At 44.0% G+C, this 487,587-nt stretch overlaps 1 protein-coding gene across 1 annotated transcript; it reads left to right on the top strand.

Annotated features, from left to right (window-relative positions):
* The first annotated feature begins 244,424 nt into the window (after positions 1 to 244,424).
* Positions 244,425 to 466,776, top strand: PDGFD (platelet derived growth factor D). Its single transcript, XM_060234882.1, has 7 exons — positions 244,425 to 244,586; positions 388,686 to 388,890; positions 398,163 to 398,343; positions 438,628 to 438,687; positions 444,308 to 444,506; positions 453,660 to 453,874; positions 466,536 to 466,776. Exons 1-7 carry the CDS (start codon positions 244,463 to 244,465, stop codon positions 466,668 to 466,670), a joined length of 1,119 nt encoding a protein of 372 aa, XP_060090865.1. The 5' UTR covers positions 244,425 to 244,462; the 3' UTR covers positions 466,671 to 466,776.
* The last annotated feature ends 20,811 nt before the right edge of the window (positions 466,777 to 487,587 follow it).

A 487,587-nucleotide genomic window follows, 5' to 3' on the forward strand; every position in this document is an offset into this window, starting at 1 on the left:
CTACATGAAAACGTTGTGGAAGCAACGTCACCCCAGAGTCAGAAACAACTGGTGCTTGCACAGGGGACTTTTCCTTTCCTTTTCCTTTCATGCACCAAACTCAAAGGGTTGCTGCTGGAGATCAGCTCTCTTCAGTTTGGGAGTTATCTTGTGGAGTTTCTCAGGGTACAATCTTATCCTCCACGTTATTCAACCTTTTAAATTGATTACTTTTTTAAAAAAATTATAATTATTTATGGATGTTTTATAAATATGTTCTTACTCGCCCTGGGTCCTGCAATAGTAAGGGAGTGTGAGTTATAAATAAGGAAGAAGATGGTATTGGATTTTTACCCCACCCTATACTCTGAATCTCAGAGTTTCAGAGCAGTTCACAATCTCCTTTATCTTCCTCCCCCACAACAGACACCCTGTGAGGTGGGTGGGGCTGAGAGGACTGTCACAGCAGCTGCCCTTTCAAGGACAACTTTGTGAGAGCTATGGCTGACCCAAGGCCATTCCAGCAGCTACAAGTGGAGGAGTGGGGAATCAAACCCTGTTCTCCCAGATAAGAGTCTGTGCACTTAACCACCACACCAAACTGGCTGGTGTAGTGAAGCTGTGGGGCCCACAAGGCATCCAGGGCCCTGCTTTCCATTAAAACAAGTGAGTCTTGTAGTGCAATCCCAAGCAGAGCTGAACCTTTCAAATTCCATTAAAGTCAATGATACAATTTCTAAAGTTAAAGTGCTTGGCTTTGGTTGTATCAGGTCCAAGATCCTTTTTCCTTCCTCTTGGCTTATCTTCCTTTTCATAAAACAGCATATTAAAAGGAAACCAAGGAGCTATCCACGTGTTTTATCATCTTGGGGTGGACATAAGAAAAACAAACTTGGTCTCACTCACCAGTGCTTTAATGGGCAAAATGTAACACACCAAAAAAATTGAGGCTGACCTATCAATTTCAAAATGTTGTTGGCTATTATGTCCAGCTAAACTAACCCATTCTCACCCGCCACCCCACAAAAAAACCCATCACTTTTTTTAAAAGTCTTGTAACAATTTCATAGCTTGGGAAAGTCTTTTTAGGCCCCTCTTACTTTCTTCACTATTGAAGTGCTAAATCCCTGGAGTACTTGGAAAGATCAATGTGAACAAGAGTAGTTAATGGATATAAACACAGAGACAGATCTATCATAACAAGCGATGACAGTCTGAGTTTATTCTACCCACTCTTATGTACACAGGTACAAGGAGAGTGGTTGACCTCCTGTCAACATCTCATCTAAGAAGTCATGCTTTTAAAGGCAGAACTCAGCACAGCATTGCTGAGATGGTAGCATTTATCTGACATTCTCCCTTCTTGCCTCCAACACCCCCTGTCAACAGTGCGGGGTGTGGGGGGGGGGGGACCCAAACAAATTAAAGCTAAAAAAGAGATGATTGAATGTGCTACTTGAGCAGAATGGGCACAACCTAGGGTACTGTTCCAGTAGCCAACCTTCATAAATGGTGGTAGTGGCTCCTTAAGCACAACCTGTATGGTGGCCTACCGTAATAAATTTCCTGGGTTTTGATCATCATCATCATCACCAAACACCAACATCGCTGCCTGACCAGTGATGCAAAGCAGGTGTGGTTTGCATGTACCACAATTTGATCAGTACACATGGGCTGTTGACTGAAATCAGTTTAGTCACACTGGTCTGAATTTGTTTCTCTATTTGAAATAATTATGGATTAAACTACTTTCAGATGGTAGCAGCATCAAGAAAGCCCTTTTATGGATGCCAAGGAAAACCCAAGGGTCATGCAGCAGCAGGTTGTCTTTTATTTCCTGGCTGAAATAACAATAAATCAGAATTATGTTAAGTGATGAAAAAGCAAAACTGTGCCACAGCCAGTGGCTTTATGAATGAAATGCAAAAAGGATGCTTTGCTTCATGTCTACAGAATATAGTAAGCTTCTATGCCAGCCTGAATTTTGGGACCTTTCCCTAAGGGATGCACAAACCTGTAACTGTTTGGGAATTCCCAAACCCCCCCCCCCCCCATTAATTACATGGAACAATTCATTTTAGATAGCTTGAAATAATATCCACCAGCACATCGGGCACTGATTAAAACAAAGTCAATCATTGTGAACTCCATCTATCCCTTTTTCTCCTCACAAAGCCAAATCTGGGCGATTCTTCTACCTTAGAATGTATGATGTTTGTGTTACAATTGTATGGCTACAGTCATCTTTTTAAATCGATTAAAAGAGTTTCAGTACATGAAGTGTTAAAAAAGAGTCCCTTCTGCTTCCCAGAGTTGAGATGATATTAACCTGTATTGTTTTAGTGATAAGTTACAGTATTGCAGTCCAAGCTCTGCTCATGACCTGAGTTCGACTCCAGCGGAAGCTGGGTTCAGGTAGCTGGCTCAAGGTTGACTCAGTCTTCCATCCTTCTGAGGTTGGTAAAATGAGTACCCAGCTTGGTGGGGGAATGTGCAGATGACTGGGGAAGGCAATGGCCAACCACCTCGTAAAAGGTCTGCCATGAAAACTTTGTGATGTGATGTCACCCCATGTAATTAATTTGTTGTTTGAAATTTTAACTGGATCAGGGTTTGCAATGATTGAATTTGTTTTAATCAGCAATTAAAGACATTGCTTTTTCTCCACACACAAGGCTTTCACTGTCTCTCACCCAAGTTCCCGTGAACAGTTAATAGAATGATGAGGGGCAATTTCTGCCACAATTTAGTGCCCACTGAGAAAATATCAGCCAGCTATTCAGGGCAGTTAAGCAAACAAAGCATAGCCAGCTAACAGTCATAGCTGTGCTATTCCAGATCATCATGGGACATTCGGTATGAATCCCTGAGGGAAACCGCACCACAGGGGATGCTATTGACATCCTGCATCACAAAAGAAAGCAAGACAGTGAAGGTGTGTTAAAAAAAGAAAACAGACAAGAGGACACAGAAGAGAGAGGAAACAGGTAGAACAGAATTACAGTTGAAATATGCTTGCATTCAGACTTCAACAAACAGACAAGTGTGGCTCCGGTTTCTCTGTAATGTGACAGAAAAGAGACCATTTGAAACATGGTTATTCAATCTGAGTAAATGAAGTCTGAATTCTTTTTGCATACCTAGTTCTCATGTAGGTTTTAAAACTGAATCCCATTGACAGAACTGCAATGGTTAGCTGCTTTGCAATATAGTATCCTTCAGGAAATGCTTACAAACACAGTACTGAAGTTCCCCTACTTTCTAAGACCATTTACGCTCAATGCAGTCATTGCATTAGACACAGATATGCTCATGCTTCACCATTCTGATTTTTTTTTCCTGTAAGAAATGCTCTCAGGAAATGACATAAAAAAATCTGAATTTAAACCCATCTGCTGCTTTATCATACTTAATATTCTTATTGCTAAATATTCAAATAATCAACAGTCCCCCATAACTTTACAAAATAGCCAGCGCAGACCTGAGAGGGGAAGTATAGGGAAATAGCTCCCTCCCAATGAAAGGCAGGGTCAAACCAGATGAGGTGGCATGGATCAGATTGCTGAGATTTTCTGATGCCACTTTTCATGTAAATACACCTATGGACTAGCATTCACACTCCAGCTGTCGTTAGCCCTGTTAGGGTGAAGACATGAGCCAACCACATGTTTAAAAAGGGGTGCATCTGTCTCCTTTTAGACAAAACCAGTGTATGTGCGATGAGATCTTTCCCCATAGCATATAACACACACACTAGGTTGCTCTTCTTCATTGTGTCTGGCCACAAGTGGAAGGAAAGGTTTCAAGGTACCTTTCCAGAAAGAGACAAGTGAGTGTTAATTTTTCCTCTTGGAGGGGCCATTTTCTCAAGCTGATTGTTCAAAGAGGGGGGAGGAAATGCACACCCTCAGCTACAGTACGCTAGTTCATCCCCCATCTCGCGTGCCTATCCGTAGGGAGACAGCAACGCATACAAACTGTAGAAAGGCATTATAAAAGGAGGTAACTAGCACCCATGTACAGCTCCTTACATTTTGAACTTTCTAATATAAGAATGACTTACTTGTTTCCAACAATACTCTGTACCTTCTTCAGACATAGTTTGAATCCCATGTCAAATACAGTTGTCAAAAACACAGTTCTGATATTTCCAAAGGTCCTTAGACAGCTCTTTCCCACCCATTTTCTGTTTATCATGACAGCTGTGTCACTTTGCAAATATTTATTCATTATCATCAAGAATAGGTGCTTCTCAACTGTTAGATGATATTATTACAGTTTATTAACTATCTCCTGCCCTAGCCTGTCTGGCCCAGGCTAGTCCAATCTTGTCAAATCTCAGAAGCTAAGAAGGATCAGCCCTAGTTAGCACTGGGATGGGAGACCACCATGGAAGTCTACGGTTGCTACACAGAGGCAGACAATGGCAAGCTACTTCTGCTGCAACTTGATGGCACTTTCCATCCACAACCATCTCCTACAAAGCCCTTCATGAGCAAGGACCCCTATTCATAAAGGACTGCCTCTCCTGATAGGCCTCACTGTGACAACTCTGCTCATCTGAGCAAAGTCTGCTGAAGGTAACACCCTATAAACAGGTAAGATCAGCAGCCGGCCATACTTGAGCATTCTTTATTGTGGCTCCTTTTCAGTGGAATGATCCAACTGAGCAGGTCAGGAAGTTTCCCACTGTTTGACCTTTCCACAGAATGCAGAAGATGGACTGCAGAATGTGAAAGACTCTGGCAAAGTTGTCTGTACTGAACCAGGATTAAACACCAAAGAAGATCTCTCAGCATCTAAACGGATGCAGGCAAATATATAAAGTTTCCATGCCAGTGTTGCTTAATTAGACAACTGGTGTCATTGCCTCTCAGCCTCCTCAAATGAATTGCTCTACAGCTAATTACCTCTTGGTGGAACCGTGTTTCTTTTTTACTGCATCTTCTTAAATGACTATCCAAGGGAACTGATCAGGATTGTGTTCTGTGGTACAGCTTTGACAAGGAACATTAAGTTAGCTCTTAATATTTCAGACTCTGCACTTATTTTTAGTCTGGCTTCCTGAAGGGAGGCAAAGTATGTGTCAGGGGGTATCTTCCAAGTGAAAGCGCTCCGTTGCTGTTTTCATTATACTCCCTAATATGCTGAGGGAAAACACTAATGAGAAGTAGACTGTACTGCACAGTTCTCAAGGTCAGCTTAGGGCACACCAAACTTAAAAGGTGCTGGATCAGTAGGCAGCAAAATGAATTAGCTTGGTGGCATCTTCAGACTTAACAAGCTGGAGACCACTTTGTTGAATACATAGTGATTTACTACATGGAGAATAGAATGTAATGCCAAAGCAGAGCCCATGTTTTTGCATGCAGAAGATCCCACGTTTGGTTTCTGAGACCTTTAGTCAAAGAACCTCAAGTAACAAGTGATGAGGAGACCTTCATCTGCTTCAGACCCTGGAGTGCCACTGCTGGTCAGAATACTATAAGTGGCATGGACCCAATGGCCTGATCTACTCTGTAGCATGTTCATGGTGCCCAGGGGTGGAATTCTAGCAGGAAATCCTTTGCATATTAGGCCACACACCCCTGATGTAGCCAATCCTCCAAGAGCTTACAAGGCCCTTTTTTGTAAGCTCTTGGAGGATTGGCTACATCAGGGGTGTGTGGCCTAATATGCAAAGGAGCTCCTGCTAGAATTCCACCCCTGATGGTGCCAAAACTAGGTTCTGGTTGACTGGATTGTTATCAGGGAGGGTTCTTCTTGTGGAGCCTTGAGTGTTAGTTGGAACTCACAAGAGCGCATGCCAGATGCTGCCCTGGCCTTTGGAGACACTTGACAACAACGAAAACTTTGCTACTTCTCAACCCTCTCACAACACCTATCACAATGCAACTAGTAAGCTCCATTTGATGATAGGTTTGGGGAGCTTAGTATACACCCAGCGACAACAATGGTTGACTCTGGCCTAACCTAAACCTAGCCTCTGAGGGTGTGTTCTTCAAACTCAGGATCCCTGAAATCAGTGGCTAGAGGTGGAGTATAAAGTTATATGGATCAGCCTAAAAGCCAGAAGCTGCTAGTAGGCTTTATGCTAAATTTAGCTAATTTGCCAATCACAGGAGATGATGTTGTATGCTCTTGGTCCCCTGATGCACCTGACAGAGGATCTCTGGATCCTGAGCATTCCCTTTCCATGGGAGTTTTCTATCACATTTTATCTTGCCCTCCTTCCACCAAGTGCTGGGCAGCATATAAAGTTCTGCTATCTATTGTTTTCTCCTCATGACAACCTTGTGAGGTAAGTGAGGCTGAGAGGGAGTGACTGGCCCAAGGCTACCCAGTGAGCATGCACTCTGATGCCTAGCCTGTAAATCTTTTCTGAGCTTTGTCCTGCTGAGCCAGGAGGTGTGCGCTCTGATGCCTAGTCTGTACTTTTTTTCTGAGCCTTTTCCTGCATTATTCCAAGGATGCTAGTGACGCTGGGGAAACGGGGCCAGGTAGGGAATTGAACCTGGGGCTTCCCAATCTGACTGCTCTGAGTCAGGTGCTGGTGGAACACAGCTTCCAGTGCCAGGTAACAACAAAGTGCCAATAGAAACAAGGCCAGAGGGAGTTTCAGAAGCTCAGTGGTGCAAACAGTTCAGGAATCGGGTTTCAGTCAAGTTCAGGAGCCAAGATCAGTCAAGTCAGTGCTGGCAAATTCAGCATCTAATGAAGATGCTGCGTCTACTCCCACAATGCTTCTCTTGTGTGTCTTTATAGCCACTGGCCAAAACAGCATGCATGCAACCAGCTTTGAAGCTGCTGTGATGACTCATCCCCACTGTCAGCAGGCAACTGGTGAGGAGCCAAGAGGTGTGCACTCTGACGCCTAGCCTGTAAATCTTTTCTGAGCCTTCTCCCTGTTGAGCCAAGAGGCATGCACTCTGATGCCTAGCATGTACATTTTTTCCCCTCAGCCTTCTCCTGCATTGTTCCAAGGGTGCTTGTGATCCTGGGGGAATGGGGGCAGGTTGCTGGCCTTTGACTCTGAGTCAGAGGTGACTCTACACCAACTCTCAGCTGTAGGTCAGGGAATGCCTGAACTTCATTCCCCTGCTGTTCGACTGTTGTTGGCTGTGGGCTGGCTACACCGGGCCACTTCTCTGAAAAGCCCTTACTGTTGCCATGGTTGGTCCATGATGCTGATCCTTTTTCCATTACATCACACTGGCATTAATCAACCTCGTTAGGTTAGGTCTGTCCTTCACTGAGCCTGCTTTGGCGGGGAGGGCGGGATATAAATCAAATCAACTAAATAAAATAAGTATGAGTTTAGTGTTCAAGAGTCTGAGTTCCTGACACCTGGGTACAAAAGGGAGAAGGCACAGTTGTATTTATACAATTCGGCCAAAATGTCAAGAATACCCCAAATACAATTTATGGTCCCAACTGAGGGAAAGGCATGGTTTAAGCCCTCTGCCAAATAGGTCTCCTACCTCCAATTCTTGTTACCTGCCATTACTTGAAGCAGTAGGATATCTAAAAAAAAAAAATTGGCACTGTACTATGTAGATTCAGGAAAAACCCAGAAGTTTGAGTTTCTAGCAATTCCTAGAGCTATTCTATGTCACTTCTGGGTTATTATGGAAGTGCCAGTGTAGCAGTCCCCTTGCCATGTCCCCATTCATACTCTTTTAGTTTAATGGTTACCCTGGTTTAATTAGTAAAAAAAAAAAAAAGACACTAGAGTATGTTAACATGGGCAGTGTTATGCAGAGATTAACCTGTCAGTCTGAGAAGTCCTTAGTTCAATTTCTCAAATTCTCACCTTGGGCCAGCCACCAGATTTCTGTTTAACCTATATCAAAGGTTGGTGGTGTAAACAGACTAGAGGAGATGAGAACCATGTAGGGTAAACCTGTGATAGAATCCTCCTTGTCTCTATTCGAATCCTGAGGAAATCAAACAGTCCAGTGGCAATGTCAAGCTTTCACTCTCTCTCTCTCTCTCGGCTTGACTTCGCGAACGAAGATTTAAGAAAGGTGCAGTAGTCCACGTCTGCTGCAGGCTCGCTGGTGGCTGACAAGACCAATGTGGGACAGGCAGGTCCGGCCACAGTGGCTGCAGGGAAAAGTCTGATTTGGGGTTGGTGCTGTAGCAGTACGATTCTTCCTTGATCTCCTTTTGTTGGATACCCTTCAGGCCTGCGCAGAGGAATTTTTAGGTGGTTCCACCCTTTCACAATGGGGTCATCTGCCATGGCCCAGTAAGCCGGGACGCCGGCAGCGAGTCCTCCAGGTGGTAGATGTTACATTAACGAGCTCTGTCTGCCCAGGCTTGATGTTAGAGTTTTCCTTCTCTTGGCTGGCGAGGTTGGTGAGCCCAGCCTGCCCATCCGGTTATACCGCCGGACATTCGGTCGCACCATAACGTGGCAAACTCTGTGAAAATGGGGGGGGGGGTACCAGCGAGAAGGTGTTGCCATGGATGCAGTAATGTAGGAGAGGCCATTGCAATGACCATCTGCCAGGCATAGCCAGACAGTGACCACGCAGCGTTCACTACACCGGGAAAGGAGAGGCGATGTATTGCGCATGCACTTTCCCTGGGGGGGGCAGGACACCCAGAGGGAGCCCACCCCCCACTTTCACTCATAGTTGTGGTAAAAGCCTCTCTGGACTAGAGCCTGCTTAGCTAAATGATTAACAAATAAATGACCCAGTGCTAATGGCCATTGTGCTAAAAACTTGTTTGATCTATACATTATTATCCTTACTCATCTGCATGCAGTCTGGAGCAGCATATTTGGATCTTCCCTCCCCAATTTGTATCTTCTCAACACCTCTCTGAGGAATGTTAGGGTGAGGTAAATTAGATTTAGAGGGGATGGCTGGCAAGATTCCTCAGAGAGCGTCAGGGCAATGTGAACCCAGTTATTCATTCAGAAATTGTTGGGATATTTGTGAATAGAATGTATTTAAATCTTCAAATATATCAATCAATCAATATCTGTGCAGTCCATGAGCAGCTAATGTTATTGGAGGTACACCCACAATGTTAAGTGACCCTTCTTGGTCTACCCACAATAACCTCTGGTAAATGACCCTTCTCAGTACACTCACAATAACTTATGGTAATTTATTCTCAGTGCACCCACAATATTTAACCTAAGTCCCTTCTCAGTGCATCTACAATATTTAACCTATGGTAAGTGTTCAGAACAGAGAAGGCCTTCTCTGTGGCTGCAACACATCACTGGAAGTGTAGGTGTTTTACTCTGCTTTTCTCTACCCTAAAGTGTCTCAAAAAGGCTTACAATTTCTTTCCCTTCCTCTCCCCACAACAGGGACTTTGTGAGGAAAATGAGACCGAGTGTTCAGAGATTACTGTGAATGGCCCAAGGTCACCCAACAGGCTGCATATGGAGGAGTGGAGAATCAAACCCGGTTCTCCAGATTAGAGTCTACTGCTCTTAACCATTACACCATACTGGGGCTTCCCCCATCCCAAGAGAGCTTCTCTTGTCCAGTTGTTTTTAGTGTTCCATAAAATGCTCAAGATAGAATTCAAAAGCAACAACAGGGATTTTGTACATTATACTGCTTTGTTGGGGTTGGTATCATGTTTGCTTTTGATTAATAGTTGGCTATTGCCTAAATGTGCTGGTGAACTGATTATATCTTGTACTTTTTGTTATGCTTCTTAACTGGATCCTTTTTAATGCTGTTATTTTTATGAAGTATGGTTGTTGTGTTGCTGTGTTTTGAGCGTCCTGTTTTTACTGTACTTTTTGTGACTCAGATTCTATATGAACCTCATTGATGGACCTCCTGATGGCACCTGTTTTTTTTGGCCACTGTGTGACACAGAGCATTGGACTGGATGGGCCACTGGCTGGATCCAACATGGCTTCTCTTATGTTCCTACGATCCATTCAGCTAATGATGGACCTTTTCACAAGAATCCTTTCTTTGGTGGAGGGAGTTTTGACTCTTGAAAGCTTATACTCTGGAAATCTTGTTGTTCTTTAGGGTGCTGCTGGACTTGAATCTTGATTTACTTTGATTCAGAATGGCAGTATAAACAAATCCCACTTGGTTCTGGAAGTTGAGACAGTGGGCATCATTTAAGATTTAAAAATTCTTCAGGTCTTCTAGAAACATGTCACATCAGACCAGTCTCAGACTTCCTGAGAATGGAAGCAATCACCATCCTTGAAGTTCTTAATCTTATTGCTCAGTTACAGTCTTACACTAGCATTTCACAAAATATATTAAAGGCATTTATTTGAAAAAATGCTATTTAAAGCAAACTATAAAAATTAATCTAATTCCCTGCCAACTTTCAGCTTTCTAAATTAATAGATATTTTGTTAGGACCACTTCTTATTTCTAAAGAGCCCCTCCCCCCTTGTGACAAATTATAGCAAAAATGATGGGCGTTTAGATAGCATACCTTTTAAAAAATCTTTTAATGTTGCTTTAACATTTGCAAAAGGAACCTTATGGAATAGTAATAATGTTGCTCTTTTGATTGTATTATGGAAATTATAGACACTACTACATAAAGTGGCATCAGGAATGTGGAGGAGAGCTATGAAATAAATATAGCTGGGCACATTTTGAAATATTTTCCCAGCGATGTGTAAACAGGAGATTTGTAAAACGGGATGCTAAAATGTTAATAGCACTGAGCAATAAAATGAAAACTACCCGCACTGATCATATTATAATATAGATTCATATACTCTGTGAAAAACAGTGAAAATTGGAAAATATCACTACATACACAAAGTGATAAAAAATTAAACTTTAATACAGTCGACAAAGCCAGATAGTTTATTTCTTGGCATAAGTCTTTCATCTTATGGTCTCTTTGGATTGCTTTTTGTCCGCTGAAGAATGCATGAGGGGAGAGCTTTCTTCTTTCCGCTTCTTCGTCTTTTTTATTACTCAAAATATTTTGTATGTCGGGCAGCGGTGATGACATGAACTCTGCTCCCAGGATTATAATGGAGAGGAGACATATCAGAGGAAGAGAATGGTAGAAAATGGGGAATTCCATAAACAAAATCACATTTTATGGTACAGTGGCTAGATCTGAGAGGGCTGGATTTGAATCCCGACACTATCACAGAAGCTTGCTAAGTAGCCTTGGGCCAGTCAGTCTTTTCCCAGTCAATGTACCTTACAGGGTTATTGTGAAGATAAAATGGAGGAAAGGAGAATGATCCTGTAAGCCAGTTTAAGTCCGCATCCTCCTAAACAGCCCAGTTCAGCCCGAGCTTGTCAGAGCTTGGAAGCTAAACAGAGCCTGTGATGGTTAGTATGTGGATGGGAGACCACCAAGGAGGATCAGGGTTGCTATGCAGAAAAAGGCAATGGCAAAGCACCTCTGCTTGCCTCTTGCCTGGAACACCATTTGGATGAGGTTGCCATGAATTGGTTGTGACTCAGCTGCTGCTGCTCCTCCTCCTTCAGTGTGGTGTAGTAGTTAATAGAGGCAGGATCTAATCTGGTGAACAGGATTCCCCGCTCCTCCACATGAAGCCCAATGGGTGATTCTGGGTCAGTCACAGTTCTCTTGAGCTCTCTCAGCCCCACCTACCTCACAGGGTACCTGTTGTGAGGAGAGGAAGGGAAGGTGATTGTAAGCTGCCCTGAGTCCCTTTGGAATGGGCAGGATATAAATGGAAAGTAAACAAAATAAAATAAAAAAATAAGCTGCTCAGAGACTCTTTTGGGTAGTGAAAAAGCAGGGTATAAAAACCAACTCTTCTTCTTCTTCAAAATAGGCTGCTCTATATGTCTAAACTGTTCAATATATAAATCAATCAAATCAATATATCCCACCTCAGCCCTGACTTGGATAGCCCTGGTAAGCCCAGTCTTGGAAGTTAAACGTTCTAACTTGAGGCCTGGGCACTCCATTCTTTGATAATTTTTTTCTCCTTTATGTTTAAAGTGATGCATTAAGAGGATATTGCTCTGTGAGAGAAGCTCAGCTGTGGATCAAGATTCCAAAACCAGACCTTTTGCATCGATTACTGGTCAGCTGAATGGATATTTTTATCTCCATGAGTAGCACCATCAGAAACTTTTCCATGTAGCTACTTGGAGAATTTGTAACAGAATTTTGGAGAGCAGTTTTGATTTATGGAAGTTGGACTTTGGAGTATGTTTGTATATTTTTGTTGTGTATAATTTCTAATTGTACTACTGAAAGTTCATTGCTTACTGTTTTGATATTTTGATATTGTATGAGAGGTGTCTGATATTATTATATACTATTACATGGTAAAATATTAGTGAAGATTGTAATATGCTATTTACTGGGGTTTTCCTTTTGCTTGAGCATTCGGAATGGAACTCAGAAGCATACCAGCAGCCCATGAAGCTGTTTTAAAATCGGCATCACATGCTCACATACATGTCCTACAGAGAAGTTAAAAATGAACAAGTGAAAACCAGTGGGATGAGGATTACAATGCTATTGCGAATATGCCAGCCACAGTGGTATTTCTTTCTGAATTTTTGAAGAAAATCACATGCTTGAAGTACTATATATATTGCCATGGAAACCTTGCTGGCCTGTCAGCTGGTATATGTTACAACAAAAAAGCTGGGGGGTAGAAGTCATGAGGCAGATGCAAATATCCGTGAATGATGACACCTTTTCTAGATTTGTTGAGAAGCTATGTCCTCTCTGTCCAAAGATACATTTAGCAAACATTGGCTTTGATTCAAGAACCTTAGTTCAGTGGCAGAGCTCTGGTCTAGCAGCTGATAGGTCCTCTATTCAGTTTCAGTTTTAAAGGACAAAAGGGTGAGGAAAACCCAGCTCTGAGGATCTTGGAGGTCTGACCTCTGTTTATTTATTTAGCAAATATCTATGCCACTTCTCCAGAGAAACTTCTATCATCAGCTTACAAAATAAAATATAATAAAACCATACAAGTTAACAAATAAGAGCATTAAAACAGCATGAAGCACTGATCAGCTTAAAAGAAGTTGTATAATTCATTCAGACTAGAAGCAGACTCTAAGAGCAAGGTTGAAAGTCAACCCTGTATTAAAAGCCTGACTTAAATGGAAGCAGGCACCAGGCCACCTTCAAGGGGAAAGACAGTCCATAAATAAGGTGCCAAAACCAAAAAGGCCATCTTTGTTTGTCACTCACCTCTAAAAGAGGGGGCAGGAAGGGCTGAGGATGTGCAGAAAATGTTGATTTTTTAAAATTTCTTAACAACACACCAAACACAAACTAACACTTTCAGAAGCAAAAGCATTCCAGCACTGAAGTTTGCTGCCATCTCCACTTACCCAGAATGCCACATGGTTAAGGAGCAGTGCCATATAAACAATCAAGCATAAAACTTACATCAACTATTACTGCCTGACACATCATAGCACCAGAGTGACACTCTAGCAATCACCCAAAACTCTATGGAAGAGCAATGACATCAATTCCAGATTGCACCAGGAGCTGTGTCATTGCATGGGGATGGCTGGCCAGTTTCCTCCCGCTGCCCAGCTGAGCATCAATGAGCAGCAGAGGTGGGCAGCAGGAGATCTTCCACCATATTAGCTGGACAGTATGGGAGGAGGTAGTATTATTAGCAAGAATTCAGAAGCATGTGTGGTATAATGGCTAAGAGCAGTGAAGAACCTGGAGAACAGGGCTTGATTCTGCACTCTTCCGCATGAAGTCTGTTGGGTGACCTTGGGCCAGTCACAGTTCTCTCAGAGCTCCCTCAGCCCCACCTACTTCACAAAGTGTCTGTTGTGGAGATAGGAAGGGAAGGAGATTATACACCACTTTGAGTAGAGAAAAGTGGAGTATAAAACACCAACTCTTCTTTTTCATGACAGATTCCAACAATTACAATCCCTAGGAAACTCTAACTGCATCTATCCTTATATATCTGACATACTGCTGTGGAGGAGCTCTCTTCAATTCTGGTTCAGTATTGTGCGAGCCGTTTAGACTAGAGGTAATTGTAATTTTCAGTAGTTATTTATGAGATGTAGATTGTCTTGGTTTAGTGGAATGTACACAGAAGTAAACAGAAAGAGGGTGACATTATGGAGAGGGTATAACAAGATTAATTAAAATGTTAATTAACAAAATTCACCTGTGGCCAGATAGCTGCAAATTCAAGGTTATGTTGTTCCTCTCTTCAGTAAGTAATTCTCTCTCATGCACCTTTCTTAAAGAGACGTCACCAGAGACTAATGGAGCATCAGAGGCTGGACCCTGCTGAACAGGCTCAGTTTGGTGCAGTGGTTATCTGAGAGAACTAGGTTTGATTCCCCACTCCTCCACTTGCACCTCCTGGAAAGCCATAGCTTTGGTAAGAGTTGTCCTCGAAAGGGCAGCTGCTGTAAAAGCTCTCTCAGCCCCACCAACCTCACAGGGTGTCTGTTGTGGGATGGGGGGAGGTAAAGGAGATTGTGATTGCTCTGAGATTCAAAGTATAGGGCAGGATATAAATCCAATATCTTCTTCCTCCGCATGTACACACCATACAGATGACAAGGCAACTGTGTGGAGATGGGGGTGGAAGGACAGTGGACACATGCTCTCTCTCCCTGCACAGTGAGTCAACATATGGACAGGTCATCTGCCCACAGCTGCCCATTGATCCAGGTCAGTCAATGTTGACTAGCATTGGCTCTCAGGTAGAGGTCTCTCACATTATCTACTACCTGATTCTTTTAACCAGAGATGCCAGCGGTCGAACATGAGACCTTCTGCATGCAAGGCAGATGCTATGCCTCTGAGCCATTGTGTAGTGCTTAAGAGTGGTGAACGCTGATTTGGAGAACTGAAATCAGATTATATGAAGTCTGCTGGGTGACCTTAGGTTTCCTCAGAACTCTCTCAGCTGCACCTGCCTCACAAGATGCTTGTTGCAGGGAGAGGATGGGAATGAGATTGTAAGCCACTCATTAAGGTAGAGGAAAGTGGAGTATAAAAAACCCCCTTCTCTACAGCTTTTTTACTGGCCAGGGTAAATGCATTTCCTTTAAAGATGCTTTATGGCAGATATCACCAGATCCCGAGGCAAAAACTTCTGTGCCCCTGTGGCCTTAACAATTGATCATATAATCATAGACTGCACTCTGTGTGAGTCCCCTTGGGAAAGATTGCTTTCAAATTTATCAAATTCTAAAAGATATCTGAGTAACAATCTCAAATGTCAGTTTCTTCTGAATGACGTGACTCCTAAAATTACCAAGGTTGTTGCAATTTTTCTAGTTGAAGTTCTCAAAATTCAGGGAAATTTTAAATAGCACTGTCTTATTCTTTGTATGGAATTTTACACCTGACTGATTTTATATATTATGGGCTGGGCATTTTACGTATTCTGTGTTTGTTGATATGTCAATAAAGGTCTATGACGATGATTTTAAAAAGCCTATTCTTCTCACCTCAGTGTGTGAAAGGGTTATTATTTCTAATCCGAAAGAACCCCTGAATTCCATATGAACATCTGCCAGGGTCTAATTTCTGTCTTGTATTCCAACAACGCTTGTGGCAATGTATTTTCCTTCCTCAATGAAATGTCTGTGTTATGTTTCCACTGAATCATATCAATTTCTTTAATTAGCAATAATATTGCAAAGGCACCAGCAATATGAGTGCGATTAAACTGCGTAATGCCCCAAACAAATTTGTCTTTTAGAAATATTGGGGTGGAGTTAATTATGAAATGCAAAGTTCTTTTTTATTCAAGCCATTTTGTTATGAAATAATAGCAACAACTATAATAAATGGGTCATTTGTTAAATTTAGTTTTCAATTACTGTCAGGACCTCTTACTAAACGGCTAAGGGATCCTATAGGAATTTAATAATGGATGTAAGCTGGCAAGAACAGCTCCGTCAAAATACAGCGTTTGGATTTAGGATTGATTATAATAGTAATGCCTTTTTTAAAAAAAATGTAACTGAGAATCTGTAGCTGCAGGTGTTACAGAGCAAACCTGTGCAGAGTTATATCCTTTCTAGAAACGAACACATTTAGAAAGGTACTGTAATTCTACTTTGGATTGAAGAAGGAGCTTTGGTTTTTATATCCTGCTTTTCTCTACCTTCAGGAGTAAAACCACCTTCCTTTCTTCTCCCCACAACAGTGAGGGAGGTTGGGCTGAGAGAGTTCTGAGAGAACAATGATTGGCCCAAGGTCACCCAGAATAGAGGGGTCTGCAAGCAGTCACTCACTTCAATATTGGTGAGATGATTGCTGTGGATGGCCAACCCTTCTCCCTCATGGAGGACGTAGTCTTTCACTGGCTACAGTGGTGATGGTCAAAGCTCAGGTCTCCAGAGTGCAAGGCAGAACTTTGCACTTCATGGCAGACCTCTGGAACAGCCAGCAGGACTGTGGGAGCCCAGGCCCCAGGAGGAAACAGTCCTGCCATTGGGTACAAACGGGTTCTGCTCCATGTGCAGGGGTTGGACATAGACCACATGGCACAAAACATTGCTGCTATGTGATACAGAGTAGCCTGAGGGAGCAGGTGGGCAGTGGCAACATTGTCCATGGCTACTTGTTCCTGGACTATGGCGTCAACTTGCTGGCAGAGGTGAAATGTGTGTGCTCCAATGGCATTGTCTGCCTGGTGCACCTACTTTAGCTGGTGGTGATGGATGCTCTGTGGCTGGGGAGCACAAGAAGTAGCTGCCCACTTCTTGTGCAGAATCAAGTCTACCCATTGGCTGAGCAAGAGGCAGGGGGAGGGAGGGGGATGAGGAACTCCATGTATGTCATGAATGCCCATTTGGTGGAGCAGAAGAGGGCCATGTAAGACATCTTATCCTCCATGACCATCCTGCATCACCTGCAACAACCGGCTAACACTCTCCCAAATGCTGCATATCCTCAAGCCCTTCCAGGACACCACCAACATGATGTGCCCCCATATGGCCAGCCTGGGGCAAGTCATGCCCCTGATTATTGAAGGAGTATAGCATTTGGCTTCATTCCACAAGGAAGGGAAATTCAGGAAGTAAACTCTAGGCTGCTGATATTCATGGCAGGTGCATGAGACTAGGACAATAACAATGAGTGTGAGGATAATGTAAGTGAGCATATGGAAGCACAGAAGGCCAGGAGAACCAATATCTGAGGCTAGAACAGCTAGATTCTAGTTGAGTAGCACCAGAGAGACCAACAAGGTTTTCAAGGTATGAGTTCTTGAGAGTGAAAGCTCTTTTCTTTAGATGCTGAAGATACCATATCTGATGAAGGGAGCTTTGATTCCTGAGGGATCATACTCCAAATATCTTGCTACTTGACTAGAATCTAGCTATTGCCCCCCCAGGCGGAATGACGAGACATACACAAAATTGGATTGAAGGGCCACTTTATTAAACACAACGGCAAGGGCAAACATGGGGAACAGGTAAAGCCAGGGGTCACCGCGACCACCTCCTAGACCTGAAACTGGGCGAGCCCCCTGAGCCCCGGGTATGAGCCAACTAAACGGCTCAGACCCGGCCAGCCCGGCAACATGATCCCGCACCTGAGCACCGCCACTCCCACAGCCTAGCAGCCTAGGATGCGGACACTCACAGCGTGCCGGGATCCCAAGACTTCCTGGAGCAACCTTGGGCCGTACAGCTTGCAGTTCCCCAGGGAAGCCGTGCGCCCAAACGGCGCGATGCAACGGGAGCTCACCAATCCCCAAAACATAATCCCAACACAAACTGCCAGTGACCGACCTATAACGGCTCCGCCATTCCAATTGCCAGCACCAAACATTAGCAGTGCAAGGTAGGCAAAAACACCCCCAGACAAAGCCAATACGCCTGAGGGCGAAAAATTCCTACCCGGCCCCCTGAAACGGGCGACCAGCCTGTGCCTGCACTGCTTGACGGGTGGGCGGGCGGGCCGACAACGAAAAGGAACTGCGTGTTTGGGGGCGGGAGCAGCCTTATAAGGCCGCTCCTCGCCCCCACCTTCGGAAAAAAACCATTGTCTCTCCTCCGCACGGGGAGGCAATGGACGGCCCCCAGCCACAGCGGTCCGTGGACCACCAGGCTGGGAAGGGGCCGAATTGCCCCCCCAGGCGGAATGACGAGACATACACAAAATTGGATTGAAGGGCCACTTTATTAAACACAACAGCAAGGGCAAACATGGGGAACAGGTAAAGCCAGGGGTCACCGCGACCACCTCCTAGACCTGAAACTGGGTGAGCCCCCTGAGCCCCGGGTATGAGCCAACTAAACGGCTCAGACCCGGCCAGCCCGGCAACATGATCCCGCACCTGAGCACCGCCACCCCCACAGCCTAGCAGCCTAGGATGCGGACACTCACAGCGTGCCGGGATCCCAAGACTTCCTGGAGCAACCTTGGGCCGTACAGCTTGCAGTTCCCCAGGGAAGCCGTGCGCCCAAACGGCGCGATGCAACGGGAGCTCACCAATCCCCAAAACATAATCCCAACACAAACTGCCATGGACAGCGCCAAGCCTCAGCTTAGGCCGCTGTACCCCAACTACAAAACACTAAGAAGCCCTTGCCGCAAATCAGCTAAAAATAGCTCATTGCCCTTCGAAGACAGATGAACACCGTCATCCCTATATAACTCAGGCATGTCGGATAAAATTGAAGGGTGAGGAACGTAACCCCCAAGACCCGCACAGAGGGCTTTGCGCAGGGCCCTGTTGGCCTTAATCCGGGCACGTTCCAATCCCGTAGGATCCCAAGCCGTCCGCCAAATGCGGCGCGGCAGCATGGCCGACCACAAAATGAGGACCCCCGGCCACCTTCTACATATTAAGGCCAGGTCCTCCTGAGCCTGGAGTGAAAGGGCCCTGCCCTTAGTCAGCCCAAATCGTTCTCCCCCAAATGAATTACCAGAATCTGTGGAGGAGGGCCACTTAGGTCCCTAAACAAAAGGGGGAGAAGACCAGGCCATCTCATACCACGACGGCCCTGCCAAGTGATGACAGCTCTGTCACTCAGGCCCAGCTGCGAACCGATCGGAGTCCTCCGGGCCTGATGCGCTGCCCAAAAAACAATGCTGTGGCCGCATACAAGGATCCTTTTTCTCTGGTCACCAGCCACAGCACCTAGAAGAAAAAACTATTAGACTGCAGGAAAGGGGAGGTAGGGGTGAGAAACCAACTTGGCAAAACATTCTAAGACCGCAAAGGCCGGATGTAGGAACGGTATGCCCCAGACTTCCAACGCCCAACTCGCCGGATGTCTTCACCCCCATAGCCTAGTGCTGCAGCAGTGGAGGCTGCCCCAATTCGAAATGAATGAGTACCAAATTTGCGCCCCCCAAGGCCCAAGCCCTGCAGAGCCCTGCTTGTGATGGCCCAAAACTGGTACTTCGTCAGGGGCGTCTCGTCGGCGTGGCGGAAGAGGGGGCCATCAGATGACCCCCGCAATTCAATATAATGCCTAATAGCGGCAACAGGGCATAACTCGCGTTCGTCACACGATCCCACCGTCACAGTGCAGCCATGCTGCTTCTGATGTGTCTTCGAACGGCGTACCCGGAACGACACGCGGTCGCTAAATAAACAAACGTCCCCAAACTGCAGGGCCCTGGCCGAAACATCGTTTCGGGAAAGTGTTACGAGCTCCGATACCCTGAACGCCCCAAAGAAGGCAGTCAAGGCGGCACTATGAAAAAGAGCCTCCTCGTAGGGGGAACCACAAACCCGGGCCCAGGAGGCATGAAGCCCCTTAAGGATGGAAGGTGAAATAGGTTGCCGGCAATCCACGCGGGGTCCGGACTCACGGGACCAACCCTCCAACACCTTCTGTATACGGAAATCCTTGGTATTATCTCGGAACCCCTTGGCCTTACTCATGAACGCAAGTCCCGCAAGCTGGCCACGGATAGATTTCACCGATAGGCCCCTATGCCTCTGATACACGCAGAACTGTAAAAAATGGTCCACCGGGATAGGCCAAATATCAGGTAAACCAGCCCCTTCTCTAAAAACCACAAATTGGCTAGCAGCCCGGTCATACGACCTGTTAGTGCTGGGCGCAATTGCCAGATGGATTGCCCGGCTTACTTCTTCCTTCCAAGCAGCCATAGTTCCGCCGGGATGCGCTCTGGGAACAGGTCGGCCTCCGGGGCTAATTGGCGGAAACGGTCCATCTGTTGGCGAGACAGAGCGTCCGCCACCCCATTACAGATGCCGGGAACATGCTTAGCCAAAAACAAGATGTTCAGTTGTAAACAACGTAACGTGAACGCCCTAACAAGCCGCATAACGGCAGGGGACTTGGAGGTCAAACTGTTAACAACATGTACAACCGCCATGTTGTCGCACCAGAAGTGGACTGAACAATTGGCCAAAGTCTCTCCCCACAGAAAAACAGCAACAACGATGGGAAAGAATTCAAGGAAAGTCAAATTCCGGCACAACTCGGAACCTAACCACTCCTGCGGCCATGGCTCAGCACACCAGTGCCCCCGGAAATAGACCCCAAAACCGGTGGAGCCGGCGGCATCAGAGACTATCTGTAACTCAGCCTCAAGCAGCATATCGGCCCGCCAAAAAGAAATGCCATTAAAGTCCCTCAAGAACGTTTCCCAAACCACAAGGTCCTCCTGCATCTCCCTCGTCACTCGGGTGAAATGGTGCGGTAAACGCAAGTTGGCCATACCGTCGCAGAATTGCCTCAAAAAGGCTCTGCCCGGGGCCACCACCTTACAAGCAAAGTTCAAATGGCCGACCAACTGCTGTAACTCCAGCAAGGTGACTTTGCGCTTACTTGACACCGCTCGCACCCGGGCCAGCAAACTAACTCGCTTGTCCTCGGGCAGTCTAGAAAATTGGCGCACCGTGTCCAACTCGATGCCCAAAAAGGTGAGCGCCGTCGTAGGACCCTCGGTTTTTTCTGAAGCCAATGGAACTCCCAACTCCTCGGCTAGCTCTACAAAGGCGGTCAACAACGAAAGGCACTGCCCAGAACCCACGGGGCCCACGAAAAGAAAATCATCTAAGTAATGAGCCGTGTCGCGTAAACCCGTTCTGAAACGCAACGCCCATTCTAAAAAAGTACTAAAGCGCTCGAACGCAGCGCAAGAAACCGAACAACCGATAGGCAGGGCCCTATCTACGTAATAAGCACCTTCGAAAGCGAAGCCCAGAAGATCAAAATCTTTGGGGTGAACCGGGAGGAGGCGGAAAGCTGATTTTATATCGCACTTCGCCAACTCCGCGCCCCTGCCACACCGCCGAACAATTAGCACTGCCCGGTCGAAGGAAGTATACTTCACCGAACAAAGCTCCGGGGGAATTGCATCGTTTACCGAACTACCCCTAGGGTAAGAAAGGTGGTGGATTAACCTAAATTCACCTACAGCCTTCTTGGGAACAACACCCAGGGGGGAAACCCTAAGATTAGGCAGGGGGGGGGATTTGAACGGGCCTAACACCCGACCCTCAGAACACTCTTTCTTGATCTTCTCCCTCACAATACACTCAAAACCCTTAACCGAACGCAAATTGGGCGCAAAAAACGGCGACCGGAGGCCCTGAAACGGAATTCTAAAGCCAAAAGAGAACCCCTCGAACAGATAACGAGCGTCGCAAGAAAGGGGATACGAGCTCAACAGCTGCCTAAGAACCGTCAGCCGAATGGGGCTGGGGCCCTTTTCCAGAGGGCTGCCCGGGCCCGCCGCCAGTCCGCTTGCCGGGCCACCGCTGCTTGGACCTGGTGCAGGCAGTGAAAGCGTGGGGGCCTCCGCAGATAGGACACTCGTGTTTATACTTACAACCCTTCCTGGAGCACGAGCCTTGGGAGGTAAACTCCCAGCAAAGCAGCCGTGGCTGAACCGACTGCCCCGCGACGGCGCGGGCACCAGCGAAGGATGTAGCCGAGGTCTTCTGGACTAAATGGCCACTATCAGATCGTTCACCAGCGTTTGGCTTCGCAGGGGCCATAAGCTGCAGCCAAAGCTGCTGGTTAATCTGATTCCATTGGAGACAGGGATTAACCGCTGCCCGCATACGAAACTGTTCATCATACTGGAGCCAAGCGCCCCCAGCGAAATCATTATATGCCCTGTATATAATGTCGCAATATTGGAACAGTGGCGCGGCTCTCCACGGTTGGGCCCTGGCAATAACTCCCGCATAAATGAGGAAACTGGGCAACCAATTAGCCCAGGTTCTATCTACCTTGCGGCACTTGAGCTTCTCTTTGTCCTTTTCGTCAAGCTCATCCTTGGATTTTTTCTCTAATTCCCTGTACAGAAGGCTAAACACGTCTACGTATTCGCCTTTGAGGATTTTTTCCCGGGTGGCAGCGGTAAGGTGATCGCCCAAGGGCATGGCAGGGTCCCCGAATGGAACAGCGTGGAAATCCAATGCGCTGTAGGGAACTGGTGGATGAGGTGGGAACCCCCAAAAACCAGCTTGCTGCCCAGTCCACGGAGCAGGCGTGGAAGAGGACCGCTGCCATCCCCACGGCCAGACCTCTCCCGCCGGCCCCTGGCCAACCACCCCAATACCGGATCCAAAACCACTGGTACCGGGGGGTAAACCCCAAGTTGGCCACGAACCTCCAGCAACCGATGTCGCTGGAGGAGTGCCGGCCTGAGCAAGGGAACTTTGTGTTGCCTGCAGACCCCAGGAAGGCGATGAACATGCATAATTATGACCAAACGCTTGAGGAGCTGCACCTGGTTGCGAACCCAAAACTGAACTGGGCCCCCACGGGCCCCATGGCCAAGCCACGCCTTGTTGTGCAGCAGGTAGCTTACCTTCAGTAACCGGCGGCACCACCACGACAGCCTCCGGTTCCTCTCGCGGCTCGTCCTCAGGAGGGAGTCCCGGGTTCACAGCAGCACTGCCTCCATCCGCACCCTGCAATACAGACAGTCTGGCCAGTACCTCCTTTTGAAAAGAAATGGTTGCAGCCCTGCCAGGGCCCAACAAACCAGTAACCCTACGCGAAGGGCCCGGCAAGCCCATGGCTTCTTCCAGGGAAGCTAGCTGATCAATAATGGCCTGCCTGGTATGGGCCTCCTCCGTCTCTTCGGGCGGGGGCGGCTCAGGGTGAGGTCGCTTTACAGGGCGCTTAGCGGGCTGCTTGCCCTTTTTATTCCCCTGGCCCTTCTTAGGCCCCATTGCTGCTTCTCTTTTTTTTTTTTTTTTTTAATATGCACCCACCCTGAGTAATCAATTAGGTGGCAGCTAAGTGGCTCACTTGTTCCCTTCTCCTCTCCCCTTTCACCAAGGAGAGTGAGGTGGGGTGCCCAAAAAATTCACCCTAACCAGTAAAGTAGAAAGAAGGGGCTTGCCCACCCAAATCAAGCCAGACCCTGGCACCCACTAGGCAGCCCAAGAAAAGAGGGCCTGCCCGCCAGCTAATGGCAGGCCAGACCCCAAACTCGTGAAGGAGGGAGGGGGGGGGTAGGAATGGCTAAATCACTCCAGGCAAGCTGGCAAACGCCAAGCAGCCCCTGCGGCCTAACCAGGCCCCCTGGGGAGCCTCCCAGCCAAACGCCGCCCCAAACACGACCAGCCCACAATAAAAACCAAAATGAGGGGGGGGCGCCGCGAAGCCTCGCGGCCACCCAAACGCCTCACTCAACGCTGTTCACCCACCAGACAGGCCGCTGAGCGCCCGAACGCCTCAGCAACGCGCTCCCGGACGTCGCCCGACAGGCCGCTGTGCACACGGCCGCTGCCCCGACAAGCCTGCGGAGCCTAGGGCGAAACGCGGCACAGCAACGCTGCGAAGAACACCCGCGCACACAGGAGCCTCGTGGGCTTAAAATAGCCGCACGCCTCGCTCCTTTCGGCCGACAGCGCAACGCAGCTGCACCCGGCCGACAACGAAAAGGAACTGCGTGTTTGGGGGCGGGAGCAGCCTTATAAGGCCGCTCCTCGCCCCCACCTTCGGAAAAAACCATTGTCTCTCCTCCGCACGGGGAGGCAATGGACGGCCCCCAGCCACAGCGGTCCGTGGACCACCAGGCTGGGAAGGGGCCGAATTGTGAAAAGTAACTAGCTTGGTTCTCAGAACTCTGACCTAAATGCTGTTACTTATTGATAGAACATGTTCTATGATCGGTTTCCAAAAATAGACTTTTAATGAGCCATCATGTGGACACAAGTTGCCATCCACTTCAGGTACTGGTTAAAGCAAACCCTACAGGAAAAAAGACAATGCTGCCTGAGCTAATGAGGAAGGCAAATGAGCAGGAAGTCACTTAATTCCTGAATCTGGTGAGAAGAAGACTAAAAGCTGAAACAGGAAAGTGGGTGAGGACTAGTGGCATTAATAATACTCTCTTTGACAGCTGAAGCAGTGAGGGACAATTGGAAGGGGATCTACCAGAGCCAGTTTGGTGTAGTGGTTAAGAGCGAAGGACTTTAATCTGGAGAACCAGGTTTGATTCCCCACTCTTCCACATGCAGTTGCTGGGTGACCTTGGGTTCTCTCATAGCTGTTCTCTCTAGAGCACTTCTTTCAGAGCTCTCTCAGCTCCACCTACCTCACAGGGAAGAGGAAGGGAAGGAAATTGTAAGCTGCTCTGAGACTCCAAGTGAAGGGTAGGGGATAAATCCAATTGCTTCTCTTCTTCTTCTACTAGCTCCATCTATAGCAGGGGTGTCATACTCATTTTTATGAGGGCCAGATCTGATGTAAATGAAACCTTGTCAGGACGGCCATTTTGGTCTGAGCCATGTGTGTACCTATTTAAGATTAGGTAGCAGAGATATAAACTTTATAAGTAGGCATGTCCAACTTCGAACAGGTTGTGATCTTTTTTTTCCAGACAAAAGTGCTGGTGATCTACCACCATGAAAATTAAGTTTCAAATGTGTTTCAAATTAGATTTTAACTCACCAAAGTTGGGTTCCACTGCCCCCTCTCCCCCATTTACAATGCACCTTCTGTCATTTACTGGTAAGCAAAAAACAAAACAGAGAGACGAAGATCCAGAATGAACTGCGAACAGTTTTTCTTAAATTTTTATTGTTATAACTTTCTTTAACTGTCTTAATAACTTTCTTTAACTTTTATAGAGTAATTTGTGTTAAATGTAGGTCAAGTATTGATCCAGGCTGATCTTGCACAATCTTTAAAACTTCGCTATTGCTAATTAGTGAGACATCTGAGCCTGCATTTCATCCACCAGCTTTTTGAAGTTGGGTGAATATTGCGTGAGGACCAGTCTCAGGGAATCTGTCATGTTGGAACGCTGTGTACTCTTTGTCATTTTCAGATGGGTAAACACAGATTCACACAAATAAGTTGAACTGAAACAGGAGTGTACAGCTTCACTGCATCTTCCCAAGTTGGGAGATTTGTCTCTAGGCACTAGCTTCCAAAACGATTCTTGTTCAGCACATGTCTTGAGAAAAATGTCATTTTTAAGGGCTACTATTTCATTTTCAAGAGATGCCTTGTTCAATGAGTAATTTTTATTGATAGCAGCTGCAGTTTCCCTAGTGTCCATATCTGCTTTGAATGGGTATGACAGGCACTCCACAACTTTTTCAATTTTTTGGAAGTCACAGAATCTTTTTTCCAATTCCTGGATAACAGAGCAGATTTCTGTCACATACTTCTCGTTCTGAAAAAAAAAAATTGGATATTGTCCCAGATAGTCCTGCGTATTAGGAAAATGATCAAAAGTGTTGTTTGCAAGGACATCATTAGCTCAACTTTGCTCTTGTAGGATGAAACTGTACTCATCATCTCGCCAATGCATTTACTTTTACCTTGTAGTTCAATGTTCATGTCACATAGTTTGTCTGTAAAGTCATCGAGAAATGCCAGATCACATAACCACTCCTCATCTTCCAACTCCACTTTGTCATCTCCCCTCTCCTTCAAAAACCTTCTTATTTCATTCAGCAAATCACAAAATCTTTGCAGAAATTTGTGCCTACTTAGCCACCTTACATCTATGTGCAAAATGATTTCTGCTGCCCCTTCATCAAGAGTAAGATTGAAAAGGCGTCTTTGAAGTGATCTTCCATGAACTGAATTTACAGTTTTGAAAGTGATGTCCATGACAGTCTTTGTATTGAGTCTCTTGCTTGCCAAAACTTGCTGGTGAATGATGCAGTGATAAGAAAGGAAATTTGGAAAGTCGTCATGATGTCTACAGAGGCCTATGAAACCATTAACCTCACCTGTCATTGCTCTTGCTCCATCAGAGTGATGAAAACAAGTTTATGCAATGGAAGATTACACTTTGTCACAAAAGAATGGAAAGAGCTCAATATTTCCTGACCGGTAGTTCTCCCTTTTAAAGAAATCATTCCAAGTAGTTCTTCTTTAACACTGAAGTCTTCAAAAACCATCCGAATAAAGACTAGTAACTGGGCTATGTCTCTTATATCTGTAGATTCATCCAGTTGGAGTGAGAAAGCAACACAAATTGAAACATCCTCCAACAATTGTTCAGTTGTGTCTCCACACATCTTTTCTATTCACTGCACGACGGTGTTTCTTAACAATTGTACATCTTGAACAGCAGCTATGATCTCTTTCTTATTCTTAAATCCTTCAAAAAGATTGTCCGCTGCTTCAAGAAAACAATCTCTTACAAATTCTCATTCATTGAAAGGTTTGCATTTCTTTGCGATCAGGTTGCTGACCTTGAAAGATGCCATGGTTGCATTGACCGAATGTAACCTTGGCTTTGCCATCAACTGCTGCTGTGCAGCCAATTTAGATTTAAGTTTTCTGAGCTTCAGTTTACGAATTTCACTTTGGGGTGGAAAATCAGCATCAAACTTATTGCTATGCAGAGCCTTATAATGACGCTCCAGATTACCCTTTTTGGGCAAGGATACAGCGGCATTACAAAGTAGACAACAACACTTGTCTTTCACCATGATGAAGAAGTAGTCCATTTCCCATTCATCATGAAAGTGGTAGGTTTTGCTCTTCTTTGGAATATTCATCTTCGTTATACTGGGGTGGCTGGGGTGCTAAGTTAACACTGGCTGAATCTGGTCCAAAACTGTCACTGTCCCAAAGTATTAAAGATTAACAGGAACTGAAGACCTCTGGATGATACCAAAACCACACTTGCAGTTCTAAAAGTAAAAATAAGAATTCATCATGCTGGCATCAATAATCAAATACCACCACACCAAACAATCATCAAAAAAAACCCAAACACCTGTCCAGCAAATCATGAGACCAAGTGGGGCTGGTGATCTACCTCTGACCCCTCCGTGATCTACTGGTAGATCGCGATCTACCTGTTGGACATACCTATAGGGTTTTTTTCTTTAAAAAAACAAACAAACTTAGAACATACTTAAACATTAGCACTCGTTGATCTTAGTTTACAGGTGTTTTCTTTGTATTTTTCTGATGGGATTCAGGGAACTGGGCGAAGGAAGCTCTGGCTCTTTCCTTCCTTCCCCAGGGGACCAGGAGGGGGAGGAGTCTCAGCAAATAGAAGGAAGAGAAGCTTGACACAGTAACTCTGCTGTGTGATTGAGAGAGTCTGGCAAAGCAAGCTGTGCCTCCCCCCCTTCCTCCCCAAGAAAGGAGTCTCAGACAATGGAGAAAATAGAGGCTTTGCTCTGTAGTTCCTGTGCGACTGAGCAAGCCTAGCAAAGCAAGCTGTGATTCAGAAGGAAGCAAGAGAGAGAGAGAGAAAGAAGCAGATGACAGCCAGTTGCTCGGGGGATAGGAGCCCTCGGGGGGGGGGGGCCTGATTCAGCCCCCAGACTGCACATTCGACACCCCTGTGTCGATGCGCTTAGAGACCAAGAGGGTGATTCTTAGCGACGCAAGAATGAAGGCTGTACACAGTAGCTGTAAAACCTCTATATACATTTATTTACAATACCACTCACTCTCCTGACTGACAATATGCTCCGCTGCACTCCAACTCCCTTAACCCACAATCACCACAGTTGCTCTGTACATTTATACATTGGACAGCCAATCAGCAACTTGCTGTGTCATGCTGACTCTGCTGGCTGATGCAATCCTTCTGGCAGCCAGCCACCTGCTGTCATGTAGATCATCTAAGCCTCTAGATCTACTTTCAGTTCTGCAGCACGTGCTATAAGCTGTCTCTTTTCATATAATAGTGACACCCCTCCTCAGGTTATAGCTAGTGCTGTCACCCATACATTACAACATGGCTTATACATATTGATCATTTCTCCATCAATACATTTGGTACATTTCTTTTTATATATACATTCGTTACAGTTCAGTATTTTGTTCTCCTGAACTCACACACATTTTTCTCTGCTTGCCAATTAACTTGCAAGCATACCCTTATCAGTTGGCACTCTGCCCAGACTGACCATATCTCCTCAGTTGGCTCTCTGCCCAGACTGAGCACTTGCCTTATCTTTTTGCTGGCTTGTTTCCCAGACTTGTTGAAAACAACTTTACCATGTAGTTTCGTGTACTGGTGCACATACTTTTCCAAAGCACATTTGCTTACACATTCAGCTTTTCTTACACATATCTTAACATTTGCAGTTTTTTAGACATTGTTACAGAATTCAGTTCAGTTTTACAATAGTTTAGTTACAGCTTAACATACATTTTCAAACAGTAAGTTTGTTTTATTTTACAGCATTGTCTTTACATTCCAGCACTTTATTCATTTGTACCTTGCACCCTCTTTAATTCAGTTATTGCTTACAGCCTCTCCTTCCAGGCTTTGCTCATGTGTCTCCTTCTTCTCCAAGAGACATCTCATTCAACAGCTCCAGCACACTGGGATATGTTTTAGGATGGTCATCATATACATAGGTATAACCTCCTTCTTCCCTTGTGAAAGAAGTATCCTCCTTTACATCTGGTGCACTTACACAGCCTCTTGGCTGTTCATTAGGCAAACTATCTCCATTGCCCAGATAATTTATATCAGCCTCAAAACCATATCTTTTGGGCGGTACACCCTTATTTTCTCTTGCAGAGACTCTGACCGGCTCCCTTTTTACAGCCTCAGAAGTCTCCTGCTGTTTACTGCTGCCTGCTGAACTGCTCACACTGTCCTCCTCCTGCTTCAGTGAGCTTTCTGGCTTTTGCCCCTCCTCACTTTCTAGAGACAGTTGCAGCTGAGTTTCCCTAGGCATTTCATTAGCATGAATCTTGGACCAATTCTCATCCTCGCAAAACGAGGCAGACCTACTCAGCTTAATCAAGTCATTACTGTCCACAAACCTCCAGGACTTCATGCCATTTTGGTACACTACAAACACAAGCTTTCTGCTTTTGGGACCTTCCTTTCTCCTCTTATCAAGAGGGATGTTCACCCAAGCCTTTGAACCAAATATTCTTAGGTGATCCAGGGATGGCTTTCTCCCATACAGAACCCTGTAGGGTATGTCATTTATAGCCTCCGTCCACAAACTATTGGAAATATAACAGGATGCTTTCAAGGCTTCACCCCAGTATGCCTGCTTCAAACCACTATCTTCTAACAAAGCATGGCAGATACCCTGGAGTACCACCCCGTTCTCCCACGGGGAGGAAACATTGGCAACTCTATGCTCTATGCCCTCCTGCCTCAAATAGTTTGCAAACTCTTTGTTTAAGAATTCACCTCCCTGGTCAGTTTGAACTGAGACGATTTTGGCATTTAACTGTTTTTGCACTCTCCTAGCCCAGTACTTGAAGGTGGCACAGACATCACTTTTGTGCTTAATAGCATACACCCACGCAAATCTGCTGTGGTCATCGACCAGAATCAACCCAAACCTATTTTTAGAAACACTGGGTGCATACGGCCCCACCAGGTCGGCATGTATTAATTGGAGCGGTCTCTCCGACACACGTTCACTTCATCTGGTCGATGGAACTGCCCTTGATTTGGCTTCTTTACAAACATTGCAATCTAGGAAGGCATTGCACTTATCAACCTTCACTCCCTCTAATATCTCCAGAGTTTTATTTATTGTGTTGTAGCTGGCGTGGCCCAGCCTTCTATGCAGCCTATGAATGCACCTGCTGTGTGGCTGTCTATTCCACACAGTCTGTGCCTTCCCCACATTTTACATAAGCTCATACACATTGGCTCTCAGAGTGCCTTTAGCCAGCTGTTTACCCTGCTTCAAAATTTCACAGCCCTGCTTATGAAATATTATGGTAAACCCAGCTCTTGCCAGGATGGAGACACTTAACAAGTTAGTTTCTAACTCTGGCACACATAGCACATTATCAAACCTGTGATTAAGTCCAGGAAAATAGACCGTGCCTTGGCAAAGCACGCTTGCTTGTCTCCCATCGGCTAAGCTCACAGTTTTCTGCTCAGGTGGCCTGCAGTCTTCTAGCTGTTCTTTCTGGCAGCAGAATATCTGGGTAGCCCCAGAATCTACAACCCAGGGCAGACTCTGCAGTCCCGGACCAGTTCTTACCAGAGTCACCTGGGGTGTCCTTGAAGACTGCTGCCGGCTCTTTCTCTGCTGCTGCTGTGGACAAAATCTTTGCAAATGTCCAAGTTGATTACACAGATAGCAGCGTCTCCTCCGCACCTGCAAGGCCTTTTCCTCCTCTTTAGCTTGCCAGCTGGAACCAGCCCCAACAGACCTCGGCTTATCTTCTCCTTTGGGTCGAGTCTGCTCTCTCTTGCTCTCCAGCTGCCTCTGCGCTTCTGCTAGGAGTTTGCCGGTCACATAAAGCAAAGTTAGCTTGTCGGCATCCTGCCCTTCAAATGCTATCACCAGCATGTCATATCTCTCGTCCAGAGAGCTTAATATTATGTACACCTTATCTTCGTCAGCCACCGCTTTCCCTCTTGCTTCTAGGTCTTGGAAACAATTAGACATACCATCGAGGTGGTCCCTCATCGACTCCCCGGCCAGCATACGTTTCCTGTAGAGCCTCCTACACAGGGATATCAGCGAACCTGCTGACTTCTGTACATACACAGCCTTGAGAGCTTCCCAAGCCTCCTTTGCTGTCTGGTGCTCACGGACATGCACCAGCTGGTCATCTGAAACACTTAGAATGATTGTGGCTAGAGCTTTTTTATCCTGAACGGCCTCTGCCGGTGTGGGATTAGCTGGAGGAGCTGACACACAGCCCCAAAGCCCCTCTTTCTTCAGGAAATGCTCTAACCTCAGTGACCAGGTGTTGTAGTTGGTAGTGGTGAGCTTCTCCACCAGCATAGTAGCTGCTGCTGTAGCCATCCTGCTCAGACTCCTTTCAGCCACTGCTGGTCTCACCTCCTAGGCAGTCTCTGGAGCAACTCAGCGTCCTTTCTTTACCACCTCTCTCAGGTCTTCTAGGCACAGCGGAAGCGTGCTGGGCCCATAACCCTGTCGATGCGCTTAGTGACCAAGAGGGTGATTCTTAGCGATGCAAGAATGAAGGCTGTACACAGTAGCTGTAAAACCACTATATACATTTATTTACAATACCACTCACTCTCCTGACTGACAATATGCTCCGCTGCACTCCAACTCCCTTAACCCACAATCACCACAGTTGCTCTGTACATTTATACATTGGACAGCCAATCAGCAACTTGCTGTGTCATGCTGACTCTGCTGGCTGATGCAATCCTTCGGGCAGCCAGCCACCTGCTGTCATGTAGATCATCTAAGCCTCTAGATCTATTTTCAGTTCTGCAGCACGTGCTATAAGCTGTCTCTTTTCATATAATAGTGACACCCTGATCTATAGAGTCTTTCTTATGGCCATATAAGATGGAGTGAGGGTCATTAGACTGCCATGATGATCAGCACCAGGGGTGGAATTCTAGCAGGAGCTCCTTTGCATATTAGGCCACACACCCCTGATGTAGCCAATCCTTCAAGAGCTTACAAAAAAGAGCCTTGTAAGCTCTTGAAGGATTGGCTACATCAGGGGTGTGTGGCCTAATATGCAAAGGAGCTCCTGCTAGAATTCCACCCCTGATCAGCACCCTGATATCTGTTCATAGTGTCACCCAATAGTATCTTGCAAAAGATACTACCTCTGAAAATGTGAGTCCAAAACAGGCTTCTGTTAGACACTAATATTAAAAAATACAGCCAATTACAAAATGTTCTGTAATTGTTTCTTCAGTCAAATTATATATGAGGGAATGCATTATGCTTTAATTCCACAGCAACTGGGTTTCTGTTTTGAACAATCTTACATTCTGTAGCCTGCTGATATAGTTTCTTATGAAAATCAAGCTTGAAAATCTGCTGCTCTTCAGACCCAGCATAAAACCCAGGTGCAAAAATACATATAAAAATGTATACAACCACAATCCTAAAAAAATCATTTTAATTAATTGAAATTTTAATTTTATTAAAATCTCTCTGCTCCATCCTGACATCATTGCCACACAGCTATTGGGAATGGTGATCTCTAGACCTCCATCAGAATCCATTTCCTCTTGCTGTGTTGGGTACAGGGATGCTCAATCTTGGATCAAACCAAAGTATCATGTGTTTAAATGCAGTTTGATTCCCATGGATAATTTGTCACCTACCTAATTAAAAGAGCATCTAATGACTCTCTGGGGCCCCACACATCCAGGCCATGATAAATGATTGTGTCATCCCTCCCATTTTACTAGATGTTCCTGAGAGGGTATAGAAAGAAATTTGTCTTTGCTGTACCCATAGTCACATCTTCCTTGTAACATCTACTTTTTAATCTCTACCCAGCAAAATCTAGAAATAGTTAAGACTTCTTAAAAGGCTATAATCTAAAACCAACCTAAATGCAGTTGCATGGCTGAAGCATTAAGATCATGGTGAAATCTATCAGCCTCTAAGAATCCAGAACATAATGTAGATTTTAGGGTCATCTGTTTCTAAAGGGATGTACTATTCTTCTCTATTCTCTAAGGGCCAAACTGCATGTTACACCCTGTAGACCCATGACAAGAGCCCCCAACATTGTTTTTACCCTAATAAACAGCCTTTGTGGGAAGAAAATATTCAAATTACAGCTGTACACTGAGTATGGGGCAGTTTCCTTTCCTTTCACACATTTATTCTACCCTCTTTGCAACTGGTCTTTGTAGATCAAGAAGATAAGTAAATGTCTTTATGTTTTTTTAACCCAATAGAATTAGGTCATGCCCCTGTTCCTAATCAGAGAGAAGAGAAGAAAAATCAGATCTATATCCCACCCTTCACTCAGAGTGGCTTACAATCTCCTTCCCTTCCTCTCCCCACAACAGACACACTGTGAGGTAAGTGGGGCTGTGAGAGCTCTGGGAGAACTGTGATTCACCCAAGGTAAACCAGCAGGCTTCATGTGGAGGAGTGGGAAATCAAACCTGCTTCTCCCAGATTAGAGTCCATGCTCTTAACCACTGCACCAAACTGGCTCATTAGCAGTGGCTAGAGAAACTAGGATTTGGAAGATTCAGGTCCAAATTCCCGCTCTGCCATGGAAGTTCACTGGGTGATCTTGGGCCAGTCACTTTTTCTCAGCCTAACCTACCTTGCAGGATTGTTGTTGTGAAGATAAAATGGAGGAGGAGAGAAGAATGTTGTAAGTTGGTTTGGGTCCTCATTGGGAGGAACAGTGCGGTAAGAATATCTAAATAAATAATTGCTCCCAAATATGCAGAGGCAAACCACCTCTGGATGTCTCTTGCCTTCAATCACCATAAGTCCACTGCAATGGCACTACCTCTGCACACATATCAGGAGATCAGACTTTGGATTTCCAGATAATATTTGGATCCTAACCTGAAGGCTCACCACATAGCAGGACCTGATATGGAGCTGAAATACCTGCACTTCAGCAGTTGCATTTAAAGGTCGAAGGCCTATTTCCTTGGTTTCTTTCCAGCGACTAATCAAAATAGCTTTGCCCCTCAGCTGCCATCACTGGTGGAAAATGTTTTCCTATTTTGGACAGCAGCCTTATAATGCCTTCAGCTTCCTCAAAGACCTATGTGACAATGTCGTTCTTTGTAATGCAGTCACAGCAGGAGCATTCATACTTAATAAAGGAAGAAATGTCAGCACCATGTTCTCCAGGATAGCGGACTCCTCCAAGTGACTTGATGTGAAATAGTCTTTCATCTGCAGAATGCTACAAGGCCCTTATGTTTAACTAGAATGTGAGGAAGCAGAAGAGGCAGAGAAAAAGTCCATTTGAGCAGAGGAGTCGATTTCCAACTTGTGTTGTTGTTACTGATTTTGTGTTTAAGGTAGATGTATTTCTTATTTCCATCTGTTTTCCATCCTCCCTTGCCTGTCATGATGCTATATTATTTTATCTTAATCTATTATTCCATCTCTGGGCCCACTGCTGTATTGATATATAGAATGCACCTGATGGAAACCAACACCTGTGACAAATATGCTATTTGTTTTATTCTATTTTATGGTTTTGGCTTGTAGTTTTTAACTGTTTTAACTTTTGTTGTTATCCGCCCTGAGCCTGCTCACGCGAAACGGTGGAATACAAATTAACAAAAATAAATACAAGTAAATAAATAAAATGTAGGTGCAGAGTGGTAAGCAGTACTGCAATCCAAGCTCTGCTCATGACCTGAGTTCAATCCCGGTGGAAGCTTGGTTCCGGTAGCTGGCTCAAGGTTAAGAACATAAGAGAAGCCATGTTGGATCAGGCCAATGGCCCATCCAGTCCAACACTCTGTGTCACACAGTGGCCAAAAAATTTATATATATATTTATATATTATATAAATATAATTTTTTTTATACACACACACACACTGTGGCTAATAGCCACTGATGGACCTCTGCTCCATATTTTTATCTAACCCCCTCTTGAAGCTGGCTATGCTTGTAGCTGCTACCACCTCCTGTGGCAGTGAATTCCACATTCCACATTCCCTTTGGGTGAAGAAGTACCTTTTTTTATCCATTCTAACCCGACTGCTCAGCAATTTCATCGAATGCCCACAAGTTCTTGTATTGTGAGAAAGGGAGAAAAGGACTTCTTTCTCTACCTTCTCCATCCCATGCATAATCTTGTAAACCTCTATCATGTCACCCCGCAGTCGACGTTTCTTCAAGCTAAAGAGCCCCAAGCGTTTTAACCTTTCTTCATAGGGAAAGTGTTCCAAACCTTTAATCATTCTAGTTGCCCTTTTCTGCACTTTTTCCAATGCTATAATATCCTTTTTGAGGTGCAGCGACCAGAATTGCACACAGTATTCCAAATGAGACCGCACCATCGATTTATACAGGGGCATTATGATACTGGCTGATTTGTTTTCAGTTCCCTTCCTAATAATTCCCAGCATGGCGTTGGCCTTTTTTATTATAATCGCACACTGTCTTGACATTTTCAGTGAGTTATCTACCACGACCCCAAGATCTTTCTCTCGGTCAGTCTCTGCCGGTTCACACCCCATCAACTTTGTAGCTGGGATTCTTGGCCCCAATGTGCATTACTTTGCACTTGGCCATATTGACGCCCGCTCACCCAACCTCAACAGATCCCTTTGGAGTTCCTCACAATCCTCTCTGGTTCTCACCACCCTGAACAATTTAGTGTCATCTGCAAACTTGGCCACTTCACTGCTTACTCTCAACTCCAAATCATTTATGAACAAGTTAAAGAGCATGGGACCCAGTACTGAGCCCTGCGGCACTCCACTGCTTACCGTCCTCCACTGCGAAGACTGCCCATTTATACTCACTCTCTGCTTCCTATTAATTAGCCAGTTTTTGATCCACAAGAGGACCTGTCCTTTTACTCCATGACTCTCGAGCTTACTAAGGAGCCTTTGATGAGGAACTTTATCAAAAGCTTTCTGGAAGTCAAGGTAAACAATATCTATCGGGTCTCCTTTGTCCACATGTTTGTTCACTCCCTCAAAGAAATGAAACAGGTTAGTGAGGCAAGATCTTCCCTTACAGAACCCATGCTGAGTCTTCCTCAATAACTCGTGTTCATCAATGTGCCTACTGATTCTGTCCTTGATAATGGTTTCTACCAACTTTCCCGGTATTGAAGTCAGACTGACTGGCCTGTAGTTTCCCGGATCTCCTCTGGAACCCTTTTTAAAGATGGGGGTGACATTTGCTACCTTCCAGTCCTCAGGAACAGAGGCAAATTTCAATGAAAGATTACATATTTTTGTCAGAAGATCCACAAGTTCAACTTTGAGTTCTTTCAGAACTCTTGGATGTACGCCATCCAGACCTGGTGACTCAGTTTTTAATTCGTCTGTCAGTTGTAGGACCTCCTCTCTTGTCACCTCAATCTGACTCAGGTCTTTCAACACCCCTTCCAATATATGTGGTTCTGGAGCAGGCAAACACTTCTCATCTTCTACAGTGAAGACGGAGGCAAAAAATGCATTCAGTTTATCAGCCATTTCCCTATCCTCCTTCAGTTATCCTTTTACCCCTTGGTCATCCAAGGGCCCCACTGCCTCCCTGGCTGGTTTCCTGCTTCTAATATATTTGAAGAATTTTTTATTGTTGGTCTTTATGTTTTTTGCAATATGCTCCTCATAGTCCCTTTTTGCCTGCCTGATCACAGTCTTGCATTTGATTTGCCACAGTCTGTGTTCCCTTTTATTAATCTCATTTGGACTAGCTTTCCACTGCTTAAAGGAGTCCTTCTTTCCTTTTACAGCTTCCATTACTTTGTTTGTTAACCATGCAGGCCTTTTCTTATACCTGTTTGTGCCTTGTGGTATATATTTTATCTGAGCTTCTAGGATTATAGTTTTAAATAGTCTCCAAGCTTCCCCAAGGGTTTGGACTGTATTTACCTTTCCTTTCAGTTTCCTCTTCACATGCCTCCTCATCTCAGAGAATTTACCCCTTTTAAAGTAAAACATGGTTGTGCTGGTCTTTTGGGGCAACTCTCTATTTATACAAACAGTGAAATCAATAACGTTATGGTCACTTCTCCCAAGCGGTGTGATCACTTTTACATCTCTCACCAAGTCTTGGGCATTACTTAGGACCAAATTCAGGATCGCCCCACCCCTGGTAGGTTCAGAGACCATCTGCTCCATAGCACTGTCATTGAGAGCATCTAGAAACTCAATCTCTTTCTCTCGACCAGAACACATATTGACCTAATCAATCTGCAGGCAGTTAAAATCACTTATGATGACACAGTTTTTACGTCTAGCCCCTATCTTTAAGCCTTCCATCATATTATAATCATCCTCTATCTTTTGATTTGGTGGGTGATAACAAACTCCCATAGTTAAATTTCCTTTGGGGCCCTCTATTTCAACCCAAAGCATTTCTAGAAGGGAATCTAATTCTCTGACCTCAGTCTTACTGGACCATATGCCCTCTCTGACATACAGAGCCACCCCACATCCAACCCTTTCCTCCCTATCCTTCTGATATAACTTATATCCAGGAATCACCGTGTCCCACTGATTCTCCTCATTCCACCAAGTTTCTGAAATTCCCACAATGTCTATGTTTTCTCCCAACACTAAACATTCCAACTCACCAATTTTACTTTGAACACTTCTAGCATTTGCGTACAAATTGACTCAGGATGCGTACAGGTTGACTCAGTCTCCATCCTTCTGAGGTTGGTAAAATGAGTACCCAGCTTGCTGGGGGTAAAGGTTAGATGACTGGGGAAGGCAATGGCAAACTACCTCATAAAAAGTCTGCCAAGAAAACATCCTGATGTGACATTACCCCATGGGTTGGTAACAACTCAGTGCTTGCACAGGGGACCACCTCTACCTTTAGGGGACCATTGTCCTGCCTTTTGAGGCTATACTTTAGGTGGGATTTGAAAATTCACAAAAATCTACTACTTTGTGAAAACAACATTTCGTACTTTTTTATCATAGAATTTTGGAGGGAATCCTAGAGTGTCACTCCACAGTGATGACATCACACTATGCATGGAACTTCACAGATAAGTTCTCCTCCACTATAAAGTGTAACTCAGGGGCAAGTTTTTCAAGGTCACCAAAGCTGGCATTTACCTGGCACACTCTGCAAATTTCTAGTTTCTAATGCTCAGCTGTGTTGCAAAATCAGGCACCATTTCCCTGGGGATGTTCTTCCCCTGCTTTGAATGATGATTTAATATTATATAATTTTAAACATCTGTGTTTTGGACTGAGAATACATCATACAAATGGTTCAAACAAGCCACTTAATTCATACACCAATTTCCTGAGCAAGAGCAGGTTTGCAGAGGGCCTTTTGACATGCAGCCATTCAGGGTGTTACAGGGCAAGGCTCAACCCAGTTATATCTTCCAAGTCAGGCTTTTTTTGTAGCAGGAACTCCTTTGCATATTAGGCCACACACACCCTGATGTAGCCAATCCACCAAGAGCTTACAGGGCTCTTGGTACAGGGTCTACTGTAAGCTCCAGGAGGATTGGCTACATCAGGGGGCGTGGCCTAATATGCAAAGGAGTTCCTGCTGCAAAAAAGTCCTGTTCCTAATGCTATTCAAATCAATGGGCTTAAAATGGCATAACTCTGCTTGGGATTGCACTGTCAGTTTTTAGCATGTCACTGCCCCTGAAAGCTATGTGTTTTATTTCTATTTTATATGTGATTTTAAATTTGTTGTTAGCAGCACCCAGAGCCTTATGACTGAAGGGTGGGTTGCCCATAAATTCCTTAAACTAACAAATGTGTCCCAAGTCATTTTAGACGATAGAACAGAAGTGCTGAACTCAGTGCTGGATCTGACATAAATGTCACTTTGTCAGGCTGGGCCTTGTGTACCATAAAAAGTAATGCTAGGTAATGAAGATATTTATTTTATATAAATGTTATAAAGGACACAGGCAAACACAACTGGCGGTATAATTTTTTACTCAAAATATGCTTAAAACATTAACATATTTGTACATTGAATAAGCAGTATCTTCAGTATTCATATTAGTAAAACTGCCCATATATTGTGTAAAAAAAAATTAACACTCTTACAGTATTTCCTTAAAAATTTTTCTTGATACCCAACCTCCCATTTCTACAACCTGTTACTCATTAGCACTTTGACAGTGTACAGGGACATAATGCACAGTCTCAGCCGCCCTGAGCCTGCTTCGGCGGGGAGGGCGGGATATAAATAAAAATTGTTGTTGTTGTTGTCTGGTAATAAAGGTGCTTGCAGATCAAATAAGAGCCTTAGATGCTATCCTAGGTATGTTTAGTCACATCCCAGGTGAAAGGAGTCCTAAGCAATGCCATTTCTGTGTTGCCAGGCATTCCTACTGGGTCTTCCAGTGCCTTAGAAAACTACATGGTTCAGTATTCCTGACTCTTAGAGCAGGGGTGTCAAACTCATTTGTTATGAGGGCAGAATGTGACATAAATGAGACCTCGTCGGGCTGAGCCATATTGGGCCCATATGTGTATACCTATTTAAGATTAGGTAGCAGAGAAATAAATTTTATAAAGGACACAGACACAATTTTTTTAAAAAAAAAATCTTAAAACATTAGCACTCATTGATCTTAAAAGTGCTTTCTTTGTATCTCTCATGGGATCCAGGAAACTGGGCAAAGGAAGCTCTGGCTCTTTCCTTTCTTCCCCAGGGGATGAGAAGGGGCAGGAGCCTCAGACATTAGAAGGAAGAGAAGCTTGATTCAAGAGCTCTGCTGCGTGATTGAGAGAGCCTGGCAAAGCAAGCTATCCCTCCTCCCTTTCCTTCCCAAGAGAGGGGCCTCAGCCAATGGAGAAAATAGAGATTTTGCTCTGTAGTTCCTGTGTGATCGAGCAAGTCTTGCAAAACAAGCTGTTATGCAGAAGGAAGCAAGAGAGAGGGAGAAGGAAGCAGATGACAGCCAGTTGCTGGGGGGTGGGGCTGATAGGAGCCCTCCAGGGGCCTGATTTGGCCCCCGGGCCACATATTTGACACCCCTGTCTTAGAGTGTTGCTTTTTCAGCATTTCAAGCACCTCAGTGGAATGGTGGTCTTGCAGAAGGGCCTCTGCTGGATACCAGTGCCAAGTAAGATTTTGGTGAATGGAAGAGTATGGCAGAGTTTGTGGGTGGTCACTTCAGAAACTTGTAGGAATTGATTCAGGCTCCATTGTATTTCCAATATTGCCATCAAAAGAATGATAGGGCTTTTACATTTCATTTTGGGTGTTTTCAAAGGGACCATTGCTTATATTGGCCAAGAGCTCAGTTCTGAATGAAACAGAGGGGGATTCAGTCATATTTATCCTGCTCTGCTTCTGCTTGCAGAGGGACACGAAACATTAAGAATTGAAATATTGATGCAACCAGCTGTTTTCATTTCAAGAAATATATGATGGAACGAAGACACCCATGCATGAAAACATGGAAGAGAGACCACTTTTGTGCTTAATGTGCCAGAAAATTTCAACTACGGTCATGCATATAAATAAGTATGCAAATGTGACCCCAGTTATGCTGCCAAGGTCAGCGAGACCTAAGGCAATTTCTGCTGAGTAAGAGGCTAATCACTCAACATGAAATGTGGCTCCACTTAGATAAGTCAACTCTGGGAAAAAAAATGCCATTTTGCTTTTTGATTTATATCCTGGATCATCCTATTCTCTGCTCCTGTGACTTCTAGTTCAAGTTTACTAATTTGGCATGAGTTTCTTCAGGTCCCTCACCGATGAATTCTCTGTGTCCCTCTCTATTTCTTAAAAGCAGCGTGGATTCTTTCTGAAATCTTATGGTAAAAGTCCATTAGGGAGGCTCTTGTACTCTGATTCGGAATGTGCTGGGGATAGAAATTATGCTAATGGTCTATTGAGGTCCTGGCCATGCATATTGGAGCTAGCAGTCTGCCTCACAGGTACAAGTTCTCATCCTGGAATGTGTCCTAAACTGATAATATAAATGAATTTCAGGAAGAGATTTATAATTATAAACAAGCTGTGAAAGACCTCTCCCCTTTGAGATTTGAGCAGCAACACATTAAACTTCCTTAGTGAATTTACTCATAATGGTATCCAAATCAGAGTTATACCCTTCTAAATCTATTGAAGCCAGTGGGCTTCATGTACCTCCACTTAGGGTGGCACCGGGACAGTTCAATAAGTAGGGTTGCCAGCCTCCAGGTGGTGGTTGGAAATCTCTTAGGATTAAGGAGCCAATTTGGTGTAGTGGTTAAGTGTGCAGACTCTAATCTAGCAGAACTGGGTTTGATTCCCCACTCCCCCACATGCAGCTGCTGGTACAACCTTGGGTCAGTTATAACTCTCTCAGAGCTATTCTTCTCAACAACAGTTCTCTCTGAGCTCTCTCAGCCCCACCTACCTCATAAGGTGTCTGTTGTGGGGAGGGGAAGGAGATTGTAAGATGCTTTAAGATTCCAAGTGAAAGGTGGAGTATAAATCCAATCTCCTCCTCTTCTTCTCCGACCCTTAGCTCTTCTTCTTCTTCTTCTTCTTCTTCTTCTTCCAACTGATCTCCATTTTCTCCAGGAGAATTTTGAGAAGTTGGACTCTATGGCATTATACTCCATTGAAGCCTCTCCCTTCCTCAAAACCCATCCTCCTCAGGCACCAAACCCCAAAATCTCTTGCCAGCCTCCTCCTCTGACCTATTCCCAGGTGTAGCCTGCTGCCAAGGCCCTGCTTCCCTTCTGAGGAAAACACAAGGCCTTCTGGGCTCTGAGGCAGCTGGCCCTGGTCAGGCTGTTCCTGGGCAAGGCTATCCCCTACCAGCATCTCCTCTGGAGCAGGTGAGCGAAAGGGTGGGGCTGCTAGCCCCTGACACATAAGGCCTCCAGAGAGGCAGTATAAAAACCAACTAAATAAATAGATATGTGCAAAAAAAATGCAAATAAAATTGTTCTTGAAAGGAAGGGGACCTGCTATCTTCATCTTGTGCTCTTTGAAATAATCCTAAAGCTGATTAAACCACTATTCTGGCTAACTAACTTCCATTTTAAGTAAGTTCTAGGGTTGCCAGCCTCATTGTGGTGACTGGAGATCTCCCAGAGTTACAACGGATCTCTAGGCTACAGAGATTAGTTCCCTTGGAGAAAATGGCAGTTTTGGAGGGTGGGTGTTATGTAATTGTACCTGATGAGGTCCCTCCGCTCATGAACCCTGCCCTCTCCTGGCTCTACTCTGTGGATTCATTGTGTGTGTCTTATAAGAGAGGCAGAGAAATTGGGTTGCCAAGTCCTCTTTGTCCCAGAGCAGAGGATCTATGGTACCATAGAGTTTTCCCTCCCAAATGGCTAAAGCATCTGGGAAAACAATAGAGTTGTCCTGGAAACACCTAGAGCGGCTGCTGAGCACTGTCACGATGACATCACTTCTGGGTGATATCATCACACCAGCAATGTGGGGGGAGGTTCCCCCCCCGCTGGCCCAATGTGGGCCGGCAGGCTGGGAACCTCCCGGGTGGGGGAACCCCCGCCTGGACTGGAGGCTTGGCAGCCCTACAGAGAAATGTTTATATCTTCCAAAACTTCCATTTATTCAGTGAGCACATAATTGATTATCTTCCTTAATGTGTAACTTGTTATGCACTGACTCACAATGGGGCACAGGGAATGCCCAACACCTGCTTCTGAGTGCTGCTAAGAACAAAGGGGAAGGTGCACCAAGTCTGGGAGGAACTGCATCCTCCTGACCCCAACTGATAAAGGTGCTGCTTTCCAGGGCTTTTTTTGTAGCAGGAACGTCTTTGCATATTAGGCCACACACCTCGATATAGCCAATCCTCCAAGAGTTGACAGTAGGCTCTGTACAAAGAGCCCTGTAAGCTCTTGGCTGCATCAGGGGTGTGTGGCCTAATATGCAAAGGAGTTCCTGCTACAAAAAAAATCCTGCTGCTTTCTCTCAGTGGTGAGAGGTTGGGATATTCTCCAGCCCTTTCCCAATGAGCTGCCACTGGTCCAGAGAGACATAGAGTAGCACAGTACTCAGGAGACTCCTGTGTGAACCAGAGAAGTTCCCATTTCATGTCTTACGCTTGAGTGCTAAGCAATATATTTAGCCTTCGTCTCCGATCTGCAATAAACGGTCAATAATTCTGATCAGCTTTACAGGAGATGTTCCAGCTATCCCTATTTGCCAGGGGCAATCTCTAAATTCTGGTGGGGCTCATAATGTGTGCTGCAATGTGCTTCCCATAATATTTATAACTTGCAGGCAGTATATTCAGGACAAGCACAAAAAAGCACTTTTTTTCCCTCAGTGAGTACCTAAACTGTGAAATACACCACAATAGGATGTAGTAATGATCACAAGCATCGATGGATTTAAAAGGCAATTAGACAGGTTCACAGAGAAGAGGCCCATCAAGGGCTGCTAGCCATAAAACTAAAAGGACTTCCACATCCAGAGGCAATAAGCCTCTGAAGATTAGTGCTAGGAAACTTTGGGAAGGCCTTGACCTTTATGACATGCTGACCCTCCAGGGCAACCAGATAGCTGCTATAAGAAACAGGATGCTGAACTGGATGGATCACTGGACTAATCCAGCAAGAAAGTTCTTGAGAGCCAGTTTGGTATAGTGTTTATGAGTGGCAGACTCTAATCTGGAGAACCGGGTTTGTTTCGCCACTTCTTTATATGCAGCTGCTTGGGTGACCTTGGGTCAGTCATGATTCTATCAGAGCAGTTCTCTCAAGAGCAGTTCTCTCTGAGCTTTCTCAGCCCCATCTTCTTCACAGGGTGTCTGTTGTGGGGAGAGAAAAGGAAGGAGATTGTAAGCAGCTCTGAGACTCTGAATGTAGGGCCCAACTCCTCCTCCTCCTCCTTCTGGCTTTATTTAATTTGTGTGTATTGGGGTTGCCAACCTCCAGGGGGGGAATGCAGATCTTCTGAAATTGTGGCATCCAATGCTGGCAGAGTTGATTCTTTTTATAAGGCAGCTCAGGCTACCTTTTTGGCCCGAAACCCATGTCATATTCACAAAATAATATGCACTTCTCTGCCTTTGAGAGCTCAACAGCAGCAATTTACATATAATTCCCAAAAGGAACTTTAAAGTGACATAACAAATGAAAGGAGCTCCTGAAATGATGAAACATGCATACTTTGCATTATGGTTCATTTTTGCAGGGAGGGAGGATAGTGAACTCCAGAGGGGATAGTTTATAATCCATCTAGAAAGGGAAATATGACATTTCATATCTTTTTTAAAAAAAAAATTGTGAATTATGCTGTTTATTTTTTTGTAAAAGCAGTTTTGGCATTTTTAAAAATTTGAATATGGAAAGCAGGGTGTGAATGTCACTGCATAGAGGTATGCTGCAAGGCTAATTAATCTCTTAAATAATGAGATACTGCTCGAGCTAGAGAAACAATTATTCATCAAGCCCATAATTCAAGCTTAATTCCTTTCCCTTCACTAACAGTTGCAGTTCTTCCTTTCTGAATTGAGAATAGTAACATAAGAATGTCAGACTCCTGCTGGATCAGACCAATCATCACTGAACATCCAACAGCCCAGTTTCCCCATCTTGGCTCACAGTCTTCTAGCGTTGGCACACAGACGCCCATTTCCCTCTTCGATACCCCTCAGCTCCCTCAGCCCTTTAGTTGCCGCACACAGCCCTCAGGCACCATCATGCCCTCACTCCTAAGTCCCATTTCATTCCTATCAATATTACCTAAAGTGTTTACATCATTATCTCTTTGGACTGACTTGTCCCAAACCAGTTTCCTCAGTTCATGTCAGTTTTTCCTCGGGGATTAATTTAAAAGCTTCTCTGCCAACTTTTTGATATTAATCACCAGCAGCCTGGTTCCATTTTGGTTCAAGTGAAGTCTGTCTCCTTTGTACAGGTTCAGCTTGCCCAAGAAAGTTCCCCAATCTATCTAACCCCTTCCTCCCTAGACCACTTCCTCATCCATGCATTGAGCCCCCTGATCTGTGTGTGTCTAGCTGGCACTGCATTTGGAACTGGCAGCACTTCTGAGAATGCTACCTTCGAGGTTCTGGCCTTTAATTTTCTGCCTAGTGATCTATTTTTCCTCCTCCAGGACCACACATTTCCCAATATCATTGATGCCAACATGCACCAGAACTGCTAACTCCTCTTCAGCACTATCCATCAACCTATCTGGACCATGGGTGTGAAACATGTGGTCCGTGGGTTGAATCAGCTTCTGGAGGGCTCCTATCAGATCTTCAAGCAAGTCTGCTTCCTTCTCCCTCTCACTTGCTTCCTTCTGCATCACAGCTTGCTTTGCCAGGCTTGCTCAATTGCACAGGAGCTATAGAGCAAAGCCTCTATTTTCTCCATTTGCTGAGGATCCTCCCTTGGGAAAGAAGGTGGGAGGGAGAACTTGCTTTACTAGGCTCTCTCAATCACACAGCAGAGCTAGTGAACCAAGCCTCTCTTCCTTCTATTGGATGAAGCTCCCTCCCCTCTTCATCCCCTGGAGAAAGAAGGAAAGAATCAGACCTTCCTTTACCCTGATACAAAGAAAGTACCTCTATGTCCTCTGTAAAGTTTGTATCTCTACTTCCTGGCATTATGTTTTATGACACTCAGACTCATGGCCCAGCCCAACAAGATCTCATTTATGTCAGATCCCACCCTCATAACTAATGCATTCAACACTCCTGATCTAGACAGTGCATGATATCCACAACCTTCACACCAGGCAGACAAGTCAGCATGCAGACTCCATTCTCAATATTCCTAATGATCAAATCAGCCACTACCAGAGGTCCACCTTCCCCCAGCCCCCCTGGGTTATCCTTGGTACAAAAAGATATTGGTCCATCACCCAAGGAATCTGTCCATTCTAAAGGATCATACTGCTCCTCAGACTGACGCCCTCCAGCCTTGAGACTCTCAACCTCTAAAACAGCAGAACAGAAGTGGGACTGTTCTGGTATGTCCCTGGTCCTTTCCCAAAAATCTCTCTTTCTGCCTCAGCTTTTCTAGGTCAGCACCTGTGGCCTCAAGGGAACAACCTGCTCCCTGAGAGCTTCATGAAGTGGACACACACCCATGATTTTCACACAGTGGGTAGATAATTGTACATGTGGCATGCTCTACAAAGCACTGGATAGTCCGCACTCCTCTGCTGTCTTTCTACTTTCATAACTGGTTAGTGGTTTAAAGTTATCTGGAATGACACAGGGTCCTCAGGCTTGATCCTCAGGCTGAGAGCCACAGGTCAAGAGCCCTTCAGCTCTCACCTTTCAGCTCATGTCTCTGCCTAGGAGGAGCCTTAGAGTTTAGAGGCCCTGCCTCCCAGGAGTAACAGCAGATGATGGGGCCTGCAATCATCCCCAGACAAGCAGATCTTGCTCAATGAGCAACAGAGCAGATAAAAGACCCCAACAGACCTAGACAAAAATATCACTCTCCTTCAGGCTACAAGCACCCATTCACCCTCAAACTGCCGCTCACAAAGCAACCTCAGCCAATGCTTCCCAGTAGTTTAGCTGTTTAGAGAAGGCAAAAGAAAACCCCACTCACATTGTATCCTGCCAACCCTGCTTTGGCGGGGAGGGCGGGATACAAATAAAAAATGTGACTGATTCCCAGCTGGCTCAGTTCTGCCCCTGCCTTGGTAGAACCTTACAATACAATGCAACACCACCACCAATAACAATAGTTTATTTGATAAGTCAATTGTCTATCTTTTCTCCTGTCTATGATTACAAACATTCTGCAGTCTAGTCACAGTGGCTCCCAATGTGGTGCCCATAGATGCCATGGAACACGTCAATGTGCTTCCTGCTGCTGATATCCTTCTTCCCATAGGTTTCCTCAAAGCAAAGAGCCAGTCCTGGCTTTCTTCCACTTCATTATAACATGAGTTGCTTCAAAAGAACTCAAGAGGCATCACTTTGTGTCAGCATGGAACATTCATTCAGAAATAGCCACCACCTCCACAATTAGGGCTGCCAATTGCCATCATATGGTAAGTATGCCCTCATCTTCTGTCAGAAAACTGAATGGTGGGAGAAACAGGTGGTGGATGACATTGTGGATGTAGCAATGTCACTTCTGGGTACTGAATCTGTGGCATTCAAGGAATTTCCTCAATATCTATGGTCTTTATCATAGAGACAGGAGAAATTCCTACAGTGTTTCTCAAGCAGTGATGTAATTTCTGGGTGATAAAACATCTCCATCCATCAAAAGCACCTGGATGATGCTGGCACACACCTGGCAATCCTATCCATAACATGCTGGTGCTTAGGTTGAAAATAGCCAACATTTTAGGACTTGGCCCTGCTTCCATGGCAGCCATTTTGTGGTAGCAATTATAAAAGTCCAAGAGGCTCAGCAAGGCTGTGGGCTTGTGCAAGGCTGGGGCTTGTGCTCTAATGTGATCAAGAAACTGAAAGGATTAATTCTCAATGGATAGAAAGGTGCCATATATACATGGGGGTGCCAGCATGACTAATGGACAAAGTCAAGGAATACATAAAAGTGAAGGAGGATTCCTTCTGAAAAGTAGTAGTCCTACCCAATTGAAGGGGAAGAGAAGGATTTTTTGCTCACAAAATGATGCTTTTCTTTCATTGCTGTGACCCATCCACTTCAGGCTTTGGCAAAACAGAAAGATATTTTAATTTATCCAATCAGTTAATCAATTAAAGTTTGTTAACATATCTCTAACTCTTTTTTGTCTTCCTGGGATGAAAGGAAGAGAGAAAAACAAATACAAACTAAAATCTCTCAAGGGTCTGCAGGCATGGAACAAATGAACACTATGTCACTGCCACTTGGAGATAACATGGCTGTTTCACTGATGCAGCTCAGATTTAAATAAGGTGATCCATCCCGAGCATCATCTAGGAAATGCAAGCTGTTTGTTTTTGTTTTGTGTTTGTTTTTTCCTGTTGACTTTGCAAAGCTCCAAGATGGGTGACATTTGTTCCCCAGAGTTACCTCAACTGAATATTGTGGCAGCCTCATTGATAAAATGTTATCAGGAAGTAAGATTGAATGGGCTGCTGGTTTACTGCAATTCTCTGAGGGAAATAATTTCGAGAAAATGTTCATAAACTGGAGTCCATCCTTCTTCCTTTCCAGAACGCTGCCATTTATCACATTAAAAGTAAGCAGAAGCCCTGCCAATGTGTCACAAAACCACTGAGTTGTTCCTTTTAAGATCAAAAGGAAACATCTAGATTTCATAGTGCAAGGGAAGATTTACCTCAGGGGGAGTCCCTCAGATATTTTTGACAAAATAAATCACTTCAGGTTAATTAATATTCACTTTGAGCGCAAAGATCCATTTTTTAAAAGAAGGGTGAAATTTCATAGTTTGTTCTGAAGACAAGCCTCTTGAAGAAAGGGGAGAAAGATATAAAAGACAGAGGATCACTGCTTTTCCACCATACCACTATCCCAAAGAAGTCAGGAGGCCTTATTTTGGGCAGGAGCTCACTGGAGTGGAATCCCAGAACCTCTAAATTTTATTGTGCTCTTTCTTCCTTACCCCACTCTCCATACCTGCTTCTGGGCTCCGTTGTTCAAACCCCCTGTGAGAATTTTGCTGAACTCTAAGATTCGACAAACTTTCTAATATTTTCCCTTCACAAAAAAATGGGAAAATAACCAAAACATAAAGCAGACAGATGGAAATCTTAATCATGCCACTGTGGCCACATAGGAAAAAGAAATGTAAAAAGTATGATGGGATTAAGGTATTATTATGACAATTATAATTCAAGAAGCATGTTAAAGTAACTGCTGAGCTGATATAATTTAGCACACCTTCCGGTGATGTCAGGGTGTGTGTGGCATATGCAAACGAGTTATGCAAATGAGTTGTGCTAATGAGCTCTGGCATCTCTTTTTCTATGAAATGACCCGTGGTCAAGAATGAATAAAAGCTGGAAGTGAACCCTTAGAGGTGCCAACAAGGCTGGAGAAAAATGTCCTGTCCTTTTCAACATCTCATCAATGCTCTGTTAAAGGGACAGGACATTTCATACTCCAGCCCTGCTGGCAACTCTGTGCATAGATAAAGAACTCAAAGGCTGTAAAGAGAAAAATCTGGACCCTATCCCTGCACTTATACAGAGGGTTGGTTTCCCCCCTTCGAGCACTACTACAAATGGCTTTATGTACACAAATGCCATCAAGTCACAGCTGACTTATAGTAACCCCAGCAAGGGGCTTTCAAGGCAAATGAGAAGCAGAGCTTGGCTTGCATTGCCTTCCTCTGCAGAGGCTTTCTTTGTGGTCTCCCTTCCAGGTATTGACCATGCTTAGCTTCCAAGTTCTGGTGAGACTGAGCTATACAATGCTGCCTTCAGTCCAAAATGGCCTTATGCTAGGTGTAATATACTGAGTTCGATGCATTTGAGTTCGCACAGAACTTGCTTTATTAACAACTACATACTAAGACAACATGGCGGGGTTGAGACCCCACTTATATATGCATGCAATCCAATGCCTCCCCCCGAGTCCCATACCAAATCACGGTGGTCAAGCTTCATGCCACGATCACTCATTGGTTGCTGTTCAGAGTTCAATCAACCCAAGTCATAGGCAATCCTGCGATTTCCCGGATGCCTGCGAAAGCTACTGCAAAGCAGTAAATTCAGTGCAGTCACTTCAGGGTAGCCGCTTCGATACATAACACCAGGGAAATAAGAAACACACGGAAGACATCTATTTATTTATTCAAGATATTTTGACCCTGATCTAGAAAATCAAGAAGTGGTTTTCAGCAATAAGCAAAAAAAAAAAAAAAATGCAGCACAAAGCTAAAGCCACAATAGGAACACAACAATTTTGCCCCCCCCCCCAAGGTTGGAATAAAGAGTCGGACACAATACATTGGAATAAAATTGGGCCACTTTATTAACTTAACAGAATAAACAGCAAGGGCACCCCACCAGCGGCCTGGCCAGGGCTAGGGGTCACCGCGACCTCTCCCCTGCCTTTAACGGGCGAGAGACCCAGCCCCACAGCCAGAGCTGAGCAACTCAGCTCCCTCCAGGCAGGCCCAGCAGGGAGACCCGCACCAGAGGGCCCAAACCCAGACGCACGTCTCGCCGGAAAGGCACCCTCCAGCCAAGCCTCCTGGACAGTCTGCATTCTCCAAACCCGGGTCTCCAAACCCAAGGTTGATCATGCCAGACCCCAAATTCCCCAAAAGGGGGATGCTTTGCAGTCCTCCCCTAGCTGCATAGTGTCCTAAACCCCCCAAAACCTGCCACTACTAAGGCCAAGTCTCTACTTAGGGTTTAGCGCCCACTGGGAGGCCCAAAGCCACCCACAACCCTTGCTGCAAATTTCTCAGGAAAAGCATATTACCCTTTTCCAAGAGATGGACCCCATCCCCTCTGTAGAGGCCAGGACATTTTACCAAAATATCCGGATGGGGCAAATAGTGGCCCAACCGCCTTTCAAGCAGCTTTTTAAGTTCCTTGTTGGCCTTATATCTATCCCTTTCTATAGCTGCAGGGTCCAAAGCACAATGCCACACCAGGCGGGGCAGCATGGCTGACCACACTATGATGGTCCCAGGCCATCGCTCCCGAATGCGCTGGAAATCATCACGGGCTTGCCACACTAAGGCTTTGCCCTTCAACAGCCCCAGATCATTACCTCCCAGGTGAACAATTAAGATCTGAGGAGGGGGACCCGCTCTATTCTCAAACAATAATGGCAACAAGCTCGGCCACTGAAGGCCCCAGCGCCCCTGCCATTCGATGACGGCATGCTGGCTGAGTCCCAGCTGAGAGCCGACCGCAGTTCTCCGTGCCTGAAGAGCAGCCCAAAACACGTGATTATGGCCGCAGATGAGAATTCGGCTCCGGCTCCTCTGGCCAGGAACAGCAGCATCTAAAGAGAAAAAACAGTTAAACACAAACAGAACCAAAAACATTCCAATCAACAAAGTCACTCATGGCCCAATAAAAGGTCGCACCTAGGCCTTGTAGGCCGATGAACGCCACCGACCCAGCCTCTGAATAGAAGTAGCAGTATACCCCATGGCTGCTGCTGTAGAGGCCGCCCCAATCCTAAAGGAGTGGGTCCCAAACCGTACCCCTGTCAACCCCAGCTCACCCAAAGCCCGGGCCGTCACCGCCCCAAACTGGTGTCTCATCAACGGGTTACCATTCAGGTGCATAAATAGAAATCCATCCCTGGGCCCCCTGACAGCCATATAAGCAGCCAGTGCAGCAACTGGACACAGCTCAAGCTCAGAACAACTACCGAGCTCGAGCACAGTACCCCGCTGCAACTGATCCGTCTTAGAACGACGGACAGTAATGACTGCCTTACCCCCAAACAGCTGCAAATCCCCAACACGCAGTGCCCTGCCAGAAATGTTGTTTCTAGACTGAGCCACCAGCTCGCTCACCCTAAGAGCCCCCAAAAAGGCTTACAAGGACGCAGCGTGGAACAAACATGCTTCAAAAGGTGAAGCACACACCACATCCCAAACCCTCTTCAAACCACGCAGAATCGAAGGAGACACAGGATTCCGCGTATCAACCCTGGGACCGGTCTCTCTAGACCACTCCTCCAACATCTTTCGCAGACAAAAGTCTGCCGTGTCTTCCCTATAACCCAGTGCCTTGCTGGCAAAAGCCAATTCTGACAGGCGCCCCCTAATGGATCACACTGCCAACCCCTTACCTCTCAGCGAAACACAGTAATGGAGCAATTCCTCCACCGGAAGTGGCCACACTCTGCGGTACCCTACCTCAGCCCTAAAGTCTTCAAACTGCCGCACAGCCTGTTCATAAGACCTCCGCGTGCTAGGTGCAATGGCTAGACCTATCGCTCTGCAGGTCTCAGCTCTCCAATCAGCCATAGCTCCTGGGGCATTGGCACTGGCTCTCCGTCTGCTTACGAGATAGAGCGTCAGCCACCCCATTACTTACCCCAGGAACATGTTTGGCTAAAAACAGAATATTAAGCCGCAAACAACGCAGAGTGAAGGCCCTCACCAATCTCATAACCCGCCCAGATTTGGATGAGAGGGAATTAATGACGTGGACCACCACCATATTATCACACCAAAAATGAACGGTGTGATTGGCCATATCCTTCCCCCACAGCCAAACCACAACTAAGATGGGAAAGAACTCGAGAAACGTGAGATCCCGGTTCACCCCTACCCTTGCCCAGGAATCGGGCCAGCTATCCGCGAACCAATGTCCACAGAAATAAACACCAAAACCCAAGGAACCAGCAGCATCAGACATGACTTGGAGCTCAGCCTCGAGCCCCAAGTCCTCCCTCCAAAAGAAGACTCCATTAAAAGACTCCAAAAATTCCTGCCAAACCCTCAAATCATCCCTCATGCTGCAAGTAACTCTAGTTCTATGCTGAGGCAGGTGCAGCCCTGCCATAGCATCACACAATCTTCTAAGAAAAGCCCTTCCAGGAGCGACAACTTTGCAGGCAAAGTTGAGGTGGCCTACTAACTGCTGCAATTCCAGCAGAGTAACCTTCTTCTTAAGAAGGAAGGTACAAATCCTAGCCCTCAACTCCTCTATCTTCTGAGGCGGCACCCTAGACAACTGTGTTAAAGTATCTATCTCTATCCCCAAAAAGGTCAACCTCTGGGTCGGACCTTCCATCTTCTCAGGAGCTAAGGGAACCCCAAGCTCAGCTGCCAGCTCGGCGAAACCAGCCAGCAGCTGCCCACGATGCCCCGTCCCCCGGGGACCCACAAACAGGTAGTCATTCAAATAATGAACGACCTCCTGCAAACCCACTTTCTCCCGCACAGCCCATTCCAAAAATGTGCTGAAATGTTCGAAAGCGGAACATGACACAGAGCAGCCCATTGGCAATGCTCTATCCATGTAAAATTGGCCCTCAAAAGAAAAGTCTAAGAGCTCAAAATCATCGGGGTGAACAGGCAAAAGAAACGCAGACTTAATATCTCATTTTGCCAATTCTGCCCCCACCCCACAACGCCTAACCATGGCAATAGCCTGGTCGAAACTGGTGTACCTGACAGAGCATAAGTGCTCTGGAATTCCGTCATTCACAGACCCGCCCCTAGAAAAAGACAAATGGTGAATCAAACAAAATTCACCAGGCGTCTTTTTAGGCACCACACCCAAAGGAGATACTCTAAGAGTACTCACTGGAGAGCGTAAAAAGGGGCCCAAAATCTTTCCCTCAGCTAACTCCTTAGCAATTTTGTCCCTAACGACCTGATCCAAACCTTGAACTGACTTTAGGTTTCCAGACATAAACTGAACTCGAGACCCCTGAAAAGGGATCCTAAAACCAAACTTAAAACCCTCTAACAAATACAAACTGTCAGCCCTCCAAGGATACCTTGCAAGCCACTGCTCAAGAGGTCCCACCTTTATTGGGCTGGGCCCCTTTCTTGGCCGGAAAGCTACCTCCACTCCCTCCAGGCTTCTTAGCATTCCTATGCCCCCGGGCTTTAGGGCAGTCATCGAAAGAGTGGGCTCCCCTACACATGGGGCACTCATGCCTAAACTGGCACGCTTTCCTATTACATACCATAAGGGCTCAGAATTCCCAACAGAGCAAGCGGGGTTGAACCGCCTGCCCCGCTGTACCGCAGGGAGAGTTTGATGAAGCAGAAGCAGAGGTGGACGACCTATTTACTAAGTGACCGCTATCTGAGCGATCCCCCAGATTAGGCCTAGCCGGGGACATCATGTGCAGCCAAAGCTGCTGATGTATCCGATCCCATTGAAGAGATGGATACAGGGCAGCCCTCATCCGAAATTCCTGGTCATATTGTAACCAGGCCATTCCACTAAAGGCTGTATAGCCTTTATAGATAATATCCAGGTACTGGAACAAGGATGCAGCCTGCCACGGCTACGCCCTGGCAATCACCCCAGCATAAATACAGAACCCAGGAAGCCAATTTGCCCAGGTCCTGTCCACCTTTCTCTTCTTCAACTTCTCCTTCTCTTTCTCGTCTAACTCTTCCTTATCCTTTTTCTCCAACTCACGAAAGAGAAGAGAAAAAATATCTACGTATTCCCCTTTTAAAAATTTTTCCCTGGTGGCAGGGAGCAGATGATCCCCAAGCGGTAAGGCAACCTCCCCAAAGGGCAAGGCTGCAAAAGGCACCATCCCATAAGGAGAAGGTGCCCCCATAACAGGCCCTGCTAAGCTCATCTGCCCCGCACCTGAACCTAGCCACGGCATGCACTGCATACCTGCCCAAGCCCAATTTTGTGGTACTCCCGCCCCGGAAGAAGCCAGCACCCCTGCATTCACTCCTGAAGTACCCTGCCCAGCCACTGCGGCAGGCCCCCATACACCCCATGGCCAAACCTGCCCGGGCCCCACCTGTAAGCCATCACACCTACCTCCAAAGCCAGCAGGCGCCACTGGCAAACCAACACCGGACGACCCAGCCGTATCCAAAGCACCAGCATCAGAACTACTGGGACTGACATCCATGCCCAGCACGGCTCCACCAGACCTGCCCTCAAGGATAGACAACCTGGTGAGAATATTAGCCTGCCTTACCTTTTTGGATTGCCATATCCCTCCCCCACCACTCAGAGAAGGGACACCCGACGCCTGCTCAAGCGCCCTCAGCCTATTCAGTATACTAGATTCCACTGCTGCCCCACCCTCATCCTCTGAAGAAGATGACGAGGGTAGAGGCCTCCTAACAGGCACTCTAGCCGGCCTGGGCGCAGGCTTCTTGCCTTTAGATTTGCCCAAGCCCTTCCCCCCAGCCATATTGCCACAGGATTATGTGAGCAACAATTACCACAGCAATCCTAAAATGGCCGCCGCACCCCCACAAGAAAGGGGACCTAAAATGGCCACTCAAGTGTCTCCCTAAGGAAGCAAAATGGCTGCTTTCCCTTTCCCCAGGGAACTGACTCAAAATGGCTGCCACTAACTTGGAATGCCCTACCTCGCTCTGTTGTGTCCTAGGCTCAAATGGGAGAACTGTTACTTTTTGAGGGAACTGTTACTTTTGGAGGGAAGCCGAACAAGCCAGAGCTTGAACTCCACACCAGGGTTCCAGAGAAGGCCTGAGCGTGCCCAATCAGGGGAAGGATTGAAACATAAGTAGCCAATCAACATCCAGGTTCATACTGTACCCTGATAGGCCCTTAGGGCCCTGTAAATAGCCAATCCATGTAGATAGTTAAGGACCAATCAGAAGGGGGGAAGAATTGTATAAAGGAGCGGGAAGTTTGAACAGAGCTCAGTCTGTGTGTGTGTGTTCCTGAAGTAAAGCTTGCTGAAATCACTCTCCGACTCTGGTCTCTTACTGCGCCGATCTCAGTACATTACACGCTCCAAGAAAGGGGAGCAGAAAATGGCCACCCAATCTTCTCCCCAGCAACAGGCAAGCAGATGTCCTCAATGGCTCTTTGCCTCCAAGCAGGGTATTAAAGTGGCAACCCACTTTCTGCCCAGAGACACAATTAAAAGAAACAGCAGTGGCCCCCTATCAGCCCCAAATACTTACAGTAGCTCTCCCGAGGCTCAGGCTGATGCCTTTTACACAACCTGCCCAAACCCCTTTCTAGTTGGAGATACCAGGCACTGAGCCAGTGACAATCTGCCTACCCAGCAGATGCTCTACCACTGAGCCTCCATCACTCTCAGGCCATCTATCTCCCGTGGGGGGGAGGGGAGAAACCGCAACCCCCACTCCCAATTAAAGTCCCCCCAGTCCAAAGCCCACCATACACACCAAACACCAATGTAAGGAAGGCAGCACAGGCAAGAGCCTCAATAAAAAAGGCAGGGGGGGGGGGACCCAATGGACCTAGCGCACACTCAACTAAGCACCCACAGCCTGGCCATGACTCAGACTCCAAACTCCCTGTCATTCTGCCGTCGCCGTCACTGCCACCAAAAGTGCCATCTGAACGCTCCTCAACCCGACCACTAAGCCTCCACTGCCGCTCAAAGCTCCCGCCGCCGCTGCAGCCATAAACAACGCTCCTCAGCCCGATCACTGATGAAGTGTCAAAAGGGAAGCATAGAGCTAGCCATTAACACGGCTATGCTCCACCCCTCAATTGCGCACCCAAACGGGTGAACTCCTCCTCCTCCTCCCGGGGAGGCAAATGGAGCGAAAGCAGCCTAGCAGCTACGCTGCAGGCTGCACGCTCTAGAATGCTGCAAAAGCAGCAATGAAACTCTAATAGCAAAAGAATAAGAATAAGTATCAAAGCAGCAGATGACAAACAAAGTAAAATTTCCAGCAGAGTAAAAGCAGAAGCAAGAAAAATGGTAGCCAGGTTGCAGAGCTAACCACCAGCAAATCTCAAGGGAAAATCAAAGCTTCTCCTCCACCTGGCACTTCCTATGCCACAAGTTAGTCAGTGGGCTAGAGAGCCAGCAGGATGTAGGGGTTAGAGTTTCAGAACAGCTTGCTGGGTGGCCTCGGACTAGTCGCTCTCAGTGTAACCCACCTCACAGAATTATTTTGTGATGACAAAATGGTGGAGAGGGGAATTGATAATCTTTGGGCCCCCCATTGAGGAGAAATATGGAGAATAAATTTTAAAAATGAAAAGATTCTGGGCAGGAAATTCCAAATATAAGGTTCCACAAAGGGAAATGCCGGGAAGTGAGTGCACAGTGGGCCTGCCAAGCAACCGTTCTCTGCCACCACTCTCATGATGCAGTAAAAAAGGAAGTAACATAGGGTAGCTCTAGGAATCACCAGATACCCACAAATTTTTAAAGCATACCTGCAGGACCGTCTCTTCCCATATATGCTTTGGAGGTCACTTTGTTCGGCCTCCCAAGATAAGCTGACTGTCCCCAGCCCAAGAGATGCCTGTCTTGCCTCTTCCAGGACCAGGTCTTTCTCGGTCCTGGCCTCAACCTGGTGGAATCACCTTCCTATAGAGATCTGGGCCCTACCTGGCTTGTTAGCCTTTTGTAGGGCCTGTAAAATGGAGCTGTTCCGCCAGGTCTTCAGGTGAGGCGGGGGGGGGGGGCATCTACCCATTAGATTGGTTGGCCTCCCCTACTGTACTATCTTGCTGTGCTGATTTGCTGCACTGTCCTGCTGCACCATCTCATCGTATTGTTCTGCCGGGCTATTTTGTTTTGTTGAATACTGAAATTGACTTTTATTATTATATGATTTTATTGTGATTTTATTATTACGCTGTGCTCTGCCCTGAGCCCCTAGGAAGATCCCCAGTGCTCCAATCTATTGGGCAGGCTCATGTATCAGCAGGAAGTCTTCCAGACCTTTCAAGGTATGAATCCAGACTTGGAATTGTGTTTGGAAATGAAACTGCATGCAAATGTCACTCTTTCTACTCAGAGGCCTGTTGTCTCTATCATCGCTTGTTGCTCAGTGTCAAGCCCGCTGAAGTTAGTGAACAAAGCCTCCCGCAGGGCACATTGTTGCAATTAGCTTCTGTGCAATCAGCATGCTAAGCTCAGCCTTACTTTTCAGGGAAGAGTTATCAGCAGCACACTCACTGAAGCTGCTTCAAAGTGCTACATGCCACAGATAAGACCTGAGTCTCCACTGAAAGACCCAGATTTACTAGCAACCTTCAAGTGTACAAACCTGGTAGCTGAAGGGAGAAGCAGCCCCATTCAGAACAAGCTGATTCCTAACTTCCTGACTGGCTAAATTATCAATCATCAGCATGGCAGGTCTTGTCTAGACTGAGCCTTGCTTTATTGGCTCTCATTCAGACCATTACTGGCTCCAGACTCCCGATCAGAATGTTTACCATCTCACCCAATTCTGCAGAAGAAAGACAAGCAGAGCAACCTCTGGCATTTCCAGCTAAAAGGAGCTGAGGGAGAAGGCGAAGGGAAAGATTTTTCTTTACCTCAGACTATGGGGAGCTGTTGCCCTTCAGAAGTGACAATATCAGGGCTTTTTTGTATAAGGAACTCCTTTTTATGTTAGGCCACACACCCCTGATGTAGCCAATCCTCCAAGAGCTTACAGGACTCTTAGTACAGGGCCTACGGTAGGTTCCAGGAGGACTGGCTACATCAGGGGTGTGTGGCCTAATATGCAAGGGAGTTCCTGCTACAAAAAATGCCCTGGACAATATTGAAGTAGAATCCAGCCACCTTTTCAGTCCAAATGCTGGAAAGAAAGTACCATTTACCTGTGAAGATGTTGGTGTGTCTGCACACAAAATAGTGTGTTTGTGGGGGGAGAAGGGCTGTACCTGGAAACACTCTTGGAGCCAGCCAAGCTTCTGTTGCACAGTCGGCAGCTCAGAGATTGTCTTGGAGTTGGCTGGTTGCTCTGCAGGTCTTGGAGATGATGGCAGGCACAAGTCATGCCTGCAGACTTCTTCTCCACCATTGGCCCCAGCAGTGTTGCCAGCATCCCATTGCTTGGATGGAGATCTGGTCCTTGGCACCAAGCAAAATTGTTTGGTTTGCCACTGACAACATGTGCCCCTGAACTAGATGGACCAATGGTTCAGCTGTTTACAAGACAGTTTCAAGGGTTTGATGGTTTATTGAGGAATTAAATTCCCCTCTCTCTTTTTTTACTATAAGCTTTTGGAAGTCAAAGCTCCAGTCATCCCTTTTGCATCTGATAAATGGAGTTTTGACTCTCGAAAGCATATAGGCTGGGAATCTATTTGACAAAGGGAATTTTGACTCTTGAAAGCTTATACCGCAAAACCTTGGGACTACTAGACTCTACCTGGAAATCTTGTTGGTCTTTAAGGTGCTACTAGACTGTACTCTTCTACTGGAGACCACCACAGCTGCCCACCTGAAACTTTCTGTTTTGACTTACTGATGCTCTTTGCCAGTTCTGTACAGAACATGGAAAGAGCATTCCTCCCCAGATCTATATGGTCTTCCTCATTTCAGCAAAAAAGACATCTTACAAGGCCATCCTTAGCAGAGTTACATCCTTCTAAACCCATTGCGTATTATTATCCTCCAGGAGTTTTCATTAAATCGTTTGAAGGCTTTGTTCCCTATTTAGCTCAGTTTGCCACTTCTTTCCTCTACAGAGCAATCCTGGACTTCCTTGTTGTCTCCCAGCCAAGTACCAACCATGGCCGACACTGTTTAGCTTCTAAACTCTGATAAACTTCAGTTAATCTGGCCTTTGTGAGTGAATCTAAGAAAGGGTTGAAATCTAAGAGGACTACCAACAAGCCTATATATATTTAAGGGGAAAAAAATCAAATCATGAATGTACATATTGCATTCATTGTTCTCTATTTCTATGCTGAGTGAAAGACGTTATATCAAATGCTCTGCATTTGTCAAGCATCTTGAGATCTCACTATATCTCTGTTAATCAACATGGTCTCATATCAAAACTATGTTCAAAATAACATTTTGGCTTTTCGAAAAACCCTATCAAATGCCCTCATTCCAAACTTTCCAGCCATTCATTTATTTGAGAGATGTGAAGATTGTCAAAAGTACTATTAAACACATCTTCAATCCTTTTAGCACTCATTTGGCACTATGGGGAATGCTGCTTCAATAAAATCTAAGCTTTTAATTTCAGCTTGCCGAATGCCCTGTGCTGATTTGTGTGCAATGCCAGAAAAAAACTTCTAGTAATAGCCAACCTGAGTCTTATGGGACAGTTTTGCAGGGTATAAATTTAATAATTAAATGAAAAGTGGGAGAGAGGCCTTAAAAACAAGACACAGAATAGTTTCTCAGGCAATAGGACAGTTTATATTGAGACTTTAAATGTGCAGTGATGCCTCTCAATGGTTCAGAAAATAACTATGCTAATTTACTCTTTGTATTATGAGGTTGTGTGTGCCAGCATAATTTCAAGGAATTAATTCTGTCTTCCAGCTGAACTCTGTGGTATCACAGACTCTTGGCTGAGTCCAATCAAGAGGTTCAGAGCAGGCTTGAGCTGATATGGCTGCTTGCATTTCTTAATGAAACTCTATCCTTGGTTTATCACAACTTTTGTTGCTTTTGCTGATTATTTTTAGCAGTATTTTTACGCTGTTTTGTGTCATGTTTATGTCTTATGCTAGATATAATTTAAGACCATAAGGCCATCTATGGCACATGCATGCATGTAGTCAGAGCTTTTTTTGTAGCAGACACTCATTTGCATATTAGGCCACACCCCCATGATGTAGCCAATCCTCCAAGAGCTCACAGGGCTTTTAGTACAGGGCCTACTGTAAACTCCAGGAGGATTGACTACATTGGGAGTGTGGCCTAATATGCAAAGGAGTTCCTGCTACAAAAAAAAGGCCTACATGTAGTTGCATTGGTATCTCAAGATCAGTATGGTCTGTTCTGACCAGCAGCAACTCCCCAGTGTCTCATGGAGAGGTCTTTTGTATCTTCTGCCGCCTGTTGCTAGTGACTGAAACTAGGATCTTTTTCATCAAAAGAAGATGTTCTATCACTGAGCCATGGTCCCATTGCTGTTCTACTATGTACTGACACTGGGCTCCTCACTCTCAACTTAACCTAACCTTACAGGTTGTTAAGAGGATAAGATGTGAAAAAGAACCATGCATGATGCCCTGAAAGTCTTGAAATGAGAGTGGGATAAAACTGAAATTATGGATGAACTGAATACTGAGCAAAATTCTGAGCTGATGAAGGAATGGGATTGCAGAAATCTGGTCCCCTCCCTTATCTTTTCATATAATAATGAGTTTTTTCAGGTGTGTGTGTATGTTTTCTCTCTTTCCATTGAATTGTCCCAAAGCTGAATACAAAGGGTGTGTTCGCACTACACTAAATAATGTGTCTTGAAATCGGATTTCTGCTATTTTTACACAGTAAAAATCCAGTTGCAAAACCCATTATTTAGTGTAGTGTTAACGCATCCAAAGTGAAATCCATTAGGATACCACTGGCTTTTAATATCTAATCAGGAGGTGGCCACTATTCCACCATCCCACAGCATTAATACCTGAACTCATCCCAGCATAAATGTAGAGCCCCAAACAATATCTAACAACATCATTATATAAAGCATTAAATTGGAACTAAAAAATGACGCCATCTTGGATCTTAGGGACTGTAACTGAAATTGTAATTGTATTAAATGATTTTAATGTTTTAATGGCTGTTAGCCACCCTGAGCCCAGGGTGAGATATAAATATAATTAAATAAATAAATAAATTCAGATATTCCCAGTCCAAAAATATATCCAAAAACCCCTGATTGATATTTTTTTGATATAGTCAGATCTTGGTTTTGGTATTTGGATATTTGTATTTTTTGAATATAGTCAGATCTTTCAAATATATCCAGGATTTTTTTTTTGAACACTGAAACATAGGTCCCAAAAATCCTGGAAATATTTGGGATTAACTGGTGATATTGGAAACCAGCATTAGCAGGCTTTTAGGACTTCATCCCGTTTTCCTCTGCGTTCCTTTGTTTCCTGGAAATTGATATTGGCTTGCCAGGCTGCTTTAGGTAAGATTATGTCGGTTTCAAATGTTATTGTTGTTTTTAAACTTCTTTCTTGGCTAGAATTGGTTTGTGTCAAGTTTGTGGGGGTTCTGGATTTTTGCATATTACATTGAGATCCTTATATCTTACATGGGTAAAGATTCTTGCATCTTACATGGGTAAGATTCTTGGGTTTTTCATTGGTTGGGTTTATCAATAGGTTAAAATTCTTGGGTCTTTTATAGGTTGAGATTCTTGGGTTTTACATTGATTGAACTAAGCAATAGCTCACAATAGCCTTCTTATTGGGAGATGCTTGGGTTTTACATTTTTCTCATGTTTTTAAATTCCTCTATAAGAAACACTGGAGGAAGACTGAAAGAGCCTTGTTCAGGGGCCCATAGAATTGTCCAACTGACTTCAAATTTGGGGGTTATTTAAAAGACAGCTACTGGCAACTCCCCTACAATTTTGATAACAGTACTTTAAGACACACACACACACACACACACATCCAAAGATTCCCTATACAGAATAATGGAGCTGAAAAATATAGGAAACCTGTGGGGGGGGGGGTGGAGGGGCAGATATGAATCCCATACCAGTATTTGGAAACCGGAAAACTGGGAACACTGATTTTTTTTTTTTTTTGCTCTAATAGATCCAGATCTGGAAAAAAAGGCTTCTTTTTTGCTGCACACCCTATCACTGAAACCACAAAAGGGCTTTGTCTTTCATCATTTGCCAAAAGCAAGCTAGCAACATGAAAAAGTGGTCTTTCTTGAATCAAAACTATGAACAATACCTTTGTAGCTTAAGAAAACACACTGATAAAATTGCTAGGCAAATTTTAATTGAAACCTGAAAGTGCCATGTAAAGAATTTGAAATATGGACAAAAATAATATATTGTGCTTATAAAATATGGCAGACAGGTCCAGAAATCACAGCTGGAACTCTTTCTTCCATAAAAGATTTTTTTGTCCACAATTACAAATAAAGAATCTGAATAAGAATAATGACTACTATAACACTCCAGTATGACATTTCAAATGCAAAATGTTTGATCTGAACTTGCCCCTCTCCTCCCAAGAAACTTCTCTATGGGGTATATTGTAATGGTCTTATTAGTCATTCTTTGAGACCAGGAACTGTAATGGCATTGAATAAACCCTGAGCTGTCAGCAAGCCAGACAATATAATCCAGCAGACAGCATCCAGAGAGACAGTGAGGTGCAGTGGTTAGCACTCTGGTAGGACTGGGGAGTGGTTAGCACTCTGCTAGGACTGCAGTTAAATCCCCACTCTGCCACAAAGCTGTCTGGGTCACTTGAAGCTCATCATCCTTCCTCAGCCTAACCTACCTCACAAGGTTGATGTGTGAACAAAATGGAGGGAAGATGATACGTCCTGGCCTGAGCGCCTTAACAGCGGAAGAAGTTGTACAGAAGACAAGCAGCAATAGTTGTACATACCTGATTGGCATCTTATTTAACAGCGGCTATATTTTGAATTCTGCGAGGACTGGGGGAGTTGGCAATGATATTTTTGACTCATTTACTCTCATGAAGCTCACACTTGAGCCCTGTAAACACAATGCCCCTCTCTCGGCTTGGCTTTGCGAACGAAGATTTAAGAAGGGTGCAATAGTCCATGTCTGCTGCAGGCTCGCTGGTGGCTGACAAGACCAATGCGGGACAGGCAGGTCCGGCCACAGTGGCTGCAGGGAAAAGTCTGATTTAGGGTTGGTGCTGTAGCAGTGCGATTCTTCCTCAATCTCCTTTTGTCCTCAAGACCAGCTATGCGTGCGTTCTCAAAGGAAGAGACAGCCTGGTGGATGGTGTGCCTCCATGCTTTGCGATCTGAGGCTAGGTCAGACCACTGGTGATGGTTGATGCGACAGGTGCCAAGGGATTTCTTCAAGGAGTCCTTGTACCTCTTCTTTGGTGCCCCTCTATTTCGATGGCCGGTGGAGAGTTCGCCATACAGGGCAATCTTGGGAAGGCGGTGGTTTTCCATCCTAGAAATATGCCCTGCCCAGCGCAGCTCTGTCTTCAACAGCAGTGCCTCGATGCTGGTAACCTCCGCCCGCTTGAGAACTTCAGTGTTGGTCACAAAGTCACTCCAGTGGATGTTGAGGATGGTGCGAAGGCAGCGCTGATGAAAGCGCTCGAGGAGTCGCAGGTGATGACGGTATAAAACCATGATTCGGAGCCATAGATGAGGGTTGTCATCACAACCGCTTTGTAAACATTGATCTTTGTGCCTTTTTTCAGATACTTGTTGCTCCACACTCTTTTGTGCAGTCGGCCAAATGCACGGTTTGCCTTTGCCAGCCTGTTGTCAATCTCCTTGTCGATCTTGGCATCTGAGGAGATGATGCACCCCAGGTAGCTGAACTGCTGGACTGTCTTCAGAACTGATTCACCCACAGTGATGCAGGGAGGGTGATAATCTTCCTGGGGTGCAGGCTGGTGGAGAACTTCTGTCTTCTTCAGACTAACTTCTAGGCCAAATAGCTTGGCAGCCTCTGCAAAGCAGGACATCATATGCTGCAGAGCTGATACCGAGTGGAAGACGAGTGCAGCATCATCAGCAAACAGTAGCTCTCGGATGAGTTTTTCCATTGTCTTGGAGTGGGCCTTTAGTTGCCTCAGGTTGAACAGGCTGCCATCGGTGCGATAGCGGATGTAGACACCATCATCATCATCTAGATCTACTGCGGCTCTTTGAAGCATCATGCTAAAGAAGATCGTAAAGAGAGTTGGCGCGAGAACGCAGCCTTGCTTTACACCTGTGCCTATTGGGAAGGGCTCCGAGAGGTCGTTGCAGTGTCTGACTTGGCCTCGCTGGTCTTCGTGTAGCTGGATGATCATGCTGAGGAACCTTGGGGGACATCCTAAACGTTCCAAGATTTGCCACAGGCCCTTCCTGCTAACGGTATCGAAAGCTTTGGTAAGGTCGACAAAAGTCACATACAGAGCCTTGTTCTGTTCCCTGAATTTCTCTTGGAGCTGCCTGAGAACAAATACCATGTCGGTGGTGCTCCTGTTAGCTCTGAAGCCGCACTGGCTCTCTGGGAGGAATTCTTCTGCAATGGTGGGCACCAGTCTGTTCAGGAGTATTCTGGCAAGGATTTTGCCTGCGATGGAGAGCAGGGTTATCCCCCGGTAGTTGGAGCAGTCTGACTTTTCCCCTTTGTTCTTGTATAGGGTGGTGATGATTGCATCGCCCTTGAGCCCTGTAAACACAATGCCCCTAGGCATTATCAGAATATGTGGGGGTGGAGAATGGGCATGAAAGCACTGGCCCTACTAGGTTTGCCAGCTCTGGGTTGGAAACTTCCTAGAGATTTGAAGCTGGAGCTGGGGAGGGTGGGATTTGGGGAGGAAAGGGACCTCAGCAGTGTGTAATACCACCTTCTAAAGCAGATGTTTTCAACCAGGAAATAAATCTCTGTCATCTGTAGATAACTTCTGGGAGAGAGCTCCAGGTCCCACTTGGAATTTGGTAACATTAGGCCTTACCTTTATGTGGTCACCAGCTCATGAACACCTATATGAGGAGGAAGTGTCTGCGCACACATACTTTCTACCAGTGACTGGCAGATTTTACAATACAGTGTCCCTGATCATGGGGAAGAAGCGTAAAGATGAACACTTCCTCTATACATTTACACTGTGCATGTGACCTGGGGGTCATATGTCGGCAGAGGGTGGTGCCAGCATGATCATGCCCAGTGTGTTCAGCCACGAGACAGAGGGGATTGCATGTTGAAGACTATGGGTATCCTGTCTCTAGTTCACACTACCATTTGGCACTCATATGATTGAATGCTTTACCACACCAAAAAAATAAAAATGGAAAGCTGGTTTATCAAGGTGAAGACAAGTCTAGGACTCTTCTTTTTGACATCCAGCTTCTACAGGGGGGAAATTGCTTTAAAGAAGGATGCACAAAACATAGTCCATAAATGAACATTTGTTATGACTTGTCTGAACCACCCCAGGCAAGTCATAGGGATGGTCCAGGCTAGCCCAGTCTCATCAGATCTCAGAAGTTAAGCATGGTCAGTCCTGGATGGGGGACCACCAAGGAATTGCAGGGTCACTGTGTAGAGGAGGGAAATGGCAAAACCATCTCTGTTCATCTCTTACCTTGAAAATCCTATGTGGTTGCCATAAGTTGTCTACAGCTTGACAACCCTTCACAGAGGACTTCAGGTAGTGTTGAACTAGAGCTTGAAGACCTTGCCAAAAAGCTCACTGTGTGACCTCAGAGAGTGACCATCTCTCAGACTAACAGAGCCATAGTGACATTAAAGGAGGGGCAGTGGGACTTTGTGTGCCACTCTGAGATCATGAAAAGAAGAGGAGAATGAAAATTATTGAGAATGAAACTGGGAAAGAGAGATCTTAGAAGGCCCCCCTTCCACACCCAGGGAGTAGGCAGGAGCTGAAGAGTTAAAAACACCACATGAAGAGGGCAGACACAACATATTGTTTTCCTTTCATGAGCAGATGGGTTACTTTCCTCACAAATATTCCTGATATTTGTTGTAACAGCCTTTGAAGGGCAAAGAATAAACCAGTCCTGCCTGTCAAAACTGGTTGTTTTCTTTTAGTACGGCTACCAAATTAGTGGGAAGGAAGTTGGTAAATATAATTTACTGGGCTATTATTTGTACATTACTTAAAGTGTCTCCTGAAGTGCCGCTTGCAACATTAATTCAAATTGCCATCAATGGGGAGTGTGCCATAGATCCTGAAAATTGACTGAAGGAAGTAAACAAACATTAATGAATATTGATGAACCTCAAGTGCATTGCTCAAACTGCTCAAACTGTGAGGGTCACTCTGGCGTCCAGCCTTTTTGGAACATCTCTATTAGAGTCCTCAAAGACAGAATGTGCAGCTCACCAGGGAATGAAGAAAACGAAAACGGGGAGGGGATATGCCTCAACGGTAGGGCACTCTGTGCATGGGGAGGTTCACTCCATGGCATCTCCAATCAAATTATCTTAGGTGATGAAAAAGGTCTTTCTTTGCCTGAAATCCTGAAAGTTAGCACAGATGATATCTAAGGGCCAATTTATATGTTACAAAGTCCTCCTGTCTCCCAGGTGGCTGTTCTGACTCCATCACAACTGTGGGAGGAGTTTCATGCTAGAAACTGAATTTCAAAGCATACACAGGCCAAATTCAGATCAGAACCACTGCTGAATGGTGGCTTAACCTTTCCCCCTACTCATTTTTCCTGATCTAATATTGTCCCTATTTGCCCGCAGATCAGCAAGATTTCCCAAAGGGTCAGGGATTCTACATGTCCCTCTAGAAGAAGGAGGAGGAGGAGAAGAGAAGAGGAGGAGGAGATTGGATTTCTACCACACCCTTCACTACCAAAGGAGTCTCAGAGTGATTTACAATCTGTTTTCTCTTCCCCTCCCCACAACAGACACCCTGTGAGGTAGGAGGAGCTGAGAGAGTTCTGATAGAAACTGCTCGTGAGAGGAACAGCTCTGTGAGAACTTGTGACTGACTCAGGGTTACATCAATAGGTACATGCAGAGGAGTGAGGAATCAAACCCAGTTCTCCCAGATAAAAGTCTGTGCACTTAACCATTACACCAAGCTGGCTCACAAAAACTTAGGTTGTAATATGAACCAAAAACATAGGTTATAGTATGATATGGTGAGTATGTGGCAGGATTTAGGGATTCCCATTTTTTCCCATTTATGAAGCACTATAAAGCCGCCCTGAGCCACTTGTGGGAAGGGCGGGATATAAATCCTAAATAAATAAATAAACTAAATATTTTTACCTTCATGACACACACTGCTTTGTAGAAGAAAGCCATGAGCTGGCCCAAGAGACTTCCTTCCTCTAAGCTAGATGGAATTACTCTCTTCCGCTAAGTTGTTTTCTGAGAGAGAAAGATTGCCTCCATCAGAGGAGGTCTTTCTCTACTGGGGGGAAAAAAGTCATTGGCTGAGTGGATTGTTGGTTCAGTGGGTCATTAGCTGAAACTTAGTGGGAGGGTTAAACCCAACCCAGTCAATTGGATCCTGCCAGGTTTTCCACAGGTGCAAAAAGGAGAGAATTCCATTCAGTCACCCAAAAGTCTGTAGCGTGGATCAGCACTGGTTCTAAGGGGACAGCTCCTGGCCCTTCTGCCCACCAACAGGCACTCATGCCTGCCTTCCTTCCCACCCACTTGCAGGCCTCCAGCCTGCTTGTGTTGTGTATCCTTCATCTCAGGCTTTTTTAATAGCAAGAACTCCTTTGCATATTAGGTCACACCCCCTAATGTAGCCAATCCTCCAAGAGCTTACAGGGCTCTTGGTACAGGGCCTACAGTAAGCTCTTGGAGGATTGGCTACATCAGGGGGTGTGTGGCCTAATAGGCAAAGGAGCTCCTGCTACAAATAAAGCCCTGCTTCATCTGCTCATACCCACTTGCATTGCCCATGCTCACAGCTGCCTATAGCCCTTTCCTCAGTGATGCCTGGCAGTGCATGCAGCACGGAGTATGGGTGGTAGAACAGCAGTAAGTCAATGGGCAGGAGGTGCTGGTTGCGACGGGTCCTGCCAGAGACCATGGGCCTTGGAATCTTCCCACCCCAGGCTATGTTGACGCCAGCCCTGGTGTGGATCATGGGATTTTCTTTTCTTTTTCTTTCTTTTTTTTTTTTTTTGAATTTGAATAATTTTATTTCACATATATAGTCAAAAATAATCATACATATATTCACACATATTCACACATACAATACCAACATAAATCATGGGATTTTCAATGGGATCATGGGATTTTCAATGCAATAGGGATCATGGGAACAAACACAATACAATAGGGCTGGGAATAAAGTGGGGAAATGGGCCAGATTTAGCAAGAAAGCTCACTGGGTCCAACCCAGTGTCCTTTAGGCAAGGTATGTCTGCAATTGAGGAAACTTGCTGCGCCTAAAGAGCTGCCAAAAAAAGACCCCCTCTGAAGCTGTTTGGCACCGTTGAGTTTCAGAGCTTTGAAAGTGCAAATGCTGTCACAAGAGTGTGAACATGTTAATTTTGAAAGTTGAGATATTTCAACTTCAGAGTCGCCTTTGTAAAAGCTAAAGCTTGCCGTCATCCTTTGCTCTACACTAAAAGCAATGGGTTTTGATTCAGTGAGAATTAATTTTAAATCAATGCATTCTGCCAAAGGAGGTGAGCTGCTTCAGCAATGCAATGATTTTCAGATCCGTAGCGCAATCTAGCTTTCAGCGAGTTGCTTAATCACAGGAGAGAGCTTTGCTGAAATATACCAGCCCAGTTTGGAAGATGTCACAAGCATAGTCCAACTGACTCAAAATGAATAATTCTGAATTTTTCTTTATACATGGAAGTTTTAATGCAGTACTCATCGTGTAATCCTCTAGTAGATGCTCATCAATTAGATTATGGAGTTAGGATTCTAAATAAAGCTGCATTGTGCAGGGGAAGAAGTATTATTGCTGTTATCTGAAAGAGCTGTGAGCAATGATGTGTGATAATTTTTTTTGGGGGGGGGGGAGAAGCCAATTGTATCTTCTGCTCCCCTCCATGATAAAAGACACAGTCTTCCCTCACACACACTTTCACTAGAGTTCACACTAGGGTTTTTTTTGTTATAGCAGGAATACACAGGACCACAGTTCCTGCTAGCTTGGCACCAGGGGTGTGGCTTAATAAGCACATAAGTTCATGCGGAGCTTTTTCTACAAAAAAGCCCTGTGTGAAACAATGGTGATGTCAGTGGGTGTGGTCTAATATGTAAATGAGTTCCTGCTGGACTTTTTCTACAAAAAATCCCTAGTTCACACAGATTACATCCAAGAGCCAGTTGGGTGTAGTGGTTAAGAGCAGCAGACTGTAATATGGGAGAACCAAGTTTGATTCCCCACTCCTCCACCCAGCCAGCTGGGTGACCTTGGGTCAGTCACAGTTCTTTCAAGAGCTATTCTCTCAAGAGCAGTTCTCAAAGAGTTCTCTCAGCCCCATCTACCTCACAGGGTATTTGTTATGGGGAGGGGAGGGAGATTGTAAGTCACTCTGAGATGCCAAGTGAAGGGTGAGGTATAAATCCAATCTCTTTTTCTTCTTCAGCTCAGAAGGGGAAATTGTGGGAAGCTGGCTGCCAGTTTGTGACATCCTTGGTGAGTGTTTCTCTTTGTCCTGCTGCAGTCATTTAAAGCTTGGGCATGGTCAAGGGAACAAATACTTGATCATGAGCTGTTGGCCACTAACTCAGCCTGTGGCTCACACTGAAGCTAATATAGCCAGCTCTGGCCTTGGAAATTCCTAGGTATGGAAGGAAACCTAGGGTAGGAAGAACTTGGGGAGGGCAGAGAACTCCTTGGGAATGTGTTTCCATAGACTTTACCCTCCAAATCTGATGTTTCCTCAAGGGGAACTGATCTCTGTTGCCTGCAGACAGGTTGTAATTCCAGGAGATTCTGATTAAAGATAATAACTTTTGACTGAAGACAAGATAGGGAAGAATAGTGACATGAGGTTTGTTGGAGAGAAAGTAGCTATAAGAGAGGGTGTGGAGACAGGAAAAAAACTGGTAAGGGGGAGACTGGTGGAGAAAGCAATGATGGAGAAATTGGCTACAGGAGAGGTTGAGAAAGTGGTGATGGGGAGAGAGTGCAGAAGGCAACAGCTGGGGAGAGAAGGGATAACTCCCTTGTCTTGAAGAAAGAAGGAAAATGTAATGTATGTGTGTGCACATGCAAGATATAAATAAATATGGTGTCTTACTGTTATATATATGTCTTACTGTGAGACATGGAATCTGGATTCCGTGACCAAGACTGGTTGTTAACAGATTGTTCTTCATTAAATGCTTATATGTCTACTAAGTCTGCAGGGTGAAGAAAAACAGCTAGCTTGCAATAGCAGCTTCTCTGATCTATTTCAGAGCTAGTGCCATTTTAGCATTATTATTTTAAAAGCCTGTTTAGTAAGGTTGTCAGCCCAGACTGGCAACCAGTAGTAGACCAGGGAGTCAGGGACATGGAGGTTGACCATCAATGTGATGTCACTTCCAGGAAAACCCAGAAGTGATGTTATACCTCTCTAGAATGGTAAAACCACAGAATTTTCAGTGATTCCTCAAGAGGGCTGTCACTTTTGGGAAAAATTGGTTTTGCTAATTCCTAGAGAGGCATGATATCACTTCTGGAAAAGCTATCACTCCATCAGCTGACAGGCATGTTATTTTATTTTTTTCTCCTGGCATCATTCAGAGTGGTGGCAGGAAATGCAAAATGGGAGATTGGCAACCCTACTGTTTAGAGATGGAGAATGCTTGTTAGCTCATATATACCTGGTGTTACCACTTGGCATTTGTTTGAGTATGTCAGACATCCAGCCATGAATGTATGAAGCTGCCTTATGCTGAACCAAACCATAGATCCATCAAGGTCAGTATTGTCAATTCAGACTGGTAGCAGCTCTTCAAGATCTCAGGTTGATGTCTTTCCCATCATGGGGAGGGGTCATGGATCAATGGAAGAGCCTCTGTTTTGCATAAAGAAGGTCCCAGGTTCAGTCCTCAGCATCTCCAGTTAAAGGATCTGGCAGTAGATGATTGGAAAGACTTATGCCTGAAATCCTGGAGACCTGTTGCTTGTCAGAGTAGACAATACTGACTTTGATAGACTGATAGTCTGATTCAGTATAAGGCAGCTTCTTGTGCTCAAATGTGTTCACCTACTGCTTGGTTCTTTTCAAAACTGGAGATGCCAGGACTGAGACTGGGACCTTCTGCATGCCAAGCAGGTGTTCCACTATTAAGCTAGAACCCCTTCCCAATCAATATTAATGACTGCTGATTTGTCTGGATTTGCAGCAGTCTGATCTTCCCACTGTAACACACAACCCAATGAAAGTCATTGTTTTTCATCCCCCTAGTCTCATTAGTTGGCCCAACCATGACTCTAGAGGAAATTCAATTTCATCTTAGGGAAGTAGTCATGGCTAAGTGCTTTGCATAAAGAAGGTTCCAGGTTCAATGTCAGTCTTAAAAGATCAGGTAGAAAGTGATGAGAAAGAATACAGTGCCACTCCCAATGAGGGTTAGAAAAATAATGATCAAAAAATAGAATTCTGAGTCTACATTCAACCCCCCCCCCCACTCCCTTTTGCAAGGAATCAAGATATCCATTTAGCTCTTGAAATTACTTACAATTTAATTTAAAAAAAAACTGGCATTCATTGTTGTAAGAAGCCAGTCATTAACATATATTTTTGATTTCTACTGCACTAACATGCCAGATGCAAAACACACTTAAAAATAAGCAAGGATGCCCTTGAATCTCAGGTCTGCTTACCTTTCTCTCTTCCTGTGGAAAATTTACATGAGTATAGCAGGCATATAGCTATGGACAGCTTTACATAGTTAGACCATTTCTTGGGCTGTCCTTAATGGGAAGAAGACCAAATTTCAATAGATCTGGCTTAATCCTCAGTCTGAACATCTCCATTTTATCTTGTTCATCCTTAGGGAGAAATGTAAGCCTTTGATTTTTTGCACATATTTTTCTTTCCTCATGCTGATTTTGTGCTCTTAAAATTAATGCATTTTTAACAGTTTTGGGTCAAAGCTATAAGGTAACTATTACATATAGATGGATAAAAGAATGAAAATAGCAATGATAAATATCAATACTTGTTAAAAGTAATAGCGAGTACGTGGAAGTGGCAAAAATATGTAATACTGAGTATGTAGTAACGCTGAATAATAATTTGGCTGCAAAATGGATTAGTTATGAAATTTGGAATGTAAAATGTTGGCTACAACAGAAGTATCATTTTATTTTATAGACAATGTCCCCAAAACTTTTCAGTATAATGAAGGGGGCACTGAGGAGAAATATTATCTGTATCTTACATTCAGTTATATATAATCATCTTTGATATATGAACTTATGTAATTCTTTTTTGTTTCCTTTCTGTATTTCCTTTATATTATTTCTTTGTTTTCATATATATTGATGAGCATTAGTTAACAGTAATAACATAAGAAATCAAAAAGTAACTAAAATGGTCATCAGATTGACTTATTCCAAATTTACCTGCACTGTTTAATTATGACAACTACAGTTTAATCAATGAAAGCCTTTGTTGATTAATGCAGGATAAACCAATTCAAGCTTGTAACTCTGTAACATTTGCCTTACACTACTTGTGTGTAAAGTGCAGTCAAGTTGCAGCCTGGTGACCCCCATAAGGTTTTCAAGGCATGTGATTAAACAGACATAGTTTGCCATTGCCTTTGTCAGTGAAGTCTTCTTTGGTGGTCTCCCATCCAAATATGAACCCAGGTTAGCTTCCCAGATCTGGTGAGATTGAGCCATTCCACGTCCCCAACTAAAACTTACTAACCAATTTAAAAAACTCTCTTCGGCCTTAAAATAAATGTTTCCAATTCATTTAATTTTATTTTTAAATCAGCATGTGGGAATACAGCATAATCAGAACTCAGAGAGCAACCAACAGTCAACATATTTTCCAGCACAGTTCTTTTCCCTATCATTATATCCCAAGCATTGTCCAAACTTGAATCCATTTGCAGATGTTACAGTCATGTGTATGGGAAGATGATGATGATGATATTGGATTTATACCCCGCCCTCCACTCCGAATCTCAGTCTCAGAGTGGCTCATAATCTCCTTTCCCTTCCTCACCCACAACAGACACCCTGTGAGGTAGGTGGGGCTGAGAGGGCTCTCACAGCAGCTGCCCTTTCAAGGACAATCTCTGCCAGAGCTATGGCTGACCCAAGGCCATTCCAGCAGGTGCAAGTGGAGGAGTGGGGAATCAAACCCGGTTCTCCCAAATAAAAGTCCGCACACTTAACCACTACACCACACTGGCTCTAGATGATAGAAGCCTATCATCTATGCTTAATGAGAACACATTGCAGCTGTGATCCTCCTGACATGGTTGGTCATCACCGTGTTGTCTGAAGAGGGGCACTGTGTGTATTTACCATATGTGTACAGTCTTGGTACATGTGAGCATGAACCCTGAAAATCTGTAAATCAAGTTTGTGTGTACTAATCCTGCATGAACACAGTAAATACACACAGGCTGCTAACAGACTGGCACTTTGGGCCAACTCAGAGACGCCTCTGAAATCAACCCAAAAAATCCCTCCAGACATCTGCCACCCACCCCCGTTCTGTACTCACCCCATCCTCCAGGCTCCCCAGAGTGGCTCAAAAAGCTACCACTTTCAAAGTGGTAGCAAATCTTTGAGCTGACCACCAGTCACCTCCTTGCCATCTGGAAGCGGAAGGGTGGAAGCGAATAACTCAGCAGTGTGAAAGCACCAAGCCACCCCAAGCTGCTTCCACCTCCCCCCCCCCACTTAAAAACTGCCCAGAGCACTTGAGTACATGAGTGCTTGAGTGCTTAACTTGTTGAGGGGGGGGAGTGGTCTGGCTTCTGAGGTGCCCTGTCATCTGATCACACCAAGCCACCTCACAGACGGGATAGGGCCACCTCGTTGGGGAGCATGTGGAGGCTTCGGGATGGCTCTTTTTGAGCCGGCCCAATTTGGGACACCTTCCAACCACCCCAAAATGCCCGTCTGTTAGCAGTCACATTGTCCATATTCACACCATTTGGTGACCACTGGGAGAATCATCTTTAGCGTGCATTCTTACATTCTGTTATGTCTGACAGTAATGTTTGGAAAGGTCTTTTGTCATACTGTTTTCCCCATCTTCCCATTCTATTCTAGTAAAGTGACATTGTTAGTAGGTCATGGACTTTGACCACAGAACTCTCTCCTGCCTAAAATACTTTGCTTCTTTCCACTTCCTATAGCCCCATCCTCCTCTGAACAGATGATTGATGTTTTCTTTCAGAAGTATTCTGAGTTATCTTCCAGAGTAATTTATTTTCTTAATAAAAGTTAAGCGTTAATGTTTTTCCCACACTGCTTTATAGGTGAAACTAATCGTCTTGACAAATAGTCTGTCAAAAACTGTATCAGGCAATGAAAAAATAAAAATTGTGTATATCTCCCCCACACACACATACACACACGCACACACTGCTACCATCAAGAGAAAGGAGAGCTTTTGTAAAACAAAGAATACCTTTTGTATTGATTGTGCATACATCGCTTAAGGCAGCGGTACCAAATCAAGGAAGATGCTACAGTTACAAAGCAGTCTCTTGTCTATATATCACAGGCGCCTGAAGTGATCTTTGAAATCGCATTGTGCAGCTCAATATGACCTCTATCTTGGGCTCCAAACAACCAGAAAGTTATAGACTAGCTGAAGGGAACTTAGGCAAAGGTGACAGAAATGATCAAGGGGAAGGGAAGTGGGATTTGAAGTACAAAACCAAAGTTGAAGCACTTTTTTAAAAGCTTATCCATTGCAGATTGAATCCAGGAGACACTCCGTTAGAAAACCTTGAATTAAACTTCCATTTTTGCTCAGACAGCATTTTTCTGGTTGTGCAGCTGAAAAATGAACCTTATATTAGAGATCAACAGCTTGAAGCTCAAATGGCCAAAGGAGCCCCCTCCCCAATATCAGCTAATTTCCAGGGGACCAAATCACACACATACATACCTGATCAGCAACAGCTATTTTCCAGTTGTCATCCCTGTAGTGAGAAGGATGTGGCATCAGGGTGATGCCATTATACTTGCTGGCCATCCATTGGAGAACTGAGGGAATTCTAGGTTGCTACAGAGGAAGAAGTTAACTGCACCCACCATTTATTCTTCTTCCTTGGTCTAACTCACTGTTGCTCGGCCAGTTAGGGTTGCCAACCTTCAGGTAGGATCTGGAGACCTCCCAGAATTACAACTAATATCTGGACAACAGAGATCGGTTCTCTTGGAGAAAATGGCTGGTTTGGAGTATGGATTCTGTGGCATTATATCTAAGACCTCTTCAAACCCTGCCCTCCTCAGCCTTCATCACATCATCTCCGAGAATGTCTCAGCTTGGAGTTGGCAGGTTTGGCCCCAAGATTCCAGGCCAAAATAGGTCTGGAAGCAGCCCTGCCACCTCACCTTACCTTATACCATGCTTGAGCTCCCTCCCCCTCTAAAGCCCCACCCTTTCTATGGTTCCACCCCCAAACATGCAGGAATTTCCCAACCCAAAACTGGTAACTCTAAATTGATAGCCTCCTATCTGGCTTGTCCCATGCCAATATCACATCTAACTAAGGTTGTCAACTCCAAAGCACAGAAGGGAGGGTCTCTTTTTGACTGATTCCATCTAGGAGCTCTTACACTTGGTCTCATGGCTGAAGGAGGCCATTGCCATGTGGAGGGCTGCAATTCTGAATAAAGACACCAAGGTAATGGCAGCTTATAAAACACTGTAACTTCTAAGTTAAAGAGCTAGCATTAGAATAAGATCAGTTAGAGCATGTACATAGTGAGAGACAGAGGAACTGCATGTTTATATCTTTCCTTTGAGATCTCTTGCTCAATCTATTTCTTTGCTGAGACAATGCAAGTGGGCAGTTCCTTTTTAATAAATGCTTTATAACTTTTTAATGCTGGTAGCTGTTCGCTAAACCACCTAGACCTCCTCTATTTGAACACATGATTTAAAACAAGCACCAGGAGAGGGGGAACATTCAACTGGCAAGTTGCAAATGTCCCAGTGGTCTGCAAGTGCCCATGGCAACCAGGTCCTGTCCTTGCAGTAACCAGAAACAGGGATGTTGTAGATTCAGATGTGAGGTGAGACCTTAGAACAGCAAAGTTAAGAACAGGGACAAGGAAGCTGGGAGCTCTAGTCCTATTAGTGGGTAATTCCTACAAAGGCTGGGTGGTGGCAGTGGATGAACTGAATGAGGGAGAAAAAAACCCCTCCAAGGGTCAAGAAAGCCAAGAAGGTGGCATATTGCCAGGAAGAGATGTGGACAGCCACTGGTGCCCAAATTTCTTGGAAGGTAAGATGAAACAGTACATGTGGGTCAGTGTTCACCACAGTGTCTATAACACCTCCATCACTAAATTACAATTTTAGTTCAGGGCCTTAGCATGTCTTAATCTGACCCTGCCTTCCCCCCATGAGCATTTTGGGCTGTAATGAGAGAGGAAAGACAAGGAAGCTCCACTCTAGAGTCCTAAATGCTTTCCATCTGCAGAAATCACTTGTGCATCCTACACATAGTTGATCAACCTTAATCCCCCAAAGATGATATCAGACTGTTAATAAAATGGATTCCAAATCTGTGGGGCATACACAACAAACCATATCAGATAATTAAGGAGGTGGACGGCAAATCCTCTTCTGGCATTCCATATTTCTGCTAGGCTGTTTCAGCATATATCTGCATCATGAAGTCAAAGTAATGTGGGGTTTAATACACTGTGGGAAAGGACATACTTTGGATATCTTTAGACTCTGGCTATTTGTTCACAAGGGACACATTTTCATATAATTATACAATATTTGTATAGTTTTGCTGTTACAGCTGCTGAGTGACCATGTTTTGTTGAGCAGATTTGCTTGTTAATATGAGTGATTGGCTTGTGGTCTTTGAGCTTGAATGCGAGCTAATGGCTGAGAATTCCCCCATCCCTTAATGGCTAATTTACATGCAGGGTGGAGTCTGTGGAAGGATGGTGGGGGACAGTGAGGCTATTAAAACTCTGAGTTCGAAGTTTCTGTGCGGACAGTGGTTGAGGCAGAGAGCAGAGGCCTTAAACAGTGATGGCTGAATTGTCGGATGCAAGATTAATAACTGTGGTTGCTGTTGAGACACTGTTTGCTTCCACTATGCACAGCATGTTTCTTTGTAAAGAAATCACTTGCAAAGACACTGTGGATTTCCAGCACAATCCAAAGAGAAATTAAACCTTAAACCACTGATCCTAGATTCTTGGCTGTTTAGGGAAGTGGAAAAGGTGCAGCAATATGCACCACAGATTTGGAATCCTGTTTAGGGAAGTGGAAAAGATGCAGCAATATCAAATGGCCCGTATTTAATAAAGCACAAACTGGGACTGTAGGTGTGTAGCCATTTAAATTAAGCCAGAATCATTCCAATCTGGAGTAGTGGGAATTTTAACTCCATCTGCCACTCCCCCACCAGAATAGATGATCAGGGGGCTTCCAGCTGTCTCTAAAGGACTGTGCTGTTTCACTGGGCCAGAGAATGGCCTCTAGAGCACCTATTTGCACATGTGGTTCCTCTGATTCAGTGTAGTATAGTAGGCAGAATATGAGACAAGTCTCAGGGAGAGCTGAGTTAATATCTGTGGCCACTGTTAACCACAGCTCAGTCACCATTGCTGTGACCATCTCAGTGGCTCAGTGGTAGAGCATCTGCTTGGCAAGCAGAAGGTCACAGGTTCAATCCCTGGCATCTCCAGCTATGAAGATCAAATAACAGGTGATGTGAAAGATCTCTGTCTGGCACCCTGCATAGTGACTGTCAGTCTGAGTAGACGATACTGAATGTTAATGGACCAAGGGTCTGATTCAGTTTCGGACAGCTTCATGGTTTCATGTGTTCAAATATGAAGTGCTTCAAATAGCTTATAGACAGGGGTAAATGGAGAGAGGACTGTGTACAGGTTAAAATGTGGTGAGGGCAAAACCCTGAAACCTTGGACAAAGGATAAAAGTGTAATAGATGACATGCAGTGTACTAGAGACCACTAATCTAAGGTTATAGATGGTACTTTCCTATAATAACTGATACATATTTCAAGGAATCGTGATAATGAGGGACTTTTTCAGCTACCCTGGGATCTGTTGAGAGACAAACCTCGCTAGGCATAGAACACCTGCTATATTCTTACCACACCTTGTTTACAACTTCTTCTTTTAGAAGGTGGAGAGATGAACAAGAGAATCTTTGACTTGATCTTAACCAATAGGATCTTAACCAACATCTTGGTTGATGCGGCAAAAATAGTAGGAATTATTTAGGCAAGAAAACCAAATATGGGGTACATGAGGCTTGACAGTAGAACAAGTTGGAAGATCTTGAGCTGCATTTGATCACTAGATGAACTGAGTTAACAGTGTGCTACAACTATTTAAAATAAATTAAATTATAAAGCAAATGCAATTCGAGGCTACTTTGATAGAAATACAGTATCTGTGTTTCTATTCTGTGCTTGTCAGACCTTATTTTTCTTTTCTTCTCCCTCTCCCCAACCATGTTCTCTGGATTTGTTAATAAACTGCATGAAACCCAGCGTGGTGCAGTAGACAGAGTGGCAGACTAGGACTATAGGCGACCTGGGTTTGAATCTTTGGTTTTGTCATGGAAGCTCACTAAGTGACCTTGAGCCCATCACAGACTCTCAGCTTGGCCTACATCACAGGGCTCTTGTGGAAAAATGGAGTCAAGTAGGATGATGTGCTATAAGCTGCTTTGAGTCCAAAATGGGGAGAAAAGCTGGATATAAATGAATCAATGCAATAAATGCAAATACATGTATTTCTTTGTTTTTCAACAAGCCCCTGAGGCATTAAAAAAAAGTAACAACTGAATTTAGGAACCATTTAATAGAAATTTAAAAATGGATTGTTTTATCTCCAGTCATCTTTCTGACTTACAAAGGCAAGTGAGATGTATTGTTGTAAAACACAACATCATCATTTATGAATGAAACTGGATGAAGCATAATCATTATTCCCAGAGTGTGTGTCATGAATGCTAGCAAATTTTCAAACTGTACCTAAGGAGGTACCACTCCTTATCAAACACATGTCCCTGCTGTGAGGTGAGGGGGTTAAGAAATGAACCGCAACTTAGGCTTCAGTGAAGGTACCGTAACTCTTTTCCTTTGGGGGTTCTGTAAAAGAGGTCTGTGTAACAGAATACTTTGTATGCTAGGAGTCAGGAAAGAATAGCACAGGCATAATGAAGCTCTCCAGACAGCTGGGCCCTCTTCGGCTTGCATCAAAGAAGATGGAAAGGAGGTCATGATAGCAGATTATAAAATCATACATGATGTTGGGAGCATGAATAGGAAGATGCTATTCATCCTCTCGCCATACAATAAGTTAGGGTCAAATACTGACATTACAAATTCAAATGGCTGAAGACACAAAATTAAGTACCTCTCAACAGGCACAATCTCACTGTACCAGGTTGTTGCCATGGCCACGGGAATAAATTTTTTTCTTTAAAAAATTACATGGCTATGTAGAGAGTGCATCTATCTTTGGTCATAACAGGGAAAAGTGTAACCTGTATAAACTATGATGTGCAAAATCTACTCATCTCCTCCGAGAATGGGCTCGCCTACCCATAGGGTTGTCCACTTCAGGTTGGAAAACTTCTGGAAATTTGGCAGAAGGAGCCCAAGAAGGGTGGAGTTTGGAGAGGGGAGGGTCCTCAGCAGGGCATAATACCACTGCATGCTCACCCTCCAAAGCAGCCTCTATAGTCTGGAGATCAGTTGAAATTACAGGAGATCTCCAGGCCCCAAATGGAGGTTGTGCAACCACCAAAACTTTGGGCAGGAAACCAAACTGCTAAATCTGAATATCCACAGCAAAGTACAGATTTGAACAGGGGTGATTCTGAAAACATATACATTCTCAGGGCTTTTTTTTGTAGCAGGAGAAAAGCTGCCCAGAAGGGCCTCCAGCAGCTGCTACCACCTGTCTTGACTGCCATCCTGAGCATTGAGGGAGACAAGGAATGGGCTTGAATGCAGTAAGGCTGAACTTGGTATCTTGGTAGGTTGGATTTTGGATTTTTTTTTTCACATAGTACTGAAAAGTCCTGACACCCATCAATCCAGACAGCTCACAACCTCAAGAGATGTTCTGCTGGGCCTGGCATGAAGGCAATGCCAATGGAGCTGCTTTACAGACTTCTTCACAGCCCTGATCATCTGCAGCTTTAGCACCATTTTCCCCCTTTAAAAAAACCCCATCCCTCCAACCAGGGGTGGAATTCTGATAGGAGCTCCTTTGCATATTAGGCCACATACCCCTAATGTAGCCAAGGCTCTTTTTTGTAAGCTCTTTTTTGATACAAGGCTCTTTTTTGTAAGCTCTTGGAGAACTGGCTACATCAGGAGGGTGTGGCCTAATATACAAAGGAGCTCCTGCTAGAATTCCACCCCTGCCTCCAACAATGCTGACTGGAAGCCCCCGTGGTGAAGCTAAGCAGGTTAGAGTTTGGTTAGAGTCTGGATGGAGAAATTCTGGGACTGCTATAATATCTTGAGTTCCTCATTGGACAAAGGGGGTGGGGGTAAAAAAAAAGCCAATCTGTTTTGGCTTTGTTGTGGTCTCACGGGATAAACAAAGATAATTCAGAGGAAGGGCAGCACTTCCTGAATAAGCATTGCCATCATTTTGAATTATCCTCATTTTTCCTTGATACTCTCAAGAAATATCCTAATATGATGGGCTTTAGGAACCATTTAATAGAAATTTTAAAATGGATTGTTTTATCTCCAGCCATCTTTCTGACTTACAAAGGCAAGTGAGATGTATTGTTTACTGGCTACGGAGCCAGTAAAAGGAGGGCTAAATTCTATTTTAAAAATAGTCCAAATCTAAATCTCAAAATGATATCCAGGATATCCAGGTGATTCCTGGATATAAGTTATATCAGAAGGTAGGGAGAGAAGGGTTGGAGGTGGGGTGGCTCTGTATGTCAGAGAGGATATAAGGTCCAGTAAGACTGAGGTCAGAGAATTAGATTCCCTTTTAGAAATGCTTTGGGTTGAAATAGAGGGCCCAAAAGGAAATTTAACTATGGGAGTTTGTTATCGCCCACCAAATCAAAAGAGAGAGGATGATTATAATATGATGGAAGGCTTAAAGATAGCGGCTAAACATAAAAACTGTGTCGTAATAGATGATTTTAACTACCCGCAGATTGATTGGGTCAATATGTGTTCTGGTCGAGAGAAAGAGATTGAGTTTCTTGATGCTCTCAATGACTGTGCTATGGAGCAGATGGTCTCAGAACCTACCAGGGTTGGGGCGATCCTGGATTTGGTCCTAAGTAATGCCCAAGACTTGGTGATGACCATCGGGTAAAAGGATTACTGAAGGAGGATAGGGAAATGGCTGAGAAACTGAATGCATTTTTTGCCTCCGTCTTCACTGTGGAAGATGAGAACTTTTTGCCTGCCCCAGAACCACTAATTTTGGAAGGGGTGTTGAAAGACCTGAGTCAGATTGAGGTGACAAAAGAGGAGGTCCTACAACTGATAGACAAATTAAAAACTAATAAGTCACCGGGTCCGGATGGCATACATCCGAGAGTTCTGAAAGAAAAAGTTGAATTTGTGGATCTTCTAACAAAAATCTGTAATCTTTCATTGAAATCTGCCTCCGTTCCTGAGGACTAGAAGGTAGCAAATGTCACCCCATCTTTTAAAAGGGTTCCAGAGGAGATCCAGGAAACTACAGGCCAGTCAGTTTGACTTCAATACCGGGAAAGTTGGTAGAAACCATTATCAAGGACAGAATGAGTAGGCACGTTGATGAACACAGGTTATTGAGGAAGACTCAGCATGGGTTCTGTAAGGAAAGATCTTGCCTCACTAACCTGTTACATTTCTTTGAGGGGGTGAACAAACATGTGGACAAAGGAGACCCGATAGATGTTGTTTACCTTGACTTCCAGAAAGCTTTTGATAAAGTTCCTCATCAAAGGTTCCTTAGAAAGCTTGAGAGTCATGGAGTAAAAAGGCCAACGCCATGCTGGGAATTATTAGGAAGGGAATTGAAAACAAATCAGCCAGTATCGTAATGCCCTTGTATAAATCGATGGTGCGGTCTCATTTGGAGTACTGTGTGCAGTTCTGGTCGCCGCACCTCAAAAAGGATATTATAGCATTGGAGAAAGTCCAGAAAAGGGCAACTAGAATGATTAAAGGGCTGGAACACTTTCCCTATGAAGAAAGGTTGAAACGCTTGGGGCTCTTTAGCTTGGAGAAACGTCGACTGTGGGGTGACATGATAGAGGTTTACAAGATAATGCATGGGATGGAGAAAGTAGAGAAAGAAGTACTTTTCTCCCTTTCTCACAATACAAGAACTCGTGGGCATTCGATGAAATTGCTGAGCAGACAGGTTAAAACGGATAAAAGGAAGTACTTCTTCACCCAAAGGGTGATTAACATGTGGAATTCACTGCCACAGGAGGTGGTGGCGACCACAAGCATAGCCACCTTCAGGAGGGGGTTAGATAAAAATATGGAGCAGAGGTTCATCAGTGGCTATTAGCCACAGTGTGTACATGTGTGTATATGTAATTTTTATTTTGACCACTGTGTGACACAGAGTGTTGGACTGGATGGGCCATTGGAATGATCTAACATGGCTTCTCTTATGTTATGTGCTTATATTGCAGAGCAGAAAAAAGTACAGAATAAGGCAGCAAATGTAATCAAGCGCCATTCCTATGAGGAAAGGCTGCAGAGTCTGGGGATTTTACTTTAGAAGAAAGAAGGCTAAGGGGTCATGCTAGAGGTTCTGCATGGGGCACAGAAAGTGGATAGATATTAGATACCATAATACTACCCAGGGCTTTTTTTTTGTAGCAGAAACTCCTTTGCATATTAGGCCACACACCCCTGATGTAGACAATCCTCCTGGAGCTTACAGTAAGCCCTGTTCTAAGAGCCCTCTAAGCTCTTGGAGGATTGGCTACATAATGGGGTGTGGCCTAATGCAAAGGAGCTCCTGCTACAAAAAAAGCTCTTATACTACCATACTACCATAATACTTGAACTAAAGAACACCTGGTGGACAGGATAAGAAATATAGGTCTAGGACAGACAAAAGGAAATACTTAATTTCGCAGCAAATAATTAAATTGGGGAATTCACTGCCAGTGAAGCAGTGAATCCTTTAAAAGAGTATTAGACAAATTCATGGAGGATAGATTCATGAACATCAGGGGAAGGTCTTGGCCTCTCTGCCCTGTTAGTTGATTCTCCAGACAACTGACTGAGCATTGTGTGAAATATGATGCTGGACTAGATGGACCACTGGTCTGATCCAGCTGGGCTATTCTTACATTCTTAAGTTCTTCTTCTTCTTCTTCTTTTAGAAAGTTGGTGAATATTTTGTGTATGTATGTGCACATGCCTGGAAGTCATGGTTGACTTCTGATGATCCCTAGTGGAGCTTGGACATTTCAGAGAGGTGCAAACCTATAGAGTTAGTCCTGTCAAGGAGTTTATAAAATTGTCCCAGCCCTGGTATTCCTACCTCTATTGCCTACCTCTGTGTCCCAGCCCTGGTATTCCTTGGAGGTCTCCCATCCAAGTACTTGCCAAGGTTGGCCCTTCTTAGTTTCCAAGATCTGATGAGATCAGGCTTGGCTGGGCTATCCAGCTCAGGGCACATTCTTAGGCTCTTAAACTGCAGTTGATTAGGTTTATGAATATCAGTGACCTACTATAAGAAGGTACAATTTGAATGGGACATTCTGAGTCCTTTTTGTTGAAAATGTTTCCTGAAGAAAGTCCAGTTTAGTCCTGGATTAATGCCAAGGGGGATTTAATCACATAATTCATCCAGAAGGCAATATGAGACAGCAGTAAGAGCATCTGGGAATTGCCCTCTGAGGTTTCACCATTTGTACACCAAGTTACAATCAAGCCAGGAAGTGAAGTATAGCAGAAGCAAGATGCAGTTGTGAATCTCTTTCCCCAGAGATTTGCTGAAGCAACTTCTGGAAGGATTATGAGATTTAAAAAAAAAAATTGAACAGCCCATTGGGGTTCACGGCTAAGCTTAAAAAAGGACTTTCAAACATGTTTGCTGGTTTTGTGACATTTCTTGCTTGCTATTGCATCCTCTCCATTTTATCAAGTTGAGCCTATGAAGCTGCCTTATACTGAGTCAGAGCCTTGGTTCTATCAAGGTCAGTATAATCTACACTGATTGGTCCAAAGTCTCAGGCAGAAGTCTTTCACATCAACTACTATCAGATACATGCATGAACATAAGAATCCGCTTTATAACAAATCAGAACAGTGGTCTATCTTGCTCAGTACTCTGACTGGCAGCAGCTCTTCCTGATAGGCAAAAAAAGGGTGGGGGGATAAAAATGTTTTCCAATGTTAGCATCTTTTGACTGGAGATGCCAAGGATTAAACTGGTGACATTCTGCATGCAAAACAAACGTTTTACCATTGAGTCATAGGCCCATTCCTAATATCTAGGACATAGTGCAAACCTATAGAGTTAGTCCTGTCAAGGAGTTTAGAAAATTTAGAGGAATGAAAATAACCCCACCCAACATCAATGCATGGGGTGGGGGGAAGTATTGGTTCATTCTCTCCAAGAGAGGTAGAAAGTTATTATTGGGGGCTCGTTAGGATAAAGAGGTGAAAATCTAATTTTTGGTGTTAAAATGCTCAAGCAAGACTAGTGTAGCCTGAACTGAGAGTTCAGATGTCTTTTTAAGATTTAGATTGGCTCTAGCCTAAGGGCTAAACTGCAGAACTACTAAGCCATGCACCAACAAAAGATTTGAGGATCCAGCTGCCAAAATGTAGATGATTAATAGATTCTGGCGAGCTCAGCAAGCTCGTACAACTGGGGGTTTGGGTGCTGCACGACCCTGAGAATATTTTGAAATTTGACCAATTACAGGGACATTTTGAGACCATATGAAATGGGTATTACAGCATATTTTAAGGTCAATATTTCAACCCATTGGCTTATGATTCTGTCACTAAAATGGCCTTTATTCTAATAACAAACACTTTAAAAACTCCATCGATTTTGTTGAAAAATTCACTCAAAACAAATTGCTTCAGAGCCCCTTCAGGTTTAGGGGCCCTGAAACTTAAGCTTCGTTAGTTTCATAGTAGATCTGCCCCTGTTGTTCTAAGAATAAAGGGGAGGAAACCTTGTTGTAAGAGACTTTGAGTCCCCATTGGAGACAACATTTGGGTAGGAATGTCTATAGAAAGAGAAAATCAAACCTTCTTTGGCCAAATACAACCCTACTTTTTTTCCCTACTAAGAAAGGAAGGGGAATTCTGCACTTACAGGACAAAAATCAGTGCTGCATATATCCTTGCATTACAGCGGTTTCCCAGCCAACACATACATACTGTTTCTCTTTTAGTTTCCATAAATACAAGTCTGGAAACCTGACTGAACAGGATGTGTATACATTTGTTTAAAGATGCATAGGTGTCATACAACTTTGTATGTTAGCATTACCTGTTTACAATCCACAGTCATGTTTGTTTCATAGAACCATCGAATCACAGAGCTAAAAGAAACCTCCAGGGTCATCTAGTCCAACCTCCATAGTAGTATGGAGATGTCTTTGGTCTAACATAGACAGAGGAGTGTGACTCAGTGACATGCAGAAAGCCCTTGGCTCCTGTCCTAGATCTCTAATTAAAGGTTCTCAGCAAGTAATGGGAAAGGTCTTTGTTGGCCTGAGATCGTAGAGACATACTGCCAATTAGAGCCGAGAATACTGAGACGGATGAACCAAATGTTGTGACTCAACAGAAGGACATTTTCATGTGCTCATCTAAGACATTCATAGCTGGACTACTGATACAATAAGCAAATTGGCAGCTTGTCCCAGATTAGGCTGCAATAAATCATAGCGCCTTGTATAATTAAAGATTAGGTTTGCAGTGCTGGTTTATACATCGAGAACATATGGGTGGGAGGTGGGCTAGAAGTTTTATTTAAGGAAACCTCAACCATTTTCTCAGCTTTGTCTATGGCAGATGCGACAAAGTTGAAGTCGTCTTTTGACAATAAAGCCGCATGCCCAACTATAGCAGTCCTACCCATCCAATGAAAAATATAGCAGGCAACGGGTTTTTTAAAAATAAAAGAAATCCCCTCCCCCACCACATGCTGTGTTTTGAGCCCGTATTTCACGGTTTGCAAATGCCTCCTCATAAAAGACTGGTAAATAATTAATCCAGAAATCTGTTCTGCTCTACAAGCACACCAGAATGAAATGCACCTTGTTTTTGAAGGCAAAACATTTCTTTGCTTTCTCTAAAAGGCTGGACGTGGAAATGGTGTAACTATAAAAACTATTAGTCAAAGATGCAAAAAGAGAGAGAGAGAAATTAAAAACATTGCACGAAAAGGAGTGGATTATTACATTGTAGCCTCCCTCACCACAAATGTGAAAACATTAAATGGTCAAATGCACAAGCAGCACTTAGCTAAAAAAATAAAAATAAAGCCCAGTCAGCAGTTTTTGTTTTGTGGTCTGCCAACGAGGCATTCCTTGGTTACCATCCACTTAGCATTTACTTAGCTGTCTCAAAGTGACTGAAGTGATGAAAAGATTCATGCTAAGCATCCATATTTTCGGTTAGGGCATTTTCACACTAAGGCACTGTCCCATTTTGAACCAGGTTTAATCCCAAATGTTGTAAACACAAGGCAGGGTAATTTCAAAGGAGGCACTTTTGGATTGTCACTTTAAACTGCATGAATTTCGATCAGATTTTGAATTTCTGATAAGTGTCACATCTTCCTGCTGTGTCTACTTCTTTTTTTGTTCCTCTCGCTAAGCTTTGTGCTATATTGTTAAATTGCTATACTGAAAAACTGCTGCAGTTTTTTTAAAGCATAGAAATGGATGAAGAAAATAAAAAGACTCACTATGAAGCACAGCGAACACTTCAGAAAACATCTCCCACAACCCAGAGACACAACCACACAACAAAATCTGAAGACAAGTGGTTTCATAAAAAAGATAGTTCAGATCATCCTAAAAACTAGAAAACAATGCTTGCCCTTGAAGATGTCCAAATGGAAAAAATAAACCATTGGTCATCAAAGTTGGCAATGATTTTTGAAACTTTCACGTCTGAAATGCAACCCCCCCCCCAAAAAAAAAACCATTCTCCACCAAATACCACAAAGGGTTAAAGAGTCCATCCGAAAATAATGTCAGACAGTAATACTACAAATGCCCCACTTCATATCACAAATTCATAAATATTGACAATATTGTTGCAGATGCCAAGTGATTACATAAGGCAAGCAGGGCTTTATTAGTATAAAAAGCCCAGCAGGAACTCATTTGCATACAAGACCACACCCCTGATGTCCCCATTGTTTCACACAGGAACTCTTCTACATTTTGGGCCACACCCCCTGGCACCAAGCCAGCCTGAACAGTTTTTCCTGTGCATTCTTGCTCAAAAAAAGCCCTGAAGGTAAGAAAGGTGGCATACAAATATCTTAATAAATACATAGATGAGTGTTACAAACCAGCACCAGGTTTAAGACTGCAGATGGCTCCAAAAGCAATAGGTAAATGGATGAAAATGGATTAGGCCAGTTTTTGACAAAAAATAAACATGCAGAGAAGAACAAGATTCAGATTGATGTTTAGATTCATATAGTTTAGAGAGATCTCTTTTGGAAAGATACGCACTTCAGCTTGAGTTTGGCAATAATGCAAAGTTCAACAGTGAGTCTGAACCACATGATACTGCTCACTGCACAGTTGAATGGTGGGCACAATAAGCAAGCTAAGGTAATCTGGATAATTGTATTTATTTTATTTATATACTTTATTTATATCCCACCTTTCTCTCCCAATGGGGACCCATAGTAACCTACATGGTTATCCTCTCTCTCCTCCAAGGACACCCAGCAAGCTTCCATGGCAGAGTGGGGATTTGAAACTGGGGAGGATGGGAGTTGTGGAGTTGAGAGACCTCAGCAGGTTATAATGCCAGAGTTTACCCTCCAAAGCTGCCATTTTCTCCATGGGAAAATTTCTATGTAATCTGTAGATAAGCTGTAACTCCAGGAGTTCTCCAGGAGCCACTTGGAAGTTGGTAAGTGTGGTAAGACACAGGAAAAGGAAAGGTCCCCTGTGCAAGCACCAGTCGTTTCCGACTCTGAGGTGACGTTGCTTTCACAACGTTTTCAAGGCAGACTTTTTACAGGGTGGTTTGCCATTGTCTTCCCCAGTCATCTACACTCCCCCCACACCCAGCAAGCTGGGTACTCATTTTACTGACCTCGGAAGGATGGAAGGCTGAGTCAACCTGAGCCGGCTACCTGAAAACCCAGCTACTGCTGGGGATTGAACTCAGGTTGTGAGCAGAGTTTAGGACTGCAGTACTTCCATCTACACTTGTTTTAGTAAATTCCTAGGTTTTATTTTTTTGGGGGGTGGGGGCATACTTTAGTTTTAGCTATGTCTTTACTTTCAGTTTAAAAAGCCCCTCATATCTCTCACACTCTGGCATCCAACAAAGCTCAGCAGTCTGGGGAGGGGGGAATGAATTCTTTCAGCCCACAACTATGTTATCACACAATTTACTAGGAGGAGAAAGAAAAGCAAGAGATTCCTTGTAAAACCAGCATTGCAGAGTCTTCGTCAAGAATGTGCTTGTTGTGCGTAGGATCAAATGCTTGCCAGTCGCTATCATTGTTCTGAGGTTTGTTGCAAACTGTGTTAATCTCCTTGTAATTCTGAAAGATATAATGGAATGATGGGCTAATCAGGCCTTCACAGCAGCTGATGTTGCAAAACAGGACTTCAAGATTTTAAAAGAGAAGAGGAGCAGTTTCGAATCAAGAGGGGTGAAGGAAAGTTCATGGGAGAATAAAAGCACTGTTGTCCTTGCAAAAGAAATCGTATGGAACAGGGTAATGATACAGTTGCCAGCCAGGAGTATTTGGGGGGCAGAATGGGGGAAATGAAGCTATATGACATCACACACAAACTTTGTTCGGCTCCCTCTGCTATACTGAGTGAGGGTGAGGGATGGAGCAGTGAAGGCAGGAGACTGCCCACCAGGGCACACAACTCAGGCAGGAAGATGAAAATATGTTAGCCCTTGGCTCAAATCAGCTTGAGGTTCAAAAGCTTTTGCATCACTTGGGTCTAATGAATCCTCAGTGGATTCATTAGACCAAGGAACTCTCGTCAATATCTGGAGAGCCAGTTGGGTGTAGTGGTTAGGAGTGTAGACTCTAATCTGGGAGAACCAGGTTTGATTCCCCACTCCTCCATTTGCACCTGCTGAGTGACCTTGGGTCAGTCATAACTCAAAAGCAGTTCTTGGTGAGATCTGCCAGCCGCACCTACCTCACAATGTATCCGTTGTAGGGAGGAGAAAGGAAAGGAGATTGTAAGGCATTCTGAGACCCCAAGTGAAAGGTAGGGTATAAATTCAATCTCCTCTTCCTCCACCTCCTCCTCTTCCACCTCTACTACCTCCTCCTCCTCCTGAGAGAAACCAGCTCAGATAGTCCTTCCTCTGCCTGCCTTCACCTGTATTGCTTCAAGACCTGTGATTACGGTTCCAACACTGCCTAGGCACAAGCCAGGAGATTTTGGGGGTGAAGCCTGGGGAGATTGGAGTTGGGTATGATATGTGGTCACTTTCAGGTAATGCTCCAGGAATTGTCCCTAATCTCTACCATAGAGACTAGGGGAAATTCCTAGTGTCACTATGAAGATCTCCCCCCTCCCCTTGCTCCTTAGTTTCTCAAGGGTGGGAGATTGGGCCTGGGAATTCCTCGTATGGGTCTGGGCAATGGTGAAGCATGAAGAGATGGAAGCACAGACACTAAAGGGAGTAGGAGGGCCATGTGGCCTGGGCCCCAAGCTCAAGGGAATCTTCTATTTAGACACTTGTTGATATTGTGGCCTTTGATATGTTTCACAATACATCATGTACATCATTTAAAAAAAAATATGACTTGCGCCCTCAAAAGCTGGAAGGTCCCCTGAACGGGCCTGATGCCAGAAGAGGAGAAACCTGTGCCAGGGAACTAATGCCATCAACTCCTGAGGCCACAAGCAATTTCTACAGTTAATTATGTTGTGTTTTCAAAGTTTACAATTTCAGGAGTGTCAAACTTGTTAGTTATATGGGCCAGATCTTACATAAATGGGGCTTTGTCAGGCTGGAACATGTGTGTCATAAAATGTAATGCCAAGTAGTGGAGATAAAAGGACACAGATAAACACAACAGAAGATGCAGTGCAGCACTGGGCTGATGTCCCTGTACTGCCTGGAGTCAGGAACAAACCCTCCAGCCTGCTCTCATGGTCAATGCTCTGAGCTAGGACCTAGGCGGAAATATGAAATGGCTGGGCATTGCAATCTACCTCCCACCCAGGTCTACTCATCGGCTCTCCAGTGTCTCGGGTTGAGTCTTTCTCATAATAAGCCACAGCCTTGTCCTTTTAACTAGAAGTCCAGTTCATAGGATCTATTTTGTGTGTGTATATTCTAGGTTGTTAACAGACTCCTGTCTGCATATAAGCAAACACATAGTAACAGATGGTCTGTAGTGAGCTAAATCTGAAAGCATGCTCTCCCCTAATCACAATCTGACCGAAGACCTAGGTGTGTAGCAAAGTGGAGGGAGGGAGGGGGGGGGAGAGCACTATTTGATTACACACTCTGCCTTCTGACTCATGCAAATGCCTCTTCTTTCTGACTCACAGTTGTGTGAATTTTTCTCTCGTTCTCAGGCAGATCCCACCTGCACATCAAATGCCATGGAACTGAAGAGGTGGTAGGTGGAAGCAATGTTTTAGAAATGTGTGTGTGTGGGGGGGGAGATTCTCTGTAAGGCTTAAAGCTCATTTCAAAGTGTTCAAGGTGAAGCTATTAACAAGTGGAGTGTTTGAAGAGAATCTGTTGTTACTTTTTGTACTTCTTTACTAACAACACTACTGCAATATTGCCAAGAAAAGTCACTGAGGGGATGGCACTGCTAGTTTGTTAGAGTGAAACCAAGAAGGAGTACTGTGCTGGTAGCAGGTGAAAGACCCGCCCAATGAAGTGACGGAACAGATTAACAAGATCAGATCCAGGAGAGTATCCAGGAGAGATGCAGAAACCTGTCAGTTTTCAGTACTTTCAGGCTTTGCTTATGTCTGAAGATTGCAAATTCTCTTTGCCTGTTAAATCCAAGTTTGGATTACGATTTTGGTCAGCTTCTTCCAGTTTTCAAATGTCTTTTATGCCCTGTTCCACTTTTTAATGCTTTTTTGTATTCCTGAAATTTGTAGTGTTTGCCACTTTTCCAATGGACGGCAGGGAATTGTATCCAGCCCAAGGTTGACGGAACTTTCTGCAGCTTAAGGATGCTTCCTCTAACTGAGAAGGGTCTTCCATTGGTGGAAGAGCTGCTTAAACTGGATGAAGGCAACCAAGCATTGCTTAGTGGAGCAGTAGGAGAAAGGCCAATCTCTCATTGTTTATAAACCACATTGACTGTGCAATTAATAATTAAACCTGTAAAAGTATTCCTATTGAATTGTACATTAAATTGCCATACCCAGTACTTCTTAAACTTCATGGTTGTTTGATCCTGCTGTTTATATGTTCCCCTCTATTAACCATGACTTGGATAGTCCAGGCTAGCCCAGTCTTGCCAGATCTTGAAATCTAAGCGGGGTCATCCTTGATGAGTATTTGGATGGGGAACCTCCAAGGAATATCAGGGGCATGATGCAGATACAAGCAATGGCAAACCACCTCTGAAATGGTGCATAATGCTAAAAGAGCTAGAACAACTGGCTGCTAGACAATCTTAGGGTCGCCTGGATATACTACACACACTGCCATATGATAATAATTATTAATTATCATTATGTGTATGTGTTAGGATTGCCAACTGCAAGGAAATGCCTCTAATTTCCAGAACATCGTAGTCATCTGTCTGGTTGCCAGAGTGCCTGGAGACAGAGCTCTCACACATCTGCCAGAAGGACTTGGGTTTGTCTACCAGACTGGAAAGGACTTATGAGTACTAACAGCCACAACTCTAAAGCAGCGCTCCAGGTCTCTGGAGGAGCACTAGCAAGGAGAACGAATGGTTTCCAGTCGCTTCGGGGGAACGCCATCTCTATCTTGGAGCGGAAGAAAGTGCGCCGCTAGGAGCTATCCAGGCCATGCGGTTTTCAGCCTTGACCATAGAATCCACTTTGGGAGGCTAACACCAGCTGTCTTCCAGCAATACCAAGACTCCATTTAAGTGAAGCAAAAGGCACACGTATGCAACAGATGTCACCCATCCATGAGCCAATCAGTCTTATCCAGGCGTGGACCCTGCCGGACCACTCAAGCCTTTGTCCAACGGACCCCAGGACAAAGACTGGTGGCAAGAAGAACACCAAAGAAGAGGAAGACAATCTTCAGAGAGCCAAGTTCCTTTGTCTAGACCGGGTGTAACCTTAGGTAGCAATTTGGCCATCTATTGTCACCTTTTTAGATAAGTTTAATAGTTTTAAGCACACCTCCACCCAGTAGTTTCCCCCATTCTTTTCCCCAACTGTTATCCTGGAGCCTCCCCATTGGCCCATTGTTACCTGTACAGCCAACCAGGTAACCCAGGTCAAGCCTGCTCATTGGCTAGCTATGAGCATCCAATCAGGGGTTGGCAATTAACTGGCTTTTGGCTACCGCAAAGTCCAGCCTTATGGTCACTGCAGAGCCTCCCTTTTTTTTCCTGAGGTCACAGACCAGCTGACCACTTTTCTCCTCCCTCGTACCTCCCATCCCCTGAAGGTCCAAGGTAGTCCTTATAACCTCTGACCCAGCTCCACTCATGTGTGCATCTAGCAGTACCCCAGTTCCACTGTCTAGATCCATCCCCGATTCTTGGCCAGTTTTGGGTCCATTTCCCCCATCCTCCTTCGTCGCCATTGGAGCCTTCCTTGAAGACTACGATCGGTAATTATCACCCTGTTTGTCTACCTATGTGTTGTCTCTATCTCTCTCTATTTTTCTTAGGACTGTATGTGTGTTTTGTGAATTACTTGTATGTAAGCCTATATTTTTCTGGAATAAATTTTAATTGTTTTTACTTAATTAGAGTCCCTAATATTTTTAAGCATTAATTTCTGGACGTGGAATCCTGTATACATAGATTAAAGGATCCTGATTAAGCCAGGTGCCCACCTGACAATTCCCCAACCTCAGTTTTGAGGGCATTTTGGCTTACACAACTTCTGATTGGGAAGCATACTATTAGGGTTGCCAATCCCCAGATGGGGCAGGGGATCCCCCAGGTTGAAGGCCCTCCCCCCCACTTCATGGTCATCAGAAAGCAAGGGGGGGAATGTCTGCTGGGCATTCCATTATTCCCTATGGAGACCAATTCCCATAGGGTATAAGGGGAAATTGATCTGCAGGTATCTAGGGCTCTGGCAGTGCTGGATTAAACCCTGTGGAGGCCCCTAGGCAGTCAAAATCTCAGGGACCCCCTCACATATTATCTCTGAGCTGGAGCACCAACCACACCACCCATGGCCCCTGCTGCAGCCTGCAGGCACCATCTCAAAAGCCCCTTTGACAAAGCTGCAGGGGGGAAGCAGAGAGAGGCAAACTTGGTGGTGACGCCAGTAGCAGCCACACCAGGCAAGTTGGGCAAAGAGCGGCTCAGTTGCTGACTGGGAGGGCTGCAAGAAGAGGAGGAAACCAGGGGGGAAAGGTGGCCCATGGCCCCTAAAGACATGGGGAGCCATAGGCCAGTGCCTACTTTGCCTAATTGTTAAACCAGCCCTGGGCTCTGGGAAGCTGTTTTTTGAGTGGATGCACCAAATTTGCAGCATAGCAAATTTCTCCATGCCTCTCCCCAAAATACCCCCCCAAGTTTAAAAAAGATTGGACTTGTGGGTCCAATTCTATGAATCCCAAAATAAGATTCTCCTATCCTTCATTATTTCCAGTGAAGGGAAGGCATTTAAAAGATGTGCTGTCCCTTTAAATGTGATGGCCAGAACTCTCTTTGGAGTTCAATTATGCTTGTCACAACCTGGCTCCTGGCTCCACCCCCAAAGTCCCTGGGTGGATCTGGCAACCCTACATACCATCCACCTTCCAAAGCTGCCATTTTCTCCATGGCAGTCTGTAGATGAACTGCAATTCTGAGAGATCCCCAGGCCCCATCTGGAGGTTGGCATCCCTAGCATTCTCATTGTAAATTTGTGTTTTTCTTAGGGAAATGTAGAAACAACTCCTAGGAACAGGGCAAGATAGACAAAGAGAGGAAATCCTTACTTCACCGCACCCATTGAATGGCCCTGTTGCTCAAGCTGCTGCTTCTCTTCTCCTTAGTTCCCTGTTTGCAGTGATGGTTATTTTAAGCCTCTGCAGAAAAGGGCTGACTGGGGCTTCCATCACAATATCTGTAGCCTGAGGGAATACTTATTGCCCCATCGGGTGCTCTGAAAGCAATGTCCCTAACTTGTATTGGTAGCAAGAGCACATGTGCACAAAGTATGCCAGTCATTTTTCAGAACCAGGATTCCTAGAGAGCCACTAATCGAAGTGGAGACTATTTTTTCTTCTCAGAGAAAGAAGCATATGACACTCCTGGGACCAACTCAGCCTGCCTCTCTCCTACAAATGAATGCCTCAGAAGGTTTTATTCTGTAAACATTGTACAGAAATCACCATGTATCATACACAATTCTTCTTTCTCTTCGGTGTAAGTGAAAGAGGTATTTTGAAGTCTTCTTTTTAGTGCCTCTGTTTCCCTGAAACTGTGGCTACTGGCACAACAGCCTTATAGCTGCACAGTCAACATGAACTGGTTTTCAGCTCATTTACCTTTTCCCACAGACATCCTTTTGTAAAGACCACTTTTCAGCAGATTTGTTGTTTGGTGTATTTATCGAACCATTTGCAACAGCCATTGGAATAAAATAAGAGATATCTAGGATAAATAAATTCATACAGTTTTAAGATATGCAGATATTGCCAGAGTTGCAGTAATTTAGGAGGGGGGGACTATTGTGCCAGTGTCATGCCAGCATGCTACTGTCCCTTCTGGTTTTCACTAGAAGTGATGTCCCAGGATGCTCTAGGATGATGGTAAAGCCATAGAGGTTTTATTTATTTATTTGCAAATCATGGAGTGGCCTGTGATGGCACTTCTGGATGTCAGTGTATCAGTGCACTCCAGTTTCTCCCCCATTTTCTCCTTCCGGCACTATCAAGCGAGTTATCAGGTTGCCAAGAGAACTCCTTCTATAGCAAGAGATCTAGGAACCCTATCTCTGTCACTCCACTATTTAAAAAAAAATTACAGGCATGATTAAAGAAAGGAACAGAAAGAAGCAAATGGTGCACCAGTCTTGCACATTTAGATTTTATTATTTGATTGAATTTTGGCATGGAAGCCATTGTGAAGAGATGGTGCAGTGTAGCAGTTAGAGCATTATGCTAGGATCTGGGATGATTGCGTTTGAATCCTTCACTCAGTACTGGAAGTCTGCCTTGAGTCCATCACAATCTCACAGCCTAATCTACCCTCACAAGGTTGTTGTTATGAAGATTAAGTGGAGGAGAGGGGAATGATACAAAAAGCTAATTTAGGTCCCCAGTGAGGGGGAATAACAGGATATAAATAACAATGAGCAAACAAGAGAGAGAAGGAACACATTTATAAGGCAATAGTCCTCATATATCCCTGCTACCTTCATATAATTTGTCTTTCCATGTGAGTGGAAAGGTCTCAGTGTAATATTCTAGCTCTGAAAGACTCTAAAAAATAAAGGTCTTTAGAGTAGAAGTGAAATAAGTTCCTTGTTAAGTAATATCCCTCCATTTTGGTATTTTCAGTTACAAAACTATATAACAAAAGTGCTTGAGGTCTGGCAGCATGAGAGCTGTTTTAATGCTTTTAATACATTGACACGTGGTGTTAAAAATGGGAAAGGTTTTTATCCAAATCATTTCAGCTATTATGTTAAAACTCTTGCAAATGATATTGCAAGGGAAAAGAATGCCAAATCATGGAGTCTATGATAAAGAACTGTGCTCTAATACGGCAATTTATTTTTACTAGGGGACCAGCACGATCACATTGCATGACTATAAAAGGGAAAACCCCAGTTTTTTATCATTGACTTCATGATAATTGAATGGAATTTATTGAAACTAAATAGGCAATTGCTGCTTAAGGCTAGTTTGTACATATTTGGTAGCATTAGCTTCAGGTTATGGTAATTCGGGGGGGGGGGGATTTTTTATATAGAGCTGCCAAGATGCTAAAGGCATCTAAATAGGGAGAGCAGAATGCCCCACCCCTTCAAGAATAGCTTACTTGAACTTAAAATAGAACAATTTGAAAATTCAGTATATTCCTCAGAGAAATGGAAGAGGGAATGTACTGATTGTTTAAAGTGGGGACCTGCAAGGGCTTCCTCTTTCCCCTCCCTGAATGTCCCCATAGCCTCTTCCTCTCCAAGGGAATAAACGTTTGTTGGTCTTAATGTGATACTTGACTCCTGCTTTGTTCTAGTTCTTCAGACCAACACGGCTGCCCACCTGGATCTATCAAGCAGGGAATCTACCTCTTATCACCCCCACCCCATCAGTCTTCAGTTTTCCCTCCTTCTCTACCCCTGGCATGCTACTCCAGCAGGGGTAGGAGGGAACCATTCTACCCAAGGAAACTATCAGGGCTAGGAGGGAACTTTCAGGGAGTAGGGCAGAGTGCCACAACATTCTGACATCATGCTGAAGTGATGTCAGCATTTTGGGAACATTGTGTAGTGATGCTCTGGGTTTTGGACAAAATGCTCTGGTAAAATCAGCCTCAAACCATAGAGTTATGCTCAAAAACCAGAGCATCACTGCACAATGTCCTCATCATGCTGACATCACTTCCACATGACATCAGTGCATCACATTTATTTCCGGCGATGTCACTGTTTGAGGGTGGAATTTCCTCCCACAGGCCATCTGGCTGGCAGTGGGCAGAGGCCCCCCAAAAACTGGGGGATCCCCCACTCCCAATTGGGGAATGGTGCATGGTATTGGGAAAGTACATGTACAACCAGAATAAATGTTGTTTAAACTTCTGCCCGGTGTCAGTGGCTTGCAGAAGGGACCGGTGCCTTTCACTAAGTAGAGTGTGTGAATGCTATAAGTATCTCTTTGATCATTTGGAGATTATTGACCCTTTAGGGGGAACAGAGTGGATTGTGCCCTAGAAGAATACCCAGTCTGGTGACAGCAACCTTGGGGGAAGATAGAAGAGCTTTGCCTCCCTCTTGGAATAAGTCTTAAAGGGACTGGACAGTAGGTTCCCAAAACTGGCCTCCTCACAGGGAGCTGGAGGTAGGCTAGAGGGACTACTGGGCACCACAATCCATAATAATTGTCACGATGACTTTTGTTTTAAATTGATTCCAAGTTGTTGTTGTTTGTTTGTTTTTTAAAGAATTCTGAGATGCTTTACAAAGCTACAATACCCAGGGCTGCTTGAGACCAGTGACAGCCAGTAGATTTAGTATAAGTAAACACTGATGGGGAGAAGTTTTATTGCTCTGTTTTCTACTCATTTCCCAAAAGCCTGCAAGAAGGATGGTTCCTTTGAAAGGAAGGAGAGTGGAGCTTCTGTTGCTTTTGAGGCCATATTTAAGCCCAACTACAAAGACAAATGATGATAACTTAACCTTGAACTGCAGCTTTAGAGCACTATCTTATGCAATGCAGTCCCAGGCCGTGATCAGAAGGCATATAACCCAGCAACCTTGCTGAAGCTAGGCAGGTCTGAACCTAGCCATTTCGTCATCAAAAGACTGCATGGGAGACCCATATATGTCGCCATGGCTACCATCGAATATAGAGAAAATGTAGAGAAAATAGATAAATATAAAGAATCCATTCATATTCAGTCCTGAGAAAGTGTGTTCTCCAAGTCTATTCCTCCTAATCATAGCCAATGATAATCCCCTCACTGTTTAATCTGAGATGTTCAGGGAATCAAGTACAGAGGAAAAGGTCCTTTCAAACCCAGTCCCCTTTTACACATGGGTGGCAATGATTAGCAGGATTATCCATCACAGCCAAAAAAAACTGTTGCTCCAGCGATGCTTTATAGGAATTTTTTTTTTTGTTACTAGGGATATTCCATGGCAGCATGTATGAGCAGCTCTCATTGTCTGACAATGTGTTTGGGGAGTCAGATAGAAAGTTACTCTGACCCAGTGTCCCCTCTAAACTGAGTTAGTGTGAGCTAGCTCACAGTTTTTTTAGCTTTTGGCTCACACATTTTTGTCTTAAGGAAGGTTGGCCCCAGAACAAACTGATTTATGCAGTAGCAAAATCATCCGATCTCAGCTTTAATGCCAGGAGCTCACAAAGTAAATTTTTTGTTCATAAGACTTCACAGTTTAGAAGTACACTGCATGACCTCCAGTTATTTTTCTGCAATGACAGGGAAACTTTATTATCATTATAGACAGGGTTGCCAGTTCTAGGTTGGGGAATACCTGGAGATTTGGAGGGTGGAACCTAAGGATGCAAGGTTTGGGGAGGGGAGGATCTTTAATGGGGTATAATACCATAGAGTCCACCCTCCAACGCAGCCATTTTCTCCAGGAGAATTTAGCTCTGTCACCAGGAGATTAGTTGTAATAGCAGAAGATCTCCATCCACCACCTGGAGGTGAATAAATGCTGCGAGGGAAGACGAAAATCCTCCCACATTTTTCCTTCTAGAGCTAGCAGACCTCATTGGGGGAGGGGCATATTTTAGGTTTGGGGAATAATTTTTCCAACAGGTGAAAATAGTATCTATGGGCAGTACTTTTGCCCTGAGTGTGGCATGTCTTTTTATGTCAGCTTTAGAAAGGGAGTATTTCTGTAATCCAGCGGTGAATCCCTTATTAAGGTGTTATGGTATAAACATGTTATAGATGATGTTATGGCTATATATGGAGATGAGGACACAATGGAAGAGTGGGGTATGTTGGCTTAATGAGGTTCACCACTCTATAAAGTTTTCATATAAGTATGATAAAAATTCTATTACCTTTTCCGGATACAATTGTTTTCAGAACTCAGGAGAACACAAAAACGGTAAGGAATTATAAAAAGTCCACAGACAAAAATATGTTTCTCCATTTTCTATCATGCCATCCAACACTCCTTAGAAATAACTTACCTCATGGTCAATTCCTTCAAATTAAACATAATTCAACCAGTGAGAAGGACCATGAGAGGGAAAGTAGAAGCCTGTGCCACCAATTTAAACAGAGGGGCTACCCTGATAGCGTATAGCATCTTCAGTGAGGAAAAGGATAGAGAAAATTAAAAGGGAAGATCTATTGAAATATAAGGAGGAAGGAGCAAGAAAAACAGGGATTACTTGGGTTTTACATTTCCTCCCAGCAGCACAGGAAACTTGCAGAATTATTAACAGACATTGGCATCCAGTAAGTGACATTGCAGGTTACCAGAGACCACCCACAATTGTCTTTAAACACACAAAAATCTAAAGGCCATGCTGGTACACTCAGACCTTAAAAGAAAACAGAAAGACATTGAAGCTTTGCCAGCAAATTTTCTGTGTGCGTACTGTTTGCCATGTCAATTCTGTTTACAGATTAGAGAATATATTCATCCCCAGACTGGAACTAAAGTAATCCTGAGAAGTCATACCATCTGTTCAACAAGAAGGGCAATTTATGCAATCATCTGCGTGTGTACACGCCTACATAGAAAGCACCATGAGAATGGTGAAGACACGTGTCACAGAATGCAGATCGAGACAAAGGCACAAAGTGATTGACATTCCTTTAGTGGATCATTTTATTAAATATAATCATGAGCCTGATTCATTGAAATTTTTTGTTCTTGAGAAATTTAAGCCTTGGAAATATAATCTGGTGAATGTTGGTAAGTATTTAATACAACAAGATATGGGATGGATTTTCCGTCTCAAAACTTTGGAACCAAATGGTTTAAACAGTGAGTGGGATTTATCCTGTTCTCTGTAAAAATAATCCAATATGATGGAAAATTTAGTTTAGAATGAACAAGTATGTCCCTTTCTCAGGTATGGGTTTGGAGTAATTAAACACACCTCGAGGATCATACTTGAGTTGTCACTTCCCTTTGGAAATGATATGATGCATGGGAACTCTTGAGAAAGCATGGTTTAAGAATTGAAGAGTATATTGTATCTAGTTGAGGTAAGAGATGTATATGTGAGGGATGTGTTTGTAGTTGCCATTGTCGAGATGTGGTGATATAATTTTTGATGTTCTGTGTTCTGAAATTGTTTTAAACAGAGCTTGGAAAAAGGCAGCCAGTGAAACAGAACCTTAGACTGGTTTGCCTGTTTTTGCATTATTCTGTCAAAAGAATTTGGAATTGTTTGGCTGAGAAACTTTGGATTATACTTTGAAGCCATGACTTTTTGATGGAGAGTAGAGTCTTCTAATAGAAAAACTGTTATTGGGGCTTGGACTCTCTATCATTGTTGTACCCATGTAGATGGATATGTGAAAAGAAGTTCTACAGTCTATAGAAGATTGTTTGGAATTTTATTAAAAGGAATTTTCATTCTGGTATAAAATATGATCAAGAGGGGGTTTTCTTTGCACATGGAGCCTTACGGCTTGATCTCTACCACCTGGAGGTTGGTAATTCTATTTATAGACCTGCTTTTATCCTGCACTTCATCCATTTAGGTTTCTAGGACATCCATTTGGAAACACTCTGTCAAATTAGGGAATCATTACATAATGCTTACTGGCAGGATAATTCTGCCATACAGAGCAATGGAGTTCCACCTTAAATTCTGGAGTCAGAAAATGGTCATAGAAGGCCCCTTGATTATAAAAAAGAATGGTTCAAGGTGATTATCTGGAAATTAGGCATCCTTGAAACTGGGATGTGATTGCCCAAGATGTACATATCAACAGGGCTTTTTTTGTAGCAGGAACTCCTTTGCATATTAGGCCACACATCCCTGATGTAGCCAATCCTCCAAGAGCTTACAGGGCTCTTAGTACAGGGCCTACTGTAAGCTCTGGGAGGATTGGCTACATCAGGGGTGTGTGGCCTAATGTGCAAAGCAGTTCCTGCTACTAAAAAAAGCCCTGCGAAAGGCATTCCACAGGTGGAAAAACCATGTTCCTAGTCTCCATCTGCCTCTCCTCTGCAGGTGGAAGTGCAGAGAGCACAGACTGTGAGAAACATATTAAATGGCATGCTGAATGGAATGGGAGGCAATGGTCTTCCGAGCGCACTGTCCTGATCTCTTTTGGACTTTAAGGGAACAAACAAAAACCAAACAGAACTTTGAATTGTGCCAGAAACTGATTGGAAGCCAATGCTAAGCTTTCAGCAACCCATGGTATTTGTTTGTTTGTTTGTTTTGCTATATTTATATCCCGCCCATTCTGCAAAGACTCAAGGCAGCTAATAACATAGGATAAACAAAGGTAACATTAGTAACCAATATTAAAACAATAAAACAGTTGAGTAAAATCACAGTGGTGCAACTACATCTATTATAGGCAGTATCTTCCTCTCTCCAAAGCCGTCAAATCATAGGCAGTTGGTACTAATACAAGACAAGTCCAGGTGAGATGGCAGCCTCCCTCATTTAGATGTCATATGCCATCTAGAACAATTCAGTCTTGCAGGCCCTGCAGAACTGTGATAGGTCCCACAGGGCCCTGATGGCTTCTGGGAGGGTGTTCCAGATTATTGGGGCTGCCACCAAGAAGGCTCTGGCTCTGGTGGAATTTAGCCTAGCCTCTTTTAGTCAGAAACAACCAAAAGATTTTGGGAACTTGATCGAAGTGCTCTGTGAGGAACATGTGGGGCAAGGCAGTCCCACAGATAGATAGGTCCTAGGCCATATAGGGCTTTGAAGGTTAATACCAGCACCTTGAAACGGATTTGGTACGCAACAGGCATCCAATGCAGTTCCCGCAACACAGGCTGAATGTGCTCCTGCTGAGGGAGCCCCATTAGTAGCCTGGCTGCAGCATTCAGCTTCTGAATCGGAGTCAAGGGCAGTCTCATGTAGAGGGCATTACAGTAATCTATTCTTGAGGTGACCAAGGTGTGGATCACCATTGCTAAGTCACCGTGCTCAAGGTAGGGAACCAACTGCAGTATTCGCCGGAGATAGTAAAAGGCGGATCTGGCAGTGGCTGCTACCTGGGCCTAGTTAAGCAGGACTCCAGGAGCACTCCCAAACTCTTAACCCTAGATGGTGCATCAACGGTGCCCCCATTGAAGGCTGGTAAAGAGATCACCCTTCCCAGGCCACTGCGACTTAGAGAACCTCTATCTTCATTGGATTCAGCTTTAGTCGACTCAACCTGAGCCAAGATACCGTGGCTTGCAGCGCCAGATCCAAGTTCTCTGGTGCAGTTGGACCAGCCACCCATCAATAGATAGAGTTGGGTGTCATCATCGTACTGATGACAACCCAGCCCATACCTCCTGTCCCTCTGGGCAAGGGGGTGCATGCAAATGCTGAATAGCATTGGGGAGAGAATCACCCTCTGGGGCACCCTGCAGATAAGTAGTCCCCAATCACCACCCGACCTTGGAGAAAAGAGGAAAGCCACTGTAAGGCAGACCCCTGTATCCCCATGTCAGTTTCTGTATCCAGTCCCTACAGGGGGTTGGCCACCTGCTGACATTTCCAGGCAGTTTTTTCAAATGAAGCCTCAAAAGGAGCACATTGCAGTAGTCTAACCTGCATGTGATTGGAGCATGAATCACTGTGGGAGATAGCTTTATGTATAATGCCATGAGCTTTTAGGAGAAGTGGAATAAAAATTAGATTGATAGATCAATACTTTGTTTCCTTCAAGGTTCCACAATCACATATGCCAGAGAAACTGAATGCAGTCAGATCCTTGCTTCACAAGGAGCTTGGTTTCCAAGTTGGCTATCCCAGTCAAAGAGCTGGAGCTGATGGACAAGGGGAGAACTCTTGTATATCAAGAAAGAAATTCTATTCAGACTGCAGATAAATGGGAAACCAGTGAAATGAGCAGAAGGAAAGAATGAGACCATTCAGCTTGTCAATGAAAAATGGTCTTGGCACATCAGGTATTCACTAATAAATTCTAATTATTTCAAGGTGACAGTGCTTTAATTTATAAGTTCTACATCCTGCATTAATAACATGAACACACAAAGGTCTATTGCTACAAATGAGCACATCTGACAGCTAAAATATAGCTTTCAGTACTCATTGAGCCATCTCATCCTGGACAGCAGTGTGATATGACAAGGTGACATAGTCTCCATCAACTCCTCCAGAAGTCCCTGGGGGTACTTTTTTCAGAAAGCTACCCCAATCAACTGCACATCATATTAGATCACTGCCATTTGGGACAATCAATATAGTTGCCCAGAATATTGTTCAGCTACAAAGTAATAAACACAGGTCCAGGGAAGCCTAAGCCAAAAATAATTAAAAGCACTGAAGTATATGTGCAGGATTATTCAGAGAAGATTGTTCCTCCCACATCTGTCACCAAGCAACAAAACTCTCCATAAATAGAATGCAGATTTGTAACTGGAAGCAGGGAGGGAATACACCCATAAATCACAGTTATGAAAAAGCAAAAATATATATATATTTTCTAATTGTTAATATTTAGTAATACCTGAGAACCTAGAGAGCTACTGCCAGTCACATTAACAATACTGAGCTTGGTAGATCAAGGATGTGACTTATTTAATGTGTGCACATGTTCAGCTTCCATGTTCAGAGCTGATGATGGCTGCTGTTTTCATATCCTATTTATAAGCTTATAGGAATTATCTGGTTGGCCTGCTCTAGAGAACTAGGATACTGGACTGTTAGGTAGATATTGGACTGCTCCACCAGGACTCTTCTTGTGTTCTTTTGGTATGTATGTGTGTGTGCCATCAGTTGTAGCCAACTTATGATGACTACAGCAAGGGGCTTTCATGGAAAGTGAAGAACAGAGGTGGTTGCCATTGCCTTCCTCAGCAGAGGCTTCTTTGGTGGTCTCCCATCCAAGTAAGAACCCAGATTAGTTTCTGATATTCAACGAGATCAGGATATATCATGCTGCGTTCCCTCCCATACTTTCGGTGTGTTTGTGTAAAGTGTCATCAAGTCACAACTGATTTATGGTGACCCCATAGGGTTTGCAAGACAAGAGATGTTCAGAGGTGGTTTGCCATTGCCTGTCTCTGCATAGCAACACTGGGCTTCCTTGATACTTCCTTCCAAGTACTGACCTGGGATGACCCTGCTTAGCTTCTGGGATCAGACAAGATCAGGCTAGCCTGGGCCATCTAGTTCAGGGCATTCTTTGAGTGCCTAAATTTAAAAAAAAAAAAAACCCAAACAAACTACTTTCACTACAATCCCCAGTAAATGTCTGCTGACTTCAGTTGGGCTAAGATTTCATTTTATTTGTTCCAGTTGAATCCTTTGTTTAGAAGACATATACCCTGTCACCTTCACACGATGTTCTCTGGACATAGCCCCAGTCAACATCAAATGGAAAGCGAGAGAAACAAATTAATACACACTTCAGCATCCATGGCTCGAGAAACCAGTTTTATTAGAATCTTTAATCTTCATGGATGGAAAAGGCTGTTATTTAATCACATGGCTTATCTGTCCTTGCAAGAAGAGAGCTGCCTGTTTGACAGCAGAACCTTCAAAGAAGTTCATCGAGCAAATGAACAACACACAATGGGTGTTTACTCAAGAAGGTACCTACACAACACTGCAGTAAATTGCTTTCTTGTCTGGCAAATATTGACTACAAACTGAAATCTAGCATGTTAAAACTTCATCATTTTATTCAGGAGCAAAAACTCCCAGGTTGTTATCCTGCTTTCCTTGCATGTACAAGGGCTTCTGAGAGGAGTGGACTCCATGGTGGAAAGTGCAATCAAGTTGCAGCCAACCTACAGCAACCATGTAGGGCTTTCAAAGCAAGAGATAACAGAGGTGGTTTGTCCTTGCCTAACTCTGAGGACTTCTTTGGCGATCTCTCATCCAAGTTCTAGCCGTGGCTGGCCCTCCTTAGTTTCTGAGATCTGATGAGATCAGGCAAGCCTGCACCATCCAGTCAGAGTGGGGTGGACTTGGAGGTACAGAATTCCAGGGGCCTGGGTTGCTCTTGGATCTGAAAAGACAGGCAGAGTGGAGGAGAGGAACAGGATACTTGTAAGAATCAAGAGTCATATGTGTTTTTTTCTGAATGTAAAAGGAACCAAAGGTGGTGTGAGGGGGGGGGGGGTCAGAGGCAATATTTACCTGGGGCCTCTAATGGTTCATGGTAGCCCTATAGATGTTGAGAATCTAAAGCAGCTTCAGATAGGAGCCAAGCAGAACACCTTCTCCACTTGCTCCTGCTTCCATGAGTAAGAAGCTGTTGTGCTTCCAAGCCCACACAGGTACACAAAACAGGGTCTTTTCAGTGGCAGCCTCACAGTTACAAACCAAGCTCCCCAGGGAGCTGCACCTGTCAGTCTTCAGGAGGCAGTTGAAGAATTTTATTTAGTACTGCATTTGACTCATTTCATTTTTACTTATTTGCAATCCCAACTGGAGTTTTTAAACGTGTGATTTTTTTTAGCTGTTTATTTGTTGTTCTATTCATATTGTTTTTATAGTGTTTTTTATAACTCTTTTATTTATATTGTAAACCACCTTGAGTTCCACAAAGGAGAAAGGCAGCTAATAAATGTCAGGAGGCCTGTTGGTAGGCCTCATGATGGTTCCTGAGTTTTAGCCACTGTATGGCACAAAGTGTTGGACTGGATGGGCCATCGGCCTGATCCAACATGGCTTCTCTTATGTTCTTAAATACTGGAGGTTCACTGCTGCAGTAACTGTGTACACAGGCATGGAAATGATTTACTGCTGTAGTTGTAAGGGAAAGGGCTGTGGTTAGCAGGACTCCCAACTCAGATTTGGGAAATTCCTGGAAATTTGGGGGGTGGAGCCTGAGGAGGTAGGGTTTGGGGAGGGGAGGAACCTCAGCAGGATATAATGCCGTAGACACCAACTTCCAAAGCAGCCATTTTCTCCAGAAGAACTGATCTCTGTCATCTGGAGACCAGTTCTGGGAGATCTCCAGCCACCTGGAGATTGGCAACCTTAGTGGTTATGGAAGCTTGAAAGCCTTCAAAGAGAGCTCATCTACTCAGAGGTGGAGTGATCTAAGGACAGCTCTCTAGCTGAACCAGAGGTGAGGCACCACCAGGCTCCTTGACTCACAGCTGCAGGCTCAGTGGCATAGCATTGGCTATTAATCTGTGTTATTATAGAGACAGACATTTCTCCATCTGGGACCATGATATGGAAAAAGGCACCGTAGATAGTTTCCATGTTAGACTCTTGAGTTATTGCGGGGAAAGATGAATCAGTCTAGAAGAAAACGCAGATTGATCTCTTAGGAGTACATCACATCTGGAAAGTGATGGATGAGATTAATGCTGGGAAACTCAATTATTGTAACAAATTCAAAAGCGTGATGTTCTGGGACCAAATTGCGGTTGATTTTGGCTTGCTCGACATGGTTGTAATTTGCAAGCACTGCAGTTCTTCCTGTCTGAAATGGCCTTGTGGTTTGGAGACAGAACGATCACAAGACGGACCAACTCTAAGAAACATTTGAGTTTCCCACATTTCTTATCAGCATTCCATGATTTCAGACCATAAATTGAAACCTTAATGAATGGGTGAGATAGAATGGGCAGGATAGAATCAACAGCTGCTTCTCTCTTTTTTTGCCAGTCAGGGTTTTTTCCTCTTGACAAGACAAAAATGTGATACAAAGTCCTGACTCTGGCTTTTCTCTATTTCCTCCCCTTCTTAGAGCCATGCCAACATGGTAGGAGAGACTGGATATTCCAATAAATTGTTGTCATGATATGGCTACTGTGATAAGACTTTCCCTTGCCATTTCTATATGGTGAACTTTATTTGTAAACACATGCCTGTTGGAAATCGGTCAACTCCAGTCCACTGCAAGCAAAACTCCTTTGAAATACACTTAACTTCTGATCACACCAGAAGGGAGTACATTTTTAAAAAAAACGTCTGGGTGGAAATGATGTGTAGAACTTCCATTGTGTTGACTTCACTATCTCAGAAAAGAGCATAAAAGCTTTGCTTCTGGAGATGTACTCATGTTTCAGAGCAGCCACATTTGCAGAAACGAGTCACAGTTTACAGCAAGACAAGCAGAGTCAAAATGTCTCAATAAATAAATAAAAATAGCATTGCATTAGGCTCTGCACAGCATATAGTCATACTGCCATAATTGTCTCCTAGAAGCCATTGGGTGATAACTCCATGCTAATGCCTATACAGCTCTGTTTCAAATTTTTATCATTCCTAGTTCTGTTGCACTTATTATTAAATGTATCATCCTATTGATTGCAGTAATTTACACTGTGCAATCCACTTTGCGTTTCAGTGAGAAAGGTGAAGTGTAAATAAACGTAAATCAAATTTTTTTAAAAAAATATTGCTATATAAGTCTGTCGGATCTATTTTAAACCTAATAAAATGAGATCAGGAAGGGGAGGGAGGATTTAAACCTTGAAGCCCTGTTCAGTTTCACTAATCAAAACTGGGCTGCTCACCTTAGTGTTTTAAGGAACAAAAGAAGGGTGGTTTAAAGGACACATTTCGCCCCCCCTGCCCCCCAAAATGTGAACAACAGGAAGAGAAGCCAAGTTTTGATTAGAGAAACTAGTAGGAGTGTTGAAGAGATAAACCCTCTCCATTCATGGTCCTCACCTGGGCTGAAACTGCAGGTGCACACCATTTATTTTTAATAGACATCTATAATCTTTATTAGGTCTGTTTCACCCTTCATTGAGCACTAGGATATTGAGGCAGGAATGACTGTTGGTTTTCTTGGCCTGGATGAAAAAGGGGGCAGCTGGTGGTGGAAACCATGATCAAGTGATACAATTTCAGCTTTATGCATCACATCAGAAATCCTAGAAGAAGGTTTATGACATTTCTGGGCAACATCTAGATGGACTGCAGCTTCCTATTTCAAGACTGCATTCATGTGTTCTTCAGTCCTCTTTTGTTTCTCTGACCAAATGGAGCAGAGCCACATTCTTTATGTGTGTGTGCATGTGCAAGCATTCTTCCCTCTCCACAGAATTCTGACTTCTGAAATAAGTTGCATGGCTTCAACCCATGTAAATAATTTTATCAAAAGGGGTTTTTTTACTGCTTTGTGAACAGGCATGGTATAATTCAAAGAACCTTCTACTGACTCCATCAATGGAAACATCTCTTGCTTTGAGCAGAAGGGTCTTTAATTCAATAGCGAAGAACCACTAATAGGAGAATGGATCTACAGGATCCAACCCTAAGTAAATATACTGGAAAGGAGAATATTTTCCTCTCAAAACACAGGCTTCAAAATATACCCTCAAATAATTAAATAACTCCTATACTAACTAGAAGACTGAAATCTGATAGGCTCATGGACCAAAACACAATGGACCCTAGAAAAATCTGAACAGGGGACATATTAACATCTAGCAGTCAAAATCCAGGCTGTAACCTTTTGTTCCATAATGAAAGTCAGGACAGCACACAAGATAAAAAGATGGCCAAAGGGGATTTCTGTTGTGTCTTTACATGCTTGAATAATCCTTGAGGGGATTTCCAGTAGCCACTATGAACTGGGGAGGCCAGCTGGCTGATTTTCAACTGACACGATTGCTTTCCCCCTCTCCTGGGCCTGCACCTTAGAGCTTTTAAATGAAATCAGATTTGTTACTGATTTCCATTTTTAAAATGCATTCTCAAACTTAATGGCCAGGGAAGTTCAGTGATGATCTGCTTGATCACATGCCTCTGAACCCAGAAGTAAATCCAGCAAAGTTTAATGGCACTTACTGACATATAACTGTGCTAAGAAGGCTGGATCAGAACGAGGGTCAGCAGAACTACCTTGGCCAGTGTTGGGAGACTGTTGGGAGGGCATGGTGTCACTTTCAGGTGATGTCCTAGGAATTTCCTCTAATCTCTATGGTCTATAGATACATTAGAACGGGGTGGCCAAGGGTAGCTCTCCAGATGTTTTTGCCTACAACTCCCATCAGCCCCAGCCGTTGGCCATGCTGGCTGGGGCTTAAGGGAGTTGTAGGCAACAAACATCTGGAGAGCTACCCTTGGCTACCTTTGCATTAGAACATTACTTACCAGCCATTTTATCTCCTAATCCTCAATTTATCAAGGGTGGGAGAAGGTGGCCAAGGGCAAGAGTTTGTTCACAGCAAGCAGACAAATGACAAGCCTACCCTGAACATGTGAATCAAATCACTGGTTCCTCTTGTCCTGCACCGTCTACTTTAACTGGCAGTCAATGTCAATGTCTCAATTACAGATTGTTCCCAGCCCCCAGTGATACCTTTACTTGATGATGTCAACATTTGAACTTCAAACCTTCTATATGCAAAGCATGCTCTGTCACTAACAGTGCTGCCTAAGAACACTTTCCTGGGAGCGAGCCCTTGTTTCAAGGCAGTTTTTGGTAAGACTAGTGAAATGTCTCTAGATGGTATCTTCCACGTTCCTGCTTACTTGTAATGGTTCACAGAGCTCCATACACGCCACTGGGAATGATTCACAATTGCCTATTCATCTAAAGTACACAGCTGTTCCATGCATTTACTAGTCCCACTAAATGATATAGTTGAATTGATTTCTAGAATATATTCTGAATGCTAAACTCCTTATAATCTCTAGAAGAAGAAGAAGAAGAAGAAGAAGAAGAAGAAGAAGAAGAAGAAGAAGAAGAAGAAGAAGAAGATGATATTGGATTTATATCCCGCCCTCCACTCCAAAGAGTCTCAGAGCGGCTCACAATCTCCTTTACCTTCCTCCCCCACAACAGTCACCCTGTGAGGTGGGTGGGGCTGGAGAGGGCTCTCACAGCAGCTGCCCTTTCAAGGACAACCTCTGCCAGAGCGACGCTCCACACGCCTGTGAGTAAATGTGTACACTATAGTTTGATTGCCTACTTAAGTTCTCGCTCAGAATTCCTGCCCCAAAGAATTTATTACAAAGTGAGAAGGACTGACTAGTTTCCCAAGGAATAGGTGTTCTGTTGCACCTTGCAGACTAACAAATGTTGGATGGCAAGGGTTCATATAGTAGGTGATGTGATTAGGATTCTGAACAGACCTCTCTAATCTATTTCCTGTACCTTAATCTGAAAAAACAGAACCTACTATATGGATAATTTGAAAAAATGGGATAAAACATAATTATATTACAGCACTTTATTCATTAATTAAAATTACTCAAACACTTTTGTATCTGGACAAGTCCAGTCAATTTGCACACAACGTTTTTTGTATTATTTTACATTATGGTCTGCCATGATCCCAATTTATTTATTGTCTTGAAACAAGGGGCAGGTGAAGTGTAAATATTTTAATAAAATAAACGTGTTTGGGTTGCATCAAAATTTCACACACTTTTTGCTGAAGAAAAGACAAGTCCATTTAAAGTTCTGAGGCAATTCTGCTATTTAAGCAGTTGTTGGTATTGATTCTCCCATCACAATGGTGATGGAAAGGGTTGTCAAGTCACAGCCGACTTAATGGTGACCCATAGAATTTTCAAGGCAAAAGACAATCAGAGGTGGCTTGCTGTAGCCTGCCTATATGCAACAATACTGGACTTCCTTGGAGGTCTCCCATCCAACCACTAACCAGAACTGACTCTATTTAGTTTCCAAGATATGATGAGATCAGGTGAGCCTGGGCCATCCAGGTCTGGTCCCCAACCCAGTAGTATAAGACTTTAGTCTAATAAAGTTAAGATTATTAAATAACACAAAAAATAATTATATTGGCCTTGAAATCATAGGGGGCAAAAATAAACCAGTATTTAGAAACTGGAAAAAAGCAAAGGGGGGGGGGGGAGGTGGAGAGAGACTAGGCAATTATTCCACTATGACAACCTGACAGTATGACAACTATGACAGTAATTTTGAAAAAGTAAAATGAGAGCAGAAATAAAAGCATACTTGAAACAAAGTTCCTCGAGAGCATTTGTTCAGATGATTTAGATTCCTTTTGAGGAGAAAATCATACAAAATTTAAATGCTTTTATCTTTTGGAGGGGTAATTCTATCACCGTTTTCATCTTGACTGATGAAACTCACTTTCTCACTCGGCACGTTAACAATCTTGTATCTTTCTTTTCTGGGAATACACTGCTGAGTTCAGTTAGACAGAATGGAAGCTGCTTCTCTGTCTCCAAGGATTTGGCTGAAATACACAAGGATTTAATAAGACCTAGCTGACAGTGTAAGTCACTACCAGAATAAATCAATTTACAAAAAGAAATAATAATTTGGGAACATGGAAATCTATGACAATTCAGTTAGTTGCCGTGTGTTTGCCTTGAAACCCTGGGTATAACCTTCCATTTTGTTGTAAATAATCTCACACAGTATCCATCCAGCACGCTAGTAAAATTCAGTATGCTTCTACCCCCTCCACAAGCATTTATTTGTCTATAGTCTTTCTGCAGCTCTCTTAAAAGGTGCTAAAAGTACTTCCATAAATATTCCATTAAAAGAGAATACATTTTCAGAATCAAGATGGGATTGGATTTATCTTTTTAGGACCAACCTGGTTCTGGCCTCTCTCTTAACAATCTTTTTGCCAAAGGCCTATTGGGATATTTGATCAATATAGCAGCGTCATAGAAGTGTGATACTGAGTGTGGAAAATAAATCTCCCAAGAAGTACATTGCAAAAAAGGTAAACTTACATTTATTCAAGAAGATTCAGTTCACATTCAGGATGCAGTCAAAAGAAGAGAAGGAGAAGCCTACATTAAAGAGGACTTTCACTATCAAAAATGGCCAACTTGTGCAACATCATGTGTGTGGAAGTATGAGGATACTGTATCTATAGGAGAGTCCTCCAGAGACCTGCGTCTCCATGGGAGGCCACGTAAAAAAGTGCGATGAGGGAGAGGGGTGGGTGGTTGGGGAGGCAGAGGGCAGTTCCCAGGTTAAGACAAAGTGAGGCATCCAATTAAAGGAGATAACATCTACACACACTTAGGGATGTAACATCACCCAAGATACAGGCAAGCTGAGTCACTCACTCCATCAAGACCCCCGAGAACCAGTGTGTTAGTTGTCAGAGGATCTGTGAGACCTTGGGTTGAGTCTCCACTCTCCCATGCTGAGTGATCTTGGGAAAGACTCATGTCAGTATATAAATAAGGCATATACATACATAAATATGAGTCTTGGCAAACCTATGACATACATAGGGTTGCCAGTCGGCAAATTTTGGGAGATTGGGGGAGATCTCCCATGGAGAACAGAGAGTGGAGTTTCTGGGGAAGTCATCATGACCCTGTAACACTCTAGAAATTTTCCCAGCTTCTATGGTAAAGACCATAGAGACAGGAAATTCCTGGAGGATGTAACATCACTTTCAAGTAGAAGGTTAAAGAACATGATGTCACTTCCAGGGAATGGAACCCAAAGCAGCATACATCACTCTCCTCTCCTCCATTATATCTTCACAACAAACTGTGAGATAGGTTAGACTGAGTGTGTGACTGACCCAGTGTCACCCAGCAAGCATCCATTGCGTCAGCACTGGTGGTCCTTTAAAAAAAAATGTCCAGGGAAATGCTGATTGACACTTTGGAGTCAATCAGCAATTTTTCTCTGGGACAGTTTGGAAAGGGATCCTGGAGGTTTTTGCCATCTTCTGGGCATGGAGCAGAGATCACTGGGGATGTATGTGTGCGAATGGGAGGGAGGCATTTGTGGAGTTCCTGCACTGTGCAGGGGGTTGGACTTGATGACCTTGGAGGTCCCTTCCAACTCTATAACTCTATGAAAGAGGGGATTCAGACCTGGATTTACCCAGATCTTTGTCTGACACTTTAACCACTACACTATGCTGGCTTTCTAGCCACTGTTCTCCATATAATTGTAGCAGACAGAAGTAGATGCACTAGACCAGGCAAAGGTGATTGTGCACATAAAGCCTCATGAGCTGATGGCCTTGGACTAACTTTTACCTTAAATATGTTCAGGACGGTGAGGTTATAGCACCCAGTGGGGAAAAATTAAGCAGATTTAATTCAAATGGATTGAGGTTATCAGCAACATGAATCTCGCTGCTTTATAGTCCAGCCCATGCAAACTTGATACATCCTTCCTGTGAAGTATTAAAGAAGGAACTAATTGAGAAACATTATCTTGTTTTAGTATTCATATTGTGCTGAATAAGAAAGCCTGTCTATTAAAAGATCAAAGTGAAATGTTTCTCTGCATTTTTTTACTTCTACTGTCTATATTTTTCCTGACACGTCCCTCACCTACCATCTTCTGCAGCTAACATTTGTGATAGTTGTTCTCCCTACATCTTAATGACAATTCCTCTTTGTTTTACTCTCCAACATACATTTGGAAAACAGGAATCATACCACTGACTTATCTAGTTTCAAAAATGAGAAAGGCTTACTGAAATAATGTATATTAAATGCCATTATTATGGAGAACCTGAAACGTTTGGTCTGTAACCTGAGAAAACCTCAGGAGAATGTAGAATATGTCATGAACATGTTCTAGGAGAAATAAATCTTCAGCCTCTCCTTCTATTGCAGTCTGTGAAAGAGCAAATATGTCCCTGCATGCCTTCCAGCTGAAGTAAAAGTAGATTGCAGGGTACCAATTTTTAGAAGGAAAATTATGTGATGAGGGACAAGAAGTCTCTCCAACACATACTGAGTTTTGGAGTGACTCAGCTTGTTTGGACATTGGGAAGGCGCTACATCACTCTAAAGCTGTGATCACACTTTCAATCCACTTTCAATAAATAATGCACTTTCAACCACTTTCAATGGACTTTCCAGCTGGATGTTGCCAGTTCACACAGTAAAGTCCAGTTGGAAAGAGCATTGGAAGTGGATTGAAAGTGCATTATTTAGTGTGTGTGATCTCAACCTTAGTGTGTATAAGGGCTATCTCCTAGAGCAGTGTCTCTTTGTTTAAGCCTGGGAGCTGCCCTTTGACATCTCCTTTCTCTCTGTGACTTTGTTCTCCCTCATTCTGCACATGGCTCTTTATGGAATCACACATCTCTACAGGTCTCTCCTGTACAAACAATGCCCTCCTGCTTCCAAATACATTATGCCAGATTTAGTTGGCCACTTGTGATAGGGAAAGCAGGGCTTTTTTTGTAGCAAGAACTCCTTTGCATATTAGGCCACACCGCCTGATGTATCCAATCCTCCAAGAGCTTACAAGGCTCTTAGTACAGGGTCTACTGTAAGCTCCAGGAGACTGGCTAGATCAGGGGTGTGTGGCGTAATATGCAAAGGAGGTCCTGCTACAAAAAAAGCCCTGAGGAGAAGTACTCTTAAGATTAGGCTTCCCTCTCTTCTTTCAACTACAACCTGAACATGAACTGAATTGAATCAAATAAATGCTTTACTTTTGCAATGTACTTCTTGAGAGATGTACTTACCGCACGCAATATGACTGGGCAAGCTCTGCTATAGTAACCAGATATCTGCCAAACTAGACGATGTGAGTGACAGGTATTGTCAAGTTTGGCCTTGACCTTCCTTTTAAATTACAGCCTTGCCAACTGCATTTTATTAAATCAAAAGAGCTGTAAGAAAGAATCTCACAAATGCCCGTGACATGGACATTTTGTCTATTTGTGTCACATTGCTGGAAATTTAAATTCTGGACTCCAAAGAGAGTGACACATTAGCACATATGTGGCTGGTATATCCAGTGATAATTTTTTAAATGATGCACACTTAAAACTATGTTACTAGGTAGTGATTCTAAGCAGGTCTACTCAGAATCCTGCTCAGTGAGCTTCATGGACCAAAGTGCCATCAAGTCACACCACGTCATGACTCTGGACTTCCTTGGTGGTCTCGCATCCAAATCCTAGTCAGGGCTGACTCTGCTTAGCTTCCAAAATCTAATGAGATCAGGCTAGCTTTGGCTATTATGGCTGCCAAACCCCCGGTCAGCAGGGGGAACGTCCCCCTACATTGCCAATGTGATGACATTACCTGGAAGTGACATCATCGCATTGGCAACATCACAGAGCGACCACTCTAGGCTTTTCTAGGAAAACTCTATGGTTTTCCTGGATGTTCTAGCCATTTGGTAGGGAAAACTCTATGGTACAACAGGGGAGAACACAGAGGACTTGGCAACACTATTGGCTATTTAGAAAAAAACGTTCTTAAGATTACATCTGTAAATACCGAGAATTCTTCAATAGTGTATCTAAACCATTTATCGATATAATTGAAAATGCCACTGTGGGAGAAAGTCAGCACTTTCAATGATTCTTTGGAAAAGAAGCGAATGAATAAAATTGGACAGGGAGGTCTTCTCAAACCTCAGCCTATGACAGGTGCCTTACAAATTTAGGATATGCCTGAAAAGCATACAGTGGAGCGAATTAGGAAAACATTCATTTCTGCTTTGGTCCTTGAGATTTGTTCTTGGCATGACAGAGTTTTTTTTCTTAAAGCCTTGAAGTTTAATTAGAAGAGCTGTATACTGCCAGTGAGCTACCACTAAGCGAATAAAGTGAACACAAATAACAGCAATAAAAATCAGACTATATGTGTTTCCTGACTAAGAAGCCAATTAGTTTGTTCTGTATCAAAACTTTGTGCCATTAAATTTCCTTTGAAATTAAAACACTTAATGAAGAGGTATTGTGCTGACAGTGTCACACAGACACACTCTTTTAGAGTTTCTAGACTCCAACAGGTCATATACATTGCACTTCTTTGAAACCCAAAGAATAAGATGAAAATTCAGAAAATTCACCCTGAGAGATATTGTTCAGCTTCCGGAACCATCAAGAATGAGGCTTGGGTGGTGGGAAGAATCCCAGCTGTAACCAGTTTGAGTGTACTGCGATCTACTTTGAGAGCCAGTTTGGCATATTGGTTCAGAGTGGTGGACTCTAATTTGGAGAACCAAGTTTGATTCCCCACTCCTCTACATACAGCTCCTTGGGTGACCTTGGGCAAGCCACTGTTCTCTCAAGTGAAAGAAAAGTCCCAGGGTAACAAAAGACTTGAATACTTAACAACACTCTAAAGCAGGGGTCCCTAACCCTCCGGGCCATGGACCAGTACTGGTCCGTGGCATGTTAGCAACTGGACCATGAGGTGTATAATTATTTCATTATATATATTTCAGTATTCTCTCTAAGCTGATTAGTGTGAGCTAGCTCACAGTTTTTTGTCTTAGCTCAGGAAAAAATGCCCCCAGAGCGCATTAATTTATGCAGAAGCTCACAACTTTAATGCCAGCAGCTCATGAAGTAGAATTTTTTGCTCACCAAACTCCACAGCCTACAGGGAGCATTGATTACAATGTAATTACAATGGCACCTGTCGCATCAACCATCACCAGTGGTCTGACCTAGCCTCAGATCGCAAAGCATGGAGGCACACCATCCACCAGGCTGTCTCTTCCTTTGAGAACGCACGCATAGCTGGTCTTGAGGACAAAAGGAGATTGAGGAAGAATCGCACTGCTACAGCACCAACCCCAAATCAGGCTTTTCCCTGCAGCCACTGTGGCCGGATCTGCCTGTCCCGCATTGGTCTTGTCAGCCACCAGCGAGCCTGCAGCAGACGTGGACTACTGCACCCTTCTTAAATCTTCGTTCGCAAAGTCAAGCCGAGAGAGAATAGAAATGAAGTGCACAGTTGTATTATCCTGAAACCACTGCCTTCCCCCCCTCCCAGTCTGTGAAAGCATGGTTTTCCACAAAACCAGTCCCTGGTGCCAAAAAAGGTTGGGGACCACTGCTCTAAAGTATTTGACATCTGTAATTAAGAACGATATGTAAAGTAATGAAGCCCACTATAACAAGGAAAATTCTACAAACAACAAGCAGTGTTAGACAGTGCAGTAACTCAGTACAAATGGAGGTTGCTCTTAACAAATAGATATCAAGCCAGTCCAACAGTGTGGCTCAGCCAACAGTATTCTTCTCTGGCCACTTCAGACTTGACCACCTTAAGGAAATAGAGCTGTACCGGTGATTGATAATATCCGGTTTTGGGTTCTCTCAATAACAGTTCTCTCAGAGCTCTTTCAGCCTCACCTCTTTCACAAGATGTGTGTTGTGGAAAGAGGAACAAAGTAGGAGTCCAGTAGCACCTTTAAAACCAACAAAGTTTTATTCAGAATATAAGCTTTCGTATACATGCATGATTCATCAGACGAAGGAATGGGGTTCAGTGAGCAGAAATACATATAGCTGGTGGGTTAAGAATGTAAACTGATACAAAGTTGTATCAAAGTAAACTGATACAAATAATGTAATAAATTGGAAGACCATTTGGTCTGGATAGCATTTGCGTGGGAAACCAATACAAGGTAATAAAAGGAGATTGTAAACCGCTCTGAGACTCCAAGAGAAGGGCAGGATATAAATTCAATTTCTTCCTCTAACTATTTCCATTGTGCAATCCTCAACAGAGTTACACCCTTCCGAGTCCATGGATTTCAACGGACTTAGAAAGGTGTAACTCTGGTGACTATTGTGCTGTTAGTCTGCAAGCAGCTTTCCAAAAAGGCATATTTTAATAAGCACGTCAGTAAGTCACTCTTAGAACCCAACTACATGTTATGTTAATTTGACAAACTGGGTCTGGGGTATTTCTTAGGTCTGATGAAGGAGGAGACATAATACTGCACAGTCACCCCACCTCAAAGAAAGGGATGCTGTTAGTTACCTTCCTCCTTGAGAGGAGACGGATGGAGCATAACAACAGGGTCTCCGTTAATTACTCCCAGCTTCCCACAATTATAAAGGATACATTCACACATCAATCACCAGTTCTGATAGATTTATTTGCTTTACCGTGCCCCCCCCCCCAAAAAAAAATTAAATCCAGACAAATGGTGACCATATAAATTTAGCCTGTTATTTCTGATTAGACCTTGCATCTGTTAAAACATCTTCATTCTGTTGTATGCAGGGCTTTTTTTTTTTTTTAACAGGAATGTACAGTTTCAGCTGGTTTGGTGTCAGGAGGTGTAGCCTCATAGTTCCTGCTGGGCTTTTCCAACAAAAAAGTCCTGTGCAGAACAATGGTGACATCAGGAGGTGTGGCCTAATATGCAAATGAGTTCCTGCTGAGCTTTTTTATACAAAAAAGTCCTGGTTGTATGCTAATTTCCTGCTCACCCTCTAGCTATATGTATGGTCACTTCCATTTCAATGTACCCGAAGAAGTGTGCATGCACACAAAAGCTCGCACCTTGAATAAAACTTAGTTGGTCTTAAAAGTGCCACAGGACTCAAACTTTGTTCTACTGCTTGAGACCAACACGGCTGCCCACCTGAACCTATGAGGTACCACTGGTCGCTTTGCAAGAGACAGTGGCCCCCACCATTGCTGTCAGTCAATGTCAGTCCCATTCCATACAAGGCATGTGGGTGCAAGTCATACAGAAGTCACAGTGAGCTTGCACCTTCCCTCCCTCTCTTCCATAGGGGGACAAGAGCCGCAGCAAGCCTAATCCTTCCCTTCCCCTGCTGGGATCAGCATCTTTATCTAGGGCTGTTTTTGCTTCCCAATCCATCCCTGCCCACAGCATTCACTGTCTGATGATGCCCTAAAGCTAGATAAGCATCATCTACCAGGGGTGTCAAACATGTGGCCCGGGGGCCGAATCAGGCCCCCGGAGGGCTCCTATCAGGCCCCTGAGCAACTGGCTGTCATCTGCTTCCTTCTCCCTCTCTTTTGCTTCCTTCTGCATCACAGCTTGCTTTGCTAGAACTACAGAGCAAAATCTCTGTTTTCTCCATTGGCTGAGGCTCCTCCCTTGGGGAGGAAGGGGAGGAGGGATAGCTTGCTTTGCCAGGCTCTCTGAATCGCACAGCACAGCTACTGAGCCAAGCCTGTCTTCCTTCTATTGGCTGAGGTCCCTCCCTCTCCTCATCTCCTGGGGAAGGCAGGAAAGAGCCAGAGCTTCCTTTGCCCAGTTCCCCGCTATCCCATGGGAGAAATACAAAGAAAGCACCTTTAAGATCAATGAGTGCTAATGTTTTAAGCATGTTTTAAGATTTAAAAAAAACAAAAAACAAAACTTCAGTTGTGTTTGTCTGTGTCCTTCATAAAGTTTATGTCTCTGCTACCTAATCTTAAATAGGTACACACACGGCATGGTCCAACATGTCCCGGCCTGGCCCAATATGGCTTGGCCCAACAAGGTCTCATTTATGTTAGATTTGGCCCTCATAACAAATGAGTTTGATACCCCTGCTCTATACTATTCTTTGCAGAGAAGATCAGCAGCATTGCCAGCTTCCAGGTACAGCCCAAAGATCTCTTGGAATCACAGCTGATCTCCAGACTATAGACATCAGCTCCCTTGGAAGAAATGGCTACTTTGGAGTGTGGCATTATACCCTGCTGAAGTCCCTCCCTTCCCCAAATGCAGGTTCTGTCTCCAAAACTTCAGGAATTTTCCAACCCAAAGTTGGCAATCATAGTGTGGAAACAGACCAGTTCATGAACAGGGGTGTTGCTAATTGGATGGGCTATTCCTATCAGCTTCAACTCAAATGCACTGTCTTAAAAAAAACAGCTCACACACTTGGCAGGTTTGAGTAATCACTTTATTAGTAATCGAGGGATGTGCTGGAAGGTGCAAACTGGCTCACCGTGAATGCCCTCCATGTGCCCCTCTGCAAAAAGCCATGTAGATGTCCTTCAAGATCTTTGCAAAGAAAAAGAAGAAGGGAGAAAGAGGCAGAATCAGGTCTGCAAGAGCTGTACACTGCAGACTGCAGTGGTATCGAATGCCTGCAGCAGCGCGCACACACACTGTTTAATTGTGAACCAAATAAAAACACATGATTTGTGAAGCAGTAAAACATATCATTGTCAGGCCATGGACCATATTTCTTCTCAGGAAGCAAAAGCAAATTGACTTTCTCATCACAGGTCCTGGATCTCTTGGGCACTGGGAGGAAGGAAGTCCTGATCTGAGTGCTGATGCGCTGCCAGCAGCAGAATGCCTGGCCCTGCATTCCCAAAGGCATTGCTAGAAGGAAAAGCTGTGAGAGGTTTCTGCTGGGCCTGAGGGAAAATGCAGGGCTCCCGTTACATCTACATATACTTGCCTAAGCCTGGGTTGGGAAATACCTGGAGATGCTGGAGGTGGAGTTTGAGGAGGGCAGGGTTGGGGGGACTTCAATGGGGCATCATGCCATAGAGTCCAAGTGGTCATTTTCTCCAGGGGAACTGATGTCTGTCGCCTGGAGATGAGTTGTGATAGCTGGAGGTCTCTAGCCACCACCTGGAGATTGGCAACTCACTATATGAGATCCACTATAGTGAATAGCCTAGTGTTGAACTAGGATCTGGGAGTCCTGTGTTCAAATCTCTAGCTTGTCATATGGTTTGAAGAGAAGGTAGAAGTTTTTACATCTTGCTTTTCTGTACCCTAAGGAGTCTCAAAGCAGCTTACAATCTCCTTCCCTTCCTCTTCTCACAACAGGCACCTTGTGAGGTAGGTGGGCCTGAGAGACTTCTGAGAGTACTGTAACTGGCCCAAGGTCATCCAGCTGGTTTCACATGAAGGAGTGGGGAATCAGACCTGGTTGTCCAGATTAAAGTCCGCTGCTCTTAACCATTATATCATTCTGGGTTTCTGAGCAGCAAGACCTTCAGCCAGTCACACAGTCTCAACCCGACATACCACATAGGATTGTTGTGGGAGGATGGGAGATTTATTTGCACTGCTCTGAGCTCCTTTGAGGAAGGGTAGGATCAACAAACAGAGAAGAGAGAAAGAAAGAATAAGCCATTACATGAACAGAAGTCTTTATTTGTTTGTAGTGGTTACCAGCTCAGGCAAGCTATAAAGGCACACAAGGTAGAAAGCCTCCTTCCATTCACCTTGTCTGGGAGTGCCATATTCTTGGCACCCAACCACCCGCAGCTCCAAGCAAAGGCCTACAGCCCTGGTAGGTGCCACAGTGCCTGGCAAACATGCGTCAGTAGGGCAACAGTGACTGACAGGGCACCCATAGTTGTCTGTGCCGTATTTAAGAAAGGCTGGATGGTGGCTCCAGAGCAGAGTGAAGAAGAAAGGGGCCATGGAAGGTTTTCATGGCATGGAGGTAAAGAACATCACCTGGTAAAGAACATCCCACTTAATCTTTATTAAAAGGACAGGATCTTTTTTTTCTATGGCAGGGGTGGCCAAGAGTAGCTCTCCAGATGTTTTTTGCCTACAACTCCCATCAGCCCCAGCCATTGGCCATGCTGGCTGGGCCTGATGGGAGTTGTAGGCAAAAAAAACATCTGGAGAGCTACCCTTGGCCACCCCTGTTCTATGGCATTCACCAACAGAGGGCCATGGATGGAGATAGGTATGGGCATGAACCTGTGGTTCAGAAACCATGAACTGGCAATGTTCATCATGAAATTGGGTTTGTGATGAGGCTCATGCCTATCCCCAGGGCTTTTTTTGTAGCAAGAACTCCTTTGCATATTAGGCTACATACCCCTGATGCAGCCAAGCCTCCTGAAGCTTACAGTAAACCCTGTACTAAGAGCCCTGTAAACTCTTGGACAATTGGTTACCTCAGGGGTGTGTGGCCTAATATGCAAAGGAGTTCCTGCTGCAAAAAAAAGGCCCTGCCTATGCCTAATTTAGAATGCCCTCCAAGCTTGGGAGAACTGGGAACATAACTGTTAACAAGGCGGAAGCTTCTTATTTTGACACAATAAATAGAGATTGCCCTGACCTGGATAGGTAAAGCTAACCTAATCTCATCCGATCTCAGAAGCTAAATCAGGGTCAGTCCTGGTTAGTATGGGAGATCACCAAAAAAGTCCGGTTACTATGCAGAGGCAGGCAATGGCAAACCACCTCTGAACATCTCTTGCCTTGATAACTCTACAGGGTCACTATTCATTAGTTGCGACTTGGCAGCAAAAAAAAAAAAAAAGTAGGGATGCAACTGACCACTTTTTCGCAGGTCCCCTGGCCCACTTCTTTCATGTTATAATACCTTGTGTTGACGTTCCCCCCTTGTGCAAATGAAGCCCACCTTTTTCTTGTGCCCCATGTTGAATTGTCTTGCCACTTTTATGCATTTTTAGTGTTATTATTGAGAAAGTGGCGCTTGAATGCGTAATAAAACAGTGGTGCAAAAAACTGTGCACGGCTGGTGTAAAATGGCACACAAAAATAAATCTGGTGCATCAGCAAAGAAATGAAAAACAAACGGAGATGGGCATATTTGGATAAACCTCTAATATGCATCCTTTTAATACGAAACCATTTGCTTTGCTCATCTTCCCCACCCAGTTTCAGTGAAAACCTCCCCAATGTGGTTTTGCAGCATCTCTAGCTTACATTCCTGAAGCCACAAGTATCCCCTTGAACATTTGCCCTCAGTCTGTCCTCCCTTTCATGCTACAAGCTTCCTCTGTCTATCCACAAAGATCCACATGGATTTTCTCTCTTCAGCATTCTCCAGCCATGGTAGGTAAGATTGCAGAATGAGGCTCAATAGCCAGGTTTTTCCTACGGCACCACAGTTATAAAGAGATTTGTCTCTGTGTGGTCCGGTAGCCTAAAAATATATTGTGACAACTGTTGTCAGGCCAGAAGCAGACTATTTAAAAAGAAGAAGAGAAGAGATTGGATTTATACCCCACACTTCACTCGGTGCCTCAGAGCAGCTCACAATCTCCTTCCCTTCCTCTCCCCACAACAGACACCCTGTGAGGTAGGTGGGATTGAGAGAGCTCTGAGAGAACTGTGACTGACCTGCTCTTAACCATTATACCAGAGATGGCCAAACTGTGGCCCAGGAGCCACATGTGGCTCTTTCACACATATTGTGTGGCTCTTGAAGCCCCACATTGTGTCATCAACTGGCTTGGAGAAGGCATTCATCTCTTTAAGTCACTTCTCCAACCCAAGCCAGCTGATGGCTTGGAGAATGCATTTAAAATTGTTTTCTTTCCACCTATCCCACTTTCCTCATCTATTTTCCTCCCTCCCACAGCTGATATTCATGTCTTGTGGCTCTCAGACATCTGATGTTTATTCTATGTGGCTCTTATGTTAAGCAAGTTTAGCCACCCCTGCATTACACCAAAACACAGAGTAAAAACACCTTCATTAAAAGCCTGGGTGAAAAGCCTGAAGAAAATTAAGGTGAGTGCCAGGCAAGCATCAAGAGGAACAGAATTCCAAAAGGTATCATGGCCTCAAACCCTTTCAGACTTTAAGTTCATAGCCAGCACTTTGAATTGGCTCATAAAGAAGGTGGGAACCACTGAAGTAAAGATGATAAAATACTAGGAGTTAAACTGGTATAAACCCAATGCACTTTCAAGTTCTAACTAAAACTCCTTTCCTTGTAGCTACCAACGCCCATCAGCAAAGCAATGGAAAGACGAAGCCACAGTGGTGTTTCTCTCTAGCATCTGTGAATCATCTGCGGTTGAAAGTTCCTCTCTTCCAAGAAACAATCTATGTGGTAAACAGGAAGAGATAAGCCAGGCAGGTATAATTCATCCCTTGGACTAGGTCTTCACTCAAACTGTACTTTTTAAAATTGATACTTGTGTTAGTTTCTAATTGCTGTGTTCCCCTTTGGAATCCAACATCTTTTAGCTGGAATGAAGAGTAAAAATACAAGAAATGCACAATATAACTTTCAATATGTTAAGAGTTCATTATAAGGAGACCTTGATAGGATTGCCAGCTCTGGGTTGAGAAATACCTTGAGATTTGGATAGGTGGGTAGAGTCTGGGGAGAGCAGGGCCTGAGAAGGAGAGGTACCTCAGAGAGCCAGCATGGTAAGGTATAGTGGTTAAGAGCAGGACTTTTTTTGAGCAGGAGTGCCCAGGAACGCTGTTGTGGCTGGCTTGGTGTCAGGGGTGTGTGGCTTAATATGCAAATGAGTCCCTGCTGAACTTTTTCTACAAAAAAGCCCTGTATGAAACAATGGTGACATCAAGGGGTGTGACCTACTATGCAAATGAGTTCCTGCTGGGCTTTTTCTACAAAAAAAGCTCTGGTTAAGAGCAACGGACTCTGATTTGGAGAACTAGGTTTGATTCCGCACTCCTCCACATGAAGCCAGCCAGGTGACTTGGGTCAGTCACAGTTCTCTGAGCTCTCTCAGCCCCACTTACTTCACAGGGTGTCTGTTGTGGGGACAGGAAGGGAAGGTGATTGTAAGCCACTCTGAGACTCCTTCAAGTAGTGAAGGGTGGGGTATAAAGACCAACTCTTTTGCAATGGGGTATAATGCCATAGAGCCCAACTTCCAAAGCAGCCATTTTCTTCAGGAGAACTGATCTTGGTTGTCTGGATATCAATTGTAATAGTGGGAGATCACCAGCCACAACCCTGAGAATGGCCCTTTACCTTGAAAACTATACAGTATCCTAAACGTAAGCCCTTTTTAAGGTTTTTTTTTTGACAAATTCCATTTAACTTTCCCGTTTAGGGAAGCTCATCATGTGACACCCCTGCACACATTATATTCATTTGATAAATAGGGATGGTTCTAAATACATTAGCATGGAGGGCATGAATGAAACTTTCTCCACCCATTTAATCTCTTTGTTTTTCCATTAGTGGAGCCACAGTGAGCCTCCTGATTAGTTCTGGATCATTTCCTGCCCATGTTACCTGCTTCATCTCGATTCACAAAAATGTAGCTTTCTTAATGCTTTGTAAAATTCTGAGTGGACAGAAAACCAGCGTACGGCTAATTTATTTAGGGCACATTCTGTTCCACCTCATGCTCCAGTGATGAAGATACTGACATGCACATTAGAGGTTGCAGAATGAGGCCCATTAGTCAGGTTTTCCCTACAGCACCACAGGTATAAGGAGATGCTTAGCTATGATTGATGTGGGGATTTTTGTTTTTTTGGCCCAGTAAGTGCTCTTGGGAGTGAATGAACATGGTAGTCAGGTAGGAAGGTATTGATCAAGCAGAATGAATAAACAGCACTGCTAATCCCCGGGACGGCCATGTCAGATATTTGACTTACACCAAGTGCCAATCAGACATCCTTATTGGAGCTTACAGTAAATGTTATATTAATGGCCCCCTCTTCAGATGTGGACAAGCCTTCTGAATGGGATCGAGATGAGAGCCATCACGGCACGCCAAGCACACTTGAACGGCGCTCCACTCTCTGATGGAAGCGCGTGGCAGGAATGCCAATGCCCAGCAAAGGAGGCACTGCCATCTGCAGTGTTCATTTCAGCAGACTTCAAAGGCAATTGCCATGCCAAGCATCACGCATGCCTCCAGTGACTACGAACAATCCCAGCAATGTTTCTTTGACTTGATCCACTGACTTATGCAGCTGGGGTGGGGGGAAGAGGTTAAAGGATTCATTCCTCTGTGGGGACCCCTCCAAAAAAAAATGAAGAATTGCTGTGGAGGAAGGAACAGCTGCTTGCACAGACTTGCATCGCCCCAATTGCAAACTTATTTGTTCTGTATTCAGAAGAAGAACGGGAGGGAATTGTCAGACGCTAAGCCCCTCTTCTTGTAAAGTGTATACAACGTATTCAGATTGTTAACCAGCGGATGCTGCAGCAGAGGGATGTGCTGTCAGGGAATGAAAGGGGTGTAATAGGCCCACAAAGAGGGAAGCAATGAATTCCTGGCATTCTAATGGGGTGAGCTTCATTTAGCAGGCAAAGACAGGGGAGGGATTTTCTTTCCTTTCACCAGTTTGACACGTCTGTATTTGTGCATCTCTTCAATAACAGGCGGAAAGCACAACTGAGCTCAGTGTGAGACTCGGTGCCCATAAAATGATTATTGGAAAAGTATAGTAATTGATAAAAGATGTTCAGAAGCATATTTTAAATGGATGCCTTTTTATAATGGGTTTAATGCCAACATAGCTGCCTTTTGTTTTTTCTCTTGGAATATGTTTCTCAGAGGGTTTTGCTTACAGGAGAGAAAACTGCTCAAATGGTCCCAAGATTCATAGTATGTTACAAGGGTGTTGTACTGCTATAATCATATTTGGGAGGGAATGATTAAAATAACACAATGATATGTGGACCCCCTCCCCCCCTTAAAAAGGGATTGGATTTGTGGTGAATAGATCTACGGTCAATGCCAGATTAAGCCCTGTGGAGGCCCCTAGGCAGTCGAAATCTTTCGGGCCCCTTCACAAATCATCTCAGAGTCTGAGCGCCTGCCCCACCACCCACGGCCCCTGCTGCAGACTGCAGGCACCTTCTTAAAAGCCCTTTTTACTAAACTGCCAGGAAGAGAGAGGCAAACTTGCTGACAACGCCAAGAGCAGCAAGTCAGGCAAAGAGTGGCTCGGTTGCTGGCTGTGCGTGCAGGCTGAGAGGGGTACAAGCAGGGGGAAAATGGGGCCCCTGGGGCCCATAGGCCGGTGTCTACTTGGCCTAATTGTTAAGCCAGCCCTGTCTAGGGTTGCCAATCCCCAGGTGGGGGCAGGGGATCCCCTGGTTTGGAGACCCTCCTCCCGTTTCAGGGTCTTCAAAAGTGGAGGTGGAGGGAAAGGTCTGCTGGGCACTCCATTGTTCCCTATAGAGACCGATTCCCATATGGTATAATGGAAAATTGATCCGTAGGTATCTGGGGCTCTGGGGAGGGCTGTTTTTTTAAGTAGAGGTGCCAAATTTTCAGCATAGCATCCAGTGCCTCTCCTCAAAATGCCCTCCAAATTTCAAAAGTATTGAACTAGGGGTCTGATTCTATGTGCCCCAAAAGAAGATGCCCCTAAGCTTCATTATTTTCAATGAAGGGAAGGCATTTAAAAGGTGTGTGGTCATTTTAAATGTCATGGCCAGAACTCCCTAATCATCTTTGTTGCCCTCTGTACTTTTTCCAGCTCTGCCATGTCATTTTTTTAGATTCCGAATGAGGCCACACCATATATCTATATGGAGACATTATAATATCAGTCATTTTATGTTCAATCCCTTACCGAACAATATCTAACATAGATTTTGCCTTTTTCACTGCTGTAGCACACTGGGTTGATGCTTTCATTGACATTATGACCCCATGATCTTTTTCTTTCTCAGCCTCAGCAAGTTCAGACTTCATTAGCCTATACTTGAAGCTGGGATTTTTTTTTTGTCTTTCGTAAAAATGTCATTCCCTCCCACAGCCCAACTTTCCTGAGCTATTGTGTTCTTTCTGAAACACACAAAACAACAATTTAATGTTGTGTGGCCTGCCACCCCCAATGGAGATACCCAAAGATCATCTTCTTATTCCAGGTGTGTAGGAAAAAAATGCACCACAAGATCTTTAAGCCTTTGTATCTTTAGGATGCAAGCATAAATCCAGAAAGGACCATTTGCCATTAGGGTAGGGGCTGTGGCTCAGTGGTAGAACATCTACTGGACACTCAGAACGTCTTAGGTTCAATCCCTGGTATCTCCAGCTAAAAGGATAAGGTGGCAGGTGAGACCTTGGAGAGTCACAGCCAATCAGAATAGACAGTACTGACCCTAATGGACCAGTGGTCAGATTCTGTATATGGTAGTTTCATGTACCATTTTTGGCTGTTTTCAGTAATGCCACTTTGCATAAATCAGTCACTCACCATTAAAGCCATCTTAGGTATGCTCATTTAGGTGCCACCTTGAACCATGGGAGGGCTGTACCATCTTATTACAGCCCAGACCCTGAACTTGCATTCATGGGACAACTGATCCTAAAAAGACAGCAATTAGAAAACCAAAGGTACACAAATTGGCAGCCAAGGTTCAAGGTTTTGTCCAAATGCCAGCATGAGAGATGCTTTAACAGTTATGGTGATGCAAAATGGTTCAAGTGTCTCTGTGACTAGGAAGAAGGGGAGAAGGCACTCCCTCCCAGATACAGAGCATCCCTTTCCAAATGGAAGGGATAAGAAGATTTTTGATTTATACCCCACCCTATACTCTGAATCTCAGAGCGGTCACAATCTCCTCTACCTTCCCCCCCCCCCCCGCCCACACACAACAAACACCCTGTGAGGTAGGTGGGGCTGAGAGTGCTTTTACAGCAGCTGCCCTTTCAAGGACAACTTTTGCGATAGCTATGGCTGACCCAAGGTGCAAGGTGCAAGTGGAGGTGGGTGCAAGTGAAGGAGTGGGGAATCAAACCCGATTCTCCCAGATAAGAGTCCACACACTTAACCACTACACCAAACTGGATAACACACTAGTACTTTGATTTGTTAACGCCTCTTGATTGGAGGGTCCAGGTTTGATGGACTCAAGCCCCAAGGCTCACATCCAGATTGACCATGGGGGTGATGTCTGAACAAAAGTCTGTTCCTTTGTTTTGAGATTCTTTGTTTGGAAACTTGTGGAGCATGCATTGTACCATGAAGGATGACAGAGGAGAATGATGCTAAAGAGACTGCAAATGCTCCAGGCAGAGGGGGCATCTTGCAACAAAAAAAGCTCAGTAACATGGACTCTAAGTACCTCAGTTAGAAACTGTCTTTTTGTTGCACAAAAATCCAGAGATGATCCACATGAAGAAGAAGAAGAAGAAGATATTGGATTTATATCCCGCCCTCCACTCCGAAGAGTCTCAGAGCGGCTCACAATCTCCTTTACCTTCCTCCCCCACAACAGACACCCTGTGAGGTGGGTGGGGCTGGAGAGGGCTCTCACAGCAGCTGCCCTTTCAAGGACAACCTCTGCCAGAGCTATGGCTGACCCAAGGCCATGCTAGCAGGTGCAAGTGGAGGAGTGGGGAATCAAACCCGGTTCTCCCAGATAAGAGTCCGCACACTTAACCACTACACCAAACTAGCTCTCATGAACACATGAGCTGCCTTTTACTGAGTCAGACCACTGGTCTGTTAGGGCCAGTACTGTTTATTCTGCCTGGTAGTCACTCTCCCCCAGATTCTGGGGTTTTCACATCACCTACTATCTCATCCTTATCAAGGAGAGATGCCAGAGGTTGAACCTGGGACCTTCCACATTTTGGAACAGAGGCTCTACCACTAAGCCACAGTCCCTCTCTTCCTCTTCCAGGGTACTTGTTACAGGCAGGGCTTTTTTCATAGCAGGAACGCCTTTGCATATTAGGCCACACATCCCTGATGTAGCCAATCCTCCAAGAGCTTACAGAGCTCTTAATACAGGGCCTACTGTAAGCTCCAGGAGCATTGGCTACATCAGGGGGTGGGGCCTAATATGCAAAGGAGATCCTGCTACAAAAAAAGCCCTGGTTACAGGCCATCCTGGACCATGGGCTTTGTTAGGTGCCTCCCAAGCACTGATTTCAAAGCAGTGTGTGTGCGAGATAATTTCCACAGTACCTCTATGCTGGAGCGACTATCAGCCTGGGTGAAAGCAGGCACTGTGCACCTCCCCACCCCCTCCTTACCTCAGAACTCTGGCAGTCCCAAGCCAAGCAAACGCCATCAGGCTCTATTCATTCCCTCTATGCATGCTAATGCTAATTGCAGCTTCCCAAAGCATTTTTTTTTTACATTGTTTGCACAAAATAGCAGTTCTCTGCCTTCAAATGGGGAGTTCGATGACAGCTGGGAAGAGTTTATCTTGCCCTGCTTAGTGTCAGGTGTGTTCTCAGAGCTTCCCTGTCTCTTTTTTGGAAAGCTAATTAAAGAACTCTTCTTCCTGGTTTAATATTTACATTGAAACAGCTGCATCTCATTTGGGCAGCATGCAAAGAAAGCACCTGGTGCTCTTTCCCCGGGGAGTTAATTTGGTTCTCAGCCCCTCTCTCCCGCCCACCCATCCACTCCTGCCATCCAGAGATATTTTTGTCACTGTGGTGGGGACCAGGGTAAATAGAGAGGAGGGCTAAAATGCCAGGGACCTTGCCCAGAGTTCTTAACGCACAGCCGAATGTAGCTAATACAGAGCAGGTAGCCGAATTAGTTTGTTGCAGCAAAATTGAACAGGCACCAGGTGGCACATTAAAGACTAACAAAATGTATTCCAGAATAAGCTTTCCTGAGTGAGAGCTCACTTTATCAGGCAAATTAAATGTGCATCCACAGTAGATAGATTCAGGGCTCTTTTTGTAACAGAAACTCTTTTGTGTATTAAGCCACACCCCCTGATGTAGCCAATCCTCCTGGAGCTTGCAGTAGAAATTGCAGCTGGGGAAGCCAAAAAAGTCTTAGAAAATCTTAGAAAAAATAAGGACTAAATTTTATTTGTTTATTAGATTTTTTTTAGTTGCCACCAACCAATGTTTGCCTTCAAGAAGTCATGATGATGAACCATGAAAGATTTGGTGCTTCAGCCATGACTCTGATTATCTGCTCTGACCCTCTGGGGTCTGTATCATGTTCAGCACTCAACAACAGAAGGCATAGTATCCTCATAGGGTCTTGCCACTTCCTTTCTCTCCTCAATAGGAGGAATCCCAATGGTGCTGCACTGTCAAGGAGCCAGTCTCCTCTGCACTCTTCAAGGCCCAAAGGACTCTGTTGCCTCAACTAAGGCCTCAACTCTGTTGCCTTAGTAAATAAATTATTTCTAGTTCTTTGAAGCTGATATTCAAAGGGATTTTCAGATGGATGGATGGATGGATGGATGGATGGATGGATGGATGGATGGATAGATGATAGATAGATAGATAGATAGATAGATAGATAGATAGATAGATAGATAGATAGATAGACAGACAGACAGACAGACAGACAGGCAGGCAGGCAGGCAGGCAGGCAGGCAGGCAGGCAGGCAGGCATACTCGGGACGAAGCGACGAGAACATCCTATAGAACGTTTATGAAGTCTTATGAGATGGCAGTCAAGGCTGCAAAGAAAGATTACTTTGCAACCAAGATTGCATCTGCAAATTCACGCCCAGCACAATTATTTAGAATAATTGGGGATCTTATAACATTGCCACAAGGCAAACCAAACGTTAGAAAATTAGAAATTGGCTGTGAGGCATTTGCGAAATACTTTGCAGATAAAATCTCGTTACTCCGCCAAGACCTGCCTACCACATTGGATACAGTGAGTGAAATTGAGGCTCCGTGCCTGTCTTCGGGTTCAGTGCTGGATCACTTCGACCCACTCAGCCTGGAGGAAGTCGACAGAATTCTCTCCGCTGCTCGCCCGACAACATGTGATCTGGACCCTTGCCCCTCTTGGCTGATTAAATCTTGCCAGAGGGAGCTTAGATGTCCTTTACGGGACATCATAAATAGATCCCTCTTAGAGGGGCATTTTCCAACACCTCTGAAAGAGGCCTTGGCCCGCCCTCTCTTGAAAAAAGCTACAGCAGACCCGGCCGAATTGGCGAACTATCGTCCGGTGTCTAATTTACAGTTTTTAGGTAAAATTATTGAGAGGGCAGTGGCGTTGCAGCTACAGAGATTTCTGGATGACGCTTCCGTCCTAGACCCTTGCCAGTCTGGCTTCCGGCCGGGCCATGGGACGGAGACGGTGTTGGTCGCCTTGATGGATGACCTCCAGCGGCAACTGGATCGAGGCGGCATTGCGGTGCTGATGCTGTTAGACCTGTCGGCGGCATTTGACACAGTCGACCATCAGCTACTGACGCGCCGCCTCGCCGACATTGGGGTTGGGGGGTCGGCTTTACAATGGCTTTTCTCCTTTCTCCTGGGTCGGGGACAGAGGGTGGCCATCGGGGGTGAACGGTCCCGGAGACGCACACTGGACTGTGGGGTGCCTCAGGGAGCAATTCTCTCCCCGATGTTGTTCAACATCTATATGCGCCCCCTTGCCCAGATTGCCCGGCGGTTTGGGCTGGGTTGCCATCAATATGCAGATGACACCCAGCTCTATCTGTTAATGGACGGCCGTCCCGACTCCGCCCCAGGGAACCTCGACCGGGCTTTACAGGCTGTTGCAACGTGGCTTAGACTGAGTGGGCTGAAGTTGAACCCAGTGAAGACAGAGGTCCTTTGTGTGGGTCGCGGCGCACTGGGAGGGGGAATAGCTCTCCCGGCCTTCGACGGTGCGCCATTGAAAGCAGCGCACCAGGTAAAGAGCCTGGGTGTTCTACTGGAGCCTTCATTATCCATGGAGGCCCAGATAGCAGCCACTGCCAAGTCAGCATTCTTCCACCTGAAGTGGGCAAGGCAGTTGGCCCCTTTCCTTGAGCGCCGGGACCTCGCAACAGTGATCCATGCAACAGTCACCTCAAGATTGGACTACTGTAATGCCCTCTACTTGGGGCTACCTTTGTGCCAGACCCGGAAGCTGCAGCTAGTGCAGAATGCGGTGGCCAGGCTGTTATTGGGACTCCCGAAAGGGGAACATATACGGCCGGGGCTACGTGGACTGCACTGGCTGCCGATTATATACCGGGTCCAGTACAAAGTGTTGGTCATTACCTTTAAAGCCTTATATGGCCGAGGACCCGCCTACCTGAGGGACTGTCTTTCCCCATACGAACCCCAGAGAGCACTGAGGTCAGCCGGGAAAAATCTAATGGCTATCCCCAGGCCGAAAGAGATTAAACATCAAAATATCAGAGCATGGGCCTTTTCAACCGCAGCCCCTGCCCTATGGAACCAACTCCCTGAGGAGGTGCGGGCCCTGCGGAACCTTGACCAGTTCCGCAGGGCCTGCAAGACCACCCTTTTTAAACTTGCTTACCCAGACTGCTGAAGAAGGCTGTTAATAAGGATCCGCCAATGCGGCTTAAAGACCTAGACCACTGTATATAAACTGGCAGAACTAGCGTCAAACATCATCAGCACTGTCAGATTAAACTATTTAATTGTATAGACTGGTTTTTAATGTTGTTAAATAATGTTTTATATTGTTAAATTTAAAGGTTTTATTATACTGTATGTTATTGAGAAATGTTGTTAGCCGCCCTGAGCCTGCCGAGGCGGGGAGGGCGGGATACAAATAAAATTTATTATTATTATTATTATTACAGACAGATAGATTTACAGTAGGCCCTGTAAAAAGAGCCCTGTAAGCTCTTGGAGGATTGGCTACATCAGGGGGGGTGTAGCCTAATGTGCAAAAGAGTTCCTGCTACAAAAAAAAGCCCTGATGAGAACCTGCATCTCAGCCAATCAGCTATGATTCACCTTCTGACCAATTAGCAGCTGCCAACTTGTTCACCCACTATTTGAGTGGTTCAATGCAATCCAGTCCTGATCAGCTCACCGTGTCAAACCAGGTAAATCCATCTGCTGAACAGCCTCACTGAGAAATTTGCCATATTCCTAGCATGGCTTTCTACAAATAATATATAGTGCTGTTGTATTGAACAGGCTCAGTGTTTTTAATTTTATTTCCCAGAGATAAAATATGCTTTTTCTACTGTACGCACTGTAGTCTGCTGATGAAATTTTGAATGTAGAGGTGTTTTGAGTGCTGTGCTAAGACTCCATCTAAAGAGAATCTTTCTTGGAATATAATTCCAGCCTTCATTATTTATAATAGCTTAATTCCTTTTCTTTCCATTTAAAAACATTCTCATTATCTTAGAGCTTGAGCGTGTGAACAAATGTGCATGTTATCGAAGGACAGATGCTGCTTGATGTATGTTTACATTCTCCCAGCTCCCTTACAATAATCACATTTGCATTTTCATCTACACGTATTAGTGCTGTAATCAAACACAAGCAATAGCCCTTGCAGTGGTTAATATTCAGACGTATCTCATTAAAATAATGCACATAATGGAAAGTTCTTAGAGGTAGCACATCCATTCGCCAGAAGCAATTCTGTTTTAACTTGAGCTAGAAACACAACAAATGAGATTTCCATCCAAAAGACAGCACTCCGCAGGTAGAATTATTTGGTCACATTGTAGAGAAGAACACGTCCACCATGGTGCAATCCTAACAATACTTTCCTGGGAGAAAGCCCCATTGAACAGAATTGCAAGAAGGCACTATAAATGATTTTCTTAAAAATAATGAGCAATATTCCAGATTAAAGGTGAGCCTAGGGGGAGTTTTTCCCCATTTCATTTCCATATCTGATATTAAGAAGCAGCAACACCAAATGGGTTGTTTTCCTACCTTTCCTGAAATTATGTCTATTTTTCATCCACCTCATAGAACAAAACATACAAAGAACTTCAGGGAACCGGTTTTTAAGTTTTCAAGGGTGTACTCCCTGAACTAAGTCACAGTGCCCAGTTTAGAAAAGCTCCCAGCTAGTGTGTTACGGTATTTGGAGTGTTTGATTAGGATCTGGGAGGCAAGGCTTGAATCCCTTCTCTGCTGTGGAAACTCATTGGATGACTTTGGGTCCATCATTCTCTCTCTCTCTCTCTCTCTCTCTCTCAGCCTAATCTTCCTCAAAGGATTGTTGTTGGGAAGATAAACAGATCTTTTAAGTTTCTTTAGGTCCCCATGTTGTAAGAAGTTGTATGTTTCTTTAGGGGAGAAAAGTGTGATATAAACAAACAGCCTAGAAGAAAGGAAGCCGGGCAGTTAATGACTTTTCTCTTCCCCACACACTTAGGGATAGCACAAATGTAGGCACAAAACTTAAGGAAGGAAAAAAAGGAAAGGTCTCCTGTGCAAGCACCAGTTGTTTCTGACTCTGGGGTGACGTTGCTTTCACGTTTTCATGGCAGACTTTTTTTTACAGGGTGGTTTGCCATTGCCTTCCGCAGTCATCTACACTTTCCCCCCAGCAAGCTGAGTACTCATTTTACCAACCTCAGAAGGATGGAAGGCTGAGTCAACCTCGAGCCGGCTACCTGAAAACCTAGCTTCCACCGGGGATCAAACTCAGGTCATGAGCAGAGCTTAGAACTGCAGTACTGCAGCTTTAACACTCTGCACTATGGGGCTCTTAAACTTAAACAAAGAGTCTAATTAGGGATACTCAAACATCTGCCAGTTTGGCTCTTATCGTGTTTACCAGTTGAGATCAGGGATCAGGGATAGATTTTTCAGTAGATGGGTTCAACCGTTCAGCAAACAAGGGCCATAGGGAGAGGCCATGGCTCAGTAATAGAACATCTGCTTGGCTTGCAGAAAGTCCCAGGTTCAAAACTCCCACGGTCCTGGGGCCACCAGAAATATGTTGAGACTTGACAGCACACACTTGTTATTATTACTGTTGCTAATGGCTGCTGATTGGCTTGAATCAATCCTCAGTTCCCCTCCCCCCACAAAAAAAATAGAAACCCATTTAGCAGGTATTCACATCTGTTTGGGCATGAACCCAAATGTTGTGCTCATGTCTGATCAGCACCTTTGAACACTGCATTCAACCTTCAGAACATGTTCATGGTGAAATGTTCACCATCCTTAGACCTAATTCAATTTATCATGTTCAGAAGTATCCAGCAGGCCCTTCAACACCACAGCTATAGTTCCATTTTTCAGGAAAACAGATTTTGTTGCCAGAGAACTCTACCTGAAGCAAGGAATTAATTATTCTGTTTGTTAATCATCCAGCTCTGACCTTAACAGGTTAATCTCACATTGGTTGTGTTGCATTTGAGAGTCTTTTTACTATTAAGCTAATGATACAAATATCCCTTTCTTTGTGTTTGTTAATTAACATATTCATTGATCTCAAATTGCTCAGCAATTTGTCTCTCTGTGTCGTTAATTCATTGGGAATTAATATTCATTTTTTTTCCTGCCTGGAGACATTCTTTTAGCCACTAACTCAGTGAGATTATTCTCCAAAGAAATGGCCTGAAGTCAGTGTGGAGGGTATGTTATTTATAAGGAATAGAAGTTCTGCAGGGCTGATAGGGGATCATGCTGGCTAGGTCACAGACATTTAAATTTGCTTCACAATATAGCTGCAGTATTTAGTTGATTCATCACTTCTATTAATTTACTAAATACCTTCAGAGCGACTGAAGAAGGTGCTGACATTCAATTAGGCAACATCGTTTTTTAAATGGTCCCTCCTCGGAGTTTGCCATACACCAATTACAATCTCCTGGTTGTCACTTTCTAGTTGTTTCCCCCACTTAAGGTGGCCTGCTTGGCATCTGCTGGCTTCCATTCCTTCTCTGTAGTGTCTCCTACCTTCTGGAACAAGATCCCTGTGCAGACGAGAACATAAGAGAAGCCACGTTGGATCAGGCCAGTGGCTCATCTGTTTCCAACGCACTGTGTCACACAGTGGCCAAAACTCAGGTGCCATCAGGAGGTCCACCAGGGGAACCAGAACTCAAGAAGCCCTCCTACTGTTGCCCCCCAAACACCAAGACCATCACTGACCCAGACATAATGTTCCATCTGTACCTTGTGACCAGGAATGGAATTCTAGCAGGAGCTTCTTTGCATATTAGGCCACACACCCCTGATGTGGCCAATCCTCCAAGAGCTTACAAAAAAGAGCCTTGTAAACTCTTGGAGGATTCACTACATCAGGAGTGTGTGGCCTAATATGCAAAGGAGCTCCTGCTAGAATTCCACCCCTGCTTGTGTACTGACATGGGGGCACTTGTTTCCATTACAAAATGTTCCAGAGAAAGAATACATAACTGGATCTCGGTTTTCCATTGTCAGTGGCAACCCCACAATCCATGTGATGTTTAGTTCCACTCTTAAACAAGGAAATGATACTCTCCGAAAAATGGGAAAGGTTGCTTATGCAGCATGATAACTTCTTTATGCTTTCACTAGTGGACTACTTTGAAGCTGTCAGGCTTGCATCTCACTTCCAGCTGAGTTAAATGAGGACATTTGACAATGTCCCTGCTGTTTTGTGACTTGATAAAGTTGAAATGTAGCTAGTGGCAACTCCTTGGAAGAGTTTGCTCCTAGCTATAATTCTTTACAGCTTGTGCTCTCTCCTGCTCCTGAAATAGCAACCAGACATTAGCATTTGCTCAAAAGCAATCTTAACAATCAGCTTAGAAAGGAACTCACTGGAGAGAAGTGTGGGGTGGTGGATCTTGATAAAATTAACATAATCAGGTTGCAAAAAATAACAAAAGTGAGACATTGATAAAATTACCTCTCAATCCCTTTTGGGTTAGGATAGCATGCCTGGACAAAGAATCTGAAGGCACTTTAATCTGACATGGTGTGGCATAGTGGTTAGTGTTGGATTCCAATCTGTGAGACCCAGGTTGAACCCTCCCCCCCACCCCCAACATCAAAGCTCACCAGGTGAACTTGGGAGGATAAAATGGAAGAGGAGAGAATGTCATAAGTTGCTAGGAAAGACATGTTTATTTTGGCTTCTTGTCTATTTGGAAGGTAATTGGGAGAGGCAGACAGGATCACCTAAAACTGGAGAACCCCTGTCTACACTGGGGGGGGTGGTGGTCTGGCATCCCTAATTCTTTCAGACAATTGCTATCCAGAAATCATGTCTGAAGATTTGAAGAAACAAACAAATCTCTTGAGACGGCTCAGAAATCCTTTCCAAACAAAGTTTTTTGTTGTTTGTTGTTCAGTCGCACAGTCGAGTCCAACTTTTTGTGACCCCATGGACCAAGTCACGCCAGGCCCTCCTGTCTTCCACCATCCTCCAAAGTCCGCTCAAATCCATGTTTGTTACATCAGTAATGCTGTCCAGCCATCTCATCTTTTGCCATCACCTTCTTCTTTTGCCTTCTGTCTTTCCCAGCATCAGGATCTTCTCCAGTGAGCGCTCCCTTCTCATTTGGTGGCCAAAGTATTTGAGCTTCAGATTCAGCATTTGACTTTCCAGACTTTTAAAATCACAGTCCAGAATAACCAGGGGTGGAACAGCATTTAATGAGAAACAGTGGGTTGCTGCAAGGGAGAATTGAACAATATGGCCACTGGGAAAGGTCCCAGTGGGTCAGTGTTCTAGATGGTCCACATCTCCTGAGCTTCTCCTCTGCCAGGTCTGGCCATCATGGGATCTGGGGGTAAGGAGGTCAGTGTGTCAGCATAAACTGGAGGCCAGAATGCCCTAGGTGACCATTGCATTGATGCTGTGTTTCATTAGAAAGTGAGTGGTCCCTGGGCAGAATTGAGTCTGGGCTTCTCTCTGCTAACCCAGACTGACTGAGGCCTACAAAGAGGGGTGCAACACACAGGTCTGTTGGCAAAGAGCCACAGCAGCACCTCTTTTCTTCCAGAGAGCTCTTTCCAGGGGCCAGCCTGGCTTCCCACTGCATTACAGGCTGCTGCCAAAAATGGCAGTGCTGAACTAACTTCCTTTCTGGTCGATGTGCCGGCGTAGGATCTGGCCCCCCTCGACGGATACCTCGTAGTGGCGGGACCCCACGACCCGTAGTACCCGCCCGGCTACCCACTCTGGTCCCGAAGCGTAGTTGCGGGCGAACACTGGGTCCCCCGCGAAGAACCCCCTAGCCGCGTCTCTGACCTCCAGGGATCCTCGCACGTCGGAGGCTCGGTCGGGGTGCAGTCGGTCCAGCCTTGTGGTGAGCTTGCGTCCCATGAGGAGCTCGGCTGGGCTGACCCCCGTGCTGGGTTGCCATGGCGGCGGCGGCCCTAGATCTCCATAGTAGCCGATGAGGCTAGGATCCCATCCTCGTCGCCACTGTAATGTACCAGTCGCAGAGACGAGCGTAGGGCAACGTAGTTTATTACATGGTACAAAACAAGATGGAAGAGAGCGAACACGCGGGCCGGGCCCCACATATATACAGCACCGGAACTATTCTTCCTGCTGGCCAGTCCAATGTAGGCCAGCCATATTTCCCGCCACTAGCTGTGATTGGCGGGTGGCAGCGCCCCGCGCGGAGGCACCTGGATGTTCTCAGTTGCCTCCGCTGCTTGGCGGACTAACGCTATTTTGCTGTTGCGTTATTATGAAATGGTTGCGTTCTGCGAACGCCATACATTACACTATATACACGCAAGGTTCCCACGCTTGAATGTCATCGGATCATTTGGACCAGCAGGGGCTAGCAACTGGTCCAGGGAAGCAGAGATTTGGATCCAGCCTCCTACTGTTCCAGAGTTCCCAAGCTCAGTCCTAAAAGGCTCCAATGAGCCAGGCAGTTACTAGCAACCTACATTAAACACAGAATCACATACACAACAGTCCTAGTTTAACTTATACCAGGGCCTGATGGTTTGATGTCTATTTCCCCATATCCTTTGGAAGAGGCACCTGGAAAACCAACATTACAATGATTCCAGGCACAGAAGAAAGCTGAGCCAGGAGTTAAGGGTGAGAAGGAAAGGATGCAACTCAAGGTTTATTTATTTATTTATTCATTTATTCTGTAATTTATATCCCGCCCTTCCCACAGAGTGGCTCAGGGCGGCTCACAACAAACGATAAAACAATAAAACAGAAGCAAAGTTATTACATTTAAAAGTTAAGCATTTAGGGTTGATTTTTCTACTGCAGGTTGATTTTTCTACTGCAGCTGCACATTCGTTGTAGGGATTAGGCTCACTCCTTGTCCTTGGATCTCTCTCTACCCTTCTTTTATCCACTGCCTGGGAACTCAAGGTTTTGCCTTCAGAGATTTTCCCCAATGGCAGGGGAATATATTATCATTAAATGCTTTACATCCTGTTACACTAGAAAGATCTCAGGGGATGTTCTTTACTTACACGGGGATCAGCCGCTTGAGTTCTCCAATCCTCTCTCTCTTTAATCCAAAAGAGCACAAAACTTGTATCATCTCTTTTCTATTTTGACCAAGGGACTGAAGGCATTCCAGGTTTACATGTTATCTGTTACTTCAAGAGCTTTTCTCTTGTTGATATTGTTTTTCAGTATCTCTCTCCCTCCAAAAACAAAAAAAAAGTGACTCAGCCAGAGGAGCATATTTGAATGCCTTAAAGGATGTGTATTTTTCTGGGTACACGAATGATAGATAAGTATACTTTTACAATAGCAAAGTATCTAAATCATATGTTTCTAAGGGAGAAGAGTAACAGCTGCCTTATTTTTAAGAAACAGCCATTTGTCTCCAAGCTGTTTCTTATCCTGCAAAGCCAACATGTAGTAATTTCTTTGAATATGAACCAAGCCTGGAGGGCTGGTGGTTGTTCTTCCTAGTATTTTACTGTTCAAAATTGTCCAATGAATCGTGTTGAGGGGATTTTGTGAGTTTGTTTCTTTTTACAGGCAAGGCAACAAGGTCAACTCACATTTCTCTCTGCTGATTTCCCACGATGAGCAAAGTTGCATTCTGGGCAATGGCGTATATGGCGAAACAGTCATGTGACCACTTCAGCATGTGCCAGACTCAGTCCAGATTCACCTCATTTTACCAGTGTGAACACATGATATTTTTCCTCTATGAAAATACAGGGACTAGAAGACATTTGATCTTCATGTCCTAAAATCACTTTCAGGAGCGCAGTGAGAATTGCTTTCAAAGGTTGTTTTATACCTTTAGCCAGCTGTTCATTCTACCATACACATAAAGTTAACATGTGAGACATTATCCCAAGTCTCTCTTCTGATGCTCTTCAAATCTTAGGGCTCCATATTTGATGTTAAACAAGATCATGATAATCTTATGTGCAATAAAATGCAGTGGCAAAGAGACATAAAAACATAAGTGAAGCCATGTTGGATCAGGCCAATGGCCCAACCAGTCCAACACTCTGTGTCACACAGTAGCCCCCCCCAAAAAAAAACAACAACAACAGGTGCCATCAGGAGGTCCATCAGTGGGGCCAGGACACTAGAAGCTCTCCCACTGTTGACCCCCAAGCACCAAGAATACCCCAAGCAAGGCTCTTTCTATGACTGTCTGAGGCCCTTCATACCCAGTCCATAACAAATAACAGAGGTTTGCAGTACAACAACTCAACATTCCACTACACTTATCAATATCCTTCACATGTAAGACCTAGCTAGGAACCTAGTCATTTAAGGACATGAGGTGGAGTGTAATATAATTAAGTAAATGATAGAAAACCCATGATGGACTTTAGTCAGTGACATTAGGCATCTAGTATACCCCACAAAAGGTTATTTTTTTTTATTACAATCACTTGTCAATAAGCAAATAGAAAGGTATGAAACATTCCTTTTTTTGGAATTAGTTATTCTACGCAGACTTTCTTCCATACACTGTTCTATCTCTTTCCAGAGGATCCCTGTGCTGATGATCTCAGGCTTTGAATGTGTGGGCCTTGTGTGGGTAGGCAAGGAGAGGATGGGTGTTCTACTGGTAGACCATCTGCCTAGCACCCCAGCAGACACCCTGCTGAAATTGGCTGTGTGGGTCTTGCATTTCCCCAAGGTACTAGTTTTGAGAGTCTTAACATCCACATGCAGACCATCTTGTCAGAAGCTGCCTCGTACTTTATGGCTGTCATTGCAACACTGGGATTATCCCAGGTTGTACTGGCTCCCATGTATGAAGCAGATCACAGGGGTTGATCTGAATTCCTTAGTTCTATGTAACCAGTACCCTGATTGGATCATTTCCTCTTGAAAGTTGATTTGAGATTAGTGTTTCCCCCCTGCAAGGGTGGCAAGCTTATTTATGCTTGCTCACAGAGACTTATAGTTTCCAGAATCCTCTGTGGGATTTGTTTGATCCTTCCAGAAGTTTCCTTGATTAGCTAACTGAAACCTGAAATAAGGGTCTTCAGAAGGCTATCTATCAATTGTTCCCTAATGCCCTCTGTGCCTTCAGACTTCCTTGTCCCCATAGTTTACCAATGAGCTGAAATGAGGAGGGTGTGCAGATGGCTAGAGTGTCATTTTTGGCGAACTAGTGACAAGGCAACAAGAATAATTTATAGAGTCCAGTTGTGATGGCAATGGGGGCAGCCAAGCAATTATACTTCTCTACCTCCATTGCATCTGCTAGATCACATCCAGCTCAATTATTTAGAATAATTATTCAATTAACTGGTATCCCAGTGACTTCTAAAGATGACTGAGATTCAGTATTTAGCCGTGATTCACTCGCAACTCTCTTTGCTGATTACGTCTCTTCACTTCGTTAAGGGTTAGTGGCCAGTTTGGGTGTCAGAATAGAGGCTCCTTATTCCATATCAGGTCCTTTTTTGGACTCCTTCAGCCCACTCTCATTACCTGATGTTGATAGGGTCCTGGCAGCTGTCAGGCCTACCACCAGCTCCTTAGATCCCTGCCCCTCCTGGTTGGTAATATACTCCAGGGTGGTGGTGGGAGGAGTCCTGAGAGATATCATCTTGTCATTCTCTCAGGGATCTTTCCTTAGCTCCCTCAAGGAAGTGGTGGTGATACCTCTCCTGAAGAAATCTTCTTTAGATAAGAGGGACCTAGCCAATTACCACCCAGTCTCTAGCCTTTCATTTCTAGGGAAGGTAAGTGACCATTCAGCTCCAAGCTTCCCTGGATGAAATACTAGTGCTTGATCCCTTCCAGTTCGGCTTCAGGCTGGGTTTTGGAACTGAGACTGCATTGGTTATTCTGGTGGACAATCTCCAGCTCTATCATAACAAGGATGGTTCAGCACTGCTGATCCTTTTGGGTTTTTGAGCTGCTTTCAACACAGTTGGCCATTAGGTTCTGGTCAACTGCCTTGCTTCCCTGGGGATAAGGGGCAATGCCTTATAAGGGTTCTCCTCTTTCCTCCAGGGATGTTCACAGTGGTGCCACCAGTATGCTGATGACATCCTGCTGGAGAAGCAGCCAGTGCCTGAGAACTTGGCCTTAGCATCATGCCTGGATGCCATGGTGGAATAGTTGGGAAAGAGTTGTATGAAGTTAAATCCATCAAAAATGAAGGTCACATGGCAGGGGAAGGCCAGGACACAAGGATGAGCTTCGCCATCAATGCTTGATGGGGTCCAACTGGCTGCAGTGGATGCTGTAAAGAGCTTGGGGTTGTAGCTTGACTCTTCCCTTGCTCTGGACAAGCATGTGTCCATGGTGGCAAAGATTGTATTCTGCCATCAGTGCCATCAATTGGCCCCCATTTGTCCCAGTCAGACCTTGCCTCAGTGATCCATGCGACGGTCACCTCCAGATTGGATTACTGTAATGCATCCTGTATAGGGCTACCTGTGAAAATGCTTCAGAAACTGCTGGTAATCCAAAATGCAGCTGCCAGGTTGTTGAGTGGGTCTCTATGGTCAGCTCATATCTTCTTTATTTTGCAGTTGCTGCGCTAGCTTCCAATTAGTTCCAATTCAATTAGTGCCAATTCAAGATATTGGTTTAAATCTTTAAAGCCCTTAACAGTCCAGGGCCTTCATACCTCTGGGACTGCCTCTCCCGGTTAACCTCTCCACACCCCCTCCAGTCAGTGTCTCGGGGCTTCTGACCTTTGGAACCAGATCCCCAATGAGACCCACACTCTATGGGATCTTCTTGCATTCCTCAGGGCATAGAAGGCTGCTCTGTTTCATCAGGTCTTTGGCTAAATTGTGTGGAATTGTCTATTGCCCGTATCTGTTAATCATGGACTGGATTATTTCTTAGGAATTTGTTCTTATATTACTGATCTCTTATTAATTTTCATTGTAATTGTATTTTTAGCCAGTGCTTTTTAACATTTGGCTGTTGAGACCTCTAGGAGGGACTCTGGAGGGTGTCTTGGCCATGCCCAACTCAGATAGTCCTTTGAAGCACCCATTCTGCCTTCCTATTAATTCTTTGAAGTCCATATAACACTGCTTAGATTTATGGAAAGTGTTTAAAATGTGCTTGTGCATTACTAATATGACACATTTTCAAAAGTCCTTTTCTGCAAGATGTATAACATACGCCGAATAAATGACAGTGAGAAATAGTGTGAAATTTCCTGGCATATAACATTCTATCACGCCACGCTGCCATGAATTCCCTGTGCAGCCATAATGGGAAAGTGTGCAATAGGAATGCGATTTTTATTTTATCGTTCCACTTTTCAAAATAGGTCTGTGCATCATTTTGATCACTTTTATATTTAAGGGAAAATGTTAACTTTCAACCTTCTCTCCGATTCCCTTTATAACATCATTAAAAGACTCAGGGATAGTGTAGAATACAAGAGATTTTTTAAAAAAAGAAACGAAACGAAACGGGGATTTAAATCTTCATATAACTCAAACAGTTAAACCATTATAATGTTGTTCTAGCACAGGGCAAATCACACCATGAAATGTAGCAGGAAAACTTCATATGGTAAGTTGCTTCCATTATCAGTATCTATCAGGGCTTTTTTTGTAGCAGGAACTCCTTTGCATATTAGGCCACACCCCTCTTATGTAGCCAATCCTCCAAGAGCTTACAAAGTGATGCCACAGGAGGTGGTGGCGGCTACAAGCATAGCCAGCTTCAAGAGGGGGTTATATAAAAATTTGGAGCAGAGGTCTATCAGTGGCTATTAGCCACAGCGTGTGTGTGTGTGTGTGTATATAATTTTTTTGGCCACTGTGTGACACAGAGTGTTGGACTGGAAGGGCCATTGGCCTGACCCAACATGGCTTCTCTTATGTTCTTATGTGTATGTGTATATATATATTATATACACACACACATATATTGGCCACTGTGTGACACAGAGTGTTGGACTGGATGGGCCATTGGCCTGATCCAACATGGCTTCTCTTATGTTCTTAAAGCTCTTATTACAGGGCCTGCTGTAAGCTCTTAGAGGATTGGCTACATCAGGGTGTGTGGCCTAATATGCAAAGGAGTTCCTGCTACAAAAAAAAGCCCTGCATCTACTACATTTACAGGGTATCACAGACTCATTCTATCTGCTTTCCTTTAGCACATACATGCAAATAGTGTTTCATTCAGATTGTGGAAGCCTGATTATTGTTGGGGGTTAGCCAATGAGGATATACATTGCCTAAAATCAGCCACTGGCTTCACAGTGATGATCACAGAATCATAGAGTTGGAAGGTAAGGGCTGAGCTTCGTGAACCTGTATGTCACATGCATCTGTAGTTGTTTTTAAGTTGGGATTTGTTCATCATGCTTTGTGCAAGAAGGGAGAGGGTAAGAAAAAGGGATCCAGGAATGCATGAGTCCCTCAAAAAGCTGGGTTCATGTTCATTTTAGCTTGACTTTAGATGACCTTAGGGTCATCTAGTCCAGCCCCTTGCACTATGCAGGAAATTCACAAATACCTCCCTCTAAGTTCACAGGATCAGCATTGCTGTCAGATGGCCATGTAGCCTTTGTCTAAAAATCTCCAAGGAAGGAGAGTCCACCGCCTCCTGAGGAAGCCTGTTCCACTGAGGAACTTCCGCTCTGTCAGGAAGTTCCTCCTAATGTTGAGCTGGAAACTATTCTGATTTAATTCCAACCTGTTGGTTCTGGTTCTACCTTCTGAGGCAACATAAAATAATTCTGCACAATCCTTTATATGATAGCCCTTCAAGTACTAGAATATGGTGATTGTTTGCATAGAAATTGTTTGCATAGTAAAATAGTAAAGAATAAACCAGAACCTTTCATTTTCCTGCATTAGTCTGAAGAAGTTGGTTGAAATAAAGCAGATGGTTACATTCAACAGCTCCCATGAGTAAATTGCCCCAGTGAGACCACAAACATGTGGGCTTGCATGCTGTTTATTTCGGCTGCTTTGCGTGTGTGTATGTGTGTGCGTGTTTTTATTTTCATTTAGTGGAAGTGCAGCTGCTGGGGAATGAGGAAATGAAGATTGCATTCAGGGGAACTGCACTGCTGTATTTTATTTATTTATTTTAGGGAATGGGAAAGTCTCCTGGTTCCACCTCCAAAGTCCCCAGGTATTTTCTGAGTTGGACCTGGCAACCCTACAGCCAGACCTACCTCACAGGGTTGCTGTGAGGATAAAATGGGCGAGAGGAGAACCACGTAAGCCACTTGGGGTCCCTTTTGGGTGAATGGTGGGGTATGACATTATAAATTTAATTTTGGCTACAGGTCACAGGAGCAGATAATCTCTTTTGATGTTGCTGCAGCTCTCAGACAGGAGGCAGAACTGCTCATCTAGTGTTCAAACTACCAGTAAATATTGCAAGGGCAGTAAGCTACGAAGTGGCAACTTGTGAGTAGAGCTAGCAGGCTTAATACGGGTACACCTCTTGTATTTAAGTAGTGTATAATAATAATCCAGCTGGGGAGGGAAGACAGCATGGTATATACCCTGATCTCATCAGATCTTGGAGGTTAACCAGAGTCAGTACTTTGAAGGGAGATCACCAACGAAGTCTCTGCAGAACAGGAAGAAGAAGACTGTAGATTTATACCCCGCCCCTCTCTCTGAATCAGGGTCTCAGAGCGGCTTACAATCTCCTTTATCTTCTTCCTCCACAACAGACACCTTGTGAGGTGGGTGGGGCTGAGAGAATTCTCCCAGAAGCTGCCCTTTCAAGGGCAACTCTTGCAAGAGCTATGGCTAACCCAAGGCCATCCCAGCAGGTGCAATTGGAGAATCAAACCTGGTTCTCCCAGATAAGAGTCCACACACTTAACCACTACACCAAACTGCCTCTGGCAAACTGCCCCTGCTTCTCACTTGTCTAGAAAGCCACTTGCTGGGGTCACTGTAAGTCAGCTGTGATGTGATGGAACTTTACACACAAAATAATGCAACCAAATGAAAACAGTCCACTAGCCACATAGGCTACCAGTGGCTTGATTTTTTGCCCATCCATGGCAAAGAGCTTCCCTGAAGAGATACCAGTCTTGAAAAACTAATGTAACTAATGCGAAGACCAGCAGAGCTGACTCTAGGTTTGCAAGGCTCTGATTAAAATAACTCCCTGTGGGTCTGTTGGACCCTCATATTAACAGAAAGGGCAGTGATACATCACATATTTGAAACTATCTAAAGAGGAGGATATTTCATCTGTGCAGAGATTGTGAATCAGAGTCCATTGCATCAAAAGCATTCCCGGATCTTTTTGAAATCAAGCCTTTCTTGTTTTTATCAGATGCATACATACGGAGCCGAGCAGCGAATCAGCTGCATCCTTTAATCAAGAGATGACTCAGGAATTAAAGATCTCAGGCGGTTTCTGCCAGGCTGCAAAGAGTAGGACTCTGGCTCAGGCCGGCACCTGCTGTTGGCTCTCTGCTCTCGTTTTTTGAGAACAGTGACTGCCTGAAGTGTGGATGTACCTCTGCACCCTGCATGTTGCCCCTTTAGAATGTGTCTCATCAAGGTTGTACTAGAAAGGTATGCAGCTGGAAAGAAAGGGAGGGGAAATCTCTTGAATAAGTAGAAACAAAACAAAGCTCTGGGTTCTTACAGGGCTGGATTAATAAATAGGCACTGGCCTATGGGCCCCTACACCTTTAGGGGCCTCGGGCCAATTTGTCTCTCTCTGCCTCTCCCCTGCAGCTTTGTCAAAGGGGCTTTTGAGAAAGTGCCTGCAGGAGATATTAGGAAATAATTGTGAGGGCCCCCCTGAGATTTTGACTGCCTAGGGGCCTCCACAGGGTTTAATCCAGCACTGGGATCTTAAAGCTAGCTATTCGCACAGAGCAAAAAATAGCATTGTGGCTTTAGTTGGCAAAATATGCACATATTCTTACAAGTTAAAAAATATCAGTATTACATTTGAGACAGCTCAGTCACAGCAGCAGCAGCACCATCAGAACTCAGAGCACTTCAGATATATTATAACTAGCCCTGCTGAGTCATTCTAAGTGAGTGGAGGGGACCAGGATCACCACTCTTCCTATCCCAGGAAGATGAAGTAGTGAAATCTCAAATAATTAAGTGGGCAATTAATGTAAATACAGAAATACAGATGGAAACTTGGGAATATTTGTGGAAGAACTCTATGAAGCTTTCGACGTGTCATAGTATTAAAGAGAACTGTTTTAAAATGATGTATAGATGGTATATGACTCCTAAGAAATTGGCAAAGATGACTAATAAGATGCCAGACAGATGTTGAAAATGTAAAAAACATGAAGGTTCTTTCTACCATATGTGGTGGACTTGTGAAAGAGCAAAAAAGTATTGGCAGATGATTCAGCAAGAAATTTCTAGGATCTTGGGATATGAATTTAAGAAAGTTGCAGAGACTTTTCTGTTGGGATTACAAATGGAAAAATTTCCAAAAGAAGATAGAACTATAATTTGGTACTTGCTTTCAGCTGCTAGGACATTATATGCGCAGTTGTGGAAGCAAGAAAAAATACCAGAGAAATGGCATTGGATTGTAAAAGTTATGACATGGAGTGAAATGGACAAATTAAAAAGAATTTTAAGAGACTATGATTTAGAAGTTTTTAAGATGGAGTGGGAAAAGTTCAGAAGATATGTAGAAAAAGAGTGGAAAATAAAAGGACATTGGACAATTTTTGATAATGATTAAGTCTTAGAAAAAAGAAGAATATTAATTTTTGTTTTTATTAGTTAAGGGTACCTTTAAACATTAGTACTTTAAGTAAAAAACACCGGCGGGGGTTAAGTAACGGGGGGAGGGGTGGGTAGAAAGTAATATATGGGATAGATAAAAGAAATTATTAATGATGCAAGAAATATAATTTGTTACCATATGTTACCAAATAAAATTGTTTTAATGCCACTGTTCCTATCCCACACATCCATGCTTGGCAATGAAAATCTGTATTTTCACTGTACAAGTGTATGATGTAATAGTGCAAGTGTAGACTTTGCACACGATTGGGACCAGTGTTCCCTCTAAGCTGAGTTTGTGTGAGCTAGCTCACAATTTTTTAGCCTCCAACTCACACATTTTTGTCTTTACTCAGGAAGGATGGCCCCAGAGCAAACTAATTTATGCAGGAGCTCACAGCTGCAGCATTTTTGCTAACAAGCCTCCACAGCACAGAGGGAGCATTGATTGGGACTGTGATTTTTGCAGCATTCTGTCTGGCAATGAAGACACAGTGGGGGCGGGGGCACGGTGGGGGGGGCAGCAGGCAGCAAGGCTGTCTGGGGTGCCATGCACCCTTGGGACAGGCCTGCATCCTTCTCTCCTTGGTTTTAAAAACATACTCCATGAGATGTTGAAGTAGAGCAGGCAATTCTAAGCTTAGTAAGTTACCAAAATGTTCTAAGAATGTCTCATTACCTCAGTCTTCCTGCATCCATCCAGACAGCTAGGCCTAGCCACATGTTCAGGATGGCCACTGCCTGCTGACCAGAGCTCAGCAGTCTGTTCTCCTCCAAGGCCCAACACCAAGAGGGCTTCCCCCCACCCCCAGAACAAGCACTTTTATTGAACCTCTGACTCTACCCACTTTACATCACTCTCCACCACTTTTTACCTGATCTGCCCAGGTCCAGGCTTCTTTTCCTGTTGTCTCCAGAATGCCTCATATTGGGGAGGCATCCTGGGAAACCCCCATGCATTCTGGGAAATCTCCAGCTCATTCCTGGAAGTAGTCTCTGGGGCTGGTCTAGCCCAATGCCCTCCCCACTGTTTCCTGCCTAGAGGAGGGGGATGAGCTGGCTCATCCTATTGTCTCTTCAGTCAGATCTATTAGCATCTCTTAAGAGGTAGCCCAGGTGTTTCTGAAATGCCATGGGCTAATTTCCTCCCCCCTCCTGCTTGTCTCTGAGCTCAGAGTCAGAAATTTTAAAAAGCTCCTTGCTGCCTTTCCAGGAGGCAAGGCTGTTCTTCAGAGAGAGCATTGGGGAACTCCCAAGCAGAAGAGAGGGACTTGGATGTCTGCCAACCCCTCTCCTCCTCCTGCATCATTTGAGGCCACTACCGAGCTTGCTAGCCCAAAAGACGCCCCCTGGAGGACTCTGCTGCAGTGAGCCTGCACCCTGTGGACCCAGGACTCAACACATTCTTACTGTGGAATCCTACACAGAGTTACTCCACTCTACGCCCCTTGATTCCAATGGCCTTTGACTGCAATACCTCTTCATAGGATTTCAAAGTTTATCATGCAAACACATGCACGTGTAGTGTGCCTGGAAGACTTTTGTCTGGATGTTGTGAGGAGGGCTCCTTTATACCTGGTTGAAATGGATACACTTTCAATGATTAAATAGGGCTAATGTAATCTTTACAACCATCTCTGATAGGTAAACCAGTATTATCCCTTCCCCCCCAGTTACAAATAGGATGAGACTGAGAGACTGATACATGCCCAAGGACACCCACTGAATTGTCGCTGCAATGGAATTTGAATTGGTGACTTCTCCAATCACAGCTCATTTGTTTATTTAAACATTTTAGGCTGCATTTCTCCCAGATGTGCTCAAAGCAGCTTAAGCATTTGCAACTAATATTTCCACTAATAAAATCAAATAAGACAACATCCAAAAATATCCAGAATATTGCATCGATGGTTGATAGATAATTATGCTAGATAAATGACAAGGTGATAGACTCTGCACAGATAGATAGATGATTGATAGATAATCTCTGCGGACAGACAGACAGACTGACTGATAGACTCTGCACAGAAGGTTGTTGGCTACTTTGGGCTGGTTGCACCATTTCAGTTAGACCTACCTTACATGGTTCTTTGTGAAAAGATATGGAGGACCAAAGAACAATATAAGCCACTGTGGATGCCTACTGGGGAGAAAGGAAGAATACGACATTTGTTATAAATCTATTTTTGCCAAGAGCTCACCAACAAAAGATGATCACTCTTGCTGCTGCTTCATTTAGTATTGCTCCAGCTCTTCAGGCAGGAGGTAAAACTGCCAATTCAGAATACTGGGATATAGTCCAACTGCAGTGACCTACAGGGCTGGTGAGTGGAGTGAGCAGGGGTGGAACTGGGGTTGCCTAGAAATCAGTTGTAATCCCAGATCTGGGGTTTGAGATCTGGGGTTACAATTGATTTCTAGGTGATAGAGAGATCAGTTCACCTGGAGAAAATGGCCATTGTGGAAGATGGATTCTAGGGCATTATACCCTGCTGAGGTCCCAGATATTTCCCAACCCAGAGATGGTGGAGCCCCAGGTGAACTAAATAAACTAATGGTTTACCTAATGGATAGGGTTTTACATTTTATACTCTTTCTGCTTTGCCATGTCTACCAAGGCACCTGTACTCATCTGTACTAAAACTCCTCTGCATCACAGAGGACTTTGGAACTTGTTTTAAAGTTCAGACCCAGGTACAACGGGGCCCATGCCAGGCCACTTGGATCCCTGTTGTGACTTTGCATACATTCCATGTGTGCCCTAGAACATTCCACAGGAAATTGTGCAATTCATAATTCATTGTCTGCCATGACTGGGTAGTTATATAAATTCCATCCAAAAGGAGGCAACACCTCAAGCTGGGGTGGCCAAACTGCGGCCTGGGAGCCACATGTGGCTCTTTCACGCATATCATGTGGCTCTCAAAGCCCCCACTGCCCCATCATCCATCTTGGAAAAGGCATTTCTCTCTTTAAATCACTTCTCCAAGCCAAGAATGCATTTAAAGTTGCTTTTTTTAACCTCTCTCACTCCTCCCTCCCCCATCTATTTTCCTTCCTTCCTTACTGTCTTGTGGCTCCAAACATATGACATTTGTTGTGTATGTGAACTGGAATGTGTATATTTAATGGTGTTCCTGCCTGGCTCATTGGAGCCTGTAGGACTGAGCTTGGGGACTTGGGAACAATGGACAGTAGGAACCAAATCCCTGCTGCCCATGCTCCAATCACGGGCGCCCTTGCTGGTTTGAATGGTCCAATAGCATGCTTGTGTGGGAGCCCTGAGTGTATATAAGTTGCCCCCCTTGGCCCAGTTCTCCAGTCTTAGAGTGCAGCCCTATTCTATGCTGTACTGCAATAAAGAGTTATGATCACTACCACCTCGCCTCTTCCTTGCGTTGAACCCACTATATTATAACATTCATTTCTTGTGGCTCTCAAACAACTGATGTTTATTCTTTTGGTTCTTATATTAAGCAAGTTTGGCCACCCCTGGCCTAGATAGGCTTCCCAACCCTCCCTCCCTGGCGGGGGACCCCAGGATTTCCACCCTCTTCCCCCGCTCCCCCCAAAAAATGGAAGCGGGGGGAGAGGGGGGAAACGGCACCGGGGAGCATGGCGAGTCGCCCGGAGGCCGCCGCACCGCTGCCGCCCCCTCCCCGCCCACCGCAGTTCTTCCTCCAAGATGGGCCCAGGCTGAGCCCATCTCGGAGGAGCAGCCAAGAGACGGCAGCAGCGAAGGGGAGGGCGAGGCAGGCCAGGAGCATGGCGAGCCGCGAATCCGGGCCCTTCTAGGACCCGGACTTGCGGCTCGCTACGCCCCCAGCCCACCTCCACCCCCCCCCTCCGCTTTCACCCCAGAGGCGGAGCGGGCAAGGCCGCCGCGCCGCTGCCGCCTCTTCTCTGCTCGCCGTGGCTGCTCCTTCGCGATGGGCTCAGGCTGAGCCCATCTCGGAGGAGCAGCACGGCGAGCGGAGAAGAGGCGGCAGCTGCGGGGCGGCTCGCCACACTCCCCGGCGCCATTTCCCCCCTCCCCCTAGCTCCACCCCAGTGTATCCTGGCTCCACCCCCAAAGTCTCCTGGCTCCACCCCCAAAGTCCCCAGATATTTTTGTGGTTCGACTTGGCAAACCTAGGCCTAGAGCAATAGGGAACTAGATGTGCAATGCTAGGTCATAGGTCAGTGGAAAGAGTCTGAGCAGCAACCCAAACAGAGACAGCAGCATACTCACTATTAGAAACCTGGATTGTTCAAGCCAAGCCTTTGCATTGTCCTGAACAATCAGGAGGGTTCCCATTTGCCCCACCTATGGCAGGAGATCTTCAGGCAATTGCAGCCCTTGCCTGCTGGTGCTCAGCTGATCAGCAAGTGGAATCTGGAACCAAGGAGGGGGGTACAGCAGAGTTTCTTTCTGACAATTGCTAGAGCTACCCTTGTCTCTTCCAGGTAGCTCTAGAAGTCACCAGGAACTCTGCTTCTGGTAAGTAACTGAGAACTTATTTTTCTCTTTAATTTTTTCTTCTGGAAAGCTGTCCCACCCCACCATGACCCTCCTCTAACCTTAACAACCATTATTAAAGCACATCTTCTCACTGATGAACCCCTCACAGGATTGCAAGGAATTTCAAGGTTTTCCCAGAACATTTCTGGACTAGGGCACTGTTCATGAAAGAAGAGGACAGATAGACAGTCTAACCTATATATCCAGCTCCCCAGGAGATTGTCCCTGAGTGGATGCTTCTTGCTTTATTGGATTCCCTGATTTGAAGTGCAGAGGCTATCCTTCCTTCAAAGTACATTGGCCTAACATTTTACATCCTTTTCTTTTTCACTGTAATGCACTCCAATTTTACTCAGCACGGGGTAAAATTGAATTATACAGAAAACACTGGCTTGCAAAACGTGGCACTCAGCAGTCAATGTGCGAACCATGTAACTGGTTTCAGCACACTGGGATAAAAAAATGAGAAAAAGGTCATTCGGCCTTTGTGATTCAAAAGATCAGGGGTGGTCAAACTTGCTTAACATAAGAGCCACAATAAACATCAGATGTTTGAGAGCTGAAAGACATGAATGTCAGGTGTTTGAGGAAGGAAGGAAGGAAACTTTAAATGCATTCTCCAAGCTGCTAGCTGGCTTGGTTTAGCAAAGTGATTTAAAGAGATAAATGCCTTCTCCAAACTGGTCAAAAGGGCTGTGGGGGCTTTGAGAGTCACACAATATGTGTGAAAGAGCCGCATGTGGCTCCCGAACCACCATTCGGCCACCCCTGCAAAAGATAATGCCATTGCCTGGAGCACCATCTTTCTATCCTCACCAGTAGTAAACCTTGTCATTGCCCAATGGAAGTTGAAAATATATCGATTCTTCTTTTAAAAATGGAGGGTCTACAGGTTCATTCTGCAAATGTTTAGTTGGAAATTCCATTAACCTCTTTGAATTACAACCCTGCACATTGAGTCACTGTTTTGTTTTTCTTAATATGTATAGAATTGATCCATCCAGCATTATACAAGTGGTTGTCTGCAGGTGTGTTAGAAGAATATATGAAGCTGTCTTAGACTGAGCTCTTCTAGTATTGTCTACTAGACTGGGAAGAGATCTCCTAACTCTCTGACCAATTTCTCACTAGTGTCACCCCACCCCCAGGCTTCTGTTTTCCCCAGCGCAATCAATCAATTTCCCACCAGTTGCTCTGTGAGTGCATTTTGATGCATGGCTCCCTCCAGTTCCCCTCAAAGCGTTGTGATGCTGTCTTTTAAGGATTAAGAAACAGTGAGGAGAACTGGAGGGAGCTGCTCATCAAAATGCACCCATGGAGCAACTGGTGGAAAATTAATTGCTTGCGCTGGGGGGAAACGGAAGCCTAGGGGTGGAGCAGTGCTAGTTAGAAATTGGTATTTCTCTCCATATTAGCTACTTGACATGTATTAACCTTGGGGAACAAGCTTGAGATTTTAGGCATACAAAATATGTACTCCATTGCTGAGTCACAGCTGTACACAGTGCATAATTATGCAGACAGCCACGATAATCTGGCACCATCAAGGTCACCCTCAACCATGGTTTCCTGAAGGTTTTCTCTTTCCAGTGACTTTCAGCTCCTTGTAGAAGTGGACAGACTAGTCTCCTTCCTCCCCTTTGCAATGTGGTCTAGAAAAAAATCATGGTAAACTGATTGGCAGTACAATCCTAAACTGAGTGATAGCCTTTGAAGTCAATGGGTTAAGAAAGCATAATTCTGCTTAGGGCTGTACTGCTGATTCTTCATTCTCTTGACAAGGCACATGAGGATAAATGCAACAGAAAGAAATGGTGGTAGTATTTGAAGCTGGGAAGAAATCAGAATCAAGTCCTTTACCATAGTTTCAGGTATCCGATGAAGGGAGCTTTGATTATTGAAAATTTGTACCCCAAAAATTTTGTTGGTCTCTAAGGTGCTACTGAAATTGAATCTAGCTACTCCATTACCAGTAGGAAAAAGAAAGGAAAGGTCCCCTGTGCAAGCACCAGTCGTTTCCGACTCTGGGGTGACGCTGCTTTCACAACGTTTTCATGGCAGACCTTTTTATGGGGTGGTTTGCAAGCTGGGCACTCATTTTACCGACCTCAGAAAGATGGAAGGCTGACTCAACCTCGAGCCAGCTACCTGAACCAGCTTCCACTGGAATCGAACTCAAGTCATGAGCAGAGGGCTCCAACTGCAGTACTGCAGCTTTACCACTCTGCACCCTAGGGCAGTAGACCTCATGATAAAAAGACAGGCATTTTTAACAAGGATCACATCAACGTTGCTTGCAAAATTTTTGCAATTGTCTCGTGATAGCTTCCCTTCATGAAAGAACTATAATAGATCAGACATAACAGGAAGAACTTATCACAAGAACCTTCAAGATGCACTATAGTGTACATGAATACCCTTCAATATGAGCTAAGCTGAGATAATAAACCGATGACAAACAAATTGTAATAGTCTTCATCTAAGCCAGTGGTTGTCAGTCTATGTGCTCTTGGACATTATTGTGCATGACTTACTTTCAAAACCCAACTAAATGCAGCAAGCAGACTGAGGTGGTAATGCTTATACTCGGATGCAACTAATGTGATGAAAGCATGACTTGGCTGACCACCACTGAATGGCAGTAAAGCAGCAGAAAGGAAGCCTTGCTGTTTGTGGAGAACATCACCCGATGGCAGCAGAGACACTGCTTGGTACAGGCCTACAGTGCAGCTACAACCAAGTGAAACCCGCCCTGCTCCTTGCCAACTCTTTTCCCAAGCAATGCGCACCAAAAACTGCAGAATTCCTTTTCCTAATGACTACTCACTGAATAGTAGCAGTTTAATAGTGCTAGTAAGGATGCTTCCAAAATGCTCCTCACAATTTCTGGTTAGAGTTGGAGGAATAATGTCTCAGTAGAGGCACCTCCCACTACCCATTTTTTGTTGCACACCTCAGTGGACTGGTGGGAGGAATTTTTTTTTAAAAAAAAATGCCATCCCAACAGCATTTTGTCATGTTTGCTGAATAGCTGGATGTGACATGATGTCACCAATATGACAAAGAGGTGATGGTCCAGACAGGGGTATCAAATGTGTGGCCCTTGAGCAGGAGGGCTTCTATCAGGCCTGCGAGCAAGTTTGAGAGCGTCTATCAGGCCCGTGAACAAGTCTGCTTCCTTCTCCCTCTCTCTTGCTTCTTTCTGTGTCACAGTCTGCAATCACACAGGAGCTACAGAGCAAAGTTTCTATGTTCTCCAGGGGCTGAGGCTCTTCTCTTGGGGAGGAAGGGGAAGGGAGGGAGAGCTTGCTTTGATATTGACCACAATATTGCGAGAGTGCTAATGCTTTAAGCATGTTTTATTTTAGTTTTTTTTTAAAAGAAAGAAAAAAGAAAATCTTTAATTGTGTTTGGTTTGGTTTTTTATAAAGCTTATATCTCTACCACTTGCCATTACATTTTATGACGGATATGGCCCGGCCCAACACGGTCAGATCCAGCCCTCAAAACAAAACAGTTTGACACCCCTGGTCTAGGATTTGGGCAAAACCACGGCAGAGTTTTGCCCAGATCCTACAGTGTTGCCTCAGCACCACACCTGGGGACAGATGGGAGCAACTGGAGACAGCAATGCAATGGTACCTGACCGTTATTGCGGGTTATCAGTGGATTTTATTTAAATTGGGTTTTAATAACTGTGATTTTGTTTGTTGTAACCCACCCTGAGTTTGCTGAGCAGACAGGTTAAAACGGATAAAAGGAAGTACTTCTTCACCCAAAGGGTGATTAACATGTGGAATTCACTGCCACACGAGGTGGCGGCGGCCACAAGTATAGCCACCTTCAAGAGGGGTTTAGATAAAAATATGGAGCACAGGTCCATCAGTGGCTATTAGCCACAATGTGTGTGTATATATAAAATTTTTTGCCACTGTGTGACACAGAGTGTTGGATGGATGGGCCGCTGGCCTGATCCAACATGGCTTCTCTTATGTTCTTATGCTTGAGGGGAGGTCAGGCTAAACGTTGGAAATTAAATAAATTATTAATTAACTTAAAATGAAATGAAATTACTTCTGGTATTTTCTGGAAGTGATGTGGCACTGTCAGTGTACTGCCGCTTACTTCTGTTCCCGCCGCCCTGCCTCGCTGTGACTCAGCCTTGTTCCAAGCTACAGCTGCTGCATACACTCTCAACTCTCCATTGTTTTCTTCTATATTTCCAAACTTCTACATATAGAGTGCTGTGCATCTGCAGTTTATTAACGCTTTCTAGTTCACTCACACTGCAGCTCTGTGCATTTTGATGTTTGAAATCACAGAGATAAAACACAGCAAAAAAGACTAAATAATCCTTGATGTCATTGACTCACATGACTGCATCAAGACTCTTTCTGTGTCATTTTCTCCCAATTTGTAGGAAGATATGCGCACAGCAGTAAAATATTGCACATTTTCACACTAACACACACGCACAAAGAATCTCAATGAAAAATGGGATTAATCAATATCACACACTCCAAAAACATTGTGGGGGGGATATAAAAATTATTGGAAACTTGTGGTAAACTGTGCATGGTCCCTGGACTCATTTTGTAGCTGGAGCTCCTTTGCATATTAGGCCACACAACCCTGAAGTAGCCAATCCTCTAAGAGCTTACAGTCAGCCCTGTAATAAGAGTCCTGTAAACTCTTGGAGGATTGGCTACATCAGAGGTGTGTAGCCTAATATGCAAAAGAGTTCCTGCTGCAAAATGAGCCCTGCATGGTCCAGTTCTGGAATTAACTTTAGACATTCTCCTAGTTAAACCAGGAAAAAAGACAGGCACAGCTGAGTGAACCCATCAAATGTTAAAAGGATAGAATGGGACAAAATCTGGTCATTCCTAGGTTTGACCTCCTCTCTGGATGGACTACCACCAATCTGAGAGTTTGTTGGGGGTAACAACTACTGCACATCAGTGTGGCCTAGTGATCAGAGGATTTGACTAGGTTCTGGGAGATCCAGGTTCAAACCCCAGTCAGCCATGGAAGCTCACTAGGTGGCCTCGGGTCAGTCACTTTTTCTCAGGGGTTTTGTGGGGGAGTACTATGGCCGTTTTTTCAAAATCTTCTTTTGATCCACGGCCTTAAGGAGGCCAGGCTAACTACAGCTAGGGCTAGGACCTTTTCTGTTGCAGCTCCATGCTGGGGGGATGAGCTCCCTGAAGATGTTAGGGCCCTGCAGGATCTTCTTCAGTTCCACAGGGCCTGTAAGACCGTGCTCTTCCTCCAAGCTTTTGATAGCTGAGATCGGTGACTGCTGCATTGAATAAATTGTTCTGGCCACCTTGAAGCATGGACCTGGATCCTATGTCCATTTGGAATATCTGGATGTAAGAGTTGTGCAGATATGAAGATAGGGTTGCCAAGTCCAATTCAAGAAATATCTGGGGACTTTGGGGGTGGGGCCAGGAGACATTGGGAGTGGAGCCAGGAACAAGGGTGTGACAAGCATAATTGAACTCCAAGGGAGTTCTGGCCATCACATTTAAAGGGACAGCACACCTTTTTGAATGCCTTTCTTCCATAGGAAATAATGAAGGATGGGGGCACCATCTTTTGGGGCTCATAGAATTGGACCCCCTGCTCCAATCGTTTTGAAACTTGGGGGGTATTTTGGGGAGAGGCACTAGATGCTATACTAAAAATTTGGTGCCTCTACCTCAAAACATAGCCCCCCCAGAGCCCCCAAAATCTGCGGATCAATTCCCCATTATTCCCTATGGGAATCATTCTCCATAGGGAATAACAGAGTGCCCAATAGACATTTCCCTCCCCCCCCACACACTTTCTAAAGCAGGGGAAGGGTCTCCAAACCAGGGAATCCCCTGCCCCCGCCCTCACACACACAAATACTTACTGGGTCTTGTTCCTGCAGAACTTTACTTGATCTGAAAACCAAAGCAAAACAAAGGGAGGGGCCGTTCTCCGAAGCCCTTCCTGTTTCCTGCTTCTTGCTCAGCCTTAAAGGCACATATTTTAAAAACAGACCTGCAGGAGCTCTAAAACTACATGGTGATTGTGGAGGGTGGGGCTTCCCCCACCAGCCAGCTGGCTGGGGGCGGGGAGAAGCCTATGAAAACGGGGGATCCCCCGCTGGGACCTGGGGATTGGGAAGCCTATATGAAGAAGATCTGCTATATGCCACCATTAATACATTAATATAGTATCAACATAGCATCAGTATAATTTTATGCTATAGTTGTTTTAATGGTTTTATGTTGTTGTTCTACCTATTAGCCTTGTAAGTTGCTCTGAGCCTGCTTCGGGGAGGAGAGTGAGATAGAAATCTAACAAGTAAACAAAAAAACACAGTGGAGGAAAGAGGAATGTTGTAAGTCACTTTGGGACCCCACTGGGGAGAAAAGTGGGGTGTAAATATCTTAACAAATAAATGGTCCAATACATTGCAATGTTTGCATGCAGTCTGCTGCGTATAAATCTTTCTGTTGTATGCACTTGGCTGAAACCGTTGGAGATGCAGCGTGCTTCTGAGATTTCTTTGTACTTCTGCCTTAGAAGTCTGATCTTTTCAAAGCAGCCCGGCTTAACCTGTCAGACTCAGGCAAATCCATCATCTCCAGCGAAAACGTGCATGTTCAAGAAGCAGGACCCAGCAGAGACCAAATTATGCTCTAAGCTTGGGAACGAGAAATCAAGTGCAGCTGATGCCTCTGGACATGCTACGTCATGAAATGCAGCACGACAGCGGAGAAACTTGAAAAGAAACATAAATAATCAAGAGGCCCTAGGGTTTAGAGGCAGTCCTTAAATAACCCCTTAGGTAGTGCTTTTCTCTGGCTGGTTTTGTTGCTGTTCCGAGCTGACAAATGGAAGAAAACGCCTCTCATACGCACTTGATTCCAATTCCCTTTTCACACATGCAATGTTCAGTGACCCCGAACAGCAGGGTTAGGAATAATAATACCTGAATAATTTATTCATCCAATTGCACGATTATTTACCATATAAATAATGTAATCATTTTCTCCCCCATTATTTGTTTTGCCCACTTTATAGAGCGTGAAGAAGGGGGAGAGAGCCCAAATGAATTAGCCGAGTAATTTGCTCAACAGATTCTGTGAGCATCTTTAATAATCCTAAAGAGTACGCAATCATATAAGGTTCTCTGAGCAGAGAGAAGCTAATTACCTTGAAAACGATTTTCTCCACCTCTTCCTTCAGTTGTCGTTGGGTGGATTCAAAGGATGGTGTGGCTGAGATGCTAAAGCCATCAAGTAAACAGTGGAAGACACTCTGACATGACACAGACAGAGGATAACATCATGGACCAGAAGAGATTATTTATTTACTCGGTGGTGGAAAGTGCCATCAAATCACAGCCCACTCATAGCAACCTCATAAGTTTTACAAAAGTAAAACACAGAGGTGGTTTGCTATTGCCTTTCTCTGCATAGCAGCTTTATATTTCCTTGGTGGTCTCTCATTCCAGTACTAACCATGACTGACTCCGCTTAGCTTCCAAGCCCCGTTATCCAAGTCGGGGCATTTATTTACATAATGTGATTTTTTTTTAATTACCTCACCCTTCCTCCAAGAAACACACTGCAGGTTGCATGGGGAAGCACCCAGCACAACTGTGAGGACTTCCTCTCTCCAGCTGAGATCCTCTTGGTTAGTAGGGCCCCCCCTCTTATTTTGGATTTAGGCTGCAAAAGGGAGTACTTATTAAAACAACTAAGTGCCAATGTTCCCTCTAAGCTGCAGAATCTTGTGAGCAAAAATTCTACTTTGTGCGCTACTGGCATTAAAGTTGTGAGCTACTGCATAAATTAGTGTGCTCTGGGGTCATCCTTCCTGAGCTAAGAAAAAAATGTGTGAGCTGGAGGCTAAAAATCTGTGAGCTAGCTCACGCTAACTCAGCTTAGAGGGAACACTGGTGCCAAGGGGATCTGAAACATGGGGAGTCTCATAAAGGCACCTGGGTACAGTCATGGCATTGGAAAATCCCAGGAAAGAAAAGGAAGGGTGTGCTGGCATTACAAACAGATTAAGTGCAACCCTAACTCTGAGGTGGGTTAGGCTGAGAGTGTGCCTGGTCTAGGATTGCCAGGCAGTGGTGGGCACCTAGTGGGACTCTAGGGGCAGGGACATGAGCAGCTGCCAACCCTAGAACTGTGGCCCTGGACTTCCACCCCCATGCTCTATCCTAGCAATTGCACTGTTGCTGACCTCCAAGATGTATTTATGTATTCATTTCATTTTGACCCCACTTTTCTTCCCAGTGGGAACTCAGTGGCTTACAACATTCTCCATTTTATCCTGGCAACAATCCTGTGAGGTAAGTCAGGAGGACAGTATGTGACTGCCCGAAGTCACCCAGAAAGCTGCCATGGCAAAGCAGAGATCTGGACATGGGCCTCCCCAGGGCTTTTTTTGTAGCAGGAACTCCTTTGAATATTAGGCTACAGTGCCCTGATGTAACCAATCCTCCAAGAGCTTAGAGGGCTCTTAGTACAGGGCCTGCTGTAAGCTCCAGGAGGATTGGCTACATCTGTTTGGCTTAATATGCAAAGGAGTTCCTGCTACAAAAAAAGTCCAGGGCCTCCCAGATCTTTGCCCAACACTCTAATCATTATACCATTCTGCATCACATAAAGGTAGCTAACTAAAGTATGTGCGTATGTGTGTGTTTATATAACCCTAATCTGCCCAATCATCCATCTACATATATATATAAAACCTGTGGGTAGACAACTGGGAAGATTAGGATTGTCAAATCCAACTCAAGAAATATCTGGAGACTTTGGGGGTGGAGCCAGGAGCAAGGTTGTGACAAGCACAATTGAACTCTGAAGAGAATTCGGGCCATCACATTTAAAGGGACCACACTCCTTTTACACGCCTCCCCTCCATTTGGAATAATGAAGGATAGGAGTACTTTCTTTGGTGTCATAGAATTGGACCCTCTCTTTTTGAAACTTTAGGAGAGGCACCAGATGCTATACCGAAAATTTGGTGTCTCTGCCTCACAAAACAGCCCCCCAGAGCTCCAGATATCCACAGATCAATTCTCCATTATACCTTGGGAATCCTTCTCCATAGGGAATAATGGAGTGCCCAGACATTTCCCTCTGTCCCCCCAACTTTCTGATGACCCTGAAGTGGGGGGAGGGCCTCCAAACTGGGGGAATCTCCTGCCCCCACCTGGGAATTGGCAGCCCTAGGGCAGATGGCAAGAGGGAAAAAAGAAGCGCCAAGGGAAGGCATCATGCTGAACACACCCACTCACCCAAGTTGGCCCTGATGAAAGCCAATGAGCATGTTGTTGGTATGCTAACATAAAGGAGGGGAATGGCATTCCAGTAAATAATGACTACACTGCATGTAAACAGCAGTTAAGGCTTGAAGTTACAATACAGAGCATGAAGCCTAACAGCATATGAGCTTCCGATTGTGTTCCGTGTGTAATATAATTAGGTAAAGCAAGTGTGGAGAAGAGGGATAGAACAGCAACCTCACTGCAGATGCCAAATTCATTGAATCTTATTTGTGCAAATCTGCCCTCCCAAGCAATTGGCTGAGCTATGGGAAAGCCTTGCAGAGCGTCCTGATAAACGCGCTCCAAAATGTGTCATTTGGTCCCTCAGCTAGCAGATGTGCAATAGGAAAATTTCACAGTTGGGGTTATAAATATTGGATAGGGAAAGTGCCCCAATTCATACAAAGAAGTCCTATGCATCATTCATGGGAGAACATCTACAAGAGAATGAAAAAAGTGCTTATCTCAATAGTATACACGCTCTTCAGTTTGTCAGCCTGCCCCTAGCCCCAGTTTTGTAAAAAAGTCTGCTTGCCATTGTGTACCTAGAAGCTGAGAGTATTACAGAAAAAGAATGCAAAGTCAGCTTAAAAGCATTATCAGGTCAAACAGACTAAATTTACTCATTCATAAATGCAAGTGCTTTCTAAAGAAGCTTATGCGCATCTATTGACAAAAGCCAAGGCTTTCCACCTCATTTCCTTGTGCTGTTGCTTTGCAGAGAAAATGCAGCAGAGTTAGAAAGTTGCCATAACATCCTGAAATCAATGGGACAACCGCATCATGACTAACATACCCCAGTGGATTACAGTGAGACTCCTTTTCTCATGATCTGGTCCTTGTTTCTGGTAACTGGAACAAGATCAACTTCTGATGAAACATGATAAAAGTCAGAATTCTTCACCTGATGCTTTGATGTTGCTAAGGTTGAGCTTCCTTCCCCCCTTCTTAAAAATATAATTCTCCAATGATCCTTTACTTAGACTGAGAGACAGGAAGGGAGGTGGGATAATACCAAAAGACACTCTGGCCATGCTATACTCGCATAGAGTGAGAAGAGATAGTTGTCCACCTGCTTTATTATAAAAAACTACATTGCAAGAAAAATCAAAAGAAGAAATCACCAATGTTTTGATGTTTTGTGTGTTTTTTAAGAAGTACATTTATTTTTAATTATTTTATTTATTTCCCGCCCACCGCACCAAAAGCAGGCTTAGGGTGGCTCACAGGTTGGGTTGTCTTTCTGTCACACTTGCATACTTGAAGGCAAATTGTCACATATTGAGATATCTAGCGATAAAACATTATGCAACTATCTTAGGGATAACTATAAGTGAGCTATAGATAAACAACCTAAGTCAGTGGAAGGGTCAGTGTAGTATATTGGCAAAATTTGTTCATCAGAAACACTCATAAATTCCTATGGCTTAGAGATGTAGGTAATAAAATTTCATACAGGAACGGGGGGGGGGGTATTTATAGGTATATACAAGAATTTACTCCTCATAGTCCCCAGATGTTTCTTGAATTCAACTTTGAAACTACAAATTGGATTCTTTTGTTAGGAAATATAACTATGGGCTGTTATTCCAGGCCCAGGGCAGGTTTCTTGTAATCTATTCCATATTTTCATTACAACTTCCGTGTGCTGTAAAGTATTTCAATGCAGCCCATGCCAGTCAATTGGCATTCCTGATTCCCAGTATATCCAGTGGACCTTCTGGCCTCTTCCATTGTTCCCTGTGGGCCTTCCCGTAATTCTTTTTAGTACATCTCCATAATGGCAGACCAACAGAAAGGGATAGGGTATAGCAAAGGAAGCCACATTTACGTACTTTGTGAAAAGAAACACAATGAGGCCACAACAAGGACGGATAGCAATGCAGAATTTTCAGTGTAAAGGTAAGAGCCCTTATTGCCAGTCAGTCACTGTGAGAGTAGGAACAGATACAGGGTTTTTCTTTTTAAGCCATGGTTATCTGGAGCTCCCTGATAGGTCACTGCTTGATTGCCATTTTAGGAATCAGTAGAAAGAAGTGCAGCTTTGCAGAATGTCACCTACAAAACTGAACTGCTTTCTTCAATCAGCTTGGAAATTAGGGGCTTTTTAGACTACTGGAAGGATTGTGCTCTGTACAAATTTGGTAACGTTTCCTATACAAACAGCTGCCCTGATATAAATTCCCCATTGAAAATAATTCTCCCAAACTACTGAACCACAGCTAGGGTTGCTAGGCCTGTATTGGAAAATACCTGAAGACTTTGGGGGTGGATCTGGAAGAGGGTGGGGTGCAGGGAGGGGAGGGGCAACCCTAGAACACACCCTTAATTTCAACACATGGATTTTCTGCACACAAACGTATTTGCTGCATGTTACCCTGGGTTCATTGCAATATGGAGTGGTGCTGTACATGCATAGAAAATAAGCATTTATTTACATTTTTATATGCCCACCTTTCTCCCAAGCTAAGCACAGGTGACAATATTCTGGTAACAGGTAACAATAATTTTTATATATATATATATATATATATATATATATATATATATATATATATATATATATATATATATAATTGTTTTAGTAATTGCTTAATGTTTTATACTAATATTGTTTTATAACGGATTTTTTATTTTATGACATTAATATGCTGTTAGTCGCCCTGAGCCTGTTCGCAGGGAGGGCGGACTACAAATAGAAATAAACAAATTAATAAACAAATAAATATGAAACTAATTTAACTTAATTTTCAAGCCCATTTAAACGACAGACAGACAGACAGACAGACATTAAAAACCAATCTACAGACAACTTATACACTCACCAGCATTTCTCATTTGCCAACAGAATGCTGTTCCCATTACGGCAGCTGTGTGTATTGGGAACATTATGGGCTCCTGTTGGTGGGCTCCTGGTATATGCAGTTGTAACATCCAAAAAGATCTTCTAGGTTTCCACAGAGCCTATACATATGCATATTGTCTTTGCGTAGGTCTCTCTGAACATTTGGGGACCTTAAAAGCAGCAGAATTATGTGCCTGTAGTATGCCTAATAAGTACAGAAGAGCAGAGCCCAGGGTCACAGTCCCACCCCTCTTATACATATGCTAACTATACCCAAATTTAACATATGCTGTCCTCATGGGAAAGTGTAAAGGAACAAAGGACCTGTCATGAAAATAATTGCTTCATTTTCAACGACAAGCTGTTTTCTATGCGCTTGATTTACTATAAGCAGATAATGCAGCGATTTAAATATGGAATGATAGGAGCGTATTGCACCCCATTGTTCATTTCTCATCAGGTGTTTAGTGCACTCCTTGCTTTCACATTAAAAGGTCAGCGGTGAAATTCTGCGTTAACCACATGAATAATTTCCCCTACCATTGAAGGCTCTGGCCTCTCCAAAAGTTATTTTCTTATAGTATACTGGGGCTATTCAATGTGGCCAGTGGAAAGTTTTATGCATTCATCTGCAAAATGCCTGAAATTGATTTTCTACTTGAATTCCCAAGGTTGCTTAGTGGTCATAAACGACTGCAGAAATATAATTTCCAGTAGGCTTCCAAGCATCTTAGCAAAGGGGAGGGATGGTCCTTCAATTTTCCCTATATTCTTTGCCTCATTTTCCTCATAGAGGTTACAGGCAGGCGCCATTAACTGACTTTCCTAGGATTGCAAGCCCCTGATGGGGTAATGTAAGCAGAAAAGACATCTCACTGGGAACAAAATAGGTAATGACATGTAGTATACTTAAAGTGATACATGATAATCAGTCACAATAGTATTGAAACCATAGAAAACATATATAATGTATCTCTAACAGAGTACTCTTTCTAAAGGCAATAAAGTCTTCCAAAAGAGGTACACAGGCGTACAAAAATATGTAAAAGTCCATCAATTTCATCAGAATGCAGCAGGAGAAAAATAAAAATAAAAAACCAAAGAGTTTTTTGCAATTCCTAGAGAGATGTGGTGTCATTCCTGAGTTTTCCTGGAAGTGACATCACACCATTAGCCAATAGCCACCTCCCCATATCCTTTCTCCCAGTTGTTCACTGGTTTCCAGTCCTACTTGCGGTCATCTGATTTGTTTTGTGAACCTGTGGTACATCTTGTTGACATGGTACATTCAGCATTGTTGGTGTTGCTGCTTTCTAGTTCCATGCTGCACTGGATAATGTAGCAGGACAAGGTTGATCACAATGAAGCAGAGCCAGATGAAAGTATTTTGCCTTCCTAAGCAAGGTGACCCCATGCCACTGCTGACACTATCACCTCATGTGGTGCTGAAGGCCAAGAGTGAGGTGAGACCCTGTGCTGTATTGGACCCCCTCTTCATTTTAATACCCCAGCCCATGAACACATAAAACAGCCCCAGGGTGCTTTTTTTTTGAGCAGGAATGCACAGGAACGCAGTTCCGGCTGGCCTGGCATCAGGGGGTGTGCCCTCATATGCAAATGAGTTCCTGCTGGGCTTTTTCTACAGAGAAGCCCTATGTGAAACAATGTCAGGGGGCATGGCCTAATATGCAAATGAGTTCCTGCTGGACTTTTTCTACAAAAAAGGCCCTAGTTAGCCCATAGGTCTGTCAAGGTCAGTATTGTCTCCTCTAAGTAAAAGGGGCTCTCTGGGGCTTCAGGCAGACATCTTTCATATCTCCTATAATGATCTTTATGACTAAAGCAGGAGTCAAGTAGCACCTTTAAGATCAACAAAGTTTTATTCGGAATGTAAGCTTTCGTGTGCTAGAAGCACACCATCAGACTATAGGATAGAATGGCAAGCAGTCCTAAATATAGAAAAAGTGGGCAGGGAATTAGTATGCAAAATCATGGAAACGTTTTTTAGCTTTTAATCTGCTAAAAAAATATTTCCATGATTTTGCACGCTGATTCACTGCCCACTTTCTCTATATTAAGGACTGCTTGCCATTCCAACCTATTGCCTGATGAAGTGTGCTTCTAGCACACGAAAGCTTACATTCTGACTAAAACTTTGTTGGTCTTAAAGGTGAACTTGACTCCTGCTTTGTTCTACTGCTTCAGACCAACACGGCTGCCCACCTGGATCCTTATGACTGGAGATGCTGGGGACTGAGCCCAAGATGTCCTGCATGAAAGCAGATACTCTGTCACTGAGCTGCTAGATACAAGTCCAGTTTTACATTGCCAAATTGTATCATACTGTTATCCTTGCTATGCCCTTAAAGGTTCCTTGAACTGGTCCAGTAGCATCTGAGAGGCCAAAAAGGGTATAAAATTTTGAGAGTCAAAGTTCCCTTCATTAGAAGGTACCTGGCAAAGGGAGACATGAGTCTTGAAAGGCTACATCCCCCAAATTCTGTTGATTTCTAAGGTGCTAGTGGACTCGAATCTAGCTGTACTACTACAGTCCAACATGGCTACCCTCTGGAACCACCACTGAGCTGTGGTCTCTTTTGAGTGGCTTGACTGAAGAATAAGCCCTGTCGGACTAGCAATGCCCACCTTGGCCTTTTCCACAAGGTAACGTTTCTCTATATCCAGGTGTTGCTGCAGTTGCCATTGCAGTGCAGTGGCAATGGGGCTTCCAGAGCTTTCCCTGTATTTTCCCTGTCCCAGCCCCCTCGGTGGCTACTCCCCCATCTGTGCTCTGGGAAGCCTTTAAAAAAGAATTAACTGGTCATACTTATACAGATATACCATTACAATTTGTATGTCATTATACCATTACAATCTATATTTTCTTTTTTAAAAACACACACACCCAAAGTCCCCTGGTGGCATGCAGTGTGTGTTGGGGGGGGGGGGAATGGTTACCATGAAATGGGGCAGTTAAAATGGCTGTTGTGTAGGTAAGACTGGGAAAATCCAGACCTTCCTACTCATACAGCAACCAGCCCGGATTTGATCTTTCCCCAAACAGTGAAGCAAAGCAGGCTTGGGAAAGACCACAGAAAAGTCAAGGAAGAGGAGGGTGGTACACAGAAGCCCCACAATACGAGGGGGAGGCAGAAAAGTGACCTATTTCAGGACTGAACCTGGACCAAATCACCTGGGTGAAAACAGCCCTTGCTGAAGGGCGTATGGCCAGTATAATGCATATCTATAAAATTCACTCATAACCTTCTGAATACCAAACTACAACAGTGCAGGGTCATAGGGTGCAGTGAGAACCACAAGACTAAAGATAATGCCTTACTAGGATAGATTGTTTTAAATAATGAAGTCCAACGCAAAACATTTAGCTGAGGGGTTGATGAGGATGATCTAAGGCGAGGATGTGTTGAGTTTTGTTTTATTTATTTAAGCGTGTGGTAGAATATAATGAAATGAATTGAAACCAAAGAAATAAATCAATGGGAGATCTGTTTTCTTAATTGAAGCAGTTGTTGCCTAGTTGTGACTCAAATTTTAAACATTGTTTCCAGGGGCCAGATGGATTTTCAACACATAAATCTTCTTATGACAAGTGAAGTTGGCTGCCTTGATTAATTGCCAGTTGTCATAGAAATGATGTCTTTGACTTTCTCTTTAGACCAAGGAGAGTTAGGTTCAGTTCTGAGGGTAGCAGAGTGGAGGTATGAGAGCTGCTTTCATGTGGTTGGGCACCATGCTGCCTTGTGTTTTTACTTACTGCCCACATCATCTTGAAAACACAATGTATGCCTTTCTGGCCCATTCATACATTACCTTCCCTAACCTGAATAACCCACAGAGATCAAGTCTTGTCACTAAATTTGGAACAGGTGAATACCAGTATGAACATAAGAGCATAAGGGAAGCCATGTTGGATCAGGCCAATGGCCCATCCAGTCCAACACTCTGTGTCACATAGTGGCCAAAAAAAAACAAGTGCCATCAGGAAGTCCACCAGTGGGCAGTGTTCCCTCTAAGCTGAGTTAGCATGAGCTAGCTGACAGATTTTTAGCCTCCAGCTCATACATTTTTGTCTTAGCTCAGGAAGGACCCCAGAGCATAATAATTTATTCAGCAGCTCACAACTTTAATGCCAGTAGTTCACAAAGTAGAATTTTTGCTCACAAGATTCTGCAGCTTAGAGGGAACATTGTCGGGGGGGGGGGGGGCAGGACACTAGAAGCCCTTCCACTGTGCCCCCCCCCCCAAGCACCAAGAATGGTTTGAGTGCTACCTTTCAACAGTCACCTGCAGGGCTTCTGGCAACAAATCATGTCAAAGAGGGCTGGAAATAAGCATTTAGAGCCAGGCTTGTCTTTAGAAGCAATAGATGGTTTGGTGTAGTGGTTAGAATATTGGTCTCTGGGATTGAAAAGACTCCACTCAAATTCTCTCTCAGCCATGATGAAGTTCACTGGGGGAAGAAGAGCTGGTTTTTATACCCTGCTTTTCTCTACTTTAAGGGAAATGCTGATTGCCACTTTGGGGTCAGTCAGCAATTTTTCTCGAGGCCAGTTTGGCAAGAGATCCTGGAGGTTTTTGCCATCTTCTGGGCATGGAGCAAGGGTTACTGGATGTGGTTACTGGCTGCTGCATGTGGAGGAGGTATTTGTGAATTTCCTGCATTGTGCAGGGGGTTGGACTAGATGACTCTGGAGGTCCCGTCCAACTCTATGATTCTATGCAGCAGATGTTGCATAAGTAATGGCCTAGTATAAGTTTTCAGTCTAAAAGATACAGCATCAAACCTTACAGTGAGTACTTGCCATTTTTGTTAATAGCTGCAAATGTCAATCAGCATTGTGCTGTGTCAACTTTAAAAAATATCCAACCTCTCTCCTTTCTCCGAAAACTTCAACAGCTTTTTATTTCACAAGTCACTGCTAGATTTTTTTTAAAGGAAGTTTTAGAAGGCAGAATTTTAGAAAGAGAACCATATTAGTAACAGATGGCTAAACAGTTGCATTTTCTTGAATAATTTGGAGCCAGAACTCTGGGGTGAAAGAAGCCTCATCCCTGGAAGGATAATTTTAATGTTCAGAATACAAAAGGACAAAAATAACATGTAAAAATCATCACACCATTTTGGGGGAGCAAACTGCATGTGGTTATGGTTCCCATGGTCACATAAAGATGGAAGCCTCCCAATGATCAGTGTATCATAACTTTGTATGAGACATTGAACATGAGCAAAATATACTGGCTATATTCTTGCCTGCCAGCATCACATTTAAATCAGGCCTAAGCTGATTTAAAGCAGGCCTAAGAGAGCCAGCTTGGTGTAGTGCTTAATGTGTGGACTCTGGGAGAACCGGGTTTGATTCCCCACTCCTTCACTTGCAGCTGCTCGAATTGTCTTGGGTCAGTCATAGCACAGAGCTGTCCTTGAAAAGGCAGCTTCTGGGAGACCTCTCACAGCCTCACCTGCCTCACAGGATGTCTGTTGTGGGGGAAGAAGATAAAGGATACTTTCCCTATGAAGAAAGGTTAAAATGCTTGGGACTCTTTAGCTTGGAGAAACACCGACTGCGGGTTGACAAGATAGAGATTATGCATGGGATGGAGAAAGTAGAGAAAGAAGTACTTTTCTCCCTTTCTCACTACAAGAACTCATGGGCATTCAATGAAATTGCTGAGCAGTCAGGTTAAAACGGATAAAAGGAAGTACTTCTTCACCCAAAGGGTGATTAACATGTGGAATTCACTGCCACAGGAGGTGGTGGCGGCCACAAGCATAGCCAGCTTCAAGAGGGGATTAGATAAAAATATGGAGCACAGGTCCAGCAGCAGCTATTAGCCACAGCATTTTATCAGAACTGTCTGGGGCAGTGATGCTCTGTATTCTTGGCGCTTGTGGGGAGAGGGGGGCAAAGTGTAACGGCTTCTAGCCCCACTTGTGAGCCTCCTGATGGCACTTGGGGGGGGGGGGGGTTGGCCATCGTGTGACACAGAGTGTTGGACTGGATGGGCCATTGGCCTGATCCAACATGGCTTCTTTTATGTTCTTAAGGAGATTGTAAACCACTCTGAGACTCTGATTTAGAGAGAAGGGCAGGATATAAATCTACTTTCTTCTTCTTCTTCTTCTTCTTCTCAACAGGGTAATTGGGCAGAAGAACTAAAGCTGGATCCAGGCACAAGGAAGGGGTGAATCTTCTGACTTGATACCTAATGCTGCTTTTTCTACCCATTAAATACAAAAAGAAATGTGCATTAGGTGTAGAAACACAATGACAGTGAAAGGAATATGGAAGTTAAATAAAAATTGCTTTCCAAGGGGTTAGGATCAATGTGAAATTGTTATAATATCACATACTTTTCTCCGAATACTTCAACCACCACTGATAGGCAATTTAGAAAATGCCAGGAGTAACTCTAAAAGTGGTTTTAAGAGTCAGTATTGTGTTTTTAAAAAGCTTGAGAACAGATGTACTGCTGGACTCCAAGTGTCAAAGCAAAGGGGCAGGACTCGTCAGTGCCCCCCTTCCCAGCTTGGTTAACATTCAGGAAAAGTCCCTGGACAGCAGAACTACCCTTTGCAGTATAAGGGATTCAGGAAGACAGTCAGAATGTGGATTGAAAAGGAGGGCCCAGTTAGGCCTAAGGACAGTTTAAAGCAGGGGTGTCAAACATGCATTCCAGGGACTGAATCAGGCCGTTGGAGGGATCCTATCAGTCCCCCGAGCAACTGGCTGTCATCTGCTTCTCTCGTGTTTCCTTCTGTATCACAGCTTGCTCAATTGCACAGGAGCTACAAAGCAAAGCCTCTATTTTCTCCATTGGCTGAGGCTCCTCCCTTGGGAAGGAAGGGGGGAAGGAAAACCTTGCTTTTCCAGGATTTCTCAATCACACAGCAGAGCTACTGAGCCAGTCCTCTCTTCCTTCTATTGGCTGAGGCCACTCCACCTCCTGGCCCTCTGGAGAAGGAAGGAAAGAGCCAGAGCTTCCTTTGCCCAGTTCCCTGGATCCCATGGGAGAGCTACAAAGAAAGCACCTTTAAGACCAATGCGTGCTAATCTTTTAAGCAAAATGTCTTGATCCGTGTTAAGTCCCCTTGAGAAAGACAGAAAATAAATGACATAAATAAAAATAAGATAAAATTATGTATAGTCCTGTTCAGATATATCCTACATGTACATGCATATATCTGTTTCGAAGAAAGAGCAGGCCTCAGATTCAGCAGGAGCTCAGAGGAGTGCAGCTCCTGAACCTTTCTGATGCCCCCTCCTCCTCCCCACCTACTTATCTTGTCCATTGAATAGTAGGTGCAGCTGCATAACAATCTCTGGATTAGGAGAGCAGCCAGCCAGTCAGCCACCAGCGGCTTTGCCACGCCCCCAGCAGCCCTCTTAACCCCTGCAGAAGCCCACACCACCCTTTCTGCACTTCTTAGGTGATTTTGGGCAGCAGGTGGCTTGCTGGCCTTTTGACCCACACAGGGACCTCTAGCCAGTCAAAGCAGGCCTTGCTCGCCTGGGGCTCTCCTTCCTTGCACTGGGTTACTTTTGGCTGGGGGAGCATATGCTAATGAGTTATGCTAATGAGCTCTGCCTCCTATTTTTCTACAAAATGACCCCTGAGAAAGAGCCAACGTGTGTTCTCTTTGCAGTCAAATCAGGGACCAGTACCTGAATAAATGTGGGATTTGTGCATTGCTCATGCATGAAATGTAACATGAGAATTGCTCAGTGTACATATTTTTAAAATATCAAATGTACACTGTACATGTGTCCACTACAACTTATGAAAAGGGCTAATTGAATCAGACTGTTGGCCTGTAAAGATAAATATTATGTACTCAGACTGGCAACCGCTCTGCAGGAACTAGAGATGCCAGGCATTGAACCCAGGGCCTTCTGCATGCCAAGGGGATGCTCTACCACTGACCCACAACCCATCCCTAGGGATTTTCAAAGGAAGTGTTGATGTGATGTCAACATTTATTTATTTAATAAAAAAAAAATTCTGGACAGCAGACCGCTTGTCGACTCTCCAAGGGCAAAATTCTTCCAAGTTATCACATTGATTAAATTTGCCTTCCGATGGCTCAGGATTTTGGCAAACTATCCTCAGCTGAATGAATTGCTATCAAGAGAAGAATGAATGACTGACGTATTCAAGTCCCGCTGCAAAATGGAATTTTTAAAGCCTTTAGTAACAGAAGAGAATCAAACTCATATTCCATTTTAAAGCATGGCAAGCGAAGAAGAAAGCAAAAAAAAAAGTGGTCAATCTGAAAATGGAATAGAAACAGATTAAATAAAAATTAATATCATATGGAAGTGTTATCCTTGCAACCTCGTGCCATATGACTAATTGTGCTTTGCATGCAAATTGCTATTATCCTCTTTGTGAGCATAAATTAAAAGGAATTTCATTTCTTGATAAATGAAATGTAACCTTGAAAGATTTATCACTTACACAATGCAAAAAACAAGTCTGGAAATTAGGCATGTCTAAATGATGTAATGATTATTTAAACAGATCATTAGAAGGAATAGTTAATGTATTATTAGGGGAATTTCCCCATTTTCTAAATCACTTAATTTTCTCAATAGAAAAAAAAAATAAAACCATCATTTTAAATTCTGAAAAGCCTCTATGAGGACGCTCCAGATGAAGAGAAGGTTTATTATACACAATCCTACATTACAAAAGAAGTCCCTGTCAGGTAATTTAAGGCTATAGGCGGCCGCACCTGAACCCATATCTGAAGTGAGTTCCTTGCCTCAAAGCATTGTGGGGTGAAGGCCCTGAACTTTAGCAAGACAGGCAAGTGAAAGAAGGAGTCAGCTAATTCTGGAGGATCTTCATTTCTCCCTCTTCCAGCTCATAGCTGCTCACTTCCCACACTGTTAAAGTCTTGAACACATGTCTAGAGGTAAACTCATCTAGAGGGAAATATATACATTTGCCCTGTCCCCTGCAACTAGGTCCTTTCACATGTTTCTTCCTTCATTTAAAACATTTATATGCTGCCTCTTCAGAGTTCTGCTTGAAGGGGCTTACAAAAAAGAAGATGATGATGATATTGGATTTATACCCTGCCCTTCGCTCTGAATCTCAGAGCGGCTTACAATCTCCTTTACCTTCTTGCTCCACAACAGACACCCTGTGAGGTGGGTGGAGCTGAGGGAGCTCTCGCAGAAGCTGCCCTTTCAAGGACAGCTCTGCAATAACTGTGGCTGATCCAAGTCTATTCCAGCAGCTGCAAGTGAAAGAGTGGGGAAACCCGGCTCTCTCAGATAAGAGGCCATGCACTTAACCACTACACCAAAACAAGATAAAATCATAAAACATAAACCATTAACATCCGCATCCATTAAAGACACCCTACACAGGATAAAATACAATAATGTTTATACCATCGACACCTCCTTATTTCATTTTTATTTAATGGTTTTAACCGTTTAATTTTTAACTGCTTTATAATTGCTCAATTTTAACTGTTTTATTGTGTTGTAATCCGCCCTGAGTCCATCCTGGGAAAGGGTGGACTATAGATTCACAAAAATAAAATAAAATAAGCATGAAACAGTACAACAAACCAAAAGCATTAAAAAGTAGCACAAAAATTTAAAGCATCATGTGGATATGGTACCAATATGCAGAAACTGTACATCTATGTGATTTGTCCCTATGAACACAGAGACACTCAGGGGGTAAAACAGCATTCTCCTCTCCCTCAATATGCACTGGCCATTGGCACATGTATATCATGTGGAAAGGATTAAAATTATGTATTTTAGGTATTTCACAGGCATTCATATAGATTTTTTTGTTATTGTGTTCCCATTTGAAGAAACTGGGAGAGAGAGAATCCTGGAGAACCTTTTTCCCACTAGGAATAGAAGATATGAGCTAGAATGGAACAAAGATGGTAAAAGGGGTGGCCACTAAGATTTGCTGGATAGGTAGAAGCATCCAGTGGAGGAATGAGTGGGGGAGTAATGAAAGGAACTAAAACCTGGCCAGGCTATGTGGAACATACTTTTTTTTTAAAAAAAAAATAATTATTTAATTAAGTCAGTGTAGTGTAGAGGTTAAAAGCAGTGGACTATAGTCTGGAGAACTGGGGTTTGATTCCCCATTCCTCCATATGAATCCAGCTGGATGACCTTGGGTCAGTCCCAGTTCTCTCAAAACTCTCTCAGTGCCACCTACCTCACAGGGTAGAGGAAGGGAAGGCAATTGCCCCCCAAGTCAGAATAAAGAGGCAGACACAATGAGTTGGTAAGACTATGGGCCACTTTATCAAACGAAACAGAAACAGCAAGGGCAACCAGAACTGCGGCCAGGTCAGGGCCAGGGGTCTCACAGACCGCTCCCCTGCCTTTAGCGGGCGAGAGACCCGGTCTCCCAGCCGGAGCTGTGTGTCACAGCTCCTGTCAGGCAGGCCCAGCAGGGAGGCACACACCGGAGGGCCCAGCCACCAGACGCACGTCTCAGTGAAAGGCACCCTCCAATCGAGTCTCCAGGACAGTCTGCATTCTCCCACCTCAGGTCACAACTACCCAAAGGTTGATCCTGCAAGACCCCTAAGTCCCCAAAAGGGGGAGGCTTACTGGTCCTCCCCTGGCCGCATATAACCATAAACCCAGTAAAACCTGCCACAACTAAGGCCAAGTCTCTACTTAGGGCTTAGCACCCACTGGAAGGCCCAGAGCCAACCCTAGCCCTTGCCTAATATCCCTCAAGAAAAGCATATTACCCTTTTCAGAGAGACACACCCCATCCCCTCTGTAGAGGTCAGGATATTTTGTAGAAATATTCGGATGGGGCAAATAGTGGCCCAAACTACCCTCCAATGCCTTACAAATCTCCTTATTTGCTCAATAATGAGCCCTCTCTATCCCTGCTGGATTCCAAGCACTGCACCACACCAAGTGTGGAATCATGGCCGACCAAACTGTAATGGTACTGGGCCATCTCTTCCTGATGTACTTAAAATCATCTCGAGCCTGCAAGATCAAAGCCTTGCCCTTAATCAGCCCGAGATCATTTCCCCCCAGGTGAATGATTAAAACCTGAGGAGGAGGGACAACATTCCCATGAAATAACAGCGGAAGCAAACTAGGCCACTGAAGACCTCGGCGCCCCCGCCATTCAACAATAACAAATTGGCTGAGCCCCAGCTGAGAGCCAACAGAAGTTCTCCGAGCCTGATGTGCCGCCCAAAACACATAACTGTTCCTGTAGATGAGAACTTGGCTCCTTTGGCCAGGAACAACAGCATCTAAAAAGAGAAACAGACAAGTTATAAAACCAAACCATAACTACCCCAGTTCTAGAAAACAAAGCTAAGAGTGGAGCAAAGGGCGAATATAACATTTATAAGCCAGAAGAAGGGCCCGATCCGGCATCCAGAGCACCAAAACCCACGGCTCCTCCAGTAGCAGCAGCAGACCTGCCCTCAAGAATAGATAATCTTGATAATATGTCGGCCTGAAAAGCCATTCTGGAAACCTGTCCCTTTTGAGAAACCAACAAAGGTGGCAACCCAGACGCCTGCTCAAGGGCCTGCAGCCTTAAAAGAATAGCTGCATTCACCTCATCCTCCCCCTCCTCATCAAACGATGAAGGTGGTGGAGGACGCTTCTGTGGGGTTTTGGGAGCCTTACATGCCGGCTGTGTGCCCTTTGACTTCCCTGTACCTTTCCGCCCCGACATTCTCCAAAACCAAAAGGGGGTACCCAAAGCCCAAACAACCTAAAACTCTTATAGGGCCAATGAATTAGACACCCGCACCCTCAACCACAAAATGGCTGCCAAATATACACACTCCTAAAATGGCCTCCCAACCACCTAAAATGGTAACCTAGGAAAATTAATTAAAATGGCCGCCAAGCCATGAGGCAAAGAAGAAAAAGGGGGGGAGTGAACGGTGAAGGCCTCCAATGCAGGAGAGCATTGCTGACCAAAACACCCCACAAATATCCACCCGACCAAGCGGGGCAAACAGCCCTGGGCAAATTGCAGAGGGAGGAAGCAGTAGAACACAGCCACACTGAAAAAAAAACCCCGTGTTTTTTTTTTTTAATATCAAACTGTTAATCCCATGCCGCGATCTCCTCATGCCGACGCTCCCGTACACTGGGCAGCCTGGGTCACTGGCAAGACATACAGACCCGATGCAATCGCCCCCAAGGGCCTCACCAGGCCTGATCCTTCAATGCCGGCGCAGAGTGTCAGAATAATGATCCTTTTCCGCCGAGCATCGCCGAGGGACTGAAGAGAGGGGGCGGAGGCTTGGCTGTTAGCATGCTCAAGCCCCGCCTTCACAAAAGCCCGTGCGAGCAGGCATACAACATCCACTCTTCACCTCCAGGGCGGCAAAAGTTCCCTGACAGCCGAGCCGCAATGCAGCCGGCTGCCAGAGATTCCATTGGTATCCGCCCTGAGCCTGTTCTTGGGAAAGGGCGGAATACAAATTTCCTAAATAAAGAAAGAAAATAACTAACATAAATAAAGCTGCTCTGAGACAGATAGTGAAGAATTAAATATAAACACCAACTCTTCCTTGTCATCCTCTTTGCCCATCTTCACTTTTCAGAATTTTAGGCCATCTTTAGTCACAGAACTTACATTTATAGGATGTGACAGATCTAGTCATGGTGATTCAAATTAGTGAGTTGGAAAGGCATCGTGAGCATTAGGAAAGCAAAGGAGGTAAACCTTTCACCCTACGCAGGATAAAATACAATATGTATTAGTCCCCTATTCAGGGGTCTTTTTTGTAGCAAAAGCCCAACAGGAACTCATTTGCATATTAAGCCACACACCCTGCTGCCAAGCCATCCAGAACTGCATTCCTGTGCTTTCTTGCTCAAAAAAAGCTCTGCCCCTATTACTCAAAATATAAACAGGGACTCTTTCTGTCTTTGCTTATGAAGGAGGAATCAGATTCTCCCTCAGCTTGATTTTTGCATATGTCATTGCTAGACGAAGAGGAAAACACTAAAAGAGCCTCATATTCACTTTTGACCTACTTGATGCTAGAGTTTGATTTTTGTTGTTGTTATAATTTTCGCATGATTTTTGTTGTTGTTATAATTTTCGCATGTGGACACTGCTTCAGAAGGGGCCTCAGCTGCTGAAAACTGAAACCTGCCACATTCTGCCAGACCTTCGCATAATAACTTCCAGAATGATACATTCTCCAACATTCTATTAAAAATAAGGATGTGAGTAAATATCAAGGGATTTGCAAAATGCATATCTTTGCACTGGTATGATTACTTCTTCCATTACCCAAGAATTGGATGGTGTGGAGGGAGATGGCGTGTATTGATTTGTGGTGTTGCTAAGCTTAAGACAAGCTGACAGACAACCGTTCATAGAATATGCGGTGGCAGTGCAAATGTAACACAGTATAGGGTTGCCAGCCTCCAGGTTGTGGCTGGAGACCTCCCGCTTTTACAATTGATCTCCAGGCTACAGAGATCAGCGGTTTGGCAGCTGCGCAGTAGCAATGGTGGTGCATATGTCAGTGCTTGCAGTCAGTTCCTTGCAGTGCTGGGGAAACGTCATTTCCTTGCCTTGTGGAATTTTTTGCACCTGTGCAGTGAGTGAGAGGATTCCACCCAGGATCACGGATGAGATGAGCATGCAACTGGACCTGCTTTGAAGTTGTGTGAAAATGCACACGCACAAAATAACATCAACCATCACTATCTGCCTGATTCATCTGCTCTCTGCTTCCATGATTGTTGGGCATACAGTGTGTAGTAACAGTGTGGTCTCTGAGGGAGAGGGAAAGGAGGAACTCCCATTTTGCTATGTAAGAGTGTACATATGAACATATGAAGCTGCCTTATATTGAATCAGACCTTTGGTCCATCAAAGTCAGTATTATCTACTCAGACTGGCAGCGGCTCTCCAGGGTCTCAAGCTGAGGTTTTTCACACCTATTTGCCTGGACCCTTTTTAATTGGAGATGCCAGGGATTGAACTTGGGACCATCTGCTTACCAAGCAGATGCTCTACCCACTGAGCCACCGTCCCTCCCCATGCATGAAGCGCTGCCGACTGCACTGTGCCGTAATGTTTGAGTTTGTGAAACATAACCCAAGAAACGGGATCAAACTGTCTGCGAGCAGCTGAATTGATAAATGAAAAGCAGTGCCCTGTCTGTGACTGGCAAACCGACCGTGAGCTGAGCCAGCAGGCGTTCAGTCATCCAAAGCTCAAGCCCAATACGAGTGCACGTGAACTTATCAAGCTGTTTTATAGAAAGTCATTTGTTAGGGTAACTGCTCTCAAAACGAGGTTGGGGAATTAGATTGAGAGACAGCTGGCCCAATAGGAATCTTTTTTATCTATGTATACCAGGCTCAACCATTCAGAGAGTGATGCTCAATAAAATGGACTCTAATTTAATAAAATCAATTGTAATTTATTTGAAATAATAGTTCTTTCACACAAGGTACAAAAACAATCACACATTCACACAGGTCTAAAGAAATATAGAGAGATCGATAGGGGGTACATATAAGGATAAACATAAAGGGTGATACTACCTCTCGCAGACTCCAAGGAAGACTCCGATGGCGACGAATGAGGGAATGGGGAATGGACCCGAAACTGATCAGGAATCGGGGATGGATCTATACAGCGGGATATGGGGGTTGCTGAATAGAGAACACACCTGTGGGTAGCTAGTCCACAGGTTATATAGAGTCACCTCAGTCCTGAGGGGATGGGAGGTAACTGGGAGTGGTAATGGGAGGTTCCGCTGATGACCAGGAAGGCTGGACATCGGCTGGACCAATGGTGAGTCCATGGCAACACCTGATTGGGTGTATGCTTTGACCAATGGGCTTCACCTTTATCCTGGGCATCCTGGAAACTTCCAAGTTGCGACAGGGCCTGGGGCGGCTCCAGTGATATCAGTATGGAAATGGTTGGGTGATTGGGATGAGATGGGATTATCTGGGAAGGTGACAATAGGGAATCAGATATGGACCTAGGTATCCCGGTGTAGACAAAAGGGCTTGGATGTGGCAGGAGAGATCCTTCCTCTTTCTCACCATCTCCTGGGTGAGGACTGTTGCTCAGGGTATTACTGAGTAATTAGGATCAACAGTTGAACCATAAATCCATTCATAAAACAGATAGGTTGCTTGCGGGCTAGGAATGACTCAAGGTGTGTACGTGAGGTTTCCACTATGAAGGAATGAAGCCCAACCGGGCAGGAAGATGGCTACATGTGGTGTTAGCGAGATACAGTGGCTTCCATGCTTAGCGCTTCAACACCGTTCGCCTGGACAGCTCCTTGGCGGCGTAGCCTCCTCCTCGCCATGGCGGACTCCACGCGGTAGCGGGGAAACGTCCGTGTGCGTCTGCAGACACTCTGTGCCTGTCTCAAGCACTTGTATACTTGGTAGTTGGTACACATGAGTCCTACATAGTTCCTGGATAGCTTTGCTTTGCACTCACTGGCCAGGCGGGTGCAAGCTCACTTTTCCAGGCGCCCTGGCAACCACGTTTGTGACAGAGGGGTCATTTTCTCACAATCCCATAAAAAGTCTGCCGTGAAAACGTTGTGAAAGCAACGTCACCCCAGAGTCAGAAACGACTGGTACTTGCACAGGGGACCTTTAGTTTCCTTTCCTCTTCTTTTACCTTCAATCTTTCCCAGCATCAGGGTCTTCTCCAGTAAGTGCTCCCTTCTCATTTGGTGGCCAAAGTATTTCAGCTTAAGCTTCAGCATCTGACCTTCCAGGGAACAGTCAGGGTTGATTTCCTTTAGGACTGACTGATTTGATCTCCTTGCCATCCAAGGGACTCTCAAGAGTCCTCTCCAGCACTGCTGTTCAAAAGCATCTATTCTTCTGCGCTCAGCCTTCCTTATGGTCCAACTCTCACAGCCATACATTACTACTGGGAATACCGTTGCTTTGACTATACAGACTGCAGATGCTGGCATTAAACTCAGAACCTTCTGTATGCAAAGCAAATGCTCTACCCCTGAGTCACAGCCCTTCTCTGGCTTTTTTTGCATGGAAATTTATTTTTAAAATACAGTCTTTTCTCATGCCCATGGCTTCCAGGCATATTTCATATGCTGGCATTATTAAATTTAACCATGTTATCTTTTTATATTTAGTAATGTAGCAGCAGCCAGAATAAAACAATTACTAGAATATGACAAATGGTTTTAATATACCCTGTATAAGCATTTTGGCTAACTTGGGTCTTGAGGCTTCCCTTTACCCCCACTGTAATATACATATTATCTCTGCGTCTGCCTCTTTCCCCCTCCCCGAGGTGCATTTATATCTGCCAGTGGATTAACAGCAACAACACAGAACTGATTTTTTCGGTTAATGTTCAGAATAATCTGCTTCATCAGTAGTTGTACAAAAACAAAATGCATGTTCTACTTTATACTTGCATGACTGAAGCAGATTGCGACCTTCCTGAATTTTTATTGTCAGCCTTTTCCCCACAGGTAGAGACAGAAGGTTAATGGAGGTATAGGGTTGCCAACTCTAGGGGATGAGCCTGGGGAGTGTGAAGTTTGGGGAGGGGAGAAAGAAGGGTTGTTAGGGCACCATCCAAAGCTGCCATTTTGTTTGTTTGTTTTGATGGGAAATGCATCTTTAGGGCCTGGCAATCAGTCTTAATTTCAAGAGGACACCAGGCTCCACCTGGAGGCTGTCTTACAAAGTTACACCAAAAAGGCAATGTGTTCATAAGCCCATAAGTCTCTATATCAATATAAACACGAATGCCACCGAAATGCGGAAAAAATCCCAATGTCCAGTAAAATTCAGTCTTGACTTCTTAGGGTACCAAAGATTGGTTAGAATTGGTGAATGCCAATTAATGAGTGGAAAATTGGAATTTATATATTGATTTACAAATTCTTGCAGAGTTATGAATATAGCTACATGAAATGGGAACTGTAGATTGATATCAAATCTTTGCAGAGGTCCCGCTGGGAAGAAGTGTAATACAAAACAAGTTCTAAGTCGACTTCTTGTTTGGAATACTCTTTGGAGGGGGTCTTGATACCCTAAGAAGTAAAGACTGAACTTTACGGGACGTTGGGATTTCCCCCCCTTTTGGTGGCATTCGTGTTTATGTTGATATAGAGACTTTTGGGTTTAAGAACATACTGCCTTTTTGGTATAACTTTGTAAGATATACTACTCACATATATAGAAAGTTTGGATAAATGGTACATTGAGATCAATATCAATTATAGCTTTTGCATTTTGTTATTTGGGGTTATGATACTAGTTGTATTGCTCTTGTGCTCTCTTGCACAACCCTCTCTCTCGTGCTTGTACCTCCACCTGGAGGCTGGCAACCCCATGACAGGGACATCATTTATTCAGTTCATTCAGTTACACAGAAGAATAAATCAGCTGTAGATTTTTTTTAACCATCCCCTCCAAATCAAAATGCGCACTAGGCAATAAATGACAGCAGACAGCACTGGAAATCAGTTTACGTGGGACATCAGTTTGATAAAGCATGAAATGACACTTACAAAAATCTGATTCACAACTGATATAGTTCAGACATAGAATCATAGAGTTGGAAGGGACCTTTAGGGCCATCTAGTCCAACCCCCTGCACAATGCAGGAAACTCACACATACTTCCTTCTACTTCGCCTTCTATGAGCACGTTCACTGGTGATGCTGAACACAGCTTTGAAGTGTCCTTGTAGCACTTTGTTTCTGTTGCTTGTGTGTGTGAGCACTTAAAATGAAAAAAAAAAGACCTTGTTACTCCTTTATGCACTGAAGATTGTGGTGGAGGATGTGTTCAAACTCTGCTCTTGTGGCATTGCTCACTGGATGGCTATCATGCCCCCCTTGACTCTTCCAAGTGATGCCCATGAAAATGGTTACAGGAGCCATTTTGAATCAGTCACAAGAGCAAACTTTTGGAAAGAAAAAAGAGAATGGTGAGGAGCACAGTGATGTTATGTTCTCACAAAAAGAATTGTGGTTTTTAAGATTATTGCAATCCATGCCGATTATTTAAAAAAAAACAGAAATAAAGTTCTGAATTCTGATCAGAAATTTATGCTAAAGGAGTATTAATCAGGAGAAAAGAGATGGATTTTTGTTGGCTTGGTTTTCTGGAATTTGGAAGATTATATTGTCTTCAGGATGTTCAGATCATGATGCAGTTTGCTTAGTATGGATAAAAGACTGGATGATGCTGTTGAATAAAAAACTTTTAATGTTGGAAGCTCATGGAAATAAATTCGGCTGGCATGCTTATATGTACTATGGGAAGAAAAAGATGGATGGTTTTTTTCTCACCATTATATCAGAAATAATTTGTTAAATACATGGATGAAGTACAAGAAATGTGGTGATGAGAGAAAGCCATTATGGATAGTGCCAGCAGAAGTAATAAAAATAACAGCTGAAACCAGTGTAGAGAAAGGGTTGTCATACAATCAATTACTAAAAATACAAAGTGGCAAAATAGAATTGAAAACTGCTGAGGAGTTGAATAAAAAATATGATTGGTTTCAAATGCAACAAATAAAAAGCCTGGTGGAGAATGATATCAAAACTGAAGGAATAAGACGTGAGCTAACAGAAATGGAAAAAAAGTTCTGCTTGGAGATAATGAAAAATTAATTTCAAAAATATATAAATTACTGTTAAAATGGTCTACAGAAGATGAAGTAGTAAAATCTCAAATGATTAAGTGGGCAATCAATGTAAATAAAGAAATACAGATGGGTACAAGGGAGTATCTTTGGAAGAACTCTATGAAATTATCAACATGTCAGAGTATAAAAGAAAATTGTTTTAAGATGATGTATAGGTGGTATATGACTCCTAAAAAATTGGCAAAGATGAATAAAAAGATGCCAGACAGATGTTGGAAATGTATAAGACATGAAGGTTCTTTTTACCATATGTGGTGGACTTGTGAAAGAGCGAAAAAGTATTGGCAGATGATTCAACAAGAAATTTCAAAGATCTTGGGATATGAATTCAAGAAAGTAGCAGAGACTTTTTTATTGGGATTACAAATGGAAAAATTTCCAAAAGAAGATAGAACTTTGATCTGGTACTTGCTTTCAGCGGCTAGGACATTGTATGCGCAGTTATGGAAGCAAGAAAAAATACAGAAAAATGGGATTGGATTGTAAAAGTTATAACATGGAGTGAGATGGACAAACTAACAAGAATCTTAAGAAACTATGATTTGGAAGTGTATGAAAAGGAGTGGAAAAAGTTTAGATGTTATGTAGAAGAAGAATGGAATTTAAAAGGATATTGGACAATTTTTTAATAATGATCAAGTACTAGAAAAAAGTAGAATATGAATATAGGTTCTTATGGTTTAAGGGTACCTTTAAATGTTAGTATTTTAGGTATATAACTTCGGCGGGAGTCAAGAAATGGGGGGAGAGGGGACTAGAAAATAGCATATGGGATAGATAAAAAGAAGGTATTAATGGATATGGTTACCATATGTTATCAATAAAATTGTGTTTAAATCGAGGATGTTCAGATCCAACTTTAACCCCAATATGCAATGTAGGCTTTACTTTTAATTGACCGCTGTCTGTCTTTCTCCTCTGTCTCTATCTTCCTCCCTCCCACTAAGCTGACAGTTCCTATACCCTTAATTATATATAAGAAGATGAAGAAGAAGAAGATATAGGATTTATATCCCGCCCTCCACTCCGAAGAGTCTCAGAGCTGCTCACAATCTCCTTTATCTTCCTCCCCCACAACAGACACCCTGTGAGGTGGGTGGGGCTGGAGAGGGCTCTCACAGCAGCTGCCCTTTCAAGGACAACCTCTGCCAGGGCTATGGCTGACCCAAGGCCATGCTAGCAGGAGCAAGTAGAGGAGTGGGGAATCAAACCCGTTCTCCCAGATAAGAGTCCGCACACTTAACCACTACACCAAACTGGCTCTCCTTTATAGACAAAGGAACTCAAATAAGTTGTCCTTTAGATGTAAAAAAAACCCCTGGCATTTAACTCAAAGGTATAGAAGCTCAGTCCTCTCTTGGATCTGACTCTATATTCTCATTTTTTCTTCATTAAAAATACCTAAGTAAAAATGATAATCAGGACAAATTCCACAACAGGGCTCCCCTCTCCCCTTAACTTGCAGGTCTGCTGCCTGTCCATTCCTTCGTTGTGTTGATAGCTCAGAATGGTCTGCTAATGTTTCTCAAAGAATAGAAAAGATTACCCCTTATCACTGGGGTAAGGTTTTACAGTCATTTTAGAAAATGCACAGGGATTCAGGAATGGGAGAAATTTGACAGGATTTAAAATAAAGCATTTTGCAGTCAGTTTGGGATTTTCTATCCTCCTAAATAATTTGGTGCAAACTTTGCTGTGCCACACTGTTTTAACTTCACTCCAGGTGATTTATGAAACAAAACTAGCACTGCACTGTTGGGTTTTTTTTTGGGGGGGGGGGATTCCCGTGGTGCAGAGTGGTAAAGCAGCAGTACTGCAGTACTGAGGTCTGAACTCTCTGCTCACGATCTGAGTTCGATTCCGGTGGAAGCTGGATTCAGGTAGCCGGCCCAAGGTTGACTCAGCCTTCCATCCTTCCGAGGTCGGTAAAATAGTACCCAGCTTGCTGGGGGGGAAAGTGTAAAAGACTGGGGAAGGCAATGGCAAACCACCTCATAAAAAGTTGCCGTGAAAACGTTGTGAAAGCAACGTCACCCCAGAGTCGAAAACGACTGGTGTTTGCACAGGGGACCTTTCCTTTTTCTTTTCCTCTTCTGTTTACTTCCCTTCACTATGAAAACTACTAATTTATTTCTACCCACAGCATCCTAATTTTTAACCAGCTTCCATTGTTTATCCTCTTATCTCACAATTATTAAGTTTTCCTATTTCTTTTTGAATTTTCTTCTCTTTGATAATGCAATTTTTGGCTTCACTAGCCATTTAAAAGTTTTTGAGCAGTCAGCAACCATGTAGCACTGCGGTTCAGGATTTGGGGAATTCAAAAAACTTTCTAAACTGCAACTCTCCTGGCTTCTTACTCCTTTGTTACACTGATTGACTCAGAATGTCAGCTGAAATTTCCTCAGTAAGTTTTACTTCTTAGGAGATAGCCTCCCAGTAATACATCCTTCCTCCTAAGAACATAGGGAGGGAACATGGTTTACATATCAAGATGAAGATGAAGATATTGGATTTATATCCCGCCCTCCACTCCGAAGAGTCTCAGAGCGGCTCACAATCTCCTGTGAGGTGGGTGGGGCTGGAGAGGGCTCTCACAGCAGCTGCCCTTTCAAGGACAACCTCTGCCAGAGCTATGGCTGACCCAAGGCCATGCTAGCAGGTGCAAGTGGAGGAGTGGGGAATCAAACCCGTTTCTCCCAGATAAGAGTCCACACACTTAACCACTACACCAAACTGGCTCTCCAAGAAATATTAGTCAGTTGGAAAAGTGCTAAACACTAAAAATGGCAGATTTATAGTGCAATCTTAAACAGAGCTTTATCCTTCTAGTCCCGTTGACTTCAGAGAATTTAGAAAAGTATAACTCTTAGGATGGCACTGTTGTTATAATTCAGGGAAACTTCTAAATTTGGATTTTAAAAAATCATTTTGGAAGAATGTAGACTTTATGAAGATAGGGATTGAGATCTGGGTTCAAATCCCCACTCAGTACTGAGTGTACATTGGAAGACTTTGAGCTGGCCAGCCTGTAAATCCTAACTCTTACCATCTCTAAAAAATATCACTTCTAGAGCTATTTGAAGAAAGGGCAAATGCACATCTTTGCTGACAGCCAAATCTACGGATTAATTTTTGAATACATATCATGCGTTTTTTCAACAAATCCCTCAGATAAATACAGTCTTGCTCAGAGTGATCATTTGAAAACTGGCCAATATCTGGCCAGAGTGATCATTTGAAAACTGGTGCAGAATTTACAGCTGATGAATCCACAACAGTTGTGGTAGTTATCTTTCAATTATCTCTTCATCTATTTGAAATGCCATTTTAAATAGCTTTATATATATATATAAGTCTAGCTTAGACAACAAACTTTTAATCTTTGGAACTTCATTCCCTCTCCCCCCCCCCCCCCGCCTTCTTTCCACAGCTTTAAGAACTTGCATCAGATGGGCTTGTGTTTGAAGACAGCAATAAGCGAAAAGAGCTGAGGCTTTGCAGGCAATTATTTTCAGACATCAATGAGCATCCCAGTAAAATATAGCAAGATGTACCTACTAGATTGTACTAAAAAAGAATTGTTAGCAGATGCTTTATTCCAAGCAGCTAGTTAGAGATATTTTTTTTAATGTGTTCTGTTGCTATTGAATATTTTTGAACATTAAGCTAAGGCAGAGGCTTGCTGGAAAGTGGCTATGTTATTCAAAACAAAGTTCTCAAGTAAACGTCTCATACAAAGCTGAGTGAGCCTGTTTGGGGCCCAGAGGTTGACCCCAGAAACTTCTCATGGCTCAGCCTCGGCACCAACAAGACAAGAAGTCCTTCAGTCTTACACAATGCCTGGGCACCCGTTCCTACCTGGTTAGGGTCTAGGAGGTGGTTGGGGTCAATGGAGGCCATCACAAGGGCTGAGGAAAGGAGGAGGAGGAGGACTCCAGAGCCCCAGGCAGAGCCAGTGCCAGCACCGCAGCAGGCCTCCAGGCATCAGATAGATCCGTTTTTGTCCCCTGCAGCTGTGAGAGGATCTGGGGTAGCTGGTTCAAGTCTGCTAGGCTGGGAGGCCCTGGGCCAGGAAAGCAACCTGGTCTGAGGCATTCCCTGCCTTGGGTTCACCCAGCTGGTTTCCTCAGGAAGGATAAGGATCAAGAACACAGGTGGTAGGTCTCACCTCTCAAAGGATCTTGTCTATGGGTTCCACAAGCTCAAAAGTACCATATAAATTGGACAAGCAGGTGACAAAGGTACATCATCTGAACATGCATCCAGGCCAGTATTTAATCCAGAGGAGATCTGGGTAATCTTGTCCGCAAAGTAAATAGTGAATTGATCACAGTGAGCTCTCATGAAGTCAGAATCCAGTTCCCTGCAGCTATCATGTAAAAGCTCCTGGGCCCAGGGCTGGGTCTGGGATGGGGGGCGGCAGAGGGGGTGCTTGTCCCGGGCATCGATGGAGGGGGGCGACAAATTGGGTATGGAGTCCATTGTATTCTATGGGGTCATAAGATAGAGTGGCCCATAAGGGGGCATCATTTTTTAATTTTGCCCCCCCCAAAAAATATATATATATGTATCCGGTCCTGCCTGGACCACATGCAATAGTTCAGCTGGATGATTTTGTCTGGGTGCAATGGCGGCAGAGAGATATTGTCCTTTTGCTGCCAGCACTGCTATGGAATAGGCTCTAATATGAGCTCAGTGTTGCTTTGACTTTTCTGCCGTCAGTTCTCAAGCCATTGTCCCTTTCATTTCATCGCTATTAGCTCCTCAGTAAACTAGGAAGATGGCTTGGCCCTATCTGGGGGGAGAATGTGCTTAAAAACGTCTGTTTCAACAACATAGACTATCTCTCTATTCTAGAGAGTGGTCAGAGTTTTGACAGAATGGACAGAAATCAATGTGGGAAAGTCCCCAAGCACTGATAGGAACCCTTGGACAAACCATCCTAGCAGTTCCACCACCCCTGCAGAGGAAGGAGGCAGCAGTAAATGTAAAGTTGATTGTAACTTCATACTCATTCTTCCCCTGGAGAACTAGGGTGGCCAAAGATTTATTCCTTTTTAATCCTCACCATAACCCTGTGAAGTAGAGTTGCCAACTTTGGGTTGTGGAATATATGGAGATTTGGGAGTGGGGTCTATGAAGGATGGAGTTGGGGGCAGAAGCTCAGCAGCCTGCGTCCCATCCCGATGGTGACAGGTAAGGGGGCAAGGCGAGATTACTCGCCTCCGTCACTGGTGTTATGTAATGCCAGGTCCATTAATAATAAGACCTCTATCCTTCGGGAATTCCTGCTCGAACAGGACACGGACCTGGCATGCGTGACCGAGACCTGGGTCCGCGATGGGGAGACCGTAGCTCTCTCCCAGATCGCGCCCCCGGGATACTCGGTCTTTCACCAGTCGCGGACTAGCGGGCGGGGGGGAGGGGTGGCCCTGTTCATTCGAGAGGTTTACTCCTTCCGGGCCCTCCCGGCTCCGGAGATCAAGGGCATTGAATGTGCCGGCCTGGCGTGGGATGTTGGGGAGGGGTTGGCGATCTGGCTGGTGTACCGACCGCCTAACGCACCGGCCAGCGCCTTACTATCACTGATGGAGGCTGCAACAGGGTGGGCATTGAGGCACCCGAGACTTTTGATTCTGGGTGACTTCAATGTCCATGCCGATGACGTGACCTCCAATCAGGCGATGGACCTAGTGTCTTCCATGGCGACACTAGGACTCTCCCAAGTAGTTACGACACCCACTCACCAGGCCGGTCACATGTTAGACTTGATCTTCGCGTCGGGAGTTTTAGTGGACGATCTTGCTTCTATAGCGGTGCCATGGTCGGATCACTATGCCCTCAAGGCTCGTGTGGACGTCCCACCCCAACCCCGTTTGGGCGGCGAGCTTATTTTAGCTCGCCCGCGGAGCCTGATGGACCCGGAACGGTTCCTGACGGCTCTGCGGGATCCCTGCCCCCCTGGCGATTCCCTCGATGACCTGGTGGAGTCCTGGAATAATAGGCTCACCGGAGCCATCGACGAGATCGCGCCTAGGCGTCCTCTGCGCCCTCGCGCAAGGCCGACACCCTGGTATAACCAGGGGCTGCGTCGGCTGAAACGGGGACTCAGACGACTAGAGAGGCAATGGCGGCGTACTCGAGACGAAGCGACTCGAACATCTTATAGAGAGGTTATGAAGTCCTATGAGATGGCAGTCAAGGCCGCAAAGAAAACTTACTTTGCGGCGGAGATTGCGTCCGCAATTTCGCGCCCGGCACAACTGTTCAATACAATCCGGACCCTTACAACGCTGCCACAGGGCAGACCAAATTTTAATGAATTGGAAATTGGCTGTGAGGCTTTTGCGGATTTTTTTGCGGATAAAATCGCATCGCTCCGTTCCGACTTTCCTGCCATATTAGATACAGTTAGCGAACCTGAGGCTCCGTGCCTGTCTTCGGATCGCGTCCTGGACGGCTTCGGCGCGCTCAGCCTGGAAGAAGTTGACAGGATCCTCCTATCTGCACGCCCAACAACTTGTAAATTGGATCCATGCCCCTCCTGGCTTATTAAGACCTGCCGGAGGGAGCTAAGATATCCTATACGGGATATCATAAATAGATCCCTACTGGAGGGGCATTTTCCATCAGCGCTCAGAGAGGCGGTGGTCCGTCCCCTCTTGAAGAAAACATCGTTAGATCCGACCGAATTGGCACACTATCGGCCGGTATCGAATTTGCCCTTTTTGGGCAAACTTATCGAGAGGGCAGTGGCGTTGCAGCTACAGAGCTTCCTGGAGGACGCTTCTATCCTTGACCCCTACCAGTCTGGTTTTCGCCCGGGCCACGGGACGGAGACGGTGCTGGTCGCCCTGGTGGATGACCTTCAGCGGCATCTGGATCAAGGCGGCTCGGCAGTGCTGATGTTGTTGGACCTATCGGCAGCGTTCGATATGGTCGACCATCGGCTTCTGGCGCGCCGCCTTGCCGACGCAGGGATTCAGGGGTTGGCCTTGCAATGGTTTTCCTCTTTCCTTGACGGTCGGGGACAAAGGGTGGCGATTGGGGAGGAACTGTCCCGGAGACACACGCTTGATTGCGGGGTGCCTCAAGGGGCGGTGCTCTCCCCGATGTTATTTAACATCTACATGTGCCCCCTTGCCCAGATTGCCCGAAGGTACGGGCTCGGGTGTCACCAATATGCTGATGACACCCAGCTCTATCTGCTTATGGATGGCCGGCCCGCCTGCGCCCCAGAAAATTTGGACCGAGCGTTACAGGCAGTGGCTAGGTGGTTTAGGCTGAGCGGGCTGAAGCTGAATCCGGCGAAGACAGAGGTCCTGTGCCTTGGTCGCTGCGGCCCGGGAAGGGAAATCCCCCTGCCAGTTTTTGACGGCGCGCCACTAACAGCGTCGGGCAGGGTTAAGAGCCTGGGGGTGCTGTTGGAGCCTTCACTGACAATGGAGGCCCAGATAGCAGCCACTGCCAAGTCCGCGTTTTTTCACCTTCGGCGGGCGAAGCAGTTGGCCCCCTTCCTGGAACGTGACGACCTGGCAACAGTGATTCATGCTACGGTCACCTCGAGGTTAGACTACTGTAATGCCCTCTACATGGGGCTACCCTTGTGCCGGACCCGGAAACTGCAGTTGGTGCAGAACGCTGCTGCCCGGCTGTTATTAGGGCTCCCAAGACGGGAGCACATTCGGCCGGGGCTCCGGGATCTGCACTGGCTGCCAGTAATATTCCGAGTCCGGTACAAGGTGTTGGTTATTACCTTTAAAGCCCTATATGGCCTAGGACCTGTCTACCTTAGGGACCGTCTTTCCCCACACGTTCCCCAGAGAGTACTACGCTCGGGTTCACAAAACCTGCTGATAGTCCCCGGGCCAAAGGAGGCCCGTCTAAAATCCACCAGGGATCGGGCCTTCTCAGTAACGGCACCTTATTGGTGGAACCAGCTGCCGGAGGAGGTGCGGGCCCTGCGGGACCTAGGGCAGTTCCGCAGGGCCTGTAAGACAGCCCTCTTCCGGCAGGCCTATAATACTGACTGACAAGGAAATCTTTTGGATGGAACAAAATGCATCTGTAGACCGCCGGTTTTTATCTATCTTGCTTTTATTAATTTATGGTTTTAATTTTACTTGTAAGTGTTTTAAATTGTAGTATTTGTATTATCATGTTGTAAGCCGCCCTGAGACACTTCGGTGCGAAGGGCGGGGTATAAATCCCAATATAAATAATAAATAAATAAATAAATAAGTGAGGCCAAAGAGTCCACCTTCCAAAGAGTCATTTTCTCTATGGAAATTGATCCTTGTGGTGTGGAGATCAATTGTTAATCCAGGAGAACTCCAGGCCCCATCTGGAGGTCAGCATGCAACCAGTCTGTCTAGACTGGGTTGAGTCTGATTTCAGCCTAAGCTGAAAGCAGTTTTACACAGATGGTGAACTTGGGGAAAGTAGGCAAGAAAATTTGGGAAGTTAAGGGAAGATTCCCATTCTAGTGAGAGTTAGCTCTGTGGTTAGAAACTGCCTGGAGAAACCTTAAGAGTCAGTTTAAAAACTCAAGATGAGTTCTGGTGTTTCCCAAGAAGGGGTTTGGGAACTGAAAAGAGTGCACCAGCCTTCTGGAAATTAAAAAAGTCAGTGAATACTCAAAGAAAGTATACTGAACTGCTTGGAAAACACTGGAACAAAAGCCTCTCAGCATAAAGTTTTTAATTAATCATTATTAGCTTAAGAAACTCTCATTAGCCTGAAATATAAGAAACCAACATCTGTGCATGTATTGGTTTTACCTCAGAGTTATCTACATTGAGTTACCTCAGAACTTTCAGCTCCTGATTTCACCTGACCTTTCCCCTCTATGTTGAATAAAACATTTTGTTAAGTTTGAATTTCAAAATGTCTCAAATGCCATTTTCAGTGGTGAAAGTTAAAGGGGGTTCTCGATCCTTCCCTCAGGTTCCTGAGCTAAGCCAGCAGTAAAATATCATACTGTGGCAGGGTGGGACAGTCAGAGTACTTCAGGTAAGAAGTACAGACCACTAGGGCTGCTCAGTCAGAAAGGGAAAGAAAAATGGAGGGAAAATCTTGCCTCTGGGGGAAGGAAGCAGATGGGGACATCACCGTGTCATGTTGGGGAACCCTCCTGTAGGGCATAATAATCTCAGGATAGGACTCTCTGGCTCCTTTTAGTCTTAATGGTACTGGCTGTATGTGTAGAAGATGGAATGGTGCTGGTGGAAGTGTTGGTGGCAAGTGATGGGGTGGACAGAATCTTTGTCCCACTTCCCACAAAACCTGGATCTGGCCCTGCAGTCTTCTGTATGTTGGATGTTACTGATCCTCCTACAACGGCAAGCTAGTGATGTGTTTATTATGAAGACTTTCATATCTGCTGAAATATTTCGGAACCCACTGCAGACAGATATTATCTAGCATGAAAGATCTTTGTGCCAGTGAGTTTGGACAGGTAGGACTAACTGGATGAGTCAAATCTGTTGTTAAAACAGGGCTTATGATAAAAGGGGGCAATTTATACCGAAATGGAAGCTTACAGGAGGAGAGCTGTTTAATTTACTTGGCAGAGTGATAAGCAATATATATATATATATATATATATATATATATATATATATATATATATATATATATATATATATATATTTGCAAAGAGCAGGGCAATAGATTTGACTTACTGCTTAATATCTTGCTGATCTTTTTCAGGCACAAGATAATCAATCTCCATGCTGCTGAGCTGAAGGAAAGGCAAATCAGAGACAGCGGACCACCTAACCACAAATACATAAGTGATGCTGTAATAGATGTGATTAACTGTAGCTGAAAGAGTCGATTCCGCCCACCCCCACCAATGAAATCCTAGGTGTTTGTCATAAAACATTAATTAAACAATGCAGTCAATGCTGCTTTCCAGTCCAAGCGCATTACGATCAGGTGTCATTGTGTCTCCATCAGTTCCATACAGAAATCATATTTCTTCAGCTCCATCTGCTCTTTTCTTTTCAGAGAGACATTCCATCACCAACATCAAAAGGTAGCATCCATTTATCAACACCAGCTTACTTTATTCTCAGTGTCATGGAAAACAGATCCATAATTTTAAAAAATCATCAGGACCCAAACATCCCCTGGCAGAAAGAATAACTGGAAATAAATTTAACAAACTCACAAGATCAAAGTTAAAAGAAAGCAACTTTTCAAGGGCTTGTCAAAGAAGAACTTGGTGTTCATTGCATAAAAACTGCCCCTATTATAACCATTGTTTATATTTGTGTGTGTGTGTGTGTGTGTGTGTGTGTGTGTATATATATATATACATACACACACACATACCATACAGGGGTCATTTTGTGGCAGGAGCTCCTTTACCTATGAGGCCACACACACCCTGATGTAGCCAATCCTTCAAGAGCTTACAAAAAAGAGCCCTATATAAATATACATTATAAAACATAGTAATTTAGTTTCAAGCATAATGAAGGGGTGCAAAGAAACTCAATGTGTTTGAGGAGGGTGAAAGTATAAATGGGACTATTTCCCCATTCCAATCTGAACTTCCTAACGCCAGGAAGGGAAGGATCTTTCTAATCTCCTGTAGTTTTCATATGACAGAAGCATCACAGAAAATCAGCCACTCATTGCTAGTAATCACTTACACCTTATTAACTATGAACATGCTAATTCTTTTAAATAATTGTTATATCAAGCAGTTCAGAGTTGTCTACAGCCCACCCCACAAATAGGTTCATTCACAAGGGTACTAACAAGTCAGCAACACATATCAGAGCATTTATTTTCTAATTGGATTCCAGAGAACCCTGGGGTCCCTTGGAATTATATTAAGGATCCCTCAATAAGAGCATTAGCAATGGAGGAGAAATTTCCTCACCAGGAGACATCTCAGTCCCACAGATACTAGTCTTCTCATCATGGGCCATGGTTGCTAAGTGACAAAAAACAGCAAATGTATTTGCAGGTTGCTAAATATTTGATACTGGTGATAGAGCATTGGACCTCCAAACCCCTTAAATGGAGGTTATGTAAAAAAGGCAAATGCAATTTTGGGCTGTATCAACAGAAGTATAGTGTCCAGATCACTTGATGTGATAGTATTGCTTTACTCTGCTCTGGTAAGACCTCACCTGGAGTATTGTGTTCAGTTTTGGGCACCACATTTTAAGAAGGATATAGACAAGCTGGAACAGATCCAGAGGAGAGCAACAAAGATGGTGAGGGGTCTATGAGGGAAGGTTGAAGGAGCTGGGGATGTTTAGCCTGGTGAGGAGGCATACCAGCTGAGAGGTGATATGATCACCATCTTCAAGTACGTGAAGGGCTGTCATCTAGAGGATGGTGTGGAATTGTTTTCTGTGGCCCCAGAAGGCAGGACCAGAACCAATGGGTTGATATTAAATCAAAAGAATTTCCAGCTCAACATTAGGAAGAACTTCCTGACCGTTAGAGTGATTCCTCAGTGGAACAGGCTTCCTCGGGAGGTGGTGGGCGCTCCTTCCTTGGAGGTTTTTAAACAGAGGCTAGATGGCCATCTGACAGCAATGAAAATCCTGTGAATTTGGGGTAGGTATTTGTGGGTTTCCTGCACTGCGCAGGGGGTTGGACTAGATGACCCTGAAGGTCCCTTCCAACTCTATGATTCTATGAAATATTTCAGTTGTGTTTCCTGTTGGTCAAATGAACAGTAATGCAAGCATGTAAGTAATCTTCCCCTCAAATGTATAGCCAAGATGGATCTGCTCTAGGATGCTCTTTTTGTCCGTACCAAATGACCATGATGCCTAGGAGGCTGGTCAACATCCTCCATTTTGTTTATTTCTGTAAAAACTTAGGACATTTGTATCTGGCCCACTCTTCAGAGGACTCAGAGCAGCATACATTTCTTCATTTTATCCTCACTACAACTCTGTGAGGTAGGTTAAACTGAGAGAGCAACTGGCCCAAGGTCACTAAGTGAATTCATTCATTCATTTATAGTTAAGTAAGGGATCCCTTAGGTCCTAGTTCAACATTTCAAATGCATACCATGCTAGCTAATAGTCTCCTTTCCCCCAAAAAAGTGAATGGTTTTCGGCTTACGACCAAATTTCAAAAACTGATTTCCTGAGAATTAGTTCCTGAGAATTTTTAGGGACCCGAGAATCTTCATTTTCAGACCAGTTTCTATTTCTTTCTTCTGGATGTTTCAGTTGAAATAAATGCATGTTTCATTGTTATTTTTCTATCCACAGAGTATAAATTACATAAAAATGAATGATGTAAAAGAGATAAAAAAATGGATGATGTAAAATTACATAAAAATGAATGATGTAAAAGAGATAAAAGAATGGATGATGTAAAAGAGACAAAAAAAAATTACAGTCACAAAAATAAGGCATGGATGACATTTCCCAGAATCCTCTGCAACACATGGAGAGGCTTTTGCAGATGTGCAGAGCTTCCTAGGCAGACAGGTTGATGTGGAAACAGCTTCCTGAAAGTGAAAAGTCTGAAAAAACACTGTTATCAGAGCAATCTGGAAATCAAATCAACCCTGTGGTTGCCAGAGTTAAGTTTCCCTTGTCTGGTTAAGACATCTGTCAGTGACATCACTATGCCCTCAGCAATGATGACATTGGAAAGCTTCCGGAGCCAAATCAAACTGCACTTTTCTCTTGGAACTCACAAAAACTATGTAAAGGGTGGGGTGATTTCTCACAGGAACAGAGAAACATGAGCTGTCTCTTCAAGTGACATTTGACAAATGAGGTAATGATTTCCAACTATATTAGCTGAGACACAACAATATTAAGTTATCCTGTAACTAAAAAAAATGTGGACAGTTCAGGCAATAACAAATAATCACAATTCTACAGATATTTTCATTGTATCCTAAATATCTGATAGTTCTTTAAATTCTTTTCCCTGGGGAGGATTGTAGACTGATGATGTTAGCAGTCAGACCCCTTCTTCTTTCTGAAGGGCAGTTTATAAACAGAAAACCCATAAACACCCTTCCTAATATATATCAATATCAGCTCAAATATCCTGGGCTGCAATGCACTGCCTGGCCTAAAACTTCAGAAAATAGGTGCCAGCAGGCTGGACCATAAAATACAATGTGAAAGGACACAAAAGGGACATCAACCAGCACAAGTCTGGACACAGAGATTTCAAGTGTGTAGGAAAGAGCAGCTGACCCATTAATGACCCCTCCATCTAAAGAGATGCTTAGTTCAGGACAATGAGTCTCTCCAAATAGGTCACCTCACCATGGATTTATTTATTTATTTATTTATTACTTTACATTTATATCCCGCCCTCTCCGCAAGCGGACTCAGGGCGGCTTAATGGAACATCTCCAGCCTCGCCTCCCCTTACCCATTTACCCTAATTTAGCAACATTTAACACTACCCATAAAATCTTGTAGCTTCCTTCATCTGGTACTTAGTGGGCCATCAAGAAACATTAACACCTATACTCTACCTCAGGTAAACTCATCAAGTTTTCATCCAAATAATTGCTCACCTCAGAAAAAGTCATCAAGTCATTGTTTTGGGGGTAAACGTGTCAGACTGCCCAAGGGAGCATTTTGCCCTACAATTGCAAGCACACTGCTCAATAGTGGTGTGTGTGTTCTAGGTGCCATACCTCACAACCCCACTTGTGTGAGGGCTTCCTCTTCACTGCAAAATGCTGTTTGTTTCACTGCTGCTTCCATGGACCTTATTCTTTAAAACTGGTAACTGTCACCTTCCTGAAACTAATGCCTCCCCATTCATCCATGTTTAATGCCAGTTTGGTGTAGTGGTTAGAGTGTGGACTCTAACCTGGGAGAACTAGAACCCAGTTCTCCCAGATAAGAGTTCACACACTTAACCACTACACCAAACTGGCTCTTCTAGTCAGTGTAGTAGACAATACTGCCCATAGAAGTCCAATGATGTGACTTCATTCAGGGCAGTTTTGTGTGTTGATGTCTTCATGTGTGTGTCTCCACGTAGGATTGTTTTGCAAGATCTAGAAATTATTCCTAACAGTTTTTGTTAGCCACTATTAATTTCTTTCTTCCTATTTATTTAAAAGCTGTAATGTCATTCATTAGCATTAGACACCAAACTTTCTTCATCCATTCCTTCTTTGAAGGTTTTTCTTTACTCCTCCAGTTCTTTGCCACAGTCTTTCTTGCTGCATTTAATGAAAAGATTGGAGAATTCATTAGTAACTGCACTGCTACAAACACTTTAATGAGAGACACAATTTCTTTCTTCAGTGTTTTTCATACTTGGTGTTTCCATCAAATATGAATCAAACTGTGTTTATAAACAGTATCTTGTTTGATTACATAAGTATAAGTTATTGTGTTTAAAACAAGTCAAGATGATTAGAAAATAGATACCTTTAGGCCACTGTAATTCCAAAATAACAGAGAGACAGAGGAAAACTTGGACCCTTTCAAATTCTCTTCCTGCTGCATGGGAGCCATTTTTTGAACCTATATTTTGTAAATTTATGTGGTGGGAAACACAGGTGAATACCACCACCTCAAGGGCTGAGATGAACACATGGGGCTTTTCTCTCTCCTAAATAACACATTCCCTGTGACAGGGAGCTGAATTTGGAGGAAAGAGCCATGCAATTGACCCACCCATGTGGTCACATTAGTATGAGCCATCCACACAGTTCTTACAGTCAAATGGCATTTTCATTTGTGCTGTTCCTGAGCATCCACTGACCTCATGGGGAAAAAACAATCAGGAAGCTCACTGGGTTGGAACATGAAGGGGACGTTGGAAAGTCCCGGTCCAAAAAGACCATAAGGGGTTGAATCCAAGCCAGGATCCACATCTATGCAGCAGAAATGTTGGATCATCTAGAAGTAGTTCCCACCCTGCTGGGAGCACATACGAAAGTGTCCTCAAAGAGAAAAAATAGCAAGGGTTTTTTAAATGTTATTTGTTAAAAGATTTATACCTCAAGGCCACTTAGTTGAAAGGGCAGAACTGTGCATTCAGTAGCCCACAGGCTCTGCTTGCCAACAGCATGGAAGGTGGTGGTGGAGTGTTAGAATTTGTGGAAGAGAAATGAAGGGCAGGAGGGAAGGCAATTTAATCTCTGCAGTTCCTCCCAACAGCTGCTTTTCTCCACTTGAGCAGCAAATGAATCATAGAACCCATGTTGCCTTGAGAGTGGGGCTAACTATAGAGAATGGCAGAAGAAGAAAATGGAAGAGTGATTTTTCAGCTAAAGATCACAAGCATTGGCTGGCGGAACCAGTTACCGGAGGAGGTTAGGGCCCTGCGGGATATTGGACAATTCCGCATGGCCTGTAAGACAGTCCTCTTCCAGTCGGCCTATAACTGACCGGCACCCAAACCACCAAAACTACCAAAATACTGAAGGAAGTTAATAGATAGCATAGTGCTGGATTGATGTGCTGATTTTTAATGTATTTTAATGTTTTAATCTCTTAATTATATACATTGTTATTGTATTTAAAATTTGAATTTTATTGTTAGAATCCGCTCTGAGCCCGCTCTGAGCCCGCTTCGGTGGGGTAGGGCGGGATATAAATCAAATGAAATGAAAAATGAAGTGAAAAAATGAATTTTCCACCCTTCCTACAAAGAGCTCGGAGGGTACATGGTCCCCTGTTTTATCATCACAATTACTCCGTGAGTAGGTTAGAGGGTGACTAGCCAAAGTTCATCCAGTTAGCTGTGTGGCTGGGTCTGGATCTGAACCCGGGGCCTACCTGACGGACTGATAACTCACAACTGAATGCACGATGGGTGCAGCTTGAGAGGGAGACTACATTTAAGCTACAATTAAATGTTAAAAGATTTTTCAGCGTGGCTGTATTTTGTGAAAGTTCACTCATATATAAGAGCACAATAAGAATTCTCCTGGATCAGATTGACAGTCCACATATTCTAGATCTTGTATTCCATAGTGGCCAACCAACTGTCTCAGATCCTCAAGAAAAACAGGGGTACAGATGCCAAAGTCTCCCCCTTCCATTTCTACCCAGCAACTGATATTCAGAGGCAAACTACCTATGGATACAGGTCAATTTAGCCATTGTGTTAAACAAACATTTATGGATCTGTCTTCCTTGTATTTCTGTTATCAGGAGATGAATGATTGTATGTGAACCAGCCCCAATATCTTGTAATTGAAACAAACTGGGAGAATGTTCCTTCTTCTTTGAAGAACTTCTTTTGACTCCTGTCATTACAGAGATTTTTGAAGATGCTCAAAATGGCATTTATGAGGCTTGGCTGAATCATCTGCCAAGATTCAGGCAGATGGCCCAGGTATTCTCTTGAGGACCATTTCTATCCAGATGATCAGGTGTTGTTTATATTTGCAGCAGAATTCTGAAGATAAAAACCGCTCAGGCTATCAATTATCAGCCTGTTCAGTTGTGCTGTTGTTGTGCAGGTGGCAGCTATGAAATAAGTGAACACTAATGTGGGGTGATGTACAAACTATTAAATGCCAGTATGCTCAAGATGTGAGGTGATCATAATGCACTCCTAAGCAGAGTTACACCTTTCTAACTCCATTGAAGTCAATTGATTTAGAAGGGTGACATTATTAACCTACTAATGGAGACACTGGTTGATCAAAGGATTCTGGTAGGAAGTTATGCACCCAAAAGTACAATTTTGTATGACATGTTGCTACAAAAGGAGAGAAATTGTCACAAATCTATTGACGTTTTTATCCTGTCAAAATAAATCTCATACTAATTTTGGCACTTACAAGAGCAAAAGTATGAGGAGTGACCACAGAAATGCTTTCGCAATTGGTCAGCGGAGATGAATCATATCATTCCCATGGGTTCGATCCATTCTGAGTTCACGCTTCTAATGTGCTGGATGCAGGAGGTTCTCTATTTGCCAAGTTCAGAATATGAGCATGCTATCAGAGCCCAAAGTAACTGTAGTGGTCATGGTCACCTTTTCTTGCAAGACAAAGCAGTTGTGAATTGTTTTCCTGCCGTTCCTCATGGCTCAAAGCAGCTGGGTGGAAGCTGCTTTCTGTGGATTCACACCATTGGCCCATCTAGCTCAATAGTCTGCTCTGATTGGCAGGCATTCTCTTGAGTATTTTTTGGAGATTTTTCTCCAGCAGCTGCTTGAGATCCTTCTTATGGCAGGGATCAAACTGGGGCAACTTTGCATGCAAAGCAGTTACTGTATCACTGAGCCATGGCATCTCCACTGGCATTTTCTTTCTAATTGTTCATTTAAGCAGGACTTTTTTGTAGCAGGAACTCATTTGCATATTAGGCCACACACCCTTGATGTAGCCAATCCTCCTGGAGCTTGCAGGGCTCTTAATACAGAGTCCAGGAGGATTGGCTACATCAAGGGTGTGTAGCCTAATATGTAAAGGAGTTCCAGCTACAAAAAAAGGAGCCCTGAATTCAAGGAACCCCTGAAGATGTCACTACCTGAACATTGTGAATATAACAAAAGACAATTTTTTAGACATATTTTTAATGGGAAGTTGCAAGACAACGATTAAATTTCCATGTTGAACTTGAATATTTCATGCAATCTGAAGAGAAAGCAGGGCTCACAAAGTGTGGCATGTTGTGTTGACATTAAGATCTGTTAGATACTGGGTTCGATGCATGAGGAAGCTCTTGCGTAGTGATTAAAGCTCTTTATTAGTGATTCAGCATGTCTACTAAGTGACTACAAACTATTCCTAAGCACCAGAACATGTGGGGCAGGGGAAACACATATACAGTTGGGGCAGGAGAAACCCAGCCCCCAAGAAGCAGAAACTCATGTGATTGTGCCCTTTTTGGATCCTTCATTAGAATATGCATCCTCATTGGCAGATCCTAGAATCCTCTCCTCTCAGCCTATTGTGATGCACCTCAAGCTCAGTCCTACAGCTTCAGTGAGCCAGGCAGGAGCTTACACCCAACATGTCCAGGCATGCCTTCACATACCTAACAAGATCACAGTTTATAAGATCTGCAGAAGGGAAAGAAAAGTCCATGAGATGTTTTTGGAACCATGATTCTTGTTTATTGCATATTGGAATAGAAATAAACCAACAGACTGGGTGGAGGAAAAAAAAATTAAGATATATCTGAGCAAAAGACTATTAGGAAAGTAAATTGGACAGCAACAGGTGCAAATTTATGAGTGTATTATTAGAAGCAGTAAATGTAGGAGTATGAGTCCTTTTCCTCTACCCTATCATTTTAAAAAATTGAATTGGATGTATGATAATTGATGTATGAAATATTCTGCCTATATTTTGTTCATTGGTGTATGGAAAATAGATATAATATAATAACTTTTTTTTAAAAAATGTGAATGTTTTAGATTGACTTCAAACCTCCCTGCAAATGAAACAAAAATTAACATGTCAGAGAGATGAGTTCTGGTCTAGCCCTTCACATGCCTGCTGTACTCATTTTCTATTAATAATTATTAATGTACAGGAGTTTTGGAAAAGACATAATAATCCACTGTACCTTCTCAACTCTCCGTCATCTGCATGTGCAGACCAGGCTCTGCCATATGTTCCTCAGTGAAGAAATTTCAAAGACTTGCTTGTCTCTTTTTAGGTACTGATTTTCATCTGTGAAGATCAACCACAGGGGAATTTATTAGAGTTACCAACCTCAGGTGGGCCCTGGAGATCTCCCAGAAAGACAACTGATCTCCAGACTGCAGCAATGAGTTCCTTGGAGAAAATGGCTGCTTTGGAGGCTCCACCCCCAAATCTCCAGAAATTTCCCAATCCAGAGCAGATATTCTAGAATATACAACTCATGGAGAATATTTACTTGATAATATTTGACATTCAAAGCCACAAAGGAGAATTTTTATCAAAAATATTCAGGAGCTCAGTGGTTTCACCTCAGCTTCTGCACCATCATCAAGGGATACTTTACACAAAACACAATACATTGGGTTGGATCCAGACAACTTTTTGGCTAAATCTTGCCCAATTCCCTTCTTTATTACAGTACCCTTCACACATGACCGTTGTACACTGAGATCTCCCAATCCCTGAAATAGGATGGGGTTTGTTTTGGTTTTGTGGCCAAAAAGTAATTCTTCCTTTTTCCACAAGTGGGAAAGCTGACTGAATCCAATCTATTATTTGCCTTCTAGCATATGCATTCATATGCATATGATTTTTATGCAGCCCACACACCGCTTTTAGATTAACACTTCTGCCCATGGATTCAGAAAGGAATGTTGAGATCTGAGGCAAAGACTCAAACAGGTGGTTTTAATGCATCATAACCATGTGGGTCACAGCTTCCACAAATGGATTTCAATCAGAGGTCAACTCAACCATCTCCAGATACTACTATCTGCCTATCTCCCTCATTGTTTTCATTCTTCTTTACAATTTGTTCTTGGATTAAGCTGGTGTTATGTCTGGATTCTGGCACTCCAAGCTTCAGTTATTTTTATACTTTCCCATTACTTTTGTATTTGAGATATCGCAGATGTTCTCTTTTTTTTATATCCTAAAATGGAATGGGGATTTGGCAAACTGTAGCCAAAAGAAATAGAAAGTATTCAGAAACAGATGCAGGATAGACCATGTGCAACGGGGGTGAAGAACACTTCTTCCAATCATACCAATTTCAAGGTGTTCAGCTGCTATGTTCTTACATTCCAAGACATCTGAGGTGTACTGAATTTCTACACTAAAGACTAAAGGGACTATGAGGAGCATATTGCAAAAAACATAAAGACCAACAATAAAAATTTCTTCAAATATATCAGAAGCAGGAAACCAGCCAGGGAGGCAGTGAGGCCCTTGGATGACCATGGGTAAAAGGATTACTGAAGGAGGAAAGGGAAATGGCTGAGAAGCTGAATGAATTTTTTGCCTCCGTCTTCACTGTGGAAGATGAGAACTTTTTGCCCGCCCCAGAACCACTAATTTTGGAAGGGGTGTTGAAAGACCTGAGTCAGATTGAGGTGACAAAAGAGGAGGTCCTACAACTGTTAGACGAATTAAAAACTAATAAGTCACCGGGTCCGGATGACATACATCCAAGAGTTCTGAAAGAACTCAAACTTGTGGATCTTCTGACAAAAATCTGTAATCTTTCATTGAAATCTGCCTCCGTTCCTAAAGACTGGAAGGTAGCAAATGTCACCCCCATCTTTAAAAAGGGTTTCAGAGGAGATCCGGGAAATTACAGGCCAGTCAGTCTGACTTCAATATCAGGAAAGTTGGTAGAAACCATTATCAAGGACAGAATGAGTAGGCACATTGATAAACATGGGTTATTGAGGAAGACTCAGCATGGGTTCTGTAAGGAAAGATCTTGCCTCACTAACCTTTTACATTTCTTTGAGGGGGTGAACAAACATGTGGACAAAGGAGACCCGATAGATGTTGTTTACCTTGACATCCAGAAAGCTTTTGATAAAGTTCCTCATCAAAGGCTCCTTAGAAAGCTTGAGAGTCATGGAGTAAAAGGACAGGTCCTCTTGTGGATCTGGCTGAGTAACAGGAAGCAGAGAGTGAGTATAAATGGGCAGTCTTCCAGTGGAGGACGGTAAGCAGTGGAGTGCCGCAGGGCTCGGTACTGGGTCCCATGCTCTTTAACTTGTTCATAAATGATTTAGAGTTGGGAGTGAGCAGTGAAGTGGCCAAGTTTGCAGATGACACTAAATTGTTCAGGGTGGTGAGAACCAGAGAGGATTGTGAGGCACTCCAAAGGGATCTGTTGAGGCTGGGTGAGTGGGCGTCAACGTGGCAGATGCGGTTCAATGTGACCAAGCGCAAAATAATGCACATTGGGGCCAAGAATCCCAGCTACAAATACAAGTTGATGGAATGTGAACTGGCAGAGATTGACCAAGAGAGAGATCTTGGGGTCGTGGTAGATAACTCACTGAAAATGTCAAGACAGTGTGCGTTTGCAATAAAAAAGGACAACGCCATGCTGGGAATTATTAGGAAGGGAATTGAAAACAAATCAGCCAGTATCATAATGCCCCTGTATAAATCAATGGTGTGGTCTCATTTGGAGTACTGATTAAAGGGCTGGAACACTTTCCCTATGAAGAAAGGTTGAAACGCTTGGGACTCTTTAGCTTGGAGAAACGTCGCCTGTGGGGTGACATGATAGAGGTTTACAAAATAATGCATGGGATGGAGAAAGTAGAGAAAGAAGTACTTTTCTCCCTTTCTCACAATACAAGTACTTTTCTCCCTTTCTCCCTTTCTCTCGTGGGCATTCGATGAAATTGCTGAGCAGACAGGTTAAAACAGATAAAAGGAAGTACTTCTTCACCCAAATATATATATATATATATATATATATATATATATATATATATATATATATATATATATATATATATATATATATATATATATATATATATATATTGGCCACTGTGTGACACAGAGTGTTGGACTGGATGGGCCATTGGCCTGATCTAACATGGCTTCTCTTATGTTCTTATGTTCTAAAGCATTCTCAATGATCGCTGCTAGCTCCAAGATTTGGTTTTGAGGTGCCTCAGGAGAGTCAGCTGTCTGAAATTTCAGAAAAGTAAGGAGGTGTAAAGCTTGGACATGGGGAGGGTCCATAGCTAAGTAGTACAGCATCTGTTTGGAATCCAGAAGGTCACAGTTTCGGTCCTCAGTACCTCCAGTAAAAGGGAGCTGGTAACAGGCGATGTGAAAGGCCTCTGCCTGAGACCATGGAGAGCTGCTGACAGTCTGAGTAGGTAATACTGACCTTGATGGACCAGTGAACTGTTTCAGAAGAGAGCAGCTTCATGTGTTCTGGGTGCCCCACTTAATGTACAACGTTATCGAAGCAAAAGAACTTTTGCTAGGCTTGTGACTGGCTCTGGCAAATGGGTAACATCACCACTGTTTGGAGCCATATCTGTTGCCTACTTTGACTATTCTTGGTGTCTTACTAACACACTAAAGAACATATGAACATGAACATATGAAGCTGCCTTAAACTGAATCAGACCCTTGGTCCATCAAAGTCAGTATTGTCTTCTCAGACTGGCAGCAGCTCTCCAGGGTCTCAAGCTGAGGTTTTTCACACCTATTTGCCTGGACCCTTTTTTTGGAGATGCCGGGGATTGAACCTGGGACCTTCTGCTTCCCAAGCAGATGCTCTACCACTGAGCCACCATCCCTCCCCTTGAACAATGTCTGGGGAATTAGAGTTACCTACATTTAAAACAAATGATAGGTTTACATCTTATTCTTAAGATCTTCACTTTTGTGGGTATCACTGGGCTATAGGAAAATAAAAACATATGATGGTTAGAGCATTTATCTAGGACTGGGGAGATTGAGACTCAGTTCTGCACTCTGCCATGAACCTCACTGGATGACCTCAAGCCAGCAACACCCATGACAAGCCTATTTCGCCTCACTGGGATTCTGTGATTCTGTCATACTTACACTTTAAAAGATAAAATAATATGAGAGTTTTCATCAAGAGTTAAATGCAAGATCGGTTGCCAGGATATTGCAAGCTACTAATGACTCGAAATTTAATTGCCTTTGCAGTTTAGAAGAAGAAGAGATTGGATTTATACTCTGCCCTTCGCTATGAAAAGAGTGGCTTACAATCTCCTTTCCCTTCCCCTCCCCACAACAGACACCCTGTGAGGTAGGTGGGGATGAGAAAGCTCTGACAGAAACTGCTCTTGAGAGGAACAGCTCTGCGAGAACTGACTCAAGGTCACATCAGCAGGTGCATGTGAGGAGTGGAGAATCCAACCCAGTTCTCCCAGATAAGAGTCTGCACACATAACCACTACACCAAAATGGCTCTCTGTTTGGTGTAAAGAAATAGCTAAGTGGCTTTGCATTGTGGTCTTTTCCTCAAGTCCACTTGTTACATTTAATGCATACCCTTCATTGATTTATCTAAGGGTAAATGCTTAGGGATGCCAAGTATGCATTGGGAAATTCCTGGAGATTTGGGGGTAGAGCTTGGAGACAGTAGAGTATTTGAGGGGGGGGGCACAAGCTCAGCAGGGAAGTGGTGCTGTAGAACCCACTTTTGGAAACTGCCATTTTCTCCAGAGGAACTAATCTCTGTATTTTGGAGATCAGTTGGAATTCAGGAGAATTCCAAGCCCCACCTGAAGGTGGCTATCACTACATATAGGGCACTTACACACACAAACAGAATCACTTTCAGTGCACTTTGTAACTAGATTTTACTGTGTAAATGACAAAACCCACTTGCAAATGGTCACTAAGTGTATTGAAACTGCATTATTTAGCATGTGTGACAGTGCTCTGTCATATCTAACAATGCAACTTGTGAAAACAGTTGTACACTATAGGTAAGATGTATGAGCAAGCTGTATCCCATAGGTAACATTTATGAGTCACTTTCACGGAAAGCAAGTTTGAAATCAGAATGGATGGATGGATGAGTGAATGAATGAATGAATTGGTTGCATCTGCTCATGGCATGTACACTTAGTGGCACCCAGGTTTACTGCTGAGTAATATGGGAAACAACCTGGGGAACTGACAACAAGAAGCTACATGTATTAATTCTGAATGCAGACAGAAAAAGATTAATGCATCTATGGCAGCTTCTATATTAAACCAACAATGAAGCAAAATTTAAAAAGAAAGGCAGTGCTTCCAAGGATGTTAAAAGATGTTTAAAAATGACATGTTTGCTAGTATTGAAATCAAAGCCAGGGTGGTTTGGTAGAACGATGTTGCCTCTCTTGATGACTGTTGCAAGCCGCTGTCTGTCATCCCTGACCCTGCCTCCATGGCATGGAAACAAGTTGTCACCCACCTCCGAGAATTGTTGGAAAGAACTCCCCAAAAATTGGCTTTGATGAGCAACCAGCACGTCAGTTCTGCAGATAACTGCAGTCTACGTATGTGAGCTGTGCACTATCACAGCATCAGACTTAGAATAATAGAATCATAGAATCGGAAGGGATCTCCAGGGTCATCTAGTCCAACAAATACCTTCCCCAACAGGGGACATCAGCATCTCTTCTGTGAGTTTCAGGAATAACCACTCATGAGTTTCCAGCTCATATATATATATATATATATATATATATATATATATATATATATATATATATATATATATATATATATATCATGTGAATAGGGCTACGAAATCAGATTGTTGGTTCATCAAGGTCAATATTTTCTACTCTGACTGGCAATAACTCTTCAGGGTCTCAGGGTCTTTCACTTCACCTCCTACACAATCCTTTTAACTAGAAGAAGAGGAAGAAGACTGCAGATTTATACCCTGCCCTTCTCTCTAAATCAGAGACTCAGAGCAGCTTACAATCTCTTATATCTTCTCCCCCCACAACAGACACCCTGTGAGGTGGGTGGGACTGAGAGGGCTCTCACAGCAGCTGCCCTTTCAAGGACAACCTCTGCCAGAGCTATGACTAACCCAGGCCATTCTGGCAGCTGTAAGCGGAGGAGTGGAAATCAAACCTGGTTCTCCCTGATAAGAGCCTGAGCACTTAACCACTACACCAAACTGGCTCTCCTAGAGAGGCCAAAAACTAAATCTGAAACCTTCTGCATGCAAAGCAAATGCTCAACCACTGAGCCACAGCCTCACCCCCAAACCCTGTCTCATAAAATTTTGTAGCTCTTATGTTCTACTGCAGATGTTGCTGCCTTTGTCACCAGAATCCATTCCTCAAATATCCTTGAATTTTTAAAAGCCATTTTGCTTTCTCCGGTGGCTAAGGCTATATAAATAATATTGTTACCTAATTCTGATTAGCAATCTTCCATAGGCAAAAGAAGTATTTGATACGCAGCAAAGAAATTTGCACCGTTTGTTGATGCTAATCATATTGAGCACACATTTCTAATTCCATTACAGGTGTCTCGCTGACAGAGAAAGATGACTCATAGTTTTCCAGACAGGAGAGAAACAGTCAGGTCATCTCATTCAAGGCAATAATCAATTTACCACCAAACCGGTTCTGGGTTGAAGGATGCCACAATAAATGATGGGGAACAAACCAAGCCAATGAGGGGCTTGACAAATAAAATATGTCACATGGACAAGGAAAGCGTATAAATCAATTCAATTGTGGCACAAAGGTCAGGCATCCAGGCACTAATAACACGTGCCTGATGGCTAGTGGGCAAATGAGTTTGATATTCTGGGATGGCGTTTTCATTACATTGAATCAGAGCATCACATTTCTGGCTAATAATAATGCTTCCCATTTATATAGCATATTTAGAATGTTCAGAGTGCTTCAGAAATACCACACTGCTTATAAACTTTATAGCAAGCCAATAAGGTAGATCAATCTTATTTCTCATATTGTAGATGATAGTCTCAGGCTAGAACTTCTGGTTAGAAAGATTCAGATTGGGAATTTCATTGTAGCCTCACTTCTGATTTGCAGAAGAAAACTTAAAAGCAAGGAAATACCAAGTAACTAGTTAAATAGTCATAGAAAATCAGTACATTGTTCATGTGAGACAATGCACTCCAAATGTCCGACATTGTGTGGAATTTTCAGATTCTTTGTTTACAATACTCTACGTGATGGTACATCAGTTTGATTGGCAGAATTGAAGTTTCTTATGTGACAGTATGAAGTCCCCTCCCATGCACATCCACAGATTTTGTAGTTTGAATTTATTTATTTATTTATTTCATTTTATTTATATCCCGCCCTACCCCACCGAAGCGGGCTCAGGGCGGCTTGAAAACAGTGCACCAGAACTGGGGGTGTGCATTTGAGTCTACCCAAACTGAAAATATACATAAAAATGCCTTGTTGGTAATTTGGGGTATATTTTAGCATCCCAAATGTACCCAGGATTTTTCAGGCAAATTGGAAAAAAAAAATCCCCTCAAAAATGCTGGATATATTCAGGAATTACCAGCAATCACAGAACAACAGCTGAGGGGCTGGAACAGATTTCTTCTGCTGCTCAGCTGTTTTGGGGTTTTCTTCTGCAGTCCCTTTAAACAGGAGGTGTTTGACCAAACTACCAAAGAGAGCTCCAGATGAGCATGTGAGGAGAATTCTCCCCATAGGATCAGCTGCTTTGCAGGCTCTGTTGGGCAGTCTAGTTTAAAGGAACCATCCAAAAGAGCCTCAGCTGAGCCACCCCCATACGAACCCCAGAGAGCACTGAGGTCAGCAGGGAAGAACCAGCTGACTATCCCTGGACCAAAGGAGGCCAAACTTCAAAACACCCGTACACGGGCCTTCTCCATCACAGCTCTACACCTATGGAACCAGCTCCCGGAAGAAGTGCGAGCCCTGCGGTGCCTTGACCAGTTCCGCAGGGCCTGCAAGACCACTCTTTTCAGGATGGCCTTTGCTGGCTGAGAGATTGCTGTGGGTGACTTTGCTATTATCATTTATAAATGGAATTAGCACCTGGAAATCTGTTAATTGGAAATTTTTAAAGTTAATGTGATTTTAAACCCTGTATAATTTTATGAAATGTTGTTAGCCGCCCTGAGCCCGCCTCGGTGGGGAGGGCGGGATATAAATAAAATTTTATTATTATTATTATTACCTCTTAGCTGCTTTTTTTTTTTTTTGGCTTTGCCTCTGCTTTTTTTCTTGGTTTTTTTGTTATCAACATGATCATAACTGAGCTACTTCTGGGTAGTGTTTTATCAATGCACATGTGAACAGCACAAAATGTAATTAATGCAGTCATACACACAATCACGTTTTCTTTTTTGCAGTGTTTTATCAGTCCACCCCTGAGCATCAGTAATGTCAATGCAGAAAAATTAGGCCAGTCATCTGAAAGTCCTATACAAACATATGCACTATTCCCCTATTTCAGTGGCTCCCAACCTTTCTGGCACCAGGGACTGGTTTCGTGGAAGACCATTTTTCCATGGACCGGTGGGGGGAGTGCTGTGGTTTTTACCACCCCCAGCTGCCCCCCTGCCCACACCCCATCCCTGCCCCCCGTGGGGATCTTTAAATGAGGGGTAGGTGAAGGCTGCTACACAGGTGAATGAAAGAGGCAGTGCTCTGAGCAAGGCCATGCTGCCTCTTTTGTCCACTCGGGTCCCAAAAGGGGTGGTGCAGCACCTCTGCCTCACTCTGTGGCCCGGTTGCTAACAGGCCACAGCCTGATACTGGACCACGGCCTGGGGGTTGGGGACCTCTGCCCCAGTTAACTCAGAAGTGCAGCAAGATCATACAGAATAACAAGAAACAGACTTGTGGAAACCCCGTCACTTCTAACCTATATCACTTTCAGAGCTTTCAGAAGCCAGCATAGATAGAGGCAGGGCTTTTTTTGAGCCAGAGTGCACAGGAACACAGTTCCAGCTGGCTTGGCATCAGGGGGTGTGGCCTAATATGCAAACAGGTTCCTGCTGGGCTTTTCCTACCAAAAAAGCCCTGTGGAAAACAATGGCACTATCAGGGGGTATGACCTAATATGCAAATGAATTCCTGCTGGGCTTTTTTTTAATAAACAAACAAACAAAAAAGCCCTGGATAGAGGAAAGGGAAGAGTCAGCTAATTTCCACAGTTCTCACATCTGCAGGCTAGGAATGCCAACCTCACGTGGGGCTTGGAATTCTCCTGGAATTATAGCTGATCTCTAGATGATAACATCAATTTTCCTGGAACTTCAGAAAGTGAATTTTATAGCATCATACCCCCAACTAAGCTCCCCCCGCCACTCCACCTTCCACAGGCACAATCCTTAAATCTCCAGGAACTTCCCAAGCAGGAGCTGGCAACCCTAATTGCAGCCAGACACTTCCTAAAGCAATTTTATTCTTAGAGCAAATCACACACATGTTGTGCAGGCTGGTTTTGGACGCCGGAATGATACCTTGTTAGTGCAAATCAGCCAAGCAGTTTCAGAGACTTGAACAATATTTGGCCCAAAGCTGATACTTGCTGCTTATGCAGAGGATACCATTTAATGCAGGAAAATACCTGAATAATTGCAGTTGTTTAGCACTGCCTGGGAAGAAAAGCTGAATGCTAAAACTGGCCACCTTTGAAAGTGCCGCTGTTATGCAGGAAATGTCTCCAGAGTTACCAGCATGTTTGGAGAGGTCAGCAGAGAAAAGGTATCCCAGCAAGTAAGCAGGACATCTTGTATGGCACATACACAGAGACTTCTCTTACAGTAATTTCTTTTCCTGGTCAGTATAAGCAAAGGACAGCAGCCATCGTAGCTAGGTAGCCTCAGATGCTCTCTAAGCTCTGGAAGAGAAAGACATTAAACAGAAGCATTACTCAGATTTCAGTGAATGAAAACGCCCTCAGTAATGCCAATTGGAAAAAGTGATTTGCTAAGGACTGCCATCCAAATAGCTACATTTATTTGCTGTCACAACACATCCCAGATTGGGCCGTTAACCATTCCAGCATTGACATTTTTATGTCCCCAAGCCTGAGATGTTTCCATCAAATGTCTTTATTAAATGAGATTAATCTCCTGGTGAAATTTGTTTTTAAGATATGAGCAACACAAATGGGTAAATAATTTTTGATCATGTGATACCTCTGTTGTAGAACTATGAGTTGTAAGGTAACACTACACCTGCCCTAACAGATCTACTAAGAACCAGTTTGGTGTAAGTGTGCTGACTCTAACCTGGGAGAACCAGGTTTGATTCCCCACTCCTCCACATGCACCTGATGGAATGATCTTGGGTCAGTCATAATTCTGTCAGAAGCTGTTCTGCTCAAGAGCAGTGTCTGTCAGAGTTCTGTCAGCCCCACCTACCTCACAGGGTGTTTGTTGTGGGGAGGGGAATGGAAAGGAGATTGTGAGCTGCTCTGAGATTCCAAGTGAAGGGCAGGATATAAATCCAATCTCCCCCTCCTCCTTCTTCCCACCGCTTTGTGAGGTAAGTAGGATGGTTCACACATGCATATTATTTAAAGCAAAGCAAAGCAAAGCAAAGCAAATTTTATTCTTATATCCCGCCCTCCCCCGCCGAAGGCGGGCTCAGGGCGGCTCACAGACATGGCAAGCATGATTTGGTTAAAATAGATAAACAATAATTTAAATAGTACAATTACATAAGTTAATTAAAGTTTAAAAATATAAAAATAGAAGAATAGAAGATTTTAAAATATAAAGTATAAAAATAGATAGAAATAGGTGCTATACTTCTATCGGTCACAGTTTACACATTTATTTATTTTAGTTGGCTTGTATTCTACCCTTTCCTGCAAACAGGCTCAGGGCAGATAACAACATATATTAGGCCACAGTTAAAACTTCAAATTAAACCCATATAACAATACAATAAAACCATAAAACAATAATATGCACCATATGCTGCAATTTCATTTGGGCACATTCTTCAGATCAGCTATGGCCCCAAAAATACAATAGTAGGATGGTGATACTGGGATAGCATCACAGCAAAGGAGGCCAAAACAGATGGAATAGGACACCTGCTGCCCCAACCAAAGGCCCAGCGGAATAGCTCCATCTTACAGGTCCTACAAAATGGTAGTAGATCAGAGAGGGCCCAGAACTCTATGGGGAGCTGATTCCACCAGGCTGGGGTCAAGGCCAATAAGGTCCTGGCCTTGTTGAGGCAAGTCAGATGTCCTTAGGGCTGCCAAGCCCCTGGTCCACACATTCCCAAGTCCTATATTGGGCCGGTGGGGGGAACCTCCCCTGACATTGTCAGCATGATGATACCACTTCCGGGGTTGTGTGGTGGCCACTCTAGGCATTTTTTGGAAAACTCTATGGTTTTCTCAGATGCTGTAGTCATTTGGGAGGGAAAACTCTATGGTACAATAGGTACCATAGAATTTTTCCTTCCCAAATGGCTAAAGTGTCCTGGAAAACCATAGAGTTTTTCCAGAAATGCCTAGAGTGGCCATGAGCAACATCACCGGCACGATGATGTCACTTCCAGGTGACATCATTGCATCATGCGCGCACTCTGTCCCCTGCCAGGCAATGCTGGGGACTTGGCAACCCTAGATGTCCTTCGGGCCAGGGACGGTCAGCAGGTGTTGCAAAGCAGATCGTAACGATCTCTGGGACGCATATGGGGAGAGTCTGAATGGATATACAAAAGATCAAGAGCAATGCTTTCTCAGCCCCACCCACCTCACAGGTTGTCTGTTGTGGGGGAGGAAGGTAAAGGAGATTGTGAGCCGCTCTGAGACTCTGAGATTCGGAGTGGAGGGCGGCATATAAATCCAATATCTTCTTCTTCTTTCTGGTGGAGATAGTTTGTGCATTTAGCAACCTCTTCACCGAGTGTTATCAAATGTGAAGAGGTTAACAATAGCATCCTCCTAGACAAAGTTACACTTTTCTAAGAGTTAGGATGGTATTATAAGTGATCTGTGTGCATCACTTAGAGCACCTATAAGTCACTGTTCTGAGAGGGAGAGACCTAGCAAGAGGACTGTCCAAGAATCACATCTGACCATTAAGGATTTCAACAATTGCTATGGAACAGTGTAGCCATAGTTTCTCTCTCTAGAAGCTTATACCAAAGGAAACTGTGGTGGTGCAAAGTGCCATCAAGTTGCAGCCGATTTATGGCAATCCTGTAAGGTTTTCAAAGCAAGAGCAGAGATGTGGATTTGATTTACTCATTAAAAAAAAAAAAACCAAACCAAACACTTTACTGGTATTGGGGTGGGTGGGTGTTTCAGCTGAAAAGTATTTTCAATTACTGATAGAGCTGAGTCCAAATAAAACCTGATGTTATTCAGCTTTTATTTGGCATGGCTTGGAGAAGACATTTAAAGAGACCATGGTCTCTTTAAATGCTTTCTCAGGTCGCTCACTGAGTTACAGTGGTAGCGGCATGGCTTGGAGAAGGAATTTAAAGAGGGTCTGTTTAAATGCCTTCTCCAAGCTGTACTGTGGCCATGGTGCAACTTGGTGAATGAACTCAGAAAGCCTTTAAAGAAACTGCATTCTCTTTAAAGGCTTCCCGCCCTCCACTGAAAGCAATGGGGCACCTCCTTCTGGGGCCCATAGAATTGGACCCCCTGGTCCAATCTTTTTAAAACTTGGGGAGGGGGTGAAGAGTGGTACCAGCAGCTATGCTGCAAATTTGGTCTCTATATCTCAAAAAATGGCTTTCCAGATCCCTGCCCCCAGCTGCCAATCAGGAAAAAAGAAGGCCTAGGCCTCATTTCTGGCATTGCACAGGAAGTGCCATCATTATGTCAGCAATTTCTGGGTGATGCTCTGGTTTTGGGGCAAAAACGCTTATCGTAGAAGCCAGCTTTACCATACAGTTTTTGCCCAAATGTCAGAGCATCACCCAGATGTTGCTGGTGTGATGATGTCACTCCCTGTACAACACTGGCAACAAGGCCTGGGCCTTCTCCTTTCTCCTCATAAGTTCACCCTCATCCCTCAGTGGCTGCCTGGCTTGGTAGCCCTATCAGGTCACACCTAATTCTTTACCTTGTCCACAGGCAGACTCAGGCCATTCCCAAACCGTGTTGATAGCCTTGGCCTACATACTCATCCCTTCTTTTCCTGCCTGTTCCGTATCTTTCAACTGGGCCTGTTTTCTGAGTTCTATCCCAGGAATGCCATATCCTCAAAACATTCTGACTCTAAAACAACAGTCCTGCTGCTTTGTTTTTGCGTTGTATGTTCCTAGGGCAGCCAAATTTGAAGTTCAGAGGATGGGGCACATGGCAGCTAGTCCTCCGGAGTCTGATGCCCTAGAACTTATGAGAGCTGTCAAAACACTATCATTATTGATTGCGTAACTATATGGAGTTCTTACTGAGGCATGCAAAGAAACTGGCACAAAATCCATTCTTTTAAATGAATTTGCTGAATTGCTCCCCTTCAATTTTTCCCCTCTCTCCAAAGCCTTAGTGTTAAATACAAATTAGATGGTTTTACTAGCGGCTGGTTCCAGCCCACTCAGACTGCAAAAGGCAGTCCAGATGTGGGGGGGGGGGATGGAGGAAAGGAAATTTTTCAGTCACACACACTCACAAATGCCTTAATTTATTGATAAAGCATCAAAATGAACATTAAGATGACAAGTGCCTTCTACCAGCCTGCTGTAAGCCACTGTATAAAAAGAAAAGCTATCTTTGGTACTGGAATGAGGAAGAAGGAAGGAGAAAACCAGAAGGGGGTATTTCCCCCCCCCTTTTTTTGTGGAGACTCATCCCTTACACCTGCATATCTTACCTATGCCTGGGTTTAGAGGCAACCTGCTCCTGAATTCTAAGTGTGTGGAGAAGCAGGTAAATCCAGTTATTCTGAGGTGAGGAAAAGGCACCTCTGCACATGTTCTGATGTCTCTTTCTGCCCATATTCCTGAACTCAGCCCTAATATCAAAAGCAGATTTATGGGCTCAGCTAGGGTTGCCAACCCCCAGGTGGGGGCAGGGGATTCCCCAGTTTGGAGGCCCTCCCCCCACTTCAGGGTCGTCAGAAAACGGGGAGAGGGGAGGGAAATGTCTGCTGGGAACTCTGTTATTCCCTATGGAGATTTATTCCCATAGAAAATCATGGAGAATTGATTCGCGGGTATCTGGGGCTCTGGGGGGCTGTTTTTTGTGGTAGAGGCACCAAATTTTCAGTACAGCATCTTGTGCCTCTCCCCAAAATATCCCCCAAGTTTCAAAACGATTGGACCAGGGGGTCCAATTCTATGAGCCCCAAAAGAAGGTGCCCCTATCCTTCATTATTTCCTATGGAAGGAAGGCATTGAAAAGGTGTGCCGTCCCTTTAAATGTGATGGCCAGAACTCCCTTTGGAGTTCAATTATGCTTGTCACAGCCTTGATCTTGGCTCCACCCCTAATGTCTCCTGGCTCCACCCCCAAAGTCTCCTGGCTCCACCCCTAAAGTCCCCAGATATTTCTTAAATTTGACTTGGCAACCTTAGGCTCAGCTTTGGCATGGATCTTTCCGCAGGAGGAAAAGAAAATAGCCAAAGAGAACATGCCTGTTAGCTAGAAGTGGGAGGAGAAAATTATGGAGGGTGGAACTGTGTTGCCAAGAGATGGAGGAAAAGAAGATTGGATTGGATAGTGATATGGAAGAGAAGTGATTCTACATATCTTTTTCACGCATTCTGTGCCATACCCCTCCCACCTTCTGACTAGGATGGAAGAAGGAGGAGAAGGAGGGGTTGGGTTTACACCCCACCCTTCACTTGAAGCCTCAGAATGGCTTGTAATCTCCTTCCCTTCCTTTCCCCACAACAGACACCCTGTGAAGTAGGTGGGGCCAAAAGACTTCTGAGAGAACTGTAACTGACCCAAGGTTGGCTACATGTGGTGGATTGGGGAATCAAATCCAGTTCTCCAGATTAGAGGGTGCCTGCTCTTATCCACTACACCAAAATGGCTCAGGACTCAGATCTACATTTCTATTCTACTATGGCTGACAAAGGGAGCTTTGACTCTCAAAAGATTACATACTAAAGCTCTTGTTTGTTGCAAAGGTGCTACTGGACTCAACTCTGTTCGGTTGCAGACCAACATGGCTACTCTCTGAAACCATGTGTCCTCTGTGTGGCTTGACAGCCATGGCTGCTTGAACACCCACCACTTCAGCTCTTGGTCTGTTCACTGGTCACAAACAGGGAGCCTGTTCTTCATCAATCTGTACAGCTGTTTGTGAACAGTTGGAGCCTGTTTGTTGGATGACAGTAAAGGACAGAACAACCAGCAGTAGTTCAAGCAAACTCAGTTCTCACACAACCTGATGGAATTTTTACTTTTAACCTTCCCCTACATACCTGCTGTTGCCTCATGCTGTTTGGCAGCCCATCACAGTGAACCAGCCAATTGTTCAGCCAGCAATGATAAACAGTGCATTTAAAACAACAACAAACTTCTTACCATTTGGTTTTGCTGAAGTAGTACCTATGTTATTTTGCATATGCATATTTTGGCACAATCTTATGGGAGGTGTAGTTCTCTCCTCCCACCCCCCTCGGTAGAATTATCTCACCTACAATCATGCAAAAGTGCCTGCAAGGCAAGAAGAAGAAGAATCTCCACCACCACAAGGAAATGAAGCTCTGCCACCATAGCTACTGAGCAGCTGTAAGCCTACTTGATCACCAGTCAAGGAGGATAGCAAACTGATGGCCATATCAGAGATTCCATTCAAGGGTGATCATGGCTATTGAAATTGGCATGTTTGCCTACCAAACAGGCTTGCTGTGAAGTTTGTGATATCCTTTGGGGATAAAGAGGACTATGGGTTTCAATCTGTTCAGGACACATGACAATATGCCATAACTGCTGCTTCTTAATCTTAACTGTGTATGTGTGGGAGTGATAACTGTATATTGCCCCCCCCCCCAGTCAGAATGATGAGGCAGAGACAGATTGGAATTAAGGGCCACTTTATTTAATCCACACAACAGCAAGGGCTAACTAATGGGTCAGGTCAAGCCAGGGGACAACCCTTTGTCTATCCCCTTGACCCGGTTATGGGCAAGCACCCAGTCCCAGAAATGAGCCAATCTGACAACTCATCCCTGGCTGGCAGGGCCCAACTGATCCCCCCTTAACGGAGCACCCACCCTCCCAAACCGTACAGTCTGGTATGTTGATTACTCCCATTGCGAGGGGATCCCCAGTCAGCCTGGATTCAGGCCCCAAGCCGTGAACCTTCATGGCCGCCCCAGACAGCTCGTTACCACAAGGTACGGTGCCCCAGGTGCTCACCAACACACATGCTAACAGAGCCCAGCTATCAAACTGGTGACCAATCTATTTAACAGCACCACTGTAACCTCTGCCAGCGCCCAGCAAAAAAAGTGTAGGGTAGGCAAAAACACACCCAAATTGGTTGGGAGTGAAAAATTCCTACCTGGCCCCTTTAACTAGACGACCAGCCTGTGCTTACACTGATAAGAGGGTGGGTCGGTAGGCTGAAAGTGGCTAGAAACTCTACCACAGGGGGCGGGGCTGGCTAATTAAGCCTGTGCCCGCCCCCTGCAACCCGGATGGCTGGGTAATGATGCCTGCCTCTCCTCCATCTGGGGAAGCAAAGGACGGCCCCCAGACTCATCGGCCGATCGGCTGGGGAGGAGCCGGATTCTCACTTGTTTTGTCATTTGGATCCCTGCAGTTTTAGTTCCAGCTTGCTGCTTATGGAAGATTTGAATCTGATTGGCTTTTGTTGGTCCCACCATTGGCCACCAGACCATGCTGAACCTGAATTGAGCATACACAGGAACATTTCCAGTTTTCATCTGTGAAACAATGAGGGATGTTCTACTCCTCTCCTGGACTTCTTGTCCTCTTATTTTCCTGTTGACTGCCAGCATCAACCTCCACCTCATATGAATGTCTTGAAGCAGAGGAACCTACAACTAATCGTGCCATTAGATTGACTTTCATGTAGATCTGCCCCAATGCTCATTCTGACTTGGCCCCAATCTTGACACGGGAGCCCACCCACCACTATATTATGACCGGGGTGGAATTCTAGCAGGACCTCCTGTTAGAATTCCACCCCTGATTATGACTCAGTACTAACAGCATCACCTTGACCTGGCCGGAATGAACATCCATCTCAGTGACCAAATTGATCTTCCCTATAGAATACTGGTACCTTCTGAAATATTCCTCAGCTTTACAAGCATCCACATTGTCCTGTACATCATACACAGCACGGCACCATTTTGAAGAGCCCAAACTAGCCATAACATAGACCTTTGTTGATGGTCACCAACTACTACTGCTTGTTCACAGCAGACGGGCTACAGCAGTTAGGAGGGCATTTCATCAATCAATCAATTGCTTTTAATTCCCAACATATATCTTTTCATACTGACTGGTCTAATCTTCTCTACTGTACCTTTTTTCTCCAGCTAAAACCAGTGGACAAATTTCCTATTAGCTCATTAGGGGAATATATATGCACTTGGGGTGGAGGCAAGATTGGGAGAAACAAGTGTGGATGAACTAAGAATATATATATACAAAATTACTCTGCAGGAAATTCTGGTGACAGATTTCCTGCATCAAGTCTAGTCGGCCTTTAAGTACTGGCAAGCTGACCAAGAATCTTCCAATTTCTGCATGTTTATGGGGATGAAGGATGCGTCACAGCTTCACATTATGATGCTGTTGTCATTAATTGCAGGAGAAACTGCCCAGCCAGCCTATTTAATACTTGGACAGTCTCATCCATTCAGTTGCCCAGTTCCCTGATTACCTTATTTGGATGGCTGAATATGATCTTGTCCTATTTAACTCGCCAAGCTTCTTATGTCACTTTCTGTACACAGCCTTTTAATGGTATGGAAATGGCTTTAACACCCTGCATCCTGGACAGCAAAAATCAACAAATTGCTGCTTGGATATTACAATTATTGGCTCCTTTCAAAATGCAGGGAAATTGAGCACTATGTGACATCCTTTGCTTGATTGCCTGTACTTGGTGGAACAGTGAAATGGCTATACAATCTTTCCCATTACTTTTCTCAGCATAATAATGAACGTCTAATTTTGACTTTGTGTGACAGCCTTTTCCTACCTACTGTGGGGACTCACACAGCACCCTATGATTTTGGGGAACCAGGTTTGTCTTAAGGTATCAAGTGTATAGGAATGGGATCACTGTCATGAGGCAAGTTTTGTGGTTTGCAAGCAGAATACAGTGATAACAGAAGCAGGAATTTTATACAAACAACACACAGAAGATTTATTTATTTATAGGCTGATTTCAAAGAACAGATCAGCAGCACAGGTCTCCAGATAGTCTGAGGCATGGAAGTTTCAGCTAGTTATGGTTTCAGCGAGTTGTTCGAATTTTCTTTAATGCTTTCAGGGACAAACAGGCTTTTACTGACTAGCCACAAGGTTGCATCCTCTCACATGAACACAGGATTCCACCCACACCAGCCTGCCCTTTCTCAAGGGTCATACTAAATGGTACAAGGTCTGTTCATTACCAGAGACAAGTCTTATAATTGGGTACTCTATTCTTCCCCAGAGGTAGAGCTAAACCACTCTGCCGTGCTACCAGGAAGAACTTCCCTTCACTTGGTCTGCTCATTTTCTCAGCCAGACCTGAGCTATCTCTGCTCTTTCCCCTGAAGCAGTTCCGAACTGAATACATTCCTCCTGTTCTCCTCTCCACCAACGAATCCTGCTTCTGAAAAGTGATTGGATAGTGACTGAGAAGTGATTCCATGAACTCAGCTGAGTAGTTGTTTTCCTCTTTGAGGGCAGGATGGCCTCTTGTCCATCACATTCTCCCTTTACCAGGATGGCCCAGGAGAGCCAGTTTGGTGTAGTGGTTAAGTGTGCAGACTCTTATCTGGGAGAACCGGGTTTGATTCCCCACTCCTCCACTTGCACCTGCTGGAATGGCCTTGAGTCAGCCATAGCTCTGGCAGAGGTTGTCCTTGAAAGGGCAGCTGCTGTGAGAGCCCTCTCCAGCCCCACCCACCTCACAGGGTGTCTGTTGTGGGGGAGGAAGGTAAAGGAGATTGTGAGCCGCTCTGAGACTCTTTGGAGTGGAGGGCAGGATATAAATCCAATATCTTCTTCTTCTAGCCTGATCTTGTCACATCTCAGAAGTTAAGCAGGCCCTCATTAGTATATGGCCTTTGTTAGTACTTGGATGGGAGACCACCAAGGAAGTCCAGAGTTGCTACACAGAGGCAGGCAATGGCAATCCACCTCTGTTTATCTCTTGACTTGAAAACCCTGCAGGGTCACCATAAACCAGCTTCATCTTGAAGGCCCTTTCCATCACCAAGTTTGACTTCCACATTGGTTTCCACAGCTTGCTATATTCTTGAGTCTGCTTTCTACCTTCAGGTCTCTCAGTATTATTATTGTGCTGCTTAAGAGAATGGACAGTTCTGAGAACTCTTTAGCAGACCTCTTCTGAACACAGGTTCACCAGTTTCTCCTGCCTCTTGGGGAATGAACGAATGTCTCGTCTCCCACATGACAAGCCCTAGAAATCCTGCAGCTAGGCTGCCAGCATTCCTTGCTCTGCTCCATTCGTCTCCCACTTTGGGTAAGAAGGCAGAGGGAAAGTCCAATGGAGCAAGTGAAGTTGCCATTCATCACAACCAGGGAGATGTGACTAATGCAAGCATGTTCTAGAACAGAGGGAGTGTCACACGCCAGAGACTTGCTCTGGTTGAGTCACCCGCATCTCTCTCTCTTAGAAGCATTCCAAGCCTTTAATGCTGCATTCCCAGTGAAATTCAATATATATATTCAACCTTTCTCACACATTTCCCTGTGTTTTTTAATGTTGGAGAAAATGAGGGGCAGACTGGTGCAGTGGTTACAGAGAAGAAGAAGAAGAAGAAGATATTGGATTTATATCCCACCCTCCACTCCAAAGAGTCTCAGAGCGGCTCACAATCTCCTTTACCTTCCTCCCCCACAACAGACACCCTGTAAGGTGGGTGGGGCTGGAGAGGGCTCTCACAGCAGCTGCCCTTTCAAGGACAACCTCTGCCAGAGCTATGGCTGACTCAAGGCCATTCCAGCAGGTGCAAGTGGAGGAGTGGGGAATCAAACAGCACTCCCAGATAAGAGTCCGCACACTTTACCACTACACCAAACTGGCTCTCCGCAACAGAGCCGCAACTGGGTCTCCCAGGTGCAAGTCCAGATCTCTACTTGCCATAAAACCTACTGGGTGACTTTGGGCCAGACTAGACTCTCTCAGGACCAAAACAGATACGCTTTTTAAAAGCTGCTGTGAAGAACATCCAGGGCTTTTTTTGTAGCAGGAACTCCTTTGCATATTAGGTCATGCACCCCTGATGTAGCCAATCCTCCAAGAGCTTACAGGGTTCTTAGTACAGGGACAGTAAGCTCCAGGAAGATTGGCTACATCTAGGGTTTGCCAGATCCAACTCAAGAAATATCTGGGGACTCTGGGAGTGGAGCCAGGAAACTTTGGGGGTGCAGCCAGGAGACTTTGGGGTGGAGCCAGGAGCAGGCGTATGATAAGCATGACTGAACTCCAAAAGGAGCTGTGGCAATCACATTTAAAACGACCACACTCCTTTTAAATGCCTTCCCTCCATTTGGAAATAATGGATAGGGGCACCTTCTTCTGGGGTTCATAGGGTTGGACTCCCTAGTCCAATCTTTTTGAAACTTGGGGGTTGCTTTGAGGAGAGGTGCCGGATGCTATGCTGACATCTTGGCACCTCTACCTCAAAAAACATCCCCCCAGAGCCCCAGATACCCACAGATCAATTTTCCATTATACTCTATGGGAATCAATTTCCAACAGTGCCCAACAGACATTTCCTCCCCCCCCCCCCACTTTCTGATAACCCTAAAGCAGGGGGAGGGCCTCCAAACCAGAGGATCCCCTGCCCCCACCTGGGGATTGTGCAACCAAAACAGAGAATCACAGCAAAAAAGGGCAGGGGAATCAAAAGCAGGAAGTTTTTGTGAAAACCAGCCTCCAAACAAAAACAAAAATACAAATTGTCTAAGCAATGAATACAGTATATTCTCAAATAGACAACTCCATCAGTCCTTAATACAAAGCAAGAAACGTATTCACCGGAAACCAGTCCTATTTTCTTTCAGCAAATCACATCAAGAAAATCCAGGTGAAGTAAAAGATGATGTCAAACTGTCCAATATTTCTTGATATGTGCAGCCAGCAGTCCATATAGCAACAAGGTTGTACTGGTGCCCTTGTTTCACATTAGCTTTCACAAGCTTTTCACAAATAATTCCTTCTACTGGGTAAGAATACCCACAACTTTCAACAATGAATAACATGATTGAAGTGGAGGCAGGAAGGAATGGCTCCTCCCCCATACCATTACAATACTATTTAAAGTGTGAGTTGTCACAAGCAGGGATGGAATTCTAGCAGGAGCTCCTTTGCATATTAGGTCACACACCCCTGATGTAGCCAATCCTCCAAGAGCTTACAAAAAGAGTCTTGTAAGCTCTTGGAGGATTGGCTACATCAGGGGTGTGTGGCCTAATATGCAAAGGAGATCCTGCTAGAATTCCACCCCTGGTCACAAGACCCCTTGGATGAGTGGTGAGAGAGAAAAAAAATCTAATAAATTAATTCTATTTAATTCCCTTGCTTTGCATAATGGATCTGTGAACGCTCCTTACCACTGTTTTCAGTGCACATGCATGTCTCTCCTTCCATCACAAATCTGTGTGGCAGATGAATAAAACACTGCAAAAAAAAGGTCATCTTGATGTGATTAGATGCACACCGGCTGGTGCAATGTTTCAGCAATAAGCAGGACTGCAGTATGTGCCTCGGCACATCCTCATACAAAACAAGTCTCACAGCAACTCTATGCAAAGCGCAATTAAATTGTTCAGGGGGTTTTGCAGTGTCCCCCCCCCCACTGCAACGTGTGCATCAGAAATGTACAAGGGAGCAGAAGATGCAAATAAACTGAAGCAGCAGCTAATTGCAGATTATTCAATGCTGGAATTAATTTTAGACATTCTCCTAATTAAATGGGAACTGACAAGGGATGGAGAGCAGCACAGAGAGAAAATCCACGGCTGTAAAGGAAAGGAAGAGGGGAAAGCTGCTCAGCACTCTTCAGAACGCAGCTGGTTTGTTGTGCGGTGCTTGCAAATAGGATGAGCAGTTTATTTTGCTGCAGCAGCCTTGTTCAGGCATTCGCTTGGGCACAAATTGAGGCATGAAACAGGCGGATTGAGGACATGCCTGCTGGCACCATCCCCAGCCTTCCTGCATTTAAGAGCCAAAAATGGACGCTACTTCTTTTAGGAGTTTGCTCCCATTGAATGCTTGAACTTTGCAGCCTCCCAGCAGGGCAAACAATACAGTTCCTGAGTCATTTTGGTTACCAAAAACACCGCAGGAGAAAGGCAAGAGTCCTTCTTCCCCTCTTGCTGCTGTCCTAATCAGAATCCAGCCTGCTTGCGAGCTGCCTCTGGGACTTGCAGTTGCTGCATGTCTGCGAGTCCCTACAGCAAACTCAGGCAAGGAATAATCTCTCTTTTGGCGCTAAGCATCTGCTTTGCACAGATGCAGCAGCCAGGCATCAACTCCGTTCAAAATGCATCCGCTCCATTTCACGCATGGGAAGGGGAGGCCAACAGATGTAGCCCCTTTCGGCTCCCTCTGCCACCTAAATTGGGCTTGATCGGCATGAAAGCTCCTTCAAGGGCTGATTTGCACAGGATGGGAAAGGTAACCAGCAGCGTCTTGTCTTGAGCCAAGAGGAAAAGAGAGGTATCACTAGTTTAATACGTAAATAAAAACAAATACACTGCAAGTTGCCAGGGAGGTCAGACCAGTTCCTATGCTGCTGAGGCTCAAGAGCCTCCCTCTTTCTTTCTTTTTTACTGCCAAGTCTTAACTGGTTAGTGGTGACCCTGTAGGGTTTTCAAGGCAAGAGACGTTCAGAGGAGGTTTGCTATTGTTTGCATCTGTGTAGCAACCCTGGTATTCCTGGGAGGTTTCCCGTCCCAATATTAGCCAGGGTGTTGACCCAGCTTAGCTTCTGAGATCTGGTGATATCAGGCTAACATGGGTTATCCAGGTCAGGGCTCTACTTCTACTGCTGGCAAACAGAAAGAATTGCTAGTTTGACCTCTAGGGCACTGAAGAGTCATTGCTGCCAATGGCCAGAGGGTGGCACTGCAGCAATTCTGTCACTTAGATCCACACCCATCTATTCAGAGACTTTCCTTCTGTCTCCTCAGCTACCTGTCGCAACTATCATAGTTTTTGAGATGCCAGGAGAGGCAGTAAGATCCAAGTATACTGAGGAATCTGCTCCCATTTTTGCCAACAAGGAATTCATTAGCGGCTTAGTCAGTCCACATTTTGGGCAGCAGCTCACAGGAGCCGAGCTCCAGAACCTCTAAATTTTATTGTGCTCTTTCTTTTTTATCCTCCCCCTCCCCCAAAAAAACTCCTTGCTTCTGGGCTCCATTGTTCAAAACCTCCGTGAGAATTTTGCTGAATTCTAAGATTTGCCAAACTTTCTAATATTTCTCCCCACAAAAAATGGGAAAATAACCAAAACATATCAAGCAGACAGATGGAAATCTTCATCATGCCACTGTGGTCACAGAGGAGAAAATAATTTTAAAAGTTATGATGGGAGTCAGGTTTTATTATGACAATGATAATTCAAGGAACATTTTAAGGTAGAAGCTGAGCTGATATAATTCAGTATACCTTCCGGTGATGTCAGGGGGTGTGGCATATGCAAATGAGTTGTGCTAATGAGCTCCAGGTTTTATTATGACAATGATAATTCAAGGAACATTTTAAGGTAGAAGCTGAGCTGATATAATTCAGTATACCTTCCGGTGATGTCAGGGGGTGTGGCATATGCAAATGAGTTGTGCTAATGAGCTCCAGCACCTCTTTTTCTACTAAAGGAACCCTGGGCTTAGTACTCCATGTAGTAAAATAGGGAAACACAATTGTAGGTTAACGAAATAGCATTTGGGGGTCACAATAGATTATTTTCCCCAAGGGATGAGTGCTAAAGGGTCAGAGACAGTGGTGCCAATCCCACACCTGTCTTATGGAAACAACAGGGATGCTCAATAGATGCAAATCCTGCAAAGAATCCCATAAAGCTGATCTACCATCTATGACGGTCTGACTTGAAAGACATGTTAGCAACGGCTGGTTATATTTTTAAACCGAGCAGCAGAGTTTCATTTCCCCACCCCACCCCCACTCTCCTGTTAATTTGTTCATAAACTGTGTCCCTGCCTGGCATGTCTGTCCCAAGAATGCTTTCATCTTCAGGGATTTGGGCAAGCGTAGTAGTATGACAGATGCATTGTGCATAAATACTGCTTTGATCTAGTAAATGCCTTTGGAAAATGTGTCGTTCAGTGAGTGGATTCGTCTTATGGAGGGGATATCTAGACATCCAAGCGGTAAGAAAACATTCACACCGCACTGGAGCATTTTGCTCAGTTTTCAGCTAACAGGAAACAGGAGTCCAATCATCTGATCAGCATCTGAGTGGATGGAGCAGCTTTCTGAATGATTTCATTCTGGTTTTCATTGATAAAATTGTTGTTGTTGTTATTATTATTATTATCAGAGCTCTTTTTTTAGCAGGAATGAACAGGAATGCAGTTTTGGCTGACTTGGTGTCAGGGGTGTGGCCTAATATGCAAATTAGTTCCTGCTTGGCTTTTTCTGCAAAAAGCCATTCTTCTTCTTCTTGATTTATCACCCACTCCAGCTTGCACTGGGCTTTGGGTGATATACCACATTAAAATAGAATGCAATAATAATGAAAAGGCAGAGAAGTGTACACTTAAGTTTAGCTGATATTAAGGAGTCTTGCATCGCAATTCTAAACAGAGATACACCTTTCTAAGTCAATTGGACCCTGCCCTAGATGGCCAAGGCTAGACTGATCTCATTCCATCTGGGAAGCCAAGCAGGGTCAGTCTGGCTAGTACCTGAATGGGAAACCACTCAGAAAGTCCAGAATTGCTACATGGAAGCAGGTGATGGCAAACCACTTCTGAACTCCTCTTCCCTTGAAAACCCTATGGGGTCACCATAAATCAGCTATGACTTGACAGCACTTTCCGCCACCACTGAGCTAATTGGACTTGGAAGTAAATGGACTTAACAACTGTAACCTCTCTGTATTTAATGAAGAGTCAGCTACAATCAGTTTGACACTAATATTTCCCCCTTCTATTGCACTACAAACAATTTTGTCATTGCTAACAAACTGAAAATAAATGCACAGTGCCACCCTATGCAGAATTGCACTCCTCTAAGGCTGATGGCTTCAATGGACTTTAAAAAAATGTATATATCTGCTTAGGATGGCTCTTGAAGATTTTCCCTCTTGTGATCTTTCAGAAGCCCTAACTACCATACTGCAGGATCCAATGGGCTTATTTAAAATATATGCATTACATTCCTTTTTAATCTCACCCTTCCTCCCAGGAAATTAAGGCAGCATGTGAGGTCACCCCTTGCCTTTTATTCTGACAACAACTCTTTGAGGTGAGCTAGGCAGAAAGTTAATAATTACTCCCAGTAACAATCAGTAAAGAGTTGTGGGTGAGCAGTAAAACCCGCCCTCCCCCGGCATCTGTAGCTTTAAAGATATTGCTCATTCATCTTCAGACAATGTGACAGCGTATGTACAAAAATGACCGATTGTAGGCTGTGTACTGACTTACAATTAAACATTCACAGACTGAATGCAGAATCAGTGGCGGGGGGGATCTCAAACAATACACACCAGTGTGAGGTCACTATGCATGCCTTGTGGCCTCAAAATGGTTGGCATCAGGGTAGAATTCTAGCAGGAGCTCCTTTGCATAATAGGCCACACACCCCTGATGTAGCCAGTCCTCCAAGAGCTTACAAGGCTCTGTTTTGTAAACTCTTGGAGGATTGGCTACATCAGGGGTATGTGGCCTAATATGCAAAGGAGCTCCTGCTAGAATTCCACCCCTGGCTGGCATCATTGGACATCTTAGGTAATTCTGAATGCCTGACAGTGTGGAGTAATTCTAAACAGTAGGGTTGTCAGCTCTGGGTTGAGAAATACCTGGAGATGTTCAGGGAGAAGCCTGGGAAAGGGAGGACTTGGAGAGCAGGGTATAATTCCATAGAATCCACCCTCCAAAGAAAATCCCATTTTCTTCAGGGGATCTGATCCTGGTCATTTGGAGATCAATTGTAACTGCAAGAGATCCCCAGGTGTCACCTGGCTGCTGGCAACCCTACTAAGCAGGTCTGCTCAGAATGCTACTCAAGTGTATTCTGCGGGCTTACTTGTCACAAGTCAGTCTGTGCTCAGTGACAGCATGGATTCATCAGATGAAGAGCTGCCTGCAGCCAGCTCTCAGCCATTAATTGAATATCCAGCTGCAGCTCATTCTGAATGAGAAGAACCACAAGAGATCAGGTTACCAGTTGATCAGGAGTCACAGCCAACAGCTGAAACTGAGCCAACACCTTGTAGCTCTGAAGCGGTAAGCAAGTCTTCAAAAGCCACTCCCTGCCCACCTAAATTTACCAACACCCTTGCAGCACCAATGCTATCAGAGATGTTTCGAGTTGCAAGGGACTCATGGCCTATTGTCAGCTGTCAGTTGAAGAGATGAGTGAGTAGTTTCAGGATAACTGTCAAGGAGCTGGCTGGGAGTTTAGCTCATTAAGTCTTGGCTATAAATTCAGTCAAGAGAAGCAACAGTTTGTGGATGCAGCAAGTACATGTTGCTACTGAGTCACTAACTTTGCTGCCACTAGAGCTCTACAGCCTTGAACTGGGCCTGAAAATGGGTTTTTCTAGAGTCCCTGGCCTGGACTTGCTGCCTGGAATTCCTTGCTCCTAGACAGGACTTTGGTAGGCCTGCTCTCTGGAATCCCTGACTTTTAGACTGGGCTTTGGTTATTCTCTGCACTAGTTCATGGTGGCGTTGGCAAGCGGATGTCTATACTGGAAATTGTTTTCTGCCTTGCAGGCATTTATTTCTCCATTAATTCTCACAGTCTCCTTTAAAAAAAAATAGTAATAATAGAATGCTGTGAAGCTGCAAGCAACCTTGTGACCTCTCATGAGATTTTTAAGACTAGAGATGGTTTGCCATTGCTAGCCTCTACATAGCAACTCTGGGCTTCCTGTATGGTCTCTCATCCAAATACTAACCATGGCTTACCCTGCATAGCTTCCAAGTTCTGATGAGCTCTGCCTAGTCTGAGCTATTCATTCCCAGACCTTTAAAAGATGACACACTTAATGTATTCAAAGCCTTTGCTGAGTCACCGTGTCAAACACTTTTTGGAAGTCTGCACAGAGTCCACAGAGCCACCAGCTTCTACATTAGGGTTGCCAGGTCCCCCCTGGCCGTTGGCGAGGGATGGGGTGTAGGTTTGTTAGATCCAGGTTGGTAAATCCCTGGAGATTTGGGGATGGAGCCTGGGGAGGACATGGACCTCAGTGAGGTACAGTGCTATAGTGCCCACCCCCCAAAGCATCCATTTTCCCAGGGGAACTGATCTCTGTAGTATAGAGATGAGCTGTAATTCCAGGAGATCCCCAGATCTCATTTGGCTTCCGGCATGCCTGCCATTGGCCACACACCCCTGACATTACTGGGAGGTGTATTCAATTATATCAGCTCAGCATGTACCTTTAAATGCTTCTTGAATTATAATGGTCATAACAAAATGTTACTCCCAGCATACTTTTTAAATTATTTTCTCCTATATAGCCACAGTGGCATGATGAAGATTTCCATTTGTCTGCTTTCTATGTTTTTGGTTATTTTCCCATTTGTGTGTGTGTGGGGGGGGGGGGGGAATTACAGAGTTTATCAAATCTTAGAGTTTAGCAAAATTCACATGGGGGGTTTGAACAATGGAGCCCAAAAGCAAGGGTTTTTTTTTGAGGGGGCAGTAAAAAAGAAAGAGCACAATAAAATTTAGAGGTTCCAGAGCTCCACTCCTGTGAGCTCCTACCCAAAATGAGGCTATTGTTCAGAGTTCCACCACAAAGACTGTTATTAATTAATTACAAATTTGTGAGAAGATCAACAACTTATTTTCAAAATTCTTTAAGAACTATTTGGACCTGGTAGTTTGATGACTTTCCATTTAAACAAGGTTATTTTCATACCCAACTACTAAGGCTGTTTCCTGACATGTATTTACATATGTAGCTCTGGGCCTGGTGCTCACATTGATGAAAAAATGGACATAAGAACAACACCATTTCTGATGTGGTAAATGCACAGTCAAAACTAGGAATGAATGAGAATCCCTAAATCTTGTTGTTCATTGTTCTGAAAATGTACTGATTTTGACTCCCTCATAATTTCAGTTTAAACTGGAGGATTTCTAAAATTAATTTGAGTATTGGACTATGGATAATTTCCGTTCCTTCCATTCATTTCCCTTCCCTGATGCACAAATAGGCTTGATTCAGGCATACCAGGAAACCATGGCTTATATTAACTGTGGTTAGTTTGTGAAACCAGAACGCAGCTTACAAAACAGAGAATAATTCAAATCGGCAGTGCCTCCTCTATGGTTATCCAAGATTTGTTGAATATGAGCCCAAAATCCAGTCCTTCAGGTATGAATGAATTTCTATTAAATCTCTCCTTTCTGCCACTTTTTCACAAGCTTGTTTTAATCTATTGATCCTGTCTCTGTTTTCATCTTTTTTTATTGCTCTTCTGTTGACATTGTGATGTAATGTTAAGTTTGGCTCTATGATAATCATGCATCCATAGGTCTCCAAAACACAGGTGGGATTTGTCAAGGGATGGATTCAATCATGTTTAACCTCACCCTGCTTCCCTCCACCTCTCTGTTTTTGTCTCTGAACGGCAGAGTTCTACTGAGTAATTGTAATGCTTTGGAGGTACTGCTTGTCACAGAGTCTATGCGAAATAAAATGAGATTGATGCTTCTTGGTTTTCCTTTTGGATTTAAATTAAGATTAATGGTGCGGGAGGAAGAATACAGTAGAATTCTTTTTTCCAGATTTGTTTTCTTGGTCGGATCTAGGGGGAGGGGACTTACTGGGGAAGGTTTTTGCATTCAAATTGTGTGTGTGTATCCACAAGCATACAAACACACAGCGGACCCACAGAGGCATATCATTGACTCTCTCCCACTAATTCATTTCCCCTTCCCTAAAACCCCCCAATAACCTCTTCCTCTTACCTGACTCTTCCTCTCCTTCCCACCTATCAACCTACCTTTCCCCTTCCCTAAAACCCCCAATAACTTCTTCCTCTTACCTGACTCTTCCTCTCCTTCCCACCCAACTATCAACCTACCTTTACCTCCCCCACCTTGGTTTTCAGTTTGCCCTCCTCCCCAATCCCTGGCAGCCTCTCCCTGGGACAAATCTAGGCACACTGCACCATGCTGGTTGTTGGGCCAGGCCCAGATGCACAGTGGAAACCCCACAATGCCTTGCAAAGGACACTTCAGTTTCCCCTGTATACCCTTCCCCACATTATTTCCTGCTTGCCTTCCTCAGCAGCTCTGATATCCTCACCTTTCATTATTTTCTTCTCTCCTTCTGACCCACCAACTAACTTACATTTTATTTGCACCCCCATCTCCAGTTGTATTATTTTCACTACACTTATACCCCACCTTTCTCCATAACGTGAACTTAAAACAGCTTATATCGCTCTTCTTTCCTTGGTTTTATCTTCACAGCAGCCCTGTGAGGTGGGTTACGCTGAGAGTAACAGCAAAATTCCATGGGCAGAATGTGGATTTGAACCGGGGTCTCCCAGAGCCTAGTCAGAAACTCTAATTATCATATCACAATGGCTTTTATGTAGTAGTTGCTGTTGACATATTAGTGTGCTGCTGGCCTGGGTGTGTTACACAAGTCACATGAGTGGGCTGGTGGTTGCTGCTGTCCTTGGTCTTGAGGAGTCCAATCTCAAGGGCTAAAGAAGCCCTGGAAAGGGCCCTGCACCCACCCTCTACTTTTACTGACAGAAACCAAAGCTTCAACTGGCAATGCTATTGTGGTTTCCTAGCAACAGGGAAGCATTTGTTTCTTAAAGCTACAGATATTGCTATTATTTGGGGAGGGAAGTTAATCCCCAGTTAATCCCAGTTTTTTTGTTTTTACATGTTAAGACTTTTTTTCTGCAAACCTGGGACTTTTCTCAGGTGTAAGTATCCACAGATGGGGATATGTTGAGAACTGGCTAGCTTGACATTTGTTGTCTTTAGAGTTAGTAAAGATTTTTCACTGACTGAGATTTGTCGTCAGTGTGATCCAGTTAATTTCTTCACTATAATGGTATCATCCAAAGAAATCTGGGGGGAAATACATCCTTTTTAAGCAGCTCACACACACACATATACACATGTGAATCTGTCATTTACTGAGGCAGTCAACCAAGGACAGCACTATCTATTCAGGCTGGAAGGAGCTCTCCAGTGTCACAGGTCAAGGTCATTCATATGACCTACTACCTGATCCTTCTGACTGGAGATGCTAGGGAATTACACCCTGGGCCTTCTGCCTTAGGGTTGCCAGACCTGGAGATTTCCCACTTTTACAACTGAGCTCCAGTGGGCAGAGATCAGCTCCCCCACAGAAAATAGCTGATTTGCAGGGTGGGCTCTATGGCATTGTACCGTGCTGAGGCCCCTCTCCTGGATCCACTCCCAAAGTCTCCAGGTATTTTCCAACACAGACCAGGCAACCCTATCTGCCTGCAGAACATCTGCTCTACCACTGAGCCACAGATGTTCCCCAGCCAGCTTTGATGGGAATTTATTAAGCACCATTCCCCATCAGCATGTTTATTACTCATTGAAGTTCTGCACTTGAAGATCTTCAGTAGTGATTACAGATATATCGATTTGGTTCATAGACAATTTGTCTCTGTTCGGGAATAATTACAGCCCTGCCGCTGTGGCAACCAAAGGCCAGCTTCCTCTGAACAGATTTGGGATGTGAAATGGCAAAACACAAATCTTTTTTTGGGAGGGAAAGAAGTCTCCCTAGGGTGTTGACATTATGTCTTTTCTGTTTAAGGGAAGAAGCGGGGGGGGGGGGGAGAACCAGTGGTAAGAAATGCCCCTGACTGAAATGAAGAAGGATACGAGGAACAGTCTGTGACTTAACTGCAGTCCCTCAAGAGCAGTAATCCAGGTGCTGCGTTTATGAAAAGTGATCTGATAGTAAAGGGACGATGGCAAATCATTCCATTTTTCAAATCCTGCAGCACGGCTAGTCTATTTTTTATTACATTACGCTCTTATCTCGTCTTACTTCCACCATGAGACTCAGCACAGCTTAGAATCATAGAGCTGGAAGGGACCTCCAGGGTCATCTAGTCCAACCCCCTACACAATGCAGGAAACTCACAAATACTTCCCTCCTAAATTCACAGGATCTGCATTGCTGTCAGATGGTCATCTAACCTCTGTTTAAAAACCTCCAAAGGAAAGTTCCTCATTGGAACAGCTCCCAAGGAAATCTGTTCCAATGAGGAACTACTCTAGCTGTCAAGAAGTTCTTCCTAATGTTGAGCTGGAAACTCTTCTGATTTAATTTCAACCTGTTGGTTCTGGTCCTTCCTTCTGTGGCCACAGAAAACAATTCTGCACCATCCTCTATATGACAGCCCTTCTCAGCCACCTCCTCTCCAGGCTAAACATGCCCAGCTCCTTCAACCTTTCCTCACAGGACTTGGTCTCTAGACCCCTCACGATCTTTGTTGCTCTTCTCTGGACCCGTTCCAGCTTGTCTATATCCTTCTTAAAATGTGGTGCCCAAAACTGAACACAATACTCCAGGTGAGGGCTTACCAGTGCAGAATAAAGTGATACCATCACTTCACACAGGGCTATTTTTGTAGGAAAAGCCTAGCAGGAACTCATTTGCATATTAGGCCACACCCCCTGATGTCACCATTGTTTCACATTGGGGGTTTTGTAGAAAAAGCCCAGCAGGAATTCATTTGCATAGCAGGCCACACCCCCTGATGCCAAGCCAGCCGGAACTGCATTCCTGTGCGTTCCTGCTCAAAAAAAGCCCTGACTTCACATGATCTGGACAGTATACTTCTGTTAACACAGGCCAATATTGCTTATGTAGGACATCTCCCAACCAGGTCCTGAGCAGATCCAGTCCTACCTTAGATTCATCAGGGTCACTGATGAATCTAATGTGCCCCGAATCATACCCTGGGGTGGAATATACAGGATTCACAGTAAGACAGGAAATGGGCTTACCGATAGGGCAATGCACAGTGAATGCATTTGTATCCAGACTTCTTAATGGAGGGTGATAAGTATGCATAATCCAGAGGTCAGTTTCCATTTGATCCAGAAGATGGCTTCCATGCTCTGTCCCAGGTAGGTTGTTATAAAGGACGATGTAAGAAAAGGTACAGAAAATGTTCTGGTTATTTCAAAGACAGTCTATTGAAAAAACAACCAGAACTTTTCTGTACCTTTCCTTGACAATCCCAAATTTCATAGCAGAAACATCTGTCTCCAGGCTGGCAGGAGAAACAGTGGAAGGCGAAAATGCCACTGCATGTTCCATCAGTGCCACATCTAAGTGAAAACCCTCATGTGACATCAGTGCATGATGCTCTGGGGCCTCTATTGTAATACCATAGTTTCCAGCTGATGCCTTTGTTTGGTAAAGTGCTTAAGTGCAGTGGCGTAGTGATGTGTGGACTCTCATCTGGGAGAACCAGGTTCAATTCCTCATTCCTCCACATGCAGCTGCTGGGGTGACCTTGGGTCAGTCATAACTCTGAGTTGTTCTGCTCAAGAGCAGTTCTTGGAGAGAGCTCTCAGCTCCACCTACCTCACAGGGTATCTTTTGTGGGGAGGGGAAGGGGAAGGAGATTGTAAGCTGCTCTGAGTGAAGGGTGGGGTATAAATCCAATCTCTTCTTCTGATGCCTCCTCTGGGTTTTTGCTCATAGGTGATGTGCACAATATCATGCCCACCCATTATATGTCTCACTCCCAACAGTCCATGAGGTGCCTGGCTGGTTTGGAGAGCCGGTTTGGAGTAGTGGTTAAGTGCGTGGACTCTTATCTGGGAGAACCGGGTTTGATTCCCCACTCCTCCACTTGCACCTGCTGGAATGGCCTTGGGTCAGCCATAGCTCTGGCAGAGGTTGTCCTTGAAAGGGCAGCTGCTGTGAGAGCCCTCTCCAGCCCCACCCACCTCACAGGGTGACTGTTGTGGGGGAGGAAGGTAAAGGAAATTGTGAGCCGCTCTGAGACTCTTCGGAGTGGAGGGCAGGATATAAATCCAATATCTTCTTCTTGTTCTTCAGGCAGTGGCCTGGCATCCCTACCATGACCCCCTTTCTCTGTAGGCATTACAGCCATTGCAGCATGGCTTCTTCCCTAGCCCCTGGGAAAATGTAAGAAGCCCTGATGTACTGCAGGGATCCCCAATGTACTTCCCATGGACACTGTGACACTATCAGTGTGTTTCCTGATGCCCAGCTCCTCCTCCTCAAAACACTTCTTCTCCAAAACAGAGAGACACTCTCTTCCACCTCACTGGAGCAGGAGATGCTTCAGAAAACTCCAGAAACTATTTGGAAATACTTGTATCCACATTAAGAGGGTGTTTGGTTTGGGACCTCCCACTGATTATAACAGCACCCATTTTGTGCCACCAGTTTCCCACTTTATAGTGGCATCCACTAAACATTCCCAGTATTGTTGAAATGCCTGTAGGCTAGGGTTGCCAGCCTCCAGGTGGCAGCAGGAGATCTCCTAGCATTACAACTGATCTCAAGAGAGATTTGTTCCTCTGAAGGAAATGGCTGCTTTGGGAGGTGGACTCTATAGCATTGTACCCCACTAATGTCCCTCCCTTCTCCAAACTCCACCCTCCATTGACTCCACCCCCCCCCCCCCCAATTTCCAGGCATTTCACAACCCAGAGCTGGCAACCCTACCGCAGGCCCAACAAGATGGGGACTCCTGTTCTAATGTCTCTTGGCCATTTTCTCCCATGAATCTCTGAGCTTTGCCCTCCCCCTCGCACTTGAGCTAATGTTTTAAAAGTGACTTGCTTTCTGGAAGAAGTATATTCCAGAAATCTTCTGTGCTTACATAAAACAATTTCTAAGTCATGTACACTGGCAGGGCAACTATTTTTGAGAAGAGAACTCATCAAACAGACTGGTGCTGGCATAATATAAAATTCTTCCCTTCCCCGCCCCCAGTTAATTAAGGCACAAGCATAAGGAATTAAAGAGCAGGATGCAAAGAATCCAAGTGCCAAATATCCTAGCACCAGAAGAGCAAAGGGATAAAGTGAACTCGGAGGATGACAGCCGTTGGATGAAAGCCAGTCATATAAAGATACCGGCCCCCAAATACCAGAAGCGACTGGCATACATCCCAAATCAATTAAGGAAGATTACTGCAGCAAAGGCAATAGGCTTGTCTCCCACGGCAGCCGACAAATGTAGATAGCAAACATAAAAAAGGAAAATGTTAACTAATGAAATCAAGAATAGAAAAGGATGGACACTGGAATTGTAAAATGAGGTATTTTTTTAAAATTTAAATTACTCAGGTCCATGCGATTTTGCAAAATTATATGTGACAGTATACGAAAAGGATCACAGTCTCAAGAAATACAAATGACCAAGAGATGGGCCACAGTTGCAACCGTTTGAATGTCTCACTCCAATAAGACAGTCAGATCCCTTGCTCTGTTGCAAACTAACAGGATAACCTAATCTCTCAAGAGAGACTCCCCCCCGCCCTCCAAAAAAAAGCTTATTTAAGCAGTGAAGACTTCTTCACCATTCTGTGCATCTGAAGGCATATATTTCTAAAAAGGAATAAGGAAGAGGAGCTTTTTATTTTTAAAAAGAGATTAGCCTTGTTGCAAACAATAGATGGCGTTGGTTCTTTTATATGCCTCACCTCCTTCTGTATACTGTTACTCTCAGAACTGGTCTACCCTCCAAAATAAGGCTGGCCAGTCAGATTTTTCAGTAGCTCTTGTAGGAACTCTTTGCACTTTGGGTGTATCCACTTACTGTTGGGTACTGTGTCATCACTGTGCTAGAATAATCATTCATTTCCTGGACTGCCTTATCCCAGGGGATAATTCAATGGGGAATAATTGCTGTGGTGTAACAATAGCATCCATCGGTGGGAGGATGTAGCACAAGATGGGCGGAGAGGTTCATTGGCGGACATAGTTGCTGCGAGACTGTATCTCACCAAATGAAGTTGATTTTCCATCCAACCACCTGTACCCTCAATGTCATATGCCTGCTAATGTCTTTCCAGCTTTTAAATATGGCTTTGTGGGTGGCACGAACGTGGCTCAACAAAGAATCCATGCTAAAAATACAAAAGTGTATTTGAGAAAACAGTCTCAGGAGGATAAAAAGAGCACTGTAACAACCCACTCTGCTGCCCTAAGAACTTTTAGACTGTAAACATAACAGAGTCTCCTATTTCAGTTTCTTGCTCTCCACAGCTGTTTTTGACACTTTTTTTTTTTTTTTTAAATGTAGATTATACATTACCAGTTCAAACAGATGCCATCTGAGGTAACTTCACACTCATCTTACGCAAGCCTAGGGATCATTTTTGCAATCATATTTTGCATTTATGCATAACTTTTTTAGGGCATTTAAAGTGATGCACATACTGTAGATTAAAGGTAAGAGGTAAAGGTAGCCCCCTGTGCAAGCACCAGTCATTTCCTACTCTGGGGTGACATCGCATCACAACATTTTCACGGCAGACTTTTTATGAGGTGGTTTGCTATTGCCTTTCCCAGTCATCTACACTTTCCCCCCAGCAAGCTGGCTTCTCATGTTACCAACCTCGGAAGGATGGAAGGCTGAGTCAACCTTGAGCCAGCTACCTGAACCCAGCTTCCACCAAGATCGAACTCAGGTCGTGAGCACAGCTTGGACTGCAGTACTGCAGCTCACCACTCTGCGCCACGGGGCTTTAGCATACTTTAAATTATCTTGTAGCAATTTCCAGGACGACTTAGATCTTCTTTGGAGGCTCTTCCTGGGTTCTCCCCACCTGCTAAGGTAAGGGCACTTCTGACAAGTTGTAAGGTATTTTTGATCTTCCTTGAAGCTCTTCCTGCTCTCTCCCCACCTATTAACATAAGGGGGCTTGTGATCAGTTGCAGGATCTTGGTGGTGGCATCATATCTTTGAACTGTCCTCAGTGAAATACCATTGCTGGTATTTCAGATCTCAGCAAAACCCTCACTAGTCCCACATGGTTTGAGTAGACTCTTCCTTGGCTTCTGCAGTGCCCTCATAAAACGAGTTTAGTGCTGTTAAACCTTCTTATATTCACTTGTTTATCTTCATGTATTTTCCTTCTATTCATTCAGCTAACAATTTTCATGTCTGTGTATTTTCATATGGCTATCTTATATCCAGTTGTTTAATTTTCCTGCATCAATTTTATTCTTCCCCCAGGAGCTGCGTCAAAAGTTCTTAGTCGGGAAAAGCAAGATACGGTTTTCATTTGAATAACATGCTGAACGATCAAACCTCTCACATTTGTGTCCAACTGACCCTGAAAGGAGGGAGAGGGATTCCCTGCTTGTCAACTGACACTTTTAGCCACTGTCCAACCTTTCTGAGAGACATTTGTCAGACTTAAATCACAAATGGATCCTTTTATAAATGAAATTAAAGTTGTCTAGGATTTGTCAGTTTAAAAAAAAAAAAAAGCTTGAGCAAACAAGCTAGGGAAGGGCAACCCTCCCATGACTGCTATGCAAAAAAATATTTCCCCTTAGATGGTTTAGGACCAAACTGCAAGTGATGGCAGCCCCAGCTCCATCTGGTGCCCCCCAACATTATTCTAGAAACATATTTCTTCAAAAATTGCTTCCAGGCCCTGGTCTGGATTGGGGGCACAGTGCTGCCGCCCCAGGAGCTCCTGTCCTCCCCTGGTGCCTTTTCATGTGCAGAAACAGCCATGGGAGACTTGTTTATCTACATGAAATGGCATAGGAGTGAAGAAAAGCACCTGGGGGTCACCATGCCACACACCAGATCTGGATCGAGGCCTCAAGGTAATTTTTAGAGAATGACAAATGCTTCCAAAATGACATCAGCAGCCAAGGGGGTAGACCCATGACTGCTGTTATGTGTTGTGGCCTTCGGCATTTTAGCCCCTCCCTCTTCCTCATTATGTAGAATTTAGGAGTGGAGTCAATGAAGGAATTTCTGAGTACTGTTTTATTATGATGCCAGGACCATAAAGTCTAGAACCCCTCTGTTCAGGCTAGAACAGGGGAGTAGAACACATTTGTTATGAGGGCCAGATCTGACATGAGGCCTTGCTGTTCCAGACTATGGGTGTCATAAAATGTAATGTCAGGTAGTGGTGATATAAACTTTATGAAGGACACAGACAAACACAATAAAAATACTTTTAAAAAAACCTTAAAAGATGCTTAAAAGATTAGCACTCTTGTAATTCCAAGAGATCTCCAGTCAGCACCTGGGGACTGGCAATTCTACTGTTGTCACTATGCAACACTCAGTCTCTTATATATTTGTGCTAATAAATATGCCCGAGTGGGAATTCTAGAAGGAAGTTGTGTTGTTTAACAGTTTCTGATAACTGAATTATTGCCTCAAAATCTGGAGACAATGTCTGTGCTGTAGCAATCTGGGTAGATTCTTGGAAGATAGGTCTACTAGTGACTGCTAGACATGGTGACTAAACCTCTAAACTAAACCAGTAAACCTCTGGATCACAATGTCAGGAGGCAAGACGGGGAGAAGGCCTTGGCCTTCACGCCATCTTTAGCACAACTGAGATAGTAGCGCCTCTAAAATATATTGTTTTAGACTGTTTTTAGATTATTTAATGTTAATTGTGAATTGTATGTAACTGCATTATCCTGTTTTATTGTTACATCATGGCTTATGCTGTGTCCTGTAAGCTGCCCTGAGCCTGCCTTGGCGGGGAGGGCGGGGTATAAATAAAAAATTATTATTATTATTCCATGCCTTGTTGATGGACCTACAGGTTAACTAGTTGGCCACTGTGCGAGACAGGATGCTGGACTAGATGGACCACTGGTCTGATCCAATAAGACTCTTCTTATGTTCTTACTACTACTAACAATAATAACAGGGTGAAATCAGGCCTCTGCCAGAAAACTACATTGGGGAAAAAGAGGTCCTTCCGCCAAACCTCCTCATTTCTATGCCTATTCCAGCTACTTTGTTTGAAATATAGTTTAGTAGGGCTTACTCACTTTGGGTAATCTTGTTATTTTGGCTTGCGTTTTGTGATTACTCTCTGCTTTCATCCTGGTGTCCTTTATACCCTCCAAGTCTCCCTTTCTTCCTATGTGCCCCTTCCAAATGGATATTTTGGCATACTGTATTGGATAGTTTTATGACAGTGGTTGATTTTAATATTGGTTGGCGGTTTGTAGAAGCTGCAGGGTATAAATCAATAAATAAGCAGGGTGACTTGTGCCAGTCATAGAACAGCAAAGCTGGCCACCAACAGACAAGGTAAGGGGGTTTCTATGTCCTTTGGGAATATCCCAGCCAAACACCCCCCCCCCCCCTCAAACTGCTTCATGAGAACTGAGCTTTCTCTAGTTGGTATTAGGCAGGTGGGGGATGAGGGAGAATTTCCTAATCATTTCCCCAGTTTGCTGTCATCAGATGGTAGATGCGGGGGTGGCGGGGGGAGCTCCATGCAAAAACCATGAGTCACTTCAGGAGTCCTACAGCATGCTGGTACCATCAATATATCTAATTCTCAATATAATCCTATCTGTGATTACTTAAATCTAAAGTCTGAGGCTAGCTCTTTCTACAAATGTGCCAAAAGTTCTAGGTTTGCTGAAAAATCCAAAAAAGGGGGCTAACCCCCCCCCCTCAAAGATAAAAGGAATGCCCATAGCTTTAGGAAATGGAAGCCATCAATGGCCATTGCTAGGCAACCACAACAGTACTGCCAGCCTTCAAGCCTTGGTTTCTGTCAGGCAGGGCTCTTTCCAGGTCTCTTGACCTTCAAAGGACTTAGGTCAGGCCTACCAGCAATCACTGGCAGGCCCAACTGCTCACTATTCTTCAACAGTAACCACCGCATGAAAGCCGGTGGTGGAATTGTTAGAGTTCCTTACTAGGATCTTGGAGACCCAGTTCAAATCTCCACTCTGCCATGATGTGCTCACTGGGTGAACCTGAGCCATTCATACCCTCTCAGAATAGTCTAGTTCATAGGTTTATTGTGAGGATAAAGTGGAAGACAGGAGAATGATGTAAGCTGCTTTGGGTCCCCATTATGGAGAAAGGTGGGATATAAATGAAGCAAATAAATAATATAGCTGAAGGGGGGGAGGTATGTTGATCAGTGGGTGAAGGAATCAAGGGGCTGCCAGGAGTAGGGAAAGAGGAAATAGTGTGGGAAGGGGATAAAGAGAGAAAGCGAGGGCTTTGCAGGTCTCCCACTGTGCAACTCAGCCCAGCTCAACTAGCACCGGGGGGGGGGGGTAGAAAAAGCCCAGCATGAACTCATTTGCATATTAGGCCACACCCCCTGACATCACCATTGTTTCACACAGGGCTTTTTTGTATAAAAGGCCCAGCAGGAACTCATTTGTATATTAGGCCACATCCACTGATGCCAAGGCAGCTGGAACTGCGTTCCTGTATGTTCCTGCTCAAAAAAAGCCCTGACTAGCACCATGCAATTTGGCCAGAGTTTTCCCAGGGAGAGGCTGCCAAGAGAAGGGAAAACTGAAGAGGGGGCAGATAAGGGCAGGCTGGCTGGTGCATGAGGAGAAGATGAAGCATGAAAAGCAAAAGGGCAATGTGGGCTGCCAAAGATGGGAAAGAAGAAAGGGGGGGGGCAGGGAGGAGAGAAATGAGATGCCCCTTGCAAGTCCTTGCAACCCCTTGCTACTTTTTATATTGGAGGCCCTGGAGTCAGGGGTATGCTGCAATGCAATGGAGGTATCTAGAGATGGGCCCTGTAAAACTCATAATGATCCATTCCATCAAAGTCATGATTTCACCCCAGCATGTTTGTTCTACCCTTCCTTCAAGGACCTCAAAGCAGCATCCATGGCTTATCTTGGGTTGCCAATTTCAGGAACATCCTGAGGGTTTTTTTCCCCCTTTGCAATACCCCTCCCACCTTTCTAACTGGGATATATGGCCTTAAGAGATTTCCATTCCAACTCAAATCTGACAGGAACATAAGAGAAGCCACGTTGGATCAGGCCAATGGCCCATCCAGTCCAACACTCTGTCACAGAGTGGCCAATATATGTGTTCATGTGTGTATATATATATACACACACACATATACATACATACAAACATATATATATACTCTGGCTAATAGCCACTGATGGACCTCTGCTCCATATTTTTATCCAACCCCCTCTTAAAGCTGGCTATGCTTTGAGTCTCCACAACTCATAGTACTAAAATCTTGTTGGCATCTAAGGTGTGACTGGACTCGAATCCAGCTGATCTACTGTAGACCAAAACAGCTACCCCCTGAAACTGTTTTCTCCTGGGGGAACCAATCTCTGCGATCCGGAGATCTGTTGTAACTTTGGGAGATCTCCAGGCTCCGCCTGAATGTGGGCCACCCCAGCCTCATCCTTCTGCCATCCTCCCAACAATCCTGTTAGGTAGATTTGGCTGAAAGCACCTGCCTGGCTCAAAGTCCTCCTGGGGAGTACAAATGTGAGCCTCTGTAGATAAATGGCAGTCCTCTAATCACTATACCATACTGACCATGAGACAGAGGACATGGGTGGGCCTTGATTTGAAGAGTGGGGAGGTGGCAGCATAAAAAAAGGGGGGGGGGGCTCTGCAGAACTGACTCTCACTTATGAAGATGTGTGTGGAAGGAAAAAGTGCAAAAGTCACTTCTCTGGGGATCCTTCCTCATTTTGGGTGGGAGCTCACAAGAGCAGAGCTCCAGAACTTCTAATTTTTTTTGTGCTCTTTTTTACTCCTCCCCCCATATTTATATATATATATATATATATATATGCACTTCTGGGCTCCATTGTTCAACCCCCCTGTGAGAATTCTGCTGAACTCTTAAGATTTGACAAACTTTCTAATAAATTCCCCCACTAAAAAAAAAATGGAGAAATACCCAAACATATAAAGCAGACAGATGGAAATCTTCATCATGCCACTGTGAGCCACAAAGGAGAAAGTACTTTTAAAAAGTATGATTCTAATTCAATATGCATGCTAAGGAAGATGCTGAGCGGATATAATTTAGTACACCTTCCAGAGATGTCAGGGTGTGTGTGGCATATGCAAATGAGTTGTGCTAATGAGCTCTGGCTCCTCTTTTGCTACGAAAGGATCCCTGGCTGTCCCTTCAACGAACACGTGTTTCCAACTGGGGGAGCGCCATTCCAACCCTACCCCTCCCAATTTCCTACCTTGAGTCCAGGGTTCCCTCTAAGCTGAGTTAGTGTGAGCTAGCTCACGGATTTTTAGCCTCCAGCTCACGCATTTTTGTCTTAGCTCAGGAAGCATGACCCCAGAGCTCACAACTTTAATGCCAGCAGCTTACAAAGTAGAATTTTTGCTCACAAGATTCTGCAGCTCAGAGGGAACATCCCTTGGGCCCAGGGTTCCTGCTAAGCTGAGTCAGCGTGAGCTAGCTCACAGATTTTTAGCCTCCAGCTCACACATTTTTGTCTTAGCTCAGGGAAAATGACCCCAGAGCACGCTCACTTGTGCAGTAGCTTACAATTTTAATGCCAGTGGGTAGCTCACAAAGTAGACTTTTTGCTCCCAAGACTCTGCAGCTTCGAGGGTACCTATTTTGCCCCGCAGCCGGGCTGCCCCCTTTCCTCCCCCCGCCTCCTCCCTTGCCCCCCGTGGCCAGAGGCGCCTTTGTCGCCGCCGCCGCCGCCTTTCCTCCGCGCGGAGCCGTCGCCGGTTTGTTTTCCTGCCCGACGACATCGAGCGGCTCTCTGCAGCTCTCCGCGCCGCCTGGCCTTCGCGGCCGCCGCGCACGGGCGGAGGGAGGAGATTCCCTTGCCTCCGCTCTCCCCGGCCAAAGCAGGCAGGCAGGCAGGCAGGCGCCTTCCCAAAGGCTTGGGGAAAGTCTGCGCGCCACTGCAGCCCGGAGAGGGGCGTCGGGAACTGCGCAGCTCGCCAAGAGAGTCGAGCCAAGCCAAGCCCACCGCAAGAGGTTGGGACCTGGCTCCCCCTGGGGGAGAAACACGTTCCTCTCTGGACTCGGAGCTGCCGGTCGAAAAAGAGAGCGAGCGAGGAGGCACGTGGGCTGTGGGGGGTGCAACCTGTCTTCAGTTCTTCTTACAACTTGGCAAAGAGCACTTCCCCCTCCCTCCCTGCATCCCTGCAGCCAGCCAATAAAAAAAGTTATTGGGGATTCGCTTGGAGAGGAGCGCGCAAAGGGGAAACTATCGGCTAGCTTTCGCAAAAGTGTACCGAGAAAGGAGATCTCTCCTTTGGAAGAGGGAAGTCGCGTTTCTGATTTGTATTCTTTGAGACGCTGCTGTGCCAAGCGCGCGCCAAAGGGGTCCCGATGCAGCTGCCGGCGTCCTTTCTCCTTTACGTGGTGGCCTGGGCCAACTTTGGCCCTCGGCAGGGCTTCGCCGCCCAGAGCGGATCTATCCGAGCGCTGCGAGCCTCGAACCTGCGGAGAGACGGTGAGTAATGCTGTGCTGCTGGCTGCTGCTTGGGGACGTGGGCTGGAGACCAGGCGGGCGCCAAACTCTGGAGGTTGGGAGAAGGCGCCCCCTGGAAGTTCTCTTGAGAGATGCGCTTGAATGAAGAGAGGAAAGGTGACAAGGTGAATTATGTGTGCGTGGGAGTGGGGCTCTGACGCTGTACCCCCATATACTTCAGCAATGACTTCTTAAGGGATGCTTTACTTTACACAGTAAGGATCTGGTACATGAAACAGACATCGAACTCACAAAGCTGTAGTTAAACCTGGTCCAGAGCTACAATTTATTCTTGGATGGGCTGGTTAAATAGATGGATTGGTTGATAGATGGGTGTTGGGTTTCTTCCTACAGGAAATGCTTTCCATCTGAGAAATGCAGGACTTTGGGAAGAAGTTGATCACCTCAGTAGATCATTACCTGCAGCAGTTGTCCATGCTGGTTCATCTCACTCTGAGATGCAATTCTGTGCATGGTTATCACAGAGTAAATCCTGTCAAATCCAGTAGGGCATCCTTTGAGTTAAGAATGCATTGCAACATATCTCTAGAGGTCTAGGAAGGTGTTCTAGTAAAGGCAGATGTTATTGCTAGGACATCCCAGTGAAAACAATAGGAATTGGATGTTCTGCAAGACTTATAAGGTTGGGGTGTGCCAAGTGCTGAAGTGTGCATTCTTTGGGGCCTGGATGGATTGCATGACTTTGATCTGTGGACAGGTTGGGGTGTGCCAAGTGCTGAAGTGTGCATTCTTTGGAGCCTGGATGGATTGCATGACTTTGATCCTTCCCCTCATCACGTACGGGGCCACATAGTGCACCACCAGTTCCCAGCATGGAAGATACTTATATGTAGGAAACGAAGACTTAGATGATAACTTGGGACCATCCATGTGTGAGACATTCATGAGTTTGTGGAATATACATGCGTGTAATGTGCATGCACTGGAAAGCGATATGTATGGAGTATTATGCAAAGCGTCATCGCAAATGCTAAATAACATTGTATCAAATCTGAAGTGCTTTCCACGTTATCATGGGAAAATTGTGAAAGTGTGACCCTTGCAAGGTAGACAGTATAGCTTCACCAAAGGGTGGGAATCCAATGGAAAGGCATCTGAAAGGGACCATTGAGTGCTCATTCTCAAAAGACAGGGGCTGTGCTCGAATTTATCTGGAAGTTAAACCAGGAGATATGCCCCAGCCAATGTTCCCTCTAAGCTGCAGAGTCTTTTGAGCAAAAATTCTACTTTGTGATCTACTGATATTAAAGTTGTGAGCTACTGGCATTAAAATTGTGAGGCTATTGCATAAATTATTGTGCTCTGGGGTTATCCTTCCTGCGCTAAGACAAAAATGTGTGAGTTTGAGGCTAAAAATCTGTGAGCTAGCTTACACTAACTCCACTTAGAGGAACTGGTCCCAACGGTTGAGTGGCCAATGACTCTCAGATCAGTGGTAGCGTGTACTTGGTTTGCATGATGTCCCAGGGGCCAGTCTCAAGCATCCACAGCTTCAAGACCACAGTAACAAGATTAGGGTGAAAATACTTCAGGAATTTTGAGAGGCATGGCCAGTGGTATGGTAACTTCATCCAGATGTGTAAAGGCTGCTGATGGTTTCAGATCCAGACAAGCCCTGAATCAGGTTCAGCTTTCTGACATTTCCACTAGGGTGTTAGAAAGCTTGGCTATTGGAACGTGTTTGGAGTGGGATGGCTATAATGGTTACTGTATATTGGTGCTCTTTGGATGACTTCATTCTACTGGGTAACTGTACACAAAACAAAAACATTATTTGCTAGCTAGAGAGCTTGAGGAGTGGATGGTTGTCTGAAGTCATACTTTAAGTTTTCCAGATGAGTAGGGCTTGTCCTTCACAGGCTGGGAAATTGCGATTACATTTTGAAATAGCCTGTTCTGAACACAGGAGAGGTGGTCTTTAGTTTTCCTTTCATTTCCTGTAATCTTACAGTTTTAACATTTTCCAAATGAAAAGGAATTGCTGTTGGCTACAAACTTCAGAGTACAATTTATGGAACGTTTCCATGGGGGTGTAAGGAATTAATAGATCCTGACCATTGCCAGTATCTAAAATGAGAGGTGCTAGAGCCCAACTGTGCCTAGGACATCTTCTGACTCCAAACACCTGTCTCTAGAGTAGTAGGCAGAGGGTTGGCAGGCAGGATGGTCAGGTTGACAATGACAGGACCTCTGTTCTGCACAGGTCGTGCACTACCAATCTCTTTGTACTGGATCTGTGTTCCCCAAACTTTTGAACATGAATCCCCCATTTGAACATAGAGTCACTTACAACATGTGGACCCCTAATGGCTGAACCAGCATCAGATATCTGGCCATGTTTATAGACTCTAGCATACAAGGCAGTATATACCACTTACTGCTCTATACAAGAGTCGGTGAACTGTAGTTCCAACTCAGACTTCTCAAAAACAGGACAGGGCAATATCTCCAAGCCCCTTAAATAAGAGAAAGCAACAGCTCTTCTGGAGTTCCTTTGGGGCAGGGAAGGGTACAGTTACTTCCATAAATCCAGTGTGGATGAATGAGAGTCCGCTTGCTAGTGTTGTTACTGGTGATTAAGGGAAGTATCCTCTCCTTCTCAGAATGTCGCTTCTTCCTCAAGGTATCTTCTCTTCCTCAGATAACCTGTTCCATAGATTACAATCTAGAGAAGTTCTAAGCTGTCTCCTCTACAAGTTTGGGTGCAGAATCTTGGCACAGAAAATGAGTTCCATCCCTCATTTTCATGCAGTAGTTTTGCCATAATTTCTTAGTGGACTTCTTAGCTCTAGGGTGAATGTCCCACTGTCTGAAAGGAGTGTGTCTTTTTTGTTTATAAAGCATCTACCAAGGGGGAAAAAAACTTCACAATAGCTGTAGCTTATTTTGGAACTGGGTCTTTTGATGCCAGTTGCTTTATGATGGCTGAAGGACAAAATGTTAACCCATAGGCACTGTTCCTCTGCTGGTCTGCCTTGCACTAGTGATCTCCTCAAAGGTTGACAAGCCAAGATTTCAGTCAACCAGCTTATGGATCCTCTCCCTTCCCCAGCCTTGCTCTTTGTCTGCACACTGTGCTGAAACTCTTGCAGCAGCAATCATGGGGTGTCCCAAGACTCACAGTGATTCATGCAGAACCAAAAGTTTGAGGTATTTCTGGGTTTTTGTTTTCTTTCACAGGGAGTGGAGTGAAAGAAGGAATTCAGGAGGCGGAACATGCAGCAGTGAATGAATCCTGCCCCCCGCTGTGTAATTTTTAGCCATGCAAGGATTTACAGCTGCAAACAGCTGGAATTCAATACTTTTCTACAGCAGATGTTTATGAAAGAAAGCCCCTGTAAGGAAAAGTAGCAAACAGGTCTCAGACAAGTCTGAAGGGTTGTAATAGGTGTATTATCTCTCAGACAGAATAGTTTTCCTTGGTCAGTGAGCCTCTGTTTTATTTATTTGCATTGCAGACTTCCCAGAGCACAACTGAATGGGGTTTCCCTCCATTCTTGCTTCAGCCAAAATAGACATCCTGGAGAAGTTCACTGAAAAAAAAAATACAATACTGCAGGCTATGATGCTATATTAATAATGGCATAATGGCCTTTGCAACCGTTACTGGTTCCATAGTGATCTGCTTCTGCTTTGCTGATGGGAGGCATGATTTCAGTTGAACTACGGTTACTTACTGAGCAGACTCATATGCTTCTTGTTCCCATCCCTGGTCATTGTGCAGCAATGTTTGCAAACACTCTCTGGTCTTCACTATGGGCACGATCCCACCGGAGATTAGAGCTGGCATTATCCTGGCTCTGAAAAAGCCGATTCTCTTTTATCCATTCCCTGGCATTCTCGCAGCCCCTGCCCCGTTGCCAAGAGAGATACTGGCCACACACGTGCAAGAGAAGTCTTCAGATTGCTCGTGCCGGGCAGGTATGGGGTGGATGCAGCGTGCGCAGGAAAATACATCCTACATAGAGGAGCTTTGCTACCTGCGTATTGTGTGTCGTGATGCATTATACCCCACAAGGATTCTGCACCAGAACACTGCTATCTAAACCCCAGCTATTATAATCCATATTGTGCTAGTTTACACATGGCAGTGTGGGCAATGGTGAGATTTGTGTGGATGTATATGAAGCTGCCTTATACCCAGGGCTTTTTTTGTAGCAGGAACTCCTTTGCATATTAGGTCATGCACCCCAAATGTAGCCAATCCTCCTGGAGCTTTCAGTAGGCTGTAGAAGACAGAAGAAGAAGAACTGCAGATTTATACCCCACCCTTCTCTCTGAATCAGAGACTCAGAGCGGCTTACAATCTCCTATATCTTCTCCCCCCACAACAGACACCTTGTGAGGTGGGTGAGGCTGAGAGGGCGCTCACAGCAGCTGCCCTTTCAAGGACAACCTCTGCCAGAGCTATGGCTAACCCAAGGCTATTTCAGCAGGTGCAAAGGGAGGAGTGGGGAATCAAACCCAGTTCTCCCAGTTAAGAGTCCACACACTTAACCACTACACCAAATTGGCTGTCTGTATATTAAGAGCCCTGCAAACTCTTGGAGGATTGGCTATATCAGGGGTGTGTGGCCTAATATGCAAAGGAGTTCCTGCTACAAAAAAAGCCCTGCTTATACCTAATCAGACCATGAGTCCGTCAAAGTCAGTATTGTCTACTCAGACGGGGAGAAGCTCTCCAGGGTTTCAGGCAGAGGTTTTTCACATCACCTACTCCCTGATCCTTCTAATGGGAGATGCTGGGGATTCAACTTGCCAAGGACATGCTCTAACTCTGAGCTATGACCCCTCCCAGTGTGATATGCACTTTTCCTGTCTGGTTCTCCACTCTCTAATCTGGGACTCTCTAATCAGACTCTAATCTGGGAGAACTAGGGTTGATTCCCCACTCCTTCACATGCAACTACTGATGTGACCTTGAGTCAGTCGCAAGTTCTCACAGAGCTGTTCCTCTCAAGAGCAGTTTTTGTCAGACCTCTCTCAGCTCCACCTACCTCACAGGGTATCTCTTGTGGGGAGGGAAAGGGAAAGGAGATTGCAAACTGCTCTGAGACTCTTTTGGGTAGTGAAGGGTGGGGTATAAATCCAATCTCCTCTTCTTTTTCTGCTTTCCCACATCACTGGGAATTGTCACAACTATCATGGCCTTATAGGACTTTTGTACCTGGATTGTTTTAGATTAGATTAGTTTAGATTTATTAGATTTATATCTCGCCTTCCCTGTGGAAGCTATACTGGAAAATCTACTTGTGAACAATTGGTGTAGTGTAACAGTAGTGCACCATCCAATGATGTGTGGCTGGAGTATGGGTATCCTTGGAAAACACTATTTTCCAAGGACCCTTTTTGTATTTACAGTTGTGTGCCGTACTCTTCCTGTATTTATCCAAATACTGCCAAACTGGCTCTAGCTAATACTGTTTCTGTGGCGTTTGGTGGTGTCCTAACCTACTAGCTGGGAATTGCTGACACAAAGTAGATGAGTTTCAAAAGGTCTGTCCTGAACATGTTCCAACATTGCAACTTTAATTACAACGCAAGGACAAAACCTAATTCTGTAAAATACTCTGGGCTCATGTCCAGATTCCAGCGACCTTAACTTGCGGATTTGCAAAGACATCCCTAGAGGCTCCAGGTCTTTTGACTGCTGCAGAATACAAGGATTAGAGGTTGGGAGCCCGGGAGCCCAAAAAGGAGTTCTTTCAGACAATGGAAAAACAAACCTTTTTGCTTTCTATTGCCAGGATCCTTGAGGAAGAACACATTTGTTTTGAATAGCTTCAGTATGGTGATTCAATGTATCTCTTTCACCAACTAAAGGCCCCTTGTGGGTAAAGACAAGTGTTTGGACGCCCAGGGAGTTAAATTGGCTTGTGGGGCAGAAGCTTCCAGAAGCAAAAGCCTCATTGGCAGGCACAAAACAAGGGCTGTGAAAGTATGAAAGCTGCTCTCCATTTTGTACCTCATTCTGAACTAGGCCCCAGAGTGAAGATTAAAATAGCCACACAGTGGGATCAGGTACAGAAAAGGGAAGTGTTTCTCCAAAATAATCTTCAAAAACCCTCTGTTTCAGTGACGGCTTCCAAGTGGTCAGAGATCTGGGAAGACCCAGGCACAAATCCTCACTCTGCCATAGAAGCTTGCTGGGTGACCTTGGGCCAGTTCTTCTCTCTTCACTTGTCCTGCCTCACAGGGTTGTCATGAGGATAGGGTTGCCAAGTCCAATTCAAGAAATATCTGGGGACTTTGGAGGTGGTTGCGAGGAGACTTTGGGGGTGGAGCCAGGAGACATTGGGGCGGAGCCAGGAACAAGGGTATGACAAGCATAATTGAACTCCAAGAGAGTTCTGGCCATCACATTTAAACGGACAGCACACCTTTTTAAATGTCTTCATTCCATAGGAAATAATGAAGGATAGGGGCACCTTCTTTTGTGGCTCATAGAATTGGACCCCCTGGTCCAATCGTTTTGAAACTTGGGGAGAGGAACTAGATACTATACTGAAAATCTGGTGCCTCTACCTCAAAAAACAGCTCCCCCAGAGCCCCCGAAACCTCCAAATCAATTCCCTATTATACCCTATGAGAAGCGATCTCCACATAGGGAATAATGAGGACGTTTCCCTCTCCTCCCCCCCCCCCCCCCAGTTTCTGGCGAATCTGGCCTCTCTACTCACAAGTTGCTGCCAGCTTCTTTACAGCAACACAGACACACCAGAGTTGAAGCCTTTCAATTGGAGACTGAAGCCTCTGGAGGTAGAAAGGCACATGATCCTCTGGGGGCGGGGCTTCTCCCTCTGGCCAGCTGACTGGGCACGAGAAGCAGCCTCGGAAAGCAGAAGAGCCTAACTGGGAAACTCAATGGGGAAGAGTGGAACTAAAATTGGCGCCGTTTCCCACACCCCCCCCCCTCCGCTTCTGGATTTTTGGAGAGCGGGGGAGGGGGCTGCAAATTCGGGGGTCTCCCGCCAGGGCGCGGGGGGGGGGTTGGGAAGCCTTCATGAGGATGAAGTGGAGAGGGTAATTATGTGAACTGCTTTTGGTGCCCCATTGTGAAGAAAAGGAGGGTATAAATATCTTGTCAATCCAAGCACAGCCTGTTGTTTTATTGTGTGCAAGTAAAAATGCTGACTGAGATCATGGGAGGCATTATGGTCATTGTATAGCAAGTGGAGACAATCTTTCTCTGTTTCTTTAAGAATTCTTCCTCATTCCTTATGGGATCCCAGACAGTCAGGGATCCCAAGCTGAACATCAGGGCACTACATGCTAATGAGATGGTGTCGTGTCACAGAGGATGAACTAAGCCAGGGGTGGCCAAAGTGCAGCTCAGGAGCCACATGTGGCTCTTTCACACATATTGTGTGGCTCTCGAAGCCGCCACTGCCCCATCAGCCAACTTGGAGAAGGCATTTGTCTCTTTAAATCACTTCTCCAAACCAAGCTAGCTGGTTTGTTAAAGTTGCTTTCTTTCCACCTCTCCCTCTGTCTTCCCTCTCCCATTATTTTCCTTCCTTCCTTCCTTCCTTCCTTCCTTCCTTCCTTCCTTCCTTCCTTCCTTCCTTCCTTCCTTCCTTCCTTCCTTCCTTCCTTCCTTCCTTCCTTCCTTCCTTCCTTCCTCCTTCCTCCCTCCCTCCCTCCCTCCCTCCCTCCCTCCTCCTTCCCTGCTTGGCAACAAAGGGAACATCGGCTAAGTTATCTTGCTCCTAGGGTTGCCACCCTGCAGGTGGATCCTGGAGATCTGGAGTTAAAAGTCACCTCCATAAGATCCCCGTGGCGCAGAGTGGTAAAGCTGCAGTACTGCAGTTGGAGCTCTCTGCTCACAACCTGAGTTCGATTCCAGTGGATTCCAGGTTCAGGTAGCTGGCTCGAGAATGACTCAGCCTTCCATCCTTCCGAGGTCAGTAAAATGAGTACCCAGCTTGCTGGGGGGAAAGTGTAATGATCGGGGAAGGCAATGACAAACCACCCTGTAAAAAAGTCTGCGATGAAAATGCTGTGAAAGCAGTGTTACCCCAGAGTCGAAAATAACTGGTGATTACACAGGGGACCTTTCCTTTCCACAAGATAGAGATCAGTTCCCTGGGATAAAATGGAGGGTAGACCCTATGACATTGTACCATGTTGAGGTCCCTTCCCTTCTGCTAACCCCACCCCAGGCTCCACCCCCAAATCTCCAGGAAATTCCCAACCCAGAGCTGGCAACTGTACTTGGTCCTCTCTTTCCTGCGCATCCCACTCCCTGCACAATGGGAAACAGCCTCAGCTTTGCTTTACAGTACCCTGAGAAAGATTGCCAAAAGGGAATATTTTTCATGAGTGCAAGAGGGTTTGTGAAAAGCGCACACACGCCTACACACTTGGGCTCAGCTCTCTTCTGCAGCTTCCAACAAAAATAATATTCCCCTCCATGGCACCCCCTCTCCTCCCCTAATACCAGTGGGAGAGTAAGGCCAAGAGTTGGTAGCTTGCCTCCCATTTCTGGGCTAAGCCAAGATTTGAGCGTCTAACTTCTCATTTACAATGGAAGTGTTTAACCACTGCACTATCTCATTAGCTATATTGTTGTCTCTGAGAAGTGGAGAAACTAGGGAAATTGCAACTCTGACTTAGCTGTAATCAATACAATGGAGTTCAACAAAAGACCCAGCTGTGGCAGGCCCGTTTTATCAGATAGATGTATATCACGCTAAGGCAGATATTTCAATTACAAACTTAGCAGCAGTCTTGGGAGTTGGAGCAGCCTTTAAATTCCTGAATAGTATTATCGGCATCAACCTTTGAGAACTCCTTAAAATGCTTTCTTTCCTTTTTAAAAAAAGAATAATTTTTCTTTCGTTCATAGAATTTCATTCTTTTGAAAGAACGGAACGATTGGGACCAAAGATAGCAGGCAGACACTGGGAATTATCTGTGTGAGGAGATGAAGGAGATATCCTTTCTGCTACTCCAATAATCTGTGCAATTTTGGTAATCTAAATCTACCTCATGTCAGACCTTTAAATTGTGCTATTCCAGTGTTTTCCAAGCATCTGACAATTGAGGTCCCTTTTCTGAATTAAAATGGCAACTGCGAATGGTTGCTGTACTTATCTTGTCTACTTCTGAATTTTGCACAAAAATTTCATATCATGCTTCACAGCTTTTTAACTCATTATTCACCCCCATGTATGTACCTGCTGACAAAAGAGTCACTTTATGCATCTGTCAAAGCTTATGCTTAAAAAAAAAAAGCCACAAGAATCCATTTTGGTTTTGCTACAATAGACTAAGATAGCTACCTCAGTGGAATTTGCTAGGGAAATGCTGTTTGCCACTTTGGGGTCAGGCAGCAATTTTTCTCTAGACCAGTTTTGCCAGGGATCCTGGAGAGTTTTTGTCATCTTCTGGGTATGAAGCAGGGATCACTAGGGGTGTGGGTGGGAGGTACTTGTGAATTTCTTGCATTGTGCAGGGGGTTGGACTACATGATCATGAAGGTACCTTCCACTCTATGATTTTGTGTGTTCCATAGTGGTGGCCACTTCTTATGTTTCTGCCTACCAATGAGGCCAGTGGCCTACTGTACAACTTATCCATTATTTGGATGTGCTTCCTGATTGACATGCCTGAGACCAGTAACCAATGCAGAGGTCCACTGAACAGTAAGTTGCCAGGTCCTGCCTGTCTGCCAGCAGGGGGGTTGCTGGGCCTTCCCAGGAACTCCTTTTGGTGTGATGACATCACCCAGAAGTGACATCATCACACCACCAACATTGTGTGGCGATGCCCTAGTTTTTGGGCAAAACTCTATGGTTTGAGCCCAATTTTACCACAGAGTTTGTCCCAAAAACTAGAGTGTCACCATGCACTGTCAGTGGGGTGATGATGTCACTTCTGGGTGATGTCATTGTGTTGCATTTTGGGGCATTTGTGGGCAAAGTTTCTCCTTGTCAGCCAGCTGGCAGGCAGCTTGAAAGGAGTCTACAAAAGCAGGGGAACTATCGCCTGGACCGGGGGGCTGGGATCCCTACTGAACAGTTTCAAATGAGGGAGGGTATCACTACTACATCTTTACATCATCGAATGGTCTTATCATGTCTAATCCAGAAAAGATGGGAAATGACACACCTCTAATGCATGCCAATTAAAAAGAAGACAAAAGTGGAACACTTAAATCATACAGAAACATAGAGAGCAACCTCTTTTTTGGATTGCACTTACAGGAGCTTCTATTTATTTAATTTAGTCCTTTCTCACTGCGCACAAACAGATCTCTCAAGAGGTATTAGTGTGACACTGCACATAGTCCAGGAGTTTATGTGTGCTGGATTTCAAAAAGGATGCTGACTTGCATACACTTCAACACATGATGAAGTGTTTTCAGTATTGCTACCACCACCCCCTCCTCAATTTTCATCTTCTTTAGTTGCAGCCAAGTAATGCAAGTGGTTCCAAGATTTACACTTCAGAAACAACATTTATGAATGTAAATGTGCCTGTCTGCCAGAAAGGTTACTCAAGGCAACTAATAAAAATATTTTTTGAACGATGTTAACTTTGAATGACATCCAGCCAGATTAAATCAATTAGAATCACAAAGCCTGTGCTAGCAAAATTCTTTCATTTAAAAGATATATAGAATGAAGCTACAGCAGCCCACTCCAGGTTCAAAACTACTTGGAGATTTTAGAGTTAAGCTTGGGAGCATGGAGTTTACAGAAGGAAGGGACCTTAAGTAGAGTATGATGTCATGCCTTTCAAACCAGCCATTTTCTCCAGAAGAAGTGGAATTAATGGCCGTTTTCCCACTGAGCTTACCTCGGAGCGACATCCCTCTTCACCACGCAGCGTCTGCGCGGATTTCCCACCAACTGCTCTGAGGCTGCTCCGAGGAACCAGGAAGTTCCCGACCTTTTGCGTTGCAAATGGAAACCACTAAAAACCAGTTTACATTAGCGACGCAAAAGCCACGACTCTACTTGGTTACTCGGAGCAGCCTCGGAGCAGTTGGTGGGAAATCTGCGCAGACGCTGCGCGGTGAAGAGGGACGTTGCTCCGAGGTAAGCTCAGTGGGAAAACAGCCAATGTTTTCAATATAGAATAAATGAGTGATTCATGTAGTTTAGAAGGCAGCTGTGATTATGGGTGATCGACAGCCCTCAGCTGGAGGCTGGCAACCTTAACTGAAACTGTTTATAACCAGTCTGGAAGTTTAAGTAGACTGAGCCAGTTGTCTAGGATGAGGGACCACCTGAATTATCTGTGAGCCATCTGGAGGCTGAGGAATGGCTGCTGTAGAACTGCTTCTCTTTAAAAGGGCACCCCAGCAGATCGACAGACTCCCTGGATGGCCTGAAAAGGATGGCGGTTGGAAGAGGACCAAAGAGCTGGTCATCAACATCCCTGACATCTCATGAGAGGAAGAACCCATGTGTGAGGCCAGGTAAGGCAGGGAGCCAGAAGGACTGAGGGAAGCAGGCTAATGAGAACACAGTTTTTTTCCCCTGACCAGAGAGAGTGAAGAAGAGGTAGGACTAAGAACTCTCCCTCTTTTGGGGTTGCCAGCTCTGTATTAGGAAATTCCTGGAGATTTGGGGGTGGAGCCTAGGGAGAGAGGGATTTGGTGAGGGGAGAGATAGATTTGGGAAGGGGAAGGACCTCAGTGAGGCATAATTCTATAAAATCCACCCTCCAATGAAGCTGAGCTGCATGGAAGTCAACAAGCTTTCGCTCTTCGTTCTTCTTGCAGGCCCTGTGAGGTTGTTATCTTTATGGGGCGATAGAGAGGCAGGAAAAGGACACCTGGGTGTCCCTTACCTGTCAGGCTAAGCATCACCATGCATGAAAACCAAAACTCCACTGATAAGGTATAGTAGAAATTACAGTTGTAAACAGCCCTTCTCTATGTGAATAGCAGTCCCAAGGCAACAGGGGGTTAAATTCTACATGGCACTGTAGATGAAGAACGCCTGGGATGAGAGGACAGTGTAGATAAGAAGCAAATAGAAGCAGAAGAAAATGGCAGCCTCAAGAGGCAGCTTTGAAGGGAGAAGAAGCTTTGAGAGGAGAGTGTAACTTTGAGCACAGAAGGCAGCTTGGAAGAGAAGAGAGGACAGAGGCTTCTGGGCTGTGTAGGTTGCAGAGAACTCCGCACTCTCTTCTTGGACCCAGACTGGTTCTTGGGAAGACTGCCTGGCTTTGTGGACTTTTCTTCTTATAAAGCTCACTGGCTGGGTGAGGGATTATCAGTGTCATTTCTGTTAAGCTGAATAAAGCTGCATTCCTTTGTTCACAATTATTGCTTGTAGGAATCAATCAAACCCGTGGGTAATACATAAGGGCAGGGGTGGAATTCTAGCTGGAGCCCCTTTGCATATTAAGCCACACACCCCTGATATAGCCAGTCCTCCAAGAACTTACAAGGCTCTTTTTTTAAGCTCTCGGAGGACTGGCTACATCAGGAGGGTGTGGTCTAATATGCAAAGGAGCTTCTGCTAGAATTCCACCCCTGAATAAGGGTATACTCGTTCTGATTCGGTAATTCCCATGAAGGTTGGCCAACACTTCCATAGACAGAAACTAATCTGTGTGGACGGAGTTTAGAACAGATGAGTCTAAAGTTAAGTTGCAATAGCTATAGGTTTTCCATGTGAACTCTATAAGAGTAGCAGCTCGAATGAGCAAACTTTTTTTAAGTTTGGAATGTGGCTCTTCTCTGTGGTTCTGGTAACTAATAAATTCTCAGTGACATCAAGCTTCCTATTGTACATGAGTAATTCCTGGTTTCATTCCTCAGTGCTGGTCTTTGTTTCTTGTTTTAAAAGCCGGCTTCCTACATTTGTGTTTTGGTACACGTCACGTTTGGAATGGTGCGTGAGGGCAAGCTCGGCCTTCTGAATAGACTTCCTGAATAGACTTCTGAATAGACATCCCCAGATACCCTGCAGCTAAGACTTTGTGAAGCTGAACTCCGTGAGAAATATATTTTTAAAAAAAATTGTTGAAAAGTTTAAAATACAATGAACCTGACCTCAGTCCCTCCCTCTGAAATAATGTGCCAAAATTCCACATCAGTCTTAGTGCAACCGGAACTGGTCTCGTCTTTGTAAAGGCATTTGCCATTCAGAAGGTACAAGAAATTCTCTGGAATGTGCTAAGCAGCATTGAATTCTGTATATATGTAAACCGGTTGTGTATTTGCCATCTGCAAGCACCTCCCCCTCCAGGGCTGCTGTGACATCACAGAATGTTCAGATATTTAAATGGCTGAGGGAGAATGATTGTCCGTGGAATAAAGCACATCAATATAATCTCCTTGTGTGTTGACTGGCTCAAACTGAGCTCTCGATTTAACAAGCAGCACTCAGAGACCATGACCAGAGTTCAGGGAACTGTTTCCATTCTTTCTAGTAAGATGCAGCTGACCTAAATTATCTCTATCTCATCTGTTGGAGGCATGATCATGGCAGGAAATGCTGTTTATTTTTTCCCACAAGTGTTCAGAGTTGTACTGCAGGTCAAGGAAGGTTCATTTAAAAGGAGACATTCTGAAGAATCATAGGTGGCTTGCAACTGATGGGGATCAACCATAAAAGAGTAACTTGCAGATACCTTCGGAGATCATTCCTCTCTTGATACTAGGAGTTTACATAAGCTCAATCTGGAAGCATTACAACATTCCTAGTACATGTTTTATCAGTGAAACAGGAATGTTCATGACCAGTATTATGATCTAAATTAGAGTCCAGGGGCCCCTTCAAGACCAACAAAGTTTTATTCAAAGCATGAACTTCCATGGATCTGAGGAAGTGTGCGTTCACACAAATGCTCATGTCTTGAATAAAACTGTGTTGGTCTTGAAGGGACCACTGGACTCCAACATTGTTCTGCTGCTAGGGTTGCCAATCCCCAGGTGGGGGCAGGGGATCCCCCAGTTTGGAGGCCCTCCCCCTGCTTCAGGGTCATCAGAAACCGGGGGTGGGAATGTCTGCTAAGGACTCATTCGCTATGGAGACTGATTCCCATAGGGAATAATGGAGAATTGATCTGTGGTTATCTGGGGCTCTGGGGGGGGGGCTGTTTTTGAGGTAGAGTCACCAAAATTTCAGCATAGCATCCAATGCCACTCCTCAAAAGATCCTCCAAGTTTCAAAAAGATTGGATCAGGGGGTCCAATTCTATGAGTCCTGAAAAAGGTGCCCCTATCCTTCATTATTTCCAGTGCAGAGAAGGCATTTAAAAGGTGTGCGGTCCCTTTACATGTGATGGCCAGAACTCCCTTTGGAGTTCAATTATGCTTGCCACAACCCTACTCCTGGCTCCACCACCAGTGTCTCCTGGATCCACTCCCAAAGTCCCCAGATATTTCTTGAATTGGACTTGGTAACCCTATCTACTGCTTCAGACCAACATGGCTGCCTATCTGAATGTATCATGATATGTAAGGATCAGATGAGTGTAGGATACAGGGCTGCTTCACACCAACACTAAGGAGGCCCGATCTCCCACATTAGTGAGAGACTTCCCAGTCCTGAATCCTGCTTCCCCACTGCTGCTTGACAGGGCAGTGGGGATTAATGGGGGGGGGGGGGCAATCAGTGTCGCACATAGACCAGAAGTGATGGTACAACATCCTAGATAAACCCTAGAGCATTGCCATAATGTTACTTCCAGCTTTATGCCATTAGTGACATTACTCCTTGGCTCAACACCAAATCCATTGTCCCTGTCCCCAATTTCTCCTGTCACTGAGTCAGCTAGGATTTATGACCCTACAGAGCACGTTTTGAAAACATAATACTGGATTTAAAAAAAACAAACAAACTTGCAAATCTAAAAATGTAAAGCATCAGTAAATCAAGCTTGCATTTGGAAATGTGCATGTCATGTATTGTCTGATGTGTCTCATTAAGCGTATAGTCAACGGCCAAGTTATGTTTACCGTCCAATCATATACAGAGAAGAGCACAAAAGATTTGTGGATGTTCTCTCCCCTCATTGGTGGATCTGTATAATATGGCATGTAAAAGGAAGATACAAATGATCCTAAGGGACCATACACATCTGGGCCATTTGCTTTTTGAGATCTTACCGTCAGGTAGACGATATAGAGTGTTGAAGGCTAGGACAAACAGATTTAAGGACAGTTTCTATCCAAGTGCTGTGGTTAGGTTAAATGCAGGGTTATGAAGGATTATCTGTTTTAGATGTATTTAATGGTTTAAATGGTTTTAATGGTTTTATGAATGTTTAATGGTTTTATGAATGTTTATTTAATGGTTTAAATGGTTTTAATGGTTTTATGAATGTTTATCCGTTTTAGATGTATTTAAATGGTTTTAATGGTTTAAATGGTTTAATGGTTTTAGATGTATTTAAATGGTTTTAATGGTTTAAATGGTTTAATGGTTTTAGATGTATTTAAATGGTTTATGAATATGTGTGTTTGATGTGTTGGTATGTTTGTGGAAGAGCACCTCATTTCGTTGCTCTCTTTTTGTTGAGAACAATGACAATAAATTCATCTATCTATCAGAGGTGGCCAACGGTAGCTCTCTAGATGTTTTTTGCCTACAACTCCCATCAGCCCCAGCCATAGGCCATGCTGGCTGGGGCTGATGGGAGTTGTAGGCAAAAAAACATCTGGAGAGCTACCATTGGCCACCCCTGATATACAGAATGGCTTTGGGGCAGCACTCCATTACCTGTAAACTACATTGATAATAGTATGGAAGCATCATACAGTGTTCCCAGATTGCAGAGTACACAAGCTTAGCTGCTAGAATTTAACGGCAAGGAAGCAGTCATTCTACCTGGATCTTGGGGAGGGACGGTGGCTCAGTGGTAGAGCATCTGCTTGGGAAGCAGAAGGTCCCAGGTTCAATCCCTGGGATCTCCAAAAAAGGGTCCAGGCAAATAGGTGTGAAAAACCTCAGCTTGAGACCCTGGAGAGCCGCTGCCAGTCTGAGAAGACAATACTGACTTTGATGGACCAAGGGTCTGATTCAGTATAAGGCAGCTTCATATGTTCATATGCAATAGAGCTGAACAATTAAAGGAAGGTCCCAAATGCATTTTTCTCACAAGCAAGATCAGATTTATGTTTTCCTCCTATGGATTATGGATCCTGTTGGATTTAAGGATTTTATAAACAGTCAAGAAGTATTAGGCTTGCCAGTCCCCAGGTCCAGGGCAGGGGAGGGATTCCCTGGTTTTGCAGGCTCCTTCCCACTACCAGCCAGCTGGCCAGCCCCGCCCCAACAGCCATGATGTGCCTTTCCACCTTGGAAGGCTTAGAAAACGCTTGGAAACTTGGAAGGTATGTGTGCCTTTCAGTTTCACTAGAAGTAAGGCTGGATGGGGGGTGGTGTGAACTGGCAGAGCCATGTTGCTGTTCCCAGAGTCTGTGAAGCTGTGAGAAGGGAAGGGAAGCCAGCCCAGTCCCTCTGTTTGCTTTACATTCCTTTTAGAAGCCGTTTGCATAGTAAAGGGTAAACTAGAATCTTTTGTTTTCTATGTTATCTGAAGAAGTTGGTGGAAATACAGCAGATGGTTACATTCAGCAGCTTGTGAGTAAATTGCGTCTCTGAGGTCACAAAAGTGTGTGGTTGCAAACCATGTTTATTTTGGCTGGTGTGTGTGTGTGTGTGTTCATTTAGTGGAAGTGTAGCCACCTGCTGGGGGATGAGGAAACAAAGACTACTCAGGGGAACTGCACTGCTGTTATTTATTTATTTATTTTTGGGAATAGGGAAATCTCCTAGCTCCAACCCCAAAGTCCCCAGGTATTTTCTGAGATGGACCTGACAACCCTAGGTCTGCTGAATTTAACAAGTTTGGCTTAACGTAGATATCTTAAACATTAATTGATAAGGAGTTAATATTTAAGGTTTTTTTAAAGTTTGTTGAATTTCAAAGTAGAAAAAAAAGTCAAAACAGGCCTAAGAGATTTGTTTATTCTTTCATGTCATTTATAGGTCCTTTTCCACTGAGGATTATGACAAAATTGAACAGTAAAAAAAAATTGCAATACAACAAGCAACTCAATAAAAACTGGATTACAAAATCAGAGAGAATACACTAGGAAGCTGTATACACTCAATAAAGTAGAATTACGATATTGGAGAACAATGCAACAAAACAATATAATAAATAACAATCAATGCAATGAAGACTGCTAAGAATTTCACAGACTATAAAGAGTTAAGTAAAATGTTGTGTGTTAGTAGACTTAGAATCATGGAATCATAGAGTTGGAAGGGACCTCCAGGGTCATCTAGTCCAACCCCCTGCACAATGCAGGAAACTCACAAATACCTCCCCCTAAATTCACAGGATCTTCCTTGCTGTCAGATGGCCATCTAGCCTCTGTTTAAAACCTCCAAGGAAGGAGAGCCCACCTGCTCCCAAGGGAGTCTGTTTCACTGAGGAACTGCTCTAATGGTCTGGAAGTTCTTCCTAATGTCGAGACAGAAACTCTTTTGATTTAATTTCAACCTGTTAGTTCTGGTCCTACCTTCTGGGGCCTCAGAAAACAATTCCACACCCTCCTCTATATGAGTACTTGAAGATGGTGATCATATCACCTCTCAGCCGCCTCCTCTCCAGGCTAAAAATCCCCAGCTCCTTCAGCCTTTCTTCATAGGACTTGGTCTCCAGACCCCTCACCGTCTTCATTGCCCTCTTCTGGACCCGTTCCAGCTTGTCTATATCTTTTTAAAAATGTGATGCCCAAAACTGAACGCAATACTCCAGGTGAGGTCTTACCAGAGCAGAGTAAAGCAATGCCATCACTTTACGTGATCTGGACACTATACTTCTGTTGATACAGCCCAAAATTGCATTTGCCTTTTTAGCCACCACATCACACTGTTGACTCATGTTCAGCGTATGGTCCACTAAGACCCCTAGATCCTTTTCGCACATACTACTGCTGAGACAAGTCTCCCCTATCCGATAACTATGCATTGGATTTTTCCTACCTAAATGCAGAATTGGCTGTCCTACAGGACAGGAGAATCTATGTCTTTGTCTGACTATGTCTCTGTCTCCGTGTGTGTGTGTGTGAAGTGTCATCAAGTCACTTCTGACTTATAACAACCTTAAGAACATAAGAGAAGCCATGTTGGATCAGGCCAACGGCCCATCAAGTCCAACCCTCTGTGTCACACAGTGGCAAAAAATGTTATATACACACATACACTGTGGCTAATAGCCACTGATGGACCTGTGCTCCATATTTTTATCTAAACCCCTCTTGAAGGTGGTATACTTGTGGCCGCCACCACCTCCTGTGGCAGTGAATTCCACATGTTAATCACCCTTTGGGTGAAGAAGTACTTCCTTTTATCCGTTTTAACCTGTCTGCTCAGCAATTTCATCGAATGCCCACGAGTTCTTGTATTGTAAGAAAGGGAGAAAAGTACTTCTTTCTCTACTTTCTCCATTCCATGCATTATCTTGTAAACCTCTATCATGTCACCCCGCAGTCGACGTTTCTCCAAGCTAAAGAGTCCCAAGCGTTTCAACCTTTCTTCATAGGGAAAGTGCTCCAGCCCTTTAATCATTCTAGTTGCCCTTCTCTGCACCTTCTCTAATGCTATAATATCCTTTTTGAGGTGCGGCGACCAGAACTGCACACAGTACTCCAAATGAGACCGCACCATCGATTTATACAGGGGCATTATGATACTGGCTGATTTGTTTTCAATTCCCTTCCTAATAATTCCCAGCATGGCATTGGCCTTTTTTATTGCAAACGCACACTGTCTTGACACTTTCAGTGAGTTATCTATCATGACCCCAAGATCTCTCTCTTGGTCAGTCTCTGCCAGTTCACACCCCATCAACTTGTATTTGTAGCTGGGATTCTTAGCCCCAATGTGCATTACTTTGCACTTGGCCACATTGAACCGCATCTGCCACGTTGACGCCCACTCACCCAGCCTCAATAGATCCCTTTGGAGTTCCTCACAATCCTCTCTGGTTCTCACCACCCTGAACAATTTAGTGTCATCCGCAAACTTGGCCACTTCACTGCTCACTCCCAACTCTAAATCATTTATGAACAAGTTAAAGAGCATGGGACCCAGTACCTTATGAATGAATAACCTCCAAAACATCCTGTCTTGTCATTAATGATCTTGCAAACTGAGGACCGTGGCTTCCTTTGTTGAAGCAATCCATCTCATGTTGGATCTTCCTCTTTTCCTGCTGCCTTCAACTTTTCATCATTGTCTTTTTCCGTGACTCCTGTCTTCTCGGAATGTGATCTAAGTACAGTAGCCTCAATAACGGCTAGGGAAAGTTCAGGCTTGATTGGATCAAGAACCCACTCCTTAGTCTTCCAAATGAATCCACTTCCTTCCTGTCAGTTCTCTTTATTGCCCAGTTTTCACATGCTTACATAACAATGGGGAATTCTATGGTAGGAATTATCTTGTTCTTGGTCACCAGCAGCACATGCTTTTCTGCATTGACCTCAGTCGTTGATATAGAAACATCCCATTTTCTTGAGTCCAATGAAACTGCTCACTGGGCATAATTTTGTGAAACCTGGAAGTCTGTGTGCCAGCAAAAGGATATCTTCCTACACTTCTTGTACAGCCTGTCCTTTGGGATGCATATAAAAACTATCGAACTAAGTATATTCTGTAATTTATATGCTGTAACCTAAGAGAGCTACTTCCTTGGATCAATAGCGGGAAATTTGTCTTGTTGTTTTAAAATTAGGGTTGGCAGGTCTGTGTTGGAAAATACCTGGAAACTTTGGGGGTGGATCCAGGAGAGGGTGGGGTTTGGGGAGGGGAGGTGCCTCAGCATGGTACAATGCCATGGAATCCACCCTTCCAAGCAGCCATTTTCTCCAGGGGAGCTGATCTCTGCCAGCTAGAGATGAGTTCTAAAAGCAGATCTCCAGGCCCCACCTGGAGGCTGGCAACCCTAAGATGGTACACATTCAGATTGTCATGGCTTGCAATATAAATGGTTTGGCAACAAAATGCAAAGCTGCTCCCTGCCCATGATGCAGCAAGAAGTCAGAGAGCTTGAAAGTGTATCTGGTCTTATCTAGCCAGCTTGTTTATTGGATTTCACAGTAGAGAAGATGAGGGGGAGGGGATCATGTGGCTGCACAGTCTTAAAATTCTGAAAAGATGGGGAAATTGTTGTTTAAGCAGCACTCTGGTCTGTACATCTTTTTTAGTAGTATAATTAAAATCAAATGTAGATTTCTGTGGTTTGGAAAACACAACTTCCCTTTATAGGATTTTTTTTTTTTTAAGTTCCAGCGGCTGTGATTTGTTGTCACTCTAATAGCATTCATTGTACTAGGACATACTTGTGTTTCCTTTGTTTTTTCAGCAAGGGACACAAAACATGCCAAGTTCTTTCTTTCAATGTCTTAACTAGACTTCTTAGACAACCAGCATCCTGGTCATTTAACCTCACAATATTTCCCCTGGGAACTGAGAGTTCCAGGTGCTCAGGCAAGTTTGAGTACATTGGAGAGGATGGAAGAGCTTACTGTTGTCAGGGTATGAGGCAAGATGGGAAACAGAATGGGGAATAGAGGGTTGTTTGAGAGGAGTGGTGTTGGGGTTGTTTTGTGATTCCTGTCAGACTCCCTCTGACCAGCCCACTGCCTTGGATTCAGAGTCTTCATGGTAGGGTTGCCAATCTTCCGCTATTACAACTTATCTCCAGGAAACAGAGATCAGCTCACCAGGAGAAAATGGCTACTTTGGAAGATGGATTCTATGGCATTATACCTCATTGAAGTCCCTCCCCATCCCAAATCCTGCCCTCCTCAGGCTCCACCCAGAAAATCATGTATTTCCCAGTCCAGAGCTGGCAACCCTTCCTCAGGGAAAAGAGTCCAAGGAGGACCAGAGAGACCAGGGAGGGCACAGCACTGCCAGGGTGTCTGCTGACGATGGCTCATCGCTGGCCTTTGGGAGGGCTCATCACCGGCCTTTGAAATAGCCACCAGGGCTCCACTGGGAAGGATATGAACCTGGACCAATAGCCTCCCCCCCCTCCAGGGGCTGACACCACTCCAGGAGTGGTGGTGGCAGAAGGCCCAGACCGAGGTGCCCGAAAGGAAGTGATATTCCAGACTGGTGGCACACAACCCCATCCCAGAGCCATGCAGTGAGAGCAGGACTTCTTCATAGGATCCTGGCCAAAAACGCAGTGCAGCCACAGGAGCAGTTGAGCCTAATTATATCCCTGCCTGTTTAAGCGTAGATGACTGAGGAAGGCAATGGCAAACCACCCTGTAAAAAGTCTGCTGTGAAAATGTTGTGAAAGCAACTTCACCCCAGAGTCGGAAATGACTGGTGCTTGCACAGGGGACTTTTCCTTTCCTATTTAAACAGAGGCTTGGAAAAGTGGCCTTGCTGGACCAGCTGGTTTCAGTAGGTGCAAATCTTGTGCTCTGGCTCACAATCCAGGCCTGTTCTCACAGTCCAGGCCTAAGAACACTATTCCAAAAGACACCTGACCAGGTAGGGTTGCCAAGTCCAATTCTAGAACTATCTGGGGACTTTGGGGGTGGAGCCAGAAGACTTTGGAAGTGGAGCCAGGAGACATTGGGGCGGAGACAGGAACAAGGGTGTGACAAGCATAATTGAACTCCAAGAGAGTTCTGGCCATCACATTTAAAGGGACAGCACACCTTTTAAAATGTCTTCCTTCCATAGGAAATAGTGAAGGATAGGGGCACCTTCTTTTGTGGCTCATAGAATTGGACCCCCTGGTCCAATTGTTTTGAAACTTGGGGGGTACTTTGGGGAGAGGCGCTAGATACTATACTGAAAATTTGGTGCCTCTACCTCAAAAAAACAGCTCCCCCAGAGCCCCCAAAACCTCCAGATCAATTCCCCATTATACCCTATGAGAATCGATCTCCACATAGGGAATAATGAAGAAGTTTCCCTCTTCCCCACCCCCCCCCCTTTTCTGGCAAATCTGATGCAGGGGATTGGCCTCTCTACTCATGAGTTGCTGCCAGCTTCTTCACAGCAACACAGACAAACCATCCCAAATTGAAGCCTTTCAATCAAGCCTCCGTAGGTGCAAAGGCACATGGTCCTTTGTGGGCAGGGCGAGGCTTCCCCCCCCGCCAGCCAGCTGACTGGGGGCGGGAAGCAGCCTGGGAAAATGGAAGAACGGCTGCTGCAATCGGGGCTGGGTGGGAAGGGAAGGGCAAGGAGAAGCTGCTGCGATCCGGGGTGGGAAGGGAAGGGACGAGGAGAAGCATCGGAGATCGGTGGGAAGGGGAAGGGCGAGGAGAAGCTGCTGGTATTGGTGCTGGGTGGCAAGGGCCGCCATTCCCACTCCCCCCCCTCCCGTTTTCCAGCTTTTTGGCGAGCGGGGGGAGGAGGCTCCAAATCGGGGGTCCCCCACCCAGGCGGGGGATTTGGGAAGCCTATGACCAGGCCTCCCTGCAGAGCACAGAACAGTTCCCTGGGCTTAGGACAGTGTGAGTGTTTCACAGCCTTGGCATGATACCTGAGAATGCAACAATTTTAACAGTAGTTTCCTAGTCAAATTAGACAGCCTAGGTGAAAAGTAATGTTAGCACTTAAGGGGGGGGGGTTGTGGTGCTTGTGGCAGATGCACAGCTAGTAATTATTCAAGGGTAGCTATAGCTTACTAGGCCTCAGAAGGGATTGATAACCTTGTTTGTTTGTGCTTTGGACTTCCAGGTATTTAGTAAAAGCAGCTTGAGGAATTCATTGGCTAGCCACAGTGCATGCATGTAGGTCGAGGTCAGCTTAGCATAAGCTAAGACTTGCATGTGTATAAAGTGTCATTGAGTTTCAGCTTGAACTGCCTGTATTTACATGTTAAGCTTCCACAGCAGACACCTTATGAGGTAGGTGAGGCTGAGAGAATTCTGAGAGAACTGTGGCTGAGCCAAGGTCACCCAGTGGCTTTATGTGGAGGAGGGGAGAATCACTCTCAGTTCTCCAGTTCAGAGTCCCCCACTTTTAAGCACTATACGACGCTGGCTTTAGTCCTACACACAACACACACTCCATACCTTCAATTAGCAGTATTAATTTGTATGTTTACCAATTACCATTTTTGTCTTGGTCTGAATTTGGACTTTCTGGGAGCATTTGTCTAGTTTATTGTGTGATGGGGCTGGAGCTCAGTGGTACAATAACAGCTTTGCATGCAGAAGATCCTGGGTTCATTCCTCAGCATCTCCAGTTGGTAGTGATATGAAAGGTCCAAGTAAATCTACCTGAGACCCTGGAGAGATGCCGATAGCCAGAGTAGACAATACTGATTTTGATAGACATGTGATCTGACTCTGCTTAAGTCAGCTTCATATGTTCATTTGTGTGTTCAGCAGGAGGTGGGACTGGGTGGATACTTGGTCTGATTCAGCAGGGGTCTTCCAGTGTTCTTATGTAATACACGTTAGGTTATTTGTGATGAAAGGCTATTCGTGCCCCCTGCTTGCAATGGTTTCCTCCTGTGCAAGTAAGTTTGCCCACACTGCCTAAAAGCTGCAAAAGGACAGGGTTGGAAAAGAGGCTTAATCAAGAGGCTTATAAACACTGCATTTCCCTGTGCCCACTTATCTGGAAACAAGTCCCATGGAAGTTGGCAGGACTGACTTTGGAGTAAACACGAACACAACACGCAGAGTTGCTATTGAGCTTTGAAATTGTGCCCCTCAGTCAAAAATGGTATTAGGCTTAAATGCATGAATATTTTGCCTTGGCCCTTGCAATACATTGAAGGCCTGCTTTGTTTGCAGAATGAGTCGGTCACAATTCACTGATCGCTGCTGCCTACTCCTCTTGGTAATTATCTTGCAAGAATATAGAGGTTGCAAGCCAGAGAAGCTCCTGCTGTCAGTGAACGTTATAGGCAATGTCAGGAATAGAAATACCTCCTCACCTTGGTGGGTTTTTTTTTTTCCTCTTGTGCATTTCCGTTGTCTTTGCAAGTCCAGAATGTTTATTTGGGGCTGCTTGTGCCCAATTAGCTTAAAAGTAATTTACTATAATTGTGACCTTATTAAAAGTTGGGTGTTTTTGGAGCTGCTTTTCACCTCATGCTAATGACCAGTAAATAAAATGCTAATTTGCTTTACAGCTTTGAGAGGCAGAAGTTCAGGTATTCGTATGGTTGTAATTAGCATGTAATTTCGACACTAGCCTGGATGGATGCCATGGTTTTTTTTTTTAAGACATATTTACAGGGAATAGGTAATTACAATACCATTGTTAGAACTGGATCTCTGTCTTATTAATCTATCTCTTCTGGGAAATTCACACTTGCCTCGACCTCCCATGTAGTAAATTGGTTTATCAAAAAGAATGAACCATTTCTCTTTGATGTACTACCCTACTATATGCAGAGTGAGAAGGCAGTTAAAAATAGGACCCTCACCTTTATTGTGAAGTGGTATAATCTAGAACAGGGATGGCCAAACTTGCTTAACATAAGAGCCACATAGAATAAACGTCAGATGTTTGAGAGCCACAACACATGAACATCAAATGTTTGAGAGCAGGCAGGCAAATAGATCGAGGGAGGGAGGAGAAGTAGAAAGAAAGCAGTTTCAACTTTACATTCATTTCCCAAGCTGTAGGCTGGCTTGGCATGAAGAAGTAATTTTAAAAAATAAATATCTTCTCCGAGATGGCTGCTGGGGGCTTGAAGAGTCACACAATATGTGTGGAAGAGTCACATTTGGCTCCCAAGCCACAGTTTGGCTACCCCTGATCTAGAATCTATAGGAAAGGCCATGGCTAGGGCTGCCTGGCATTTGCACTGGCAGGAGACTTTGAGCCTGACATTCCTTGTCCCCAATTGCTACTTGGTAGGTTGATGGAGGAAGAATGGGGGGAAGATCATTCTCTCTTCAATGGTGCAACATCACTTCTGGCAGGAAGTCTGAAGTGGCATCATCATGTTGGAGTGGCACTCTGGGGTACTACTCTTACTATAGAGTTTCAATGCAATCCTAGATCATCTTCCTGCCATTGCTTCTGGATTTGCACCATAAAAGTGATGGAAGTTTACATCCCCCCTCCCACTGTCTTCTGCTAGTTGCTAGCACTGGGCTGGCAACTTTAGACATGACTCAGTGGTAGGATTTGTGTTTTGCACATAGAAGGTCTCAGGTTCAATCCATGGTGTTTCCAGTCAAAGGAATCATAGAGTTGAAAGGGTCCTCCAGGATCATCTAGTCCAACCCCCTGCACAATGCAGGAAACTCACAAATGACTCCCCCTAAATTCACAGGATCTTCATTGCTGTCAGGTGACCATTTATCCTCTGTTTAAAAACCTCCAAGGAAGGGGAGTCCACCACCTCCCGAGGAAGTCTGTTCCACGGAGGAACCACTATAATGGTCAGGAAGTTCTTCCTAATATTGAGCTGGAAACTCTTTTGATTTAATTTCAACCCATAGGTTCTGGTCCTACCTTCTGGGGCCACAGAAAACAACTCTACACCATCTTCTATATGAAAGCCCTTCAAGTACTTGAAGATGGTGATCATATCACCTCTCAGCCACCTCCTCTCCAGGCTAAACATCCCCAGCTCCTTCAACCTTTCTTCATAGGACTTGGTCTCCAGACCCTTCACCATCTTCATCACCCTCCTGAGTAGTAGGTACTGGGAAAGATCCTTCTCTGCCTGAGAGCTGGAGATCAGTCTCAAAACAGAGCAGACAATATGTTTTCTGTGGGTTAGCTGTTGGAACAAGCACAGTAGGATGGATCCATTCAACTTTCCTTGTTTTGTGAATGCCATTGTAGTAAACAACACCTAAATCTAAAGACTGACAACGTTACAAGGACAAGCTTTGTCAGCCAGGACATAATTTTCCAGTAGGGCTGCATTATCAATCTATTAACCGTTCTACATTTCTAGATGTCTGAAGATGAACTGATACAGTCAGTGTTCACCCCGTTCTCAGCACTGTCCTGAAATTTTATCCCTTTGCACAGGTGTGACTTACCTGTTACCCTATCCATGGCCATCTTGAAAAATAAATAGCAAATTCCAATTTGTTCACTGTCCTCACATATCCTGGGCATGGATGGAGGGACTGTGACTCAGGAACTATGTTGAAGCTATGACAGTCAAGTCAGTATATGTATAAGAGAGAGCCTCTTGGGATCCTGTGATCACCATCCTGATAGGAAAAAAAATAAGATCTACTTTACAGGGGTGTCAAACATGCGACCCAGAGGCCTAATCAGGCCCCCAGAGGGCTTCTATCAGGCCTCTGAGAAACTGGCTGCAATCTGCTTCCTTCTTCCTCCCTTTTGCTTCTTCTGCTTCACAGCTTGCTCTGCCAGGCTTGCTCAATCACACAGGAGCTACAGACCAAAGCCTCTACTTTCTCCATTGGCTGAGGCTCCTCCCTTGAGGAGGAAGGGGTAGAGGGGAGAGCTTGCTTCACCCGTCTCTCTCAGTTGCACAACAGAGCTACTGAGCCAAGCCTTTCTTCCTTCTGTTGGCTGAGGCTCCTCCCTCTCCTCATCCACCAGGGAGGGAGGGAAAGATCCAGAGCTTCCTTTGCCCATTCCCTTGATCTCATAGGAGAGATACAAAGAAAGCACTTATTTTTTAAAAGAAAGCACCTCTGCGTCCTTTATAAAGTTTGTATCTCCACTTCCTCGCATTACATTTTATGACACATGTGGCCTGGCCCAACAAGATCTCATTTATGTCAGATCCAGCCCTCATAACAAATGAGTTTGACACCCCTGATCTACTATATAAGTTTTGAGAAAGAGGATGGGCTGGCTCTTTAGCAAAGCTGGGACGCAGGAATTTTCTCCATCTCTTCTCTCAGAGCATGTACACTTTGACATGTTAAACTCTTGAGATTCATTACAGTGTAATAAACAGAGGAGAAGACTTGTATACTTAAAACACAAGTGGTGTATTTATAAAACATAGTGCTCCTTGTAATAAAGCGTCCAAGCCAATGCTTTGTATAGCCTATTAATACAGCAGTAAAATTTGATAACAAATGTCAGACAGGACAAAAGAATGGTTCACATGGACAATTAAATTGAACAGAATTCAAATTAAAATTTTAAAACAGTGTAGTAAACATTTTAACAATATACCTGAATGCAAGCAACAAGATGACCTCCTGGCTCTTCCTTGAAGCCCAAGCTGGAGAAGTAGTTTCAGGGCTTTTTTTTTGCAGGAACGCACAGGAATGCAGTTCCGACTGGCTTGGCACCAGGAGGTGTGGCCTAATACGCAAATGAGCGGCTTTTTCTTTTTAAAAGCACTGTGTGAAAATATGGTGATGTCAGGGGTGTGGCCTAATGTGCAAATGAGTTTCTGCTGGCTTTTTCTACAAAAAAAGCCCTGAGTAGTTTCATTATGTTGACAGCATTGTAATCACTATGGTGGTGCTTCTTCTTGAGATGTTGAGACAACGTGAAGAATCCAAACAGTACCTCCTCCCCATCCTAACATTGTCTCCATATCCTTGAGCATCAGCTCTTTCTCATATGCTTTGGGGCTTCTCATGTCACACACACATACACCCAGAGGTCACTTTGTAGAAAAACAGGTGGTGGAGCTCATCCAGGGATTGTTCTGCAGCTGTACATACTATTCAATGGACAAGGAGGTGGAACTCTTAGAAGGAGGAGGAGAAACTCTGAGAAAGGTTCAGGAGCTGTGCTCCTGTGAGCTCCCACTGAATCTGAGGCATGCATACACCCCCCATGGTTTGGAAAGGAGTTATTCTCCAGTGTTGTCTGCACCAACAGGCCTACCAAAAAAGAGGAGGCTTGAGAAACTAAACTAAATGTTGCAATTCCAGTTCCAGAATCTGTTCATAAACATAAGTGTGCCACAGATGTCCTAGATTACAGCACACATGTTCGGATCTGAGGACATAGGACATGAGGGTTAAGTACAAAAATGTATCTTGGTATGAAATAAGAGGGCATTCTAATTCTATTTGACATTCCACAGCACCACAGACATAGACAGAAAATTTGCACCTGGAAATGTTTATGAAATTGTATATCCAGATGTGTGTCTTCTGGCTGACACAAGGAGGGGATGAACAACATCACCACTAAGCAAATAGTTCTTGAACTCTTGCTGACATCCAAAGTATCTCTGGCTATCTGACTATCCTCTTTAGAAAGAGGGATGTTTAAATAACATCAACAGTCCCTCTTCACAAAACTAACAAAATAATTATAATATCCTGCATGTTCTGTGAATGGAGCAGGTCTGGAAGAAGGCCCCCCCCCAAAAAAAAACAATATAGTCTTACGTCCTCTACCAAGGAACACCTATGCTTAGTTCACTATTGTCATACTGAGTGCACTGTGTCTTGGACAGGGCAGGCCCAGCATTCTAAAGATCTTTTCATACCTCTCACCTTCAGGCATCCAATAGCTTTCTGTTGCTCAGGCACCGATGCTCTATTTATCCTTTCACTGAGAATCCTGGGACATGTAGTTTTTGAGAGCTTGTGATGTGTTCGTATTTAAGAAGATGACGAGCTGCCAAAGAAGCATTCAAGAAGAAGAAGAGTTGGGTTTATACCCCTACCTGAAGGAGTCACAGTGACAGCACAATCTCATTTCCAATTGTGTAACCATAAAGAATGCCACACATTACTGCAATGCTTTAGCAATCCTCCTCAATACCATGATGCTCTAGCAATCCTCTTTTACCATAGAGTTTTGGAGGTCTGCAACAGGTGATGTCACTTCCAGTTATGCAACTAAGTGCTGTCCTGCCATTTGAATGACACCCTGTATCACCTTGCCCTGCCCCCTCCCTCAGCCAGATAACTTCTTCTGTTGCTGCCTGGTCCCATCCTGAGTAGACACAGTTCTCACTCAGTTGAGTGGACGAAACCATTAATAACTCCTGATCTAATTATTTGAATACCTTGAGTGTGTATTGATATGAGGTTCCCAGCTTCTGAAGGGAATCAGTTTCAGAGAGCCAGTTTGGTGTAGTGGTTAAGTGCGCGGACTCTTATCTGGGAGAGCCGGATTTGATTCCCCACTCCTCCACCTGCAGCTGCTGGAATGGCCTTGGGTCAGCCATAGCTCTCGTAGGAGTTGTCTTTGAAAGGGCAGCTGCTGTAAGAGCTCTCTCAGCCCCACCTACCTCAAAGGGTGCCTGTTGTGGGGGGGGGGGAGTAAAGGAGATTGTAACCGCTCTGAAATTCAGAGAATAGCGTGGGACATAAATCCAGTTTCTTTTCTTCTTCAGTAAACCACAACATGAACCAGCTGACTTAACTGGGATGTTACGGGGCCAGGAGTCTTCAGAGAGCATCTGGATTCTTTTGGGCATTTCTTCAGACATTAATTCCAATCAGTCCAACACAAGGTTGGAATTAGTATATACCAGTATACACTGTACAGTGACCTGTCTCTTCTGCTTACCTTGAATACTGTAATCTTACCTCTAATGCTAAAGAATCTTACCTCTAATGCTATTCTTTGGACTTGGACACCTTTCAGATACTTGCTTGGAAGACTTTTAGCCAGAATATGACACTCAGCCAAATGCTATATGTTAGTTTGATTCAGTACTACTTATGTCTCCTAGGAAAATTCCTATTTAAGGGGAAAACTTGCCAATAATTTAATTAATGCCCCCCTCGAAGTCTCTGTCTACTGGATTTGAATTAAGCCAAAAAGGAAAAAAAAAAAACACAAGGGCAATTGACTAGAATGTATTGAAGATAATGGGATATGCATCAGCAAACACGCTGGCTATTTTTCCTTAGCTTTGGATGGCATTAACTATCCCAGTGGAATAGAAAAGTCCTCATTTGATCTAATCTGAACCAAGAGAATTTGACAAATTGCTCTGGTGTTTATGAGGCTTCTCCCTGAATTGATTTTAGAACAGAGACAGATTAAAAAAAAAAAACAATAGCAATAACAGCAGTGTGCATGTTAATAGGGCCTTTGTATCTTCTTTGCAAACTCTCATTTCATTATCTAATAAAGCTCATCTTCTCAATTCCACACTTATCCCTCCCATTTTGCTTGATGGCTTCATCAGGCTTGTATCACTGGTGACTTTCAGCCCATCCGTGCCAACTACAGTATGTTGGGCAATGGTGCTGCTTTTCTGGAGCTATATTTGTGCAAGAGGGGCTGTGGCTCAGTGGTAGAGCACCTGCTTGGCATACAGAAGGTCCTAGATTCAATACTGGGTGAGCATCTTCAGTAAAAAGAATAAACTAGTGGATGCTGTGTAGGGCCTCTGTCTGAGACCCTAGAGCAGGAGTGTCAAACGCATGGCCCGTGAGCCAGATAGGCTTCCCAATCCCCAGGTCCCAGTGGGGGATCCCCTGGTTTTACAGGCTTTCCCCCTCCCCCAGCCAGCTGGCCGGCGGGGGAAGCTCCACCCCCATAGCCATTATGCACCTCCAGGAACGATTCCCATAGGGAATGATGGGGAATTGATCTGCGGGTGTCAGGGGCTCTGGGGGGCTGTTTTTTGAGGTAGAGGCGCCAAATTTTCAGTATAGCATCTAGTGCCTCTCCCCAAAATACCCCCCAAGTTTCAAAAAGATTGGACCAGGGGGTCCAATTCTATGAGCCCCAAAAGAAGGTGCCCCTATCCTTCATTATTTTCTATGGAAGGAAGGCATTCTAAAAGGTGTGCTGTCCCTTTAAATGTGATGGCCAGAACTCCCTTGGAGTTCAATTATGCTTGTCACACCCTTGCTCCTGGCTCCACCCCCAATGTCTCCTGGCTCCACCCCCAAAGTCTCCTGGCTTCACCCCCAAAGTCCCCAGATATTTCTTGAATTGGACTTGGCAACCCTAGAGTCAGATGAGGCCCGCAGAGGGCTCCAGTCAGGCCCTCTATCAGCTGGCTGTCATCTGCTTCATTTTGCCTGCTTTTTTCAGTTGCCATTTTGTGTTTCTCCCTGGATAAGCCAGGCAGCAAAGCAGCCTTTCCCTCCCCCCCCCCTTTGATTGGGGGTCTTGAATTTAGATTTCCCAGATAGTAGGCTGACACTGACCACTATACATGGCTCTCTCTCTCTGTTCTTGAAGTTGTTTTTTGGGGGGAAGTTGTATTTCTTTTTTTAGTTGTAGTCATTTTTCTAAAATTATAGTTTTGTTGACAAACACATAGCCCTCAGTCTGTGCCATTGTGCCTTCACAAGTTCTTGACTAGTACATGAAGCAACATCTGTACAAAAGCTCACAATGCCCAACTGCTTTATGTTCTTCTGAATCTTAGGCTCAAAGCATTATCCATGAGATGTCTGTAATGAATGCCAATGAATGCCAATGAATCAAAAGTAGCTTTGCAACTTACAGATGTGCACATTTGAACAGCACATATTTAAGACACACATTGTCTGCAGTTTTTGATGCAATAATTCATAGCAAAAGGTGACATTTATCAGAGATTGTAAAACAAAATCTTGCAAGCGTGCTAATACTTTAAGCATGTTTTAAGTTTAAAGAGATCTTTGTTTGTCTGTGCCCTTTATAAAGTTTATATGTCTGCTACCTGGCATTACATTTTAGGATACACATAACGCGGCCCGACAAGGTCTCATTTATGTCAAATCCGGCCCTCATAGCAAATGAGTTTGACACCTGTGCCCTAGAGAGCCGCAAGGCAGACCAGACAGCATGGGACCAATGGTCTGATTCAGTGTAAGGCAGCTTCATGTATTCTGCTTCAGGGCTCAAAGCATGTCTTCCAAAGCTAGTCAGTGAAACAAAAATGAGAGGGCACAGAGTATTATGAGCTAGATTTCTTCAAGTTTGTCCCATCTCATTTTATGCTGGCACGTGCTAGGTTGCCATTTTGCCTGCTTTTGCTATTTGAAAGTTGGTGGGTTGCTATTTGAAAGTGGGTGGGTTTTTTTGCACCATAAGTAATCACAGTGTACACTATGTAAATAAGTAAAATCTGTTCTTTAATAATCCCGCCAATTTTTCTTTAAGAAGACTGTAGATTTATACCCCGCCCTTCTCTCTGAATCAGAGTCTCAGAGCAGCTTACAATCTCCTTTATCTTCTTCCCCCACAACAGACACTCTGTGAGGTGGGTGTGGTTGAGAGAGCTCTTACAGCAGCTGCCCTTTTAAGGACAACCTCTGCGAGAACTATGGCTGACCCAAGGCCATTCCAGCAGGTGCAAGAGAAGTGGGGAATCAAACCCCTATTCTCCCAGATAAGAGTCCACACACTTAACTACTACACCAAACTGGCTCTTTTTACTGTTTTGTACCTAACGAACAATTATTCTGTTCATGGATGGTAGCAGTAAGCCAATAAAACCCAGAACGTTAACCCTCTATTTCCCTGACATGATGATGTCACTTGCAGGTGATGACTTCACGTTGTGGGTGGCATTTCTGTTTGTAACAGAAGTCACTTGAAAATGTTGGTTGGACATGGGATTTCCCCTTGCTGGCTAGCTGACTGGCAGCAGGCAAGAGCCACCCAAAGCAGGGGATCCCCTGCCTCCAACAGGGAACTGGAAACCCTAATTTCTGGATATTTTTTGGGGGGGAAGGAATCTTTTTTTGTATTCCTATGTCTAGCTGCTCTCAGTTTAAGACATTAACTAAACTCTTCATGTATATATTCTGATAGGTGTCCTTCTTGAAACCCTGAAAATATATGCACGTATTAGTGATGTATGATTACAAACCCGTCAGTTTTACTTATTTAACATGTCAAAAGAAAATATCTTATTTACAGCGAGAAGTAATGAAATCTGAATATTGCAGAAACTACTGAAGTGTGAGATCAAATAATCTGAGAGGTCATCATCCAGCTATTCAGCTGGGCGCCCATAACTAAAGGGAAAACGTGTTTTCAGCTAAAATAGTAGAAAATTAGGGGTGGCATGTTGTAATATTTTAAAATATATAATTTAACATTAACCTGAAACTACTTAATACAACTAATTTAAAAGTATTTAAAGACATGTGCACCACCCTGCCAAATTAGTCCTGTAGGCATCGCAGTGTTTAGGGTTGCCAAGTCCAATTTAAGAAATATCTGGGGACTTTGGGGGTGGAGCCAGGAGACTTTGGGGGTGGAGCCAGGAGACATTGGGGTGGAGCCAAGATCAAGGCTGTGACAAGCACAACTGAACTCCAAAGGGAGTTCTGGCCATCACATTTAAAGGGACGGCACACCTTTTCAATTCCTTCCTTCCATAGGAAATAATGAAGGATAGGGGCACCTTCTTTTGGGGCTCATAGAATTGGACCCCCTGGTCCAATCGTTTTGAAACTTGGGGAATACTTTGGGGAGAGGCACTAGATGCTGTACTGAAAATTTGGTGCCTCTACCTCAAAAAACAGTCCCCCCCCCAGAGCCCCAGATACCCACGGATCAATTCTCCATTACTTTCCATGGGGATAAATCTCCATAGGGAAAAATAGTTCCCAGCAGACATTTCCCTCCCCTTCCCCCGCTTTCTGACGACCCTGAAGCGGGAAGAGGGCCTCCAAATTGGGGGATCCCCTGCCTCCACCTGGGGATTGGCAACCCTAGCAAGTGCTAAAATCACAATTTGCTCGAATAAACGCTTGCTTTCTATCCTAGACCCTGGATTGCTAGCTTATGGTATTTTAGCCCTTATGCAGCAAAGCAATTGGGATGGTTTCCTATGAAGACTCCACACTCTCCAGCTACTTTACTCACATGCCCATCCAAAAAGTCCGGGGAGAGGGAGGGTCTCTCTGGATGCTTCCTCCGGCCACCTCTTCCTCTTCCACTCCCGTGCAAACGTCCCCTCGCCTTTTCCCCCAAACCAATTTGAAGAATTCCTGGGCTCACATGTCCTCCTGCTACTGCGAAGGCGCACAAGCCAAATTCTTCTTCCAGCCCGGGGAAAAAGAGGAAGGAGAGAGGCGCCGCTGCAGGACTCCATGTTCCCCCCAGTCCCCCTCCAGATCTCTGGTGGGGGCCTTCCCTGCTCCCTCCCCGGCGTCCTCCAAGGGAGAGGAAAGGTCAGAGGAGGCTGCACTGCTGGGACCTTCCCCTTGGTTTCAAGCTAGCCAGAATTGCGTTGCTGTGTGTTCCTGCTAAAAAAAAACCCTGGACCTAAGGAAAGGGAATGCATTTATACCTGTTAGATTTTTCCCATTCTCAGATGCTGTTCAACTGTATGCTTTTACTAATTTTATCCATTGTTTGCTTATATTCTTTAAGATTTTTTAAAAGAAATATTTTTTTATAATGGGAGTTATTTGGTCTTTGCAACAACACATAAAAAGCCTCATTTTTTTGTTCTTGCTTATCAAGCTATAAGTGCAAGGCCTTCTAAGCTGTGAATATCTGTAACAAGTGAGATTTCAAGGATTTATTCTCTACGTCAAGGTTGGCTCAGGCTGATGGGTATTCGGATTCCACCCCCCACCCGTGAAAATAGCCATCAAACTGTAATTCTACTAATGGCTTGCTGCTGGCAGCAGACAATAAACCCTGTTTGTGAAAGGGAATGCATGGGAGAGAAACTCATTAGTCCCAGTGAGTAAATCTCTCAGAGGAGAGGCTCCCGGAGGCGCCGGGAAACAAAGGCCGGGCAGCCCAGGCAGGCGTCCGGCCAGCGCCCCCTCCTCTCCCCTCCCCTCCCCGCTTCTCCTCGCGTCAGCGCCGCCGTCTCCTCCCGCCTGGCCGCTCAGTGGTGGGCTTACGAGTCGGGGGGGGGGGGACGAGGCTCCGCGCTGCTCCCGCCGTTGCCGGTTGTAGCTCGGGCCGCAGCGGCTGCTGTCTGTGCCTGGGCCGGCACTGAGTGGGGGGAGGCTTCCAAGTGGGGAGGGGGAACGAGGCTCCGCCCTGCTCCCGCCGCTGCGGGTTGCAGTTGGTGCGCTGCTCCCGCCGCGGCAGTGATGGCGGCAGCGGAGGCTGCTGCCTGTGCCCGGGCAGGCACTGAGTGGGGGGAGGCTTCCGAGTGGGGAGGGGGAAAGAGGCTCCGTGCTGCTCCCGCCGCTGCGGGTTGTAGCTCAGGCCGCGATGGCAGCTGCGGCGGGCGGCTGCTGCCTGTGCCCAGGCCGGCGGCGCTGGTGGTGGCGGCGCTGGTGTTGCTGCGGCGGCCCGGCACAGTGAGGGGGAAGCGCCATTCCCGCCCCCCCCCGCCCCCAGATTTTTGGAGAGCGGGGGAGGAGGCGCCAAATCCGGGGGTCCCCCGCCAGGGCGGGGGGGTTGGGACCCCTAGCAGTGTTAGTTTATTAGGACCTTATCAACCTGATTCTGCTGAGAGAAATCGGAGGCTTATTATTCATAACATGCTGTTTTCTAATTGGGAATTTGGATGGTGTCAGTTGTCCCTCCCCACTTCTGCTAATAATGTCCTGTAAGTCAATTATCATGTCCCTTCTAGGCCCGTGGCTATAGGGGGCCCAAGCCACTCCATTCAAACCCCCCCCCCCTTCCATCTGTATGGCCCCTCCATTGGAGGGCCTCCAGTTTGCCCCCTTTGCTCATCACCACTCTGAACACTTCAGGTTCTGTGATGTGTCAAGTGTCATTTTGGGCCCCATGGTCCCCCCATCTAAAATTTTATCCCCTGCCTCCCCACCTAAAATTTTCTGGCTATGGGCCTGGTCCCTTTCCCTTTGTTGAAAAATATCTGAATGTTCCTATTCCTGTATTATGCACTGCTCTTCGCATTGTCTTCAAGTATACAGTTTATGGACAACTTCCATGGTGCAATTTAAGAAGAATGATGCATGCAGGAGTTCTGGAATATTTCCATCCTTCAAGCTGAAATGGTACAGTCCAACCATTCTTGTAGCAGCTGGATCAAACCTAGGTCCTCTTCTTACCACTTTACAAAACTACCAGTGGACTTCAGGTAAAAAGAGAAATATTTTTTTTTCTCCCACAACTTCTAAGTGAACAACAATTTCTCCAAACTTTGAATTTGTGGTTAAATATCTTGGCAACAGAAAAAAAAATAGAGCTTAAAATATACCCAAGCAGATGGTGTAAATTTAGAATTGGAGACCAAGAAGATATGAAAAATGTTCTGATGTTCTGCAGATCTGCTGTTTTTCTTTATTCAGGCAAAAATGATGTCTTCTGCTTGAACACATGGCGGAATGCCCTCATTCAGCTGTTTTGCTACTGAGCCAAAGTCTGACAGTGATTCGTGTTCATGACTTTTGTGCATAAGTCTTACACAGTTTATGGATAAATACAAGCAACCACTTAGCAGGGTGAGCATCTCACCATATAAATCAGTTGTGCAGAATTGTCTGCCAGGTGTAGAAATAATTCTGCTATATATTCATGCACAGTTAAAAAAAAATCAGAGAAAACAGAGTGGTACCAAAAAAATATCAGTGGGATTTAGTGAAAATCCACCAAAAGTTGTTTTTTGTTATACCCAGGACTCCAAATTTCAGATAGTTTAATAAACAAATCAATCAACAACTGCTTGATTAATTGGGGGCTTATAAGTGGAGTCCAGTCTTCATTGGCCTGATAGCAAAGAGCATACTGGTTCATCTTGGAAGCCATTTTGGCTTTAGAATGCAGAAAATATTAATCTTCTCTTATCTTCTAATAATGAAAGGCTTGGTTGATTACATCAAAAGCTATTTTACATACCTTTCAATATCCTCGAAAAGGCATCTGTATTAAAGCTTTTGTTCCAAATAGAATTATTTAAATCCAGTTGATTTTATCATGTTTATGATTAATCAATTAAAAATAGCCTTGGCCTCACAGTTAAAATATAACAGATAGCTGACATCATTGATTTTGCTGGCAATACATTTTTTTTTCAAAATTCAATTTTTCTGAATTTCTTCCCACTTCTGCAGCACATCTAATGATACTTCATAACAGTAAGTGTGAGGAGACATGTAATTTTCTCTCACTGAGTAAAACTGATCTTAGCCAAAAGCAGCCCAGATTGAAAAACTAGAGAGGCACCATCTTGGCAGTTTTCCCCTCAGGGGTATCCAAATTCTAGTGGCAGTTTCCCATCTGGAAAGCACTGCAGGAAAGCTCCAGCAGTGCCAAGATGATTTGTCAAGTCTGAAGCCTACAATGAATAGAGCGGTCGCTCTCAAACGGGCCTGCTCCTATTCTCTTTGTTTAAAACATTTGTTTTTGAAGAACTGAATAACCAGCCATTATTACATTGTTTAGAAAACATAAAGTTTTGCAGCCCCACCCTTGTTACCCTCAAGTCTGTAGGAAGGGTTATTTTGTGGGAGCCAGTGGGACACAGTGACTCTTGAGGCCAAACTAGACATGAATCCTTTTTAAACAGTTGGGTCCAGGTTCCCTAGAGCCAACTCTATTTCCCTGCACACACCAATTGTGAAGAATGTCTATTTAAAATAGAAAACAGAGCCTGTTTGGGCTTCTGATGCCATTATGGGGAAAGGATAGGCTCCTGCCTCCCCCAGCTGTTTTCTTGCTCCCAACTGGAGCTGAGGGGAAGTTATCTCTCCATTTTTTTGCTGCTCCTCATGGAGTATTTGGTGCACGTAAAGCAGCAAAAAAAAAATAATGTGGAAATAACTCTCTCCCAGTGCTGTTTTGTAGAGGAAAAATTACTGGGGGTGAGGCAGGGTCTCTTCCTTCCTTCCCCAGGGTGGCTTTCCAAACCTAAATGAGCTGTCCATTCTTTTTTAACAGACATTCCCCCAGCTGTTGTATGATTGTGTGGAAACAGAGCTGGATCCAGGGAACTCGGATCTAGTTCTTTTAAAAAGAGCATGCCTAGTCAGGCCTTCAGCCTCACAGAGTTTTTTGTAGATGGGGCCTAGAGTTCTCCTAGAATTACAACTGGTCGCCAGGGTGCAGAGTTGAGTTCCCTTGGAGGAAACGACAACTTTGGAGGGTAGACCCTGTGGGATCACATCCCCACTGAGTGGTGTCCCCAAACTTTGCCATGCATCCAAATTTTCAGGAATTTCCCAAGCTGAATTTGGGTACCTTAAATTGTGAGGATAAAATGGAGAGGGATAAAACCGTATAGACTTATGCTCTATGGAGAAAGGGCAGGAAAATATTGATAGGTTTTACAGCTTTCTAAAATCCTTCATAAGACTCTGGCTGCCAGGTGGGACCTAACCTCTACATAGTACTAAAGGATCTATTGGAGAAGCCCATAGGGGATAGAAATTTTACTTACAACGAAGGAGGAGTTGCTAACTACTATCTTGTTGCTCACTGTTTACTTGACTCCAAGGAGCTGATAAAGTAAAGCAAAACAACAATAGAAAAAAATAATAATACAGCAATAATCAGCTCCCTCCCTGCTCCCAACTTATGTGGGTCAACTAAAGCAGGCCCAAGAAGGTTACTAGATTAGGGCAACCCCTCCCTGGCCTATTTCTGTTTGATGGCCCCAAAAGCTGCTGCCAGTCAGAGTAGACAATACTGGGCTAAATGAACCAGTTGGCTCCCTTTGTACACAGTGGCTTTGTATTCTCTCATCTAGATTGTGTGCCAGCAAGAGGGCACCTTGCCATGTATAATGTGCATACTATAGATTTTCCAGATATTTAAAGAAAAAACAAAAAACCCTGTGAGTCTGTTGCTTTTAATGGATCTCCTTAGAGTGGCTCTAAGCTTAGCCTGGTTAGGCAAGCTCAGTACTTATTGCTTGTATAATATAATTATGTCTGTTTCCACAAATATAAATTATAGTTATAATAACTAATTGTAATAAAACCTGTGTTCCTAGCTCTTCAGGAGAGTCTGCTGTACTAGTAGCTAAACTTTTTTATGCAGAGGCCATGCAAATTGGTCTGATTAATGTGAGGAAAAGCCCCCTACTTTTCATACACATGGACATCATGATCACCAGTATGGTTGCCAGGGTGCCTGGAGTTTTGACTCTCACACATCTGCTCTAAGAAGTGGACTTTGCTTGCAGTTTCTAAGGCTTATGTGGATACCATAAGCCTCAGCTTTTCATTCTACATCTCTGAAGAGTGTTAGCCAGAACTACAGACATGCTCCAGCTGCTCCTTGTGTGCCCAGTCTTGGCCACCGCAGTGGAAGAAGCCAGGCCACCATGTTTCCAGCCTGGCTCCATGGACCTAAGGCTAACAACAGCAGAATCCATCTTGCTTTCCTGACCCAAGCTTACCCTGCCAGGCTGAACTCATTCCTTCTTAGTGGGAAAGTCACACGTACACACCCTAGCCTGCAAGCAACTCATTTACCTCATGAATGGATTAATAGCTCCACTGTTGATCCTAATTGCTCAGCAATACCAGAACAATAAATCTTGCCCAGCAGAAGATGAGATAAGAGGAAGGACATCTCCTGTCTTCATAAAGTCTTTTGTCTTACCCGGGTGGTACCTAGGCCAGTATTTGATTCCCTATTGTCACCTTCCCAGCTAATCCCATTTAACCTTAAGTATCCAGCCATTCCCATTCTCACCCCAGTCTAATACCTTGGAGCCGCCCCAGGCAGCATTGCAGCTTGGAAATTTCCAGCTTCACCAGACTAAGGTGAAGTTCATTGGTCAAAACTGGCATCCAATTAGGTGTCAGCAAGGGATGTCCAGCCTCCTTGGTCATCATAGAGCCTCCCCCTGCTCCTCCCCAAGACCTCCCAGCCCCTGAAGGGTCTGAGGGAGCCTATTTAACCTCTGACCCAACTCCACTCAGGTGTGTTCTCTATTCAGCAACCCCCATATCCCGCTGTATAGATCCATCCCCGATTCCTGATCAGTTTCGGGTCCATCCCCCATTCCCTCATTCGTCGCCATCGGAGTCTTCCTTGGAGTCTGCGAGAGGTAGTATCACCCTGTATGTTCATCCTTATATGTACCCCTATCGATCTCTCTATATTTCTTTAGATCTGTGTGAATGTGTGATTGTTTTTGTACCTTGTGCGAAAGAACTATTATTTCAAATAAATTACATTTGATTTTATTAAATTAGAGTCCATTTTATTGAGCATCACTCTCTGAATGGTTGAGCCTGGTATACATAGATAAAAAAAGATTCCTATTAAAGCCAAGTGTCCATTAAACTAATTCCCCAACCTCGTTTTGAGGGCATTTTGGCTTACATTAATTTCCTATCTCATTCTGGCGAATTATTAGTGCCAAATATTAGTTTAGCTGTGGTTCTGCTTGGAGTTTTCCATGAATCCCAGGCTGTCTGCAAGAAGTATCCATTGCTTGATATATCTGATTGGGTAACACAATCAGTTTCCTTGTGATTAACACTTACTGGGGAGTTATGATAAGTTTTGTCATATCTTTTTGTTTTGCAAATATACAAGATGAGCAGGAGGAACAGGGAGTCCCCAACACAGACATTACTAGTATTTAAAGAAAATGGCTGCCCCCAAGTTAACAACATGCTCTTGGAGTTCCCCCAAAGTCTTTTTCATCAGCCAGCTGCAAAATTCAGCCTCGTTTCACCTTGACTGACTATTTTGAAATTTCAAGTACTGTAGCTTTTGTGCAAGACAAGGGTTTAGGGAAGATCATCTTGTGTATCTAATGGGGATGGGGGGGATCTTATACTGGCAGTAGACTAGCAGCAGTTGAATTAATCTGGGTTAATCTCTCCTTGCAAGTATTTTAAACTCTAGGCAGGGTAGAAGCTCTTAGACTATTGGCTCAAATCCTGGGCCTCTGTTTAAGCAACCTGGTCAATCAATTCAGCACCAGCCCTGGGGGCTGTTTTGGTTCTTTTATTGCATTACTCCTTTCATAATTGCATGTTATTTTTTTTCCTGTGAGCCACTTTGGATCCCTTTGGTGAGAAAAGTGATATGCCAATGAATTAAACAAATGCTTGTAATACAATAACAGTAAACTCAATAAAAGCCAGGGCAGAAGTGAACCAAGGAGACCAATTGGAGGGGGGAGGGTTTGATTGGCCCACACACAATTTCCTCTTGAACTCTTTCTATCTCTAGTATTTCAGTAATTAATTGAGCAGCTCTTGCTTCCAAGACTGGTTCTCACTTCAGTTTTTACTTGACTAATCACACTTGAGTACAGAATGGCACAGATTCTATTTGATGTGTGAATTTATGTAGATTTAGAAATGTGTTGCTTGAAAACAAGAGCGCAGTATTAGCCAAGCATCAGAACCTGGGACAGCACACTGTAGAAAATCTGTTTATGGCTGGACAGATTGCAGATAGCTAAAGAGTTGCTGTCAAGGACTGAAATACTCCTGGGAGCTGAAGGAGATTCTAGGAAATCATTATTAGGGAGGGTCCATGGCTCAGTAGGAAAGCATCCTTGAGAGCAGGGGAAAGAGGAAGCCAGGTCTGATAGAGGTCTTCCTCCATTTCCTGTGAAGGCTCAACAGGAGTCTAATAACACCTTGAAGATTAACAGGATTTCTAGCATAAGCACTTCACCAGATGCAATGTGGTGGGACCTGAGGAATCAGACTTTGAGGGGAGGATAATAGCCTCTTCTAAAGGCCACGAAATGCCAGGCATACAAGTTGCAATATGGTCATACACAGTGCAAGGCAAGAGACAAACAGAGATGGTTTGCCATTGCTTGAGTCTGCATAGCAATCCTAGACTTCCTTGGTAGTCTCCCATCCAAGTACTAACGAGGGCTGACCCTGCTTAGCTTCTGAGATCTTATGAGATTGGGCTCTCTTGAGCCAAAGTGTGATATAAATGTGTGCAAAATTCAGATGTAATCAAGGAAAGTAGAGATGATTCATGATGAAAGTGATTGACCATTTCTCTCATTTTGATAAGCTATGGGGCTAGACAGGTTCATGGAAGACATGTCCATCAGTAGCTGTGAGCTATGCTGAGTAAAGGGAACCTTTATTCTCAGAGGCAGCAAGGGTCTGAAAGCTAGTGCTGGGAGGCAACATCAGGGGAGGACCTTGGCCTCTATGCCCAGTTATTGGCCTTTAAGGACAAATGGTTGACCGCAATATAAATCAAAATGCTGGTCTGATCCAGTAGGGCACTAGTTAACACCAGAAGTGACTGAAGTGTCCCAGATTTTATTAAGTTAAATGTTAAAGAGATCCCAAGTCATTGTAATTTATAAGGAAAATTGTCTTGGTAACTGCTTCTGGCCAGGGTCAATTGTGAGACTCTCCCCCATTCTCATGGTCCTTGGATGTTCCAGGACTCTTCTGATACAGAATTACCCAATCCCCCCTGCCCCCAGTTTCCCGTCTCTGATAACTCACGAAGCTGAGTTTGAACATTATGTTCATAGGATTTAAATTGCTCAACTAGCGTGAATGCAAATGGATTTATCTCTTTTAAAAGTTTATACCAATGTAGGCATTAGTATTCTAAATAATTCAGGCAGCCAAAACTGCATTCAGAAATTATCTTCAAGGGACACCTTCAGTCCTTGTGTCAGCTCCTTATTTTCAAAACACTGCTTAGTATCTTGGAGAAATTTTAGAAGAATGAATGGAAAGTGGAATCAGTTTGAGAATATATGCCCTATGGGCTCTCTGCAGCATCACTGTGTTGCAAAGCTTCTTCGGCGATGATACTTTATCTGCCTTGTGCAGGAACACAGAAGAACATAAATTTTAAAAAGAAAGGGAAGAAAAGACAACTAGGAAAAAATAGGGTTATTTTCCTCATTCTGTTTAAAGCAGCGTTTGGTCGACTACCCAGTTGGTAGAGCTGTAGATTTTAAATGTACTGTACATTCACTCCCTAAACATAGGAAAGAAATGCAACGTAGCTATCAATCTTGCAAGAGAGAGACTCGTTTTGAGTATTTACTTATGCATAAGCAGTTTTGGGAAACAGCTATTGGATGTGTGCATGTAAAGGAAATATTTTCTATCTTTTTGCTTTCTGTCACATGTAGTTGCTGGAAGAAAGTCAGAGGAACAGAGCCCAAGACCTCATGCATTGTGCTCTGATGCCCCTTGTAGCGAGTCACTCAAAAGTACAAAGATCAGAATGAATCAGTTTTCTCTCTCTTATGTCTATCCTGCCCTTCCTCTAAAGAACTGATTGTTCTTCCCATTTTCCTTTTATACGGGCCTTGAATTCAGAGGAGCTCACAGGAGCGTAGCTCCTGAACCATTCTGAGGGTTCCCCCTCCTCCTTCCCACTTAGCCCATTGAATAGTAGGTGCAGTTGCATAACAATCCCTGGATGAGTTCCACTACCTGTTTTTCTACAAAACGACTCCTGGTTTTATATATCCTGCTTTTCACCTCGATGGGGACTCCAAGTGGCTTGCAAGACCAAGAAAAATGCAATAGAAACAAGACTGGGGGAGGGGAGGGGAGGCTTCTGAATGCAGAGCAGGCCTCTTTCCTCCCACCTCAGCCTCACCTTTGCAAGCTGATCTTCTTCACAGCTCTTGACTACAAGCCTCAGGCTAGGTAACTCTTGCCCAAGGGCATGACTGTGGGCATGCCAAGGCCCATTCAAGCATCTACATTGGCTTTTGTTTGCTTCCAGAAGCAATTTGTGGTACTGCTTCTGATCTGATGATCTCAGAGCTCACGATGCAGAAGTCAGTCCATGAGATTTCCTGGACCCACAGGTTCTAGCTTTCCATTATCCTTACCACATCTGAGGTAGATGAAGTTCGGCCAGCTCTCCATGTTATGAAGTTGCAGGAGTGGAGCCTGGAGAGGGTATGGTTTGGCAAGGAGAGGGTCCTCATCAGTTATGATGCCACAGACTCCACCTTCCAAAGCAGCCATTATTTCCAGAGGAACTCACCTCTGTGATCTGGAGCTCAGCTGTAATTCTGGGAGATCCCACACTTCACTTGGAGGGTTGGCAACCTTAAGTAGTTTAGGTTGTGGGGGGAGGTGAGAAAGCCTGGCCCCAGGTCATTTGGTAAGCTTCATGACCTACTGAAGATTTCAGTCCAGGCCTCCTTGGTCCCATCCTGGAATCCCAACACCAGCACCATAGTGGCCTTCTCATTGTATAATCAGTCTCCCCCTGCTTAATTTACCTCAAACAATTATTAGGATAAAATGGTTGACAGTAAAACCAGGTGTGTTGCCTTAAGCTTCTGGGAGAGGTAAGGTGGAATAAAAATGTGAAAGAGAGTTGGGAGTTTGGGAAAAGTTTGGGGGCAAAAGTTTGCCTTGTAGACTTCATCCATCTTGAACAGTCAGTAAAGCACACTCTATTGCAGGGGTGTCAAGGGCTGAATCAAGCCTCCAGCAGGTTCCTATCAGGCCCCTGAACAACTGGTTGTCATCTGCTTCCTTTTGCATAACAGCTTGCTTTGCAAGGCTTGCTTGGTCTCACAGGAGCTGCAGAGCAAAACCTCTGTTTTCTCCATTGGCTGAGGCTCCTTCCTTGAGAGGAAGGGGGGGGAGAGCTTGCTTTGCCAGGCTCTCTCAATCGCACAGCAGAGCTACTGAGCCAAGCCTCTCTTCCTTCTACTGACTGAGGCTCCTCCCCCTCCTGGGCTCCTGGGGAAGGAAGAGCCAGAGCTTCCTTTGCCCAGTTCCCTGGATCCCATGGGAGATATACAAAGAAAGCACTCTTAAGATCAATGAGTGCTAATGTTTTAATCATGTTTTAAGGGGTTTTTTTTAAACCTAATCTTAAATAAGTACACATATGGCCCATCTCAACATGGCCTGGCCCGACAAGGTCTCATTTATGTCGGATTCAGACCTCATGAGTTCGACACCCCTGCTCTAATGAGAATTTAGGAATTCCTGGCTCCCAGTTCCACAGACTTCCATCCTACATTACCTCATCTCATTCATTATCTGTGTTTTGGAAAAAGGAACACAACTAATCTGCATCTGTCATAAACATTGGTTTCTGTTGGTGGAGATCACAAAACACTGTTTCCAACAAGCATACCAGGTGCTGTACAAAAATATACAAAAACTTCAGCAGAAATATTAGCAAGCAAGAGCAAAGTAATCAATAGTTAAAGGAAATGTAACAGAGGTCAGGTGCTTTATTTTTGACTGAACAGCCTTTCAATCCCCCACAGATGTTTCAAATGAAAGGAATCTGTAGGGAGCTTTCATCTTGCATTAATAACATCATTCATTTCTCCCAAGTTTCAATTATTTTTTTTCATGAACCATATTAATTTTTGAATACATAGGGAGAGGAGGAGGATCATATCCACTAGTTCCACCCATAACCTCCATATATTCAGCAGAACATGGCTGGACATCACATAGACTCTTCTGTGTAATCAGGAGCCATGCAGAAGACCATGTGCCCAGAGGTCAGGATGGTATAGTGATTAGAGTGTCTTGCTGGGATCTGGAAGACCCAGGTTAAAATCCCCAAGCTCTCAAAGCATGACCTTACGCCAGCCGTTCTCTTAGTCTAACCCAATTCGTGTGAAGATACAGTGATTTTCACACAGATTGCTGTGCCTCAGGTTTATTTCTATTGGGAAGCTCTCCCAAAGCCTTGTGGTGTGTTTGTGTGCCAATGGGGGGTGGGGTGGGGGGCTCCTTGGCTTTCCTCTGGTCTTTCTCAAACCTGCTTTGCTTAGAAGGTGGGGGAAAGACTGCAGTACAGCCTGGCTGGGGTGCTGTGTGGATGGGAAAATTTAGATCTTCCTGCCTATGTGGCGGACATTTTCCCTGACCCTTTTCCTGAAGCCACAGTGTCCTCCCACTGCCTCAGGCATTTGTATTTTTCAAACTGGCACTAGATTATTGTTATATCGATATAATGGTATACTCTGATGTATAACATTATTTTGGTTCTTTGAATTCCCAGCTTTCTTTAAAAAAAAAAAAGTTAGTATTTGGTTCTCTCCCTTGCAGATTATATGTCCTCAACAGGAGGTGATAGAGACTTACTTTCAGATAACTTTCAGATAACAAAGAAGAAGAAGAAGGTGTAGGTTAGCCTACACCTAGCTTGAGAATTTTAATGCCAGATCTCTGTATATATTGGAATATTTATTAATTTTTATGGTTTTATCTGTTTTAAAGTTATTCCCTTACATGTTTAAATATTGTTTAATTTATGTTGGATCTAATGCTGGAAGCCGCCCTGAGCCACTTGTGGGAAGGGCGGGATATAAATTCTAAATAAATAAATAAATAAATAAAAGAAATGTTAGTTGGATGGTTGCTGCGAAAAAGAGTTGTGACTCCTTAAAGACTAAGACATTTATAGTGGCATAAACTTTCATCCCTTCTCTTCGTGAAAACACTGGGGTATAATGCCAAACAATCCATCCTAAAAAGCAGCCATTTTCTCCAGGGGATCTGATCTCTGTCATCTGGGGTCAGTTGTAATTTCAAGATATATCGAGGCACCACCTGGAGGTTGGCAACCCGATTGCTGTTTGCAAATCAAGTTGTTTTAGTGGCTGAGAGTACCTTCTATCATCTGCATGTGGTTTGCTAATTCTTTCCTTTCTTAGACTCAGCAGATATGTCTATGCAGATCCAAGCATTGGTAACTTTGTGATTGGATTACAATATTGCACTTTGTATTTGCCAATCTGAGCCATTTTTCCATTGCTCTTCAATTTTCTATTCACTTTCCTCTCCCCTTCTCTCTCTCTCTCTGACAAATTCAGTCTTCCAATGCTTAGAAACGCTAGTTATTTTTCATATACAGCAAAGAATAAGGGATTGGCTGTGCACATGGAGGATGGAACTAGAAACCACCTCTCACACAGTCTGTGTTGGGATGCCCTTGAAGACAACACAAAAATTTCAGCTAGTCCAGAAAGCAACTATCCAATTGTTCTCAGAGGCCACCAGTGAGAGCATATCTTGCATATCCTAAAGTAACAGTGTTGGTTGCCAGTTTGTTTCCAAGTTCAGCTCAAGTTGCTGCTTATGATAATTAGAGCCCTGAGACAGTGATGTGGGGTGAAAAAATTTCCAGAATGGCATATGTTCCAATATGATATCTTTCCATGGAAAACGTTTGCCTCCCATACATGAATATAGTCTGCTATATATAGTTTGTAAATATAGTCTGCTTATCTAGAGTTGTCAGGGCTATTGTGCTGCAAACCAGTCAAGTTAAACGCGAGCTTTGAAGCATGGACAACCTTGTACATGTACATGGTTGTACTTAAACATGGTACTTGTACATGGTGTATTTACCTCCTTTTGCTAATGCTATTTAAATCTGGCTAACCATATTTAATGCATTTCTTTACATTTGAAGGGGAAGATTTTTCAAAAAGATTTTCTGGGGGGGGGGGGGGAAATCCAATTCATATTTTTCCAGAAACCCACACCACTGCCTAGGACTCACGTAATTAAAGGAACATCTCTTCTTGTATATCTGCACGCACTTGCTACCATGCTCAGATGGCCACTTGCTGATTCCAACTTAAGGCTTTTCTCCCCAATCAATCTCCAGCATCTCCAGTGAAGGATCAGGTAGAAGGTGATGTGAAAGACCTCTGCCTGAGACCCTGGAGAGCTGCTGCCCATTTGAATAGACAGTATTGACCACGATAGACCAAGGGCCTGATTCTGTATAAGGCAGCAGCATGTGAACTTTTAGGAGGAGTCCGGCCTGCCACAAAGTACCTTAGCTTCCATTGCAAAGAGCACAGTAAAGGTTAGGGGGTTTCTGGGTGTAACTGGGGCCAGGATGTTCCGCTTCCCTTCCTTTTTGGATACAGCAACTCCCATGATCATTATAAAGCTGGTGGCCAGTTTTGAGACGCCTAGCTTTATTTTCTTCATTTTTCCACAGATGGATGGACGGATGCCTCTATTTAATATTATAGACATTTTAAAGTGTGCTCATTCTGAAAGGTAACTTGAGCCATGGCTCGTCTGAAATCTGACTTGAGCCATGAAGAAAGCTGAGATATAAGCAGGGCTTTTTTGGTAGCAGCAACTCTTTTGCATATTAGGCCACATACCCTTGATGTAGCCAATCCTCCAAGAGCTTACACGGCTCTTAGTACAGGGCCTACTATAAGCTCTTGGAGGATTGGCTACATCAGGGTGTGTGGCCTAATATGCAAAGGAGTTCCTGCTACAAAAAAGCCCTGGATATAAGTATTTTGATTAAACAAAATAAGGATCATGACTGAATGATTAAAGATACAGAGGGAGGAAAGGAACCATAGATCCCATGAGGCACTGTAAAAATGTGCGGCATGTGTGTTGATATAGAGCCAGAGAGTTCAGCAGTCCTTGGCAGACACCAAGTGATACTACAGCATAGCACATGGTTACTTTTAGCTCAAAATATCATTTTTTTCCAGTGAAACTTTCACAGTGCAATGCAACTTGGAGAGGGGCTGTAGCTCAGTGGTAGATCATCTGCTTGGCTTGCAGGAGGTCTCAGGTTCAATCCCTGGCATCCCCAGTTAAGGATTAGGTAGGAGGTGATGTGAAAGACCTCTGCCTGAGACCCTGGAGAGCCCCTGCCAGTCTGAGAAGACAGTACTGACCACGATAGACCAAGATTTGATTCAGGCAGCAGCATGTGAATTTTTAAGAAAAAGACTACAGATTTATATCCTGGCCTTCTCTCTGAATCAGAGACTCAGAGCGACTTACAATCTCCTATATCTTCTCCCCCCACAACAGACACCCTGTGAGGTGGGTGAGGCTGAGAAGGCTCCCACAGCAGCTGCCCTTTCAAGGACAACTCCTGCCGTGGCTATGGCTGACCCAAGGCCATTCCAGCAGGTGCAAGTGGAGGAGTGGGGAATCAAACCCGGTTCTCCCAGATAAGAGTCTGAGCACTTAACCACTACACCAAACTGGAGCTGGAGTTGACATAGGAACTTTTCCACATTCAAACACACATGCAAGAAGTTTGGGATGCAGCTGAACAAATGTGCTGAACATTTAGGTCCAGTTATCACTACCTGCCAGTAGGGTAATAAGATGGTGGATAGCCGAACGCATTCCTACAAAACAATTCTAATGCCTTTTGGTAGACTTCTTTGTCCCAGTGGGGTTGCTATATGTTATGCCTCTTCAGTTTGGTCTCACTTAAGCAGGTTCTTTGTATGCTTTCCATCTGGCGACAAGGGGACGTTCTTTCTGAAGCAAGGAGCTGCCAAAACATTCCTGTCAAGTTTGCTTAGCCGCGAGCTCGCTACTTGCACAGACCTAACGACTCTGCAACGTTCCAACCTCTCCACCTCTACTTTGTCTCCAAGCTGCTAGAGCATGTGCCCAAAAGACATAATGCAGGAGGCTGGCGGGAAGGCTGTCATCCAACACATGGAAGCAATCTTGGTCTTTCTGAAAATGGACCCAGTGAGACAGGGAGTGAAGAGAAAACAGCACAAGCACTGGCAGTTTTCTCTGAACTGTTTCAGTGTTCAAAAGCAGCATGCCATTTGGTGTTGCTTGCATCCCTCGGTGATACTGGATAGCTCAAGCAAAGGAAATGGGACTGAGCAAGAAAAGCTGCTTGTAGGAAAATGCGATATTTTTTTTTTTGGCTACCACAGCAAGCAGACAGAAATATTTTTGGTTTGCATTTTGCGAAACCTTTCTTTGTCTCCAAAGCAAGCAAGAAACGTGCTGTGCTGAGGGTGTTATGAGGTGAGAGAACTGGCTGGAGCTGAGAAATGGTCAACAAACAAAGGTCCATTAGATACTCATGCCATGGGAGACATTACGGGAGCCACAGTTTTAAAAATGGCTAAAATGAGATCCTGGAAGAGTTGTCTGTCAATAACTTCTCATGATAACCCTCCATATTTGGAGGCAGTATACTTCTGAATGATAAAACTGGGGACACACAACAGGGAAGAGCTGCTGATTCTAGTGTCCTGGCCCCACTGGTAGACCTTCTGATGGCACATGGGGGTTTTTGGCCACTATGTGACACAGAGTGTTGGACTGGATGGGCCATTGGCCTGATCCAACATGGCTTCTCTTATGTTCTTCCCTGTTGTCTCTTGTAAGCTTCCTAGAATCCACTGTTGGAAGTACATTTTAGAGGGTAACAGTCTGCAGTAGAACAACTAATTTCCAGTCCAGAGACACCTTATGAAACCGAGATCTCACAAAGAGAGCTTTGGCTCTCAAAAGGTCACACACACACACCCCTTTCTTGTTGCTTTCTATGATGCTACTGGACTGGAATCTAGCTGTTGGAAATAAAACTCGGGATAGGTAGACTTGGACTCAAACTGTAGGTTTCTTGTTCATGGGTTCTTCATGGAGACTTTCAGCCATACCATATTGCAGTTGCCAAGTCCTTGTGCCAACTTCTATGTAAAAAGTACAGATGAGCTCAATTCTGATCAGGACAGTGGTGTGGGGGAGGAGGGAGCCCTGTTCCCCCCTCCCCTCCTGTGCACCATTTTGGACAGCCAAAATGACCAGCAGGGGGATGGGCTCTGAGGGGATCAGCATTATTTTTATATTGGTTATTGTTGTTGAATTTAGGCAAAATGGACATTACGATTTATGTAGGGTATACAGTGCACTGAAAATAAACATCATTCCCTTGTTTCCAGACCATTTATAGATCCTTATTCTGAACAAAGATACAATCTAAATCCTCTTTGCCTTAGCTAGCTTGTGGGAAGCTGGCCATGTCAAACATTAACAAGATGCACTAAGACAATAATATTTTATTAGAAAGGAGCGGTGTTTCTCTTCTTAATCTGTTTCTTCTTGTAAGTAATTTGTAGATGTGAATGGCTCGTTGTGCACATATTCGTTGGTTCCTTTAATAGATATGCAGTATTTAGCAGACCACATTGAGAGCGGGGTAAGTCTGGTCACTTCTAGCTTCAGGCCAAAATATCTGATGAAATGGAGACAGCAAACTAATAAAACAGATGCCAATCTGCATTTAAAATTGGCCCAAATATCCTTCGTAATGATCGTGCAAAGACAAGCAAGCTTCTGAATGTCTGTGTTGCATTTAAATGGCGCCTACCGAGAACTAGAAGTAACTGAAAATCTATTGGCATCCAATCTCCCTTCTTTTTTTAAAATAAAAAATGCTGTGATTTTAAAACCTGAAAGAAGTATTTACTCTTAACTTGGAATGTGGCCATTGAAAGGACTTGCACATTTTTCAAAAGGGCTTCTTCTGTTGCAGAGAAAAGCACAGATCGTTCTCAAACAAGGTAGTGCAGGAGTTTGAATCATGTGAACGTTTGAGAGTGCAAATGCTATTGTTATTATTTAACAGGTCTGTAGTGCTGAAAGTATGCTAGATGCTGTATGGATGGGAAAATAGGCACGACCAGGGCTGCCAGCAGGGGTGGAATTCTAGCAGGAGCTCCTTTGCATATTAGGCCACACCCCTGATGTAGTCAATCCTCCAAGAGCTTACAAAAAAAGAGCCTTGTAAGCTCTTGGAGGATTGGCTATTTCAGGGGGTGTGGCCTAATAGGCAAAGGAACTCCTGCTAGAATTCCACCCCTGGTTGCCAGCATCCAGGTTGGAACTGGGTATCTCCTGGGATTACAGCGGATCTCCAGGTAACAGAGGTCAGCTCACCTGGAAAAAATGGCCCCTTTGGAAGGTGGACTCTATGGCATTATATTCAACTGAAGTCCCTCCTCGCCCCAAACCCTACCCTTGTCAGGCTCTAGCCCCCAAAATCTCTGGGTATTTCCCATCCCAGAGCTGGCAACCCTAGTTAGCAAGGGTCTTGCATATATGTTTTGCATTCATGATTCTGTATCCTAAGTTCAGTGTAGCATAGTTCAATCATCAGCAGGTTTCTTTTTGACAGGCTCCTTTATTCAGCTTTCCAAACTTATTCAGTTTCCTGAACTCCTCCCCCCCATTGCCACTGTCATTATGCTTGCGCACCATAGATATCTCTTACACAGGGGAATAGTCGCAGACCTTCTCATGCAAGGACAGTTGCTGTTCTGTACACTGCAGGGAATCTCTCTAGAATGTAAAGTAGGAGGTGGCTGCAATCTTTACACATTATGGAGGACACAGCTTGGGTCCAGGTTCGCCACTCTTTGTCCTGCATGCCAGTCAGGCATTATTTGATTTAAAACACTTTTGTGCCATCTTTTCACCCAACTCAGAGTCCTTTAAGGGAGGGGGGCATTAATATGTTTTAAAACGTATTAATATGTGCAGAATATCTGAACATATAAAAATACAAACAAACACACAAACTGGGATGAAGACTGAAGAGTTAGTGGGGGAGCACCAAACAACAACAAAATCTTTACTTGCTGACAGAAGATGGAAACAGAACGTGACCTCTGAGACTCTCTGGGAAGAAAGTTCCAGAATTTTGGTATTATGACCAAGTAAGGCCCTCTCCTGAGTTGCCACCCACTTAATATCAAGTGCAGGGCTTTTTTTAAATAGCTGGAATATTAGGCTTTGCATATTAGGCTAAAGACAATGTTGTCAGTACAAGTAGGTCATATCACCAAGGCGTCCTGAAACCTTCTGGAGAACAGAACCAAAGTTTCAACTGTAGAGTCTAATTAATATAGAAATTGAAAGAGCATATTTTTGACATAGGCAGATCATGACTTGAGACTCAGCGCAGCCCTAATTCCTCAACATTCATCCCAGAAATGCCTCCAGACATCTGTTCATGTTGCCATAGCTTCTGATGTAACTGCTAAGAAGCATGAGATACAACTGAGTATCATCCCCATATTGGTGGAAACTCAGCCCACATCTCTGGATGACCTCTTCCAGCAGTTAAAAAGCATGAGGGACAAGATGGAACCTTGTGGAGCCCCATAGGACAGAGGACAAGTGTCTGAGTGGCAGTACCACAGCACCGCAGTTTGAAACGTGCTTTCAAGGTAGGATCAACAGAACTGCAAAAGAGTCCCAAACACAACCCATAGGTTCTTCTCCCACACATTCCTGCCTGGGAATTAAAGTAGTGGGGAGATGACCTCCTGACGCCAACGCCCCCCCCCCCCAAGTTAAAGATGTTCATTTGGTGGGTACATGAGAGAGGGTCTTTTCCATGACAGCTGCACAATTATGGAACAGCCTTCCCAAGGAGGTGCACCTGGCCCGCTCATTGTCAGTCTTTTATTTTTGGTAGCCCTAGTTTTTTGAGTTTTTAAACTGGTTTTTCTGGGTTTCCTAATAGATGTTTTTGTAATGTTTTATTGGTATTATAAGCCACCTTGAGTTCCAGGTGAGAAAAAGGAGGCTAATAAATGTTTTGAATAAATATTTATCATATGGCAGAGTTACACACAGGAAGTATATAATAATATAAAATATATAACTAAGCTGATGCAATGGGTATGCAGACCAATTGGTCAATCCCCCTACATACTAATACCTAGACTTTCAGTCCACTAAGTTGCAGCTGGGGAGAGTTCAGAGAGCTCTGTCACATCTCCCTGGAAAGCATGATGCTCCCATTCCTGTGACATGGAAAATAGTTTGGTGGGCTGCACCACCATCGTATTTGGGTCCTGGCTTTTTTTCCCCATTTAAAGAATGGACCTGTACAACTGCCAAAACCTATTCATATTCTTTTAGTCACACTTTCCATACTTTACGTGGCATAGGGTTGCCAAGTCCAATTCCAGAAATATCTGGGGACTTTGGGGGTGAAGCCAGGAGACTTTGGGGGTGGAGCCAGGAGACACTGGAGTGGAGCTAGGATCAAGGGTGTGACAAGCACAATTGAACTCCTTTCCTCCACCCTCCCCTTCTCCGATTCCACCCCAGAGGCGGAGCAGAGCGGGCGATGCCGCCACACTGCTGCCGCCTCTTCCCCGCCCCACTGCAGCGGCTCATCCGAGATGGGCCCAGCCTGAGCCCATCTCGGAGGAGCAGCCATGGAGCAGCCTAGGCGAAACCAGAGAAGGGGAGGGGAGGGTAAGGCAGGCCAGGAGCACGGCGAACCGCGAGTCTGGGTCCTAGAAGGACCCAGACTCGCGGCCCGCCACACTCCTGGCCCGCCCCCACCCCCCTGACTCCACCTCAGAGGTGGAGCGGAGCAGGCGATGCCGCCACGCCGCCCCCTCCCTGCCCCATCCCAGCTGCTCCTCCGAGATGGGCCCAGCCTGAGCCCATCTCGGAGGAGCAGCCACGGTGAAGCGGAGAAGAGGCAGCAGCAATGCAGCAGCGTCACCCGCTCCAAGATGGGGCGGCTCGCCACGCTCCTTGGTGCCGTTTCCCCCCCTCCCCCCACTTCCGTTTTTTGGGGGAGCAGGGGAAGAGGCTGGAAATCCTGGGGTCCCCCGCCAGGGCGGGAGGGTTGGGAAGCCTAACGTGGCAAGTCAAATCCTGAGAGCCTCTTGTTTGTGTTTATCAGATTATGGATATCGGGTGGAACTGATTGCATCCATGTTTGCAACCATTCGTTCCCTAGAATGAAATTTTGTGATGGCGAGATTTGTCTAGATCTTATCGCTGGGTTTCAGGATCCTAGTCTGGATAGGCCCACATCAGCCATGTCTTTGCAGATAGTTAACTCTCTTTTTCAGTTATCTTTCTATAATCATGAAGAAGAATATATTGTCTTTGGAGATGTGGGGAAGTGATGTGGCGCAATGTGGGTAGCCAGTAAGTCTCTGAGTGGATTTGATACATCCCCGATGGTTCTCGTTGTGTTAAGGTGTTGTGTTTGAATAAATAAATAAAACAGAACCTCAAAAGTGGCCCTAAAGGATAGTATGATCAGTACCATCAAAAACTGTGAAGAGGTCGAGGAGACTCAGCTTTGATCAAGCTCTGGGGCTAGTTTATCAGCCATTGCTCCCCTCTTTTGTTACTTCAGAGTAGTATTTTCCATCTGTTAGAAGCCATGCTTCTGCTTGGGTGAATTGCGGAGTCAGAAATATGACAAATGTACAGTGTCAGAAATATGACAAACATATGGAAACAGAAATCTGGGAACTTTTAGATTATACAACCTACCTCTTAATTTACTTTTAGAGAGGAAATATATTTTAGATCTAAGAAGAGAACATTGTATCCATCAATCGTATTTTTTAGATGATTCTGGCTCCACTTTAAAGCTTGTTTTGGTCTTTTCATAACCAGTCATAATAATTGCAAATAAATATTATTAATGTTATGTTGTTGTGGTCATTCTTCACCGCATAAAAAAACTCAGTCTTGGCCCGTGATAAGGGATAAGGGCCAGGAAAAGACTGGAATTCATAATTTGAATCAGGGTGGAAAATAGAAAATTTAGTTTCCAGTGTGATTAAACTGACACACAAGACTCTGGTGGAAGGAAGTTATAAAAGGAGTAATCTCTGTTGAGAAGAAGACGACGACATTGGATTTATACCCCACCTTTCACTCTGAATCCCAGAGCGGCTTACAATCTTCTTTCCCTTTCTCTCCCTCCAACAGACACCCTGTGAGGTAGGTGGTGCTGAGAGAGCTACTCCCAGAAGCTGCTTTTCAAGGACAGCTTCAAGAGCTATGGCTGACCCAAGGCCATTCCAGCAGCTGGAAGTGGAGAAGAGGGGTATCAAACCTGGTGCTCTCAGATTAGAGTCTGCACACTTAACCACTACTCCAAGGTAGAAGAGGTGAATGCCTCATTGAGGTCTAGCAACTTAGGCCCTGCCACAACTAGGTAAATTCCACAACTTTTGTGGTGATGGTTGAGGCTGACAACCCATGGGAGATTTACCAAGGGGGAAGGGCTGCTCATATTGCTGGTGATGGGAAGATCTCATTTCCAGTATGGCCTGGAAGTGATGCCATCTTGTAGTGGCAGCTCGGTCGTATTTGCCTAAAATTCTATGGTTTAACCATAGAGTTTTGGGTGAATGCTAGACAAATGCCCAACATGATGACATCACTTCCAGGTCATGCCACAAATGACATCATCACATCAGTCTGCTGCCCATCACCTATTCATTTCCCACAGAATTTTTTTCCTGTCACGCAGCTGGGTGGCAACAGGCCAAGCCTGGCGGTGGGAGGTCTAGCCTACTTAGAAGTGGGACACCTCCCCTCACTACGTTGGGCATATTAGAAGCACCTGCAGGGCCCATTCTGCTATGTCCCCCCTGCCAGAAGAGTAGGATGAAGGCTCCATCCCAAGAATTACCCTAGACTGAATGGTGCCCCAGGCAAGGAGGAGTGTCTTAGTTACCCAATCTCCATTGAACATATGAACATATGAAGCTGCCTTATACTGAATCAGACCTTTGGTCCATCAAAGTCAGTATTGTCTTCTCAGACTGGCAGCGGCTCTCCAGGGTCTCAAGCTGAGGTTTTTCACACCTATTTGCCTGGACCCTTTTTTGGAGATGCCAGGGATTGAACCTGGGACCTTCTGCTTCCCAAGCAGATGCTCTACCACTGAGCCACCGTCCCTCCCCCATTTGTTCAACTTTTGAATACTTCACGTTTAAAATACATTTCTAGCCCATTTTCCAATGCCAATACATTATGTGCATGTGTAGTTTATCCTTGCCAAAATAAGGTGATCAATGAACATTGTGCTTCACGTGGGCTTGATACTTACTAATTCACAATGCCCAGTTATTTCTGTGGCAGTGACTATATGGCAATCACTCACACATGAGCCAAGGTTGTAGATGTTCCTGTGAAAGACACTTCCCCTTGCCCTCCTATTCAACACAGTACTGACCATGCTGGTCACTGTTGCCAGCTTTGTGAATGAAGATACATGTTACTACTGTCAGTTTCAATGGTGAATAGGTCCAGGAGGGCTGCCATGTTGGTCTGAAGCAACAGAACAAAGTTGGAGTCCAGTAGCACCTTTAAGACCAACAAAGTTTTATTCAAAATGTAAGCTTTTGTGTGTATGCACACTTCATCAGATGATGGAATGGGGTACAGTGAGCAGTGCTACATATAGCTGGTGGGCAGTGGTTAAACATGCAAAATAGTACAAAGTTAGACTCCATTGGCAAAATAGCGAAATTAACAAATTGGAAGAAGTATAGATAGCCCATGACAGTCCGAAGACAGGAAGGCAAGGCCTGGGAAGGCAGAGCTGGGTCACCACTTTCAGCTGGCTTCCTCTCCAAAGTGCCACAGTGAAGCTGGGTGTCAGGGTAGGATTTCATGAATTCCATATACCAGTTTTAAGTGGCTTTTTAGCATTACTTAAGATGTGTATTATTCCAACATTGAAAAGCAGAAGTTTGTGTGGGTGTCGCCTCTGAAAATCTGAGGCTCTGAGCTGCATCTTATTTAGCTTGTGTGTAAATTCGGCTCAGTTGGGGTCAAGGAAGCCAAGACAACCCAAATACGCAAGAGTTTAGCTGAGGGGTCAGTCATGACTGAAGGGACAAAGGTGGAGCTAAATTTTCAAACTATCCTTTCAGTTTATTGACAACCCATCTCAAAGCGTTCCTTTGTTCCTGTTTAATTATGTGAACCCTCATCACACCTTGAGCATAACGGTGTTAATGAGCCTTTCTGTACTAATTATGCTCTCCCCTTTTGTATGAAGAAAAGAGTGCTTCTAATTATTTGCATAAACTTGATAAGCTGCCATTTAGCATTGAAGTAGGTGTCCTCATTTCACTGGGCTCTTTAAACAGCAATTAGAAGTGGTCAGGCTTGTTTCCTGGCTTGTTAAGATACCTGCATTGTCCCATTCTGTCTTGAGAAGTGGTGGCCAGCGCCGACTGGCCATTTAACTGACAGGGACATTTCTTGGTGGGCCATTGGTGTCCACAGTCCTGGACCAAGCTGAACCAAAACACAGCCAAGTTTCAGGGGCTATTTAGCCCAGACTCCAATTCAGCCATGGCACTTTGTGTCAGCTCACCAGCTGTCTTCTCTTGCACTGCTTCCAGCTTGCCTTGGTTCTAGTGCTGTTTTCTCTTCCTAGCCTGCTCCTCTTGATGAGTATATCCTGAGGGTCACTGCAAATGATTATCATAGTAATGTCCAGTAATTCCATATTTATGGGTGGCCACTGGCGAGAGTCTGGGGAAGGAAGTGAAATGGATGCTGTCAGATGATGAGGTGACATCACTTCCTGGAAAATGAAGAACTGATGTCACATCTCTCTAGGGTTTGCCAGAAACTTTGTGATAAAGCCATAGAATTTCTAGCAGTTCCTGTAGAAGCAAGACATCATTTCTGGGTTTCCACCAGAAATCACACGATTGCCTAACAGCCTTTTTAAAAACATTATTATTCTGCCTCCAACTGCAGGAGTAGCAACGAGAAATGAAAGTTGGGGGCATGGAATCCCCATGCCTAGTGGAAAAAATGGCAGCCTTAATGGGAACAGAAAGTTACATTCTGCTTAGACCCACGTAAATCAGTAGACATCATTCTCTAAAGCTTTCATATTTTGCCCTGACCTGGATAGTCCAGGCAAGCCCAGTCTAATCAGATCTCTGAAACAAAGCAGAGTCGACTTGCATGGGAGACCTCCTTTGTATACTAGAGCAGGGAGGCAGAAACAGGATATATTCAGACACTTCTCTAAATATCCACCATGCCCCCAGTTGGGGTCAGTCACCAGAGGTCACCATGACTTCCAGATACACACACACACACAGAGAGTACAGAAAATACCCTCCCACACAAAGATTTCGTATTTTTACAGTCTACCACTGAAAATCACACTCGTCTAACCTTGACTGGCTTCTGATCTACAGAATTCAGACAGGTGTTGTTATTTCTATGTAATAATCGATCAGTAGTCTTATCAAAGAATGGCTGGCAGTAACTACTTCTGCTGGTTGTATTACTACTTCTGGTAGTTGGATAATATTGTTTGGAAACTGAATGTAAGAACCAGCATTATATTCTTGCTGACAGAAGTACTTCGGTTAACGAAAAAAATTACTGCTGGATCCAACCCCGTTTAGTGCATATCCCCATCTGGAGACACTGTTCTCTCTCTTACTCATTCTTCTGCTGCAAAAAGTCAGACTGGGTTTCAGCAGTAGAGAAATTCATGGAAGTTAAGGCTTTCAGTCCCTGTAGGTAACTATGGTGAAGGGCACAGGGTGGCTCTTCATCAGAAATATAATTATAAGCTGGTATATGGAGGATGCACGACTGAACCACTGATTTAATGTTGTCTCTGGCATCCTGCTGCAGAGCATTTGAGTGATGCACGGCAGGGTTTTGTGATTAAGACAGCACCGTTGAAATGTGTGTAGAGCAGTTTCCCTGTTGAATCTAGAGTCTAAACTATGCAGGCCCAGTGAAAGTAGAACATCGAAAGATTCTTCCTGAAGCTGACCAGCCAGCCATCTAGTCCAGCATTCTATAGCTAACCTGGAAAGCACACACAGAGGCATAGATATCCTGCTACTCAGTAGTATAATGTACTGAACACAGAGGGCACATTCATAGAAAACAGGCATTCACAGGCCTGTCCTCCAAAGCTGCCCACATGGATTTAGGCAGATGCGCAGACTGTGTTCAAGACAGGGAGAGACCAGGTCTCCAGCTTCAGTCAGAGGCTTTCCACGCTTTGTGTACTCTACCCACAGCTGCTCATCTTGCGGGTGGGGGATGCCAGGGAAAATGGGGATGCATACCAACACCCATGACTTCATTTCTGGCAGGGGTAACATCACTGCACTGGGCAGTGCTCAAAATCTTGAGTTGCCCCTGCCACCTACCTATACTTCATTGAATCTCACAACACTAGAAGGGCCTTTACCTTAGCTAGGAGTATGTCCCTGCCATCTGCAGTTGTAGAGGGCGGCTATAAAGGGACTCCTTATGCACCTAGGCTCTGCTCCTGTTCCCAATCTGAAATAGATTCTCTGGAGCATATATTCTTTAATTGTTCTTTTCATACGGTAAGTCACTGGGAAATTATTAGCCCACTGTTGGAAGGGTTCCCCGGCAGATCAAATAAACTCAAATTAGATTATCTTCTGTCGGATAGGAACCACCAGACAAGACAGGTGGCTAGGTTCTGTTCCCAAGTTTATAAAAAAATGCAAAAAGCAAGACAAATAGGGCAAACTGTAAATCTTTTTACAAATTTTAAAGTGACTTTTTAAAAGGTTTAAAGGGTTAAATAAAAATCTGTTATATTATTTTTTACAGTTATAACCCTCAAGTCATCAAATCTTAATATGTAGACTCTTTGTGGGACTTTTTATAAGGTACTGTTAAGGTTGTTCTAAATGACTTACATGTTCTGATCAATGACTGTATTAATAAACTGACTGACTGGCAGTGCTCTAACATTGGCCCCAAACTCTACGGTTTAACTGGGTGGTTCTGCCAGACATGACATCATGGGGTCCATTCAATGCAGAAAAGATGACCCCCCCCAACTCAGTGTGATCTCTCACCAGTTGCTAGCCACAGTTCAAGATCATTGGAGGAACTGCATATCCCTTACGGGAGGGGTAGGGAACATTGGCTTTCCAGATGTTTTTTGCCTACAACTCCCATCAGCCCCAACCAGCATGGCCAATGGCTGGGGCTGATGAGACTTGTAGGCAAAAAACATCTGGAGAGCCAACATTCCCTACCTGTGCCTTACAGAATACCACGAGATTGCATTTTCTCCTCCCTTTAGTATCATCACATGTAAGTCTGTTATTACAATTGTTTCTCCTGGAATTTACCCCCTTTTTTGTTTTGTTTTTAAATCATTGCTGCTGGCCTCTTCATTACAATAATTTAAAGGTGTGGAATGATACAGCATGCTTCATAGAAGAGTTGGAAGGTGCCATAAAGACCATCTAGTCCAACCCCTGCTCCATGCAGGATCAGCCTAAAGCATCTTTGACAAATAATCATCCAGCCGTGTTTTGAAGACTTCCAATGAAGGGGAGCTTCACTAGGGTTGCCATGCCTGGGATGGGAAATACCTGGAGATTTTGGGGGTGGAGCCTGAGGATAGTAGCATTTGGGGAACGGAGAGACTTCAGCAGGGTATAATTCCAATTGCATATCCAAAGCAGCCATTTTCTCCAGGTGAACTGATCTCTGTTGTCTGGAGATCAGCTGTAAGACCAGGAAATCTCCAGCCACCACCTGGAGTCTACAATATACAAGAGAGGTCACAAGAAACCAGCAACATAAACCCAAAAGCTACTGTGACCAAAATTACTATAAAACCATACAATATTTATTACAAAAAGGACAGGTTAATTTCACAAGTAAATATGCACACAACATTCCATTTATAGAGGAAACTCAGGCCAATCCTTGTAAATTCAGTTCACAGCGCTCCTGTAGAATTTCCAATGCTCATGTAGATTTCAAAGAATTCCATACATTTAGTAATGTTCCATTTCCATGAATCCCATGAAAATTCGATGCTTGCAGCCTGCAGCAACGCTACTAGGCTACAGTAGCAAAGTTTGCCTCCCTGGGAGGGAAGGGAGGATCTACAGCCCGTTTGGGCGCGTATTTGAGGGGGCAGGGCCAGACCGTTGTAACGGCCAGACCTCCACTCCCTGCTGCAGTCCCGACATATAATGTGCAACAGGACAACCAGTATTCCAATTCCTGTTTCAATAATTTCCTCAGGCACATCCTTGAAGATATAATCTTAACACAAATTTATGATGGACAGTATGTCTCCTCATACATATTTCTTGTAGACTAAATGCTCAGCTGGCTTTTGCCACCACCATGCTCCCTGTGTGTGTGCAGGGCCAAACAATTTCTTTGGGCCTGCCACAAAGGCCTTCCAATGCATTTGACCTCATGAGTTGTGAAATTTGTACAAAAATCTATTTTATTTCTAAAGTGGCTTCAATAGAACATGTTCTAATGTGGACTCAATATAATACGTTGGGTGAAACTGGGTTACTCATTCCCTCTGAGCCTAACCTTACCTCATAAAGTGGTTTTTGTGGATGAAAAGGAGGGATGTAAAATGCTGTAATCTGCTTTGCATCTCCATTGGAGAGGCAAAAAGCCCAAAGAATAAATATCTAAATTAATCAGTAATCTCATAACATGTCTGCCATACTAAAAAGCGGATCAGTGTCTCTCCGGTGCATTTTTCCACAACAGAGGCACCACGTTGTGCTCTTAGAGGTCTTTACCAGTCTGGTTTCCCTCACTGCCTTAAAATTGCAGGGATCCATAAGAGAGGAGATGCTCCCTGCAAAGACAGTTTACACCCCCACAGAAAAATGTTGCACCCCATCAACCCACAAAATGCCCCCCCCCATGACACAAAATGCTGTATTATTCACAGCATGTTCACAACTGTCAAATCATATGATTAAAAGCCTTTTATGTTGATCATATTAGGGCATTGTCTCCCAGGGTTACTGAGAGTATAGAAAATTTGATATCTTCCAAAGAATTAAGTTCCTGCCTTCATCTCCAATATCTCCTTTTTCTATCTGTGTCACTTTTTCTGGAGAGTTCGTGCTAGGAGGAACACTTTTTCATGTAAGATTTATAGCCTTATTTGTTTTTGAAGGCTTCCTTTTCTTTCATGTAAATCCATTTTGTGATAGAGATCTTTCTTTAGGTCTCTCTTTTAGCATGTATTTATGCATGCACCTTGCATAATCAGTCAAAGTGAGTTTGAATGGAAGGTGGTGTGCAAAAGAAGAGTTTAATTTCCTGCAGATTCAAGATTAATTAATCCAGGTTTTTGTTGCCTTCCTTTTAAATTCATGGATGTATGCGCATGCAGTAGGCTTGTACAGCCTTTATCCTTGCTCAGCCACTCACTTGGTGATCTTGGGCCAATCACACTTCCTCTTGGTCTACCTCACAGGTGTGTTGTGAGGATTAAATGATAGTATGTGTGCCATTCTAAGGTATTTGCTTGTTTGAGGTGAGAGCACAAGGAAAACCATTCCACTTGACGGTAACCTGCAGGGTGCTGCATCTACACAAACTAGGTTTACTGTATACCCACCAAAGGCTGGCAATCTCCTGTCCCCACTCTCAATTGCCTGTACTCAATCAGTTGAGCAGCTGGAAAAGAATGAGATGGATGTGACCTCACAGTGTCCATGGTGCTGTACAAATTTCTCCTAATTTCTGTGGTCTTTACCATAGAGCTCTAACATGATCTGTTCAAAACCAGGACAGCTTGGGACCCACATGGCAAGGAACAGAATAGTCTTCAGTTAAGTATGACAAAGACTATAGAGCAGGGGTGCCCATGGCCACCATGACATCTGCCGACGCCTTTTCTAGCACTTGTCAACAGGATTCCCTCTAAGCTGTGCATGGAAGTGGCTGCTCGTTAACACAGGAAGCCCCACTCAGCAGCGATCTGGAGCCGCTCAGGGTGTTGCACTTCTCATTGCCCATTTTAGGATTACAGAAGTTATATTCTGCTCAGGATGTGAACTGCTCCACTCAGTTGCGGGGGGGAGGGGGGGGAGGAGGATGGAGCAGAGTTAGATGGAACATTGCCTGCCAAGTGTTTGTAGAAAGTAGACAGGGCCAGATGGGGCATTTCCCAGCAGGGCTTCTGAGCCACTAGAGATCTGATTGGCTCTGCAGATTTTTTGAAAGGTTGATTCAGCAGCATCTGCTGTATTGTCCAAGGATCTTCACTGCATGGATGTAAGCTGTGCTGTTGCAAGAAATTCCTTTAGAACAATAGGTCAGTTTTAAAAAGGCTTCTTGTTAAGCTGAGTTTTTGCTTCAAATGTTGGAATAACTCTCAGAGTTACGCGTAACCTCATTCCCTGATCTTTTGTGTTTGATTCTGCCTCCTGCAGCAGCCATCTTGAAGTTGCACCACCCCCAATCCTGTATCAGAATTCTTAAAATGCTTGCAGGCTCAAAAAGGTTGAGGACCCATGACATAGAGACTAGGTGAGACAGCATAGGGGCTCTCCCAGAAGTGACATCATATGCTCCACAAACTCTGCCTACATTTTCTGAGATTGGGATGTATCTCCCAACATTTTCTGAGATTGGGAACTCTACACACATGAGAACTGAGGGCACCCTGCAACTAACATCCTATAGTTACACAGGGGAGGGTTTCTAGATACAACACATGCTCTGTATATAGGGTTGCCAGCTCCCAGGTTCCACTGGGGGATTCCCTGCTTTTGAGGGTTCTTCTCTGCCATGGACCAGCTGTTCGGTGGGGGAAACCCTTCTCCTAAACAGGCACATCACTGCTCAACATCCCTGACACTATGATGTCACTCAGAAGTCAACATTAGGAAAAGCTTCCTGACCGCTAGAGCGGTTCCTCAGTGGAATAGGCTTCCTCAGGAGATGGTGGGCTCTCCTTCCTTGGAGGTTTTTAAACAGAGGGTAGATGTCCATCTGACAGCAATGAAGATCCTATGAATTTTTGGGGAATTTCCTGCATTGTGCAGGGGGTTGGACTAGATGACCCTGGAGGTACCTTCCAACTCTATGATTCTAAGTGATGTTATCACATCAGAGACACTCTGGTATTTGGGCAAACTCTATGGTTTTGAAGGCAAAAACCCCATAGAGTTTTGCCCAAATCCCAGAGCATCCGCACATGATGTCCCCATCAAAATGACAGCACTTCTGGGTGATGTCATTACATCAGGGACATCGTGTGATGTCCCGCCCACCCCTGAAATGCTCCCCTCCACCAAACAGGCAAGGGAACCTGGCAACCCTAACTCCATAATGTAGAGGTGAAAACATGGACTGCTCAGGCAAGAATGTTCCTTGGCAGCTCTGTCCATTTGAAATGAGCTCTCAAGTTATGTGAGTAGAATTTCCTTTCTCATTGTAGTTTAGAAGACAAAATAAGGCAATGTGTTGATCAGGGCTTTTCATGGAACTGCTTTGCTGTCTTGTCCCTTGTAAGAATTTATTTTGAGGGTTTTATTTTTGTTAATTTATATTGACAATGTCTGTCAGTTTGATATTAAATATATCCAAGCAGGGGACAGGGAGGGAAGCCAGCATGGCATAGCCCGACTTTGTAAGATCTCAGAAGCTAAACGTTGTTGGTACCTGGATGGGAGACCACAAAGGAGGGCAATGCAGAGGAAGGCAATGGCAGATCATCTCTGTTTCTCACTGGCCTTGAAATCTCCTTGTTGGCGGTTGCCATAAGTAGGTTGCAACCTGATGACACTTATATATGTATATGTGAGACATCTGCAAGGACTTGCAAGGGGCATTTATTTCCATTCACCCACTGTTTCTTCTTTCCCTTCCCTGAGAGCACCCATAGCCTCTCCCTTTATTTCTTCTCTCCTTCCCACCCACCATCCAATCTACCTTTTTGCCTCCCTGTCTACAGTTTTCCCTTCTTACCTGACTCTGGCAGACTGTACCAGCAAAAACGATGGCTGAGTTGTGTGGTACCAGCAGGGTTTCTGGCCACAGGCAGGAGATCTCCTTCTCCAGGTTTCCATTTCCACTGCCACGCCTGCAGTTGACAAGAGAAAAATAAGGGGCGGGGGAATGCAGTTGGTCCACTCTCCTCCATTTTATCCCCATTACAATCCTGTGAGGCAGGTTAGGCTGAGAATGTGTAACTGGCCCAAGGTCACCCAATGAGCTTCTCCAGCAGATTTGAACCTGGATGTCCCAGATCCTAGTCTGAAACTAGGGGTAGCTGCTGTTGAACAGTAGCAAGCAGCCAGCCCTGGGGAAATTATACAACTCAGGTGATAGCAAGTCATCTGATGGTTGCTGAAATGCCTAGACCCAGTGTGCCCTCCCACAAAGGCCAAAACAGACTGGGAAAGGACTCTTCTCCCTCCTGCTGCCTTTTACTGTCAGAAACCAAGGCTTGAAGATTGACAATACTATTGTGGCTGCCTAGCAACAGCCACAGCAGGCACTGTGTTTTTTAAAACTACAAGCAATGTTTCTATAATTTGAGGGGGGAGCTGAACCCCACAATGTACTTTTTTCAGATTCTTCTGCCACCACCAACACCAAAAGAGCAGTCTTGTCTGTTCATGGCTCCAGTTTCTGAATTTAACTGTCCACAGTTCTGGATGTTTTGAGAATTAGATATATTGATTTTGAAACAGTGTTGAACAAACTTGGAAAGCAGTATACAAATACATTAAATTAAAATTTACGCTAGTGAGACATATGCAGATTTTTTAGTGCAGTTTTGAAAGGTAAGGTGCTTCATAGTCCAATCTTGATTTGTTAGGTCTATTAAAGCAAAACTTGTACAGGAAACATGGCTATCCGTTAAGAAATTCATAGTGGCAGCTAGATTATTGGATACAAATGAGAACACCATCACTGGAGATTTGGCTCAGAAAATATTGGTTCAATGTGTTGATAGATGAAATCACAATATATAACAATAAACAGAAAAGAAGATGGAAATGCCACATGTGTAGGCAGAACTGTTGATTTCTGGAACTCCAATGTGTTTGTAGGGTATACCCAGGGCTTTTTTTTAGCAGGAACACACAGGAATGCAGTTCTGGCTGGCTTGGTGTCAGGGGGTGTGGCCTAATGTGCAAGTGAGTTCCAGCTGGACTTTTTCAACAAAAAAGCCCTGTGCAAAACAATGGTGATGTCAGGGAAGTGCCCTAATATGCAAATGAGTTCCTGCTGGACTTTTTTGACGAAAAAGCCCTGGGTATACCTATTATACTATTTACAAGTATTAGTATTTTTTATTTGTACTAAATGTATTTATGTAGAGGTTCTTCTTTTGTACGAATGTTTTGCATTTTTATATGAAGATTTGGTTTTTGGTTTTTTTTAAAGCACTTTATTTCATATCTGGTTGCTCACATTTTGGCCTTGTAAATCTTTTTTATCCTTGGCCCTTTTTTGTTGCTGGTGTCTCATTCCGTTGTTTGCTCTTGCTCCATTTTTTATCAACGTTTCCCCATGTATACAAAAAGAATTGAAAATGTATCCAATTTAATAGGAACATTTGACAGGATGGACTGGGGAAAAGCATAAAAGTGGCCCCCTGGGTTCGATTTGCAGAAAGAAGTCAAATTGAAACAGGGATTTTCTTTTTTTTGCGGGGGGGGGGGGAGTCCACTGGGTCCACCAGGTGACTTGCTACCGCCTGACTTGCATAACTCACCCAGGCCTGGCTTCTTTCAGTAGAAAATTCGGTTACCATCCCTGCCTACAAAAACAGGTGGGAATCGTTTCACTTGCCTTACTGAAAATTCTCCTATTAAACCAACCAACAAAATAATGCTCAAGCAGTAGTGTATGAATGTACTTTTATTTTTATCCCACCGCGACATTAGCATGCTCATGGTGGCTGACAAAATCAGCCTTGCAAAAAGCACTTTCAGCAACTCAATGCAAAGTTATAGCGGTTATAAAGATTGTCATATGGGAAACGATTCTTGATGGGAAATTTAGAGAGAGAGTCCTGGACCTTCCACCTGCTGCTGGCAGTGTGTTTTCCTTAGTGTCAGCGCCAGTGTTGACAAATGGGACTAGATTTGGCTTGTCCCTGGGGCTGGCAGCTGACATTAGGTGGGTCTGGAATTGGCTCTGCTTCCAGCTTGTCTGCCTGCCGTGGTTCTCCCTGTCAACAGTTATCCGGCACCATAAATCGATCAAGAGGCAGGCAAAATGCACTTTCTCATTTATGTATTTATTTTCTTTCAGCCCATCTACTACAGTAGCCTCAAGGCCAGTCGGCCAGCCGCATGTCAAACATACAAAAGAATAGGACAAACTAATCTCCAGGATTTCCAACATGGGTTCTAATTTTGGTTTGTGTAGAACCTAATGGTCTTGATGTGGATTAATAGGGTTGTCAGGTCCTCCCTGGCCACTGCTGGAGGGATAAGGGGTAGGGTTGCTAGATCTATGTCTGGAAACTCCTAGATATTTGGGGATGAAGCCCAGGGGGGAAAGAGACCTCGGTGGCATACAATGTCACATGGTCCACCCTCTAAAGCAGAGGTGGCCAGACTTGTTTAATGTAAGAGCCACAAAGAATAAACTTCAGATGTTTGAGAGCCACAAGTCTTGAACAAATACTACCATGCACTTTTTATTAAAACTCTTTAATACTGGACTCGGTGGCGCAGCCGTCTTATGTGCTTACTTTTCTCCCTCTGCTCTTGCACGCTCTTTCTTCACTCTAGATGTCTGCGTGATCTCTGTGGTGGAAGAGAAGAGCTTGCAAGCCTGCCTATTTCCCCCCCTTTCCCTACTTCACATATGGTGGAAATACTTGCCTACATATGGGTCAGCACTCAGAGGCTGACTGAGGTCTTGATGCTATGCACACTTACTCAAGAGCGAGTCTCAACCTCTGAGAGCCACACAATATGTGTGAAAGAGCCACATCTGGCTCCCGAGCCACAGTTTGGCCACCCTTGCTCTAAAGCATACATTTTCTTCAGGGGAACCGATCTTTGTAGTCTGGAGATGAGCTGTAATTCCAGAGATCCCCAGGTCACACCAGGAGACTGGCATCTCCAGGCCTCATTTTGGGCAGGAGCTCACAGGAGTGGAGCTCCAGAATGTCTACATTTTATTGTGCTCTTTCTTTCTTAGCCACCGTCCCCCCCCCAAAAAAAACCCCTTGCTTCTGGGCTCCATTCTTCAAACCCCTGTGAGAATTTTGCTGAATTCTAAGATTTGACGAGCTTTCTAATATGCCCCCCCCCCACAAAAATGGGAAAATAACCAAAACATATAAATCAGACAGACTGAAACCTTCATCATGTCACTGTGGCTACACAGGAGAAAGTAATTTTAAAAATATGATGGGAATCAGGTTTTATGATCATTCTAATTCAAGAAGCATTTTAAGGTCAACGTTGAGCAGATGTAATTTAATATACTTCCCGGTGATGCCAAGGGTGCATGGCATATGCAAGTAAGAGCCAGTTTGGTGTAGTGGTTAAGTGTGCAGACTCTTATCTGGGAGAACCAGGTTTGATTCCCCACTCCTCCACTTGCAGCTGCTGGAATGGCCTTGGGTCAGCCATAGTTATCACAGAGCTTGTCCCTGAAAGGACAGCTGCTGTGAGAGCCCTCTCAGCCCCACCCACTTCACAGGGTGTCTGTTGTGGGGGGAGAAGATATAGGAGATTGTAAGCCATTCTCTGATTCAGAGAGAAGGGTGGGGTGTAAATCTGCAGTCTTCTTCTTCATCCTCTTCTTCTTCATTCTGGTACTTCTTTCTCTACAAAATGACCCCTGGGTTTCCCTATGTGGATAGCTCAGGCTAGCTGGATCTCATCAGATCTTGGAAGCTTAGCTGGGTCAGCCTGGTCAATATTTGGGTGGGAGATCTCCAAGGAATACCAAGGTTGTGAAGCAGAGGAAGGCAATGGCAAACCACCCCTGAATGTCTCTTGCCTCAAAAACTCCACGGGGTTGCCATAAGTAATCTGTGACTTGATAGCCCCCCCCAAAAAAAAAATTCAAATGATGGAATTATTATTGAGCCACAAAAATTCACCTACTCATCTACTTACTAATTCTGCATTTTAATAATAATAATAATAATAATAATAATAATAATAATAATAATAATAATAATAATAATAATAAAATTTTATTTATATCCCGCCCTCCCCACCTAGGCAGGCTCAGGGCGGCTAACAACATATTCATACCATAATTATACAAAAACTTTTAAAACCAACATTATCTTAAAACCATTCTAATTCACATTTAACATAATTTAACAGTGACAGTGGTATTCCTGGTGCTATTCTGTCAGCATAATGGCGAAGGTCACTGAGGCAGAAGTCACTTAGGCGGATCCATCAGTTCAGCGATCCTTAATCAGCGGTCCGCAAAGGCCAACCTAAAAAGGATGGTCTTGCAGGCCCTGCGGAATTGGTCAAGACTCCGCAATGATCCCATCAGGGCTGATCTCAAAGATTCGATGGTTGGGAATCTTAAAATTAAACCTAATGCAAATTGATTTAAAGTACTGCGATGGATTATTCATTTTTTATCACTGGCTGGTTATTGTTGCATTCAGTTGTTCTGTAATGCATTATAAACCCATGTAAACTATACAAATATATGCCTTAAGTCAGATAGGCAAATCTGTACACATGAGTAAAGTTCCATGCTTGCATCAAATGCTGTATTAGGAAGTGAAGACATGAATCTCACTCCTATCCAGATGTGCATCAGAACATGCGACTGAGCATGGATGCTGTGCATAGGCACCATACTGTTCTTCGAACAACAGGATACACGTTCAAATGCTCATTTTAATGCACATTAATGCGGCCTTACCCATATTCAGATGTAAGTAGTCCCTTCTAAAAGCATAACTGTAGTGGTTGTAAAATAGTAAATGTACTTAAAAACATAACAACTTTACAAATATTAAAAGTTTCAGTACCAACCTGTCTTTGGGCACCCAGAGCCCGTGGAAATTCTTTTTCAAAGCCTTAAGGGAAAAACCAGACCGAACGTTAGGAATTCTGCATATCAGCCTCACAAGTTTTGTTTGTTTGCTTGTTAACAGCTGATGGATGGGACTCTGTTGTGGGAGGGGGGGGGTTAAGCCTCTCTGTGTGCTGTTTTCTTGATTCCAAATGACTTTGCAAGGCTGATGTTCACCTCTTTGGGACAAACATACATTTCCTGTATCAGGATCTCTTGCAGAAAATGCTTGACAAACCAAACTGTGATTCCTGGGTAGGGTTGCCAGGTCTGACTTAGGAAGTATCTGGGGACTTTGCGGATGGAGCCAGGAGCAAGGTTGTGAGAAGCATGATTGAACTCCAAAGGGAGTTCTGGCCATCACATTTAAAGGGATGGTGCTCCTTTTAAATGCCTTCCCTTCATTGGAAATAATGGAGGATGGGGGCACCTTCTTTGGAAGCTCATAGAATTGAATCCCCTGGTCCAATCTTTTTGAAATCTGGGTGTTTCTTTGAGGAGAGGCACCAGATGCTATGCTGAAAATTTAGTGCCTCTACCTCAAAAAACAGTCCCCCGCAGAGCCCAGATACCCACAAATCAATTATCCAGTCTCCATGGGGTATAATAGAGTGTCCAGCAGACATTCCTCCATCCCGCTAACCCTAAAGTGGTGGTAGGGCCTCTAAGCCAGGGAGTATCCTGTCCCCAACTGGGGATTGGCAACCCTATGAGTTTGCAGGAGAAGGGGTTTAGGGAGCTATGGCAAAGTGTTGCAAAACCAATATAAGTTTGAAATGTTGATAAACCCTCCATGTGCCTTTATGCTTAGGGTTGCCAACTTTGGGTTGGAAAATTCCTGCGTATCTGTAGATGGAAGCTGGGGAGGGCAATGATTGGGGAAGGGGAGGGACCTCATCAGGGTATAATACCATACAACCCACTCTCCAAGCCAGCCATTGTCTTCAGAGATACAGATTTGTGTTGTCTGGAGATTAATTGTAATTGTGGGAGATCGCCAGCCCCTGGCTGGAAGATGGCAACCCTCCCTTGCTGTCTGAATTTGGTGCACCTGGTAAGCTGAAGAGAATAGTCTCAGTTAATTCTAGAAATCCAGAATGGAGATCATGCCTGAAGCCTGTTGTGCACTTTTAAATAGGACTGTATAAATCAGAATCAGACCCCAAATTGAACCCTTGGGAATCAGTAATAATGCTGAGCAGTAAAAAACAAAACAAAAAACCTTCTCTTATGTTGGCTGCATCCTCTTGTCAGGACCTGTACTGTTTGTGCTTGCACTGATTCACCTAGTGTTCCCTCCCCATCCCCCACCAATAAATCAATGTTACCACTGGGAAATGGAACTCACTGTGATGCAGTTTTTAAGTATCAAATTCTTTGTTCCTGTCAGCCCTAAATGATCCTTGAACCAACAATATTAGATTCCAGTTACTAGCTGCTTGCCAGACTTATAGTACTGGCTGTTCTTTGGGAACCAGAGGACATGTTCTCTGTTTATAAGTCACCCTGGTGACATGGCTCTCACGATCACTTTCCTGAGGTAAAACCTTCCAGGTCAGGTAAAATCCAGCCCCAGATGCCTACACGGGCTTGTGTTCGAATTCCCATCTTGTGCTTCCCACCCTGCCTTTAGCTTTGTGCCCCTTATTCCCTGAATAGCTACTCTACCAACCTCCGACTGCACACCGTCTCCCAAGTGGCTCCCTCACACTGACAGGATGGACTCATAGGAGGGAATGGGTGGGCCTGGTGGACTAGCCTGCACTTCAGGCCCCTCACAGTGACACCATGGATACCATTTTGGAAATAAAATAGAAATTTTTTTTTCAGGAATCATATATTTACATGCATAGAATTAGAGTTGCTAACCTCCAGGTGGTTGCTGGAGGTCTCCTGGGATTACAACTGATCTCCAGGTGACAGGGATGAGTTCACCTGGAGAAAATGGCTACTTTGGCATTGGGCTTGATGGCACTGTAACCCACTGAAGCTTCTTTTCTCCCTAAACCTTGCCCTCCTCAGGCTCCACCCCCAAAATCTCCAGGTATTTCACAAGCCAGAGCTGGCAACCCTATATGAAATGGATTCATGTCCATGGAGGCAGCCACAGGACAGATTTCCACCGAGCCCACAGAAGTAATGCTTGGGTTCTGATTGCAACTAGACCATAGTCTTCTGACTTTGGCTGCTATTGTATAACTCAGTGTTTTCTCATTCAGGTGCCATCATCAGCCGCTGTCTATATTTGATTAGGAAACAGAATTCAAGATGGAGTGCCACCACAAAGACAGGTGCACATAGGCAGTAGGGAGGCAGTAAGGTGGCCAGCTCTGGATTGGGAAACCCCTGGATATTTGGGAGTAGAGTCTGAGGAGGACAGGATTTTGGTAGAAGAGGAACCTCAGTAGAGTATACTGTCATTGAGTGAGTCCACCCTCCGAAGCAGCCATTTCCTCCAGGGCAATTGATCTCTGTAGTGCAGAGATCAGTTATAATTTTGGGAGATCTCCAGGCTGCCCCTAGAGGCTGGCAGGCCAAAGTGATGAGCAGAAAACTTTGGCAAGTGCTGATCACCATCTACTCCCTTAGGGAAACCTGAAGTATGACATTTGGGGATTGAACACAAAGCTTGCCCCTCATTGAGCCCATGGCTCAATGACAGGCAGCTGCTGTGGATGCAGCAACTTCTAGGTTGAAGAAGAAGAGTTGGTTTTATATCTTGCCCTTCACTTTCTGAAGGAGTCTTAGAGTGGCTTACAATCTCCTTCACTTCCTCTCCCCACAACAGACACCCTGTGAGGCAAGTGGGGCTGAGAGAGCTCTGAGAGAACGGTGACTGACTCAAGGTCACCCAGATGGCTGCATGTGGAGGAGTGGGAAATCAAACCCTGTTCTCCAGATTGGAGGCTGCTGCTCTTAACCACTACACCAAACTTGAGTCCTTGGCATCTCCAGTTCAAAGAGCCTGTGAAGTAGGAAAGGAAAAAAACATATCCCTTTTCACATGCTGACAAGCTATGGCCAGTCATATGAGCCTCTGAACTTGCCCTGGACCAAGTCAGATAATTATTCTGCAGTAGGTCCCCCCCTCAACCATGGGGCGGGGATGGGTGGTAGAGTTACCAGATCCAGGTTGGAAAATTCCTGGAGATTTAAGGACAGAGCCTGAGGAGGGCAGGATCCTCAATGAGGTACAATGCCATACAACCTACCCTCCAAAAACAATCCATTGTCTCTAGACTGATCTCTGTAGTCTGGAGAAGAGCTGTAATTTTGGGGGATTCCCAGGTCCCACCTGGAGGCTGACATCCCTACCTTGTAGTCATCTACAGAGCATTTTTTTTGTAGCAAGAACTCATTTGCATATTAGGCCACACACCCTTGATGTAGCCAATCCTCCAAGAGCTTACAGGGCTTTTAGTACAGGACCTACTGTAAGCTCCAGGAGGATTGACTACATCAGAGGGTGTGGCCTAATATGTAAAGGAGTTCCTGCTACAAAAAAAGCCCTGGTCATCTACGCTGGTTGACAGTGATTCTGCCAAATCTCTATAGGACAGAAAGGGCTTTCCTAACACCTTCAATTAAGAAGTCAGGTGACATACCTTCAGTGCAATCCTAACCAGAGTTATACGTTTCTAAGTTCCATGAATTTAGGATGGTGTAACTCTGCTTAGAATTGCAGTGGTTGTGGTTTGACCCTGGAGCCTTCTGCATGCGTAGCAAGTGGTCTGTGACTGAGTCACAGCCCCCTCCTTGGTCATAACAAATAATACAAAGCTGCATAGGAGAATGGTCTGGCTTGATGTAAGGCATCTTCTCATGTTCAAATGAGACCAGGGTGATGCTGTTATCACCAACAGGAAGCCCTCAGAGTGCAAGAGATGTAGAATCAGAGAGTCATGGAACTGTAGAGTTGGAAGAGGCTATAAAAGCCATCTAGTCCAACCTCCTCCTCAGTGCAGGATCAGCCTACTAGAGCATCCATGACAAGTGTTCATCCAGCCACTGCATAAAGACTTTCAGTGAGAGAGAGCTCACCACCTCCAAAGATTCCACCGCTGAACAACACTTACTGTAATTCCTCCTGCCCAATATCCAGGTGGCACCTTTCTGCCTGTAATTTAAACCCATTACTGCAAGTCCTGTCTTCTGCTGCTGACAGGAACAGCTCCCGCCCTCCTCTAAGTGGCAGCCTTTCAAATACTTAAACAGAGAAATCATGTCAACCTTCTCTTCTTCAGACGAAACATTCCTAAGTCCTCGGACTTTCCTTGCTGGGTCTGGAGACCAAGGCCCTGTTCATCTTTGTAGTCTTCCTTTGCACCAGCTTCATTTCATCCACATCCTTTTTGAAGTGAGGCCTCCAGAACTGCACACGATACTCCAGGTATGACCTCACCAAAGCAGCATAGAGTGGGACTATGACAACTTGGCCTCTGTTGATACATCCCAGTGTGCCACACCCCACAGGCTCCTTGCAATATATAGTCCCCACACTCATCAAACACTCATCAAACAAGCCGGTTTGGTGTAGTGGTTAAGTGTGCGGACTCTTATCTGGGAGAACCGAGTTTGATTCCCCACTCCTCCACTTACAGCTGCTGGAATGGCCTTGGGTCAGCCATAGCCATAGCAGACAGGTTAAAACGCATAAAAGGAAGTACTTCTTCACCCAAAGGGTGATTAACATGTGGAATTCACTGCCACAGGAGGTGGTGGCGGCCACAAGCATGGCCACCTTCAAGAGGGGGTTAGATAAAAATATGGAGCAGAGGTCCATCAGTGGCTATTAGCCACAGTGTGTATGTGTGTGTATATATATATATATATATATATATTTGGCCGCTGTGTGACACAGAATGTTGGACTGGATGGGCCATTGGCCTGATCTAACATGGCTTCTCTTATGTTCTTATGTTCTTATAGCTGTCACAGGGGTTGTCCTTGAAAGGGCAGCTTTCTGGGAGACCCCTCTCAGCCCCACCACCTCACAGGGTGTCTGTTGTGGGGGGAGAAGATATAGGAGATTGTAAGGCATTCTGAGTCTCTGATTCAGAGAGAAGGGCAGGGTCTAAATCTGTGGTCTTCTTCTCACTCATCATAACACCAAGTGTTTTGCTGGGGAGGGACGGTGGCTCAGTGGTAGAGCATCTGCTTGGGAAGCAGAAGGTCCCAGGTTCAATCCCTGGCATCTCCAAAAAAGGGTCCAGGCAAATAGGTGTGAAAAACCTCAGCTTGAGACCCTGGAGAGCCGCTGCCAGTCTGAGAAGACAATACAGACTTTGATGGACCAAAAGGTCTGATTCAGTATAAGGCAGCTTCATATGTTCATATGATAGTATTATTATTATTTTTTTTTTTAAAAAAATGTAGCAATGGGAGTCAGGATTTTCTTTGCTATTTGAACCAGTCTGCTTGGTGGTGGAAAAACAATGCGCATGTTTCACGTTGACGGGAACATTTGCTAAAGCTATGAGTGTTAGAAGCACCATGTCATATTTTAACATAACAGAATTTCCTGTCAAAGCTGCAAGGAAAGCTGCTCCACTGAACTTTCCTCCATATCCCCCAGTCCTACATCTGTTTGCTGGGCACTGGCTGTCATTAGCAGTCATCATAAAAAGCCACGGAGTTTTTGATGTCTCAGAATGGAAGGGGGAGGAAAAAACATCCTGACATTTGGCAAGGGATAAAAATACAACTTCAGCACCAAGGGCAAGAAAAAAAAAATCCTGCCTTTGAAGAAAGAAGTGTGTTTCTCCATTTAGAAGTTGGTACATAATATCAGAATATGCATCAACCACTTCGCTCCAATACTGTGAGTTCCACTTATTACATAGATTGCATCAGTCTTGAAACAGGGGTAGAGTCTAGCCTTTATCCTCCTCTGCATTGCCCTTTTAGACAAGCCCTTTTTTTTCTTTTTCAGAGTGTACGTTTGACCATCTCTTAAACAGTACTGATGTGTTTATAGTTCATTAATGCAATGCTGTTATATCTAGACTCGCTGAAAACTCCAACATGAACACAGTCACCAAACAAAATGTACCTTTTCCAAACTCAGTTACATGCAATGTCCATATTGAACCTCCTTGATGGCTGAACAAGGTTTGAGTCCAGTGACGACTTTAAGATCAAGAAAGTTTTATTCAGGATATAAACTTTCTGAAGAAGTGTGCATGCACACAAAAGCTTATACCAGGAATAAAGCTTTGTTGGTCTCAAAGGGGCCGCTGGACTCAGACCTTGTTCTGATGCTTCAAACCAACACAGCTTCCCAACTGAGTCTGTCTCCTTGATGACTGTTGTCAACATTTTTCTAAAAAGAACACTGATCTGGTATGGTAGCTACTAGTGCTATGGGACCAATGGAAAGGAAGCGCCCCCCCCCCCAGGCTATGATCAGGTCATTCTAGACTTGTAAAGCATGGGATCACTTGTGGGTTCACCTTCAGTCACATGCATCCCTTAAATGCACCTTGATTACATTGCAACAGCACCTTGATCACATTGGCTGCTTTTTGTGCCTCAACAGACAGCAGCCTCTATTCAAGAACTAATCACAAGCACTGATCCCAAGATTAGCTGGGTTCATGGGCAGTCACCAAAGGCACACAGAGATACCTAACAAGTAAGTCTCAATTCTAAATCCCCAAACAGCACTTTTAAAAACACTATGCCATATACAAACTGGAGGATGAAGAAGAGGCAGAAGACAGGTGGGATTGATGGGACGGTAGCTAGAGGTGTACACTGAGTAAATTTTTTTGATTCTTATTTAGTAGATTTGGTAAGTTTGGTAAGAAAAAAAACCTTCTGTATTATGATTCTGCATCATAGGTTAACAAAGGGAAGTTGTTATAAGTCCTAAGAGTGATGTTCTGTATTTTTGGTGCTTGTGGTGCAATAGTGGGAGGGCTTATGGAGTCTGACCCCACTGGTAGACCTTCTGATGGCACCTGTTTTTTGGCCACTGTGTGACACAGAGTATTGGACCAGATGGGCCATTGGCCAAATCCAACATGGCTTCTCTTAAGTTCTTAAGTAAAAGTAGTCCTTCTAAACTATCCAGCAAGGTGCCCACCCACCACACAGATCACATTGTGGAGGAAAGAGAGCATGCTTATCTGAACTTAAGCAATAAAAAAATGTGACATTACCCCCAAATCATGAATTAATCTTCAATAAGGATGAAAAGGGTAGCAGAGTAACTGAAGGCAGTCATAAAAGCCAACAAACCGGGGTGATAAACAAGAAACTGTCAAAAATGGAAAGGCAGAAATTCAAAACAAGCTTAATATCAAACCCTACAGAACCGAAAACCACAATGAAAATAATACCTCTCCTGAACTCCCCCCCCCCTGCCACCAGCAACCAAATGTGCTCCCAGTCCGTTAAGAACACCATCCAGGCAGGATTCATCTGTCTGGTACAATCCAAACAAGACATTTGTCCCAAGATGCAAGGAGCAGTGAGCACATCACCCGTGCATCATATACACAGTGCTGATGACCAACATGATGGGCAGCTGTAGCTTAAAATTTGCCTCCCCTCCAAGAAAGCCTGTGTGATTGGCCAAGTCAACTCACCTGATTGGCCCCAGGGCTAAGATTGGCTGGGAGAACCACTGTTTCCTGGAGAATAGGGATAAACATTTCTTTAGAAACAGGCAGGCAGGCTCCATTAACTTCCTAACAAATAGTTAATTGTATTAAGAGATCTGGAAGTTGTTCTGGAAAGGCTTTGACTGCCTTGGATATAGCCCACGTAGAGTTGTCAGGTCCTCCTTGGACTCTGGTGTGTTTGTGGGGGGTGGGTGGATAGTGTTGTCAGATCCAGTTTGAGAAACTCCTGGGAATTTGGGGGTGGAGCCTTGAGGAGACTTCATTGGTGTACAATGCCATAGAGTCCACCCTCCAAAGCATCCATTTTCTCCAGAGGAACTAATCTCTGTTGTCTGGAGATGAGCTGTAATTTCAGGGGATCCTCAGGTCCCACCTGGAGGCTGGCATCCCTAAGCTGCCTGATGTAGGGTAAATCAGATGACTTTTAGGACCAGCAATATCTGACCGCACGTCCCTAGTGGCAGTGAAGAAACAGTATAATCATGCAAAAATAGATGCTTCCAAATTCATCCAGAAGCTTCCAAACAGATCATTGAATGATTGCCTCCATTCTTGTGATCAGCGAGCAGGATGTGAGCTGAACTGGCAGATGTTCGAATGTGTCTAGCTTTGTCAGAAATATTTCACAAACAACATTTTTAAATCATCGCTCCAAGCATGTTATGTGTATGCAGTAGTGTGACTTGCTTTCAACCACTGAGTTCAGAGAGTGACAGAGAAGTCTTCAAGAGGATAAGTCAATATGGCTATTTTAATTTTTCTTTGATTTTTCAGGTTGTCATGGGCATTGGTTTCAGCTTACTTCGCTTCCTTTGTTGTCTTTGATGATACTTTTGTTTCTTTGATGCCATTTGTGTGCAATTGATAGAAAACTAAGGGGGAAAACTTGGTAACCTGAATGGCAAAAATTCTCTATCATGAAAGACAGACTGAGTGTGAAAATAAGGAATCAGATTTGTTTCTCAAAGGGGGACATGAAACTGAAATGGGAAATATTGAAATCTACCCAGATAGCTTTTGAAATATTGACATTGTTTCTAGCCTAGAAACTCATTTCTGAGACAGCAAAATGGTAGCTGAGGCAAGAAAGCTTGAAAATATACTCTATACCAGGGGTGGCTAAACTTGCTTAATATAAGAGCCACATAGAATAAACATCAGATGTTTGAGAGCCACAAGGAAGGAAAGAAGGCAAATAGATAGGGAAGGAGGGAGAGGTGGAAAGAAAGCAACTTTAAATGCATTCTCCAAGCTGCCAGCTGGCTTGTCTTGCAGAAATGATTTAAAGAGGTAAATGCCTTTTCCAGGTCAGCTGATGGGGTGGGGTGGGGGCTTCAAGAGCCACACAGTATGTGTGAAAGAGCCACATGTGGCTCCCGAGCCGCAGTTTGGCCATCCCTGCTCTAAACTGAAACGCTTTCCTCCCTTGCTGCCCATTCACATTATATACAAACTGTCACCCTGGACCTATATGGCTTAAACATATCTAAAACCAAAATCTATGTGTTGACCAAGGGACTGACAAAAGCATTCAACAAGTGCCTGAGCTATTTATTATGTATTTATTTATTGTTTTGCATTTCTATCCTGCCCTTCCCGAAAACAGTTTTTTGTTTTCCTTGTGAAAAAGCGAAGATAAAACAGTGGCAATGAAAATTTGTTCTCTTTTCTCTCTAAATAGGTTCAAGTCTTGCAGTGGTATGTAATGTAGGTATTGATTGAAGGAAAGAACTGTGGATGCTCTAAGGTGATGTTGCATACTGTTTATTGGCTTGTACCATTTTACATTTTTCTTATGACAGTGACTGTAATTTTTAAAAGTTCCAGGTTGAATGACTACAGCAGTTTGAGGGATTCAGATATAAGAACATAAGAACATAAGAGAAGCCATGTTAGATCAGGCCAATAGCCCATCCAGTCCAACATTCTGTGTCACACAGTGGCCAAATATATATATATATATATATACATACACACACACACACACACACATGCACACACACACACTGTGGCTAATAGCCACTGATGGACTTCTGCTCCATATTTTTATCTAACCCCCTCTTGAAGGTGGCTATGCTTGTGGCCGCCACCACCTCCTGTGGCAGTGAATTCCACATGTTAACCACCCTTTGGGTGAAGAAGTACTTCCTTTTATCTGTTTTAACCTGTCTGCTCAGCAATTTCATTGAATGCCCACAAGTTCTTGTATTGTGAGAAAGGGAGAAAAGTACTTCTTTCTCTACTTTCTCCATCCCATGCATTATCTTGTAAACCTCTATCATGTCACCCCGCAGTCGACATTTCTCCAAGCTAAAGAGCCCTAAGCGTTTCAACCTTTCTTCATAGGGAAAGTGTTCCATCCCTTTAATCATTCTAGTTGCCCTTTTCTGGACTTTCTCCAATGCTATAATATCCTTTTTGAGGTGCGGCGACCAGAACTGCACACAGTACTCCAAATGAGACCGCACCATCGATTTATACAGGGGCATTATGATACTGGCTGATTTGTTTTCAATTCCCTTCCTAATAATTCCCAGCATGGCGTTGGCCTTTTTTATTGCAAACGCACACTGTCTTGACATTTTCAGTGAATGTCACGACCCCAAGATCTCTCTCATGGTCAGTCTCTGCCAGTTCACACCCCATCATATCTTCTGGGAGGAGGGGAATTGCATTTATACAAGACAAGAACTTCTGGGCAAAGTCTGTCATTGTAAACTAGAATGAGATTGTGATGCCTACATTTCAGAAATGATTGCCTGACAGAGTGGAATCCTGTGGATTTGCTCATGGATAGCACTTTCCTTCTCCAACAGAGGTCCCCCCAAAGTCTCTGACATTAGAGGAAGGTGATACCATGAGTGGAAGAAATTCATAGGATCCAACCCACTGTCTTCCGTGCATATAAAAACCACTGTGACAAAAAGTTAAGGTTTTTATAACACGAATATATGAGTCAGACAATTATTATAGTGTTACTATTATAGTGTTGTCTCTTCTAACAGACAGTAGCTGTCTATAAGGTTGGACAACGAGAGGTTTGGGACCAAGACTGACCACTTGTTAACTGAGATTCTTTAATTGGAGTGAAGATGCCAGGAACTGAATCCAGAACCTTGGCATGTGAATAACAGTGATGTCCTGACAGTGATGTCTTCCTAAGCATAGCTGTACCTCTTCAGCTTCTCTCTGTCATGTAGCTTTGAAAGGCCTGCGTCAGAAAAAAATGGGCAACTACTTTCAGGTCTTTAAGGTAAATAAAATCCCTTTTTGAAAAAGAAAACAAAAAGGAGAGAGGCATTAGCATCAAATGCCACAGCAGCTAATATTCCCATGCAGGCAGGCACCTGAAGAAAAGGAGATCTATCAAAAAAATGGCTAAATGCAAATTACAGAATAATGAAATCATTAACAAGGTGGTTTACGCTGAGCAGAATCTTAATATAATTTTAAAGATTTTAAATTACAGATGCAAATGCAGTCTTTGTAAAAGGCAATTTCTGGGCTCCCACTATTTTTTTTTTTTTTTAAAAAAATAGGTTGATATTGTATTTACTCTTTTTGTTTCCCTGCTACCTACCCAGTTCCCCATGACATTTTAAAAATAATTGTCCATGGCTCAGTAAGTTCATTAATCAATTTGCTCAGCCCTCTGGAAAGCTTTTCACATTGTATACTAATGACCTAAGGAATTCAATTAAGGAATCATATCTCAGCCTTTCTCTAAGGAGCTCAGCACAGCAAACATGGGTGGCATCCACTTTTGTCCTCACAACCATTCTGCAAGGGAGGTTAGACCAAGAGACAGACCCTTGGCCCAATATCATCACCCAGTGCTATCCATGCCTCCAGGACAGGGGGGGAGAGATTTTTTAAAATGTCAAGATAGTGCACAACTGCAATAAAAAAGGCCAGTGCCATGCTGAGAATTATTAGGAAGGGAATTGAAAACAAATCAGCCAGTATCAAAATGCCCCTGTATAAATCGATGGTGTGGCCTCATTTAGAGTACTGTGTACAATTTTGGTCACCACACCTCAATAAAGATATCATAGTATTGGCAAAAGTGCAGAAAAGGGCAACTAGAATGATTAAAGGGTTGGAACACTTTCCCTATGAAGAAAGGTTAAAACGCTTGGGGCTCTTTAGCTTGGAGAAACGTCAACTGCGGGGTGACATGATAGAGGTTTACAAGATTATGCAGGGGATGGAGAAGGTAGAGAAAGAAGTACTTTTCTGCCTTTCTCACAATATGAGAACGTGCGGACATTCAATGAAATTGCTGAGCAGTCGGGTTAGAACTGATAAAATGAAGTACTTCTTCATCCAAAGGGTGATTAACACATGGAATTTACTGCCACGGGAGGTGGTGGTGGCTACAAGCATAGACAGCTTCAAGAAGGGATTGGATAAGCATATAGAGCAGAGGTCCATCCGTGGCTATTAGGCACAGCGTATTGTTGGAACTCTCTGTCTGGGGCAGGGATGCTCTGTATTCTTAGTGCTTGGGGGGGGGCACAGTGGGAGGGCTTCCAGTAGCCATGGCCCCACTGATGGACCTCCTGATGGCACTTGGGGTTTTTTTAGGGCCACTGTGTTACACAGAGTGTTGGAGTGGATGGGCCATTGGCCTGATCCAACATGACTTCTCTTATGTGCTTATGCAACCTGTAATTCTAATCCTTACCCAACATCTATCATATTTTGCCCCTATCAAAGGAAAGAGCTCAGAGTGGCATTCTCTTCCCCAGTTTTTTCTCAGAGAAACCATCTTGAGATAGATGAAGCTGAGAGAAAGTGACTCACCAAAGGCCATTTAAAGAAGGGTAGGGGCTGCTGTGCAAGGGTGGAGCATCTGCTTTGCATGCAGAAATCCCCAGCTTCAGTTTCTGGCACCTCCAATGAACAGGATTAGGTGGCAGGTGATGTGGCTCTCTGTCTGAGATCCTGGAGAGCCACTACCAGTCAGAATGCACAATGCTGGTGAAGATTGATTCCAGATTTTGAAGGGCCTGGGCAGGTTCTAGGTTTTGAAGGGCCCTACTCAATGTCCCCTCCCCTCCTCTCCTTACCACTAGGACCCTGCTCACACATCCATTCCTTCCCCCACCCACATACACCTCACCTGTCTGGGCATCCTTCCCTTGCCTGCTTATGACCCCTTCCACATCCACCAACATGGCCCTTCTTCAGTGGCACTGGGAGCTGTGTGCAACTGGGAGTGTTGTTGCTGTGACTGTCAGCATCTGCTTGCTCTGGTAGTACTGGACTGCCCAGGTAGCTAGGAGCACAGGAGGTGGAATATAGGTGAGGGAAGAGGTGAGGGAAGGATGCATCCAGGAAAGTGGCAGAGGTGGGGCCAGTGGCAGGGGCCCTGCCAGAAGTTCTGGGCCCTGGTAGATACCTCTACTCAAGGTATGCTGATGCCAGCCCTGATACTAACTTTGATCGACCAATAGTTGGACTCATTATAAGTCAGTTTATGAGTTCAACTTAATGGCAGGGTGAAGGGGAATGGAAGCCACTCTGCTCCACTCCAGCATTCTAAACGCTGCACCATGAAGCCTCATTCTAGATATGCTACTGTTTCATCCACGCATGACATCCTATAATGTTGATTAGGTACATGGAGGTATAGGATCCGTGTCCCAGGCTTAGGTATAGCAAAAGGCCTTTTCCAAATAAGACACTCTGTTGGGATAAAGACTTATGACATAACTGTGGCAGAACAAATCTAGCACCATAATACTTAAGAGTGTTAATGAAGAAGCTGACAGAAGCTAAACTCCACAGCTCTGCTTGTCAATGCCACGATCGCTGATTTGTTGACATATGGCTGCATAAAGTGCCATAGCATATAGAATACCAATGAAGCATCTGTCAATAGCAAATTTGGAGACTGACGGCAGTTGGCATAAATCTTAAACAGCAGATATCTTTGCCTTAATTTTTACTGTCTGCCCATCTGTTTCTTCTTCCCCGCTTGCAATTAAGTCTGCCCCAGATTAATCACACCAGGAGATATATATTTGCTTCAAAATGAGCTTTGGTGTCAATCTGTAATATTGGGAACGTTATTGAAAAGACCCAAGACCCAACTATGCAGTTATACAACTGGGCAGGACCATCCAAGAGACATTTTACGTTGCAAGTGATAGGATTTCTAACGGCCTTACTTAAAAGAAAATGTGCATGGAAATTCTGAGTATAATTTGGTCTCCCACAGCTGGTGCATACTCTTTTAGACCAGTTGTTACGTAGACTTGGATTTCTTTTTCTGAAGTTTATTCTTTATTTGTGGAAAAAGCCCAGCAGGAACTCATTTACATATTAGGCCACACTCCCTGATGGCACAGTTGTTTCACACAATTCTTTTGTAGAAAAAGCCCAGCAAGAACTCATTTGAATATTAGGCCATACCCCCTGATACCAAGCCATCCGGAATTGCATTCCTGCTCAGAAAAGGCCCTGTATATAGCCATTGATTCCTGTTATCCCCTTTTCTTCTCTCAATTTATGTTTGTTTTAATGAAATTTCTTTAATTTATGTTTGATTTAATTAAATTTTTCATAAATAAACTGTTAAAATCTTATATATATATATGCCCTTCTAGCATTATATATATATGCCCTTCTAGCATTGAAGTCATTATTTCTCACTCCTTTTATAACCGCAGACATATCCATAAACCTAAAACAATTGCCAGAATATAGTTGCTGTTCGTAGTGTAGTCTCAGTTGGGGAGAGGCAGGGCTTGTGGGGAAGAATAGAGCCACAACTGGAAGGGAAGGGATCAACAAGAGGAAGGGAGAAGGAAGTTGTGATGGAAGGCCCCATGGGCACCTATGCCTAAAGACCCAGGACACCTGCAGTGAGCCCTGAACTGCTGTTAAGAAAGGACTGAGACTCAATAACTGAGCATCCCATGCCAAAGGTCTTGACTCTAATCTCTGTCAGTCCTAGTTAAAAACACCACAGCTTTTTTTGAGCAGGAATGCACAGGAACGCAGTTCCAGCTGGCTTGGTGTCAGGGGGTGTGGTCTAATATGCAGATGAGTTCTTGCTGTGCTTTGCTACCAAAAAAGCCCTGTGCAAAACAATGGCGATATCAGGTGGTGTGGCCTAATATGCAAATGAGTTCCTGCATATTAGGCCACATATCCCTGATGCCAGGCCAGCTGGAATGTCATTCCTGCATTCTGCATTCCTGTGTGTTCCTTCTTTTAAAAAGTCCTGTATGTGCAAACCACAGGCATGTAGGATCCAGCCCTGTGAAAAGAAGTATTCAAAAAACAGTGTTCCTGATCATATAAATGGCAACTCTGCATGCATGTTGTTTTCCTGTTATATGTTCCCAGGATTTGATATTCAAAGGTACATTGAATGAAGTGCCATTCTTAACAGGCATCCCTCTAACATGGAAGGGAAACATACATGTTTCCAATGTTCTTAAACCAATAACCCCATATACTATACAGATATGCCCAGTTATACCTCTTGGCATTATGAGTGCTCATTAAACAAAAGAAAGAAGACGTTATTTGCTCCACTTTAATTATTGTTAAGGAGCTGTAGTTCAAAAGTATGCCTTTATGGATTCAGGAGGGCTCCCATTAAATATCTGATAGCCTCCATTGCTAATATGGCAATTTCTCCCCATTTCCTTTTCATGAACGTTGCTTAGGAATCAATTTTTCCCTAGCAAGATGAGAAAATGAGATCAGTTGTAGTTCAGAGCACCACTTCAAAGATGTTATTGATCTCGGGGTTTTACCGTACATTTCATCAAGGGCTTTCTGCAAAGTTATTTCTTCAGCGTTTTTGTTGGGCTGTGTGCTTCTTGCAAGACAAAAGAGCTTCTTTTTAAAAAAAATGACTGCCCTTCTTAAGGCAGAAGAATCAGCAACTGAAGTTTTTTCTGATGTGCTTGAAACCTCAAACATTTATGATACTTATACTGAACAATGCGGACGTATTTCTGGTGTTTAGACATTTATTTAGTTTAGTGAAACGTGCTATACTAGCATTTGGCTGTCATCATGACAGGTGGGATATATATGAAAAGAGACTCAGGGGAGCGCAAGGTATCTCTCGGCATTCTGCACACAGAGACACACTGCAAACTCTCTCCTGTAGAACCCATTTCATTTTCATGTTGTACCTCCCAGTGTCATGGTTGGAGGGGGTACACCATCCCAGTGGGCATAAATGGCACCCATCCAGTTCTATGGGAGAAAGTAAAGGGTCATATTTTGGCATGGAAGCGACATCTTCCTCCCAGACTCGTTACACAGGAGCTGGCGGAGCAGATCTGCTGTGCCTGCATGCCTATTCTTTAATGAGGTTCCAGACAAAACAAAAAGCGATTTCATTAGACCAGAGACATATTTTGTATCATTATTAATTCATGCAGCCTTTTCATTTATTCCCATCTGTAATGAATATGGTGTTAAAAGGCATGGTCCATCTTGAGGCTTGAACCACCTCGTTGCCAATAGCCGGATTAAGTTTTTCAAATTCTGTAAACAGAAAGGAGCAATCTGACTGGGCTCTCCAGTTTGCTTTGGTTTTACTTGTTAATTCCAACAGACCTGGTCCCCTGTAGCTTGCTGGACTGGAGAAAGCCATCTGATGTGTGGCTGAATGCTATTTGAAGCAGCATTCTTCAGAAATATATTCTAGTATCTTTAGGGTTGCCAAGTCCTACCTCGCTGCTGGTGGGGGATCCTGGACCTGGTCTGGGAGTCTTCTATACATGCATGGTGCAATGACATCACTCAGAAGTGACATCATTGAGTACATTCACACCACACTAAATAATGCATTTTGCTACTGAATTTTTACTGTGTAAGAATAGCAAAAATCCAGTTGCAAAATGCATTATTTAATGCAGTGTGTATGCACCCATTGTGATGCTGAATCGCACGATTCTCTAGGTTTTGTACAAAACTCAATAGTTTTTTTGCTAGAAAACCATAGAGTTTGCCCAAAATCAGGAGTGTCACCATGTGACGTTGGTGACGTGATGACATCACTTCCAAGAGATGTTACGCAATGATGTCTCTGTTTGGGGGGATGGGGTTTCCCCCACCAGCCAGCTGGAGGATGGTGGATTGGATGGAGCCCCACAGACCAGGGGATCCATTGGCCGGACTGAGGGTCTGGCAACCCTAAGTATCTTAGGCCCCCTGACACCTTTCCTCTTAGTTTAGGGAGACCATTTTAGGGGTCTTCTATGAGAGTTTTCAGATACCTGGAGAACACTCCTAAGTGGGTATATTCAAAGTTTACTCAGGTCAGGTCAGTGAGTCTTGTTCCCAAGAAATTGCTTTTAAGATTGAACTGAAAATTAGCTCTAGGTCTCCCATTTAGTCACCTAGGTTGGGGAATTACCAGCAGCAAGCCTCATTTTTTTCCCTCCATAGAATTGAAGAGACAGGGAAAAAATGGCCTCCAAATGATAACACTTTAAGAATTTCCCCTGGTCTCTATGGTAGACTATAGAGACCAGGGGCAGTAGACTAGAGCATTATTCAGAAGTGACGTCACTCATACTTCTCCCTCCTCAATTTACCCTAAAATTTATAATATCTTCTCTTATATAAGTATATATAAAAATATAAGTATATATAAAATCATATATTTCCCAGACCCTGGAGGTCTCTTCCAACTCTGTGATTCTATAACTTTCTCAAAAACCCCAAAGCCTCAGTCCAATGAGGCAAGCACCTTTTGGATTATACCCTTGGAGGGATTGAAATGTTTAAGGATATGTATGGCTTTGCTAGGAGTCAAAGTTATGACAGTTTTAGTTAGATGGGAGAGCACCATGCGGTGGGAATAACTTCTAGAGTCATGAAGATTTCCAGTCCTCTCTTTTCACACTGAGTTGAGTTCCAAGAGTCAATTCTCTTGGGAGTTTTGAAAGGATGGTGAGATCAGCCAGAGCTGCCAGTGCTGAAAAAAAGAGTGATGGTATGGAAAAATAATTTTTCTGCTTGGGGTTTGGAGTTGGCAATTAACCCCCATTTAATTTGAGTTGTTTTTCTGTCTCCTAGCAGAAGACAGGCAATTGCTGTCCAATTTTGCTAAGTACCAAAACTTTGGAAACGTTAAGTGCAATCCTGGATGGAGACAGGAAATGGTTAGCTCACACTTTAGCTGGAATCTGAGGCCTAGAAATCAACACAAACACAAGCTTGTCTCTTCCTGGAGATTTCAGGGCGGGGAGTTCTTTGATCCACAAGGGGGTGGGAAAACAGAAGAGATAAAATCTCTGGGCACAGAGGGAGAGCAGTCAGTTTTGGTTGATTCCATCTACAGTAGGGTGGAGACTGAGGATGGTCCCTGGCAGGCCTTTAATTCAACAGGAGCTCACAGGAACGCAACTCCTGAACCTTTCTGATGGCCCCCCCTCCTCCTCCCCACCTGCCTACCTTGTCCATTGAAAAGTAGGTGCAGCTGCATAACAATCCCTGGATTAGGAGAGTGGGCAGCCAGTCAGCCACAAGGGGCTTTGCCCACCCCCACCAGCCCTCATTAACCCCTAGAGAAGTCCACACCAGCCTTTCTCCACTTCTTATGTGATTTGGGGCAGCAGGTGGCTTGCTGGCCTTTTGACTGTGGGGTGGCGGCCAAGGAGAGCCCCAGGTGAGCGAGGCGAGCTTGGACTGGGTGGATCTCTAGCCAGCCCAAGCAGGCCTCGCTCACCTGGGACTCTCCTTTCTTGTGTTGGGTTGCTTTAAGCTGGTGTGAGGCAGCATATGCTAATGAGTTATGCAAATGATCTCCACCACTTATTTTTCTACAAAATGCTTTGGAGGGCCAAACCGAGTGGTGCTTATGGGTCAGTAGGGCCTTTCCCCCACAGGTAGTATTCCATTTAAAGACAAAGTAGCAGCTGGTCAGTTTCTAGCTAGAAACTGAAAGGTGTAGCTTGGGTTCTTAACTGAGAAGCAAGCTTAACATGCACAACTGGTTCTATTTTTCCACCTTCCATACACACTGGCTGCTTTGTGTTAAATGCACAATCACATTTGTCCTAATTTAGCCAAAGAAAAACAGATTGTGCTTGCTGTAGTCCCACAGCAACACCAAATGGTAGCAGAGAGAGAGAGAGAGAGAGAGAAACGATCCTAAAATCCCATTTATTCTCTTTGACTTATTTCAGTTATATAGGTTTTTTTTAAAATGGATATGTCCTGCTTGCTTTACAACGGCCAGGGAGATGTGGGGAAAAAAATGCTGAACAAAGAAACAGTAGCCCATGTTCTTTGCAAATGAAACTGTGGATCGCTTTGCTGCGTGTCCCTACCAGGCCCGTTGAACTGAGACCTTCAGCAAAATAAAAGCTGGCACTAACTCCGTGGGGAAGAGGGAGAGGTGAATATTTATGTATGTGATGATTTGTTAAGCCTAGAAACAAGGGGGGCAAAAATAAGCACTCTGGTATTTTGTATATTTCCCTAGAGAAGAAAAGCGGAAATAAAAAATTCATATTCTATGAGTGAAGACAAAAAAAAAAACACAGAGGAAAGAGGGACCTTTTTGGGTTCTGCTTCTGCCCAGCAGAAAGGCTGCAGTGTTTTTTGAAGTAAGTGTCCACTGAGATGCCGCAGCCTGTGATTGAAATGACAGCCGCAATACCGTGGACCTTCTCTGTTTGAGGGAAGCACAGCTGATGAGCAAGGGAGATGGTTAAGCAGATATCCGTATCAGCTGTTGTGTGGGCAAAGCCGATAGCAAGTTAATCCCTCTCTGCTCACATCTTGGAGGTGCAGGCTGCCTCTGCGTCTGTTTTCAGCCGACTGCTGGAGAAGAGGTGTGTCACGCCAGACAAGGCCGGTGTCCATCGCAGACATTGCCAGACCTTTGACTGAGTCTGTAAGGTCAAGGGTGGGGGTTGCATGTGAAGCAGATATGCAAAAAGGCTTTGAAATAGCCCCAGACAAGGAGTTCCCAATAGCTCTTTGCTGTGCATTTAACTATGTGAAGGGAACGGGAGCCTTCAGCTACAAATTTGGGCCGGCTGTTTCACCAGCATAGGCATGCACTCAGCCACAGAAGTTGAGGAAAGTGTTGCTGAAAGCTGCCCCCCCCCCTTGTCCCTGCCACTGAATTTTCAATTCCTGACTTTTTATAAAATTTCCACTTTGATTTCATCTGCCCGATGTTATCTCTGTGGGCCATGTCAGTCACGTGAAGTGGGCTGAATGAGGCCAAGTCTCTCCCCATGACAGGACAGAGCATCAAGTTGCCGGCCTCCAGGTGGCTGGAGATCCCTGTCCATCCCCAGAACATCCCTGAAATCCCCCCCACACCAAATGGGCGAAGGGACCTGGCAACCCTAAAGAAAGCCCATTTGCATCACTCAAAATACACAATTTAACATTGCTGATAAATGGACAATCCACAAAATACACAAAATTAATAATCCACAAAATTCCCACAGCCTCAACACTGGCTGTTGCAAGTCCTTTATTAGGAAGTGGCACACATGTGGCCTCACATTAAGTTTTAAATGTGTATGGAAATGCCCCACACAATTGCTTCAATGTGCTGGCCTGAATTTGTGTTATCAGTTGCACTTGGATAACTGGCAGTGGTTCATGTCTCTGGTTTCCCTTTCTGTAAATCATCTCCAAGAAGCTGCTTGTGTGTGCAGGTCAAGCTGACTTAGAATCATAGCGTTGGAAAGGACCGCCAGGGTCATCTAGTCCAACACCGCCCCCCTCCCCACACAATGCAGGAAACCCACAAATACCTACCCCAAATTCACAGGATCTTCATCACTGTCAGATGGTCATCTAGCCTCTGTTTAAAAACCTCCAAGGAAAGAGAGCCCACCACTTCCCGAGGAAGCCTGTTCCACTGAGGAATCGCTCGAACCGTCAGGAAGTTCTTCCTAATGTTGAGCCGGAAACTCTTTTGATTTAATTTCAACCCATTGGTTCTGGTCCTGCCTCCTGAGGCCACAGGAAACAATTCCACACCATCCTCTATATGACAGCCCTTCAAGTACTTGAAGATATCACCTCTCAGCTGCCTCCTCTCCAGGCTATACATGCCCAGGACTTACAGGGACCCCAGCAAGGGGCATTCAAGGCAAGTGAGAAGCAGAGGTGGTTGGCCATTGCCTTCCTCTGTAGAGTCTTCCTTGGTGGTCTCCCAAGTACTGATCCTGGTGAGCTTCTGAAATCTAACAAGATCAGGCTTATACCATCCTGCCGTCTTTCTCAAGATTTTTTGTAGCAGAAAGCGCTGTCAAGCACGGCTGTGTTACGGTGTCCCTGAAGGGTTTTCAAGGCAAGAGACAGATGTTCAGAGGAGGTTTGCCACTGGACTTCTATGATGGTCTCCCATTTGAATACTAACCAGGGCTGGCTGCTTAGCTTCTGAGATCCGACGAGATCAAACTAGCCTGGACCATCCAGGTCAGAGCAAGAAGAAAGCAGCTCTTTGGTCCCATAAAATTCTTTGCCTGGCGTTTCTTTCACACACTGGTTTCCTTAGCATCACACTTGTCTCTCTGAAGAACAGTATTTGGTTATGAACTGGGCTGTGTTTTGCTTTAGAGCTGCACACCACTGGGTTAGAGGGTCAGTTGCTGCTTTTTGACCAACGTCTTTCAGCAACAGAGCTTTTCTGTCATCAGCTGGAAAGGTCGACACCTGAGATGAATGGATTAGCCTGGATTTTAGAAAAAAGAGAATGAAAATGGGAGAGAATATCATTTTGCTGGGAAAGCCAGTCTTGTGGGGCAAAGGAGATGGGGGTTTTGAACTTGAGGTCATTTGTTTACTCTGCAACATGCTCTGGGCAGCTGTTAAGCCTACTTCTCAAAAGCAACAACCCCATTGTACTGAGTGTTACAGAAACATTGCAATGAAATAGCCCAACAGGCTGACAGATAAATCCATGCTTTCTTCCCACAGACTATTCTGTCTGTGTATTATTGCTGATATTCCTGGTAATGTGCAAATCCCTACAATGAGCTTCTCAGTCTGAATTTCTGTTCTCTCCTTTACAGTTTTTCTCAGCTTCTGTCCTGTCTTAATGCTTGTGTCAAAGATGTCTGCCTTATAAATTGGTCTTTGCAATGTATTATCAGGGGTGTGTTCTCTTTGACATTCTAGACTTTCATTGGATGGTAATGGTCAACAGATGCTGGTTTCATAATGGCTTCCACTGTAACAGTATGAGGCATCCTGAACAACAAGACAGAAGTTATAATAGGAAGCAGAGAGTGAGTATAAATGGGCAGTCTTCGCAGTGGAGGACAGTAAGCAATGGGGTGCCGCAGGGCTCAGTACTGGGTCCCATGCTCTTTAACTTGTTCATAAATGATTTAACGTTGGGAGTGAGCAGTGAAGTGGCCAAGTTTGCAGATGACACTAGATAGTTCAGGGTGGTGAGAACCAGAGAGGATTGTGAGGAACTCCAAAGGGATCTGTTGAGGCTGGGTGAGTGGGCGTCAACATGGCAGATGCGGTTCAATGTGGCCAAGTGCAAAGTACATTGGGCCAAGAATCCCAGCTACAAATACAAGTTGATGGGGTGTGAACTGGCAGAGACTGACCAAGAGAGAGATCTTGGGGTCGTGGTAGATAACTCACTGAAAATGTCAAGACAGTGTGTGTTTGCAATAAAAAAGGCCAACGCCATGCTGGGAATTATTAGGAAGGGAATTGAAAACAAATCAGCCAGTATCATAATGCTCCTGTATAAATCGATGGTGCGGTCTCATTTGGAGTACTGTGTGCAGTTCTGGTCGTCGCACCTCAAAAAGGATATTATAGCATTGGAGAAAGTCCAGAAAAGGGCAACTAGAATGATTAAAGGGCTGGAACACTTTCCCTATGAAGAAAGGTTGAAATGCTTGGGACTCTTTAGCTTGGAGAAACGTCGACTGCGGGGTGACATGATAGAGGTTTACAAGATAATGCATGGGATGGAGAAAGAAGTACTTTTCTCCCTTTCTCACAATACAAGAACTCATGGGCATTCGATGAAATTGCTGAGCAGACAGGTTAAAACGGATAAAAGGAAGTACTTCTTCACCCAAAGGGTGATTAACATGTGGAATTCACTGCCACAGGAGGTGGTGGCGGCCACAAGCATAACCACCTTCAAGAGGGGTTTAGATAAAAATATGGAGCAGAGGTCCATCAGTGGCTATTAGCCACAGTGTGTGTGTATATAAAAAATTTTTTGCCACTGTGTGACACAGAGTGTTGGACTGGATGGGCCATTGGCCTGATCTAACATGGCTTTTCTTATGTTCTTAAGTTGCTTCACCTCTTCAGAAAGACACTGTGATTTCTCCCTCAGATATTTCTTTTATGACATAAGTAGGGGTGGCCATCATCTCAGCAAAATCTAGGTTTTCAGACTTAGGGATCCATTTGTGAATAGACCCTAAAAACCATCCCTAAAAGCATCAATTTGAAATTGGTTTGATTGTTGTCGAACTGTGGCATTGTTTGAGCCAGCGTACTTAGATGACAAAGCGGTTATTGATTTTAGTGAAGGCAAGTTTTGCAAGCTGTTTGAATTGTTGTTTCCAGTCCTAATGTGACAATAAATAAATAAATTCATTGTAAATGAACTTACAGTATAGCTTTTAGGAAGTAACTCTGTTTAGAATTGTATGTTAATGCACATCATTCCTAGTTAAGATGTGTGTTCTCCTGTCTCACTTTAAAATATTTTGTTTTAAAGGTATGCATACATATATGGCCAAAACACAGTGCTGGCTTTAAATAAAGGGGGGGGGGGGATACTTTGGGTATAGGGAAAGAAAGTAGGTGAATTGTGCATGGTTACCCATTGAAAAGTACACCTCTTTCATCCCCTTGAAAGAACAAATAATTAGCACCCCAAGAGACCAGCAAAATATCTGTCGAAGGGAATTTTGACTCTCAAAAGCTTATACACCCCAAATCATTGGTCTCTGCGCTACTGTGCGCAGATCCAGAACTACATGTGCAATGAAGAGAGCCTTGGGAGCGCCTTTTATCAGACAACTGTTATCTGTGTGAAACTTGCCTGTTTGTCTGCACAGATATTCAGTCTCCCATGGAAGCTTGTACAGGCTTCTCCCTGACATCGTTCCGCCAGCAGCTTTGAGACCATTTTGGAATCCCTGCATCAGGAACACCTTCCTACCCAGCCTCCAGATCTACACACTCGCACTCCTTGGTGAAATACAATCTCTTGTTTTCTTTTCTGGGGGAACATCTGTGAAGCATATGCTATGTATTGCTCTTGAGGTGTTACCTGAGACACGTTTCTTGATACACTTTCAGCAGTCCTGTTAGGTTTGCAAAACAGTGAGCTTGACAGCCTTTGTGTGCTGATAACCTGAGACCTATTGCTTATGCCAAACAAATGTTTATAACCAGAACCATGGGCTTGCACCAGTAGAACGGTTTGTCCCTAACAGCTGCAGAGTGAGCAATTGAAGATCCTGTTGTCGAAGATGCTGTGGTTTCCCCATGGCTATCTGCAGCATGGCATTTGTAGGAGATGATCTATGCCGTGATGCTGTCTGGGAGGGATCACTCTTCCAGCCAGCATTGCATTTGCCCCTTTCCAAATTACTCCCATCTGCCTGAGTGGCAACTCCTGCTATGAGGGGTTGTGGCTCAGTGGTAGAACATTGGCCTGACATGAAGAAAGTCCCAGCTTCAATCCCCAGCCTCTCCAGTTAAAAGGGTCAGGTAATAATTGGCATCAAAGACCTCGTTCTGAGACCTGGGAGAGCAGCTTCCAGTCTGAGTAGACAATACTGACATCAACTGACTAATTATTAGCTCCATACAAGACAGTTTTATATATTCATATGTGTTCACTGCAATTTGATGTGCAATCCTCCGATGAGTTGTACCCTTCAGTGACTTTAGTGGACTTAGATGGATGTAATTCTATTTAAGATTGTGCTTTTGGTCTTCCTGAGGTGCTGGCTGTTTCCCATAATGGAGCTAGGAAGCCAAGCCCATTAATGGTGGCCAGGAGCAGTCATAGCTGTTACTGCACATTCACCCACCGCTACCCTTTGGGCCATGGATCAATGGTAGAGCATCAGCTTTGCATGCTGAAGGTCCAGGGTTCAATCCCCAGCATCTCCTACTGGAAGACCTGGGCATTAGGTGATGGGAAAGACCTTTGCCTAAGACCCTGGAGAGCACTGCCAGCTAGACTTATCTCTAGGATCAATTCTCCTAAAGAAATTGCAACGTCAGAGGGCAAACTCTATAACTTCATTTCCCCATTGAGCTTCTTCCCCAACTCTGGCTTCCCCAGGCATCACCCCTAAACCTCCAGGAATTTCCCCAGACATAGTTGGCAGCCCTGTCCCCAGTAGAAGAAGACTGTAGATTTATACCCCGCCCTTCTCTCTGAATCAGAGTCTCAGAGCAGTTTACAATCTCCTGTATCTACTCCCCCCACAACAGACACCCTGTGAGGTGGGTGGGGCTGAGAGAGCTCTCCCAGAAGCTGCCCTTTCAAGGACAACTCCTGCAATAGCTATGGTTAACCCAAGGCCATTCCAGCAGCTGCAAGTGGAGGAGTGGGGAATCAAATCCGGTTCTCCCAGATACGGGTCTGCACACTTAACCACTACACCAAACTCGCTCTCAGTAGTGGCCTTTCCAATCCATCAGGGCTCTTTTGAGGTGGAGTGCATCCCCCTTAAAGATATATCATTTTTTTTGAACCCTTTGAAACTAGCCTATAATCTTGTCTTGTTCTGAGTTGTTAAAAATGGATGTGGAAACCAGACCTCATTGGAAAGAGGATGCCATTAAATGTGAATATTTATATGCTCAGACGATGTGGCTGGCAGGGAGAATGGAAATGACATTCTCAGGGTTTACATGCAGCCTAGCAAACTACTCATCACCTTTTTTAATTAAAAGGGCTCTGATCCAGATGGAGGGAGGGAGGCTTTCACACATATCTGAGACTCAAGGCCAATTCATGTATAACATTTTTATGTAGCTATATCACAGCCAAACCAGCCACAAGTTGAGGGCTTTTTGACATGCTGACTTTCTTATAAGAACATAAGAGAAGCCATGTCGGATCAGGCCAACGGCCCATCTAGTCCAATACTCTGTATCATACAGTGGCTAATAGCCACTGATGGACCTCTGCTCCATATTTTTATCTAACCCCCTCTTGAAGCTGGCTATGCCTGTAGCTGCCACCACCTCCTGTGGCAGTGAATTCCACATGTTAATCACCCTTTGGGTGAAGAAGTACCTCCTTTTATCCATTCTAACCCGACTGCTCAGCAATTTCATTGAATGCCCATGAGTTCTTGTATTGTGAGAAAGGGAGAAAAGTACTTCTTTCTCTACCTTCTCCATCCCATGCATAATCTTGTAAACCAGTTTGGTGTAGTGGTTAAGTGTGCGGACTCTTATCTGGGAGAACCTGGTTTGATTCCCCACTCCTCCACTTGCACCTGCTAGCATGGCCTTGGGTCAGCCATAGCTCTGGCAGAGGTTGTCCTTGAAAGGGCAGCTGCTGTGAGAGCCCTCTCCAGCCCCACCCACCTCACAGGGTGTCTGTTGTGGGGCAGGAAGGTAAAGGAGATTGTGAGCCGCTCTGAGACTCTTCGGAGTGGAGGGCGGGATATAAATCCAATATTTTCTTCTTCTTCTTCTTCTTAACCTCTATCATGTTACCCCGCATTTAACGTTTCTCCAAGCTAAAGAGGCCCAAGCATTTTAACCTTTCTTCATAGGGAAAGTGTTCCAAGCCTGTAATCATTCTAGTTGCCCTTTTCTGCACTTTTTCCAATGCTATAATACCCTTTTTGAGTAAAAAAGGGTATTATAGTGACCAAAAAATTTATCAAAGATTTATCAAAATTTATAAATTTATCAAAGCAACCTCTGGCACCTACCATGGGTGGCTGTGTCGTTTCTTTTCTTTATTTATTAGTTTGTCAAGGATTCCAGTTCTCTTCCTGCTCTCTGGTAGCATGCTGTTTTCTTCACATTTTTTTTACATTTTTAAAAAAATTCTAAATTAATTTTATACTTCAGGATATGGGATTAATGTGCACAGAAATCATTACAACAAACATGAAGGAGAAAATGTAAAGATGCATATTTCCTACTAGAAAATATTCAAAACAAGTGAATGCAAAGTGGGAGGAAATTATTTCCATGGTGTTTTGTTCCACTTATGTGAAATGTAGGAATGAAAAGAGGTATTCAGTATCAAATCACAACAATAGGAAACACAAAAGCATCCCTGCCCAGTATGTGCCAAGATCACATCTCTTTAGTTTTGTTTTTTTTAAAAAAAACCCATTGCCATCTGAAATCTGCTGCATTTCAGAGAGTGTGGATTCTTCCTTCCCATAGCTGGCACTTTACCAGTAGGATAATACATGCTTCGTGATTAAAGAAAAGCCTTTGTCCAGACACTTTGAAAAGAATTGTGACAGCCATTGCAGTTTGGTCATTAGAAAGCTAGACTAGGGTCTAGAGAGCCAGGTCCAGATTCGATAGATAGATAGATAGATAGATAGATAGATAGATAGATAGATAGATAGATAGATAGATAGATAGATAGATAGATAGATAGATAGATAGATAGATAGATAGATAGATAGATAGATAGATAGAGAGAGAGAGAGAGAGACAGACAGACAGACAGACAGACAGACAGACAGACAGATTTTTTAGTTGCAGTCAGACAGAAAGAAATAAAAAATGTAACAAAATATAACAAAAATGGTGGCAAATCTACAGATAGATTTCCGAATATCATCTGTCCCCCTGAAGAAAATGGCAACATTAGCGGGTGAGCTCTTTGACGTTATACACCAGGCTGAGGCCTCTCTCCTTCCAAACACTGCTCTCTTCTGACTTCATCACAAAAATCTCCAGGAATTTCCTAACCTGGAGCTGGCAGCCCTACAATTTCTGTGAGAGGATGCTGTTTATCAGAGAGCTGTTCATGTTGAGACATCAAAGGAAAAGCTTTGTGACTCACATTTTGTAGCGGGTAAACAGGAACTTTGGTGTGTGGTTCGAAGCAAGTCTGGAACTCTTTCCGTTTCAAGATAATAAAAAGAGCCCTGCTTGGGCCTGCTCTTTAAACTAAGCTGCAGTTGTGAATTTTTTGCCCTTAGACCACCTGTCCCATTCTTGTTGAATATCTCTGGTACTCTTGTCTCTCTAACAGCACAACATAACTGAATTTCTCCGGACATGCTTTAGCACCTTCTCAGAACAGTTCCCCAAGCAAGGTCATGCCCTCTCCTGCCAGTTTCTGTTTCCAGAGATGTCCCTTTTTAAAATGTTTGACCTGTTTTTGGCTCTTGTGGGTGAAGTGCCAGTAAAATTATTTAATGGCCGCCTTTTGCTTTTGTAACTGGCCTGCCCACTGTACTGCCTGTTCCTATAAACAAGAAATCATTTCTCAATCTGCAATTACCTACCTCCTCTTTGTAAACTTAGACAGTTGTTTACCACATAATGAGGCTTGATAATTCAGCTCAATGAAATGAGCTTTTGAGATGGAAGGTCTTGGAGGGGGTCTATCTGCATTTATTTTGAAGCGAGTGGGAGTCTCTGGGCGCCCCTTGGAAGCTTAGCAGTGCCATTAGTCAGACATAATTACTGTAACGCTATCATCGTTGTAAGTTGCACACACACTCCCCCTGTGGTGGCAGAGTGAGCTCTCTCTTGTCTTAATGCTGAGGATTTAAAGAAGTATGAAGTGTAAATCCCGTACAACAGAAACACGCATTTGGATTTAACATTTGCTTGAACTGATTAAAGAGCGTTGCCTTGTTGAATTGGGCTGAAGGTCCATCTAATAACATTGGGTTGAAGGTCCATCTAATAACATCTCCGAAATGCGTGTTTCTGTACGCCTGAACAAAACACATTCAGCAACCATGCCATTGTAAAGGCTTTCTAAGTGGACTTAAGTGGGAGTGTTATAATTATGGGTGCAAACTCCAGGTTGGGAATTCCTGGGCATTTGTAAGTGGACCCTGGGAAAGGCAGGGTTTGAGGAGGAGAGGGACCTCTTCGGGGTCGTCCACTCTCCAAAGTAGCCATTTTCTCTAGGAGAGTTTATCTCAGTCATGTGGAGATTGGTAGTCATTCTGGGAAATCTCCTAGCCCCACCTAGAATTGGTAAACCTTGTTATAAGGAATTGTGTCTTAAATGCCCAAGCTTCTTTTTTTGTTGGAGTGATGTGTAGAATTTTGTGGAGGTCTGTCTGAATGTTTGTATTGATCTTGTCTTTGGTTCAGACATGATGTTTTGGAGGCTCCTCCAAGTCAGTTTCTACACAGTTTCTTCAGGGGGAAAGTTATGAGTCAGTTTCTACACTGACTCCTGTCTCTTCCCTTTGTTTATAGCTTGTTGGATCCCACAGAACATATCTATTAGTGCAAGACCTCTTGTGCAAGTGGAAACACAAGAAAGACATTGCAAGTAGCTTTTGCACTATGTCAGCTAGATGGTACCCAGATTTAAATTTCTACCTGAGAAAATGACAGCACAAGATACTTAAGAACATAAGAACATAAGAGAAGCCATGTTAGATCAGGCCAATGGCCCATCCAGTCCAACATTCTGTGTCACACAGCGGCCAAATATATATATATATACACGCACACATACACACTGTGGCTAATAGCCAATGATGGACCTCTGCTCCATATTTTTATCTAACCCCCTCTTGAAGGTGGCCATGCTTGTGGCCTCCACCACCTCCTGTGGCAGTGAATTCCACATGTTAATCACCCTTTGGGTGAAGAAGTACTTCCTTTTATCCGTTTTAACCTGTCTGCTCAGCAATTTCATCGAATGCCCACGAGTTCTCATATTGTGAGAAAGGGAGAAAAGTACTTCTTTCTCTACTTTCTCCATCCCATGCATTATCTTGTAAACCTCTATCATGTCACCCCTCAGTCGACGTTTCTCCAAGCTAAAGAGCCCTAAGCGTTTCAACCTTTCTTCATAGGGAAGGTGTTCCAGCCCTTTAATCATTCTAGTTGCCCTTTTCTGAACTTTCTCCAATGCTATAATATCCTTTTTGAGGTGCGGCGACCAGAACTGCACACAGTACTCCAAATGAGACCGCACCATCGATTTATACAGGGGCATTATGATACTGGCTGATTTGTTTTCAATTCCCTTCCTAATAATTCCCAGCATGGCATTGGCCTTTTTTATTGCAAACGCACACTGTCTTGACATTTTCAGTGAATTATCTACCACGACCCCAAGATCTCTCTCTTGGTCAGTCTCTGCCAGTTCACACCCCATCAACTTGTATTTGTAGCTGGGATTCTTGGCCCCAATGTGCATTACTTTGCACTTGGCCACATTGAACCGCATCTGCCACGTTGACGCCCACTCACCCAGCCTCAACAGATCCCTTTGGAGTTCCTCACAATCCTCTCTGGTTCTCACCACCCTGAACAATTTAGTGTCATCCGCAAATTTGGCCACTTCACTGCTCACTCCCAACTCTAAATCATTTATGAACAAGTTAAAGAGCATGGGACCCAGTACCGAGCCCTGCGGCACCCCACTGCTTACCGTCCTCCACTGCAAAGACTGCCCATTTATACTCACTCTCTGCTTCCTATTACTCAGCCAGTTTTTGATCCACAAGAGGACCTGTCCTTTTACTCCATGACTCTCAAGCTTTCTAAGGAGTCTTTGATGAGGAACTTTATCAAAAGCTTTCTGGAAGTCAAGGTAAACAACATCTATCGGGTCTCCTTTGTCCACAAGTTTGTTTACCCCCTCAAAGAAATGTAACAGGTTAGTGAGGCAACATCTTCCCTTACAGAACCCATGCTGAGTCTTCCTCAATAACCCGTGTTCATCAATGTGCCTACTCATTCTGTCCTTGATAATGGTTTCTACCAACTTTCCCGGTATTGAAGTCAGACTGACTGGCCTGTAATTTCCTGGATCCCCCTGGAACCCTTTTTAAAGATGGGGGTGACATTTGCTACCTTCCAGTCCTCAGGAACAGAGGCAGATTTCAATGAAAGATTACAGATTTTTGTTAGAAGATCCACAAGTTCAACTTTGAGTTCTTTCAGAACTCTTGGATGTATGCCATCTGGACCCGGTGACTTATTAATTTTTAATTTGTCTATTAGTTGTAGGACCTCCTCTTTTGTCACCTCAATCTGACTCAGGTCTTTCAACACCCCTTCCAATATTAGTGGTTCTGGGGCGGGCAAACACTTCTCATCTTCCACGGTGAAGACGGAGGCAAAAAATGCATTCAGCTTCTCAGCCATTTCCCCATCCTCCTTCAGTAATCCTTTTACCCCATGGTCATCCAAGGGCCCCACTGCTTCCCTGGCTGGTTTCCTACTTCTAATATATTTGAAGAAATTTTTATTGTTGGTCTTTATGTTTTTTGCAATATGCTCCTCATAGTCCCTTTTTGCCTGCCTGATCACAGTCTTGCATTTGATTTGCCACTGCCTGTGTTCCCTTTTATTAATCTCACTTGGACAGGTTTTCCACCGCTTAAAGGAGTCCTTCTTACCTTTTACAGCTTCCATTACTTTGTTTGTTAACCACGCTGGCCTCTTCTTATACCTGTTTGTGCCTTTCCTAACTTGTGGTATGTATTTTATCTGAGCTTCTAGGATTATAGTTTTAAATAGTCTCCAAGCTTCCCCAAGGGTTTTGACTGTATTTACCTTTCCTTTCAGTTTCCTCCTCACATGCCTCCTCATCTCAGAGAATTTACCCCTTTTAAAGTTAAATGTGGTTGTGGCGGTCTTTTTGGGCAACTCCCTATTTATACAAACGGTGAAATCAATAACATTATGGTCACTGTTCCCAAGCGGCGCAATCACTTTTATGTCTCTCACCAAGTCTTGGGCATTACTTAGGACCAGATCCAGGATCGCCCCACCTCTAGTAGGTTCTGAGACCATCTGCTCCATAGCACAGTCATTGAGAGCATCAAGAAACTCAATCTCTTTCTCTCGACCAGAACACATATTGACCCAATCAATCTGCGGGTAGTTAAAATCACCTATTACGACACAGTTTTACGTTTAGCCGCTATCTTTAATCCTTCCATCATATTATAATCGTCCTCTCTCTTTTGATTTGGTGGGCGATAACAAACTCCCATAGTTAAATTTCCTTTTGGGCCCTCTATTTCAACCCAAAGCATTTCTAAAAGGGAATCTAATTCTCTGACCCCAGTCTTACTGGACCGTATATCCTCTCTGACATACAGAGCCACCCCACCTCCAACCCTTCCCTCCCTATCCTTCCGATATAACTTATATCCAGGAATCACCGTGTCCCACTGATTCTCCTCATTCCACCAAGTTTCTGAAATTCCCACAATGTCTATGTTTTCTCCCAGCACTAAACATTCCAATTCACCAATTTTACTTCGGACACTTCTAGCATTTGCATACAAACATTTATAATTTCCCAGGCAAGCTAGGCCCACCACCTCTGTCCTGCCGCCTCGAGACTCTGGCAGACAGTCCATACTGTTTGTCACCATCACAGTGGACAACTCTGATCCGTTACTCGGTAGAAAAATAGAAGCCAACCCTTCATCTCTTTGAGATGAGTCCTCCCGAACCAGAGACATTCCATCTCCTGTCGGCTTTCCCCCAAGATTTAGTTTAAAAACTGCTCTGCCACCTTTTTGATTTTAAGCGCCAGCAGCCTGGTTCTATCCGGAGACAAGTGGAGACCGTCTCTTTTGTACAGCTCCCGCTTGTTCCAGAAAGCATCCCAGTGCCTAACAAACTTAAACCCTTCCTCCTTACACCATCGTCTCATCCACACATTGAGACTTCTAATTTGCGCCTGTCTCTCCTGCCCTGCACGTGGAACAGGTAGCACTTCCGAGAAGGCCACCTTGTAGGTCCTGGCCTTAAGTCTCCCACCTAGCAGCCTAAATTTTTCCTCCAGGACCTCACGACTGCATTTCCCCACATCGTTGGTGCCAACATGCACCACGACCACAGGCTCCTCCCCAGCACTGTCTATCAGCCTATCTACTACACGTGTAATGTCTGCTACCTTCGCACCAGGCAGGCAAGTCACCATACGGTCAATACGCGGTTTTGCCACCCAGCTATCTACTTGCCTAAGGATCGAATCACCAACTACCAAGACCCCCCTTCTCCCCCTGCCCAGGGATGGTTCCTTGGCGCGAAAGGATACCTGCTCACCAACCGAAGAAGAGGTCCCTTCTGAGGGCGCATTCCCCTTGTCCTCAGCAAGGTGCCCTGTTCCCTCTCGACCCTCACGCTCTCTGGCAGCAACGGGGCTGCCACATTCAGAGTGGGGCTCATCTAATACGCCCCCGAGAGTCTTCCCCAATTGCCTAACTGACTGTCTCTGCTTCTCCAGGGCAGTCACCTCGGCCTCAAGGGCACGAACCCGTTCCCTGAGGACCAGGAGCTCCTTGCATCGAGCACACACCCAAGACTTCTGTCCTGTGGGCAGATAGTCATACATGTGACACTCAGTGCAAAACACTGGAAAGCCCCCACCCCCCTGCTGGCATTCTACCTTCATGATATATACCTTCATGATATAAAATATACAGTCCTCTTTAAATGCTGTTGTTTACGTGGCTCCCCCTCTGGAAGGTCAACTTACCTTATTGGGAGAACAAGGAAATCAGGGATCTGGGTTCCTGGTCCTTCGGAAGCCCCCAGGCAAAGAGCCACAGGCCAAGAGCCCTTTAGCTCTCGCCCTTCGGCTCGCGCCAAAGGCTCGCGCCTTTGGCAAGGCGCAGCTTAAAATGCAAAGAGGGTGGAGTAGACCACTCCTAAGCAATCATCAACAATTACTCTCAATCAATCAATCAATCAATCAATCACTTTCACCTTTAGCCCACTCACCCAAACATACAGCAGTTCCCCAGCTATCACAACTCAGCCTTTTCAGCAGTCACCCAAGCCTCAGAATGAAGTCTTTCAAAACACAGAAATTCTTAGCAACTTCTCCAGCTGTCTCAGCCTTTCAGAGATGCTCTGCTCTGTTCTGCTCCTCTCAGGCCTCTCTGAGATGTGGTCTCAATGGTCTCCTTCCTGATAATGACCATCTTGGATCAAAATTGATTACTTCTTCCAAATAAACTGTAATCACAACATGCAGTTGTCTTTTGCTTTTCTGAAACATCAACATGGAATTGCTATGAAAAATCAATCCTTGATCTCATGCAAAGTAGCTCTTGCACAAAAGGACCTGTGTTAAGTAAAACATTCCTTTTGCTATCATATGACAGGATCCACCTTTTGGGTTTACCATTCAAAGGCTAACAAGAGAATAACATTGGAGGTACAAGGAGGAGGAGGAGTTGTTTTTATACCCCACTCTTCACTAACTGAAGGAGTCTTGGAGTGAAGAAGAATTACAGATTTATACCCCACCCTTCTCTCTGAATCAGAGACTCAGAGCGGCTTACAATCTCCTATATCTTCCCCCCCCCCACCACAATAGACACCCTGTGAGGTGGGTGGGACTGAGAGGGCTCTCACAGCAGCTGCCCTTTCAAGGACAGCCTCTGCTAGAGCTATGGCTGACCCAAGGTCATTCCAGCAGCTGCAAGTGGAGGAGTGGGGAATCAAACCCGGTTCTTCCAGATAAGAGTCTGCACACTTAACCCCTACACCAAACTGGCTCTCAATCACCTTCCCTTTCTCTCCCCACAAAAGATACCCTGTGAGGTAGATGGGGCTGAGGGAGCTCTGAGAGAACTGTGACTGACGCAAGGCCACCCAGCTAGCGTCATGTGGTAGGGCAGGGAATCAAACCCAGTTCTCCAGATTTGACTTGTTTCTGTTTTCTTTTATAATGTTTAAATTATTCTTAAAATATAGTTTAAATATAATTTAAAAAGATTTCTTCTGAGATTTTTGCAAGGTTATGGAAGTAATCTAAAAAATAAGTATATGATAGTCAAATTTACACCCACAACTTTAATGTTACTAGCTTTTTTCGCACACAAAATAGAATTTCTGCTCACTATGCCATAGATCTTAGAGGGAACACTGGTTGCCACAGGACATTTTGGAGGACTTTTAGCGCACTATGTGGACTTATAGTGCATATGGCGCAGAGTGGTAAAACTGCAATATTCTGCTCATGACCTGAGTTCAATCCTGGCAGAAGCTGGGTTCAGCAACCCCACTGCACTAAGTATTGCAGAAACATCGCAATGAAATAGTTCAACAGACTGACAGATAAATCCATGCTTTCTTCCCACAGACTATTCTGTGTCTGTGTCTTATTGCTGAAAGAGCCCCGTGGAGCGGAGTGGTAAAGCTGCAGCACTGCAGTAGGAGCCCTCTGCTCATGACCTGAGTTCGATCCCAGCGAATGCTGGTTCAGGTAGCCAGCTCGAGGTTGACTCAGCCTTCCATCCTTCCAAGGTCGGTAAAATGAGTACTCAGTTTGCTGGGGGAAAAGTGTATGACTGGGGAAGGCAATGGCAAACCACCCCATAAAACGTCTGCCGTGAAAACGTTGTGAAAGCAACGTCACCCCTGAGTCGGAAATGACTGGTGCTTGCACAGGGGACTACTTTTACCTTTATGCTTTTAAGAGCCTCAGAACTGTTTTGATAGTCTTTGAGGCATAGTCTTTGATAGTCTTTTTAGAGGCTTGTTTAATATGTGTTTCTGTTTGTTCTTTGAGGATGCATGCTTCCTTCCATAATCTTATTTATCATAGGGCAATGGGATTGGTTTTCAGAGTTCCCTTTTAAGTTCTGCTGGGAAGTCTGTGGCTGATTTCTAAAATTAAAAAGAAGGTTTACCATACTGTCTATGGCTTGTGGATTGCATTTGCCTTCACATATTACTTGTACAGGTCTTCCGTACACAGATTAGGAAATCACCTACTCCGATTGAAGCATGAACACACTGTCTTCCCTGATCAATCTTGGTGTCAGAAAAAAATCCATATGCGACATCCCTTAAGAATATATGAAAGCAAGGAAATCAGCTGCTCAAGAGACCAAAGATCTCTGTAATGTGAGTCAACACTGGTACATATTTTGCTTCAGAACATGCAATTTCACATCTGAGAGCTTTTCTGCGAACAAAGTGAGTTTGGAAATAGGCGAAATAAAGAAGAAAAGAGAACCAATTACTGTCAGATTCAGTCTGATGTACCAAACCAAAAAAAAATCATATAGAATGCTCCAGCTTTCATGTGCTCACTTATCTTCATGTTCAGATGATTATTAAACACCAGACGTTATTAAAAACTGTAAATGATGACGAATGATGGAATCATCAAGGGAGAATTAAAAATCATACTTTAGAAAAGATATCCTAAAGTTAATATCTTCCTCCTTCTGTTAGCCTCCTCCCATCTTTCTTTCCTTATGTAGTTTGGAGCTGGCTTTGGCATATAATAGCGTCTATCATTTCTCATGCTCTGTCAAAGGTGTTGAAGGCAAGGAAGTACTACTTTAGCTAGGGATGCTTCTCAAAGTTTCTCCCCAAATTTTCAGGGTTTCAGTGACGCTGGATGATCCCTGAATCATCTCCACAGTTCTGTTTGTTTTGTTTTGGTTTGGTTTCGGAATGCCCCCAACCACACTCTCCCCAAACCTGCTTTCTGCAGGATGTGCCAAGAAAGTTTGGAGAAACCTGCACTGGAGCCAAAGAAACTCCAGAAGGTGGAAAAATCCATAGGGATGTTGTGCAAAGGCCCAGGCTTTAAACAGCTGCCATTTGCAGAGGGAGCACAAAGCAAAAGTGTTACATGGATGTTGCCTAAATCTTATATTCTCATATTTGCTCCACAGAGGTGAAACATGTTTGTATGTTTTCCAGCCCAAGGAAACAGAATCAGCATGAAATAGAGATGGTAGAGAAAGAAGTACTTTTCTCCCTTTCTTACAATACAAGAACTCGTGGACATTCAATGAAATTGCTGCGCAGTCGGGTTAGAACTGATAAAAGGAAGTACTTTTTCACCCAAAGAGTGATTAGCACATGGAATTCACTGCCACAGGAGACGGTGGCGGCTGACAGCATAGACAGCTTCAAGAGGGGATTGGATAAACATATGGAGCAGAGGTCCATCAGTGGCTTTTAGCCACAGTGTATTGTTGGAACTCTGTCTGGGGCAAAAATGCTCTGTATTCTTGGTGCTTGGGGAAGGGCACAGTGGGAGGCTTCCTAGTGTCCTGGCCCCACTGATGGACCTCCTGATGGTGCCTGGTTTTTTGGTCACTGTGTGACAGAGTGTTGGATTGGATAGGCCATTGACCTGATCCAACATGGCTTCTCTTATGTTCTTACGCTCTTAGCTTGGGAGGTGGATAATTTAGACTGGTGAAATGGGGATGAGTCGTTCCCTTTGACTTCCTGAAAGTTATGCTGGGGTTCATGGGTTCTGTATGGAAAAAAGGCATGTGGAATGAGGACTGTAGAAGGGAGATGAATTGGGTGTGAATGAGTGAAAAAACTGGCTGGATCCAACCCATTGTGCTGGGGAGGGGTTAAACCATGCTGCTCCACCCGCACTGCTTCTCCAATTCAGTTAGCAGCCACTCACACTCCCTGCATACCTCTGCAGTTATATTTTTCTTAAGTCAGGAAATGATTCGTCATTGTTCGTGTCGCGTTAGTTGACCTCCTGGGACTGCAAAAGTGGAAGGGACTATTGAGTTCGTGGCAAGCTATAATATGCGGCAGGTGAAGTGCTTGTGATGTAGTTAGGTCCCTGTTGTGTAGGCAGGCCTATCTGTCTTCTTGTCCCCATGGTATTTCAGTGTAGTCATTCTTCCAAGCTTTTGCTATAACGCAGACTTCAGACACCCTAACCCTTTGCTCTGGCAGGCGTCTGAATGAACACATTCTAATAAAGACAAGAAAGAAAGAAAGAAAGAAAGAAAGAAAGAAAGAAAGAAAGAAAGAAAGAAAGAAAGAAAGAAAGAAAGAAAGAAAGAAAGAAAGAAAGAAAGATGGAGTAGGGTTATCCACTTTGGGGGAAGTCTGGAGGTTTGGGGGTGGAGCCTGGGGAGGGGAGGGTTTTGTGAGGGGAGCATAATGCCATAGAGTCCACCCTGCAAACTGGGAACTGATCTCTGTAGTCTGAAGGGGAACTGATCTCTGTAGTCTGAAGATCATTTGTAATTCTGACAGATCTCCAAGCCACACCTGGAGGTTGGCAGCTGTTATGTATTTGCTGTGTTCACTGTTAGTAGGCTTCAGCTTGAAGCATGCTTTCATTACTCTCCAGGATCCTGATGCCTACATTCCGATTGGCTGTTCTCTTAGAACTGGCCAATTGGGATTTGTGAGGCATTTCTCTCAGGAAATGCAAATGAAGTATCCTGGAGACAGCATTAGGGAGGATTGCCGCCAACCTAAGGGGGTGTGTTTAACTCCACCCAAGTGTATATATTGTTGTGTTGCCTGTTTGTATTGTGACTGCTCCTTCTTGAATAAACTGTTGCTGCTTATTTAAGAGCTGATTGAACTCACTTTACAGTAGCAGCCCTACTGTGGAGCAATACTGATGATGCCTTTGAAGCACATCCACCTCCTTCTCTCCTTAGGACCAAATGAGACCAGTTGTGGGAAAATCCATGCTTGGATCTCCAGTGCACTTTTTATTGGTAAAGACAAGCCAGTCCAGCATAGGGAGGGGGAATCACTGCAGCATGAGGAAGCAGAGTTAACCCTTATGCCATTTTCCCAATCCCAAACCAATTCCTGGAACTATTGCCTGTTTGGAGGAAAATCATTGCTGGTATCCCCGCCCCCCTCAGTGAAGCCAATAGAAGAAGAAGACATTGGATTTATATTCCACCCTCCACTCAGAGTGGCTCACAATCTTCTTTATCTTCCTCCCCTACAACAAACACCCTGTGAGGTAGGTGGGGCTGAGAGAGCTCTCTCAGAAGCTGCCCTTTCAAGGACAAGCTCTGTGATAGCTATGGCTGACCCAAGGCCATTCCAGCAAGTGGAGGAGTGGGGAATCAAACCCAGTTCTCCCAGATAAGAGTCTGCGCACTTTACCACTACACCAAACTGGCTCTCCAAACAGCCACTCCAGAAGGTCATTTTAAGTTAGGAAAGCGATACAAGAGAAGAGATCGCACCCCCTCCCACCAACATGATGGCCCTGATCCAAATAGGATATGCGAGCATGCATCTATTGCTGCTACTTAGCTAATAGTAATATGCCAGAGATTTGGTATTAACCTTCCTTTGACTCATGTACTTTGATTCTTGTCTTGTTATTTAACAGTGGATTTGGAGAAGCGCCTCCACTAACTTGGAGAAGGGATTCCTTCTTTTAAACCCCTTCTCCAACCCAAGCCAGCCAATGGCTTGGAAAATGCATTTAAAAGTAAAGTTGCTTTCTTTCCACCTCCTTCCCCCATCTATTTTCCTTCCTTCCTTCCGGCTCTCAAAGACCTGACATTCATCTTGACATTCGTGTCTTGTGGCTCTCAAAGACCTGAGTCTGCTTGCAGATAGGGCAGGATAGAAATTTAAAGTAATAATTAGATTCTATGTGGCTCTTAAGTCAAGAAAGTGTGGCCACCCCTGCCATAGAGTCTCCCCTTCAAAACTATCACTTTTCTTCAGGGGAACTGATCTCTGTCATCTGGAGATCAATCGTAAGTCTGGGAGAACTCCAGTGCCTACCTGGAGGTTAGCAATCCCAGTAGCATTATATTATTGCACAGCATAATTGGGCATGCATCTAGCTATCCATGCATAGAAATTATCCGTCCCTTCTGATGGAGAGACATGCCCTGCACTTTCCCCTTTTCCTGTGTGCATCCTGCAAGGTGTAACATGAGAAATTCACAGTGGGAAAACTTCATGTAAATGGATCACATGTTCCAAGAGGCACATGTCCCCTTGGCTCCTGGAGGCCAGTTAATTGCATGAACCTACCTGTTAATTTAAGCAGCAGCAAGAGTCAGGAGACCAAGGAGCAAATGACTGCATCTAAAATATACCTTCTGGTATTGGGGCAAGCTGCATTCTGTACCCTTCCGTTGTGCCTGACAAGCAAAAAGATGACCAGAAGCATCCTTGACATTCCAGCGGCTTTGGAGATAAACTGCAGCATTCCAGTGCGCCCACCGCTGAAAGTAGGAGGTGGACAGGAGAGAGGAATAGCAGGGAGGAACTGGGCTTGGTTAAATATTTATTTTTCAAACTCTGGGAATGTTTGTAATAGGTTTATTGGCTTGCGAAATATTTAAAGAATTAGGGACTCGTCCATTATGTTCCAAGATCAGGAGGGGAAAAAACCTTGTCTACACAGCTGCTTCTCCAGTGAAGCTTTTACAATGTGGGATGCACTTAATTGTTCCCACAGCACTTGTGCCTGAAGCACTTTTGAAGTGGAGTCAGGCATACAACAGCAGTACTCTGTATGTAATAAGGACATTCGATGTTTGAGCCAATTTTTGAGAACCTCTCTCAGATTTATTTGAAACACCAGTAAGAATGAATGGCTTGCAGTTCCTGCTTTTGAATCCCAGATGCGTGAAAGATGGCTATGATTTTGTAGGGATGAGGGAAAGGCACATGCTCCAAGAGGCACTCTGGTTACATCACATGTTCTAAGGCTGTCATTCAGCACTGGTTTGGGGCTCGGCTGTGCCTAGCTCATCCATATGCCACCTTGGTGTAGCGGTTAAGAGCGGTGGGCTCTAAACTGGAGAACCAGGTTTGATTCCCCACTTCTCCACATGAAGCCAGCTGGGTGACTTTACGCCAGTCACAGTTCTCACAGAGCTCTCTCAGCCCCACCTACCTCACAAGATGCCTGTTTTGGGGAAGGGTAGGTGATCATAAGCTGCTCTGAGACTCCTTCAGGTAGTGAAAGGCAGGGTATAAAAACCAACCCTTTTTTTCTTTTCCACATTCTGCTTTGGTTCTTGCTGCAACTGTGCCCTTCTTCACAGCCTCACACTTAAGATTCTGTCTACACCAGGGGTGGCCAAACTGGCTCAGGAGCCACGGTTCTAGGAAAAAAGCACAAAGGAAAAATGCCCAAAGGAAAAAACCCACTGACATAAATGCTCACAGAAAAAAAGCCCCCATGGAAACATGCCCACTGTCACGTTCTCAGGGTGCAGGCAGGCAGGAGTCCAAAGCCAGTCCACGGTCAAAATCCAAGAAGTCAAGCAGGAGCCAAGTCACCAATGCAGAATCACAAACCGGAATTAGAAATCAATGTTCAAAAGCCAAAAGGTCAGGGTGCCAAGGAAATCAAGCAGGTCAGGATCAGGAAGGAGCATGGATGCAAGCCAGAGAATAGACTTGTTGTTTCCACAAGGTTACCAGGTCCTGGGTGGGAGCTATATGGGAGTCTCAATCAGCCTGCTCCCTGGGTGGCAGTGACTCTGCTAGAACTCAGGGCTGAGAGATCTGAAGCCTCGCCGTGCCTCGTGCCTTTGCTCTGAAAGTTCTTTCCAGAGCCTGCTTCAAACTCTTGAGATGGGAGGAGGAGAGCTTGGAGGAGATTATCATCAACAGCTGACACTGGTGCCTGGAGAGTGATTGATGGGCCAGCTGTTTTTTGTTCAGCTGAGGAACTGGCTGGCAACTCTTCCAGCTCCTCCTCGTCAGGGCTCATGACACCCACATGGAAATAAACCCACATGGAAAGAAGCCCAATGGAAAAAAGCCCATAGTGAAAGTTGCCCACATAGAAAAAAAGCCCCCTTGGAAAAATATGTAAAGCACCATAGGTGTTTATAATTGTGGATAACCATTAATAATATTTTGTTGTTGAAGTCCAATTCAAGAAATATCTGGGAACTTTGGAGGTGGAACCAGGAGCAAGGTTGTGACAAGCACAACTAAACTCCAAAGGGAGTTCTGACCATCACATCTAAAGGGACCACACTCCTTTTAAATGCCTTCCCTCCATAGGAAATAATGAAGGATAGGGTTACCTTCTTTTGGGGCTCAAAGAATTGGACCCCCTGGTCCAATCCATTTGAAACTCGGAGGGTATTTTGGGGAGAGGCAGTGGATACTATGCTGCAAATTTGGTGCATCTACCTCAAAAAACAGGCCCCCCAGAGCCCGAGATACCCATGGATCAATTCTCCATTATGCCATTTTTTAATTAATTCCAACTATGTTTATTGATTTCTTCCTTCCAGATACTTACCAGAGTCAGTCCTGCTTAGCTTCTTAGATCTATGAGGCCTTAACTACCTCTGTTATTTAAGAAAGAGAAGGAGGAGAAGGAGGCAGGGGGGAAGCTGAAGGGGAAGGTATCATAATTAACATAAAAAGAACCCTGCTGGATCACACCAGTCTCTACAGTTGGGTACCAGAGATATAAAAGGATTAGCCTGGTGTGACCCAGGCCATTTACTATCCAGATCCCAAAGAAAGCAAGACTTTTTACTTAGGTAAGTTCACTGTGCTGAAAGGGGGAAATTAGATATTGGGAGGAATTTATTTAGAAGTAGCATGGGTTTGATTTAGTAAAGCATGGTTTTTCAAATTCTGTTTCTTACCCATAGGTTTTTGGGGAAAAATAAAAACCAGTATGTCTGCAGAAAGGTCTTCAAAGCAGCTTCTTTAGAATATATTTTGAGAAATGTGTGCTCCACATGGTTTACTTCAGTGGTTCCCAACCTTTTTGGCACCAGGGACTGATTTCCTGGAAGACAATTTTCCCAGGGACTTGGGGGGGGCAGCACCCCAGGCTGCCTCCCCATCCCTGCCCCCCATGGTGGTCTGTAAATGAGGTGTGAGCTGATCAGCAGAGGTCTTTAAATGAGGGGGACGGGAAAGTCACTGCCATGCTGCCCTTTTGCTTCCCCTGCAGGAGTGAGGCTGCACTGCCTCTTTCGTCTGCCCAGGTCCCAGGCAGGGGAAAGGGGCAGTGGGGCTGCTCTGCCTTTCTCTGAGGCTGCCTCTCCTATGCTGCCTCATTTGTCTGGGTCCATTGGGGACCTCTGGTTTACTCACTTTGCTGCAATAATTCCTTCACCAGGGAAGCATGTGATCATCAATACCTCCTCTAAGCTATGAGGTCTTGTGAGCAAAAATTCTTCTTTGTGAGCTACTGGAATTAAAGTTTTGAGCTACTGCATAAATTAGTTTGCTCTGGGGCCAGGTTGTGAGCTATTGCATAAATTAGTTGGCTCTGGGGCCATTTTTCCTAACTTAAGACAAAATGTGAGCTGGAAGCTAAAAAACTGTGAGCTAGCTCAAACTAACTTAGCTTAGAGCAGGGGTGGCCAACGGTAGCTCACCAGCTATTTTTTGCCTACAACTCCCATCAGCCCCAGCCATTGGCCATGCTGGCTGGGGCTGATGGGAGTTGTACCATTGGCCATCCCTGGCTTAGAGGGAACACTGGTGTTCATTTGTGGTTTAGTTTTTTTCCCCCTAATGCACAAGCAGGTCGCTTAGAGGTGAAAAAGAGGAAATATGAGGCACTACATGACTTGGTTGCCGCCACTTTTGTGCAGCAATATGAGCAGGTGGAAAATAAATTTAGTTACTTAAAGAGATTGGCTAATTTGCAATGAAGAATTATATCTGAGTTATTATTGTTGTTATTAAATAATTGTTGCTTTTACTATTAGGGTTAGATAGTCTTTTGTCTTGGTCACTTGGTGTACCACAATGTATTAACAAGTTTGACAAATTGTAAATTAATAAAGTTATTTAATGTTATTTAAATATATTTCTGTGTAGAGTTTAATTTCTGTTATTGTTTTTCCTTCTTAATAAAGTTCATTGATAACAAAATGGTCACTTTTTGTTGCATGTGAATATGACATACTTTAATCCAAAAATAGCAACAAAATATTATTGGTTTTAAACAATTTATTGATAACATCAAAATATTATTAATGGTTATCCACAATTATAAAGACCTGTGGTACTTTACATATTTTTCCATGTGGGCTTCTTTCCATGTGGACATGTTTCCATAGGGGCTTTTTTCTTGTGAGCATTTATGTCAGTGGGGTTTTTTCTTTGGGCATTTTTCCTTTGTGCTTTTTTCCTTTGGTTTTTTTGCTGGTTACCAGGAGCCACATATGGCTCTTTCACACATATTGTGCAGCTCTTGAACCCCCACTGCCTTGTTGGCCAGCTTGGAAAAGGCATTTAAAACACTTCTCCAAACTAAGCCAGCAGGCAGCTTGGAGAATGCATCTAAAGTTAAAGTTGCTTTCTCCCCTCTCCCCCTCCCCCTCCCCCTTTCCCATTTATCTTCCTTCCTTCCTTCCTTCCTTCCTTCCTTCCTTCCTTCCTTCCTTCCTTCCTTCCTTCCTTCCTTCCTTCCTTCCTTCCTTCCTTCCTTGTCTTGTGGCTCTCAAACATCTGATGTTCGTATGATGTTTGTATGATGAAATGGACTCATATGAAAAATCAGCTCATAAGAGCTAACCAGCAAATAACAGTGCCCCCCATTTCCTTTCACTCCAAGACCCCTGCAAGTTTCCAGGTGCCTGGCAATCTGCGAAGAGAGGAATAAAGATAATCTTTACTGGACTGATATTTGTAAATGTCTTCTGAGTGAGATTTCTTTCATGTGCAAATTTTTCAAGGAAGTTATTCCAACATTTCACAGCCTTAACAGATAAAAGAAACCTCCTCCTGGTTTCTAGCCTAGAAGGCCAGTTTTCTTTCCAAGTTTTGGTCAACAATGTAAGCACTGGCAGAAAGTGAATGACACATCAGATGTCTCATAAATCCTGCATTGTCTGTTTTCTACCTAGTGGACTCCTTTGTTTTTCTTCTTAGTGTAAAACATGTGTTCTGACTTCCCCTGCCACAGAAGATAGTAGAGACAAGGGATTCAGCTTGGCAAGGCTGAACCATTATGTTGCTAACATACCCCCCTCCCATGTTCACAAAAGAAAAGAGCGCTGCTCATTGTTCTTTCACATACTATAAGGGACGTGTATGAAAATACTTTATTTTAGGCAAGAATGTGATAGATTTTATTCCCTAATTGGTAGCATCTGGTCCTGCATTTTTGAGGTTAGTGCTGGAGCACATTCATGTTATGTACAAGAACAAATTGCCTAGTGGCAAAATTACATGATTAACTCGTGGCATGGTTATATGGCCATGTCAGCATAACCTTTATTTATCTATTTACTTATTTAAAATATTATTAAACTTTTGTTGTTGTTGAAATGCCAGAGGCAATGGATAAACATAATGGAAAGAAACACAGTTTAAACACTCAGCGGTAAAAAATGACCAAACTAAAGAAAATCTCATAAAATCTCATTGAAACCCTAACCCAGAGTAAGGAGGCCAGGGGTAGCAGCTGATTATGTGAAGTTGCCTTCTATCAAGGCAGACCATTGGTCCATTTAGTTCAGTATTCTCTATTCTGATGGGCATTTCAGGGTCTTCTGCCACATGGTCCTCATTCCTTTGGAGCATCCACATCTACAGACAAATCTACAGCTGCACACAACTGGCTGTTGTGGTAGTCATGTATACATGGACAAACATCCATGGAAGGTAATAAATGATACGATTTGTATTGCCTACTTATGTAAGTACCCAAGAGATAGATTCCTCATGGGAATGCTTAAAAGAGCATTTACCTACAGGGAGGGTTATATATTTGAGAGCTGATAAATTTGCTTCCCTTAATTCAGTGCACTATGTAGCGACAGGTGAGAAAATTAGAGACAGGTATATTATTTTAGGCACGTTTATTTCCTCCTAAGAGCTCATGACAACTTCAGTGCTTCCTCTCTCCTCCATTTTATCCTTACCAACAACCCAGTGAGGTAGGTTAGTCTCTGTATGTGTGTGTGTGTGCATGAGAGAGAGAGAGAATTATTTATCTGATTATAAATTGCCTCAACCTGACCAGTGCCAAGCTTTGGCGATGTACAACAGTAAAATACATGTAATAATCAATAAAAACCAATTGACTAAAATACAAATTACTAACCCAATGACACCTGTTGTAAAGTGCTACCAGTTTCTGCTTTCTAGACGCTGCATTGGGAGCAGGGGATCCCCCGGGGGGCAGGGAGGAGAGGAGTGTCAGCCTGGCAACCTTTGGTGTCCTCAAGCGAAAGCCTGGCAGAACATCTCTGCTTTACAGGCACTGCGAAATTGTAGAAGATCCCGCAGAGCCCTAGTGTCCTCTGGCAGAGCATTCTGGCCCAGGTTGGGGCCAGGACTGAAAAGGTCCTGGCCCTTGTTGAGGACAGCTGGACCTCTTTGGGGCCAGGGATCAGCAGCAGATTTCAACCTGTGGAGCACAATGCTCTTCCAGGGATGTAGTAAAGAAGAGAGAGAGAGAGAGATTCTAGCCCAAGTGAGAATTTATGTTATGTGGGTGAGAATTTGAACGCAGGACCCACATGGGGCAGGAAGAATGACAGAGAGCTTGCAAGAATGACCAGTGTAGCACTGGCATCCACTTGGAAAAGTTCTTCTTGGTGGTCTGATCCTATAAAATTTAAGTTTACACTGCTGGTTGGTATTAACCCTTGTTGAAAGACATGGCAGCATTTGGACTCCTGAACTGATGAGGCTCCCCCCTTCACACCAGAACTCTTTTATCATAGCACACTAGAATGGTTAGGACTACAGCAGGTATCCTCACCCTTTTTGAGTTTGCAATAACCTTTGGAATTTTGATGCAGGGTGGTCGGTGCAACTACAATATGGCTGCCTCTGGAGGTGGAGCCAGCTACAAAATGGTTGCTTCCAGAGGTGAAGCAAAGCACACAATGTCAGGGACTGTGGTTATTTGTAACTCTAATAGTACCTCATCAGGAAAAAGCTCTGTTTAATGGGATGCCTTTTAAAATTAACATTGTTTTTAAAATGGTTTCTTGCATGCATACACATCAGCACAGTGAAGATCCTTGTGCTGTGGCAGGAGCCATTGCTGAAGCTACTTTTTAAAAATTTGCTGGGCAAAAGCCCCTAAAAATGCTTAGCAGGTGTCAAGAAAGTTGCTGGCAGGTGCCGTGGCTCCCACAGGCAGCATACTGAGGACCCCTTGACTACAGGCTTATTCAGATTGTGGGTTTGATCAGCACATAAAAGGGGGTCAGGATCCCAACAGCAGATCCTGCTGAGATGTCTGGATGTGAATAGTATTAATTTGCCTCCTCATAATTTCAATGCAGAACATTCTAAGTTATCTGAGAAATACCTTCACAAAATGGAAGGTTGTGAGATTGATCTATTTTGTTGGTTATGGGGAGGGGAGGTTTGTATTAAACAAATCAGTTAAGGTAACCATTTTAAAAGCTTTTATCATCAAGGAAATAAGGTCTGGATGTTCCTAATATCCTTAAGATCTTCTCTAGAAATCAGCTCTCCGGTGACATTCATATCCGTTCCTCCATGGTGTGCTCCAGGACATCAAGATACACAATTAATTCCCTCAGCGATTGCTGAAAATCGCTATCTTCCCCACCTTCTCTGACACACACACACACACACAAACACATGTAGTATAAAATAGCTAGAGCTTTTTGCACCACTAATCTCTTGATAGGAAGCCAAACAGCTGTTTTCCAAGAACGACCCTGAGATACGGAGAAACTAAGCTGGGATAAACAGTACCTCTCATGTCAACATGACTTTCGCATTTGTCCATCTTTCTGTTAAAGCAAAACAGCAGACCCAGGTGCTTAATATCCCCTGGGAACGTTACAAAACTGGGGGTGTTGCAAGACTTTTGCATATTTTTATAAACTGGTTTAGGAAGAGGTGAGAAAGCTCTGTTTTGAATAAAATAAATAATTAGGTAAAGCCTCATAAGACTGTCACAATTACTTTTCTGATTGAAGTCCTATTCCTATTGCTTTCAACCACAAATGACTGTGTGGACTGTCAATGAGAACCGCAGTTCTCCAGATTAATCCCTTTGATAAATAAGCAGGCCTGAATCAGTTCAAAACTGTCCAGGTTACCAGCCTCCAGGTGAATAGCCAACACACAGGAAAACAGCATGATGTATAAGTTTGGAAACACAGAGATAAACAAAACGCCATGTAAATATATGATTCAGAAATGTGCATGCGCAATTTCTTAAGGTCTGATGTATTCTTCCAGACTCTGCAAATGAAATACACATATATGGTGTATTGATAATCAATAAGCAACGTCAGTTGTAGCCACTTTCCGATCTCCCTCCTCTCCACCCTCATATCACCATGAATTTCCCAAGCTGGAGTTGTCATACGTAGCTTTTTGGCTCCATTATTCGTAAAAAGAGAGAAAAGAAATACTTCCCCCCCCAACCCCCCCCCCCCCAAAAAAAAAAAACCCACTGATGACTAAATCTTCACCAGTGACCTGGTTCAATCTGAAATGCTATGATGAATTTTATATGTGAATAATGTATTGTGGTTAGAAATGTGTCGAAAGAGGTTGGGTTTTATGTTTGTTTATTGTTTTGGTAGATCTTTACCTCTCACTTCCCTCCCTGGATGCCCACGGAGTGAGTGCAAATTTTGCCAGCCCCCTTCTCCACACAGGAGAATCCAACTCCTAGCATTTGAACAACCTTACAGGATGTTTCCAGTCTTTTCACCTTTCCTGCCTTACCCAGTCCAGATTCATGGAACTTGCTCCCACGTGGAAAGGTGAACCCCGATCTTCCAGTCAACCAAGGCTGCACGTTTCACACATCTCAGTGCCCAGATCATGTTTTACAACTGTTAGCCTACCTTCCTGGCAGGTAGAGCAAATGGTTATTTCCCTATACAAAGGATTCTTTGCTCTACGATCTCCTGATGCATTTTATGGCTCTCTTCTCTGGGAATGAAGGCAGCTGTCAGTGTCCCAGGAACTCCCTGATGTGTTTCAAAGTATTTGGTACCTCCGTGTCACAACAATTCCTCCCCCCCACCCCCGCCCATGCATATGTGTTGTACTGTCTGAGAAGACCTGGGAAAACACTTCAGTAGCTCACCAGTTAAAGAAGTCTGTATGATTTATTCTTTAGTCTAGCTCTCACCAAAGCATTAAAACCTGTGTCTAGGTGATACCTGTTCAGAATGGAGGTACAGGGCTTAAAGGACTGAAAGGCCCACATTACATTTAAAAAAATAAATCTTGCGCATTGCTTACTTATAAAATATTTATATCCTGCCTTACTTCAGGGATTCAATGTGGCTAACAAAATGTCAACAGGCAAAAGATACAGTATAGCTCATAAAATATCCATAGTACAGGGAACATACCAAGCTTCAGATAACTACTTTTAAATGCTCTGTTTCAAATGCGCAGTTCCAGCCAGACAGGGCTTTTTTTGAGCAGGAATGCAGTTCCAGATGGCTTGGTGTCAGGGGGGTGAGGCCTAATATGCAAGTGAGTTCCTGCTGGGCTAGTTCTACCAAAAAAAAAAAAAAGCTCTGTGCAAAACAATGGTGACATCAGAGGTGTGGCCTAATATGCAAGTGAGTTCCTGCTGGTCTTTTTCTACCAAAAAAAAAAAAAAGCCCTTCAGCCAGCCATATCATCATTATGCTTGAGCACCTGTTCATTCAGCCCACGTTGTGTTTGCTGGTTGCAAAGAGAGAGCAGTCAATCAATCATTTAGAGAGCTGATGTTTCATGTCGCAGTTCAGTCCTTCACGAGCCGCTTGAGCCTGTTTGGCAGGTTACTTTCTGTGTACTCAAGCAATGCAGTACAGTGTAAGCAGCAGCATTTCATGCATTCACCTGCTCCCGCAGCCTGATGGGAGTCCTACTTTTTCTTCTTCCGTAGCCCTGTTGTCGCTGTGTGCCACAGTGCAACCAATAAGGAGCGAGCAAATCAGCCAGTCAGTGATTTATAAATAAGTACTGTATTGTCATGGTTATTGAAAACAATGTGGTCACTTGCTGGACATAAGAGAAGCCATGTTGGATCAGGCCAATGGCCCATCCAGTCCAACACTCTGCGTCACACAGTGGCTGAAAAACCAGGTGCCATTAGGAGGTCCACCAGTGGGGCCATGTTCACTGTGAAGTTTGGGGTGTCCGTAGAAGTCCTGAATGAGGTCCTGGAGATAGTAATGGGACAATAAACAGAAGCCCGGACTCCAGACAAGACTGAGATGAAGTTGGTCAATGACCACTTGATGACTAAAGAGTAAGCCTGTCCTGGAGGAGTGGCACTCTCCTGGAAGGAGTGCTTTCAGGTACTACCAGATCCTTGTCTAAAGGTGGAGGCCCAGATCCCCTCTGTAGCACCTAGTGCCTTCAGCTAATACTTTCCAGCTACAGCAGATACTCAAAAAGGGTAATCTAGCCACAGTGATCCATGCACTGATAACCTCCAGATTACTTTATGTGAGAACTGTCTGGAAACTTCAGCTCATTCAAAATGCAGAAACCAGGCTATTGTCAGGTATGGGATACTGAGATTGCATCCAGGCTGAAAGATCTAAACTGGCCACCCATTTGTTTCCAGGCATAATGCCAGCTTCTAGTTCTTACCTTTAAAGCCTGTTTTGAGGCCAGGAGGATGCTTGAAGGATTGCCTCCTGCCATATTGTCCAGTCCACCAGTTAACATCTGCTTTTCAAACCCTGCTGTCTGTGTAACTTTCAGTCATTAAATGGGTGACAGCCAGAGACAGGCTTTTTTCAATAGCGGCACCTTGCTTGTTGAATGCCGTCCACCTTGAGACTTGCCTATCCCCTACATTGCATTCTTTTAGGAGCCAAGCCAAAACATTTCTGTTCACCCAGGCATTTAACTTTAGCCTGGAAACTTGTTTAAACCAGCATATGATCTGCTTTTATGATCCAGGACTTTTTGGGTGACGATATTCACCTGTGCTAATGGCAACTTTATCTAGGGCTCTCCCAAGTCCCGAGGTATGAATTGGTGGAAATCAGCATAACCTTATATATATGAGTACTGGCACTTATTTAAACAAAACAAACCCATTATTGTTATCAAAGGTTCCTCCGTGAAAAGATCAGTAGTGATGGGGAAACTCCCAACCACCTTGACCACCGCATTACCAATCTTTACCTGCATTTCACACAGGGCAACAATGCAGACTCACTGGAGTATCTTGGTAGACTAGTCAGTTCAGGAAAAAAAAAAGTTACATGGCATGTCCCATACACTGTCCCTATTTTCTGTTACCTGTCCCTGTTACACCTGGTCCTGCACATATGAAGCTGCCTTATTCAGACCATTAGTCTGTTTAGGTCAGTATTGTCTGCTCTGACTGACAGTGGATCTCCCATGTCCTGAAACAGATAACCTTCACATTATCTGCTACCTGACCCTTTTAGCTGGAGTTGTCAGGGATTGAACTTGGAACCTTCTGAATGCAAAGTGGCTGCTTTACTACTGAGCCATGGCCCCTCATCTTCCTAGGGATGCCTTCTAGAATCTAGATGTTAGAGTTTATCTTTCATATTTGTATGCCATTCTTTTTCCAAGGACCTCAAGGCAGCATAAAATATTCTCCTCTAGCTTTATCCTCACAACAAGAGGTAGTTCTGCACTGCAGTGGTGACCAGCCCAGCTGATGAACCCCAAGGTTGGCTGAGGGTTGAACCTGGGCCTCCTTCTTCCCAGTGCTCATAGGATATCACACTGCCATTGAGCTGTAGCAATCATTTGAAATTGGATTGGCTAGTCCACACAGGAAAATCCAATTACAAATTATTGCTCTATTTCAAAGATGTCACAATACTCAATGATGTGTGGATGCAACATCATAGCAATCACATCTCTCTCTCTGAATCAGACCAATGGTCCATCAAGGTCGGTATTGTCCACTCAGACTGGCAGCAGCCCTCCAGGGCCTCAGGTAGATGGTCTTTCACATGACCAATTACCTGATCCTTTCATCTAGAGATGCCAGGGATTGAACCTGGGACCTTCTGTAGGCCAGGCAGATGCCCTACCTCTCAGACATGCCCCCTCTCTATTCAGGTTCAGTTCCTTCCTTGAGTTCTCTAAAACCACCTCAGATTTTTGAACAGGGAATTGGTGGTGGCATGTCTCTACAGCACATAGATATAAATCATGCACATCAACACTCTGGCAACATGCAGTGATCAGGCTTCTTTCCCACGCACTATAGTGATAGTGCTATATTTTCACATTCTTGTAAACATATCACAGGATAATTTTGTTTTTCTAGCTTTTCCCTTCAACCCCAGGAGCCAGTGTTTGGCTATTAAATCAGTTGAGGAGATATGATACAGTGATGGGCGAAATGAATGCAGTTTACATCAGGCACACTATAGCCTTGGGCAATGTCTAATAAGGGGGGGGGGGTAGCACTCAGGCAGAGATCTGTATTGAGAAACTGGGGGTGTTACAAGCACATCCTTATTTTTAATCTGTGGAATGTTGAAGGGAATGCATGATTTTCAGCAAGGCCAGCAAAAGAATAGCACCTAGGGGTAAAAATCCATTTAAAAAAAAAAGTTCATCTGGAAAGGCCATTAAAGAGCCAAAACTCCATCCAAGAGCCAAGCGAAAGGCTCCGAGTGAAGTTTGTCCTGGAAGCAGCATGCAATATGAGCCTGCTTCGGCGGGGAGGGCGGGATACAAATTAAAAATTATTATTATTAATATAGTTCAAAACCTCAATAAAAATAAAGTGCTGTTTTCTTTTCGCTCTGGTTGAAGGATATACATCAGCGATTCCTGACCCTTTACAACTACACCCTGTGGAAATGCATGAATACTAATCATGTTATTTTAAAAAGAGGGGAAACTTTAGTCTTTAATTCCATCTTGAAATTCAGAACAGCTGCATAGCCTGATGGGATTTTTTTGTGTTAGCAGAAATTGCCTTTTCCCAGTGCTGTGGTTCTGCGCGAGGGGAAGTTTTTCAAAATGCACATAATAACAGGGTTGATCTCCCAATGGATAAAAGCTATATTGTCTGCCCTAGAGTGAAGATGCCTGTTATACAGCAGAGGCATTGTTGTTGATTTCTTTCGATTTTTTTTTTTTTGTCCCCTGCAAATCATCCTAGAGGTTCTGGGAGGTTAATGGCAAATGGTGAATACAACTTGGGTAAAATAAACACGGTTTTCAGGCTAAACTGTCTCTCTTGGTTGGGATTAGCTATACGGAGCAGCTGTAATTAACTGTGGGTTAAATCATGGCAGTGGAGGTGGGGGGGAAAGGACATGAAATGGCCAGCAGCCATTTAAATGTAGTTGGGTTTGGGTTTTGCTTGCTTGTTTGTTTGTTTTGCAGAATTAACAGCTTTTCTCACATAAATGAAAGATGTTAGGGCTCTGCATGCATTCAAAGTGCATGTACTGACTATCTGTATGCACCTACAAGTGTAGGCATGTAGGGCTGTCTCTCTTTGTTCAGCAATCCTGAAAAAAGTAGTTTCAAAATATTTAGAGAGAGCTGTGCTTGTATCTATGTTATTCATACCTGCAACAGATTGGGGGGGGGTGCAGCTTGTTTCTGCAATGCTGCCCTCTATGCATGTTCAGGGTGTGTGCTTTGAACATGGTAAGGGAACTGTAGCCTTGCCAGGCAGAAAGAGGATACCCCAGTTCTTTGAGCCTCCTTATCACCATAATGTTGCAAGCATGTTCCCACCCTCTGGAGATGTAAAAGTTCTCCCCATGTTGTCTACATGCTATGTTTGTCAATACTGGGGTGCGGTCACAACTACCATTAAAAGCGGGTGCATAGCGCTCAAATCTGAACTGCTGAATATTGAATCGATGCAGGGCAGTTCAGACGAGCATCCAAGAATGCGATTCATTCTGTTGTGCGCGATCAGACATCCAATACTATCACGCTCCTTTCTTGGAGCATGCGTAATCAGATGGTGATTTCTGGGAGGGGAGGGGGTCCATTGAACATGCGCCCAACTGTTTGGAGCTGGGAAATCAAAACTTTCTTCAGAGGCAGGGGGGAAGGGCGAAAGTTTCCAGAATTAACATTGCCGATCCAAACCACGGAACTGCCAGGAATTATTTTCCTATAAATTGGCAGTGACAATAATATCTTGAAATCCTCCACACTGAAAAAAAAGAATTTTTTCCTGTTCTGAATAGTGGGATAACGTTCCCCCCCCCCCTCCGATCCTGTGTTGATTGGAGAAGCAGAAGCGTCACCTCAGATTCCCGGATGATCTGGCAATGCGCATGTCTGCTGGGGCTTTCTTTAAAAAAAAAAAAAAGGTGAGAGGCAGTATTGCGTGTGAGCTGCCCAAACAACAAAAAGCCGATCTTGTGCTGCTGTTTTGAAAAAGGGCCGGACTTTATGTACTGTCAAATTAATGCGCCATTTATGCGTAGCAAGCCTGGATGAGCCCGGATGACGATCGATTGCCAGATGTGTCTGTCTGAACGAACACATTTAATCCGTCAGCCAGACGGAGCTGTGTCATCACTAATGGTACGTGTGACCGCACCCCTGGCTTAACAAATGCAAAATTTGTAGGGTGTAGTTGGGGGGGGGGGAGATTATGTCACTTCCTGGTGATGTTCAAGGAATTTCTGCTGATCTCTGTGGTAAAAATCATAGAGCAGGGGTCCAGGTTGTGGCACTTTTCTGGTGCCTGCTGAGTGTTTTTTTGGGGGGAAGTGAACAGGGTCAGGTGGAGTTTTTGACCCAGCAAGGTTTCTGCGTCTTTGGGCAGACTTTTTGAAAGTTGTTTCAGCAGCTGCTGCCACCACAGCACAAGAATCTTCATTGTGTCACTGAAAGCAACTGTGTACGCAAGAAAAATGTTTTTAAGCAGTACGTTCATTTAAAAATGCATCCTGTTAAACAGAGCTTCCACCTTAAAAGGTGAGGAATTGCTATTAGAGTAACTCCACTTACTGACATTGTGTGCTGGTTCCACTTCTTGTGGCAGCCATTTTGTTGTTGGTTCTGCTTCTTGTGGCAGCAGTCATGTGGTTGGCTCCACCTCCTGCAGCAGCTATTGTGTCAGAATTCCAAAAGTGCCCACAGGCTCAAAAGGGTTGGAAACCTCTTTTATAAAGACATGGGGAAATTTCTAGAGCATCATTATGGAGGCCATTTTCCAGCCATTTTTTCTTCTGCTCCTTGGTTTCTTGAGAGCAGGGCATTGGGGCTGAGGACAGGGGTTTAGCCACTTTGGGCAGGCAACTCACAAGCCTACTACATGCTCATCTCCCTTGTGCTTCCCATTCCTGTTCAACAGTCAATATTAAGGATGCTGATGGCCATTATCATCATATTGTTGGATAATTCTGCCATCGTTACACTATATAGCAATAATTCACAGCTGGATTCTCTTTTTGTGGACAATTCAATCCAAGTGGTGAACAGTTGCTGTAGGGCAAATCTAGTATCAGCTTCCTGAGCCTGGAGGAAGGTTTGTCTAGCCTATTATTTTTAATGTTAGATCCAGGTGGGCAGTCATCTTGGTCTGAGGCCATAGAACAAAATTATAGTCTAGTGGCACCTTTAAGACCAACAAAGTTTTATTCAAGGTATGAGCTTTTGTGTGCATGCACACTTTCCCAGATACATAGAAATGCTGTATATCTGAGGATTTCTATGTGTCTGAAAGTTCATACCTTGACTAAAACTTTGTTGATCTTAAAGATGCCACTAGACCCGAGCTTGGTTCTATTTTTAGCATTAGCTTTGCCTCACTTTCATATAAATGTTTACAGAATATAAATGGTATAAAAATGCCACAGAACTGACAACTGAATGAGAAATAGGAACAGCAGTGAAAAGTCTCACAACAATAACAACCAAAAAGAGAGAGGAAAGGGCATATACATACATGAGTAATGATGCTTTACCACCTGGTGTGTGAGTTGCTTTGAACATTTGGGGAAAGTGGTCTGAAAAGGCTTTTGATTAATTATCAAATAAATACATGTCCATCACAGCAACTGCAGTTCTGCCCTTTGCAGTTTCTGTGGGAGTCTGAACAATTTACCTTTAAAAGGAAAGGCATGAAGGATTTGGATCACCGGCACCAAAGGATATCCCTTTCCTTGCAAGAGCCTCAGTGATGTAATGCAGAAATCATTGGCTGGGATTCAATGTATTGTTTAGTTCTTTGCTTTCTCTCTCCGTCTCACACACACACACACAAACGTGCATGTGGAGTTCACCAAGGGAAATCATTCGGCAGTTTCCAATTGCCTCCCGTTCCCAACAAGCTGCATCCACTGATGGGCTGTGTTGACCACAAAGCCCCCTTCCTCTCAATCTGTCAGCATTCCTTCTGATTTACATGGGGTCCTGGACACAGCATATAAAAATTCTGCTTACTATGGGGAAATTGTGTGGTGTGGGGGGGTGGGGGGGGGTGGAGGAGAAGAATGGGCAACAGAACTAGCTGTACAAATTTCAGTTTATTTGGCATGTCTTGACCCGGAGATGAACTGTTCTGTGGCATGCATTCAAAAATGCTTTTGTCCTCTTGACTCAGAGCTCCATGGACTTGACTGGTTAGATCTTGCTAGCTGTCAAAGCAAGAAAAATGAAGGAATGTTTGGGTTCTTTTCCCTGTAAACAAAAAAAACTTTGATGTGTGAAAAGCTAGTAACATAATAAAACCTTGACAGATGGGTGTAGGGGAGTTAATGTGATGACTAGAACAACAGTGGGAAGGCTGGCAAATAGGTAAGGAAGAACAACATCTGGGAACTCAGCTTCTGTCTGGAAGCACTTTCTCTGAGAATGAGCTCCATGTGGGATTCAGCTTTGAACACACATGAAACTGCCTTATACTGAATCAAATCATTAGGCCATCAAGTAAAAAATAAGGGTTTTGTAAAAATAAAAACTTAAAATAATTGTTTTAAAAATTGGAAAAAAAAACCACCTCAGAAAGGTGTAACTCTGGTTAGGATGACATTATCAGTGGTTCATATTTCCTATCTGATGCTTTACTATCGTGGATTTTTGAGGGTGAGGCCTGAGGACGATGAGGTTTGGGGAAGAGAGGGACTTCAGTAGGGTATAATCTCATAGTCCACACCTTCCAAAGCAGCCATTTTCACCAGGTGAACTGGTCTCTGTTGCCTGGAGATCAGCTGTAATAGTGGGAGATCTCCAGCCATCATTTGGAAGTTGTCAACACTAGCCACATGATCTAAAGAATATATGGGTACGCTGTTCAACAACTCATCTTTGTAAATTGTACATGTTCAGTATTCTTAATCTAAACTTCTTAGATCCATCTGGACTTGAGTCTGGTAAGATTAGACTCAGAATCAAGCCTACTGTTTTATTCTTCATTGTCTTCTGCATTAAGGGGTTCTCCTGACCATCACTCCCAGCCAAAGTACCTATCAAAATGAAATGGAGGACTAAGGCAGTGGCTCCCAACCTTTTTGGCACTAGGGGCTGGTCTCATGGAAGACAATTTTTCCATGGACCAATGGGAGAGGGGTGGCGCTGGGGGTTTTGCCACCCCACTCATGCCCGCCCCTGCCCCCATAGGGGTCTTTAAATGGGGGGGAGAGACTGGGGCTGTTTCTGCTGCCTCCCTACTAGGTGGCCAAGCAGCAGAAGGCCAGTCTGCCTTTCCCTCACACTTAAAGATCCCTGCTGTTCACCTGATTTGTGGGGGTCTATAAATGAGGGGTAGGCTAAGTTCACAGCAGTGCTGCCCCTTCCTCCAGCCTGGGACCCAGGCAGATGAAAGAAGCGGCGTGGCCTCACTCCAATGCTGCATCCTCTGCAAGGGGAGGAAGCTTCAGAGCAAGGCCATGCTGCCTCTTTTGCCTGCCTGGGTCCCGGGGCAGGCGATGGGGCTGCTCTGCCTTGCTCCATGGCCCAGTTGCTAGCAGACCATGGCCCAGGACCGGTCCATGGCCCGGTGGTTGGGGACCCCTGGACTAAGCAACTCAGACAAACTCAGGTGAGGGGCCATGGCTCAGTAGAAGACTTGACACTGCTTTACACACAGGAAGCCTGAAGTTCAATCACCACACCAGCATCGCCATTTTTTAAAGGGCCAGGCCAAAGGTAATGTTAAAGACCCACCGTTCCAAAGAGGAAATGGTCCTTGAGTCTTTGGAACTGTGTGGGTCACGTTCAGGTGAAGAACTAGTTGATCATATGCATTATACAGAAGTCAGTTCTTTATACTGGCATGTATTTTTCTTTACTCTGTATTTGTCAATCTTCTCTTTTTGTCTGCCTAATAGAGTATTTGGAATCCCACAATTTTTTCCGTGCTGGTTCAGCAATCCAAACTGTGCCAGTGGAAACATATCACTTCTGTTTTGTGTCTTGTATTCTTATACCTTATCCCAGGCTTCATGCTTATTCAGTAAAATTCAGCACGATCCAGTTGAGACTGAGTGGGTATGACTGTGCTGAAATGTAAGATGGTAAAATGTAGGATGGTTACTACCATCCTTCTTTTCTCTAGAAGCTTGAGGATATACATGTACTGGCTTGGATCCTACAGCAGATCTCCATGTGAGGCTTCCAGACAGTGGAACAGAATAGAATAGAATGGAATAGACAGTGCACCATTGCAGCCCCAAAGGATTTCCAGAATGCTGTTGCTGGGGGACAGGGAAACCTAGCAAAAGTATGGGGGTGGGGTTTGAAGTGAAAGGGGAGGGTTGGATGAAATTACCTTCCTTTTCTGTTTGTGGAAATTTTCTATGTGATCCAAACCACTGTTCTCTTTTCTCAGACTTAATCTTTTAACAGTTACAGCCTTTTGTCTGACTTAATGTAAATCCTGTTAGATCTCTAACAGAGTGGTCCTTCAGGACCTTTCATTCTAAGCCCACTGAAATAAATGTACTTAGACATCAGTAATTCTGCATAGGTGATAATTGTCGAGGGTTTATACACATCAGCTAGGAGAGAGATTTAGATTGGCATTCATTAGTGCAGGGGTCCCCAGTATGCCCACCAATACCTTTCCTGGTGCCCTCCAAGTGTTTTTAGAAAGTGAGTTTTTGCCCAGGAAGGCTTATGGATGAGTAGATTTTTTTAAAATGTTGCTTTGGAAACAGCTGCCACCACAGCACAATGATCTTCACTGAATGACTGGAAGTAAGCTGTGTGTATATGCAAGAAAATATTTTAAAACTGTATGTCTGTTTTTAAAAACATCCTGTGAAACAAAGCTTGAGTCTGCAGTGTTTAAGAGTTAATATTTGTTGTTCAGTCGCACAGTCGAGTCCAACTCTTTGCGACCCCATGGACAAAGTCATGCCAGGCCCGCCTGTCTTCCACTATCCTCCGAAGTCTGCTCAAATTCGTGTTTGTTACATCAGTAACACTGTCCAGCCATCTCATCTTTTGCCGTCCCCTTCTTCTTTCACCTTCTATCTTTCCTAGCATCAGAATCTTCTCCAGGGAGTGCTCCCTTCTCATTTGGTGGCCAAAGTATTTGAGCTTCAGCTTCAGCATCTGACCTTCCAGTGAACAGTTTGGGTTGATTTCCCTTAGGACTGACTGATTTGATCTTCTTCCAGTCCAAGGGACTCTCAAGAGTCTTCTCCAGCACCACATCTCAAAAGCATATATTCTTCTGCACTCGGCCTTCCTTATGGTCCAGCTCTCACAACCATACATTACTACTGGGAATATCATCGCTTTAACTATATGGACTTTTGTTGTCCGGGTGATGTCTCTATTTTTTATTATACTGCCCAAATTCACCATAGCTGTCCTCCCAAGGAGCAAACGTCTTTTAATTTCATGGCTACAGTCACCATCTGCAGTGATCTTGAATCCCAGAAATGTGAAGTCTGTCACTACTTCCATGTCTTCCCCTTCTATTTGCCAAGGTGTGATGGGGCCAAATGCCATGATCTTAGTTTTTTTGATGTTGAGTTTCAAGCCTACTTTTGTGCTCTCCTCTTTCACCCTCAACAAGAGATTCTTTAGGTCCTCCTCATTTTCTGACATTAGAGTAGTGTCATCTGCATATCTGAGGTTGTTGATGTTTTTCCCAGCAATCTTAATTCTGGCTTGTGCTTCTTCCAGGCCAGCATTCCACATGATGTACTCTGCATATGAATTAAATAAGCAGGGTGACAATATACATCATCGTCGAACTCTTTTTCCTATTCTAAACCAATCAGTTGTTCCATATCACGTTCTGACAGTTGCTTCTTGACCCTTATACAGGTTTCTCAGGAGACATGTGAGGTGGTCTGGTACTTCCATCTCTTTAAGGACTTGCCACAGTTTGTTGTGATCTACACAATCAAAGGCTTTAGCATAGTCAATGAAGCAGAAATAGACGTTTTTCTGATACTCCCGTGCTTTCTCCATAATCCATCGAATGTTGGCAATTTGATCTCTAATTCCTCTACCTCTCCAAAACCGAGCTTGAACTTCTGGTAGTTCCCGATCTACATACTGCTGAAGCCTAGCTTGTAGGATCTTTAACATGACCTTGCTGGCATGTGAAATGAGTGCAATGGTGCGATAGTTTGAACATTCCTTGGCATTACCCTTCTTTGGGATTGGAATATAAACCGGTCTTTTCCAATCCTGTGGCCACTGTTGTGTTTTCCAAATTTGTTGACATAATGTGTGCATCACTTTAACAGCATCATCTTTTAGAACTTTGGATAGCTCAACTGGGATACTATCATCTCCGCTGCTTTGTTGTTAGTAATGCTTTCTAAAGCCCATTTGACTTCACTCTCCAGGATGTCTGGCTCAAGGTCATCGATTTCACTGTCATCGTTGTCAAGGACACTGAGATCCTTCTTGTATAATTCTTCTGTGTATTCTTGACACCTCTTCCTGATCTCGTCTGCTTCTGTTAGGTCCTTACCATTTTTGTCCTTTATCATGGCCATCTTTGCACGAAACTTTCCCTTGATTTCTCCAATTTTCTTGAAGAGATCTCTTGTCCTTCCCATTCTATTATTTTCCTCTATTGCTTTGCATTGTTCCTTCAGGAAGGCCTCCATATCTCTCCTTGCTGTTCTCTGGAAATCCACATTCAGTTGGGTGAATCTTTCCTTTTCCCCTTTGCCTTTTGCTTTCCTTCTTTCCTCAGCTATTTGTAAAGCCTCATCAGACAGCCACTTTGCTTTCTTGCATTTCTTTTCCTTTGGAATGGTGCTGATTGCTGCCTTCTTTACAATGTCACAATCCTCCGTCCATAGTTCTTCAGGCGCTTTGTCTATCAACTCTTGTTCCTTAAACCTGTTCTTCACCTCCACTGTATATTCATAAGGGATGTGATCAAGGTCAAACCTGAATGACCTAATGGCTTTCCCAGTTTTCTTCAGTTTAAGCCTGAATTTTGTGATGAGTAGCTCATGATCTGAGCCACAATCAGCTCCAGGTCTTGTTTCTGCTGACTGTAAGGAGCTTCTCCATCTTTGACTGCAGAGTATATAATCAATCTGATTTCTGTATTGCCCATCAGGTGATGTCCACATGTAGAGTCGCCTTTTAGGTTGTTGGAAGAGGGGTTGGAAGAGGGTGTTCGCTATGACCAGCTTGTTCTCTTGACAAAACTCTATTAGCCTTTGCCCGGCTTCATTTTGTTATCCAAGGCCAATCTTGTCAGTTGTTCCAGTCACCTTTTGACTTCCTACTTTGGCATTCCAGTCCCCTATGATGAAGAGGACATATTTTTTTGGTGTTAATTCTAGAAAGTGTTGTAGATCTTCATAGAACTGGTCCACTTCAGCCTCTTCTGCATCAGTGGTTGGGGCATAGACTGTGATATTGAATTGTTTGCCTTGGATACGGACAGAGATCATTCTGTCATTTCTGAGACTGTATCCCATTACTGCCTTCCTCACTCTCTTGTTAACTATAAAGGCCACACCATATCTTCTACAGGACTCTTGCCCACAATAATAGATGTAGTGATCCTCTAAGTTAAATTCACCCATTCCTGTCTATTTTAGTTCACTGATCCCAAGATGTTGATGTTCAGTCTTGCCATCTCTTGTCTGACCTCATCTAGCTTACCTTGATTCATAGATCTTACATTCCACATTCCAATGCAGTATTGTTCTTTGCAGCATCAAATTGTTCTTTCACCATCAGACACATCCACAGCTGAGCATCCTTTCTGCTTTTGCCCAGCCGCTTCACTCTTTCTGTGGTTACTTGAACGTTCTTCCCCAGTAGCATATTGGGCACCTTCTGACCTGAGGGGCTCATCTTCCAGCGCCATATCTTTTAGCCTTTTGTTTCTGTTCAAGGGGTTTTCTTGGCAAGGATACTGGAGTGGTTTGCCATTTCCTTCTCCAGTCTGGGTTCTCAGCTGTGGCCTGTACATCTTGGGTGGCCCTGCATGGCATTGCCCATAGCCTCATTGAACCGCGCAAGCCCTCTTGCCACGACAAGGCAGCAATGCATGAGAGGGAAGAGTTAATATTAGAGTTATGCATAATCTCACTCCCTGATATTTGTTTGTTGGCGCCATCTCCTGTGGTGGCTATTTTGTGATTGGTTCTGCCTCCAGTGACAGCCATTTTGTGGTTGCACTCATTACCCTGTACCAGAATTCCAAAGGCACCCACAGGCTCTAAAAAGGTTGTAGACCCCTGCATTAATGTTTTTATTTTAGGTGTGCCTGCCCCTTACTTGTATTTCTTGTTTAAAATGACCCATTTTATGCTGGGGTACTCTCTACCTTACTTCACATAATCCTCTGCCTTTTAGACTACTATAATTTTTAGTCTTTGCAAATGAACTTGAAATATAGAACATATATTCCAGTAATCTCCTGTTTTGGCCTTTCTCATTATCTCTGTGAAGTTAAGGCAGCAATAGCCAAACCTCTCTGGCATTGTTCTCTTGCAGAATACAATTAAGCTGTTCCTGATTCTTGTTGTTTCAAAGTCAACAGGTGGCAAGACTTGGTCTGAGTGTCAGGATCAGCTAGGACTTGAACCCAGAACTTTTGAGGCTACATGCTGGCACCTCTTGAGGTGAGCTACAAAGCTGCTGAGCAGAGGAATGTCACAGTGGCATTGGTCTCTGGGTCTTAATTTGGCTCCTTTTAAACTCTGCTGTATTCCTATCCTGGCTTCCTTCCAGGTAGAAAATAGGTCACCTAGGCAAGAACCTGTCAGTCTTAGGCATTGCCTGTATGGTTCCCTAGACTTGTGCTAAGTAGGTATCTCAGTCTGTGAATGATGGGGCTGCCATAAGCCCTCAGAGGAAGATTGCCTGGGGTCCACCTGAATAGTGTTGACAACTCCAGGTTGGGGAATTCTTGGCTATTTGGAGATGGAATCTGGGGAAAGCAAGGTTTGGGGAGGGACCTCAGCAGGCACAAGTCCACCCTCCAAAGTGACCAGCCTCACAGAGGGATGGATCTCTGTAGTCTGGATATCAGGTGTAATTTTGGGAGATCTTCAGACCCCACCTGGAGGTTTGCAACCTTACCTGATGCTACCGAGAGCCAACCAAAATGTTATATAAAGACAGATCACATGACATCCTGTTAGCCAATGATTAGGCTATCCAGTGTACACCAGACCTTTTTTTGTCCTATTCTCTTTGTCACATTTATATCTTCCCCCTCTTCCCATAAGCTTAGGCTGTACATGGCCCCTCCTGCATTTTGTCCTCATGACAACTTGGTGAAGTAGTTTAAACTGAGAGAACATGGCAGGACCATCATTTCCTTCCCCTCAGTTTCTGTGTTTATAGCTACATTTGGAGTATCACCACACCTGAAAAAGGATAAGATGCAGAAAAGAGGAACCAAAATGAAGAGGGGGCTACACCTGCTGCCCTGTCAGGACTGTTTAGCCTAGAAAAAAGGTGAGTAAAGGGAGACATGGTAGAAGTTTGTAAAATTATGCATGCCGTGGAGAAAAGGGACTAGAGTTGCCAGGTCTGACAAATATCTGGAGACTTTAGGGGTGGAACCAAGAGAAAGGTTGTGACAAGCATAACTGCACTCCAAAAGGATTTCTGGCCATCACATTTAAAGGAACTGTGCTCCTCTTTAATGCGTTTTCTCCATTGGAAACAATGGAGGATGGGGCACCTTTTGGGGGGGGGGGCTCATAGTATTAGAACTCCTAGTCCAATCTTTTTGAAACGTGAGGGGAGTGTTGAGGAGAGGCACTAGATGCTATGCTGAAAATTTGGTGCCTCTGCCTTAAAAAAACAACAACCCAGAGCCCTGGATACTCAGATCAATTTACAGATACTTATGGATCAGTGGGGACTAGTCTCCATAGGGTATAATGGAATGCTTAGAGGACACTTCCTCCCCCTCCCGCACTTTCTGATAACCTTGAAGCAGGGGGAAGGCCTCCAAACCAGGGAATCCCCTGCCCCCATCTGGTGATTGGCAACCCTAAAAGAGACAGAGAGAAGTTTCTCCCTCTCGCATAATAATAGAACCCAGAGTCATCCAGTGAAGCTGAACGGTGGGAGATTCAGAACAGGGGGGGGGAGGAAGTATTTCTTCACACATAATATATTATGAGATTTTAGCTTTTGAATGAGGATTTTTCATTCTGTGAAACCTTATGCTGTTGGACTCGGTTGGCCTCATCCAGCAAAATCTGCTGCGACTGGCGGTTGAGGTTGTTGGACAGAAGTCCTATTAGGGATGCCAGAGACTGCACCAGGGTCTCCTACATGTCCTTTCTTACCCTTTTCTAGGGATTAGCAGTTCTAGCATTTCCAGTAAATTCAAGTTTTCTGTTTTTCTTGCATAGAAAAGGAGGGGGAAAACCTGAACTTGCAGTATTAAGGCCAATATCAATAGACCATTACCTTCTCATTTCATTTTGATAATAAATATATATTTTCCCTCAGCTTGCTTCTTCTAACAACAGTAAAAAGTTTTCTTCATAATCCATTTCTGCTCATTTCGTGCATGTTCCAGTGGGGGACATGAGAAGAAATGAACAGGCAGAGGTACTTCTGGCTAGGAATGAAAACACAAAGGCTCTTCGGCCTTGAACCTTTAATATATCGTCTTTATTTCCCTACCCCTTGCACGTATGTATTATTCAAAAGCGTGTCTCAGTTATTTCAGGATTTTGTCAGGGCATTAGGTTTTTCAGCCCTGACCTGAGGTTGACGTGTTACCAAAGCAAAGAACACGGAGCAAAAATCTTCCTCAGCCGAGCAGTGAAAAGGATGGCGCTGAGCTTATCCGCTGTGTGGTGTGGCCATGCTAGCCTGCTTTCTGTTATTAGCTGTGAGGATTAGCTCACATCATCTTTCTTTCCGAAGCTGTTGTAAGGCTCAATTAAAACCACATTGCCTCTGGCAGTTTCTTCGCAGCAGGCTAGATCTCAAGTGTAAATGTACCTAAAGAATAGGTTGATGAAGAAAATATTTCAAACCTGAATCACAGGGAAGGCTTAAAGCAGCCTTAGCAAGAATTAAGCTAGAGCTTTAAGTTCTAAAATGATGGCAGGAGCAGCAGTAAGGCACTGGGGGGGGGGGGGGGGGGTTGCTGGACAGCACTGTGGGTCCCAGCCAGCAATGGGATGTTCTGACCACACTCGTCAGAGTCAGGTGGAAGCACCATGATGCTACCAGTAGGTGAATGGAACCCATCTCAGCTGCTCACAGTCAAAAGGGACTGAAAGGCCTACAGCCAGAGGGTGAAGTAAGAATGGGTTGCCAGCTCCAGGTTGGGAAATACCTGGAGTTTTTGGGGGTGGAGCCTGAGAAGGGTGGGTTTTGGGGAGGGGAGAGACTTCAGTGGGGTATAATGCCATAGAGTCCACCTTCATCTGATGAAGAAAACTGAGTTTCTTGAAAGCTTTTTGCTACAACAAAATTTGTTAGTCTTAAAGGTACTACTGAACTCTGTTATTTTGCAGCAACAAGCTAAAACTTGTGGGCATTCGATGAAATTGCTGAGCAGACAGGTTAAAACGGATAAAAGAAAGTACTTCTTCACCCAAAGGGTGATTAACATGTGGAATTCACTGCCACAGGAGGTGGTGGCGGCCACAAGCATAGCCACCTTCAAGAGGGGGTTAGATAAAAATATGGAGCAGAGGTCCATCAGTGGCTATTAGCCACAGTGTGTGTGTGTGTATATATATATATATATATATATATATTTGGCCGCTGTGTGACACAGAATGTTGGACTGGATGGGCCATTGGCCTGATCTAACATGGCTTCTCTTATGTTCTTATGTCTTTGCCTTCAAGTTTAATCACTTTAATAATTCCAAATGGGTAGCTTTGCTAGTCTGTAACAGCAAAATTAAGAATGCCAGTCATTACTGAAGAGACCTTTGTTCAAGTGCAGTCATTCAAGAGGTTCAACTAGATAATCTTGGTCTGTCTAACTCTTTCCCAGGATTTTTGTAAATTTAAAATAAGTGAGGGAAACATGTAATAGAAGAATCTGTTCCTAAAAGTCTGTGTCCTTCTGACATGAAGAACCTTGGGGGTTGAGAATATTTGTTGTTATCATGATGACGACGATGATATTAATGATGATGATAGAGAATTGTCACAGTTGTCAGGTATTTGATTGATAGATGGTGTTATGCAAGTTCTTAGGAATTGTAGATATATCTTCACAGGATTCTTGCTGTTCCAAGCAGCACTGTCTTCTATTTCAAGCTGAACAGGTGTGCTACTCCAAGTTCGGAGGATGCTGGGTAGGGGAAGCATCGTTCTTTCTTGGCTCTGAAGGATCAGGGAGCTCCTCCAGTCCCTTAAAGCCGAGAAAGAACACTTGGCGCATCCCCTCCCCAGTGCCCTCTGAGGGAGGGGAATCACTGTTCTTTCTTGGCTCTGAGGAATTGGAGAGCTTCTCCAACCCCTCAGAGCCAAGAAAAAATGAGTTGGAAGCTCAGGGACAGCATGAGTGGAGAGGGGGTGCCCACCTCTGCTGGGAGCTGGTACCATAGGCAGTCGCCTAGTTCGCCTACTCCCATGCACTGGCCCTGGTGATAGCAGGGTATTATACTCCAGGTGTTTGTAATCAGAAGTCTCAAAGAATCTTTGTTTCATCAATCTCCATGATCTTGTCTGGTTTGTGCTCCCATGAATTTCTAGCTCATAGTAAGCCATACTTCTTGAAAAGATTTCAGTGCAACTTAGTGCCTCTTTATCTTAACATTTGTTATGGTGAGTTTGAGCAACTATCTGATCAATTGTTTCATCTTTGTCTTGCAAAGTCAATATTAGCTGTTGTCTTCTAAATCTTGGCTTTCATACTACTCATTTCAAGTGCCTGCTGTTGTGAAGCTAGAATGAGAATTTTTTCTTTCTGTCTTCAAGTGCCCATTTTGGGGCCACTTCCAGGTATTTTCACTATTAACTTTCTGCATCTTTCAGATATTGCCCACACAAGTGCTTTTACTTCCAATTGTCAACTTTTATTTATTTATTTATTTACTTTTGATTTATATCCTGCCCATTCCAAATGGACTCAGGGTGGCTAACTTGAGTTTTGATTGCAATCTTTTTCTGTAACCTTAAATAAGTCTGTGTTGTATAGTTCCACTAGAAGCTTCTCTTTGCTTTTCTTGAGGTAGACATTCAGTACTCATTTTACTTCTTCAACTGCTTGCTTAACTTTAAGGAGATCTCTACCACCTAATCTTTCTTAGTAATTAAAGACAATCAACATCACTTCTAGGGTGTAGTGAATGATGCATTGTCATTATCTTGTGAGTTTTGTGATCTATTGCTTCTAATTCTGCTTTTTTCCCCAGTTGATAATGCCAGTTGTGTATCTTAGAACTTGGACTGTCCATGTGTTAATTGCCTCTACCGTGTTGCCTCCATTAAATTTTGTTCGCAATACCCTTTTAACTCCTTGTTTGTATTTTTCTTAACAAAGGTATGTTTGATGTCAGCTTCAAAAATTCCAAGATATTTGTAGTTTTCTTCAAAGCTTGGTGTTTTGATGTTTTGGCATCTTGATTTCTCCTTGCACAATGATCTTTCCTCTATTCAGTGCTAATCGGCATAGTTGTCAAAGCTGCTATTATTATTATTATTATTATTATCAAACTTACCCTTTTGTTAGAGAAACTACCCTATAGGAAAGAAAACCATTATCTAGGGCTGATGAAATTATTGTTTGAGAAATAGACGTTTCATGTAACAAACCGTCGTAGAAGCCTGCTGTTGATAAGATTAATCACGATTGTCAGGAAAGATAACTTTTAACAATGCCTTAAATTAAATTAAAATGTCAAAAGTGGAACTTTACAATGACGTTAATATGAAGGCATGCTTTGTGGAGAGTATTGTTTAAATTTCTTGCTGAACATCCTCCATCATCTTTATTTTGCTACTCATTGGTGTTTGAATTGATTGTTTCTTTTGAAGTTATGTAAGTAATTTTGTTGAGCTATCTAAAAGTGAATTTGTGTGATTCAGAGGGTATATAAAATCATGAACCGTTATGCTGCGTTCATAGAAAAAAAATGCACCATTGCCACTTACATTAATCTAACACCCCTTTGTGAGGAAGTAGTTTACCTTCTTTCTCTCCTCCTTGGATCCTCACATCAATCCTCAACGGTAGGTAACGCTAGGTAGTAAAGTGACCGAGGTTATTCAGTGTGGTCTCCCCAGTTCCAATTCAGCATTCTAATCCCTATCCTGCCTGTACTAGATTATTAAGACCAGCTAAAAATCCATAAAAAGTGAGCTATCAAGATAATTAGACTTCTTCAACAAGCTGGATTTTTAGAATAAATTAACAAATGAGTAAGGGGAAAACAGTGCTAGGAGTAGGAGTGCCAGCTCTGGGTTGGGAAATTCCTGGAAACTTTGGGAATAGATCCTGGGAAGGGCAGGATCTGGGGAAGGGAGGGACAGCAGTGTACAATGCCATAGGGTCCACTCTCCAGGAGAACTGATTGCTGTCAATTGTAATAGCAGGAGATCACCAGTCACCATCTGGAGGTTGACAACCTTATCTGGGAGGCATGATTTTAAAAGCCCTTTGTCTGTTGCTTGTAATAGTTTTACAAGCAATGGAGAAGAGAAGATATCCCGTGGGCTCAGGTTATGGGCATAACTTGGTGCAAAGGAGGTCTCAACCTACCCTCTCCATTATTTAAAGTAGTGGTTCTTAAGCTTTCATGCACCCCAGCCCCTGTACACAACATTAGCATCCAAGCCTAGGGTTGCTAGGTCTGTGTTTAGGGTTGCCAAGTCCAATTCAAGAAATATCTGGGGACTTTGGGGGTGGAACCAGGAGACATTGGGGGCGGAGCCAGGAACAAGGGTGTGACAAGCATAATTGAACTCCAAGGGAGTTCTGGCCATCACATTTAAAGAGACAGCACACCTTTTTAAATGTCTTCCTTCCATAGGAAATAATGAAGGATAGGGGCACCTTCTTTTGGAGCTCATAGAATTGGACCCCCTGGTCCAATCGTTTTGAAACTTGGGGGGTGCTTTGGGGAGAGGCACTAGATAATATACTGAAAATTTGGTGCCTCTACCTCAAAACACAGCTCCCCCAGAGCCCCTGAAACCTCCAGATCAATTCCCCATTATACCCTGTGAGAATCTATCTCCACATAGGGAATAATGAAGTGCTCAGCAGACGTTTCCCTCCCTCCCCCTCCCCCTCCCCTCCCCCCCTGTTTTCTGGCAACTCTGAAGTGAGGGATTGGCCTCTCTACTCATGAGTTGCTGCCAACTTCTTCAAAGTAACACAGACACACCATCCCAAGAGGAAGGCTTTCAATAGGAGATTGAAGCCTCTGGAGGTGGAAAGGCACATGGTCCTCTGGGGGTGGGGCTTCCCCTCACTGGCCAGCTGACTGGGGGTGGGAAGGAGCCTGGGAAAGCGGAAGAACCCCTGCTGGGACCTGGGGATTGGCAAGCCTATCTGTGTTGGAAAATACCTGGAGACTTTGGGGGTGGATCTGGGAGAGGACAAGGTTTGTGGAGGGGAGGCGCCTCAGCATGGTATAATGCCATAGAGTCCACCCTCCAAAGCAGTCATTTCTCCAGGGGAGCTGATCTCTATTGTAAAAACAGGAGACCTCCAGGCCCCACCTGAAGGCTAGCAATCCTATTAAGCCACTAGTAAAAAAACATAAAAGACATAAAAAATAAGACATAAAAGCAGCACTCTGGGCAAAGCAATTTCCAGTGCAATAAATAGTTCAGCCCTAAGCAGAGTTATGCTCTAGTGTAATGTGGTAGTCAGAATGTTGGACTAAAATCCAGGAGACCCAGGTTTGAATCCCCTCCATACTATGCATTTTCACTGGATGACCTTGGGCCTGTCACTCTCTGCCACTTTTCTGAATAAAATGGAAAAGCTGAGAAATGCTTTTAGTCTCCACTGTGAGCTACTTTGGGTCACTGTGGGGGGAGGGGAAGTGAAGCATAATAAATCGATACAGAAACCACCCAAACCAGCCTTTCTGTTTTAATAATTGTCTGCCCGGCCACCAATAACAATTAGCACTGTAGATCATGTTGCTAACCCTACATCTTGCTGAGAGTCTCCATGTTACCAACAGGACTGCCATGAACATTGACCAGGGATATTAGACACTCTCAGGGGTATTAGATAATTATCCTATTGGCCAGCAAATTTAAATTTTGTATAACTCATCCGGAGAAGAGTATTTTCCGTGGCATCTGTATATTGATTGTAACATGTAGATTGGCTCGTAGTCCTTGTAAGAAAAAATAAAGAATGGCAGGAGGGAATATGAGTATTGTTATACCTTCTTTACCTTTTTAAACATGTAAGGTTTCCATATTAGTGGAAATTCTTCTGGTGATCAGAAGAAAATTAAAAAGCAATTTGGGTTCTTTGTTTTTCCTACTTGCTCTGAGAACAATGGTGGGAAGTTACTTTGCAGACAGATGTCAACTGAATCACAATTCAGTTGACTTTGGCCAAAAAAGGTAATGATTCATGACTTGGGCATCATTTTAGGAACAACAACAAACAGTCCTGGGACACCTTAATGACGAACAAACGTGCTTTGTCCTTGGTTGTTTTTCTGCAATAGAATAGCATGATGCTGAGGGCAAGTGATGGCTAACTTCATCCAGCTCTGCTTGTGAGTTTGCAAGGGGCATATGGTTGGCCACAGCTGAACTCAGAGAGCTGGACTAGATAGGCACCTTAGGAATATGCTTCTCAGGGATGTCATCTCTTTTGCTCAGCTTTAGTCATCAACTATAGTTCTGGGAAGAGAAATTGCTTTCCCCGCCCCGCCCCCCCCCCCCCAAATACACTATTTTTAGATATTGCCATTGATTACTTTTACTTTCTTTCTTCTCTTTTAAAAGAAGTATTTCTCTTTCATTTCTGTTTGATTTCTCCCCCCCCCCCTTTTAAAAGAAGGGTTTCACTTTCATTTCTGTTTGATTTCTACTTGAAGAGAAATCAGTGCATCCTTTTTGTACCTTCAGCCCTTGTGGTTATTTTATGCTATACACCACAGGGTGGTGCTCTAGCTGGAGCACACAAAAGTTTGGGAAGCACCTGCAGAGGAAAACTCTGGAATTTTGCAGAACCTCCTGCTCCTTCTTTGTTAGAATTTCTTTGTGATCAAAACACAATTGTTTAGAAATGGACTCCAAGTTACTTAAAAGACGGATAGAAGTGGATTGCTTGATTTCAGGGAGAAACTGGGTAAAGAACCACCAAGAGAATTTTTCTTACTAACCCCACAAATGAAGGTATTTCTTCTTCTTCCACTGTGTAATGTATAATTTTATTTGCAGTTATTTTTGAATGTTTTAGATTCTGTTGATAGTGTAGTTGGTCCATTATTCTACAGTGGACAGAGAACAAAACAGGAAGATTAACAGGAACCTGGGAGAATATTACCCTTTCCAGAAAATGTTAAAATTGTTCAAATGGTATCTGTTGAGGAAGAAATAGTTTATAGATGAACTACAAATGATGCTGGATATCAGAAACCAGATCCATGACATAGAATTTAGCTACAAAAAGTAGCCCATGTAGTGATAACATGGATGAAACCCAATGGCACTTGAGGTGGGGGGAGGAGAGATAAAGAGATGTTTTAAGCAGGGCTTTTTTGATCAGGAACGCAGTTCCAGCCGGCTTGATGTCAGGAGGCCTAATATGCAAATGAGTTCCTGCTGGGTTTTTTCTACAAAAAAGCCCTGGTTTTAAGTGTTTCCTCTTCATGCCATTTCCTTCCTTAAAAGTACCTTTTCCCACGGTTGCTTTAGCTGGTAACAGGGGGAAAAGACAGGCCCATATTGTGCTTGTCTTTTTTCCCTTCGTAGGGTATGAAAAGCAGCTTGAAGTGAGGTGACTGTTTTTGATCAGGGAAATGTCACAGGGGAAAGAATTAATCATCCTCTCACAAAGCACAGGTAGCCTCAATCCAACTCTTTGCAACTAAATTACACAACTGGGGATCCAGTTATGGATTCAGTCAGGGCTTTTTTCAGCCAGGTAGAAAAAGCCCAGCAGGAACTCATTTGTATATTAGGCCACACTTTCTTGATGTCACCATTGTTTCACATAGGGTTTTTTGTAGAAAAGGCCAGCAGGAATTCATTTGCATATCAGGCCACACCCCTTGATGTCAAGCCAGCCGGAACTGTGTTCCTGTGCGTTCCTGCCCAAAAAAGGGGATTCAGTGTCACATCTTACTTCTGACAACAGATGACGACTAACTGTGAGCCCCAGCTCTTCAAAAGGCCACCCCTTCAAGTTGTTCTCAAAATCTGGCCAAGGTAGACAGTTTTCAGATTTGGAACAAGCAGGTTTTCCCATGTATATTTTTATAGGTTTGCGGGTGAATAATACCATGAAATAGGGAACAGATTAACATTGTGGGGGGACCCTTACAACATCCAAAGAAGCCTGAACCCACAGTATAACAATGAAATACATTCAAATTTAAATGCAAATTATGTTCACAGAAATAAAAAATGTTTTACAGGTTAAACAACAGATTGAATTACCTTTCGACACACTGTTTTGGATAACCTTAAAAGTATAATATTGCCGTAGTTTATTGATACTGCCTAAAGTTTTCAGCATATTTACATTTTCTTGCTATTAACATTTTAGCAGCTAAGATTAAATATAAACAACACACAACATTTATAAGAGGCTTTAAACATCACAATTTGTTTTTTGACAACAACAAAGGGCTTGTGCAAAAAGTCTCTATAAAGTTTTAAAGTCCACCGTATTTCCAAATGTGGTGAGCAGACGTCCCAATATACCCTCAACGTGGATAGCCAGTAGGGTTGCCAAGTCCAATTCAAGAAATATCTGGGGACTTTGGGGGTGGAGCCAGGAGACATTGGGGGCAGAGCCAGGAGCAAGGGTGTGACAAGCATAATTGAACTCCAAGGGAGTTCTGGCCATCACATTTAAAGGGACAGCACACCTTTTAGAATGCCTTCCTTCCATAGAAAATAATGAAGGTTAGAGGCACCTTCTTTTGGGGCTCAGAGAATTGGACCCCCTGATCCAATCCTTTTGAAACTTGGGAGGTATTTTGGGGAGAGGTACTAGATGCTATACTGAAAATTTGGCGCCTCTACCTCAAAAAACAGGCCCCCCCAGAGACCCTGACACCCGCGGATCAATTCCCCATCATTCCCTATGGGAATCGTTCATGGAGGTGCATAATGGCTGTGGGGGTGGGGCTTCCCCCGCCGGCCAGCTGCCTGGGGGAGGGGGGAAGCCTGTAAAACCAGGGGATCCCCCGCTGGGACCTGGGGGTTGGGAAGCCTAATAGCCAGCATATTCTGCATGTTTCAGCCATCAGTCATCTCCATCAGGGAGGGGTAATGGGCAATCTATTTATTTATTACATCATATTTATATCCCACCCTCTCCGTGAGCGGACTCTGGATGGCTAACAGGCCAAGTGGCATCTAAAAACAAGTACAGTCCACCATTAATATCCATTTACTGTCCTCAACAGAGTAACAAGCACAATGTCCTTCCAGTGAAGATTTTGATTGAAGATGATTGATGATTGAAATGTGCAGAATATGCTGGCAATCCACGTTGAGGGTAAATTGGGATGTCTGCTCACACATTTGGATATATTGTGGACTTGAAAACTTTATAGAGACTTTTTGCACAAGCACTTTGTTGTTGTCAAAAAAACAAAATGCAAAGCTTACAGCTACTTGTAAATTTTGTGTGTTGCTTATGGGATTTCTTATATACTTATTCGTGTTTACAATGTACTTTATATAAATTGGTCAGAAGTAGTACTCAAATTGTATTAGTTATTTGTCATGGATCTTCTTCTTGTTCCAGTCTCTTTCCATGATCCTCTTTATTGTTTGCTTTGCATTTAAAATTAAATATAAAGCACATTTACATTCTCTCCTTTTTTTTTTTTTTACATAATCATGTTTTAAACCAAGGAGAATAACTTTGGAAAGTCTGAGAATTTCTGTGCCAAGCTGTTATTGTTAATGGACTTTGAATGTTCTTTGTGTGCCCTCCTGTTCTGAACCACATACTAATTTGTACAAGTTGTGTGATTACTAACAGAGAGCAATCACCTCACAGCCTTGTACCGGAAGGAGGAGACCATCAGTGTCCGGGGAAATGGCCACATCCACAGCCCCCGTTTCCCAAACAACTACCCAAGGAACTTGTTGTTGACGTGGAGGCTATTTTCACCTGAGAATACAAGGATACAGCTGGTGTTTGATAGTCAGTTTGGACTGGAAGAGCCAGAGAATGAAATCTGCAGGTGAGCTGGTGGACACTTTGCAAAATGTGAATCTTAATTGCAATAAAAAATATCAGCCAAGATGAATTCACAGTTGGCACATTTAAGGAAGACTGTGGGAATTATATTTCAGTTTCATAAGATGCGTGGGTACAGAGGTTTGACTCCATCCTGGTCAGCTTCCTTCCCTCAAGCAGAAGGTACTTCCTGTGGTTTTAACCAATGGCCAAACAGCAACTCAAAGTTTGACTTCCCGAGGCCATAAAGATGATCTTACCTGTTAACCGCACAGAGGCTGGGTCCAGACCGGCATTTTACGTTGGCACATTTTACGCTGGCACAGGGACGGGATGCGGGCAGACCAAAACGACAACTGCAGATTCATACCCCGCCCTTCTCTCTGAATCAGAGTCTCAGAGCAGCTCACAATCTCCTTCATCTCCTTCCCCCACAACAGACACCCTGTGAGGTGGGTAGGGCTGAGAGAGCTCTCACAGCAGCTGCCCTTTCAAGGACAACCTCTACAAGAGCTATGACTGACCCATTCCAGCAGCTGCAAGTGGAGGAGTGGGGAATCAAACCTGGGTCTCCCAGATAAGAGTGTGCACACTTAACCACAACACCAAACTGGCTCTCACAGCATGACCAAACACACAGAGCTACCTCCCACTCCCACATTCACCCCATCCCAGTTGCACCTCAAAAAGCTACCATTTCTGAAGTGGTGGCTTTTTGAGGCGCAACTGGGACAGAGTGAGAGCGGGACAGGAGACAGCTGCGCACGTTTGGTTGTGCTGTTTTGGTCCACCCATGTCCCATCCCTGTGCTGGTGTAAAATGCCAGTCTAGACCCAGCCAGAGACCGTCTGAATTAATTCAGCAAACAGCAGTGCTAAACCCAGGTGTGATGATAGATAGACAGGCAGGCAGAGAGATATGCATGCGATTTGTTTCCACATTGTAAGAACAAAAATTAACAGCTTGCATAACAGAAAGAATACGCCTACAACGAAGACATGTGGATTTAAAGATTAGATAAAGACCACACATTTTATATGTACTGTATATTCAAAATAGAAGACTGAAGACTAGACTCTCAGCTCTTGTTGTGACTTGCTTACCTATGTAGGTTAAAAGATATAGTATACCAATATGTGTATCTCAGGGTCAAACTACATGTTAAATAGGATTACACTTCTTGCCCCATGTTCCCCTGGCACTGATTCCCTCCCTTTCTTCTGTGGCTGCTTTTTAAAAAACAAAACAAAACTTAAATTATATATCAAGGGATCCTATCATGTCAAGTGTAGTACAGCCATCAATAAAGGTCATTCAGTGATACTGGTATTGAAGCCACAGCCTTCAGTTTGCAAGGGCTGAGAAAGGCTGTTAGCGGTAGGACATTTTGGTGATCATCAGGGCTTTTTTTGTAGCAGGAACTCCTTTGCATATTAGGCCACACACCCCTGATGTAGCCAAGCCTCCAAGAGCTTCCAGGGCTCTTAGTACAGGGCCTACTGTAAGCTCCAGGAGGATTGGCTACATCAGGGGTGTGTGGCCTAATATGCAAAGGAGTTCCTGCTACAAAAAAGCCCTGGTGATCATTATTAGGGCCCCCATGAGTTGGAAGCAATTTAACAGCACATAACACACACTAGCATGAAGGAACGCCAGATACCAAACATTCTCAGGGCAGCCTCTTATCCTCAACTTCTGTTTGGAATGTACATTTGTGCACTGCAAGAACGTCACAGGCTGTTATTATCTTGTGCTGGCTGGGGTTAAGATAATTCAGGGCAGTTCTAAGTCTTTAACTGATTTAATTTGAATTTGTTCTTTTCCTTTATGGTTGATGCAACACGATTCTACATCTATTTACTCAGATGTAAATTCTAAACCATTGAGAGCTACCTAGGAAGCAGGTTTAGGAATACGTCTCAGATAAAGCAGGCTGAACCGTTGTGAATGACTGAAAAGTCTCCCGCCAATATGGGGTGGAGGGACTAAAAAAGTTTGGGAAGAAACGGAGTAACAAACTATTTTGTCCAATAAAAACTCCGTCATTGAAATCACTGATATAAGTGCTAAATTCGTATTTTAGGCTCAGATCCCAATAACATTCCCAACAGGTCTTTGGATATATCTGGAAAACATTCAGAACTTGATACATGGCCTTTCTTATGGGACAGGTGATAATTCTATATTCTGTATAATTCTATATTCTTACAGTGCCCAATAGGCTCCTAACGTGTACATTTTTAAAAGGTATGGATTACACACACACACACTACGCTGATTGGACTGTTAAAAGTATATGCTACTTGTGCAGACATCTCCAGTGTATGAAGATCAAGCCTGAAATGGAAGCATGGCCAGTGAGCAGATTTATATAGCAATTACTGTCGTGTTCAGCGGCATACCAGAGACCCAAAGAGGAAGAATACTGGGGCTAAAAGAATGAAAATATTGCTACGTGGTACAAAGGAGCAAGCCAGTACATAATGTCAGACTAGTATGCAGTATCTGAAATTTAAGATGGCCTCCTTAACGTTTGGTGCCTAGATTTTTGGAGAAGGAGAGAATTTTTGTGTTAATTTTCTTCTTAAACTGAAGGTTTCTTTAATGAATTAGTAAATCCCTTCTGGGGAAACCCAGAAGTCATGTCATGCCTTTTTAGGAACTGGCAAAAATGCTAAAGAAAAACATAGAGGTTTCGGCAATTCCTAGGGAGAACTGGTGTCTCTTTGGGGGAAAACTGGTTTTACAACAGAGTTTCATCCAATTTCTAGAGAGGCATTATGTCACTTCTGAGTTTTTCCAAAAGTGATGTCATGCCATCAGCTGACGGCCATGACTGAATGTAGGCTACCTATTGAGGAGCAGAACACAAAGTTAAAGAGAAAAAAAAATCATGTTGTGCTCTTCCATGACCCTGAGGATTGGGGACCCCAGAAAAATTATAGCCATGAATTACAGCATTATAAAAAAAAGATGGAAAATTGGCCAGTTGTATTCTGCAAACATTAAAACAATTGGGTTTCAGCATCCAGTGGCTGATTTTAAAGAGATTTCTTTCTATGATCTGTCAAGCTGCATCTGACTTATGATAAATCCATAGGAGTTCTCAGGAGTGGAATTCTAGCAGGAGCTCCTTTGCATATTAGGCCACACCCCCTGATGTAACCAGTCCTCCAAGAGCTTACAAGGCTCTTTTTTGTAAGCTGTTAGAGGATTGGCTACATCAGGGGTGTGTGGCCTAATATGCAAAGGAGCTCCTGCTAGAATTCCACCCCTGGGGGTTCTCATTCAGAGGAGGTTCGCCATTGCCTGCCTCTTTATCATGATCCTGGTATTCTCGAGGTCTGACATCCAAGTACAAGCCAGGGCCATCCCTGCTTAATTTCCAAGATCTGATGAGATCAGACTAGACTGACCCACCCAGGTTAGGGCTCGGTGAATTTACAAGGACACTACTCTCCTTAGGAATGCATCACAAGTTTCAGCTACTACTGAGCAGCGTAAGCTGCAAAGAGTTGGATTTATGCCCTGCCCTTCACTCAGAGTGATTTACAATCTCCTTCCCTTCCTCTCCTCATAAAACCTGTAAGGTAGGTGGGGCTGGGAGACCTCTGAGAGAACTATAACTGACCCAGGTCACCCAGCTGGTTTTATGTGGAGGAGCAGGGAATCAAACTTAGTTCTCCAGATTAGAGTCCACCACTCTTTAACCACTACACCACACTGGCTCTCTGAATAGGACTGAGCAAATCAGGACATGGTACAGATAGATTAAAAAAGGCTTTGTAGAGCAATGACATGTGGAAAGTGGATATAGCTGTGTGTTTTGATGTATCCTTCAAGAGGGATTACCATTATTTAGAAAGCACCTATTATTTAAAAAGCAAATATAAACCAATCTCTTGCCAATGGGTTAAAAGCCAACAAAAGAGACTAAGAGTAGAAGGGAGAACGGAGCAATAAAAGATTTAGAAAAAATTAAAGATTACAGTGATTAGCAGAAGAGCTAAGAGAAGAGATGGTCTTTCTTGTAAGAGGGAAGGACTTAGGTTCCAAGGAAAAAATGTGGAAAATGTGTACTAAAACTTCTAGTTTAGAACAAGAAAATTGTTTCCCCTGGTGCTTGTGTTTTCACAGACACCAGAGGGAAAAAAACTACAGTGCCCTCTTAGGTTTCCCCAGTTCAAGCCGGGGGCAGGGTTCCCCCCAATTTCAGGACCTCTAACTCGCCACCCCATAAAAAGCCCATGAGGGAGCCAAAGAGTTCACCCGGAAGTAATGTCATCACACTGGGCATATCGTCCACATGGAGCTCTAGCAATTGGGTAAAAACTTTATGGCACCACAGAGTTTTTCACCCGATTGCTAGAGTGTTGTGTGCACGATGTGCCAGGTGCGATAGCACCATTTCTGAGTGATGTCATTATGTCAGGTGCACAAAACACACACAAAAACAATCTCCCGCTTGGAGCCAAGTAAGACTTGGAAACTCTATGCCCTCTCCCTCCAAAAATTCTACAATGTGCTCTGGGTGCTGTAATTGTAAGGTTACATCCCCTGAGTAGCATCCTCAGACTACTTGGCAGGACTCCATTATATGAGCCTATTTACTTATCTGGAAAATGTTATCATCTGGATCCTTCGGTCTAGGAGTATACAAATGCATCCGTTTTCATACTTTTGTTGTTATGTCTTTCTGTCTCACCCACTTTTGTTGCTGTTGTTCCTGATTGTTTTGTTTGTTTTAAGAATCATTGCAAGAAAACAGAAGATGGTACCAAAATGAACACTTGTGGGTTCAGTTCTCATTGGGGACAAATGAAAATGAACTTTTCAAGCATCTACTACCACTCAAGGCAGGACTTTTAAATTCATAGGAAGCATGTCCCTTTGCCACCCCCTCCTCTCTGAATTGCCACCTCTTTATGAGGAAGATACGAAGAGGAGACCCCTTGGTTCTCAGCCAGTCCTTGTGCTTACCCTGATTGCCAGGCTTCTGTGGTGGCTGCAGGACTTGCTTTGAAAAGGGCAGCTTGGGCAGGTCTCTGATAATGACACCAATGATAGCAACACCTTTCCTCATTATTTAATTCATGCGTAGACAAAAATAAACTGACTCCATAACTGAAAAAAATGCACAGGGAGAGCAGACATTTGGAAGAAGCCCAAACCAATTCCAGTGTTTGTGGATTGACTCCCAAAATCAGGAGTAACATGAGCAGGCCTTGAATTTAGCAGGAGCTCACAGGAGCACAGCTCCTGAACCTGTCTGACACCCCCCTCTTCCTTCCCGCCCACCTACCTTGTCCATTGAATAGTAGGTGAGAGCCAGTTTGGTGTAGTGGTTAAATGTGCGGACTCTTATCTGGGAGAGCCGGGTTTGATTCCCCACTCCTCCACTTGCACCTGCTAGCATGGCCTTGGGTCAGCCATAGCTCTGGTAGGAGTTGTCCTTGAAAGGGCAGCTGCTGTGAGAGCCCTCTCCAGCCCCACCCACCTCACAGGGTGTCTGTTGTGGGGGAGGAAAGTAAAGGAGATTGTGAGCCGCTCTGAGACTCTTCGGAGTGAAGGGCGGGATATAAATCCAATATCTTCTTCTTCTTCTTCTTAGGTGCAGCTGCATAACAATCCCTGGATGAGCTCCACCACCTATTTTCCTACAAAACGACCCCTGGACATGAGTATGCAGAAACCGTCTAGGAGACCCAGTTTGCTAAGCTTGATAGGGTGTCAGAATTGTAATAGAGAGATCCAGGCCCAAATTCCTGTTCTGTCATGATGTTTACTTGGATAGCCTTGAGTCAGTCAGCCTCTCTCAGCTTAACCTACCTCACAGGCGGCTGTGAAGATAGCACAGATGAGAGTTCCATAGAGAAAAGATGCGATAGAGTGTGTTTAATATAATAGAACATACACATCTTCCATGCAGGGCCGACCCTGCCACTAGGCAAACTAGGCAATTGCCTAGGGCACTGGCCTTCTGGGGGCACAAAATTGGGTGCCCCCATGTGATCGTTGATGTTCTCAGTACAGGGGTGGGGGCACCAGAAGTTAGCTTTGCCTAGGGTGCCAGACGGTCTAGGGCCAGCCCTGCTTCCATGTTGGTCACTCTGGGAATCTAGAGAATTTGGCAAAACTCAGACTGTCTGTACTCTCAGAAATCTGTAATCTCTGGGTTTTTGTCTGATTTACAAGCAGTTCAGTACATAATCCAGTACATGCTCTTGTTTGTGTGGTAGTCTTGTCAATCAAGGAAGAGGAAAGTTAAAGGAGTAGATAAGGAAATATGACTAAGTCATTGTCTGAATGCAGAGTTTGTTCTTTTTAATGTTTATTTGCATAAAGATATGATTTGGACACAAAGGAGCCATATTCTTCACCGCACTGGCTGCTTTATGGCTCTTTTGCTTCCACAGAGTGTTCAAAGCATATGGATGGATTTTAGCCCATAATAAATAAACTGCAAAGTTCTGTTGGGGATTTTTAGAAGAAAAAAAATTCAAAGGGCTTGTTGCCAAGGAGAGATTCAGGCTTGTGTAAATTTCATGTGACACGTTTCCAAGGAAAGATCTCTGTGGTTACAGCACTATCATTTTAAAAGGTTGAAATATCAGATCTGAATACACTACTCAGCTCCATTATTGTTCAGAGGGGTCAGAGCGACTTGGCTTAGTTGGTAACGTTGAATAAAATTTCCATCACAATATACTGACTTCAGTGATATCTGAAAATTTGGGACAACTTTCTTTTAGATAAGATAACAGATTGGATTTTGCAATATGAAGGGGCATCCAAGACAAACACCTTAATGAGCATGTGGTCTTATGTGGTTGAATGCATTTTCTGACAATTTATCAAATTTCTCTCATATGCTACATGTTACAAACAATGATGTATATCTTTAGAATGATCTATGAGTATATACCTGATGTCTACTACAGGAATTTCATAACATACATACTCTATATATGCTGAGACATTTTATGAAGAAACTAATTCTGAAAAAAAAATACTGGCTTGGCCTTTCAGGTTGCATTCACACTACACTAACTAATGTTTTACATCTGGATTTTTGCTATTCTTACACAGTAAAAATCTGGATGTAAAACACATTAGTTAGCATAGTGTGAATGCACCCCCAGTCTCTTAACTATAGGCCTGCTGTTCTCTTCTCTCTATAGTGCAAATACCTCCCTTCCCTGGTCAACACTTTCAGTGGTGGTTCATTACTCCTACACTGACAATAGCCATGGTCAAAGTTAACCAGAATTAGCTTTTAACCAGGGTTTGTAAATAGGGTTGCCAGCTGCAGGTGGTGGCTGGATAATGCCCGTAATTACAGCTGGTCTCCAGATGAAAACTAATAAGTCACCAGGTCCGGATGGCATACATCCAAGAATTCTGAAAGAACTTAAAGATGAACTTGTGGATCTCCTGACAAAATATGTAAACTTTCATTGAAATCTGCCTCCGTTCCTGAGGACTGGAAGGTAGCAAATGTCACCCCCATCTTTAAAAAGGGTTCCAGAGGAGATCTGGAAAATTACAGGCCAGTCAGTCTGACTTCAATATCAGGAAAGTTGATAGAAACCATTATCAAGGACAGAAGGAGTAGGCACATTGATTAACACAAGTTATTGAGGAAGACTCAGCATGGGTTCTGTAAGGGAAGATCTTGCCTCACTTACGTGTTACAGTTCTTTGAGGGGGTGAACAAACAAGTAGACAAAGGGGACCCAATAGATGTTGTTTACCTTGACTTCCAGAAAGCTTTTGATAAAGTTCCTCATCAAAGGCTCCTTAGTAAGCTCGAGAGTCATGGAGTAAAAGGACAAGTCCTCTTGTGAATAAAAAACTGGCTAATTAATAGGAAACAGAGAGTGAGTATAAATGTGCAATCTTTGCAGTGGAAGATGGTAAGCAGTGGGTTCAGTACTGGGTCCCATGCTCTTTAACTTGTTCATAAATGATTTGGAGTTGAGAGTAAGCAGTGAAGTGGCTAAGTTTGCAGATGACACTAAATTGTTCAGGGTGGTGAGAACCAGAGAGAATTGTGAGGCACTCCAGAGGGATCTGTTGAGGCTGGGTGAGTGGGCGTCAACATGGCAGATGAGGTTCAATGTGGCCAAGTGCAAAGTAATGCACATTGGGGCCAAAAATCCCAGCTACAAATACAAGTGGATGGGGTGTGAACTGGCAGAGACTGACCAAGAGAGAGATCTTGGCGTCACTGCAGATAACTCACTGAAAATGTTAAGACAGTGTGCGATTGCAATAAAAAAGTCCAACGCCATGCTGGGAATTATTAGGAAGGGAATTGATAACAAATCAGCCAGTATCATAATGCCCCTGTATAAATCGATGGTGCGGTCTCATTTGGAATACTGTGTACAATTCTGGTCACTGCACCTCAAAAAGGATATTATAGCACTGGAAAAAGTCCAGAAAAGGGCAACTAGAATGAAAGGTTTGGAACACTTTCCCTATGAAGAAAGGTTAAAACGCTTGGGGCTCTTTAGCCTGGGAAAACATCGACTGCAGGGTGACATGTTTGTGGTTTGCAAGATTATGCATGGGGTGGAGAAAGTAGAGAAAGAAGTACTTTTCTCCCTTTCTCACAATACAAGAACTCGTGGGCATTCAATGAAATTGCTGAGCAGTGGGGTTAGAATGGATAAAAGGAAGTACTTCTTCACCTAAAGGGTGGTTAACATGTGGTATTCACTGCCACAGGACGTGGTGCAGACTGCAAGCATAGCCAGCTTCAAGAGTGGTTTGGATAAAAATGAATGCTTTGCAAAGTAGATTGTAGTCAGGGCTTTGTTTGTAGCAGGAACTTCTTTTTCATATTAGGCCACACACACCTGATGTAGCCAGTCCCCCAAGAATTTACAGTAGCCCCTGTAAGAAGAGTCCTGTAAACTCTTGGAGGATTGGCTACATCAGGGGTGTGTGACCTAATATGCAAAGGAGTTCCTGCTACAAAAAAAAGCCCTGGATTGTATGGCATTACACCCAGCTGAGGTCCTGCCCTTCCCAGGCTCCACCCCCGAAATCTCCAGATATTTCCCAACCCGGAGTTAGCAACTCGGTTTGTAAACCAAATTGAAACTTCTGTACTCCTTGAATTAATGGGGCTTCAAGAGGCTGTAACTGGGGCTTGGTGTGAAAAAAAAGGTCTCTTTTGAATAGATTACTGAGTCCATTTCTGAGCAGCGAGCTAAGCACAAAGAAACATTTTGACACCCACTTCTTGTTCTTTCACCCTTGCTCCAGATACGACTTTGTGGAAGTGGAAGACATATCTGAAATCAGCACGATTATCCGAGGAAGATGGTGCGGGCACAAGGAGGTTCCTCCAAGAATAACATCAAAAACAAATAAGCTGAAGATAACTTTCAAGTCTGATGACTACTTTGTGGCTAAACCTGGATTCAAAATTTATTATTCCCGTGTGGTAAGTGACTGGGGCGCTTGCTGGATTCAGACAAAAGCTGTGGAGGGGAAAGACAGTGGGAGCTTTGAACAAAAGCAGAAAAACTGACAAGCTTTTACGTCAGTCTTTCTTTTCAGAGAATCTGTATTTCAAAGCAAAATGACCACCCGCTTGCTAAATAAGAACTCAGGGGAAACCATAAATTAAAAGTAGTTTCTATTTGTTTTAGTAACGTGTTTCAGAAATGCTGTCAGAGTCTGGGCAGAAGGGACAGTCTGAGGGGCCTGTCAAAGAACCAGAACAATAGCAATGGAATTAGTTGCTCTTTTGAAGCTTTAGCGTAATTATCATGTGAAATCAGAGAGAAGTGTCTTGGGAGGAACTCATAGTTCAGATGTGCATGGGTCATATACAACCAAAGCTGTAGCCGGCAGAGTATGCCTTAGCTGGTTGTTGATTTAGGCATCTTGTTTACTCTCCATCACCCAAACCTTGCAAGCTCACCACTCCTGAGAGCCAGTGTGGTATAGTGGTTAAGAGCAATGGACTCTGATCTGGAGATTACCCACTCCTCCATGTGAGGCCTGCTGGGTGACCTTGGGTCAGTCGCAGTTTTCTTTCAACCCTACTTACCTCAGAAGGTGACTCTTGCGGGGAGAGGAAGCGAAGGTGATTGTAAGCCTCTTTGAGACTGCTGAGGGTAGAGAAAAGCAGGATATAAAAACCAACTCTTCTTGTTGTTCTTTTTTTTCCTATATGTAAAAAGGCAGATTATGTATTGGGCTGGGGACCTCAGGACTCATGGTAGACTGCAGATCTCATTTCCCCCTCAGTTCTATTGACCCCTTTTCCTCTGGTCTTAGGGTTGCCAGGTCTGTGTCGGAAAATACCTGGAGACTTTCTGGGTGGAGCTGGGAGAGGGCAGGGTTTGGGGAGGGGATGGGCCTCAGGATGGTACAATGCCATAGAGTCCACCCTGCAAAGCAGCAGTTTTCTCAGGGGAGCTGATCTCTGCCAGCTGGAGATCAGTTGTAAAACCAGGAGATCTCCAGACCCCACCTGGAGGCTGGCAATCCTGTCGAGTCTTACTCTCTCTGGGTTTTTCAGTCTTCATTCCTTTCAGTACTATGGACCTGATTTTTCTCTGACACCTCCATTTTTTTTTCAGTGTCCCCACTCATCCACCCTCTTTAAGATACAGGCAAAATAAATTTTGGTTGAACATTAAGGGAAAACTTCCTAACGGTAAGAGTGATTAAATAATGCAGCAATTACCTAGGAGTAGTGGGCTTTCTCTCACAGGAAGTTTTTAAGCAATGACTGGACACAATATCTGTATGAAATGAACTAGCTTTGAGGTTCCTGTATGGAACAGGAGGCTGGATTACGATGGTTTATAAGGTCCCTTCCAACTCTCAGACACTGGCTAAGAGCTGTGCAGTATGGCTACATAATGCAAACAAATCTATTAAAACTTCAACAAAAACAAAAATGGAATCAGGACAGTTGACTTATTACTACTCTATACCTGTGGAAACAGAAATACCTAACATTATATCTCAGTGCAAAAGAAGACTAGATTGATTGCAGGAACGTGAATACAGAAGGTTCTTAAGCTGGGTACTCCGAATATCCTTCCCCATCATTAAGTCAAGATCCAGGTGGGCAGCTCTGTTGGTCTGAAGCAATAGAACAAAGTTGGAGTGCTCCTTTAAGGCCAACGGACTTTTATTCACAATGTTGTCTGATGAAGTGTGCTTTTAGCACACGAAAGCTTACACTGTGAATAAAACTTTGTTGGTCTTAAAGGTGCTACTGGACTCCAACTTTGTTCAACTATAAAATGCATTTAACCACCTAAGCAACCAAGGAACAGAAACTTAAAGAGAATCTTATTGAAATCTTTATTTTTTTTAAAAAAAGAGTCTGGATCTGATCACTGCTGAAGTCAAGATATTAAGCTTCATTGACTATTGGTTGGGATCTGCACACACTGTTCTTTTGAGTAAATTACTACGCTGTGTAGGTCTTTCATCTGAATGGAATTTAGCAAAACAACAATTTACTATATTCTCTCTGGAGTATCACCGTGGATGAAAATGAAGCAATGCAACATTGTTTGATACTCCAGAGAATTCCTCTTGCAGTTATCCAGTTTTATGAAAAAGCGTGTACAGCTGTAGGACCCATGGGGGCAGGGATAGAAAGAAAGAAAAATATGTATTACTCCAACACAGCAGGTTTTCATCAGTGAAAAATGGTAAATATTGTTACTGAGCATCTATCATGTCAGGCAGGTGAATGGAAAGGTCTTTTCCGTCCTGGGTAATCATTAGGAGAGCCTTATCTGTTCCAATATAGTAAGAATTCAGAATGTTCCTTCTCTTTGGTGTGGAATTCCTGAGCATTTTGTGGCAGAGGTAAGATGAAGATGCACCTTTCTGCTTTCTGGTGGACATACTTAAAAATAGTGCATTTCACATTCAGTATCTTTGGTTAGTATTCTGCATAATCTCTCTGGACATACTATGCATGAGATCTACTGCTAACTGGCAGTCCCTGAAGTTTAAACTCTGCATTGCTTCAGGCACTTTGTTTTTCTGAAACATATAATATTATATATCATGAATCTGGGAGAGACTGAACACTGGATGCTAGTCACCAGAATATTTTCTTCCTTCCCCTGCCCCGGGTACTGTGAGAGAACTTATATGTCAGGTTGGGCTAGAAAGAAATGAACTCACAGAAGGATTCATTTAGGCCTTTCATACAACAATGGTGTTATTAGTTTATTAATGTGGCAGTTTATGCTAGATAGTTTGAATATGTGGACATTTGGGGAGGCTGTGTCTAACCTTACCTGTGAAAATATTTTGAAAAGTGGATTGAGTTTGTTGCCAGCCCAGATATTAGGCTAGCCTCCATTGTAAAGTGTGATCAGCCAGCTCGGAATCAACCCAGAACACTTTATTGCAAGAAGAAACAGTCACAAACAGCACAGGCACTTCACTCATTATATATACTCTGGTCATGGTTAATCATACTCCCCTAGCAGACAATACTCCAGAATCCTTTATTTTCATCTCTTTGTTGCAAGTTGTTACATTCCCAGCATCCTGATTGGCCAGCTCTTCCAGGCTTCAGGATCCTGGTTTGCAAGGAGTGCCTGTCTCAAGCTCAGGCAACAAGACCCCAGTACAACACAATGCATAACAGCCTCACCTTCCACTTCGGAGAGCTCCTGCCCTGGCCCCTACCTCTTCTGTTACTGCTTGGTGGAGTTGTGGAAGTAAAATGGGGAAGAACTGGTGTTGCGCCAATGTTGCAATATCACTTCTGGCATGAACCCAGAAGTGAGGTCACTACATCAACTCAGCACTCTAGGATTTACCACAAAAGTTATGTCACTTTCAGATTTACAGGGGAGGTGATGCTGTGGTGTGAGGTCACCCAATCAGTGTAACGCTCTAGGATTAACCACAAAAGTTATGTCACTTCCGGGGTTACAGTGAAGGTGATGCTGAAGCTCTTCCTCCAGTAAGGAGACCTTAAATTGGAAGAAGGGTCCTTAGACTGAAGGAAAGCTTCAAACTTTCCTTAGTGTTGTGGTAAAGGCATTGAATACTATTTTAGGCCAGCAAAGTATCAGTTAGGTGGTTCATTTTCACCACTTCTGGGTCTCCTTCTGGGTAAAATTGCCATTTAACCTGCGGAGGGTGCCATTCTACCATAGGCACCCCAGTTTCTGGACTTATGCTGGGGCAGCATATCTTTAAGACCTCCTCTCCCTATATGAGCCCAGGCAGTCTTTATGGTCAGCTAACCAACTTCTTCTGGTGATCCTCAGCCCCAGATATGTCTGGCTTGCCTTGACTAGGGCCGGAATGAGCTCCCCTCAGCGATCAGAGCCCTGCAGGATCTGCTGTAGGGCCTGCAAAACAAAGCTCTTCCACCAGGCTCTTAGCTAAGGTAGAGAACACTATTTTCTATCTGGTCTCCCACCACCACCCAGCGCTTGGGATTGAATGGCCTATAGATATGAGTGAGGCACTGTTAGTTGGGTTTTGGTGAACTATCTGATATTTTGATCTATTTTATTGTCTTTAAAGTTATCTAATCGCTTTTAACTCTTGTTGTAACCTGCCCTGAGCCTGCTTTGGTGGGGAAAGCAGGATATAAATCAAAATAACAACAACAGAACAGGTTGTCAGGTGGATTTAACTGTCCCACTCTCGCTGCTCCACGCTCTCTCTGTTGAGTGGCAGGAACGAAAGCAGGCAGGGAACAGCATCTCATAACACTGTTACATCCCTATGATCTAGGAATTCCCTAGTCTCCATGGTTTCCCAGTAAAGATTGGAGTAATTCCTAGAGTGTTGGGCAGCGCCATGATGTCATGGCATTGTTGAACATAGTTTGCCCAATCTCTGCCCCGCATGTCCTCTCACTTCTCCCCTGCTTTCAACGAGCAACCCTAACAGTATCTTATTTGAGCACAGATATGTTGGATCAATGCATTTGAGAGAAGCCACAAAACCACTTGCCATAGCCTGCAAAAATTCCACCACATCCTTAAAAGGGGCATTTATTGGAAAGTGATGAAGAGGTGTGCATGTGTTCTCATACCTTATATGCTCTTTTTCATAATAATAAAGAACACAGTTTGAAGGAAATGAGTCCCATTTTGTATTTTGTTTATCTCCATCCTGGAGTTCTCAGCTTAAGGGTTAGCAGGCTTGTATATCTCCTTAACTCCTTCCAATTCCTCTATTATTACAACTGTATTGGAGTGCCTAACCTAATATGGAATTCAGTGGGCATGTTTCAGAGAAACTGCTACTAGTTCTGCAGATGCTGAATGGATTCTATGTAATAAAGCAAATTCGATTTTATTGGATCAGATAATCAAATAGCATTTGCATAATTCAGAATTTGGTTCTCTGTACTGTAGTATAATTTAAGTTTTTGACACCGAGCAAAGTGATGCCTGTGAATGATGCCTCGGGTCTCTTTCTAATCATTGTGCTTTTATGGATTTAGCAAGCGGTGCAGGTTTTATCAGACGTACTAAAGGTACATCTTGCTTTTGATGCCAAAATTACTGCGTTAAATCAATGTCTATGAATTTTCCGTGAAATTGCATTAGAACGATTGCAGTGGTGTTTGCTGCCTTACAAAAAAAAAAATCCATGAACCTCCATTAGAAAGTATGAACCCCACTTCATTTGCGGCAGATAACATCAAAAGCCAGATAAATACTTTTGGAAACCGTATAAATAGATTTAAAAAAAAAAAAAAAAAAGTTACAAACACTCTCTGGAGATAGAGGACTTTGTATAGGGGTCTTCAACAATGTTCCCTCTAAGCCGCAGAGTCTTGTGAGCAAAAATTCTGCTTTGTGAGCTGCTGGCACTAAAGTTGTGAGCTACTGGCATTAAAGTTGTGAGATACTGCATAAATTAGTCCGCTCTGGGACCATCCTTCCTAAGCTAGGACAAAAATGTGTGAGCCCGAGGCTAAAAATCTGAGCTAGCTCACGCTAACTCAGCTTAGAGGGAACACTGGTCCCCAACTTGTTGCCCATTGGTGTCATGGCATCTGCCAGCACCTTTCCTGGTGCCTGCCAAGGGCTTTTAGAAAGAGGGCAGGGCTAGAAAGGGCTTTTGTCTAGCAGGGCTTCTGATTGGCTATGTAAACAAAAGGGTATTCTGTTAAACATAGCTTCTCCATGAAATATTTGTGAGTTGCAAGTAAAGTTATATAAAGCCTTGTTCCATGACATTTAATAGCTGGTTTCATCCAGTGGTTGTATGGTTAAGTGTGTGGACTCTTATCTCGGAGAACCAAGTTTATTTATTTATATTTATTTTATTCGATTTTTAGCCCGCCCTTCCCATAGAACAGGCTCAGTTTGATTCTCCATTCCTCCACTTGTAGCTGCTGGAATGGTCTTGGGTCAGCCATAGCTCTCTCAGAGCTGTCCTTGAAAGGGCAGCTTCTGTGAGAGCTCTCTCAGTCCCACCTACCTCACAGGGTGCCTGTTATGTGGGAGGAAGGTAAAGGAAGTTGTAAGTAGTGTTCCCTCTAAGCTGAGTTAGTGTGAGCTAGCTCACAAATTTTTAGCTTCCAGCTCACACATTTTTTCTTAACTCAGGAAGGATGCCCCCAGAGCACACTAATTTATGCAGTAGTTCAAAACTTTAATGCCAATAGCCCACAACTTTAATGCCAGTAGCTCACAAAGTAGAATTTTTGCTCACAAGACTCTGCAGCTTAGTGGGAAGCCACTCTGAGACTCTGAGATTCAATATGTTCTTCTCTTGTGGCAGACATTTGGTTATTCTGCTCACTGTGTCAGAATTTTAAAAGTGCCAACAGGTTCAAAAAGCTTGGGGACCTCGGTTTTAATCCATTGCCAGAATCCATCCAGTATAATATAGGTGATACTGGCTCATTGGTGGTTTTATCTGTTCAGTTATCTTCATTCAGAACTCTGAAAGCTATTACTGCGATTACACAGAATTGTGGTATTGTAGAATAGAGAATAGAGTGTAGAATAGAGTGAAGGTAATCTCTAATCACTTTGACTTGGATCCCATGGGAAATCTCCATGAATGAAAAGGATTCCCATCTGTGAAATGAGACTTCCTCTGCTCCCATCCTGTTCCATCCCCAAATTTCCCCCCCCCCCCCCCGCTTCCTTGTTCTGCATCTGCAAGACAGGAAACCTACATGAGAGGGGAATCAGAAGTCTATGGTAGGAGGTGGAATTTGGGGAAATCACCCCCTCCCTTTAGCATTATCCATTATCACAAGATCAAAATCTTCTTAAGGCCTGGTCTAGATATGCAGCAGATTAAGATGCCATGAGGGAGAGTCTGCTGAGAAGGGACTACACCACTCCAGTTAGTTACCTGTGAACAGTCTTGCAGGGTTACAGTTTCCCTACATTAATAATTCCCTGTAAACAGAAACCTAGCACAGCATGTCAAAGACCAGGCTAAGAGCTGTTTCCCTGATGTGCTGTTTTTAATTTGCAGGATATTTTTTTCACCAACCCTAAATCAGACTTTTCCCTGCAGCCGCTGTGGCCGGACCTGCCTGTCCCACATTGGTCTTGTCAGCCACCAGCGAGCCTGCAGCAAACGTGGACTATTGCACCCTTCTTAAATCTTCGTTCGCGAAGCCAAGCCGAGAGAGAGAGAGACATTGGAGCATTAAAAATGTAGGCATCTGAAGTGGTATGGCTCCATCTACCCAATAGAATCTTCTACCATAGTCTCTTGCATTTAATAAATGGAATAGGATTAGGGGTTGTTTTGTAGAAAAATAGGTGGCGAAGCTCGTTAGCATAATTCATTAGCATTATACATTGTTGAGGACCCCTATACAAAGTCCTCTATCTCCAGAGAGTGCTGCCCGCCCCCCCGCCCCCCCGCAGCCAAACACGATGCAAGAAAAGAGAGCCCCAGGCGAGTGAGGCCTGCATGGGCTGGCTAGAGTTCTAGCCAGCCCAAGCAGGCCTCGCTTGCCCTGAGCTCTCCTGGGCCACCCCCACCCCCAATCAAAAGGGCAGCAAGCCATCCACCACCCAAAATCACATAAGCAGTGGAGAAAGGGTGGCATGGGCTTCTCCAGGGGTTAATGAGAACTGCTGGGGTGGGGCAAAGCCTCTGTTAACTGACTGGCTGCCTGCTCTCCTAATCCAGGAGATCCAGAATTGTTATGCAGCAGCACCTTCTATTCAATGGACAAGGTAGGTGGGGAGGAAGAGGGGGAACCCTCAGAGAGGTTCAGGAGCTGTGCTCCTGTGAGCTCCTCCTGAATCTGAGGCCTGAATAGGATCAATCACAACAATTAATTTTTCTTTTCACTTGTACTATAAGAATTCGGTCTCCAGGTCTGTAAATGTTTTTTGAGCTGACATGATAAACTTTGGCATAAGTCAGCCTGTTGTCTTATGAGACCAGCACTATGTCCAAGTGAAGGCTGCTAGTACTGCCCTCACTTGGTGACCTTCAGAGGCAACATCAGTGATGTCTGTAGTTAATGAGTATAGTGAACACAAATACTGCAGAGTATTACATCACTGGTACTGAGGGGCTAGCACGGTATACTGAATAATCCATCACTGATGCTGACTCTTGAGAATGTATCCAGAGCTAGGTTCTCAGATAAACTGGCTGCTTTGGAAGGCGGACTCTATGGCATTATTATCCACTGAAGTCCCTCCCCAAAGCCTGCCCTATTCAGGCTCCACCTCCAAAATCTGCAGGTATTTCCCAATCCAGAACTGGCAGTCCTTCCCAGGAAAGTTCCCTCACTTTCCACAGCTGAGGTTCCTTCCTCCAACTCGCCTCCACCTACTATTCATAGCAGCAGCTCATAAGGAGTGGCCCAAGGCCTGGATCTTCCAGTAGCATGTTCCACCCTCTTTCCCTTCTTCCACCACATCATCATGGGAATTGCCTCCCAGTGCAGCTTTAAAGGCTCTCTGACTGTGTTACAGCTGGTTGGAGTCTGGCTGCACCAGAGCTAGAGGCCTCCAGGACAGCTCCTGTGGGGTATCGTTTGGTCTTGGGCTGCTTTCTCCCAGAAAGAACTTCCACAATTGTCTCCTTTGGCTTCCCCTGGTGTTGGCTGGCTGGGCCTGTCTGTTTGGGTATAGATAAGTATTTTTATTTCAGAAGGAATTTCTTAACACTTTTTAGAGCTACTTTAAATCTTGTGGCTGTTTTGGTGTCAGTTTTTTTTTCTTTTTATTGTATCGTATTGATGTTTATTTCATTTTATATTATATTCTGAAAATTTCCCTCTACCATTACCAATCGGGAAGGTTACAGACCCATGGTCTCTCTTGGATATATTATAGGTATTCCAAATTGAAATGTCTATAATGGAGACATTTAAAAAAATCACTGACTTGTGATCACAAACATTACTGCCCAAAGGGAAGATTCTTTTGTCTGAGTATGTCATTATTTACAAAATTAAGGACCCGCTAAGACTTGTAGTGGTGAGCTCCAAGGACCACTGGGAGATATTTGCAGACTTAGGTCAAATAATATAGATGTTTTATAAGTTCCATGAGTGTATAGAACATTTATTTTTTGTGTGCTTTTATTATTCCATTGCAGCATTGTTAGCGAGGAAGACAAACATAAGAACATAAGAGAAGCCATGTTGGATCAGGCCAATGGCCCATCCAGTCCAACACTCTGTGTCACACAGTGGCCAAGATATATATATATATATATACACACACACACACACACACATATACACATACACTGTGGCTAATAACCACTGAAGGACCTCTGCTCCATATTTTTATCCAATCCCCTCTTGTAGCTGCCAACACCTCCTGTGGCAATGAATTCCACACGTTAATCACCCTTTGGGTGAAGTACTTCCTTTTATCCATTTTAACCTGACTGCTCAGCAATTTCATTGAATGCCCATGAGTTCTTGTATTGTGAGAAAGGGAGAAAAGTACTTCTTTCTCTACTTTCTCCATCCCATGCATAATCTTGTAAACCTCTATCATGTCACCCCGCAGTTGACATTTCTCCAAGCTAAAAAGCCCCAAGCGTTTTAACCTTTCTTCATAGGGAAAGTGTTCCAAACCTTTAATCATTCTAGTTGCCCTTTTCTGGACTTTTTCCAATGCTATAATATTCTTTTTGAGGTGCGGTGATCAGAATTGTACACAGTATTCCACACTATCGATTTATACAGGGGCATTATGATACTGGCTGATTTGTTTTCAATTCCCTTCCTAATAATTCCCAGCATGGTGTTGGCCTTTTTTATTGCAATCGCACACTGTCTTGACATTTACAGTGAGTTATCTACCACGACCCCAAGATCTCTCTCTTGGTCAGTCTCTTGTCAGTTCACACCCCATCAACTTGTATTTGCAGCTGGGATTCTTGGCCCCAATGTGCATTACTTTGCACTTGGTCACACTGAATCTCATCTGCCACGTTGACGCCCACTCACCCAGCCTCAACAGATCCCTTTGGAGTGCCTCACAATCCTCTCTGGTTCTCACCACCTGAACAATTTAGTGTCATCTGCAAACTTAGCCACTTCACTGCTTACTCTCAACTCCAAATCATTTATGAACAAGTTAAAGAGCATGGGACCCAGTACTGAACCCACTGCTTACCATCTTCCACTGTGAAGATTGCCCATTTATCACTCTCTGTTTCCTATTAATTAGCCAGTTTTTTATTCACAAGAGGACTTGTCCTTTTACTCCATGACTCTCGAGCTTACTAAGGAGCCTTTGATGAGGAACTTTATCAAAAGCTTTCTGGAAGTCAAGGTAAACAACATCTATTGGGTCCCCTTTGTCCATATGTTTGTTCACCCCCTCAAAGAACTGTAACAAGTTAGTGAAGCAAGATCTTCCCTTACAGAACCCATGCTGAGTCTTCCTCAATAACTTGTGTTCATCATCAATGTGCCTACTCATTCTGTCCTTGATAATGGTTTCTACCAACTTTCCCGGTATTGAAGTCAGACTGACTGGCCTGTAGTTTCCCAAATCTCCTCTGAAACCCTTTTTAAAGATGGGGGTGACATTTGCTACCTTCCAGTCCTCAGGAACAGAGGCAGATTTCAATGAAAGATTACATATTTTTGTCAGGAGATCCACAAGTTCAACTTTGAGTTCTTTCAGAACTCTTGGATGTATGCTATCTGGACCTGGTGACTTATTAGTTTTTAATTTGTCAATCAGTTGTAGGACCTTTTCTCTTGTCACCTCAATCTGACTCAGGTCTTTCAACACCCCTTCCAAAATTAGTGGTTCTGGAGCGGGCAAACACTTCTCATCTTCCACAGTGAAGACGGAGGCAAAACATGCATTCAGCTTCTCAGCCATCTCCCTATCCTCCTTCAGCAATCCTTTTACCCCTTGGTCATCCAAGGGCCCCACTGCCTCCCTGGCTGATTTCCTGCTTCTAATATATTTGAAGAAATTTTTATTGTCGGTCTTTGTGTTTTTTGCAATATGTTCCTCATAGTCCCTTTTTGCCTGCCTGATCACAGTTTTGCATTTGATTTGCCACAGCCTGTGTTCCAAGTTCCACTTGGACTAGCTTTCCACGCTTAAAGGAGTACTTCTTACCTTTTACAGCTTCCATTACTTTCTTTGTTAACCATGCAGGCCTTTTCTTATACCTGTTTGTGCCTTTCCTAACTTGTGGTATATATTTTATCTGAGCTTCTAGGATTGTAGTTTTAAATAGCCTCCAAGCTTTCCCAAGGGTTTTGACTGTATTTACCTTTCCTTTCAGTTTCCTCTTCACATGCTTCCTTATCTCAGAGAATTTACCCCTTTTAAAGTTAAACGTGGTTGTACTGGTCTTTTGGGGCAACTCCCTATTTATACAAATGGTGAGATCAATAACGTTATGGTCACTGCTCCCAAGCGGTGCAATCACTTTTACATCTCTCACCAAGTCTTGGGCATTACTTAGGACCAAATCCAGGATCGCCCCACCCCTGGTAGGTTCTGGACCATCTGCTCCATAGCACAGTCATTGAGAGCATCTAGAAACTCAATCTCTTTCTCTCGAACGGAACACATATTAACCCAATCAATCTGTGGGTAGTTAAAATCAACCTATTACAACACAGTTTTTAAATTTAGCCACTATCTTTAATCCTTCCATCATATTATAATCGTTCTCTATCTTTTGATTTGGTGGGTGATAACAAACTCCCATAGTTAAAGTTCCTTTTGGGCCCTCTATTTCAACCCAAAGAATTTCTAGAAGGGAATCTAATTCCCTGACCTCAGTCTTACTGGACTGTATACCCTCTCTGACATAGAGAGCCACCCATATATATAACTTATATCCAGGAATCACCGTGTCCCAATGATTCTCCTCATTCCACCAAGCTTCTGAAATTTTCACAATGTCTATGTTTTCCCCCAACACTAAACATTCCAACTCACCAATTTTACTTCGAACACTCCTAGCATTTGCATACAAACATCGATGATTCCCCATGCAAGTTAGGCCTGCCACCTTCCTCCTGCTGCCTCGAGACTTTGGCAGACACTCCATACTGTTTGTCACCATCTCAGTGGACAGCTCTGATCCATTACCCGGTAGAAAAGTAACAGCTAACCCTTCATCTCTTTGAGATGAGACCTCCCGAACAACAGACATTTCATCTCCTGTCAGCTTTCCCCCAAGATTTAGTTTAAAAACTGCTCTGCCACCTTTTTGATTTTAAGCGCCAGCAGCCTGGTTCCATCTGGGGACAAGTGGAGACCATCTCTTTTGTACAGCTCCCGCTTGTTCCAGAAAGCATCCAAGTGCCTAACAAACTTAAACCCTTCTACCCTACACCATCGTCTTATCCACACATCGAGACTTCTGATTTGTGCCTGTCTCTCCAGCCCTGCATGTGGAACAGGTAGCACTTCTGAGAAGGCTGCTTTGGAGGTCCTGGCCTTAAGTCTCCTGCCTAGCAGCCTAAATTTTTCCTCTAGGACCTCTCGACTGCATTTCCCCACATTGTTGGTGCCAACATGCACCACGACCACTGGCTCCTCCCCAGCACTGTCTATCAACCTATCTACAACACACGTAATGTCTGCTACCTTCACACCAGGCAGGTAAGTCACCATACGGTCAGTACGTGGTTTTGCCACCCATCTGTCTACTTGCCTAAGGATCGAATCACCAACTACCAAGACCCCCCCCTCTCTCTCTCTCCCTGCCCAGGGATGGTTCCTTGGCGTGAAATGATACCCGCTCACCAACTGAAGAAGAGGTCCCTTCTGAGGGCGCATTCCCCTTATCCTCAGCACAGTGCCCTGTTCCCTCTCGACCCTCATACTCCCTGGCAGCAACGGGGCTGCCATGTTCAGAGTGGGGCTCATCTAATACATCCTCGAGAGTCTTCTCCGAGTGCCTAACTGCTTCTCCAGGTCAGTCACCTTGGCCTCAAGGGTACAAATTCATTCCCTGAGGACCAGGAGCTCCTTGCATCGAGCACACACCCAAGACTTCTGTCCTGTGGGCAGATAGTCATATATGTGACACTCAGTGCAAAACACTGGAAAGCCCCCACCCTCCTGCTGGCATTCTACCTTCATGATAGCTTTTTTAAAATATACAGTCCCCTTTTAAATCCTGTTTGTTTATGTGGCTCTCCTTCTGGAGGGTCTACTTACCTTATTGGGAACACGAGGAAAATAGGGATCTGGGTTCCTGGTCCTTACACAGCCCCCAGGCTAAGAAGCCCTTTAGCTCGTGCCCTTTAGCTCGCGCCTCTGGCAAGGCACAGCTTAATAATGCAAAGAGGGTGGGGCCTCAGTCTGCCCCAGGAACACAGCCACTCCTAATCAATCAGCAATAATCACCTTCAGCCCACTCAAACCAAACAAACAGCAGTTTCCTAGCAACCACAAACTCAGAATTTTCAGCAATCACACAGTCACACAAACTCAGCAACTTCCCCAGCTGTTTAGAAAGCCAAACCTCACCCTTATAGCACTTCTTATCTGCTCTCTCTCAGAGCTCTCTGAGTCTAAAGATTTGGAGGGAAAGCTATTAGGACATTTTGTTAAACTATATCTCAGGGTGGAAATCTCTGCTGTTGTATATTTCTTTCAAACCTGACTTGCTTTAAAAGCCTCAACAAATGAATCTTCCATCACTCCTTCAGGCAGATCATCACAGAGAAAAATCTCACTGTCAGGAAAATTTTTCGACACAGCAAACCTATATTTCCTCTTTCCATAATGTCTCTACATCACTCATGCTGCCGTTTGTCATTCTGAAGATCTATGCAATCTCTCCTACTCTTTCTCTAACCAACCTTTCTCTCTCTCTTTTTTATAAATACCCTTGAAGCAGCTGACATATATCAGGTTTGGATGCCACTAGCATAGACGGATGGATCCACCAATGGCTACCAGCCATGGTGGCTAAAGGAAACTTCCATATTCAGAAGTAGTACACCTCTGAATGCCAGCACTAGGAGGCAGGCAATATCAGGGGAAGTTTTAACCTCTGTCGGCTCTCCAGGGCAACTAGTTGGCCACTGTGCGAAAAAGGATACTGGAGGGGCCAGTTCTCTAATCTAGCAAAACTCTTCTTATATTCTTAGAAGATTTTCATTTAAAACCCCGCTCAGATTAAATTTAGTTTGCCAGCCTCATGGATTATTCCATTCATTATGTGTTACATGCCACCAAGGCTTGTTTGTAGCAAGAACTCCTTTGCATATTAGGCCACACACCTCTCATGTAGCCAATCCTCCAAGAGTTTACAGGGCTCTTGATACAGAACCTACTGTAAGCTGCAGGAGGACTGGCTACTTCAGGGGTGTGTGGCCTAATATGCAAAGGAGTTCCTGCTACAAAAAAAGGCCCTGAATGCCACAAAGTTCCATATACTGCTGTCTCCTCACGTTAATCCCAAGTGTAAAATTCTTGCTCTTTAATGCACATGGGGCTGCCTTATACTGACTCGGACCATCAGTCTACTGAGAATGGCAGTGATTCTCCAGGGTCTCAAGCTGAGGTCTTTCATATCACCTGCTGCCTGGAGATGCTGGGGATGGAAGCTGGGATTTTCTGCATGCAAAGCAGAGGCTGTTCCACTGAGCCAAAGTCTCTCCTGATATTAAATTATTCAGTTCGGTGAACAGGAGAACCTTGATCCATTCCTCTGCATAAAGTCTTGGGTTTTTAGCACTTTGACAGATAACGGGGTCCTTTGTCATCCCTTAATTAGTTGATTTATTGGTTTTGAATATATTTTCTGTACTGCTTTTCCTTGTTGTTCAATACCAATTGTAATCAAACAGATTACAGCCAGCCAGGTCCTGAAAACAATATGCAAAAATGCTTCCTAGTGGAATGATTAAATCAAGTCAGGAAAAAGAACTCGTCTAAACGATATTTGTTTATTTGGTGCATTGTTATCCTGCCCTTCCTCTAAGGAGCTCCAGTTTGGCAAATGTGGTTCTCCACGCCTTCCTTTCACGTTCACAGTAATTCTGTGAATTAGATGAGGATGTGAGAGAATGACCTGTCTAAGGTCACCCAGATAAGCAGGAATGGTCAACTGCTTCTTCCCAGTCCTAGTTATTATTCTAACCATTATACCATGCTGGCTTTCAGTCTTATGCAGCCATCTGAATTGAGTAAGAGAAGACACAGACCCTGCTTTTAACCAGAAACCCATTCCAAACTGATGGAGTCGGCACAAAATATTCTTGCCCTGGTAGTCACAGATCTCACCTCCCTTAAAGGGAGGAGGAGAGATTGGATTTATACCCCACCCTTCACAAGCCAAAAGAATCTCAGAGTGACTTACCATCTCCTTTCCCTTCCCACAACAGACACCCTATGAGGTAGGTGGGGCTGAGAGAGCTCTTGAGCAGAACAGCCTTGAGAGAACTTGTCTCAGATTTTGAGAGAACTTGCGGCTGACTCAAGGTCACATCAGCAGATGTGGAGGAGTGGAGAATTGAACCTGGTTCTCCCAGATGAAAGTCCTCACACTTAACCACTACACCAAACTGGCTCAGGGGAAGGCCTTGGCCTCTATGCCCAATAGTTTCCTGTCCGGAGGAACTGTTTGGCCACTGAGACAGAAAGAGAGCTGACCTCATTGGGAGGACCTTAAGGGCTGACTCATATCTAGAAAAACAGTCTCTGTGCTTTACTTCTGTGTACATACTCTTGCCTTCTCAATAAGCAGATAAATGGCTTCAGCTCTTGCCAACATAGCAAAAGTTGGAGCCATTTATCTTCTGCTGATCTTCTCTCTTATAAGGAAGCCATTTTTTTCTCTTTGGTCTTTCACTCATTACAGCAGTCTTTAAATCTGGTAATTAATTCCATGGTGTTTCCAAATGTTTATTACTCCTTCCCCCTTTTAGTCTTAGCCCATTTTGTATGTTTGTAACCTGCGGGCAAGAGATTGGTTTATATTTGCTTTTTAAATAATACATTAGGTTCTTTCTAAATAATGCTGATTTCTCTTGAAGGTTACATCAGCCACATCTGCTTTCTGCAACGTCTGACCTGATCATTTATCTAGACTTCCCTGATAATTTTCCTCACCATCGCCTCTGGGCAACATTTCAATGATCTACAAAGCCTTCTTTAGCCTATCAGTATGGCAAACCACCCTGTAAAAAGTCTGCCATGAAAACGTCATGATGTGAAGTCACCCTGGAGTCGGAAATGACTGGTGTTTGCACCTTTACCTTTTTTACCAAGCCCTGATTTGCTCAGTCCCAGGGCTTTTTTCCCTAGAAAAAGACCAGCAGGAACTTATTTGCATATTAGGCCACACCCCCTAACATCACCATTTTTCACATGGGGCTTTTTGTAGAAAAAACCCAGCAGGAACTCATTTGTATATTAGGCCACACCCCGGATGCCAAGTCAGCCAGAACTTCATCCCTGTGAGTTCCTGCTCAAGAAAAGCCTTGCTCAGTCCTATTCACTTCTTTACAGCTCACTCTGTTCAGTAGCTGAAATCTGTGGTGCATTAGGAAAGCACAGTAGTACCAGAGTCTTCCGGGGTTGGAAAATGCCAGGCTGAATTGCTTCTCAGAAGGGGAGCAGCCTGAGGCTTCTGTTCAGGGTAGTGGAGGGCAATTTAATGCCTACTGCCTACTTTTCTCAGTCAGAGATCAGTCCAAGATATGCACAGGAAACTCTGAGGAGATTTACCTTGGCTAAAAGGGAGTCCCGGGGGGAGGGCTCCTTTGAGGTTTTGAGGGGTCTCCGGAGACGAGTTGCATATTCATCATCTGCAGAAGTTTCCAGAGTCATTTATTTGACATAAGCTCGACAGGATACTAACCTTCTTTGAGACTGCTAAACATCTAAAGCTATACAAGACCGGTGTTGGATCTGGATAACTGCAGAAAAAGGTACTGGTGACTATCTTCAATCCGGGACTATTTAAAGTTAAACAAAATAAAATCAGAAGGTGGGAAATAGAGATTCAGAAAGCTTGGAAGAAGAAGGGGAGAAGGGGAAAAATTTGAATTTTGTAAATTTAAAGGACAGTGCTAAAAAGTGGAAAGGAATTTATTGTTTTGTCTACTTGCGGTTTTTGTGAAAAAGCCCCATCATCACAGATTTGCAGCTCTCACAGTCAACACAGGAAATACGTCAAACATCGCGAGAACTTTTTATCGGTGAAAACAGGATTTGGTGGCAAGAAAAGCAGGAAGTGTCGGATGGAAAAGGGAAATCATTGAAGCAGCTAGCCTACTCTAGGACTATAATATCATAGAAAAACATCGGCGGCCATTGCTAGGAGGTCAAAATTTAAACAAAGTTTTTAAAGTGTTCGGGACATTAAAAATTGGTGAAGCTGACAGTGGTGACAATTACAAGGTAAATACTATCGGACATTATCGCTGATAATTATTTTAGAAGCCTTTTGAAGGAAATTTTTTTAAAGGGAAGTAGAAAGTCACGACCACCATTTTGGAAGAAATAAAAACTTCAAAAATTAATATCTGAGCCCAGGAGGCTCTGAGGACGGCAAAATTAGGCTTATTGAAAAGGGCAAGCCTTACTCTATCAAACCTGATAGTTTAAATTTAATTTGGAGAGGTCAAAATTTTCGGTGTTTTTTTAAATGTCAGAGCATAAGTTAACCCGTGCAAGGACTGCCTCAATGGAGAAAATGCAAGAGCAATTAGAAGCAATGGAAGCCAGGATGATGAAAGGGGTGAGAGACATGATAACTGCTTCTAAAAAAGAAATTAGAAAAGACATTGACGAGCTAAGGAAAGATATAGAAGATCTCAGAAATGAGACTGTGGTAACATCAAAGAAAGTGCAAGAGGTGGAAGAGAGAGTGAAAGTACATGATTCCACCTTGCTAAAAATGCAAGAAAAGGTGGCAATTCATGACTGCAAATTGATGGAAACCCAGATACGTCTGAGAGGAGTACCTGAGGATGAAGAGACTGATTTGAAAGGATATATAATAAGAATAATTGCAGAATTTTTGGAGGAAGATCCTGAAGGAACTAGAAGCATGTATGACTATATGTATAGCGTGAACTCACTATATGCCAAGAAAAATAAGCTACCAAGAGATGTGGTTATAAGATATATGACAAAAGAAATGGTGGGAAGAATCTTGATAGTGGGAGGCAGCAGAGTAAGAATCATGAAAGAATTGCTAAGACAAGTGATAAATGACAGAAAAGCATACAAAAAATTGACAGAAAAACTATGTGACAATGAAATGAGGTATAGATGGATAATACCTGAAGGTCTGAATTTTGAGCTGCAAGGGAAAAGGATTACAATTACAAGCACACAGGAACTGTGTAGGTTTTATAAAGAACATAAAGAATTTGCACCATGATGGATTACAAATTATTATCTTGGAATGTAAATGGATTAAATTCACCACAAAAAAGAAAGGCAATGTTTCATTGGATTAAAAAGCAAAATTGTAATATAGTTTGTTTACAAAAAGTGCATATCAAACAAAAGGATTACAAATTTTTATGGAATAAACAACTGGGACTAGAATTTTATTCATTGGCTGCACAGAAGAAAAGGGGAGTGATTTCTATATTAAACAAGAATTGGAACCGAAATTAGTGTTTAAAGATTTATTTATTTATTTATTTATATTAAGATTTATACCCCGCCCTTCTCACCTAAGTGTCTCAGGGCGGCTTACAACATAATAATTAAAACAACTTCAGTTTAAACATTTAAAATTCAATTAAACCATAAATTAGTAAAAACAAGATAGAGTAAAACCGGCGGCCTATAGATACATTTTGTTCCATCCAAGATATTTTACATTGTCAGTTAATGTCATAGGCCTGCCGGAAGAGGACTGTCTTACAGGCCCTGCGGAATTGCCCTAGATCCCGCAGGGCCCGCACCTCTTCTGGCAGCTGGTTCCACCAATAAGGTGCCGTTATTGAGTAGGCCCGATCCCTGGTGGATTTTAGACGGGCCTCCTTTGGCCCGGGGACTACCAACAGGTTTTGTGAGCCTGAGCGTAGTACTCTCTGGGGAACGTGTGGGGAGAGACGGTCCCTAAGGTAGGCAGGTCCTAGGCCATATAGGGCTTTAAAGGTAATGACCAACACCTTGTACCGGACTCGGAATATTACTGGCAGCCAGTGCAGACCCTGGAGCCCCGGCCGAAAGATAAAGATGGAAGATTTGTAGCGGTAGAAATAATATTAAATGCAAGAAAACCATGGGGACTGTATGCACCAAATGGTGCAAAGGATGCTTTTTAAAAAGACATTATACAACAATTTGATGAACTGACTTATGACCAAGTTTTGATAATGGGGTACTTTAATGGAACAATTAAGAACACACTGGATAGATCTGGGGGTAAAAAAATTAATAAGGAAGGAAAATTGCCAAAGTCTTTTTTTGAATTGGTCAAACAAGAAAATTGGAGGAAATTTAATCCTGAAGTGCGGGATATATGGAGGAAATTTAATCCTGAAGTGCGGGACTATATCTTTTTTTCAGCAAGACATAAAACTTTTTCCAGAATTGACATGTTGTGGGGCACTAAAGATTTAGGCCATATAACAAAGAAAATATAGATTTTACCTAAAATTGGGGCTGACCATAACCCAATAATGTGGATTACAAAATTGTCTAAGAAGTTGAGAAGATGGAGATTGAATGAAGATTTACTACAGAATAAAGAAATAGTGTCATCTCTAGAAAATGAAACGAAAGCTTTCTTCCAAATAAAGAGGATATAGAATTTCAGGGATGCTTATAAAGCAGTAATGAGAGGAATATTGATTACATTGAATAACAAAGATAAGAGGGCAAAAGAAAAACAGATGTTGGACATTCAAAATGAAATAAAGAAAAAAGAAGGGGAACTGAGAAAAAGGCCAGGGGAAAAGAAAATTATAAGGGAGATTACAATATTACAAACGCAAATGAGACATTTGTTAAATAAAGAACTGGAATGGAATCTGAAAAGATTGCAGCAGAAATCTTTCGAGGGAGCAAACAAACCCGGAAAATATTTGGCCTGGCAACTGAAGAAAAAGAGAGAAAGTAAAATTATTAATACAATTGTGGTGGATGGAAGAGAGATGGTAGATCAAGAAGGAATAAAAAGAGAATTCTTTAAGTATTGTGCCAAGTTATTTAAAGGTGTTAAAATAAGGAAAGAAAAGATGGATGAGTACTTACAAAAGATAAAAATAGCACCCTTAGCAGAAAATATGCGAAAAGTTTTCTAATAATTCCTATCACAGAGTTTGCCTTTTTCATTACTGCAGCACACTGGGTTGACACTTTCATTGAATTATGCACTTTCATTGAGTTTCATTGAGTTATGCACTTTCATTGAGTTATGCACTATGACCCCAAGATCTTTTTCCCTCTCAGTCTCAGCAAATGAATGAATAAATAAATGTATCAGCCCAAATACTGATCCTTGTGGGACCCCACTGCTTACTTCCCTCCATTGTGAGAACTGTCCATTGATTCCTACTCTTTCTTCCAAACATTTAACCAGTTTTTAATCCATAAGAAAACTCACCTTCTTATCCCGTGGCTGCTAAATTTACTCAGGAGTCTTTGGTGAGGTATCTTGTCAAATGCCTTTTGAAAGTCCAGGTATTTAATGTCTACAAGTCAGGTATGAAAGGAGAATTGTTTCTCAAAAGCTTTACCCTGAAAATCTTGTGGGTCTTTAAGATGCCACTGGTTTCAAATCTTTCTCATTTATGCAGTGCAACTCTGCCCGCACAGTATAGGATCCAATCCTGTTTTTATTCTCAATCCCATTCCTAACAATCCTTGCTTTGTAAATTATCCTTGAAAACTGTTAACACTGATGCAAGCATTCTCTGAATATTTCATGGATACTTGGCCGTTCAACATCAGCATCCAGTAATTGTTCAGTAGCAGTAAGCATCTGACAGTTTCTGGGATCTGACACGCAGCAGAAATAGACATTTGACATTATCTGGCATGGTACCAGCCAGTATTTAACAGTATCTAATAGCTAGTATGTAGCAGCAGTCACTGTTCTGGAGTATCTGAGATACCTCAGGCAGAACTTAGCTACTTCATGTAGTAGCATTGAGCATTCAACAGTGCCTTGGAAACTGATGTCCACTCGATATTCAACAAATTGATTAGCTGACAAACATAAGTACTGAGTAAACTTTGTGCAAATTCCATACATTTATTTAAGCAATCAGGAAATGCAATTGGAATGGATGAAAAACCTCTTAGCAAGAGAATCTCAAAATTCAGATTCTGTTTTTTTTGTTTGTTTCAAATTCTCAATTTTTTTATTTCACCTCTGCTTTCTTTAAGCTGTACTTGATGGTTTAAGATAATGATGAATTTTCCCACCTTCTTAAGTACCTTTTTTTGACTGCAGAAGGTTCCACATGGAGTCCCAGCATCTCAGTTAAAAGCAGGGCTTTTTTTGAGCAGGAACGCACAGGAACACAGTTCTGGCTGTCTTGGCCAGGGCTCCAGTTCAAAAAAGGGTCTCTGCCAGAGAGAATGTGCTAGGCAGCCACACACTCCCAAACCACATGCTCTGACCTCTCTGTCACCTCCAGTCTCAGGCAGGCTTGCGAAGAGAGCAAGGAATGCAGAGTCACCCACAAGTGCCCCCTTCTAGGAGAAACTGGGCCTGCCACTACTTGCTCCATCGCATGTGGCTCTCTCTCTCCAGCCATGTTGGAGGGGAGGTGAAACAAGGTCTCATTGGACTGTGTGAGAGCACACATCCATGAAATGCAGCTGATGGCACTGTACTGTTCTGTGTCAATATGCAGAAAATAGCCTACTGAATGGATGATGACACTCCCGGTGATGTCAGGGGACGGGGCCTAAAATGCAAATAAGTTCCTGCTGGGCTTTTTCAACAAAAAATCTTTGGTTAAAATAATCTAGTAGTATACGTATGTATGTGCCACCAAGTCACAACCAACTTATAGTGACTCCAGCAAGTGACTTTCAAGGCAAGTGAGAAACAGGTGGTTTACCTTCATCTGCAGATCCTTTTCTTTATAGTTTCCCATCCAAGTACCGAACCTTCTTAGCTTATGTGATTGGGCTATTCCATACCATTCCAGCATCCCTATCCAGAACTATGTGATATATTAAAAAATCTCAACCCTAGAAGGCATCTGCAGTTACTGTAGATAAGACTGACTTTGCTGGACCAATTATCTGACTCAGCATAAGACAACTTTATATGTTCACCATCCTCCAACGGAACTGGCTACCATCATAGAGTATACAGGCTAAATGTAGTAACTTAGGCAAAGGTATTCCTTCTGTATCCCTTTGGAAGAGATGAATGGGGTGACTAGAAACTGTTACACTAAGCAATACAAGACCGCAGAGCCCTTTGAGATTTCTGCTCATTTGGTAAACCAAACAGATAATTCACTTTTGCTCCTGGGCATTAAATAAAATTCCTTATATAAAACCAGAAATGTTATAGTAGCTTCAATGCATAAAATAACACTCCTTTATGCAGGGCTGAATTGAGATACAGGCATTACAGGTGACCATCTAGGTCACCAGGCTGGGGGACACCTATCATGGGCCAATTTGTCACAGGTTATGAACAATGAGCCTCAGACCCAAGGCCCTTGCACTGTAGAAGAAGAAGAAGAAGAAGAATTGCAGATTTATACCTCGCCCTTCTCTCTGAATCAGAGTCTCAAAGCGGCTTACAATCGCCCATGTCTTCTCTCCCCATAACAGACACCCTGTGAGGTGGGTGGGGCTGGAGAGGGCTCTCACCGCAGCTGCCCTTTCAAGGACAACCTCTGCTAGAGCTCTGGCTAACCCAAGGCCATTCCAGCAGGTGCAAGTGGAGGAGTGCGGAATCAAACCCGGTTCTCCCAGATAAGAGTCCACGTACTTAACCATTACACCAAACTGGCTCTGTGTACTGCAGCTAGGACTCCCCTGTTCAGTTCCTCTTTAGATAAACTGTTCATTCGTTAATCAATGAACTACATCTATATTCCCACCTTCATGTTCAGTCCCTTGGCCAGAACCCTTCTATAATTGTCCTTGCATTGAGGACAAGCTGTTCCCCAGGAAAGTGTACAAGGTGATTCAGCGTCAGGTATCGCTGAGACTGATACCTGTAGTCTACTTTTTTGTGCATCTTAAGTTGTCTGTTTTCTGAGGTGCAGTTCCAAATCCTCCAGTTCATCTGCCACTCATTTCACAAAGATTGGTGTTTTCCTGGTCGAGCCCCTCAGCTGTTCCCAAACCCTCTTTAAATTCTTGTGAAAGATATCCTGACCTCACCTCCTTGTTAAAGGGGCCAAACCAGCCCACTCATCGCAGTATCCATTCAGTAGCACAATCTACTCACTTTCTCTTGTAAAGCTTGGCAATACTATCTTGTGTGACCAGCATTGTCTTTATGCTCATCATTATTCTTGTTATTTGTGGGAACTTCCACAACATTAGTGCCCATTCAGCCAGTGGTTGGCATGTGAGTGACAGAGGTATCAGCAGTACCGTAAAGATAATTGAACATCATGAGATTAGAAAATCTCAAACTCCAACAAAATTTGTTTTCATTTGTTTATATATGGCACAAATAAATTCTGATTTATAAATCCTAGTATGCACACTGATTGTCTCATGTGACAGAGATAAATCACACTTGCAAATTATGGAGCAAAACTGTGAAATGAGCCTTGAAGAACGAGGCATTTGGAAGCTGAACGATGGAGGGACACTGAAGATGTATAGGGTGCCTTTTGGTGTAGGGCTAGCTCTGCCTTTATAGCCGAATGGCCTCACTTGAACTTTTTCTTTCTTTCCTAAGGTTCCATAGCTCAGTGATAGAACACGAGTTTTGTAGGCATAAGGTCCCAAGTTCATTTGAATTAAAAAGGGGAAACTTTCTACCCTAACACCTGGGATAATCGCTGCCAGTCAGCACTCAAGTCAACGAATCAATGATCTGATTTAGTGTAAAGCAGCTGCATGTGTTCATGCAGTACTGAAAGTACTGATGGGGCTTCTGAAGATTCATTGTAAATCAGCTACTTCAAGGCTAGCATCAAGCATGGTGAAGGCATCTGCTTACCAGAGTTCTTTAACTTGTTGGCTCCTGCCACAAATGAGAACTAGCCCAAGAAGCATTCCCATATACAAGGGCAGAAGCGCATAGAATGAACAGGAGCCTTCTGAAGATGATCTGTTCATATGAACCAGAATCCTACCAGCCATATTTACTGGCAAAGTACACATTCCCACAATGCACCTTTATCTGTGCAGTTGCCATTCCATGCAAACTGAATGGCAGATTTTCCGTGCCTATACAGCTTCCATTCTTGTGAACTGAAATTTTGGGGGAAGTCTGGAAAATCCATGCATTGGCCAGTTTACAGGACATTGCAAACATGTGAATCATGCTCCAGGTAAATGTGATTGGTGGACTCCCGGTTAAAGCAAAGAGAATGGAATGAAACATCTCCAAATATCTTGAACTCTTTTGTCCTCCTTTCCAGCACTGCCAGCTCTGACAGAGCTTCAAGGAATATGAAAGAGTCATGCTTCAGTGCTTTGTCCATGAAGGGAGGTGTGTGTGTGACTGATGGGGCAGCATTCATAATGGAGAGGGCCCACAGAATCTGAAATAGTCAGAACAAAAAAAACCATAATGTGTATGTGCAAAAGCCGGAAAAGGACAGAAAGCATTTGAGTCAAGAACAGCAAGATGGCAGTGGATCATTCCATTCCTTTTGCGAGTGATTTATCTCCTTCACAAATATGCAAAAGGTTTTTTTTTAAAAAATCCTTCTGTTTCTGTGCTTTAACTGCAGTTCTCCAAGCTTACACTGCCGGCTCAGTGCTGGTTCAGGTAAATTTGCCAGGTGTATTTAGAAAGAGATTAAAAGTATAAAAATTGCTTATGCGCACGGATGAGCCTCTGATAGTCATAAGCCAGCAAATATGCAGGTGTGTTTTTTTTCTTTAGTAGTAGCTGTTTGCATGGCAATCCAGTCCAGAATGCACAAGAAAAGCAGGTAAGTGTCTTGTCCAAATAGGAGCCCCATGGCACAGAGTGGTAAAGCTGCAGAACTGCAGTCCAAGCTCTCTGCTCATGACCTGAGTTCAATCCCAGCGGAAGCTGGGTTCAGGTAGCCAGCTCCAGGTTGACTCAGCCTTCCATCCTTCCGAGGTCGGTAAAATGAAGACCCAGCTTGCTGGGGGTAAAGTGCAGATGACTGGGAAAGGCAATGGCAAACCACCCCGTAAAATGTCTGCTGTGAAAATGTCGTGATGTGACATCACCCCAGAGTTGGAAATGACTGGTGCTTGCACAGGGGACTACCTTTACCTTTTTATCTTGTCCAAACTAAGGTTAAAGAGAAATGGTGGTGGGTCATAAAAAGTAGTCTAACTCAAACTGGAGCTTATTGTCAGGATGGAAAATGAAGTCTCAGAGCTGTTAGCTTGCCCGCATTCTGAATGGCTGGCAGTTTGTAAGATGTCCATCCACGTCTACTCACGGTAACCACTTCACATATAAATAATAAGCAATGGTGTGTTACTACCAGCTCAAGTATTATACTGTGTGTGTATATATATATATATATGTGGTAACAGGCAGCCAAGTGATTTGTTTCGTGATGATATTTGATCAGAGTCTTGGGGGACAGATTGAATCCAAGAGATGGCTTCAAGAGGAGATTGGATAAACATCTGGAGCAGAAGTCCATCAGTGGCTATTAGCCACAAGGTATAGATGGAACTTTCTGTCTTGGGCAAGAGATGCTTTGTATTCTTGGTGCTGGGGGAACAACAGTGGGAGGGCTTCTAGTGTCCTGGCCCCACTGGAGAACATCCTGATGGCACCTGGTTTTTTGGCCACTGTGTGACACTGTGTTGGACTGGATGGGCCATTGGTCTGATCCAACATGGCATCTCTTATGTTCTCTTGAACACCCTGCCCAGGGATGCCTTAGGAGTTTGTGGCACAGGAGACATTTCAACTTACAGCTTAGCCGCTAGACTGCACCAGATTCATAAATCCCTTTCTGTTAAAAAGGAGACTGACATTTCACTCTCATGATTCAGCAGCTCTAGAGGAGATTAAAATACGGTCATAATGAATGAGCTTAAAATACACTACTTTTTGCCTTGGGATGTTGAACAAAATTAAGGGCAAGCATTTGGGCCTGATCAAAATCAAGGTCAAGCATCAGGACCGAACCTACTCCTTCCCCTGCCAAAATGTTTTTTGCCACTCCTACTTTAATTTGAAATAGCCCTCCCTATGCAGCTCATTCTGTTCTGTCCAACTATAGTTAAGAAGGAACTGCATTTTTGCCTCAAAGATGCAAATGGAAATGCTGGTGTCGCAAATTCAATGCAGGGAAGGAGGTGCCTCCTCCCATTCTTCTTCCTACTGTCAAGCTGAGATCAGGATAAAACAACCCTCATAAGCAAAGTTCTTTATTGCTTATCCTAAATAAGCATCTTTTGAGTCCATCAGTAAATAAAAAAACCTGGCAGAGGCCTGTACTTCTAATCGTTCAGGAGGGTTAAGATCTCTGATTATGTACTCATATTATCATAAGCTGACAGGGTTTTGTTTGTTTGCATCTAGTGATGGGCATCTAGCTTGTCCCTTAAAAGAACTATTTCCATCTCAAAAATGAAGCAAATTATTCAGCCTTCCATTGACTGAGGTATGTTTCTGTGGTACAAAATTAGATGGATTTCTCAGAAACAGAACTTCAAACAGGAAGTGAAAGGCCATAGTAGTCAGGGCTTTTTTGTAGCAGGAACTCCTTTGCATATTAGGCCACATCCCTCTGAAATAGCCAATCCTCCAAGAGCATAGGGCTCTTAGTACAGAGCCTACTGCAAGTGCCAGGAGGATTGTCTAGATCAGGAGTGTGTGGCCTAATATGCAAAGGAGTGCCTGCTACAAAAAAGCCCTGATAGTAGTTAATCTTAAGTATGATCTTTCCTTCTGTGGGCATAGCACCTATACAACGTGGCAGATGAGGTTCAATGTGGCCAAGTGCAAAGTAATGCACATTGGGGCCAAGAATCTCAGCTACAAATACAAGTTGATGGGGTGTGAACTGGCAGAGACTGACCAAGAGAGAGATCTTTGGGTCGTTGCAGATAACTCACTGAAAATGTCAAGACAGTGTGCGATTGCAATAAAAAAGGCCAACGCCATGCTGGGAATTATTAGGAAGGGAAATGAAAACAAATCAGCCAGTATCATAATGCCCCTGTATAAATCGATAGTGCGGTGTCATTTGGAATACTGTGAACAATTCTGGTCACTGCACCTCAAAAAGGATATTATAGCATTGGAAAAATTCCAGAAAAGGGCAACTAGAATGATTAAATGTTTGGAACACTTTCCCTATGAAGAAAGGTTAAAACGCCTGGGGCTCTTTAGCTTGGAGAAACGTCGACTGCGGGGTGACATGATAGAGGTTTACAAGATTATGCATGGGATGGAGAAAGTAGAGAAATAAGTACTTTTCTCCCTTTCTCACAATACAAGAACTCATGGGCATTCAATGAAATTGCTAAGCAGTAGGGTTAGAAGATAGATAGATAAGATAGATAGATAAATTTATTGTCATTGTTCTCAACAAAAAGAGAGCAACGAAATGGATAAAAGGAAGTACCTCTTCACCCAAAGGGTGTGGAATTCACTGCCACAGGACGTGGTGGAGGCTACAAGCATAGCCAGCTTCAGGAAGGGTTTGGATAAAAATATGGAGCAGAGGTCCATCAGTGGCTATTAGCCGCAGCATATTATTGGAACTGTCTGGGGCAGCGATGCTCTGTATTCTTGGTGCTTTTGTGGGGGAGGGGTGCAAAGTGGAAGGGCTTCTAGCCCCACTTGTGAACCTCCTTTTTTTTGGCCACTGTGTGACACAGAATGTTGGACTGGATGGGCTATTGGCCTGATCTAACATGGCTTCTCTTATGTTCTTATGTTCAAGGATGGGGCCACAGAAGGGATAACCAAGTCCTGATCACTTCCTTTTTCCTTTAGTGCATGCCCTTCCCAGTAATGTACATGCACTGATGCTCACATGAACACCAAATTAAAATGTTACACAGAACTGGGGGGTATGTGATTATTTTCCCTTCAGACTGCACACCTTTCTGTACTTTCAAAGATGAAGCTGAAATCTCTGAGTTGGGAAATTCCTAGAGGTTTGGGGGTGCAGCCCAAGGGAGGGTGTGGCTTAGGGAGGAGGAGGACTTCAGCTGGGTATAATGCCATAGAGTCCATCCTTCAAAGCTGTCATTTTCTCCCAATGAAATGATCTCTGTCATTTGAAGATCAGTTGTAATTCCAGAACTCCAGACTCCACTTGAAGGTTGGCAAACTTACAAAAATCACACTTTTACAGGGCTTTTTTTGTAGCAGGAACTCCTTTGCATATTAGGCCACACACCCCTGATGTAGCCAATCCTCCAAGAGCTTACAGTAGGCCCTGTAATAACAGCCCTGTAAGCTCTTGGAGGATTGGCTACATAAGAGGGGTGTGGCCTAATATGCAAAGGAGTTCCTGCTACAAAAAAAGCCCTGCTTTTACTTTCTTTTTGGACCAAGCAGATGGAGCGAGCAGAATAGGGATGTGAGAGCTGTGCATAGGGTTGCCATTCCTTTTCATGACCAGGTGTGATGTTTGTATATGCTTTGCATGATGCACATCTAAAGGAGGAAGGGAGGAAACATGGTCATCCTGTGCCTTCTGGGGAACACCCTTTTGACTTTTTTGCTTGTGCAACACACATTTGTCCTTGAATCTGAGTGAAATTCCAAACCAACACTGAGGCTTCAGCAACCTCTTCAGTGTCCTGAAGAGCAGAAGGGCTGTGGCTCAGTAGAGGAGACTCCACTTGGCATGCAGAAGGTCCCAGGTTCAGTCCCTGGCATCTCCAGGCAGTAGGTGATGTGAAAGACCTCCACCTGAGATCCTGGAGAGCTACGACCAGTCTGAGTAGACAGCACTGACCTTGATAAACCAGTGGTCTGATTCAGTATCAGGCAGCTTCATGTGTTCAGTTGTGACCAAGCAACAAAGCCTTTGGGGTAGGTGGGGAGAACGGTTCAGCACCTGTAGGAAAACATCGTCTTTATTAGGTGTGCTCATCAACCATCCTCTGATCATTGGTTTGGTTTCTGTCCAGTCTTGAGGTTACTGTAGTATAGATCAGCAAGGCCAGGATCACTGTCCAGGGCCAGCCTCCAAATTTGACTTAGAACGGGTTTTTTTTTGTAGCAGGAACTCCTTTGCACGGCCAGCTCACCCACTAGGCAAACTAGGCATCTGCCTAGGGCACCGGCAGGGCAGGGGCACCAAAATCGGCCCCCTTCCCCTAGACAAATCCCTAGTTGCCTGCCTGCTTCCCTCTCCCTACCTCTCTCCCACCCGATTGTTAATGCCCGGGAAACTGGCAGTGACACGCCAGCTCCCGGGGCTCTTTCAAGGTGCCCCCCTCCCCTGCTGATCAGCTGATTGGTGGGGAAAGCTGCAGGGAGGCGGGCGTCTCCTATGCCAGCCTTCCAGAACTCTTGGGTCTTTCAGTGCTGAGGCGGTGGGGGGGAAGCAAGCCACTGAAAAAGTGGCCACTGCTGCTGCTTCCTCCCCACTTCTTCCCTGGATTGTGTGGGAAGGAAGTGGGGAGGAAGCGGTGGCAGCCGCTGTTTCAGCGGCTTGCTGGTTTTTCCCACTACCCCTATGCTGAATGTCATGAGAGCGCCAGAAGCCTATGCTGGCCTCCTCATGGTTTTTCCCACTGATCAGCTGATCAGCAGGGGAGGGGGTGCCTTGAAAGAGCCCCGGGAGCTTGCACTTCATTGCCAGTTCCCTGGGCATTAAAATTGGGAGGGAGGGGGAGGCACCATGGAGGGGGGCAGTGGTGTGCAGCACGGGGGGGGGGGCGAGCATCGAGGCTGCCTAGGACGCCATGCACCCTTGGGCCAGGCCTGCTCCTTTCCATATTAGGCCACACACTCCTGATGTAGCCAATCCTCCAAAAGCTTACAGGCCTCTTATTACAGGACTTACTATAAGCTCTTGGAAGATTGGCTACATCAAGGAGGGATGTAATATGCAAAGGAGTTCCTGCTACAAAAGAAGCCCTGATTTAGAAAAAGAAGAGTTGGATTCATACCCCACCCTTCACTCAGAATCCCAGAGTGGCTACAATCTCCTTCTCTTTGGTGTAGTGATTAAGTGTGCAGACTCTTATCTGGAAGAACTGGGTTAGATTCTCCGCTCCTCCACTTGCACCTGCTAGCATGGCCTTGGGTCAGCCATAGCTCTGGCAGAGGTTGTCCTTGAAAGGGCAGCTGCTGGGAGAGCCCTCTCCAGCCCCACCCAGCTTACAGGGTGTCTGTTGTGGGGGAGGAAGGTAAAGGAGATTGCGAGCCGCTCTGAGACTCTTCGGAGTGGAGGGTGGGATATAAATCCAATATCTTCTTCTTTTTCAGGTTAGGTGGGGCTAAGAGAGCACTGAGAGAACTGTGACTGACCCAAGGTCACCCAAATGGCTTCATGCAGAGGAGCAGGGAATCAAACCCAGTTCTCCAGATTAGAGTCTGCCGCCTTAACCATTACACCAAGATGGCCCTCTAAGCCAGATAAAAGGTTCTATTTGCTAATGCCTCGACCTGTTCCTCCAGCAAAAGAGCTCGGTCCAGTACTTCTCTCAGAGCTCCTGAGTTCGACAGAGACAAGCTTAGCCCATCAAGGGCAGGCAGCCCAATCTTCTCCAATTGTAAGAGGTCAGCTGTGCAGAGGGGGGAAAGTCAAGATTTCTTCTGGGCTTGTATAAGCCTAAGGAGGCTCTTTTGATAATATATTAACAATAGGTTTTCTATCTTGGAGATGAATGAATGTTTGAAAAAGCCTTGCTTGTAATGTACAAATGCATTTAACTCTCCTATTAAAACCTCTGTGTCTCTCGTGAATACAGGGAAGTCATGTATTATTTCTTCAGAAATATTTCCTTTTAAAAAAAATTCCTGTATAGCCCTTATTTACAGGACCACTTCAAAATGTCATCCTTCAATGTCACTCACATCCGGGGAGGAAGGATTTGGAAATGGCCAGTCATTAACCTCCTGTTAATTCCGAAGGGCTTTTCTCCCCCCACCCCCATCCCACAATGCTTTGCAGGACACAGGAGAGGGTGCTGAAGCATCAGCTTTGGTTTGCAATTTCACTCAAAGCACGTCTCATCTTGCCGAGGAGGCTGACTCCAGGATCTGTCAGTCAGCATGACAAGAACCTCACCAAAGTCCTCTCAAGGGCATTGGATTTTTGAATAGAGGATGAGAGTCAGATTCTCTGGTTCATGGTTTCCCAGGCAGGAAAAGGAGGTGTGATTCTGAAAGCGAGAGGAAGCCTATCCTGACAAGGTGTCATCAAAGGAAAGCCTGGCCACCGATGTCCCTTTGCAAAGGAAGGCCCTGGGAGGAGGGCATTTAACCATTCCCTCCAGCTCCACTTTCCAGTCCTTGCTTGCAGTAAAAACCTAGGTCCAAACAGCTATACCACATGATTCTGCTTCTTAGTGGTAGCAGTGGATTCTCTAGGCCAGAGTTCTCCAACATGGTTGACACCATGGCTCCCATTGACACTTTTCCTGGTGCCTGTCAAGTGTTTTTAGAAAGTGGGCAATGCCAGGTGAGACTTTTGCCCAGCAAAGGTTCTGATTGCTGCTGGAGATTTGATTGGTGGTGCATATTTTTAAATAAATGTTGCTGTGGTAGATCCCTGATGGTGAGAGCTTCATGGATCTTCATTGTATGACTGAAGGTGAGCTGCAGCATCCATTTTGTGCTGAATATGCTTCTTTCAGCAGGCATTTTGTGGCAGCCATTTTGTGGCTGTGCCCACTGTGATGTGTCAAAATTCCAAATGTGCCCATAGGCTCAAAAAGGTTGGGGACCCTTGCTCTAGAAGAAGAAGAAGAGAAGAAATTGAATTTATACCCCACCCTTCACTATCTGAAGGAGTCTCAGAGCGGCTTACAACCTCCTTCCCTTTCCCACAGCAGAAACCTTGTGAGGTGGGTGGGGCTGAGAGAGCTCTGACAGAAACTGCTCTTGAGCAAATCAGCTCTGAGAGAGTTATGACTGACCCAGGGTTACTCCAGCAGTTGCATGTGGAGCAGTGGGGAATCAAACCTGGTTCTCCCAGATAAGAGTCTGCACATTTAACCACTACACCAGCTGGCTCTAAGTGAATGAGTTACGGTATTTTGTTAAATATTTATCTTAATGAATATTAATCTTTTCCATTTCATATATGTTGGTGTTTGTTTACTCATTATTATTCCCATGCATTTTTATTTTTACCATTTTGTTTCTACTAGTTTCAGCAAAAACCTTTTATTTCAAGTTCCTATCTCCTGCTAACTCTCTCCTCTAGCCTCTGACCTTCTACTTCCACTGTTGCAAGACTGGTTGACTTTGCTGATTGGAATGCTTCTGTGTCAGTTCCGTATTGTCTGCTATCTCCTGATTCTCTCCTCTTCGCTCACTTTCTAACCAAACTATCAGGCCCTGAAGAAACAGAGGAAATTCATTCATTAACTGTTATTCTGTTTTTAAAATCCATTTTGACACAAATACTTTCATTAATAGCTTGCATACTGGCCACCGTTTCCCAACTAATAGTGAGCAAATTAGATAGGTCATTTTTCCTCACTGTTCATCAATAGACAAATGAACATGGACTGACCTTGACTGTAATTACAGCTGAAAACTTTCATGTTCTTTTGAGCAAGTTTGGAATATCATGCTCTCTTTCCTATTATAACAAGAGACTGTGTCAGAACGTATCAGCAAGCACCCAGTACATCATTTCCCCCTCCCCCCCACATACACTATTATTAACAGAGTCATTGCCAATAATGAACTTACAGCTAGTGATGTATAGTGGCAGCTGGGCTCTTCAGCAGCTAACCATGCATGCAGCGTGTGGATTTTTCAAGCTCTGTTCAGCTGTAATACTCAAAGCTAGCTTATTTTGTACCCAGTACCCTCCTCAGATAAAGATGCTGGGTGACCATGCATTGTGAGCTTATTGAGATGGCTTGGTTCAGGGATGGCCAAACTTGTTTAACATAAGAGCCACTTAGAATAAACATCAGATGTTTGAGAGCCGCAAAACATGAATGTCAGATGTTTGAGAGTCGCAAGCCAGGAAGGAAGGAAGGCAAATAGATGGGAGAGGGAGGGGTGGAAAGAAAGCAGCTTTAACTTAAAATGCATTCTCCAAGTGGCCAGCTGGCTTGGCTTGGAGAAATGATTTAAAGAGAGAAATGCCTTTTCCTAGCTGGCCAACGGGGTGGTGAGGGCTTTGAGAGCCACGCAATATGTATGAAAGAGCCACATGTGGCTCCCGAGCCACAGTTTGGCCATTCCTGATTTAAATGGATGATCTGTGTGTCATAAGTCTGTTGCTGTATATTTCCCCCACTACATATTGTTGACTGCTTTGGGTCCCCATTGAGGAGAAAACTGGAATACAGACATGCTAAATAAAAAAAATATTAGTTTAAGGCTTGGATCCTGTAAGCCAAGGATCGTGAACATGGTAACTGTGAGCTCCAGAGCAGCCATTTACACCTTTCCTTGCATTCACCAAGTGGTTTTAAAAAGTAGGGAAGGCATGTTGGGGCTTTTGTCCAGCAAGGCTTCTGATTGGCTGTTAGAGATTTGATTCATTGTCAGTTTTTTTAAAAAAATATTGCTTCAGTATCTGCTGCCATTTCTTAAAAATGTTGCTTCAGTATCTTGTGCTGAACACAAGAATCTTCACTCTGTGACTGAAGGTAAGCTGCAGCAGCCATTGCGTGGCTAGTTCTGCCTCTTATGGCAGCCATTTTGTGTCAAGTACTGCACAATCTTCATCCATGATGACCTCTATGATTGCAGAATCAAAGATAGTTTATTCACTGTATGAAGAAGTTACAGACTAAGGATACAGGTACAGACAGGCAATTATATAGGTTGATCCAGACTGTTATACATTTGAGCAAAAAAGCGCCTTTTTCTGCCAATGAAATATTGCCCTTTCCCTCCCCCTTAGTTCAGTTCCAGTTGGAGCCAGCAGCAGCCAAAAGCGATAGTCTCTGGGAGTAGTTGACCTTGATACCAAGCTACAACATACCTCAGGGTGAGAAAGGCTACTTGTAAATTTCCCAGACACAACGTATTCAATTAGTTTGCAAGCTGCTTTAGCTGTTACAAAATTATTACAATAGTCTGGATACAACATGGAAGTGCTCATGGCAAGGAGACCCCTTGACATTTTGTAGCTGTGTCCACTGCACTGTGCAAGAATTCTAAAGGCACCCATAGGCTCAAAAGTTTGGCAAACCCAGGTTGTTACTCTGTAATATGTGAAGCACCCTGACTTAGATGGCCCAGGCTAGCCTGATGTCATCAGATCTCAGAAGTTAAATAGGGTCAGCCCTGGTTAGTATTTTGGAGACCACCAAGGAAGTCCAGGGTCACAGTGCAGAAGAAGGATATGGTAAACCACCTCCCTGTAAGGTTTTGGCCAGATACTATCATAAGACTCCTTGAGTATATGCTGAAGAAGCTTTGTTAATAGATAAGATAGCAAACATTATCAGCATGCGATCACAAGACTGTCTTGCCAGACTAAAATGGTGAGGGGTCTGGAGACCAAGTCCTATGAGGAAAGGCTGAAGGAGCTGGGCATGTTTAGCCTGGAGAGGAGGCGGCTGAGAGGTGATATGATCACCATCTTCAAGTACTTGGAGGGCTGTCATCTCGAGGATGGTGTGGAATTGTTTTCTATGGCCCCAGAAGGTAGGACCAGAACCAGTGGGTTGAAATTAAATCAAAAGAGTTTCTGGTTCAACATTAGGAAGAACTTCCTGACCATTAGAGCGATTCCTCAGTGGAACAGGCTTCCTTGGGAGGTGGTGGGCTCTCCTTCCTTGGAGGTTTTTAAACAGAGGCTAGATGGCCATCTGACAACAATGTAGATCTGTGAATTTAGGGGGAGGTGTTTGTGAGTTCCTCCATGGTGCAGGGGGTTGGACTAGATGTCCCTGGAGGTTCCTTCTAACTCTATGATTCTAAAATGGATGGACAGTTCCCCCAGTAATTATATCTCCTGAAATAATGACTCCCCTTTTTCCCACTTCCCCCAAAGTAATCTGAATCAATTAATAGAAACAGGGCTTTTTTGTAGCAGGAACTCCTTTGCATATTAGGCCACACCCCTGATGTAGCCAGTGCTCCTGGAGCTTACAGTAGTTCCTGTACTAAGAGCTCTGTAAGCTCTTGGAGAATTGGCTACATCAGAGATGTGTGGCCTAATATGCAAAGAAATTCCTGCTACAACCGCCCCCCCCCCCCCCAATATAAAGTCTTTTCCCAGGCCTCAGTGTTCCTTCCCATCAAGGTCTCCTTCCACATGTTCTTCCTAATTCAGTTGGTCCGTATCAGAGCAGATTAGAGCTACAAGCCTGGAACATCCCACTATAGAGTACTAAATGTTTAAGAAATACAATGGATGTTAATAACTGCAAATACATTTGTAATATGGAGTTTGTACATCATATGGATACAGATACACCTGCATGATGATGAGGTGTTAATGAGCAAAGGTAATCATACCAGCAAAAGAAGCAATAGTTTCCATCCCTAGCCATGCTTGTCAGGGGCAAGTTTCTGACACTCTTGCCTTGAAAACCCTACAGAATTACCGTAAGTTGGCTGCGACCTGACAGTATGTGAAACTATTCATTAGGCCGCAGTAACACTCACCATTAAATCCATCCCTAACCCGTCGCTATTATACCCCACAGCTTTTTTACAACGAATTTCCTGATCAGACATCCCTCCATCCTTCAGTTCTAAGCAGCGTTGGTCCCGTCGCTGGTTGATCAGAGGTCTCAACCGGACCTCATTTTTTGAGATGGCATTCCACACTCGCGCAAGCGCAGTACGTGGGATATTGTGCTTGGCTTTTAATTTAAAAAAGGTGCCAGAAGAGGTGGGCAATCTGCCCCCCCCCATTTAAACACCCAGAAAGGAAGGGGAAGCCCAGGAGCTCTCTTTGCTGTCTCTCCACCTGGTGTTTAAATGGGGGGGGGGGGGAGCACAGCAACTCTCTTTGCTGTCTCTCCACCTGGCGGGGAGACAGTAAAGGTGGGTGATCTTCCTCACCTCCATTTAAACACCCCGACGTGGTGTTTAAATTGGGGGGGAGCACAGCAACTCTCTTTGCTGTCTCTCTGCCTGGCGGGGAGACAGCAAAGGTGGGTCATCTTCCTCCCCTGGCAGGGAGACAGCAAAGGTGGGCGATCTGCCTCCCCCCCCCCCCATTTAGGAAAGGTCCCCTGTGCAAGCACCAGTCGTTTTCGACTTTGGGGTGACGCTGCTTTCACAAAGTTTTCATGGCAGACCTTTTACAGGGTGGTTTGCCATTGCCTTCCCCAGTCAACTATACTCCCCCCCTCCCCCAGCAAGCTGGATACATATTTTACACCAACCTTGGAAGGTTGGAAGGCTGAGTCAACAATTGCTGGTTCAATGATATCATTTGGAGTGGGCTCTCGCAGGGAAGCGGATGTGCGCTTGCGACGAGTCGGCTACAGTGGAGTGTTCAAACATAGAAAGTACGCGCGGGAGTCGTCGGAAGCATTCTTATTTCGGATTTAATGTACTATCAAAAAAGTCCGCGTCTCAGTCGTGGCAGTTCGGGTCACGAACGAGCCAACGACCATTGCCAGATCCTGATGTTTGGACAACCGCATAAAATCCGACATGCATCTGGCTTTCATCCATGCCCATCTCGTCAGTTTATGTGCGTCTGACCTCAGCCATTAGAGTGGGGATCTGGTTGCATAGGCTATACAAACTCTTTTAAAAATGGGGACAGGGGAACTCCGCCAACCAAAAGTCCACATTTTCAGCTCTTTGGAAGCTCATGTGCAAACTCTGAAAAATGTAAATCCAATTTGGATTCAGTCAGTAGCACGATAATAAGAGCTGTTGCTTTCGGTCTTAGGAAAGCTAGGTTGCAAAGTTGCACTGTTGTTCGCTAAGCATCTGCAAGCCGGATCTGCAGCTGGCAATGTAAGATGAAAAGTGGGTCTGGGTGGAAAGCCCTTCAGAAGCCCTGAGTGACTGAAGCTGCTTTAGGAGATAGTGAAACCAAATCGCCTTGCAATGAATAGCAGATGGAGCATTTAGAGCCATTGCTTCGACGGAATGAGTGAGCTTCCGGAACCAAAAAGCCAGTAGAACACTGAATCACTTCCATTCATTTGGAATCCTGAACAGGTGTCGCCTTTCTCTTCGAAGCTAAACATATCATTGGCTTGCATTTTCTGTCTGGCTAAATATCCAGAGGTTTAAAAATAGTAAAGCCTGACTGAGAAAGAAAAGGAGACAGACTGGCTGATGCTTTATCAGCCTTCATTCATTGGATTCATTTTTCACCCTCTTAGCAAATAATTGCATATTGTTACAGTTGTGCCAAGGGAGGAGATGACCTTTTCTGTAGGCTTTTTTATAATAGCAAATTGCAAAAAACGTTCCTTCCATGGACATTAATAAATAGAAGATACTTGCCTGAATGAGCCTTGATGGCTAATAGCTGCAAGGGGCAGAACACCTGCTTGTGTTGGAAACTAGAAGGATACAGGTTTGGAGACTTGAATGCATCCAGCAAAGAAGACAGGGACCCTGTAGGAAGGAGGACTCCCAGAGCTGCCGTGGGTTATATGTTACTTATAAGGGAGGGGTTGTAGTTCAGTGGTAGAGTATTTACATAGCATGCAGAAGGTCACAGATTCAGTCCCTGTTAAGTAAGTAGTAGTGATGTGAAAAACCTCTGCCTGAGTCCCTAGAGAGCCTCTGCCAATCAGAGTAGACAATACTGACCTTGGTGGACCAATGATCTGATTCAGTATAAGGTGGCTTCATATGTACTCATGTATTTGTACAGGAGCACCACATTGTAGTTCAAGGCAACACAGCCAGTTCAACTTAAACGTCCCAGTGATCCTGGCCCTCTTATTGTTGCTTTCTGGAGACAAGTTACTTGAATGAATGAATGAACTTTTTATTACGGTCATAGACCAATATAAAAACTATAACACATCAAAGGCAAGTTACTTAAAGACAGTGGATCTTCCTACAACATGAAGTAATATCATCGTAAAGCATCATTTTGTCTGTCTTTGTGGTTTGACACATTGTTTTCTAGAATGTCATGAAGTACCGCTGGTTCAGATCAGCATCTTGCCTCACAGTGTCCAATCAGTGTGCTGCAGGAGTGAAAAAGGGCAAGTGTTATGTATAATGTTAGGGATTATTAGGAAAGGGATTGCGAATAAAATGGATGATATTGTAATGCCCCTGTAAAGATCTGTGGTGAGGCCTTATTTGGAATACTGTGTACAGTTCTAGATGGGTAGCCTATTTATTAATTTATTTATATTTATTGTTTCACTATTGTTCCCCCTTAATAAAATCCAAATAATTGTTAACCATATATACATAACTTGTTACTCCTGCTTTGTTTCTGTATACCCTAAAATATCTTCATCATGTTGCTGTTCAGCCCTTGTCTATAAGTTTGAATAGGGGTTTTTTTTTTCATGCATGCATATGAAAGCACATATGTTGAAAAAACTTTTTTTGGTCTTAAAGGTGCCACTGTACAGTTCTGGTTACCATAACTCAAAAAGGATATTTCACAGCTGGAAAAAACGGTTCAGAGGAGGACAACCAAGATGATTAGGGGGTTGGAGCACCTTCCCTATGAGGAAAGGCTAACTTTTAGGGGAAAGACAACTAAGGGGGGGCATGATAGAGATTTTTAAAATTATGCATGGGATGGAGAGAGTGGACATAGAGAATTTTTTCCCCCTCTCCAAAAATACTAGAAATCAAGAGCATCCAATGTAGCTGATGGACAGTAGGTTCAGAATGGACTTTACGCAGCATGATCAAATTGTGGAATTCACTGCCAGAGAATGTAGTGATGGCCACAGGAGTACATACCTTTAAAAGGAGACTAGATAGATTTGTGAAGGATAAGTCTATCAATAGCTGCTAGCCATGGTGACTGAGGGGAGCCTCCACTTTCAGAGGCACTAAGCCTCTGAATCCCATAGCCAGGAGGCAACATCAGGGGAAGGCCTCGACCTCTGTGCCCTGATGCTGGCCAGAGGAACTAGTTGGCCACTGCGTGAGACAGGATGCTGGACTAGATGGACTATTGCTCTGATCCAGCAGATCTCTTCTTATGTTCTTATGCAGAGGCAAGCAAGTCAGGAAGCCCTTCTTTCAGGAAGTCTTCAATGGACAGAAATGCCACTGTTGCTGAATAGTCAGAGGGCACTTGAGGCCGGTGCTACTTTTTTTTAAAAGCTAAGTGGGTCTTGGCCTCATTTGTGCCTGGATGGGAACTGCTCAGGGGAGAATTAATGTATTGTACTTGGTTGGTGGAGGGAGGCTGATATGAAGACAAGTTGCAGAGAAATACATGTCTCAATTCCTGGGTCATCTCTACTGTCAGGCCGCTCACTTCTGGCAGGGGTACTATTAAAGGCAGCAAATTGCCAATTATTTAGGTTGTTGTTATGTTACCATCAGAATGTGTGATTTCTGCCTCAGGCACCAAATAGCCTTCGGCTGCCTGTGTCTTCCTGACATTTATTTTTAACAACAACCTCATTAATTGGCAAGGCTTTTCTTTATCTAGCATTAAAACGATGGGGTAAAATAACAGAAGCCTGTTAGGAAAATATGGCAGCAAGCATATTTCCAGGTGCTTCCATACCGGCCATCCTCAGAAATACTCAAATCTCTCCCTGAAAAATTAATTTCTTAGGGGCAGAAAAAGTAGGGAATTAATTCCATTTATTTATTTATTTGCTTGCTTGCTTGCTTGTTTGTTTCCTGCTGGGAATCCCCAGTACAGTGTGGTAGGCAGAAAACTGTGTAATAGTGGAAAAATCCTGTGGGGTGGTGTCTAGCCTTCAAGAAATACGTCACAAGTGTGGTGTCTATGTACATGCGAACACAGATCAAAAAATCTGTACACAAATTTCAGGAATGGAACAAAGTTTTTGTTGTGGACTAAATGCCCAGCTGCTGCCGCTTCCTCCGCCTCCTCCTTCCCCCCCCCCATCTTCTTCTTCTTGGTGCATACGGGTGTTTTGCAACTATAATAGCTTTCTCTTTGTGTTTCTTTTTTGCTCTCCAGGATGATCTGCAGCCCGCTGCATCTGAAACGAACTGGGAATCAGTCACAAGCCCTGTCTTGGTAAGTGTTGGCTGTTTCATGTGGAAAAGCAACCTGGAATTCCCCATTGGAAGAAATACTGAGAATACCATCAGAGAGCCACATGTATTTGAAAATACAATATTTCCCAAAATTAGCTCCAAAGCTCTTCACAGTAGTGCCCTGACTTGTTAAAGGCATGGTAAGAGGACTGGGAGAGTTTAGACTGGCTTCTCTGAAAGCCAGCCTAGCTGGGCATTAGGAATGTTTGGACATGCCCCCTTTTTTCATTTTTGCATGTTATCATTGTGAAGGCTTTCATTCTTCCTGTTTACCTGATTTATTTATTATTATTTTGCCGTTTATGCATTGTGCAGCATTATTAGACCATCTGTATTTGTAACTGGTGCAGAGATAACATTCAGGGTGCATTAATTTTATTGGGAGAGATTCAGCACGAGGAAACACGAAAAGGTGTGGAAGCTTGCAGAAAAGGAGAAGCAAAACTGAAATGGAGATTTTTTGATCAGAACCTATAAAAATGGAGATATGATAGCATCCCTGTTGAGCAACATGCCTGAAGAACATGGCATCTTAGCCTGAAGTGCTAAGATTGGCATTTCCAGGTTGGGAAATTTTTGGAGATTTAGGAGGTTGAGCCTGAGGAGGGCAGGATTTCAGGAGGGGAAGGACGCCAGCAGGTTATAACTCCATAGAGACACCCTCCAAAGCAGCCATTTTCTCTGTGGGACTGATTTCTTTAATACGGAGATCAGTTATAATTCTGGGAGATCATCAGGCTGCATCTGGAGATTGAGAACCATACAAGAGTCAATAGGCAGCTGCGCCATGAATTGAGGAGTGTTCTCCTTCTGAGAAAACAGATTTCACTGGACTTAGAAGGGTGTAACTTTGTTTAGGATTGCACTATTACTTGTTTGCTGTCCACCACCATGAGGTTGGCAAAATTGAGTCTAATTCCTGTGTCACTTCAAGGCAGCAATTCTGGAAAATGCCTGGCCAGTGCTGTCCAAACCTTGTGGCCTGGAGATTAGATCCAGCAACTGGAATAGGGTTGCCAGCCTCCAGGTGGGGCCTGGAGATCTCCTGCTTTTGCAACTGATCTGCAGCTGGCAAAGATCAGCTCCCCTGGAAAAAATGATCAAAGCCACCAAGTAATACACCGTCTTACAGTTTTCAAAAATATATCACAAGGATTGTGTACAACACATACTAAACAATACAATATTGACAGAGGCCAGCAGTGCTAAGGCCTTTTAAAGTAACAGAAACCCCAAGGGGGGCAAAAAAAACCCCCGTGAACATTGTGCTCATTGAAAATGAGAAGCTTAATGCTGTGATTAGAGAATGTAGAACAGGGTTCCTAAACGATCGAACCATTAAAACTGAAGAAGGAATTGAAACGTCATCAAAATCTAGAGAGACGTCTTTTTAAGAAAGCGACTGCATTGAAGCTACGTTCTTTAGGAGCAGTAGGCTTCCCAATCCCCAGGTCCCAGCAGGGGATCCCCTGTTTTTACAGGCTTCCCCCCGCACCCAGCCAGCTGGCTGGCAGGGGAAGCCCCGCCCCCACAGTCAATGAGGTTTTAGAGCTCCTGCAGGTTTAGAACCTGCAAACAGGTCTGTGTGCCTTTAAGGCTGAGCAGGAAACAGGAAGGGCTTCATGGGAAAGGGTCAGTAACAGTTTTGTAGGAGAACAGCCCCTCTCTTTCTTTTGCTTTCAGTTTTCAGAGCAAGTAAAATTCTGCAGGAACACGATCCCGTAAGTATTTGTGTGAGAGAGAGGGGGAGGGGGCAGGGGATTCCCTGGCTTGGAGGCCCTCCCCCCGCTTTAGAAAGCATGGGGAGGGAGGGAAATGTCTACTGGGCACTCTATTATTCCCTGTGGAGAACAATTCCCATAGGGAATAATTGGGAATTGATCCACGGGTATTGGGGGCTCTGGGGGGGGGGCTATTTTTTGAGGAAGAGGCACCAACATTTTTGTATAGCATCTAGTGCCTCTGCCCAAAATACCCCCCAAGTTTCAAAATGATTGGACCAGGGGGTCCAATTCTATGAGCCCCAAAAGAAGGTGCCCCTATCCTTCATTATTTCCTATGGAAGAAAGGCATTTATAAAGGTGTGCTGTCTTTTTAAATGTAATGGCCAGAACTCCTTTGGAGTTCAATTATGCTTGTCACACCCTTGTTCTTGGCTCCACCCCAATGTCTCCTGGCTCCACCCCCAAAGTCTCCTGGCTCTGCCCCCAAAGTACCCAGATATTTATTGAATTGGACTTGGCAACCCTAAGGAGCAGCCACCTTGTGAATTTCAATTGGACTATTTCCAAGTTTGGATTTACATTTATTCATTTGGGGACAGGGGTGGTATTCGCCCGCTAGGGGTTTCTGCTACTTTAAAAGACCTTAGCACCGCTGGCCTCTATCAATATTGTATTGTTTACTATGTGTTGTACACAATCCTTGTAATATATTTTTGCAAACTGTAAGACGGTGTATTACTTGGTGGCTTTGATCAGTCTACTAATTACACCAAATGCCTTCAAGCAGCAGCCCCTGGAAAAAATGGCTGCTTTGAAGGGTGGACCCTATGGCCTTGTACCATGCTGAGGCCCCTCCCCTCCCCAAGCCCTGCCCCAGATCTACCCCCAAAGTCACCAGATATTTTCCAACACAGACCTAGCAACCCTAGTAAACAATACCACCAGTCAAAATGGACTTCCACTATGCAATTCCAATCCCCACATGCAGGGCTTTTCTTTTTTGTAGAAAAAGCCCAACAGGAACTCATTTGCATATTAGGCCACCCCTGACATCACCATTGTTTAACACAGGGCTTTTTTGTTTTAAAAAAGCCCAACAGGAACTCATTTGCATATTAGGCCACCCCTGACATCACTATTGTTTAACACACACCCCTGACACCAAGCCAGCCAGAACTGCTTTCTTGTGCGTTCCTGCTCAAAAAAAAGCCCTGCCCACATGTATATATGAACACTGTATTTCATGTTCCATAAGTTCTGTTGAATGATTGAATGAGCTTCAATTTTGTCTAGTTTAAGCTGTCTGGGTTTTTTTACATGAGGCCACTTGCACACATGAGTAACCATGAAAAACCCATTGACTTTAAAAAAAAAAATTAAGATACTGTGTTATTTTCTTAAAAAGTGTAATCTCATTCTGAATTCTTTTCTCTGTTATCGCTCTCTGAAGAATAAGAACATTGCTAGTGCCTTGGCCTTCAATGTTTTCTATCAAGTAAAAACCTACTGGATATTATTGAATAGCAACAGTGAGATGAATAGTGTGGGAAGCCGAGTTGTCTCATTATAACATTTTTCTTTTTGAGGCCCAGTTTATTTATTTTATTGGATTTTTCTCCCACCCTTCCCACAAGTGGGCTCAGGGCAGGTTTCATCACAGGTCAACAACATTTAAAACCACAGCATTCAAACTTTACAGATTAAAAGAAATCTAAAAATCAAAACAATAGTCAGTGCCTTAACAGATTCAGCCAACAGATACAGATGGTCATTTGGGGCCTCAGGACCACTGGGTCACTGGGGGCAGGCCTAATAGATGCCCACTGCCTCAACTAAAGGCCCAGTAGAAGAGCTCCATTTTACAGGCCCCGTAGAACTGTAGTAACTTGGTGAAACCTTTTTTCTGTGGGTCAAAGGACAGGTTGCCACAAAGACTTGATCTGCTGATGTTTACCTTTTTAAAAATTGTCATTTTGTTGTCAAGTCACAGTTGACTCAGGGCAATCTCATAGGGTTTTAAAGGCAAGAAACATTCAGAGGCGGTTTGCCATTGTGTGTCTCCACATCACGACCCTGGTATTCCCTGGTGGTCTCACATACCAAATACTAGCCAGGGCTGACCCTGCTTCACTTCCAAGAAATAATGAAATTGGGCTAGCCTGGGTTATCCAGGGCAGGGCAAGTGTTTATTGTTACAAAAAAAGTCACAAAAGGATTGATTTAAAACTGGGGTGGGGGGGAATATTAAGTCTTTCGCCCCACATAATTCTCTGCAGTAGAAATTAGCAAAAATGGGGAGTTATTATGTCTGGTAGAGTGAAAAACAGTGATTAAGAAAGATCCAAATAGTCAACCGTGCTGGTCTGAAGTAGTGAAACAAAATAGGAGTCGATTGCACCTTTAAGACCAACTTAGTTTTATTCAGAACGTAAGCTTTCGTGTCCATGCACACTCATTCGTCGTCTGAAGAAGTGTGCATGCACATGAAAGCTTACGTTCTGAATAAAACTAAGTGATTAAGAAAGTGCAGGGAAGTATTTGTTAACTCCCCCTGCTCAAGTGTTGTGGAGCAATTACTTTTTCACATTAAAGTATTTGTGGGTCAGACTCTTAATCATCCTGGTAGATAACCTGGGCTGCCAGAGGGAGTGCAACTCTCTCCTGGGCCTCTCAGTGGCTTTCAGTGCCATCAGCCATGGTATCCTTCTGCAATCACCTTTCTGGGCTGGAATTTGGAGGCACTGTTTGGTGTGGCTCCAGGCCTATTTGGAGGGTAGGTTTCAGAAGGTGGTGCTGGGGGACAGCAACTCAGCCTCTTGTCCTTTGTGTTGCGCAAGGCTCCATCTGGGGCAAGTGATGCTCTGTATTCTTGGGGGGGGGGGGGCAAGAGTGGGAGAACCTCTGGTGTCCTGGCCCCACTGATGGACTTCCTGATGGCACCTGGGTTTTTTGGCCACTGTGTGACACAGAGGGTTGGACTAAACGGGCCATTGGCCTGATCCAACATGGCTTCTCGTATGTTCTTATCATGTCCCCTGTGCTGTTCAACCACTAGGTGAGGTCATCAGTAGATCTGTGTTGGGTTGTCACCAATATGCAGATACAATTTTGTTAGGCATGTTTTAAAGTTAGTGGGCACCTTGTTGGCCCTAATGAGAGCAGAAAGACAGAGTTTAAATTTCATAAAATAAAAATAAATTAAATCTAATTTATCAAATAAATTAGTTGAAATTTAGAGCTCTGAACCATCATTTTTAAGCTTATGATCTACTGTCCCTGCACAAAAACATCCTGTGAATGAACTATGAGAATGTTTCTCTAGAGTGTTGGTCGTCAAATACACAATCCCAGGTCTAGGGGGTTTAGGCTACGCCCCTTCAGATATGCAAGGAGGAGGGGAGAAAATAACAGAAAATAACTTATGAACTACAAAACAATTTATTTATGGGTTCTTGTGGTCTGGTGGAATCCCTGGTCACAGGTCTACAAAATACAAAGCCAAATTATAGAACAATATATACAAGGCTTTTCTTTACAAGGGGGGGGACATAAAAAGGGACATAAAAATGACACAAAGATAATACAGTGTACACAGAAGAACACACTAAAATAAAAGACTATGGCAACCAGCCAACTTGCTCCTTTACTAGACAGTGCAGCATTCCTTGGCTACTTGCCATAAACCTTACTTACTCAATGCTCTCTTGGTCAGGCACACAACACAGGTAGACCTCACTGTTTCTCACAGTCTGTCTTGCTGTCCTGTCATACCTTCCTGTGGTGATCTTCATCAAAATATGCTGCATTTGTATACGCTGTGTTGGTTGTTTTCTACATGTAGTTTTCAAAATACGCTTTACTCTGTGTTTGTCTTAGGGGGTATCCTTTCACTCTCCATCAGTGACTGACCCAACGCTCACTGCAGAAGCTCTGGATCAGACCATTGCTGGCTTTGACACTGTGGAAGAACTGCTCAGGCACTTTAATCCAGATACTTGGCAAGAAGATCTCGACACTCTGTACACAGACACTGCCCAGTACAGAGGGAGAAATTTATATCAAAGGAAGTCTAAAGGTAGGAGTGGGAAATCACTGGGGTGGGGTGAGTGGGTTTATGACTGTGACACAACACCAATATAGCACTTTTTTTCTACTCTCTTGCCAGTCAAGGCATTTCAAGCAAAGAAAGCTACTGCTCAATGGCTCAGGGAGAAAACAGAGTGGGATCTGACCAGGGAACTTTTGCTTTTATTTTATTGAAATATTTGTTCTGCACTATTCAGCAGTTTGTTTTCAGGGCAGCTTACACAAAATACAAGCTTAGTCATTAACCCCAGTACTACAGATGCTTTCGGGCTGTGCTGCTGGAGAAGAATCTTGAGAGTCCCTTGGACTGTAAGAAGATCAAATCAGTCAGTCCTAAGAGAAATCAACCCTGACTGTTCCCTGGAAGGTCAAATGCTGAAGCTGAAGCTCAGATACTTTGGCTACCAAATAAGAAGGGAGCACTCACTGGAGAAGACTCTGATGCTGAGAAAAACAGAAGGCAAAAGAAGAAGGGGACGGCAAAAGATGAGATGACTGGACAGCGTTACTGATGATGAAATAAAATAAATAAAATAAATAACTAACATGAATTTGAGCAGACTTCGGAGGATGGTAGAAGACAGGAGGGCCTGGCGTGACTTTGTCCATGGGGTCACAAAGAGTCAGACTCAACTGTGCGACTGAACAACAACAAAAAAACCAGTTTCCTTGGCTGTCACTGTCTCCACTGCTCTTCTTTGAGGCTGTGACTTTCTGAAAAGAACTAGGCTGCTGGAGGTTGGTTTTGTCCCAAAGGTTGGGCTCACCTGTGCTTGGGTTGCCAGCTCTGGGGTGAGAAATACTTGGAGAATTTCGGGGAGAAGCTTAGGGAAGGGGGTTGGAGAGGGGAGGGACCTCAGCCGGGTATAAATTCCATAGAACCCACCCTCCAAAGCAGCCATTTTCTCCAGGGGAACTGATCTTGGTCATCTAGAGGTCAGTTGTAACAGGTGATTTCCAGGTGCCACCTGAGGGTGGCAACCCTTTGGGGCCAGATGGCTGCTCTTTCCAAGTAGCAGCAACACTGGGAGGCTTCAGGAGGGGCAGTGATGTCACATAATGTTAGAAGCCACATTGTGAGGAGAGACATAAAATATATAAAACCTGAAGTGTCACTGGAAAGAGAGAACGTGTATAAAATATGAGGCATCTCTATATTACAAGCTTAGATTGCTTTGTACTGGCACAACTGACATGGCTTCTCTCAAAGAAACCTGGAAAGTACAGTTTGTTGAGAGAAATAAGGATTCTCTGACAGAGATCCCTAGCCCACCTTCAATAGAACTGGAACTCCCTAAGCAGTGGAGCTGACTGTTAAACCACTTCCATTTGTAGTGTAGCTATTCCCTAAGGACTCCAGCCACGACAGACTATTGCAGTTTCTGATAAGTATGAGCCCGCCTCGGTGGGGTAGGGTGGGATATAAATCGAATAAAAAAAAATAAAAAAAATATACCCTTGGTAAGAGAAACGAGAAGATTACTTCAGGTGGGCAGCTGTGTTGGTCCGACACAGTAGAACAAAATCTTAGTCCAAAGACGCCTTTAAAACTAACAAAGTTTTATTCAAGGTAAGAGTTTTTGACTGTGTGCATGCATACTTCCTCAGATACACTAAATTGGAAGTTACCAGTCCATACATATAGGTGGAGGCTGTACAGCAAATTAGCATACAGCATAATGAAGATGTTTCAAAACAGGGGTGGCCAGCGGTAGCTCTCCAGATTTTTTTGCCTACAACTCCCATCAGCCCCAGCCATTGGCCATGCTGGCTGGGGCTGATGGGAGTTGTAGGCAAAAAACATCTGGAGAGCTACCGTTGGCCACCCCTGTTTTAAAAGATGCAAAAAAAAAAAGACGCACAGTATAATCAGTTGTCGCTGCTGTTTCATACCAGATTAAAAGTGGCTGATCAGACAGCAACATCTGCCTCCCAGTATTAACTCGTAGTATTCCTCTCCCCCAACCTTCTCAGAACCGGAGTATTTTGTTACCTGCTCCTTTGCAGTGTTTTTTTAGTTCTCCCGTTTCACCTCATAGTTTCCTCGTCTGGATAGTTCTCGACCAATTTCTGGATGTCTGAAGTCTGTCCCGGAGCAAAAGGAGCCTCAGACTTTTTTTTACTACTTTTTTTTACTACTTAGCGATATGCGTATAACCGCATTACCACATAATGTTTAACCTATGCACATAATGTGCATAATGCATGCATGCGCATAAAAGTGGAGAAAAAAGAACTGCATGGTGCTGTCGTGTGGATGGCAGAAGACGGTTTCACCATGGAGTGATTCGAATTGCAGTATGACAGTCTGATCGATAATATCCGGAACAAAGACATTTGGAACAGAGCCAGGTCTGTTTAACATGGACTCAACACGCTGTGTGAACAGGGCCTAAGTTTGTATGATCACCATTTGTTTGGATTTAATTCCTGAGGGAAACTGCGAAGCAAATAAATATGTCAAAATTGGAGATAGATGTATAAATGTATCCCCCTTAATTGTAGTGTGCTACAAGTAATTAACTGAAACCCTGTTGTTATACTCCATCAGTCTTCTTATGATTCCTTGTGAGAGTAACCTCAGAGTCCTGATTCTCAGAATGCTTCTTATCAGAAGAATTATGACTTCATTATTGCTATAGAAATCAAAGTGCTATGCAGTATTCATGCTGAATGTTAATGCATTTTGAGTTCATTTAATGGAATTTCATATCCATTTTAGCACTGTACTATATTGTATTGTGGCAGTGCCTCTCAGGCAAAAATAATTAAAATTAATGGTTAAAAACAAGAGACTGTTGAGCAACAGTAATGAAATGATGCTGTTTTTAAGGGAGAGTCAACAATCCATTGAGTAGCATGCACAGAACAGGAAAACCCGATGGTCTTCCCTTTCCATTACTCAAGTGATTGCTACTCATTGTTCTTATCTAGGATTCGTTCTCAGGGCCTATTTGCTGAATTCATGTACACCCTGCCATTCTCCCCAATGGGGGCCCAAAGCAACTTACATCATTCTTTCTTCCATTTTCTCCTCACCACAACCCTCCACACATTCCAGCGCAAGGTGACCCCATCCTGTCTGCAAGGCGGCTTGGCACGATCAGAAGCTGGACCGCTCTTTTTGACTCCTCCAAGTCAAGTGCTCAAACTCTCTGGGCATTTTTTTTTGCGGGGGGGGGGGGGGAGCTGGAAGTGGCTTGGGGCAGCTTGGCAGGTTCACACCAGTTTGGTGTAGTGGTTAAGTGTGGAGAGCCAGTTTGATGTAGTGGTTAAGTGTGCGGACTCTTATCTGGGAGAACCGGGTTTGATTCCCCACTCCTCCACTTGCACCTGCTAGCATGGCCTTGGGTCAGCCATAGCTCTGGCAGAGGTTGTCCTTGAAAGGGCAGCTGTTGTGAGAGCCCTCTCCAGCCCCACCCACCTCACAGGGTGTCTGTTGTGGGGGAGGAGGAAGGTAAAGGAGATTGTGAGCCGCTCTGAGACTCTTCGGAGTGGAGGGCGGGATATAAATCCAATATCTTCATCTACCTCACAGGGTGTCTGTTGTGGTGGGGGGGAAGGTAAAGGAGATTGTGAGCCGCTCTGAGACTCTTTGGAGTGGAGGGCGGGATATAAAGTGCCTCGTTTGCACGCTTCCGTGTCCAGACGCTGAAGAAGTGACTGGCATGCGGCTCAAAAATTTGCTACCACTTTAACAGTGGTAGCTTTTTGAGCTACTCTGAGGACACCAAAGGATGGGGTAAGTATAGGATGGGGGCGGGCAACAGATGTTAGCGTTTGGAAACATTTTTCAAGTCGGTTTCTGAGGCATCTCTGAGTCGGCCTAAACTGCCTGTCTGTTATCAGCCTGAAAGTTCCATGAACTGGATGTGCCCAATGAAATCAATAGCACCCCCAGAGGCTGTTTTATATCAGCAAAAGAGTGAGGAGTTGGCCGTCTGGGATGGCCTCTCTCTGAACCAGGCAACCGCAGACCTGCTAATTGCATAGGCTGGTGGAAGTACAAATGTCAGGGCTCTTCTTGAGATCTTGTGTCACTGTTTAAGCTTCTGTTGGCTCACGCTGAGGCAACAGTATAGCATAAATCCTTTTTTGAAATGACATGGGAGATGTATGAAGGCAGATTCATTACTGGCTTGGTTCCATTGATTTCAGGAGATCTGCACCCATTTATGACAGCAGTAATTTCATTCTGAGGGGATAGCTTTGACCCTTCTTTCTTTGAGGTAATTGGCATGCCAGCTTAGATGACTTGCTAACTCAATTGCTTGTGGACACTGACAATTCCAAAGAAAATTCCAGCTCTCAGTCTTTCTCTTGAAGAATCAATCTTTGTGTCAGAGAAACTTCATCTTGCATTTGTACTTCAGTTACCTGCACATACAGAAACCCCACACAGACACTAGCGCTTCTGCATCACCCATGAAGAAATAACATGTATCGTAAAAATGAAAACACTGGAACTTATAGTTTTTAATCAAGCCATTTTAATCAAGCTTCATGTTAAGGAAGGGGGAATCTGTAGCTTGTAAAACTGCCAAATCTGGATCTGATGAATCTGAAGATTATGGCTCCACAGGGAAGCTACTACTGAGGTTTGGTAATTGTTTAAAAAAATGTATGTGATCTTTTTCAGACAGAATGTGCTGCAGTTCTGCTGGTACAGCAAGACTATGGGGTAGGGAGATGCATCCGGCAGCCTGGATGCCGAATCTGGCCCTTGGAGAGCTTCCTGTCTCCCCTCCCTCTCAGAAGAACTCTTCAACCTCTTATTATGTTCTTCAACTTCCTTTCTTCTGCCAAAATCTTTTTACCTCCTGCCTCTCAGCTTGGAATGGGGAAACTCCCATTAGATCTCTCCCTGTTTCGCACTTCTGTGATTTGCTTTCCTACAATGCTCAGACCAGAAAATAGGAATGGAGCAGCCAATATGAACAAGATACGCTCCAACAAAGTCTCTGTTGTGGTTCAGAATGAGAAAACAAGGATTACAGAGCCCTTCTGTGGGAGGGAGTCAGCGTTTCTGGCTCCTCAGCTCTCGTTCACTTAAAAAATATGGCTGCTCTTAAAACTTAGTGGCCAGCCAGGGCCGTGGGGGAATGCAGATTATCGCTATTGGAGCCAGCCTGGTCAGACATTTCATGTGATTAACTGAAGTATTCCTGATCCTTGAGAAAAGAAGGCTATCGGGATGATCTCATAACACTGTCTCTGGCCTGATATACAAGGGGGTTCCTGGAAGAGAAGTAAAGGTGGACAAAGTTTTCTCATGTGGATAATGTTAAACAGGCTGAGCTGAATCTAGGGAAGACAGAGGCAATGATAGAAGGGAAACCCAGGTTTTGGACAGGGGAAGAGGCCTGTGATAAATGGAGTGATTTATATCCATATCTGAACAGCTCCAAAACCTAAGGAATGGTCCTTGATAGTGATATTAGTGTTGGCTGTAGAGGTGCACTTTCTCAGCTGCATCTGTTGCATAGTATTTAAGGAGAGATTTTCAACTCCATTGATACCTATTTTTTGTAACCTCCAGCAGGGCTTTTTTTGTAGCAGGAACTCCTTTGCATATTAGGCCACATCCCCCCGACGTAGCCAGTCCTTCAAGAACTTTCAGTAGGCCCTGTACTAAGAGTCCTGTAAGCTCTTGGAGGATTGGCTACATCTGGTGGGGTGGTAGTGGTCTAATATACAGAGGAGTTCCTGCTGCAAAAAAAGGCCTGACCTCCAGCATATCCCTAGTTTGGGGCTGCCCTTGAAGACAGGCTGGAAACGTAAGCTGATTCAGAAAGCTATCATTTGTTCTGTCTGTGGGATATTTATTTATTTATGTATATATAAACTTATATCCTGCCCATTCCCACAAAGTAGGCTCAGGGCAGGTTACATCAGAGAACGAAACAATTAAAACAGTTAAAACAAGATAAAATTCCACTATAAAACCACTAAAGTGCCATCTACATTTAAAGACTCTGCCTCAACAGTAGTGACCTATTAAGAGGCATGGACATACAAACCAGTTTAATAGCAGCTGCACTGTTCAATTATTAGTTATAGGCCCTGTACAAAGGGCTGGTACTTACCTTTAAAGCAATTCATGCCCTGGAATTGATGCAGTTTAGAGAGCACCTCTTCCTCTATTGGCCAGTAGCTGGGTCCTGTGCTGCAAAACTTCCCTAGAGCTCAGGGGTTATTAATCTTTTTGACCCAAATGCCAGAAGAAATCCCCAGTGCCATAAAGACATAAGAAGAGCCCTGCTGGATCAGACCAGTGGTCCATCTGCTCGAACATCTTATCTCGCACAGTGGCCAACCAATCCCCCTGGAGGTTCATAAACAGAGCAGAGAGACCAAGGACTTCCTCTGATGTTTCCTCCTATCACTGGTTTTCAGAGGTTTACTGGCTCTGAATACGGAGCTTCCCTTTAGTCACCATGCCTAGTGGCCACTGGTAATTCTGACTTCCATCTATCTAACATCCATCTATGAAGATCTCCGTATGCCAGAAAATGAAAGTTAAAGAAGGAGAGAAGGCTGTACCTGGCACTGGTACAAACTGAGCTCCAGTGGGATTGTCAACACCTCAGGAACTCATCTGTGACCCAGATGGTAGCAGTGTGAACCGGGTAGCCTATGTCATACATAAGGCATACCCACCAGCTTCTCTTATGCCACTAGCCCCAGTGGCATCACCAAGGCTTCGGGGATTGCTTGGGCTGAGAACTGGCCCTGAGTGCTTGCTAATTGGTCTAGCAGGCTGCTATTTGGCACACATAACAGGAATTGCCTCTTGGTGACCTAAAAGAGTGACCTTCCTGGTGACATCAGTTGTGGTCTCTCTTTCTAGGTTTCATAAAAGTTGTGCCCCAAATATATCAGCAGGCTTGTGAATATTAGTTTATTGTCAGGTTGTTCAACTTGTTTTTCAATGCATACTGTGGTGGTTGTTTTTAAATGGTGTATATTTTATTATGCTTTCAAATATGTTTTACACTCCATGTTGTATAAATATGAGCAAGGGTGGAATTCTAGCAGGAGCTTCTTTGCATATTAGGCCACACACCCCTGATGTAGCCAATCCTCCAAGAGTTTACAAGGCTCTTTTTGTAAGCTCTTGGAGGATTGGCTACATCAAGGGTGTGTGGCCTAATATGCAAATGAGTTCTTGCTAGAATTCTACCCCTGGATATGAGGAAAGCAGTGCAAAATTAAATTAGATTCTCCAGTCTCTTCTCCACTGAAGATGCTCCCAGCTATTGATTTGGGCTAGTGATACAGTGCACATCTAGTGGCCACAGGTATGGCCAGAATACAATAATGGTGGCCACAAATGAGAAGTTGTGTGACCTCAGCCAGCCATGTTTTCAGAGCTGTAGTTTTGCAGAAGCAACACTTTGGGAAACTCCTCTTCTTTATAAGTGGAATTAGCTTGAAGGGTGATGCCTGAGAGGCCATGGATTTGAAGAATGACAACAGCGAACAAAATTCCATCTGTGCGCACAAAGAAATCGATAGTTTTCTATTCTCTTCAGCCTTTGCTATGTACACTAGGGTGACGTTTTCTACTCAGGCTTGAGTGCGCTAGTAACTCTCATTGATTTTGTAGTTAGATCTGCAGCGATACATACTTCTTCGTAGAGATACTAGCTCTCATGGGGAAATAGGGAAACATTTATGGGGAAATGTTGCACTTTTGCTTTGGTTAAACATGCTATATATGTAATGCGCTGATGGGTGGAGACTCTGTATAACTTCCACCAATCCTTCTGTCTCCAGAGCTTACTAGAAATTGCCCCCATTCCTTTTGAAGAGTAACTTTGTAGTTGTAAAGAAGGGAAGTCTCCATTTTTCTAAATTATGGCAAAGTAATAGACATCCTGGAGGGAATTATATCGCCAAGTTCATCTCTTTTAACAGATGCAACCACTTACAGTAGGTGTCCTTCTGGACCCAGCTCTCTTAGTTAAGAAACGAGTTAATTTGCAAGCCAGAAGTGCGTGTTGGGGACGTGTTTAATTTCAGTTTTCCCATGCAGAAATTAGTATCTTTCCTGGTGGTATCCAACCTTGTCACATGGATCCATGCTTCTGTACTCTCATGACGAGGCTATGGTAACTTGCTCTGTATGGCAGCTGTGCTTGAAAGTGACACAGAGATATCAGTTGGTCCAGAATGCAGCAGCTGTGCTGTTGGATGGAATAGCTCATTTTACCCTCAGAACATCTATTTTAAAGGTACTGCAATGACTTCCAATTTGTTTCTGGGTCTGGTTCATGACCTGAAGGACTGCCTCTCTTCTTACGAGCACACCCATGGTAGACTTCTCAGCATGATCTACTCGCTGTTCCCTCTGGTGATATGTTGCAATCTGAAGTAATGTGTGTGAGCGTTTAAAGATATATATATATACTCATGTGTCAATAGACTTGCCAGCAGCCTGGAGAAAAAAAGACCCTGGAAACTGTGTGGAAATAGGCAGTTGAAGCTTTTCATGGCATGGAGGTAAATAACATCACCTGGTAAATAAAGGTAAAGGTAGTCCTCTGTGCAAGCACCGAATCATCACTAACCAATGGCGTGACACCGCATCACGACATTTTCATGGTGATGTTTTTACAAGGTTGTTTGCCATAGCCTTTCCCAGTCATCTATGCTTTACCCTCAGCAAGCTGGGTACTCATTTTACCAACCTTGGAAGAATGGAAGGCTGAGCCAACCTTGAGCCGGCTACCTGAACCCAGCTTCCGCCAGGATCAAACTCAGTTCATGAGCAGAGCTTGGAATGCAGTACTTCAGCTTACCACTCTGCACCACAAGGCTCCTAACCACCTGGTAAATAGCATCCCATTAAACATCTGTTAAAGGGGCAGGATATTTTTTCTCCAAGCTGTCAGCAACACTATTTGTAGATCTTCCAGACTGTACAAAGGGAAATGCTGATGTTAACACCATTATGCACATAGCACATGAATTTGCCATCTAAAATGGATGGGCACTGCCTGCCCCTGTGAACCCTTCCTATTGAGAATTCCTCTTTGGCATAGTCTGGACGGCCATTGACAGGGTATTGACTGTAGCATAATCTTCCTTTACAAATAATCTTTCTTTCTTCCTCTCTCTATCTTTTCCCACCTTCTAGTTGACCTGGACAGGTTAAACGATGATGTGAAACGATACAGTTGCACTCCAAGGAACTATTCTGTCAACATCCGGGAGGAGCTGAGAGTGACCAGTGCTGTGTTCTTTCCACGCTGTCTTCTTGTCCAGCGCTGTGGCGGAAACTGTGGCTGTGGTTTTACACACTGGAAATCTTGCACATGCACACCAGGAAAAGTAGTGAAAAAGTATCACGAGGTACTGTTTTATTGGTGGCGTTTCCATTCTCATTCTTCCATTGCAGAACTCAAGGCAAGTGACGTGCAATTCCCAGGAGATCTCCATATCCCAGACCTGGATTTACCCTTAGCAAGGTTGCTGTATCATGTCCAGGGGTTTTTTTTGTAGCAGGAACTCATTTGCATATTAGGCCACACACCCCTGGTGTAACCAATCCTCTAAGAGCTTACAGGGCTCTTAGTACAGGGCCTACTTAAGCTCCAGTATTGGCTGCTTCAGGAGTGTGTGGCCTAATATGCAAAGGAGTTCCTGCTTCAAAAAAAGCTCTGACTATGTCCCTTTCAGTGACTCCCTATGGCCAGGGGGTTAATTTATGCATGCCCACCACCCTTGTCAACTGCCATGTCAGGGTTAAACCACACATCAGGGCCAATGTCAGCATACCTTCAAGTGGGGTAGCCTCCAGGCCCCAGGATTTCTGGCAGGGCCCACTGTGGCTGACCCCCACAACAAAGGGTGATTAACGTGGAATTCACTGCCACAGGAGGTGGTGGCGGCTACAAGCATAGCCAACTTCAAGAGGGGGTTAGATAAAAATATGGAGCAGAGGTCCATCAGTGGCTATTAGCCACTGTGTGTGTGTGTGTGTGTGTGTGTATTTGGCCACTGTGTGACACAGAGTGTTGGACTGGATGGGCCATTGGCCTGATCCAACATGGCTTCTCTTATGTTCTTATGCCATTTCCCTGTCTGCTCACTTATGAGTTCTTTGCCACATACATCCAGCTGCATACATACACTCCCCAGGGCCATCAGGGAAAGGGAAGTGGGCAGTGCAGGTGTCTGTGAACCTAGGCAGCAGGAGGGCTTGTGAGCCAAGGAGGGAGGGATGACAGGCAAGTAGTGAGACATGGGTGAGAATGTCAAGTCACCCGTGCTAACAATAACGAGACCCGTTGCAATTCCAAAGCTATTTCCAGAGCTACAAAGCTCTGGATAGCTGAGAAGGAACCTGAGAAAACACAGAGGAGGGTTATATCTTCGACATTTCGCATTCTTCTGTAGACATAACGCAGAGAGGGTCAATAAAATACGAGTAATCACACAACAGTTGTAAACCAAATAGGATGAAAGAATGGGGGACTTGACATACTGCACCCATAAGAACATAAGAGAAGCCATGTTGGATCAGGCCAATGGCCCATCCAGTCCAACACTGTATCACACAGTGGCCAAAAATTTTTTTATATATATATATATATATATATATATATATATATATATATATATATATATATATATATATATATATATATATATACACACACACCCCTTAAGCGTACCCTCGGGGCTTGGAAGGATATTTTTAAAAGAATTGACGAATCAATGACAGAGCCTCAACATGCCCTGAACTGACCCATTCCTCATGTGAGGGTGGAAAATGCAGCAACCTGATCAAGTAATATAGAGTCGCTCTTTTTATTTTAGCACCTAATATTTCCTTCACTTCATGGTGATTTTGATCCCCTACTGGGATCGCATCCGGAGCCTCTGATTGAGGGTGCCACTTCAATCCACCCGGGACCCCGTGGAGTAGGTGGGAATGGAAAACAGGATGTAATTTGCTAAACATCTTAGGCAAATCTAACGCAACTGTTATCAAGAATGGGGGACTTGACAGAGAGGGTTGGAAAGAGATTCCCATGAACTCTGTGCCCAGGGCCTCTCAAAATCTGGAGCTGGTCCTGCCGCACATGATGTGGGAGATGAATGGTCATGGTCTCTGGTCTTTTCCCCTTAAAGGCAAAAGTCGCTTTGTGTATATGTGGGAAGGAGGGGGTAATTCAGATTGGGTCTCTAGAACAGATGATTTCCTTCAGTGAGGATGATAAGGGGCCTGGAGACCAAACTCTGTGAGGAAAGGCTGAGGGACTTGGGAGTGTTCAATCTAGAGAAGAGGAGGCTGAGGAGGAACATAATGATTACTCTTTCGAAGCATTTGAAGGGCTGTCATTTAGAGGAGGGCAGGGAGCTGTTCATGTTGGCAGCAGAGAAGAATCACAATAATGGGTTTAAGTTAAAGGTGGGAAGGTACTGGCTGGATACTAGGAAAACTTCCTTACAGTAAGAGTTGTTCAATAGTTGGATCAGCTGCCGGGGGAGGTAGTGAGCTCCCCCTTACTGGCAGTCTTTAAGCAGCAGCTGGATGAACTCTAGTTGTCTGGGATGGTCTAGGCTGATGTTGCCTGTATGGCCCCTTCCATCTCTATGTTTCTATGATTATCTCCTCCCGCTATATAGCCCTAGTCTCTGTACATGTAACTCTTTTCATAAGAAGGGTAAAAATCTCATCACCCAGCTGCTTGCAGAGAAGAACAGGGAGCTGGATTCTATTGCCCGTCCCTGCCACATATCTGATCATAGAGATCTTAAGCTTTTAAAGGCATGTTCATAAGTAATATATTTATAGATTAGAGAGCTTATTGCTATTCAGGTTGATTTAACTAGCGGGAAGGGAAAGAAATTTCTAGCGGCATTATAAAATAACTACAGGGAGATGAGCAAATAAAAATGTTCTACCTTGGTTTGTAGGGAAGGGAAAAGCCTTCTATAGCACCCAAATGTTAATGTAATTTATGATGATTTATGGTGAATGTTAAACGTCTTCCCAATTGATATCGTGTCAGGATAACAGATTTTTTTAGGCTCTTGGGTTGACACCAGTTGCAACGATTGGTGTTCCACAGGAATGACAAAAACTCACTCACCTGGTCTCCCTCGTTGCTATTAATTCTTTTTCCATTCTTTTTATCTCATGTACTGGAATTAATTAAGGACAATGTTCCAGCTTGAGCTATGAATGACCTGGCTTTTGTAAATTTAAATTCAAATGTATCCTTTAGGGATGAATTAGCTGCACAATGAACAGAAATTTAGACATTAGCATTAATAGGTTCTGTGAAGATAAATCTATATAGGGTACATCAAAGCTGAGATTGATATTGGCCCGCTGTACTTTTCCTGAGCAGGATTCTTTAATTTTTCTGTTCACTTCTGGCTCTGTTCCACATTTATCAGGCCGTTTCTAAAAATTGCTGTCAGCAGAGGGGACAGGTGCAGATGAAAAAGATTCTTCTGTCGTCCTTGATGTAAAACCAGCTTGACCCTTTAGCAAGGGCGCAGGGCACAAAGAACTGCATAACCTGAGAATCCACACAGAAGACGGCATGCCTCAGTGCACTTCACACCTCGAGTAGGATAGATAGATGTAGGATAGACCTCCTTCCTGAGGAGCTAGCTTTCTACTTACATGGAGTGTTTGATGCCAGCCCTGAGCTTGGCCTAAGGCCAGAAATAGGTTGCCAGGCAGTGGGCAGTGCTAACTGGCCACTGCTGGGCAGGTTGTGAGTGGGAATATGGTGGAAGGGTGGGGGCATCAGCTGCAATGCTATGTCATTTCTGGCAAAAAGCTGGAAGTGACATAGGGTTGCTCTAGGACTCACCAGAAATTCTGTTATGACTGGTTTCACATATTGAATAATGCACTTTCAATGTACTTTAGCAGTCATTTGAAACTGGATTTTTCTGTGTGAAACAGGAAAATCCAGTTGCAAATGACTGATAAAATACATTGAAATTTCATTTAAAGTATATTATCCAATGTGTGGGAAAGCAGCCTATGGTAAAAGCATATAGTTTCCAGCAGTTCCTAGAGTTACCCTGTGTCACTTCCAGGTTTTAAACCAGAAGTGATGTCATACTAAAGAAGACTGCAGATTTATATCCCACCCTTCTCTCTGAATCAGAGACTCAGAGCGGCTTACAATCTCCTGTAACTTCTCCCCCCACAACAGACACTCTGTGAGGTGGGTGGCTCTGAAAGGGCTCTCACAGCAGCTGCCCTTTCAAGGACAACTCCTTCGAAAGCTATGGCTAACCCAATGCCATTCCAGCAGGTGCATGTGGAGGAGTGGGGAATCAAACCCCGTTCTCCCAGATAAGAGTCTGCACATTTAACCACCACACCAAACTGGCTCACTACATGCAACACTGCTTCCCCCCCCCTCTTGCCACCATTTGGAGCAGCAGCAGGCAGTGGGAGCTGGGAACAGGGGATCCCCTGCCCACAAGGGGGGCTTGGCAGCCCTTGCATGAACAGGCCTGGGGTGGGGGGGGAGTGGGGGGATGCCCTGTCATTTTAATAGAACCTGATGTATGGAAATGGGCAGTCGAAACTTTTCATGGCATGGAGGTAAATAGTATCACCTTATAAATAACATTTCAGTAAGCTTCTGTTAAAGGGACAGGACCTTTTCCCCCCCTCCAGGTCTGTGGCAATCCCAGCTTTGTCTGAAGGCATGTGACGCAGTTCTGCTGCTGAAGTGAAGGAGCTCTGGCCTTGTATGTTACTGGGTCGGGAGACCATGCTGGAGCACTAAATGAGCCAGGACAGAAGAAGAACAGAGATATCATTAGAAAAGCGATGCTAGTGCAAAAGAAGAAAACCATTCAAGTGAGGCCATGTCTGACTGTTGCTAAGGCAACAGACAAGTTTCAGGGGGACCCACTGGCTGCCAGTAGGACTGCCAGGTTGCCTGCCTTATTAGGCAGCCTCCTCTCTAAGAGTCCCTGTTCCCGTTGCCACTCAATGGAACTGCAGGATCAAACTGGGAGGGGAACTGGCATCACTGGAGCTGTGATGTCACATCCAGTTTCAAAGCCAGAAGTGACATCACAGTGCTGCATGTCACTCTAAAAAATTTGCAAATCTCTATGGCTTTTATCACAGAGGTTAGGGGAAATCATAGAGTATCGCTGGCACCATGATGTCCCTTCAGTTGACCACTGGTGAGACAGGATGCAGGACTAGATGGACCACCAGTCTGATTCTCCAGGGCTTTTCTTATTGTTCTTGTTCCTTCTAGCTTTCATAAAAAACTATATTTAGCAGCCCAATAGCACTGGCTCGGAAATGACTACTGAGGAATAGCAGAGCTTTAAGGTTGACATTGAAGAAATGAAATTGTTAAAGATTTTCTGTTCATTGGTTCAATCATCAAACGTAAGGAAAACCCACAAGCAAGAAATCAGAAGGCGATTGAGACTGGGAAAGGTAGCCTTGAAGGGATCATTAATTGTCAGGATGTGTTGCTGATGACCAATATCAAGGTAATTCATACCACAGCATTCTCCATTACTAATTATGGCTGCAAAATTTGGACAATGAAGAAAGATGACAGGAAGAAAGCTGACGCATCAGAAATGTGGTGTTGGAGGAGAGTTTTACAGATACCACGGGCTGTCAAAAAGACAAATAAGGGGGTTCTAGATCAAATCAAGCCTGAGCTTTGGTCACGTTTCAAGAAGACAAAAAGTCACTGGAAAGGAAAATAATGTTAGGAAAAATAATGTTTGGAGTCAGCAGGAAAAGAAGAATATGAGATGGACCGACAATCAAGGAAGCCAGGGCCCTCAGTTTGCAAGACCTAAACAAGGCTGTTAATGATAGGAATGTTTTAGAAGTCACAGGATCAAATTACCTGTACATAATTGCATGTGTGTGTGTGTGTGTGACTTATCATCGTGTGTGTCCAGTACCATCAAGTCGTTCCAAGTTTTGAGTTGAAAGAAAAAAATGCACAAACCACACCTGAGTAAAATTAGCACTGAGGTCCCCATACGGCTGAGTCACTGCAGCATATATACAACAATCCTCAGTACAATTTTTTTAATTTGTTTACTGAAAATTGAAGTCATTCCCAAACACACTTGGGGGAGAAAATAATCTATGACTCATTTTTAAACTGCTTGGCCCTCGGTGTCATGTTACCAAAGGTACTTTTTTGCAAGCAGAAGAAGGTTAAATGTTACCGATTGATTAACAGGCAAATAATTAATCAAAACCCTTTTCTTGGTGGACAGTCATTTTTGTAAAGACTTTGGTCTCAAGCATTTTTAGCAAGTATAGATCATTCCATATTCAGCTAAATTCTGCACAAGGTCAGCGAGTGTGATGCTGGTGGCTTTAAAAGGTGTGAGCATTTATCACCAGAGAAAAGGTGACACTGAAGCACCATTCCTTGTTATCCTTCAAGATACCTACAAGGCAGAAATCTTGGGCACCGCCGCATTTGTCTGTTCTCCTATATAGTCAGTTCTATGAGATCTTTTATAAGGCAATTGTAATATTTTATATTCCTATAAACATAGTATCTGGCTCAGCAGTTGCATTTCCTATCTCATTTCTATTAACAAGGCTCCATATACACAGTTGATTCAGTCTCCCACACTTGAAGGGAAGATGTGAGGGACATTTTCTGGATTGGCAGTGCAATGTAGTGGTTGCTGGGCCAGGCCCATAGTCACAGGGGATCCTGTGGGGGCACTACCCCCCAACTTCCAGACTGGGCCCCCTGTCTTCCACCCCCCGAGTGGTTTGGTTTTGCCATGAGTGGCAGCTGGAGCCGGAAGAGCTGAGCAGGGCACAGGGCACTCCAGCAGCAAATGCAGCAGGTGGTGAGGAGGGAGGCGGAGGAAGCCATGTGGAATGGGCTGGGGGGGGGGGACAGATGGAGATGCTGGCTGCAAAGAAACAGAGGTGGGGGAGAGGGAGGTGGAAGGAACACCCCTGCTTGTGTGCAAGGTGCAGTCCCTTCTTGACTCCACAAAGTTTTAGGGTGGCTGCTTTGACCTGGCTTCATTCAGAGCCTCCAGCTTTTGCTCTTACACCAGAAAGCTTCTGAGAAGTGGCATGCCCCACAGTGGATGGGAAAGGGTGCCCCATGACTTTTAAAATCCTGGCTACGGCCCTGTGCAGGGCTAGTATCTGGGAGAGATGGATTCAAATCCTCATGTGTTACTGTGAAGTACAGTAGGTGACTGTGGGGCAGACATGTTCTCACAGCCTAAGTTACCTCACAGAGTGACTGTGAATGTAAAATGGAGGATGAGATGACCATGTACATTGCCCTGAGCTCCTTAGAGGGAAAGCAGGATTGAAATATGTTAGATAGATTTTGGTTTCCCCTTTCTTACTTTTTTATTAACTCTGCAATCCTAAAAACACTTTTCTAGGGGTAAACCCCACCGAATATTACTCCTGAATATACCTAATTAGGAGTGGTCCTGTAGTTTCTCATCTTTGCTATTGTCCAACAAATTTAAAGCTAATCTACCTCTTCAAAGTCCTTCTTGGATTATTTTGGGTTTTTTGCTCATCTGGGGTTAGAAATGAAATGGACAGTGGACTCTATAGCATTGTATCCCACCAAGGTCCCTGTTTGAGAGCCAATTTAGTGTCATGGTTAAGAGCAGTGGACTCACATCTGGAGAACTGGGTTTGATTCCCCACTCCTCCACATGCAGTCAGCTGGGTAACCTTGGGTCAGTCACAGTTCTCTCAGAGCTGTTCTCTCAAGAGCAGTTCTCTCAGAGCTCTCTCAACCCCACCTACCTCACAGGATGTCTGTTGTGGGGAGAGGAAGGGAAGGAGATTGTAAGCCGCTCTAAGACTCCAAGCAAAGGGTGGGGTATAAACCCAATCTCTTCTTCTGCGCTACTTAGGCTCCATCCCCAAACCTCCAAGAGTTTCCCAATCTGGATCTGGCAACACTACCCTCCTATTCCTCACTGCTGGCCAGGGGAAGGGCTGCCATTGTGGGGGTTCTCCTGCTCAGGAGATCCCCAGACTGTCGGCCTGCATTAAGCTGGTGGGGGGATCCCCTCCCAACGTCACCTGTGTGGTGATGTCACTTGCAAGCTCTAGGAGCTTCTGGGGAAACCCTATAGTTTCCCTCCCAAATTGCTATAACCAAATCCCAAACTATAGGGTTTTCCCAGAAGCTCCTAGAGCAGCTGGCACGCAATGTTGCCAGGTCGATGATGTCACTTGCGAGTGACATCACCGCACGCACTATACACACATGAAAACAGTCCCCTTCCATTGTCCGTAAGGGACTCGGCACCCCTAGCCAGGGGGGCCCGGCAACCCTCTGTGCAGAGGACAGCGTGGTGGAGGGAGAACCCTTCTGCTCTCCCTTCTCCAATCTCTGCATGTTCTGTACAGGGCCTGTGCATGTATTTCTTCCCAGATTGCAATATGTAACCTGGGGGGGGGGAAGGACAGCTAAGATCGTTGTCGTGCTCTGGGTACCTCCCCCAGTCTCCCGGCGCCGCCGGCGCCCCTCCCGGGCACTCTGGGGCATTCCCCGGAGGTCTCAGAAACAGGGGTGGGAGCCAGGTTACTTCACCTCAGGCCCCCCGTTCCCCTCTGGCTGTGCACGGACTCCTTTCTCTCTCTCAGGAGGCAGCCCCACTGTGCACTTGCCAGCTTCCTCCCCGACCTCCTCCTTCCCTCCCTTTATCCCCCCATCTGAGTCCTCCCCCCTCCTGGGTTCTGCCCCTCTCTGGCTCCTCCCCCCTTCAAAGCCCCAGACGCCCGGGAGAGGCGCGCCGGGGCTGGGCTGCCTGGGCGTGCCTCGGGCGTCTCGGACTTCTGCAGCGTGCTGGGGTGTGGCGTCTCTTGCCACCACGGGTCAGGCGGCTCTCCTCCTCCTCGCCCAGCGCTGGGCTCAGCCTCTCCCTCCTGCTTCTCGACGCCTCCCTCTGGCCGGGCTCCTCGGACCCGGAGACAGGCGCGGCGGCTGAGAGGCGCCGTTCGGGCGGCTGTTGGCACTCCGTCAGCCCAGGTGAGGGGGGGCCGCCGCGGGGGCTTGGGAAGGCGTGGGAGGCTCTCGGGGCGGCGGCGGGGGCCGGGAGCGGCTGGCAGGCGCTGGGGGGTCCCCCTTGCGTAGTCCTCGCCCGGGCTGGGCGGGACAATCATACATGTAAAGCCTACTTGTGCTGTGCATTCAGGAGTGTGAATATGTTGGTGTTGGTGCCATATAGACGTGATCCCGGATCTTTCTCCCAGTGTTCATCTACGCAAGCTATGAACATCTATCTGCCTTGGTGTCATTCCTTTTGGGCGAAGATAGGTTCAGTTCCATGAATCCAGTAGAACTGAGACTTTGGGCTAGTAGCGTATCCTTCTCCTGTAAGTTTCAGCTTTATCTGAGACACGCTAGCCTTCCTTTAAAATATCATGACTGTGGCAGATCACCTTGCTCCTCCCCGCTTTTTCCCTCCTCAGGTCTACTGAGCCTAAACTAATAGATGGAACCTAGGACTGAAACTTTAAACATGAGCCTCTTGATCAGTTAGTAAAGCCATCCAATTACTCAAACGTTGTTGTGCAGTCTTGGATGAGCAAGTGTCCAGCAACCCATAGCTATGCTATCAGAAAAGTGCGTATGCTGTGCTCATGGTTTAAAAAAAAAAGCAATAGAAAGAGGATGAACTCCCTAACAGGCTGTTGGTTTAAGAACAGATGGTATCTTTGCTCTTATCCAGCTAGGGTATGCTGTTTTTTTGAAACAGCAACATCCACTTTTTTTTTTTAGTCATTTCCTTTGCAATGCCATTTCTACCTCTTCAAAACCCCTCCTCGAGGCCTGCTTTCCAGGAATACTGGGGAACAACCTCCCCGTCCCACTTAAACTGAATCTCAGCTTACTTTATATTCTAATAGCCAAGTCAGCGAAACCTTTTGGATACTTAAATCTGGTGACTGGAGCTGTGAACGGATAAAACAGATTTTGCTACAAACTTGAAAAACCTCCCTAGGGTTGCAGAAAAAATTTGAAATCTAAAAAAAATACGGACTAATACCAACAATGATAAAAGGAGTGCCTGTAGTTTAAAAAAAAAAAAAAAAGACCTCCGTGGCAGTCGCTGGGCATTCCAGGCTCAGTTTTTGACAGTAAAAGACAGGGGTGGGGACATGGCCATTTGCAGATTATTTTAGCCTTTGAGGAAGGATTAATCCCTTCCTCTACCAGGCTACCTGCTACTACCTGATTTACATGACTCACCCAGGCCTGGCTGCTTGCTATTGTTCAACAGCAGCAACCCCTATGAAGGCCAGCAGTTAGAGCTTCACGCTAGGGTCTGAGAGACCCAGGTTCAGATCATCAATCTGCTATGGAAGCGTATTTTGTAATGTACGGCTGGTTACATACTTTCAGCCTAACCTACCTCACAAGGATTGATGTGAGAATAAAAAGAGGGGAGGAGGTTACCAACCTCCAGGTGGTGACTGGAGATCTAGAATTACAACTGGTGTCCAGGCTACAGAGATCAGTTCCTTTGAAGAAAATGGTTGCATTATGCCCCACTGAAGAGCCTCCCTTCACCAAACCCTCCATTTCCCAATTTCTAACTCCCAAATCTCCAGGAATTTCCCAACCCAGAGCTAATAGCCCTAGAAGAGAATTATGTAAGATGCTTTGGCCCTCGTTGTCTAAAAAGGTGGGGTATAAATGAAGAAAATAACTTATAGCTGAAGATGGGAGTGACTGGCTGAGAAGGAAAAGGCAGAGGATATGGGGGAGGTAAAAAAGGTAGAATATAGGGAAAGGGATAAAAGAGAATATGATCTCCCTATCTGAGGATTCCCTACCATGTAAGTTTGCATGACCCACCAGCTGAACCTTAGTTTTCGTAGGTAGAGTCTGCAGGAGGGCAGAAGAAGAAGTTAAATAAAAGCAGGCTGACTGTTGGATGGAAAGGAAAGTAGGAAGCAGGAACATGAAAGAGGCTGTGGGGGCTTTCAGGGGGAGAAAGAGGAAATAGTAAGGAAGGGGGAAATTAGAACACACACCCCACAAGTGCTTGAAGGTTCCCACTTGTGTATTCAGAATGAATTCAGATATTTTCTATTCATCCCCATCTCCTTCCCCTCTTTTCCCTCTCACCATTATGGCAAGTTTTGGATTGTAATCTTCTTGCAGTTGAAGTGGAACTTCCTTCACAACTACACATTGATGGTGCTACATAAATAATGAAAAAATATTTAATAACTGAAGCAAAGCCATCAAATTATTGAAAGTGCAGCCAAGCCAATCACGCTAAATACCGTACAATGACTAGGTATTTGTATCCCACTTTTTTCCCTGATGGGGCCCAAAACAGTTTAACACAGCATCATCCCTGCCTCCATTTTACCTACACAATAGATACCCATTGTGGCAGGCGAGACTGGGAGTACCAGAGGCAAGATCACCCACTGACCTTCCATGATGGATTGGTGGTTTGAAAATGGATCTCCTTGGTTCTCATTGGACACTAACACACCATACACTAGTATCCTTCCACAGTTCTGTACCATGGATCACAGTGAGTCCTTTCAGGTGTCTTCCACACAGGGACAGGAGTTTGTGGTTTCCCTGTTGCAGGTAAAGCTGCACGTGAAGCTCTGAGGTAATGGCAGGTGCCCTATGGCAGATTTCGCCACAGTCCCCCAGCAGAAGCAACCCCGCTCCCAAGGCTTTTGCCGTTTTCCCATATTGGCAACTACAGTATTGTTCTGTCAACATACCATTGTAATTATAGGTTCTCTGAATTCCTAGTTTTCATTCTTTAAAAAAGATACATGTGATGGATAGGCCAGGTTCTGCCTTTCTCTTAAAGCAATCAGTGGAGGCTGATGGAATGCTGAGAGAGGAAGACTTGAAAAACAGCCATTAGGAATGACAGGCATTTGCAGCAGAGAAGTTGGGAGCTTGGGATTTGAGGGAGGAATGAAGGAGGATTTCTGACTGAGTAGAACTGTGCAGAAGAGCTGCCTAGGACAGGCTGAAAATAGCCCATTTATAACAAAAGAATCCCAGTTCCAGGAGTTGAACCTCAGTTTAGAAGTTCAGAGGAAGCGAATTGTTATTACTTACGCCTTACTTTCCTCAGTGTTATGTTCGTACCAGACATAAAAGTTAACTTCTTGTTTTGGTTTGAACATGTGGGCTGAGCGTTATCTATGGGAAAGAAGCACACACATAGACACAATTTAATATCTCACAATTTAGTATCTCAGTAGAACAGTATTTGAGTCCCAACCCCAATAACTGTGTGAGTGAGGGCTTGTTATTAAAGGGGCTGGGCTACCCTGTCTGTGGGAGCAAGAGAGGGGACCTGAGGTGTGAAATGGTCATGGCTCTCTCTGCATATTTTAAAAGAAAAGAAAGGTGGCTGGCAATGTCCTGACATACTTATAACCCTTAACCTGAGTAAGAGAGGTTGCTGAGAGTGGCAGACACCCTGTGGGAGTGGGAAAGGGCATCACAATAAATCTCTAGCTTCTTCCCTCGTGAAAAGGCACCTTGATCCTTATATCTCTGTGAGGGAAGGCACTAGAAACTTACTTTTTAAAAAATAAAAAAGAAAGCTGGGAATTCAGAGAACCTGCAACACCTATCATTTACAGTGGTAGGCCAATATAATTGATATTCTAGTGCTGATATACAAAAAAAAAAAAGCTCTCCTGCTGTGGGGATGGGAAATGGCTGCTGTGGAGACAGGGTCAGAGAAAATGGCTGCTGCATGGACCAAAAAAATCTACGTTTAATCACTGACACAGAAGCCATCCAGTCTTTATTGCAGTCTCCCCAAAAATTCCAGAGCAAAGCAGGTTTGAGAAAGACTGGAGAGAAACTGGAGAACCCCCTGGTGGTACACAAATGTACAACCATTCTTTGGGGAAGCAGAAGGGGAAAACCCCACATCCCCACAGCATTGAACTTGGGGCATATAACATGTGGAAGACATTCTCACTGGTTTTGGACTAACCCTTCCTTTCTCTTCCTAGGTGCTGAGGTTCGTCCCTGAAGCTGGTCATAACAGAAGAAGGGGCAGAACCAAGAACAACATGGCATTGATAGATATTCAGCTGGAGCACCATGAGCGCTGTGATTGTGTCTGCAGTTCAAGGCCACCCCGATAAAGACATTCTCCCAATCCTATTTGCAACTGAAAGGACCTCTTTCTCTTCAGGAAAGGGCAGTCTGAGGATCTTCTCCCAGAGACCATTAAACTCTGCTGAGAGCTTGCATTGTAACTGGTAGAGAGACATCCACAGCATTTCAACATGACACGCTAATCAATAATAACCCAGATTTACATATCTAATTCCAATGAGGGATTAAACATTTAAATGCAAAAGGGGGAAGCCCTAGTGCTGAAAACTTTAGTGTCTGAAATGAAAACCTGCATGTTGGCAATTAAACTTACAGCTGAATTTTATTCTTCAGAGCTGATAAGGGGGGCACCTGTGCATGCTTCACATATTCTTATGCACAACCCCTCTTGCAGGTAAACCTTTAAGCACACTTACACATATGCAGGGGAGGTCCGTAACAGCACACTTTGAAAACAGTTAATTCGTAAGTGACAGCCCAATCCAGGATCCAGAAAATATAACAGTGTAGAATCACTTAGTGGATCTAATGTACCGGGTATGTAAAAATCCAGGTTTTGCATAAGGAACAAGAGACAGACCACATCCAACCATAAGCATATGCATGCCTTGCAATAAGCAAACCTTCCTATGCAAACCTGTGCATAGCATTGCACATTAAACAGCCTGGAATGCGGGAACATGCCCATAAATATTCTGTTCCTTTGTACAGTTTTCTGGGTTGAGGGAAAGAGGTTCCCCAAAGATCTGGTCCTCATTACCTCAAAATACAGGTGCACAAAATATGAAAAAAAAATAATGAAGGTTATGAGGGGCAGAAGTCTCCATATGAAATATCTTTTTAACTGGGCCAGCTACAAATGGGGTCACCTAATGCTGGGATCCATTTTATGTACTCTGTTAGCTGTTCTCGGGGCCAGAATAGCAGGTGCCAAGCCTCCAAACAATATCAAGTTCAAGAGGCTTTATAGCATTACCAAAAAAGAGGGTAATTTAGTACTTTTTAGTTATAAATGGACTTCGAGTCCCAGCATACTTTGAAGCCTAAAATGTAGTTTACTTGTTCATAAATCCAGCTCTGAATACTCCGCTCTCCAAACAGTGATCTAGATGCCACTATGTTGCTTTTTATTAGGATGAGGCCACAGTAGATTTTCAGGAGAATGTACTGAAATCTCCAGCTGGTTTTGGTACCTGCCTCCAGCATCCCCCCCCCCCCAACATTTACAGGCATCTTCAGAGTTGGACAGAGGCCTCAGTTCAAGGTTAAACACTTCAGGTAGGGCTGTAATCCCTTGTCGGGGTGGTGGGGGGTCCCTGCCCCAGTTCCTGTTGCCCGCCACTGTTTGGAATGGTGACAAATGAATTCAATTTTTTTTAATTAAAATCTTTTAAAGACTTCCTGGCATTGGAAGCGTCATGATACCACTTCCAGGTATAACCCAGAAGCAACTACAGTAGCTCTAGGAATCACCAGAAACTCTATGGTAAGACCGTAGAATTTCTAGTGATTCCTTGAGCTGCCCATTGTTGCTTCTGGGTTGGACATGGAAGTGATGTCATCACCTCCTTACCATGCCCCCCATATTCCTACTGGTTGCCAGTCTCAGTACTCCAGCCTTATCTGCATCCAGTAAAGTAGTGATCCCACAGAGAGAGAGATACTAGTGATGTTTGAATAGGGGCCTCTGAATAGCCAGGGAAGATTTCAGGCACAAAGAAACCAGGGACCCAAATAAACCCATAAGGTTTTAGGGGAATTTACCTTGTCAGGGGGATATACCATAAACCCAAATTCAGCCATGCAGAATTTCAACCCTCAACACCATCCCTGGTCTGCACATGTGTTTAAACTGGAGCACCTTAAAAGGACTCTTTCCGCGCATATATCTAAGCAGAAAGCAAAAAGAGTCCTAGCTTTTAGATGGCAGATTTAAACATCAGTATTCCCTTAGCTACATAAGGAATGCTGCTCTTTTCTCATTATATACAGTAATGCTAGTTAACTGCCTTTAGTAGCTTTTGTGGGCAAGTTTATATTGGCACTAAAAGGCAGATCTTTTTTGGACTGAATTTTGTGGAGGACTATTAACTCCTTGCTTGCTTCTTACCAAACAATACCTAAGCATTTATTATTTTCATGGACTATGGCTATTAGTCATTTACCGCCTGCCTTTTGATAAAGATAAAAGTACCTTAAAAGCTATAGCATAGCCAGCTTCCTGTGCTTTGATCATATTATGGCAAAGTTCTTTGATTAACATACAGAAGAGAAGCCTTTCCAGTTAGGGTTTTCTTTAAAAATACATATATTCTGCAAGCTGTCCAGTACAAAATGTAGGCTGGCTTTGGGCTGAAAAGGAACTGAACTTCTTGATTGTGGATATAATGAAGGCAATAGGATGGAAAGTCACCATAGGCAAGGATCTATATTTAATAGCAGTCTGAAGCTGCAGCTCATTTTATGTGTTGCCTTTTTTTGTTGTTTGTTTCCTGTCTTTAAGAAAGGAAGAAATGGTTTTACAATAGCCATTTTGTGCATTAAACTGAAATGGTCCTCCTTATCAGGTAATACTGCAAACTTTAAAAATCTTCCCTATTCTAGTGATCCTATCAGGAGTAGAGTTCTTAAAATTATCTCCCGACTTCGGCTTGGGCTTCTTCCTTTATCGAGTCCAATCTGTTATCTACTCCCTGTTTTTATAACTCTATCAAACCCTTCCTGTAACACAGTTTTAAATATTGAACAAGTTGCCACTTACTATTCTGGCTGAATACTCGAGAACCCACAAATGGCTCATCTGATTTCTTTGCTTTAGCTTATTTGTATTGACTGGAACTTGTCTCTTTCCCTGATGCCTCTTTAAGATGCTTTATTCATTGTTGCCATCTTTAATGAGCAACCAAAGATTCTCAGCTTCATTACTTAATTTGAATGTCTTTGAAAGATTCTGCATATATCCTCACCTGCCTGCCTGTGGCCAGACAGTCTTCCAATATTCAAGCTTACACTAGGAAATAATTGGTGGATTTATAATCCTTAATGGATATTTTTTAAGTGAACTGTGGTCCAATGAGCACCATTGCGTGTTTATTTAACAAGATTATTAGTTCCATGTCGCTTAACTATTTCACTGAATGTCGCCTTTTGGCTTCACGCATGGAACATTCCAGATCCAATTTAATTCTATGACTATTCAGTAGATACAGTGTGTGTTGGTAAATTGGGTGGTATGGCATCTGAGTAGGGATGCTAGATCCAGAGGAATTAGCCGTGTTAGTCTGTTGCTGCAAAATAGTAAAGAGTCCAGTAGCACCTTTAAGACTAACACATTTTATTGTAGCATAAGCTTTTGAGAAACCCAGCTCCCTTCATCTGACAAAGAGAGCTGTGTATCTTGAAAGCTTATGCTACAATAAAATTTGTTAGTCTTAAAGGTGCTACTGAACTCTTTGCTATTTTGTAGGGATGATAACGTTTCACTTGTGTTCCTTTATGGGTTGAGAAGTCCACTCTGCCTTGCATTCCATTCCTCTTAAAATCTGGTGTCACTAGATTATTGAAAATAAATTTGGAAACTGATTCATGGCCAGTTGACTGCAACTTTCCATTTTTTTTTCTGCTCATTTTCAACTTCCCTGCTTCCCTAAAATTACTGAGTACTGATGCAACTCTTGAAAAAAAGCACTTATGATGGGATTTTTGATGAGAATTTTTTTCAATGCACTGATGAACACCATTGGAAAGCATTTTGGTTCAACCATATGTACAGTCACATGTTCTTGCCAAGTATTTTGTCAGTGCATACAAGCACATCATAATGTGAGGAGAGGAGACGCAAAATAACAGGAGAAATTGAATATTGCTACAAAATGCATGGGTCAGACTCGGTAAAATATTCAGAAATTTTAGAAAGAGGCAAGACTGGAGACTATGGAATACTAAAATGTGGGATAGATTAGATGCAAAGAATGTCAAAAGCTTTTTAAAAATGGAGCAAACTTCACTAACCTGCCTATCACTCTGCTACTAACTATTATAGTGACATTTGTAGATAAGGACAACATTAAATTGGCCAGGGCTGATCATTTATTTATTTACTTACTTTATTTATACCCCCATTTTCTCTTCAGTGGGAAGGAACTCAAAACTGCTTCTTCTTCATCTTATCCTCACAGCAACCAGAGTCTGGCATTCGAACTACCACACCACATTGGCCCAGTAGTATAGGACAGCCTGAGTCTGATTCCAGTGTCCAGTCCACTGACAACTCTAACTCTAAAGAATTGTGAAGGCTCCCTTTATCTTGGCCAATTTCTCCATGAGCAAATTCAGCCATGTTCTTGGCAAAGAGATCAGGCTGGATCCCACTTAAAAGTTCCACATGCACAAAGGGGAGCAATGTTCATAGATTCCTCCCTTCCACAGTAGATCTCCTGCTCCCTCCCCAGCTATTTCTGGGGTTCCCTGTTCCATAGGAACAGCATTGGAAGCACCTATCTCATCAGGTGCCTGTTGTGGGGGGAGGAAGGGAATGTGCTTGTAAACCACTTTGAGACTCCTTAGGGTAGAAAAAAGTGGTATAAAAACCTACTCTTCTATATTTGGGGCTGTAGAAGGAAGGGGAGGCAGGGAAATTGCACTCTGTATATAAAATTCCTTTCATCCATGGAAGTTTTAGACAGGATCCAAATCATCATGGACTGTGCACTAATGGCAATGGCTGTCATTGGTCCCCCCTCTGCCCTTGGGAGATTACGTGTGGCCAGGGCTCTTTTTGTAGCAGGAACTCCTTTGCATATTAGGCCACACCCCACTGATGTAGCCTGTCATCCAAGAGCTTGCAGAACTCTTAGTACAAGGCCTACCATAAGCTCTAGGAGGATTGGCTACGTCAGGGGTGTGTGGCCTAATATGCAAAGGAGTTCTTGCTACACCAAAAGCCCTGCGGTTGGCCAGCCAATTTGTGCTTTATGCTGATGGCAACTAGCATAATACAAACTCTGATCATTCTGAACAGATGAGGGAAGTTGACTAACTGCTGACAGAGTGGTATCATGAATGGGCTTCATGCCATGGCAGGATGCCAGCTACTGAGTCAGCAGAGAAGCTCAGACTTCCTGGGGGTGGGGGGAGTAGGTTTTAGCAAATCCATAAAGTATGAAAGCGTTTGTAGAAATGTAATAGGAAGTGGGCCGCAAAGTAATAACTGACACTCTCTGCATATGGTCTGCCAGCATAACCCTTCTACACTGGCCCCATTGGTGGGATATAAATATGCAAGAATGTAGAAGAAGAACACGACCGCAGATGTATACCCCCATTGATTTAAATAACTACATCCTTCCCTAGGGCCATTTCAGATTTTTTTTTAATGGTGCAGGGGAAAATGGTGCCACAGTCAAGATCGAAATCAGGCAGCGCAAACCTCCAGGAAATGAAGAGAACCTGCAACTCCCATCTTGACAGTTACAAAGAACACAGATGTAAACAGGTTAGCAGAGAGCATTAGGCTCGCCCTCACGGAGTGGAAGACATTAGACTTGTGCAGGAGTTCCTATGCAGATGTATGCAAATATCTGAGTATCACAGGAATAGCATGCCAAAATCATAGCCCTCCTCTTTCCCCATGTGCTGACATAAGTGGTTTGAATGAATTAGCTTTCAAAGCAGCAATGTCAAGAGTCAGACTGAAATAATAGCCCCAAAACAGAAGATTTAACTTAATTGCAGGGAAGTTCACCAGTTTATATCCTACTAAGATGGAAGTACACTTTCATCTTTGGAAGACGAGGTAGTGATTATCACTGATTCTTCCACCATCTCAGTGCAGATACCCACTTTACCCCCTATGCTGTACCCTAGGGCCTGCTGAATCCTAAGAACAAAACTGGGGAGGAGGGACTCAATGTGCTACAGTAGAAGGCGAAGTGGGAAAATCCTATTCCATGAAGTCTACTCTACAAATGGCTCTCATTGGATGCATGCCACTATTCTGTTTTTCCTTACTTTCCCCCCACTCTGTAATAGCTTCTGTATTCTTCTGGTCTGGACACAATCCACCAGAACCCAAGACCCATTGTAATGAATGGGAACTGCTGCATATGAGCACACGACCTTTTGCCATGTCTATAGGTGCTATTAATAAGTTCTCTCATTCTTCTGTTCAATTCAACAGGTATCAAAGCCATTGTACAAATCCCATTTTCAAAGAACCCTAAAAAAGATCCATATTTTCAAGGTGGCTCTGCTACTTGAGAAGATTGCTTTAAAATGAAACACCAAAAACATCGTATTCTTTCGCTTTCTCATGTTCACTTGATATATGTATTGTTTGTTGTTATATCCCTAAAATGCTGCTTTTTATAGTCTGACATTTTGACAGTACAGCACATAATATTTGTCTCTCTTTTTTGTCAATGAAAACAATAAACTACAGCTTTTGAAAGACTTGGCTTTGATTATTGCAACTGAACCAAAGATTTAAATTTGGAAAGTGCCCTGATGGCTGGGAGCAAATATAGCATGTAAAACAATAGGCACCCTCACACCCAGCATTAATCTTCTCCTCCCGCCTCGCTCTCTGAAGGGCTGAGAGGGGCCCTTTCCCTCCTGAGTAGGCCTTATCTGGAAGTGGACTGAAGAGAGGTCTTCCCCCACCCACTAAAAAGTTTTATGAGATGAGTTGGTGTTTACTTTGTTTGTTCATATATGAGAGGCTATCAGTGTAGCAGTGAAGTAGCCAGATTTGTAAAGGACACCCACATTAAGCTTGCAAATAGATATTTCAAAACAAGATGAGCGGAGAACTGTAGGACAAGTGAGGTTCATTGTAAGTCTGTATAAGGTCAACTGAATGTGCAGTTAAGTTCTGTCAAGTTGCTTCCAACCTACAGTGACCCGATGGATTAATGTTCTCCAAAATGCCCTACCATTAGTAGCCATTCTCAGGTGCTGCAAACTGAGGGCCATGGCTGGTTTTATTGAATCAATCTATCTTGTGTTGAGTCTTCCTCTTTTCCTGCTGCCTTCTATTATTCCTAACATTATTGTCTGTCCTCTCATAATGTGACCAAAGTATGATAGCCTCAGTTTAGCCATTTTAGCTTCTAGAGACATTTCAGGCTTGGTTTGATCTAGAACCAACTTCTTTGTCTTTTTGGCAGGCCATGGTATCCATAAAATTCTCTTCCAACACCACATTTCAAATGAATCAACTTTCTCCCTGTCATGTTTCTTCATTGTCCAACTTTCACACCCATACAAAGAAGAAGAGGGACTTCATTCATAAGAGGAGGAGGAGATTGGATTTATACCTCACCCTTAACTTGGAGTCTCAGAGCAGTTTACAATCTTCTTTCCCCTCCCTACAACAGACATCCTGTGAGGTATGTGGGGCTGAGAGAGCTCTTTCAATAACTGCTCTTGAGAGAACAGCTTTGAGAGAACTTGTGACTGACCCAAAGTCACACCAGCAGCTGCATGTGGAGTCCGCACTCCCAGTTCTCCCAGCTTAGAGTCTGCTCTCTTAATCGCTACACCAAACTGGCTTAGGGAATACGATAGTATGAATTAACTTGATCTTGGTCACCAGCAACACATCCTTACACTTAAGGATCTTGTCTAGCTCCTTCAGGGTTGCCCTCCCCAACTGCAATCTTTGTGGGGGACAGTTGGGTGCCCTCTTCTTTGGCTTCTTGGGTGCAGTCTCTCTTTTTATGATGGAGCCAAGGAATAGAATATCTTGAACAATTTTAATTTCTTCATCATCAAAGTTGTGTAATTCCCCAATAATCATTACTTTTGTCTTCTTGAAGTTCAGCTGTAATCCTGCTTTGACACTTTCTACTTTAGCCTTCACCAGTAGTTGTTTGAAGTCTTCACTGTTTTCTGCCAATAATACGATGTCATCTGCATATCTCAGCTTGTTAATATTCTTTCCACCAATGTTCACTCCACCTTCATCTAAATCTAATACAGCTTTCCTTATGATGTGTTCCAAATACAGATTGAAGAGATAGGAAAACAGAATGCATCCTTGTTGGACACCTTTGCCAGTTGGAAACCATTCTGTTTCTCCATATTCTGCCTTTACAGTGGCCTTTTCTCCAGAGTAAAGATTGCACATCAAAACAATTAGACACTGTGGTACACAGATTTCCTTTAAAGCCAACCATAGCATTTCATGATCCCCACATTCAGAAGCTTTGCTGTAATCTGTGAAACAAAGGCTGATTTTCTTCTGAAATTCTCTTGTATACTCCAGTAACCGACGTAAATTTACAATATGATCTCTAGTGCCTTTTCCTTTTCTGAATCCAGCTTAAACATATGGCATTTCTTGTTCCATATATGGTATATTGTATTATAATATATATTGTAAGATTTGGAGCATCACTTTACTTGTGTGAGAAATTAATACGATGGTCTGATAGTTGCTGCAGTCTTTGACATCTCCTTTTTTCAGAATTGGGATGTAAATTGAGCGTTTTCAGTCCTTGGGCCATTGGGTTTTTCCCCCCATATTTGTTGGCACAATCATGTTAAGATTTTGATGGATTCTGTTTCTGTGGCTAGGAATAGCTCTATTGATATCCTATATACTCCTGGTGACTTGTTTCTTCCAATTGTTCTCAGTGCAGCTTTCACTTCACTTTCTAAAACTCTAGGTTCTTCTTCAAAAGATGCTTCTTGAAAGGAATCTGTCATCCTTTCATCTCTTTTGTACAGTTCTTCAGTGTCTTGTTCCCATCTTTATTTTGTCCTGTTTAGTTAATGTATTTGTGTTGATCTTTCAGCATGCCTAACCATGATTTAAATTTCCCTTTGATTCCTTGGATCTTGTGGAACACATCTCTCGTTCTTCCTTTTTGTTGTTCTATATTTTTACACTAGTTATAACAGTTTTCTGAATATCTATGTTTGAGTCACAGGAATGCTGCATTCTATATAAACACAAGGTCTGAAATAACTGTGATTACCCAGGAAAGAAATCATGGGGCCATAGTTGATATTTCAGTTTTTAAAATCACATACTGTGTGCAATTCAGAAATGCTTTAAAATTAAAAGTTCCTGGTTCCTTCCAATATCCTCCCAGGGTAGGGACTGTGACTCAGTGGTAGTGCTTGGTGTGCAGAAGTTCCCAGGTTCGGTGCTTGGCATCTCCACTTGAAGGGTTCAGGTGGGAGGGGATGTGAAAAGAGCCATTGTCTGAGTAGATGCAGCAGCTGTTGATGGGCTAATTCAGTAGTTCTGGTCATAATGTTACACTGAATTCAGTTACACCCTGCATCTGTTTGTGAGAAAGAGTTTGTACATCTGTTTGTGAGAAAGAGTCAATGTGTGTTTATTTTACAAGTGAAACCTGGGTGCCAGTACTTGGATCAATGTGTGGTTAAAGTCACACATTCAGCTGTACATCTGTGTCCAATTTCACCAGTGCAGGGGTAATCAAAGCTGTAGCACCCTCCACAGTTCCCTTCTTCCCTGGCAAGGTCTTTGGAGGGCCTCAGACAGCCCAGTAGTGTTTTCTACCCACCTCCTTCTCTTTTTGTCCCACTCACATCTTCTCCCTTTGCAGTCTAGGGACTAGCTCAACCTTGCCTTCCTGGACCTGCCTTTTGAAAGGTTCTTTGGAGGAGGGACATCCCCAGATTCTCCCTCTCCCTCCAGTCCAGGAGCTAGACTCTGAAAACTGGCCAAAACCAGGGCTAATAGAGCTTCTCCTTAGGTCTCTCTGTCCCGCTGCCCTGACCTCCTCTAAAGGAGCTTGCCTTCAGACTGCTTGAGCTTAGTGAGGCTGGGACTGCCTCTCCCCTTTCCCAGCCCACCAGGTGCTCTCCCTTGTGCCAGGACCTGCTCCATATGGGGCTAAGTCCCACCATGCCTTCTCTGTTGATGCTTCACCTCTGAGATCTGTTGGGCCTGATTGCCAGTCCTCACAGAGCTCTTTTTGTTATGGCTGGCCTCCGGCCACCTCTGATTGTTAAGTGTGGGGACAGGGGCACTGCCTCTGGACATGTTGAGTGTGATATGAAAATTGCCCAGTGCATGCATAAAGAACAACCAAGTGTGGGCTATACATGGATTGTACACATGTTCATTATAAGTTATGAACAGGGCTAGTGCATGGCAGCTCCATGTGTTAAATCTATAGCACCAGCACAGTGTACACAGTTCTGGCCATCCTATCTCAAGAAAAAGAGTAGGGGGTTTTTTATACAACCATCTTCCCTTCCTTTCCCCACAAGAGGCACCTGCGAGGTAGGTGAATTTGAGAGAGTTCTGAAATAACTGTGATTTGGTCCAAGGTCACTCAGCAGGCTTTGTGTAGAGGAGTGGGAAATCAAACTCCAGTTCTCCAGATTAGAGTCCATTACTCTTAACCACTACACCGTGCTGGCTCTCAACAATAAGGATATTGTAGAGTTAGAAAGGGAACACAAAATAATCAAATGGTTGGAGCAGCTACCCTGTGATGAAAAACGAAAGAGTTTAGGGGGGAAAGATAGCCAATAGAGACATTATTGTGCATGGTATAGAGGAGCTTTTTCTACTTCTTCCATATTCTGGAATTCAGGGCCATCCAGTAAAATTGATTAGCCATTAATTCAGGACAGAAAAATAATAAACAAATACTGTGCATAATTATTTCATTGCAACAATGCAACATTTATCAGTGACATAGCTGGCTTTAAGAGGGGATTAGGCTCATTCATGAAAGACAGCCATGACTGTTAGTGCTGATAGGCAGATGAAATCTGTAAACTCCTATGTTAAAAAAGTAAAAGGTAAAGGTAGTCCTCTGTGCAAGCACTGAGTCATTACTGACCCATGGGGTGAAGTCACATCATGATGTTTTCTTGGCAGACTTTTTATGGGGCAGTTTGCCATTGCCTTCCCCAGTCATCTACACTTTACCCCCAGCAAGCTGGGTACTCATTTTACTGACCCCGGAAGAATGGAAGGCTGAGTCAACCTTGAGCTGGCTAGTGCTACCTGAACCCAGCTTCTACCAGGATCGAACTCAGGTTGTGAGCAGAGCTTGAACTGCAAAACTGCAACTTACCACTTTGTGCCACAGGGCTCCCTGTTACAGGTTCCTTAATGCAAGGTGTCAAGTGGGAAAGCCGCAGCAGGGAAAAGCTTGTGAGCTTCCAGGTGGTATCTGGTTGACCATTCTGGGTGACAGCTTATTGGACTAGAGAGATGTTTGATCTGATCTTCTGATGCTGAATATACAGTCCCTGATCAGGCAGTAATACTCTGTCACATACACAAGTGCACACAGCAACCTTGCTTGGCTTCTAAGCATTTCTCAGGAACTGTACCTGCATCCTGAAGTTTTACCTCCAGAGACACACTTTTCTTTTTAATCAAAACCTGAGATGTAAGTGGAACACAAATAGAACTGAACTGGAATGAGTCACCCTTTTTCAAGAACATTTTCAGTACTGCAGAGAAATAACTTTCTTTTCCAGTGATTTTTGGCTCCTGTTTGTTTAAATTGTCTTCATATGGACATTCTCTGTTGCCCTGATTTGACCCCAATGGCTCTATGTAACCTAATTTTACTGGTTGCATTGCCCCACATGATTTCATTTTCTGCCCCTGGGGATGATGTTCCACCAGATCCAGCATTGTAATACAATTCTGTTCACTATGTGATCCCTGACTGGATGAGACAAGTGATTTGGCTATTGCAGGAAGGCAGCATCTGTACCAAAGTATTGAAGACAAGGTGAATATTTATACAACCCTAAATAGTTTGGGAAGAATTTTCTGTTCCCCTGAGAGCTCTGCCAGTCAGCTGCTGGCAGAGGAGAATTACTGCAAAAAACACTGACATTTTAGCAACATGTCTAAGTGACTTCAACATGACCTGGGGATGTCAGGTGACATTCTGTTTTTTGGGCAAAAACTCTATGGTAGAAACTAATTCTACCATAGAGTTTTTGCCCAAAAACCAGAGCATCACTCCAGTGTCCCTGGCATATCACTTCCAGGTCACATTGGAAACCACATGGACACATCACTGAAAAGTTGGGTGAAACCAGCTGCTCCCAGTAAACCCACTCTCCATCCCCCACCAGCTGCCAGGAGAGACCCAGCAACTCTACCCAGGCTAGCCTGATGTTGCCAGATCTTGGAAGCTAAACAGGGTCCACCCTGGTCAGTATTTGGATGGGAGACCACCAAGGAAGTGCAGGGTCACTATGCAGAAGCAGGCGATGGCAAACCACCACTGAATGACTCCTTCCTTGAAAACTCTAACTCAGCAGCAACTTGATAGCAAAAAAAAGGCTTCTAATCAGCTTTCCTATATCAGATCATGAATCTCCTTGCAAGAGATACACTCAACAGTGTTCTTGGTACATTTGAGTATATTACACAAGTAAAAATTATTACAAATAAATCTTTGTTTCCATTTGATGTTTTTATTGAAAGAAATTACATTTTTATGATTAACTGGAAAATTTTACTGACATAATGTAACAAACTCTAGCTGGTTATTTGCGCAATGAACTGTTTTGCAGGAAGCTAAAAGACTATGGTAATGCCATCCATTGATTTTACACTGATAATTAAAGGAGAGTGATCACCTAAGTACATTTTTTTTGTTAACAAAAGTAAATGGGTCACAAGTGAGAAGCATCTTCATAGAAACTATCCAAATCAACTGTTTCCCATCTTTATAGATTTCCAAAATCATCTTTCAACAACACATAGCTGTCCCACTTAATATGGAGGTAACCAAGAAAGTTGACAAAAGGCTTAATAGCAGGATAAATACTAATAGTCACAATATGTTAAATTAACAAAACTTTAATGCATAACAAATAATTTAAAAATCCATTAAAACCAAACACATTTCTGCCACAAGGCCTTCCTCAGTGGTACAATTGTTAAAATTCACTCCATAAAATAAAATTTTTAAAAAGAAACAAATCCAACATTTCAGTCCTAAACTTTAAAATCTGAAAAAGAAGAAATGGGGAGAAGAAAAAAAAGGATCACTAAAATGAATTAGTGTGTGAATCATTTATAAAATTTAAAAATGTAATTTCCATAATTATTAGTCTACTAGGAATAAGACCAGTTGTGAAGAAAAATACAACGGGCTCCAGAAAGAGGCTCTGGGTGACTGCCCTCCCACCCTTCTCACCCACCCAAGTGAAAGAATTCATTCCCCCTCCCCACATCAAGGTGAGCTGATCTCTGAAGAGCAGTTGCAATTCTGAGTGATCTCCAGCCCTCACCTGGAGATTGGCAACAGTAGTTCCCAGGAGGAAATGGAATTGTATTTGTCTGAGGCCCCACCCCTTCTCAAAACTCACTCTCTCCAGGCTCCACCCCTTATATCTCCAGAAATATCCTAACCTGGAGTTGGCAACCATATCTCCTTCCTTTTATCTGCCCCTCTGACTTCAGCTTTCCATTGCCTTCCCCTTCTCTGCAGCTTCTATGTAAGGAAAGGACAGGGAAAGATGGGGGACCAGAGCAGCTTACATCATTCTCCTCTCCCCCCTTTATTCTGAACAACAACCCTGTGAGGCAGGTTAGGTGGAAGTCTGTGATTGGTCTGAAATCACCCAGCCAGCTTCCACAGCAAGAACCTGTGTTTGGCAGACTCCACTCTGAAGCCCTAACTCTTATGCCCTCCTCAAACTCCACCACAGAATATTTATTTTATTTATTTCATTCGATTTATATCCGCCCTACCCCACCGAGGCAGGCTCAGGGCGGGATATCCAAAAATTTCCCACCAACCTGGAACTGGCAGCCCTAGTCAGGACTGGCCCCAACGAGTTCTGCCTCAGAGGCCTTTATTGATACCTTTCAGATCAACAGTCTGTCTCTGATAATGTTGTTGGTCTTAAACATAGGACTTCAATCTCTCTCTGTGTCTCACTTTCCCTCTGTATCTCTCTCTGTATCTGGATGCCATTTTGTCCCTTTTCCAGAGGAGGATAGGGAGGAGTCCTCAGCTAATCAAGGGAAGCCTTTCTCTAGCTGTTTCCCTCCTCCTCCCTCCCTTAGCCATTCAAGGGAAGGGTTTCTGTCTCTCCTCTGTGAATCAGTGCAATAGATGGCTCAGCCAATGGGAGGGTAGGGAGAGCCATCTATTGCAATTTAACTGCCTTTTACTGACAGAATCAGCTTTGTTGACTAGCAACAGCCACTCAGGCAGGAGAGAGGAACAGACTCAACAATGGCATGCAAGTACCCTTGATTGGTAGTTTGATGGGCCAAAGGTTGATGCACCACAGTCCCATCCAATCCCAACCAATCAGGTTGCTCGGATTTGCCAAGTCAGAACGGGAATTATGTATAAAAGATATTGTTCACATTTACAAAAAAGTAGGGCCAATTCATTAACTAGATAAGTCACAGTTCATTATTGGAATAAATTGGGTCTATCGAAATAATTTTTCAAATTGTGGTTGTTTCTGGTCCAAATATCTATTTTTTTATTAATTCAAAACACACAAACAAATTAAGAGAAGAAGAAACGTTTTAGAAAATTATATGATTTTTTTTATATGTAAGCAAGGTCAGAACGAATTGTAGATCTATTGTGTGTAAATCCACATTCTGGAAACAAATCACATAGAGTAAACCCTATTGCTATCACATATTTATATAAGACAGTGGGAGGATGGAAGAAAATGCAATACATGAAAACTGATTGTCATGTCATTAGCTGTCCCACTTAATATGAACACATATTCTTGATAAGTAATTGTCCTGTAGTTTCAAACAACATACAAAGTCATCTATACTTAGATATCTTTTTGAAATGTATAAATGCTGTGTCAAATTATTTTCTCTAGTTTTAACCATAATCAAGAATATAAAACATAGTGATTAGAAGTTTATATATGGAGAGAGAGATACTAACTTTTGGATCGCAATAAATATAACTTATATTTGAACTGTATCCTCATCCTATATTTAGTTGGACATTCTTGCCATTCTCAGGCACCTCTTACACGTCGGCCCAATTTGTATTATCCATTGATGCAAGACTAGATTGTTTCTAGTCTACTAAAAACCATACCATTCTGTTACTCCTTTGTTTCTTATCCCTTCACAGTGCTGTTCCGAGCTTGGTCTCTGGATTCTCTATTTGGATGGTTTAGCTGAGAGACCAGGCTAGCCCTGCTTCTGTCCTGCAGAAGCATCCTCCATTATTTTTTTTAGTCAAAATCAGCAACTGTTCCCCTATATTCTTGGCCATATCCATGACATTCTGCATTTGGAGTGTGAAAATTATACTTTTCGTTCTGCCACACATGGGCTTTTGGTGGTGCCTGGCCTTTGATTCACCCATTTGAGCGTGACAAGGGCAAGGGCCTTTCCCATTATGGCCCAGACCTCAGAGAATGCTTTGTCTGAGGAGACTTGTGCCCTGTGGGATTTGTCTGCATTCTGCAGGGCTTGTAAGACACTAGTTATTCCACCAGGCATTTCACTAACATAATTTTGGTGGACTCTACCATCAACGCTGCTGATTTTTATGCCAAAAGCATTTGCTGTGTACTGATTTTTTAATTGGATTTTATTGCAATTATTTTGTTATTCTATTGCTGTATTGTTAGCCTCCTGAGATCCAGTTTGGAGGAAGGGCAGTATACAAATCAAATACAATGAATAAAAATAAAAACTACACAGTAAATAGGCTAGAACTCATTTGCATATTAGGCCACACCCTCTGACATCGCCATTGTGTCCCACAGGGCTTTTTCTACAAAAAAACCCCAGCAGGAACTCATCTGCATATTAGGCCACACCCTCTGACATTGCCATTGTTTCACACAGAGCTTTTCCTACAAAAAACTTCAGCAGGAACTCATCTGCATATTAGGCCACACCCCCTGATGCCAAGCCAGCCGGAACTGCATTCCAGTGTGTTCCTGCTCAAAAAAAGCCCTAGGCTAGACCCTTAAGAAGACAGGAGGAATTTATACCATTATTTGGAAGAACACACATGACATTCATGGTAACCTTTATATCTTCCATGTGGAAAGGCTTAATCTCTACAGTAGCAATATCCTTCCAGGGACCAAGTGAGGATTTTCATGTTCTCAGGAAATGACTGCTATCCGTGGCTGAGGAGCTGCACTCTCAACGCTCAATAATCCAAAGGCAGGCTGTTTTTATTCCCCAATTACCCAACAGCTGAACAACAGCTACACTTTCAGTTACTCAATCAAGATAAATGTTACTGGATTGTGTGTCGGATTGATTATTAATTTTTCCCCTTCGATTTTAATTAAGGCACTTGGGCCCAATTTAAATCTTTGACAAGAAAAAGTAAGCAAATTAGCTTTCCCTCAGAACTGTGTTTTGCATGCACCTGAAATCTCTGAAACAAGAAGATTTGGTTAATTAAAACCCCTTGTACATTTTTTTTTCCCTCTAGCATGATGCTAATTGAAGGCATAAGTGGAAATGAAGTTTGGCATACTGCTAGTAAATCATTGCCATCATAATTAGGATGGAAGAAAAATGAGGTGGGGGTTATTATGCATTTAAAAAAAACCAAAAAACACCCTAAACCCTATCTTTTCACTTGGTGAAGGTTAAAAATTGGCAATACAGTCCTAAACAGAGTCATATATCCTGTTAATCCTATTGACTTCAATTGACTTAGAATCATAGAATCACAGAGTTGGAAAGAACTTCTAGAATCATCTAGTCCAATGAATGGAATTCACAAATACCTCCCCCCCAAACACACACACACACACCCAGTGACCCCTGCTCCATGCCCAGAAGATGGCAGGAAAGGAGATTGTAAGCCACTCAGAGACTCTGAATGAAAGGCAGAGTATAAATCCAATCTCTTCTTCTTCTCTTCTCTTCTTCCCTGAAAATTTCCTAATATTTTCAATCTATAAAGAGAGATCCTTAAATTAATTTTGAATTGATCTTCACTCAAAATCTGGTGACAACCTAGAGTTGCCAGGTTCCCTGGACACCGGTGACGGGACAGGGATGTAAGGTTGCTAAATCTGGATTGGGAAACTCCTGGAGATTTGGGGATTTATTTATTTATTGTGTGGCAGAGTTACACACAGGAAGCATATAATAATATTAAACATGTAACCAAATTGATACAACGGGTTTGCAGGCTAACTGGGCAATCCCCTTAAATAGTGATATCTAAATTTTCAAGCCAGGGGAGGACAAGAACCATATTGGGGTACAATGCCATAGAGTCTACCCTCCAAATAATGAAATTATGTGGACCAATGCATCCATTTCCTCCAGGGGAACTCATCTCTGTAGTCTGGTGTTGAGCTGTAATTACAGGGGATCCCCAGTTCCTACCTGGCGTCTGGCATCGCTACAACAATCTAGGACAAAATGTTCATAGTCTTGTCAAACTGCTTTTGGCTTTCCCTAAATTTTCTTCAGTGCTTTGTCTTGGGAAAGGAATTTCCAAACTTAGCCAGTTTTGCTTTAGGTGAAATGTTGGTGGTAACTTGAATAATGGTTCATGGCGGCCAGTTCGAGGTTTGTGAACTGAAGTTCATGGCAGGTCAACCAACATCTTGTTCTATCAAGTTCATGAACCTCATGAACCAAAGCAGTTCATTTGGTACCTAAAAGTTAATGATGATTCAAGGCACATGAACCAGGCATGCCATGAACCACAAACTGCATTTCCACAGTTTGTGCCTGTCTGTATTGATATCCACAGTGTAGTGCTTGTTGATGTGCCTGTCACATGCCTGCCTTATACTGAGTCAGACCTTTGGTCTATCAAGGTCAATACTATTTACTTGACTGGCGGCAGAACTCCAAAGTCTCATGAAGGGTTTTTTTTTTAAATTTTGAGCCTTCTTGCAGATTAAAATATTTCATTTATCCTTGTATATTGGATTACTTCCTTTTTAACTGAGTAAATGACCCAGCAAACAATGAATTACACCCAGGACTGAAGGAAGCCATTTTCAACATTAAAAAAGAGAGAGAGAGAGAGAGAGGCCTACAGCACTGCAATAACCAGCTGCCACAAACGGCATGAGATAGCAGCTGTCAGCTTTCTTCCACAATAGTATTTTCTCACTTGTCTTTAGACAATACGGAATGATGAATCCAAAAAACCAAATCAAAAAGCTGTGATAATGCAAGTCAGCCCAATCCCGAATTTATTAGCAAGCAACACCCTTGTCCATTTGCTTTTGACAAGTGGAAAGCAGGGTGCTAGAGAACAAAAAGGACATGGATGCTGCAGAAAGCATCCGTTTCCTGGGCACTAAATTCTGAGTTGGGAAGACAGGAGAGGATTATACAGTACAGAATGGATTTCACTTGGTAACCGGAACTGAAAATTTCCTAAAAGAAAGTGAAGAGGAAACTGGAAAAGAGAGATACTGTGTATTCTGTGACATCATGTAAGTTCTTGCCAGAGATGAAATGCTGTGCCAGTTCTAGACCAAAGTCTTATTTACTTTGCCCACAGTGCAGAAATTCTTCACCCATCCTGGTGAAAGGCAGATGCCAACCACAGCATTGGGTGACTATTGATCCTCATTAAAATTCTCTATGGGTTCTCGTCAGAGATGCACAGAACCTTGAAATTCCTGGGAGGAGGGAGTATGGCTCAAAGGTAGAACATTCGCCTTACATGCAGAAGGTTCCAGGCTCAATGCAGATCTTCAGTTAAAAGGGTCTTGTAACAGGTGATGTGAAACCTTGGAGATCCACTGATAATCCGAGTAGATGATATTTATCTTGATAGACCAACGGTGTGACTTTGTATAAGATACTTTCATTTTCCTTTTATTTCTTTTGTTGTTGTTGTTGCCATCAAGTCATAGCTGACATATAGCAATTCTGTAGGTTTTTCAAGACAAGAAACATTCAGACGTGATTTGTCATTGTCTGCCACTGTACTGTGACCATGAAGTTCTTTGGTGGTCTCCCAATCTTGGTTAGCTTTCTGGATTGGCAGAGAACAGCCTAGCCTGGGCTTTACAAGTCAAAGCTTTCAGGGTGTTCCTCAGAATTACTCTGTTTAATCTGTGTAGGAATTACCAAATTCTTCTCAATTGAAGCACCTAGCTTTTCTTGGTGAAGAATTTATACCACCTGCCCAGATGCAGAGCCATTCTGGAGGGACTGTAGCACAGGCACAGTAATCAGCTCACAACATTTCCCCCAGAATGACTGTGGTGTTGCATGGAAAGGAGAACAGACAAATCCTGGCATGAGCAAAGACCTGAGTAAAAGGATATTACCTCAGATCTACCCCCAACTTTGAGCCTCAATGCTAGACAATGCTATAATTAATGGAGCCAGCATGGCATAGTGGTTAAGAGCAGAGGACTCTAATCTGGAGAACCCAGTGTGATGCCCCACTCCTTCACATGAAGCCCTGGCCAGTCATGGTTCCCACAGAACTCTCTCAGCCTCACCAGCCTCACAAGGTGCCTGTTGTGGAGAGGGGAAGATAAAGGCATTAAAAGCCACTTCGAGAGTCTTTACCGTAGAGTAAAGCATAGCATAAAAACTCTTTTCAATGCACCGGATTTTTATATACGTAATTATATAACAGGCCAACTGGGCTACCCAGATTTGGCATATTGAAATATGGCAATCCTACCACCTCTGTGTCCTGACCCAGATGGGCCACGTTAGCCAGATCTCATCAAAACTTGGAAGCTAAGCAGGGTTTTTTGTTGTTGTTCAGTCGCACAGTCGAGTCCGACTCTTTGCGACTCCATGGACCAAGTCACGTCAGGCCCTCCTGTCTTCCACCATCCTCCAAAGTCTGCTCAAATTTGTGTTAGCTAGTTAATATTTGGATGGGAGATTATTAAAGGAGGTCAGGGTTGCTACACAGAGGCAGGCAATGGCAAACTGCCTTTTTTCATCGCTTGCCTGGTGAGGTTGCCATAAATTTGCTGCAACTTGACAACATTCTGTCCCATTCAAAATGTCCCTCTAATTATAATCTCTGGTGAAACATATTTTGGGCCATGAAGGAAGGATGACTTCCCCTGGATGCTCTTAGTATGCATGTGCCTCCACTGGAGTTCTGAGGTTTCCAGCAGTTTTGGAAGTCTCTAGATGTTAAATCTTTGATGGGGTAGATGAATCAGGACTCTCACGCACACACAGGTACATTGAATTATCCTGCAATGCTCCCCTTTCATAACCCCTTCTAACCATCTGAACAGCAGGGTCTGAATTGCAAATATTTTATAGTAAAGTACAACATCCATCTTGCAATTAAGAATTTACTTAAACATTCTTAAACTTAACAACAAAATAAAACCTGTTATAGTCAGTCTATTAAAAATCCTGCCTCTGTAGACATTTCAAAACAGGCTTTTGAGCAATAAATAGAAGCGAGGTGTAAGGGGAAAACTAGCAGTACTATCTAACGCAGGTTGGGGAGATCAGGAAGCAAGCTTTAGCGTGAAAAAAGAGGTGTTGCAACTATGCCAGAGTGCCCCTAATTTCAGCTGTGAAATGTTGAGTGGGGGAATTCTGAGCAGGCTGTAATGGGAGAATTTTGAGTAAGCCGACATTTGGCCACCAAACACAAACGGCAGTTTCCAATCTTAGATAACACCTCTGAGTCATTGGAATGACCTTGCTCAGAGCTGCTATCCCGGAATCAGATACAGTTCATTCAAGTGGAACGGATGCCAATGAAAAGTGCATCACGAGGAGAAGGAAAAAACTCTCCGAAATATGAGCAAAAGGCCAATATTGCTCCGGCAGCGAGAACAAATTGGCTTTTGAAAAATGCAACAGTTATAAAAATTTCCATAGGTCTATCAGTAAAATAAAACTTAGGGATCAACTTGTGATAGACAGCAATTCCAGAGAAGCCAAGAGGGGAAATGTTTCCACATGCTAAGAAAATAGCCCTGGGTGAGTGAAATATTCAGGATGTTCTTCTTTAGCATGATGCTTCA

Source organism: Heteronotia binoei, chromosome 3, assembly GCF_032191835.1.
Source record: "Heteronotia binoei isolate CCM8104 ecotype False Entrance Well chromosome 3, APGP_CSIRO_Hbin_v1, whole genome shotgun sequence".
Taxonomy (NCBI): Eukaryota; Metazoa; Chordata; class Lepidosauria; order Squamata; family Gekkonidae; genus Heteronotia; species Heteronotia binoei.

Bases quoted from the DNA above. Each gene is read 5' to 3' on its own strand.
- PDGFD (XM_060234882.1), top strand. From the start codon at position 244,463: ATGCAGCTGCCGGCGTCCTTTCTCCTTTACGTGGTGGCCTGGGCCAAC. The intron at 438,688-444,307 runs GTAAGTGTTGGC...TGTTTGTCTTAG, and splicing joins CAGTCACAAGCCCTGTCTTG to GGGGTATCCTTTCACTCTCC. The intron at 453,875-466,535 runs GTACTGTTTTAT...TTCTCTTCCTAG, and splicing joins TAGTGAAAAAGTATCACGAG to GTGCTGAGGTTCGTCCCTGA.